Below are 576716 nucleotides of genomic sequence, written 5' to 3'. Positions count from 1 at the left end.
CTTAGGACATAATATGACCCAAAGCGACCCAATATGGTGTCATTAGGGGTCATATGGTGTCCTAAGAGGTCATAAGGGTTCATGGGACACCATATGACCCCTAATGACACCATCGGAGTCTTTAAGACACCAAATCATGTCGTTAGGGGTCATATTATGTCTTACGGGGTCGTAAGACACATTATGACCCCTAACGACATGATTTGGTGTCTTAAGGGGTCCTATGGTGTCGTTAGGGGTCATATGGTGTCCATAGGGGTCATATGGTGTCCCATGAACCCTTATGACCTCTTAGGGCACCATATGACCCCTAATGACATATTGGGTCACTTTGGGTCATATTGTGTCCTAAGGGGTCATATTATGTCTTAAGGGGTCTTGTGGTGTCCCAAGGCACCATATGACCCCTATGGACACCATATAACCCCTAACGACACCATAGGATCCCTTAAGACACCAAATCATAACATTAGGGGTCATATTGTGTCTTACGGGGTCGTAGGACACAATATGACCCCTAATGACATGATTTGGTGTCGTTAGGGGTCATATGGTGTCCATAGGGGTCATATGGTTTCTTGGGACACCATAGGACCCCTTAAGACACAATATGACCCCTTAGGACACAATATGACCCAAAGAGACCCAATATGGTGCCATTAGGGGTCATATGATGCCCTAAGAGGTCATAAGGGTTCATGGGACACCATATGACCCCTAACGACACCATAGAACCCCTTAAGACACCAAATCATGTCATTAGGGGTCATATTGTGTCCTACAACCTCGTAAGATACAATATGACCCCTAACGACATGATTTGGTGTCTTAAGGGGTCCGATGGTGTCGTTAGGGGTCATATGGTGTCCATAGGGGTCATATGGTGTCCCATGAACCCTTATGACCTCTTAGGACACCATATGACCCCTAATGACACCATATTGGGTCGCTTTGGGTCATATTGTGTCCTAAGGGGTCATATTGTGTCTTAAGGGGTCCTATGGTGTCCCAAGACACCATATGACCCTTATGGACACCATATGACCTCTAACGACACCATAGGACCCCTTAAGACACCAAATCATAACATTAGGGGTTATATTGTGTCTTACGGGGTCGTAGGACACAATATGACCCCTAACGACATGATTTGGATTTCTCTCTCTCTCTCTCTCTCTCTCTCTCTCTCTCTCTCTCCCTCTCCTCCTCCATCTCTCTCTCCCTCTCCCTCTCTCCCTCTCCCTCTCTCTCTCTCTCTCTCTCTCTCTCTCTCTCTCTCTCTCTCTCTCTCTCTCTCTCTCTCTCTCTCTCTCTCTCTCTCTCTCTCTCTTTCTCCCTCTCTCTCTCTCTCTCTCTCTCTCTCTCTCTCTCTATCTAAAATATGACCAATAAAATCCGATATCCGATTTAATCGGATATCGGATTTCTGCCATGTGGCAGTTTAGTTCATAAATGGCGGCAACGGGAATTTTTTTTGGGGACCACATATTTTTGTACAAAAATTGGATATCGGATAAAATCCGATATCCGATTTTATCCGATATCCAATTTTAGTACTAAAAACCAAGAAAAAAAGGGTTTGTGGGCCATTCTATAGATTCCAACGGCCGACAGTCTAGGTCCTATGTTTTCTGTCGAGGATCACGGGGTTTCAGACAACTAGAGACAAATTTGTGCTTTTGGGAGATTCTTAAAGTGAAAACTTACATTGTCAATCACGAAGGAGCATATGTGTGGAGGGAAATGGGGAGTAGTAGTCGTCGGAAGTCTAAACGCAAATTAAAACTTTCAAATGACCAAGTTGAAGTGTATAGAGAAAGAGATAGAGAATGTCATAGGAGGAGAAGACAAGGTATGTTAAATATTGCTAATGTTACTTCAACTAAAGAGGAAATTGAAATTGAAAATGTGCCACAAGTTATTGAAAATGAAAATGTAAATTTTGAAAGTGAAAATATTGAAAATGTTGAAAGTGATAATGAAAATGCTCAACATGTGGAAAATTTTGACATAGGAGGTGAAAATGTGGAAAACTTTAACATTGAAGGTGGAATTGCCTCACCAAGTGAACCATATGTAACACCTAATTACTTTAGAAATGAAGACCCTCTCATGGATGAAAGACAAATTCCAAATCCAAGACCTTCAAGAGCCCCAAAATGGTTATTTGAAATTGATGAGAACATTATTGTGAATCTTGAAGGCAAGAGGTCAACAAGAACCGTTCGGTTGTGGGCTACAAAACTTTTCAACCAAAATTTTAGCAATAAGACATTGACCGAGCAATGCCAAATCTTTGTTCAATTGCTAAAGATGATAAAGATGAGACCATTGCTAAACAAATTGAAGATTCGTATGAACAAGTAGACGAAGAGAAATTCTATTTTTACAAAAAATCTATTTGACGCTCTCAATTCTATTGGAAAGAATACCAAATAAATAGATAAGAGAGCCGATCGAAGAGTGATTACAACCTCCTTAGTAAGCCATCAATTGAGGAAGGCTCATCAAATGAGACAAACTTGTGTTGATTTTAACATAAACCGTAAAACTTTGGATAGAGCACTTGCACAAAGACAAAGACTTGACGATCCACTTCAACAAGATACATGGGCATTTGGTGGGAGGCTTCCACGTGTTGATAGAAAGTTGACTGAAAATGTGAAGGAAGAGATTCAACAATTTTGGCACTCTAATTCTAGAGTGTCACCCAATGTAAAGGACGTTTTGAAATTAAGAATCGGCAACCGAAACCGCACACCGCATCCCAAACATTTCTTGGAATCAAGCCAAACAATGTTGTACAAATTTTTTTGTGAATTACATCCAACTTTGCAAATATCACAAACGGCCTTTGAATCTTTGAAACCATTTTATTGTGTTCCTCTTAAGATTCGCAATACCTGTTGTTGCAAGTACCATGTGGAATTTTCAATGTACCATGAACTTTTATGTCATATTCGTTCTACGATGCATACTAATGAGATGTTGCAGGAGTGTGGTGCAATGCTATTTCCAAGATCATCAAGAGACTTGCAAGATCTATTTTTATGCCCTAGAGATGATGGCTTCTATTTGTTTCATTTTCAGACGCTAACATCAGATGCACCTAATATTCTCTCCACAGTGGAGCATGGTGTTCTCTAGCAGTAGCATCTTTGATGCTTTTGACAGTAGTATGAGTCAGGTTAGTAAATTTCTATTTTGATGCTTCCCACAGGGCTTTGCAACTTCACATTGTGAGTGTGCCCTTGTTACAAATGAATTGTACTTTAATTGACATAGATGGTCTATGATGGCTTTTTTGTAAGACTATATGGTTTTATTACATATATTGTACTTTAATCGACATATAACAATATCCAAGTGGTGGTTGGCATGAGCTTGATAATGGTAAGTTGTATGCATCTTGAAGTTGAATATGATATGTTGTATACATCTTGAAGTTGAACTTTGATTAGACTTTGTCAACATTTGATGAATCATAAATGTCATTTCATTATTAATCTTGTGAGTGTGAGGTGTAGGAATAATAACTAATTGAGAACATCAATTCAAATCCATAATATAGAGGATACTAATTTATTTATTGTAGTTTAGTGCAGAACTTATTTATTTTTTCTAATAATGAAATAGGTACAACTGTATTGAGATAAAATGAATCTTTTCTCTCATATGAAGATGTCACATTGGCAAATTGGTCTATATTATAATACACAAGACGTAAGTAAAATCAAAACGGTCTCGTCAAATCCTTCCAAATTCTATGTTAACTTGTGACTCATTACTGTATGCTGGGAGACGGAAGAGTGTGTGGCTTCAGGGTACAGTTTTGGACTTGAAACATATTGCATAAATCTTAAGGCTTCAACTTGATTATCATTAAAGGTTTCTGATTGTTTACAAAATATCCTTTCATATCCCTTCATGGATGTCACATGCGTAGGGTATGACCCCGAGCGTTCGATCGAGTGGGGGGGCAAAATAGGAGCATGCGTAGGGTAATAATGCCTAACTGGACATGTCGGAGCTGATGGTTTGTCATCCCGATGAGTAGAAGGAGAAATCGGCCATGCGACAACATTCCATTGAGTGAGACTGACGATTTTTTCGCCAACTAAAAAATTGCTGCCCTAATAAAACCATAGAGCAACTTGAAAAACTGAGATAGTCTTTCGTAGGGACCCCTCTCGTGGCCCCGTAGGTTCAAACAAATCATTCGCAAGTGCCACAAAGTCCGAGTTAGGGCCCGTCAAAGTTTGACAATTTTGAGCACTTAGGGCGCTCAAGGGACGACGCCGGTAGGGTATGACCCCGAGCGTTCGATCGAGTGGGAGGGACAAATTGGAGCATGCATAGGGTAATAATTCCTAATTGGACATGTCGGAGCCGACGGTTCATCATCACGACGAGCAGAACGAGAAATCGACCATGCGACAACATTCCATTGAGTGAGATTGATGATTTTTTTGCCAACCGAAAAATTGCTGCCCTAATAAAATCGTAGGGCAACTTGAAAAACAGAGATATGCTTTCATAGGGACCCCTCTCGTGGCCCTGTAGGTTCAAACAGATCGTTCGCAGGTGTCACAAATTCTGAGTTAGGGCCCATCAAAGTTTGACAATTTTGAGCACTTAGGGCGCTCAAGGGACGACGTCGGTAGGGTATGACCCCGAGCGTTCAATCGATTGGGGGGGAAAATAGGAGCATGCGTAGGGTAATAATGCCTAACTAGACATGTTGGAGCCGACGGTTCATCATCGCGATGAGTAGAATGAGAAATCGGCTACGCGACAACATTCCATTGAGTGAGACTAACGATTTTTTCGCCAACCAAAAAATTGCTGCCCTAATAAAACCATAGGGCAACTTGAAAAACCGAGATAGGCTTTCGTAGGGACCCCTCTCATGGCCCCGTAGGTTCAAACATATCATTCGCAGGTGCCACAGATTCTGAGTTAGGGCCCATCAAAGTTTGACAATTTTGAGCACTTAGGGCACTCAAGGGACGACGCCGGTAGGGTATGACCCCGAGCGTTCGATCAAGTGGGGGGGGCAAAATAGGAGCATGCGTAGGGTAATAATGCCTAACTGGACTTGTCAGAGCCGACGGTTTGTCATCGCGACGAGCAGAACGAGAAATCGGCCACACGACAACATTCCATTGAGTGAGACTGACGATTTTTTCGCCAACTGAAAAATTGCTGCCCTAATAAAATCGTAGGGCAACTTGAAAAACCGAGATAGGCTTTCGTAGGGACCCCTCTCGTGGCCCCGTAGGTTCAAACAGATCATTCGTAGGTGCCACAGATTCCGAGTTAGGGCCTGTCAAAGTTTGACAATTTTGAGCACTTAGGGCGCTCAAGGGATGACACCGGTAGGGTATGACCTCGAGCGTTCGATCGAGTGGGGGGGAGAAATAAGGGCATGCGTAGGGTAATAATGCCTAACTGGACATGTCGGAGCCGACGGTTCGTCATCGCGACGAACAGAACGAGAAATTGGCCACGCGACAACATTCCATTGAGTGAGATTGACGATTTTTTCGCCAACCGAAAAATTGCTACCCTAATAAAACTCCGAGCGTTCGACCGAGGTGGGGGGAAAAATAGGACCATGCATAGGGTAATAATGAATTGTATCAAGTATTGTTCATTAAATGAATTGTATTGTATTGTTCATTAAATGAATTGTATTGTTCATGAAATGTATTGTTCATTGAATGAATTGTATTGTATTGTTGATTAAATGAATTGTATTGTTCATAAATTGTATTGTTCATTAAATGAATTGTATTGTATTGTTCATTAAATGAATTATATTGTTCATTATAAAAACAACACTTACGATGAAATGAATTGTATTGTTCATTAAATAGCCATTATTAACCATTGTTAATTATTGGAATGAAGATTAAAGATTTCCATGATAACACCACGCATAGATGAGCAACAATTTATATGATTGAATATCAAATTTTGTATATATGGGTGGGTGCAAGAAGTTGGGTCCCAATTCCGCAGAAGTCTGCGAGCAAAAAAATTTGCCGCTAGAAACGAGTGCATGTTTTTTAAGAAACGGGCACCCGTTTAGCTTCGGAGCCCCGAACCATAAAAATAAAACGGGTGCACATTTTGAAAAATGGGCGCTCATTTAGGATCGGAACGCCGTAGAGAAACGGGTGCACGATTTTTAGAAACAGGCACACGTTTCTAAAAACGGGCACCCGTTTCTAAAAACAGGCACACGTTTCTTAAAGTACTATAAATTTCAAAACGGGTGCCCATTTTTTGAATTTTAAATAACGGGCACCCGTTTCATAAAAGATGGAGCGAGAAACACACCTATGCCTCGGTTTTGGCTTCGGATTAGGCTTGGTGGGACTAAGCCTATGCTTGGACCTCCAAAAAAATGGCTAAGGCACTGGAATACCAAATTTCTGCCTTGCCATAATTTTTTGAAGGTCTTCCAAATCGTATTTTTTGATGAAACAAAAACCCATTAGAGTTCTCACTTTCCTAATTTCAAAAATGTAAATTTCATAGTGATATGATTATTTTTACTATTTTTGCATTATTTATTAATCAAAAGTGGTACCTAAATGTAAAATAGTGAGGTTTAGTAAAACTTTAATAACTTTTTTGTTTTTAGGTTTTTTTAGAAAATAAATAATATGACATCAATCTAAATACAATTCTTTTGAAGGTTAAAAAAAATAATATTAAAAAATATGAATTTTTCATCAAATTATGGTGGTCGTACACCAGATGTTTTGAAAATGTACTTTATAGTCAATTAAAAATTAATTAAAAAATATATATTCAATAAAAAAATAAGAAAAAATATTCTCATCAATATTTGGTGTATTAGGTATCTTTTCCCAAAAGGATTTGCAAAGATTATTTTATTTACGTCAAAATATGGTGGTCATACACATGTGTGGTATGGTCCTGAAACAGGCATTTTGAAAAAGTGGTTTTTAAATATGCCTACTAAAAAGCAATTTCTACCATGTGAGTATTGAAATAAATTACATATTTGAAAATTAGACTCCGAGCACTACATTTTCTATTACTAAAGTTTTTTCAGATTCAAACTCTAAGTGCCTCAAATTTTGACATCAATCGACAAAAAAATTGAAAAATAGGGAAAACACTTCCACTTTTTGCCCAAAAGTGGGACTCAACTTCTTGCACCCACCCATATAAAAATGTCAAATGATTACAAATGTATGTCCATACACAAATATGGCATAAATGCCAACTGAAACAAAATGTATGTCTAAATACGTGAATGTATGTCCATATACAAAATATGCATGCCAACTAGACATGTAAGCATCCCAAAACTATCTATAACATCCTAAGCTGCTGATGGATCATCAAAATTGATCCTCTTCGCCGCACTGCTCGGCTCTGAAGGATCCTGCACAAGAAAAACAAACCACAATAAATATTAGTTATATTATATAATTCACATTCAAAAAGTTAACATAAAAATGAACTATAATTGAACTATTCATGTTTACCTCATCTGAACGTTTTCTCTTCCGTTTTGCAGGACTCTTGATGTATGTCTTCAGTAGAGGAGGTATGTTTTGAATATTTTCATAAACAACCTACATATGTTCAGAAACATGACATTGATACAAGTTAGCATATAATTGTCACTGATAATAACAAATTATATCTACTAATCAAAAAATAAAATAAACACACATCTACTCGAGGCATCTCTTCTTCTTCTTCAGGTATACTGGGTGTAGTCATCAAGGATGTGAAGCCAAGGATTCTCTGTATATATACACAACAAGTATATGAAACTATCAATCTATGTCTAGACATGTATAATCACTATACGTTATTTAAACTATTCATTCAATCATATTTGCATTCAATTACCTTTTCCTTGTCTCCAACTGCACTACCAGATCCTAAATCACACTGCTCCGCACTCATGTTGCTTGTGCCCTACAAGAGTAAAATAAGATATACATGCAAGTTACTACATAATCTAATTAATACCAATATAAATGATGAGCATGTATTGTACAATAAAATACAAACAACTAGGTGCAATAATATATGTATCGTCAAGCTATCAAGGCCAAATGAAATGGCCGACAAGGTGCCCTCCTGAATCTGTCTCAACTCATCCTCGGTCATCAACTGTTAAAGAGACCATGTAAATAAAAATTAGTACTTAATATTATCTAATTTATAAATATTTAATTAAAATATAACATGAACTGTGAAAATACAAATCTTACCACTACATCATCAATGTATGATGACGGTGCCTCCTCGCCTCTAGCATGTGAGGACTCCCCAGGGTATCCTCCAGTCTGTGTAATAACATTTGGTGCATCATGCATCTCATGCACCTCATAATCTGCACTGTCCACAGGATGATCGATGGGTTGTCCTACTAGGACCAAGCATACATGCCCACACATGACACAACTATGGGGCACACATATGTGTGGAGCTGAGGATGATGTGTCAATGCCACCAGATGCACCGCTACCATCAACAGTAGGCTAAGCTACTGACGCGGCCTGAGAAACCAAAAGGCTACTCAAAGAGTGAATAGCCGATATGGTTCGTGAAGCCGCTTCACGAATGATATCAGGATGCTGCACTACAGGTGGGGGATCAACAGGAGGAGGGGGGACATACGGGCCCTGGACTACTCTGACTACCCTAGGTCTATTTTGGGGCATACCTAAACCTACACCCTGGAAAGGTTGGATGTCAAAGTAGTTCACATGTTTGTGTAAAACAAACTCAGAATAGAATTTTTTTATAAAATAGAAGGGGATATCAAGATTGTTGTTGGGTGGTTTGTCGAAAACCATCCACCAACGATCCCAAAAGTTTTTCACAATCCCATCATTTGTGCACCATTTAATAGAAAGTTTTGTTTTTTTGGGATCTATGGGCTGACCAGTACGGGGATTGACAAACGATGAGGTGATTTTGGCTTTGGATATCTCAAGATCCTTGATATCCTTATACGACAAGCCCTCTGCATATTTTTCCCTCATAGAATCTCACCACAAAAGGGCGGCATCGTGCTCCTCAGTCATGGTTTCGATACTTTTTATGATCAACGTGAGAGGATCAAACATTGGGTTTAGATGAGGGATCCTACGATATACTTCTACAATCCCCCTCAATTCATTCAAATTTTGTGCAATCAAATCCTGAATTGAGGGGGGGTTTGGCAAATGAGGGTTTGGCTGTTGCAGTTGTTGTTCGTCAGTGTTTTCATTGTTATCCCCCATTTTTAACCTAATTGAATGTAAACAATTAAATTTAGTTAACAAACTTAAACAATTAGGTATTTGATTTAAAAAAACCTAGTTTCCATAAAAAAAACCATATTTTCAATGCAAAATCAAATAAACATTAACAAAAAATACAAAAAATGAATGAAAATGATTCAAAATGATAAAATTCTTACCTCTGAATCTATCTTTTAGCAATTTTTTGTCAAAAAACCAGATATCAGATGGAGCGGATATCAGATTGTGATGAAATCGCGTGACCTGTGAGTTAAAAATGACTCACGGGCTGCCACTGTCAAAATATAAAAGTCTCAGAAAATCAGATATCCAATTTTTATACTTAAATTATTTTTAAATAACATATATAATATAATAATATATTATTATATTATATAATACGTATTGTATTATATTATATATATTATAATATATAATATAATATAATATGTATTGTATTGTATTATACTATATAATATAATATAATACGTATTGTATTGTATTGTATTATATAATATAATATAATATAATATAATATAATATTATATTATATAATATAATATTATATTATATAATATAATATAATATTATAATATAATATAATATCATATAATATAATATAATATTATAATAATATATATAATATAATATAATATAATATTACATTATTATGTTATATATAATATTACATTATTATATTATATTATATATAATATTACATTATTATATTATATATATTATTATATAATATATATTATATAATATAATAATAGATTATATATTATATAATATGTAACATATAATATATTTTTTAAATTAAAATTACAAATAAAAATCGGATATCCGATTTGCATAGGTAATTACCAGGCCAAGGTGTACTGACACCCAGGCCAAGCAAAAAGTCAACACAGATTTTCACGTTTTTAGGCGAGTGAAGAAGGCTATTTTTTTCACATCGCCACTTTTTGGCCCCCCTTGATCCTACACTAACCCACTACACAACCCCTGGTAGTGTCTTCTGTTCTTGCATCTGCACCTAGTGTGGACAAAGGAAAGACACCTGCACTATTGATGTCTGTAACCCTCCCTCCCTTTGATCTTATGATCATTGTAGATATCCCTCGTTTTGCCTGGTATAGTAAGGGTAAGTGTTCACCTCGAGCTCATCCTTCACCTATAACTCCTGCATCACATTCTTTGATGGTACCTCCTATTCCTCTGAATGCTCCTAAAGAAAAATGTGGAATGTTGTCTATGACTACACCTGTAGAGCTTATTTTAGCAATACCTCCTGCCTCATCAATTGGGCCTTCTCCTTTGCCAAAAATAGCTCAAAAGGCCTTTCTTATGGAGAAGGATGATATTGATCCTTCTTGGATATCTACACCTGGTCCCAATTTATGCCAAAACCATCTTGTGCACAAGTATAAGCATCGTTGGTATTCAATGGGTCAAGGACCTGAGATCACCTTGAAGGATGAGGGCGACTCATCAATTTTTTCTTTTGCTCCTGCTTTTTCTATGCCTACTCCTTCTCTCATTTCTCATGCTACATTTGCACCTGATCCATCTTCCATGATTCTACCTACTACTCCAAGGACCATTGATGAGCCTCATCCCAAAAGGGTACTAGTTTTCATTTCTCCCTTCTTGGAGCCACCCCTCATCACTTCCTTGCTTGACATCCCTCCATTTTTCCAACCCATTAATATCTTATATACATAGGTTGTATTCAGTGCAATATTGTTTGGTTCACTTTCCTTGCAACTCTATCTTTATCATAGCTTTATTGAGGCACTTAAACCCATTATGGTTGATAGGAGGCCTTCACCTCCATAGAAACCTAAGCAAAAGTTTGAGCATGACCCGTTCTTGAGTTTCTTTGTTGGAAGCTAACTCTAGTGACTTCTTTATATGCACTTCTTTGTTTGTTGTAGTGCTTTCTTCCTTATCTACCTCTATTTGTGATGTTGAGGAGGTTCCTCCTTCTCCAGAGTTTGTCTTTGTCTCTCTTTCAGAGGTTGGTGGTGTGGCTCATGTTTTGGCACCCAAGGATGAGTCACCTACCTCTTCTATTTAGAAGCATTTATTTGACTCTTTAGAGGATATCCCAAAACTATCTATGATCTTTATACAGTCATTAAACCTCACCTATTAGGAGCCTTTTGATGTGAATGTATAAGTTGCATCGTCCTTAGCTCTTTCTATTAGTGAGGTGCCTAGTGTCACCTTAATAGTTGTCCCTCTTCAGGCTCATCCTCCTTCTCCATATGATCAAAATTGGGAGGAGGATGAATTGATGATGGAGATCTTTGTAATGTCCCCTTTTCCACTCTAGTTTGTTTTGGGGATTGTTGGCCAATCTCGAGATCCATTGGTTAGTCAGAGGCAAAATTTGGGTTTCCTATTTTTCTAGGAGGATGTTTTGGCAATTTTGGTGGCTTGCATGTTAGAATTTTACAGTTTTGATTCTGGATTCATTTTGGGCTTTTAGAAAGTTTCACAATGACGGTACATGCGTAGCAATTAGTGGAGTTTGGTATATTTAATATTTTTAGTAAGTGGGGGTGAGGACAACTTATTTTTCTGGGTTTTCAGAGAGCTACGTGATGGTGTGACATGCAACTAAATCTGATGACTTTTCTAGACTTATTGTTTTTAGTAAGTCGTGACAACTACTCAAAATATGGTTAAAATCACTTTGGAGACACTTACTATTTTTAGCAATATGCTATTTATAGTAAGTACTATTTTTGGCAGGTTTCAATGGTCCAGTTCAGAGGCTATTTCTAACAATGCAGTTGTTAGTAGTTTTAGCCTTTAGTTCACTATGGTAGTTGTTTAGCACATAGGAAAAGTATTTTTAATAAGTTTTAATGCCCCTTGGCCTAGGTGTGTGACTTATGTACTTTTGGTTATGACTTAAGGGGACGACTTGAGGTGATAAATTATTATTTTAAGTCATAAGGTCTGGGCACCTAAGTTATATTTTCACTTAATGCATTTTATATTATTTTTGGACCTGCTTAAGTGGTACGCCCCTCCTTATGTGCTCATGAAATGTTTTATAAAGTGAAATATCAGTTAAGGCATGATGGACGCCTTAGGAAGAAATAAGTTAATTTTTTAGATATATTTCACTTATTCATCTTGGACACCCCATTATATTTTATTGACATTTTCATAAAGTATAGTTTCTACCTTATTAAGGTCAACTTGGGAAGAAAGGGAAAATGAAATATAAATTTTAAATTAATGCAAAATGATCCTACATTTGAGTTTGGCATCCATTTGGGGGGAATGTGAATATGAATTTGGAGGCACCAAGGTTATAAATAAGAGTGTTGGGCTCTTGTTTTGGTATCCATGAATATTTTGTAACTAAGTGATGCAGAATTTGTGCTAGACTTGTGTTTCAAAGTTGAGAGCTTCCTAGCCTTGTGATAGTTTCATGCTTGAGAGATAGCACCTAGCTGATTGGAGAGACTATTTCTCATTTAGAGGGATAGATTGAGCTAATTGAAGATGGATTTCGTTGATGCATTTTCAGTTTTTTAAATTTTGAAGTCTTTTTCATGTTGTTGGTTGGTCCATGGTTGTAGCAGTTAATCATTCATATCTCACTGCCTGATCGTTTGATTGTTCTAGGTAATGGCTTGTTGGATTTCCCTTTGCTAGGCGCCACTCCTTGCTGATTTTCAAATTTTATAGCGAAGGACCAGGTTTTTAATGTCCATCGCCCCTCTTCAAGTAGGTCGTACCATGCTGTAGTGACACTGGGAAGTGTGCATTAAAGTTTAAGGGTTGTTTGGCTTAGTTCGTTGATTGGTACTTGGGCATCCATATCTTAGCTCTCCCTTGCTACTAATTTGGAGCCATTCAGAGTTGGTTTGATGGATATATGGACTTCACATTGCCACTGGTATGATTTTTGGTGATGATGATATGCTATATCAGATTTGGTAAATTGTTCATTTTGGCTTGTGTTTTTTTAGTTTTTTGTTTGTAGCTTCTTGGAGGACCTTCTTATATATTTATTAGAGATTTGAGCTTTATTCTACTAACAATATCTTACAAATTTGTGCATTGTAAGGCTATATTTAGTAGTACTGAAACAATCCATTTTTATTCTGCATTTTACTTTATTGTATTGCTCACTGCATAAGTGGAAGAGGCTAGCCTAACTGCCTATCTCTTTTCATATTGTGTTCCTCTCCTCCCACTGAATAAGTGGTTGAGTGATTGTTATTTCTAGTCCTCCCGCTAGATAAGTGGTTGAGTGACAGTTTTGTTATTTCTAGTCCTCCCACTAAAAAGTGGTTGAGTGACAGTTTTGTTATTTCTAGTCCTCCCACTGAAAAGTGGTTGAGTGATTGTCATTTACTTAATTCAGTCCTTTTTGGTTTGTAATTTTCCTCACTGAAGGTGGAAGTGGCTGGTTATACTGCCAAGTAGTTGTTTAATTTTTAGTATTTCATTATCCTACTGAAAAGTGGAAGTGGTTGGTCTAACTGCCAACATGTAATACTCTTAGTATTTCATCTTTGCTAACACTAATGGGTGAAATTGTTGTGTTTAAAAATTGAAAAAAAACTAAGGGGGATATTTCAATATTCTAGGAAAATACCCTTCTTATCTTGTAGACTAGGGTGTGCATGTTTGTGTTTTCCCATGCTTATTTTTATATGTTTTGTGTCCCCATTAAGGACCCAAGTTACTTTGTAGGTACTTGGAAATAGGGAATATCTCTTGTGACCTTCCTCTATTTGTAAATCATCCTTCTACTATATGTCAGATCTTGATTTTTGACATTTGGGGCTGATGCAAAGCGTTGGGGGCATTTAGGCCTTCTTCCATGTTGACCTAAATTTTTATTTTATCTTTGTATTCATGTGCCTTCTTCAGATCCAAAAAACTTGGGACCATGATGAGTAACTCATATGCAACCATATGTATAATTTAATCTTATGGCTTTGAGTTCTTCTGACATTGAAATATTGGATCCACTTGTCTCTTTGTCTTTTTGTTGATGTTGTAGCTATCATGTGTCATATACTGGAAAGTGGCATTTCACGGAAACATCTTGTTATGTTGAAGTGACACAACATCTCTTCTCCTTTGAATGACATGCATGTAGTGCATGCCATTCTAAGGGGGGGCTATCACATCTTTTCATTTATACATATTTGCATTAGCATCGTATTTCTATTTATCTATTATATTTTTGACTTCGTTGAGGCCAAACCACTATCTCAATTGATCTTTATTATCTCTTCACCTTTGTGGGGCCCAAACCACTATCTAATTTCATTAATTGGCCTATCGTATGGCTATCTAGCATAACATAACTTGTTACACATAGCAACACTATCTTTTTATCTTAGTGATCACTATCTCCCTATATTTGTGTCTGATCACATCATCCTTGTATCAAATTTTTTGCTTTTTTGCTTGACATGTTTGTCTACAGCTGACATGCTTGTGATGAAACAACCTAGCAACATCTCATGGAGGTTTAGGTCTCTTCCCTTAGGGAAACTCCATATGGAAAAAGGATTCTACTTCCCTTTTGTATCTCAATAAAATCTATTCAACTTTTATCTCTCTATACTTTAGCTCACAACTCTTGATAATGAAATAATTTGAATTTACACACCAATTGCTAATTTATCTGAGACTTTTCATAGGAGTGACAAACTTGAAGATTGCTTTGCTAAAGTGGGATTAAAATGCAACATCATAAATTGCATCCTATGCAATTCCATGATACAAAAGAACCTCTACTTTATGCCAATTGGAGAACCCCTTTAGCTTTCACTTGCTCACCCACTTGGCTTTCCTTGTTAGCCTCACTTTCGTCCTTTTTTCTGACCTTGTTGATTGTCTAGCTCACGAAAACCTATGCATCACGCTAGCATCCCATGATTATGAAATCTAAAGATGGTAGTTGGAGCATTACGCCTATATTTTTCTATAATTGTAATTCTTCTTGTAGCACACATCAACATTGAGATACCTCCTGGTGTCCTTTTTCTTGCCTTTTGGCTTCACTTTTGGTCATCTAATCACTTGAATTGTTCTCCAGTCACTATATTTCTCCTCCTATAGCTTGTTCACCTCTGGTTCTACATACTTTGCATCCAGGATTCCATTTTATGGTTATGCTACACTTCATCTGTCATCACCATTGTCACAACTTTATGTACTCAAGACTTTTCGCCTCTTCTCCATTAACATAACATTTGATTCTCTTTTATCATTTTTTGTTATTGTGGTTTTATCTATAATCTATCTTAGATGTCCATGGAGGTGGGAATACCAAAATGGGGGTCTAACTGTGGTAGACCTCTAAAACACAACCCCAACATTTTTCTCTCTCCATCTTGTGTCTAGGTTATTGAAGAAGAACTATCTTTGGTGGAGGCTTCATTTGTGGACCCATTGTAATCTTCTTCTTCCTTTTCCTTGTCTTTTCATTTCTTCTTTGTAGTTATTTTAGTTTTATTATTCATTACTTACACTTAAAACATATTAAAAACCCATACTTGTCATTTTACATTTTTTAGTATGAAACTTTATAGTCTATATGTACAAGATGTCAACACGTTCTGCTATCATCCACTATCTGCACACACATCCTTGGGCAGAGAGTTAGCAAAGATCACCAAAGGATCTTTGTGATTTATACTCTCAAATTTGGTAATTAAAATGATGTTATCTATTGAAACTTGACAACTATCATGCTTTGTGCATATCTTGAGTGCAGAGGTAGATTGAGTGAGTCTTCGAGAGGTTACAAAAGGCCTCTCAGAGTGGTTTGATTTTTCCCCCTTTATAGGTTGATCAAAATGGTATACAAATGCCATGTAAATATAAATATGCACACGTGAATTGTCAAATTGAATATAAACCAATACTATCTTAAATAAAATTTAATGTGGATCATACTTGTAGAAAGACTGTCAAATGATTGAAAGTACACATAGTGAGTTGGCAGAGAATGGTATGAAAGATATGCAAGGGACAAAAAATATAGTTGATGTAATGTAAAGGATAGAGTTGGCGTAGTCAGAATATGACATGGTGACTCCATGTTGAAAAGTTGAATTTGGCGGCAAAAGGCATGCACATATGAATAAAAAGATAAAATGCTTGTACATGTGTGGAGGGATTAATGACTGCATGTAGTATGAGGTTTTGTGTGGTTATGTGTACCTGCAAAAAAAAAATTATTGTATTTGAAAATTATAGTTGTGCATGCTTACTAATAGTCTGATCCTAAATGTGATGCAATGTGTCAAGTCCCAACTGTATGTCATGGAGTGAAACTTAAGAAAAGAAAAATAACATAAAGAGAAATGTGTGCAGTGTGTGCATGTGATTTGAGTTGACATTTTATTTAGATGTAATGATTGTGGGTGAACTAGACCGTTCATTTGTAGTCATTGGGTGATCCTCTTCTCCTATTGGTGATTATAGAATGGTTGCATCAGACGAGTCAGATGAAGTGGAATGTGGTGGAGAAGTGGATTGAGATGGTGGTGTGAATTGTGGGTGTAGATTGAGTAAAAATAATATTTATTTAGAGGCTTCTTATACAAATTTACCCTATGTCCATTGACCATGATTTTAAAATAGATTGGGTCGATAGTGGTAGATTGAACAACTCATTGGTAAAAACTTGTTGAATTTCATATGGCCCTAGCGAACATTTTTGAATTTTTCCCTTGTGGTCCTTATACTTTGAATCATATAACAATTCCCAATACCCCTCTTTAAACTCTTTGGTTTTGATATATTGATGATGCCATTTTCTCTTCTATTTTTTGATAGTCTTAGTATGTTGCATTGATTTTATTCACATTCATCAAGTGCATTCAATTGATATAATCTATCCTTTTGAGCTTGGCCAAGATTCATATCTAACTCCACTATTGTCCATAATATTTTATACTCAAACTCAATTGGGAGGATTGCTTTATTCTCATAGACAAGCTCATAGGGTGTGAACCCTGTTGTTGTCTTCCATGTTGTTCTATATGCCAAAACTACTTTAAGTAGTTTGGAAACCAACTTTTTTGTATTTTATTGGATATTATTAGTTAGAATTCCTTCCAATTCTCTCTTAGTAACTTATACCTAACCATTTGATTATGGATGATAGGGGGTGAATGTCTTATGTTTGAATTCAAATTCTTTGACCAATTGTGCTTTCTAATTAGAAATAAATTGTGGACCTTGATTAGTTATCATTTAATGACGAATACCATACCCAACAAATATCTCATTATATATAAATTGGGCAACTTTGGTATCCCTAGCAATATTCAAGGCCTTGACTTCCACCCATTTGGTTAGGCAATAAATGAAGACTAGGATGCAAACTTTTGTATCAAATGTAGGTTCAATTGGTCCGACCAAATATATCCCCCACTTATCAAATGGTTTAAATGCTAGCCAGGGATAACTTTAAGAAACCACCCCCCAGGCAACTGTGTAAAATCCTGGCGAATCAGACATTATTTTTCAGGGGGAAATTTTAATATTGATGGCGAAATATTTTTCAAAATAGGGAAAAAAATTATTTTATATTGGCGATTTTTTTCTAGGGTACGAAAATTCCATAAATTTCTGGTGAATAATACCTTGTTCTATGGGGAAAATATATATTGTAGAAGGCGAATAATTTTTGTTAAAAAGAACAAATATATAATTGTATGGGAGAAAAAATTTACTTCGAAGGAAAAATTATTTAAATGTATTGGCGATTTTTATCCACCTCTTGAAAATTATTTAATTTGTTTTGGCGAATATTTTGTAATTTATGAAAAAATATATAATTTATTGGCGATTTCATGAATTCATTGCCATTAATAGACAAGGCACATCACATCACATCAGTACATCACATTGAGTCCGGACTCTGCACGATGTATCAATAAGCGTGGCCTCTTTGACATGTGAAGGGTGACACATACCTAAAATTGATCAATGATTTTAAACCGTTCGATGATCGTAGATCAATGGCTGAATTTTTATTTCGGCCCAATTTTCTAAAGAGAACATAGCTCACCTAAAAGTGCCCGTAATAGAATTGGATTCAATAGACATGTATCAAATGTCATGAATCACGATCGATAATTTCGGTCATTTAATATATATCTATTCACTAACTGCAATCCACTCTGTCCCCACGACTTCCAATGTGGTACTTGCCAACTTGGCACTGGTTTATAGCTGTTTCCAATTTCACACACTAGTGCATTTATGGGAAAGATTTGCAGAGATATGAAAGATTTAAAAAAATTTAAAGAAATTAATACGGTTAGAGAAGTAATTATTACAGTCAAGAGCTTCAACTATTTATATACGATCTCTGCTTCTTTCATCTTCAATTAGCCTTTGCCATTTGGTAGATAAATCATCGGAGCTCGCGGTATTTAAATTCTTCCTATGGTTTAGGTTTATAGGCTCAGGTTGTTTAATTTGTTAATCTGATTTCTCAAGATGGACACTCCCATCCGCTTGAGAAGCATTTTTGTAGAGGACCAGAGGGCCTTTTTGGGCTCCATTAGAGACCCAACCCTCCAATCAGTCTGCAAGGAGGTTGGGTCATTCACCAATGAGGCTGTGCGGATGGTGTTGGGCAGAGAGTTTCTACGAAATGAAAATAGATACCGTGTTAACACAGACATTACATCCCAGTTTTTTGGCATCTCTTCTGGACCTCAAAGGAGACAAGGTGGATATGCTGATGCTGTTGAGGAAGGTTTTTAAGGAAGACTTCCTTGGAGACGATATTACTGTTGTCATCCTTGCATAAGTAGGGGTGGGGATCCCTTGGGTGACTGAATTATCCAAGCTTCTCCTCCTTGACCAAACAATGCCAGTGGCCAGGCAACTGTTTCTCCTGAACCTGAATGCAGAGCACTTGACATGTGACAGGAAATGGGTGCGGATTGGCAGGGACTTCCTACAAAAATGGTTTCTCCTGGACGACTTTCCAAACTACATGTGGCTTGAAGAATTCTCTCAGCTTATGTCGTCTGAAGAATTCTACATGGAAGGAGGGCCAGATTCTTAGGGCAAAGTTGTAAACCATCCACTACCTGTGCCCTAGCCCCGACCCACTAGTAGTTTTTTTTTGCCTATGTCCTCAAAACCTCACAGGCTCAGTGGTTCACTCATTTTGGCTTTTAAGTTTTTGAGGGACTCAAGTCTCAGATGTAAAAATTATAAATTTCCAAAGCATAAATATTAATGATAATTTTTCAAATTCCAGTTTGTTTCAGTTTGCCTCTTAGAGTCTTATGGATATAAAAATGCTTTCTATAATTCTATTTCATTTTTATTAATGAAATTTTTTCAAATGCTTTTTGTCTATGAGTTACATTATTTCAATATTTTGTTAAACAATGAAAATAAATTTAATACTGTGATCTTTTTTATGTAGTGCTTCTTCCTCTATATTTAATATATATTAAACAAAATTCAGTTCATTCCATTAATTATTTGTACATTGATTATGGTTGATTATAATTTTATAAATATATATAAAAAAGAAGTTTATCTCATGAAAAACAAGTGAATTAAAACTAAAAGTCCAACTTACTTGTTGTTGAATTTTTGAACTAGTGCATGCGTGGGTTGGTACTGGGTACATGCTATGATTTATGGTTAAGATTTTGTCATAATGAAGAAATTTGAGACATTTATGAAGGGTAGATGGGATCGCTTTCATGGAAGATAACCAAGGGCAAGGATGTCCCAACTTCACACAAATTTGATCTGAAGTAGGATTTAGGAATGATAGCAAAAATGACATCTAAACACTTAGTACCAATCTTAATGGGAAGAGTAATGACAAGAGAAACCATCTAAGATCTTAACCACTAAATCAAATTTATCATATCAATATGTTACTTCATGCAATTGTAAAGTATAAAGATATTCTTAACTTATTACATTCACCATACATGTTGGATCAATCATCAATGAGAACCCCTTGTGAGAGTATGTCTTTGATCTTTGTAGGTGATATATAGACTTATAATGGGCCATCAGGTGTTTCAAATTTCAATATTCTCACTAGGAATCTAGGGTCAAAGGTAATGCATATTGCATAGGTCCTTAGGAGGTGCAGGTTTATCAATAAGATTCACCACATTATTTATCAATAAAATTATATTAAATTAAAATTTATCTTAAACTAAATTTATGTTGAACTTTTATATATATTTTTAGTCTTTATTTATTTATTAATTTAAATTAAATTAAAATTTATATCACACTAAATTTATGTTGAACTTTTATATATATTTTTAAACTATTTTTTAAAATTATATATCGTAAACATATTTTTAAAGAATTTTGTTAAACTTTAAATTAATATTTTAGATTTAATATTGAATGTTTTCTTTTTTATATTAAACTTTTACCTTTCAAATTGTATATCAAAATTTACATTTTTATTTAGTTATTTTTTTTATTATAGAAACTAAGTTTCATGTTCTATACTATTTTTGAATTTCATATTTTTACAAATAATATTAACATTGTATTTAATACTAATCTCAAATTATTGCACATCTTTAAATGTCTCTTATTATGGGACCCACGACATCTGACAACAGGTACCATCGTTCATTGGATGAGCAAAGATCAACGACTTAGGGTGGATTTCGGCTCGAATGTGGGAAGTGAACACATTTGTGAGAACTTCGCCCTTAATTGAATGTTTTAAATTTAAATAAATATAATTAAGTCTATAAAGCTCTTTTTCGGGTGGAAGTTTAAAATGATTAAACAAAACTTAAAAAAGAGTCTCAAAAAGTGACACGAGTATGGTGACGTGCCCAAAAAATGGCAGAAGTCGTGGGAGCCACAACATTTGACAACATGTACCATCATTCATTGGATGAGCAAAGATCAACGGCTTAGGGTGGATTTCGGCCCGAATGTGGGAAGTGAACACATTTGTGAGAACTTCGCCCGAAATTGAACGTTTTAAATTTAATTTAATATAACTAAGTCTATAAAGCTCTTTTTCGGGTGGAAGTTTAAAATGATTAAACAAACTTAAAAAACAGTCTCGACTCCCGAAAAGTGCCTCGAGTGTGGTGACGTGCCCAAAAAATGGCAGAAGTCATGGGACCCATGACATCTGACAATAGGTACCATCGTCTGTTGGATGAGAAAAGATCAATGGCTTTGGGTGGATTTTGGCCCGAATGTGGGAAGTGAACACATTTGTGAGAACTTCGCCCAGAATTGAACATTTTAAATTTAATTAAATATAATTATTTCTATAAAGCTCCTTTTTGGGCAGAAGTTTAAAATGATTAAACCGACTTAAAAAACAGCCCCGAAAAGTGACTAGAGTGTGGTGACGTTCCTGAAAAATGGTAGAAGTCATGGGACCCACGACATCTGACAACAGGTACCATCATCCGTTGGATGAGCAAAGATCAACGACTTAGGGTGGATTTCAGCCCGAATGTGGGAAGTGAACAGATTTGTGAGAACTTCGCTCAAAATTGAACGTTTTACATTTAATGTCCTCAGAATTTAGACTGAAGTATTGAATGTTTTGTCCTTCGGCGGCGAATAGATATTAATAATATTTAATAAAATTACAACATGACTCTAGATATTTTTCCCTAAGTATTACTTTTGTACTTTTCAGAGTTTTCAAAATAAGTGACATATAAATCATAATCGTATTTCATTTCATGGAAAAATTAGTAAATCGAGGGAGATTCTAAAACAACCACTAGATTGAGGAATGCAAGTTACAATAGAGAATGTTTGTGCCAATCTAGTGAAATAGAAATTTCGGGTAAAATCTAGAACACATCCCGCCTTTTTTAATTTTTTTAATCTTGTGGTCCAATTTGAGGGTTATAATTTTTAGGTTTGTATCTAGCATTATTTTGAATTATTAACAATAACAGTGATGTGGAAAACGGGAAGCAGTAGTTCAACATGAAGCCAAGTGAAAAAAAATGTACCTAACCGAACTGGTTAAAACACCAGGTTTCACTGATGAATACCATGATATTTAAGACCCTTCCATCCATGGTGAAAAGCGTATCATAGATATTAGATATGCATTATCTAATAAGGTGGCAGATCCATCCAGGGCAAAATTTACTGTTTTCAACACAATGTTAAAACTCAGAACAAATAAAATCGCATCGTGGGATGCTGGAGTGGGAAGCATGGTGTTACCTGAAGTACTCCCTTGCCCTGATTTTGTCATGCTCTGCACCGAAAATTGTGATGAAGATAAAAAAGCAATTGTCAATAAAAATACAAAAGAGGAAATTCTATCCATAAACGTGGGAGAATTTGCTCGTTTGTTGAACCTAGGGTTTGAAGAACAAAACTCAAACGTCCAAATTGACCTAAGAAAGCTGGCAGAGAATTATGAGAGTCTTGATCCAAGACACAGAGATTCATTTATCAAATCTCTAATAAATCGTGGTACTCAGTTGGATCAGAATCATAGCCCTCTTATGATTCTAACATTTTTATTCCATGTGTTGGGGATACTATTTCCTTGCTGTTGTTTTGCTTGGGATTGGAAAATGATAGGGAAGTGGGTGCAAGCCTTCTTGAAATGATTTTTAGGATCCATTGTGTAGGTCAGCCAGTAAGATATAATTTTATTGAGCACATTGTTCAATCCATGTAAAAACAATTACTAATGATAAAAAAGGTTCCTGTAAGACATTTAGGTTCTCATCCTACTTGTGCTATCTCCTTCTATCCAAGTATCGTGCAATATTCGAGACCAACAATCTTCAAATTGTGAACTATAAGATTGATGAGAAGACTCAGAACAGAATAGAGTGTGCAATATATGAATGGACATCAAAGATAAGGATGCATGATAACAGTAAGAACTACAACCATTTTGTAGACTTCTTTTTGGCACCAATGTATAATGAAATTACAAGCACTCCAATGCCTAGATTGCCCGTGTCTTGTAGAGATTGCATTCAACTCGGAAGTCAAATACAATTGGCTGACTGGTTCTTCATGGAAGAATTCACCGTGTTAAGGTTTTACGGATCAGCAGTAAAACCATATAGACTTCCAATACATGTGACAGAGAGGGTATTTGCATTGGAATATGCATGACAATTGGATAGCACAGATAGGCACTTCCATGGTTATCAAAAGAATAGCATATTTCCTTCCTTGCCTTTCTCATGTGGAGGGTTCACATTTGAGAGAAAAACATTCAATGTGGCACATGATTTTTTGACAGTTTTTAGCTTTGGTGATGAGGGTCTCTGGCAGTATGATCCAATCAGTTTAGTTCAAGAAAGGCTTAAGAAAAATGGGAACTCTTTAGCGTTGTGTCAACATGAAAGTAAACCTTTGCTAGAAAATCTTAGAAATATGGACTCCTGGGATGAGGTAAAAAAAGAGATGGAGAAAATTGCCATTGAGAATAACATTTCAACAGTTGAAATGTCATTAGAAATTATGGCATTGCACACACAGAGAAAAACAGAGGAGGGCATCCAAAATAAGAGGTCCTACAATTTCTACCAAAAATCTGCTAATCCATCTAACAAATCTATTCCCAAAACAATTCTGCAAGAATGTAAAGACAATTATTGGACTCGGACCAAAATAAATGATTTTTGGACTATCAGGAAGAATCTCAGTGAACCAAAGACCAGTGCAGAATTTGAGTCCATCGACGAGGATGAAGAGTTTAGTGAATTGTGGAATATGGAGCATCCCACAACAACACATTACAAGAGTGATGATGATGATGAGTATGAGGTTGAGCCCACTCCAACAACTACTATAGTCCCTAAAATATTAGGTGGAGTCAATGAGTCCATGAAAGAAAAATATAGCAAAGGGGAAAACATTGTGGAAAAAATGGGTTTTAAAGGTGGTGGTCTAGGTCCCAGAGGAGAAGGCATTTGGTATCCACTTGAGGTACAACTTTCATCAGATTCAAAATCAAAAGATCCTGTTAAACCAGTCATTGGACTTGATTCTTCAAATTCATCACAGAAAGGTACTAGTGATTACCCTCAGGGTCCACCTACATTTGTTTCAGGTTCAAATCCACAACCACCACCACATCATGGTATTCCCATTGGTGGTGAATCAAGTGCCATTTCCAGTGGTGGGGAATCTGGGGATAGTATTCCTATTATTGTTCAGTCAAGTGTCACTGTGATTGGTGGGGTTGGCATGGGTACTACTACTGATACTAGTTGTCTTGGTGTTGGACAAGGGATACAACAAAATATCTCTCGCAAGAGGCCACTAGTGGTAGATACTCAATCTCATACTATTGAGAATCCTATATCAAGTGCCATTGACACTACAAATCAATCATTTGCAGCTTTAGATCACACACCTCAAAAGATTATGAAAACTACACATGAAAGTGTCAGTGGGACAGGATCAGGAAAGGTTGTTGGTAATCCTAGTAATGCATTAGTTAAAATCACAGGCACAAGTGGAACTGGAGCCTTTGTTATTCCTATGTCACCTTTCAAAAATTCAATTGCTTCAGGAAGGCTAGATTTTTAATTTCGTGATTACTAAGAAAAATTTGAACACACAACAAATGCAAATAAAGAAAAAAAGAGAGCATTTCATAGGGTTGCCCTGATTGAAGTTTTAGACGAACAACCTGCAAGGAACAAGGCATTTCCAACATATGACCCACACAAAGATATGATGGAGTTCATGGTTGTTATGCCCCCAACTAAAGATAAAAATCCACCACATAGTCAGATAGATCCCTCTGAATTTCAAGTTAGCACCCTCCAAATGGATTTTTCCAAAGTACATAATGTGGACAAAATTAGTGTGTCAAAAAGGACTAATGAAGTGGTCTACACTTCACTGCTAAAGACGGAGAGAGAAAAAAATAAACTGGAGAAACAAATAGAAAAGTTATAGGCAGACCTGGCAAACAAAAAAAATCAAAGAGGAAAGCAACGGATAACAAGTGCAATGATTTATAGAAAAGGATAAAAAATTCAGGCTCTACAGTAGAAATTTCAGAGCAGGAGAAGATGGATTCAAAATTGAAGGATATGAGAGAAAAACTGGCTAAAAGCAGTAAAAAAATTGATGAGGAAAGAGCCAGTTTTCAAAAATTATTCAAAGGTTATGAGTCTGCTGCTGCCGAAACAAGAAAAACACAGGACCTATTGGATCATGAGAAGGAAAAAGAAAAACATTTGCAAGAGGAAGTAGAGGAAGAAAGAAAGAAATGTGCACAAATGAAAGAAGACCTGCACAATGCAAATGAAAAAATTAAAACTTTGGAGGATAGATTGAAAGATAATATGAAAAATAGAAAGAATTATATACAAGAAAACATTTGGCAGCAAATAATGCAGAGGAGTGACAAGTTGTGTGAATGGTTTGAATTGAATGAAAGTCTGAGAGTAATTTATATGAAAATCAAAGGGCACTTTGAGAAGAGCATACATGTTTATTCAAAAGAGGATATGGTAAAACAAATTCTGCAAGTAGTCTACAATACCAGTGACAACTACTTGGCATCCAAGGGAATTAAGAGTTGCATTGATGCCACAATTAATACATCATCTATCATTCAAAAATGCCAAAAACTAAGGGAAACATCAGAAGTTATGGATAAATGTGGCAAAAAGATATTGAAGCTACAAGAAAAGAAAACTAATTTGATTAAACTTGGTTTGCCTAAGACCGTTGACCCATCAAATAAATTCATTGGAAAAGAAGCTTACAAAAAAAGCATGGAGATAAAAATGAAGTCTGATTTAGACTTGCTTCCTAAGGACACAACTCCCCAAAGCTTTTTGGAATTCATCCAACCATTTACAACTCTGAATTTGATATTGGGTGAAACAATGATGTCAAGTCACTCTTCTAAATATGGAATGTTGACAAAGTTGCAGTTGACTTTCCATAGTTTACAAAATATTGACCTTCCATTAGACGAAGAGTGGAGCACCCTACAAAAACTAGCACAAAAATCTTAAGAATCATAGTATGTATTGCACAGTTTTCTTCTTTTACTCTTAATTTCAAGGTTTTATGTTTTTATCTGTTTGGAATTTGGCATCAATTGAAATAAATTCGTTTTATGAATAGGAAAAACCAACACTCGCTATTGCTAAATTGCTAATCTAGCCTATGAATCTATGATGCATAGTGCAAAACTTTAGCCTGTAAATTTGTATTCTCAAATTCTCCCGAGCTTTAACATTTCTGCATTTCTCTATTTATGATTACTAGGTTTTGGGCACTGCTATTATCTATATTTAATTTGTCATGGCATGAATTAATATTTAATTTTGAACTCTATTTTTTGAACAGGAGACATTAGACATGTAGTAGTTATTAAATTGCTAATTCAGCTTGTGATGGCCATGTAAATTTGTGCTGAGTTTGTGATTTTGATGTTGAGTCTTCACATGTTGCAATTCGACCTGAAGCTGTTGTTGCTCCCTTGTTTCTATAAAAGGGAATTCAAGGTCATTTGTAAAGGGTTCTAAAACTTTGTATTGACTTTTGCATGGAGAATCACACAGATTGGTGTATTACTATTGAATGAATTGTATCATATGACTATATTTTGAAAGAATTAATGAAAATCTAAGTTCTCAAACATGTCTAAATAAACAATAAACATCTCTGTGTCAATAAACACATTATGGTCTTTTATTATGCTATTTTAAATTTGGAAATAGAAAGTTGAAAAATACAATTACAAGTCAATATTAAATTCTAATTGTAAAAAGTAATATGCTTTTGTAATATGAATGATGAGATACATTAATAAGATTAATAAATACCAATCTCTTACAGTTTCCATTCATCCTCATAAAATTCAGAGCTTTCTTGATTCTTGTCTGTGGTTTCTTCACTCTAAGTCTGCATACCTTCGTTGAACTACATCTCAATGCTACTAGTAGGTCCAGTACATGAGTCAATAGTTCCACTGGCACTTTGGTTTGAAGTGTTGCCCAAACCTCTTCTTTCATATTTGGACCTCCAGGTTTGCAGTGCCCTATCGTAAGGAAAAGTGTGGACATCATACCTAGATGTATAGAGCCTCAAGCAATTTTCCAAATTTTTGTCTAGTTTGTTTCTTAGCTTGATTTTAGGAACCCCAAAGCACTAAAAACTCTCTCATATTCCAGTGAACCCAATATCATGGTAAGACATAAATCAGCAAGCTTCAAATGTTCTGGTATTGAATCACACAACGCTGCATTCTCAGCTATATATTTCCAAAGCCTTGTTACTGATCCCTCTTTGCGGGGGTTCTCCATTTTGCCATATTGTTCTCTCATAGTGTATGCAAAATGAGATGATTTCTCTCGAAGACAAGTTTTGTCTAATATTCCATTTATAGTTACTCCATTCAATTCTCTGGATATGCAAAATTGTTTTATCAAAGTCAGTAGCTTACTTCGAAAATCAGTTGCACTGTTGAGGCTCCAATAATGAGGAAACACAATAGACACGGCTTCGAGTAGGTTGTCAAGAGAGAATCTACTTCTAATTTGTGAGGAAAGATCATACACAATTTTCTTCACAAAAGTAGTTACAGTCTCAACAATCTTGTCAAAATCTTCCCTTGTAACTCTTGCTAGTTGCTTCCTGGGGCACTTTCCTAGTTCCTCAGGGTCGATCGTGGTATAGAAGTGCATTGGTATCTCAACTCCCTGTACATTGGCACATACCTCCCCGTTTGCACTGATTTGTAAAAAGTTATCAGGATTGTTCAAATCTGTGAGTGTGCGCCACTTAACAAATTTTTCATCAGTTAGTGTTGGTTGATTTCGATAGAGATTGTCAAGGGTCATGCATGTCATCTTACGCAGTGTAGAATATTCTAGAATATATAGAGCTCTTTTTTGGGTAGCCTTCATAACATTCCTCTTTTCCTCTAACATGGGCAGAAGAGTTGCTAAAGTTAAGAGTGTCTCTAGATTACTTAACCTTCGAAGAAGGTTAGGAAATTTCAGTTGATCTGATTCGTCGTGAGTTGTGTGAAATAGTCCAATCAAAGATGGATATTCTGAAAAAACTCGATGCGCTAGACCATCCAAAGTGATCCATTTGGTATCATTATCCTTGAGAAGCTTGTTCCCATTAGTTATTCCATCAGCAAAGTGTTTAAATTCCATAAATTGCTTGGGACTTTGACATAAGTGTGAGTAGAGCTCTCTGATTAAAATTTCAATTTTTTTTACTGAAGCAAACTTGCTCACAATTCCAAAAGATAGATTCATTCTGTGAGCCATGCAGTGAATTGTTGAAATGTACAGTGCAAATGAAGTTTCAATATTTATACAAACACTATTCTTGTGACCTTGCATTATTGAAGCTGCATCTACTCCAACACAAACCAATTTTTTGGCCATTGTCATGTCATCCATACCTTCATATTCAATTAAACTTCTCTTTACTAGTTGAAATAAATTTTTTGTTGTCGCACTCTCCTTCATTTTAACAATAGATAGTAGATGAGGTTGGCGGGTATGATTATCTATAGTATAAACATGCATGCATACCCATGAAGTATTGTCTACTGCCATAACTTTGTCTAAAGAAAATGCAATAAAGTTTGACTCTCTTATTTTTTCCTTTACATCTTCTTTTTCAACCTCAGCAAGACAACTTGCCCATTCCCATCCACTGTTTACTGACCAATGTCTATTAGGATAGTTAGGAACTTTCAAAAAGTGTAGTAAACCACTAATTGATGGGAAATTTGTCATAGCACGACCTCCGCTCAAAATATAAAAAACAACGCTTAATTCAACAACTTTTCCTAGTTGTTCTATTTGCATTGCTTTTCCAAAACTAGCTTCAATAGAACCTTTAACTTCAGCAGGCTTTGTCTGTATTTTCTCATAAAAATAATACTCTTCGACATTCCTCACATGCTTACATTCCTCCTTTTGTTTCCATCTTATCACCAATTTTTTGACCTATCTATCATTTGTTTTTCATAAACTTGACCCATATGCTTTTCTATGGTGTCAAATTTTAGCTGCAACCTAATTTCCTTGTTATGTTTCCAAGTGCAAATCTTACGCCTACATTCTATTGGAGGCTCGCCTTCAATTGGATTCTCCACTGGTTCAATGAATAGATACTTTGATGTGCAAGTAATTTAAAAATTCCTCACTGACATATCCCACTCCCAATCCTTTTTGGATTGTGGTTTATCCTGTTTTGATCTAGCTCTTCTTTTCCCCTTCCGTGCATTATCATCAATGACATTATCACCCAAGTTGATTATATCTTTCTAGCTAACTTGTGCATCTACCAGATAATCTTCTTCAAGATCATCCTGATCTGAGATATCAGGTTCACCATCATCTTCAACATACAGTGTAGGTTGCGAATTTTGTACTTGTACTAATATTTTCCAAAGCCAAAGTACGAAGACAACGTTTTTCTTTTTGTTGGCCTCTCATGGCCTTCCCCACATTCAAGTTTCCTAACCTTCTTCTCGTTCGACATCTCCAACAAAATAAAGGCTGCCAAAAAAATATCAATTTTTTGAAGAAGCAATAATAGACTATAAAGTATAATATATGTTTCATTGGCCCTATGACCTACAATCTAGATGTCTGAGGTTTGAATGTCCTGGTTGACTAGTTGGCACTGATGGGTCACCACTGAATAAAAATGAACTCAACAGTGCAAACAAATATAGATAAATTCAGAATAACATTATAACAGTTCAAAAGTATGATCGCTCACATTTAGGTCACTAGCAGTCACCAATGCAGTCAACAACAATGATTTTCCTTAGTCTGAAACTTTGCTATTGATCAAAATTCAGGGCCTAGAACCCACCATATTGTGTAGAGATAGATCTGATCTTTGTATGTATTTATACCAATCCTTATATGGCAAATTCCGTGGGAATTTTATATGGTATACAAATATTTAGCGAATCTCGTGTAACTATAACACAACTTATGTAATTTTCGAGGCGATTATAGGTCATCCAAATAATTGGCAAATACAATATAGTTGGCGAAAGTTGGGGTGAATGGAGACATGCGTCGACAAAATTCCAGGCGAATTTGGTCCTCCTAGCTAACAAATATTCACATGCCTATAGGCTAATTATGGTCGTCTATTAAGGCAACCTCAGAGAGTGTAGGCGAAAAAAATGAATTTACTGTGTGTCCGCCATATATTGTATTGGAGAAATCCTCGCATAGAAACATTTAATTACATAAAACATATGGAAATCGGGCTGCAAAGTTGATAGAAATTGATAATGTTCTGGCGAAATGGCCACCCTCAGTCGGTACAAAATATTCGCCATTTCCCAGGTCGCCGACGCGAAAAAATTGCCATTGGCGAGTATTCGCCACTAAAGTAATCTCTGATGCTAGCCAAGATTGAAGTGGCATCTCATCAATTCTTTTGGGTCTACCCATCCTTTGACAATGATCACATCTCCTTCTATGTTGGACAACATATCTATGTATAGTAAGCCAATAATAGCCTACACTAAGAATATTGATAACTATCCTTTTGGTTGAAAAATGGCCTCCACATGGTTCATCATGACAAGATTGAAGAACAACAAATGTCTCATCCTCTCTAAGGCTTCTATGTATGACATTGTCAAGTCCAGTATAAAATAAGTACCCAACTATCCAAGAATAGGAAGAGTTGTAGTAGACCAATTGCTTTTTCTCCATGAGTGATATATGTAGAGGTGTTTGACATGCAACTGAATAGTTATCAATATAAACATACCATGGGGTACAACTGACAAGAAAAAGAGACGTTCATCTCAAAAAGAGTCATCCACCACTAGATCATCTGTTCAGGTTGTCAATATGGAAAAAAATATGCTACCACATTATCCTTACCAGGCTTGTCAACAATGGCAATGCCAAAATCTTGTAATAAGAGTAGTCATATAACAAGCCATCCACTTACCACTAATTGTTCATCAAATAACCTATTTTTGCATGATCAGTATGAATGAAAATAAGGTATTTAGTGATATAAATTCTAAATTCATTTATGGCATAAATGATAGCAAGAACCTCTTTCTCTATAATTGTATAATTGATCTCAACACCTTGAAAATTCTTTCTAATATAGTAAATTTTATATTAAATATTACCTTCCTTTTGACCTTGGATTTCTTCAGCTACAAAGTCAGGTGCATCTATGAGTATATGAAAATGAAGAGTCCATTTAGGTCCTCTGAGTATGGGTGCTTTCATTAGAGTAGGCTAAAGTAATTCAAAGGCTTGTTGGTAGCTTGTAGTCCACTCAAACTCTACCTCTTTTGTAAGCAATGTGAGTAGAGTTGCAACAATTTTACTAAAGTCCTTAATGAAGCATCTATAGTATATAGCATGGTAAAGGAAGCTCCTTAAACCTCTTTGTTTTTATGGCACTAGAAGCTCTAAGATTATTGCAGTTTTTATGGGATCAACTTGGATTCCATTGCGTGAGACAAAATGTTCAAGAACAACTCCCTCTTCTATCATCATAAAACACTTTTCATGGTTGAGAGAGATGTTGTTATCTTGACATTTCTAAAGCACCTTCTTCATATTTTCTAATGCTTCCTCATAATTGTTACCATAGGTTGTTAAGTCATCCATATAGATCTCCATGGTATCATAAGCAATTTTTAAGAAGATGCTGAAGGCAACTCCCTAAATGTAGCTGATGCATTATATAGTTCAAATGGAAGCACTATATGGCATATGTCCCCCATGGACATGTGAAGGTGGCCTTGTCTTAATCTTTAGGGGCTATTTTGATCTGATTGTGTCCACTGAATCCATCTAGAAAGTATAAATACCTTTTTCCAGTTAATGAATTTAAGATGATGAATAAAGGGCCATGTAAAGGTGGTATTTTATTGTGGCTTTATTCAAATCCCTATAGTATACACATACTCGCCACTTGGCTCCTTTCTTTGGCATAATTACCAAGGGTAATACCCATTCATTATATAATATAGGGTATATAAATCCTACATCAAGGAGCTTCTATAGTTAAAGCTTCATTATGTCTTTGAGTATTCGATTCATTCACCTCTATGGTTGCCTCAATAGTCTATAGCCTTTATTAATATATATTCTATGCATGCATAATCTTGGATCAATGCCCTTCATATCATGATAATCCCATGCAAATGTTGAATTATGGGATTGCAACATTTGCAATAAGCTAGCAACTATATCATTGGCAATTCATTGCTAATTTTAAGTGTCTTATTGGGAGATACTTCTAAGGGAATAACAATTGTCATGATTGAGGCAATGTCCAATCCTAAAATATTAAGACTGCAACATGAGGTAGAACATCATAAAACATATGTGAAAGAAATGTATCTTCTCTAGCTATCAAGCTATGGAGTAGACAAGTTAAACATGATAGAAAATCCTCTTGCTGTGGTGCATAATATAAGAATTTTAATGGTTTGAGAAAGAACAACTTCCTTGTCATGTACTTCCAACATAGGGGTCCTTTCTATTGTCATGGAATTCTATAAGGAGTATTGTTCTTCTTCCTCTAGGGTAGGCCAAATGGATTGTTCTAAATTAGAATAAGGTTGATCTGGAGGATAGAGGACCGATTTTTTGGTCACATCTCCATTAGAGATTATCATATTTCTAAACCTGCAACCAATAAATGTGTTAGTAGTGGCCAACAATGGCCTACCAAGAATCAATGGGTACTCGCCCAATCTAGCCTTAGGTTGTAAGACCACAAAGTCAATAGGGTACTCTCATGAATGTATTATTATCAGTAAAATTTTAATGATTCCTATTTCAATAGTGGATCAATCTGCCAATTATAGCATTGTCAGTGTTGACTTGATGTTGACTAGTTGTAGGTCGATCATTGTCTCCTTAGTCATGATGTTCATTGCTGCTCCAAGATATATCAATGTGTTTTTAATAAGAGTCCCATTGATGTTTACATCCACCACAGGACTGCCTGGGTCTGAATATTTGGGAACTACTAGATTTCCTAACATGATATCAACAAGCTGTCTAATGACATGAACGGTTTGGGGGTCCTTGTTATTTCTTCCCGGGCATTTGAGACATTGTTCCCTAATAATATTAGTATAAATAGGAACATCCTTGATGGGTTGAATGAGAGATATTTTCCATTGGGGCTTCACTTAGCGAACTTGGGTTATAGCACGTGCATTCATGACATACTAAAGAATCCCCCTATTTTCAAAAAATATTGCCCTAAAACCCTTTTTTGTCACCCCTTCCCAATACACAACCCAAATTAAAAGCCCCCCTCTTTTCAGGGTGTGTGCACCAAGTTGTGGTACCAAAAGGGGGTCTTAAAATGCCACTTTTTTTTTTTTTTTTTTTTCTGAAATCAACAAAGTCTGAATGTCAACAATAAATTGAAGATAGTTACACTCCAAATTTGAAGATGCAACAAGAACGAGAGTCAGAGTGCTTCGAGTCTACTTTCTAAACTACTAATTTTTTTTGAAAATGGTGGAGATTAAGGGCTTCAAAAAGGGGGGCCACAAAAAGTGGTCCTGTTTTTATGCAAAAAACATAACATAGAGTCTATTTTGGCCCCCCTAAAATGTTAACTTAGTTTTTGAATTTTTAAAATCGCTTCAGTGAGAAATTAGCTAACACCTTGTAGTTTATGCCAGATTTTTCAGCTAATTTTTTAACGAGTATATGATTTTTTACTAATTTTCGAAGTGGACACATCCTGAAAAATAGAAATTTGAGCATGCTCCCCCTAAAATCTTTGATAACTAATCAAAAATCAATTTTTTTTAAAAAAAAATTGTGTAGAATGGAGTCTAGTTTTAAAAAATATAAGTTTCTTCAAAATCCGATGAATGTGTAAAAAACTATACCCAAAACAGTGCATGTTGGTTTTTGACAAAAAATGGACAGACTAACAAAAGAAATTATGGATGAAAGCCTTAATGAAATCAAAATACAAAAAAAATTACATGCTTGGATAGCTAAGAGAGAGATTGAGGTTGCTATGATGTTTTTTTTAGTTTCTTTGAAACACGTACAAACCTGATGGAGAGCACGACCAAAAATATGCGAAATTTTTTAATCTTCTTATAAAAACATGTCTCAGGCCTGAAATGGTCGTGCAACCCTTTGGGTTGGATGCCCAAGTACAATCCAACCCAAAGGGTTGGTGGTTTCCAATCCAAACCATTTGGCGAGCACTAAATATGGCGCTCACCAAAATACAAAATTTTGAATTTTCACATTTGCTGCTCGCCAAATGTGAAAAGTCAATTTTTTGCATTTGGCGAGTGCCAAAATTGGCGTGCGCCAAATGTTTTGCATTGTCCAAAGTGAATGTTTTGTGAGTGTGTAGATTTTCCAATCTGGGGACAATTTATATCCACCTTCAAAGGAGAATATATACATGAAATATAACATTTAAGTATAAGTTACATTTGGATATGTCTTTTTTCTTTCTTATACTTTAAGTTATATTTCATGTATATATTGGCAGGATGTTTGAGAGTGGTATCAGCTCTATAGGACTTATAATGTAGATTCTAGTTTTAAGAAGATCTTATTAAATTTTAGACTTAGTCAAATTTCAGTAATCAACATGCTCCTATTAGAATTCTTCAGCTATGTATCTCACTCTCTTTATCGTCCCCAAACTCTAGACCTATCTCTATCCCTCTCTTGTCTCTCTCACTTATCTCTCCCCTCTCTAGGTAAACCCAACTTCTCTACCTTTCATTCCTTCCTTAACCCCATATCTATCCTTGACTCCCTCCCTCTCTCTTCTCTCTCATTCTTTTATTATTTCACTCCCCTCCCTCTTCATTCTCTTGGTCACTACCTATCCCTTCTATCTTCTCTCTCCCCATATCTAGGTCTCTTCCTCCCTCTCTATTCATCTCACTACCTCTCCCTCCCTATATTATTACCCACCTCTCTCCCCCCTCCAGGTATCTCACCTAATTAATTGTCCACCCTCTAGTTCTCTCCCCCCATCTTCATATTTCTCTCCCTATCCCTTACCCCTATCCATTTATGAACTATCTCCCTCTATTCTCTCTCTCCAAACCTATCTATCTCCTCATTCCTTAGGTCTTTGAAACCCTCCATGTCTACCTCTCCATCCATCCCCTCTTAGTCATCTCTTTTCTATTCTATCTATCCCTCTCTCCATTGTCTAGGTTGTCACCTCTCCCTCCCACTCTCTCTACCTCCCTCTCTTAAATTTCTAGGTTTCTCCCTCATTCCCTCTCCACCTCTATACTCATCCATTAATGTGTCATTAGGCACCTATCTTTAAGCCCCTCTATCTATCTCTCCTCTATCTCTCCCATCTAGGTATTTAATCTCTCTCTCATGCTCTACATATCTCATCTCTCTATTTATCCCCTCTCTAGTTCTCTCCATTCCTCCCCACCTCTCTCTCTCCATCACCCCTTACGCATCTCCCTTTATGAACTCTCTCCTTCTCTTATCTCTCTCATAACCTCTTTATCTACAAAAAAATCTAGATCTATTACTCCCCCTTTCTTATCTCTATTTTTTCTCTCTCCCCTCTCTAGGTCTCTCCTACACTCTCTCCCTCTCTCTCTTACCTTCCCTCCTTATCTCCATATCTATCCTTCCCTCCCTCCATCTCTCCTCTTCTTAATGTTTCTCTCCAGTCTCTCTGTGTTCTCTTAATGAGTACCTCTCCCTCCTAACCTCTCTTTCCATACTGATTTTTCTCCTTCCCTCCATCTTTACATTTCCACATCTCCCTCTTTGTCTCGTAATTCCCCTGTGTCTCCTTCACCTCTATCTTTCCACCCTAGCTCTCTCACCTCTCTATTCCTAGGCTCTAGATCTCTCACCTCTATATCTCTCTACTCTAATTATTTTATTTCCACCTCCTTACCCCTCTTTCTTTCTTTGTGCACTTATCTCTCTTATTTTATTCTCTCTCCCTCACCTATCTACTCTTCCCTCTCTAGGTCTCTCAGCCACTCCCTACCCACCTCTCCCTTTCTTCGTAGATCTCTCTTTCTCTTTATTCTTCCCTCTCCCCTCTTTTTTCTCCCTCCCCTATATAGGATTTAGATAATAGGTTGTAGGATATAAGGTTTATGGTATGGGGTACAAGATTGATGGAACATTGTTTAGGGTAGATAGGGTTGTGGGTAGTGGTCGTATTGATACTCAGGACACCATATGACCCCTTATGATACCATATGACCCCTTAGGACACCATATGACCCCTAACAACACCGTATCATGTCCTAAGGGGTCATATGGTATCGTTAAGGGTCATATGGTCTCCTAAGGGGTTATATGGTGTTGTTAGGGGTCATATGGTGTCATACGGTATTCTATGATTCCTTAGGACACCATATGATAGGTAAGGAAACCATATGGTATTATAAGGGGTCATATGGTGTCCTAATGGGAAATATGGTCTTCTATGACCCCTTAGGACACCATATGACCCCTAATGACACCATATGGTATCCTAAAGGGTCATATGGTGTTCTATGATCCCTTAGAACACCATATGACCCCTAACAAAATCATATGGTGTCCAAAGGGGTCATATGGTTTCCTAAGGGGTCATATGATGTTCTAAGGGGTCATATGGTATTCTATGACCCCTTAGGACACCATATGACCCCTAATGACACCATATGGTGTCCTAAGGGGTCATATGGTGTCGCTAGAGGTTATATGGTGTCCTATGGGGTCATATGGTGTTCTATAATCCCACAGGACACCATATGACCCCTAATAACACCAAATGGTGTCCTACGGGGTTAGATGGTGTCCTATGACCCCTAACATCACCATATGGTGTCCTAAGGGGTCATATGATTTCCTAAGGGGTCATATGGTGTCCTAAGGGGTTATATGGTGTTCTATGACCCCTTAGGACACCATATGACCCCATACAACACCATATAATCCCTAATGACTCTATATGGTGTCCTAAGGGGTCATATGATGTTCTATGACCCCTTAGGACACCATATGACCCCTAATGACAACATATGGTGTCCTAAGGGGTTATATGATGTTCTATGACCCCTTGGGACACCATATGAGCCCTCAGAACACCATATGACCCCTAAAAATACCATATGGTGTCCTAAGGGGTCATAAAACACCATATGACCCCTAACAACATTAGATGAACCCTTAGGATATCATATGGTGTCGTTAGGGGTCATATGGTGTCCTAAGGGGTTATAGAATACCATATGACCCCTAACGACACCATATGACCCCTTAGGACACCATATGACCCCTAACGACACCTTATGGTGTCGTTAGGGGTCATATGGTGTCATATCATGTCCTAATAGGTCAGAGAAATACCATATAACCCCTTAGGACACTATATGATCTCTAACGACACCATATGACCCCTTAGGACACCATATGACCTCTAATGACACCATATTGTGTCTTGAGGGGTCATATGGTGTCACAAGTGCTCATGTAATGTACTAGGATGTTAAAAGGGGTCATATGGTGTCCTAGGGGGTCATAGAACACCATATAACCCCTCAAGACACCATATGACCCCTTAAGACACCATATGGTGTTGTTAGGGGTCATATGGTGTCCTAAGGGGTCATATGGTATTATATGACCCATTAGGATGCCATATGACCCCTTAGGAGACCATATAACCCCTAACGACACCATATAGTGTTGTTAGGGGTCATATGGTGTCCTAAGGGGACATATGGTGTCATAAGGGGCCATATGGTGTTCTATGACCCCTTAGGATACCATATAACCCCTAAGACCACCATACAGTATCCTAAGGGGTCATATGGTGTTTTATGACCCCTTAGGATACCATATGACTCCTAACAACACCATATGGTGTCCTAAGGGGTCATATGGTGTCCTTAGGGGTCATATTGTGTCCTTAGGGGTCATATGGTGTTCTATGACCACTTAAGACACCATATGACCCCTTAGGACATGTCATATGGTGTCGTTAGGGGTCATATGGTGTCCTAAGGGGTCATATGGTATTTTATGACCCATTAGGACACCATATGACCCCTAAGGTGTCATTAGGGGTCATATGGTGTCTTAATGGATTATATGGTGTCCTAAGGGGTTATATGGTGTTCTATGACCCCTTAGCACACCATCTGACCCCTTAGGACACCATATGACCCCTAAGGACACTATATGGTGTCCTAAGGGGTCATATGGTGTTGTTAGGGGTTATATGGTGTCCTAAGGGGTCATATGGTGTTCTATAACCCCTTATGATACCATATGAACCCAAATGACACCATATGGTGTCCTAAGGGGTCATCCGATGTTGTTAGGGGTCATATGGTGTCCTAAAGAGTCATGTGGTCATCTAGGACCCCTTAGGACACCATATAGTGTCGTGAGGGGTCATATGGTGTCGTATGGGGTCATATGGTGTCCTAAAGAGACATAGAACACCATATGACCCCTTAAGATACCATATGGTGTTTTTAGGGGTCATATGGTGTCTTGAGGGCTCATATGGTGTCCCAAGGGGTTAGAGAACACCATATGACCCCTTAGGACACCATATGTTGTCATGAGTGGTCATATGGTGTCCTGAGGGGTCATAAAATACCATATGACCCCTTAGGACACCATATGTTGTCATGAGTGGTCATATGGTGTCCTGAGGGGTCATAAAATACCATATGACCCCTTAGGACACCAAATGACTCCTTAGGAAATCATATGAACCCTTACGACACCATATGGTGATGTTAGGGGTCATATGGTGTCCTAAGGGGTCATAGAATATCATATGAGCCCTTAGGACACCATATGAAATGTCCTAAGGGGTCATATGGTGTCTCAAGGGGTCATAGAACACCATATGAACCCTAAGGGCACCATATGACCCCTTAGGACACCATATGGTGTCGTTAGGGGTCATATGGTGTCCTAAGGGGTCATAGAACACCATATGACCCCTTAGGACATAATATGACCCCTAGTGACACCATATGACCCCTAAGGACACCATATGACCCCTCAGGACACCATATGGTGGTCTTAGGGATCATATGGTGTCCTAAGGGGTCATAGAACAACTTATGACTCTTTAGGACACCATATGATCCCTTAGGAAATCATATGATCCCTTAGAACACCATATGGTGATGTTAGGGGTTATATGGTGTCCTAAGGGGTCATAGAATACCATATGACCCCTTAAAACACCATATGAACCCTTAGGATACCATATGATATATCCTAAGGAGTCATATGGTGTCTCAAAGGGTCACAGAATACCGTATGACCCCTAAGGACACCATATGACCCCTTAGGACACCATATGGTGTTGTTAGGGGTCATATGGTGTCCTAAGGGGTCATAGAACACCATATGACCCCTTAGGACACAATATGACCCCTAACGACACTATATGACCCCACAGGATACCATATGGTGGTCTTAGGGGTCATATGGTATCCCAAGGGGTCATAGAACACCATATGACCCCTTATGACACCATATGATTCCTAACGACACCATATGGTGTCGTTAGGGGTAATATGGTGTCCTAAGGGGTCATATGGTGTCCTAATGAGTCAAAGAATACCATATGACCCCTTAGGACACCATATGACCCCTAATACCACCATATGGTGTCCTAAGGGGTCATATGGTGTCATTGGGGGTTATATGTTGTCGTTAGGGGTCATATTATGTCCTAAGGGGTCATATGGTGTTCTATGACCCCTTAGGACACCATATGACCCCTAACGATACCATATGGTGTCCTAAGGGGTCATATGGTGTCCTTAAGGGTCATATGGTGTTCTATGACCCCTTGAGACACCATATGACTCCTTAGGACATGTCATATGGTGTCCTAAAGGGCCATATGGTATCCTAAGGGGTCATATGGTATTCTATGACCCCTTAGGACATCTTATATCCCCTAACATCACCATATGGTGTCCTAAGGGGTCATATGCTTTCCTAAGGGGTCATATGGTGTCCTAAGGGGCCATAAGGTGTTCTATGACCCCTTAGGACACCATATGACCCCTAAGACCACCATATGGTGTCCTGAGGGGTGATATGGTGTCATTAGGGGTGACATGGTGTCCTTAGGGGTCATATTGTGTTCTAAGGGGTCATATGGTGTTCTATGACCTCTTAGGACACCATATGACCCCTAACAACACCATATGGTGTCCTAAGGGGTCATATGGTGCCCTTAGGGTTCATATGGTGTTTTATGACCCCTTGAGACACCATATGACCCCTTAGGACATGTCATATGGTGTCCTAAGGGGTCATATGGTATTCTATGACCCCTTACGACACCATATGACCCCTAACATCACCATATGGTGTCCTAAGGGGTCATATGATTTCCTAAGGGGTTATTTGGTGTCCTAAGGGGTCATATAATACCATATGACCCCTTAGGACACCATATGATGTCGTGAGGGGTCATATGGTGTCATATGGGGTCATATGGTGTCCTAAGGGGACATAAAACACCATATGACCCCTTAGGACACCATATGACGTATTTAGGGGTCATATGATGTCTTGAGGGCTCATATGGTATCCCAAGGGGTTATAGAAGACCATATGACCCCTTAGAATGTTAGGGGTCAAATGGTGTCCTAAGGGGTCATATGGTGTTCTATGACCCATTAGGACATGATATGACCCCATACAACACTATATAGTCCCTAAAAACACCATATATAGTGTCCTAAGGGGTCATATGGTGTTCTATGACCCCTTAGGACACCATATGACCCCTTAGGACACCATATGACCCCTAACGACACCATATGGTGTCCTAAGGGTGCATTTGGTGTTTATGACCCCTAAGGACATCATATGACCCCTTAGGACACCATATCACCCTTTAGGACACCATATGACCCCTAACGACACCATATGGTGTCCTAAGGGGTCATATGGTGTTCTATGACCCCCTAGGAGAACATATGACCCCTTTTAACATCCTAGTACATGACATGACCACTTGTGAAACCATATGACACCTAAAGACACAATATGATGTTGTTAGGGGTCATATGGTTTCCTAAGGGGTCATATGGTGTCATTAGGGATCATATGGTGTCCTAAGGGGTCATATGGTATTCTTTGACCCATTAGGGCACCATATGACCCCTTAGGAAACCATATGACCCCTATTGACACCATATGGTGTCATAAGGGGTCATATAACACCATATGACCCCTTAGGACACTATATGGTGTCGTTATGGGTCATATGGTGTCATTAGGGGTCATATGGTGCTATTTGGGGTCATATGATGTCCTTAGGGGCCATAAAACACCAAATGACCCCTTAGGAAACCATATGACCCCTTAGAACACCATATGACCCATAACGACACCATATGGTGTCTTTAGGGCTCATATGGTGTTCTAAGAGATCATATGGTATCCTAAGGGGTCATAGAACACCATATGACCCCTTAGGACACCAAATGGCCTGTAATGACACTATATGACCCCTTAGCACACTATATGACTTGTAACAACACCATATGTTGTCCTAAGAGGTCATATGGTGTCCTAAGATAGATAGTAATGGTTTCTTAAGTGGTCATATGGCCCACCATGCTCATGCACATACCTAGATGGGTTATATAGAGATATAAGATACCTAGAGGGGGAGAGAGGCGTGAGAGACCTAGATAGGGTGAGAGAGAGATAGGGTTGAGATAGATGGAGGGGGATAGAGAGATGTTGGTAATGAGATATGGATGGAGATGTAGAGAGGTGGAGAGGGAATGAGGGAGAAAGCTAGAGAGGGGTAGAGAGGGTGTGATGGAAAGCTGATGATATAGATGGTAAATAGAGAATAAGAATTAGTAGGGAAGGGAGAGAGAGATGGGGATAAGGAGGGAGAGAGATAGAGAGGGAGAGGGGAAGAAAAGTATGAATATGCCTATAAATGGGAGGGAGGGATAAGAGGAGAGATGAAAGGATAAAGAGAGAGAAGAGTATGAGGGGATTGAGGGAGAGGTAGACATGAAGGGACTACAAGACCTAGGGAAGGAGAAGATAGAGAGGTGGGGGGAAATAGAGAAGAGGAGAGAGTTAAAAAATAAATAGGGGCAAAGGGGGAGGGAGATAGAGGGGAAGAGAGAGGGAACGAATAGATAGGTGAGAGAACTATATTGGGAAAGAGAGATGACAGACCTAGATGACAAGATAGAGGAATGAGATAGATAGAGGGGGGGAGAGAGAGGTGAGTAATGAGACATGATGCAGAGGTAGATAGGTGGAGAAGAAGGAAGTGATAAACCTAGAGAGGTGAGAGAGAGTTGATGACCTAGAATGTAGAGAGAGAGAATAAAAGAGGAAGAGAGAATGAAAAAGTGGGGGAGTGAGATATATATGGGGGTATGTATGGATGGGGAGGTAGAGAGGGAGAGGGGAAGAAATGAAAGGAGAGACCTAGAAAGGGGAGGGAGGGAGAAGAGAAGAGATAGAAGAACAAAGAGAGGAGTAAGAGGGGATGGATGTAGAGGTAGACATGGAGGGAGGGAGAGACCTATGGAAGGAGGAGATAAAGAGGTTAGGTGAGGAAGAGAAAAGGAGGGAGTTCATAAAGGGATAGGGTTAAGGAGGAGGGAGAGAGAGGTAGAGAGGGATAAAGAGAACTATAGAGGGGGCATATAGATAGGTGAGAGACCTAGATGGCCAGAGAGGAGTGAGATATATAGAGGGGGATAAAGAGAGGTGGGTAACACGAACTATATGCAGAGGTAGATAGGTGGAGAGGTAGGGAGGGAGAAACCTAGAGAGGGGAGAGAGGGTGGGATGGAGAGGTAATGACCTAGACATTGAAGATTGAGAATAAGAGAGGAAGAGAGAAGAGGAGAGAGTGGGATAGGGAGATAGAGAGGGAGAGAGGAAGAAAGGAAGGTAGAGACCTGGAGAGGGGAGGGAGGAAGAATAGAAGAGATAGAAGAACAAAGAGATGAGTAAGAGGAGATGGATGGAGAGGTATACATGGAGGAAGTAAGAGACCTAGAGAATGAGGAGATAGATAGGTTTGGAGAGAGAGAGAGAAGAGAGGGAGACAATGCATAAATAGATAGAGGTAAGGAGAAGGGAGAGAAAGGTGGAGAAGGAGGGAGAGAACTAGAGGGTGGATAATTAGATAAGTGAGAAAAATTGAGGGGGAAAGAAAGGTGGGTAATAATATAGGGAGGGAGAGGCAGTGAGGTGAATAGGGAGGGAGGGACAACCCTAGATATGGGGAGAGAGAGGATAAAAGGGATAGGTAGTGACCAAGAGAAAGGAGTGGGAGGGGAGAGAAACAATAAGAGAGTGAGAGAGAAGAGTGAAGGAGAGAGTCAAGGATAGAGAAGTGAAAGAGACAAGAGAGGGAAAGAGACAGGTTTAGAGTTTGGGGAAGATAAAGAGAGTGAGATACATAGCTAAAGAATGCTACTAGGAACATGTTGATTACTGAAATTTGACTAAGTCTGAAATTTTATATGATCCTCTAAAAACTAGAATCTACATTATAAGTCCTATAGATATATTATATTTTATGTATATATTCTCCTTCAGGGGTGGATATAACTTGTGCCCAGATTGGAAAATCTACACACTCACAAAACCTTCACATTAGACAATGCAAAACATTTGGCGAGCGCCATATGTGAAAATTCAAAATTTTGCATTTGGCGAGCGCCAAATAGGGCGAGCGTCATATTTGGCGCTTGCCAAATGGTTTTCTTGGGAGAATACCAACCCTTTGGGTTGGATTTGCCTTGGGCATCCAACCCATAGGTTTGGATGACCTTTTCATGCCAATGACGCATTTTTATGAAAAGATAAAAAGTGGCACCTTTTTGGTACCACAACTTGGTGCACTTACCCTTCACCAAATATTGTATTTTTTCAAAGACGGAATTAAAAACCCCCTATTTTCACCGATAGGAAATATATTGCACCCTCATTTTTGGGATATTAAACCCCCCAATATGAATGCATGTGATATAATATTGCCTAGCAAGTGAATCCCCCATGATATTTTCACACACATGTTTTTTAATTGTCCTAGGAGGCTCAGGCTAATATTTTTGTGTAGATATGAAATTTCAAAAGGCGGTGGAATTTGTTCAGATGGTTCATTGTGTTGGCAAGGGATACTAAAAAAGTCATCCAGTGTTTTCATTTATGGAAACCAAAGTTAGTTTTCCCATCCACAGTATGTGATTTGATCCTACCGGAAGTCAGCATGCAGATTAATTCAAGTTCGACAAACTAGAATAGAGTATCCAACAAAGTTCAATATTTTGGGTAGCATTTCATTTCAAGTTAAATTCTTGTGTTATAGATCTGGTTGAAGGTTAATGCATATTTGGATAGCCTTATCCCATGATTTTAGCCTCCGGTGTTGATTTGATTGTAATTTAGGTGCACCGGTATATTGATCTTTAGTTCAACAGTGCACATCAACAATCTTGTGTAGATAATCCTTATGCAGACTATGTGGATCAGTTTTAGTGATTACTTTTGGGATCTAGATATGTTTTTGATGGTTTTGGTAGTGCGTGGACAATTGTTTTGGTCCACATTAATATTTTGGTTTGGATTCAGCCGACAATGTGTACACTTTTCATTATTTGTAAAGTGTTCTTGAAGGTGACATGTAACTAACCTAATTTCTTGTTGCGGATACATAAGGTTGATTGTTATGATCATTTTGGATATCGCTGTGTATGCAAGAGATGTTCATGATTGATAATGTACAGTTACACGTGCGCAAGTTAAAGATTTATGCTCTAGAATATTGTAGAACTGTGGAACATAGTAGTTTAAGGTAGAGTGTGAAATCAATGGACACTGTGCTTAACCGGAACTATACTGAGGCATTTGTAGATGTTGTTTAATAGTTCAAGTTATGTTGTGATCATTTGTAACTCATTTGTAAGGCAGTGATCCTTCCTAGCATTGTAACCCTTCTTTGTTTTGAGCAGTGAGCTCTAGGTAGTGTGCCTGAATGCATGTGCATTCCATTGTAAACATCATATTCGAGTATACTCATGTTGTGCGTCTCATCCCACCATGGTTTTTCCCTTGACTAGGATTTCCACGTATAAATCTATGTGTTATGGTGTTGTGGTTGATTGTCTTGTGTTCTTGCATCTTTATTTTGGTTCAATATATTAATTGGGTAAAAGAAAAAGTTAATAAAGCAAAAAATTATAGAACACTGATTCACCCCCCCTCTGAGTGTTCCTTGATTCCAAAAATTGGTACCAGAGCCTAGCTCCTCAGAAGAAGTCTAACAAATTGAAGAGGATCCAGGAAGGCGAATCAATGAATTCTAGTGGTCTTCAACATTATCTTATTGTTGCACTTGAGGATCTTGATGAAACCAAAGCTAAGGTCTGGAAAATAAAAGGGAATCTTAAGGATGTTGAGAACTTAATTCAATCATTGAAGGAGAAATTGAATAAGTCTAGGGAGAAGAGAAAGGTAATTTTTGGTCAACTAGAGCAGAAAGATAGACAAATCATGGATGATGGTCTCTTGAAAGGGAAGACAAAGAATGTGAAAAGCTTGCACAAGATAATGTTGTGCTAAAACATGAGATGAAATCTATAGTGATGAAGTTGACTAAGGATATTGAAGGAAGAAAGAATAATGAAGAAGGTCTTAATCAGTCCTTGAAGGAAAGATTTGATGAATGTTGCAAACTAAAAAGTGAGAATGATTAGCTGAAGCTTAAACTGCAACAATCCAAGAAAAATGAGCAAGACCTTGAAAGACAGATTATCATTCTTAGAGATTAACTTGCTACCACAAATGAGTACAAGGAGAAGTTCAAGATTAGCTCTGCTAAACTTGATGAGATGCTACAAAACCAAAAGAGTGAAGATGACAAGCGAGGTCTTAGATTTGAGAAAGGTGAAATCTCCGGATTTGGTCAAAGCAATCCCAAGTCAGAACATTAGAAGAACAAAGCTAAAATATTTTTGGTAAGGCAACCTAATGCTCAAAAATTCAATGGTAATTGTTTTGTTTGCAATAAGTTCGGTCATAAGGCTAGTCAATGTAGAAATAGAATGAATCAAAATGGTCCATCTTTCTCCAGTCAATGTTTCAATTGCAACAAGCATGGTCACAAATCAAGTGAATGCAAAAGTATGATAAATAACTCCTTCAATAGAAGGAATGTTAGATGTTATGCATGCAACAAATTTGGACATATTGCTAATCAGTGTAGATCAAGAGGAAATCAAGGAAATTTTAAACCTAGACAAAGAAATTTTGTGTGCTACAATTGCAATATATCCGATCACATTGCAAGATTCTGTAGAAGCAAAAATGTGAATAGGAATGGTCCGGTAGACATAAAAAAGAATGTGTAGAAAGATAATAAAGGAAAATAAAAAATGACTATGGAAGAAATCAGAGATCAAATAAAGAAGACATGGGTGAAGAAGAGTGAATCTGATGCAGTAAATGGGTCCACACCTAAATCCGATGCCAAAACTTCCTCTGGCAATTAGCCTTAGGCCTTTGGCCTAGGGAGAGTTTTCACAAAAATCCTATTCTCCCTTGCCAAAAGTTGGATATTACAGATTGATCCCACCCAAAGTTCAAAAAGCATCCATTCAAATCCACAAAGGATGTATGTGGAAGATATTGGGGCATATATTCATGCAAATCTTGAAAAGTTGGGAGGATCCCTATTGTTTAATCTGTATACTAGCCATATTTTGGGAGAGGATTTCAAGATCAAACCTAAATTTAATATCTTGAAAGAGAAGAACTTTACACGGGTCATTAGGTTTTTGGTATTCGATGAAAATGAGTGGGCCTAATATGTTTTGAGTTGAATTCATGGTGAATTCATGTGGTTAAACAAGCCATTCAAGATCATGAAGGAAGTGATTCAAATTGTAACTGGTTTAAGCTCATCTGGTGGTCTGCCTACTTCTTGATCTGTGAAAAATCAAATGGTCACCGATGCAACCAGTTCCAAATTTGATAAAAGGGCTATGACTATAAATGATATCATTTAGCTAGATGTGAAATTTTCTTTTATATTTGTTGGATACGAAGTCTATCACTCCAATAGATAAAATTTAGTATCCTGTACAACAATATATGCTACATATCAAATGGTTAAAGAAAAAAAGGATTATGACCTATCTTAATTGCTCCAGAACCAGTTGATGGAGAATATCTCTGCAATCAAGAAGGATAAGAAGAATATATTCAAGTATGGGACTCTAGTGCTATGCCTATTCTTCTATTTCATGAATGAGATTCCCAGTATTGGTAATATTTAATGGGCTAGTGAGAGACCAGTAACAATCCAAATAAGAGATCTTCTATATAGCATTGGAGACAACAAGACCCAAAGGGCTGCACTTTGGGGATATTTCAAGAATTTTCAAAGCATGATGTAGGCCAAGGAAAGGATCCCCAAATTTTTAGTTGAAAAATATTAGGATACCATTTGCTTCATGGCTGAGATTGACTAATGTTTGATGGAGGCAATTGAACCTAGAACTGTATGGATCATGCCCATGGGGTATGAAGTTAAGAACAAATCTTGGAGGTGTATGCTCAACACTTATTGAGTAAGTTGGTGGAAACCTCTGAGGAAATATTTTGCACATATGTTAAGAAGGAATTACAACTTCATAGTCAATTTAAGAGACCAAAAATTGTGAGAAGGGTGAGAAAAGAGGTAGAGGCATATGCAAAGAGTATTCAGATTATAGCTAAGGTGGTCTTGGAGGTAAGGAAGAGATGTATACTAGTTATAGAGTATCTTGTCAAGGAGAAGGCTAGTCTGAGAGTCTCTACCCCCAAGCCAAGACAAACCAGGAGCTCTGCACCCTCGTCTAGCTCTCAGAAGCCAACCAACTCTTGAAATCCAAAGAGAAATCATCTGATGGAGAAGGAAAAAGGAAGAAGAGTAAGGGAACTAGAGTCTATGTTGCTATTCCCAATGATGAGGAAACTGAATCCAATGAAATTGTAAAGGAAAAAAAGTCAAAGGGCACCAAATCCTCTAAACTATCTAAGGACAGGCCCTCTGGTCGTGAGAAAGAAAGCAAGAAGATGAAAACCGATTCTAACAGATTTTCTATGTTAGTGGAAGAAGTGGAAAAAATTGTCACTGTACAAGGTAATATTAAACCACTCTCTATGTTCTATGAGAAATTTGATGAAGCCGGCCAAAGAACCTTAGAAGAAGCCACTATAAAATACTTGAACAAATTCAATAGGGCTCTTATAGAGATAATGTCATAAATTCCCAAAAGTCTTTATGATATTTTAGAAATGAGGAGAGATAGTACAAAAGTAGAAGATGTCAAACTAAGGGAGTTTGTCTTGGTCAATATATGTCCTATAAAAGCTATAGAGGAAATAGATAAAATCCTCAAAGAAGATAAGGACTTTAGGAGAAAAACAAGAATCAATAAACTTATGATTGGCAAATCAGAAGAAGCGATCAAAGATATAGAGAAAATATTAAGATCAATCTTGCTCAAAAATCAACTTGAAGTTGTTCCAAAAATATCTCATGGCGATAATATCAAGACACTCGCTCTGGAAGCACCAAGAATGCAATCCAAACTTGAGAAAGTTGAAGTGGATGTCCCTTCTATTCTGGAAGAAGGAGATTTGAACAAAGGAGGTGATGAGTCGGTGGTAGTTGATGTAGTTGATGATACTCAAAATTCTCTAGATCAGTCTAAGGATGAAATACCTATAGAGACTAAGACCTCTAAGGTTGATGCAGAGAAGGTAGAAGAAGTGAAGGAAGTTGAGGTCAAGATAGAACCTATTTCGGAAGAAAGAGACAGTACAGGGGAAGTGAAGGATCTTTTGGAAAAGGATAAGGAATAAGTGTTTAATCTATATTTTTTCCAAGGTCCTATCAAATTTGTCGCTCTATCTCCCATTCAGAAGATGCAATTAGCTTCATTTGCTCAAGCCAAGGTGAGGGAAGATCTACTGAAGTCTCACATTGAAGACAATGAATTGCTCACTCTAGCAACCAATGTGTTAGAAAATATTATGCCTACGTATGTCAAGGAAAAATCTGATTCCCCATCTAGCCAATTGAAAAGCCTTATCAATGATTAGAGATACTTATGTCATATTTTATACTATATTTAATCTATTTCATACCCATTTCCATATTCCATTTCCATTCCATATCGCTCCATTTTACCACTTAATGTTGCATATGGTAAAATATATATAAGTAATATTTGATATAGTTTTGAGGTTAGAATATGAAAAAGAATTGGCTATTTTCACTGATGAGAACTGTTGCTTTACATTATGGAAATATATTTATTAGCATGCTAATTTATGGATGTAGAACTTCCTGTCACTTTCTGGACAGTAACTTCTATATATGACTATTTGGCCAACAAGTTATTTATACCATCTTTTCAAGATAATTTCAAAAATCCAAGTGATGCTAAGTGTGTTGTTATTTCTATAATCTTTTATTGACCATTTCTGGTATGTTAGTAGTTGCACTATTCAACCACGTGGGCTTATGATTTTGTTCTTGTTTACATTGTTGTTTATAGCAACTCTACTTCCACTATCTTGGGTGATTTTACCTGTACAATACTCTCCCTGCGACATAGTTTAGCCACCTCTTCATTTTCATTAAGATCTAAAGGGAGATCAATTTGCTTGTGTGAAAGGAAAATCCGCCAAACTGTTGTTTCTTATTTTTGCTTGCTGTTTGTAGCCAACAAGTAAGGTTTCACGAGAACATTTCCATCGTGGATATTAAAACAAATTATGAAGGGAGCGTTTATCGAATGAAGGAGAAACTGCTAGTATAGCCATTTCTTATTTTTGTTGACTATTGTAACAAGATGGTTTGTATTTGTGGCCAAGGGTGAAGATGTCTAAACAAACTCAATCTATTATTGTACGTGGTTGTTCAAACTATATATATATATATATATATATATATATATATATATGTAAGCAATTCAATGTAAGTTAGATATAGAACAAACAAATTATTGAAGGAATTCTGTTTTGTATCAAATTTTCGAGGAATAAAATATTGTTCTACTAGTTCTACTAGTGTAATCAAGTTTCTTCTATCCACCGCGTGAACTTGGAGCAAAGGCCCACTCCTTGGGAAGCACGGTGAAGTTTTATTTTCTTCATTTGGTTTGCCTTTATTTTGGTTTGGTTTTGTTTCAGTACAACTTTGAATTATTTTAATACTGTTATTCATCTTTGATAGCCATGTGATTTAAATCTTAACATTTTAATTAAAGGTTGGTTTGATATTTCATTAGAGTCTTGATTTTAGTATTTTAATTTGATGGTGTGTTTTTATTCTTTGTTAATCAATTGCTATTGTTGCTGTCATAGTTGTAGTTCCTGTCACCAAGAAGTGATAGTTCCTGTCGCCATAATTACTTTGGTTTGCTATATATTTATTTTTGTGTGTTGTAGCTTCATCCATCCCCACTTGACTCATTATCTTCATCCCTTGAGCAGACAACTATTATACCTTTCCTTAGTTTACGACCCTAGATTGACATCTTTAGATACAAACAGAGGGAATCCATATGAATCCAAATTGATCTTAAACAAGAGTTAATCCAAACCATAGTTTTACCATACAATCAACTTGGTAAGCACTCATTTTGAGTCCCTTGATAAGTCTGTTGCAGTCAAGGTCCAAAATGAATTTGATGTAAATAGGTTCAGTAAGCTGAATGAGATGATTGCCAATGATAGAGTTTTGCTAGATACATGTGTCAAAAGCATTCAAGATGTATTATCTGAAGGTGGTAGTATCTACAAGTCTTGTTTGTCATCGTCTAAGTTTACTAAGGGTTTTGAGAAGAAGATTAAGGAGCATTAGAAATAGTTGGTAGACATCTTTCAAGCCTTTGATCCTTTGACTGTTTTAGTAGCAAGTTAGGAAGGTCAAATCAATGCTCTTCTTGATAAGATCACAAGATTAATGCATGACAAGGACAAAGTGGTGAGTAGAGTAGGTGAGCTCTGAGGTCTAATTGGTCCGAAGATGGAGACAATGCTCAGTGCTTTGAAGGAAACCCAAGATGCCATAGCCATAAATGACTCATCAAACCTTCAGGTGGCAAAGATATAGGCATTCCTCTTTAGTGGTCAGATCTCAATTTTGGAGAGTCTCAAAAAGAGTTGGGACAGTAATTTGAGCTCATTGAAAAACATTTTTGCAGATGTATTTAAGTTTTTGTAAGTTGATAGATTCTGTCTGTACATATGTAAGCATTTTGTATGTCTTCTGGTATGGGGAACCCTATCTTTTCCATTGATGTCAAAGGGGGAGTGTAGAGAAGTGAAAAATGTTATAATCATCTCAGGGGGGAGTCTTTGGGAGTTTTGAAATTTTGAGTTTTTGAGTGTTGCATTGTATGTTTATAATCGGTTCGATACTTAGTCATTTTTTACTAATTGTTGCCATCAATGCCAAAGGGGTAGATTGTTGGCAAGAGATACTGCACAGGTCATCCAGTGTTGTCATTGATGGCAATTGAAGTCAGTTTTCCCATCCATAGTATGCGATTTGATCCTACTAGAAATCATAATGCAGATTGATTCAAGTTTGGCAAACTAGAACATAGTATCCGACAAAGTTCAATATTTTGGGTAGCATTTCATTTTAGGTTGTGTTGCAGATATGGTTGAAGGTTGATGCATGTCTGGATAGCCTTATCCCATGATTTTACCCTTTGGTGTTGATTTGATTGTAAGTTAGGTGCACCGATATATCGGTCTTCAATTCAACAGTGCACATGAGAAATCTCCTGTGGATAAACCTTATGCGGACTATGTGGATTAGTTTTGGTAATTACTTTTGGGATCTAGATGTTTTTTTTGATGGTTTTGGTAGCGTGTCGACAATTGTTTTGGTTGGTGTTAATATTTTGGTTCGGATTCAGCCGATAGTGTGTACACTTTTCATTATTTGTAAAGTGTTCTGGAAGCCTGTTGGGTGAATATTTTGTCACTAGCATACCAATGACAAAATATATAATTCACACACAACTATGTTGAGAAATTAATCTCTCCTCTCAGCAAGAGGAGGTTCCCTTTGAAATTTCCTCTCTAATTAACAAGAAACTAAAATTTGTGAGTAAGTTTTAGACATATAACTCTCTTTTTTCAGAGTTTATGTATTCTCCCTCCACTTTGTTATAATTCTCTACACTAGTACATTTGGAACGGTTTTACGATGAGAATTTACGACGAGCTATGGGATATGTTTTGTTTTGTCAGATTAATTTGTTTTTTAAAAATTACCCATGTTCGTCAGAATTCTGAGATGTTAAAAGTTCACGTCGAAATTCAGACGAAAAACCGACAAACATTTATGACCAGCTATGGGATTTCTTTTGATTTGTCAGATTAATATTTTTGTTTTTTAAAGTATACCCCGTGTTCATTGGAATTTAGACATGTTGAAATTTCACGTCGGCATCCTGACAAACACGGATTTTACCTATTAATCGACATATGTTGGTTTGATGATTTTCATAGCCTCTTGATTTCTTCTTACTCATCGGGATAACATAAGCCGATGACCTCTCTTCTTGCTGATCGACGCGAGTTATCTCGCTAGTCTCATCAGGCGTCGGGATAGCTTAAAATGTGTTTAGGTGATGGGCATAATTTCTATGATGTATTTTCCCTCGGCGTAGCTCCTCCCGATATGTTATGTCTCCTCAACATAAGCTTTGACACTTTATCGTCATAACCTTTGCCAATGCATTTTACTTTTGCCAATATACAATGGGATAAGTCTTACCAATAGAATCATCATCTATCGACAATACAAGATTTCTCCATTGCCACTAGTGTGTGTTTTGCCGATGGAATTCATCGGTGTATTCTATCCCGACCACATGCTTCTACCTGTGTGTTACCATCGGGTTGACTTTTTCCAATAGTGCAGATTTCATATTTCACGCTGGAATTTTGACAAACATGAGGTATTTAAAACAAAAAGTAATTACGCACCATCATTATACATGGGCTTAGGGTGTGAAAATTGGGAGGAAGCGGGCACAATTGCTGCAGATAGATGCTCGGAAGCAACTGCACAAGAGGTTGGTCCTTTCATTCTTGTCATCAAGACTTTTTTTCAAGTTCATTTGCTTTCTTTGCATTATCTTGTTCACTTTGATTAATGGTATCAGCTTTCAAAAAATATGGATCCTCAACCTCCTTAACCTCTCCATTCTGTGGTTGCTAGTTATAAAGACAAGTCTCTAGACATACCAATCTTTCCAGTTATGATTCACTATCTTTCTGTTATCAAAATCTTTAGGTCTTAAAAATTTTTAATATCATTTGAGATTGATCCATCACAAGGAAATCCATACATCTGATAAATTGGATTTACTATCCATTCCTCAAATTTGATATAATTTGATCTTGTGTAACAAGAATCCCAAACAAAAGTCCATAATTGAACAGGTTGCTCCTCCCCCTGGCTGTTTCTGACATTAAGCCTCAATTTGTTGGGCCACATACCCCTAAAACATCCATAGAATAAGATTAAATGCATCAATAATGAGTAAAACTTAAAATTAGGGCAATTATTAGGGCACAATTGCTGCAGATAGATGCTTGACAACTATACAAGAGGTTGGTCCTTGATGGGGTTTACCTAGTTTGCTCAACAATTCACCTAGCTGGTGTTGCTCAATTGCACCAACTCACCAGGCCTAGTTGCTCTCTAGACCTTCAAGTCCTTCTGAATCTCTTCTAGGGATTGATTCTTGTTCTTTCTAAGGTGTTTGCTTCAAGTGTTTTAGCTAGGAACCCTACCAATTCACAGTGCTTCCCATGTACTCAATTATGGCTTCTTGGCTTCAAGTTGTCAAAATGACCTCCTACCATTGTGAGATGATGCAGAGGTGTGGAGGTGTCTTCATTCATGTTTTGGATGCATTTAGGGACCATTTAAGGTTTGCAATCAATAGGTTTCTTACAGATTCCAAAATCTTGCCTAGAAAAGGGCTACAAGGAATTAACCCAATTAGGCCTCCTAAAATCGGGTTTTTAGGGCTTGAATGAAAATGGTCCAAAAGACCCCCAAAAAATATTGGATTTCCTTCAATGGTTCATCTAACCTCAATATATTTTTGTGGTTTTGGTTTCTTGTTCCACCATTCAATGTGCTAACCCCAAAATGAGGGTTTTGGAGGGTTTCTAGGCCTTCTAGGTGGCAGTGACAGGTCAAGTTGGGGTTTGAGAAACAAATGAAATTCTCAAGGATCCTCCTTGCATTAGAAATTTTTTCCCAACTCTTTGGAACCCTTCAAAATCTTAGGAATTTATTTGACATCCACCCCTGCACTTGGCACTTCATTTCCACCTTATTTCCTCTTGCTGGGTTACTCCTAGACTCGCCTAGAATAAGGTGACAGTCATATCAAAGATCTTCTCTAGAAATTTCACTTGAATATGTACACTATACAGAGGGTTTCTCATCATGTCCCAACAAGCCGTGATGGCAACACATGTAGAACTCATGGGGCAACCAAATTTACAAGAAAACTGCTATATACAAGCCAAAACTGGCTGCTTGCAAACTAAAGCAAGAAAACACTAATGAACAGTATCTACAAAGATCTAAATTGAACCAAAAACACAATAAAACATAAGAGAAGCTCAATCCATTTCTAGATCAATGGATTCAATCCATCTTTAATTACAAAATGAGTAAAATCAAGCCAAAACGTTGCCAACTAGTCTGAAAATGAGTAGTTTCAGATTGTTAAGCTTGCAAAACACATTCACCAACATTGGTAACCATGAAAGAGAGGGTTATTATAGATTTCCCATGTGTGGAGTCATCCTAGGGATTTGAACAATCCCTAACTCCATCGCTAACCATTTCAAGACAAAAGTTGTCATGACAACTTTTTGCAACTTTGCAATTTTTGCACTTTTGGTATTTCCAACCTATAAGACCTATTCCAAGTCATAAACAATGACTTTTAAAACTTTCCTAATACTAATTTAACCCTCCTTAATGCCTGTACCAAGTTTTGACACTTTTGACCATTAAAAAGGTCAATTGGCTACTCAAACTCACTATTTACACAAAAATGCAAACCTAAGAAGTATGAACACAACCTAGGCCTACATTGACTCAAAACTATAACTCTTGGACCCTCCTAGAGTCCTTATTCACCACTGAATTGGCTAGGGTCAGTACAAGCCAAAATTGAAAAGACTAAACAATCTAAGTCCTAGGTGCTCCTGCAACATTCTCCCAAACAAAAGAAGATCATGTCACCTTCTTAGGAATCAGATTCTGATCAATTCCAAGCTTCTTAAATTCTATCTCCATCACCCATGTAGCTTCAGTATCATCCATATCCTGCCATTTGATTAAGTTCTCCCAATAGGCTTGATGCCTTGTCTTCTTGGCGATCCTTGAACTCAACACCTGCTCGGCCTTTGGATTTGGTTTGGCTGGTAATTGAAGGTTGTTCACATCATCTAAAACCTCTGAGTAGCTGCAATATGAACCTTGAACTGGTCCCTTGTATGCAACTAAGTCTGCTATATTGAAAACTGGTGACAATCCTATGTCACTAGGTAGATCCACCTTGTAGGCATTTTCTCCATACTTGGCTAGAATGGCACATGGACCTATCCTTCTTATATGCAACTTGTTTGGCACTCCTTGTTGTAGCCTTGCTTTATTTAGGTGCACCATGACAAGATCTCCTACTTGAAATTGTAGGTTCTTCCTCTTTTCATCAACTTTTTGTTTGATTTTGCTTGTGTTCTCCATCAATGCTTGTTTAACTGATTCATGGACCTCCTTCATTGATTGAGAAAATTCCCCAGCATATCCACTTCTTTCTGTTTCACTTCCTAAGTCTCTCAACTTCAAAATTCCTCTTGGGTGCACACCATAGACCACTTCAAAAGGACTCTTGCCGGTAGTCCTATTTATGGTGTCATTATATGCATATTCACCTTGTGAGAGTATTTGATCCCATGTTTGACCATATTCCTTAGTAAGGCACTTCAATAAGTTTCCCAAGCTTCTATTCACCACTTCGGTCTGCCCATCTGTTTGAGGATGGTAGGCTGATCCAAAAGAGAGGTTGGTGCAAAGCTTTTGCCATAGTGTCTTCCAAAAGTGACTCATGAACTTTGAGTCCCTATCTGAAACAATGCTCATGGGTAAACCATGTATCCTCACTACCTCTTTGAAGAACAATTGAGCAATTTGGGATGCATCATGAGTAGTCTTGCAAGGCACAAAGTGAGCCATTTTGCTAAATCTGTCCACAATGACATAAATGATGTCATATCCCTGCTTTGTCCTTGGTAAATCTACTACAAAATCCATGCTAATGCATTCCCAAGGTCTATTTGGTATGGGAAGATGTTGGTATAAACCGACATTTGTAGAAGTACCCTTGGCCTTTTGGAAAACTATGCAAGTCTCCACATATTTGTTCACATCTTGATTCATCCTTGGCCAATAATAGTATCTTTGAACCAACTCTTGAGTCTTATTGACTCCAAAATGTTCACTAAGGCTTCGATTATGGTTATCTTGAATAATATTTTCTCTCATTGAGCCTCTAGGCACACAAAGATTCCCACCTTTGAACAATAGTTCATTTTGCAAAGTAAAATCAGAATACTCACTATGGAAGTGATTTTGATACTCCTTACACACCTTGTAGGCATTTGAGAAGTCTTCATCCTCCGGGCACAAGTCTCTAAAACTGTCCACACCTATACTTCTCAATTGGATTTCTTGGAATGTCAAAAGTCTTATACTTAATGCATCAACTACCCGGTTTAACTGCCCTTTCTTGTGCTTAATGGTGAATGTATAGGCCTGCATATACTCCACCCATTTCATGTGTTTATGACTGAGTTTATCTTGTGAGTTTAGGAAACTCAATGCTTAGTTGTTCGTATAGACCACAAATTCTTTAGGGAGGAGATAGTGTCTCCATTTCCTTAATGCCTGCACTAAAGCATACAACTCAAGATTATAAGAGGAGTATTTCCTCTTGGCATCACTTAGCTTCCTACTATGGAAAGCTACTAGTCTTTCTTCTTGGCTTAGGACAACACCTACTGCAACATTGCTTGCATCACATTCTACAATGAAAAGTTTCTCAAAACTAGGCAACACTAGTACCGGTTGGGTAGCTATCTTCTCCTTAAAGGTTTCAAAACCTTTGTTTTCTACTTCACCCTACTAAAACTTTGTCTTTACTCCACCTCTAATGGTATCTAGCATTGGTGCACATATAGCACTAGATTGCCTAATGAACTTCCTATAGTACTGAGCTAGTCTATGGAAGCTTCTCACCTCTGTTGCTGACTTAGGAGTAGGCCAATTTATAATGGCTTCAACCTTGCTTGGATCCTTCTTGAGGTTTCCTTGATACAACACAAACCCAAGGTATACCAGCTCTTGCTTGACAAACTCACACTTATCCAAATTCATGGTTAGCTTTTCATCATACAATCTTTGTAATATATCTTGCAAATGATTAATGTGATCTGCCCTATCTTTACTGAAAATGAGAATATCATCAAGGTATACCACCACAAAATTTACCTATGAAGTCCTTCATCACCTCATTCATGAGTCTCATGAAGGTGCTTGGAGAATTGGATAAGCCAAATGGCATTACAAGCCACTCATAAAGACCCTCAGTAGTCTTAAACGTAGTTTTCCATTCATTACCCTCCTTATTCATCACCCTCCTTAATCCTAATTTGATGATAGCCACTCTTAAGGTCACTTGGTGAAGTACCTGGCTTCCCCTAAACAATCCATTGGGTCTTCTATTCTAGGAATAGGGAACCTATATCTGATGGTGATCCTATTTATGGCTCTAGAATCAGTATACAATCTCCAAGTACCACCTTTTTTTGGTGCTAACACGGTAGGGACTACACAAGGGCTAATACTTTTCCTAATTAGGCCTTGGTCTAAGAGCTCTTGGATTTGCTTGGCAATTTCAACATTTTGTTGAGGAGTCATTTTATAAGCTGCCTTATTAGGCAAGGATGCTCCGGGAATGAAGTCTATTTGATGGCTTATGGTTCTTTTAGGAGGTAAGGTGGCTGGTTGTCCTTCACTTACTATGCCTTTGAATTTCTTCAACAAATATTGCACCTCTAATGGCAAATCTTGCTGCTCTTTCTTGTCTTCTTCTTTGGGCTTCATCACAAGTGCAAACCCTATACCTTCACCTTCCTCAAGTGTCTTTAAGAACTATTTTTCACTCACCAAAAGAACATTAGGACCCGCTGCCCTCTTTTCTCCTTCCTCAAGGATAGACTGAATGTTGAATGTGACTCCATCTTTCTTGAATGAGTATGCATTCTTGGCCCCATCATGGATACCTTGTCTATCAAACTGCCATGGTCTTCCTAATAGAATATGGCATGCATCCATGGGTAGGACATCACATAACACCTTGTCCTTATACCTTCCAATGGTAAAATCCACCCATGCTTGCTCATTGACTAGGACATGTTGGCCTTTGTTCAACCAAGTGACTCTATAGGGATTTTTGTGAGGTATCCTTTGCAATTTGAGCTTGCTCACTGCCTCTTCTGACATAATGTTGTCTATAGACCCTGAATCAATGATCACTTTGCACACTTTGTCCATAATCTTGCATTTGATCCCAAATAAGGACCTTCTTTCACTTGGCTCTTCTTTGACTGGTTCTTTGATCAGCGTTCTCCTTATCATCAAGTTTTCACCTACCTTTGACTCTAAGACAACCTCTAAAGTCTTGCTGCTTGAAGAATCTTCTTGAAGATATATCACTCTTCTTTCTCCACCATGTGTTGATGATCCCTTCTCTGGACACCTATATGCTGGATGACCAAGTTGGTTACAATGGTAACACTTCATTGTTGCAAAGTATGAGGAACCTCTACCTTGGCCACTAGATCTTCCTCTGAAACCACTACTGGATCCCCTTCCTCTATTGAATCCTCCTTTACTACTACCACTATCTTGTTGCTCAGTGATTTTAGACTCTCCTTGTGTTCTTTGTTCAGAACTTCTTCCTCCAAAGCCTCCTCTATGGCCTCTATTGTCTTTTTCTCTACCCCTACCCCTATTGTTGCTTGAGTCATGTCTTCTTTTCAGTTTTTCCTCCACCTTAAGGGCAAGTTGATAGGTTTGATGGAGTATTTTTGGGCTCATTAAACTGATTTCTTATTGGATGTTCCACCGTAGACCATTTAGGTACCTAGCAACCTTGAGACTCTTTTCTTCCACCGCATGAGATCTAACGCTAATTTTGTGAAACTCCTCTGTATAGCTACTGACATCAAGATCTTTTTGTCTTAAGTTTTGCCTCTTTCTATGAATTTGCACTTCATAGTCATCAGGGAGATAGACTTCTTTGATTTTGACTAACATCCCTTTCCAAGAAGAGATGGGTGCTTTGCCCATTTTCTTCCTTTCATATTGCACAAATTTACACCATGTGAGAGAAGCTCCTCTCATCCTTGACTTGGCTACCTTGACTCTCTGGGTTTCAGTTATGCCTTCACATTCAAAATGGTTCTCCATGCCTTCTATCCACTCTAGGACCACTTCTGCTTCCATCTTACTAGTGAACAATGGCAATCCTTCCAGTGATTTGCCTCAAGGCCTTTAATGCCTTCAAAAAAGGTTCTTTCTCTAGGATAGGATTAGGTTTAGGTATCTTGTCTATCTCTTCCACTTCTTTACCCTTCCCTTCTGCTCCTTCCACTTTTACCAGCACTTCATCTGCCTTGGTTTCTACCTCTGCAAGCTTACTCTCTAATTCTAGCAACTTCTCCTTAGGGATTCTATTCTCTTCCTCCTGATCATCCACTTTCTTTTCCAACTCTGCATTGGTCACCATGTTGTTGTCTCCTATAGATTCCATTGAGGATAGCTACTCACCTAGCCCAAATCTTATTGGCTCTGATACCAATTTGATGGGGTTTACCTAGTTTGCTCAACACTTCACCTAGCTAGTGTTGCTCAATTGCACCAACTCACCAAACCTAGTTGCTCTCTATATCTTAAAGTCCTTCTCAATCTCTTCTAGGGATTAATTCTTATTCTTTCTAAGGTGTTTGCTTCAAGTGTTTTGGCTAGGAACCCTACCAATTCATAGTGCTTCCCATGTACTCAATTATGGCTTCTTGGCTTCAAGTTGTCAAAATGACCTCCTACCATTATGAGATGATGTAGAGGTGTGGAGGTGTCTTCATTCATGTTTTGGATTCATTTAGGGTCCATTTGAGGTTTTCCATCAATAGGTTTCTTACCGATTCCAAAATCTTGCCTAGAAAAGGGCTACAAGGAATTAGCCCAATTAGGCCTCCTAAAATCGGTTTTTCAGGGCTTGAGTGAAAACGGTCCAAAAGACCCACAAAAAATCTTGGATTTCCTTCAATGGTTCATCTAATGTCAATATATTTTTGTGGTTTTGGTTTCTTGTTCCACCATTCAATGTGCTAACCCCAAAATGAGGGTTTTGGAGGGTTTCTAGGCCTTTTAGGTGGCAGTGACAGGTCAAGTTGGGGTTTGAGAAACAAATGAACTTCTCAAGGCTCCTCCTTGCATTAGAAAATTTGTCCCAACTCTTTGGACCCATGCAAAATATTAGGAATTGATTTGACATCCACCCCTGCACTTGGCACTTCATTTTCACCTTATTTCCTCTAGCCAAGTTGCTCCTGGACTCGCCTAGAATAAGGTGACAGTCATATCAAAGATATTCTCCAGAAATTTCACCTGAATATGTAAACTATATAGAGGGTTTCCATCATGTCCCAACAAGTCATGATGGCAGCACGTGTGGAACTCATGGGGCAACCAAATTTACAAGAAAACTACTATATACAAGCCAAAACTAGCTGCTTGCAAACTAAAGCAAGAAAACACTAATGAACAGTATCTACAAAGCTCTAAATTGAACCAACAACACAATAACACACAAGAGAAACTCAATCCATTTCTAGATCAATGGATTCAATCCATCTTTAATTACAAAATGAGTAAAATCAAACCAAAACGCTGCCAACTAGTCTGAAAATGAGTAGTTTCAAATTGTTAAGCTTGCAAAACACATTCACCAACCTTGGTAACCATGCAAGAGAGGGTTATTATAGCTTTCCCACATGTGGAGTCATCCTAGGGTGTTGAACAATCCCTAACTCCATCACTAACCATTTCAGGACAAAAGTTGTCATGACAACTTTTTGCAACTTTGCAATTTTTGCACTTTTGGTCTTTCCAACCTATAAGACCTATTCCAAGTCATCACAAATGAATTTTAAAACTTTCCTAATACTAATTTAACCCTCCCTAATTCTTGTACCAATTTTTGACACTTTTGACCATCAAAAAGGTCAATTGGCTACTCAAACTCACTATTTATACAAAAATGCAAACCTAAGAATTATGAACACAACCTAGGCCTACATTGACTCAAAACTATAACTCTTGGACCCTCCTAGAGTCCTTATTCACCACTAACTTGGCTAGTGTCAGTACAAGCTAAAATTGAAAAGACTAAACAATCTAAGTCCTAGGTGCTCCTGCACTAGTCCTTTCATTCTTGTCATCAAGATTTTTTTGCAAGTTCCTTTGCTTTCCTTGCATTCTCTTGTTCACTTTGTTTAATGGTATCCGCTTTGGAAAAATATGGATCCTCAACCTCCTTAACCTCTCCATTCTGCACCTGCAAGTTATAAAGACAAGTTGCTTCATAGCTTCTAGAGGGGTCAACAATTCTCTATGACTTTAAACCCTTCCAATCCTCAAAATAACCCTTTGTATGGAAGCATCTTTTCTAGGTCGAAGGCCAGCTACAAATTGTAGAGGAGAAAACATCCATTCATGTGATGCTGCTAGGTTTATGTCAACACCAACTTGGTTGGTTACTGTAATCGTTACCTGTTCGACAACTTTATACTTGTCATCTAGACTAAGGAAATGTTATAGTGAATGAAGCTTCAATGATATTATCTCTTTTCTAGGACCACATAATGTTACAACCATGGCCAATGGATTCAAAAGATACTTACCAAGAGCCACAACATGCCTCACAATCCCATAAATTTTTCCCTACACATTGAATTCATCATCATAAAACACAAGGTGAAACAAGTCTTAATGGATATTGGTTCTATCACGCATAATCGTTTTGAGTTGGAGGCTTAAAATATGAATAATTTATCTCATTTTATTTGTTAGTTGTGTATTTTGTTATGGGTTAATAGAAATATGGGTATTGTATAGAACTTTAAAATAAAGTTCTATACAAGAGGCTAGTCCTTTCGTTCTTGTCATCAAGATTTTTTTGCAAGTTCCTTTGCTTTCCTTGCATTCTCTTGTTCACTTTGTTTAATGGTATCTGCTTTGGCAAAATATGGATCCTCAACCTCCTTAACCTCTCCATTCCGTGGCTTCCAGTTATAAAGACAAGTCGCTTCATAGCTTCTAGAGGGGTCAACAATTCTATGCGACTATAAACCCTTCCAGCCCTCAAAATAGCCCTTTGTATGGAAGCAACCTTTCTAGTTCCAAGGCCAGCTACAAATTGCAGAGGAGAAAACATCCATTCATGTGATGCTGCTAGGGTTATGTCAACACCAACTTGGTTGGTTACTGTAACTATTACCTGTTAGACAACTTCATACTTGTCATCTGGACTAAGGAAATGTTCTAGTGAATGAAGCTTCAATGATAATATCTCTTTGCCAGGACCACATAATGTTGCAACCATGGCCAATGGACATCAGAAGATACCAACCAAGAGCCACAACATGCCTTAGAATCCCATAAATTTTTCCCTACACATTGAATTCATCATCATAAAACACTAGTAGAAGCAAGTCCTAATGGATATTGGTTATATCATGCAAAATCATTTTGAGTTGGAGGCTTGAAATATGAATAATTTATCTCATTTTATTTGTTTGTTGTGTATTTTGTTATGGGTTAATAGAAATCAGGGTATTGTATAGAACTTTAAAAGAAATATCTATACAAGAGGTTGGTCCTTTCATTCTTGTCATCAAGATTTTTTTGCAAGTTCCTTTTCTTTCCTCGCATTCTCTTGTTCACTTTGTTTATTAGTATCCGCTTTGGTAAAATATGGATCCTCAACCTCCTTAACCTCTCCATTGTGCGACTGCCAGTTATAAAGACAAGTCGCTTCATAGCTTCTAGAGGGGTCAACAATTTTCTATGTCTGTAAACCCTTCCAACCCTCAAAATATCCCTTTGTATGGAAGCAACTTTTCTAGGTCCAAGGTCAGCTACAAATTGCAGAGGAGAAATCATCCATTCATGTGATGCTGCTAGGTTTATGTCAACACCAACTTGGTTGGTTATTGTAACCATTACCTGTTTGACAACTTCATACTTGTCATTTGGACTAAGGAAATGTTCTAGTGAATGGAGCTTCAATGATAATATCTCTTTGTCAGGACCACATAATGTTGCAACCATGGCCAATGGATTCAGAAGATATCGACCAAGAGCCACAACACACCTCACAATCCCATAAATTTTTCCCTACACATTGAATTCATCATCATAAAACACAAGGTGAAACGAGTCCTAATGGATATTGGTTCTATCATGCAAAATAGTTTTGAGTTGGAGGGTTGAAATATGAATAATTTATCTCATTTTATTTGTTAGTTGCGTATTTTGTTATGGGTTAATAGAAATATGGGTATTGTATAGAACTTTAAAAGAAAGTAGAATCTAATCAAACACTATATTTCATTTGATGTTATCAAGAATTTTGACTAGTTTTCTTCATAATGTGTATCTTGTATAGTTTATCTTAATATTGTCTTTCTTGTATCCTATAGCAGTTTTGGAAGAATTATCATAACTTTCATTTGAACCATTGGATCTTTCTATAAATTGGAGGATAAGTCTGTAATAATGATATCAAGAGACTGACCAAAGCGATTGGTTTCATTACAAGGTAAGGGAAACCCTTGTCATGTTTGTCTTCCTCAAAGTATGGTTGGTGTCTATTAAGTTGTTATCTTGTAAGGGTATTTTGAAGATTGTGAAGAGACTTTTGATGGGTATTAATCGCATTGTTGTCAAGTATGCCTGATTGGTATTGAATGTTTCCAAGGTTTATGTGCATTAGAGGGCAAATGATTTCTGAGATTGTCACTTCAATTATATAATTACTGAAAACTTTGAATTGCTTGCTTGTAAATGAATTCTTTAAATAAAAGGTTACTTTATTATAAGTATGATTTCTTAATTGAGATTACTCTGAAAACAAATGATTAAATTATCGTCAAACAATAGTAGACAAGTGCCTTTACTACTGACATAATGTTGCACTTAGTCTTACTGAATTTAACTTTGCTCTGAAAGACCAATAAGACAGATTTTTCAAGTGAAGTGATTTTTTGGGAAACTCAAGGCTTTCGGGGAAAATTGTGGGATCAAAGCTATAAGATTTCCACAATCCATTCAAATCTTGTATGCATCTTCTGGATTAGATTGTGTGAGTAATTTTTTAACCATCAACGTTTCAAATCTTTCAACTCCTTCATCTCTCTTGCATCCTGATGATGAATCATGGTGTGTGATTTGAAACGTTGATGCATAGTTGGACTACTCGCGACTCAGCTCGACTCGCCAAGCCCCTGGGAAAAAAACTTGGGAAAAACTCGACAAAAAACTTAGCAACTTAAAAACACGCTTAAATTTAATAAAAAATGCATTTTTTTTGCAAAATTTAATGAGAAGATGAATCCAATGAGTCAATAAATGATAACACAAAAGAAACAAGCTGATCGATTTCCTGTGCGCATCTCGTGCTTGCCCAGTAACAGACTCGACGACTTGTAATCGGTCTTGTTCCCGATTGTTCCTGGAGGTAGTCTTCGAAACTCTTGGATTTGACCTGTCACTCAAACTGTCCTCTTCTGAGGATGCTTGTGTGTGTGTGTGCCTGTGCCATTTCCTCAATGGTATTAATGAGATATTAAAGAGTGGAGTGAGCACCTCGCCCAGCTATGTTTGGGGCTCTCACTCCCTTACCCGGTGTGGGACCGCTTTGCATGTAGGTTGCAAAGCATCGTGACTCTTTTGATGTTTGGCAGTTGTATTCCGGTGATACGTTGGTCCTGAAGTGCACGTTACTAGCATTTGTGCCATTTTTCTTGATCTTTGGCATGTTCCTTCATTGAAATTGGATATATATATCTCCGTTTATACGCATAGGCTCCTCTCGCCTATTCAGCGCTGTCAAATTGCAAGCAAAAATTCTTATGCCATCTTGGAAGCTACATCTAATCCTTCAAACTGATAATCAAACTGAAACTTAACCCAAACTATAATAACATATGATAGCACATTGAAACAATATAAATGAATAGATTTATCACATGGAACTAATCAAACAATCAAAAATATAAATACCATCAAAGATGAAAAAAATTTGATCTTTGTATTGAAATAAACATAAGATAATCAACTGATTACATATAGCACAATGTCTTTTCACTAGTTTGACATTTCCAGAAAGTAAATCCCGAGAGTATTGTATATAATTGCATCTTCGAATCTATCTCTCATTTCATCAAAAGATCCTCTATATATACAGATGAGGATTCAGTTTCAAAATGAAAGGCATACCCCTTCATTCAGATTACACTAACTAATATCTTAACTTAAAAAAACCAACTAACTGACCCTAACACAACTACCAACATAACAAACATATTACATAAGACTTTAGAAGACAACAATTTGAAACATTTGGAACAAGAGCTAATTGCCAAGCACTTCACCACAGTTCTTAATATGCTCCAAATACTTTTTTGACTTATAGGTATCCGCATCATAAATCACATCCCTAACCACGATCTCCAATGTGACAAACTGCTCAATCTGTGCAGTGGTTTCCTTTAACTCTATTCCATCTATCAGGGAAACATCAAGGGCAACACTAAGGAGACTTTGGTATTCAACAATCCATTTATCTTTATCCTTAATTTCACCTTTCTGGTCAACTAACATAGGAATACCATGTTGGATTACATCTTTACACTCATCATATTCTTTTTGTAATTCTGCATCAAATTTATCATGCTTTGCGAGTAGCCTTTCAATTTTCTCAATCTCTTTGGCATCTTCTCCCTCCAAATTCTTCTCATGCAGCTTGACCCACAGTCTATTTTTGATCCTGTTATGTGATACTGCATTGTCCACTTTTTTGTAAAACACAATCCAAAAGTATTCCAAGTGACCCTGCAACTTTTCAAATCTTTTATTCAATAAGAAAGAAGCAGTATCATTTCTTACACACTACATATGTTTGAGAATTCTTTAATTTTCCTGCTGCAATTCCTCACATTTCTTCTTCCATTTTGAATTTGCAGGAGAAAGCAACATGGGTTCAGTCTATCCACTTCTTTTGATGGCCTCCTCATACATAGCTTTGTACTAATTCCTTTCCCTTACCACTCTAATCATCCGTGCCTTGTTGAATTTGGAAATATCTACTCCTATATCTGTTGAGACAATAAGATCAATTTCTCCCACCTTTAATTTCATCATGTGTCCAAAAGCCCTATCCACATCAATTATTGTTGGTCTCTTGTTTGGTGGATACAATGCCTATAGCATTAGTTCTTCCTCATCTAGATAAAACCTTGACCCAATAAAAATGTCATTAACTCCCTGAATATCCAATTTGAATTCCTTATTATCAGAGTGAAATAAACTATCAATCAAGATGACACCCGATTAAGGGATTTAAACAACAAGACCTATTAGAGTCCACTCGGTTAAGGGATTTTGAGTTTCAATGGTTCGAAAGCAACATGAAGTTGATCTACTGGAATAGCTACTAATAGCTTGATCAGATCACAATGAATCTCATACTCTGTCTACACCGGTTGTGTCTGCTCTACACTACACCAGTTATCTTCTCATACCCTCGGCTTTGTACTTTGCCGGTCTACTTCACACACACTCTGCTCTGCTAAATCACTTAGCACTTCCTCACTCTTCACTCTGCACGTTGGATCACCTCTCATAGGATTTGCACTTTGCCAATTTTCTTGATCAAAATATTTTGCATGAACTCAAAACACTTTATACTCCCTCTGTCGTCACCTTTAGATGTTTCCTTAATCAATGCAATCACAAATCTTGGTAGATTTCAAATTCAAATCTTCTCTCTCTTTCTGTGTGCGCCCTACAACAATTCCACCAACTGTTCATCCAAATTTGTCACCGCATCACCCAAAAATAGCAACTTCTGGGTCGAGTTCAGTCTTTTAAATGCGAACCAGAAAATCTACAAAAATCATGGCTTAACTGCAAGATGAATGAGGTTGACTTCACTAACCTATAGTTTGGCATTATCACAAACTAACCAACTCACCTTTTGCCATCGCAACTTTGTTACTGATCACCGCTCCTAGATTTATGGTGACCACCTATCTTCCTTCTGTTTCACCGGCCTACCGGTATACCATTGTGCTCTTCACTACCTGTTCATCCTTTGCTACTGGTTTCTAGTACTTCCATCAAGCCTCTTTTCCTATTTTCCAATGAGGTTCTGGTTTGCATAGGACCTCAAACCTTCTTGCCTAAGTCACCTTTTGTGACTACATCATCATCAAAATAACCAACTTGAAGATTTGACCTTAACATTGATCTTCTTGAATGACATACCGGTTGGCTTATTCTATCTTCCCTTGAACTGATTGAACCTTGATCATCTATCTCTGATAGTGCTTCCATGTTGTTTGCAAGCCATCACCTTTGCTACTGAGATACACCACTCCACCGGTCACTGTCAGTCATCAATGATAAATCTCAACTAATATACCGATTCACTGGATTAACCGGTTTTATCAATATCAGTAATGCCAACAATCTCCCCCTTTGCCATTGATGGCAACACTTTAGAATCTATCTTATCAGTTGCTCCTGCATGTACTTTCTTCATTTCTTTCTTTATTTCTGTACCAGTCATTACTTCTTCTCTGAGTGATGAGTATCTCCCCCTAAAACTGGCAATACTTTGTTTCCATCAGACCACTCTAACCACTTCTAGCAATCTTCTGCTTCAGCAATACTCAAACACTATAATAATCTCCCCCTTTGACAACAATGCCAAAGATGTATTTCAATACACTGACAAGACTGCTCCCCCTAACTGGAGTAGTCCACACTTATCAATCTAGTCTTAAAAATTCTTCATAAAGAAAGCATACCAGATTGATATAGAGCCCTTCTTCGCTTACTTTAATGCAGGTAGGGGTATCACCCCTAGCTTACCTCTGAGATATTCAAAGGTATCCTTTGGTAGTGGCTTGGTGAAGATATCAACCACCTGTTCTTTTGTTGGTATATACTCCAATATTACTTCCTTGTCTTGAACCTGTTCCCTGAGGTAGTGGTATTTGATAGCTATATGCTTTGTCTTGGAATGCATCACCAAATTTTTGGATATGTTGATAGCATTGGTGTTGTCAAAGTGAATCACCACCAGTTTAGATACTATTTCCTGTATTCCTTCCATAATTTGTTTAATCCAGACTACTTGTGTGCAATTGATAGCTGGAGCTACATATTTTGCCTCTACTGTGGACTGAGATATACAATTCTGTTTCTTGCTTGTGCATGTCACTAACCCATCACCAAGAAAGAATGCACCTCCACTAGTGCTCTTTTTGTCATCAATATTCCCTGCCCAATCTGCATTGGTGAAGACACTTAAGTTGAATTCTCCCTTATGTGGATACTAGAGACCACACTCATCAGTCCCCTTAAGATATATGAATATCCTCTTGATTGCCACCATATGTGTCTCCTTTGGATTTGCAACAAATCTAGCAACCAAGCCAACTGCTTGAGCTATATCTGGTTTACTATGTACTGCATACTGCAACTTACCGATCATGGACCGGTATAATGTCTCATTTACTTCATTAGCCTTATCATCTTTGGAGAGCTTGCAACCTGTAACCATTAGAGTTCCAACAAGTTTGGAATATTCCATTCCAAAGGTCTTCAATATTTCTCTTATATACTTGGTTTGGCTAATGAAAATACCATTCTTTAGCTGAGATACTTACAGAATGATGAAGAATTTTATTTCACCAATCATGGACATTTCAAACTCTTGCTTCATTTCTTATGCAAAACCTCTACTCATCTCATCATCTCCTCCAAAGATGATGTCATCTACAAAAAAATATGCAATCAAATGTTTTCCTTCTTCTCCAATTTTTAGGTACAAGTTACTATTGTCACTGGTTTTTATGAACCCTATGCTTAACAGATATGAGTGAAACCTCTCATACCAAGAACTTGGTGTTTGTTTTTTCCCATACAAAGCCTTCTTCATCTTGCATACCATATCTCTTCCATCTTCTGATACAAACCTTCTAGTTGCTCTATGTACACTTCTTCCTCTAAAACACCATTCAATAATACCGATTTGACATCCATTTGGTAAACTTTGAACTTCTTGTAAGCAGCATAAGCAAGCAAGATTCTGACCCCTTCTAGCCTGGCCACCGGTGCCAATATTTCTCCATAATCCAAACCTTCTTCCTGAGCATACCCTTTGAAGACTAACCTTTCTTTTTTTCTTACTACTTGATTGGTTTCATCCATTTTGTTTCTAAACTCCCATTTGGTGCCTATCACATTTTTATTCTCCGGTCTGGGCACAAGAGTCCAAGTTTCATTTTTCTCAATCTGCTCCAATTCCTCCTCCATTGCTTTGATCCACTCTTCATCTTTTAGAGCCTCCTTTTCTATTTTGGGATCAATTTTGGAGATCGGATAGGTATTCTCTCTCGCTCTTCTTCTAGTCAATACTCTAGCATCTTTGTCACCAATGATATTGTTAGCAGAGTCATTGTTTTTGACATACCTTGCTAGTACCGGTTCGTTTCTTGGAGCTTCTATCGGTTGTGCAGGTTCTACTTCACATGCTTCCTCATTTGCCGCTACAACATGATTATCTTCAGCAGGTTCAACTAGTATAGTGTACTCAAATCCTTGATAATCCTCTGATTCAGTCTTGCTATCTTGTTCATTTTTCCTAGAGAACTCATCAACTTTGACATTGGCACTCTCCACAATCTTACCGGTTCTTTTGTTCAAACACATATATGCTTTACTCTTTGTGGAGTAACCTAAGAAGGTTCCTTCATCACTCTTGGGATCGAACTTTCCAGAGTACTCATCCCTCTTGATATAGCACTTGCTTCCAAATACTTTGAAATAGCTCACATTGGGTGAGTATCCACACCATAATTCATAGGGAGTTTTATTTGTCCCTTTCTTCACCTATATTTGGTTCAAGGTATACACAATAGTGCTTACTACTTCTTTCCAAAAGATATGTGGAATATCCTTCTGTATCATCAGAGTCCTTGCACAATCAATCAGAGTTTTGTTCCTTCTTTCAACAACCCCATTTTGTTGAGGTGTTCTAGGTGCAGACATCTATCTCATAATCCCCCATTCTTCACAGTAATTTATGAACTCTTGAGAGGTGAACTCTCCTCCTCTATCTGATCTCAGACATTTCAGACTCTTACCGGTTCCTCTCTCCACTCGAGCCTTGAAGACTTTAAACAACTTAAGGTACACCGATTTACTTCTTACCGATTGCTTGTTACCAATATTGGTACACAAACAACATTTACACTAACCCTCAAAACATTTATCAAATAGGAGATTTAAACAAACTTTTATGTATCTAAATTATGTAGATAGACATAACCTCATATCGGTCGAGGGGATTCAATAATGATCTTACCATATGTGCTCCCCCTGAGCATCGATATGCTTAGTTTAAAGAGGAACTGTCATCACCGGTGAATGATGACTTAGTTTCAAAATGATTCTCTCCTTCTTTTCTTTCTTTCTTCTTAGTCCATGTCTTTTTCATTTTATTCCTTAGCTCTTCAACTGTCTTCTTTCCTTTCAAGTCATTTGGCCCTTTCTTCTTGCCAAACTGGTTCCTGTCTTCAGACCGGTTATAGGATCGGTTCCTGCATTCTCTAGCTAAGTGACCGATCTTATTATAATTGAAACATGCCATACCAATTGTCTTCCATGGTCCTGCATTATTTCTCTAACCCATTCTCATTCTGCAATTTGTTGCACCATGACAAAAATTGCAACAAGTGGAATAGGTGGCATTGAACTGATTACTCTTTCTACTAGGGCTAACCGGTTTGGATGGAGATCTTGATGCATTTGTCTTGAACATGCATTTTTTAGCTTTATGTACATATTTATTACATGTAAATAAATATCCATTAGGGCTTCTTCTATTAGACATGCTAGTAAATCAAGATCTACACTCATAATAAGTGTGACCATACTTGTGACAATTATAGAAATTACCATCAAAGGTGAAAGACTTTTTTCGACTAACCGGTTGAGTTCTACAAACATCAAACTTATGACCTAGTTTACCACAATAATTGCAAGAAGATTTAGAAAAAATTCATACCTTTCATTCCTAAATTGTTCCCTTTATCATTCTTCATCCTTTTGGATTTAGATGATTCTCGAGTTTCTATAGGACCTGTACTGGAGTAACCAAGACCGGTTGTCTCATTTGTTCTCCTCTAAGATTTTAATTGTTCATATATCTTCTCAGAGCTTTCATTAAATTTTCTCAGCTTTTCATTTCTCTCATTTGCAGCTTTCAACTTATTTTTGAGTTGTTTAATCTCTTTCATCATCTTCTCCTTTTCCTCTCCTTTGTCATGCAGATGCTCATGCATGGCTTTATTCTCCTGGGTGAGAATTCAGATTCCTTCATCTTTTTCAATGATGATTGCATCATTTTCTCTTAGGGCTTCTTTAGCAAGCCTTTGGCTTTTCCAGCTTTTGACAAAGCTTCTTATGCATCTCTTTTTCTTTCATCTGCTATCCTATTAGCTTCTAGTATTTCAGTCATTCTCAGGGCCTGACTTTCATGCTCTATTTTTTAGTTATGTGATTTCTTTAATCAAATTCTTGTTCTTTTCCATTAGTTCTAAGATTACTTCTTCTGCTTCTTTAGATCCACTTTGTTTAGAGAGTTGATCTATGATATCCTAACTCTCATTTAGTTGTAGAGCTAGTTCCTTCCTTTTAGCAAGTGATTTTCTCAGTCTTTCTTTCCACTGAGCAATCATTTCATTAGCTTCATCAATCTTCTTATGATACCGGTATTCTTCCATGATCTTTTTCCTCAAGCTATCAAAATTTTATTCAGAGGACCCGTAGCTCTGATACCAACTATTGGTCCCTACCGATGACTGAGAGAGGGGGGGGGGGGGGTGAATCAGTCACCTACCGATTTTATCAAATTAAAGCCCTTTTACTCAAGTCTTCACTAACTTAATATTCATCAATACAAGCAATTATTGCAGGAGAACATGCATGCATAAAAAGATACACAATAACACCAAGAATTATCTCGTGGAAACCCAAATGGGAGAAAACCACGGTGTGAGTTGATGCTCAAAAAATTTGTGCTCTTCTGGAGCATGCCCTATAAGGAGCCATCCCTATTAGGAGATTTACAGAGACACTGTTAAGTGCCACCCGGTTAAGGGATTTGAATCTAGGCCTTTTAAAGCCTTTACCCTGTTAAAGGTAGCCTGATTCTTGGACTTAAATCATCAATCAATATGACACCCGATTAAGGGATTTAAACAACAGGACCTATTAGAGTCCACCCAGTTAAGGGATTTTGAGTTTCAATGGTTAGAAAGCAATAGGAAGTTGATATGCTGGAATAGCTACTGATAGCTTGATCAAATCACAATGAATCTCATACTTTGTCTGCATCGGTTGTGTCTGCTTTGCACTACACTGGTTCTTTGCTCATACCCTCAGCTATGTACTCTGTCGGTCTATTTTACATCACTTAGCACTTCCTCACTCTTCACTTTGCACGTTGGATCGTCTCTCACAGGATTTGCAGTTTGCCAATTTTTTCGATCAAAATATTTTGCATGAACTCAAAACACTTTATACTCCCTGTGTCGTCACATTCAAATATTTCCTTAATTAATGCAATCACAAATATTGGTAGATTTCAAATTCAAATCTTCCCTCTCTTTCGCTATGTGCCTTGCAACAATTCCACCAACTGTTTATCCAAATCTGCCACCACATCACCCAAAAATAGCAACTTCTGGGTCGAGTTCAGTCTTTTAAATGCGAACCAGAAAATTCACAAAAATCATGGCTTAACTGCAAGATGAATGAGGTTGACTTCACTATCCTTTAGTTTGGCGTTATCACAAACTAACCAACTCACTTTTTTCCATCGCAAATTTGTTACCGATCACTGCTCCTAGATTTACGGTGACCACCTATCTTCCTTCTGCTTCACCGGCCTACTGGTATACCACTACACTCTTCACTACCAGTTCATCCTTTGCTACCAGTTTTCAGTACTTCCATAAAGCCTCTTTTCCTATTTGCCAATGAGTTTCCGACTTGCATAGGACTTCAAACCTTCTTTCCTAAGTCACCTTCTGTGACTACATCATCATCAGAATAGCCAACTTGAATATCTGACCTTAACACCCATCTTCTTGAATGACAGATCGGTTGGCTTATTTGGTCTTCCCTTGAACCGATTGAACCTTGATCATCTATCTTTGATACTGCTTCCATGTTGTTTGCAAGCCATCACCTTTGCTATTGTGATACACCACTCCACCGGTCAGTGTTAGACATCAATGACAATCTCAACTAATATACCAGTTCATTGGATTAACTGGTTTTGTCAATATCAGTAATTCCAACACCATCCTAGAAAAAGAATTACTCTGGCCTCTATTAGTAATTGTCTCCCTCTCTGTGGAGTCATTTTCACCAATTCTGCTTCTATATCCTCTTTTAGTTTCTTCAATAATTCTGCCTCATTTTTCAGGTGTCACATTTGGGATAGACTCCCTCATCTTTTTGCCTTTGAAATTATAAAAAAAGACTTAAATTCTTTGGATTTAACAAATACATCATCTGCCACAAAAACAACATGTCCATCCAATCTTGCATGTTTATAAATTTCCATTTTAGTAACAATTTGATCATCTTCATTGAACTCTTCTTCCACATCTTTTGCCTGTGACCTAGAAATGGCTTCAGTGTCTTTAGGTTCATTTTCTGACATTTCTTCTTCTGACTCCATCTCCATTAACCTTTGTCTTTTCTTCTCCAATTGTTTGTTTAGGTTATTAATCACTTCTTGAGCCTCTGCATCTTCCATGTTCCTAAATATATCTTTCGCTTCCAGACTCACATGCAAATAATCACCTAGATTTTGCCTTTTCTTGTAGTAGTGGATATATCCTTCCAGATCATAATTCTTTCTTGCAAAATGTTTGAATAAATTAAGTTCTTCCATTAATTTCTTGTCAATTACATGATACGATTTTGTTGAAACAATTGTGAAACCTCCAAAGCTGAGAGTACCTAGAAAGAAAGCCTACTTACACAAATCTCCAAAGTTTTTAGCATTTGAGACACTCAATTGTCTGACAATCTCCAAGTATGCTATTCGGTCAGGAACACATTTTGGCAATATATAGGGAGTTCCATCAAACCCATATATCTTGAAACATGTGAAGTCCTTATGGACATACCAATCTCCCCAGTTATGATTCACTATCTTTGTGTTATCAAAATCTTTAGGTCTTAAAAATATTTTAATATCATCTGAGATTGATCCATCACAAGGAAATCCATACATCCGATAAATTGGCTTTACTATCCATTCCTCAAATTTGATATAATTTGATCTTGTGTAATGAGAATCCAAAACATAAGTCCATAATTGAACAGGTTGCTCCTCCCCTTGTTGGTTTTTGACGTTAAGCCTCAATTCCTCGAGCCACATACCCCTAAAACATCCATAGAATAAGATTAAATGCATCAATAATGAGTAAAACTTAAAATTAGGGAAATTATTATCCCCGAGGTTAAAAAAAACCTCATGCAATCTCTCCACCAAATATGACGCATAATCAAAGGGCCTGGGTTCATACATTTGAATGTTTGAAGATAAAACTAATGGCCCAATACTTGTGAGGTCTAGAACCTCAATGCCTCCTAACTGCCCACAAGACATATAGGTGTACTGAAGGTAATGTCTAAACAAATCAATGTTCAATGGTGGCCCGTCTTATTTTGTAAGTTCTCCCACTTCTTCTGTATGGACAACTAGTTTCCACCCAAGGAATGTAGTGTCCATTCTTTGATATTCCTCTTCCAATTCCCCAAAAGACAAAGGTTTATCAAAACCAGAATCTAGGTTGAACACTTCATTTATAGTGTTTACTAAAAGCCTTATGAAGGCTTCTCCATTTGGAGTCTAAATGTATCTGCCTAGAGAATTATAATTTCTCACTAGAATCTCTAAAATTTTCAAATTTACAAAAATATTAGGGAGAATTAGCTTACCCAGAATTGTAACCCAGGGGTTGCAGAGCAACACCTCCCTATTTCTCCTCAAGTAATAGAATAAAAAAAATTAATATCCCCTTACCCTAGTCCAAACATCCTCGACATCCTTGTATCTATCTTCCAATTGATCCCAACCAGGTAGATGTTGTTTCGATCTTCTAGACTTAGGGCCAAACACTTACATTTGATCAATCATATCCTAGTTCAATTTTCTAACTGGGGCATCTTCTCATGTTTTGGATTTCTTGGCTCCTGACTTCGAACTCTTGGCTGATCTCTTTTTCCATGTAGAACTAGATGCCTCCATTTCTACAACTTTAATTTCTCACTCTACCCTTTACGAATTAGAAGTCTCCATTCTGCCAATTTCCTTCACTGTGTGAGATTTATGTTAGGCAAATTCAATTATATAACAAATGTATTCAATGCCAAACTCACAATCCCATAAATTGGCTTCATGTGAACTTGATGCAAGCATTTAATAAGATTCCTCTGCTTCAGTTTTGAAATTTGATTTGACAACGGCTCATAGGCATAGGTCTCCCCGATGTAATTTTATTTTGGTGCCAGCGGCATAACTCTCTCCCTTTCTTCGATACATTTATATTACCTATTGATCGACATATGTTGATCAGATGATTTTTACAGCTTCCTGATTTATTCTTACTCATCAGGATAACACAAGTTGATGACCTCTCTTCCTGCTGATCGGTGCGAGTTATCCCGCTAGTCTCATCGAACATCAGGATAGTTTAAAATGTGTTTAGGCGATGGGCATAATTTACCCGATGTATTTTCCCTTGGTGTAGCTCCTCTCGATACGTTATGTCTCCTCAACATAAGCTTTGTCAACATTCTCATCTGGAATAGTCTTACTGATAGCCTCATCAGCTATCGGCAAGACAATATTTCTCCATTACTGCTTGTGTGTGTTCTTCTGATGGACTTCATCAGTGTATTCCATCCCGATCACATGCTTCTACTTGTCTTAAGTGTTACCATCGGGTTGACTTTTGTCGATAGTGCAAATTTCAAATTTTTTATAACTTTTTCTTTTCCTTATGAATACAAATGTTTATAATCTGCTTAATGGGTTCAATATAAACTGAACAAAACCTCTAACACAAAAATGGACTCCACTATTCCTAGTTATTCTTTAAGATACTTTTGAACATACATTTTGGAAAAATTTGTCAAAGTGAAAGCTCATCCAATGTACCATCTGATAACAACACATGTGTTTGCTTCAAAGGAATCTTGAAAACCATTTGATAAGTAGCCACAATCACATTTTCATTTTTTATCACTCCAAGAAATGTCTGATAAGCTTTCTATCCTCCAATCTACACCTTGAGAGGAACTCTGTCTGCCTTATCTCATCTTAGTGTCACCTTCAAGCTGCCCAGTTGATGGTTGGTTTACAGGAGCCAAATCATAAATGGATGGGAGCTAGTCACCTTCAAGCTTGTTTAAATGTAGCTATTCTTGACTTACTGCGTGGCCTAGTTTGCAAACTCTAGAGAATCCTAGTGATGCAGAGAGGCTATAGGATCCCTCTTATATTTGTGAACCTTCCTGACCTTATCACTACTTTGATCTTATTAGAGTGCTTTGACATTTTTGTAATACAATTGTCGCTCTTGTGATCTATCAATGACTGTTGTTCATGATGTTACCATGTTGAATGTTAAATGGTTTTGGTTTATTTTGAATTTTTTTTATGTTTAAGTATATTATACTGAAACATCATTTCATAAATAACATTTCAAGTTCTTTATAACTAGTTCTAAGAAGACTTCCGTACTTGCAACATCATTTTGCTTACTTTGTGAAGGTTATAGATTGAAGTTTCCATAGCCCGATTTTTTTTGCCTGTGAAGAAAGATCATGTCAGATAATATCAGCAAAGAAAAAAATAAGGAGACAATTGCTAGATTATGGTCTAGCTTGAAAAGAAAAGGTGATGGAAAATTTTATTGTCCTTGCAAAAATTGTAAGGGCTTAAAGACTGGAAGACTTCTAATCACAACAATTGAGAAATATTGTAGGCAACATGGTCACATTGAAGGGGGGCATGATTATCATCCATTAGTAAGTTGTTCATTATATCGTTTTAACAATTTATTTATTTTTTTGATAGGTAATGGGCCAAAGCTGATGAGTTGTACATACCTTACCCCCTTTACCCCTTTGGGATTTGAACTTTTGACCTCTCTTTTAGGACACAAGTTCTCTACCACTAGGCCAACTTAGGTTGTACATCATTTTAACGATTTATATACATAAGAAATCACTTGATTATGAGATCATGATCATGGGTTATTTATGTTGATAATTTTTATATAGGTGGAGCGCCCTAGGGCACATGATATGGACTACCACAACCCAGAGGATGTGGTTTTCCAAGTGGAGGAACATGGAGGTGTGAATATCGAAGATGAAGATAGTGATCCTATGAAAGAATATGATCATGTGCCAGAAAACATAATTGAAGATGATGGTACAAATACAGTGATCCACGACACATTTAGTGCTAGCGCAACTGATCATGATGATAAAGATGAATTTGACGTTGTTCATGATGTACCTCTACTTGAGAAGGCATACAAGCCCCTTTACAAAGGCTCCCAAACAAATCTTCTCTCTGGTGTATTGTTGTTGATGAACTTGAAGGTTATGAATAATTTATCCAACATGACAATCTCACGTATGTTAACGTATGCCATATATGTCATCTTTTTTCATCTATTTTTGTTGTTATTTCATTATAGTTAATAAAGGGTGAAACAAGGACCATTAAGATTCTTTATATTAACAAATTATATTTTTGGTTGTAAATTGATAGGTGAGTTTTTGTTACCACCATCAAATATTATACCTCTCTCATACCAAGAATTTTTTTCTATTATGAAAGATATTGGAATGGAGTATCAAGCAATAGATGCATGTCCCAATGATCATATTATATATCATAAACAACATGAATTTGCAACAGAATACCTTGAATGTCATATGAGTAGATATCGAACAAATCAACTAACAAAAAAGGTGCCTCACAAGGTTGTTTGTTATATTCCCATTTTCCATGTTTGCAATGATTATTTAGGTGTGAAATCTTGGCGCAATTTATGGATTACCATGCACACAATAGAAGTCGAGATGACATTATTTTAATGCCCGTGGATGGTTCTGCATTTATGGACATAGACAAAAAGTAGCCAAAATTTAAAGAAGAACCTCGTAATCTCAGGATTTCATTGGCAGCGGACGGTGTCAATCCATTTGGAGAGCTGAGATCTACTGACTCAATGTGCCCTGTTTTTGTTATCAATAATAACATTACTCCATGGATATCAATAAAGAGGGAACATATAATGTTGGCAATGATTGTTCTAGGTATTTTTTCATTTAATAGTCATCCACATTAAATTATAAATATTGCAACAAAATGGTCATAATAATTATGTAACGTTTTTGTTCATTAAACTAGGTAAGTATTAAGTTAAAGATATGAATGTATATATTGAACCTCTTATCGACAAGTTGTTGGAGTTATGGAATGGTGTCACTACGCATGACATCCCTAGACCAATAGGACAAAGAGAATTTCAATTCCATGCAACGCTTGTATGGACAATTCATGATGCCCCAGGGCTAACACATTTTTGTGGTATGTTATAGTGATCAACTTGCACATAATTATAAATATTAAAATTATCATATTTAATCCAATTATACATGAGCTTGTAGATCTTCAATCAAAGGGAAAATTTTCATGTCCATTTTGTGGTCCAAAGATGAAATCTCGTTATTCAAAAAAATTAGGAAAGCAGGTGTTTGATAAGTATAGGCACTTCCTCCACAAAAATCGTAAGTATCAAAATACTGAAAAACATCTTTTCAATGGGAAAGAAGAGACTACATCAAAGTCACGAAGAATGACACCTCGCCTATGGAAGTTGGAATATAATATAATTAATTGTCAAGGTAATGTCATTCCATCTAATGTCATGCCATGTCTCACGGATGATGTCCCTCCTGGTCCTGGCTGTGGTGGTCTCATAGGTCCACTCACCCCCATGCTGCTCAATGACCTCCGAGAGCGTGCCCTGCTCTCTGTCCTCGATCGTGCCCGATATGAAGGTGCTCTCTGCTCTGGTGGAACTGCACTCTCATATAGTGTCCTCCAATGGCATATCTCCTCTCCGGTCTCTACCAGCATCTGTCCTAGCTCCCGTACACTGGCATCCCGAATCGACCCAATATACTCAGTGACTCTCTGTTCCTCTCGCTGTGCCTGAGCAATCGCTGCATCTCGAGCCGCTGTGAGTCTAGCTATCTCCGCTCTGAACTGGTCCTGCTGTCTCTCTAAAGTCTCAATGTGATCCTGCTGACTCACTATGGTAGCCCTGCACATCTCCATCTCCTCTATCCTAGCTGTCCCCGGCTCTATAGGAATATCCTGCAATGTCTCCTGATCAGCTGAGTCTGGCTCCTCATCATCCTCCCCACTATCATCTCCGTCATCATCCTCCCCACTATCATCTCCGTCATCGTCCTCCCCACCATCATCCCCATCTCCCTCATCCTCGTCTCTGTCATCATCATCACCCTCGTCATCCTCCTCATCCTCATCATCTCCCTCCTCTCCTATGAGTGGGAAGTCCTCTTGTCTCCTAGGTACTGGAATGTCAGGATCCGTCAAAGGCACTGGTCGTCGTCGTGCAAACCATGTCTCATACTCCTCTGTCGTCCCAGCATCTACCACATCTGACCTCCACTCCCACTGTCTCTGTTGTAGCTGTGCAAAGTCGGCATATGCTATATGTGGCTGAATCATACTCCCCCACTGACTCGTCTCTCTGTGAGATCGGGCAAAGCATGCAGTCCTCCTAGGTACATCCTACGTCTCTCCAAACTGTCGTCTGACCCTCTCTGGCAGGTACATCTCAATCACTCTCTGGCAATTCACTGGTCACCCAATCAAGTACCTCTCCTATCTACAATAGGGTAGCTCATCACTATCATCTGACCATCCCGGACAATCACGATATGGCCTCCATATGAACTCTCTCAGTCTGTCTAGCTCATGTCGCCAGTATAATATGTATCCAAATGGACCCTGTCTCAGTGCTCCACCATAGCAATACACATATGGTTGGTGTGGTACTACCTGTCTATCTGTGATCGGTCGACATATGGCAATGTGCTCAAATGCCCATACCTGAAGCAATGTGACTCCACAGCTCAACGTCTGAACTCCCTGATATGCTATCTGATGTAGCTGGAAATACAACATAGCAAGCACACATGGTCCCCATGCATACACTGTCCCCTCTGTCGCCATCTGCTCTAGCACTCTTCCCCATCCAATAGGGAATCCATGTCCTCGTCTATCGCTTGCTAGAAGACATGCTATCACAACTGCTATCACCACATATCGTCGGTCATACTCGGCAGCCATAGTCTCCCAACGAATCTCCCTCTCGACAATGTCCAGATCATCTGCGTCACACTCAAATAGCCTGCATAATGCATCTCTCCCTGCCACTGGGTCGTACTCTATCATCTCCCCATGTATCGGAATGCGGAGGATGCGCCATACATCCTCTAGAGTCATCGTCGCCTCGCCAGTCGCCAAATGGAATGAGGAAGTCTCTGAGTGCCATCGCTCTGCCAATGCGGTAAGCAATCCTGTGTTTGCCCTAATCTCGGGCATGTATGTGATATAATATATCTCAAGTCTTGCTAATGTGTCTCTCTCTGTGCTCCTGAGTCTATGTCGTAGCATGAAGCAGTCAGGTCGATTCTCCCACGTGATCAATGGATACTGTCGACTCTGCATCACAATCAGGGCATTATTTTGTCAGTTTTAGGGTTTGCTCCTACGGGTTGCATTTCTTCATTTTCATGACCAATCAGGGTGTTTTTCACCTACATTGACCTATCCCACCCTTGTCCCCCCTTTTCAGGTCATTTGCATGCAGTTTTGAGTTAAAATTGGGTCATTTATGCACACTTGTGCCTGTGTCTTGTAACCTGCGCCTGTGTCAGATGACCTGCGCTTGTGTCTTCCTACACAAGCACAGAACTCCCTACACAAGCGCAGAATTAGACTACACAAGCGCAGAAGTCCTCTTTTGCATCCCCTGTGGGCCCCGCAATGTCCCGCAAGCAAGTCAAATTCATGAAATTGAAAACATGGGTTTTTGAGATACATATCGCTGCTCCCACATCGTCCGGTCATCTGAATGTGCGTACACGTTCCCCAAGGTGATCCGCCATTGGAATGTTCGCCATCTATCTGCAAGTGTCCTTGTCCAGAGCAACAAATTCTCCTCTTTAGCTAGTGCAAATGAGCAATTTTCACCCTCTTGGTCTCATTTATAGCTCTTTGTCATTGCATAGATGGACATGCGTCTTCTCCATCTTATGTTGGTCGCGGTCTTGTGCACCTTTCAATTGCTTGTCCTTCTTGCATCCAATCTCCGATTGTCAGTCCGTTCGATCCTATCATTTTTATCGATCAATTGGCCTCTTTTCTGCATGTTTCCAGCCAATTCCTCGAGGGGGCATGCATATGTCATTGTCATTGTCTGGGGCATTTTCATTATTGTTCTTTGAAACAACGCTTAAAATCGCATTGTCTCAAAGAGGGGCAAAATGTAGACACCTAAAAATGGTCAACGCTTGCGAGGTCATACTTTAACATTTGCGCATTGCCTCATTTTAGGTTTTTGCGTCGCATTAACATTTCTCCTATGATTCGCACTTGATCTTTATCATTTGCGAACATCGAGTCTTTCTTCTACATTCTTCATTCTGTCTCACTTTCAAATTTGGTCTTGTCGACAACATTATCCAGTCATGATTTTGATCGATTTTATCCTGTTGCATCAATGAGCGTATTCATTTGTCATCATTTTGGACATCATCAATCCTAATTAGGGTTTTGTCCTCCTGTCAATCTTGCGATCGATTTGTCATCAATCGTTGCTCTCTTATCAATCTTATCATCAATCTTATCATTTTGGACATCGTCAATCCTAATTAGGGTTTTGTCCTCTTTTCAATCTTGTCATCTGGTGATCGGTTTATCAATCTTGTCGTTTTACGATCGATTTGTCATCAATCGTTGTCATGTTTAATTTTGTCATTTAACGATCGATTTGTCATCGATCGTGGTCATTTTCAATATTGTCATTTTGCAATCTATTTTGTCATCGATTCTTGTCCCTTTTGTCAATCTTGTCATTTTGTGACCGATTTGTCATCGATCGTTATCTGCCTCAATTGTGTCAATTTGGATCAATTTGTCATTGTTCCTCGTCAATTGGCGCATTTTCTTAATCAAATTGTTTATCGCACTGGTCATTTATCAATTCAAAATCATGACATTAATTATCTTCAATCAAGACCTAATTGTCATTTTTGCATTTCTAATTCGTCCTCTAGGGTTTTATGATTTATTCATTTAACCTAATTTGTCATTTCTTCCTCTAGGATTACTAAATTATTTATTAATCCTAAGTCTTCTCATTACAATTAAATCTTTATTTAATTGGCTAATTATTCTTCCTCTTGTAAATTAATTAATAAATGACAAATTATTAATTAATTTACCTAATTTCTTCTAGTTCCTAATTTCCTATTTTTCCATCAATTTCTAATTCCTAATTGTCATCAATTTCAATTTTCTAATTTTCTTAATTTCCTAATTTCAAATTCCTCCTATTTCTCTCCTAATTCTATGGGAATGACATGTCAATTTGTCATAAATTTGTCATAATTGACAATCAATCAATTTTGACATAGAAGTTGTCATAATTTGTCATCAATTATCAATCAATCAAATTGTGCATGGAAAGTGCATAATTTGTCATAATTTGTCATATTGATTTGCAATTTCCATTTGAATTGCATCATGCTAATCTTGTCTTTTTCTCCAATTTCTCTATAAATTGGATGAATTTCTTCACTCAAATCCCCTGATTCTTGGATCCGAATCCTTAATCAAACTATCGAACTTATGCTTCTAGTACTCTTGAGCTTTTCATCAATCTTGCTTTCAATTGTATGTGCACTTGTAGGTGAGATCCACAAATCCATTGAAGAGGAAAGAAGAACAATGGAGCCGCATGGAAGGAGCATTCAATTCTGCATTTGGTTTGCATAATCTTTCATTTTGAATGCTTTGTTTTCATATCTCTATTGAGTGTGCTTAGGATTAGGTTCATTTGCAATGAGTGCTCTCATGATTGAGTTATCATGTCTAGTGTTTTGATCTACTTTTTTGATGATTCCTAATTCTGATGCTACACATTCTACCTCTATCTCTCCCAAACCACTTCGACAATAATGTCAAGCAATTTATATATGATCTTGGAAAATAAATAAGTTAAGTAGTGATATTTGTTCGATTTATAGTGATATTACTTGTTATGTAATATATTGTGTAAAGTGGAAAATTGGATCCTCGTGACTCCCTACCTAGGAGAGAGAAAGGAAGCCACTAGGATGATTTTCGCTTGGAAAAGAACTTTACATTCAAAAAAGGGGTTGAATACACTAGATCCAAATCCAAGGGAAACAAGGATCTGAATTCTAAGTGGATTGCAAGTGGTTGAAGTGTGATTTACCCTCTTTTGTAAATGGAGAAAGTTGACTATGTGGAAAAGAGAGAATAAATGAGTGAAATGAGGTGCTACTAGTTCAGGATCATGTTGTAACTTCGGATATGAGCTAATTAAATTGATGTAGATTTGCCCTGCAAATTTGGAGAAAAGTTGTCGGGACTGTGGCGGGAATGTACATGGTCCACCACAAAATCCGTGAAACGAAAAGGGTTCTTCCATCTCTGCAAATGAAGTCCAAACCTGCAATTACAGTTGCGCACCTGCAACCTACACACAAAAAATAGAAGAAAGGGGGGGTTGTGGATAGGGGTTTGCCTTAGTCAAACCCCCAGTTGAGGAATCAACCTAGAAAGAAAGTAATTGAAAATGTTTGAATGTAAATAATGGAGATGTATACCTTGTAAGTCTGCAACTTGTTGATGATGATTGCTTTGCTTCTTCAATGTAACCATAAATGTTATATGAAATGGCATGTAACATGACAAAACCCTAACATACACACATGCTTGCAAATGAATGTTGTAATGTTGCTCCAATGGATGAATGAAGAAGACTTGAATGCTTGAATACTTGATGATGACCTTGAAATATTATATCTTTTCCTTATGCTCTTTATCTATCTTTTTGTTTTCCATCTGTCTATGAATGGGGGTATTGAATTCCCTTTTATACATGCCTCAAGGATTAACTTTCAACCATTGAAGACCAACAAAGAGGAATAACAAACCCCCAAGACAATAAATGCATAGGAGATCGGGCAGACCAAACATAGGACCACCCTAAGGGGTGAGGACAGGGGCGCCATGCCACTATCCTGCCCTATTTTGGGGTCCAGACAGGGTCTAAAGCAGCCACAAGACATGAAGGAGGAAGAGTGAAGGGTTGGAAATGCAGAAATAGGTCCTAGTTAAGGAAGGAGATGTTGTCGCTAAGGTGAGGACCCCAAATGTGGTTAAAATTGCAAGGGGCACAATTTTATGATACTACATTTAGCCCCCACTTTAGCAGGAGTATGCCTTATGCCACTGCTGCTGGTAAAGTAGAAGAAAAGAGAGATGAAGATGAGAGTGGTAGAGCAAAAACCACAAGGAGTATAAGATATCACTAATATTGTGGAGCAAAAATCTCCCAATCTTTAGGGTCTCAACTCACACCAACATATGCAAGAGTACACAACACAAAAAAGGTACAAAACACACAAAATCAAAGACAAAGCACAAAAAGACACACGACAAGAACAAGACACAAAATGACAAACTAACTAGCTGAATAAATCTTGAGCTCAAATGTCTCAATAACTAATCAGGACACAAAGACCAATGCCATCACATAAACACAAGCGATCACATAAAAGAGAAAATCTGACATCATCCATGAACTATCAATAGTAAAACTATGAGTTCATGAGAGAAAGAAAAGAGAGAACATGAATACAAACTTTGGTGATCCATGAGAAGAAAAGTGAAGAAGAAAGAAACCATGGACGTCTCACCCCTAAAAATAGGTGATCCATGGAGTGAAGGACATGGAAAATCTCACCCCTAGAGCTTGCCTAGGTGATCCATGTAAAGAGAGAGAGAGAGTGAGAACACTGTTAGTCCCACTCAACCTCATGCGTGTGTGTGCAAGTGAGGTTCGAAGCACCTCATCGTAGTCTATGCTCGAGTATGCTACAACATGTATAGAATGTATAATACAAGTGTCAAGAAAGGTGTGATATCTCGCTCTAAGAGACCGTTCTCTAGTTTCGAGAATAATCACCTCGCATAAGAGAAAAGTGGCGTGATCTTGCTCTAAGAGACTATGCTCTGGTTTCGAGAATGACCCACTGTACAAGAGAAAAGTGATGACATATTTCTCTAAGAGGTTTCCCTCTGGTTCCAAGAATGTCCCACTATACAAGACAAGAAGAAGTGAAGACATCTCGCTCTAAGAGATCGTGATTTGGTTCCGAGAATGACCCACTGTACAAAAAGTGACAACATCTTTCTCTAAGAGGTTTCCCTCTAGTTCCAAGAATGTCTCACTATTCAATGCATGAGAGAAGTATGGTACATAGGAGTAGTGTGGTTTCCCCCCCCTTAAGATGTCAACATAGTTTAACGTTGATATCTTAAACAAAGTAGAACAAGGATACCTACCTTCATCACAAAGAAGATATCTGCTATGCAACAATGTCATAAATCCAAGCAAGAGAGGGAATACTCTTCAAGAAAGGATAAGATAGTTGAAAAGAGATATCTTGTTGTAAGTGTAAAGGTGATCCTTGGAGGAGAAGAGATCTTTGTTAAAAAAGACATCTACCCCCAAGAGGTGTTGTCTTAGACAAATATAACATCTTCTAGAACAAGAAAAGGAAAGAATAAGAAAGCAATCCTTCCTCTTATTTCTAGGTGAAAGGGATTCTTGATGAGGGATGAATTGAGGGATGACTCACGCTTAGCCCCCAGAGGGATGGTTGGATTTATCGTAGATGTACATTACCAAGTGTAAAAGAGGTCGTAGTCAGGGATTAACACTTTCTGTATAAGAGAGAATCCTTAAGTCAATAACCAACAATTATAGACAAGGAATGACATCAAGTAATAGATCTCACATCATTCACTTAATAGGGAAGTGGATCGCTAGAGAAAGAGAGAGAAAGAAGGATCATTGACCCCCCAAGCTAAGGGACAATGAGAAGAGCTTACACAATCTACTAGAGAGAGATTAAACATAAGCAAATGTGCAATGAACTTACATGAACACATGCAAGAAAAGACATCAGTAAATGTAAAGCACACTTCTCAAGAAGTGGTAATCTTTGAAAAGAAGAGAGAAAAAGCATCATACATTCCCCAAGGGGTATTAATCATAAAATCATACCATTGTAAGAAATGATAATCACATATGAAAAATGCAGCCCCTAAAGGAAATAATGATACAAGGGAAATGAGCCAAAATCCTTGCCCCCCAAGTGAGGAGAACAAGGATAAATATTACACATTTCCGATTGTGATTAGTTTCAAGTGATATGTCGTCCTATTGGAAAAAATCCTCTCAAGGAAAGGATACATACTTCTCAAGAGATCATTCCCTACTAAGGGGCATATCATACTTGCAAATAATCAAAACCACAAAAGAGGTAATATTTCCAAGAGAATGAAGGAAAGAGAAGAAGTACAATAATCATTAAAGATTCCCCACTCCAAGCAAAGAGGGAAACAAAAGAACAATTATATTCTCACATAAGAATAACCCTATGCAAGAAAAGAGATCTAATAATGAATAATACACAAAGATAGAGATAAATGTATAAAAAGAAGAAGAAAAATGGAGTTCATGTTGCTGCCCCAAAGTATGTTAAAGTGAAACAATACCACCACTAATGATAAAGATCCCCCGTTAAATGGGCTAATTATGCCATAGGGTGAAGAGCAACATGAAGGGAAAAGAAGTGCTAAGGCATGATGTTTTTACCAAGAAATACAACCAGATCTTCTGTTAGGCAAATGTGTGCAAGATCATATTGTAGTTGAACAAAGTTCTTAAATAAATAACATTTTCCAATAGAATGTGAATATAAATCATGAAAAATGAAATATTCAATACCTTTCACATGCTTAAGATTTTTGTTTTTATTTTGAGAAGGAAAGAAAATGTTCTTGTCATATTTCAATCTCCAATAGATTCTTGTAGCTAATCTGTCAGGATGGTAAATATCATCTTCCCATGAAGAAGAAGGTTTGTTAGAAGAAGGAGTTTCATTATCCACAATTATAATTTTGCCACTTTCTATGCCATCTTGAATAGATTTTTGAAAATCAGGGCAATCGTCAACATTATGATCATGGGTTTGATGAAATGAACAAAAATGACACTTTGAAGAGGAAGCATTCTTGTGGGATCTCTTGATTTGTTATTTTTGAAGGTAATTTTTAAAGTTTTGAAGTCTAAGGAATTCGTCCATAGAAAGAGGGGTACCACTTCCTAGGCCTCTTGTAGTAGTTTGTGTAGGAGGGTTTATAGGGACACAAATTCCATGCTCAAATTTCCCAATTCCTTGTCCTTTAAAACCTTGTTTTGTAATTATATGAAAGCCACGACTATAAGAATGTTGCAATTGACTAGATGGAGGAACATGATCACGAATTTCTTTAAAATCTGATTTGTAAGGAGGTAGAAAAGGATTTGTAGATGAAGGGGGAGTATGCTGTGAAATGAGAATCTCCTTTCCTTTATCAAGCTTATCTTTTTTGGAAGATTGGGGAAGAACATCTCCATCATCTAAAAGCTAATTTTTAGTGATTTCTATGCAAGGAGAAAGGTCTTGAATAAAATGTATGACATCATCCTCCCTACATAGACTTTGATGTTGAAGATAGGTCTTGGGAGAATAAGGAGGATCCAAAGATGTAAGAATGTTGATGTTGTCATATTTCCCCCCTTTCTCAAGGGTATGTGTAGAAGAAGAAGATGGATCCATATTACTTTCCAATGCTTGCTCTCTTATATAAAGATTATTGGGTAAAGCATTAAATCTCATTTCTTTCACATAAGATACCCTAGGAGAGGTACAAAGATTAGGATGTCTAGGTTTAGGATCTACAAAATCTTTAAGATGATTAACATAGGAAATGAATTTTGTTAACAACATCACCATAATGCAATATAAATAATACATGAAAGCTTTGAGATTTAATTGAAAAGGAAATAATTTGGAAATCCTAACAACACAATATGACCAAGTGCTATGAAGAAAGAGAAGCAACAAGAAATGGAATAAACCCTTATCTGACACATGATAAATATATACAAAAATTAATGTAATCACATGTGAACGAGCAAGTAAATCCAATTTATTAATTGCCATTAAAAGTCTCGTAATTGAAATCTCAATTTACTGGAAAAGTAGATCTAAAATTAGAACCTTTTTATGAAAATTAATTTTAAGATGTGAATTTAATGAAATTTGAATCTGTGTTTGACCTTAGAGAGTGGTAAAATTGATAAAGTACGTTGATTTTCTGGATTTAAGTAGAAAAATACAGTCACTTCCATCTCTCAAAATTTCGGGAAAAAAACTGAGGACCGTGGCAGGAACGCACACGGTCTGACCAACTTTTTTCAAAAATTTTCAAGGATGATAGAGATTATTATTTTAATTCATAATCTTAAAAAATAGCCAATTTGGAGATGTCTAGATTAGTCAAAATTGCAGTCAAAGGTTGAAATTGAAAATATCTTAAAAATTAGGGTTTTATGATTTAACCACTGAATTTTCAGAATAAAGACATAGATTTGAATTGTAATTTTAAAATAGAAATCAGAACTGAAATAAACAATTAAAATTTTACACCTCACAAGCTTAATTTTCTCAAAATGAAAAATTAGGGTTTTTATGCAATTAACCTCTAAAATTTGCAAATAGATCAAACTTGAAAATGAAAATTTGAAATTCAAATTGCAATTAATCAGATTTAAGAATGAGAAATCAGAATTAATGTGTAAGACGTTGGGTTCACCAAAATATAAAGTGGAAAATTGGATCCTAGTGACTCCCTACCTAGGAGAGAGATAGGAAGCCACTAGGATGATTTTCACTTGGAAAGGAACTTTACATTCAAAAGAGGGGTTGAATCCGCTAGATCCAAATCCGAGGGAAACAAGGATGTGAATTCTGAGTGGATTGCAAGTGGTTGAAGTGTGATTTACCCTCTTTTGTAAATTAGAAAGTTGACTTGTTGACTATGTGGAAAAGAGAGAAGAAATGAGTGAAATGAGGTGCTACTAGTTTGGGATCGTGCTGCAACTTTGTGTTTGAGAAAATTAAATTGATGCGGATCTTCCCTGAAAATTTGGAGAAAACTCATCAGGACCATGGCAGGAATGTACATGGTCTGCCACAAAATCCGCGAAACGAAAAGGGTTCTTTCGTCTCTGCAAATGAAGCCCAAACCCGCAATTACAACTGTGCACCTACAACCTACACACATAAAAGAGAAGAAAGGGGGGTTGTGGATAGGAGTTTGCCTCAGTTAAACCCCAGTTGAGGAATCAACCTAGAAATAAAGTAATTGCAAATGCTTGAATGTAAATAATGGAGATGTATACCCTGTAGATCTGCAACTTGTTGATGATGATTACTTTTCTTCTTTAATGTAACCACATATATGAAATGACATGTAACATTAAAAAACCATAAAACCCACACATGCTTGCAAATGAATGTTGTAATGTTGCTCTAATGGATGAATGAAGAAGACTTGAATGCTTGAATACTTGATGATGACCTTGAAATCTTGTATCTTTTCCTTATGCTCTTTATCTATCTTTTCGTTGTGCATTCATCCATGAATAGGGGTATTGAATTCCCTTTTATACATGCCTCAAGGATTAACTTTCAACCATCGAAGGCCGACAAAGAGGAATAACAAACCCTGAAGATAAGAAATGCATAGGAGGTCGGGAAGACCGAACATAGGACCACCCTTAAAGGATGAGGACAAGGGTGCCATACCCTTGTCCTAGGGGGACAGGGGTGCCACACGACTGTCCTGCCCTATTTTGGGGCCCGAATAGGGTAGATAAAGAAGACACGAGACATGAAGGAGTAAGAGTGAAGGGTTGAAAATGGAGAAATAGGTCTTGCTTAAGGAAGGAGATGTCGTCACCAAGGTGAGGATCCAAATGTGGTTAAAATTGTAGGGGTCACAATTTTATGACACTACATATTGTATATTATTTTGTAATGTCTCACTAATATATTTGTCTTGAATCTCTTGTAGGTGGTTTTCATCTAAAGAAACCCATAAAGAAGATAAAAAATATTGGAAGAGAAAAATTCCTCGTCTAATGTGTGAAATGCAAAAGTGTCTACCTTCAACTTTTTTCAATGCACAAGAACACTACCTCATACACCAAGTTGAGGAGATTGAATTGTGTGGACTTCTACCCACAAGGTCAATGTGGATGGTCGAGAGGCACTTGAATTTTTGAAGTCTTTGGTTCGACAAAGACCACATCTTGAGGGTTCTATGGTTGAGGGATATATGGTATACCAGACTATGGTGTACATTTCTGAATACTTTCCAAAGTTCGCAAGAAAGATCCGTGTAGATCATATTTGGCATCCCAACTCCATTAACAAATTTGAAGGGGAGAACCCGATGGGGAAAGGTACAATGAGAAAAGTGAGAGGTAATTATTCGATATTGTAATTATTTTTATAATATTGTAGTTAATTTATTTGTAATCTTCAATATACTTCAGTTGTAAATTTCTAGTTATTTTTTGTACAGTTGCTCGAGAGTGGGATGCACTACATTTGTATGTTGCAAACAATCTTGATTGGATGATGGTATGGATTCAACGATGTCAAGAATCTAGTTGCGCATTAACATGGGAAGGTGTGGTTTGATTGGTTAAAGAAGCTCACCATAATGGAGATTTCAGTGTTACACAAAGAGAAATTGATTTAACATATAGTTTAAGAGATAAACGTGTATGTATAAATATATTAATCACCCATATTATTTATTTTTCTTCCAATTGTAATGATGTACATATTATATATGTTTAACATTTTGCAGGTGAAACACCACAAGGCTATGTGGTGCAATGGTCATAAATTTTGCATCAAAAAGTTGGATGGCACGAAGAAAACTTATGATTCTGGAATAAGTGCAGTATTTCAGGTGACTAATGTTTCATCTATAAACAACATACATCCTCGAGTCTCAGAAAATAAATACTATGAGATTTTGGATGATATACTTGAGTGTGACTTTAGGTCTTTCAAATTAGTTATTTTTGTCATGCAATGGTACAGGCTGTGATTGAATGAAAATGATTTTGAAAGAACTATTATTGAACATGATAATGTATTTACAATGGTTAATACAAGGTCGTTTGAGTGACCTGAAAATGAGCCCTATGTTCTTCCAAGCCAATGTTCGCAAGTATTTTACTCAAAGGTTCCTCATAAACCGGGTTGGTCATTTGTTGTTAGACATGATCCAAGAGGAAGGCCGGTAAAGTATAATGTGATGGAAGAAAAAGATACCGAAGAAGTAGAAGATGATGTAGATGATTATGACGATCGACAGTTAGTTGATGATGTTCTTGACGAAAATGTTCATGAAGAAGAAAAATATGATGATGATGATGATGATGATGATGATGATGATGATGATGATGGTCATGATGATTAGTTGGATGAAGAAGAAGATCTATTTTATATTGATTTCTTGATAGAAATTTATTTCACTTATATATATGGTCACATAATTAATTCATTGTATTTTAAATTCTAATGTCATTACATAATTTATTCATGATGTCCTAATAGTAGAACCATGCCACCCATAGGAGATGGAGATAGATAGAGTGTCGGCTAGCCCTCATTTTGTGTGACATTTTTTAAAGTTTGTGTTTATTTATTGAATGTGGACTGTTTATTAGCTATGTGATGGATGGGGATTTATGATACATATGTGATGGATTACACCATCTTTGTGATGATACTTATGTGATGTATTACAACATATGTTGGATTACAACACGTTTATGATGACACATATGTGATTTATGATACATATGTTTCTATTGTTACTCATATATTTCATGTATTTATTGTTTATCAAATTGCAAATGCAATGCTTATGATGCTCAACCCTTTTGTTGAGGACCCTGCACTTTCTAGATAAACGAAAGGTAAGGAAAAATAAATAAACAATGAAATTTATGATGTCTGTATACTGTTCATGTTGTCTACTATGTAATTTTTAGCGTACATATCATATAATGCTTATGATGCTCAATTATTTAAAATTGAATACTTGAGCAATAATCTATTCGATGTTAATTTCCAACATAATATGACTATATTTGTTTTAAATAATCAAGCAATCATAATAATGCACATGAAATTGGAATGCAGCTTGCACAGAGTGGACCACAACTTGCACATGATGAAGGTCGTGGTGTGCATCACAGTACTGGAGGTATTCACGTGCTAAACAATTTTTTTATGTAATGATTATTACAATAAAACATCTTTAATTGAAATTGGTATAGTAATTAATGTAACCTTTTTTGTTTTTATTTTAGAGCATGTAGATCGTGGTGAACAAGTTGAGCATGATCCAGGTAGACAACATCAGGAACGTGATGGGACCCCACCAGGTAAAGATGACCACTGTTATTCCTTTAAATGAATTTAATTGTAATTGGTGTATTGATTAATGCAACCTTTCGTGTTTCAACTCCAGAGGATTTAGAGGGTGTTCAGGATGTTGAGGATGAGGCTAGACAAAATTATTAGGAAGATGATGTGGCCCCATCAGGTAAAGAGCACCCTTGTAATTTTCTTTTATTTAATGGAATAATTGTAACAATAATAATAAAACTCATGAATTTAGCCCATTTCTTTGTTATTTCAGTGGACCCCCCTTTACATACACGTCCTCATCATGAGTACATGACTAGGCATACATTAACTAGATCATGAGCATAGGGTAGAAGAACTGAAGAGGGGACAAATGATGACGACAACGATGGTCCAATTAGTCTTTACCTCCAAGATTCAAAAAGAAAGAAAAAAAGGATTCTAATCTTATTATATGTTAACAACTGGATTTTATTTGTTGGTGAATTTAATTATGTGTTAATGAATGTTAATGAATGATATGTGTTAATGAATGTTACTTATTAATGAATGTTAATGAATGATACATGTTAATGAATGTTACGTGTTAATGAATGTTATGTGTTAATGAATATTACATGATACTGAATGAATGATGTTTTATTAATGGATAAAAGAATGTTAGACGTTAACGGGGAATTTAGAGTGATATTAGGGGGGACAAATGAGTTTCCACCTTCGCGTGGTTGGCCCTATTGAGTAGAGAATGTTAAACTATTCTTGAAATAAAGAGAATATCAATAACATAACACACTTTTCAATATTTCATTATGCTCCACTGTTAATCTTATTGATGCTAAGAATCTTGTTTGCATGTTACGTATTCAGTGTTGCAGGTTGTGAACATGCTTCTATGAGACAGTTCCCCATTAAAAGTGAATGCATGCCTCATTGGTTTTGTGAGTTTATTTTGTTCTAGAATAGACATACTTTCTTTGTTCATTCCTTAACATTTGTTCATTTTGTTTTAGAATAAACACACTGCCTCATTTTGTTCATTCATTATTCATTTTGAGTTTATTTTGGGTCAAATTTGAAGAAAGAGCATGCATAAAAGGAGGTGGAATTGCTGGAAATTGACTATTAAACTAAGTTACTGAATATTCACTAAAACCCCTGGATCCTGATTCTGATTCTGCCTAGGTCTTGGTCCGAGCCTGATTCCCCTTGGATTCCTCCAAGGTCCTTCTTAGGTGGCTAGGTCCTCAGTGATTATTCATCATCTATTGTGCCTATTTTTGGGGCAAATTAATAAAGTAGTGTTGACTGCAAAGTGTACAATTTAAATTTCTATATTCTCATATATGCTGCAACCTTTTGTAAGGGGTGTGATCTAACCCAAACTGCTATTCAAATTGCAGTTGTCATAAATACATAGCCTATCATCATTGGTGCAATCTGATCTTTATTTCTATTTTTGTTGATTTCTTTATACTGTCATAAGGGTGTGAAACTGCTATTAGTGATTTCTTATTGGTCATCTAGTGATCATATTAATTAGTAATAAGCTCTGAGATCCTCTAATAGTTATAGGGGCATTATTTATCACTAGATTTTGTTGTCCTACTATCTTGGTGACTAGATCTAGTATTGTCAGTATTTTTTTGAGGGTTTGAAGACCTAATTGAGCATCATTAATCAAACCAGTTTCTGCATCTATGCAATTCACTATATGAGTGTTTACTTTGATTTCATTTCAGTTTGTCATAAATTAAATAAATTCAAGATTACATTTTCTCTCAGCATCTTTTATATCATTGGAGTAGATTGTTGTTCACCAAAATTGGTTAACCCAATTTCACCTGCAATTGATCTCTGAAATAGCCAATTTCAATCTATGAAATACTTCAGGGCTTGGAAAACATAACAAGGATATGAATCCTTCTACTCTTCAGGCTCTACAAAACCTAGGTGGGTGTACCTTTGATGCATTGACTCAGACCCATTACACACATATGGCAGCATCAATAAAAGTAGATAGATCTCATAAGGCTTAACAACTAGGAGGTTACTGTAGATGGGCTAGATCTACATTGACATCTCAGCTAAGTTGAAGCATGAGATAGGTGGAACATTTCCACAGAACAGAAAATAAAGAAAGATATTCTGATTTTTTATTTAAGATCTCTGAGAAACCCCAAAGTCTGCAAGACTTGTGCCTTATCCAAGGGCAACAGAGTTATACATCAAACTATAAATGAAAACTTCTACTGGAAATCCATCTTCATCATTAAGTATTCCTGCATTAATGCCTTACATAAATGCATTACTCAGCTCATTCACAAAATCATAAAATCTTGATAATATATTCTATTATTCATGATTTATTACAGAATTAAAATTCTTCCTTGAAGAATGCTTGCAAACAATCACAACAATCTCCTTGAGATGACAAATTCTAGCCTCCTTGAGGATTTGATTTGTAACAAAGAAATATACATCTAGAGACAATTTTGTGTGAATTTATGCATGCCTTACATACATAGGAACCTACACATAGAAACACCTACAACAAGAATTAAACTCCATTACTGAAAGAAAACACTACACTGTACAAACTTGGAAAAACTCAGAATTGGAAACCAAGATTATGAAGCTTTCCTCACAAAAAATCTGGAACCCTTACAAATGAGAAGAAATGAGAATATTAAGAAGAGCGAAAAAACCAGATTTCATCAGAAATTACCAAGTGTTCTCTTTCCCCAACTAAAAAATATTTCCTTCATCCTTCCCATGGAAACTTCTCACAAAATATCTGATGTTTTTTAAAACTAACCACATATCTAAATTCCTCATTCTGAGAGCTTTCCAACGGTATACAATACTTGCATATTTGGGCAAACAATAATCCCGAGGTGAATTAATCTCTCAGATGGACCCATCATTTAAATTTTTCGAATTTATTCAATAGTCAGAACTATATCAATTAACTTTAATTTTTACCCATTTTACCCTCTGCACCTTGCCACGTGATTGCCACCAGACTGCCACCTCATTGAGACCCACCAGCTAACCTGCCACCCGGACCTACCAGCTCATCGATCGTTGGTTCGCGAAGGGTAACTTTCGTGCACCTTCGCATAGCGACACAATGACCACTGTCCAATCGTCTCAAACTTTCTCGATCTTTAGTATGCCCTTTTCTGCACGTGCTTTATCGCTGATCCACGATGGTTAACTGGCGTGCATCTTCGCTTTGCGGATCAGTGACAACCATTGATCATCCTCGAACCTGTAAGCTCGTTAACTCGTCCTCCTACTGCAAAACTTTCTCACCTCAGGAATCGTGCACACATTGGGTCCACCTGGTTGCCAACGATCTCTTGTGTCAAAAGCCTCAAGGCTTTGACACTATGATTGTGTGTAGCCTTACATTTAAATACTCGAAAATCCCTCCCCCCTACCAATGTGGGATAATGGTCTTTTGCCTGGAATTGTGCATTTTTTGAAGTTTCTATTACCATTCACCACCGCGCAGGAGGACTTTGATTGGTTTTACACTTGCGAATTGCATTTGCATTGAAAGTTTCTATTGCCTTTTCAACATTACACACAGGAAGGAGATTGGCATTTCATTTGCTTGAAGTTAAACACCTTACTCTCCAAACGCAGGGGAGGATTGGCTTTTTACCTACCAATGGCATTTGTTTGGAAGTTTCTTGGTTTAACCTTCCCCTTTTAACACCATGTAGGGAGAATTGGGCAAAGGTTGTGGAATTGCGTTTACACCTGCTACTTGCATTAGTTTGAAAACCTTTTAATTTTCCTTCCATCATCCACGTAGAAAGGATGTTGGCAAATTTGATTTGTCAAAGGTTTAATGCCTCTTGAACCATGAAGGCCAAACACCTACCAATAGCATTTTCCTGAAAGTTTATAATGCCTCCTTTGTTAACCACGCAGGAGAGAATGCAGGGGAGAAAGTGGATTTAGCAAGGGCGCACCTGGCAATCAATTTGCTGAAACTTCTAAACCCTTATCCATTCTAAGCCAACTATGCTTGTCAGTAGCATTTGCCTGGAGTTTATTAAGCCTGAAGGTTTCCACTCCACGCAGCCCCATTTTATTTGTTTTGGAAGTTTCTATACCCTTCATCTAGAGCCATAGGGAAATTGACATTTACTTGGAAGTTTCTTTCACCTTAGCTTCATTGAAATCTTGTGAATAGTATTGGTGCTGATGAGTCCTCTTTCAATATATCAATGTTTATGGAGACAATCCTGCACACATGGTTTGATGCACTCCATTCCAAATTTCCCATCTGAGCAAGTTAATTACATACAAGAAACCACTGTTGATGAAGCTACAAGTCAGGTCAGGCCCCAAAGTGGGTTCGGCTAAATTTTTTTTTTGTTTTCATGCCACTGACCCTTGAAAAACTTTTAGGCATCTTGAACATGCCTCTAGAATTGATCGACACAATTTTCTGATCATTAAAACTCAACTTGCAACTTTTAGGCGCTTGTGTCCCATTTTCGCATTTAAACTCAAAGATACATTTTAAAAACTAATCAAAACACCTTTCTGGACTTCACAAACTGATAGGCATACTATCTAATATATGGGCATTCACTCTACCAAACCATTTCTCAAGACGAATCCTGGGTGAAGAAATATTAATGGTCAGAGATGACCATTTGGCTCTGTCAGCACTATGAACCTGATAAAATCAATGTGCAGGGACCTCAAAGTGCCTTTACTAAAAATATGAGATTATCTCCTTAGATCCCCAAATCTGGGGCATAGATACCTTGAAGTACATCGAAGACTGCAGAATGTTTAATTCAACCAAAAGGCTGACTGGGTGCAAACTCATGAAAATAGCCACTTTAACAGATGTAGCAATGAAAGTGCAGAAAACTGAATAAAATGGCTCAAGAAATCATCTTGGAAAACTGATCAAACGGATTGGCTATGACTTCAAACTGGAAACATAGCTTGTCTTTCATACCAACAGTACCTTGGAAGAAATATTATGACATGACATTCACCTGGGCATCTTTTAAACACATGCAAAGTGGTGCTCTAAGTAGCTGCTAAAACAAGGACCTATGCAAACAATACAAACTGCAAACGGATTGGGTTTACCAAACTGAGCAAATGGATTCATAGGGACTTGAAATTTGGCATGTGGAATCACCTATATGCATAGAATTCAGTGCACTTTGAATTTAAACATGATGATCAACTGGTCAAAGTTTATAGGTGCTCAAAGTAGGCCACTTAATAGAATCTGCATTTGCACCTATGATGAACTTTCAACTCACCCCTTGAAATGGGTACTTGATAAACTGATCCAAACTGAATAATGAAAGTTGTAGAACACTTCATATGCCAAATGAAAGGTGTAAGACACATTTCCCAAGCCTTACCCCTTGATAATCAACTGGCTCCATTTTACCCTTCTTCAAACTAGGCCATTCAAACTGAGATTAGGTGGTTTTTTGAAAATGCAGATGCAAAAATTTGAAATGGGCCTCTCAAATTTATGAGTCCCAACATAGATTTATGTCATATATGTATGTGTGTGTGTGTGTGTATGGACGTACCCATACCCGTACCCAAGGATTTTTTTTGTTGCCGATTCCGTGAATCCGTACCCAATTATGTATCCGTATGCGTACCCAAATCGGTAACTTAGCTGTTAAATTATCTAAAATCCATCTTGTCTCATGTATGACCTTTGAGGGGCTTCTAACTAATGTAGAACTCATGAAATTATCCTCAAAACTCCACCTTTTCAAGCCTCAAACTGATGATGAACTTAGAAATCCACATTTTCTCTAAAAACTAATGCTTGAACTGATGAATGATATTAAGAACTTCCATTCTAACTTGAATTTCACTTAACTGAAACTCCCACCCTTTAGTCATTTCCATGTGCATGTTTATGGTAGTCTAATCTACTAAAAAATACTATGATGACTGCACTTTCATTTCTCATAGAAGGTGATCATATCTCCATGTTGCATTGTCTAATCTCAAACTTACTGTCATGTGCCTCTGTATTTAGAACCTAATTTTTATTACAATCCTTATTCTTCACTCCTCATTATTGGTCTGCAACACTGTATCACCATTGTACTAAGCCTTTGTGCATGCCTTATGACTATTACATCTTTGAATGCCTTTGAGTTCTTTTTTTCCTTTGATAGACTTGATCTTCTTATCTCTCTATGACTGTACTTTGTCTTTGATTTGCTTTGCGACAAGGCTTTTATGGACTACAATTGGCATTGATGGAATCTCCTTGTATTGCCCTTAAGTTTGGGGCCTTGAAATGAAGTGTACGCCTTATGATGGCACTGTCTACTTTGTATTCTACAATATTCTCATGTCTCCAACTCAAATGATTATCTTTAATGACAAGATATATCTTTGTAAGTGCTTTCTTTGTTAATCATTATCTCCTTGAGCTATGTATGCCTAAGACTGAAATATTGTTCTTGATAGTCTTGTTGCTTACTATTTTGTAGAGTTTTCCTTAGGCATGTGCACTATCACATGTTTCCCTTTAAACAAGGTCTAGGACTATACCTAACCCTACACTATTATCCATGATTGCATACTGAGTTCTAGATTTTATCTTTATAATATCCTCCTTTGATAGTATTTTTAAACAACAATATGACTATTTATGAATTCTTTATGTACTGGTTGCAATACATTTTTGGCATTTACTATTATGATTCCTTATGATAAGTCTTCTCACGCATTCTTGTAGCTATTTCATCTTTATCTTCCTGATAATGAAGTACCTACTACACTTAATCCTTTGTAAGCTCACCGATATTAATGTTGTTGATATTAATCCTTTGTAATTGGCAAAAGTCAACTCGATGGTAACATTGACAAGTAGAAGCATGTGATCGGGATAGCATACGCCATTTAAGTCCATCGACAGAACACACACTAGCGACAATGGAGAAATCTTGTCTTGTTGATAGCCAATGAGGCTATCGATACGACTTATCCTGATGGACACTAGCAAAAAGTAAAATGCATTGGCAAAGGTTACGACGATAAAGGGTCATTGGTGTAGACAAAAGCAGTCAACATTTTTTTAAAAAAAAATGTTGGGGAAGGTTGGAATTCCAATGAACACCACAAGATAACCGAAAATGTTGCCATACCTGCAATGGGAAAAACATTGCAGGATGCAACCTCGTCCATCATCGTAATCGTTGAAATTCTGACATCTCCTTGAAGATGGTCCATCGACAGAACACACACTAGAGGTAATGGAGAAATTGTGTCTTGTCGATAGCCGATGAGGCTATCGGTAAGACTTATCCTAATGGAAACTGGCAAAAGTAAAATGCATTGACAAAGGTTACGACGTTAAAGGGTCATCGGAAAAGGTTACAATGATAAAGGATGCAACGAGATCAAAATTTTGATGTCTCCTCATCAAAAAAACATGCCACCTAGTGGCAATGGAGAAATCTTGTCTTGTCGATAGCTGATGAGGGTATCGGTAAGACTTATCCCGATAGACAGTGCCAAAGTAAAATGCATCGAAAAAGGTTATGACGATAAATAAAGGGTCATCGGAAAAGGTTAAGGCGATAAAGGATGCAACAAGGTCGTAATTTCGACGTCTGCTCATCAAAAAAACATGTTGTGGGTGCATAGAAATTTCTGACGTGGTGTCATATGAATTTTGATGTGAATCCCATCATTGGAATCACCGATAAAAAAATAGCAACAAACAAATACGTTAGAATTCCGACGTTTAGTTGTTTGAGTTCCGACGAACAGTCATTGGAAAACTGCTCCAAATGTACTAGTGCTATCACTTTTGATACTTAAAGAAATGAACAAACTAAACTTACAATCAAGAAGCACAAATTCTTTCTTGAATGCAATTCTAACTAAGATAATGATTACAAATGATAAGAAATTTAACTTGTAGCTCAAAGTCTTCAAGTATAATTTCCCAATCCCTTAAAACTACAAGTAATAGAAGAAATACAAAACCTACCACTAATCACTTAACATCAAATTTTTTCCCAAATATGCAAATAGCACAAAGTCTACTTATCACAATTGGAAATCTCTATTAGTCACATAAAAAATATCACCAATATCAAGGAATTAAAGAACATATATAAAAAATGAACATAGGAACATTAACTCATATAAACAATCTTTGACGCAACATGAAGTTTGAGATCAAATGGAATTGCTTTCTTTATTTGATTGATTGAATCTTCACAACAAAAGGATCAAAGTCTTAGTTGAGACAAAAATTCAGCAGAGTCTTGCTTAGCATAATAAAAGATAAATATTTACAAATGAGGCTCCTCCATATATAGGAGAGAAAAGGAGAAAAAGGTGGGCACAATTGACTAATTCAAGTGCACAGTCCCACTTGACTACAACTACAACATAAAGGGAACATGCAGCTGCGATAAAACTTACAACATATAAAAATGCAACTACATTAAAAATGCATCTACATGAAAAACTAAGTGTCAAAAAGGGGACACTTTATTCATCTTTCTCCTCCTTATTGTATTTAAATTATTCAAATTTAGCCAAGATGGATTTCATCTCAGCTTCATCTGGCAGGGCGATGGACCTTGATATAGCATTGATCCAGAATATAACATCTCTGGTCTTCACATGCTGCTTCTTTTCATCCTTGAGAAAAGAGGCAAGAAACTCTAAACCAACCTGTATTTCAAGAAGCTTATCAAAAGTGTTAAGAATGAAATCTTCCTCTGCCCAATGTGAGATTAGAGAGTGGAATTCCTATATGATGGTATAACTTGTATCCAATTGCTGATTATCCTTACCATATAAGAAGCAAGGGATATCAGTTATTCTTGCTGAAATTTGATGAATATCATTATCACAACCCTTAATCTCACCTTCAATATTTGTGACCATATGCTTTATCAATTCATTTTTGTGTGCTAGTTGAGACAAAACATGAACATACTTTCCTCTTATTTCTAGCACTTTATTATTTACAAGGAAATCAATGTTGAAGTCCTCCATCTTTCTCCATAACTACAAGTTCCTTTCATTCTCATCTATCTCTTGTGTGAAAGTAGTTTTGATTCCTTGTACTTGAATTTGCATGATTTCAAAGTCTTTCAACAACTTGATGGTTGAATCTAGGAGGAGGGAGCCTTCCGATTTCAACCTTTCAATCCATTGATCCACCACTTGACCCTTAACCCCCACTTGTTCCATTTTCTTGAGTGCTTCTGTATCGATGGATGAAACAATTGGTTCTACCTGTTGAGAGGTCTGGGTCACTTTGATCAAAACATTAGTTAGTTTCTCACACTTTTCCTTCAATTTCAGCTTTTCAGCACATTCTTCATCAAGTCTTCTCATGATAGCCTCATTCACAACTCTTGAATCCTGCTTCACGCTCTCATGAGTTTCTTCCCCAAGATCAATAGTTTGAACTATATAATATGTCAGTTGAATGTTCTCTTTGGTTTTACCTACAGCTGGCATAATCACTTTGACATATTTTCTTTTACTTACAGGATCAACCAACACCCTTGATACTGTCTTTGGCTTCTTGGTCACCTTTGCCTTTGAAGGAGCTAACTGTTTGAAGTCAAAGTCATCTAGTGAGACAACTTGCTTCTTCCTTTTTGGTGCCACTATGTCCAATGAAGGAGGTAAGACTGATTGTGTGGTTGGAGTAGTGACCTCCACTTGGGTAACTACAGGCAAACTAGTAGGTGGTTGACTTGAAGATACTGTTTCTGCTAACAATCCCACTTGTACCAAGGGCATTGTAGTAATAGGAATCATAGAATTAGTCACAACTAGAATTGTAGAAACTGATACTTGTGGTGGCAGTGGCATAGAAGTTGGTAATACATTAATTGTCCCAACTATTGTATCTACTACTGGCGTTGATGTAATAACATAAGTTTTTGTTGTAGAAATGACAATTGTTCTCACCAGGGGTGGAGTTTCTGTCATGGTAAAAGAAGTAGGTAGATTTACTACCTATTGCTTCTGAGTAACCTATTCCATGGCTTCATGAAAATCTAAGATTGATGACTCAATTATGGAAGTTGGAATGCCATCAAAGATAGGAATGCTAGAAAGAGTAACAAATTCTTCATTGCCCCCTTCTTGACCTTGTTCATCATCCAAATCAATATCTTCTCTCACTTCATCATGTTCTTTCACTTCTTCATCAAAATCAGAGTCAATAGAATGAATCTCAACATGAATAGGTGATGATGTCTAAGAGGTGGTTGGAGTAGAACTTTGTCCTTGTTCTTGTTCTTCTCCAGCATGAGGAATTTCTCCCTCTTCTTGTTCTTGTTATTCTTCCTCGGTTTGATCAGTCCCTTGGGTTGATTTCTATTGCATGACCGTGGAGAAGGATTCCGCTTTCTTTGGGCCTTTAACTATGAATTTGAATTTTGGTGCCTTTCCCTTAGATTTTGCTGGTGAAACTAGTGGTGGGGGTACTTGAGTATCTTCTTTATTCTTGGTTCTTAACTCTGAAGTCTTCCCAACTAGACCATCATTATCTTCCTCACCAGAGCTAGCAGGAAGTGGTTTCATTTGGATTCCCTTTTTCAGTAGCCATTGGTTTGTATTAGGCATAATAGGTGCAAACCTCTTTGAAATTGATTTGCTTTATTTCTTTGACCATTGAATTGGAGGTAAAGGAGTATCAACAATTTTCCGCTCATAGTAGAAATGATCCACTATATCATTTGTATCCTCCATGGTATCTGGAATCTTAGCCAAGTCCAAGTTCTCTATTTTCTCTAATGTAAGATGACTATAGTCCATCATTCTTACATCTTCATCACTTTTACAATCCACCCAAACATCCTCAAGCCTATGTACATGCACATAACTCCTCTTGATTTTTCCTCTCATGTTGCAAAAATCAAAGTTCTCTTGAGCTTTAAACCTCCTCATTGTGACCCATAACATTTTACTCCATATTCTTGGCCTTGGGCATGGTAAGCACTAAATATCGACTAATAGAAATTCCATTTGAGACCTATCTTATGAGCAAAAGCTTGTCTAGCATGTACATGTACCAATTGACAACACAGTTCCATGAGGACAATCTTATCCGATGGTTATCGGGGCAACATGAATGGTTCACCTATGAAGAATCCAATGCGGATATATGTAAAAGTAGGAAATTGTAGGAACACACAACCAAAAGAAGACACCAAATCATATGTTGCTTTTGAAATTCTCTCCTTGTGCATATTATTGTTGAACAAACATCTTCACACTGCAAAGAAAGCATCATTGACTCTTCGGAAATGAGATCCCTGATTATTGATGGTTAGCTGATCATAATAATCTGAAATAGGTAACAACCTTCTATCTCCTTTGGTAGACAATCCTAGATATTGCCCCATTGAGGCGGCTGCATACACAAGATATGAATTCATATACAATTTCAATGATGTTTTGACTTCCTTTTTCTGAATACAGAGAGCATCACTGATTTTCTCTCCCAAATCAATCTTGGTTGTCCCTTTTCTGATGACTTTCATGTAGTAACATATCCATTCTTGGACGTAGTGGGAATCTCTCAAACCTCTAACTCATGCAAGCATTGTAACCATGTCGTTATACTCTTCATGGAAATCACTTCTATGAAAGTACTTTGGCCATCTAGTGACATTTGAATCACATGAAGTAGATAAAAACACAATGTTGATTGTTTTCTTGCACTTACCTGTGTGCTTCTCATAATATGCTTGTGCACTATCCATGGTTATATCACCAGCTTCAACTTCCTTTAGACCTTTGAAAAGACTATTGAAAAACACACTATCAAGTGTCATCACCACATTCTTGTCAGCATCTTTCACCTGACAAGTGTTCGGGTCGAAATGTTATTCCACATCCAATACAAATTATGGATCATGAGTTGCAACAGGAAAAGATGCATATTTGTGCAATTATGACCTTAACAAATTTGTCATATGGGATGGAGCCTTCTTGCATCTATTTTCAAATTCTTTCATATCTACATGCCCAATTTTAGTATCTCTGATCTCTTGCACATTAGAGTCCACCGAGATTTCAGAGACCATATTCAAGTACTTATCATACTTGTACTTCCTCTTTTTATATACAGGTTTCCTGGTGATAGATCTGTGTGACTAGGAGAGGCCTTTGGTTTGCTTGCGGATGACTTGGACATTTACAAAGATGCTGCAGAGAACATGTTTGTTAGGCCCACAATCAGTATTCATCATTAGAAGAACAAACAGTAGATCCAGAATCAAACAGGACAAAAAACTAGGTTGAATAAGGCTCTAAGGGAAAACATCAAAATTGGCAAGTCGGGGTTTAAAACCCGACCTACTGGTTGCAAGGTGAAGGAACTGGCATGTCAGGTTTCAAAACCCAACCTGCCAGCCCAAAAGGAAATGAAAGTCATTGACAGATCAGGGTTTGAAAACCAACATGTCAGTGGTGACGAAACTGACTAGCAAGTCGGGTTTCAAACCCTAACGTGTTAGTTGGATGTATTTAGGAAAGGCTCACATGTCGGGGTTTGAAACCCAACATGAGAATTGAGGGTATTTCATCCTCACATGTCGGGTTTCACACCCTGACACGTGAGCTGAGAATGATGGTGAATTTTTTGACTTGCATGTTGGGATTCAAAAACCTGACATGTAAGTCACGGGAAGAATGAAAGACCTTAATGTCGGGTTTTAAAGCCCGACATGCTAGGATCTTGGTGGAAAATTGGATAAAACATCTCTCATGTCGAGTTTCACACCCCAACATGAGAGGTTAGGAAAAAAGGAAAAGATATAGGTACGTTGGGTTTTCAAAACCTGACATACCTTTGTTCGAATAGAAGGAAAAATAAAAACAATGAAAACAAATGAAAAACTAACTCACAAAAACCCTAGTAGACCTAGCAAAAACTTGACGCAAAGCAAATAAAAGAAAAATGTGAACCCTACCTACTAGTGGAGAATGCATTGATGAAGTGGAGAAATCCAATGGTGAATTGCTAGAATGCACAAGGAGGAGGAAGAACAGAGCAAGAGATGCCTCGACAGAAGAAAAAATAACTTAGAATGCTCAAATGACCGACTAAAAACAATTTATAACTCGTGTTGACAGGTCGGACTTTAAAGTCCGACATGTGACCACAAGACACTAGCAGGTTGGGCTTTAAAGTTTGACTTGTCAACAAAACATAACTGCAGGTCAGACTTTAAAGTCCAACCTGCCAGTTAGGCCAACTAGCACATCGGACTTTAAAGTACGATGTGCTGACAGGAACAAACTGACACATTGGGTTTTATAACCCGACTCGTCAGTAAAAAACAAAGAAAACTAATAACTCAAAAACAACTAAACATTAAGATGTAAAATGATAAATGGCTACTTTCCTGGAGGCCGTGAGGTATGAAACATATGAGTTTCATAGGGTTGCCTCATAGTTTAGGCCACGCCGAAATTGAGGACAACAAAGCTGACATGTAACTAACCTAATTTCTTGTTGCGGATATATAAGGGCAATTTTTATGATCATTTTGGATATCGATGTGTATGTGAGAGATGTTCATAATCGATTGTGCATAGTTGCACATGTGCAAGTTGAAGATTTATGCTTTGGAATATTGCAGAAATATGGAACAGATCTGTTTAAGGTAGAGTGTGAAATCAATGGACATTGTGCTTAATTGGGACTATACCCAAGCATTTGTAGATGTTGTTCAATAGTTCAAGTTCTCTTGTGATCATTTGTAACTCATTTGTAAAGTAGTGAGCCTTCCTACGATTGTAGCCCTTCTTTGTTTTGATTAGTGAGCTCTAGGAAGTGTGTCTCAATGCATGTGCAATTCCATTGTAAACATCAAATTTGAGTTTACTCATTTTGTAGGTCTCATCCCCATTGTGGTTTTTTCCTTGAGCGTGTTTTCACATATAAATTTGTGTGTTATGGTGTTGTGTTTGATTGTCTTGTGTTCTTGCATCTTTCTTTCTTTTTGCTCAATGTATTAATTGGGTAGAAGAATAAGTTAATAAAGAAAATTTTTACAGAACACTGATTCACTCCCCCCTCTTAGTGTTCCTTGATTCCAACACATTGTCAACAACATCTACCATTGGTTTTGCATCAAATAGTTCAGTGATCTATGGAGCTATACAACTAGCTAGAGTCTTGCCTAAATAGAGGTAGACATCACTAATTTCAACCATATACGTTGAATACTATGTTGTCTCGTTAGAATAAGTCTATTGGATAGGCTTATTTGTTAGGATTTGGTGTAGGTTAAGTAGGCAACTATGGTGCTTGTGGTTGGGTAGAATAAGGTGTATTTTGATTTGGCATAATAGATGGCTATAAATAAACTGAGTTAGGTATAAGTGTAGGTTGTTGAGGTAAAGGTTGGTGTTGTTGCAGGTAGGATGTATTGGATTGTTGTTGTTGTTGATTTCCATGCCATGGTTGAGACCATGGGTTTTGATAATTTTGCCATTGATTATAGCTATGGTATTGATATTGATATGTTGTTGGACATGATCCTTATTATGAAATTCAACTCAATGTATTACCTTGCGACTGTTGGTTTGCATAGTGTTATAGGGTTCGTAATTCTAATGCAACTTTTTGAGTAACCCCGAGATATGAAGGATTGCAAGACAATGGGTTAAGTGGCATACCTTATTTTTTTTTCCATGGCTTGTGTTAGTAAATATAGAAGAATTGTCCCTCTTCATCCTCAAGTGCATGGAACTCAGGATAGATTGGCTTCTCTTCAAAAAATGTAGCAATCTTTTTACATTTATTGTTGGACCTCTTTTGTCTACAGTGAGGACATTACTCTGAGAGAGAAGCCTCTTCATATTCTTGTTTCTTTTTTATGTGAGGGGTGTCTAGCTAAGTTTCCAAGTGACTTATTATATCCTCCATATTCAGAGAAGGTTTCTCAACTCCATCCTTGAGACACTGGTACATGTCTTAATGGTGGGAAGAAGCCTAGGACTTTTGTGCTTCCTCAAATGGACCTAGAGTAATTCCTAGCTAGTTTACAAATGTCATAAAATATTGTTTGGATATTTTCACCTCCTCCCATTAGGTTTAATGCATCTATGTAGTCTACATTAATCCCCCTTAGGAAGACCAACTTGAGAGACTCCAGAGTGAGCCTATTCTGCCTAGATTACTTTAGATAAAACTAGAACCTTTTCATATAGTTCTCAAGGGGTTCATCTTCCCTCTAGGATATAATGAAGATATCCTCCTTTGTAGTATCTCCACCTCTGCATTAGTACATGTACTTCTACAAGACATTTTCTTTTATTATGATCCAACTAGTGATTGCACTTGTTCCTAAGCCCATAAACCATCTTAATGTAGAACCCTTTAGGGTTGCTAGAAAAACCTTGTCTATGGGCATCGATAACATAATCATAACTTCTGCATAATACATCAAATTCAAAATAAAATGTATCAAGGTCTTCTGTGATTAGGCCATAGAAAGCTGAGAGAGAAGATGGAGGTATGTTCTTTAATGTTTTTTCTCTTTCCTAGTTAGATATGGGAAATTCAAATGTAATAGGTACTTTATAACTCTCTACTTCTACTTGAACCATTGCTATTGGTACTTCTTGTTTGTATTCTTGGTTAAGTTCTTCTTTTGGTTGAATATCGTCAAAATAGTTTGGATTTATAGGTGCAATAAATGGATCATCTGGCTCTTGAATTGGTTCTTGTGAATACTCTGGCTCTCCTCTTGAAGCCAAAATGAACTCTACATATTGTGTGGAGGGAAGCAACCTTTCTCTTGAGTCTTGTTGTTAGTGTATGCAATTAAAATGTTGAGCTTATTGGCTATCTTCCTATACTTTCTAGTAAACAAGATAATAATAATATCAAAGTCTATTATTACTAATGCTAGAAATAAACAACTTTCTAATGCAAAGAAAATAACAAGTAAATGACTAAAAGTAATAACAAAAACAAAATCTAGACTCAAGATCCTAAACCTTAGCACCATCCTTGACAATGATGCCAAAATGATTGGTCTCCACTACATACATATGGTTGGTGTCAAATGTTATTCACTCAACCTAGTTTGAGTTCCCAATGGGGTAATCAAATATGCTAAGTGAAGGATTATCTAATTATCAACTAGGGATGTAACTCTAAGATCATGTTGGCACTATATGTGTGATATACGTTTCTTAAGCCATCTATCTTTTCATTAAAGAAATACTATCTAAAGAAAGCGTAACAATGCAAGAAATAGAAATTGTATGATACAATAGTTACTGTAGGTTACTAGAACAATGACTCAACAGTTGTCGTAGATGGCACTATACTAATTCAGTTACAACTGAGACTCTATCTAAATGAATACATTAACAAAATCCATTAGCTAACTAATAGTAATTAAGAGAGTAATAGTAGTCTATCTAATGCATATATAAATAAAACTAATCTAATTAAAAGAAGGAAGAGGAGAGTTACTACCTCAAGTGGCTAGCTTGAGGAATGCAATCTCCAGAAAGCAAGAATATGCTAAATCACAGTGTAATAATAATTATCCATTCATATTCATAAGTTCAAAAACAACAATGATACTCACAGAGATTTAAAAAAATCTAGTCTATAACACCATAATGATTAAGTATTAACTGATTGAAGAAAAACTATATATTGTAACAATAAAACTAACTTGAATAGAACTCTCCTTTTTAAGACAAGCTTAGAGAGAGTGGATCATTTATTCTCTCATTCTAATCCTAAATCATGTTTCATTATTTCCTACCATTGTTCAAACTATAACAATGACTACATCTAACATGACTCCTATTTTCAAATAGTCTCTTTTATTAGGTAGTAACACAAAACTGGGAAAATAAAACCATTAGTGATGCATACATTTAATCATTCATAATATCAAGATTGTCATATATATTCACAAACATAAAAAAATAAGCTTGCATATAGAATCTGCATCTTATTAATCATAAGTGTTAGAGTACATATTCAAAATGGATCTCGCAGGCTCACTACAATATCAAAAAGTGTCTACACAGAAGTATATTATTACAAATATCATTGGGTTCTCCCTCGGTCCTCCCAACCTATGTCTTGTCCTAAGGATGAAGATCCTCCCATCATTGGTTCTATTTGTCTTGGTAGCCTTAATGTCTCTATCATTCCCACACTGCTCTGAGTCCTCCATGAGTGTGTCCTGCTGTGTGACTTTCTCTAAGCCCAATATGATGGTGCTCTTTGTTCTTCTCACATGACACTTTCATATAGATCCCTCTAGTAGTTGGTCTCCTTCCCTAGCTCTCTTATCTCTCACATATCCTCGCACATTCCTATATCTATGACACTTTGTATAAACTCCTAAACTCTCTCATCTACTCTTTGTGCTCTAGCCACTACTATGTCTTGAGAGGATATAAGTATAGCTCTCTTTCTCATAAGTCTATCCTTGCAATCAGCTATGCTTGCTCTACCTCCCACACTTCTCTATCTACTAGTGTATCCTGAGATTCCATCTAAGTATCCCTCTATGCCAATAGTGTATCTCTATCTATACACCACTTCTCCCTCTCCACTATCAACCTCTCCATGCTCGCGATCAATAATGCTCTCTTAGCATCCCAAGCTCTCTTGTCACCCCGAAGAGATGCTATTTGTCTCTCTAATACTAATATGTGCTCTCTCTAATATCTTACCTCACCTCTAATAGCCGCGTCATCTATAATACATTCAACCTCATCATGTACTATTTATATCCTGCATAGGCTCATCCTATGGATCCTTTATGTCATCTATTTGATCCATCGATATATCATCTTAATCTTGGGTCTCATCTTCCTCATCCTAATCATTGGTCTCATACTCCTCATCTTGGTCATCTAATCTCATCCTCCTCAACCTGATCCTTCATCCCATCCTCCTCAGTCTCCTCACCCCCCTCATCCTCCCCATCTGACTCTGTCTCTTGATCCTCATTTTTAACCTCATCCTCATCTCCCTTTGCCTCATTCATCATTGCCTCACGTTGTCCTCTCCTCTACCTCTATCATTGTTTCATTCTTAGAATTGGAACATCGGGCTCTGTCAAAAGCATTGGAATATGCTTTGCAAACCACCTATCATAAGCTAATGTCATCCATGCATCAATAAAATGTGGCCTCACAATCCACTGTCTCGGCTATAACTGCTTGAACTCTGTGAAAGCTACATGCGATATGGTAACTAGTCCCCAATCTTCAATCTCCCACCAAGATCGTGCATAATATGTTGTTCTTGTAGGTACATCTTGTTTCTCCCCAAACTGCCTTCAAACCCTTTCTATTAGTTGAACCTCAATAATATTCTATCTCATAATGGTCCTGCTTATTATATATCTCTCATGTCTCCAATACAAAAGATGATATCATGCACAATATCTTGTGCCTATAGGTACATCTTGTTTCTCCCCAAACTGCCTTTGAACCCTCTCTAGTAGTTGAACCTCAATGATATTCTATCTCATAATGGTCCTTCTTATTAGATATATCTCTTGTCTCCAATACGAAAGATGATCGTCATTGTCTAGCCAACCCTCACAATCCTTGTATGGTCTCCATGTGAAATCCCTCAAGAAGTCTAACTGATGTATTCAAAACAATTTTTGACCCAATGACCCTTTTGATAGTTCTCCATCATAAAAATATACATATGGTCTCCCTTGACATACCTATTTCTTTAGAATATGTTTGTATACTACTATTTGCTCGAAAGCCCACACATGTAATAGTCAACCTACTGCTAATAGTCAAACTTTATCTGTACGCCACCTAGTGCAGATGAAAGTATAACATTCTTAACATGCATGGTCCCCACACAAATATCATGCCCTTAATAACCGTCCACTTCAACACTTGTCCTCGTCTGATAGGGAATCCATGACCTCTCCTATCTATAGCTACTAATCTTGCTATAATTGCACTGATTGTAGTCACCAATTTGAATTATTGAGCTGTCATAGTCTCCCACCTGATCTCATAGTCGATGATGCATAACTTGTCCTCATCCACCTAAAATATCTGGCTCGAAGCCTCTCTCCTAGTAGAAGGCTCATACATAAATATCTCCCTTTGAATAGGAATCCTGAGTATCTGCCATATGTCGTCCAATGTAACCATCTCTTCTCCTATCGGTAGATGAAATGAATTAGTCTTTGTGTGCCACTGCTCTATCAATGTATTAATCAGTGCCCTATTTCCCCTTATCTCAGGAATGAATGTGATTTGATATAATCCCAAATATAATAGACAATCTCTCTGGTGTCCTTGCAACTCATAACATAGTGATGGACATGAAGGCCAACTCTCATGAGTTTGTAAAGTCGGAAGTACAACCTACAAAGTAGTGGGGAAAACTTTATGTTAACCTAACCTCTTCCATCATGATTTCTTACCCAGTGGGATTTCTCCAAATCCTAATTGCTTTAACCCTATTTTGCAAACCCTAATTAGGTCCCCTAATCAGGTACCCGATTATTCAATCCTAATCCATCCTAAGTAAAACCCTAGGTCAACCTAGTCCATCACCAATCCAATCCTAACCCTAGTACCATACTCAATTTCCAGTTGGCTTAGCCAACCACACAGTTTATTTGACCAACTGCATAGTTATGTTCCCCAGCTACACAGATATATCAACCAAGTGCCCCAATATTAACCAACTATGTAGAAAACACACCCAACTACACAGGTCTAATTAACCCAAACCCCCCAACATGCATTGAAAAATGAGGAAATAAACCCTAGAAAAGCATGCTCAAATCTAAAATTGAAAAGGAGGATTCGAGGAACATGCCATTGGTATTGCACCCTTCAATCATTGGTAGGTCTGCACACGCTCACCACGATGATTTTCTCTTAGAATTTGTACCATGTTGCTAACTTCCCTTTCCTTCCAGAGCTCCAATTATTCCAAAAAAGAGAGTGAAAATGAGCTCTTTTCTCCCTCCCAACCCATTTTATACCCCTCTCTCTTTGCTACATGGACATGCACACACTCCCCTTTGCACTAGCCATGGTCTTTTTCACCTTCCCGAGCTTATATCTTTTGTGTTTTAACTCCATTTTCACTTTCATTTGTAATTTTGGAATCTTGGCATCAATATGGACAAATTAAACTTGTTTTTAGATTTTTTGGTCAATTTCTCGAGGGGGGTCCCTTATACCTTATCATGCTCGAGGCATGTTTAATGTGATATTTTTCTTAAATATTCTTTGAAACAATTCTCTAAGAAGTAAAGTTGGGATCATAACATGCACCAAAGAAAGTATACATTGGAAAAAATATTTCCCCTAATATCATAAGTGTATTGATATCATTACTAAGGAAATATAAAGATGTATTTGCTTGGTCATACGATAATTTAAAGGCATACAAAGAATATTTGTTCCAACATGAAATTCCACTAAAACATGACCTTTTAGACAAAAGTAAAGACCCATTAATCCTAAATTAGCACCTAAAATGCAGGAAGATCTCATGAAACTTAGAGATGGTGGAATGATAAACCAACCAGGCATTCGTCTTGGGTCTCAAACTTAGTACTAGTAAGGAAGAATAATGGGGACATCAAACTGTGTGTTTGTTTTAGAAACCTAAATGTCTCATCGCTCAAGGATAACTATCTGTTACCAAACATGGATGATTTGTTGCAGAGGGTCACTAGGTGTGAACTCTTATCTACGATGGACAGTTTTTTAGGATATAATCAAGTCAAAGTTAAGGAATTAGAGTAATAAAAGACAACTTTCACCACTCCCTGGGGAACATATGTCTATGTTAGAATGCCATTAAGATTGAATAATGTTGGAGAAAATTTTCAAAGGGATATGGATGTGGGTTTTACTAATTTAATAAATGTGATTATGGTGGTATATCAAGATGATATCAATGCTTATTAAAAAGAGACAGAAGACCATTGTATTCACTTAGCGAAAATGTTTTTGAAGGCACTTGAGTTTAGAATCTCATTAAATCCATAGAAGTGTCATTTTGTTGTTACAAAAGGAAAATTACTAGGACATATTGTATCTAAGAATGGAGTAAGAATTGATCCTAAAAGGGTTGTTGCTATAGCCAAGATTTGTATCCCAAAGATTGTGAAGGTGATACAAACTTTATTTGGGAAAATTAACCTTGCTATGGGATTCATTTTAAACTTTTCAGAAATAATCAAACCAATATCCAAAATGTTGAAGAAAGGAGCTATACTGGATTGGACAGATGAGGCATTTAACACCTTTGTAAACATCAAGAGGGCCATTAAGGAAGTTTTTGTGTTGAAATATCTAGAATTTGACAAACCATTCCATTTTTTTATCATTTGCTTCTTTCTACACCATTGTTGTTGTTATGCTACAGAAGAATGAAGAAGGGTATGAGTAGCCGATTTCTTTTTTTAATAAGTCACTTTAAGCCATAGAATTAAAATATGATATTGATGAAAAACAAGCCTATGCCTGAGTGAAAGATGTCAAAATTTTAGGCCATATCTAGTTGGGGCAACAATGGTCACATAGGTTCCAAATGTAGCAGTAAAAGACATCTTCAGGCAGTTAGAAGTGATAGGCGGGTGATGTAGGTGGATGAGTCATATTCAGGAATTCAACATAGACATCCAAATTATCAAGCTTGTTAGAGGACAGGGATTAACAAGATTAATGGAAGAATCAAACCGAGAGGCTACTCAAGTGAATAATGTTGAGTGGGAAGATGCAGTATGCAGTATTGACGAAACATCATGGTACACCAATATCTATTATTTGAAACATATGAAATGTCAAGAGGGACTGAATGACAATAAAAAAGGAAGTTTGAAGCTTCAAGCATCTAATTATGTGCTAATAAATGGAGACTTATATTGGAAGACGAGGGACGAAGTATTATTGTTATGTCTTGATGAGAAACAAGCAAAGAAAGTCTTGGAAGAAATGCATGCAAGTGTTTGTGGAGGGCATTTCTCAGCCAAAACTACCACACATAAAATATTGAGAGCGAGATATTACTGACCCTATGTGTTCAATGATGCTTTCAAGTTGGTTAGGAGATGTGAAGCCTATCAATTTTTTTTTGGAAAATTAAAATATCAGAGAGATTTACCATTGAGACCCATGCAAGTTGAAGCACCATTTTACTAGTGGGGTTTGGACTTTATAGGAAAAATCTCAGATAAATCAAGTGGACGACACAAATGGATTCTTGTGGCCATTTATTATTTTACCAAATGGGTTAAAGCAATCTGAACCAACCAAGATACTAGTAAAGTGGTGATAAATTTTGTATTAGAAACATCATGACCAAGTTTGGAGTTCTTGTCAAGTTGATTATTGATAATGAGATGTGTTTTGGGTTTGAGGAGTTTAAAACATTTTGTGAAGATTATGGCATAACAATATCCTATGCTTCACCATATCATCATCAAGAAAATGGACAAGCATAATCAAGCAATAAAAACATCATGAAAATAATGAAAAGAGTGTTGAATAATAACAAGAGGTTGGGATTCAAAATTGAATATGGCATTATGGGCTGATAGGATTACCATCAAGAAACCAAGAAGTTAGTCCCCTTTTGAATTAGTATATGGAGATCAAGATAGGATGCCAATGGATTGTTACCAGTACACAAGTTCATGTTAGAAGAAGACTTGGACATTCCTAAACCTATGGAGGAGAGAATGGAGCAATTGACATAGCTAGATGAAGTTAGAATAGAGGATCAAAGATAAAATGCAAAAATAGAACACCAACTGAAATACTTCCATGATAAAAAAGAAAACAATTTAAAAAAATTGAGGGAGATTTACTCATGTGGAATGCTAGGAATCACGATAAAGGAAAACATTAAAAGTTTGAAGCATTGTGGATTGGTTTATTTGTCATTGTGAGAAAGGGTGGGGAGGATTCAAACTTTTTATAGAACATGTCAAGAGAATATCAGACTACTAGTGCATGGACAGTTCTTGAAGTACTTCTAATCTTAAAGAATAATAATTTCCATGCACAATATATTAGGATTCCCCTTTTTTCTATTTTCTCCCTTTTTTTCCTTTTTGTTTTGTTATGGTCTACATCCCAAAGAATAGTTTTTCTAGATTCTTGCAATGTTTGATAGACATTCATCCCCAAGTAGAGTCATTGTTGGAGAATAAAAAATATATCATGTATAATAACCAACTCTGTTACTCAAAATTTCTCAAGTCACTATAAGCCTCATGTTGTTGTGTCCATATAATTTTCCCGCTACTATTTGTACCATTGGCTAGTAAAATAGATTAAACCTCTTTGTACTTTCATTACCAGAAAACCTAGTTTGAAAAAAATAATGTCTCATTTGTGTCTTGTTATAGTTAAATATAAACAATTTTTTTTATGTCTCTTTGATGTTAAGAACAAAGCAAGGGCTCCATCAAAAACTAAACCCATCAAAGAGACATGTTAATATCAAAGATAAATATCTTAAATCTCTTCAATGAGAAAGCTTCGTAAAAGAGGAAACCCATCAAAGAGACTTTTTCTTATGGAGGGGAAAAATCATAACTCTCTCTGATAGAACTATTCACTAAAAAGAATATCTCATCAATAAGACATTGAAGCATTGATGATACCTTTTATGAATCTCTTCGATTAAGCAGTGACCAAAAGGCATATAAAAAAGGCAAGAGATCAAAGAGATGTTTTAACTCTCTTCAATGGAGAACACCAAAAAGTGACACAACTCATAGAAGAGACAAACATATATCGAGGAGACTTTATTAGACTCTCTTTGATCTCATAAAGTAAAATCCGAAAGGAAACATGGGAATATTCCCAAACGACCATAAGGAAAATAACACATTCCATCAAAGAGACATTGGTACATCGAAGAGAGGATTTATATGTCTCCTCGACAAGATAAAAGGAAACCTTAGGGCTTGTATTATGGAGTGGCTACACAACAAAGAAATTGGACATCAAAGAGAGATTTCTTAAGTCTCTTTGATGAAGTGGTCAATAGAACAAAAACAAGCTATCGAAAAGAAAATAGAATGTCTCGTCAACGTGAGGACTAAAGTCACCAAAAATAAAAGACGAATAGCCATCAAAGAGACATATCAAATTGTGAAGAGATTTTTTAAGTATCCATGACATAACATATTGTAAACATATCAAAACTCATCAAATAGACTTTTAAAGTCAATAAGACCTTTTATGAGTCTTGTCAACCAATCGAAGATTGGGCTAAAATAAGGATTATCGAAGTGAGAATGTGGTCAAAGAGAGAGTACAAAAGTCCCTTCAAAATAAAAATGGCAACTTGAGAAGAGATGCTTGATAATGTCAGAGAGAGAGACACTCCAGGTCTCTTCAACGCGATAATGTAAGATAGTGAAAAACTTCATTGAGGAGACATCAGTACTTTGAGGAGACTTTCTTAAAGTCTCTATGACCTTACAAATGAGAATCGACTAAACAGAGTTACATCAAATAGAGATCAATGGATCTCATCGATTGGTCACAAGGCTAGTGAAAGACTCCATCAAGGAGACATTTGATACTGAGGAGATAATTTTATTGTCTCCCCGATTGGATATAAGAATGTATAAGGGCTATAAAAATAACAACACCAAATAGATACAATATGATCAAAGGGTGTTGGCATTGTACACTCTTATGAGAATAGTTTATGTTTTCATTGATGACAACCAACTGGAAACCAACCGGCAATAGGTTTCTACATGCACCGGCAGACACTGACACCAACAGGTGCTTACACTGGCATTCAGATTACATCAACAACAAAGCATATCGGCACTCAGGCCAACATGGGTTGAACTTTTGTTTATTTTAATATAATTATCTTTTGTAAGCCGACTTGGTATATTGTAAAAGACTCATATATGTATGAGATCTTATAGATCATTTTGATATAGATATATAGGAATGTATGGTAGAAGATAATTGTTAGAGGCAGCGAAGGTTTTTGGTTAAGGTATCTATCTGAGCTTAAACCGGTATTGAACCTGGCATTAGAGATGCTGTTTTGAGAAATACATTGTATTGGATTTAATTATCCATTTTGTAGTCAGTGAGACTCTTCATTGAGCAGTGAGCTTTAGGCTGTTGGCCTCCCTGCATGTGCAACCCCTCATTGTAAGTAGTATTTATTCATTGGCTAGTGAGTAAATATTGTGGGTCACAAATCCCACCAAGGTTTTTTCCACACTGGGTTTCCTCATTAAAATATCTTGTGTAATGATGTGTTTCTATGTTGTCTTTGTTATTTGTGTTTACTACATTTATTTTTATTTACCGGTACACTGTTTTGGGTTACAAAGTTATAAATAAGTTTAAATATTCATTCAACCAGTTAGACATTGATTCACCCCCACCCCTCTTAATGTCTTTTGGACTGTCATTGAATCTAACAATTGGTATCAGAGCCTGGTCCTCTATTTGCAAAAGCCTAACAGCTTGAGGAAGATTCTGAAACCGGTTTAGATGGAGAACTTAAGAAAATAGTTGGAAGGAGCTCTTGAAGATTTTGATGCAGAAAAATTGAAGAATATCAAACTTGAAGATGATTTGAGGACTGTTAAGGAATTCATTAAAGGACTTTAGGAGAACTGGTTATAGCACAAAATAAGAGAAAGGAACTTCATGAGAAGATGCAGAAGGATGATGATTTAAAGGAAACTCTTAGAGACATTGCAAATAAGTTAAGGCAAGAGAACAATAATATGAAGAATGAAATGCAAGATATGACTATGAGGTTATGTAAGGATATTGAAGATAGGAAGAAGAATGAAGAAGACTCGACTAGGAGACTTAATGATGCAAGAAATGAAAATCTGAGACTTGGTCATGAAAATTGTATGCTAAAGACAGATCTGATTCACATGCAACATGATAAGGAGAACTTACAAGACAAGTTGGAATTCTAGAAAATGAGTTGGTCACTGCAAATGAACACAAAGAAAAATTCAAGAAAAGTTTAGAAAGACTTGATGACATGCTGAAAAGACAAAAACCTGATGGAGATACAAATGGACTTGGATTTGAACATGGAGAAAGTTTCGAAACTACAAATAATCAAGATTAGGAACAAACCGGTAAGACAACCTAATGCTTATAATTTTAATGGGAAATGTTTCAATTGCAACAAATATGGTCATAGAGAAAATTAGTGTAGATTTAGAAATAATCATAATACAAACTCACCCACTGGTCAATGTTCCAAATGCAACAAAGTTGGTCATAATTCAGAAAATTGCAGAATGAATGTGAAATGCTATGTTTGTGGTAGATTTGGGCATTTATCTAATCAATGTAGATCACAAACCAGTCAAGGATATGGAAAGGCTATTCAGAGGAATAATATAACTTGTTATGCATGTAACAAAATTGGACATATTGCAAAATTTTGTGGAAGCAAGACTATATTGGCAAACAATAAAGGATCTAGTTTGAAGGGCAAAGAAAAGGTAGATGAAGTAAAGCAAGAATTTTCAAAACAATGGATTAAGAAGAGTGATCAAAAAGTTGATGAATCTATCTCTGCACTGGTAGAACAAAGTAACCCTCCACTAGTAGGAGATTCTTCATCCAATTGAGGAATAATCCTTAGAGGATATTGTTGCAAGTTGAAAATCATGCATTCTACCCTTGGTTGATGGTGAGAAGATACATTTCTTCTTTACCGGCACATGCATTAAGTTTTCACTTAACCGACGAGCATTTAATGGGGTTTTAAAGAACCTTTTTGGCTATAAAGCAGTGGAAAACCCTCATTTCTACTCACCAAACATTCAAACAATCAGTGAGTGCGAAACTGAGAAAGGGCATCCTAAGGCGAAGCTGCGAAGTGATTTTGAGGCATTCAAAGAACTTCTGTTAAGAGGTATTTATCAAAATGGCAACCTCATCTTTTGTTCTTGAGTTTATTGCAAAACCTACCATTGTTGAAAACATCAAATGCCCTAGACCCGTGTTTAAGATTATCCCCGAGATTGCAAAGCAGGATGATTCTGTCAGAGCTTTTTTGAAAATTCCAAAGGGTGTAGCATTTGCTGAAGACCCTAGAATCTACATACATTGCAACATAGAAAACCTAGGGACTGAGGATTTGAAGAAAATATTTAATGAGGTTATTACTGATGAACAAGGTGCAATTAAACCTGAACATAAGATTGTGGAAGACTTAGGTTTTGTAGAAATTTTGAACATTCCCAAATTTCCAAAGGAAGTTGTAAGACTTGTATTAAATAGAGTCCATGGAGAGTTCATATGGTTAGAATCTGCTTGTAAGATAACCAAGGAAGCAATTAAGGCAGTCACTGGTTTACCTTCAACTGGTAGTAGGCCTGATAAAACCAAGTAAATACCTAACAAGGGAGTTATGGAGTTAACCGAAGCCACATTTGATAGCAGGTCACTTAGAGTCAATGATGTCAAGGATACAAATGTGAGATATATTAGTATGATACTTGGATATAAAGCAACACATTCCAATAGACTGAATTCAGTTTCTAGCCTTAGTACTCACAATGCATATGAGATGGTGAACAATAATGCTAAGATAGATGTTTGTGAATGGCTTGAGGATGAACTAATTGACAATTTGAAGAAGATTAAGGGAGATAAGAAAGGTACTTTCCATTTTGGGAACCTTCTAGTATGCTTGATGCTATACTTTACCAAAGAGATACCCAACATAGGTCACAAGGATTTTGGTTATGACATCTCGGTAGGAAAACAGATATAGGAAGATTTCACCGGTATGGGCACTGACTATGATAAGAATATTGTAGATTGCTTTAAAACTTTTCAAACTAAGATGAGAGCAAGAGAAAGATTACCGCAGAGCATAGTTGATAAATATGACAAGAAAATCTATTTTTTCATTAAGCGAGATGAGAATTGGATGGAAGCAGTAAGCCCTAGAACTATTTGGGTTACCGAGATGGGTTATGAGGTAGACCTACCTGTTTTGGAGACATATGAAAAAGCTCTACTTGATGCACCTAGGGAGCCATCCGAAGGAATATTTGGTAATGCAGAAACCATTACAAGTAATGTATCTATGCAGAAAGAAAGGAAGAAAAGAGACAAGTTTATCAGAGATGCCTCTAAGAAGGCCAGTGAAATTAAGGGAAATGTCATGAAAATCAGTGGTATATCAGCTAGTGAGCTTAAAGGACTACAACCGGAAGCACATGTTTCACCGGTTGTAAGATCTTCTGATACTGACAATGACAAGGCTGCTGAGTTTAAGAGAGTGGAAAGGAAAAGGAAAACCCCATCGGTACCTTCTCCTCCTCCTAAGAAAACAAGGACACTAAGGAAAAAGCAACAGGCAGTTAGGGAACCACTGAAGAAGCTTACACCAAAGAAGAAAAAGACACTGATTACCCCTACACTGGATGATATACTGAATGAGATTACACAGGAAGGTAATCTGGTAAATGTAAATAAATGGTATAATTCTTTTAAGGACTCTGACAAACAAACCATTGAAGAAAGAATTACCCTACATTTGGATATATACAAGAAAGTTTTGATGGAAGTAATTGATGATTTACCCAACGATTTATAATTAAGATTAGAAGCTAAAATGCTATCTGTGATGGAACTAGATAAGAAGTTGAAAGTTGAAGCACTCTTGGCTGTACATCCGGTAAATTCTAAGGAAGAGATAGATGAACTTATATCTGAAGCTAACCGGTCAGTATTTGTTAGTGGACACCGACAAGTAAGCCTGATGGCTGGAAGGGTTAAGGAAATTGCAGATGAGACTGCAGATAAATGGGACATATTTTTTGTTGAGAAGGAAAAGCAAGAGGAAAGAAACATACTGAAAGTGGAAAAGACATTCAAGGTATATCAGAAAGACAAGGGAAAAGGTAAAATAGGTGATGTACCTTCTATAAAAGTAACAGATAACATCCCTCCACTGGCTCAGGACACCCCTCCATTAACTTCAACATCACCGGTTCATACAGCTAATCCACCGGATATGGCTACTGAAGGTATAACTCATGATGATACTAACCCAGAGTCAAAGATACTCTTTACCATGAATGTGGATACACAGAATATAAACATTATGGTGGACAAAGAGATTGTAGAGGTTAAGGAAATGATCTCAAAGACAACAAGGTCTCTGAGATACCAGCACAAACTATTGATTCTTAGAACACTGAGATACCAACTCAAGCAAAGCAACCGGTAACTAAGAAACCTACAGAGGACCAGATAACTAACACAGGGTACCCGAAATCAGAGAAACTGGCAGTTGTATAGACTGAAAACCAATATGAGGCAGAGTTTCATGTTGAGTCAGGGAAACCAACAGTTACAGAGGTGCTTAATCAAACTAAGAAACCATTAAAGGTAGAGGTGCAGACACAGACAGATCCACCAGAAGAAAATGTAAGCAAAGTGGAAGCATCTGATGGAAATAAAGAGGATGTAGTGAAGGTAATTGGTCAAACATCTGTTGAGAAGAAACCCACAGCATAACCGAGGACATCTACAGGTGAATTTAGACCCACTAACATCACAAAGGTTCTATTGGATTCCATCAAGAGGATTATAGATTGCAATGCCTTAGAATTTAAGGCAATTGATAACACCTTACCTATCCTGAAGATGATTGCAGCAAATTGTAAGATAGATTACATTAATGATTCTTTAGGTAAATTGGACACATTGTCCAAATTCATTGCTGATAATATAATAACCATAGATAAGGTGAATGAGGATACCATTAAGGAGAGAGTTGACAAAGAGAAAAATACATTATTTGAGAACACCATAAAGAAATGTACCGATCACTTGAACACACTTTTATTGATACTTAATTCTACAATTTTGGAGTATAAGGAGCTATACAGAGAAGCATGTAAACCTCACTATTTGACAGAGGACATTGATGAGGAGATTAAGTAGACACAAAAATAAATTGATGACATTGCAAATAATATGATAGGTTCATCTAGACTTATATTAGTTCTTGAGCAGGAAATGGCAGTTTTTGTGGAAAAGTTGGAGAAACTTGAGAAAGAGAAGGCAAGGATAAGGTCTGTGGTATCCGTCTTAGGTTCCAATGAAGTATAAAAACTAGGGTTAGTAGCCAAGAAATAAACCCATGCCTTGTGTGTCTCAGTGACTATCTCATTGACACTACCTAACATAAGATTGATTATTCTGTGTTTGCTGTGAAATATTTTCCTATCTACAACTTCAAGGGTCCTGTCCAACTCCTATGGAGTAATAGATGCACAAGTATTTAACAACTCTTGAATCTTTTTATGTCTGTCCTCTTCCATTGCTGATAATCTTCTAGCATCTAAAATTTCATATAACTGTGCTGGTATTTGGTTTTCAATTTCTAACAAGGCTTTTTTATATATATCCAAAAACAACAAAACCGATTCCTCAAATTCTCTTTGTTCATCATCATCCAAATGCTCATAATAAAATTGCACATTCTTCAACATACCATCTTTAGTGATTTCATCTACCAATTCTGCACAAGTCTTGGGTGGAATAGTAGTTACATTACCGGTGACAAGTGCCAGATCAATGTCATCCATCTTCTTTCTTCTTCCAATATCAGATGGAGCAGAAGGTGTTTCCTTTGGAGCTCACTTCTGTGTCAGTACCCTGATAGTAACTTTCCTAACCGGTTGCTTCTTTGCTTCTACCTTAGTCTCTTTAGTTTTCTTCCTTAATACCCTCTTGAATGATAAGGGTGTGCCATCGTCAGATCCAGATTCTGTTGCAATTGGCTCAATGAATATTTTTGGTTATTTCCTCTTTCTCCCTTTTTCCAGAGCAAAATCAATTAATGCTTTGATATCCTATGAAACCTTTTCAAAAAATTTACTTGCCTTGCCCTATTGCTTCTCCCTTTTCTTCTAGTTAAAATCAGTTTCAACCTCTTGCTTTTTATGCTTTGCAGTACCAAAGGATTTTTCTGCCTCATCAATAGGTGCATCAATTAGCAACTATGCATAAGCATCTAGAATCTGTGCATCCACTTCATAACCCATCTCTTCAATCCATATATTCCAGGGCTTTACAGCTTCCATCAAAGTTTCATCTTTATTAACCATGAAACATATATTGGTTGAGTATTTCTTTACAATGTGCTTTGGAACCATTTCCCTAGATTTCATAGCCTTCTGGAATGCCTTAAATTAACCCCATACTTTATCATCTCCCTGACTACCCAATGTAGCAATAGATTGTTTTAGTTGCCTCCCTTCTGGGATATCAAATGCCCATTGTCTCTTCCCAAAATTGGGAGTTTCATTGATGAAAAACAACATTAAACAAACAATTAGATTTCCCTTTCTTCTCTCATTTGATCTTTCCTAGGTTAATCAACAATTCATCCAACCACATGGATCTAACTTCTCATTTTACCTCATCATCTTATGAGCTGTATAAATGCAGGAGCTAGAAACATAATTTAGTCGGTTTGATTGAGTTACCTTGTAACCTATAATCATGCTTCCGAATTTGATATATTTGTCGGTGATAGTGCTAAACCTCATTGATCGCTTGCCCAATGTTGCGTCGGTGATCTTGTTGACCTGATCATTAGAAGCCTTCTTCTCTAGATGTTGTCCAACCTACAGTAAACCGGTGATTTCCCTAATCTCCTCCTTCAAGATCTTATATGGTCTGTCCAACTAGATAAATTCTCCATGCACTCTTCTTAAAACATATCTGACAATGTCATCCTCAAATTCAGGAATATCCAGAATGCCGGTAAACCCTAGATCCTCATATGTTTGTACTCGGGCTTAATCTTTCCAGAATATCCCATTAACTCACTCATATACATGCTCTTAATATCACTGGTTCCCAAATAATCAATATGATAGTGAATGTAAGATATGACATCTTCAACTTATATGACTCCTTTTGGGACACGGGAAAAAGTACCAACCGAATCATCCAGGGTGGCTATATGCGGAAATCGTTTGAAAGTCGACCTAGGATGATCCTTGACCTCAACAACAGTAGGATTTGCAATAAACATAGGTGCAGAGGATGATCCTACTTCCATGATGAAAGATAAATACCCGTGAATAGTTGTTGGTGAAAACCCTAAAGAACTCTTGTGATCGCTGGTGAAATTGCTCAAGAAGATATCGATCACACTGAATTGCCTTAGACTCGCTCTGAATCGCTCTGAATGCAAAGTGATCAGAAATGAAGTGAATTCAACCTTTTAACCTCCAAGAAAAATCCTAATCCATTATTAACATGAATGACTTCCGGGGAAAGATACCGGATCTGGATCAAATGTCTCCATGCCGGATAAGCATCTCTAATGTCTGGAACATCTTCCAGAACCTCTTCCCAAGGCACAAGTAGTATTGTCATGAATTTTTCCTACCCCTAAAGCATCTGCCTCTATTACCGAATGAGCTTCCTATCGGTGCAGGAGCAACCTCCTCTGTTAGTTGAGTAACCAGAGCATTTCCATCTGCTGATTGTTCATCTGACTTCCTGCCCATCTCTAGGTATGATCTTGTCAGATTTCATTAACCTTCTCTTTTCCTTTATCATTTGATCTATCATAGTTAACTGGTGGATTTCCATTTCTATAGAACTTATCTATGTGTCCAACCTCATTGCATGCATAGCATGTAACATTGTTCTTTTGAATTGCTTTGCTAAAACCGGTATAATTGCTTGACCTTAACTGATTAGCCATATGTCCAAATTTTCCACATGCATAACATTTAACATTTATTCTCCAATCTTTTGTCTTATGACCATACTTATTGCATTTAGAACATTGACCGGGAAAAGAATTATAGTTCTGATTTGCTCTATTTCTACATTGCCTAGCCATGTGACCAAATTTATTACAAATAAAGCATCTACCATTAAATTTATAAGCATTAAGCTTCATTACCAGTTCCTTATAATTTTGATCTCCATTAGCAGTACCAGAGCATTGACCTTGTTCAAACCCAAGTCCACTGGAATCTCCATTCTGTCTTTGTAGTCTTCAAAGTGTCTTCATCAACCTTCACATTTGTGCTTTCAACAATTATTCGTAGTCTTTTGTTATAACATCTGTAAGATTTTTTTTTCAGTAGAGTAGCCAAGGAGTACACCTTCATCAACTCTTGTATCAAACATTCCCAAATTTTATTCATCTCTTATGATATAGCATTTACTTCCAAATACTTTGAAATATTTCATAGATAGAGTCCTTACATACAAAAGTTCATAAGATGTCTTCACATGATTTCTTCTAATGTGTACTTTGTTAAGTGTGTATATAGTAGTATGTATATATATGTATACACACACATACATATATATATATAAACACACACACACACACACACACATGCACACACATACACACACACACACACACATATATATATATATACATATATATATATATATATATATATATATATACATATATATATATATATATATATATATATATATACATACATACATACATATATATATATATATATATGTATATATATACATATATGTATGCATATATGTATACATATATGTATACACACATATATATACATATATGTATACACACATATATTCAATCATTAGGTTTAAACAAAGATCAAATCACAATTCATGTACTATCAATAATATTATACAAGTATATTAAGATTTGGAGGAAGAGACATGATAGTTCACCCAAAGCTATTTCTACACTAAGCCTAAGAGTGGATGACTGCCAAAGTCCTCTTTGCTTTCTTAGTGGCTTGTACATGCTTTCCTAAAGACAATGCCATCTTGCAAGGTCAAGCGAAGGATGTAAGGGGTTTTCTTGGCTCTTCTATGCAAGTGCCCTCTTGTCCCTAGGAGCCATTGTAGGATCAACTCTAGGATAGCCTACCTACATAGCCCTCTTATATCCCTTTTGCTTACACACTTGAACCTTCCTATAAGATGGATTTTAAACAAATTAGGCATACCTTTTTGTCATATGCACATAATTATTATCTAATATTCATAGGCAACACACACACACATGTACATATATGTATTTATATGTATTTATATATACATATGTATATATATGTATATATGTATATACATATGTATATATACATATGCATATATATGTATATATGTATATACATATGTATATATACATATGCATATATACATATGTATACATGTGTGTGTATGTATATGTATATGTATATATATGTATACACATACACATACACATACACATACACATACACATACACATACACATACACATACACATATACATACACATACACATACACATACACATACACATACACATACACATACACATACACATACACATATGTACATGTATATCAGTCAAACATATATTATATTCTAACACATTAACATACACTTAAACATTATCCATTATGCATAAGAAATATGTAAATATATATACCACAATCGATTTGGCAGATATTTTATTGATACCACAAATTATTAGTTTGGTTAATAATAGTCTAAATTACCTAGTGAGATCTGTTGTGATCGAATCCTTGACTAGAATTGTTTCTTCCTTAATTGTTATCTTCTATCTTATGGAAAATGATTTTTCCTTTTGTTCGATGCCTTTGTTCCTTGGAGTTGACCTTCATTTATATATCCCCTTCCATCAAGTGAAGAGGCATGAATTTTTATTGTTAGTAACAGCTATAAGGAATATGTCTTTAGCTAGTGTGCCCTTTGAGCTTTTTCCCATCACACCAATGATTGTTTTGTCTTAACACTTAACAAATATCTTACGATCCTAATGACCTCAATTGCTTGTTAATAGTTGGTTTTTCAAGATGATTTATGTGGCAGAGGTCAAGACAACTATCATGATTGCATATTCCTCTAGTCTTTGTTTTAGTCATCGTACATGTTGTCTTATTATAATTATAGAAGTGATGGTCCTCTATACTGAGATCCTTGTCATAGTTGTAGGTATCAATGATTTTGGAATCAGCTCATTTAAGTTGGCCTCATTGATGTCACGAATATACAGATCTCTATCTTGTCCATAATGATGTTCATTGTTGTCTTTGCCCAATACCCATCATTGATCCTTCAATTAGAATCATAGCCTATAATATATTACTGTATAGCATATGTGTTGATCAATTCTTAATGACAATCAACTAGAGACTAAAAAATTGTGATGTCTTATAAATAAGACAATTTTTTGTTTGATTGTATATTCTATCTTTTAAGAATGATTTTAGGAGGTACATGTTAAAGTAATGCTACCATGTTTGCTTACACCAATTTATTCTCCTTATTTTCTTATGTCTGTAATAAATAATCATTGTTGTGTGTGTATGTATGTATGTACACACACACACACACATATATATACATACACACACATTTACATACATACACACACACACACACACACACACACACACACACACACACACACACACACACACACACACACACACACACACACACACACACACACACACACACACACACATATATATATATATCTGTGTGTGTGTGTGTGTGTGTGTGTGTGTGTGTGTGAGCAAAGATAAATTTAAGGTTGCATATTCCATATTATACCAATTAGCCTTTAGAACATGTACTTATACTTCCATGCAAACAAATCCAATGGGTATGCACACTCCAATTGGTTTACACACAAAAAAATGTTGCAAGGTTCATTAGAATAAGCTATTAGTGAGTTATCATTGATGTCACCATGCTTTGTTTGTTATTAGTGACTGGTTGGTATAATTGATGTTGAGTTCTCTATGCAGTTGTGCTGAGAGATTTTCTCTACATATCTTCTATATTGTACATCTATTCATGTAGTTTGGATATGTTATTAAGAGGTGTTTAGAGATTTTATATTTTGGATTTGGTGCTTTGGATTGTTGTGCTAAGTAAGTTGTATTTACCAATATGTTTGACAGGTTTTCCATATGAAATGCATGCTCTGCATTTATCCGCATTATGGTTTCTGGTGTTGTGGTTTGGGAGTTAAGTTGATAATTTCCTTAGCTTATTTCTATTCAGTTGGCACAGTTTCTTGAGTTTTGGAAACATAGTTTTAAATTTCGATGGTGTTCTTCTCTAGGTTTGGCCAACCTTGGGTGTTTACACTTTACATTATTGCTCTGATGTTTATGGATCATTGTAAAACATGTGTAATGTACATTTTGGTCTCAGTGAAGATGTGTTGTGGTCCACATTACATTTTTTCCACTGCAGGAATGTTTAGTGCTAACCTAATTTGAGTTGTGTTTGGTTAGGATTCTTAGCCAACCTTGGGTGATTTTGTATATGTGAGGATGATATAAATAAAGATGTGTGAAGAAGAGAACATATGTCTATGGGTATTGTCAATGAAAGTGAAATACGATGAAGGTGTATGAAAGAGGATTTATCTCCCTGATTGTTTGATGTTTGGTGTTTGAGTTGGTGAAAAGTGTTGAGTAGTGTGGACTTTCATGTGTGCTCTACCAGAATCAGTGAGCCAAAGATATCTACAGATCTTATGGTTACAGAGGTGATTCAATGGTGAATTCTCTCTCTTTTATTCTTCTTCATATGGGTAGTGAGCCCTTTGACAGTGAGCCTCTTCTTTCTTTCTTTGGGCAGTGAGTCTATGATAGTGAGCCTCTTTATAAAAATCACCTTAACCGGTGTCACCCTAACAGGTGTTCATATATTGAGAATAGTATTCTCTATCATTTTCCCTCTAACAAGGTTTTCGCGTAAAATTTGGTGTTTCATTATGTATGGTGTGATGCTTTTCATGTTTATATCTTTCTATGGATTAAGTGTTAAGATTAAGTTGTTGTGAATCTAATTTAAGGGAGTGGATTTAAGATTCATTTATGCAACTAATTCAACCCCCTCTCAATTGTCTTGTGTATTAGAACATTCAACAATTGGAATACTAAGAGGGGGGATGAATAAGAATTACCTGAATCTTAAAACAATATTATTATTACTTTACAAATTCACATTACTTAGCATGCAACAAAAAGAAATGAGTGAACAAATGAACAACAAAATTAGAGATACCATCCATAGGAACATGCACAAGAGATCACCAGATTTTTTTGCATGGAAACCTGTCGGGGAAAAACCACAAAGAGGGTTAACTCTCAATACAATGTAACTAGTTATAGAGTATTACAAATTCTCACTATAAGGCTCATTGCCAAAGGATGAAGGTTCACTGCCAAAGGGCTTATTGCCCAAAAGAGAACAAATAAACAAAATGAACTACTATAGTTGCATCTCTCATATGTATGGAGTATAGTTCCAACTAAGCTCAGTAGACAAACTTCATACACTTCATTCACTCTTTAGTTATCCATTTCAATCACATGTCACATTTTATCTCAACGTCGCACTTCTGGCTTTGTATATCTCCCTCTATTTCTCATTGGTTTTCGATGCCACACATCAAAGGAATAAATCACATATATAGATCAATTCATATCTCAAGTCGGTCATACATGTCTTACAAAGAAAATACCTTACACATTATCACAATATACTTCATATGTTTTATTTACATACGTCGGAAAAGGATATAACAAAAGTTTATGCGAACTGGAATACACACATTATCCCCAATTCTTAAACGTGTCCCAAAACCACAAGATACAATCAACTAATGAAATGAAAATGTCTAAACAAACTGTTTGGTTTTGGAGAAATAGAGCAATTGGCAGATTGAACTACCGAACCATGTAACCCACCTTCTAGAGATTCATAAAACATACAAACTAGAATATAGGTACACCTTATATTCATGAGTGTACTACCCAAACCGCAAACCCATATCTGCAAATGCAGAGCAAAACATGATGGACAAAGTCACCGAAATAATAGAGCAGCAACAGAAGTATGTTGACATCAATGACAACCAATAGTCTACACAACATTCTCTTTCATCAATGACAAACTTCCATCTTATTCTCTTTCCATCTAGATCAACAAGAAGAGTTTTCTTTTTTATAAGAATTAAAATAAATTACAAAACCCCCATTTTAAAAATTTATACTTTTTTTTTTACTTCCAATATACAATAGTAATCTTAAAAGTGATGGTATCCAAAACAAAGAAACTTTAAACATCCACTTCAATCTCAATAGTGAAAGGCTCCAAGAAAGATATGCCTAAGAGAGTAACTTGCTCTTGAAATCTATTAATTTGATGAAATGAATAACTTGACAATATACAAACTACATTTTTTCTACAAACTCTCTAAAGTCCTATCCATACTCCCAAGCAAGTATAGACATTGTACACCGTAAAGATCATTGTTGAAAGCTCACTATCCCTATCACATTCACTTGCGATGATCCAAGATTTCTACATTCTCTCTAAACAAGCTTCATTGAGGGACAATACATCAACAAATATCTACGCCAAAACTAAGCATAAGAAGGAAGTAATGACTTATCTCTCTCTACAAGCTCTATCTTGTCCTTCTATCTCCTTATGCATGATCTTCATTTTATTCTCCTCTAATTATGCCACCTTCTTCCACAAGAAAAGGTTCTCCAAAAGGATAAGTGGGTAATGATCTTACCTTCCACCTTCACAAGATATATACGGATCTCAACCCTAAACCATTCTCCCAAATGCTAACTCATCACTTTCAAATAAATAGTGTTTTCAAGGGTCCCATAAAGCCCAAACGAAAATATAATATTTCCTCAAGGTTCTCAACCCCAAAGTATTGACCCTAGGGACTTGTTTTTGCACAGGGATCAACAAAATTGACCAAATAACACCTTTTAAAACCACAAAAAAGATCCATATGAGTTTACCTAACCTAAGGGTTTCCAAACCTTTCACTCTTTCATCATATGACTTAAAATTGCATTCCCTCTTTGACCCTTGATATTAGAACCCTTAAGCATGATAAATGTGTTCCTTCATCCCTTTCTATGGTGATTAGGTTACCCTTTAAACATCTTCATGGAGTATTTGATTAGGTATATTTCTCTCTCATTCCTTTTATTTGAACATCCTCTTTCCTGCATTATATAACCACAAGTTTAGTTAGATTATCTTAATAAGTCATATTCCAATAGTACTACCTGTGAATTTTTTACTCGTCAATTCTAAGAAATCATAATTCAATTCATGTGCATAAGCAATTATTGATTAATAACAGTCAATTCATCCTATTAAAAATTAGACATTAGAGCTATTTCAATTTCATCATAATAACACACACACACACACACAAAGATAAATATAAGGATGCAACCGATGGAATAATCTCTCCATTACCATTTTATTTAACTAAGATATACACAACAACTAGGGTTGCATTAATGTTTAATGATGTGGGGTCTTACACAATTCACCTTTCTATTTTCTCTTCTTTGTATCTCTTGCAATTTTAAGTTTTGTAGCCATGGTCACTTTGTATAACCCTTGTTTTTTTCAAATGTGTTTCCATTTTTTTCCATGCATAATGGTTTTATGGGGTGAGTGTAGAGATGTGGGTTGGATCCACGATTCTTTGATTGTAAAGAAAAGTAATGTAGACTTTCACAATGCAATAAAATTCACTTTGTCCCCAAACAATTTGACTTGATTTGCAAATTGTATAAGAAAAAAAAATATAATTTGAGATCTAATGAAAATAACAAGTATGTTGTAAAATTTAGGAAAATATGTCTTAGATTTGTGTTGAGTATAAAACCATCTTTTAGATGCTACAAGAATCCTGAAAAATATCAACCCCAAGTCAAAATTTACGAGCCTCCAAGTGGAAATAACTTGATAAGACTGTAGAGGTCTATAAAAAATCATCATGAATAGAATCTAGAAAAATTAGTAGCACCATTGGATTGAGCTTGGAATAAAATTTCTAACAGTATATGGCTTGTGAAAATCTAAGTTTATATGTCAAAGATATTCCCAATTTCATAATACAAGAGTTGGGCATTAGGTGCTAACCCTACACATCAATGGGGTTGTAGATACCCGAGAGCATGGGAAGAGAAATGCGGATTGGTAATGGTGGTAGGAGAGTGTTGTAGGGGGAATAGGGTTGTAGATCTTGAGAAATATAAGGAATATTTCATCATCCTAAAATTGTGTTAGCTAGCCAATTTTAAATGTCACCATTAATAAAATTAAAAAATGTAATAATTGTCTTTTGATATCGTCAAAAAAATATGCCAATGATTGATAATTGATGTAGGTACCCATTTTTTATGCATATTATTCAAGTATATGCAATGTATTGGAATAGCTTAGAGAATGTTAAATAACTTAATATGCATATTCTTCAATTATATTTATATTCTTGAAGAGTATTAAATAGGTTAATAGCTTAGAGAATGTATCTATAGCTTGAAATGTATTGGATAGGTTGTACTTTTCCTTTCTCTTTATATTTTGATATTTTTTTAATTTGATTATGATTGTTGGGGTGGTAAAATATTCCTAGTGGACTAATCATAATAAGGGGAGTTACCCCAACTTTTGATTTCACAAGATTTGTGTTGTGGAAGTGAGCCTATTATGCCTGTGTAGGGGAAAAAGTGAGACTAAGTATGGAAACCCTAATCCCACTCTCATACACACTCATGGAATAAGAAAGAGCATAGGGAGGTAACACACATCGGCTATTTCTTATGAGAAAGAGAGTCATGGATTACCTCTTAGGTTTTCTATTCCTTTGTTGTAAATGAGAGAGAGGAATGATGCAAAATGCAATCTAACCTAGAAAGCAAGTAAGCAAGTCAATCCTAATCTGAGAATGTAGATCAAAGAACAATTGATACACTGCTAAAAAGTATAGATCAAAAAGAAAAATCAGAGGTACACCTGTGTCTAAAATCTGAGCAGAAATATCTGGGACCAGGGTGCTACACCATTGTCCTGATTCTGCAATTTTGGAGCTACAACTGACAAGAGGGATTCTAAAACCTGCAAAGTGTTGTTATGCCAAGTCCTGCTGATAGAGGGAAGGACCATGGCACCACGCCACTGTCCTGGGAAGGACCAGGGTGCCACGCCCCTATCCTTGGGGCTTCTATCAAGATCTGCAACCCAGAACTATCCCCGTGTGCTCTTCCGATCCCGAAACTTCCAGCGACACTTGGATCCGAACTTGTACCTGAAGCCAACCCCAAAGGAGAGGTACAAGCCAATCGTCAGTCGGTGATCTCCTATTGTTCTTCTACATCTTCAAAATCCCCCCATTGATGAAATGATGCTTGATGAATGTTTGATGGATGAATGTTGAATGTTGTTGAAGACTTCAAAGATCTACTCTTTTGGTGCAAAGAAGGCTCTTTAAAATCCACTCTTAGATTCTTAGAAGAAGACCCCTTCAAATGAAGAAAGAGAGCTCTTAAGTATGAAACCCTAGATCTTAATTTCATGTTTAGGCCGACCTAGGATTTGAATTTCCTACTGATATTTTGGGGTTAAGCATTATTATATCATAGGATTGTGCTCCCGAAATTTCGAGAAAAAAGCAGCAGACCATGTGCATTCCCGCCATGGTCCGACAAATTTTCACTAAATTTTTGAGGTCGTTAGATATGATGATATTAGAGAACATCCCAAAGTTACAGCTAATTTTGAGGTGTTTTGATATGCGAAATTGAGCCTAAACTGTCAAAATAAGACATAATTAGGGTTTATGATTAAATGATTCATTGGAGGAATAAAATAAAAAGGGCCACACTTAGGGTAAAGGGCCCAACTTTGTAATGTGTAATGTGATGAAACATGACCTTAGATTTAATTAAATTAATTAATTAAATGCTTAAGGAGAATGAGAAATGCAAGATGCAAGACACACTAAGGTGGGTGCTAACCTAAGTGTGAAATTGTACCACCCTAGAAAGGGTGTATAATTTATGACACTACATTTAGCCCCCACTTTAGCAGTCATATGACACTATGTGCATATGCAAGCTAAAGTATAGAAAAGTAAACATCATTTGAAAAAGGATATATCCATAAGTTGTCGAATGAAGCCACCAACGGTATCTGCAATACACAGTTAGTAACCACAGCCTACAAAACCACATTTTAGATCACTAAATCACCTAATTCTTACTAAGGAATGTGATTAAATTTGTGGGTAGCTATATGCCTCCCCTGTTTTGACTTGCTTATTATTGAGGTGAAACAAGGTATCATGTTTTCCACAGCGAATTGTGATAAAGATTTTGATGAAGCAAGTTCACAACAAGGCTTGATTACTCATCCAAGCACATTATGGAACTAACGCAGAGTGAGAGAGAAAACTCACGATTCCAAAGCCACCAACGGTGTGAGAATCAGAGCTTCCTAGCTCAAGATATGATAGATTGAAGAAAAAGTGCAAAAATTAGGGTTTTAACTTAAAAACATAAAATCAAAAAGCGCATAACACATAAATATGAAAGTGACACATTCATTTGTCACTTTCTAACTTTTTGGCACTATTCATTGCAGAGGATTCCATATTCAAGCCATCATACCTCGACGCTAACCTAAGTGACCTACGTGGATAGAGATCCTGCGCCAGTCTGTACTCGCCGACCAACCGCTCGACGAGGTGAGTTGACCTTTTGTTGACTGCATTTGACTATTTCACGTTTTCAAAGTTTTTAGAAGTGATGATGTCATCATCTAGTCTGGACCGGGGCCCTCCCTTTGGACACCTAGGGGTCCTAGGGTGCCCTGGTCAACTCAGGGTACCCTGGTCCCTATTCGGGGCGACCAATGGCAACACAGGATCAGGCGATAAATGCTAGAAGTGATAGAATGATTGCACTGATAAGATGATGATATATGATTGATCGATCACTGATGATAGATTGCTTTGCGTTTTGTAGACACTACCATACATCCACGATTATATCATTGGTCTCACCTTTCGGAGCCTTCGGGAGCATATCCCGAGGCTGACAACAAGAGAGAGGGATTTGCTACATGCAGTGGACTTGTGGGATGTGATGACCATGCTAACCATCTGATTCCATTCTATGATGTTGTTGGCATTGAAGGAGAGGTGGGATACAGACACCTCAATGTTCTCACTACTTGTGGGGGAGATGATGGTCACCCTTGAGGATGTATACCGCATTCTTCTCCTTCCCATTAGAGGAGAGACTGTTAGATATCGATCCGACCAGACAAAGGAGGATTACAGAAGAGAGCAGGTATATGTTGTGGGGAGAGTGATACGCAGTGAAATGAGGGGTCACATCATGGTCAGCTGGCTCCTACACCCTAATGGTGATGTTCCATTGGTGAGGCAACTCATGATTGCGACCCTTGCATTAGCCCTGTGCCCTAATGGGCATGACACACATATGCATGGAGGACTCATCTATGCCATACGAGCTATGGAGAGACACATGAGAGTATACTCTTGGGGTTGGAGCATGCTTTGCATCTCTATCACAACCTTGGGGAGTATGTGTTCGGATAGGGATGCAGCCTGATGACATGCACACTACTATAGGTGTGGATATTTGAGCATATTACTTGCACTAGACCTAGTGGAGCCCCCATAGAGCTAGTCCCAGAGAAGCCTAGGGTATATGCTTATCCTCTTACCCGTGAGTGGCAATTCAATGATCTCCTGTATTGGATGTTGAGTGTGGATAGATTGACAGTGGGAAGGATCATATGGAGACCCTGCCTCAGGATTTCCATGTGGGCAGAGATACACAGGAAGATGTTCAGCATGCAGAAGAACCGTCTACTAGAGGGATGGTATAGCCACATAGTCATTCCCTTCTACTTCGAATGAGTTCGGCAGCAATTTGGGTTCAAGCAATGTGTTCCTATTGACGTGCCTGTATACATTCAACACTCATGAGTGATGCCAAGGCTAGGAGCTATTCCTAGGCCTACCAGTGATGAGATCGACATCATAGATTCAGATGGGTCAGATCAAGACATAGCGACAAATTATAGAGATGATTCAGGTGCACACCGACGGTACATCACATGGTGGGAGAGAACATACCCTGGAGCCATTTTCCCAGTAGACTTCCCTGAGGGAACCCCGTACCATGGAGACAGTCAGGCAACAGAGAGGGATCCGATGCATCCGAGGAGGATTCAGATGATCAGGCTGATGACATAGAGGAGCAAGAGGTGGGCAAAGATGGAGGTGATCCTGATACCAGAGAGGGAGATCAGGATGGAGATGATGATGATGATGATGATGATGAGGATGACGAGGAGGATGATGAGGAGGAGGAGGAGGATGAGGAGGATGAGGATGAGTCAGGTACAGTTCATCACTCCAGGGAGGATACCAGAGCCCTAGATCCACTGAGTTTCCCACTACAAGCAGAGAGGAACCCCATAAGGGGTCCTGATCTTGATCCCCACAGGCCCACACCTACGTACAAAGAGTATGAGCCTGGAGAGCCTAGCGGGTCCTAGTCTCAAGCGGTCGCTATCCACGATCTCTACTGGCAAGAGGGAGATCCAGGTAAGGTGTCCTGTTGTTGATTAACTTATGTATCTTACCTGTTTTAGATTTGATGATTTAGAATGTTACTGATGAATTTTTTTTTCTGTCTATCTTGCAGCTACCGTCTAGGAGTGGCATTCTCTGATTCAGAATGTAGTGACAAACCTTATTGTGACTACACATGTTCTGAGTTCCTCACAGATAGCACACTGATCCTAGAGGAATGCAGGATGACACGAGGACCTTTTCTCCCCTATTCAGACAGAGGTGGAGGTCCTACAAGAGAGATTATGACAGACAGAGCATGACTTGGGAGCGTCACAAATAGAGGCAGCCACATATCGAGGGATCATGATGGAGAGGGATCGTAAGAGCTCCTCACGGAGTCACTCACTGTCTGTATCACGATACACCTCTATGGGGCCACTCCCATGGCCAAATCAGGAGGGGGCATCTAGCCACCATCCTCCAGCTACTAGTCCTAGGGATATGAGATTATTTTGATGTATTGATGTATATATAATGATACTCATGATTACGTTATATTTAATGCTTAAACAATGTATGGATTGCTTAGATTAGAAGTAATATATTGAGTAATGAACATGTATATTTGATTTAATTTCCATGTGATTGATTTCATTGATACATGTGTGATTTAATAAAATACCTAAGTATTTAATCAAATGCTACTTTGATGATGTAAAAGAAGAATGTATTAAGCCTAAGAACTATATAACTAATGTAATTTAATTAAATCTAATTAAATGCAACATGATATAATTCTACTTAACACATAAGAAATTGTATAACATGCTAGCACATATGAAATGTAAATCTATTACAATTTACATAAAATAATCCAAGACAAACAATATAGTAATGAAACATGCTTGTCAAGAATGAAGTAATGTAGACCAAATAATATAACAAAATTTAATCTTACATACTTTAATGAAGACATGCTAACATATTACCCAATTTTGAAGAAAAAGACATAGAGAAAGAACAGAAAGAAGACTGGAAAGATGGAGAGAGAGAAAGAGAGAAGACAAACTAGGCATGGTATCTACGATAGTGCATAACATTTATGGGTTCCTTAAGAGGTGTACCTTCCACATCTGCTATCATGTAAGCACCTAATCCATAGACCTCCACAACTATGTATGGTCCAAGCCAATTAGGAATGAATTTTCCTCTCTCCTCAGGTAAAGCATTCATGTTGCGTTGATTCTCATAAAGGACTCTAAATCCGTTACCGAGAAGGAAAGTTGAATAACCTTATCATTGTAGCCTCGTTGAAATTTTTTATGATATGCTTGAATATGCTCGGGGGCATTTATACGCCATTCATCGAGCATCTCAAGTTGTTGAAGTCTTTTCTCTCTATAGGAATCATCATCCACTATGCACCTAAGAGAAACTCTCAAAGAAGGAATTTCTAACTCCAAAGGCATAATGGCATCAACACCATAAACAAGATTATAAGGGGTACAACCCGTAGCAACATGTACACTTGTGTGATAGGCCCACCGAGCATAGGTCAGTTGAGTATGTCAATCCTTACCATGCTTGTTCACAGTATTTCAAAGAATTTGTTCAATTATCCTATTAGAAGACTCAACTTGACCATTTGATTAAGGATAATAAGGTGTAGAAAATTTATATTGAATATGATATTTCTCAAGAAACTTCTTCACATCTCTATTTTTGAATGACGTTCCATTATCTAAAACTAAGGCAGAAGGTATCGCAAATCAAGAAATGATGTTTTCCAAAATGAATTGACAAATTACTTCAGCGGTAGTGGATCGAAAAGGAACGACTTCCACTGACTTCGTAAAGTAATCAGTGGCAGTTATGATGAAAGTATATCCTTGAGATGAAGGAGGAGATAACTTAACAACAAGATCTAAACCCCATGTAGAGAAGGGCCAAGATACTACCTGAGATCAAAGCTCTTGGGCAAGGGAATGGATCAAATTGTTAGACAGTTCAAATAACCAGAAGACAACTAAGAGGGGTGGGGGGGTGAATCAGTTGTCACAAATTACCAGATTATTAGCAATTTAAACTTTAATATCGGAACTCAAAATATTAATACCGAAATAGCAATTAAACCAATTAAGCATAAACATTAATCAGAGAATAAATACCATCCACGTGACACCAAAATTTGTACGTGGAAAACCCGATAAAGGGAAAAACCATGGTGGGAAGCCTACCCACAGTGAGATAATACTTTAGCAGTAAGTATGTGAATTATAATTGAGGGGCCTGCACTTGCAGGAAGACCAACAACCTAGAGCGCACTGATCATCACAAAAGGAGCCTCACTGACTACATAGAAATCTAGACTACAATCTAGAGAAGTGTTGAACTGCAAAAGATAGCATCTCCTATGCCTGAGTACAGTTCCGATTAAGCTCAATACCGGATGACTTTACATAAACCCAATTCGATCTCCAATGATTGACCAACTCCTCTACCTGAATGATATTACATTATTTGCACATTACATTCCTTGACCATGACCTCTAACCATAACCATGATGATCTACAATGAGATCTTACATCTATATATACAAACCTTCGACCATAAACAATCAGGTCGGCCACCAAATAATAAACCAATTACATAATTACAAACCATGTCAACCTTAGACCAAAAAAATAATATCCAACACATAAGACATCCCAAAAATACATCAAGAGGTCCAATCCACATGTTACATTAAAGTCGGTCCATAACCTAGATCAACTGGGACCCAATATAGGTCCACACACTACAACAATGATCTCCATCCGCCAAATCTCGAACATGATCACCAACAACATCTTGAAACTCCACTAGAAGTTGCATCAACACCACTTATGCAATTCATCAAAAATCTTCATCAAAAGCTCTACCGGTGAAACCCTCGCCGGAACCAGAAACCAAGCTTCTAAGCAAGTAGGATAGCATCCGATCAGCAGACCAAAAGTATCATGAACAAGCCAATTCCATCACCAAACTATACGGGAGCCTACTGGATCATGCCAGATCTAGATCAACCAGAAACTACTCAACCTACCGGGACTAGAAGGGTGCCGGTAAAGCATCCAAACAACTAGTGCTGGCATCAATGACAAAACATCAATGCAACACATCATCAATTCCACCAAATGGCCAACAATCTCCCCCTTTGGCATTGATGGCAACACTAGATGTGAAAAAACATCTAAGTACCAAGAAATGCCAAACAAGTCACTCCCAATGGAAAAAAACCAACGATCTTCCACATACAACTCTGAATGTCAATATCTCTCCCTTTACTTTTTTTATTCATATCTCTCCCCCTTTTAATTTTTCTTTTTCTTCCTTTGTCTTTTTCACATCAATATCTCTCGTCCTTTGACATCAATGCCAGAAATCTGACAAAAATATCAAAGCAAGAACATAAACCACTGAATCAAAAATTTGACTAATCCCCCTGAGCAGTAGCATCCCACATAGTGCTGAAATGAATAGTATCTCTAATAATGCATGTCAGACTGATGCCAAACCGCATCAATCAAGTCTCTACCGGAGGGGTAGAAACTCCCAATCTATGTCTCAGGTACTCAAATGATTCCTTGGGCAAAGGTTTAGTGAAAATATCTGCAATCTGTTCTTTAGCGTTCACATTAACCAATCAAACTTCATTTGCTTCCACCTTTTCTTTCAAAAAGTTATACTTGATAGATATGTGCTTTGTTTTAGAATGAAATACCAGATTCTTTGATACATCAATAGCAACATAGTTATCACAGTGAATAACTACCGATGCATCACAATCCACCTTTATATCCTTCAAGATTTCTTCATCCATAAAACTTGTGTACAATTAGTAGGAGCAACAACATACTCAACTTCAACAATAGATAAAGAAGTACATGACTATTTCTTGCTGATCCATGAAACCAACTTCTTTACAAGAAAGAAAGCTCCACCAGAAGTACTTTTCCGGTCATCAACATCTCCAACCCAATCAACATCTGTATATGCACATAAAGTAAAGTTATCATCCTTAGGGTACCACAAGCCATATTCTGATGTACCTTGTAAGTATCTAAAAATCCTTTTCACCCCCATCTCATGATTTTCTCTCGGATCACTCTGAAATCTTGAAACAATACAAACAACATTCATAATGTTAGGCCTATTCTGAGTCAAATAAAGCAAACCTCCAATCATATATTTGTATCTTGTAGGAATTATCTGTGCAGAAACATCTTTTCTTGTCAATTTCTCACTTGTAACCATAGGAGTACTTACCGGTTTAAAATATCCCATACCAAATTTATTCAACAATTCCTTAGCATATTTAGTTTGACAGATGAAAATACCTTTGTCAGTCTAAGTAATCTGCAAACCTAAGAAAAATTTCATCTCACCAATCATAGACATCTTAAATTATTTCTCCACATTCTTAGAAAATTCTATGCATAACTTATCTTCACCTCCAAAAATAATGTCATCAACAAATACTTCAATAATCAGTATATCATCATCAATGATCTTATAATATAAATTACTGTCAGCACTGCCCTTAGTAAAACCGAGATTCAAAATATATTTATCCAATCTGTCATACCAAGCTCTAGGTGCTTGTTTCAATCCATATAAAGCTTTCCTTAACATGCAAACCATATATGTATCATCTGATAGTGAAAAACCATCAGGTTGCTCAATATAAACTTCCTCATCAAGATCCCCATTCAGAAATGCACATTTAATATCCATCTGATAAACCTTGTAGTATAGCTTCAATCCTAGGTACAAGTGCAAAAGTCTCTCCATAATCAATTCCTTCGTTTTGAGAATATCCTTTACAAACCAATCTAGCCTTATTCCTTATAACTTGACCATCCTCATTCAATTTATTCCTAAATACCCATTTAGTTCCAATAACATTTTTATTTTTAGGCCAGGGAACCAAGGTCCATGTGTTATTTTTCTCAATCTGATCTAATTATTCTTCCATAGTTTTCAACCAATATTCATCTTTACATGCCTCAATTATTGATACCGGTTCAACTTGTGAAATTAAACATACCTCATTAGTTGTCAATCTTCTTCTTGTTATCACTCCATTGCTCTTATCCCCAATGATTTGATCTTCTGAATGATTCAATCTCACATACCTAGGAGTCTTCTAACTTTATGTTCCTCTTCCCCATTCTTTAGTTACTGTAGAATTCTTTGATACTGGCAGAGTAACTGGTTCAACACTCCATTCTGGTAAAGGTGCTATTGGTTCAGATATAATCATTTCCACTGCCGGTTCCTTCTCATAAACTCTGATTTGACTTATGTTCAACTCATCTACTTTGAGAAAACACTCTCCACAATTCTCTGCAATCTCTTGTTATAAAATCTATATGCTTTTCTTTCATTAGAATAACCAAGAAATTTACCTTCATCACATCTAGGATCAAATTTCTCAATGATGTCATCTCTCCTGATATAACATTTACTACCAAAAATTCTGAAATACTTAACTGTAGGTGTATTGCCAAACCATAATACATAAGGTGTCTTACTAGTTTCTCCCTTGATATGTACTCTATTGAATGTATAAACTGATGTGCTCACTGCTTCTCTCGAGTAGATATGAGGTAGACCAGCTTCCATCATCATTGTTCTAGCAACATCCAAGATTATGTTCTTCCTTTCCACAACTCCAATCTACTGAGGTGTCTAGGGAGCGAAAAAATGTCTTCTTATACCATGCTTCTCACAAAAGTTATTAAACTCATCGGATGTGAACTCTCCACCATGATCTGACCTCAAACATTTAATCTTCAATCATATCCCAGTTTCCACTTTAGCCTTAAATATCTTAAACTTTTCAAATGCTTTAGATATTTCTTTTTAAAAAGTAACCCACATCATTCTAGAATAATCATCAATGATTAGCATGAAATATCTATCACCTTGAAATTTTTTAACTCTAGCAGGGCCACACAAATAAGTATGAATAAGATCAAGAACATCATTTGATTTATCTTTTATACTCCTAAAAGAGGTTCTGGCCTGTTTACCCATTTGACATTCTTTACATACCGGATTATAAGGCTTCATAATCTTAGGTATATCCTTAACTGCCTTAGTTGAACTAATCTTCACAATGCAATCAAAATTCACATGACACAACCTTTTTATGCCATAGCCAACTCTCATCAGTTTGTGTAATCAAACATGTCTTCTCACCAGAGTTCAAATAAAATATATTACCTTTTGTCTATGTACTGATTACAATCTCCAAACCAAATCTGTTAATGATTTTGCATTTTCCATTCTTAAACTGTAATTGAAATCCCTTATCTACCAATTGTCCTACACTCAAAATATTATGCCTTAAACCTTCAACATAATAAACATTGTCATTATTTTTCTTACAATGCAATAATATAGTTCCTTTTCCTTTGATCATACATGCTTTGTCATCTCCAAATCTAACTAGACCGCCATCAAATTCTTGCAAAGATAGAAACTTCCTTTTATCTCCAGTCATATGATGTGAACAACCGTTGTCAATTACCCATTCATCCTTGTCTTCAATTTTAGAAGCAAGTGCCTTCTCTTCAAGTACATTCTCTTCCAATGCCGGATCATTTTCTTTGATAGCCAGGAACACCCATTCCTTCCCATTGCCAGAACCACTAGCAGAGTCTTCTACCAGTTCATCATCAGAATCAATAATGCCTTCCTCATCCGCTATGTAGCATGATTTGTCTCTGTTTTTCTTGTACTTATAGTTCTTCTAATATCCAGGGTTAGGCTTAAATGATCTTCTAACTCTTTCTTCAAATCTTGAATTCCTTTCGGGACATCTAGATGCAAAATGACCAATCTTATTACATGCAAACATTTAAAAGGTGTTATTCCATCATACTTACTTCCTATGGTCCTTTAGGTACTCTTCTAGCAAATAGTGCTTCAAGTTGCTCAGACTCATCATCTTCTCTCTTCATATCTTCTAATTCATTTGCATACAAATCTTTCCACTCTTACTTACCAGTTGTATATGTAGATGCATGAAAATAAGGTTTAGACTTCACAGCTCCAGAAGGTCCAAATTCTTCAAGCTCAAAAGCAGATAGTTTCCCAACCAAAGTATCTTTGTTGATAGATGTATTAGCCATTATTCTCAACTCATTAATAGCAGTAGCCTTCATTTTGTAAGCTGGTGGTAGGGCTCTCAGGACTTTAGAAACAATTTCATCTTCGCTCAGAGTTCCACCACAACATTGAATTCCCATAACAATCTCATTTACCCTTTCCATGAATGCAGTAATCCTTTCATCTTATTCCATCTTCAAGTTTTCATATCTCACTCGGTAACCATCAAGTTTAGAAATCTTCACTATAGGGTCACCTTCATTAAGAGTCTCCAACTTATCCCATATAGCCTTTCTAGATGATTTGTCAATTAATTTCATTATTTGTTGATCAAAAAGTGCACACAAGAGGAATTCTCTTGCTCTACAATCATTCTCAAGCTCCTTGTCCAGGTTTTCCGGAGGATGATTGCCTAATCCCGGATTATAAGGTGTGACACCATTTTGTGTGATCTCCCAAATCTCCTTGCCAAGACATCTCAGTGATAGTTCTGATACTTAATATAAGTACAGATCCAATAGCCAACAAGATGAGAGGGGGGGGGGGGGGGTGAATCATAGAAACTTAATCATCCATAAAAACATTAGATTCAACCTCGGTAACATATATATCAGTAATATAACCAAAACTGTTAAACATGCAAACTCAAAAGCATATGAACAATATAAACCTCATAACACCAAATTTAACATGGAACCCAAATAGGGAAAAACCACTGTGGGATTTCGGACCCACTAAAAAATATACTCTTCTAGAGTATGCTCGGTTAAAAGAAAATCATGTTAAAGATTACAAACACATTGCTAGATGTGACCCAGTTAAGGGATTTCCCTCAGATCTGTTAGGATCTTCACTTTGTTAGAAGTGACCTTGTTAAAGGATTTCAAACACTCAATCAGAATGTCACCTTACTAGAGGGTTTACATATAAGACTGTTAAGTCCACTCGGTTAAGAGATTTCTGTCACTTTCACAAAATAACAGTAATAAAATCTATCTGCAACTTCACATCTAAAATGCTAAAGCTGATTCCTATTTGTTCAATACAATCTAGACATAGAACTAATCTTGTCTATCTGTTGGGCTTCTATACTCTGTTATTCTAACAGGTCTTCAAGCTTTTGTGCTCAGTAATCACTATGTAGCATCCCTGTGCATACACTTGCCCACATACATTGTTTATCAACAGTTTCCTATTTATAAACAATTAGGTAACCACTTAATCTCCTTGATCACATTTCCCATGATCAATCATAGCCATCAGATCTTCAATCTTGTCTAGGTTCAATGCATCTTTTGATCTGAAAACATTTTACCCCACCTTGGAACTTGCATAAAAGTCTTGGAACTTGTGCCAGGGTATTGCGGTTCAATCTGAGCTGTAGATCTTCATGCCAACTTTTCAATGCCTTAGATTCATTAACAAACTTCTTCCACGGCTTACCAATCATTTAATCCGCTCCAGCTCATCAGCTTCCTTCATTAAATACCGCATGTAAACATTTAATGCATTCTGTTATAGCTTGGTTACAACTCGGTGAATACTAAACTTCACTCGATAGACATTTTGCCTTCATTAACCGATAGCGATAACCTTAGGGTTTACCAACTAGGTTCCTTAGGGTTTACTGACTAGGTTCTTTTCTTGATAACATAGTATAGTATTAACCTTTACAATTTACAACATATGTATGATGCTAAAACAATCTAAAACATCATGATCTCATCATTGTCTGACTCGGTATTAGTTGCCCATTGAATACCTTATTCATCCCCTTATTCATCCTGTGTCTTTTACCGACATCTTTATAATCTTCATATCATACTTCTCAAGATATGGCAACATCATACTGAATTAGAAAATCAATTTCTTGACATCAATGACAAAATAATAATATCAAGACAGTAAAACATCTTTAATCAGTTATATCCATAATCATCAACAACCTTCTCAATATCCTTATGAAATGCCAACAATCTTTCATTGTCTGTTATAATGCAATATTGCCAACAATCTCCCCCTTTGGCATTGATGGAAAAACCAATTTATTTGACCTTAAAAGATTCGGATTGTTGTGATTCTAAAATGCTGAAATGCTCTCCCCCATTCATTAGACTTCTCTTGTTTTCAGTCTTCTTTCCAATCTGTAGTCTTCTTAGTTTACTCTTAGTCTTCTCCCCTGATAGGTCTTCTCTCTCAGTCATCTCTCCTTCATAGTAGTCTTCTCCCCCTTTGTAGGTCTTCTCCCCTTTTGACAACAATGCCAAAAAGTAAAGAAATAAGACATAATTTCTTTCTGGAAGAAGTGATTTCCTGCTGTTGTGTATCAACTGAGTCTCGGTCAGAGCATTTGTCTTCAATTCCTTTTCCCTAAAATATTTCCTGTATTATGTCCTGTACACCTTTAGAAAATGTCCTAAAGTGTATAAATCAACATCAACTCCCAAAAGATTTCCACTAGTCATCGGATTGATGCTTTCACCGAACTTGGTCAGTGAGTAGAAGATAGGGGTAGGACCCCTAACTTACTTCTGAGATATTCAAAAGTGTCCTTTGGTAGTGGCTTGGTGAAGATATATGCTATTTGCTCCTTTGTGCTAACATATTCCAACACCACTTTCTTCTCTTGAGCTTCTTCTCTAAGATAATGATATTTGATAGATATGTGCTTTGTCTTAGAGTGCATAATAGGATTCTTTGAAATATTAATGGTACTAGTATTGTCATAGAATATAGTTACAGACTCAGTAACTTTCTCATTTATACCTTCCAACAGTTGTTTGATCCATGCAATGTTTGTACAATTCAATGCTGCAGCAACGTATTCAGCTTCTGTTGTTGATTGTGAAACACATCCTTGTTTCTTGCTAAGCCAACTCACTAGTCTTTCTCCTAAAAATAAAGCTCCTCCACTTGTGCTTTTTCTGTCATCAATGTTGCCTGCCCAATCAGCATCAATATAAACTTTTAAATCAAAATCATTTCCTTTCTGATATACTAAGCCATAATCCTCTGTGCCTTTCAAGTATCTAAAAATTCTTTTGATTGTTGTCATGTGTGTTTCCTTAGGATTTGCAGAGAATCTTGCAACTATACCTACTGCATGTGCTATGTCTGGTCTGCTATGAACAACATATTGTAGTTTTCCAATCATGGATCGGTAAAGTGTCTCATCAATAGATGCAAATTCATCATTCTTTGATAATTTACAGTTGGTAGTCATAGGAGTACTTACTAGTTTTGAATCATCCATTCCAAATTTCTTCAAGATTTCCTTTATGTACTTGGATTGAGTAATGAAAATCTCATTTTTCATTTGCAGTATCTGTAAACCTATAAAATACTTTATCTCACTGATTAATGACATCTCAAATTCTTTTCTCATTTCATTTCCAAAGTTCTTGCATAAAGAGTCATTTCCACAAAATATAATATCATCAACAAATATGGCTGAGATCAGTATTCCATTTTCATCATTCTTCATGTACATGTTGTTGTTCTCACTTGTCCTTATAAAACCAATCTTAATCAAATAAGAGTGCAATCTTTCATACCATGCTCTTGGTGCTTGTTTCAAACCATATAAAGCTTTGTTCAATTTACATACCTGATCTTTATTATTGTCTTCAATAAATCCTTTAGGTTGTTCAATGAAAACTTCTTCTTCTAATATTCCATTCAGAAATGCAGATTTAACATCCATTTGATATATCTTGAAGTTCTTGAAAGCAGCATAGGCCAACAATGTTCTAACTCCTTCAAGTCTAGCAACATGTGAAAAAGTTTCACCATAATCAATTCCTTCTTCTTGAGCATAACCTTTGCAAACTAGTCTTGCCTTGTTTCGAATGACTTCACCTTTTTCATTTAGCTTGTTTCTGAAAATCCACTTTGTACCGATTACATTTTTGTCCTTCGGTCTTGGGATTAGTGTCCATGTGTCATTCTTCTTGATTTGATCATTGTCTTCTGTCATAGCATTTACCCAATCTTCACCGTTAAATTCCTCTTTTACTATTCTCGGTTCAAATTCAGATATCAAGCATGTGTTCTATCTCAGTTTGTTCCTTGTCATCACTGGATCATCCGTATCTCCTATAATCTGACTTGGTGCATGATGTCTTCTGACATACTTGGCTAATAGAGGCTTGGTAGGCTCTGTATTATCTTCTTCATCACTCGGTAGTTGGATATTCTCTTCATTTTCTTCAACAGTCTTCTCGATAGCACTTCTCGGTTGAACATAGACAAATTCATCATAGTCTTCTGGTTACTTGGAATTTCCTTCATCATTTCTTTCTGGGAATTCATCAATTTTCACATTTGCACTTTCTACTATTTTGTTAGATGATTTGATTAGGCATTTAAATGCTTTGCTTCTAGAAGAGTAACCTAGAAACATTCCTTCTTCACTTTTCTGATCAAACTTGCCATTTCTATCATCTTTATGAACATAACATCTACTTCCAAAGATTTTAAAATAACTAACATTAGGTTTCTTATCATACCAGATTTCATATGGTGTCTTCAAAGTACCTTTCTTCAATTGAACTCGGTTCAAGGTGTAAACAGCTGTGCTTATTGCTTCTCTCCAAAATGTTTGTGGCACCTTCTTTTCAATCATCAGTGTTCTACCACAATCCACAATAGATCTGTTTCTTCTTTCATCTATTCCATTCTACTGTGGAGTTCTCGGTGCAAAGACTTGTCTTTTAATACCATGATCATTGCAAAATAAGTTGAACTCATCAGATGTGAACTCTCCTCCTCTATCTGATCTAAGACATTTCAGTTGTCTTCCTGTTTCATTTTCAACTCTTGCCTTGTACCATTTAAACATTTGAAAAGCTTCTGATTTTTCTTTTAAAAACATTACTGACATCATCCTTGAATAGTCATCCAAAAATAATATGAAATATTTATCACCATAATAACTTTGAACTCTCATAGGACCACAAAGATCAGTGTGCACTAGATCTAAAATTCCCTTAGAAGTGTAAGACTTACTTGTAAAGCTTGATCTTGTCATCTTACCCATCTGGCATCCTTGGCACATAGCATTCTCAGGTTTTTCAAGACTCGGTAGACCTTTTACTCTATGCTTCTTACTTATTTTGATCAGATTATCAAAATTGACATGACAAAACCTTTTATGCCATAACCAAGTATCATCTAACTTTGCATGCAAACACTTATTCCGAGTTGAGTCAAGGTGAAATGTATTACCTTTTGTTTGTGTCTCGGTAGCAGCTAACTTTCCATTTTTGTCATGAACTTTGACAATTCCCTTCTGAAATTATATTCGGTAACCTGTGTTGTTTAGCTGTGCTACACTCAATAAATTGTATTTAAGACCTTCAACCTAGTAAACATCATTGCATCTTGCATTATCAAGAAGTCTTATAGATCCTTTACCTCTTACCCGACATGGTGCATCATTACCAAATCTAACATAGCCTCCATCATAATCTTCTAATATAACAAACTTGTGTTTATCTCCTGTCATATGATGTGAGCATCCACTATCTATAATCCAAGAATCATTAGTGTTTATGTGAGATATTAGGGCTTTTTCTTCATACCTTTCTTCATTTGAGCCATCCTTGATAGCCACATAAACTACTTACTATATATCAGTCTCATCTGATTTATCATCGTTAGATTCCTCATCAGCTATTAAGCATGTCTTTCTATCTCTTCTTCTGAAGTCTCGGTCTCCTCTGTAATGATTATCTTTCTGTCTGTTATCTTGGTAATCTCTCTTTTCAGTAAAATCTTTGTCAGGATAGTTAAAAGCCATATGTCCTATCTTATCACAATTGAAACATTTCAAAGGTAGTTTTCCTTTATACTTACCTTTGCCTCTCGGTAACCTTTTGGCTAATAGTGCTTCAAACTCTTCTTGCTTTCTAATTTCTTCATATAGTTTGTGTACTTCTTCCATGTTCTTCCGAAATCTATCACTTGCTCCACTGTGATCTCCTTCAGAGTACTTATACTTTCTTTCATTGTAATCATTAGATTCATCAAGATGAAAAGAACTAAATGCAGATTCAACTTTATTTACTGAAGATCCACTGTTATCAAAATTACTTAACTCAAATGCATGTAGCTTACCAATAGTAGCATCCAAAGAAACTAGCATATTAGGTACAGACCTCAATTCATTGATTGCAGAGACTTGGATTGCATAAGCTGGTAGAAGGTTTCTCAACAACTTACTTGTTATATCCCTTTCTTCAATAGTTCCACTTGCTCCTTTGATTTGATTGACAATCTCCTTTAGTCTTGTACTGTACTGAGTTATGTCCTCACCTTCATTCATCCTCATAGATTCAAGTTGTCCTCTTAGACTATCTACTTTTGCTCTTTGAACATGTTCATCTCCTCCATATACTGATATGAGCTTATCCCACATTGCCTTTGCATCATTGTAGCCTTCTAGATCATTAAACTCTGAATCGGTCAATGCAGATGTTATTTCAATCATTGCTTGAATATGTTCTTTCTTCGCCTTTATCTCTTCCATAGTCAATGGATAGGTGCTTGGTGCAACAAAATCATTCTCCAGATAGTATACAACATATTCTCCAACTCCTGATAGATGTAGCTTCAACCTTTTCTGCCATGTAGAGAAACTTGACTTGTTCAGCTTCAGTGTATCCCTCTTATACATCTTTGGATCTTTAAACTCAAGTGCCTTTAAACTTTCCTTTCGGAGTCCAAAGCTCTGATACCAATTGATAGTTCTGATACTTAATATAAGTACAGATCCAATAGCCAACAAGATGAGAAGGGGGGGTGAATCATACAAACTTAATCATCCATAAAAATATCAGATTCAACCTCGGTAACATATATATCAATAATATAACCAAAACTGTTAAACATGCAAACTCAAAAGCATATGAACAATATAAACCTCATAACACTAGATTTAATGTGGAAACCCAAATAGGGAAAAACCATTGTGGGATTTCGGACCCACTAAGAAATATACTCTTCTAGAGTATGCTCGGTTAAAAGCAAATCCTGTTAAAGATTACAAACACATTGCTAGATGTGACCCAGTTAAGGGATTTTCCTCAGATCTGTTAGGATCTTCACTTTGTTAGAAGTGACCTTGTTAAAGGATTTCAAACACTCAATCAGAATGTCACCTTGCTAGAGGGTTTACATATAAGACTGTTAAGTCCACTCGGTTAAGAGATTTTCTGTCACTTTCACAAAATAACAATAATAAAATCTATCTGCAACTTCACATCTAAAATGCTAAAGAAAATTCCTATTTGTTCAATACAATCTAGACATAGAACTAATCTTGTCTATCTGCTGGGCTTCTATACTCTGTTATTCTAACAGGTCTTCAAGCTTCTATGCTCGGTAATCACTATGTAGCATCCCTGCGCATACACTTGCCCACATACATTGTTTATCAATAGTTTCCTATTTATAAACAGTTAGGTAACTGCTTAATTTCCTTGATCACATTTCCCATGATCAATCATAGCCATCAGATCTTCAATCTTGTCCAGGTTCAATGCATCTTTTGATCTGAAAATGTTTTACCCCACCTTGGAACTTGCATAAAAGTCTTGGAATTTGTGCCAGGGTATTGCAGTTCAATCTGAGCTATAGATCTTCATGCCGACTTTTCATTGCCTTAGATTCGTTAACAAACTTCTTCCACGGCTTACCAATCATTTAATCCGCTCCAGCTCATCAGCTTCCTTCATTAAATACCGCATGTAAACATTTAATGCATTCTGTTATAGCTCGGTTACAACTCAGTAATAACTTGGTGAATACTAAACTTCACTCGATAGACATTCCGCCTTCATTAACCGATAGCGATAACCTTAGGGTTTATCGACTAGGTTCTTTGCTTGATAACATAGTATAGTATTAACCTTTACAATTTACAACATATGTATGATGTTAAAACAATCTAAAACATCATGATCTCATCATTGTCTGACTCGGTCGTAGTTGCCCATTGAATACCATATTCATCCCCTTATTCATCCTGTGTCTTTTACCGACATCTTTATAATCTTCATATCATACTTCTCAAGATATGGCAACATCATATTGAATTAGAAAATCAATTTCTTGACATCAATGACAAAATAATAATATCAAGACAGTAAAACATCTTTAATCAGTTATATCCATAATCATCAACAACCTTCTCAATATCCTTATGAAATGCCAACAATCTTTCATTGTCTGTTATAATGCAATATTGCCAACACTCAGATGAGTCTCAACCTGAATCTTCTATACTGTGTAATTTGTTCCATCAAGCCTTAGAATATCCCTCCAAAAGATAGCTCCAGAATAATTGGATGAACTTGAATTGTTAGTCGCCACAGGATCTTCCTCAAGCGGTTAAGCTTTCTACAGAGAGGACCAAATCTCTGATACCAATTGTTAGACAATTCAAATAACCAGAAGACAACTGAGAGGGGGGGGGGGTGAATCAATTGTCACAGATTATCGGATTATTAGCAATTTAAACTTTAATACCGAAACCCAAAATATTAATACAGGAATATCAGTTAAACCAATTAAGCATAAACAATAATCATAGAATAAATACCATCCACATGACACCAAGATTTGTACATGGAAAACCCGATAAAGGGAAAAACCACAGTGGGAAGCCTACCCACAGTTAGCTAAAACTTCTGCAACAAATATGTGAATTACAATTGAGGGGCCTGCACTTGTAGGAAGGCCAACAACCTAGAGTGCACTGCTCATCACAAAAGGAGCCTCACTAACTACATAGAAATCCATACTACAATCCGGAGAAGTGTTGAAATGCAAAAGATAACATCTCCCATGCTTGAATACAATTCTGATTAAGTTCAATACGGGAGGACTAAATCCTCTTACATAAACCCAATTCGATCTCAAATGATTGACCAACTCCTCTACCTGAATGATATTGCATTATTCGCACATTACATTCCTTGACCATGACCACTAACCATAACCATGATGATCTACAATGAGATCTTACATCTATATATACAAACCTTTGACCATAAACAATCAGGTCGACCACTAAATAATAAATCAATTACATAATTACAAACCATGTTGGCCTTAGACCAAAAACATAATATCCAATAGATAAGACATCTTAGAAATACATCGAGAGGTCCAATCCATACATTACATTAAAGTCGGTCCATAACCTAGATCATCCGGGACCCAATATAGGTCCACACGCTACAACAATGATCTCCATCCGCCAAGTCTCAAACATGATCACCAACAACATCCTAAAACTCCACCAGAAGCTGCTCCAACACCACTTATGCAATTCAACAAAGATCTTCATCAAAAGCTCTGCCGGTGAAACCCTCACCGAAACCAGAAACCAAGCTTCTAAGCAAGTAGGATAGCACCCGATCACCAGACCAAAACAAACTGACCAAATATGAGTATGAGTATCATGAACAAGCCAATTCCATCACCAAACTATACCAGAGTTTGCCGGATCATGCTAGATCCAGATCAACCAGAAACCACTCAACCTACTGGGACCAGAAGGGTGCTGGTAAAGCATCCAAACAGCTAGTGTTGGCACCAATGAAAAACATCAATGAAACACATAATCAATTCCACAAAATGGCCAACACAAATTGCTATGTTGCTGACACTGATGACATCGTTTAACAAACACAAAGGAATCATTTTCCATGGCTTGCCAATAATATCCCATTAGAAGCAATCTCTGAACTAAAAACCTACCCCCAAAATGCCCCCCACAAGCACCTGGATGCGCTTATTCAAGAGCAATAGGGACTTCTGCCTTGTTTAAGCATTGAAGGAGAAGACCATTATAACCCCTCCTATAAAGAATATTAGAAAAGATAATGTAACTAGCAACCAATTTGCGAATCCTAGCCCTAGTATTCTTATTCGCAGAATCAGGAAAGGTACCATCACTCAAATATCTCACAATATGCGAGTACCATTCATCAGGATCTATCATGCAACAAAATGCCACATCACTAGGATTATCAGCAATAGCCAGGGTAGTGAGGTTGTGAATAGTAAATTGAAGATCTACCAAGGGTCCTCTAGAGACACAAGAGAGGCAACACATGTCATCGCATCAACATGTCGATTATCTTTTCAAGGAACTGGCTCCATGGTATAGGAATCAATTTTTGTAACAAGGATAAAGGTAGATCTTTATATCATGATAATTTATCTTGCTTAGCTTAATTTGTCACTTGTCTTATGATTAGTTGATAATATCCATAAATATGTAGATGTTTCACATTTAACACCAAGGTTGTTTTAATTCTAGCTATAAGAGCTTCGTATTCAACAGTGTTGTTGGTACATAAGAAATTGAGACGATATGATAAAGGAAAGGCTTCTTTTTTGGAGAAATTAAGACCACCCCTGCCCCCGATCCTGTACGATACTTAGACCCATCAAAGTACAATTCCCAAGTCTCATCAACCTCAATGGAAAGAATGTATCCATCGAGAAAAGACGCTGGATTAGTTAGGGAGAAGGATGAAGGAGCATCAACTAAGTGATCAGTCAACGCTTGACCCTTTATTGCCTTTTGTGAGACAAATTTAAGGTCAAAATCAGTCAACATCATAACCCACTTAGCTAAGCATCCAGAAAGATCAATTTTGGATAAAAGATGTTTAAGAGGATCGAATTTAATGATAAGATGGATCTCAGCATTCAAGAGATAATGCCTCAACTTTTGGGTTGCAAAGACTAAAGCAAGGCACTATCTTTTTATTGCAGAATATCAAACCTCGTAATCGAGTAGAGTGCGACTTATGTAATAAACCGGACATTCTCTATCATCCTTATCATCTTGTACCAATAAGGTTGCAAGAGCTTGAGGGGAAGCAATGGTGTAAAAAAGGAAAGGCTTAGTAGGATCAGCAGGTTGAAGAATAGGAGGATTGGCCAAATAGGTTTTTAGGTCTTCAAATGCTTGATGACAATCCTCATTCCAATGGAAAGTGATAATCTTTTAAAGCAATTGTGTGAAGGGAAAGGTACGATCTACAAGTTGAGAGATAAACCTACGAATAGCTTGGATCTTTCCTTACAAACTTTTTAGTTGGGAGACATTCTTAGGAGCTAGCATGTTAACAATAGCATCTATCTTCTTCATATCCACCTCAAAACAATGATGTGAAACTATGAATCCAAATAGTTTGCCACTATCCACACCAAAAACACATTTTCGGGGATTCAAACGCATGTTATAATACGAATTCTCTCAAAGATTTGATGAAGGATTTTAACATGATTTGTACGAAGAACGGATTTGGCTAAGATGTCATCAACATAATCTTCTAAGGCCTTATACATATAATCATGAAAAATGAGAGTCATAGTATGCTGATAGGTTGTGCCTGCGTTTTTCAATCGAAAAAGCATCACAATCCAACAAAACGTATCCCAAGGAGTGATGAAAGTAGTTTTATATTGATCTTGGGGATTGATGAAAATTTGATTATATCCTGAGAAACCATCCATAAAGGATAGTAAAGCATGCCTTGCTACCGAATCGACTATCATATCGATATTTGGGAGGGAAAAATCATCCTTTAAAGAGGCCTTGTTCGAATCACGAAAATCAGTACACATCCTAATCTTGTTTTAAACTTTAGCCATGACCACAATGTTGGAAATACATGAGGAATAATCGATAGGATGAATGAATCCAACATCCAATAATTTTTCAATCTTAGCTTTAACAAGTAATGCCACCTTAGGGTGAATCTTTCGAATCTTATACTTCATAGGTTTAGCATCAGGAATTAGGACAATGTTATGAGTGACAATCTTAGGATCTATGCTAGGCATGTCAGAATATATCTAAGCAAAGATCTCAGGGAATTTGTGTAACAACTCAGCATATTGTTTTTGCTCTTCATCATCAAGACATTTCCCTATCTTGATGATCTTATCTTCAACACAAGGATCCATCTTGATATCAATGTCATTTATTAGGAGATTGCTTTGTTGAGGAGCATCTTTCAATTGAGGAAATTCTTTAACTATCTCATCGTTATTTCTTTCTTTCCCAAAGTAAGCTTCCGCATTTAGATAATAGGGAAAATTTTGATTAGGGTGATAATGAGGAAGGTTGTCATAAGCTCCCAATAATTCAGCTAAGGAATCATCGGTAGAAAAAATATCCAAAGCAAAGACACAAGAAGGATCACAGTCAATATATTCTAGATATTTTAGTGAGAGAGAAGCAAAAATGACATTAACACTAATAGATGGTCTCTTAGAGGCTTTAGTACGCTTGAAAGGATCATAACCAAGCCCCAATGTCATATCATGAAAGTTGTATTCCAAGGGAACCTTAATCCCTTGTTCTTAAGCACCACATCCATTTCCATTATATCGACACCTAGCTAGGATGTGAAAACTAGGACCATAAAGGTTAGTCATTTCTAAAGAAGAAGGAGGATTTTCAAACAGTGAAGGATCAATATCCTCTAGACCATAAACTAAGGGAGATGAAATCTGAGAAGCTGCCACAAAGTTATTACTCAATGGCCCAGACAAAGTAGATTGCTTTTTAGGTTCTTCTTCTTCTTTCTTCTTTTCGACCTTAGGTTCTCTAGCGGGAATTCTGTATTCCCCTACAAAAGTAGGATTGAAGTCAAGGGATCCCCAATCATCTTCTACAAGAATCTGTTCACTAGATAAATTATTCTCAATCGTACAGTCAAGTTGAGAAGATTCTTCCTCAAGAACCTTAGGTCCACTTGAGGAAGTATCGGGGATCAATCCAGATATAGGAGACAGGTTTGATGAACTAGTCACACTAATCGGAGTAGAAACTTTAGAGGAATTATCTAAGATAGTAGGAGAAAAATTGATTGAAGAGGATTTAGAACTTGATGTTTGTAAACACGCCTGGAATCTTGTGTCACCTAACAAGGTGTATGTTGTATTGTTGATGTTTGTAAACAAGCCTATGCAATGTAGAGGGAACAACTTGCATGCTATGAATCCAAGGTCTTCCTAGCGACAAGTTGTATGTCAACTCTCTAGACATGACATGGATAGGAGTGGGTAAAGTAATAGGACCTACCTTAATAGGCAAGGTGATGATACCTAGTGAAGATTTAGCAACATTATCGAAGCCATGGATGGTGAGAGAATCTGGCTTAATAAGAGATGTATCAACATTGATCTTATGCAACAAGTTAATGTTGCAAACATTAAGGCCAGAACCATTGTCCACTAATGTTCGTCTTATCGTACTATCATTTATGATAACCACAATCATTAAGGGATCATATTGTTGTTGAATTTCACTAGAGGGCAACTCATCTTGTGTAAACACAATCTGAGCCTTAGGTGATGTAATAGAGTGAATCAAGGAAGCCATATTATTGGATGTCACTACATGTGGGACATTCAATATTTTCAAAGCATCTTGTAGTATTCCATGATAAGTCGAGGAAGTTTGAAGCAAATCCCAAAGGGATATCTTGGCAGGAATAGATTTAAGTTATTCGACAAGATCATATTCCTTACCAAGGGTTGGTGAAATGTGAGGTACTTGAGGAAGAATGAGTTGAGGATTAGGTAGAGGAGTCAGAACAACTGGAGGAGGGTTAGGTTGCCTATTGTTTCTTATGTTATAGGTATGGGCAACTGCATTATAACTCTCCTTAGTTAGTTGTCTAGCATAGCTATAAGGACTCTTAGTGGGATTCCTTCCTTGAACCATAATGATAGGTTTGTTTGGAGTGCTAAAGGAATCATGAGCATATCCACCTTGAACCATGAAAAGAGGTTGATTAGGAAGAGGTGAAGTTGGAGAAGGACAAACACCTTGGACAACAAAAAGTGGTTTGTGTTCATTCACATTGATCATATTGATTAACCTTTTTGATGCATTATTCTTGTTTGAAAGTTTAGGCAAAGACATAAAGTCATTGAGGGCATCATCCAATAAAGCATGGTCATAGTGATTGAAAGGCTTATCTTTGGACTCAAAAGGAGACATAACATCATAGAGGGAATCATGGGAATCAACTATGTTGCTAGATCTAGTGGAGGAGTTGATAGGAATGTAACCATGAGAGGAATCATTCAACTTATCTTTCTCATCACCACGAAATGGCATAGTAACAAGGTTGATTAACTTTTGGCAAAATGATGGTTTAGAAGGCTTAGGGTTCAAAAACTCATCTAGAGCTTCATCTAATTCATCCTTATTAGACTCATAATCAACAAAATTGCATACATCATCAAAAGCATGAACTTCTTGCAAATAGAATTTTGAGATTTTGAAATGAAAATTGCATGAAACTTAACCACACAATGCAAGGAAAATGAAAGAAACCTATCTCTTTTTTTCTTGTTTTTTTTTATGTTTTGAAAGAAAATGAAATAAAATAGATCTAGATCTAACAATGCAATGCAATGCAAATGAAATTGGGTTCATGTCGGGTTCACCAAAGATGTGTAGGGGAAAAAGTGAGACTAAGTATGGAAACCCTAATCCCATTCTCATACACACTCATGGAATATGAAAGAGCCTAGGGAGGTAACGCACGTCGGCTACTTCTTATGAGAAAGAGAGTCATGGATTACCTCTTAGGTTTTATATTCCTTTTCTGTAAATGAGAGAGAGGAATGATGCAAAATGCAACCTAACCTAGAAAGCAAGTAAGCAAGCCAATCCTAATCTGAGAATGCAAATCAAAGAACAATTGATACACTGCTGAAAAGTATAGATCAGAAGGCAAAATCAGAGGTGCCCCTGTGTCTAAAATCTAAGCATAAATGTCTGGGACTAGGGTTCCATGCCACTGTACTGATTCTATAGTTTTGGAGCTACAACTGACAAGAGGGATTTTGAAACCTACAAAGTGTTGTTATGCCAAGTCCTTCTAACAAAGGGCAGGACCATGGCGCCACGCCACTATCCTGGGAAAGACTAGGGTGCCACGCCCCTATCCTTGGGGCTTTTGCCAGGATCTGTAACCCAAAATTGTCCCTGTGTGCTCTTCCAGTCCCGAAACTTCCAGCGACGCTTGGATCCGAACTTGTACCTGAAGCCAACCTCAAAGGCGAGGTACAAGCCGATCGTCAATCGGTGATCTCCTATTGTTCTTCTACATCTTCAAAATCCCCCAATTGATGAAATGATGCTTGATGAATGTTTGATGGATGAATGTTGAATGTTGTTGAAGACTTCAAAGATCTACTCTTTCGTTGCAAAGAAGGCTCTTTATGCTCCAAAAACCTGCTCTTTGATTCTTAGAAGAAGACCCCTTCAAATGAAGAAAGAAAAATCTTAAGTATGAAACCCTAGATCTTAATTTCATGTTTAGGCCGACCTAGGATTTGAATTTCCCACTGATATTTTTGGGTAAGCATTATTATATCATAGGATTGTGCTCCCAAAATTTCGGGAAAAAAGTCGCAGACCATGTGCATTCCCACCACGGTCCAACCAAATTTTCACCAAATTTTTGAGGTTGTTAGATATGACGATATTAGAGTGCATCCCAAAGTTACAACTGATTTTAAAGTGTTTTGATATGCGAAATCGGGCCTAAACGGTCAAAATAAGACATAATTAGGGTTTATGATTAAATGATTGATTGGAGGAATAAAATGAAAAGGGGCACACTTAGGGTAAAGGGCCCAACTTTGTAATGTGTAAAGTGATGAAACATGACGTTAGATTTAACTAAATTAATTAATTAAATGCTTAAAGGAGAATGAGAAATGCAGGATGCAAGACACACTAAGGCGAGTGCTAACCTATGTGTGAAATTGTACCACCCTAGCAAGGGTGTATAATTTACGACACTACAATGCCTCTTTTATTTTTTTGAGTACGAGTTTACATTTCTAGAATCATATGGATTGTGTTTTTACTGCTATACATAATGAAAAAAATGTTAAGAGGTAGCCCCTATGCTTGTTCTTTTCAAGTTTTTGTACATATATAGAGTTTATTTTAGTTAGGTATGTAGAAGTTGAAGATACAACCATAGGATCCAAGAATCATCTACAAGCAAAACACATGCCACACGAAAGAGATCAAACAAATATAATATGCTCTATAACAACCTAAGAATTATGTATTGATTGCACACAAGAATATTGAAGATATAATTAACGAATGAATGAAGACTTGCTTTATATAAATCAAGAGGTGCCCTAATCTTACTTTAGGAGAACTAAAAAAAACAAAAAGGAGCTAAATAAATCTCAACTATAGTTGAACTAAAGCTAGAAAAGCATATGTCTAGATGAAAGCACATAAGTTTAGCTTAAGTAAAAAAGAAATTAAAGGACCTAATTAATGAAAATTGCAATTCCCTCCCTTCCCCCTTCAAGCACTCCCTTGTCTTTTCTAATGTGGAATCAACCTCTGAGGAAGAGGACTCTAGTAGATGCTTCTTTAAAGAGGATGAATGAAAAACAAAGGATGAGGATTCTAAGCTAGTGTTTGTGGTCAAGAAGAAGGGGTTTCATACAATTAACCCTGTTAAGAACAAGTCCCCTATTTTTGAGAACAAATCCGTGGATGATCATTCCATTCATAGCCTTTTTGAAGAGTTTGGGCTTGTCACCATTGGGGATGGGAGATCTTGCTTCCCTAGGGATCTCAATGCTACTCCTCTCCTAATCTTGAGCACGGTAGCCCTAACGATGTATTGGATATAGGTCGTAATGCCACAGTTGACAACTTTAAAATGAACAAGTGGATCTTTCATGAAACTAAGGCCATCAACCTTAAGCTCCATTTAGTTAGTAGCAAGAAGGACAAAAGTAGTGAGGGTTGTGGAGTGAGGATGAAAGGAAAACTATTGTTGACTCTTTGCAAAAGACTGTGAAGAATGTGGAAGTTCTGAAAAATGATTATGAAGGGAGAGTTCAAAATCTAGAGAGTAAGTTTAAAAACACTAATGATAATCTCACCTCTCTTGGAGCCTTCAGTCATAGAGTGGTCAAGAACTTTGTTGACAGTTTCAATACCTTGGTTGAGAAACTAGAAAAAAATTAGCAAAAAGGGACTGTGGTGGATGTCGAAGCCTACAATAGGATGAAGGAGCAAGAGGAGGATAAAGGACCATGCAAGCATATGAGAGCTAATTTGAAGAGATATATGTGAAACAACCATGCCAAGACATCTAGGACCTGGAAAAAATTGCCCTTAGTATATCTCAATTGGAAGCTAAAGCCATCGAGGCTCTTAAAAATTTGAACTAGGTAGTTTTGGTTTTTTGATGTTCTGTGTTTTTTGCTTGATCTTTTTTTGATGGCTAGCTATTGATTTATTGGTTTTTATCTCTTGGGCAACTTTATGTCAATAGGGTTTTAGGTCACTTCAAAATTTGTTTGATCCTCAATCAAAAAACACTAGACAAAATAAATCCTACAACATGGTTTATGCTATTATCTCAAGTTTATTTACCACATGGAGTCAATAGTTTAGGTATGAGTCCATACAAATAAGACAAAATATCTAGCCACTTGAGATGTATTGGGATGCCATGATGTGAAGACTCATAATTTCCCTTTTCCAGACGGATGATATAAGGATGAACTAAAAAACTCATGATACCTCCTCAAATAAAATAATTAGACCCCCAAAACATCAGAACATGCAAAGCACATCAAATAGAACCTTCTCCAACAAACAAATCCAACCCAAGTGCCAAAACATCCAAGTAATTAATCACATAGTGAAAGCTCAAAAATCTGAATAAAATGTACAAGTGGAAAATAATGGAAAAATGGATCTATGATCTAGATAGAGGACTCCATATTTCCAACAATATGTGGTTTTCAAAAAATGAAGTTCAAATGTGCAAGATATGGTCCGAAAAGCGCAAAAAATGAAGGCTAACTTTGGAGGCCTGGTATGAAAAATTGGATTAGAATTTGATAAAATTACCAACACCACTAGATCAACGCTAGAACCAAATTTTCAACAATATCTCATTTATGCGATTTCGAGCCCATATGCCCAAGTTATGGCCAAAAAACCAAACCTAGGTTTATTAGGGTTTGAAGGCTTGAAATAGGTCAAATGGTTGACCATACCATTGACGTTAGTGGGATATCAAAATATTCCCTTAGCAAGAAAAAAAATCACCTCAAAAAAATTAGGTTGCTGGAAAACCCCAGATGCCAAAATATGCTAAAAAGATCACTTTCTTGCTAAATTTGGGGATGGCTAGCTATTTTTAGCTAAGCACTATGTTTTGAGAGAGCCGCCAAAGTTGGATGATGTCAATTCTATGAATGGACAACGCAAGCTTGCAAGTGCAAGTGTACCAACTAGAAATGGGTACATATTTTACCACAAGGTTGCAAAAACTTATTCAACCCCTACATGCAATTTTGACCAAATTTTGAAACCTCAAAATTTTCAAAATATTATAAAAATTTGCCAAAAAACTTATTTGTGATGGGATTTTTGCAAACCTACATGGAATTTTGTAGTGCCAGGTACAGGGTATGAACCATATGATCATATGGATCCGTACGGTATAGTACAAATTTCCATGCACCCTAAAAATATTTGTTAAAAATTTCATAACCTTTGATTTTGACAATTTGATAGGCGATTTTAGGGTTCTTAGGCCTTTTGAGCATGATGGCGACCTCTATTTAGCTCATAAGTGTCCATATTTTTTAACTACCATTTTATTTTTCCTTGATTTTCATGCCCTTAGTCAAGTTGACCCAAAACTTCAATTGCTCGAATTTTGATGAAACAACAATCAATCTTAGGGTTTTGGGATGTTGTGAACGTGATGGCAACCTTTGTTTGAGCCCAATGTTCCCAAAAGAATTACTAAAGGTTGGATCCCTCAAGTATGTGGATAGGAACTTAATAGATTTGAAACTCTGATACCATGTAGGAACAAAGATTGTGCTTTGGTACCATGTAGAATTTGACAATACAACCATAGGAGCCATGAATCATCTGCAAGTAAAACACATGTCACACAAAATAGATCAAGCAAAGATAATATGCTCTATAGTAAACTAAGAATTCTATATTGATTGTACACAATATTTGAGATACAATTAATCAATGAATGAAGGCTCATTTTATAGAAAGAAAGAGATACCCTAATCCCACAGTTAGAAGAACTAAAGAAAAACATAGAGGAGCTAAATGAGACTCAACTATAGTTGAACTAAAGTTATAAACGCATATCTCTAGATGAAAAAAGCAATAAGTTTAGCTTAAGTGAAAAAGTAATTAAAGGACCTAATTAATAAATAAATAATTAGATTAATGTCCTAATTACTCCAACAAGGTAGGTGTATAGTTAGCTAGTTTTGTTTGAGATTTAGTATGTAGTTCTATTTTTGCCTTATCCTTTTTTAGAGAGATTAGGTTTCCATAGTCCTTGGTAATTCCTGTATTTTGCTTCTGGATTCAACCGTGTAGAATTTTTTGTAGCAAAGTTTTGAATTGCACTTCGTGATTCATCATTTTTCTCCTTCAACTCTCTCATTTTGATGATGAATCACAGAGAGTGATTTGAAACATTGATGCAAAAAGGTTCTACACAACTGAATCTATAAGCAAAATATATGAATTATCCTTTCTTGTTATTTGTCTAGTTGGTGATGTTAGCTTGGTATTTTAGTTTGATATTACGTAGCTTGTTTGGATTTTGGGTTCAATTTTGAATCTTACTTGTTTTTCTATCTTTTTATAGGTCCTAGGATCCCAATTTGCTAACTAGGTGCATAGACATTGATTAAAATGAGCATTTTGTATGGATAAACAATGTAAGCACTATTTTGTTGGTTGAAAATTTTGTACACTTGGAGAAATATACAAAATTGTGGTTTCAACCACAGTGTGTGAGTAAAACTCTCCTAATTAAGGGAAGGATCCCCCTATCTAACTACAACTTTTAAAATAAAATAGGACGAGACAACAATCTTTCTTCTTCTTTCAAGAAAGACAATATCCTTTTCTCTTCGAGAAAAGTGATAGCAATTTGAAATAAAACAACGGTAACAACTTTTGAAATGAAATGAGAGAAAGAAAATGAAGTTTCCTAAAAGCTCAAAGACTTCCGTCACTTCCTTCGGGACAAGACATCAATATCAAGCTCAAAGACTTGATTATATGAAGTCCTATCTACCCTTTTCTATACTAATTCTATCAAGAACAAATTATAACAGCTCAAAGACTGGAATATCTTATTCTTTTCTACTTAAAACAATGAGAAGTAGTATAAGCTCAAAGACTCACAACTATTTCTCACAAAATCTGCTCCTAAATTCTCTTAAGAACAAGTGAAAGCACAAAGACTTACAACTTCTCTCAACAGAATATTTATTTTAATCTATATTAACCTCAAATACTTGCAACACAAAGACTGCAAATCAAATGTGATTAAGCTCTTTAAGAAACACTTGCAAGAAAGATAATATAGAACACAAACTCAAGTATGTAGCACAAAGACTCAGAGCTTGAGCAATTCCTTTCTATTCCTTTCAATTCTTGAATTTACACATGAAAGCTCAAATACTTCTTTGTTGTAAATTTGGCAGAGTTTTTGCTTGCTTTCCAAAAGAAAAAAATTACAATAGACCCCTCAAGTCTTTATAGAAGAGGAGCCTTGAGAAAAAGGTGGGAGGATCCCAACTAACTTGAGAGATTCTCTCAACCACCAAGACTTATTCAATAACTAACTAAGACTTATTCCAACTATAGTCCTAATTGAACACAACTTGTAGTTGCTTTACATGTAATTACCAAAGTGCAAGTAATGAGTTAACTTGCAATTACAAAGTTATTTATTTACATGTAACTTGTCAAAACAAAATTACAAATGCATAACTAAAACTATTCCATGTGTCTAAAGACACGACTCTAACTGCATCATCCTTTGTTTGTGATGATCTTCATGTGGCTTCAAGATGCTAGAACTTGAAGTATTGTGGATTAGTAAAGACATCTTGAACCGGAACGGGAACTTGCATCCTTGTCTCCTTGCTTGGGGTAGTACTATCTTTTCAGGAGGGAAAGGGTCGCCTTCCTCTTTTCATGTCATGACCATCTTTGTCTTGAAAGCATTCTATGCTCTCAACCATGAATTGTTGTTGTATCTCTTCTTTGTATCATCCTTCACTCTTGAAATCTTCTTGCAAAATAAGGCCCATTGCTTAATCCATTGATTTGGTAGATCGTGTGTGCAAATCGAATTGACAAGGGAAGGGATAAATTGATGCAAAAATGGGCTCACAAGTGAATTTCGGGTTTTGGAAGTTGTATTACATGTGTGGGAAAAACAAGAGCATTAACTTGCAATTGTGGAGAACAAACATGCAACTTCATATGTGTAATGGGTAACTACAAGTTTGCACTTGTAATTGGACCTTTAGAACTCATTTTCAAGTGTTTTTTGAGGGCATTTTGGACCAATTTCGGGTTTTGGATGGTTGACCGCAGGTAGACTTTAAATGGGGAAAATGAATGAAGGTGTGAAATGAGTGGATGAAATGGTATGTAGTATGTGCGGATGATGGAAATGGATATAAGTGAAAATGAAAAGATTTTGAGAAGATTGTCTTCAAGAAAATGGGAAGAACTTTCAACATGTAATCCAGCTCTAAAAACTCGATTTTGAAAGAATGGGTATTTTTCATCTTTGCAAGTTGGAATTTCAACCAAAGATGGTTAAATTATTTTAACCATAAGGGAAGAACAATTATTTTCATCCAACTTGCAATCGGGATTTAAAATCCTGAATACAAGTAAAGAGGGAAAATGAGAAAGAACAATGCAATTCACAAATTGCCTTGCAAGGGGAAAATCTCTCTCACAAAACCAATTCTAGGCAAGAACAAAACAAAACATATAACTATCATGAAGAGAGAGAATCTCTTATAGACAAAAGAAGAAGATTTAAACCCTAGCCACGTTTTTGAAAAAAAATGCCATATGCATCAAAATGCCCATTAAAAGCATGAAGAATCGGTCAAGTAAAGCACCCAACCTCCACGCCTAGGCAAGACAAGCCAAAACGATTTAGGAAAGACAAGATTCGTGGCACTTGAATGAGGAAAATCGTGGCATTTTTCAAAAACGTTTTTGCTATTAAACCCCCATAAAAGTGGCGATAATGTCTTCCAAATGGCATGAAGAGAGTTGGAAAATGCATGAAAATAGCAAAGAATCCAAAACGCCTTCCTCCTCCTAAGATTTCTCCACAAAAATCGGTGGAAATTGTCAACAAAATCCACCAATATTGCTGGTCGAGTTTTTGGGAAAGAACAAGAAGTTTAAAATTGCATGCAATAAGGAAAATCGGGTTTTTGAGAGAAAACAACAAGTTTAAAATGTTACTTTTCTCTCAAGAAGGCAAAATTGGGTTTTAGAAATCCAATTACAAGTTTAAAATTTCACTTTTTCCATCAACAAGGCAAAATCAAGTTTTAAAAATGCAATTACAAGTTTAAAATTCTCCAATTTGCACTTTATGGAGAAAATCGGGTATTTTGGGCAAAATAGCAAGTTTAAAATATCACTTTATTTCAATTCTAGACAAAATTGGGTTTTGGAGAGAGATGTGCAAGTTACAAATTACTTGTAAAGGGAAAATAAAATCCCTACAACAAGTTTTAATAACTTGCACATATGTAATAGAGGTTTAAAATCCCTATTACAAGCAAAAGACATTAAAGTAGGGGTTTTAGAAAAGAATTACAAGTTTACTTGTAACTTATCCAAAAAATCCCTATTTTAACTTAAAAAGCCAAAAAACATCAAGGGGGAGATAAAAAGTAAGTTATAAGTTCTTATTTTTCAATAAAGTGCACTTGTAATTAGCCAAAAATTTCCCTACAAAGACCAAAACAATGGAAATCATTAAAACTTGCAATTCAAGAGAAATTTCCCACCTGCAGTTAGGGAGAAAAAACCCGAAATTGAAGGAAAAACATAGCAAACGAATCCAGAATGTGACAAAATTTGAAACGTGGTTCGAGGGTGGACTGAGGATTAAGCCAGTCCAAGGATTAGTCAAAATTATGCCTCGGGAAGCATGCCATAGAGTAAAATTTTCATTTTTTCACAAAAAATTCATGTAATGGTCCTTCATTTTTTAAAACAAAAATGAGGACAACATACTTGTTAAATGTTTTTAGTTATTTCTTGATGGGAAATCCATCATTTTCTTAGATTTTTTGTTTATACTATTCATATTAGTTTGTGTTTTTTGATCCAATTAGAGTCAAGGTAATTTTTGTGCTTGAGATAATGTTTTGTTAATGATTTATAGCTTCAGTCAGATAAAATTAAATGTTAAATTGGCCTTAAGGCCTTCAACATTTAATAATATATATCATTATGTTATTTATTATTATTATTATTGTTAAATTGATCAGATAATAATAATTATTACTATATTTAATTAATAAAGTAAATATAACATAAATAATGATAACACCGATTAATATATATATATATATATATATAAATATATATATCGGGTTGCATATTATTATATTGGGCTGCATATTATTATATCAAGATGCACACGATATATCGGGTGGCAACATAAAGGTCACCGATAGTTATCGATGTGTTAGTCTACACCGATAGTTATCGGTTGTCAAGGCTAACACACCGATAACTATCGACTGTTAGCATTGAGCAAATACCGATAGACTTCGGTTATAATACTAACCCACACCGATTGGCATTTACGGTGAAACATGATCTCCTAAGGTAGCGATGCATATTGCTAATAAAGAATATAAGAAGTGACTACCTTTTAGACAACGATAAAACAAAAAGACATGTATTCAATGGATGCCTCCCTTGGGTGCCTTGCTTCAAAGAGGCAAGGAAATATAAAAAGGAAGAATACATTTTAGATCATGGGAAGGGATAAGAAGGAGGTTATGAAGAAACGGTAATATAATAATACAGAAAAATAAATGCTCCTCTCACCTGCCATACAAAAGAAGATAATCAGATTTATATTTTAATCAGTAATACATAGAACAAGATAATTTTAATTCTGATCAATAAATTCAACATGGTATCAGAGTCAGGTTTCCTTCTATAAAGCCTAACCGCATGAAGGAAGATTCGATTAAAGATCAGATTGATATCTCCTTGAAAGTTTGTATTTTAAAATGACGAATGGAATCAGATTTGAAGTCATAAATTCAGACGTATGTTCAGAAAATATGTTCTCTAGAAGAAACTCAAGATACCTTGTGATTGAGAGGGAGCTTACTAATAAAGATTGAGCACTTCTGAGGTAAAATTGTAAACATTGATTATTATTATTAATACTAATAATTATTTTATGGGCCTTGTGTAAATCATAAGGAAGTGACGACTTCCAAATGATTTCCACTTGTATTTTTTTGAAGTTATTAGAAGGTGACGATCTTACAATAACTCAAGCTTGTGGATAGAATCGCCGACTGAGGCAATCCACGTAAGAGCTTGTGGATAGAATCGCCAATTGAGGCAATCCATGTAAGAGCTTGTGGATAGAATCCCCGACTGAGGCAATCTACGTGAGAGCTCATGGATAGAATCGCTGACTGAGGCAATCCATGTAAGAGCTTGTGGATAGAATCATCGACTGAGGCAATCCACCTCAGAGCTCATGGATAGAATCACCGACTGAGGCAATCCACACAAGAGCTTGTGGATAGAATCGCCGACTGAGGCAATCCACGTGAGAGCTCATGGATAGAATCGCCGACTGAGGCAATCCACTCAAGAGCTTGTGGATAGAATCGTCGACAGAGGCAATTCACATCTTGAAACTATGGTCCCAAGATAAGCATCATACGATTTATGAATATTGCTCCCAATATCTTTTATCCTCGCTAGCTAAGAGGGAGTGTTAATGATTTATAGCTTCAGTCGGATAAAATTAAATGTTAAATTGACCTTAAGGCCTTCAACATTTAATAATATATATCGTTATGTTATTTATTATTATTATTGATAAATTGATAAGATAATAATAATTATTACTATATTTAATTAATAAAGTAAATATAACATAAATAATGATAACACCGATTAATACATATATATCGGGTTGCATATTATTATATCGGGCTGCATATTATTATATCGGGATGCACACGATATATCGGGTGGCAACATAAAGGTCACAGATAGTTATCGGTGTGTTAGTCTACATCGATAGTTATCAGTTGTCAAGGCTAACACACCGATAACTATCGGCTGTTAGCATTGAGAAAATACCGATAGACTTCGGTTATAATACTAAGCCACACCGATTGGCATTTACGATGAAACATGATCTCCTAAGGTAGCGATGCATATTGCTAATAAAGAATATAAGAAGTGACTACCTTTTAGACAATGATAAACCAAAAAGACATGTATTCAACGGATGCCTCCCTTGGGTGCCTCGCTTCAAAGAGGCAAGGAAATATAAAAAGGAAGAATACATTTTAGATCACGGGAAGGGATAAGAAGGAGGTTATGAAGAAACGGTAATATAATAATACAGAAAAATAAATGCTCCTCTCACCTGCCATACAAAAGAAGATAGTCAGATTTATATTTTAATTAGTAATACATAGAACAAGATAATTTTAATTCTGATCAATAAATTCAACAATTTCTTGATGGGAAATCCATCATTTTCCTAGATTTTTTGTTTATATTATTCATATTAGTTTGTGTTTTTTGATCCAATTAGAGTCAAGGTAATATTTGTGCTTGAGATAATGTTTTCTTAAAATATTATATAAACTCACATATTAATGCTTCTTGAATCTTGCTAGAATGAATTATTGCAATTGGTTGTCAGATGGAAAATATTTTCTTTCCAGGTAACCAACATGGTTTAACCTTGTTGTCCTCATTTTTGTTGCCAAAAATGAAGGACCACTACGTTAAAATTTTTGTGAAAAAATGAAAACTTTTACTCTATGGAATGCTTCCTGAGGCAGAATTTTGACGAATCCTTGGACTGGCTTAATCATCAGTCTATCCTCAAACTACGTTTTGAATTTCGTCAAATTCTGGGTTCGTTTTCTATGCCTTTCCTTCAATTTCGGGTTTTAAAACCCCGACTACAGGTGGAGAATTTTCTTCAAACTGCAAGTTTTAATGATATTCATTGTTTTGGGTTTTTGTAGGGGAATTTTTAGCTTATTACATGTGCATTTTTATTAAAAGATGTTACTTGCAATTTGTTTTAAATTTTCCTTCCTTCCTTTGTTATTTTTAATTGTCTTTTGGTCATGTTTAGTTAAAATAGGGATTTTTTGGCTCAACTGCAAGTAAACTTGCAGTTTGGTCAAAAAAACCCTACTTTAATGGTTTTTACATGTAATAGGGATTTTAAATCCCCATTACATGTGTGCAAGTATTTCTAACTTGTTGTAGGGATTTTATTTACCTTTTACAAGTTTTTAAAACTTGTAGTTTGCTCCAAAAAAACCCGATTTTGCCTTGCAAGTGCATTTTTGACAATTTTTAAAACTTGTAGTTTGCTCCAAAAAACCCGATTTTGGCTTGGCAAGTGAAAAAGTAAAAAATAAAACTTGTCATTTGTCTAAAAAATCCCGATTTTGCCTTGTAAGTGGAAAAAGTGAAATTAAAACTTGTTTTCTTCTTCCAAAAACCCGATTTGCATTCTTTTATGCAAATTTGAACTTGTCTTTTGCTCCAAAAAACCCGAAATGCAAGGAAAAACGATTTTTGACCATTTCAAGGCAAATTTTGTGGTGAGATTGTTGGAGGAAGGAGGCGTTTTGGTTTGCATCCCATTTTCATGCATTCTTGGACACCTTTCGTGACATTTGGAGGATACATTTACTGGTTTTTAGCCCTAAATCAGCAACCACGTTTTTCTTTAATGCCACATTTTGAGGGATTAAATCTTCAACAAACTATAAACTCCTAAATCGTTTTGCCCTTTCTCACCTAGGTGTGGAGTTTGGGAGGAGTTTTAAGCTATTTAATGATGCCCTCCAATATGCAATAGTTGCCACATTTTTTCCTCCACGTGAATCATTATGGCTGCATATTGGAAGTGTTTAATACCACGCATCTTCAAGGACATGGATCGTTTTAGCTTGAAGTACCAAGGCGTTGAGGTTTAAGAAGCATTCAAGCATTTTCTATGACATTTTGCTCTTGCTTGGTGCCACGTTTTTCCATATAAGACATTTTTTGCAAAAACGTGTTAAGAGTTTGGCATTTTGGTTTGGGTTTCTTGATGGATTTTGCTTCTTCATTCCAAGGATTGTTGCATTTTTGGAGAAGCATTTGCATTTTCAAGAAAGCATTCCAGGTTCACAATCAATGTCAGATTTGCCGGCATCTCCAACTCCAAAGAAAATGAAATACAAATATGACAAATATCAGAATGAGGTTGCACCTTCCCAGGTTTCTTCTCCTTTGGATCGCATCAGAGACACAGAGATAGGGCACATTGATATGACAGAATTCATCAACAGGGTAGAAGATCCACAGGATAATAACTTGCAGCGGCTATTGGACAGCCATATCCATCATGCATCTTCCTTCCCAGTGGCTGCCCTAGAACCTGAGTTTGTTCTTGCATGCACCCATCATTTTGAGAAGGAATCAAGAGTCATCAAAAATGATGATGGTGAAACTATAATTTGTCTTGATGCGGATACAATCGAGAAGGTCTTCAGAATACCTCCTGCACCTGTTTATATGGAAATCACCAAAGAAAGTGCAGTGGAATACTACGTGAAGAGGGAAAAAGATTGCAAGCGACACATCAATAAGTGGATCCAAGAGCCACGACCTTCCTTCTCAAGGTGGGCAAAGTTGTACCGTTGTGATTTCAAATGGGAGATAGGAGACACCATCACTCTTCTCAGTAGGATGATGGGCCTTGAGCATTCCAATGTCTTTGAGCCATGGATGTATCAGTTCATTATGTTCATACGACAGTCACATCACATTTCATGGGGGGAAGTCATCAGCGATGCCTTGTGCGAACAACTTGCAGTAGTTCTTACCACCATGACCTTCTTCATGAATTCTTATTTGGTATATTTAGCAGCATCACTTAGACACTTTCTGGGTCTTTCTACCAAGGGTGATCGCTCACTTATACTAGTTTGGGAATATTATGACCAGTTGTCATTAAGACCTAGCAGATTGCATTTCAGAAGAGTCCAAGACGCATTCTTTGGATATTTCATGTGTCAGTTTGACAGAAATCTCAGGAACAAAAGAGTATCAGATGAGGCATGGGTCAAGGTGTCTGAGTATGGGTGTTTGTTTCTGCAATTTCCCACCTTCACCTATATGAGGATAGGATGCTATGATGGTCAGCCATACATGCTTCCAAGATACCCAACCGATAAGTTAATTCTTATGGAATTGGGAAGACAGATCATGGCTGTTCACACTTTTCAGTCTGCTAAGCACAAGGTTGGAATGGGGATCTCTACCACAAACCCATTGAAAATTGGTCGATACTCCCTTGTCACATCTGTAAAGGCTAAGGCCATGGAGGTTGAATTGCAGGAAATCAAGCTTAAAAGGTTCAAACCTAGAGCTGATTTTGATTATAGAGGTATGAAGGAGAAGATCAAGAAATCCTTTGTGCATGTTCATCGCATTGAAGACATTTGGGTAGATCTCTGCACCGAAGCCGAAGTTCTGAAGATGGATTACTGCAGGCTCACTGTTGAGCAAATTGTTGACTTGAACTTGGCGGATATCCCACAAGGGATGATTGATGACGGACATATACTTGATCCTAAATACACTTCACGGAGGGTTGAGGAAGCTTCACTTCCTTTGATCCAATGGTCACACAAAGAGTGCATCTCCATCCTTGACAGATTTCAGCCTATCTTGGCCAACACTAACGCATGGCTGAAAAGTAATGCTGTTAAACTTATCAAAATCAAGGTTGGTAAAGAAGATGATTCTACGGGGCCTCTTGGACGGAAATCTGAGATTCAGATTGACAACAAGGAGGGGGCTTCATCTTCGGGCACAAGGATCAAGTTACGAGTCAGTCGTGCAGTAGTGCTTCCTCTTGAGGAGATGACTATTTGTGGGAAGGAGAAATCACCATTCCATGTTCAAGTGATCGATCTGGATAATCCAGAAGAGGGACAACAATCTAACGATGCTCCTAAGTCTCCAGTTTCAGACTCGCCTCATGAGGCCATTCCTCTAGTTTCCATTGAGACACCTCTTTTTCCTCCTGATTTGCTCGTGGATGAGTCTCCTGAGAATGCAATTCCCATTTCAGCATACGAGCCATCTCCTGATCATCAACAAGAGAGTGTGTTGAAAGTTCCTATGGATATTCCTACTTGCATCCAGTTATCAGAAATTGATACTTCCACTTCTGGTTTTGAAGAATTCGTGAGGCAATCTTCATGCCCATTGGTAACTGAGAAAATCGTGGTCACTGTCCCAATTGATATTCCTCCCAAGGTGACCACGGTAATTCAAACAGAAACTGCTTCTCCTTTGCCTACAGTTGCTACTGGAAGTGAGTTGATGACTTTGCCTCCATGGCTTAGTTCTTTCACCCCGAAAAGGAAGAAGCAAGAGATCTCACCTGATGCCTTTGACTACCAGCAACTCAAACAGTCCAGATCCAAAGTTGCTAAGAAGGTCAAGACTATCTCTAGGGTAACTGTTGATAGCAACAAGATGAAAGTAGCTGAAATTGTGGAACCTATTGTAGATAAGCCACTTGATGAAATGTCAGCTGCTGATTATAAGGTTGCAAGGATGGAGTTGGGCAAGCAAACGCATGAGGTCATTAAATATGATGCTCAGTTTTCTGTTGCTTCATTGGTGCAAAGGTGTGATGATCTTCTAGTGAAGAAAGACAAGCTAGAAGAGGAAAACCGACAGCTTATGGCAGCCATTCATAAAATCACAAAACCTCTTGCTGAAGGGAGTAACTCCATAGGTTCTTCTGGTTCCCAAGAATCGATTTGTGGAGTGGAAAGGGCTGCTAAGAAAGTACAAGCACTAGATTCCTGGGTTGATCAGCTTCATGATCAATGTGTACAAGTAATGAAAGACATTTTTCAAATTAAGTCTAAGATGGAAACCATTGAGGAGAAATTGGATCAGACTTCTAACATTTTCAAAAAGAATCTGGAAAGTGTTGAGAAAAGTCTGACAATCTGGCGTGCCATGCCCCAACAACAGCTGAGTATTTTGCAGGAGCATGCCATCATCTCTTGCAAGGTCATGTACTTGGAATTTGAAGAACTTATGGAAAACAAGACCCTTGTTCTTAAATCCCTCATTGAGGAGATCGGTGATGCAAAGAGATTCCGGGGTGAAGTTTACCGAGGTATTGTCTCACATTGTGAAAGAGCCTCTTGCAATATAGTAAGTCAGGATGGAGAGTTGATTCTAGAAGAAGAAGTTCTTGCTGATTTATAGATCAGGATTCATAATGAATGGAGGAGCGAACAATTCTCGGCAGCTTCGATTCAAGCATTGATGAAACACCAAGCCTTTCTGCATGAAATCCAGTCTATCCTAGATAAAAACAATTCTGCGCTCCTCCACTATCACGACACTATTGTGAAGACTATGGTTGTTGCCAAGAACACCCATGAACCGAATCTTGAGGAACTAGAAGCGAGTATCCGAAAATTTCAAGGATTTGTGTCTTCACAAAATGCAACTTAAGTGTTTTTCAACACTTAGTTGAATTTTCCCTCTTTTGTAATTTTTAGTTTTGACAAGTTGCATGTAAAAGTATTTTTTGTAAAATGCAAGTTACACATTACTTGCACTTTTGTAATTACATGTAAGGCAACTACAAGTTGTGTCCGATTAGAACTGTAGTTGGAATAAGTCTTAGTTAGTTGGAGTGACTCTTAGTTAGTTAATGAAGTCTCAGTTATTTATTGAATGAGTCTTGGTGGTTGAGAGAATCTCTCAAGTTAGTTAGGATCCTCCCACCTTTTTCTCAAGGCTCCTCTTCTATAAATACTTGAGGGGTCCATTGTAATTATAATCTTTTGGAAAGCAAGCAAAAACTCTGCCAAATTTACAGCAAGAAGTCTTTGAGCTTATGTATGTGGATTGAAAGTTTTTGAAGAATAATAAAGAAGGATTACTCAAGTTTTGAATCTTTGAGCTACATGTTTGAGTTTGAGTCTTTTTATTTCTTCTATGCAAAGTGTTTCTAAAGGAGCTTAGTCCAATTTGATTTGAAGTCTTTGAGCTGCAAGTAGAGAAGATTAATTAAAATAGGAAAATCTCTAGAAGGAGCAGCATGTCTTTGAGCTTGCGTCTATTCTTGAGGAAACTTATTGTTTGATAAGAAATAGCAGTAAGTCTTTGAGCTTGCATTAGTTCTTGTCTTTGTGTTGAAAGAATAGATTATTCCAGTCTTTGAGCTGTTATCTTTTATTCGTTGTAAAATTTAGTATAGCAAAGGGTAGATAGGACTTCCAATAGTCAAGTCTTTGAGCTCGATATTGCTGTCCCGTCCCAAAGGAAGTGACAGAGGTCTTTGCGCTTTCAGGAAACTTCATTTCCTTTCTCTTATTTCACTTAAAAGTGGTTACTACTGTTATTCAATCGCTATCATTTTCTATGAAGAGAAAAGGATATTGTCTTTCTTGAAAAAAGAAGAAATATTGCTGTCCCATCCTATTTTATTTTCCAAGTTGTAGTTAGATAGGGGGAGCCTTCCCTTAATTAGGAGAGTTTTTACTCGTGTGCTGTGGTTGAAACCACAATTTTGTATATTTCCTCAAGTGTACAAAATTTTCAACCAACAAACCTAGGAGTTTTTTGCTCCTTGTAAGTTACCCTTTGTGGAGGGGAAAAAGTGAGACCGGGTGACTAGGACCTAATCTCACTTTTGCCAACATATAGGGAATATGAAAGAGCCTAGGGAGATAGCTCACTTTGGCTACTTCTTGTGAGAAAGAGAGAGCCAAGGATTATCTCTCAGGGTTTCTATTCCTCTTGTTGTATATGAAGAGAAGGTGTGAAAAATAGGGTGTGATTGATCAACTAGACTAGGAGATGAAAAATGAAGCATATATGAATTGAAATTGTAGAAACTTGCAAGACTGAAACTGAGATACTGAAAGCAGAGAAGGGGGAGGAATTTGAATGTGTACCTAGCACCAAAAACTATGTCAAACTGCCTGGGATAGGGGTGCCACACCCCTGTCTTGATTCTGCAAACATGAAGCTGCAACTGAGAGACTGCAATCTTGATGTTTTGAGCCCTCAACCTGTCAAATTTCACCTGAAAGTGGGGGGACAAGGGCACCACGCCCCTGTCCATGATGATTTTGGGATAGATCTGAGGCCTCAAGACAGTCCTTGTGCCTTTTAGTAGTCTTGAAAGTTTTCCAGGTACTTGTACCTACACTTGCAACTGAAAATAGGGTTTTGGGTGGCTATATGGGGTTTTGCCTTAGTCAAACCCCTATTCTGGTGATTTCAACCTCAACAAATAGCTGATTTGTATAGTAAAATAGTGTGTGAAGGAATCTTGTGTGTGTGCAAGACCCTAAAATGATGAATGCAAACAATCTAGAGTAACCCTATGATTTAAAGAGAACCCTAAATTCTTGTAATTGACAAAGTAAATGCTTTAAATCAATGATGCAAAGTGATCTAAAACATAAATGTAAATTTGCAAATTGATGTAATGAAGCTCATACAAAGACATGAAATCATACCCAACCCCAAGGGAGGGGTACAACCCAATCTTTAGTCGATGATCTTCTATTGCTTTCCTACATCTTCAAAAGCCCCCAATTGATGAAAGAATGCTTGATAGATGTTGTTGAAGATTCCAAAAGACCTTCTCATTCACTACATAGAACACTCCTTGTGATTGCTAGAAAACTTAGCCCAAAAAATTCTAGTTCTTCAAATGACGAAAGAGAGCTCTTATGTATGAAACCCTAGATCTTAATTTCGTCTTTAGGCCGAACTAGGATTTGAATTTTTTGCCAATTTCTTGGGGTTAAGCATTATAATATCATAGAACTATGCTCCCAAAATTTCGGGAAAAATGTTGGGGACCATGCATAACTTACGCACGGTCTGACCAACTTTTTACCAAATTTTCAGGGTCATTAGATATGATGATATTAGAGTGAATCCCAAAGTTACAACTGATTTCAAGATGATTTGATATGCGAAATCGGGCCTTAAAGGTCGAAATAAGACATAATTAGGGTTTATGATTTAATGATTTATTGGAGGAATACAATAAAAAAGGGGCACACTTAAGGTAAAGGGCCTAATTTTATGATGTGGGTAGTGATGAAATATGACTTTAGATTTAATTAAATTAATTAATTAAATGCTTAAAGGGAAATTACAATGCAAGATGCAAACACACTAAGGCAAGTGCTAAACTAAGCGTAGAATTGTACCACCCTAGCAAGGGTGTACAATTTACGACAGTACACCCTTAATCCCCAACCCAATACAAAGTTCCATTGCTTGGAAGTTGAGAAATATCCATAAGAGAATGATCTAAATTTGAAAGATTATTAGAAAGGAAAAGAGTGAAAAAATAAAAAAAATAAAAAATAGAAAAATTAAGAAAGTAATTATATATCACAAGAACTTAACTATCTGGGTGATTTGCGTAATCTCTATTGAGGCTATGGATTCATAATTAGTAGAAGCTATGTCCAAGTGAACATTTGAAAGAAAAATTAGCTTCAAGCAGCCCAATCTTTAGTTTGTAATGATAAGTTCTTATATGCTTAAGAAAGGGTAAGATAATCATATGCACACACTTGGAATTCAAAAGCATCAGAAGTTGTACTTTGATCAGTCTTGCTCTTAGTTTATCTTGGCACTCACCCTTCTGATGTGATTGATTAAGACGAGATTTAGGGTCTTTGGTTGGTCTACCAAACTTGAAATGCTCTAGACCATTTTTGTTTTGTTTTGGTTAGCATTTGTTGGGCCCTTGCAAACATGCCCCATGCTTTGCATAAAAAAAATGAGGACCCCCTCTTGATTTAATTAGATCTCTTGATTAATTATTCTTAAGGTTCTATAAATCTAAGTTTGATTTGGTGCTTGGATGGTTTCCTTTGATATCACTGAGTCAATCCACTGCTTACTTTGTCCTTTGATCTTCTTGACTACTATTTGCTTGAGGGGGCTTACTTTAATTAAGGATGTATTTCATGATTTTGATCTCTTGATAATAAATTCTATTGTGCTAACTTGGTTATACATGTCAAATGGATTAATATAAACAAGAAGGCTTAAGTGAGGTCATAAAGTCTTTACAAACCTTCCCAATCTCCCAAAATGTTAGTGAAAGCCTTCTATGACCTTTAAAATCCTATTAAAAAATGAAAAATAATGTGAGAACCATTATTATTAGGTTTAAAAATAGAGGAAGTGAGATTTGTGCAACTTTACTTTCAATATACACCGTTTGATCTCTATCTTCAAATCTTGACCATTGATGGTGCATTTAGTATTGCACTTTTTATGTTATATTTTTCTATTATATTTTAGCTTAAATTTGATGGCCCCATTTTATTTATTAATGACAACCATTTTGCATGACACAAGTTTGTGCGTGCATGTTTTGAATGTCACAAGCTTTTTGGACAGTTTTCTTGAGTGCTTTAAGCATTGAAAAAATGACATTTTTACATTTTAGTTGTCTAAATTCCTTATCATTGACCCACATTTATGAAAGAAATATTGAGAAAAATATATTGCACATTTTTTATAATTTATTTTGATCTTCATAATGATTTTATGACATGATTATTTTGATTATGTGGTGCATAATTGACTATAATTGACTCAAATTGATTCCATTCTCCTTCAAATAGAAGAACACTCCAATTTGTTGTTTGTCAAAGCATCATAAAATTAAATGTAATATTAGAACATCATTTACAAGTGACAATTTGTAGTCCAATATCATAAAGTTAACATAATGTTAAACCTTAATTCATTTTTATGATTACAAATTTCCATTTTAACTATCTTAACTTCATATCCTAACTCAGCTTTTTCTATCAGTCATTTAATTAATCTACAATTCGAATATTCAAAAGATTTATATTTATTAATTCACATTAGGTTAAGCGCTTGCTTTTTGTTATTGAGTTGACATTTTTGATTTAGATGATGTACAATATTAGCATCTTCATATTTGGTAGTTTGATTTTACTTTATCTTACATGAATTCAAAGGACGTGTTGTTTCCTGTTTCTTCTATGCTGTTCTGTTTAATTGGTTTTTTTGTAAATATTAGATTTTCATTTAGAGGACGTGTTGAATATATTGTAATTTTACTCAACATGGTGAGGGAAAGATGAAATAAATGATTTTCGCCACCTATAACATTCATAAGCAGGCTCCGCCATACTGTTGACAGTGTCAATGTACTGAAAAAAAACTCTATTTTAACATTCTGAGGTATATATGATACATGTTTGATTGTAAGGAATAGTACAGCATAAGAATAGGAACTGACTACAACGAGGACTATTCATTCTAAATCACAGTTTGTGCTGGCATAGACATTATGTGAAAGCATTTCTAACATGAAAGAAGCTTAGCAGGACTATTTTTAATTTCTCACAAGCTTTTTGGACAGTTTTGGACAGCATAAGAAGCTTAGCATTTCTAACATGAAAGAAGCTTAGCAGGACTATTCATTAACATGAAAGAAGCTGACCGTTCATTCTAGATCACTTAGCAGGACCATTCACTGCACCATATAACATGGATTCTATTTTTTTTTGCAGTAAGGGATCACTTAGCCCTTGACATCGATGTTCCCATCTGACCACAATTACTTTAAATAATATAAAATTGTTAAAAGGTTTCACGCTTTGGTTGGCTGGCCAGACACGTGCTGCTGGAACTGTTCATCTTCTGAACGGACATTAGATTAACTGCGCTTGATTGCATCTATATTATATTCAGACTGAAAATAGAGGTCGGATTCACTGTAATACTATATATACAACGTCCCAATCTCATTTTTATTTTTATCATTGGTTGAGAGGATAAGCCGCTGGGTCACTAAAATATCAACAGCCTCCCACCTGCTGAAAGCCACTTGATTGTTTCAGTGGTCTGTATCACACCTTAGGGACTGCTTTAAATATATAATACAAATGATTGTAAATTCCTCAGTCCAAAAGTTTCTTCTCTTGTTTTCAATTTTTTAAAATAGAGAATCGAAACAGGGAAAAAGGTTAATTTACTGGGCAATTCAAGCCATAACCTCTAGCAAAGGTTGATAAGGGAAAGTTCTTACTTCAGAGCAGATTACCTTGGTTTGTCATTTAGCAGATTCTAATCAAGAATAGTTTGAAGATCAGCGCTAGTCAAAGATCTGCTCTCCTGTTGAAAAGGTGTTCCATATTACAGTTCCAAGCAGATATAACCCAACAGCCACCTTGAATACATCATCCCAGGATCCTGCAGAACTAAAATTAATAAGTATTTGCAAATCAGATACGTATATTTAGCTTGATTTTGAGTTAATTTATAAAGATACAGACCATTTTGTAAAATGTATCCAGTTGCTGCAGTACCGAGAACACCTGCTAGAACTCCAGCAGTGTTTGACAGGCCCAGCAACACGCCCTGTGCATAGCTCTACATTAGAGTGACATCTTATAGGTGGCGAAATTGCCATTTCCAGAATGACTTACAAGCTTTTCTTAGTGGATAAAAATACGAAATTGACTCATTTGAATGAAATAAAAAAGGACTGAAAATATGAATGTTCTCATTGCATCCTCAAGATTGCTCAATTTTCACAACTCAAATTTTCATTCATTGATAAAGGGATCAAATGCTTTTCAACTTTATATTGGGAATTTTGTAGAATGGTGAACGTTAAGAATTATTTTCATTGAAAAAGATGCCAGAATTACTTTAATTCACAAACTAAAACTATTAAGTTCTAACATCTTTTGTGTAGTCAATAGAAGAGGAAGAAATTATGATCATTTCATTTTCCCCTCACACCATAGTTACAAGACTTATCCAAAACTCGCCATTTGGTAAGTCTCGAGGCAAGCAGGCCTGGGCAAGTCCCAGCAACCCAGATTTGGCAAAGATTCAGCCTTCTGTTATTCCCCCTTAGTGCCTGGTCACAAGCAACTTTAGAAAACCTTAAAGACTCAACTACAAAATGCCAGTCCTTTAACCCATGACTGGAAATGATGCCCTTCCTGTGCAGACGTGCCAAACATGACTGTTCAAAACACCAAATGAGTGTTAAAAAATGAGACCATAAAAAATTAAGTGTAAATCATGTGCCCGCCTTTGCTCATGTTTCCTGCACAGTTCAGGGCTTAGGAATGGTGGAGACTGACACAATAGAGAGACATGAATAGGAAAGAAGTGTATATGGAGCAAATAAAAGCTTTAAATCCTTATACTTCATGGTTTCTTTATTTTTTAATTTGTTGAGTATTGACTGCTAAGTTGCCGGTACGGGTATTGGCATGGGTATGGATACGGGCAATTTTTTTTGCCCTTGGATATGTGGGTTTGGGTATGTCCACACACACATATATTACATACAAATTTAAAAAAACAAATACAAAATTGTAAAACTAAATACATTTGATAGTTTGATACTTCATCATTGATCAATGCCAAATGCCAAAATGATAGCCATAAAGATAAATATTAAATGTCAATTGATAGTTAATATTTAATAGTCATGTTTATCAATTGGCATTTAATAATGATGATTCTCGTTGTCTAAGTTCTAGTTTTAGTTGTCCCCATTTTTATGCCTTCCAATTTCGATAGGGTTGGACTGTTCCTCAAGGTTTCTAGTTTCTCAAAGAATGTTTTGGAGTTGTTTGACACTTTTTGGGGTGATTTTGGGCAACTGGTCTGAGACTTACTATTTTTAGTAAGTGTCAATTTCGACACCGTTTGGTCAGTTGTGAGTCGGAGCTGATTTACTATTTTTAGTAACCGCTATTTTCAGTAGTTGGTCATAGTTTAGTCTCCTCCCAGCTTCAGCATGCAACATCTTCAGTCAGTAGGTTTTGTGTGCACCTTCCAGAGCTCTTTTTGGTCACTTTTGTGTATACTTACAATTTACAGTAAGTCATAGGATGATTAGTGGGTATCATGGCTATTTCTGGATAGTCAGTTATTGCAGAAGTTCATAGTGTCATGGCAACTGGAGTTTTATGGATATTATATTAAATAACATTTGAATAATAAAGTTAAATTAAACATTTAACTTTATGTTATTTAATATGATAAAGTGATTTTATAAAGTTATTTTATAAATTAATGTGACAACGTGACTTTTAATGGTGCTTTGGGAGACATGGATATTATTAAATATTAAAAGTCACTATTAATTTAAAATGTGCAAACCCTAATTAGGGTGTCGGGATGAAATCATTATAAAAAGGCACTTGGGAGCTCATTTGAGCTATATTTTGTTTATTTAATTTCTCTTGGAGAAGCTTGAGAGCTTTGGCTTTCATTTATAGGAAATCTGAGGATGGAAACCCTTGAAGTTTCTCAGTTGTGTGGACGAAAATCCATTCAACCTATTGGGTGGATTCATTCCAGAATTCACATTGTGCTTATTTGATCAGTTAGTAAAGATTTATTAAAATTTGTGAAGATTTGAAGAATTTATGAATTTTGATAGCATGCTACAGTGATCCATACCATTGCTACAGTGACAGTGATTTGTACCACTGCTACAGTGATTTGTACTTCTGCTACAGTGAGCTGTACCGCTACAGTGCTAGGTTAATTATAGTTTGGAAAAAGTTCTGGGCAGATTTTCAAGGAGTTGCGAGTTTGGTTTAGCTCTGTATCTACTGTTGCTGCACTTAGAAAATTCCCCCTATTCAGGAATAGTGTCCAGCCCCATATTGACAGTCAATGCTTAGAGTACAAGTGTTGCTATGTATCTGAATGTTACTATTCCATTCTTCAGACTGAAATGTTTTCTTTTGGGCATTGTTCAATCCATTTCAGATTGGAGTTTTCAACCTGGACCTTGCGGGTTTCAGATTTGCTGTGTGTTGGAGATAGTACTGTTCAATGTTGCAGATCCTTGTTGGTAGCAAATTTGTATGAGCCTTGAAGTCATTGGGACTGCATTGTTGTTGGAGTTGGCTCACAATATTTTCCAAAGACTCTATTTTGGATGCATGTGATCAGACTTTAGACTACCAAGGGTGTTGATACTTGCAAAGTACAATCAAATCTGCATTTCCAGATCTGTAATTTTGTAATCAGTCAACCTTTTGATGATGTGCAATCTGATTTGAATGTTAAATAATGATCTTAATGATTCTATGCTCTTGTTCTTTCAATATGTTAAGTTAAAAATATTCTAAACATCATTGCAATGAGTCTTGAATGAAATTTGGAAACATATAATCTGAAACAACACATTTATCCAATGCAACCAAATTGTTTGACGAAATTACACATATTGGAAAAGGCAAAAAATTTAGTACCAGAATAGGGTGGGACATAACAGTGGTATCAAAGCCCAAGTTCCTGCCATCCTGTAGGGAGATTCAATGACATTCAGAGGTACAACAATGGATTTTAGCAGGGTTGAAGATCGGAACAAGAGTTATGAATAGGAAGCTATCCAACTCTTTGAAGAGTACCAAAGCATGCCTGAGAGTTTTGAAAACTTGATTTCCTTTGATGATTTCTTAAGTTTGGTTGTAACCTTGAGACCTGGTAGAATGGGCATGGTGAAGTACATCAGAAGGATAATGAAAGAAAAATCATAAGTTACCTTTGAAGAAGGGTTAGTGAAGGAAGAAGAAGCACTTGTTTGTGACTTGCAGCCTATAGGTTCTTTTGGAGAAGATAAAAATAAGTCAACATGCCTGGGAGATTGGATTCTTATCTCTAAAGAAAATAGAACCACAAGTTCACTTCAGCCCTATAAGGACAAGGACATAGGAGAGTCACCTATTGAAGCTATAGATGAAGAGTACATGAAGATTGAAGGAGATGTTGTCACGGAGGTTGCCAAATCAGAAAATCAGTCATCTATAGAGTCACATCTGAGGAATGATTTTCACTTGAAAGTGCAATTTTCAGTCATGTAAAAGATGTTATTTTAGGTAATGATTGCATGATTTTCTTGGTAGGAAGCCTTGAGATAGAGCTATCCTACGAGGTTGATCACACTAGTGCATATGATGGACATATTGATAGTATAATTAAAAATGTTTTCCAGTCAGCCAATGATGATAAGTCCACATTTTATGTGAGTGTTGATGCTTATGTTGGTCCGGGTGAGATGATCCCTACATATGACGTGGATCTTGTTTTGGATGTATCTATTTTTGACCATAGTGCTGTTCTAACTTCACCTACACAGTTGTGCATGAAGGATGGCATTAATAGCATTGATGGTGTTGATATTAACCTTTAAAACAAATCTGATTTCGTGTTGCATGATACTGATCATAAATCAGAAAATTTGTATGGGGTTGATAGGTCTCAGGAGTCCTATCATTTGGCAGGACAGTTGAAGGTAAATGAAGACCATCTCATTGCAGCCATTGAACATTGTGATGACACACACAAGTTGATGGAAAAATGTTGTTGGAGGTCTTCAAGGATACATATGGACCTCGGTGGTGAACTTTCCCTTTTAGATTTACAAGCACTTAGAGAAGCGTTAGTGGTAATGAAGACCAATTACCTACAACTACTTTCCAATAGAGATCACCTTTTCATGCTTGGTGAGATCTATTTTGATGTGTTGAAAGGGAAAGAAGAGGAGGTAGATAAGATTACTAATGAGCTTAAGGTTACCCAAGATTCTTTGGAGAGCACTCAAATGGCCCTTCAAGAATCAGAAATTCCGATTGATGAGCTCTGTAAAGAATTGAGTTTGGCTCAATCATCATCATCCATGGTAGAAATCCAGTCTTCTATGGCTGCCATAACACTTGAGGATGAGAGTGGTACTCATGGTATAAGAGGAGAACCCCTTATGATGGTCAAGCATGAAGAGCTTTTAGATCTGCATGGGCTTGACAATATTTATGATTCTGAAATTATTGAGTATACACACAACCTGCACCATGGAGATCATGAGTCACCTTTGAGGGAGAGTCAATTGAGAACACACTTGGTGTATATAGCTACATAAGAGATAGTTGAGCACACACCTGGAGGACCAGCCACTAGTGTTATACTTTGACATGTAGAGGGAGACATAAGTGATTCAAATTTGGTAGAAGCCTTGGACGTTTGTGGAGAGTTTGAGGGGTTATCTCTTCTAGAGGCTCACCAGGTAGAGCTTACATCTTTTGGACCTGCCTACGAAGGGGTGTACATGGATGGTGGCATTGCTGATTTAGGATTGTTTGAGCATGTGGACACTCTTGGAGAGGCCATTGATACACTATTCCCTCATGATGCATTATCGAAGTATGGAGCTGATTTGTTGTTAGGGTATGAGGTATGTATCAAAAGAAGCATTTCAACCCTAATTCATTGGGTTGTGGTCCACACATTGGTGTTACAGAGATTTCAGATTGTCTTTTGGGGATAAAAGCTGATTGGAGGGGATGGAGAGGTTTGTATCATCCTTTCCTTGTTGGAGATTGGCATATTGATGAGCTCACATCATCCTTTGCCCTTGGAGGCACTTGTTGCTTCATTTGGAGTGAGGTTCTCAGTTGGGTAGATGCTATTTTGATCTATAACAGCAGCATATGGTGGATTGGTCTCTATTTCGGGATACAAGATAGGGAGGTAGTGATGTGGTAGTTTGGCATTCCACTTGTAGTCAATGTAGAGCAATGGGAGTTTTCAGATATTGGGGAAGGTGGATGGCCATTTTGCCTGTGGGATCCAAGTGGAGCACTCCCATGGGTGGTTATGTTACACGGAGTTGTCAGCAACTTGAGGATACTCCCTTTGGTGATTTTTGCGGGCATACTTATTTGGCCACTCTCAGAATATATTATGATTCTCAATCTGGGATCCAAAGATTTTCATGATAGATGGAATGCTTCCTAGGTTGCTACAGATTGATGACAATTATGGTAGAGTGGCACAATGGAATGGTGGAGCCATATCTTTGAGATTGATATGGGATCCTGATATTCTGATCTACATACAGGTGCAAATAGCAGTGGGTTTGGTATGCAGATGTAGATTGCTTAAGGGCAACCAATCTTTGAGAAGGGCGGACTGTAATGTCCCCATTTTTGCGCCTTCCAATTTTGATAATGTTGGCCTATTCTTGGAGGTTTCTAGTTTCTCAGAGAATGTTTTAGAGTTGTCTAACACTTTTTAGGGTGATTTTGGGCAACTGGTCCAAAACTTACTATTTTTATTAAGTGTTAGTTTTGACACTGTTTTGTCAATTGGGAGTCTGAGTTGACTTACTATTATTAACAAATACTATTATAGAAACCATTATTTCTGGCAATTGGTCATAGTTCAATATCCTCCCAGCTTCAGCATGCAATATCTTCAGTCACCAGGTTTTGTGTGTACCTTCTAGAGATCTTTTTGGTCACTTTTACTATTTCTAGTAAGTCACAAGATGATTAGTTGGTATTATGGCTGTTTTTGGATAGTCAGTTATTGCAGAAGTTGATAGTGTCATGGCGACTGGAGGTTTATGGATATTATATTAAATACCATTTGAATAATGTTGGTTGAAAATTTTGTACACTTGCGGAAATATACAAAATTGTGGTTTCAACCATAGCACACGAGTAAAAACTCTCCTAATTAAGTGAAGGCTCCCCCTATCTAACTACAACTTGGAAAATAAAATAGGATGGGACAACAATCTTTCTTCTTTTTTCAAGAAAGACAATATCCTATTCTCTTCATAGAAAAGGATAGCGATTGAATAACAGCAGTAACCACTTTCAAGTGAAATAAGAGAAAGGAAATGAAGTTTCCTGAAAGCGCAAAGACTTCCGTCACTTCCTTCGGGACGGGACAGCAATATCAAGCTCAAAGGCTTGACTATTGGAAGTCCTATCTACCCTTTGCTATACTAAATTTTTACAACGAATAAAAGATAACAACTCAAAGACTGGAATAATCTATTCTTTCAACACAAAGACAAGAAATAATGCAAGCTCAAAGACTTGCTGCTATTTCTTATCAAACAATAATTTTTCTCAAGAATGGACGCAAGCTCAAAGACTTGCTGCTCCTTCTAGAGATTTTCCTATTTTAATTAAACTTCTCTACTTGCAGCTCAAAGACTTCAAATCAGATTAGACTAAGCTCCTTTAGAAATACTTTGCATAGAAGAAATAAAAAGATTCAAACTCAAACATGTAGCTCAAAGACTCAAAACTTGAGTAATCCTTCTTTATTATTCTTCAAAAACTTTCAATCCACATACATAAGCTCAAAGACTTCTTGCTGTAAATTTGGCAGAGTTTTTGCTTGCTTTCCAAAAGATATATTTACAATGGACCCTCAAGTATTTATAGAAGAGGAGCCTTGAGAAAAAGGTGGGAGGATCCTAACTAGAGAGATTCTCTCAACCACCAAGACTCATCCAATAAATAACTGAGACTTCATTAACTAACTAAGAGTTACTCCAACTAACTAAGACTTATTCCAACTACAGTCCTAATCGAACACAACTTGTAGTTGCCTTACATGTAATTACAAAAGTGCAAGTAATGTGTAACTTGCATTTTACAAAAATTACTTTTACATGTAACTTGTCAAAACAAAATTACAACTAAAGATTACAAAAAAGGGAAAATTCAACTAAGTGTTGAAAAACACTTAAGTTGCATTTTGTGAAGACACGAATCCTTGAAATTTTCGGATGCTCGCTTGTAATTCCTTAGGATTCGGTTCATGGGTGTTCTTGGCAACAACCATAGTCTTCACAATAGTGTCGTGACAACGGAGGAGCGCGGAATTGTTTTTATCCAGGATAGACTGGATTTCATGCAAAAAGGCTTGGTGTTTCATCAATGCTTGAATTGAAGCTGCTGAGAATTGTTCGCTCCTCCATTCATTATGAATCCTCATCTGTAAATCAACAAGAACTTCTTCTTTTGGAATCAGCTCTCCATCTTGACTTACTATATTGCAAGAGGCCCTTTCACAATGTGAGACAATACCTCGATAGACTTCATCCCGAAATCTCCTTGCATCACCGATCTCCTCAATGAGGGATTTAAGAACAAGGGTCTTGTTTTCCATGAGTTCTTCAAATTCCAAGTACATGACCCTGGAAGAGATGATGGCGTGCTCCTGCAAAATACTCAGCTGTTGTTGGGGCATGGTATGCCAGATTGTCAGACTTTTCTCAACACTTTCTAGATTCTTTTTGAAAGTGTTAGAAGTCTGATCCAGTTTCTCCTCAATGGTTTCCAACTTAGACATTATTTGAAAAATGTCTTTTACTACTTGTACACATTGATCATGAAGCTGATCAACCTAGGAATCCAGTGCTTGTACTTTCTGAGCAGCCCTTTCCACTCCACGAATCGATTCTTGGGAACCAGAAGAACCTATGGAGTTACTCCCTTCAGCAACAGGTTTTGTGATTTTATGAATGGCTGCCATAAGCTGTCGGTTTTCCTCTTCTAGCTTGTCCTTCTTCGCAAGAAGATCGTCACACCTTTGCACCAGTGAAGAAACAGAAAACTGAGCATCATGTTTAATGACCTTATGTGTTTGCTTGCCCAATTCTATCCTTGTAACCTTATAATCAACAACTGACATTTCATCAAGTGGCTTATCTGCAATAGGTTCCACAATTTCAGCTACTTTCATCTTGTTACTATCAACAGTTACCCTAGAGATAGTCTTGGCCTTCTTAGCAACTTTGGATCTGGACTGTTTGAGTTGCTAGTAGTCAAAGTCATTAGGTGAGATCTCTTGCTTCTTCCTTTTCGGGGTGAAAGAACTAAGCCATGGAGGCAAAGTCATCAACTCACTTCCAGTAGCAGCCGTAGGTAAAGGAGAAGCAGTTTCTGTTTGAATTACTGTGGTCACCCTGGGAGGGATATCTATTTGGACAGCAACCACGGTTTGCTCAGTTACCAATGAACATGAAGATTGCCTCATGAATTCTTCAAAACTAGAAGTGGAAGTATCAATTTCTGATAACTGAATGCAAGTGGGATTATCTTCAGGAACTTTCAACACACTTTCTTGTTGTCGATCAGGAGAAGGCTCATATGCTGAAATGGGAATTGCATTCTGAGGAGACTCATCTACGAGCAAATCAGGAGGTGAAAGAGGCATCTCAATGGAAACTGGAGGAATGACCTCGTGAGGCGAGTCTGAAACTGGAGACTTAGGAGCATCGTCAGATTGCTGCCCCTCTTCTGGATTATCCAGATCGATCACCTGAACATGGAACCGTGATTTCTCCTTCCCACGAATAGTCGTCTCCTCAGGAGGAAGCACTACTTCACGACTGACTCGTAACTTGATCCTTGTGCCTGAAGATGAAGCACCCTCCTTGTTATCAATCTGAATCTCAGACTTTCGTCCAAGAGGCCCCGTAGAATCATCTTCTTTACCAACCTTGATTTTGATAAGTCTAACAGCATTACTTTTCAGCCATGCGTTAGTGTTGGCCAAGATAGGCTGAAATCTGTCAAGGATGGAGACGCACTCCTTGTGTGACCATTGGATCAATGGAAGTGGAGCTTCCTCAACCTTCCGTGAAATGTATTCAGGATCAAGTATATGCCCGTCATCAATCATCCCTTGTGGGATATCTGCCAAGTTCAAGTCAACAATTTGCTCAACAGTGAGCCTGCAGTAATCCATCTTCAAAATTTTGGCTTCTGTGCGGAGATCTACCCAAATGTCTTCAATGTGATGAACATGCACAAAGGATTTCTTGATCTTCTCCTTCATACCTCTATAATCAAAATCAGCTCTGGGTTTGAACCTCTTAAGCTTGATTTCCTGCAATTCAGCCTCCATGGCCTTAGCCTTCACAGATGTGACGAGGGAGTATCGACCAATTTTTAATGGGTTTGTGGTAGAGATCCCCATTCCAACCTTGTGTCTAGCAGACTGAAAAGTATGAACAGCCATGATCTGTCTTCCCAACTCCATAAGAATTATCTTATCGGTTGGGTATCTTGGAAGTATGTATGGCTGACCATCATAGCATCCAATCCTCATATAAGTGAAGGTGAGAAACACCCATACTCAGATACCTTGACCCATGCCTCATCTGATACTCTTTTGTTCCTGAGATCCATGTCAAACTGACACATGAAATATCCGAAGAATGCATCTTGGACCCTTCTAAAATGCAGTCTGGTGGGTTTCAATGGCAACTGGTCATAATATTCCCAAACTGGTATAAGCAAGCGATCACCCTTGGTAGAAAGACCTGGAAAGTGTCTAAGTGATGCTGCTAAGTATACCAAATAAGAATTCATGAAGAAGGTCATGGTGGTAGGAACTGCTGCAGGTTGTTCGCATAAGGCATCGCCGATGACTTCACCCCATGAAATGTGATGTGACTGTCGTATGAACATAATGAATTGATACATCCATGGCTCAAAGACATTGGAATGCTCAAGGCCCATCATCCTGCTGAGAAGAGTGATGGTGTCTCCTATCTCCCATTTGAAATCACAATGGTACAACTTTGCCCACCTTGAGAAGGAAGGTCGTGGCTCTTGGATCCACCTATTTATGTGTCGCTTGCTATCTTTTTCCCTTTTCACATAATACTCTGCTGCACTTTCTTTGGTGATTTCCATATAAACAGGTGCAGGAGGTATTCTGAAGACCTTCTCGATTGTATCCGCATCAAGACGAATTATAGCTTCACCATCATCATTTTTGATGACTCTTGAATCCTTGTCAAAATGATGGGCGCATGCAAGAACGAACTCAGGATCTAGGGCAGCCACTGGGAAGGAAGATGCATGATGGATATGGCTGTCCAATAGCCGCTGCAAGTTGTTATCCTATGGATCTTCTACCCTGTTGATGAATTCTGCCATATCAACGTGCCCTATCTCCATGTCTCTGATGCGATCCAAAGGAGAAGAAACCTGGGAAGGTGCAACCTCATTCTGATATTTGTCATATTTGTATTTCATTTTCTTTGGAGTTGGAGATGCTGGCAAATCTGACATTGATTGTGAACCTGGAATGCTGTGATGAAGACTTAAAAGAGTTAAGGCAACATCATAGTCAGCTACAAATATCATTCTTTCTTCTTCAAATGGGTAAAACTTTGATTCTTGAATTTCACGATTTTGTGAAAGGAAGAGGGGAAATATGTAGAAATGGGAAAATCTTGACTCTGACCAATTTCGGATCTTGGGAGAATTTTCGCAAGTATACAAGTTGGAAAGGACATACATGCAATCGGGGTTTTAAAACCCGAATACAAGTACACTTGTAAATTCGAAAATGGAGAAATAGAAGAAAAATGAGATTTTGACTTGCGGGAAATGATGGAAATGAGTAGTACGGATATGGGGAACATGAATGGATAGAAATGGGAAAATCCGGGAAAGTCATTTTCATGAAAATGGGAAGAACTCTTCAACATGTAATCCGGTTTTTAAAATCCGAATTTGCAAGGGAGGGGTATTTTACACTTTTCAACTTGGAATTTTAACCAAAAATGGTTAAATTCCTTAACCGTAGGGGAAGAACAAGAATTTCCAGCGAACTTGTAATTGAGATTAAAAATCCCGAATACAAGTAAAGGGGGAATTTTGGGAAGAACAATGCAATTCATAAATTGCATACCAAGGGGAAGATTTCTTTCACAAAAACCAATTTTTGGGGGAAGAATCAACACATGCCAAAAATGTAATTAAGAATGAAAATAAAGAAAACAAGAAAATAATAAAATGAAGGAAAGAAAGGAAAGAGAACATACCTTTCTTAAAAATGCAAAATGCTTCTCCAATAATGCAACAATTCTTGGAATGAAGAAGCAAAACCGGTAAAAAGGAGCAATCCAGAATGCCAAACCCTTACCACTTTTTTTGTAAAAACGTCTTATATGGAAAAACGTGGTACCAAGCAAGAGCAAAATGTCATAAAAAATGCTTGAATGCTTCCTAAACCTCAACGCCTTGGTGCTTCAAACTAAAACGATCCATGTCCTTGAAGATGCGTGGCATTCAACATTTCTAAAATGCAACCGTAATGATTCACGTGGAGGAAAAAACGTGGCACTTGTTGCATATTGGAGGACATCATTTAATAGCTTAAAACTCCTCCCAAACTCCACGCCTAGGTGAGAGAGGGTAAAACGCTTTAGGAAATTGCAGCTATAATAAGTTCTAATCCCCCAAAACGTGGCATTAAATAAAAACGTGTTTGCTGATCTAGGGCAAAAAACTAGTCAATATAACCTCCATTTGGCGTGAAAGATGTTCATGATTGCATGAAAATAGGGTAGAAGCAAAAACGCCTTTCCTCCCTAAAAAATCTCCACAAAAAATTGCTTTGAAATCTTCAACAAATCGATTTTTCATGCAAATCGGGTTTTGGGAGACAAACAACAAGTTTGAATTACCCAAAATCATGCAAATCGGGTTTTGGGGAGAAAATAACAAGTTTTATTTTCACTTTTTCCACTTACAAGCCAAAATCGGGTTTTTTTAGACAAATTGCAAGTTTTATTTTTCACTTTTTCACTTATCAAGCCAAAATCGGGTTTTTTTGGACAAATGACAAGTTTAAAATTGTCAAAAATGCACTTGCAAGGCAAAATCGGGTTTTTTGGAGCAAACTACAAGTTTAAAATACTTGTAAAAGGGAAATAAAATCCCTACAACAAGTTAGAAACACTTGCACATATGTAATGGGGATTTAAAATCCGTATTACATATGACAACCATTAAAGTAGGGGTTTTTTGACCAAACTGCAAGTTTACTTGCAGTTGAGCCAAAAAATCCCTATTTTAACTAAACATGACCAAAAAAACAATAAAAAGATAAAAACAACAAAAGGGAAACTTAAAACAAATTACAAGTAACATATTTGAAATAAAAGTGCACATGTAATCAGTCAAAAATTCCCCTACAAAGACCAAAACAATGAATATCATTAAAACTTGCAGTTTGAAGAAAATTCTCCACCTGCAGTCGGGGTTTTAAAACCCGAAATTGAAGGAAAGGCATAGCAAACGAACCCAGAATTGGACGAAATTTGAAACGTAGTTCGAGAATGGACTGAGGATTAAACTAGTCCAAGGATTAGTCGAAATTCTGCCTCGGGAAGCATGCCATAGAGTAAAATTTTTCATTTTTTCATAAAAATTTCAATGTAGTGGTCCTTCATTTTTGGAAACAAAAATGAGGACAACAAATAATAATTTAAATTAAATATAAAAGTTTATGTTATTTAATATGATAAAGTGACTTTATAAAGTTATTCTATAGTCTAATGTAATAAACCGACTTTATAAAAGTTATTTAATTAAGTGACTTTTAATGGTGCTTTGGGAGACATGGTTATTATAAAATATTAAAAGTCACTTTTAATTTAAAATGTGCAAACCCTAATTAGGTGTTGGGATGAAATCATTATAAAAAGGCACTTGGGAGCTCATTTGAGATATACTTGATTTGTTTAATTTCTCTCTGAGAAGCTTGATTGCTTTGGCTTTCATTTATAGGAAATTTGAGGATGAAAACCATTGGAGTTTCTTGGTTGTGTGGATGAAAACCCATTCAACTTATTGGGTGGATTCATTCCAAAATTCACATTGTGCTTATTTGATCAGTTAGTAAAGATTTAATGAAATTTGTGAAGATTTGAAGATTTTATGAATTTTGATAGCATGCTATAGGGATCCATACCATTGCTACAATGATCTGTAACACTACTACAGTGATCCATACCTCTACAATGCTAGGTTAATTAAAGTTTGGAAAAAGGAGTTCTAGGCAGATTTTCAAGGGATGGTGAGTTTGGTTTAGCTTTGTATCTACTATTGCTGCACTTAGAAAATTCCCTCTGACTAGGAATAGTGTCCAGTCCCATACTAAGAGTCAATACTCAAAGTGAAATTTGTGAAGATTTGAAGATTTTATGAATTTTGATAGCATGCTATAGGGATCCATACCATTGCTACAATGATCTGTAACACTACTACAGTGATCCATACCTCTACAATGCTAGGTTAATTAAAGTTTGGAAAAAAGGAGTTCTAGGCAGATTTTCAAGGGATGGTGAGTTTGGTTTAGCTCTGTATCTACTATTGCTGCACTTAGAAAATTCCCCCTGACTAGGAATAGTGTCCAGTTCCATACTAAGAGTCAATACTCAAAGTGCAATTGCTATTGTGTATCTGAATGTTACTGTTTCATTCTTCAGATTGATATGTTTTATTTTGGGCGTTGTTCAATCCATTTCAGATTGGAGTTTTCAATCTGGACCTTGTGATTTTTAGACTTGTTGTGTGTTGGAGATACAATTGTTCAATGTTGCAGATCCTTATGTGTTGGTACCAGATTTGTATGAGCCTTAAAGTCATTGGAGCTACATTGTTGTTGGAGTTGGCTCACAACATTTTCCAAAGACTCTAGTTTGGATGCATGTGATCAGAACATAGAAATAAGACTCGGACTTGGCGCAGACTCGACAAGTGTAATGTCCCCTTCTCAGTAAGGAGTAATCAGTGGTCCATTGGCCTATTCCAGAGACTTGTAGGCTGATTGGAATGAGGAATTAGGGTTTCCTATTTTCTAGGAGGATTCTTCGCAGTTTTCAGGGATGTTCTGGTTGGAGTTTGGGAAAAAGAACTAAGGATTCCTTCTGGGTTTTTTGAGAGCTTCATGGTGGTTTAACATGCATTCTGTTTTGGAGTGATTTTTGAACTTACTATTTCTAGTAAGTAGGCAGCTGATTGGATTTTGAGGGTTTTCCAGGGTTTTCCGATCTCTCTCATAGGGTTCAACAAGCATGTCTTTCGGAGATGTTTTCATGACTTACTATTTTTAGTAAGTGTCAGTTCGGGCAATGCTATTTTTGGTAGTCTTGAGCAGAGCTCCAATCTAGTTTAGATTAGTGTTTTCTACACTTCCGTTCACATGGTTGATTTGGCAGCAATCAGTGGTTGATTTTTAATTGCTAATTAAATATTATTATTTTATTCTAAAGTTTAATATTTAATTATTTCACTGATTATATTTTGGAAGTATGACTTAGGAAGGAAAATATTATGTTATTTATCCTAAGTCACATTTTTATTTCCCTTAGCTTAGCTGATGGCATAAAAGATGAAGGTATTTATGCTTTGTAATGTTGGTGTCATAACATGGCGATTTCCTTGGGAAAAGTTCGACTAGGGAGGCTGGAAAAGGGGATGCCATGTCTTGAGGGGGACATGTAATGAAATGCAAATGAATGAAAGGAAATTTGGGTGCCATTTCAAGTGAATTTGAGTTTGAAAAATCTATAAATACAAGGGATGGGCTCCTCATTTTATTATCTTGAAGAAATCATATCGTTATGTTGCCGGAATGGTGAGTGAACTTGAGCTTTGGAGTTGTGGCTCCCTAGTTTAGCCAGTTTCATACTTGAGACATAGTACCTAGCTAAGTGGTGGATTGTTGGTGAAGTTTTCAGTGTGCATTTTAAGTTTTTCAGTGTGGTGTGGTTTTTAGTGTTGCTGGTTTTTGGTGTGGCTGAAGCAAAGATTGGTTCATATCTCCCTGCTTGTGCAATCGATCATTTTGGGTATTAGCTTGTTGGAAGTGTATTTGGAGGGTGATCCTTCTTTTACTTTAGTGTCTCTTTTGGTGTGCATTCTGATTTTTAGTTGCAAATTGATTTTCTACTGCTGGCTATACCATTCCTTGTCTGCCTTGGGTTGTGTGCCGGTTGTTGGTGATGTTCGCGGTGCAAGTTTGAGTTTCCGGTTGCATCGCCTTAGTCTTAGCTTTCATTTGCTTCTATTCTTGTGTCATTCTGTGAAGTTTAAGGCGAGTTATGAGCATAATAGTGAATTTGGTAGTGGCTATTTTCTACGTGTTATGCAGATAGCAGATTGTATTTTCAGTTTAGTGATTAGTGGTGTGTTATTTCTTTGTGGGTGTGTTTGAGTTTGCTAATTGTGTTAAGCTTGGAGGAATTCATCAGTATTGGATAGTATAATCTCTCTTTTCTTTTCTTTGTATCTCTTTATTGTAAGGCTGGATAGTAGTACTGTTGGTTGAAAATTTTGTACACTTAGGGGAAATATACAAAATTGTGGTTTCAACCACAGCACACGACTAAAAACTCTCCTAATTAAGGGAAGGCTCCCCCTATCTAACTAAAACTGAAATAAAAACAGGATGGGACAGCAGTCTTTCTTCTTTTTTAAGAAAGACAATATCCTTTTCTCTTCACAGAAAAGGATAGCGATTGAATATGAACAGCAGTAATTACTTTCAAGTGAAATGAGAGAAAGGAAATGAAGTTTCCTGAAAGCGCAAAGACTTCCGTCACTTCCTTCGGGACGGGACAGCAATATCAAGCTCAAAGACTTGACTATTGGAAGTCCTATCTACCCTTTGCTATACTAAAATTTACAACGAATAAAAGATAACAGCTCAAAGACTGGAATAATCTATTCTTTCAACATAAAGACAAGAAATAATGCGAGCTCAAAGACTTGCTGCTATTTCTTATCAAACAATAATTTTCCTCAAGAATGGACGCAAGCTCAAAGACTTGCTGCTCCTTCAAGAGAGTTTCCTATTCTAATTAATCTTCTCTACTTGCAGCTCAAAGACTTCAAATCAGATTGGACTAAGCTCCTTTAGAAACACTTTGCATAGAAGAAATAAAAAGATTCAAACTCAAACATGTAGCTCAAAGACTCAAAACTTGAGTAATCCTTCTTTATTATTCTTCCAAAACCTTCAATTCACATTCATAAGCTCAAAGACTTCTTGCTGTAAATTTGGCAGAGTTTTTGCTTGCTTTCAAAAAGATAAAAATTACAATGGACCTCTCAAGTATTTATAGAATAGGAGCCTTGAGAAAAAGGTGGGAGGATCCTAACTAACTTGAGAGATTCTCTCAACCACCAAGACTCATTCAATAAATAACTGAGACTTCATTAACTAACTAAGAGTTATTCTAACTAACTACAGTCCTAATCGGACACAACTTGTTGTTAACTTACATGTAATTACAAAAGTACAAGTAATGTGTAACTTGCATTTTACATAAACTACTTTTACATGTATCTTGTTAAAACAAAATTACAACTAAGAAATTACAAAAAGAGAGAAGATTCAACTAAGTGCTGAAAAACACTTAAGTTGAATTTTGTGAAGACATGAATCCTTGAAACTTCCGGATGCTTGCTTGTAGTTCCTCGGGATTCGGTTCATGAGTGTTCTTAGCAACTACCATAGTCTTCACAATAGTGTCGTGGCAGCGGAGAAGCGCGGAATTGTCTTTATCCAAGATGGACTGAATCTCATGCAAGAAGGCTTGGTGTTTCATCAATGTTTGAATTGAAACTGCTGAGAATTGTTCACTTCTCCATTCACTGTGAATCCTCATCTGTAAATCTGCAAGAACCTCTTCTTCTGGAATTAGCTCTCCATCCTGACTTACTATGTTGCAAGAGACCCTTTCACAATGTGAAACAATACCTTGATAAATTTCATCCCGGAATTTCCTTGCATCGCTGATCTCTTCGATGAGGGATTTAAGAACAAGAGTTTTATTTTCCATGAGTTCCTCGAATTCCAAGTACATGACCCTGGAAGAAATGATGGCGTGATCCTGCAGGATATTGAGCTGTTGTTGGGGCATGGTACGCCAGATTGCCAGACTTTTATCAACACTTCCCAAATTCTTTTTGAAAGTGTTAGAAGTCTGATCTAATTTCTCCTCAATGGTTTCCAGCTTAGACATTATTTGAAAAATGTCTTTTATAACTTGCACGCATTGATCATGAAGCTGATCAACCCAGGAATCCAGTGCTTGTACTTTCTGAGCAGCTCTTTCCACTCCACGAATCGATTCTTGGGAACCAGAAGAACCAATAGAGTTACTCCCTTCGGCAGCAGGTTTTGTGATTTTATGGATGGCTGTCATGAGCTGTCGATTTTCTTCTTCTAGCTTGTTTTTCTTAGCAAGAAGATCGTCACATCTTTGCACTAGTGAAGCAACAGAAAACTGAGCATCATGTTTAATAACCTCATGTGTTTGCTTGCCCAATTCTACCTTTGTAACCCTATAATCAGCAACTGACATTTCCTCAAGTGGTTTATCCGCAATAGGTTCCACAATTTCAGCTACCTTCATCTTGTTGCTATCAACAGTTATCCTGGAAATGGTCTTCGCCTTCTTAGCAACTTTGGATCTGGACTGTTTGAGTTGCTGGTAGTCGAAGGCATCAGGTGAGATCTCTTGCTTCTTTCTTTTCGGGGTGAAAGAACTAAGCCATGGAGGCAAAGTCATCAACTCACTTCCTGTAGCAGTTGTAGGCAAAGGAGAAGTAGTTTCTGTTTGAATCACTGTGGTCGCCCTGGGAGGAATATCTGTTTGAATAGCAACTATGTTTTGCTCAGTTACCAACGGACATGAAGATTGCCTCATGAATTCTTCAAAACCAGAAGTGGAAGTGTCAATTTCTGATAACTGAATGCAAATGGGAATATCTTCAGGAACTTTCAACATACTTTCTCGCTGTTGATCAGGAGAAGGCTCGTATGCTGAAATTGGAACTGCATTCTGAGGAGACTCATCAATGAGCAAATCAGGAGGAGAAAGAGGCGTCTCAATGGAAACTGGAGGAATGACCTCGTGAGGCGTGTCTAGAACTGGAGACCTAGGCGCATCATCAGATTGCTGCCCCTCTTCTAGATTATCCAGATCAACCACCTGAACATGGAACCACGATTTCTCCTTCCCACGAGTAGTTGTTTCTTCAGGTGGAAGCACTACTGCACGACTAACTCGTAGTTTGATCCTTGTGCTTGAAGATGAAGCACCCTCCTTATTATCAATCTGGATCTCAGACTTCCGTCCAAGAGGCCCTGTAGAATCATCTTCCTTCCCAACCTTGATTTTGATAAGTCTAACAGCATTGCTTTTCAACCATGCGTTAGTGTTGGCCAAGATGGGCTGAAATCTGTCAAGAATGGAGACGCACTCTTTATGTGACCATTGAATCAAAGGAAGTGGAGCTTCCTCAACCCTCCGTGAAATGTATTCAGGATCAAGTATACGCCCGTCATCAATCATCCCTTGTGGGATATCTGCCAAGTTCAAGTCAACAATTTGCTCAACAGTGAGCCTGCAGTAATCCATCTTCAGGACTTCAGCTTCTGTGCGGAGATCTGCCCAGATGTCTTCAATGCGATGAACATGTACAAAGGATTTCTTGATCTTTTCCTTCATACCTCTATAATCAAAATCAGCCCTAGGTTTGAACCTCTTAAGCTTGATTTCCTGCAATTCAACCTCCATGGCCTTAGCCTTCACAGATGTGACAAGGGAGTATCGACCAATTTTCAATGGATTTGTGCTGGAGATTCCCATTCCGACCTTGTGTCTAGCAGACTGAAGAGTATGAACAGCCATAATTTGTCTTCCCAACTCCATAAGAATTATCCTATCGGTCGGGTATCTTGGAAGCATGTATGGTTGTCCATCATAGCACCCAATCCTCATGTAGGTGAAGGTGGGAAATTGCAGGAATAAGCAGCCATACTCAGATACCTTGACCCATGCTTCATCTGACACTCGTTTATTTCGAAGATCCATGTCAAACTGACACATAAAATATCCAAAGAATGCGTCTTGGACTCTTCTGAAATGCAGTCTGCTAGGTTTCAAGGGCAGTTGGTCATAATATTCCCAAACTGGTATGAGCGAGCGATCACCCTTGGTAGAAAGACCTGGAAAGTGTTTAAGTGATGCTGCTAAATATACCAAATAAGAATTCATAAAGAAGGTCATAGTGGTAGGAACTGCTGCAAGTTGTTCGTACAAAGCATCGCTGATGATTTCACCCCATGAAATGTGATGCGACTGCTGTATGAACATGATGAATTGATACATCCATGGCTCAAAGACATTAGAGTGCTCAAGGCCTAACATTCTGCTGAGAAGAGTGATGGTGTCTCCTATCTCCCACTTGAAATCACAACGGTACAACTTTGCCCATCTTGAGAAGGAAGGATGTGGCTCATGAATCCACTTATTGATGTGGCGCTTGCAATCTTTTTCTCTTTTCACATAATACTCTGCTGCACTTTCTTTGGTGATTTCCATATAAACAGGTGCAGGAGGTATTTTGAAGACCTTCTCGATCGTATCCGCATCAAGACGAATTATGGCTTCACCATCATCATTTTTTATGACTCTTGACTCTTTGTCAAAATGATGGGCGCATGCAAGAATAAATTCAGGTTCTAGGGCAGCCACTGGGAAAGAAGACGCATGATGGATATGGCTGTCCAACAGCCGCTGCAAGTTGTTATCCTGTGGATCTTCTACCCTGTGAATGAATTCCGCCATATCAACGTGCCCTATTTCTGTATCCCTGATACGATCCAATGGAGAAGATACCTGGGAAGGTGCAATCTCATTCTGGTATTTGTCATATTTGTATTTCATTTTCTTTGGAGTTGGCGATGCCGGCAAATCTGACATTGATTGCGAACCTGGAATGCTGTGATGAAGACTTAAAAGGGTTAAGGCCACATCATAATCAGCTGCAAATATCATTTTTTCTTTTTTCAAATGGGTAAAACTTTGATCTCTGAATTTCACAGTTTTGTGAGAAGAAGAGGGAAGACATGTAGAAATGGGAAAATCTTGACTTTGACCAATTTCGGATCTTGGGGGAATTTTCGCAAGTATACAAGTTGGAAAGTACATACATGTAATCGGGATTTTAAAACCCGAATACAAGTATACTTGTAAATTCGAAAATGGAGAAACGGATGGAAAATGGGGTTTTGACTTGCGAGAAATGATGGAAATGAAAAGTGCGGATATGGGGAGCGTGGATGGATAGAAATGGGAATATCCGGGATAGTCATTTTCATGAAAATGGGAAGATCTTTTCAACATGTAATCCGGTTTTCAAAACCCGAATTTGCAAGAGAGGGGTATTTCACATTTTTCAAGCCTGGAAATTTAACCAAAAATGATTAAATCTCTCAACCGTAGGGGAAGAACAAGAATTTCCAGCGAACTTGTAATCGAGATTAAAAATCTCGAATACAAGTTAAGATAGAATTTTGAGAAGAATAGTGCAATTTAACAATTGCATTTTAGAGGGAAGATTTGTTTCATGAAAACCAATTTTAAGGGAAGAACAACACATTCAATGAATGTAACAAGAAACGAAAAATGAAGAAGACATGAAAATAATAAAAAGAAGAGAAGAAAGGAAGAACATACCTTGATTGGAAAATCAAAATGCTTCTCCAACAATGCAATACTTCTTGAGATGAAGAAGCAAAACTGAACTATTAAACCCTTATCACGTTTTTGTGAAAATGCCCCCAAAAATGGCAGCAATCTTAAACTTGCAAGAGTAAAATGCCAATGAAAGTGTTCCTTTCGGGTTTGTTGAAGCAAAATGATCAAGGTATTTGCTGGAATAATAACACCAAAGGTGTTTGAAGAGATATTAATGCCAAAGGATCAAACACGCAGCCAAGAGAGAGTCACGTTTTTGTAAAAACGTGGCATTCATCGCATATTGCACATTCAATGCACCATTAAATGGTGCGAAACCTTTCTTACCCTCCACGCCTTAGGAAGAAAGGCTAAAACGATTTAGGAGTGTGGGCAACATTGAAGATTTAACCGCTCAAATCGTGGCATTCATGAGGCACGTAAAAAAAAAAAACGCAGTTGCTGTTTCTTAGGGTAAAAACCAGCGGATTTGTCTTTGAAATGGCATGATAGATGTCAAAAAATGCAAGAAGATAGGATGCAAACTCAAAACGCCCCCATCATCCAACGATTCATCCACGAATTTCGCCTTGAAAAAGTCCAAAATCGCTTCATCCTTGCATTTCGGGTTTTGAAAAATGAATGACAAGTTCGATTTTCTTCAAAAGGAAGCAAATCGGGTTTTAGAAATAAAATGACAAGTTTAAAATTTCACTTTTCACTCATTAAGCCAAAATCGGGTTTTTTTGGACAAATGACAAGTTTAAAAAATTGTCAAAAATGAACTTTATGCTAAAATCGGGTTTTGAAAAACAAACTGCAAGTTTTAAAAATACTTGTAAGGGGGAAATAAAATCCCTACAACAAGTATTAAACACTTGCACACATGTAATGGGGATTTAAAATCCCTATTACATGTAAAACCCATTAAAGTAGGGGTTTTTTGGACAAACTGCATGTTTACTTGCAGTTGAGCTAAAAAAACCCCTATTTTAACTAAAAAAAAGACCAAAAAACAATAAAAAGATAAAAACATTAAATGGGAAACTTAAAATAAATTACAAGTGACATATTTGAAATAAAAAATGCATATGTAAGTGATCAAAAATTTCCCTACAAAGACCACAACAATGGATATCATTAAAACTTGCAGTTTGGAGAAAATTCTCCACCTGCAGTCTGGGTTTTAAAACCCGAATTTGAAGGAAAGGCATAGCAAACGAACTCAGAATTAGACGAAATTCGAAACGTAGTTCGAGAACGGATTGAGGATTAAGCCAGTCCAAGGATTAGTCATAATTCTGCCTCGAGAAGCGTGCCATAGAGTAAATTTTTTCATTTTTTCACAAAAACACCATGGTAGTAGTCCTTCATTTTTGGAAACAAAAAATGAGGACAACAAGTACTAACAGCAATTTCTGGATTGTAAACAAACCCCCGCTGAAAAGTGGAAGAGGATGGCTTGCTACCTACATTTGTCTCCGTAATACTGTCCTCCCACTGCACAAGCGGTAGAGTTGATTGTAATTTTCATTCATGTCCTCCTGCTGCATAAGTGGTAGAGTTGATTTGTAATTTCTTTGTATTGTCCTCCCGCCACATAAGTGGTTGAGTTGAGTTTGTTTTGTAATAAGTCCTCCCGCTAAAATATCGCGTTAGAGTGATTTGCACTTGAGTGTGTTTTTGTTTACTTGGCTGGTTTACCGCCAAGTTTCCTTGTTTTACCCGCTGGAAAGTGGAAGGGGCTGGCTTGCCGCCCATTATTGTAATAAGCATTTTTCAGAAGTTTGCATCTAACGATCCCCTACCACCGTATGCTCTCACCCTCCCAGCTTGGGCTCTCGGTGATCAAAAGGTGTAGGGTTCCTTTCAGCTCGTTTAGATTTCATTACTCTAACCCTAACAGGTGTTGGTGTGCTCAAATTGCTAAGGAAATATTTTTTGGGGATATTACAGCAGGGGTAACTCAACTTGTGATTCGGGACTTGGCAAAAAAATTTGACGAAGACTTGGTAGGACTTGGCAAAGTGAAAAACTCAAGAAATTTAGAGATTTTTAAGGATTTAAAACTTGTTTCATGCACCCTTTATTTAATAAACCTTAAAGGCACAATAACATCGTCACATAGAAGCTAATTTGATCACATACACAAGTATACATCGATCACATAAGTATAAACGGAAATTGTAGCTGAAGGAAATAGCAAACTTAGATATATAAATATTGTCAAATGTATACAAAACTCATGGAATATAAAATTGATGACATCAAATGTTCCACACAAATATCAAAACAATAACTACAAGTCTATGGTTCAAAGGACCCTGCATCCCTCCTACGAAGGCATCTAAGCTAGGTCCTGACAAGGTTACCAAGAAGACGGGGGTACTTGGAGATTGGTACTGATATTGGTACAACTAATTTTCAAAAATAGGAGACGAGGGGTACTTGGAGACGCCAATTTTAAAAAAATTATAATTTAATAATTTCCAAAAGATATCATGACAAAGAACTTTGAAAACAAGAACAGTGGTAAAGTTTAACATTAACTTTCAAATTGAACAAAAATTGAAATTAAAATTGCTTATATTGTTGATACCATAGAGTGTCTAAATTGTTTAGTAAGGTAATATAGATGTTGAGCTCACTCAATATTGTCAGCTAAACAGTAAAGGCAATTTCTCTTTAGACTGTTACAATGATAAGAAATTAGTCCTCTCAAAAAGTCTACACTATCAATAGATCCGATCACTATAACTTTGCATGGTTTTTTATCTTCCCGCGAAACAGTTTCCCTGTTAGTCATTTCCCTACGAATTTTCTTTGCTGCAAGCTTATCTTATTTATTTGATTTATTTCTTTTTGCCTTTTTATTGCATTGTGCCCTAAGTTTTCTAGCACCCTATGCGTCAAGAAGTTTTCGGAGACGTCTCGGGTATGCGTCTCCAAGGGTAGGAGACGGGTCTCCTAGTAACTATGTTCCTGGATGATTCAGCAACCATAGTCTCTATCCATGACTCCATGCCACCCTCACCAACATCAGCTGTGCTTGTGTCTACTCATGCTCTAACCTCCTCTGCCATGGCTACAACCTCAGCCTCTCTATTTGCCTAGTCAAGCCAATCAAGGTCCTCATCACTAAAGACATGATCCATAGCCTCAATGATCCACACAAGGTGTTAGATGTGAGAAAAATCCAATGATAGAAGGGGTGTGGGAAAACACACTTGTGTTTCTCCATGGGCCCGAAGTGGAGGTTTGGGGGCTATGCCCTCAAAAAAAAAGTTTTAGGACAAAATGTCAAAAAATTTCACTTTTTGTCATTTTTTGATATTTTTTTTTTTAATTTGAGTTTGGCCGAGTCTAGGTATAAGGACTCCTCGAGTCCAAGCCGAGTCCGTGAGTTCCTAGACTCGCCAAGACTCGCCCAAGATTTGAACGTGTCCTAGTTCGGGCCCCTGAGACTCACCCAGGGTCACTCGACTCGAGACTTGCCAAGTCCTAGCGAGTCCAGGAACTATGGATCAGACTTAGACTACCAAGGGTGTTGATGCTTGCAAATTACAATCAAATCTGAATTTCCAGGTCTGCAATTTTGTAATCAGTCAACCTTTTGATGATGTGCAATCTGATTTGAATGTTTAATAGTGATCTTGATGATTCTATGCTCTTGTTCTTTTAATATGTTAAGTTAAATATATTCTAAACATCATTGCAATGAGTCTTGAATGAAATCTGAGAGCATATATTCCGAAACAATGCATTTATCCAATGCAAGCAAACCGTTTGATGAAATTACACATATTGGACAAGGCAAAAAAATAGTAGCAGAATAGGTTGGGACATTTCAAAACCCTCATATTATTCCAATAAAAAAATCAAAATGTAATGTACTTAGTTCATAAACGATGAGTAAAAGTTAAAAGATTTCAATGACCTATCCCTCTCAAGGAATAAGAAACCTAAAAACTGCTTCAAGTGCAATAAATTACCATGGACTACCCACTCAATCCATGAGTAGAACAAAGCTACAAAGTTACAATGCACCTCAAAATTTAATTCCGATTAAATTGTGTACGCATTTATCCAATTCAAGCAAACCGTTTGATACAATTACACATATTGGACAAGGCAACAAAAATAGTAGTAGAAGAGGGTGGGACATTTCAAAAACCTCATATTATTCCAATAAAAAAATCAAAATGTAATGTACTTCATTCATAAACGATGAGTAAAGTTAAAAGATTTCAATGTCCTATCCCTGTCAAGGAATAAGAAACCTAAAAACTGCTTCAAGTGCAATAAATTACCGTGGGCTACCCACTCAATCCATGAGTAGAACATGTTGCAAGGTGTGCACCCTTGGTCTCCTTGTGCTGTGCAACACAGTGCTCGGGTTTGTGACATGGCTTAACTGCCTCCTGTGGATTCGATAAGTCTAGTGGTTGTATCAGGCATTAACAGGTCGATCTTTTGGTGCAACGGCAACCGCACTTGTAACAAGTGGTATCAGAGCTTGGTCACAGGTTCAAACCTCTCACTTGTGCTGGGGGGGGGGATTGTTGCAAGGTGTGCGCCTTGGTCTCCTTGTGCTGTGCAGTGCAGCGCTCGGGTTTGTGACATGGCTTAACCGCCTCTTGTGGATTCTATAAGTCTAGTGGTTGTATCGGGCATTAACAGGTCAATCTTTTGGTGCAACGACAACCACACTTGTAACAGAACAAAGCTACAAAGTTACAATGCACTTCAAAATTTAATTCCGATTAAATTGTGTGAGATGTTATATACAATATTTAACCATAATTTCTCTGTACTTAAGCTCATGTCATGTAGGTTCTTAGTAATAGTGCAATAAAGGGTAATAGTCATGATTTTTTGAGGGCTGTCAAATAAATGGGCCATTCTAGTTATAACAAATAGGTAGGTTGATTATATCTAATCTAATATTATTTTTAGTTGACTTGTGTGGAAAGCTACTTATTTTGTTGTAAGTAGGGATTTATCCTCACTATGTCTATTCTACTTCCATATCAATATGACTAGAAATGATATTTCACATCCTTTTGAGAAATATTTTCTCTATCCTTTTGGATTTGCTAGTGCAATCCTAAATGTTGGGTGTGCAAATGCCCCCATTGATCCTACTCATGCATAACTATGCTTGCTAACATTGCAAATACATCACAAGTTGTATCATAGAGGGTTTAAGATGTATAGGAAAGAAAAATTACCTTGCATTGCTCCAAAGGTTATAACTTTTTGATAGTGTCTAATTGAGAAATTATATTATAGATGGAAGGTAGAATGAAAAACGAGAGTGGTTAATAATAATTTGTGAATCTGTAATGAAATGGATATATACTCTATTAAAAAAAGTTCAGTTTCATCCTTAATAAACATGGCAATTTTTGGTACCTAATCTTGCATGAGGATAACTTCATGGCCAGGATTGAACTAGCTGCCACTCTTTTTCATTATGGTTTCCAATTGAGTACTTTACATAAATTTTAATGAAGTAGCATTTATTGTGATGTCCCCAAACAAGACGCCATATTCATACTGCTGTATTCATCAATGAATTGGCATACAAATGCTTAAGCTAAATGTGAGCTATGTAGAGGCTGAACGATGGATTGCAAACCGTGTAAAGATGACTTCATAATAAGCAAGCGACTAAGGTGTATAAGTGCGGCGACATTATGAGAACAACCAAGGAACAACGACTAATTGAAGAGATTAATATGCAGCGGTTTTATAAAGCATACTATCATAAATGGGCAGTGACTACACAAATTGAGTGCAACGACTTACGTAAATAAGCAAAAACAGTATGGAGGCAGCGAATGTAATTGATATGGTAGTGATTACTTTAAAATGACCTTATGAAATGGCAGTGACAAAGCAAGATGCAGAGCTTAGTGCAAAGATAACAATTGTCTTCATATCAGTTTTTAAAGATAATCAAAAGTCTGTCATATGATACATAGTCAAAGCTCTTCCTATTCTCGTGGAAGTCAAGACAATCTCAATTAAGCGCTATTCCTTTCATTACGTGAATCTATATAATTCATTATGTGCAACAATTATGTCTTGAGAAGGGTATAACTTCACAAGTGAATAAGTTGCGATTATAGAAGACACAAAAACAATGATCAATACAAAGAAGGTTGACTTGATTATTGAAGAATATGGAGACATCGAGAAGTCATACTTTGTTTAGGCACTAAAAAGGGAGATAGAAAATATCAATTCATTAGCAGAGCCCATCTATCATCACACGAGCTTGCTGTTGTATCGGTTACACTTGCCTGGTCGTGGAAGTGTCTTCATGACATAATCGCCCTTCTTGGTTCAGACTAGTGTCTCACTTGTTTGATTGAAGTCATAGTCTCTTCTCTTTGAAGATTTCAAAAAGGGGTTGGTGAAATATCCCCTTACTTTATTTTTCAATTTTTTCCAGTTACGAACATTACAAGCACCCGTTAGCATTAGAAAATTATAATCAAAATACAGCTGAAAGGTAACCCTTCCACTTTCTGATCACCAAGAGCCCAATGTGGGAAGGTGAGAGCATACGGTGATAATGGGATTGTTAGCTTCAATATTCAACTAGAAATTACAATGCTAGGCGGAAAGCCAGCCCCTTCCGCTTATAGCGGGTGATAGAGATTTCAACAACAGTATGGCAGTATGACCAGCCAATTACAGAATCCAAGAAACTGAAATAAGCAACAATCACTTGACCATGTTTAGCAGGAGGACAAAAAATGAAAATTACAATCTACTCAACCACTAATTCAACGGGAGGACAGTATTACAATAAGATAAGATAGGCGGGAAAGCCAACCTCTTCAACTTATTCAGTGGGTAATGAGTTACAATCTAGAAAGAAATAGCTGTTAGCATTACTAATCGGCTTTACAATTTATAGCATGAGATTTCAGAATAAGAACAACACTGTCCATCGCTGCAAATGATAAGATATGCACTCCAAACCACCAAAGACTAATCACTCCAAAAAAAAACACTTCTCACTAACAATTTCAGAATCTGATATGCAAACAGCAGGCTGGATATACACACACCAACAACTACAAAACTCAAAAAAATGCTCACAACTTTGCCCACACTCAACGGAATGACCCCAAATCATATGCAAATGAAAGCTAGAAGATAGGCGATAAAGCTAGGACTGATAAAACGCATCAAGCAGACCCCAAACTATTTTGCATGCATCCCAAGGCAATTACAACAAGGTACGGCTAGGCAAAAAATTCGATTTGCATTTAAAAATTCAAGACTCAAAGATAGGCACTAAAAACTTACAGATATGATCGCCTATAGCATAGAGAAATAATGAGCCGATACCCAGAATGATCGGACGTACGGGCATATAAATATGAATGAAAATAAGCTATAGCCACACCAAAACCAACAACCTGGAACACACACACACAACACTCCAAAATCAGAAAAACTCGAACACACACTTTGCAATGAATCCATCCATTCTTCTGAGTGAAGAATAGTCCCAAATCTCAACTAGTCGCTATCTTTCAAGCGAGAAGCTAAGCATACAGTGTAGGAGGTAAGCATTCCTCAAAGCATTCCAACAACATTTCAGCAACACTTCGTTATAATATTCATGGATAGTCTTAAATAAAGGCCAAGGCACTTATTTATAACCTTCTCCCAAATCGAACCTCCTTTTCTCTCCAATGTGGGACTAAACAATGACATTCAAATTCATTTTAATTTGCATTTCATTTCATCCCTTCACCAAGTTGTCCCATTTTTCCTAGACAAGACACTTTATAAAATGCAAATAGCACATAGTGTGGGCACCCAACATATAATTGAGAAAATGACTTTAATATAACTTAAGCAATCCCTTTAATAAATCGTCCATATTGCCTTAAGTTATAATCCAAGTTTAAACAACATTTTCCAACAAATCGACCCCCTCAAGGTAGCAAATATACTTCATAAAAATATCAATAAAGTGTGTTATGGGGTCCAAGGTAATAAATTGAATTATTTCATAAAATGAACTTATTTCTTTCTAAGGCATCCATCATGCTTTATAAATAATTCAATTATAAAATATTTTTCCTCAACCTTGAAGTCGCGCAACATAAGCTACGGCTTGCCAAAATAGCTCCAAAAATGTTAGAAAACCAACTGCTCAAACTGACCTGCCGAAAATAGCCATCTGAACTGATGTGTTGAAAGCTTGAAACCCTGCTAAAAATAGCATACTGATAAATAGTAAGTGTGTCCAAATGCATTTTAACCACAATCTGAGCAACTGTCACAACCTCTTAAAAATATTAAGTCCGGAAAAGCCTTTGGATTCGTTTGCATGTCACACCATTCCAAGGCTATTTGAAAACCTAGAAAAACCCAGAAAAATAAGCTGTCCTCGCCCCCACTTACTAAAAATAGTAAGTTTGGAAAAGTCCTCAGATTCAGTTGCATGTCACACCATCACGAAGATCTCCAAGAACCTAGAAGGAATCCAGAATCAGAACTGTAAAATACCAACATGCACACCACCAAAAATGCCAAAACATCCTCCTAGAAAATACGAAACCCTAATTATGCCTCTAACTGACCAACGTGTCTCGTAATTGGCCAACAGTTCCCCAAAAAAACTAGAGCAGAAAAGGGGGCATTACAACCCGCCCTTCCCAAAATTGCTTGTCCTCAAGCAATGCCACCACAACTATAGAAAATTTTAAACTGATCTACACCAAAGCAAGTACGATTCCGGGGTCCCATGTCTGTCTCAAGAAGAACCCACCATGCCGATGTTGTGCCACTCTGATCACATTAGTGAAAACATCATGCCAAAACTATACTAACCTCCCTTGTGGCTCCAAAATGTTACCATCCATGATAGTCAAATTGAAAAATCTTGAAGGATTGAAATCAATATCATGCAGCATCTCATGCCCATAAAGCTTTGAGTAATCAATATCAACAATGCCACCATCTATCACAAACTTGGGCAATAGGAAATAAAGTCTACTCAACTCACAATCAAACTCCACAACATATCTCCCCAAGGTGTCAAGCAGAGCCATGATTGTAAATGTGACTTCTCCAAATCTCTCTAGAAAGAGGAAAACAATCCTTTGCAAGAGCTCAACAAACTCATCCCTATAACTCCACATGAATCTACTAGGCCTCAATCGAATTATTTTGATACAACCAAGGAGACTTCTGAAAACTCTTATAGTTCCCACTCCAAGCACCTCAGAATGATGAACCATAGAAAGCAAAGGTTTGCAGTCCCAATCATAAGTAGAAGAGAGGGCATAATGATAACCACTAGTTAGAGATTGAACATTTCCCATACACGGATACTGATTGCCCCAACTCGCCATACCTCTTATTTGAGACCATAAACCCAACCTGCCAGGAGACTGTGAAGTCTGAAAAAGAGTACACTAGTAGCCCACCGAGTGTGAAATGATTGATTTGAGATCTGATTTTAGGAAAAACAGCATCCAAGAAGATGAATAGCTGCTGCAACATAGGAAATCATCATCCAAAACAACACATCTACTCACGTCCAAGGCTGGGAACATTTTCTCTAGTGACTCCAACTCCACATAGAACCATCCTTTGCTCAAAATATCTTCCCAATCTACTAGTTAATGACCAAAAGGAACCATCAAACACATCAGTTGATCAATATTTGAATTCATGTGTAAGTTGATCACATTGTGGACAGTAGTGTTAATGCTCATTGCTACAACTCCAAGGCTCTCTGAAATATTAGCCATAGCATAAAGAAGTTCACTGTCCTGGACCAACTTTGGAGGTAAACTGTTAAAGTTTACAACATAAACCTTCATAAAGAGAACTCCTTGAGTTTGGAAGGTCTGAAATAAACAATAACTACTGCTGTAAATGTTTGAAATCAATGAAGTGCAATCTGATTGAAGTGCTCTACATAGAAGACAACACTAGTAGCAACAAAATTTCCAAATATAAGCATGAAAGTTGAGCATTCCAATGCTAAAAAATAAATCAAAAGTGGCTGGAAAACACCTTCAAGCAATATCCAATTGAAAACCATTATTTGCATGACCATATAAATTGAACCAACTCCCTTGAGTGAGAGCAAACCATAAAGTGAAGTGACTAATCTGCAACCAATCAGCAAGCCCAAATTTGAAAATCTGATCCATTCTTTTCTAAAGAAGATGCCTAAGGGCATGCATTTGATCAATGCTCCAATTTTGAAATAATATCTCATAGTTGCAATTTGCACCTAGGTCCCAAACTTTGCAATGTGATCCACCCTCATCATTGAAGTCAAAAGGAACTCCCACATCAAACTTGAAAAGTGGATTAACAAATGTCCAATTAGCATCGGTATCAAACAATGGGTTATCAACCTGCTGATTACTATCATAGTCATGCTCCACCCAAACATTCTTCTGCTCCAAAATCACTTTTTCTGATCTTAGGGGATAAAGAGCAAGATCATAATCTTGAATGCAACCAAGCTCCTCCATTACCTAATTGATATCCTTGGCCATTTCTCTATTCTCTTGCTCTCTTAAATGTTTGGCCTCATAGAGCTTATTATTTGCTTCAATAAGTGTCTATTGGACACTTTTGAAAGAAAGCCTAGTGGAATCAAGCTCAATGGTGAGCTCACTAACCTCTCCCCTCAATTGCTTATTCAAAGACAAATTTTCATCTGCAAACTTGGTGGCAACATCTCTATCATGTATCATGTGTAAAAAAACCAATTTTATTCCTTCCATTGTGTTCTTGATCATGTGCGAATCAGCAAGGGGAACATTTTGTTCACATTGCTCTCTTGGTGTCATGAAGATGAATTTTTCAACTAGGCTTCTAATGTCATCCAATCTAGATAAAGTGTGTATTTCATTTTCAGCAGAAACCATCAATTCATTCTTCCACTCATAATCATGCAAGGTAGATGTATTGCTGTTATAATGAATACCAAAATCATAACTATCATACTTGCCATCAAAGTCTTCTAGAATGTCACAAATCACCTGTGCCTCTTGTTTATCACCCTCAACAATGAACTATGAATCAACAAGGCCACTATGTCCATGCTCAAGATCAACAACATGCATTGATAAATCGGTTATATCATCAGCACCATCAACGCCATCTTCAATGTAAAGATCGTTCTTTAAAACCAAAACAATATTAGGATCAAAAGTAAATTCATTCCATATTGGATCCTCTTCATACTAAGTTTCTATCACACCTGGATCCCAAATGCTAAAAGGCTGATTACTTTGTTTAGTTAAAAAGTGCTCACCATAGCTCCAAGGGTGGTCTCCCATGAGGGTAACCAATTATTTCGTAATGTGAACATAGATCAACAAAAGGCTGAAAACCAAGCTCCAACTCAGCTCTTGAAATTTCTCTTGGTTTCCACACATTGTTATTTTCACCAAGTGCAATGCTAGAATCAAGTGATGTTCCATCTTCCCACTCAAAAAGTGGATTGTCATATGTCTTCTCTATACCCATCTCAAACAATGGGTTATCATTGGAAATCACAAACTGATTTTACAAACTGCTATGAGGAATACCAAAATTAGAATCTTTGTCATACCTTTTTGCAGTGATTCCATGGCTGCCCCAAGTCTCATGTACCTCCTCTTCAAAGCTTGTCTCATCATCATTTTTAGCCAATTGGTGAACATCATCATACTCAACAAATCCCAAACTATGGTTTAACTCCTTGCCAAGATGAGGTGAAGGTGATGAAACAATGCTAGGCTCATTTAGTGGGGAACCAAAAGAATTCATATCTCCTTGTGGTTGATCTATCATAGCTGGTTCTATAATCTCAATGACACTATCTTCTTCACTCTTCATCTTCTCTTCTTTTGAAAGACCTTCAACATGCTCTTCATTAGTCTCAAGACCATCATTGATTGAATCTGAATTAGGCTTCAAAATTGCTGTTTTGTTCTTTTCATAAAACCAATCATCATTATCTCTAATTACATGCAAGTCTGAGGGAGTATTTTGGGGCTGTCACACATTCTTCATATGTCAAGGCAGCCTTCCCATCCAAACATTTGGATTTTGCAGCACTCATTGAATATGCCCTTTTAATGTCAGGATCTCTCATAAGCGTGGTCAATTCTTGTATCACCTCAGATATAGATTTCTCCGTAGTCATATTATTCTAAATTTCTGCTGAAAGCACAGGATGGCAAGAATATTTGATTTCTCTATCACTCATGGAGAACTTTGATCAATTTGAACACACAGGATGGCAGGAAAACTAGCTTTGATACCACTGAAATATCCCCTTACTTTTTTTTTCAATATTTTCTGATTATGAACATTACAAGCACCTGTTAGGATTAGAAAATGAAAATGAAAATACAGCTGAAAGGTAACCCTTCCACTTTCTGATCACCAAGAGCCCAATGTGGGAAGGTGAGAGCATACGGTGATAAGGGAATCGTTAGATTCAACAATCAACTAGAAATTACAATGCTAGGTGGCAAGCCAGCCCCTTCCGCTTATCCAGTGGGTGATAGAGATTTCAACAACAGCATGGCGGTATGACCAGCCAATTACAAAATCCAAGAAACTAAAATAAGCAACAATCACTCGACCGCTTGTTTAGCGGGAGGACAAAAAAGAAAGTTACAATCTACTCAACCGCTTATTCAGCGGGAGGACAATATTACAATAAGATAAGATAGGCAGAAAAGCCAGCCTCTTCCACTTATTCAGTGGATAATGAGTTACAATCCAGAAAGAAATAACTGTTAGTACTACTAATCAGCTTTACAATATATAGCATGAGATTTCAGAATAAGAACAACACTGTCCATGGCTGCAAATGATAAGATATGCATTCCTAACCACCAAAGACTAATCACTCCAAAAAAACACACTTCTCACTAACAACTTCAGAATCTGATATGCAAACAACAGGCTGGATATACACTGACCAACAACTACAAAACTCACAAAAATGCTCACAACATTGCCCACACTCAACAGAATGACCCCAAATCAGATGAAAATGAAAGCTAGAAGATAGGCGATGAAGCTAGGACTGATAAAATGCATCAAATAGACCCCAAACTATTTTGCACGCATCCCAAGGCAATTACAGCAGGGTACGAACAAACAAAAAATTCAATTTGTATTTAAAAATTCAAGACTCAAAGATAGGCACTAAAAACTTACAAATATGATCGTCTATAGCATAGAGAAATAATGAGCTGATACCCAAAATGAACGGACGCACGGGTAGAGAGATATGAATGAAAATAAGCTACAACCTGTTCGTGTTTGTAGCTTAGGGAGATATTTTCTCCTAAGTAAAATTAAAATAATGTTTCTCAAGGTAGGTCGGCCTTGACTTACAAATAATATTTTATATTATTAATAATTATCTTCCTTAAAGGAAGCCGACCTATATTAAGAGACACATCGTTTTGTATATATACAAGGTGGAGACCATTCAATAAGATCAATCAATTGGACTTACTTCATTCGCACCTCCAACAGAAGTTCACCATTCCAGCAGGTCAGATCTCAAGGAGAAGATTATTCATTTGTATCAAGGAGAGATATCACTACTCTTTGTATCAAATTCAGCCTTGAGTAGGGCGTGAGTTGTAAGCAGATTTTCTGCTCTTATTCATCTGATATATATATATAAAAGAGAGATCATTTCTTGCTGGGATTTTTTCTCCCTCGAGTAGGAGGGTTTTCCCAAGATATATGCTGTGTTCTATTTTTCATGTGCTGTTGTATTTCTGTGTTTTTTCTTATTGCAAATCTGATCTTAAAATCAACATGGTATCAAAGCCAGGTTACAGAAATATTCAAGGCGCTTATCTCCATGCGGTCTGAGGGAGGGCGCCACCTTTGGGCGCCATTCTCTTCAATTGCCGTCCACTCAATCAGTACAAGATCTAGGCAAGCAGATTCAACATCATCATTTTCCGTAAGCAGTAGCATACTACCTATGATGGATCCATCCTAGCCTAAGCAATACTCCGGGAGTTACTTGTGCGCACCTTGCAAGAAGGGTATTCAGTACTATAAGCATTATTTAATACATAGATCTCAGATTGCTCGGCTTGAGCAGAGGATAGCCTGGTATTGCCAGATTCATGTATGATCTGATATACCTTACCGTCATTTCAGACAACTGTTCTATGTGAATCTCTATTGCAGAATTTGGAAGTTCGGTTTTGTGAAGGTTTTTGAGGAGTATTTTCCAGACATTGGGAAGTCTGATTCATTAAAGACTTATTTCAGTATTGAGCGGATCGAATTCATCTTGGTGATCAATTTCTTGCTGGAGAATTCGTGACTTGTTGAGTATTGAAATCATTTCGACTTTGGGAGTCTTCATTGACATTTCCAGGCGTAGCTCTCCACAACACATTTAGTTGGATTTTGATATTGAGGCTCTGGTTTATATTTGGTGTGTGCTGAGAAAGTTCACACTACTTCAAATAAAACAATTGCAGCCAACAAGATATAAAGGAGTTTAATATTTGGTAGAATGCAACTGGGTCAGCATTGTTGTCATTGCTTTACCAGGACATCGTTCCAGCCATCAATCTGAAGGAGAAGTCGTAATGAAGCTATGTAAATTGTTAAGTGTATACTGTCCTTCGGTGATGGCTATGTGTGAGTAATACATTGGAAGGAAAATTATGGAGATCGAAATCTGAAAGGCATCACTGATTGGATATTTGTAATAAAGTGATAAGTATTTTTTATGCTTGTACTTTGAATAATGACCATGAATTTTTTATGTAATTCATGCAGTGAATCATGCATGCTTCATGTAGTGGTCTATGAACTATTAGTAATCTCTCTAAAAAATGCTTCTAGAACAGATTGAGGAGCATAAGGATGATGAGAGATTGCATTCAAGGGAGGAAGAGCTTCATGCATCCTGTGAGGAAGTCACACAGGCTGAAGAATGGAGACAGCTTGCTGCCATGGGGCTGAGTTGGTGGCACATAACTGGAGACATCACTCGAAGAGGAAGAACCTATTCAGATTGTCATTGTGATTAGTTTCTTTGAAGAGGAGGAATTAATATTCAGAGGGAGTCTGACAAACCAACAGAGGCAACCTTGGACGAGGAGGTGAGGAGGTTGATGCAAGTACTTCGAGCTTCAGAGCGAGTCACATTATCATTAAAAAAAAAATTGTGTTAATGTATTTTTCTTCGAGACAGAGAAATTTGAAGTGAAAGCCCTTGTTAATGCATTTTTTTCTGAGACAGAGAAATTTGAGGTGAAAGCCCTTTTTAATGCATTCTTCTCTGAGATGGAGAAATTTGAGGTGAAAGCCCTTGTTAATGCATTTTTCTCCGAGGGGGATAAATTTGAGGTGAAAGTCCTAGTTAATGCATTTTTTCTCTGAGATGAAGAAATTTGAGGTGAAAGCCCTTGTTAATGCATTTTTCTTTGAGACGGAGAAATTTGAGGAGAAAGCCCTTATCCATCTCTGAGATGGAGATGTGGTTCTTTCCACCCTCTGGGAGTAGCCATGGTGTGTGATGTCCCCTTCTAGTTGACATTACGTCAGTTAAGTAGATTGGCCTATAATAGACCCTCGTAGGCTGATGAGGTTGGATAGAGGGTCATTTGAGGGGAGCTTCTCCTTCAATGGTCAGAGTTACGCAGGATTGGTGTTCGTTTGAAGTCTTTTGGGCCCTGCATGCAGAACTTACTATTTATAGTAAGACAATGGGTGATCGAGATGGGACCCTACTATTTTAGAAATAAGGGTGGGTCATATGCAGAATCCTCATGCCAGTTTACAGTTCAGACGGTGTGCAAAACAGATGAGTATTTAGAGAGATATTAATATTTGTTTGGTTAAATAAATATTAATAGTTTTGAGCTCATATTATTAAGTTATAATATGATTTTTATATTATAACTTAAATCACTTAAGTGAAGGGTCAAGTTCTCATAGATGGGGCCAAGTGAACAATTAATGTAAAAGGATTATTGGCGCACCAACTATGGAGTTTTAAATGAATTTTTTTTTAAAGTGGGAATATATCTTTTATCCCACATTGGCCGGGTTAGTGTGTGAGCTCTCATAAGAAAAGAATAAAAGGGACTTAAGAGCTCATTCTCTGGAGGAAAAAAAATATATATTTGATCATTGTGATTTTGAATTCTGAGAAGGGTTTACAGCTTTGCCATTGGAGAACGTAGTTCTTCTATGTGATCATCATTTGAGCCAGTGAAATACCTAGTGAATTTGATAATTCTGAGAGAATCTCATACAGAGGTTCTGATTGTGCTGCAACAATATTTATTTCAGTGTTCATCAAATTCACAAAATAAGGAAGAGATAAGGTGCAGCTGTGAATGGTTATTTGCTACAGTGCGCATGACCAGTGATGCATGAACAGTACCTGTGAATAGTACCCGTGAACAGTGATGCGCTACAGTACCCCATGAATAGTACCCATGAATAGTGATGCGCTACAGTGCTGTCGTGAATAGTAAAATGCTTCAATTCTGGTTGAAGGCAAAGAAGAATCAAATAAAAATCAGGTTCCATGTTGTTGCTGCCATTATTTTTATTATTAAAAAATAATGTATTTTCCCATCCTCTTGAGAAACAAAGATACATTGCAGCAGTAGTTCAGTTGTTTCAAAAATTTCAGATTATTGTAATTAGTTTCAGTTTTAGGTTATTTGTTTTCAATAAACCCTCAAAACACAAAAAAACAATATATCTATTCAAAACACCAAAACAAATTCAGACAGGGCATTCAGTAGTAGAGCAGTATAGAAGCAAAGAACCAGTAGGGTTCTTACATTGGTATCAGAGCCGAATCCTGCCATCCTGAGGGTTTAGCAATCACATGCAGTCGCCTGAGGTTGGCTCTCACAGATATTACACTCGCAGGCGAGCTTTGTTTGACAGGGAACAAGAATTTGACAAGCAACCGAGCACCATGGGTGACAGGCAAGAGGGTAGCCCACCCAGAGGCAATAGGAATGAGGAGCAGGAAACAAGGGAATTTTTCAGAGCAATGGCTACAGGATAGCAGTAGATGGCTCAAGCCTTGCAGGCACTCACCACCATGATTGAGCGCATGAACCCACAAGACAGACATAATCAAGAGCAAGGAGATAACAGGAGTGCGGTGGGGTCACCTAGAGCTCATAGGACTCATTCCAGGACAGCAGACAGGCCTACACGTCCTACCTTCATTAGAGATGAGCCTGAGGTAGCACCTACAGAAGAACCAGGAGAGGAGATGTTCGCAGATATCCTCATGGCTGCGAATGACGAATGGGATTTATTAGTTCCACAGGTGTGAGAGAGGATGACATTCGAGAGGTTTGTTAATCAGAGGAGAGAGCATTATAGGGCAGCAAGACAGGATAAGAGACCTCGTGGCCAGAATAATGAATTAAAGCATGCTACAGGCAAGCTTTCCTTGACTACATTTGATGGTAGTAGCAGAATGACAGCGTAGGCTTGGATTCACAAGCTTGATACCTTCTTAGCACTGAGACCTATGACAGAAGTGGAGGCAATAAAACATGCCACGCTACATTTAGAGGGAGCTGCACATGATTGGTGGTACCATGGGATGGTTACCCTTCAGCATAACCAGGTGACTTCATATCAGGACTTCGTGGATAGGTTGGTAGAGAGGTTTGATAAGAAGGATCCAGAAGTCTACTTCAGGGAGTTGGCATAGTTGAGACAGACAGGCAGATTGGAGTATTTCATTAGTGACTTTCAGAGGCTACCGTTATGGTGCCAGATATCTCAGATAGGAGATTGGTTGTTTTGTTCACTGAGGGATTATTTGAACCACTGAAGGGTTGGGTAAAAGCCTTTGATCCATTCAATTTGCAAGAAGCAATTAAGAAGGCTAGAAGTATGGAACAAGCAGCCCCAATAAATAAATTTCAGTCAAAGGGTGCATCATCTAGCAAAGACAACAAACCATTCTTCAAGAAACCTAAGAGGAATGAAACAAAGGCTGAAAATAAGGATAAATCATTCGCTCCCTTGGATAGAGAGACATTGAATGATTTAAGGAAAAAAAAACTCTGTTTTTATTGCAAAGGGCCCTATGACCTGAACCATGACTGTCCTTTGAGACCAAAGGGGAAAACAAACAGGGTTATGTGGGCTTACTATGATGATTCCGATTCTGAAAATTCGAACCAGCAAACTGAAAATGGGGAACCTAGTGAACAAAATGAAAATTTAGATGATGAAAAGTTCAAGCAAATGTCTACTGATGAAGAGAAGGTTGAAGGTAGGCTTAAGGAGGCCCGCCTCACTAGTGTGCAACAGGAGGGATCGTTTCGGATGAGAGGAGTGTTGGCTGGACAGCGAGTTATCACATTGCTAGATACAGGTGCCATGCACAATTTCATTGATTCCAGGTTGGTTGAGAGACGTGGGATCCAAACTGAGCAGTTTGAGGGCTTGAGAGTGAGGGTAGCGGATGGCTATGTCCTCAAATGTGATAGAAAGATTACAGGTTTGCCATTGAAAATTAATAACTTTGAATTCAAGGCTGAATTCTATGTGGTTAACATGGGTGACATGGATGTAGTTCTTGGCATGACTTGGCTACATGATATTGGAGAGTTCACTCTCAATTTGAGAGAAATGGTGATGAAATTTCAGATTGATGGTAAAACTCACATTCTTACGGCCATCCGAGACAGTGAGTTTAGGATGATGTCTTGTAGGCGCATGGAGAGCTTGTTGCGTCATAACCAAGTTGAGTGGGCAGCCCGTTGCACATTGATGCCATCACAGGGGCAGCAAGAATCCAAATACCATCCGGACATACAGGAACTGAGAATCAAGCACTACAAGGTTTTCAATGACATACCACCAGGTAGACCTCCAGATAGAGGTATTGGGCATATTATTGAGTTAGAGGAGGGGGCTAAACCCATCATGATCACACCCTACATGCATCCAAAGAGATTGAAGGATGAGATTGAGAAAACCATCAAGGAACTACTTGCTATGGGGCACATTAGACCGAGTAAGTCTCCTTTTGCTTCTTCTATGGTTTTGGTGAAGAAGAAGGATGGTACTCTTAGGATGTGCATAGATTACAGGGTTCTGAACAAAAAGACTATCAAAAACAGGTACCCCATTCCACGGATTGATGAGTTATTAGATGAGCTACATGGAGCATGTTTCTTCTCCAAAATTGATTTGAGATTAGGTTATCATCAGATCCGAGTCAGAGAGAAAGATATAGAGAAGACGACATTTAGGTGTCATTGTGGCCATTTTGAGTTTGTAGTTATGCCATTTGGGCTAACTAATGCTCCAGCTACTTTTCAGTCTACGATGAACAGGGTCTTTCAGCCTCAGTTGAGGAAATTTGTGTTAGTCTTCTTTGATGACATCCTGGTGTATAGTAGGACATGGGATGAGCATGTGCGACACTTAGACACTGTGTTGAGCATTCTAAGCAGGGAGTCCTTGTATGCAAAGGAGTCCAAATGTGATTTGGGATTATCAGAGTTATTATATCTGGGTCACATCATTAGTGCACAGGGAGTACGCATGGATCCTGAAAAGATTCGTGCTATTGTTGAGTGGCCTACTCCAGTGAACCTGACACAGTTGAGAGGATTTCTGGGGTTGTGTGGGTTCTACAGGAGGTTTGTTAGTGGATATTCCAGGCATGCAGCACCCTTGACGGATTTGATGAGAAAGAGGGCTTTCTTGTGGACTCCTGAGGCACAGGAGTGTTTTGATAAATTCAAGGAGTTGATGACTTCTTGTCCAGTGCTAGCATTACCAGACTTCAGTAAGCCATTTGAGCTTCATTGTGATGCATTTGGTGAGGGCATTGGAGTGGTGCTTATGCAAGACAAGCATCCGATTGTGTATGAGAGTAGGAAGCTCAAGGGACTTGAGAGGAGCTTCAGCATTTATGATAAGGAAATGTTGGCAATAATGCATGCTTTGGCCAAATTCAGGCAGTATTTAGTGGGCAGCAAATTCAGCATAAAAACCGACCACAATAGCCTAAAACATTTCCTAGGGCAGCGTGATCTTAATGACAGGCAACAAAAATGGGTAAGTAAATTATAGACATATGACTTTGATATTACCTATTTCAAGGGGACACAGAATGTAGTAGCAGATGCCTTGTCACGAAGACCCCACTTGAGCTTGATGACTGATATATCAGAGGACTGGAGACATTTGATCCTTGCAGAGTATGCAAAGGATACATGGGCATCAGGATTCATAGATGGATTGGTCCAGGATAGTGATTTCACCCTTGTGAGTGAGCTCATCATTTACAAAGGGCGCATTTATTTGGTGCCAGGGTTAGAGGTGAGGAGGATGGTGTTGAGAGTTTATCATGACTCACCTATGGCATGACATCCAGGTTTTTATAAAACCTACCGGCAGATTCGTGAGCGTTTTTCTTGGAAAGGGCTCAAAGCTGAGGTGTTACAGTATGTTAGAGAGTGTCCTACTTGTTAGCAGAATAAACAGGAGCACTCTTATCCGGCCGGTTTACTTCAGCCACTTCCGATTCCTGACAGGAAGTGGGAGTGTTTGTCCATGGACTTCATCACAGGACTGCCGAGAAACCAGGGCAGAGATTGTATATATGTTGTTGTTGATCGGCTTACGAAGTTTGCCCACTTCTTCCCGATCACTGCTACATACACTGCTACACAGGTGGCAGATTTATTCTTTAGAGAGGTATTCAGGTTGCATGGCTTACCTCAGAGCATCGTCAGTGACAGGGACAACAGGTTTATGAGTCACTTCTGGCAGGAGTTGTTTAGATTGTGCGGGACAGAGCTCACTCCGAGTACTAGCTACCACCCCCAGACAGATGGTCAGATAGAGATAGTGAACAAATGGGTGGAGGGATACCTTAGGAATTACATAGCAGGGCAGCAGAAGGCTTGGGTTAAGTGGATATATCTATGTGAGTATTGTTATAATTCCACTTATCACATGTCTATCCAGATGTCACCATTCATGGCATTATATGGTTATGAGGCACCCAGTTTCATGGATTTGTTGCTATCAGATAGTAGAGTGCCTAGTGCTGGAGACTTATTACAGGAGAGCCAGGACATTGTAAAGGCTCTTAAGGAGAATATCACTAAGGCACAAAATCAGCAGAAGCAGTATGCTGATCAGAAGAGGACTGAGCGGACTTTTGAGGTAGGTGATATGGTATATTTGATGCTGCAGCCTTACCGCCAGTCCACTCTCAAAAGGAGTGGTGCCGAGAAACTTAAGCCATGTTATTATGGGCCTTTCAGGGTGATCAAGAGAGTCGGAGAGGTGGCTTATGAGTTAGATTTGCCGGCAGATATCAGAGTGCATAATGTTTTTCATGTATCACGTCTCAAGAAGGCGTTAGGACATCAGATTGTTCCTTCCACAGTGCTTCCTCCCTTGGATGATGAGGGAAAGTTGGTGTTAGTACCTGAGGCTATCATTGAGTTCAGGGAAAGGAATTTGAGGAGGCGCACTATCAGAGAGTACTTGGTCAAATGGAAGGACATGCCAGTTGAGGATGCTACTTGGGAGAGCGAAGAAATTTTACAGCATCCGGAATTGAGATTGCTTGAGGACAAGCAATTTCAGGAAGGGCGGACTGTGATGTCCCCTTCTAGTTGACATTACGTCAGTTAAGTAGATTGGCCTATAATAGACCCTCGTAGGCTGATGAGGTTGGATAGAGGGTCATTTGAGGGGAGCTTCTCCTTCAATGGTCAGAGTTACGCAGGATTGGTGTTCGTTTGAAGTCTTTTGGGCCCCGCATGCAGAACTTACTATTTATAGTAAGACAATGGGTGATCGAGATGGACCCCTGCTATTTTTAGAAATAAGGGTGGGTCATATGCAGAATCCTTATGCCAGTTTACAGTTCAGACGGTGTGCAAAACAGATGAGTATTTAGAGAGATATTAATATTTGTTTGGTTAAATAAATATTAATAGTTTTGAGCTCATATTATTAAGTTATAATATGATTTTTATATTATAACTTAAATCACTTAAGTGAAGGGTCAAGTTCTCATAGATGGGGCCAAGTGAACAATTAATGTAAAAGGATTATTGGCGCACCAACTATGGAGTTTTAAATGAATTTTTTTTTAAAGTGGGAATATATCTTTTATCCCACATTGGTCGGGTTAGTGTGTGAGCTCTCATAAGAAAAGAATAAAAGGGACTTAAGAGCTCATTCTCTGGAGGAAAAAAAAATAAAATTTGATCATTGTGATTTTGAACTCTGAGAAGGGTTTACAACTTTGCCATTGGAGAACGTAGTTCTTCTATGTGATCATCATTTGAGCCAGTGAAATACCTGGTGAATTTGATAATTCTGAGAGAATCTCATACAGAGGTTTTGATTGTGCTGCAACAGTATTTATTTCAGTGTTCATCGAATTCACAAAATAAGGGAGAGATAAGGTGCAGCTGTGAATGGTTATTTGTTACAGTGCGCGTGAACAGTGACGCGTGAACAGTACCCGTAAATAGTACCCGTGAACAGTGATGCGCTACAGTACCCCGTGAATAGTGACGCACTACAGTGCTGCAGTGAATAGTAAAATGCTTCAATTCCGGTTGAAGGCAAAGAAGAATCAAATAAAAATCAGGTTCCATGTTGTTGCTGCCATTATTTTTATTATTAAAAAATAATGTATTTTCCCATCCTCTTGAGAAACAAAGATACATTGCAGCAGTAGTTCAGTTGTTTCAAAAATTTCAGATTATTGTAAATAGTTTCAGTTTTAGGTTATTTGTTTTCAATAAACCCTTAAAACACAAAAAAACAATATATCTATTCAAAACACCAAAACAAATTCAGACAGGGCATTCAATAGTAGAGCAGTATAGAAGCAAAGAACCAGTAGGGTTCTTACATGGTGGATGTCATGTTGAGAGAGTCCATGACAACATCACGTTGAGAGACTCTGTGATAAATTTCTTGTACTTGTATTTTTCCACTCATGGGAGTAGCGATGGTGGACATCATGTTGAGAGAATCCATGATGACATCACGTTGAGAGACTCCGTGATGGGAACTTGTACGTATGTTTCTTTCCACACATGGGAGTAGCCATGGTGGATGTCATGTTGAGAGACTCCATGAGAACATCACGTTGAGAGACTCCGTGATGAACCTTTGTGCTTTCCACACATGGGTGTAGCCATTGTGGGCATCATGTTGTGAGACTCCATGACGTGGATATCTGGAAAATATCTGCCTAGCTAAGAGGGAGTGTTAGTGTTTGTAGCTTAGGGAGATATTTTCTCCTAAGTAAAATTAAAATAATGTTTCTCAAGGCAAGTCGGCCTTGACTTACAAATAATATTTTATATTATTATCTTTCTTAAAGGAGGCCGACCTATATGAAGAGACACATTGTTTTGTATATATACAAGGTTCAGACCATTCAATAAGATCAATTAATTGGAATTACTTCATTCGCACCTCCAACAGAAGTTCACCATTCCAGCAGGTCAGATCTCAAGGAGGAGATTATTCATTTGTATCAAGGAGAGATATCACTATTCTTTGTATCAAATTCAGCCTTGAGTAGGGCTTGAGTTGTAAGCAAATTTTCTACCTTTATTCATCTGATATATATATAAAAGAGAGAGATCATTTCTTGCTGGGTTTTTTCTCCCTTGAGTAGGAGGGTTTTCCCAGGATATATGCTGTGTTCTATTTTTCATGTGCTGATGTATTTTTGTGTTTTTGCTTATTGCAAATCTGATCTTAAAATCAACACAGCCACACCAAAACCAGCAACCTGGAGAACACACACAACACTCCAAAATCAGAAAAAATCGAACACAGACTTTGCAATGAATCCATCCATTCTTCTAAGTGAAGAACATTCCCAAATCTCAACTAGTCACTATCTTTCAAGCGAGAAGTTAAGCATACAATCTACGAGGTAAGCATTCCTCGAAGCATTCCAACAACATTTCGACAACACTTCATTATAATATTCATGGAGAGTCTCAAATGAAGGCCAAGACATTTAATTTATAACCTTCTCCTATATCGAACCTTCTTTTCCCTCCAATGTGGGACTAAACAATGACATTCAAATTCACTTTAATCTGCATTTGATTTCATCCCTTCACCAAGTCGTCCCATTTTGCCTAGACAAGACACTTTATTAAAATGCAAATAACACATAATGTGAGCGCCCAACATATAATTGAGAAAATGACTTTAATATAACTTAAGTAATCCCTTTAATAAATCGTCCATATTGCCTTAAGTTATAATCCAACTTTAAACAACATTTTCCAACAAATCGACCCCCACAAGGTAGCAAATATACTTAATAAATATCAATAAAGCGTGTTATGGCGTCTAAGGTAATAAAGTGAATTATTTCATAAAATTAACTCATTTCTTTCTAAGGCGTCCATCATGCCTTATAAATAATTCACTCATAAAATATTTTTCCTCAACCATGAAGTAGTGCAACATAAGCTCAGACTTGCCAAAATAGCTCCAAAAATGTTGGAAGACCAATTGCTCAAACTTGTGCTTGCACACACACCCCTACTTCGGGGACCCCCATTTTTGGTCTAAGTATGCCCGATGAATGAGAGAAGGTTGAAAGTATCTCAAGCCAGGTTTTAGGTGTTCGAAGGGTAACCAAAGTGAAGTCGCCTTCCCTTCTGCATTCGCCAGTAAAACCTCGAGCCTCTCAACAAGAAGAAAAATGCCGAACTTTGTAAAGTTCATGGCTCTCTAAAACATGCCGAACTCTCTCAAGCAAAAGAAAAAATCGAATCAGAAGGTTTGTTTGTTGAGGAGCATTACATGAAGGCTCACAAATCGGCTAAGTAGCCGAAATGCAAGCAGAAACTCACAAATTCACCTAGCAGGCTGACTTAAGTTTGTAAAATCGACTTTCAGGCCGAAATTGACAAAGCAACTAAATTGAGCCAAGTTCACAAAATTTGTCCACAGGCCGAGTTTTCTCCAGAGCCCGAATTGGAAGCCAAGTCTTTCATTTTTTTTAAAGGCTGAATTTGGACAAAGGGTCACGATTTGTAAAATACTCAAGAAGGCCGAGTTTGCCAACCAACCGAGCGAGGAGGGCAATTTAAAGAGTTTTGCAAAACATCCCAAAATCCCGAATTTTTGCCAAGACGAATTAGTTGAAAGGAAAATCAAGTTTTCTTTGACCATTCAAAGAGCCAAGCGCCTAAGTTCCAAAGCTCACAAAAACTCTTTCATGCCGAAAATAAGGGGGAAAAGTAAGAATCACACAAATTCGGGACATTACACATGTTTATTAGATCAAAGAGAAAACAACTTGCATTTCCCCTGAAAAAGTCGAACTTCCTCCCCAAGTCAGCAAAGTGAAAAGGTTTTTAAGAAATGAGAAAATCGCACATTTTCTCTCCAAAATCGCGTGTTTCTAATACAATGCCCTGAATTGCAAAAGGAGCCCAAAGGCCGAAAATGAAGGGCTGCAAGAATGAAAATCGCGAGGTCTACAAGCAATCAAAAATTGCGCATTTCCTCTATTATGCCCAAAGTTCGCTTGCAGAAAGGGCAAGTAAAATCGCTCATACCCGAACTTGCAAAGGGTCTTCATAGCCCAAAAATCGTCAGGCTTCCGAAATGACTCCTTAGCCCGAAACCTATAGCTAAGTTCAAATCGCGTCGAACACCTAATATGCCTGAAAATGTGAAATGTGTTAAGGCCGAAAAGCTCTAATTCTCGCAAAACCCTTCTATGGCTTGAAAATCCCTCTGTGCAGGGGGCGAAATAACCAAGTGAAAATGCAAATTCACAAAATCGCGCGGTTTGGTCATTCAGGCCGAGATAAAGCTAATAAGTTCAAATCACGCCATTCTACCCATGTAGGCCGAAAATGAGAAGAGGTCGACAGCTTCAAAATCACGAAATTTCTTCTCATAAGACGAAATGATACAAAGGCTTCCAATTCGCCCATTTTGATCAAGGAAGCCGAAATAAACCCTCCAAGTCACGTGACCAAAGGAAATCGCGATTTCTGGATAGGAGGATGGTTTAGGTCCAAAATCGCTCCTTTTCTTAAAAGTGCCTGAATTTGAAGAGGGAAACAAAAGAAAATCTTACATTTTACCAATAAGGCTCCAATTGATATCACGCAAAAGAACTCAAGAGCTCGAAATTCGTCAAAGGGGCATTTTAATAAGTCACATATTTTGGCCAAATGACCCGGAACCAGAGAAGAGATCGTGCAAATCGGCTCGATTAGCTGAAATTCAAAAAACAAAAGGGAGACGTTTAAACAAAAAAAACGCATGCTCCTTATGAAATGTTCGAATTTTGCTAAAGTGGACATTTTGAGGGTTAATTTGCAAGTTTAAGTTCGCACATTTTCTTTAATATATCAGAATTTCTCACTTTAAGTCCAAGGGTCAAATTTTATGAAAGAGGTTCATTTAGAATAAGGTCACACATTCAAACGAAATGACCGAATTTTATAAGCAAGTGAGAAGACACTTTGTTTTCAAAATGACATCTCTCAAAGAGCTTCAAAGGTCCGGAAAACCCAAGCAAGTTAGACATTTCACTTGAAAGCCAAAATCATTCAAAACATGTAGAAGTCCTTAATTTTGTCTAAGTTGGAGAGTGAATCAAGGCGAAGATTCACATTTCACATTTGAGGAGAAACATTCAAAAGATACATTTCACAAAGAGCTTCTCAAGCCCGAACTCCACTGAGACGAAGCCAAACGCTAAATAAAATTTATTATTTGTCAAATTAATTTATTTAATTTTTCAAATTGATTGATTAAAGGTGAAATTGATTGTTCGCAGGAAAACGACATCGTGAGGAGTTAAAGTGACGACTTAACACAAGATCAAAGCCAAGCGCTGGAAGTTGGAAAAGAATATGCAGGAGCCCAAGATCGGAACCAAGCATTGGGAAGCGTGCCGCTGGATGACAAGTTGAAGTCCACCACCGAGACCAAAGACAAAAGAACATTCAGAATGCAGCAAGTATGCATTCTTGAGAAATGCACTACTGGATTTAATTCCAAATGTTCAGTTTCTGAAAACTGAAACTGTTTTATTGTAAAAGGTTGCCTATGGGCCCCACCTAATATATTTTAAAACAAAGGGGACATAGGTCAGCTATTTCCAACTACTGGATAGACCCAAATTGAATCCAAACAGTGGTAGGTAGTTGAGATAGTGGTTGGATAGATAACTAAGAATTGAGTAGGCATGGGTTAAAGCTGCCAGCTTTTGGAAGGCAAATCAGGGCCCCTGGATGCAATCAATCCTGGCCTCTGATTCAAATAGTAAATTCTATAAAAGGTAGGATGCCTCTCATTGTAAAGGGTTAGACTCTAGTTAGGCTGTTAGATTTTTTAGGTTTAGATAGTTACATTCTGGTTAGAATTTAGTAGTTAAAACTAGCATAGAGATGCTGTAGAAATTGTTGTAATCGGCAGCTAGAATCAATATAATGGACATTGATTTGGTGTTTATCATATTGGTTTTAGTCTGTGTCCATGGTTTCTTTCAGCATTTTATTCTTTTGGGTGTGCAGGTATTTGATGGATTCGGGCTCATACCATTGAGGATATATTGATTGTGTGTCCTTGTGTATCGTTAGTCTAAGCCTTTATCGTGCTTAGTTCAATTGCAGGTGCTCGTCTGAGCTGCGCCAGAATTGGGTGCTTAGCCATGCTCTTGCAGTCTGAAATCTTCCAAGTCCCCTTGAAGATTGCATCGTTCCTACGAGATTGTGAGTTATTCTAGCCAAGCAGGGATTGGTTATGTTGAATCCGTCTACCCGCATACCCGCTTGGTTAATTTTAGGTTTCCTAAACCCTTCTCTTTTGCTTTTATTTCCCAGTTCGAGAATTGCAACAGAGTAGTTTGTTGCAAAACATAAGTCCCCTTGTGCTCCCAGCAAAACACATCGACCGTTGAGTTATCCCGCAGTCAAGAACCGACAATTGGAACCTTGAGGTTGTCCCCTTTGATCGATTAAAAGCAGCATTAGGGCTTCCTTATACAAGAGAGGATAGGATACTTGGCGAAATCATTCTATTCTGCGTTGGTCGGATAGAGTTGCAGCTATGCGACTTTAGCCACGTCAACAAAACTGACTTGCCAGAAATAGCCATTTGAACTAACCTGCTGAAACCTTGCTAAAAATAGCACTTACTAAAAGTAGCATACTACTAAATATAGTGTGTCCAAATGCATTTTAACCACAATCTGAGTAGCCGTCACAACTTACTAAAAATAGTAAGTTCAAAAAAGCCTTCAGATTCGTTTGCATGTCACACCATTGTGAGGTTCTTTGAAAACCCCAAAAAACCCAGAAAAATAAGTTGTCCTCACCCCCACTTACTAAAAATAGTAAGTTTGGAAAAGTCCTCAGATTCAGTTGCATGTCACACCATCACGAAGCTCTCCAAGAACCTAGAAGGAATCCAGAATCAGAATTGTAAAATTCCAACATGCAAACCACCAAAAATGCCAAAACATCTTCCTAGAAAATACGAAACCCTAATTATGCCTCTAACTGACCAACGCGTCTCGTAATTGGCCAACAGTCCACAAAAAAAACTAGAGCAGAAAAGGGGGCATTACAGCCCGCCCTTCCCAAAATTGCTTGTCCTCAAGCAATGCCACCACAACTATAGAAAATTTTAAACTGATCTACAACAAAGCAAGTACGATCCCAAGGTCCCATGTCTGTCTCAAGAAGAACCCACCATGCCGATGTTGTGCCACTCTGATCACATTAGTGAAAACATCATGCCAAAACTGTACTAACCTCCCTTGTGACTCCAAAATGTTACCATTCATGATAGTCAAATTGAAAAATCTTGAAGGATTGAAATCAATATCATGCAGCATCTCATGCCCATAAAGCTTTAAGTAATCAATATCAACAATTCCACCATCTATCACAAACTTGGGCAATAGGAAATAAAGTCTACTCAACTCACAATCAAACTCCACAACATATCTCCCCAAGGTGTCAAGCAGAGCCATGACTGTAAATGTGACCTCCAAATCTCTCTGCAAAGAGGAAACCAATCCTTTGCAAGAGCTCAACAAACTCATCCCTATAACTCCACATGAATCTACTAGGCCTCAATCGAATTATTTTGATACAACCAAGGAGACTTCTGAAAACTCTTATAGTTCCCACTCCAAGCACCTCAGAATGATGAACCATAGAAAGCAAAGGTTTGCAGTCCCAATCATAAGTAGAAGAGAGGGCATAATGATAACCACTAGTTAGAGATTGAACATTTCCCATACACGGATACTGATTGCCCCAACTCGCCATACCTCTTATTTGAGACCATAAACCCAACCTGCCAGGAGACTGTGAAGTCTGAAAAAGAGTACACTAGTAGCCCACCAAGTGTGAAATGATTGACTTGAGATTTGATTTTAGGAAAAACAACATCCAAGAAGATGAATAGATGCTGCAACATAGGAAATCATCATCCAAAACAACACATCTGCTCACTTCCAAGGCTGGAAACATTTTCTCTAGTGATGCCAACTCCACATAGAACCATTCAACCATCCTTTGTTCAGAATATCTTCCCAATCCACTAGTTAATGAGCAAAAGGAACCATCAAACACATCTGCTGATCAGAATCTGAACTCATGTGTAAGTTGATCACATTGTGGACAGTAGTGCTAACGCTCATTGTCACAACTCCAAGGCTCTCTGAAATATGAGCCATAGCATAAAGAAGTTCACTGTCCTCGACCAACTTTGGAGTTTGGAAGGTCTGAAATAAACAATAACTACTGCTGTAAATGATTGAAATCAGTGAAGTGCAATCTGATTGAAGTGCTCTACATAGAGGACAATAGTAGTACCAATGAATTTTCCAAGTATAAGCATGAAAGTTGAGCATTCCAATGCTAAAAAATAAATCAAAAGTGGCTGGAAAACACCTCCAAGCAATCTCCAATTGAAAACCATTACTTGCATGACCAAAGAAATTGAACCAACTTCCTTGAATGAGAGAAAACCATAAAGTGAAGTGACTATTCTGCAACCAATCAGTAAGCCCAAATCTGAAATCTGATCCATTCTTTTCCAAAGAAGATGCCCAAGAGTATGCATTTGATCAACGCTCCAATTTTGAAATAATATCTCATGGTTGCAAATTGCACCTAGGTCCCAAACTCTACAATGTGATCCACCCTCATTATTGAAGTCAAAAGGTATTCCCACATCACACTTGAAAAGTGGATTAACAAATGTCCAATCAGCATCTGTATCAAGGGTACCTTGGCTAGCCTCAAGGTCTGCCGAGGCAAAAATTTCAAAAAAAAAAAGTAAATGAATAAATTTCAAAAATAAAATTTAAAAAAAATTAAAATATGAAAAAAATCCTTAAGCCATCATAAGGTCCATCCTTGGTGGACAAGGATGAAGTTTGAACAAAGCAATTTGCTCAACAAGGAAAGATGAAAGTAAAAAATAAAGCACAATTTGTCTGTGTTAAATCATATAAAAAAAAAGGAAATAAAGCAAAAAAAGGTTTCTAGAAGGAAGCAAAGAGGGAAAATTGCAATAAGTTTTAAAAAAAAATAATAATAAACAAGGAAAGTTCAAATTGGAAGCCTAATTGTGACTAAGTTCATTGCCTTCAAAAAATTCATTAAAACAAAAAAAAACAGTGCAAGGAAAAAATTTGAATTCTCTATAAGTATAGGCTTTGGCAACTTGACTATACACACTTCTCTGTTCATCCTTGAGAATTCGAACTTTCTAAGTCATTTTTCCAAGTTTTTTAGGCAATTGAGGGGTGTAATTGCAGGTTCCAAGAAGTTCTAAGGAGAATTCAAGGCATTCAAAGACTGATTAGCAGCATTCTCTGAGACTTTTCTTCATTTCTTGTAGGTCTAAAGTGTTTCCAAGGCAAAATTCTGAGATTTTGGACTCTAAAAAACCCTTCTTTCAGTCTAAATTCTGGTTATCAAACCAATGCAGGGTTTTCTAGCATCAGAATATTCGAGTTTCATTAGAATAGAAGGGTTTCTTTTTATGTTTCTTTTAATCTCAGAGGCATAAATTCTTGAAATCAGACTTTGTTTCATAAGTTTTAGGCCTTTCTAAGTCTGATTTTGGATTTCTAGAATGTGTATAAGGTTTGATATTGAGAATCCTTTTGAATTTTGATTTTCAATTCCAAGTTCATATCAGACTTTGTCCCATCATTTTAATGATTTTCTGAGTCTGATTTTCAAAGTTTAGTCAGAAAATCAGAGTTATTCTTTCCAAATTTGTCAAGATAACATCAAGCTTATTTCGTTTAACTTAGAATTTTTTAATATTTTCAAGTGCTTGATGTCAACTCAAGGAAGAGACTTCCAAGAAGGTGCCAATGAAACAAGGAATTGGTTGAAAAGACGATGGAAAAACAACATTCACACTTCAAGCCAAAATCCAAGGGTGAAAGGAACAAAGAAGGACCTATACTTCATCAAGACATTCAAGAAGATTAAGTCAAGGCACAATGAGAATGAAGAAAATGTCTAATCATCTTGAATTTCCTTTGGAAATCCAAGAGTAAGGGTCAATACAAGGATGAAATCTTTGTTGAAGAATGTTGTAGCATGAAGTCAAGAATCCCACCTGGGAATCCAAGTCCAAGGCAAGGAATTTCATGATCAAGGAAGGAAGAAAGTTTTAGAAGAGTTAATCAAAGTTAGAAACTTGATTATCCAAAAGATATTGCCTAAGGCATCAACACTTCTTCATGATGAGGAATCAAATCTGCAAGGCAAGCTGAGGTGGCATCCCAGTCATCAATCAACCAATCCAAGGGTTCCAAGTCAGACGTGTCCAAGTGCAATGAACCAGACTCAACAAGCGGCTCCTATTTTCTCATTGGATACCAAAATGTTGTAATTTTCTCATTGGCCAAAAAGAGTTTTTTTTGCAAATAACCCTATTTAGGGTTTTATCTTTTAATCTTGGCCATTGATCTTGGATTAGTCTGCACTGCTGCTTTGTAATGGGGTGCCTATATAAACCACCCTCCTCTCGTTTGTAAAGAGAGAGATTTTTGAGAAATTGTTGTAATAATACTTCTTAAGTGCTAAGGCATATTCATTGTTCAATTGTTGGTGAATCTTGTCTACTTTTACAAGTTAGCATGGTTTTTTGGCTCTCCATAGAATAGATTTCATTTTCAAGTTGTTAGATTGAATGAAGGATCTGATAGAGATTTCTCAATGTGAAATAGTGTTCATACTTTTGATAATTGAATTATTTTCGGTTATCGTGCAAAGTTAGCCTGAACCAGAAACAAAAATTTAACTTCTATTGCTTTATTCATTGTTCAAAATGTTGGTGAATAAAAGTAATATGAAAATCTTTTGGAATTCCGTAGAAGATTGCACCGTTCTTGTGTAGTTGTTGAATTTGGCAAAGAAAGAATTGGTATTAATTCCACTTTTGAATTCATAGGATTAGCTTAAGATTAGAAATAGCTTTCTAAACCCTCATCCTTTTGCCTTTTTTTCCCTAGTCTTAATAGAAGTAGGATTGAAAAGGAACTTATTGAAAAATCATTCCAAAAAGAAGAAAGTTACAAGAGTCGGCAATCAACAGAATCCCTTGATTGATTCACTGCTCGAACAATTACGCAAGTCCTTGAGATTACTAGCATATCACAATAAACAAACTGAGACTATCCGCATAAATCTGGAACCTTGGAGCCGACTTTGTGATCACACAGTCCATCTATTTAGCACATAGATGATTTTGATCAAGAGAGAATAGGATAACTTAGGGTATTTTATTCTGAGTTGCACATGCATAAAAAACACACCAACAAATATACAAGGAGATTTGAAGTAAAATGAAGATATAAGAGTGCAGATTTAATGAAAAGGATTTTCAAAAGAGGACTCTTACATGTTCATCACATATACAAAATAGGGCCCTTGGCCTTACACATTTAATGTTCGACTTTTATACATTTCCGATTTTCTTATTCAATGAAACGGTTGTTAAAATAAACTAATATATGTTCCACCACCTTAAAAGATGTATTCTTTATATTATGACCGATGTCTAATATAAACAAAGAGACGTGATGGTTTACAAGAAGCCGACTATTGGAATAATCGCTTTGGTTGGATGCACACTCAGTTCGGGTATAAGGTTCGATTCATTCCTCACTTTCAAGGCAATAATTGGAGATAGACAATTTCATTAGATTGGAGCATCATCCTTCAGTAGTTTTGATACAACTCTTCAGCAGTGCGTGTTCAACTCCTTCGTATCGATTCCTTGTGCAGCAGTGTGCTCTCATCCATAAGACATATAAACTGATATTGATATCAGATCGATCTAGATAGATCATCTATCGGCATTAATACAGCACTATGAATTGTACTTGTTGGTTTTTTCACCTTCAAGAGGAAGGTTTTCCTAGGGGAAAATCTGAGTATTTGTTTTTAACTTACTGTCTGTTAAATCTGATCATTAAATTTAACATGGTATCAGAGCCATGGTGAAAGAAGATCGTGATCAGATTCTATACAACTTCTAAGTATTCTCTCCTCTATCTCTCCATTGAGCAGTATCTCTAAGTCTCGAAAATGGTGAACGGTCTTAAAGTCGAAGGTAGGCTTGAAGGCGCATCTAACTTCACCTCATGGAAGTTTAGAGTGCTCATTGCACTTGAAGAAAATGATCTTCTTCAATGCATAGAGGAAAAGGATTTATCCGAACGTGAAGATCATGAGGAGAAACTGCAATTCAAGAAGAATGTCATCAAAGCAAAGAAGATATTAATCGACTCCGTGAGGGATCACTTGGTGCCTCTCATTTCCAAGATGACAACTGCAAGAGATATGTTCAAGACCTTGGAGGGTTTATTTGAGATTAACAACGTAAGTAGGGCTCTTGCCTTGACACAACAACTCCACCAAGTGAAGATGGCAAAAGGAGATTTAGTCATCACCTACTTCATGAAAATTTCAGAATTAAGAGATCAACTAAGCGCAATTGGAGATCAAGTGATAGATAAAGACCTTGTTATGCTAGTCTTGAATGGTCCGCCTCATTAATGAGAGCCATTTATCCAAAGCATAAGTGGAAGGTCCAAATTACCTAAGTTTGATTGACTTCGTGCAGATTGTATTCAAGAAGAATCAAGATTCACTGCTAGAGGAATTGTCAAGAGTTCTCAAAATGAAGATACACATGTTCTTGCCACTCAATCTATCAAGAAATGAAAGTATTGGAAGAAGGGCAACTTCAAAAAGAATAGAGATTTCAAATCAGATTCTGCACCTGATTCTAGGAAGAGAAAGAAAGATCTCTCTCGCATCCAATGTCTTAGGTGTGACAAGTTTGGTCACTTTGCAAAGGATTGTTTGACAAGACCTAATCATTGTTGTCCTCATTTTTGTTTTCAAAAATGAAGGACCATTACATAAAATTTTTGTCAAAAAATGAAAAATTTACTCTATGACATGCTTCCCGAGGCATAATTTCACCTAATCCTTGGACTGGCTTAATCCTCAGTCCATCCTCGAACCACGTTTCAAATTTCATCGCATTCTGGGTTTGTTTGCTATGTATTTCCTTCAATTTCGGGTTTTTTCTTCCTGACTGCAGGTGGGAAATTTTCCTTGAATTGCAAGTTTTAATGATTTCCTTTGTTTTGGTCTTTGTAGGGAAATTTTTGGCTAATTACAAGTGCACTTTATTGAAAAAAGAACTTGTAACTTATTTTTTATTTCCCCCTTGATGCTTTTTGGCTTTTTAAGTCATAATAGGGATTTTTTGGATAAGTTACAAGTTAATTTTAAATTGCATATTTAAAAGTCACTTGTAATTCTTTTGTAAAACCCCTATTTTAATGTCTTTTGCTTGTAATAGGGATTTTAAACCCCTATTACATGTGTTAAGTTATTAACACTTGTTGTAGGGATTTTATTTTCCCTTTACAAGTTATTTTTAACTTGCATATCTCTCTCCAAAACCCAATTTTGCTTAGAAATGGAATAAAGTGACAATTTTAAACTTGCTCTTGTGCCAAAAAAACCCGATTTTCTCCATAAAGTGTAAATTGAGAAATTTTAAACTTGCAATTGGATTTCTAAAACCTGATTTTGCCTTGTTAATAGAAAAGTAACATTTTAAACTTGTAATATGAGAATTAAAACCCGATTTTCACTATTACATGTAAAATGAAACTTCTTGTTCTTTCCCAAAAACCCGACCAGCAATATTGGAGGATTTTGTTGACAATTTCCACCGATTTTTGTGGAGTAATCTTAGGAGGAAGGCGTTTTGCATTCCCTGCTATTTTCATGCATTTTGCAACTCTCTTCATGCCATTTGGAAGACATTATCGCTAGTTTTATGGTGTTTTAACAGAAAAAACATTTTTGAAAAATGTCAAGATTTGCCTCATTCAAGTGCCACGAATCTTGTCTTTCCTAAATTGTTTTTGCTTGTCTTGCCTAGGCGTTAAGGTTGGGTGCTTTACTTGACCGATTCTTCATGCTTTTAATGGGCATTTTGATACATATGGCGTTTTTTTCAAAAACGTGGCTAGGGTTTGAATCTTCTTCTTTTGTCTATAAGAGATTCTTTTTCTTCACGATAGTTATATGTTTTGTTTTTTTCTTGCCTAAAATCGGTTTTGTGAGAGATTTTCCCCTTTGTTCCAAGTTTGCAAAGCAATTTGCAAATTGCATTGTCTTTCCCCATTTTCCCTCTTTACTTGCATTATAATTGATCTTCCCCTTCGGCTAGAATAATTTAATCATCTTTTGGTGAAACTCCAAGTTTCTAAATTGGAAAATATTCATCCTTTCAAAATCAGGTTTTTAAATCTTGATTACAATTAAAAGTTCTTCCCATTTTTCATATGATCGACATGGAAAAGTTCTTCAAAAATCCATTCATAACCATCTGCACTTGTTGTTTTTGGTCATAAGCTTCATTTCCCTCATATCAAGATCCCTATTCCCACCATTTCATCCACTCATTTCACACCTTCATTCATTTTCCCCATTTAAAGTCTACTTGCGATCAGCCATCCAAAACCCGAAATTGGTTCAAAATGCACTCAAAAAACACTTGTAAATGAGTTTTAAAGGTCCAATTACAAGTGCAAACTTGTAGTTATCCATTACACATACGAAGTTGCATGTTTGTTCTCCACAATTGCAAGTTAATGCTCTTGTTTTCCCCATACATGTAATGCAGCTTCCAGAACCCGAAATTCAGCTGTGAGCCCATTTTTGCATCAGTTTATCCCTTCCCTTGTCAGTCCGGTTTGTACACATGACCTACCAAATCAATGAATTAAGGCATGGACCTTATTTTGCAAGAAGATTTCAAGATTGGAGGATGACACAAAGAAGAGATACAACAACAATTCATGGTTGAGAGCACAGAATGCTTTCAAGACAAATATGGTCATAACATGAAAAGAGGAGGGCAACCCTTTCCCTCCTGAAAAGATAGTACTACCCCAAGCAAGAAGATAAGGATGCAAGTTCCCGTTCCGGTTGAAGATGTCTTTACCAATCCAAAATACTTCAAGTTCTAGCATCCTGAAGCGACATGAAGATCATCACAGACAAAGGATGATGCAGTTAGAGTCGCATCTTTAGACACATGGAATAGTTTTAGTTATGCATTTGTAATTTTGTTTTGACAAGTTACATGTAAAAAAAAATAACTTTGTAATTGCAAGTTAACTCATTACTTGCACTTTTGTAATTACATGTAAAGCAACTACAAGTTGTGTTCAATTAGGACTATAGTTGGAATAAGTCATAGTTAGTTATTGAATAAGTCTTGGTGGTTGAGAGTTTTTCTCAAGTTAGTTGGGATCCTCCCACCTTTTTCTCACGACTCCTCTTCTATAAATACTTGAGGGGTCTATTGTAATCTTTATTTTTTTGGCAATGCAACAAAATTCTGCCAGTTTGTATGTGCACTCTAAGACTTTGAGCTTAGATGTAAATTAGATTGCTTTCAATAAAAGAGGCAAGTTGTGTTGAGACTCTGTGCCAATTCAAGTTGTTATGTGACGACATTTTCTAGAGTTGATTGTGAGTTTTGTTCTATTGTGAAAGAGGGATTTAAATTCAATCTTGCAGACTTTGAGCTGCTAATTGTATTTAGAGTTATATGTTTGGTTTTCAGATTTGGTCTTGCAGACTTTGAGTTGCTTATCATATCTGAAACTAGTGTGGAAAGCTAAAGTGGGAAGATAGCTTGTAGACTTTGTGCTACTTCTATTTTTAAGACTTGTGCATGTAAGGTGAAGTGCATCATGTAGTTAGACTTTGAGCTGCTACATATTGTTCTTAGTTAGCAGAAAACCATCTAAAAAGGTTGATAGGAGAATAGATAGTTGAAAAATTTGAGCTTTCTTTCTGTTTTCCCGTCCCGGGGAAGTGACGGAGGTCTTTGTGCCTTCATGGAAACTTTGCTTCCCTTTATGTTCCAAAAATCCCACAAAAAGGTCTCATTTTTGTATTTACTGTTTTAAGTTAACTTGCTATCACTTTTCTGTGAAGAGAAAAGGATATTGGCTTTCTTGAAGAAAAAAGAAAGACTATTGTTTCATCTTGTTTAGTTTTATATTAGATATAGATATGGGGAGCCTTCCTTTAATTAGGAGAGTTTTACTCACACACTGTGGTTGAAGCCACAATTTTGTATATTTCCCCAGGTGTACAAAATTTTCAACCAACAATCATCAAGGAGCAAACATCAATGAAGTCTCATCTCAGAATGAGGTTGAAGATAACTCCAATGGTTTTCTTTTCATATCAGCATTATCAAGCAATGTTCCTACGGACAGTGATACATGGTTAATTGATAGTGGAGCTTCTCGACATATCACCGATCATTGGGAGCACCTTTCTGATCTAGTGGAGAAAGAGTCACATCTCCAAGTCATTATTGGGGATGATGCACACTATGCTGTAAGAGGAGTTGGTGCTACATCTCTAAAACTTGAATTTGGAGTTTCTCTACACCTAAGTGACATATTGTTCGTACCAGGGATCAAGAGGAACCTTGTGTCTATTTCAGCCCTGGAGGATAAGGGCTATCAAATTGCATTTTCTGAAGGAAGAGTTCTTGCTTGGCCTAAGAACTCCAGCATCAAGACTGCTCGTGTGATCGGAAATTGACATGAGAGTTTATACAAACTCTCCACTCTCCTAGTTCAAGCTCTTATTCATGATTCTTCCAGTTCCAGCGAACTCTGGCACAAAAGACTTGGACATATTCACTTCAAGGCTCTTCCATCTTTGGAGAAGATGGTAAAAGGTATTCCTAAACTCATTCATGTAAATGATGGTACTTGTAAAGGTTGTGCTATGGGTAAAAATATTAAAAGTCTTTTTCATAGCAGTGAAAGTAGGTCTTAAGAAATACTAGATCCTATACATTCAAATTTATGTGGTCCAAAGTCAATTCCATCCCTAAATGGATGTTTGTATTATGTAACTTTTATAGGTGACTACTCTAGGAAGACTTCGATTTATTTCTGTTGGTTGAAAATTTTGTGCACTTGGGGAAATATACAAAATTGTGGTTTCAACCACAGCGTGTGAGTAAAAATCTCCTAATTAAGGGAAGGCTCCCCCTATCTGACTACAACTTTGAAAATAAAATAGGATGGGACAACAATTTTTCTTCTTCCTTCAAGAAAGACAATATCCTTTTCTCTTCACAGAAAAGGATAGCAATTTGATATAAACAGCAGTAACCACTTTCAAAACGAAATGAAAGAAAGGAAATGAAGTTTCCTAAAAGCGCAAAGACTTCCGTCACTTCCTTTGGGACGGGACAGCAATATCAAGCTCAAAGACTTGATTATGTGAAGTCCTATCTACCCTTTTCTATACTAATGCTATAAAGAACAAATTATAACAGCTCAAAGACTAAAATATCTTATTCTTTTCTACTTATAAGAATGGGAAGTAGTATAAGCTCAAAGACTTATAGCTATTTCTCACAGAATCTACTCCTAAATTCTCCTAAGAACAAGTGAAAGTACAAAGACTTGCAGCTTTTCTCAACAAAATATTTGTTTTAATCTATATTAACCTCAACTACTTGTAGCACAAAGACTGCAAATCAGATGTGATTAAGCTCTTTAAGGAACACTTGCAAGAAAGATAATATATAACACAAACTCAAGTATGTAGCACAAAGACTCAAAGCTTGAGCAATTTCCTTCTATTCCTTTCAATTCTTGAATTCACACATGAAAGCTCAAAGACTTCTTTGCTGTAAATTTGGCAGAGTTTTTGCTTGCTTTCCAAAAGATAAAAATTACAATAGACCCCTCAAGTATTTATAGAAGAGGAGCCTTGAGAAAAAGGTGGGAGGATCCTAACTAACTTGAGAGATTCTCTCAACCACCAAGACTTATTCAATAATTAACTAAGACTTATATCAACTACAGTCCTAATTGAACACAACTTGTAATTGCTTTACATGTAATTACAAAAGTGCAAGTAATGAGTTAACTTGCGTTTTACAAAAAGACTTTTACATGTAACTTGTCAAAAGAAAAAACTACAACTAAAGATTACAAATATTGAAAAATACAACCAAGTGTTGAAAAACACTTAAGTTGCAGCACGTGAAGACACAAATCCTTCAAACTTCTGGATGATCATTTGTAGTTCATTGGGATCCGGTTCATGGGTGTTCTTGGCAACAACCATGGTCTTCACAATAGTATCATGACATCGGAGGAGCGCAAAGCTGTTTTTATCCAAGATGGACTGGATTTCATGCAAAAAGATTTGGTGTTTCATCAACATTTGAATTGAAGCGGCCGAGAATTGTTCGCTCCTCCATTCATTATGTATATTGTATCCTCATCTGTAAATCAGCAAGAACTTCTTCTTCTGGAATCAGCTCTCCATCCTGACTTAGTATGTTGCAAGAGGCCTTTTCACAATGAGAGACAATATTCGGAAAACTTCACCCCGTAATCTCATTGTCTCACCAATCTCCTCAATGAGGGATTTAAGAATACGGACATTATTTTCCAAAAGCTCTTCAAATTCCAAGTACATGATCCTGGAAGAGATGATGGCATGCTCTTGTAGAACACTCAACTGTTGTTGAGGCATAGTATGCCAGATTGTCAAACTATCTTCAACACTTTCCAGATTCTTTTTGAAAATACCGGAGGTCTGATCCAGTTTCTCTTCAATGGTTTCCAACTTAGACATCGTTTGAAAAATGTCTTTCATCACTTGTGCACATAGATCATGAAGCTGATCAACCCAGGAATCCAATGCTTGTACCTTCTGAGCAGCCCTTTCCACTCCATGAATTGATACTTGGGAACTGGAAGAACCTATGGAGTTACTCCCTTCAGCAGTAGGTTTTGTGATTTTATGAACAATTGCCATAAGTTGTTGATTTTCCTCTTCTAGCTTGTTTTTCTTTGCTAGAAGTTCATCACACCGTTGTACCAGTGAAGTTACAGAAAACTGAGCATCATGTTTAATCACCTCATGCGTTTGCTTACCCAATTCTATCTTTGTAACTTTGTAATCAGCAGCTGACATTTCTTCAAGTGGCTTATCTGCAATGGGTTCAACAATTTCAGCTACCTTCATCTTGTTGCTATCAACAGTTACTCTAGAGATAGTTTTGGCCTTTTTAGCAACCTTGGATCTGGACTGTTTTAGTTGCTGATAATCAAAGGCATCAGGTGAGATTTCTTGCTTCTTCCTCTTTGGAGTAAAAGAACTAAGCCATGGAGGTAAAGCCATCAACTCTCCTTCTGTAGCAACTGTAGGCAAAGGAGAAGCTGTTTCTGTTTGAATAACCGTGGTCATCCTAGGAGGAATATTTGTTTGGATGGCGACCACGGTTTTCTCAGTAGCCAATGGGCATGAAGATTGCCTCATGAATTCTTCAAAACCAAAAGTGGAGGTATCAATTTCTGACAGTTGGACACAAGCAGGAGTATCTTCAGGAACTTCCTGCACATTCTCTTGTTGATGATCAGGAGGTGGCTCGTATGTCGAAATAGGAATGGCATTCTGAGGAGATTCATCAGCTAGCAAGTCAGGAGGAGAAAGAGGCGTCTCAATGGAAACTAGAGGAATAATCTCATGAGGTGAGTCGGATGCTGGAGACTTGGGAGCATCATCAAATTGTTGCCCTTCCTCTGGATTATCTAGATCGATCACCTGAACATGAAATTGTGACTTTTCCTTTCCACGAACTGTCGCCTCCTCAGGAGGAAGCACTACTGCCTGACTAACTCGCAATTTGATCCTTGTACTCGAAGATGATGTGCCTTCCTTGTTGTTAATCTGAATCTCAGACTTACGTCCAAGAGGCCCCGTAGAATCATCTTCTTTCCCAATCTTGATTTTTATGAGTCTAACAACATTACTTTTCAACCAAGCATTGGTGTTAGCCAAGATAGGCTGAAATCTCTCAAGAATGGATATGCACTCCTTGTGTGACCGTTGGATTAAAGGAAGTGGAGCTTCCTCAACCCTTCATGAAATATATTCAGGATCATGTACGTGCCCATCATCAATCATCCCTTGTGGAATGTCCACCAAGTTCAAATCAACAACCTTCTCAACAGTGAGCCTGTAGTAATCCATCTTCAGAACCTCGACCTCTGTGCGGAGATCTACCCAGATATCCTCAATGCGATGCACATGCACAAAGGATTTTTTGATCTTCTCCTTCATACCCCGGTAATCAAAATCAGCTCTGAACTTAAACCTTTTGAGCTTAATTTTCTGCATTTTGGTCTCCATGGCCTTAGCTTTAACGGATGTGACAAGAAAATACCGGCCAATTTTTAGTGGGTTTGTTGTAGAGATCCCCTTTCCAACCTTGTGTTTGGCAGACTGATGAGTGTGGACAGCCATGATTTGTCTTTCCAACTCCATAAGAATGATCTTATCAGTTGGGTATCTAGGAAACATGTATGGCTACCCACTATAGCATCCGATTCTCATATAGGTGAAGGTCGGGAACTGTAGAAACAAGCATCCATACTCACTCACCCTTTCCCATGCCTCATCTGATACCCTTTTGTTCTTCAGAGTTTTGTCAAACTGACACATGAAGTAACCGAAGAATGCATCTTGGACTCTTCTAAAATGCAATCTGCTGGGTCTCAAAGGCAACTGATCATAATATTCCCAAACTAGTATAAGCGAGCAATCACCCTTGGTAGAGAGACCTGGAAAATGTCTAAGTGATGCTGCCAAGTACACCAAGTATGAATTCATATAGAAAGTCATGGTGGAAGGGACTACTGCAAGTTGTTCACACAAGGCATCGCTAATGACTTCTCCCCATGATATATGAAGGGACTCCCTTATGAACATGATGAACTGGTACATCCAGGGCTCAAAAACATTAGAATGTTCAAGGCCCATTATCCTGCTGAGGAGGTTTATGATGTCTTCTATTTCCCATTTAAAGTCACAACGGTACAACTTAGCCCACCTTGAGAAGGCGGCTCGTAGCTCTTGGATCCACCTGTTAATATGTCGTTTACAATCTTTTTCCCTCTTTACATAATACTCAGCTGCACTCTCTTTGGTGATTTCCATGTAAACAGGTGCGGGAGGTATTCTGAAGACCATCTCAATTGTGTCTGTATCAAGGCAGATTATTGCTTCGCCATCATCATTTTTAATGATTCTTGTCTCCTTGTCAAATTGATGGACGCAAGCGAGAACAAATTCAGGTTCTAGGGCAGCCACCAAGAAAGAAGATGCGTGATGGATATGGCTGTCCAATAGCCGTTGCATATTGCTATCTTGTGGATCCTCAACCCTTTTGACAAATTCTGACATGTCTACATGCCCTATCTTTGTATCTTTGATACGATCCAAAGGAGAGGAAACTTGGGAAGGCACAACTTCGTTTTGGTACTTGTCATATTTGTACTTCATCTTTTTTGGAATTGGTGATGACGGCAAATCTGACATTTATGGACAACCTGGAATAGTGTGGTGAAGACTTAAAAGCATTAAGGCAACATCATATTCAGCTGCAAATAACATTTTTCTTTCTTCAAATGGGAAAAACTTTGACTCTTGAACTTCACGATTTTGTGAGAGAAAGGGGAAATAAATGGAAATGGTGGAATCTTGACTTTGACCCATTTCGGATCTTGGGGAAATTTTCGCAAGTATACAAGTTTGAAAGGGCATACATGCAATTGGATTTTTAAAACCCGAATGCAAGTACACTTGTAAATTTGCAAATGGAGAAATGGATGGAAAATGAGAATTAGACTTGCGGAAAATGACGAAAATGGAAAGTATGGATATGGGTGACGTGAATGGATAAAAATGGGAAAATCCGAGAATGTCATTTTCATGAAAATGGGAAGAACTTTTCAACATGTAATCCGGTTCTTAAAACCCGATTTTGTAAGGGTATTTCACATTTTTTCAACTTGGAATTTTAACCAAAAATGGTTAAATTCTTCAACCGTAAGGGAAAAACAAAGATTTCTAGCCAACTTGTAATCGGGATTTAAAATCCCGAATACAAGTAAAGAGGGAAAATGGGGAAGAACAATGCAATCCAAAAATTGCATATTAAGGGGAAAAACTCTCTCACAAAACCAATTTTTGGGACAAGAACAACATATTTACAAACTTACAACTAGAAAGGAAAACTAAGAAAACAAGAAAATAAGAAAATGAAACAAGGAAAGAAAAGAAAACATACATTGTTTCAAACTGAAAATGCCTCTCCAAAAGATGCAATCAATCTTGGAATGAAGAAGAATAGCTCTTAAATAAACACAAACCGCAATCCCAAACCCTTGCCACGTTTTTACAAAAACGCCATTTGTATAAAAATGTGGCAGCAAATCAAAGGAAATGGCATGGAAAGTGGATAAATCTCCCTCTAACCTCAACGCCTTAGCATGAGCTGCAAAAACGACTTGGGAGATTGCTGATTCGTGGCATCCTTGAAGGAGAAAAACGTGGTTTTGGTAAAAACGTGTTTGCATTTTTGACACCAAGAAACCAGCAATAAATCTAACTCCCAAAACCCTAGAATGGCGTGAAATATGTTTGAAAATGCACAAGAATAGGGAAGAATCCCAAACGCCTTCTACCTCCAACAATTTCTCCACAAAATGTTGCTTAAAATTCTCAAAAACCGTTTTTTCTTGCTGGTCGGGTTTTTTGGAACAAATAGCAAGTTCGAATTTGCATGAAACAATGAAAATCAGGTTTCTTGGAGAAAATAACAAGTTTAAAATGCACTTTTTCAACTATAAGGCAAAAATCAGGTTTTTTAAACCAAATAGCAAGTTTAAAATCTTCCAAAATGCACTTTATAGGCAAAATCAGGTTTTTGGGAGAGAATAGCAAGTTTTAAATGTCACTTTTCTCATTCCAAGGCAAAATCGGGTTTTGGAGAGAGAATAGCAAGTTTCAAATCACTTGTAAAGGGAAAATAAAATCCCTACAACAAGTTATAATTCACTTGCACACATGTAATAGGGGTTTAAAATCCCTATTACAAGCAAAAACCATTAAAGTAGGGGTTTTAGAAAAGAATTATAAGTTTACTTGTAACTTAACCAAAAAATCCCTGTTTTAACTAAAAAAGCCAAAAAGCATCAAGGGGGAAATAAAAAGCAAATTACAAGTTTTTATTATTCAATAAAGTGCACTTGTAATTAGCTAAAAAATTCCCTACAAAGACCAAAACAATGGAAATCATTAAAACTTGCAGTTCAAGGAAAATTCACCACCTGCAATCAGGGAGAAAAAACCCGAAATTGAAGGAAAGACATACCAAATGAAACCAGAATGCAACGAAATTCAAAACGTAGTTCAAGGATGAACTGAGGATTAAGCCAGTCCAAAGATTAGTCGAAATTATGCCTCGGGAAGCAGGCCATAGAGTAAAATTTTTATTTTTTCACAAAAAATTTATGTAATGGTCCTTCATTTTTGAAAACAGAAATGAGGACAACAATTTCTTAAGGTCTAAAGAGTCTGATGACGTCCGAGGTAGGTTTACAGAGTTTAAAGATCTTGTAGTAAATATATTTGGAAAGAAAATTAAAATTTTTAGGTCTGATAATGGAGGTGAATACACCTCGGGTAGCTTTCGTGATTTCTGTATTAAGGCAGGGATCAAGAGGGAGTTCTGTGTTCCTTACAACCCTCAACAAAATGGGGTTGCTGAAAGGAAGAGCAAATCTATTGTTGAAGCTGCAAAAGCTATGATTCATGATCAAGACCTTTAGATTTTTCTATGGGTAGAAGCCTCTAGAACAATAGTGTATGCTCAGAATAGATGTCCTCATCAGATATTACAAAATATGACTCCTGAAGAAGCCTTCTCAGGTATCAAGCCTGATATCAGCCACTTGAGAATATTTGGTTGTCCTGTGTATGTTCATATTCCCAAGGACAAGAGAACCAAGTTGGAGCCTTCTGGCAAGAGAGGAATATTTCTAGGCTACCGTATTTACATTCCTGGTCAAAAGCAAATAGAAGTTAGCAAGGATGTCACATTTGAGGAAGATGTTGTATTCAAGAAATCAAAGGGCTCATGCATGGAGATAGATGATGAGACTCCTCAAGACATGGATGTTGATCATGCTCCTGAGATTCAGAGGGAGACTACATAACCTGATATGAGTAATGCCCCAATTGAACCTTTGGATCCCACTGATGGGCCTAGAGATATTGTTGTGTCTCGAAAGAGACCTCTTTGGGCGCGAAACACTATGCAGGAAGTAGAACAGTTTGCCGCTCCTAGAGGAACATTCAGAGAAAGCAAAAGACCACAAAGATTTTCTGGTTATGTTGCATTAATGTGTAATCTTATTGAGTCTGAACCTTCTAGTGTAGAGGAAGCTGCAAAACAACAAGTTTGGAAAGATGCAATGGATGAGGAGTATCAATCCATTCTCAAGAACAATGTGTGGGATATTGTGCCTAGACCAAAAGGGAAGTCTGTTGTATCTTCCAAGTGGTTGTACAAGATAAACATGCAGCTGATGGCAACATTGAAAAGTACAAGGCTAGATTTTTGGCTCGTGGCTTCTCTCAACAAAAGGGAATAGACTACGAAGAAACATTTGCTCCTGTTGCTCGCTATACTTCCATTCGAACCATCATTTCCGTTGCAGCAACTAAGGGATGGAAGTTGCATCAGATGGATGTGAAGACTGCCTTTTTCAATGGTGTGATTGAAGAAGAAGTCTACATCGAGCAACCTGAGGGGTTCATGATTCATGGGAAAGAGTCTCATGTGTGTAAATTGAAGAAAGCCCTAACAGGCTCCTTGGGCTTGGTATGAAAGAATTGACAGATACTTAGTGGGTTTGGGTTTCTGCAAGAATGATGCTGATCCAAACCTTTGCTTCAAGGTATTCAATAGTGATATGTTGATCTTCGTACTTTATGTTGATGACCTATTTGTTACTGAAGAAGATCATCTCATTGATAGATGTAAGAAGGAGTTGACTTCCGAATTCGAGATGAAGGACTTAGGACTCATGCACTTCTTTCTAGGGTTGGAAGTGTGGCAGAGGCCCAATGGGATTATCCTAAGTCAAGGAAAATACACCATCGATATCTTGAAGAGATTTGGAATGACAGATTGTAAACCTATGTCCACACCAATGGAAACTAACTTGAAGAAACTAAGGGAAGCTGCAACTAGTTCAGATCTTGTGGACCCTACTATGTACAAGCAATTGATTGAGTCCCTGATGTATCTAGTTAACACTAGACTAGATATTTGTTATGCAGTGAGTGCACTTAGCCAGTTCATGAGTGAACCTAAACAGATACATCTAGTTCCAGGCAAGCATATCTTGAGATACTTGCGTGGCACAGTTGGATATGGCTTGAAATACTCTTCCGGTATGGGCCTGATTCTTGAAGGATATTCTGATTTTGATTGGGCGGGGAGTGTTACTGACCGAAAGAGCACTTCTGGTTGTTGCTTCAGCTTGGGATCTGCTATGATTTCCTGGTGTAGCAAGAAGCAGTCTTCAGTAGCTCTGAGCACTGCAGAGGCAAAATACATTGCAACATGTGTAGCAACTTGCGAAGCAGTGTGGCTTTGTAAGCTCCTTGCAGGATTGTTTGGTCAATCATTGGAGCCTACCATCATACATTGTGATAACCAAAGTTGTGTAAAGCTTTTAGTCAATCCAGTATTTCATGACAGAACGAAGCATGTAGAGATTCAATACCACTATATGAGAGATATGGTACAAAGGAATGTTGTTCAGTTGAGATACATTTGTACTGAGGAACAAGCGACTGACATTTTCACCAAGACTCTTGCGAAAGTGAAATTTGTGCATTTTCGAGACAAGCTTGGAATTGTGGAAAATGAAGCTCTTGCTGAGAGGGAGTCTTAGCATTAGTGATTACTTGATATGTATTATAATGCATTCTTCTCTGTGAGAGAAGTTTGAGGTGCAAACCCTTGTGATGCATGCTTCTCTGTGAGAGAAGTTTGAGGTATTAGCCCTTGTTGTGCATTCTTTTCTGTGAGAGAAGTTTGAGGTATCAACCCTTGTTTTGCATTCTTCTCTGCGAGAGAAGTTTGAGGTTCCAGCCCTTGTTCCACCCTCTGCGAGTAGGTATGGTGAATGTCATGTGAGAGACTCCATGACTTAGCATTTATGTGTACTCACCCTCTGGGATTGGCCATGACTATGTAACTTAGATGTTGAGAAGGATTCCTCCCTATCTAAGAGGGAGTGTTGATGGATAGCTTCGGTCGGATCCTCAAAACCCGACTTTGCCATCAAATGTGTGAAGGGCCCTTGGCCTTACACATTTAATGTTCGACTTTTATACATTTCTGATTTTCTTATTCAATGAAACGGTTTGTTAAAATAAACTAATATATGTTCCGCCACCTTAAAAGACGTATTCTTTATATTATGACCGATGTCTAATATAAACAAAGAGACCTGATGGTTTACAAGAAGCCGACTATTGGAATAATCGCATTGCTTGGATGCACACTCAGTTCGGGTATAAGGTTCGATTCATTCATCACTTTCAAGGCAATAATTGGAGATAGACAATTTCGTCAGATTGGAGCATCATCCTTCAGTAGTTTGGATACAACTCCTCAGCAGTGTGTGTTCAACTCCTTCATATCGATTCCTTGTGCAGCAGTGTGCTCTCATCCTTAAGACATATAAACTGATATTGATATCAGATCGATCTAGTTAGATCATCTATCAGCATTAATACAGCACTGTGAATCGTATGCAGCAGTCTAGGAGAATCTAGATCATCATATAGTTTCAAAGAGTGAAGTAGATTCATTGTAACAACATATTGTCTATCAATATATATAAAAGAACTTCTTTGCTGGGTTTTTCACCTTCAAGAAGAAGGTTTTCCCAGGGTAAAATCTGAGTATTTGTTTTTAACTTATTGTCTGTTAAATCTGATCATTAAATTTAACAGAGAATGTGCCAAGTTGATAGGTGAAATATGGAAGTATTGTGGTATGGATCAAGGTGATAGACAACACATCAGATTTGAAGAGAGCTTTGCATAAGAGAATTATTTTCAGGCTTAAGGATTGTGAAGAAATTTATGCCAGATTTGTGAGAAGTTTGTAATCTGATTTGTGAAATTTTTAAAGAGGAAATAAAGAGCTTTATTATAGCAAATTTAAGAAGAAACTAGTGTTGTAGACCTGTTGTGCTTTGCACAACACACCCCGTCCTTGAGGGAGATCCCTTGTTTGCCCGTGTAGGAGAGAGAGATTCCTCTTGTGGTCATGCATTCAAATCACACATTTGAGCCTAAGTGGCCGAGAAAGAAAAACCTAGCTCACACAAAAGCATCCAAAATCTCGAGTTTCAGATTGAGCAAAACAAAATTGCTCATTCTTCAGTTAAAGCCTGAAGTCATGAAGTGAAAATTGCACAAAATGATTCCTTAGCCCGAAAAACCTATAGCTCAGTTAAAATCATGCAAAATGACCACACAAGCCAAAAATGGAGCAAGGATGACAACTCACAGGATGACTTTAGATGCCAAAAAATCATTCAAGGACCAAAAAATCGTGCAAAACTTCTAATATCCCGAAAATGTGAAATGTGTTAGGCCCTAGGTTGCGCTAAGTGAGGTAGGAGCCCGAAAATTTGTTGAAGAGCGTTCGAAATTGCGCGGTTTGAGCTTAGGAACTCGAAGTTTGCTTCAAACCTAAAACGTGAAATGCCTCACAAAGTCGAAAGTCATTTTTGTGAAAGGGTAAATAGAAAGTCGCGCATTTTACTTGAAATGGCCGACATCCATCAAGGAGTCGATTTATTTCACAAGGGAAAAGATTAAGTTTGTATCTACTTTTGAAATCGCCCTTCCAATTTTGCCTTCAATCCTCGGGAGAAACCCCCAACCCTTCTCAGGCCGAAAACCATCGAATGTGAAGTTGAGAGGGCAAAGGTAAAAATCGCACATTTCTCTATAAAATGCTGAATTTCATTCAACCAGCTTGAAAATTCCAAACTCGACCCTTTTCCCATGACTTGCAAAGAGCACAAAGTTCGCCCATTTTCATCATAATGGCCAAGTTTTATGTTAAAACAAAGGACGTTTGAAACAAAAGCAAAAAAAAAAAGAAATCGCATTTTTAATGAAGTTCGACATTTGTGTTCAAAATCGCAAAAGAGTTTCGGCGTTTTTGGTTTCAAAAGTAAAAATCACACATCTTGCTAAAAGGCCCGATTTTAGTTTGCAAAAGGGGCGTATAAAGGGGAAGATAACAAAGAAAAGGGGTTCATTTAAAATAAATTTGAAATGTCTAATCGCCCCCTTTGCAATTCGCTTAAAATTGCCGAAAATTATCCAATGCCATGAAAACATTAATGAAGAAAAGAAGCCGAACTTTCAAAATGCCTAAAGAGGCCACGTTAGGCATTCGAGACTATGTAAAAATCGCACAATCCTTCCACTATAGCCAATTTCATGTCAAAGGATTAGGCGTTTAAAACTAAGAAGCCCGAGATCGCTTAAAATTTAATGTGATTGTTAAATTAATTTATTTAATTTTTCAAAATGATTATTAAAGGTGGAATTCATTGTTTGCAAGATAACATCGGGAAGAGCTAAAGCGAAAACCTGAAGCGCAAATTGGAGACGCGATCACGAACGATGCCAGGAAGTAAGAATGAGGAATGTGCTGTAGGGCACAAGGTCGAAGCGACGAAGCACGAAGAAGCGCGCCACCACCTGAACCAACAATATAGAAGACAAAGAACACTTCGAATGCTACAAAGTGTGCATTCTCGGAAAGATACACAACTGGATTTAATTCCAAAAATTCAGTTTCTGAAAACTAAAATTGTTTATTGTAAAAAGACAGCTGCCTGTGGGCCCCACCTAATGTATTCAAAGTGAGGGGACACAGGTCAGTTATTTCCAACTACTTGATTGACCAAATTGAAGCAAAACAGTTGTAGGTAGTTGGAAATGTGGTTGGGAGGATAGCTGATAGTAACTAGGCATGGGTTAAGGCTGCCAGGCTTCTAGAAGACAGATTGCAGCTGTTGGATGCAGTCCATCCTGGCTTCGATTCAAATTTGTAAAATCTATAAAAGGCAGAGGCCTTTCTCTTGTAAAGGGTTAGATTGTTAGATTCTAGCTAGTTAGAGTTTTTGTAGACAATCAGAACATATTAGATTAGAAAGTTAGATTTTAGTAGTTAGGAATAGCATAGAAATGCTACAAAAATTGTTGTAATAGCACTTGAAATCAATATATGGACATTGATTTGGTGTTTATCATCTTGGTTTTATTATGTTTGCATGTTTTCCTTCAATAGGTTGTTGTGCGTATTGCACACCCATCCCCGTCCAGGATAGAGACCCCCATATTTTGTTTAATCTACTCGATAGGAGAGAAGAAGCCCCGAATTTGGTGGACACAAAGGGCAAGTAATGAGATCGTAAAATCCTCTTAGATGACCAAGTTTTCTATGGCTAAGAATCAAATCGCCCATAGTCTTCAAGTTCGCAAAACTCCATAAGTTGGAAACTTGCAAAATAAACCAATTACCCGAAATGTTCATACCGCCCGAAATCGCTAAGAGAGTGAATATCGCAAGTAAAAGGAGCTCCAACTAAATCGCATGTTTTCTCTAAGTCGCTCGAAAAAGAGGAGCTCTTCGTTTTAAAATAAACCCTAGGTCACGCGATATCCTTATGAGCCGAAAATGGCAAAAGTAAAATCGCGCAGTAGGGGAGAAAATGGCTGAAAACTTAAAGTCTTCCATTTCGCGAAAAATGCCCTCCAGGCTGAAATTGCCAAAATCACCATCCAGGCCGAAATTGGCAAAATCACCATCCAAGCCGAAATTGGCAAAATGACCCTCTAGGCCGAAATTGACAAAATGACCATCCAGGCCGAAATTGGCAAAATCACCATCCAGGCCGAAATTGGCTAAATGACCCTCCAGGCTGAAATTGTCAAAAATCACCATCCAGGTCGAAATTGGCAAAATGACCCTCCAGGTTGAAATTGGCAAAATGACCCTCCAGGCCGAAATTGGAAAAATCACCATCCAGGCTGAAATGGGAAAAATCACCATCCAGGTCGAAATCGGAAAAATCACCATCCAGGTCGAAATCGGCAAAATCACCATTTAGGCCGAACTTCAATAATTCAAAATGGCATTCCAAGCCGAAAATCACTAATGAATGGAAGGGCATTTTTCATTAAGTTTGCAAAAAATGACTTTGGCCCAAAAATACCAATATGAGAAAGGGGCGTTAAACTAGAACTTTTCAAAAGTGCCTTCTAGGCCGAAAATCGCAAATATGAGGGAAGGCGTCATTCTCTCCAACCTTCTCAAAATGGCATTTTGACTCAAAGATCGCGAAAAATGAATGGAAGGGTGTTTTAACTTAAAACATTCCAAGGTGACACAATTAGATAAATCGCGGAGGTAATGGTAAAACTTATAAGATAAAATCCCGTGCAGTTTGGTGTAAATACCCAAGTTCGGCTAAAGAGACATAAAGCATTTAAAAGAAGTAAATCTTTCACAGTTCACCTCTCAGGCCGAATTTTGTCTAAATAGGAGAGCAAATCAAGAAGACAGATCGAACTTCATATAAGAAGTGGGAGATTCAAAAGATACATCTCACAAAGAGCTTCTCAAGGCCCGAACACCACAAGACGAAGCCCGACGTTAAAATTTAATATTTGTTAAATTAAATTATTTAATTTTTCAAATTATTTATTGAAGTGAAATCAATTGATTGTTTGTAGGACGTCATCAGAAGAACCGGGAGAAAGCCTGAAACAACAAAGCTAGGCGCTGAGCTGAAGAGGAAGATGCATGGACGTGCTGCAAGAGCGCGAGATTTGAACCGGGCATTGGGAACCGTGCCGCTGAACAAAGATGAAGTCCACCACCGGGACCAAAGACCAAAGAACACTCCGAATGCGGCAAATCTATGCATTCTCAAGAAAAGTGCACAGCTGGATTTAATTCCAGAAGTTCAGTTTCTGAAAACTGAAATTGTTTTATTGTAAAACTGCCTGTGGGCCCCACTCAGATATTTTGAAAGAAAGGGCAAACAAGTTAGTTGTGGACAACTGTTCCCAACCACCAAGAGGACCAAATTAATGCCAAACAGTTGTAGGCAGCTGAGGATAGTGGTTGGATAGATGACTAAGAGTTTAATGGGCATGGGTTAAGGCTGCCAGTTTCTGGAAGGCAGATCAGGACCCTTGGATGCAGTTAATCCTGCCCTTCAATTCAAAATTGTGAAATCTATAAAAGGCAGAGGCCTTTCTTTTGTAAAGGGTTAGAATTTTGTAGTTAGATTTTAGAGTTAGAATAGGTTAGATTTTAGGCATAGCATAGAGATGTTGCAAAAATTGTTGTAATTGCAACTAAAGCAAATATATTAACATTGAAATATGGTGTTTGTTGTCTTTGTTTTAGTCTGTTTGCATGGTTTCTTTCAGCTGGTTAATTTTAGAGTGCAGGGATTTTAATGGTGAAGTGTGGAGGGGTATTTGATGCATTTCTGGTTCATACCATTGGGGGTCTGCTGATTGTAGGTCACCGTGCATGGTTAGTTTGAACCCAAACTGTGCTTAGTTCAATTGCAGGGGTTCGTCTTAGGCTGCGCCAAAATTGGGTGCCTAAAACGAGTGTCTTTGGTCTGAAAATCCTTCATCCCTTGGAGCTTGCACCGTTTTTGTCTAGTTGTGAGGGTATCTCTGGCGAAACAAGAACTGGTTTATCGAAATTTGTCTACCCGCTGCATCAGCTGTTATCATCCTTGTCCTTAGGCTTCCTGAACCCTTCCCTTTTGATTTTATTTCGTAGTCTGAGAATCACAATAGACCACCTTGTTGCAAAACGTAAGTCCCCTTGTGCTCCCAGCAAATCACATCGACCGTTGAGCTATCCTGCAGTCAAGACCTGACAATCGAAACCTTGAGGTCGTCCCCATTGATCAAATTGAAACAGCATTAGGGATTTCCTTATCTCAAGAGAGGATAGGATACTCAACGAGTACATTTTATTCTGCATTGGCCGGATGGAGTCGTAGCAATGCAATTTTAAACACGTCAACACAGGTTTGGATAGATACTTTTGGTGTGCAGGGTTTTGATGGATTTGGGTTCATACCATTGGGGATATGCTGATTGTGTATCCATGTATATGGTTAGTCTGAGCCTTTAAAATTGTGTTTAGTTCAATTGCAGGTGTCCATTTGAGCTGCGCCAGAATTGGGTGCTTAGGCATGCACCTGCAGTCTGAAAATCTTCTAAGGCCCCTTGAAGATTGCACCGTTCTTGTGAGGTTGTGAGTTATTTTGGCCAAGCAGGGATTGGTTATGTTGAATCTGTCTACCCGCACACCAGTCTTGTTAATTTTAGGTCCATTAACCCTATCTTTTTGCATTTATTTTCCCACAACATCTTAGGATACAGATTAGCTTGTTGTAAACGAAAGGTCCCTTGTGCTCCCAGCAAAACACATCAACCGTTGAGTTATCCCATAGTCAAGAACTAACATTTGGAACCTTGAGGGTGTCTCCTTTGATCAATTAAAAACAGCATTAGGGCTTCCTTATACAAGAGAGGATAGGATAGGATACGAGAATCATTCTATTCTGCGTTGGCCGGAAAGAGTTGTAGCGATATGAGTTTGGCCACGTCAACAAGACCTATACCAGATTTGTAGAGAAACTTGAAGAGGAAAATTGATAGCAGTGATTGTGAAGATAAGTTCTATCTTCTGAACTATTTTTAGAACTTTAAGTTAAATATTATAATGAAATGTCTTCAGATTGAATAAAACTATATTTATAAATGTATTACAATTCTCACTTTAAGTCGGAAATGTTGTCTTAGGACTAAATTAAGGTAAATCCCAAATGGGGACATTACATTTATGATGATGGTGATGACTTGCGAGTTTAACATCCTTTATATCAGTCTTCCATAGGGATGTGTCCTCCCACAAAAACTGTAATGTCCTTAATGTAAATTTTGAATCCAAACTTGCAATGTTTCTGATTTCCAGCTTGCAGACAATTCATCAAACACTTTGCATCCAACTTATCAGAGAGTATTTATGAATTCAATGAATTAGAACAGCTACAACTGTCATAAACCAACCATTTAGACATCACAATATTCAATGTTAACATAGGGCCATTTTATCAAAGATTTGGTCTCCTTTAATGTTGACATTGTAAACAAAACAATGAACTTCAGTATTGCTGATCAGAATAATCAGAATTACATGAGCAAGGAGAACTTTAATTTCCAACCTAACAATAGACTGAAAATATTTGCAATAAGTGCCAAGATGATATGGGAATGTGAATAGCAATAGAAATCCTCAATACAACACCAAAAAAATCCCTTCAATCAACAATGGACTCTACAAATGTGCCCAGGGATGTTTTGTAGCTGCGTGGCCAGCTTCAATATGATAGAAAATGCTCCAAATAGGATTGTGCCCTCCTCCAAAAGCCCACAATCCACACTAAATTCCAAGAACTCGCCTTACATGTCAAGATAACCCCTTATCTAAAGTTGTGACTCACAACAATGGAGGCAATTCCAAGGAGCTATGGCAGTAAGAATAGGGGCTGAGGCTACATTTGGAAACGTTGCAGCTTACTTCAATGAAGGCTTCCAAGCCTTTATCCACACAAAACTCCAATGAAAATATATGTTGGAAGTGCCTAGTAGTGGTAAAGTTTAAAAGCCTCACGAAACTCAAAAATATTTGCTTGCAAATCTTCAAATAATCTTTCAATCAACAATCCAAGGAGCAAAACCAAACTGGAAGAAAATAATATTATCTTTTTCCGCACAATCTCTTTCAATGTGCATCAATCTACACAACTGTGAACTCTAGATCAATTTACCAAGGATTGGATAGGTTGGTTTTCATTCATGAAACCAATATTCACCTTAGGATTTTCATACTAGGCTAAATAGCTGAACAATAGCTTAGACTCCCAAAGAGAGTTTCACCGAAATGAACAACCAAGAATGAACAAAATGGTTCTCCTCAAACCTCCTTTTATAACTCCTTATGGAGCTTTCTAGAAGTTATATTTAAAAATCACTTTTTAAATAATAATCCTTTTAGCTCCTTTTGAAATGTCCTTGAGAACAAAAAGATATGTTTATCATTTATGTTTGTTAGTATGCACACTTAAGATTTCAGAAGTTCTAGGTTTTGCAGATTGAAAGCATAAGGAAACTTACCATTTCCTTCATTTTTTAAAAAGGGAGCTGCCCCTCATAATTGACGAACAATTTTACCATAGACATCATTCCATTTTGTGTCACCCTGAAGGTGTGAGTTAAAATCCTAATACAGTTATCTTGAAAAGGAAAATCTAAATGCCAACAACGTAAATGATTTCTAAATAAATTGCTGCAAGTAAATCATCCACTTAAGTGATGATGTTCTTGAATCTCTACTTGTGAATTCAAGATAGACAACATTCTAATTAATATTGAAAATTATTCTTTGCCTGATACATAGTGATGACCACTTCACAAATAGAATCCTTAGTTCAAATTAAAAAAATCTGTCAACCTGTTCTTTTCAAGGGAAAAATGAGTAGAAGCCTTATTTGGAGTGAAATAGCTTTTTAAATGGCATTAAAGTCTTAAATTGTCATCGTCTGCCTAACCCTCTTCCTCTTTTAGGCACATGCATGTCCACAAGCGAGCATGTATTAATTTTATTACAAAGATGCCTACAAAATTCATTGAATACAGACATTATTCAAATTTCGTGCAAATGCAATGTGTGTAAACTGTAGCTTGCAAAACATTTTAGATTTGTAGAGAAGTGAAATTTCAAAACATCTGTCACTAAAGAAATATTTTATCTGTTTGTTTATTCAGGTTCCATATCCTTACACAGAAAAGACTACCGAATGATTGTTTTATGTGCCTAGGTATCAGAATCAGCAATGCATACTCACAGCATAGCGTGGGCCAATATCCTGATGATTAGAATAAAGCCCAGACTGAGAAAAGGCATCACATCCCTGTAGCAAAGACCAAGTCCATGACCATCATGAATTATACACAAAAAGCACTCAAGTTAGATTTCTATAAAGGTGCACAGACATTGTATCTTTCTATTGACATATTCAAATATTAGAATCAGGGTATCGTCCTAGATTGATCACATACTTGGCTGCATGTCATGCATAAAACTGCCATTGCTGGAGAGTTGACATGGCTCAGTTGAGTCAAGAAAAATGCTGGACCGAGGAAGCCAATTGACTGCATAACCTGCACCATTTGCACAATATGCCAGTAAGAATTCAAACAAGGCTTATGGATCTCTATGACTGAAATAGGATAACACCAAGCACTGAATTCGAAGGCTACCATGCAAATTTAGTGGCTATTAAAAGGGAGAAAATTGGACAAAATATTATTTAGTAACAACAGAAATAACAGATCAGGATGGTAAAGACATATCTTTTATGCACTAGTACCACTCTCCAGATGAATCCTCGGTTTTTTTGAAACCCAAAAATGAACAGAATTTTGCTATGCATTTTAGACTTTAATATACAAGGATTGATGACATATGTTGAAGCACTAAAAAACACTTCTACTATTTTAGCAAGATCTAACTAACAAGAATATCAAAGCACTCTAAACTATTCAGAAAAGGATACAACTGATGTCCCAAAATTTACATTACATTTACTGAGCACTCTAAACTATTCAGATAAAAGGTGACCAGGAATGCCTGCACTTGCCTTCCAAACTTATGTTTTATTATTAGAAAAATCTTGTTTAAAAAAAGGGACCAAAAGCAATGTTAGAAATGGGGTCCAAATTTAAAAATAAATGTCTGAAAGTAAAGGAGAGAAAAAGAAATAATAATAACTTTTCCTTGAAAAACCTATGTAAGGAGTTGAGGAATGTAGAGGGTTACCAATTCATAGTTTCAAATTCCTTTATCTTGAGATAGAACATTATTCATCTTTTCCACTGAAGGAAGAAACCCTTGGGCAAAGAATGGATTTGAAGATGAAAATGCTCCTATTCATTTGAATAATTCCACCCAAGAATTATGTAAAGTCTCTCTACAAAATACTATTATAAATTTGTAACATTTTTTATTTTGGCTTGCAGACATTTCATCAAACACTTTGCATCGTATATTGTTCATTTTAAGTGTTTTTCAGTTCTGTAGAAATATTGCCAACTGTTTGACAACATATCTTGAGTAATATATGAATGATGGTATGATTTTATGATGAATATATGATTGAGAATTTTAGTTACAGCTTTTCCAGAAATTAGAATTACAAATATGTAAAGATTTTTTTTTCTAACTTCCAAAATGGTGTCAAATATACTTGCACTAATGAATGATGTAATAACCACCTTAGATTTTGTTTTGAATATTGCATCAACTGAAAGTGAATTACAATGCAATATTTGTTCCACTTTCTAATCACCCGATTCTTCAGATGGGCAAGGTGAGAGTATATGGTGAAAGGATCTACATGTCAAATTAATTTGTAGCAGCTAATAGTAAAGAACTAGTTGGAAAGAAAGCCAATACCACTTATTTAGTGGAGAGCATATGCAATATTGAAAGAAACATCCACTTATTCAGTAGGAATTGCAAGGGCACTTCATCTTATTCAATGGGAAAGCTTAGAGGGTACTTCTACTTCTTCAATGGGAAAGCTTAGAGGGTACTTCTACTTCTTCGATGGGAAAGCTTTGAGGGCACTTCCACTTATTCAACGAGAAAACTTATTACAACATAACCGTTTACTCAGTGGGGTAAGTACATCAGCAATAGCAAAGTTTAAACCCACTGGTGGTACTACCATCCAGTGTTTACAACATAAAATGTATTGAAACAATAACTTTTGATGATATGACCATCTGAAGCATTACAGGGTTAGTTTGTATCCATCATAAACGCCAAAATAAGAGGATTAGCTGCTACTAATAAGTGCTGAGAAAACAGAACTTCCGTACCAACCCAAATATAACTCAAAGTTATGAACAAACCCACCCAACTTGAAACAACAACAATAAACCTTGATGAACAATGAATATCATGCTGGTGCAAGTTTGATAGTACACTATAAATATGCTGCAACAGGTTTGGGAAGCAAGGACAACACCTACAAAATTCACCAACACACCCCAAATGATAATAGGCAAAGAAGCCCTTCAAGTATGCCTGAACTTCACCAAAATAATGCTGAAAGAAGAGCAAAGCAAAAATGGAGAGATAAAGTGCCATAAATGGGGACATTTTTTAATGCAATGTGATAGATAGAGTTGTAAATTGTAACAATACTCTCCTAAATGATGCCACTTTACCCAACCTTTTTGTTCTCTTGAAACATAGTTTCTTAAATAAACCTTCACCCAGTTTCTTAAATAAACCTTCACCCACTTGTTTACAATCTCAATTTTCCCATCAGTTTTTGGATGAAAATTGGTACTAGGAGAGAGTTAATCCCACTCAAATTGAAGAGGTCTAGCCAAAATAGACTTAGGAACCTACTGTCCCTAACTAACATTTTTTTTTTGGCATGCCATGTAGCCTGAACACTTTTCTGAAGAATAAATCAGCCACCTTAGCTACTCTAAAGTTTGCCAAAATAGCAAGCGTGTGAATTTGGTCAATTAGTCAACCAAAGTTGTTTTTCGCCTGAAAATTGCAAGACTTGCAAGCCAGACTTGGTCGCAAGTCACTTGTAGAAAAACTTGCCAACGAGTTTTGCTAAAATATCGCAGCAATGTTTTGATAAAAAATCATGAAAAATCGTAGAAAAATGACAAACAGCTCGGCCAACAGAAAACATAAAGCAAAGTTTGAAAAACCTAACTTTTCTTATTTTCTTTTTGATGCGACGAGAGACTTCTTTAGTGATGGAACATATCCTTCCGACATGCGATTGCAGGGCATGATACTAGTAAAACCACGACTTCTGGCTGCTCTTCCACTGTGAAGAATTGGACCTGCTGAATTCATGTTTTGGGCATTTTGTGGTTAGTATGAAGTTTGAATTTCTACAGTCAATGCTGTTTGTATCCAGATTTAATGATAATCAACTTATGAGCACGTGAATGGTTCATCTGTATCTTCCCATGAGCTGTAGAATGTAGCAATCGAGTCTTTCGATATATGTCAATTTTCTTAGTAGATTTCAGTTAACACCATCAATTAGGGAATGCACAATCTAGTTAATTGCCATTAATTAAGGTGTAAATACCTGTGATTAAGGATCAAAAGAAACATGCAATATAAACAATGTTCGAGGAAAAGTTCAAAAATTAACAACTGAAAGACGCTATTTCTTTCCTAGGAAAGGAATGCTTCCTAGTTCCCACTTCCTACAATAGTTTTGGCACTTGGAGATGAAAACCTTTAAGAATGCTAACTTGATTTCTTAGCAGTTGAGTCTTTTAATTTTATATATATTATATATACATATATGTATACGTATCCATATACATACATACATACATACATAAGTATAAGTATATATATACATATATATATATATACATACATATATATATATATATACATATATATATATGTATGTATGTATGCATGTTTGGCGTCTCCAAGTACCCGTCTCCTTTTTTCTCAAAAAATGGTGTATCACTACTGTCTCCCATATTGTATGCAAAAAATCACTTTGTTGGAGAAAAATGCCTCTACTGTATAACTATAAATGTCTAAGTGTGATTCTAAATTGTAATTGCTTTGTTGAACCATAGATCAAAATTGTGTAGCCAATATTTGATCAATTCTTAATAGCTTTTGTATTAAGGGCCCTCTTCACATATCATGGAAACTAAATACTGTCTTAAAATCAAAACATGAACAGAAAGTCCAATATATTTTGACTATTGACATCTCTAAAACCTGAAATTAATCAAACAATTAAACAATGAAGTAATCCAATTTAATTTGGCTATTATTTAAGAGAATTGACAGATTATATATTAAAATAAGTTTGTGTTTCCTGTATTTTCTGCATGCATTGAAGAGGCAAAAAAAAAGAATATGTGCATTACATATTAATTTTTTATGTTGACTCTCTCTTTTGCTAGGTTCCCTTCCTATATTTCTAAAAGAAAATGGCTTTTGCAAGTAGAGTTGGTGGGAGAAAGAGGGACCCTTGTTGGAGACATGGGACAACAGGTGAAGGGCAAGGAGAGGTTATTTGTATCCATTGCACTAAGACTATGACCAGTGGCATAAATCGGCTCAAATATCACCTTGAAAAGATCATTTGCCCAGATATTACACTACGTAACAAATGCCTTGAAGAGGTATATGAAATATCCCCCTTATTTTTTTTGATTTTTAACACAACAAGATTCACCCGTTAAGGTTAGAATAATCAAACTTGCACAGAAAGGAAATGCTGAAAGTTACCCTTTCACTTTCTGATCACCGAGAGCCTAGTATTCGAGGGTGAGAACATACGGTGTCAAGGGGATCGTTAGCTCAAATAATTGCTGGAAATGAAATATCAAATACAATACTGGGCGGCAAGCCAACCCCTTCCGCTTATCCAGCGGGTGTAAAAACTTCTACAACAGTATGGCGGTGCAACCAACCAATTATAAGATTACAACTCAAAGAACAACAATCACTCGACCACTTATGCAACGGGAGGACTAGAAATGGAAATTAATATCAACTCGATCGCTTATTCAGCGGGAGGACAACATTACAATCAACTCAACCGCTTATGCAGCGGGAGGACAATATTACAATTTCAAGATAGGCAGCTAAGTCAGCCTCTTCCACTTACGCAGTGGGGACAAATAAGAAATCTGAGAGGATAGCTGTTAGTACTATTAACCAGCTTTACAATTCATTACAGAGATTTCAAAATTTAAGAAATATTGCTAATCTAAGGTAGGCGGCTAAGCCAGCCTCTTCCACTTATGCAGTGGGACAATAGAAAGCCAAAATGTTGTTGTTAGTACTACTAACCAACATTACAATGAATATAGAATTTGACAACCAAGTGCTGATTAAGGATTGACAGCTGCAACAAGACCCCTAAACATCCTCTAACAACCCAATCAACTCACTCTCAAAAACACACCCAAAATCCAACTTTCGAAAATCTGATATATAAGACGGTAGGTTGGAAATGCATAACCAGCAATACCAATCCACACCAAAATGCTCCTAACTCACTCAAAACCAAAGAAATGGGACTCGGACTCGGCTCGGACTCAACAAGGCTGACTCGGACTCAAACTCGGGACTCGGCGTCAGACTCGGCTCCAGACTCGGCTGGACTCGGGAAAGTGAAAAACTCAAGAAATTTAGAGATTTTTAAAGATTTAAAACTTGTTTCAGGCACCCTTTATTGAATACACCTTAAAGACACAATAACATCATCAAACTCGTCTCATTTGATTACATACACAAGTATACATCAATCACATAAGCATAAACGCAAATTGTAGCTGAAGGAAATAACAAACATAGATATATAAATATTGTCAAATGTATACAATATTACAAAACTCATGGAATAAAAAATCCATGTCATCATATGATCATCATCAAATGTTTCATACAAATACCAAAGGTAAATACAACTACAAGCCTATGGCTTAGAGGAGCCTGCACCCTCCGGCCCCGGCCCCCTGTGAAGGCATCTAAGGTAGGTCCTGGATGATTCGACAGCCATAGCCGCTCCCCGTGACACCATGCCATGCTCACCAACATCAAGAACATCCGTGTCACTATCTGCCTCTGAATCTCCTAACTGTGCTCGTGCTCTTCGCTCCTCCTCTGCCATGGCTACAGTCTCAGCCTCTATATCTACCTGGTCGATCCAATCAATGTCAAACTCGGAGCTTAAATTTTCCCTACTTCTATCGATGCACTTTCCCCCCATATTTTTCGATGGGGGTTTGGGGGCAGTGCCCCTTGCGCGCTCCCTGTCGCAATACAGGGCGGGGTCGAGGGGCAGCGCTCTGCGAGGCCAAAAAAACTTATTATTTAATAAAGGTGTCGGGTGTTATTTTTCTATTGGCTGACATGTTGTAACCCTAATTTTTCTCATTCTCAGGAGAAGGTTGTAGTGAACAAAGATGATACCATTCATTTAAAAAAACTTTTTAAAATGTAATTTCTTTTGTCATTTTACTAACCCAGCCAGTAGCCGAGTTTGGGGCTCGCTCGCCGACTCGGACGAGTCCGAGTCCGAGTCCCAGAGACTCGACGAGGCGAGTCCAGGCGAGTCCCGTTTCTATGCTGTCAAAACTCACTCAAATCACCCAACAACACACCCAAACTTACAATATACATTAAGCGACCAAATACAAACTGGAAGACAGCATCAACATGACCTAATTAAACCAACAACACACTTCCAATGCACACCCCAAAGAAGTACGTCTAAGCTGAAAGGTATGATTTGCATTATAAAATTAAAGACTCAAAACTAGGGGCTGAAAACTTACAAATTTCATCAACCAAAGCAGAGAAACATTTAGAGCCAATACCCAGAAACAGAAGGAGCCCCCATAGAGACTTAGGAGTCAAAATATGCTTCAGCCATGATGCCATCCAACAAGAAGGAAACACACAAAAATTCACACAAAACAGAAAACCAACTGATGCAAACCATTCTCAATATGCTCTATCTATTCCTCTAAGTGAGAAATAGTCTCTCCACATCTATGTGCTATATCTCAAACACGAAACTGACATAGGCTAAGAAGCTCGCAAATTCGAAGCACAAATCTGGCACCATTCCGGCAGCACTTCGTTATACGAATTTACATGGATACCAAAATGAGAGCCCAAGGCCTATATTTATAACTTTTTGCCAACCAAATTCAAATTCAAATGCTCTCCAAATGCGCCCAAACCAAATGCCATTCCATTTCATCCACATTTGGCATTGCATTTCATTTTCATTTCCTTGCACAAGCTGCCCATCTCACTTTCACCATAAATTGCCATTTTTATAAATATAATGCATATAAAATAATATTGATGAAATTGCACTTTGGCGTGTCAAAAAGGTGGAATATTTCGCCAAATAGACTTAGGATTAAAATAATATTTCCCTTCTCTAAGTCGTCCAAGATCATAGCTGAGTCACCTCATTAAAAATGCCAATAATGTGTAAAGTGAGCGCTCAGCAATGACTTATAAATAATAATATGACTTAGGCAATCTTACTTAGAAAATTGTCCACTTGCCTTAAGTTATAATTTAATTAAAGACACCATGGTGACCCCTTGAAGTCACAACACAAATTATGCCTAGGCCATGGTGAATAATAAAGCATTAAAAAATACTTTTGCTTCCAAATACTGAATACTGCCAAAATGAGCTGAGGCCAAGGTATTGAACTGCATTGCAAAAAATAGTCATCTGAGTTCAAACGTAGGATCAAAAAATGGTGAATCACGAGGGCACAATCAAAAAAGGCTACATACCCAAACCCTCGTACGAAAAAAGGAGAGGGTACGGGCAGCTAAGGCCGATGTTGAAAGGGAGATGAAGAAGGAGCAAAGGGAAACAACAAATGAGGCCACCTGCACTTCTGCCGAATTCGAACAAAATATCCTCAGACAAGTGTTGCAGACAGAGGTGTCCATAAAAATCAAAGACATTCTCAACACTATGCCACAACTAAAGGAGGCCATTACCAACGCCATAGATGTGCCTATCTGTATGACGACATTCCATACAGAGATTTCGGTCAGCCCTTCGATGGACCCAATGCTACTAGCTGTGAATAGTAGAAGATATCCGACTGTAGTAGAAATGAGAATACTAGGTACGATCCTCACTGACACCATTGTCGATGGAGGATTCGGGGTGAACGTGCTCCTTGAGGAGAGATGGAAGAAATTGGGGAAGCTGACATTGTGGCCGTCAACATTCAACCTGGTAGAGGCCAATCAACACGACATTAAACCAATCGGGACTCTCATGGCACAATGGGTAACCATTGGCACTCAGCCCTTCATTTTGGACTTTGTAGTTATCCCTCTTAAAAAGAAAGGTTGTGATGCAATCCTTGGGAGAGGATAGCTCATTGCTGTCAAGGTAAACCACAATTGTAAGCATAATACGCTATCCATGGAAAGTGGGGGTCGGAAATTTGTGATCGACCTGAGGACGTAGATGGTGAGTGAGGAGTTGCCATCCTCCTCAAAATCCGAATCGGAAGGAGAACCTTCTGGGATCGATGAGGCCAAACAGAAGATGAAGCCCGATGATGAAGGTGTTTTAGAGCTGGAGGGTTCTTCTGAAGATGAGGTGGGCTCGTTGAATGGACTTTTCCACTGGCAGATGTAGGATTATGAAGTCTTCCATCCTGCATGTCACATGTTGTAGATAGAAGAAGTACTAGAGGAGAAGGACATGTTCCCACCTGAGTATAGATAATATAAGGAAGGGGTCACTCAAGTTAATGACACCCCGGTGCACCAATTCGGTAAAGACAAACCCATAAGGTATGAGGACCCCAACCTAAAGGAGACGAATTTGGGGGATGAAACAAGCCCCAAGAATATTCTACTTGGGGATGACTGGGACCCAGTGTTGAAGGCAGCAGCCTTCAAGATTTTCATGGAGTATAAGGACGTGTTCGCATGGACCTATAAAGACCTGAAGGGAGTTCCTTCGGAGCTATGTGTCCACCGGATCCCATTGGTACCAGAAGCTCAACCGATATGGAAGAGATCATGCTGCATGAATAAAAATTATGCTGCCCAAGTGAATGAGGAGATTGAGCGGATGCTGGAGGCAAGCATCATATTACGGGTCGAGACAAGTGAGTGGGTCTCACTGATCATGATATCACTGAAGGAGGCCAACCAAATCCGCATTTGTGTGGATTTTCGGTGTCTCAATGCGGTCACCACCAAGGACCCATTCCCAATACCCTTTATAGACAATATCCTCGAGGAGGTAACCGGACATGAGATGTACTCATTCCTCGACAACTTTTCAGGATACAACCAAATCTCCATAGCTGAGGAGGACAAACTGAAGACCACATTCGTGGTAGAAGATGGTGCATATGCATACAACTAAATGTCGTTCGAATTGTGCAATGCTCCTACTACATTCCAGAGAATAGTTCTCCATATTTTCGACAAAATGTTTGTAGGGAATTTCAAGGCCTTCTTGGATGATTGGTCCATTTATAGTAGACAAGACACTCACTTGGTGGCATTAAGGGAATGTATGGAACGATGTCGGAGGCCCCGACTAGCCTTGAACCCGAAGAAATGCAGGTTTATGGTGCCTCAAGGAAAATTGCTCGGCCACATTGTCTGTAAGGTTGGTTTGAAGACAGACCCGGATAAGGTAAGGGTAATAGTGGAGATGGAGTCTCCAACAGATGTGTCAGGAATCAAGCCCTTTCTCGACCACATAGGGTACTACCGGAAGTTTATTAAAAACTTCGCGCAGATTCCGTACCCTCTAGACAAAATCACTCGAAAGGGAGAGTCGTACGTGTGGGAGACGGCGCAAGCAGAAGCGTTCGAGGAACTAAAGATGAGGCTGGTGGCTGCTCCCATTCTTGCCTACCCGAATTGGGATAGCGAATTCCACGTCCATGTGGATGCCTCTAACTATGCAATTGGTGCCACATTAGCATAGGAGGGAGGACATGGGCTCGATCACCCCATTTATTTTGCCAGCCGGTTACTGTCGAAGGCAGAGAAGAATTATAGTACTATCGAGAGGGAAGCCCTTGGGATAGTTTATGCTGTGCAAAAATTTCGCCATTATCTTCTGGCGACCTCGTTTACATTTTATGTTGATCACCAGGCATTGATGTACCTGGTGAACAAACCTATTATTCAGGGAAGGATCAGTCGATGGCTTCTCCTACTTCAGGAGTTCACGTTCACAATTATTGTACATCCTGGCAAGAGCCATGTCATTGTCGATCAACTGTCACGAATTAAATCCAGAGAGCCACTCAACGGAGTGAATGAAGATTTTCCCAATGCCCATTTATTTAAAATAGTTGCATTATCATCATGGTATGAAAGCATCGGGGAGTACTTGTAAACCTCTTGGTTTCCAGCAGACATGCTACCAGGAGAAAGAAGGAAGTTGGTTCTGAGAACGGGACATTTCAATTGATTAATGGGTTACTTTACAAAATGGGCCCTGATCGGGTACTAAGAAGGTGTGTTATGGAAGAGGAGATCCCAGGAGTGCTAAGGGAAGCACATGAAGAACCCGCAAGTGGTCACATGGGACTAGACACCACGGCGTGGAAAGTGTTGCTTGCAGGACTATCGTGGCCTACCCTGTATAATGTTGTGCGTGAATGGGTGGTGGGTTGTGATACTTGCTAGAGGGCAGGAAAACCATTGAAGAGGGACTTTATACCCCTAAATCCTTCCCATGCCGAAGAACTGTTCGAGCGATGGGGTCTAGATTTCATCGGACCATTGAAGGCTAGCCATGCACGAAGGTGTTGGTACATTGTGGTGGCCACTGAATATTTGACAGTGGGCAGAGGCACGGGCATTGCCAAATAACTCCGCTTTGAGTACTGCAAGGTTCGTTTATGAACAAATCATTATGAGGTATGGCATTCCTATTGAATTGACAAGTGATAGAGGTGGGCACTTTGTGAACAACATAGTTAAATTACTCACAACAGAGTTCAAGATTTTTCATTCCTTGTCAAGCTCGTACTATCCCAGAGCCAACGGCCAGGTAGAGGCCACTAACAAAATATTGGTATCAGTAATCTATAAATCACATGAGGTCGAACAAGAAGACTGGGAAGAAAAGCTACCATCCATACTGTGGGCGTACAGGACCACGTACAAAGTGACAACAGGAAAAAACACCCATTTAGTTGATGTATGGACAGGAGGCCATTGTACCGACGGAGTTCATGGTACCTAGCCCGCGGATAGCAATTGAGAACTGACTAGGAGACCTGGAGAATCTACGGGAACGACTATACGCGCTGGGTAAGTTGGACAAATGGAGAATGATGGCTCAATGGGCCACTAAAGTAGCCCAACAACGTCGGAAGTTTTGGCATGATAAGTTTCATAAGCGTATGGAATTCTGTCCAGGCCAATGGGTGTTGAAGTACAATGGCCGAAATGAGATAAAACCTCGAAAATTTAAAGTGAGATAGTTGGGTCCCTACAAAGTCCGAGAAGTAGTGGAGAATGGAGCAATCAAGTTGTCGACGTTGGACGACCAGCCAATCAAGGAGACAGTGAACGGGTCGAAATTAAAAATGTATCACCGTAGGCAGCAGTGGAATGACCCAGTTCGTCCGAAGGCGGGGCCTAGCCAGACAATTTGAAAAGGTAATTATTTTATTTTTAGTTTAAAAAAAAAAATTGAGAACTCAATGTACGATTGTGTTGATTGAATCATACGGATAGAAGAATGAAGGAAGTGCCAAAAGTCATACGACGATGAAGGTAACCCATCTAATCGGTACGACTAAAGGAAAAAAATTGTACATATATTGTGTGATGCAACCATTACGTACGATATGAAGCAGTGGCCACGGTGGGAGAATCGTATGATTAAAACAGGTGCAAGCCAAAATCCATACGGTGGTAGAATAGGAGATTTTCGGCGACAGGGAATAGAATTCCGTACGACTCAAAGGTGTCAAGCTAAGGAGAGATAATCGCCACCCGTGGTTTCACATTAGTACATTCTATGTCCGTTGACAAGACTGTCATAATTCCGCAGGGAAATCCGTACGTGGCGCCATTCAAATCCATACATTGATAGGTGTAGCAGGCGAAGTAACAAATCCGTACGATGGCATAAGGAGGAAAAGGTATGCAGAATCTATGCATCAAGCAGTGGATTACCAAATCCGTACAACGGAAGACGAAACCTGTACTATACTTGCAAGGTTTAATTCGTGCATATCTGAAAAGTCCGTACAGCAAATCCGTACACCTCAGGAGTGTCGAGTGGAGGAGCCAATCGCCAAAGAGAGACGTACATAGTGCGAGGGGAAATCTGTACAAGTTGCACCGTAAGAAGGAAAAAAAAATCGTACAAAGAGTAGCCATAACGGAGAAAGAAAAATAACGGTTTGTGAATAAGTATAAGTGCCCCACCAATTAAGAAAGATTAATTTATGGAGCCAAGGAAAGCGAAACTTGATTGGAGAAAACAGTTGCAGCAGTTAGAGCCTCTGGAAAAACAACTGCCCAAGAAAGCAAAAATGGCAGAATCCAACTGTGCAGCCATGGACAAAGGAAAAAGAACGTTGCCGTCAGGAGTAAGGGTTGCCGGAAAGACAGATACAGGGAAAGGGAAGGCAATGCCGACTAAGGTTACAACAAACACCATCACCTTTGAAGGGTTAAGCGACACTGTGTGTAGAGCATGGTGGCTAGAGACTCTAGACAATCACCCCATCAAGGATTCCCTTCGGCATGCATGGGTGCATTGGGCAATCCAAATGCTTGTATTCGCCATTTGGGATTTTAAGCCATGTCTCAGGATGATGATTACCACTTAGAATAGAAACGCTAGGGAATCTGTATTTACCTACCAATAAAGTACAGTAACGGTGTCATTTACAATGGAAGCATTTACCAGAGTATTCGGCATTTCTGGCGAGGGCAAGAAAGTTGACAAAAACGCCACAAAGATGTCGGTAGAACGAAGGCAGAAACTTCTACAGCTAGTGTGTCGTGGTGATTTGACAGTAGAAGAATGGGAAAGAGTGAATGCACCAAAGGGACGAGGGTTAAAACAGTCTTACATTGTGCCAGGCGAATGGCAATGTCTGCTCGATTTGATTAAGAGTAGACTCACGGGAGCCAGTCGAGCCTCAGACACTGTTGTACCCATGTTAGCTTTGATGAACGGATTAAGGAATGGTACAGTGTATGATTGGGCGTCTATACTGTCGGATAGGATTCATGACTTCATCACGCTAAAACATAAAGCCTTCTATATGCCCTTTCATGCCATTGGACTTTTCTTGGAGGCCGTCCGAACATAGGTACCCTCACAATGACATCTGTGGAAGCCGCAGAACCAGGTGGACCCTTCACGGCCACCTATCTTTTATTGGACTCACCTAGATACCTTCACAAGTAGCAGGGATGTCCAACCTAGCAGAAAGCGAAGGTGGCAACAGGTGGTGGATTCGGAGAGTGAGCTAGAGTCAGCAGAAGAGGAGGAGAGAAGCGCAGGGGAAGAGTCGGCAGATACCTCTTCCAGCAACAGTGGAGGCAATGATGCCTTCTGTCTGGCTAGTCGAGGAGAAGCGGGAAGGAGTCCTGTGGAGGATACATTGGATAGTGTTGGTGGTAGTACACGCGCAGAAGGTGTCATGGGTACACCCTTCAGTGGTACGAGTACGGTTGGAGTAGCACCATCGAGGGGGGTTAGACCTTCGAGAAAGGTGAAGACCGGACGGCTTATTTTTGCTCCAGCCTTCCTGCAGGTGGATGGTGAAATGACTCCACTCCCTACTTCGGGTATGACCATTGAAGCCATACCAATGCTAGGATTTGGGCAATTGCGACCTCCACCCATGCAGACACCCTTTAGGTTCGCCCCACCAGCACATAGAGTTTTGCAAGTCAGGAACCCGCTACAGAGAAAGGGGCCGAGTTGGAGAGTGTGCTTGCAAGGAAGGAGCCCGCTACAGAGAAAGGGGCCGAGTTGGAGAGTACGGTCCATGCATGGGATGCATGGTTGGACTGCTACTAGGCAACTCTCGGGGCACCGATTGGATCTCGACCTCCTTCACCACAGCCATTGGTGTCACCAAATAGTGGATTTAGAGGAGGGTAGTTCTCACCAGCAACAAGAGTCAGCTATGGATGTCTTCCAAGATAAGGTGCTTGGAGAGGACTATAGGGTTGTTGAGCCCAACCAACAGATAGCATTGTTGGTTGAAAATTTTGTACATTTGGGGAAATATACAAAATTGTGGTTTCAACCACAGCGTGTGGGTAAAACTCTCCTAATTAAGGGAAGGCTCCCCCTATCTAACTACAACTTTGAAAATAAAATAGGATGGGACAGCAATCTTTCTTCTTCTTTCAAGAAAGATAATATCCTTTTCTCTTCACAGAAAAGGATAGCGATTTGATATAGACAACAGTAACCACTTTCAAAATGAAATGAGAGAAAGGAAATGAAGTTTCCTGAAAGCGCAAAGACTTCCGTCACTTCCTTCGGGACGGGACAGCAATATCAAGCTCAAAGACTTGATTATGTGAAGTCCTATCTACCCTTTTCTATACTAATGCTATAAAGAACAAATTATAACAACTCAAAACTGGGATATCTTATTCCTTTCTACTTAAAACCATGGGAAGTAGTATAAGCTCAAAGACTTACAGCTATTTCTCATAAAATCTACTCCTAAGAACAAGTGAAAGCACAAAGACTTGCAACTTCTCTCAACAAAATATTTATTTTAATCTATATTAACCTCAACTACTTGCAGCACAAAGACTGCAAATCAGATGTGATTAAGCTCTTTAAGAAACACTTGCAAGAAAGATATATAGAACACAAACTCAAGTATGTAGCACAAAGACTCAAAGCTTCGGCAATTTCCTTCTATTCCTTTCAATTCTTGAATTCACACATGAAAGCTCAAAGACTTCTTTGCTGTAAATTTGGCAGAGTTTTTGCTTGCTTTCCAAAAGATAAAGATTACAATAGACCCCTCAAGTATTTATAGAAGAGGAGCCTTGAGAAAAAGGTGGGAGGATCCTAACTAACTTGAAAGATTCTCTCAACCACCAAAACTTATTCAATAACTAACTAAGACTTCAATAACTAACTAATACTTATTCCAACTACAGTCCTAATTGAACACAACTTGTAGTTGCCTTACATGTAATTACAAAAGTGCAAGTAATAAGTTAACTTGCGTTTTACAAAAAGACTTTTACATGTAACTTGTCAAAAGAAAAACTACAACTAAAGATTACAAATATGGAAAAATACAACTAAGTGTTGAAAAACACTTAAGTTGCAGCACGTGAAGACACGAATCCTTTAAACTTCTGGATGAACATTTGTAGTTCTTCAGGATCTGGTTCATGGGTGTTCTTGGCAACAACCATGGTCTTCACGATAGTATCATGACACCGGAGGAGCGCAGAGCTATTTTTATCCAGGATGGACTGGATTTCATGCAAAAAGACTTGGTGTTTCATCAACATTTGAATTGAAGCGGCCGAGAATTGTTCTCTCCTCCATTCATTATGAATCCTCATCTGTAAATCAGCAAGAATTTCTTCTTCTAGAATCAGCTTTCCATCCTGACGTAATATGTTGCAGGGGCCCTTTCACAATATGAGACAATATCTCGGAAAACTTCACCTCGGAATCTCGTTGCATCACCGATCTCCTCAATGAGGGATTTAAGAACAAGGGCCTTGTTTTCCAGAAGTTCTTCAAATTCCAAGTACATGACCCTGGAAGAGATGATGGCATGCTCCTGTAGAACACTCAACTGTTGTTGGGGCATGGTACGCCAGATTGTCAAACTATTTTCAACACTTTCCAGATTCTTTTTGAAAGTATCGGAAGTATGATCTAGTTTCTCCTCAATAGTTTCCAACTTAGACATCATCTGAAAAATGTCTTTCATCGCCTGTGCACATAGATCATGAAGTTGATCAACCCAGGAATCCAATGCTTGTACCTTCTGAGCAGCCTTTTCAACTCCACGAATTGATCCTTGGGAACTAGAAGAACTTGTGGGGTTACTCCCTTCAGCAGCAGGTTTTGTAATTTTATGAATAGCTGCCATAAGTTGTCATTTTTCCTCTTCTAGCTTGTCTTTCTTTGCTAGAAGTTCATCACACCGCTGTACCAATGAAGCTACAAAAAACTGAGCATCATGTTTAATCACCTCATGCGTTTGCTTACCCAATTCTATCCTTGTAACTTTGTAATCAGCATCCAACATTTCTTCAAGTGGCTTATCCGCAATGGGTTCAACAATTTCAGCTACCTTCATCTTGTTGTTGTCAACAGTTACTCTAGATAGTCTTGGCCCTTGTAGCAACCTTGGATCTGGATTGTTTTAGTTGCTGATAATCAAAGGCATCAGGTAAGATTTCTTGCTTCTTCCTCTTTGGAGTAAAAAAACTAAGCCATGGAGGTAAAGCCATCAATTCTCCTTCTGTAGCAGCTGTAGGCAAAGGAGAAGCGGTTTCTGTTTGAATAACCGTGGTCATCCTGGGAGGAATATTTGTTTGGACAGCGACCACGGTTTGTTCAATTACCAATGGGCATGAAGATTGCCTCATAAACTCTTCAAAATCAGAAGTGAAAGTGTCAATTTCTGACAGTTGGACACAAGCAAGAGTATCTTCAGGAACTTCCTGCGCATTCTCTTGTTGATGATCAGGAGGTGGCTCATATGCCGAAATATGAATAGCATTCTGAGGAGATTCATCAACAAGCAAGTCAGGAGGAGAAAGGGGTGTCTCAATGGAAACTGGAGGAATAATCTCATGAGGCGAGTCGGATGCTAGAGACTTGGGAGCATCATCAGATTGTTGCCCTTCTTCTGGATTATTCAGATCAATCACCTGAACATGAAATCGTGACTTTTCCTTTCCACGAACTGTTTGAAAATGCACAAGAATAGGGAAGAATCACAAACGTCTTCTTCCTCCAAAAATTCCTTGACAAAATCTTGCTTGAAATCCTCAAAGCTGTTTTTTCCTTGCAATCGGGTTTTTGGAAAAGAAGTGCAAGTTCGATTTTGCATGCACTTGTGAAAATTGGGTTTTTGGAAACAAATAACAAGTTTAAAAATTCAATTTTTCAACTATAAGGCAAAAATCGGGATTTTTTGACTAAATAGCAAGTTTAAAATGTCAAAAATGGACTTTATAGGCAAAATCGGGTTTTTAAGAACAAATAACAAGTTTAAAATTGTCACTTTATTCATTCCAAGGCAAAATCGGGTTTTGGAGAGAGATGTGCAAGTTTAAAATCACTTGCAAAGGGAAAATAAAATCCCTACAACAAGTTATAATTCACTGGCACACATGGAATAGGGGTTTAAAATCCCTATTACATGTAAAAACCATTAAAGTAGGGGTTTTAGAAAAGAACAACAAGTTTACTTGTAACTTAACCAAAAAATCCCTATTTTAACTGAAAAAACAAAAAAACAACAAAAACAACAAAGGGGAAATAAAAAGCAAATTACAAGTTTTATTTTTCAATAAAGTGCACATGTAATAAGCTAAAAATTTCCCTACAAAGACCAAAACAATGGAAATCATTAAAACTTGCAGTTCAAGGAAAATTCTCCACCTGCAGTCTGGGAGAAAAAACCTGAAATTGAAGGAAAGACATAGCAAACGAATCCAGAATGCAACGAAATTCGAAACGTAGTTCGAGGATAGACTGAGGATTAAACCAGTCCAAGGATTAGTCGAAATTATGCCCCGAGAAGCATGCCATAGAGTAAAATTCTCATTTTTTCACAAATATTTTATGTAATGGTCCTTCATTTTTGAAAACAAAAAATGAGGATAACAACTAGCTCTGACTGGGGAATTCTTTCATTTATCCTTCAAGATAGTGAAAGAAAAGAATCCAGAACTCTAATTGCCTTCCTCTTATCCATTGGGTCATAGAGTCAAACAACGCAAAAACAAACAAACAAACGACAAAAAACAAACAAGAAAAAGACATTATTTACAAGAAGTTACCTCGAATCTTCATTCAAAGTAATGCTTCAAATGTTGACCATTATAAGACAGCGCAAATGGTGTACCATCATGATAAACCAAGATAAAACTATCTTCTCAAGCAATACGGTGAATAGTGAAGGGTCCTCGCCAAAGAGAATCAAATTTACCATGTAAACCTTTCGGTTCCCTTCGCTTATCCCAAAGAAAAACACGATCACCAACTTGGAATCCTCTTTGCCTTGCTTTTTTATCAAAAAGAACTTTGACTTGTTGCTGATGCTGAGCAATCCGATCCACCACTTGTGTTCTTCGTTCTTCCAACTGAGAAAGATACATAATCCTTTGGTCTAAAGCATTCTCAAAAGTTTGATCTTCAATTTCTTTAGCCAACTTAAGAGCGGGAAGTTCCAAAGTGATGGGTATTTCTGCATTGATCCCATAAAGAAGCTGAAATGGTGACATACCAATAGCCCTTTGGGTGTAATTTTGTCCGCCCATAAAGCATCAAAAAGAGCTTTATGCCAAGACCTTTGATTTTCTTCCACAAGCTTGCGAATAATAGTAATCAAATTTTTGTTACTTGATTCCACCTGACCATTACCTTGGGGATGATAATCGGATGAATGAGTTAACAAAATACTGTATTCAAAGCAAAATTGTGAAATTTCAGAGGAAGAAAAGGTGGGTGCATTATCAGTCACGATTTTGAATGGAACACCAAATCTAGAAATAATATTCTCCTTGAGGAATCTACATACTATCTCAGAAGTAGTGTTCTTTACTGGTATTGCTTCCACCCACTTGGTGAAATAATCTGTAGCAGTAAGGACATACGAATGACCTGCACTTGAAGAAGGATTGATCACACCAATGAAATCAATACCCCATTGACGGAAAGGTTCTTCAACAATAATCGGCTTCAATGGTAACGCTGCAAGCTTTTGTTTTCCCACAAACTGTTGACAATGTATACATTTACGCACCCATCTAAAAGCATCTTGAAAGAGAGTAGGCCAATAATACTCAGCTCTCAAAATTTTGTGAGCAGTCACTGGTGCAGAAAAATGTCCACCACAAGCCTTGTCATGGAAAGATTCCAGCAATTTGATTTGTTGTGCTTTGTCAACACAACGGAGGAATGTACCATCAATTGCTCTTATGTACAAACCAACATCCCATAATACAAAGTTCACAGCTTTCAACTTGATACTTCTTTTTTCCTTGAATGACAAATGTTGTGGACATTCACCATAAGTCAAGAAAAATGCTATATTAGAGTACCATTCATCAGTAGTACTGACAAACAACACCTTGGGAAGATCTTCAGAATCATCCAATTCTCGCTCCTCTGGAATACGTTCCGCCATTAGCTAACAGAGTCCTCTTCCTCAAACAAGCTTTGTAGGCTTAATCTCCAAATCATACTCTTGGATTTTAGCAATCCAATTCCCTCTTTTTGTGCCAAACTCTTGTTGTGTTAAGATAGACTTGACTGATGTATCAAGAACTAACACAACGGTATGAGAATTTAGGATGTAAAAACAGAAGTTCTTGACTGCTTTAACAACCGCATAGGCATTCTTCTCAATAGAGGAATACTTGAGTTCATGAGACTTTAAAGGACAACTCATGAAAGCAATAGGAGATTCAATCCCTTCTGAGTTTTTCTGCATTAGAATAGCCAACATAGTATGCTCGGAAGCATAACTATACATGATGAATTCCTTGGTGTAGTTGGGACATACCAACACGGGTGCATGAGCAATTGTATCTTTGATATCATTGAATGCAGCTTTGCCTTCTAAATTCCGATGGAAAGCAGTCTTTCCTTTCATCATATCCACAATATGACGAGTCTTTTCTGCAAAGTCAGGAATGAATCTCCGCAGAAAATTTACCTTACCAAAGAAAGAATGAACAACAGTCTTATTGGATGGCAAAGGGAGATTCTGAATAGATTTAACCCTCTCAGGATCAATTTTTATCCCCTCCTTGGAAACAATATGACCAAGAAGTTTTCCCTCAGTTACCCCAAATATTGACTTCTTGGGATTAAGGGAGATGCCATGTTTGCGACATCTTTCAAGAACATCTTGTAAGTGAAAAAGGTGATTCTCACGATCTTTAGAAAAAACAGTAAGATCATCAAGATACACTACAATATATCCTGCAGTGGAGGCGCCTGCCATGATGGAGGAGTGGAGGTGCAAGGAGTCGGCTGGCGAGAGTGGGACATACTTGTTGTTGCGGCAAGTGGAGCAAGTATTCTGAGACGGCTACTATGAGCTCCGACATGCACAACGTTTGGCATCTGGGGCGGAGGCAGAGCGGGTAGCTCGGGAGGAGATAGCCACTCGGCTGCAGACAATTGAGGAGGAGCTCCTACCGCAAAGGGCTCGAGTGACGACATTGGAGGGGGAGTTGGTCGAGGCAAAGGTGGAATTGGCATAGGAGGCAGCTACGTAGTAGGCTGTAGAGACTCGCCTCACTTCAGTTTTGGAGGAGTTGGACAAGAAATATAAGGAAGTCATGGAGGCGGTGTTCATGGTGAAGACTTCGTGGGAGTGACACCTGTTACTCAAGCAGGACCTCCAGTATAGGACACAGCAAGTTTGCCAGTTGAGAGAGCAGTTGGCTGCATCTGCATCGACCCCTCCTCCTGCACCTTCTTCTTCAGGGACGCTTTTTCAGCCCCCCGCTCCTTGATTTCTTTTTTGTAGTGGTTGTCATTGTGGTATCCCCATTTTGTTGTGTGTCGTCCAAAGACGACTCTCTTTTTTGGGGGGGGGATAATGTTGTTGGGAAAATTAGGATTTGTTAGTAAATGTTTAGGGGTCGGCGATTGGTCGACGGTTGCTAACGGTTGGCACCGGCAGCCGGTCGACACTCCATGTATATATATCTGTGTACCCCAATCTCTAGAGAGGATTATGTTGTTAAGTTATACTGATATCATTCTAAAGATACATTGTAATGTTGGCATTAATGAATATACAATTCTGAGTTCTCTACATTTCGTGCACGTGTACTATTTTGTTTTGCTCGCATTCTATGATGATCTAAACCATACCCTTCGGGGCAAAACAAATACTCACACACACACCTCATACACTTCCTTTCTTTAACACCTATCACATGCTTCTACATATATACCGAAGGACATACACACCAGGATAATGTGTCGGCCTAGCTCAACACGTTATCCAATAAAACCTTTGAACATAAATGAGATAACCAAGTCGACCTCCGCAAGATTCTGCCCAGTCCGAGACTCTGAGGTTTCAGCCAAAATTTCTCATTGCTGGGCTGAGTTTTAAAGCTATGGCTTAACTCTAGCTTCCACTCCCATTGTTGGGCTGAGTGTCATGTTCATATATATATATAATTTATTATTCATTCAAATTAAAGGTATGAATGAACCACTTTAAGTGTTAAATAATCAGTTTATGTTACACATTCATATTAATATTACATACTAAATATTACATATTCATGTCACACATTAATAGTATTATTATTATCTTATTCTTATGACAAACAATTAATTAAGTAATATTTGATTACATTAATTATCATCTCAAAAGGAGCCATCAACAAACACTTAAGTATCGATTCCTCTAGTATCTAAGGAATACCAATTTAAGGAAAATCTGTCTAATCGAGTGATTAGTCATTTCCATCAAATTTAAAATGATCATTGACCTTGTTGCCGGGAATAATCATTATGTTATGTTGTTATATGTTTATGTTGTCGTCGGTAATAATGAGTTACGGCGGTCAGTTAGTTGGCCGACGGGTAGGTAGTTGGAGTCGCGACGGTTGTGTCGCACCCCTTCGGGTATTATATATTGTGTACCTTTTCTTCGAAGTATGATCATGTTAGTCGTGTCAGATGTAATGTTATAAGCACTTATTGTACATGGACTGTGGAATTAATACAGAGGCTGATTATTTAATATATTTCCATTATGTTTTGTGCATTTACTTTCTGCATTTAACCGTTTACCCGGGAGGGCAAACATTTGGCGCCGCTGCCTAGACGAACTCGGGAACGGAAGACATGGATGGCGCACAGACACAATGGGCCTACCCGTTGGTGAAGTAAACCCGGAGGCCGACGATGCGCGGACAAAACTTTACACAGGAGAAGACACAGCAACGCGAGAATTTTCAATTGAGAAGCGGCGGAGGCAGAAATCCCACCAAGTGCCGTGTGGACAGCGCTGGAGGTTAGCCCAGCAGTAAACCGGTTGATGAACCACCTCCCCCGGTTGCTTGCACAGGCATCGCTGGCACAACAAGCCCGCCTGGAGGAGATTGCCCAGGAAGAGCGACGACAACAAATCCTGCAAAGCTACGAAGAGAACAGCCGACAGGTAACGGAACGAGATGGCGCCAGGCCAGGAGGAAATTGAACCTTGTAATAATCCCGGCACAATGTTGATATAAATTATGGTTGAAAGGGAAAAATAAAAAAATAAAAGTTTTTTTGTGTACATGGCGTGTGGTTGCTGTGTATGGAAGTAACATATGCCCAATAGACTAAATAAGGACAAAAATAAAAAGATACAGAGTGACGAATGGGAAGTGGCACAAACCGCGTTGAATCTCAGACAGCAGATAGAACGAAGGTGTACGCTAAAGCAGCTTGCCGAGGGACGACCGACCGAGGGGTTGCCCGAAGGGAACCCAGGAGGTGTCACGGAGGTTGCGGAGGCAGAGATAGACGGAGAGAACTACACTGTCTACACTGTTGTAGGGCTGCCAGAAGGAGTCACGGAGGGTGCCGAAGGAGAACTCTACAGTTCGCCAGAATACCACCGTAGGGTAAGAAGCCGCGAAGAGTGGGTGGAACAAACAAGGCGAAGTCTAAACCTGATCGACGCTACCAGAGACTTGCTAAAGAATTTGTCCATTTCAAAGGACAACCGGAGGGAGACAACGGAAGGTGACGGTACGACCGAAGGTGCCGAGGGAGCACAAGGTTACCGTACGAGAGGCAATTTGTTTGGTTCGGTGTCAGCAACTTTTTCCGGAGGACCCACGAGTGGAGGTTCAGTTGCAGGAGGCGGAGGATCGCCAGGTACAAGCACACAAGGAATTAGAGGAGCAAGACCCAGCGGTGGGATGGCGAGTAAACAAAAATTGCCAAAGTTCACAGGGGAGGGCAAGGAAGACCCCTTACGGCACTGCCGTACATGTGAAACCATTTGGTCCGCCAACGGAGTAACAAACCAGGATGACTGGGTACAACAGTTCCCAGCCACGTTACGAGGAGTTGCCATAGATTGGTACTCCGATGTGGACAAGCAAAAAGTGGCCACGTGGGCCAATCTACAGAAGGAATTCACGGGGGAGTTTCGGTTGCTTCGTGATGACAATGAAATTGTAACGGAGATATACAGTACCAAACAAGGTACCAGGGAGACAGTACGGGCATACAGTCGGAGGCTGAAAGAACTCTTGGGTAAAATGGAAAGCCAACCCGTAGATGGATTGAAGAAATGATGGTTCGTTGAAGGGTTGAAATCCTCCCTACGGAGGAAGATGAAAATTGTACCCCCGACGTCATATGACGACGCTTATAATAGGGCGATGGACCTGGAGAGCGAACACAAAACATCAAAGAAGAAGAAAAGTAATAAATCCTCATCCGAGGACAATGACTCTTCACAGGAAAGCAGCAGCGACGACGAGGCTGGCAAACGGGTGCAAGCGCTCCAGAAAGACATGGAGCGAATGAGAAAGGAATTCAAAATAATGAGAAGCACTGGTCGGAACGAAGGGGACATATGGTGCACTGAGTGCAAAGAGGAAGGGCACACAAAGGGTACTTGCCAAAAGAAGGCATTCTGCGAGATTTGCCAAGTGATGGGACACTCCACCAAGGAGTGCCCATACAACATGAAAACCCGAGGTACGCAAATGAACCAGGTGCTGTTCACGGAGCAGGCCACAACATCCGCACCAGCGGGTTCCGGCCACCATACTAACACAACGGCATCATCTGGAGGATACCGGGACAACAGACGCGGCAGCGAAAGGAATAGCAACAATAACAATAACGGAAGCCGTATCCAGTATGACGCCAAGGGCCGGCCAATTATCCAATGTAGGGCCTATAATCAATGGGGGCACTTCGCCCGTGATTGCACGAAGGAAGCCACCCCTCAGCACCTCTGTCGTTGGTGTGGGCCAGGCGACCATGAGGACGCAAATTGCCCGCAGGCAGGGGTTAATCTCCTCAACATTGAGAAGGCTGAGAAGACTGGTGAGAAAGAAGTACTGGCGATCACCCGCGCTCAGACGAAAAAAGCCACTTATCTCGATCCCCATACGGAGAAGGAGAGATTACGGGAGGCAAAGGCCAATATTGAACGTGAGATGACGACCGAATGACGGGGCAACGAGGTGGCGAGTACATCATCCCGTACGGAAGCGAAAAATAACATCATTGGGCAAATCTTGCAGATGGAGGTGCCGATAAAGGTAAAAGACCTTCTAGACTCTATGCCACAATTGAGGACTGCCATCCTCACCAATGTGCAAAGCACCGCAGCGTCGAGTGCACCACAGGTACAGGTTCCCGCCACTGCATCGTCGAGTGCAGCACAGGTACGGGTTCCCGCCACCGCATCGTCGAGTGCACCACAGGTAGGGGTTCCCGCCACCGCTTCGAAGAGTGCACCACAGGTGGAGGTTTCCGTTAGCCCTTCGAATGACCCGATGTTACTAGCCTTGAGCAGTGGTAGACACCCAGCTGTGGTAGAAATGGGTATCCGTGGGACCATTCTGAAGGACACCATTGTGGACGGGGGATCTGGGGTGAATGTACTACCAGAAGAAACATGGAAGCGGCTGGGGAAGCCCACCCTATGGCCACCCACATTCAACCTGGTGGGAGCGGACCAACACGGCATTAAGCCACTCGGCCTGTTGATGGCCCAGCAAGTGACAATTGGTACGCAACCATTCTTGTCAGATTTCGTGGTTATTCCCTCGAAGAAGAAAGGCTATGACGCCATCCTGGGGAGAGCGTGGTTGATCAACGTGAGGGTAAACCACAACTGGAAGAAAAATACACTTTCGATGGAGAAGGGAGGGCGGAAATATACCATTGACCTACACACCCAAGATGTCGGCGAAGAGCTCGCCTCTTCAGACTCGGACTCAGAGGACTCTAATAAAGGGGAAAGGGGTCCCGATGAAAGCAAGGGCAAGAACGCGATGGAGCCGAATAGTGAAGGGGTGCTCGAATTAGAGGGATGTTCTAAAGATGAGGTATGCTCACTTAACGGGCTCTTCCACTGGCAAATGGAAGATTACAAAATGTTCCAAAGCTACAGGCTTGAAGTAGAGGAACCAGAGCAACCAACAGAGGTGTACCTGTCGGAATACAGAGAATATTGGAAGGGAGACGCCCCAAACCCTGGCGACGTAAATAATCCGAAGAGTGTCGGCAACGATTGGAACCCTGTGTGGAAGGCCGCAGCCTCCAAAATCTTTATTATCCTCCTTCTTCTTATGTACGGGAAGGAGACCGTGGTCCCTATAGAATTTGTGGTTCCAGGTCTTCGGATGGCCATGGAAAATAAACTTGCCACCAATAGGCCCAAATTGAAACCCTACCACGTGAAGCGCGCAGGGGACCCGAGAGGCCGGACGGACACCCGAGAGCCCAAAGGGGGACCTGAGCGGATGGAAGGGGACCTAAGAGGCGAGGCAGGCGACTCAAGAGGCACAAGACCACAACAGGAGACCCTTGGGCAAGGAAAACTGAGAAGGATGAAGGGCGATCTCAGAGACAGGGGACCCCAGCAGAAGACTCTCTAGAAGAAAAAAAAAGAAAAAAAAAATATAAATCGTATGGCCGTATGGGTCAGCTGACCGTACGGAAAAAAGGAGAAGAAAGCCACGGTGGAACCACTGTGCGGTGGCAACACCGACGGTGGGGCCACCGGCGGTGGAACCACCGTGCGGTGGAACCATCGTGCGGTGGCACCACCGTGCGGTGGCAACACCGACGGTGGAACCACTGTGCGGTGGGACCATCGTACGGTGGGACCACCGTGCGGTGGAACCATCGTACGGTAGCACGTCCACCACCATGCGGTGGAAACCACTGCTGTCGCAGAGCACGAAGACATAAACGCAGCCCCCGCACAAACAAACACAGTCGTATGGTGGAGGGTGTTGACCGCACGATCGGAGGTGCCAGTGCTGTTGTTGACCGTACAGGGAGGTTGTATGGCCGAGGTGCCATCGGGGACATTACAGTGCCTTAAAAAAAAAAACGACAACGGATTCAAAAATGATTCGATGACATCTGGAGCCTAGACACTGAAAATATTGGAGTGTAGAAGAAGGGTTTTGACATCATAAAATATCACAGAAATGATGCGTGCCATGGACTTTCGTGGGGTTCTGAAGGTTGCAAATTGGTGTTGGCGGTGGGGGCGCTGCCCCTCGACCCCTCTGGGGCGCTGCCCCAGACCCCGCGAGGGGCGCTGCCCCTCGACCCGGCTGGGGGTGTTGCCCCTAGACCCCCAGTTTATTTTGAGCCACAGAAGACCACGGGAAGTGTTGTGGTTGTCCGTATTGTGAGAAAGAAGCCCGCAGCTAAGCATTGGCAGGGAAGCCATAAGCCGTAGAGGGAGGCGGATTTGGAGGTTGGGAACAAACAGAGTTCGAGGGAAGGCATTGCAGGTCCACGCAGTTGTATGACACCAAGGAGTTATTCAGTTCAGTTTTTAGCCTTTGGGGAGTGTGATGGAGGATTCGAGGTGTCTCCTAGCATTTGTGCCAGCGGATTGTGGCCACCTCCAGGCATGACTGGTACGCTTTGAGGAACTCAAAGTATGTCTCGACTGGACGTGAGGTTGCCTTGGTGGATGCACAGAGGGCTCGGGAGGAGCTGACCACCAAGTTGGAGGCACTAGTCGCGTGAGACTTAGTTCAGCGTACCCAGGAGTTGGATGCCGGGAGAGCAGCACGGGTGGCTCTCGAGGACAAATTGGCTAGGGAGATAGTATCAATTGAGTAGCAGTTGGTGGAAGCTGAGACTGAAAAACGTGTTTTGCAGACAAGTTTGGGTTAGGCACAGGAGGACTGTGATGGCAAAGGAAGCAATATTGGTGAAATCCGCACTTGAGCATTGGATGGTAGCAGAAAAGAGTTTTCGGGCGAGGATGCAGCAAGTATATAAGATCCGGGCCCGACTGGCGTGCCGTTCATCTCTATTTTGTATTAAGTCGTCGGAGTCGACTTCTTTTCTTGGGGGGGATGATGTTGCCGAGAATAATCATTATGTTATGTTGTTATATGTTTATGTTGTCGTCGGTAATAATGAGTTACGGCGGTCAGTTAGTTGGCCGACGGGTAGGTAGTTGGAGTCGCGACGGTTGTGTCGCACCCCTTCGGGTATTATATATTGTGTACCTTTTCTTCGAAGTATGATCATGTTAGTCGTGTCAGATGTAATGTTATAAGCACTTATTGTACATGGACTGTGGAATTAATACAGAGGCTGGTTATTTAATATATTTCCATTATGTTCTGTGCATTTACTTTCTGCATTTAACCGTTTACCCGGGAGGGCAAACAGACCTAAGGAGAAGGCATGAACTGCATTAATAAACAACCGATGATTGATAAGATCGTAAGCAAGTGTTAATCATTGATAATTATTAGCAAGGGTTATAAGGGAAAGATACGTCCTCACCACATATCTTATCATGGCCTATTTAAGGCTGATCGCATTCCTTCTCAAGGGGGGAATCAGCTCTCATATATCATACACTAAAAGAATACTATATCAGCAGTGTAATAAAGGGGTAACAACTCATCTCTCTACCAGGTTTAAGGAGCCAACAACTAACAGACAAATATCTGAGATGGAATTATCAATTGTTGCATACTCATTAAGGGTTCATCAAATCAGAATATCATCAAGGCCAAAAAGATCACAGGGAGGAAGGAGATCAGTTTCGGGCAGACAATAATCAATAAAATAAACAGCAGCCTCAAACATATATTTGGGAATGTGTTATGAGTTCCTTATACATGATATATTAAGTATTATTTATATCTGAACACTACTGACTGATGTAGCAGTGACGTTATGACTATTTAGCATAGTATAATAAATATCATTTGTTTCTGCTCATTACTGAGTAGGATGTGCAGTTGTTTACGACTGATCATCATACATGCATAATATTGAACTCTTTTTATGCACTGATTGATTATTAAGATTAGCAATGGCCATAGTTTTAAAACTATCGAACTCTTTATATGAAATATGAGGGAGAACGGTAAAGAGGTTTACCCCTCATGGTAGTAGACCGGTGGTCCCATGAGACCAAGAGGGTATAGGACAGAGTCCACTTCTCTTGGACTTAGAAGGGAAAAACGCTCAAGACACCCTATTGTATATTTTCCAATCTCTTTCTCCTGGTTGATTATTGAATTAGGGGGAATCTCAATCACAAGAACGAGGATATGGATGGAAGTGACTAAGGAGAAACAGTGATAGGATACCTCACTAGGTAGGCCACCTCATGGTAGTTTACTGATGGTCCTATGAGGCCAAGGGGGCCAAAGTTATGCCCTTGGGCCTAAGGTAGAGGGTCTCTTGGTCACCTTGTCATTCCTCCTTACTCTTCCCTTATGGTTGAATTCTAATAAGAGATGAGATATAACTATGGTTAAGTGAACTATTCCTAACCCTAGGTATAGTAAAGCTATGCCTTATTATATTTCTTAAAAGATTTATGTGATTAGTTATATATTTTTCAATAGTTTTCTAACTTACTGCAGGACCTCAATCAGGTATGCATTCTATTCCACTTATTGTTCTACATGGAACAGTGATTTAGGGCAAAAATTTGATTGAGTCCTCATAGGCGACATTAAACCGAGTTTTAAAACTATGGCTTAACTATAGCTTCCATTCGCATTGCTGGCCTGAGTTTTAAAACTATGGCTTAATTCTAGTTTCCACTCGCATTGCTGAACTGATTTTTTAAAACTATGGCCTAACTCTAGTTTCTATTCTTGTTTAATATGCTGAGTTTCTGCCCAGTCCAAGACTCTGAAGTTTGAACCAAAATTTTGCATTGCTGGGCTAAGTTTTAAAACTATGGTATGTGATGATTCAATTAGAATTCAGCTTCTTCTCAGCCTTGGCCAGTTCAGTTAGCTATTAGATCAAATGCCATTTGGTACATGTCGTTTATGAAATTTTGTTTGGCAAACTAAGCACGTAATAGGATGCAGCATAGAAGTTCAACTGTGTTTGATCTCACTTTGTTTGCATGTGTGATCCTGTAGAAAGCTACTTAAATTTACTCAATCTTTGTGATGAGCTTCAGCTGGGAAAAAGAAGCTTCAAGACAGACTTTTAAGTACACTTTTGTTGTTATATACCTGCAGTACTTGAGGAAATGGAGGAAGAGATTCCATTGACATATAAAAATGTCCAATCTCAACCAATGGAGTAGGAGAAGAAGAGTACAATAACTATAGAACGCTCAAAAGTAAAACACATACCATACCTAACACGTTGAAAATTAAGAAGGCAGAGATAATTGACTTCATGCCTTTTTTTCGCATTCTTGGTTTTTGAGAAAAATAAGAGGAAATAGGATTAAATGCAGCACAGAAGTAATTCTTTCTTCTTAATGTCATTTGCATGAGCCATTCTTCTGTCAAGATTTTGAACTTTATCCAATCATTGTCACAGACTACAACATGAAGAAATAAGATATAAAACATGGACTTCTGGGTGTGCTTCTCTTTGTATCTACCTGTAGTGCTTAAAGAAATAAACATCAATAGAGATTATCTTAATTATCTAATAATGTCCAATCTTAATTCATAGGGCAGGAGAAAATGAGCATAGTAAATATGGCATGTTTGCACAGTGGATCAGATGTGTATTCAATCTAAGTTCAATTAAAATGTACAATTTCCTATACAATATCAAATTCTACTACACTGAAATATGTTAATGCACAAATAATAAACTCAATCCTGTACAGCTTGATTATACTTATAGAGATCATGGATAAATGTCTCTGCTTGCAACCTTTAAATCTTAAATTGTTGAATTTACTCAATTTAAGTTCCTTTCTGCTCAATTTTCATCATTTTGAATGCCTGCATTGTATGGGCATCACCCTGTATGAAGTACTTATGCATTTTATAAAAAAATTAGGGAATGTGGTATTTTTTTTCCAAATAAAGATTTCATGCATGTAATTTGATTATACAGTGTAGAAATATTTCATAGTATCCAATAATGATGATTTACCTTGCGAACAACTGTGATTGACGTGCCTCTGCTCACTAGTGTATCAGCAATCCATCCTCCCAAATTAGAAGAAAGAGCCATGGTAAACCAAGGAAGAACACAGAATAGCCCAGACTCGGTGAGGTTAAACTTTAAAACCTGTCCCCAACCCAAATATAGTAACAGAAACAACAATTTTAAGTGAAAATAGTTCATTGCTTTAGAGTAAAAATAGATGAATACCAAATGCAAAAGACTAGAAACAAGGCATGGAAGCATTTATTCCATTCATTTTACTTTCTTGAAAAGCATACATCTTGTATTAGATTATAGAACAAGAATTTCAAATAAGAATAACATCAGGTAACATAGTATAACCCCACACTGGGGATTTCTCTCAGCACAATCTAGGAAGCAGTGTAAAAACTTTATGTAGTGCCATGCCTTACCAGTCTTCCCATGGGGACTTGACTTGCACATGCCTAGATCTCAAATACATGGAGTGGGACTTATGTATTCTTAAAAGTTAGATATATCGTGTATGCAAGTTGCAGATTATGTCCTTTCAAGGATTTCTACAACACTACAAAAAAAAGAAATATATAAATTGTCATAAAATGTCATTTCTAGCAATTTAGACTCATTTGAAATTTATGCAATAACTCAAAGTTTTAGAATACTCCACTTAATTTGTACTTAATCTAGTGTCTTGTTCTTAATCTGTGTTTATTGAACAATATTTGTTGCTGGAAATCTCATGAATGGAAGTTATGTACTCTGTAATTCATGGCATTATATCCTGTTTAATGGTTGAAATTGTGTGTAGGGATTCATTAGCATGAAAAAATGTAAGTTGTAACGTTGCATGGTTTATGTATGACCATAGTAGTATATGTGCATGAGGGAATCTTTGTGAGATTGTCATGTCTCCTTCTGGCATAAGATTAACGCTGAATCAACCTATTTTCTTAATTTTTTCAATAGGATAATGGAGTATTGAAAAGGGAAATAATTAAAAAATTAAATTTAAGTTGTTTAAAAAGTAACTTTAAGTTCCATTTTAAAAGATGGCTTATACTTAATTATTTTAAAAAGTTGTTATAAGAATAATTGAAAAACTTGGACTCGGAAATAATTGGCAGGCCCAAATTTTTAAAAACTCAAGACTTGAAAAAAAATGAAAAAAAAACTTGGCAATTTATCAAACATTTGAAAATACAAAAAAATTAAATATTCTTCAAAAACACACATATATATACCGAATTTGTAGAACATATTACTGATTTATATCACATTACTATCAACAATTATTGACAAGAATTGACCTGCTACGCAACTCTTGTTTATTCTACGGTTTTATAATTATTAAACTAATTAAAAAATTCATTTTAATTAAAGATGTGGTATTTCCAATTCATGTAAATGAATCAAAATGTTTCTCTCACACTTTGTGCAGAATGCCTTTTCATCTTAATGACAAACCATGAAGTGATACAAAAGATTAATATAAAACATCTAAAAATATTTCTTAATCCAAAACGTTAATTCACACTCTAGTAAATTTCTACCAAAACAGAAACATTCTGATTCAAATACTTACAAAATGACAAAACCTAATGTAATATCTCCAACAATTTTATTTTTATTTTTTAATAATTTTACAAGCACACCAACACCCATTAGGGTTAGAATAAAGAACTCTAAACCAACTGAAAGGAACCCTACACCTTTTGATCACCGAGAGCCCAAGCTAGAAGGGTGAGAGCATACGGTGGCAGGGCATCATTACATGCAAACTTCTGAAAATGCTTATTACAATAATGGGCGGCAAGCCAACCCCTTCCACTTTCTAGCGAGTAAAATAAGGAAACTTAGCGGTAAACTAGCCAAGTAAACAAGAACACACTCAAGCACAAATCACTCTACTGCGATATTTCAACAGGAGGACTTATTACTAAACAAACTCAACTCAACCGCTTATGCAGCGGGAGGACAATACAAAAAAATTACAAATCAACTCTACCACTTATGCAGCGGGAGGACATGAATGGAAATTAAAATCACTCTACTGCATGTGCAACGGGAGAACGGTATTACAAAGACAAATGTAGGCAGCAAGCCAGCCTCTTCCACTTTTCAGCGGGGGTTTGCTTTACAATCCAGAAATGGCTGTTAGTACTACTATCCAACCTTACAATAAAGAGATACAATGCAAAGAATCGAGAGATAATACTATCCAATACTGATGAATACCTCCAAGCTTAACACACTTAGAAAACTCAAACACACCCATAGAGAAATAACACACCACTAATCACTAAACTGAAAAAAACAATCTGTTGTATGCATAACACGCAGAAAACAACCACTACCAAAATCATTGTTATGCTCATAACTCGCCTAAAACTTCACGGAATGACACAAGAACAAAAGAAAATGAAAGCTAAGATTGAGATGATGCAACAAGAACCTCAAACTTGCACCGCGAACAACACCACCAACCTACACGCAACCCAAGGCAACCAAGGAATGGTACCACCCAACTGGGAAGTGCTATTTGCATTATAAAATTCCAATCAGCAAATTGGTAGACTCCATCGCCTAGGGGAGAGAATTAATTAGAGCCAATACCCAGAATGACTTGGCGAACACATAGGGCCTCACGAACAGATTTCTACTTCAGCACACACACCAAACAGCAGCATGAACACTCAGAAAACACTCCAAAATATCTGAAATTGACACACAAATCTGCAACATTGTTCCTCAAATCTATTGCTCTGGATGAAGAGCACTTACAAGCTCAATTAGTTGTTGTATTGCAAGCAAGAAACCAAGCAGTAGCTAGGAGGTATGCATTCCCTGAAGTTTCACTCCAAATTTTGGCAGCACTTCATTATAATTTTCTTTATAGATGCCAAATGAGAGGCCAAGCTCTCATATTTATAGATTATAAAACTCAAATTCACATTCAAATGGTGTCCAAATTCCTTTCTTATCATTTGGATTTCATTTCAAGCATGTCCTTGACTTGGCGTCCCCTTCCCGAGGGACAAAATTCAAACTTTCTCCTTGGTCCAAACTTAAAAACATAAAAAAAACATTATACATGAGCATATATTCCATCCTTGATGCCAGACTTAGGAGAACAAATAAATTTTTGAATAAGATGCACTATTTGTTTCCTAAGTCATCCAACAATATGATTAAATATTAAACTTTAGAATAAAGTATTAATATTTAATAAATCACTTGCAAAACAAATACTAATTAGTACCAAATTGAACTATGAATTGAAGTTCTAAAAACCATCAAACTGAACTAGGTCGGAGCTTTGCATTGAACTGCCAAAAATAGAACTACCTGAACTGACACTTACTAAAAATAGTAAGTTAGAAAAAACTCCAAAAAACATGCTCGTCAAACCCTGTGAATGAGCTCGAAAAACCCAGAAAAACCCCAAAATCCAGTCATCTAACATCAACTTACTAAAAATAGTAAGTTTTGCAAACTCCCCTGAACTGATTGCATGTCATACCACTACGTAACTTACAGAAAACCCAGAAGGAAACCTCAATTCTTTCTACCAAACTCCAACCAGAATATCCCTGAAAACTACGAGGAATCCTCCTAGAAAATAGGAAACCCTAATTCCTCATTCCAATCAGTCTACGAGTTTCCAAAATAGGCTAATGGACCACTGATTACCTCCTACTGAGAAGGGGACATTACAGTCCGCCCTCCCCAAGATTGCTTGCCCTCAAGCAATCGCAAGCCTGGATGCTACAGAATCTCCTCATTCTCCCAAGTGGCATCCTCAACTGGTAAGTTTTTCCATTTGATCAAGTACTCGTTGATCACCCTTTTTCTCAAAGAACGCCCCCTGAAGTCAATGATAGCTTCAAGAATCAAAACCAACTCTTCCTCCTCATCTACTGGAGGCAACTCTGTTGAAGCTACCACATTATGTCCAAGAGCCTTCTTAAGGCTAGACACATGAAATACATTATGAATTTTGCTGCTTGCCGCAAGTTCCAACTCATACGCCACTTCTCCCATTCTCCTGTTGACTCTGAAAGGCCTATAGAAACGTGGCTTTAATTTCTCAACTCCACTCTTCTTGAGAGTAGATTGTCTGTAAAGTTGGAGCCTCAAGTAAACCATGTCGCTCACCTTAAAGGTGCGCTAAACCAGCTGTTGATCAGCATACAACTTCTGCTAATCCTGTGCATGCTGGAGATTGTCCCTCAAAGACCTCAAAATATCCTAACTCTGTTGCATCATATCCTTCACTTGAGGGGTTCTGCTATCACCAAATATCAAATCAGCAAAGCTAGGAGCTTCATAACCATATAGTGCCATGAATGGTGACATTCTGATGGACATGTGATAGGAGGAGTTGTAACAATACTCCCCTAAGTGAAACCATCTTACCCAAGCGTTCTGCTGCTCCGAGACATAATTTCTGAGATAGCCTTCCAAGCACTTATTCACAATCTCAGTCTACCCATCAGTCTGTGGGTGATAACTTGTGCTTGGAGTGAGCACAATACCACATAGTCTGAAGATCTCCTGCCAAAAGGTACTGAGGAACATATTGTCCTTATCACTTACAATGTTCTTTGTCAATCCATGCAATTTGAACACCTCTCAAAATAACACATCAACAACTTGAGCTGTTATAAAGGAGCTGGTGATGGCAAAAAAGTGAGCAAACTTGGTCAATCTGTCCACCACAACATATATACAATCCTTCCCCATGGCCCGTGGCAACCCTGTGATGAAAGCCATGAATATACTTTCCCATTTCTGACTGAGAATGGACAAAGGTTGTAACAAACCAGTCGGTAAAGTATTCTCATCCTTGTTCTTTTGGCATGTATGACACTTCTTGATGTAGCTCAAGACATCATTTTTCAATCCTTTCCAAGAAAAAATTTCTCAGATCTGCCTGTACGTCTTGAAATAACTTTGGTGACCAGCATGAGGAATGTCATGGAAGGTCTGCAAAATTTTCTCCTTGAGCTTAGATTTAGGCACAATGAAGATCCTTCCCTTGTATAAAATCAACTCAGCAACAAATTTGTACTTTTCATCATGAAAAGTACCCTCAATGATGTTGGTTGCAAATTGATTTTTGGCATAATCAGCAAGCAACAAGTCCCTCCAATCTGCAGTAAGCTCACACAAAGAGCTCAAGTGGGGTCTTCCAGACAAATCATTGGCCACAATGTTATTCCTCCCCTTGGCATACTCAATGTCAAAGTCGTAAGCCTGTAGCTTACTCAGCCATTTTTGTTTTCTCTCATTCAAGTCCCTCTAGTGCATAAAGTGCTTAAGACTATTATGATCAGTCTTAACAACAAACTTACTCCCCACAAGATACTGCCTAAACTTCGCAAGAGCATGCATTATGGCAAGCATTTCTGTAATATCCCCACAATTTTTTCAATTTATTTCCAGTTACAATCACAACAAGAACCCGTTAAGGTTAGGAAATCAAGATACAATAATGCTGAAATTGTAACCCTTCCACTTTTTGATCACCAAGTGCCCAATATGGGAAGGTGAGAGCATACGATGTTGAGGGGATTGTTAGCTTCAAATAATTGGAAATAATACAATGCTTGGGCGGCAAGCCAGCCCCTTCCACTTTTCAGCGGGATATGGAGAATATTAAAAAATCACTTCGCGGTAAACCAACCAAGGTTGATACAAGAAACTGAAGAACAGTCACTCTACCACTTATGCAGCGGGAGGACTAGAAATGAAATAGCAATCAACTCCACCGCTTATTCAGCGGGAGGACTGAAAATGAGATTACAATCAACTCAATCGCTTATTCAGCAGGAGGACAGAGTTACAATAGATAAGAAGGCGGCAAGCTAGCCTCTTCCACTTATGCAGTGGGCCAAAGAACAACAATCCAAGAATATAGCTGTTAGTACTACTAATCAACTTTACAATGCAAACATGGATTACAAAATTACTAGAATCACTGTCCAAACTAGGCGGCAAGGCCAGCCTCTTCCACTTATGCAGTGGGACTAGGAGAGATCAAAGAAATTTCTATTAGTCCTACTACCAGCATTACAATATGAATCATAGAAGATAACAATGAAGAACCAACAATTGCAAACAATTACCAAGATCACTTTCTCTCCACACAAAAGAACCCACACACCCAATAACCAACACACAACAAGACACTCCAAAACGAAAAATCTCTAAATCTAATATACTCCCAACACGCTAAAAACACATAGACCAACAAGCTAAGAACTCACTAATTTATTCATACTCTTTCCACACTCCTCAGAATTACCTCCAAACAGATGCAAATGAAAGAGACAATGATGGCAATAAGGATGAAAATGAAAGACATCAACTAACAATGCCCAAACCCATGGCACACAACCCAAAGCACTCCCAGCATAAAGCATTTACAGCAGAAAACTTTGACTTGCATAATAAAATTCAGTACTAAAAGAAAACCAACAAAACTTACAAGATGAATTGCTCGGGACATAGGAAATGAATGAGAAAATACCCAAAACAAATAGACACTTGAGCAGGAAGATATGACTGAAAATCACTTACAACCACTCCAAAAACCAGCAAACTAGAAACACACCCAACACACCAAAAACTGAAAATCTCCCAATCACTTCGATCAGCACAATCTATCTCTCTGGATGAAAGATGGTCACAAATAATTACCTAGGCACTGTCTTTCAAGTACAAAACTGATGGTTGCTAGAAAGCTCTCAACTTCAAAGCTCAACTTTGGCAACACTTCATTACAAATATTCATGGATATTGTTGACGTGGCTAAAATCGTATCGCTACAACTCTATCCGTCCAACACAAAATAGAATTTACTCGCTGAGTATCCTATCCTCTCTTGTGTAAGGAATCCCTAATGTTGTTTTTAATTGATCAAAGGGGATGACCTCAAGGTTCCAACTGTCAGTTCATGACTGCAGGATAACTCAGTGATTGATGTGTTTTGCTGGGAGCACAAGGGGCCTTACGATTGCAACAAGTTGGTTTGCATCTAACGATGCTGCGTTCCTCAAGCTGGGAATAAAATCAAAGGAGAAGGGTTTAGGAGACCTAAAATTAACAAGGCTAGTGTGCGAGTAGACGAATTCGACATAACCAATCCCTGCTTGACCAGAATAACTCACAACCTCACAAGAACAATGCAATCTTCAAGGGGACTTAGAAGATTTTCAGACTGCAGGTGCATGCCTAAGCACCCAATTCAAGCGCAGCTCAAACGAACACTTGCAATTGAACTAAACACAATTTTAAAGGCTCAGACTAACCATACACAGGGATACACAATGAGCATATCCCCAATGGTATGAACTTGAATCCATCAAATACCTGCACACCAAAAGGATCTATCTAACGTGCTGAAGGAAACCATGCAAACAAAATAAAACCAAGATAATAAACACCAAATCAATGTCCAAATATTGATTTTAGTTGCTATTACTACAATCTCTGCAACATTTCTATGCTACTCCTAATCTGAAAACTAACTCTAAAAAAATCTAACCCTCTACAAAAACTCTAACTATCTAACTAGAATCTAATAATCTAACCCTTTACAAGAGAAAGGCCTCTGCCTTTTATAGATTTTACAAATTTGAACCAGAGGCCATGATTGATTGCATCCAAGGGTCCTAATCTGCCTTCTAGAACTTGGCAACTTTAACCCATGCCCATTCAATCCTCAGTTATCTCCCCAACCATATTCTCAACTACCAACAATTGTTTGGCTTTAATCTGGTCAATCGAGTAGTTGGAAATAACTAGCCTATGTCCCCTCAATTTGAATACATTAGGTGGGGTCCACAAGCAGTTTTCTTTTTACAATAATTAATTTCAGTTTTTAGAAACTGAATTTTTGGAATTAAATCTAGCTGTGTATCCTTCTAAGAATGCATATTTGGTAGCACTTTGTGTTCGTTGTCTTCAGTTTGGCTGGTGGACTTCAACTCGTCGTCCGGTGGCGCACTTCCCCATGCTTCGTTTTGCACTTTGTGGTGCGTTCCTCCATTTCCTCTTCCGGCGTTGATCGCGATCAAGGCTTCACTTTGCGCTTCAGGTTGTCGTCAATCTGCAAACAGTGAATTCCACTTTTAATAATCATTTTGAAAAATTAAATAAATTAATTTAACAATCATATTAAATTTATCTAATGTCGCTCGATGAAAATTCACGCATTTCATATCTTTTGCGAGATATTATTGCAACAAATGTCTTCCCTTTAAAACTTCGGGTGATTTGAAGGTTTTGGGAGATTTTAATTTAAAACACCCTTTTCTCACTTTAGTTTTCATTTGCACTTACTTGGGCGACTAAGGGTGAAATTCGGCCCTTTAGGCAAAATGTGAGAATGTACCTAAGCCAAATTTGGATTTTAAAAGTAAATGTGCAATTTTATAGATTTGCCAAATTTGAACGCCTAACTTAAAAGTTCGGCCAATTTGACCCAAAAGGTGCGATTTTAATATTGTTGTTCATTTTCGACATTTAAAGTCTTTTTGAGAGCCTTTCTATTTTTGGCCTCTTGAGCCAATTTGAAAGCCTAACGTCCTTCATCATCTTTTCACCCATTTCAGCCTAATAAGCCGTTTTGCGAGTTTTGATCTCTTTTACGATTGTCGGCATATTGGAGGACTTGCGAACTTGGACGTTTCATTTTCCGATTTTAGTTTATGGGTCGAATTTGTGAATTTGATGTCTCTTTCGACCATTTAGCCTTTGGACACCTTCAGGTGAAACTCGGGCATTGCCATTAAATGCGCGATCTTTGAGTTTTAAGTTAAAATGCCCTCACTTATGTCGCCTGGCTAATTTCGGGCTAACTGATGATTTTGTGCAATTTTGAGTTTTATTTCCTTTCTCGCAAAACTTCAGCCATTCACAGGAAAATGCCCGACTTAGAGATTTTCGGCCAAATGGGACTTTTTGCGAATTTGAAACCTTGGTCTTTAGTTTGAACGATTTCGACCAATGTGATGATATTGCACGATTTTGAAGTTTTGTTTTTCGGTTGAAATGAGCCCTCGCGCGAATTTGTACTTGGCCCTAGTTTCGGCCTACTAGGCAACTTTGCAAACTTGGTCTCATTTCGGCTAAATGGGAGCTTTCGCACGAATTCAAACTCTTACCCCATTTTCGGCCTAAATAAAGGTTTGGCGTGAATTTGAACCTTATTAGCCAATTTCGGCTCATTGGCTTACTTTGTGAGACTTGGCCTTTTGTAATTTTCGGCCTAGAAGCCGATTTTGAGAGTCTTTGAGTGGTTTTTCAGTCTTAGAGGCCGAATCGCGTGACTTGGCCTTTTAGCCGGTTTTGTGGGCTTTCGAACTTTGCGTTTTGGTCTCTTGAGCCGAATTTTGGGGAGACTTATCGGCACTTTCAAAGGGTCTGAGAGGCGCGATTTAGACTTCTTCTCAGAACTTGTAGGGCAACAGGGGTAACTTCGGATTCGATTTGGTTATTTAGACCCCTCATCGCGTGAGCTTAAATTCAGGATTCTTATTGGCTTCAGGTTAATCTATCTAACACGGAACACTTACCTTCTTTCTTCAAGGCAGAGCAACGGGCAAAACAAAAGTCGGGGGTGTGTGTGCGACACGCACAACAGATACCAAAAACAAAAGCCCCATCACTCTTATTTATAGACTTTGTGCCTCGAAATTCAAATTCACATTCCCTCCAAATGAATGCCAAACCCAAATGCACATTCACTTCACATTATTTTGAAATTACATTTCATTTCTCCTTTCTCCAAGTCGACCTTCTCATAGAAGCAAATATACTTTATAAAAATGACAATAAAATCATAATGTGGCATCCAAGGTAGATAAGTGAAATATATTATAAAATTAACTTATTTCTCCATAAGGCGTCCATCTTACCTTATTAATATTTCACTTTATAAAATATTTTTCCTGAACAATAAATCGCCCAAGGAATAGTAATATTTTATTTGGCAACAAAAACATTATTCCCTCAAGTGGACGCCAAATTTAGCCAATTCTAAAATAACACCAAGTATAAACCTTTTTTAATGAGAATTTCCTCCAAAGTCGTCCAACCATACCTATGTTGAATCCACCAACAAGTTGATAGAAAGATTTGATACCAAGGATCCAGAGGTGAAGTTTAGAGAGCTTGCACAACTCAAATAGCAAGGTGGTCCTATTCACTGAAGGACTTGTAGAACCATTGAGAGGTTGGGTAAAAGCCTTTGACCCGCCCACCTTGGCTGATGCAATCAAGAAGGCTAGAAGCATGGAGTTGGCTGCCCCTAAGTCTAGATTTCAGTCAAAGCCTTTCCTCTTCTGTAAAGACAAGAAGAAATTTTCTAATCAGCCTAAGAAGTTCCCTCCCCAGATGGATGATGAGCTCCGTCAAGAACTTCGGAGGAAGAATTTGTGTTATTCATGCAAGGAACCTTGGGTTCTGGGTCATAGATGCCATGGAAAGGGTAATGCTCGGCAAATGGAAGCATATTCAGCTAATGGATCAGATTCTGAAAATTCAAAACAACAGCCTGATTCGAAGGGAAGTGAGTATGAAGAGGCTCCAGAAGGGCCTGAAAGTGATCAAGATGATAAGGGTATAGTTGCCCAACTCTCTAGCTTACACAAGAATGAATCATTCAGAGTTCGAGGAGCATTTGGAGAGCATCAACTTGTTGCTCTAATTGATACCGGAGCAACTCACAACTTCATTGATGCTAGGATTGTTGCCAAGAGAGGTCTTATCACTGATGATGTTGAAGACTTCAAGGTCATGGTGGCTGATGGATCAACAATTTGTTGTAAATGGATGGTGTCAAACATGTCAATGAAGCTTGGTAATTATGAAGTCAAGGATGACTTCTATGTTTTCAATATTGGAGGGACCGATGATGTGGTCCTTGGCATTCAATGGTTGTGATCTCTTGGTGAGATCACTCTTAACTTGCAAACCATGGAGTTAAAGTTCATGACTGAAGGAAAGAAGGTGGTTTTGCGAGGGATGTCTAATGGGGGGCCTCGGATTGTATCCCTGAAGAGGATGGAGAAACTGATCCGTCATAACCAAGTAGAGTGGGCAGTAGAATGTGTGATAATGCCATCAAACCCATTAGAAGACAAGGGCAGCTACGCTACTGATATTCAAGCTCTAATCATAGACAAGAGCAAGGTCTTTGGAAATCCGCCACTTAGAAGATCTCTTGAGTGTATGGTCATGCCATCCCACTCATCTGAAGAAAAGAGAAGCTATCCTGAAGACCATCAGGCTTTGATTTCAAAGAGGAGCAAGGTGTTTGAGACTCCACCCCTGGGTAGGCCGCCTGAGCATGGTACTGAACACATCATTGAGTTGGAAGAAGGTAATAAGCCTATCATGACTACTCCTTACTGTTACCCAAAGAAGCAGAAGGACAATATTGAGAAATCCATTAAGGAGCTTCTAGGCATGGGTTACATTGGCCAAGCAAGAGCCCCTTTGCTTTGGCTGTTGTATTGGTGAAGAAGGATGTGACCATGCGTATGTGCATGGATTACTGAGCCTTAAATCAGAAAACCATCAAGAATCGGTACCCCATTCCGAAGATTGATGAGCTGCATGGTGTCGTGTAATTCTCCAAGATAGATCTCAGATCGGGCTACCATCAAATCAGAATGAGGGCTTCTGATGTTGAGAATACTACTTTCAGATGCCACTTTGGGCATTTTGAATTTCTAGTCATGTCTTTTGGTTTGACTAATGCTCCAACCACATTTCAGTCCTGCATGGACAGGATCTTTCAAAAGCAATTGATGAAGTTTGTGCTCATATTCTTCGATGACATTCTCATCTTCAGCAAGTCTTGGAAGGAGCACTTACAACACTTAGAGGAAATTCTTAGCATTCTGAAGTCTGAATCATTGTTTGCCAAAGAATCTAAGTGTAAGTTTGGAATGAAGGAGTTGCTCTACTTGGGGCACATCATCAATGCAAAGGGTGTGAAGGTGGCTCCTAAAAAAGATTAGAGTTATCCTTGATTGGCCACCACCTGAGAACATAACTCATTTGAAAGGATTCTTGGGTCTATGCGGTTTTTACAGAAGGTTTGTGAAGGGTTATTCTCAATTGGCTGCCCCCCCCACACAGATCTCACTAAGAAAGGAGCCTTTGAGTGGTCTGCAAAGGCACAAATAGCGTTTGATCAGTTTAAGGAAATCATGAGCTCATACCCAGTTTTGGCCTTACCAATCACCAAGCCTTTTGAACTCCAATGTGATGCATCAGGAGAAGGTGTTGGTGCAGTTCTTATGCAAGACAAGCATCCTATTGTCTTTGAAAGTAGAAAGCTGAGAGGACCTGAAAGGCTATATTCAATTTATGACAAGGAGATGCTTGCCATAATGCATGCCCTTGTGAAATTCAGGCAGTATATGGTGGGAAGTAGGTTCGTTGTTAAGACTGATCATAACAGTCTTAAGCATTTCATGCACCAGAAAGATTTGAATGAAAGGCAACAGAAGTTGGTTAGTAAGCTTCAGGCTTATGTAATATCCCAGTTGTTTTTTTTTTGTTTTTAGGCCAATAACAATCATCCACAACAAATAACCCGTTAAGGTTAGAAAGCATAAATTGAAAACTTGCTGAAGATTGCAACCCTTCCACTTTTTGATCACCAAGTGCCCAATGTGGGAAGGTGAGAGCATACGGTGAATTGGGGATCGTTAGATCTCAAACGGCTGAAAGATGAAATGAAATACAATACTGGGCGGCAAGCCAGCCCCTTCCGCTTATCCAGCGGGGATGCAAGAAACTTGGCGGTGAACCAGCCAAGAGAAACACACAAGGCACAAATCACTCGGCCGCAATATTTCAGCGGGAGGACTGAAATTACAAAACAAACTCAACTCAACCGCTTATGCAGCAAGAGGACCATTACAATCAGACATCACTCGACCACTTATGAAGTGGGAGGACTGAATTACAATTTACTTGAAAATAGGCAGCAAGCCAGCCTCTTCCACTTTTCAGCGGGGTGAGATTTACAAGGCAGAATTGGTTAGTAGTAGTACTACTTAACCTTACAATAATCAAGATAATGTGAGAAGAGAGTAATGCTGAACATCCAATTAAGAACATGAAATTCCTGCTAACATAAAAAATCTCCAGGCTGGAATTGCAAAACTAGCAGCCTGTGGATTCACTAAAACGCTCATAACTCTCTCATTACTCACCCAATTCACCCAAAATCTGTTCTAACCAATTGCTATACCCGCCACAATGAAAACAAACCCAAGGAAAGCCATCGAAACACCCATATTTTTTTTGCACGCTTCCCAATGCATTCACAAAACCCAACACCTAACCTTGGAAGTTCAATTTTCAATATAAAAATCCACACTCAAAATAAGATGCTAAAAACTTACAATATGCATTGCCAGTGGTAGGAAGGAAGGATGAGCCGGTACCCAGAATGATAGAATCGCCTGGCCAAGTGGTGTGAGCAAAATACACTTTCAGTAGTCCCGCGACCAGCAACCAGAAAACACTCCAATCTCAAATAAAACACTCCACAATCTGCAACTCACTCACCAACAACACTGGGAATACATGGACACAGCTAGGTACTATCTTGCAAGTACGAAGACTTAGCTAGGAAGCCACACTTTGAAGCTCAGATTTTCAATCACCAATTCAGCAACATAACGATACAAATTCATTTCATACCAAATGAGAAGCCCCACACTCTCATTTATAGATTTTGATGGCTCAATTTCAAATTCACAATCCCTCCAAATGAACGCCAAAACCAAATGCACATTCACTTCACATTATTTTGAAATTACATTTCATTTCTCCTTTCTCCAAATCGACCTTCCCATAGGAGCAAACATTCTTTATAAAAATGACAATAAAATCATAATGTGGCATCCAAGGTGGATAAGTGAAATATATTATAAAATTAACTTATTTCTCCATAAGGCGTCCATCTTGCCATATTAATATTTCACTTTATAAAGTATTTTTTCTCAACAATAAATCACCCAATATATAATTAAGGAAATGACTTATATATCAATATAACTTAAGCAACCCCTTTTAAATAAATCGTCCAACCTTTGCCTTAAGTTATAATTTAATTTAAAACACCATTTTTCATCAAATACTGAACCTGCCAAAACAAGCTCCAAGGATATGGGGAAACAAGCTGAGAGAATTGCCCTGCCAAAAATAGTCACTGAACTGAGCTGAGGAACCCTTGCCAAGAATAGCACCAAAAAATGAGGGAAGACCAACTGCTCAAACTAACTTGTCGGAAATAGCCATCTGAACAAGCCTGCTGACATCCTGCTAAAAATAGTACTTACTAAAAATAGCATATTGCTAAAAATAGTAAGTGTTTCCAAAATGATTTTAACCACATTCTGAGCAATCGTCGTACTTACTAAAAATAATAAGTCTGGAAAAAATCACCTGATGCAGATGCATGTCAAACCATCCTGAAGCTCTCTGAAAACCCAGAAGGAATCCAGAATCCAAACTGTCAAACTCCCACATATAGCCCCTGAAATCACCAAAGAATCCTCCTAGAAAATAGGAAACCCTAATTTCTGCCCCCGACTAGCCTATGAGCCTCCAAACTAGGCTAGCAGCCAACAAAACTAATCACTGCGGAGAAGGGGACATTACAGCTTATGACTTCGACATTGAGTATGTCAAAGGGAAAAACAACATAGTGGCAGATGCACTTTCACGAAGACCCCATCTAAGCTCTATATGTGAGCTCACTGCTAATTGGAGGGACCTATTGCTTGCTGATTATGCCAAAAATCAGTTTGCAACCAGCATTGTTGAAGGCACTTTTCATGGTGAAAAGTACAGTTTGGTTGATGGATTGATTTTGTATAAGGGAAGGATCCTTCTTCTACCTGAATCTAAGTTGAAGGAGAGGGTATTGCAGACTTTTCACGACATTCCTCTTGCTTCCCACCAAGGTTTTTTTAAGACTTACAAGCAGATCTGTTGGAAAGGGTTGAAGAGAGATGTCTTGAAGTACATTAGGGAATGCCATACTTGTCAAAAGAACAAGGATGAACACACAACACCCACTAGCCTATTGCAACCATTGCCAATTCCCAGTCAAAAATGGGAAAGTGTCTCTATGGATTTCATCACTGGGTTGCCAAAGGCTAGTGGGAAGGATTGTATCTATGTGGTGGTGGATAGATTAACAAAATTTGCTCATTTTTTCGCCATCACCAACTCATTAACAACAGCTCAGGTTGTTGATTTGTTCTTCCGTGAGGTGTTTAGGCTACATAGGCTGCCTAAAAATATTGTGAGTGATAGGGTCAACAAGTTCCTAAGCTCCTTCTGGCAAGAGATTTTCAGATTATGTGGTATTGTGCTCACCCCAAGCACGAGTTAGCATCCCCAAACAGATGGACAAACAGAGATAGTAAATAAGTGGTTGGAAGGTTACTTGAGGAACTACGTTTTAGAGAAGCAGAAGGCATGGGTAAAATGGCTACATCATGGTGAATACTACTATAATTCCACTTATCACATGTCCATCAAGATGTCACCTTTCATGGCACTATACGGTTATGAGGCCCCTAGTTTTGTTGATTTGGTGTTTGGAGATAGTAGAGCACCTCAGGCTAGGGATATGGTTCAGCAGTGTAAGGATATTCTGAAGGCATTGAAGGACAACCTCCAGATTGCACAGAATCGGCAAAAGTTGTATGCTGATTAGCAGCGTATTGAGCGCTCAGTTGAGGTTGATGACATGGTCTACCTAAGACTTCAGCCCTTCAAACAATCTACTCTCAAGAAGAGTGGAGCGGAAAAACTCAAGCCACATTTTTATGGACCATTCAGGGTCATCAAGAGAGTGGGAGTTGTGGCTTATGAGTTGGAGCTACCAGCGAGTAGTCGAGTACATAATGTCTTCCACATGTCACGCCTCAAAAAGGTGCTTGGGCACAATGTGATAGTCTCTTCTGATTTGCCTCCTTTGGATGAAGAGGGAGAATTGGTGCTAGTTTCTGAGGCCATCCTTGATGTCAGAGAACGATTGTTGAGGAGGAGGACCATCCGAGAGTATTTGGTTAAGTGGAAGGACTTACCGATGGAGGATGCTACATGGGAGAATGAGGAGGTTTTACAGCATCCTCACTTGCGATTGCTTGAGGACAAGCAATTTTGGGAAGGGTGGATTGTAATGTCCCCTTCCTTGTGATGATGCATTCAGTGGTCCATTGGCCTATTCCAGAGACCCGTAGGCTATGTGGAAAGGTGAATTAGGGTTTCCATGTTCTTTGGAGTTCCGACCAAGATTGTCAGGGATGGAATGTGAACTTCCTATTTTTATTAAGTTAGGGTTTGGACGTCAGGATGGTGCAGAGTTGCTAAGCTCACCAAGCTCTTTCTCTAGTTGCGAAGATCACGATTTTTGGAGCATTATTTCATGACTTACTATTTTTAGTAAGTGGCAGTTTGAGCATTCTATTTTTGGCAGTCCTGGATTTGGTCTTGATCTAGCACAGTTCAGTGATCCTCATTGCTCAGCCTCATCCGGATTTGTTGATAATCAATACTGGAGCTATAAGCGATTTAATTAAATATTATTCCTTATCCTAAGGTTACTATTTAATTATTTTATTACAGATTGATGTTATGGGGAATTCTGCAAAATATGATATTTTTCCTAAGTCATGCCTGGGCGAATTATTTGATGATTATAAGGAGACTTTATTTTTATACTTAAAAGTTTTCTATGCCAAAATCATGGTCCTCTCTCCTAGGCGCAATTTTTGACTTGGGAAGTGGGCGCCATTTTTGGGTCCACCACATGAAATGAAATGCAGTTTGAATGAGGAGAATTTGGAGGCAATTTCATTTGAATTCCAGATTTGAAAAGCTATATAAATAGGTGGTTGGCTCCTCATTTGATTATCCAAAGAAAATATATCGTTATGCTGTTGGAATGACTCCAGACTTCTTCGAGGGTGAATACCTCCTAGATCTTTCTTTCCAGTTTCGAGTGTGAGACATCACTCCTAGCTATGGCTCAAAGTTGTGAGCGATTTGGTGATTTTTGGGTGTGTTGGTGAAGAGTTGTGTGCTTCTATGTTTTTTGGTGTTGCTAGTGTGTGTTGGCTGGAAGTGTATTTTGCTCGTAGCTATGCATGTTGGGTGCATCGTTCTGGGTGAAGGCCCATTGGAAACGTATTGGAGAGACAATAATTCTCCTACATTGGTGTGGCATTTGGAGAACTCTCCAATTTATAGTTGCAAATCGAAATATTCAGCCAAAACGCCATTTCTAGAATTGTCTTGGGTTGCGTGCATCACCTTTGCTTCTCTCCAGGCGTAGTTTCAAGGTATTGAACTGATCGCTTATGTTATACTCTTCATTTGCATTTGGTTTGGCATGATTTCGTTCAATTTTGAGAAAGTTACGAGCATTTTAGTGGATTTTGGGGTGGCTGGTTTTGCATTTCATTGTCTCTGATGTCATAACAACAAGTAGTGTTTTGTGGTGAGAATGTGTTATTGATTACTTGAGATATGTGCTTAACTCTATCTTTGTAAGATTGCTTCACTAGTACTAACCAATCATTCTAGGTTGCATTTCCCACTGAACAAGTGGAAGAGGATGGCTTAGCCGCCTTCATGTTTTGTAATTCAGCTTTGTCCTCCCACTGAGCAAGTGGTTGAGTGATATTGTCCTCCCGTTGAAATATGCGGTTGAGTGATAGTTTTTATGTATAAGTCCTCTCGCTGCATAAGCGGTAGAGCGATTTGGTTCTGGTTATGCTCTTGTTCCCTTGGTTGTTTTACTGCCAAGTTCTTGGCCTTCATCCCGCTGAAAGTGGAAGGGGTTGGCTTGCCGCCCAGTATTGTACTTGCATTGTAATTTCCAGCAGATCAGTGAGCTAACAAACCCTTTATCACTGTATGCTCTCACCTTCCCACATTGGGCTCTTGGTGATCAGAAAGTGGAAGGGTTACTTTCAGCAGTGTTGAGATTATATTTCCTAACTTTAACGGGTGTATTGTAGTATTTGTTGTGCTCAAAAACTGAAAAAAATTAGTGGGAATATTACATCTCTCCGCAGCCCCATTGGCACCATTTTGATTTAATGTTTTCTCTCCTATTGAATCCACTGAATCGGCTGAATCAACCTCTCTCTCTGTTTCTCAAGACCTCTGAAAAGGTCTCTTCCACTTGCATTGACGGTATCTGAAACTGTTGCCTTCTCTGCTCTCTATTGTAGTATCTAATATCTCTATCACTCATGGAGAACCCCTAACAGAGGCTGGCAGGAAGAGTGGCTCTGATACCACTATAATATCCCCAACAAAAAAATATTGATTTTTTAACAGTTTTACAAGCACACCAACACCCATTAGGCTTAGAACAATGAAATCTAAACCAGCTGAACGGAACCCTATACCTTTTGATCACCGAGAGCCCAAGCTGGGAGAGTGAGAGCATACGAAGGTAGGGGATCGTTAGATGCAAACTTCTGAAAAATGGTTATTACAATATCTCTATCACTCATGGAGAACCCCTAACAGAGGCTGGCAGGAAGAGTGGCTCTGATACCACTATAATATCCCCAACAAAAAAAAATTGATTTTTTAACAGTTTTACAAGCACACCAACACCCAATAGGGTTAGAACAATGAAATCTAAACCAACTGAACGGAACCCTACACCTTTTGATCACCGAGAGCCCAAGCTGGGAGAGTGAGAGCATACAAAGGTAGGGGATCGTTAGATGCAAACTTCTGAAAATGCTTATTACAATAATGGGCGGCAAGCCAACCCCTTCCACTTTCCAGCGGGTAAAACAAGGAAACTTGGTGGTAATCCAGCCAAGTAAACAAGAACACACCTAAGCACAAATCACTCTACCGCGATATTTCAGCAGGAGGACTTATTACTAAACAAACTCAACTCAGCCGCTTATGCAGCGGGAGGACAATACAAAGAAATTATAAATCAACTCTACCACTTATGCAGAGGGAGGACATGAATGGAAATTACAATCACTCTACTGCTTGTGCGGTGGGGGGATAGTATTACAGAGACAAATGTAGGCGGCAAGCCAGCCTCTTCCAGTTTTCAGTGGGGGTTTGCTATACAGTCCACAAATGGCTGTTAGTACTACTATCCAACCTTACAATAAAGAGATACAATGCAAAGAATAAAAAGATTATACTATCCAATACTGGTGAATACCTCCAAGCTTAACACACTTAGCAAACTCAAACACACCCATAGAGAAATAACACACCACTGATCACTAAACTGAAAAAACAATCTGCTATATGCATAACATGCAGAAAACAACCACTACCAAAATCACTGTTATGCTCATCACTCGCCTAAAACTTCACAGAATGACACAAGAAAAGAAACAAATGAAAGCTAATACTAAGATGATGCAACAAGAACCTCAAACCTACACCGCGAACACCACCACCAAGATACACGCAACCCGAGGTAGCCAAGGAATGGTACGGCCCAACTGGGAAGTGCGATTTGCATTATAAAATTCAAATCAGCAAATGAGGATCTGCAAATTGGTAGACTCCATCACCTAAGGGAGAGAATTAATCAGAGCCAATACCCAGAACGACTTGGCAAACACACAGCGCCTCACGAACAGATTTCTACTTCAGCACACACACCAAACAGCAGCATGAACACTCATAAAACACTCCAACATATCTGAAATTGACACACAAATTTGCAACATTGTTCCTCAAATCTACTGCTCTGGATCAATAGCAGTCACAAGCTCAATTAGTTGATGTATTGCAAGCAAGAAACCAAGCAGTAGCTAGGAGGTATGCATTCCCTGAAGCTTCACTCCAAATTTTGGCAGCACTTCGTTATAATTTTCTTTATAGATGCCAAATGAGAGGCCAAGCTCTCATATTTATAGATTCTAAAACTCAAATTCACATTCAAATGGCGCCCAAATTCCTATCTTCTCATTTGGATTTCATTTCAAACATGTCCTTGACTTGGCATCCCCTTCCCTAGGCACAAAATTTGAACTTTCTCCTTGGTCCAAACTTACAACATAAAAAAATTTGATACATGAGCATATATTCCATCCTTGACGCCAGACTTAGGAGAATAAATAAATTTTTGAATAAGATGCACTATTCATTTCCTAAGTCGTCCAACAATATGATTAATATTTAAAAAATTACTTGCAAAACAAATACTGATCAATACCAAATTGAACTATGAATTTAAGTGTTGAAAACCATCAAACTGAACTAGGTCAGAGCTCTGCATTGAACTGCCAAAAATAGAACTGCTTGAATTGAAACTTACTAAAAATAGTAAGTTAGGAAAACAACTCCAAAAAACATGCTCGTCGAACCTTGTGAATGAGCTCAAAAAACCCCAAAAAACCCCAAAATCCAGTCATCTGACATCATCTTACTAAAAATAGTAAGTTCTGCAAACTCCCCTGAACTAATTGCATGTCATACCACTGCAAAGCTTGCAGAAAACCCCGAAGGAAACCTCAATTGTTTCTGCCAAACTCCAACTAGAACATCCCTGAAAACTGTGAGGAATCCTCCTAGAAAATAGGAAACCCTAATTCCTCATTCCAATCAACCTACGAGTTTCCAGAATAGGCTAATGGACCACTGATTACCTCCTACTAAGAAGGGGACATTACACCTAAAAAAACAAATAATAAAATGGTTCTACAAACTATTTATCTATATGAAAGCACTAGACTGGAAGTCTTAAGAAAGGAACAATAAAAGTAATAATAACTTGTTGGGCAGCCTTAAATCCAGAGCAAGATCAGAAAAGAAGCCCTGATGAAAACACAAAATTGAAATCCTCATTAAAGATCACGTTGTGGGGAAATCCTTCTCTATTCTTTAAGACAATGGCTCCCTTGGCATCACTGAGAACTTGTTGGGGGCAAAGGAAAGGTCGCCACTATTGCCCCCCATTAGCACCTCCATTGCTACCGCCAAACCCACCACTGTGCTATTACCCATGGCCATGCTTATCGTGCCTTTGGTCCCTCTTTTTGTGTTGTAAAAAATCCCAAAAGCCCTAAAAAAATTGGCAATAGCTAATAAATACTTTTGTATTTCGCTAGGATGGGTTTTTGGCAACTCCAAGGCAAAAAAATCATGCCCTTCTATGATTTTCTATGAAAAAATTGGTTAAGTTTTTATGAAAACTTGGCGCAGGGTTATATGAAAAGCAACTCACTTCCATGATTGTTGCACGAACACTCGCGACTTCTACAAGTATTCACTAAGTTTTTCAACCTTGGTTATAAGTGTGGTTAAAAGTGTTGCTAGAACCAAGGTCTTAAAAGTGATTATTTACTTTTATAATGTTATGACTCTGAGGGAAATATGTTATAAAAGGAATATCAAATTATATTATATTCCCTTAAAAAAATTATATGAGGATCGGACAAAGAAAATGGTTTTCTTGCCCATTTTCATTAGTTTCTTCTTTGAAGAGAATGAATGTAAGTTCTTTCCCTAAGGATGATAGCCATTTTAGGAAAGATGGTTTCAAGTATCAAAACCCTCCTCTAGCCATTTGAGTGATTTTATATAGAGATCATCATAGAGCTAAATGCTTGTAGATTCAAAGTTCTTCCAATTTTAGTTTCTTGTTGTGTGGAATTTTCAATATATATTTCACTTGGTGTGGAGTTTCCTATTGACTTTCAGTGATTAATATAAATAGTATATGTGATGTCCCCTTTTTCGAGTCCATTCCAGCATTCTTGGAGATGCCAACTTTGTTTGGAGAACACTTGTTTTCTCAAAAAGAAATTATAAAAATGGCAGTGAGTTCATGGAGCCTAGACATGCACAATTGTACTTTCTGTTTGCGAATCCAACATTTTGGGAGCACTCAAAACTTCTTGGAGAGGTCCATTATCCTTGAATAGCACCAAGTTTTCATAGACTAAAGTCCTATGCATTTAACGAGTTGGTGGAATTATTAGGATACTTTAATTGCCCAATTTTAATATTTTCTATAAGACCTTGAGATAGTTTACAAGGGAGAATTAATTAAATAATTAAATATTGAAGTTGTCAAAAAAAGAAATTAAATGACAACTTATATTTAATTATTTAAAAAGGTGTTCTAAATGTGCAAATAAAGTGTCACTAGGCTCAAGGTGTTGAAAAGTGGTTGTAAGGAAACTTTATGTTACTTTATTAAGGAAAAAAGTTCTTTTTTTGGATAAACAAAAAGAGTTTTTATAAAAATAATGAAAAGGTGAAAAAAACACTTTCTAAATAACTTTGAAAAATTTATAAAAGGAGAGTTTTCAAAAAAAACTAAATTTTTGACTTGTGTCGTATCTTTGACGTTGAAGTTGTTAAGTTCTTCTGGAATGTTTCAAAAAAAACTATTATTCGAGGTTTCTTGGCTTGTTTCCTCAGGGGTTCCTTGTCTTTTTTTGCTCCTATGCCTTGTGTTAATTTGCATCTTTGTTGCCTTTCTTGTGAAGTTTTGGGGTTGTATAGCCTCCATGGTGTGAGTGTTGCTTGTGAGAGATAACTCTCTACACTTGTGCCTCTTAAGAACCCCCTAATTTGTTCCTGGTTTCTTAAAGACAATTAGTGTTTTGAGGAAATCCTCACTATTCTAGAGTGATGTGATGCTTGAGGAAGAGAGATCATGTTTGGAAGTGAGGTATGCTCTAGATGAGTATGGTGGTGTTTTCCTAGTCTTGTAGGATGATGCTTTCCCATATCTTTTGGGTTGTAGCCTTGAGGGTTAAGTGCCTTGGTCTTAGAAGAGACGATAGGAAGTTCATTTTTGTTTTTTGTTGCCTCGTGGTGAGGTAAAGTTGTAGACATTTATGTCATCCTTGGTTGAAGTTGGTGGCTAGATGGAGTTTCCTAGCATTGGTGGTAGTCCCAAAGTAGGGCTTTGAGGGTTATTGATGCTCCTTATGACCATGTAGTTGGTCCTTGCTCCTAGTTGCAATGGCGAGTGGTGAGGGCATTGTGATAATCTCTTGTTTGTTGTACCTAGTGGTTGGGGTTCACTTAGTGGTGCACCCCAAAGATGTGAGAGTTGTGTTGTGGCCTAGACTTGGAAAGAGTCGAGTGGACATTCTTGTGTGATTGATGTGTTTGAAGGATTGAGTACTAGGTGTACCCAATCCTTGGCTTTTGTCGACTTCCAGAAGTAAGCCTATTCCTAGGGGAGAGGTGTAATGCCCCTCCCATTTGTAGCTTTGAGATGTGTAGACCTCAACATGTTCTGACCATGTATCTAGGGATGCATGGGTTGTAACTGTGTTTTTCTTTAGTGTGATCATTCTTTGTTTTGCTTTAGTGTGTATTGGGTGCTTTTATGGATCATGATGTGTATGGACCACCCTATAGGACTATTATTCCTAAAAAATCTGAAGGATAATTTAAAATCCTTACCAATCTATAGGACTTGAAGCAAAAATTAGGGATTAAGAACATACCCAGATGTTTTGCTATGATTTTTTAGTCTCGATCTCCTCCAAAATCATGATTATTTTAAAATTGCAGCTTTTTATTATTCAGATAGCATTACTTATAAACTTTCATATCATTCACTACCTGTATTATAACAACTAAAAAATATATAGACCTATATACAATGTGCATTAATCACATGATGCTATTTATATAATAAGGTATACTACATAGAACTAAAAGAACTAATACTGCATGAAAAGTATTTAGGAAACCTGATTATAATATGTTGGCATCCAAGTGAGAAGAATGAAAGTTCCCCAATTGTGGCAAAAGTGTGAAGTTATCAATGCCCACACAGGTGGTTTTGACAATAGCAATCTCCATGGAATTGATTCAACTCTTTCTTTTTCTTTGCTATTACCCAAGATCAAATTCTTCTCTTCTACGCGAAGATGGGGGTCTTCAAGTGGTGAGCTATATCCCTGAAAGAAAATTAATAAAGATATCAGACATAATGACTATTTTGCTTTCTACTTACGAGCTATGAAAAATCACATTGCATGGCTGGCTTTTACTAAAAATCTCAGAAGGCCTCAAGTTTTACATTTGACTTCTCTAGGTGCTAATGTGATCATTAGAGTAATCTGATACAATATGAAAAATTCAATTTTGTCTTAATTAAACCTGAAGGTCTTGATGTCTATAAAGAAGTAAAATGCTTGCAAACTATACCTTCATTTAATATGATAAACAAAGCCTTTCATATCTTAAATTTTTTTTATACATGATTTGGTTCAATGATAGACATATACTTTGAATGGCATTTAAGAATAAAATTCTTGATATAAAGAAACTACCATATCACAATGCAATATGTATGATATAAAAACATTTTTAATTTCAATTTGCAAAAGATAATTGGAACAGCTAATATTAAACCTGGAAAACTGGTGCAGGGCACACATCACTCCAAGCAATTTTAGTTTGTTCTAAGTCTTTTGTGTTGTTTTTCAAGTTGTAATAATGGACCAACCATTTGGGACTCAATGGAGCCATGGTTGAGTTGTCCAAGCTTTTGTTGTGTTCAGGATGTTGATATCCTAGAAGGTTGTAATATTGGTATTCTTCATAGTTGCATTACTCTAGAATAGAGTTATCATGTAATAGGGTGCAATGCATTGTTATTAGGTCTCCTAGAGTGCATAGAGGGCCTTTGGAGCCTTGTAGGACACTGAAATGCAAAATTGCATTCTCGGGAGGAAAAAGATGTAAAGTTGCATTTTTTATGTTAGCGGTGAGGAAGTTGGTTCCAACCAACTGAATCATGTTGTTTAAAGCCAAAAAACAACTTCATTGTACGGGTTAGAAGATCTGGAATGCAAAAGCAAGTTTTTGAGTTGTAAGGAAATCTTGTTTTGACACCGTTTTGACAGTTTTCTTTGTTTTTGTCGCATTGTACGATCCAGTACAGACTTGTCAGAAGAATCTCATTGCAGGGCATGACAGTTTGTTGAATATTCTTTCTAGCAAGGTAGATTAGCAAGCCTGATTGTGTTTGGTTGCAAAGATTCAATCCATTCTCTGTGACTAGGTGCAAAACCCTTGACAACTAGGGTTTAAGCAAGAAATGGCTCTAACCTAAGCATCCATTGATGGCACCAGTTCTAATCATGTGGAATGCTAGGTTAGGGTCTGTAAATATGTTTAGAGTAGGTTGTGTGATTTTGCAGACCTTTGTATTGAAGCTACAATGATACCCTAGGCTCACAACTAGGAGTTGGTGAGACTAGGACAGCAGAAGATGTGCGATCACAGGGCACATATGGATTGGTAGAAGGGAAGTTGATACATGATTGGAGACCTGATTGAATGTCCTTTCAGAATCCTTGATTGGTTTTTGCAGGTGTTTTGACTGGTGAAGCTTTCCAAAGCCATCTTTGCAAGTCACCTGGGTAGGCCTAAAACCCTTGAAAATAGGGCAGTTTTGGTTACCCCATGTGTACGGAAAACCCAGATGGCATTTTGCAACATTGTTTGTAACTCTGAAAAGGGTACTCAAATATGTAATTTATTTGTGGCCTTGTGTGGGAAGATTTCAAACTAAGCCCTGAAAACTGTCATTGGAGGGCTAATTGTATTAGGCCTATTTCGAGCCGGTAGGGACAAAGAGAGGTTGAGAAAGCTTGGCGATGGGTTTGAAGGTGACCAAACTAGTTAAAGCCACCAAAAACATTGTGTAACTTCATGCTACACTCTTGAAACAAGTTTGTGAAGTGGGATCCTTGCAGAGGTTATTGGAGCACTTAGGAGTGGTGTTAGGGATTGAAGTGGAAGCCTTAATAGGAAGTGTTGATTGTTTAAGATCAGAGGCTATACCTTGGAGGCAAGCCAAAGTGGATTAGACCTTGGAGGTCTAAATAGAAAAACCCCTACCAAGTGCCACTGGATGGGCTTGAGGAGCTACAAGGTTGATGAGAGCAACCAAGACAACTAGGTGATTAGGATCTACTCCAAGAATCTATGCATCAAAAACTGTACTGAAACATTGTATAATTGGAAAGTCAATTGCTTCAGGTTCTTATTTTCTGAAACATTTCTATCATATATAGAAAGCAGTGAAAGAAATTTGTGATGATAGTATGTGGTTGCAAATTTATTTTACAAGATCTTCCGTCCAATTCTCATATTCTTTGAATCGAATGAACCAGTAGATTGAGCATCCCTTCATGAGATCATTACTGATTCAAAATCATGTATTCATGGCAAAATGGTACCCAGCTTTCTTTCTCCCCGTTCTTCAATAAATCATTAATTAGTAGCAACCATGGGATTTACACTATCTAACTATTCTTTTATAAAATGGGAAGTTTTTACGAAGTGATCTATTCTTGTAGAAGCCTAAATACCTATATGTTGTACCCACACCAAAAGTTTCAGTTGTGTTAAGTTCCAAACCAAAATCTAGTTATTTCTTGGCTGTGCCATACTCTAACCCTTGTCATGGTCATCAATTTCATTGTTGTCATATCTAGTTAGTGGCTTAAAAGAGCCAATGAAATGAGCTTTCCAGTGTCCACTGCAAGGTGAATATTGAAGCTCAATGATGGAGAAGTGAAAATACATTAAGTCTCGAAAGAGAAAATTGTGTGAAACAATGGCATAATTCAAGTCTTAAAAAGTTGTGTCTCAATGAAGAGGTACACATGTTATTGAAGAGGAACATAAAATGGTTCAAGTCAAAATTGCATCCTATTTATAAAGGCAAACACCATTATAAAGGATAGAAGATTTTAATTAAGTCAGAAGGCAACCAATATAATGGAGCATGTGCTGCTATAAATGGTGCCAGTGTAAAGTTTTCAAAAACAAAATTGCAGAGATGTTGACTGGCTCTCTCCATTTTGAAGAGAAACATACTTTGTGCTAAGAAAATTGTGCAATAGCATGTATGGAACGCACCCTACTGAAGACCAGAATCAAAAATTTCAAGTTAAAAAATCACAGGGATAAGTCTAGGTGTACACCACAAACAGTAAGTGGAAAATTTCTACAAGAGAAAACTATGTTCCCCTGTATATGAGCACACGCCACTCCCTAGCAATGTCTAAACTTGCAAAAAAAATCAGTAACTGATTAAGCTGCAGCCCTAGCATAGATGCATTCTTTGATAGAAGAAAACCAACATTTCAAAGAATATGTTACTCTATACAAAGGCGTCTTCTCTTTAAGGAGAAAGCAAGTTTCGAGATAGTTTTTGTCATCTCTAGTTAGTGTCTTTGCAGAGCCAATGAAATGAGCTTTCCAGTGTACCCAATGAGGAGAAGATTGGAGCTCAAATGATAGAGAAAATGCAAAAGTTCATTAAATCTTAAAAGAGAAAACTGTTGCTCAGTATAATGGAGTGTGCTTATGTGAAACAATGGCATAATTCAAGAAAAAAAAATTTAATCGATGACAAGGTAAGTGCATTATTGAAGAGAAGAATAAAATGGTTCAAGTCAGAATTGTGTCCTAAGTATATACGTGAACACCACTGTGAAGGAAGGAAGATTGTCATTAAGTCAAAAGGCAGTCCGTGCAATGGAGCATCTGCTGCTATGGATGTTGACAGTGTAAAGTTTTCAAAAACAAAATTACAGAGGTGTTGACTGGCTCTTTCCATTGTGCAGCCATAGCATAGAGGAATACTCTGATAGGAGAAAGACAAGTTTTTGAGCAATGTGTTACTCTATGCAACAGCATGAGCCCTATAGGAAGAACGCACGTTTTAAGGCAAAATTTGCATGGCAGGGGTGCCTAGGATTTTGTGGATTTTGTACATTGAGTAGGATTTCTTTACATCAATAAACAGATTTTAAAGTGTTGTTGCAGTGCTTAGGGTTTGAAGACAGTTGCAATCACCCTCATCATTGATTATAACTGTTGTTCACACTCTTCCAGAATGCCTAATGTTTCATCATGACAAATCCACCATTTTGGCAATCCTTTTCATTTTGGCTATGGTCTTGTCATCTTTCAAGCGAGTTTCAGTCTTCGATAACAGCAGATTTTCAGTTATATACTACAATTTAAATGCCTTCATGATATTTCTGAATTTAGATCTTTATCAGCAAGACTGGGACAGCCAGAGTGAGCAGATTTTCAATATAAAGGTAGAGCTTTCTGACAGAACAGTGAAGATTTCTTGCATATAAAAAATAAGAATTAAAATTGATATGGTCTTTTGGTCTTGTAGCAGCAGTTAATACACATAAGAAACCTAGAAATTTATTGATAAAGTTATTGGAAGGTGTTGTTTTGGTCAGTCAAGCCAGGGACAAGAAGTGAATGAAGAAATTTCTTAGATTCAAATCACCAAGATAGGTTATTAGATTTTTCGAGGTTTCCTCAAAGAGGATCCATCATGTTCAAAAGAGAGAACTTTGCTGCATCATCACCAGAGCCAGCTATCCAATTGGCTATATTTAGCCCAAGCTATTTATAACTCTTGCTATCTTCAAGTATTACCATTTAGAAGGAGATAATAATATTTTGAGACATCTTATTTTAGAAGGCTATTTAAAATCAATTATTTTTAGACAATCTTTTAGAAGGTTTATTTTTAGTTGATAATTGTTGGTTGAAAATTTTGTACACCTGGAAAGATGTGCAAAATTGTGGTTTCAACCACAGCATGTGAGTTAAAAACTCTCCTAATTTAAGGGAAGGCTCCCCCTTTTCTACTATTACTAGTTAAACACTAATTTAACTTGGGTGGGACAACATCCTTTTCTCTTTTTTGAGAAAAGATGATATTCTTTTCTCTTCCTAGAAAAGAAATAGCAGTTAAGAAAATAAATACAGCAACTTAAGGAACTTTAACAATAACAAGAATGCTTATACAAAAAAGAAGTGAAGTTTCCTTGAAAGCTCAAAGTCTTTCGTCACTTCACCAGGACAAGAAAATAGAAACAAATCTCAAAGTCTTTACTTTCCACTATCCTATCTACGTTTCCAAACTGATTTAAACGAGAACAACATATAGCATATAACAGCACAAAGTCTGCTGATAATGTGCACTTCTAAACTACTTCAAATGGGAACAACCACAAGCACAAAGTATTTATGACTGTAAATTTCTGCAAAGTTGTCTTGCTTGCTACAAAGATAGAAAATACATAAAGCACCCTCCAATATATATAGGAAAGGGGCTTAGAGGAAAAAGTGGGAGAAGTCCAACTAACTAAGACTTATTCCAAATTACAATCCTATTGTCTTTCGACTTGTAATTTGTTTACATGTAATTACAAGTTACAAGAATACAAGTAATGTGATTACTTGCAATTACAATTTTTGGCATTACATATAATTTGTCAAAGGGAAATTACATATGCATAACTGAAACTAATCTAAGTGTCCAAGACATCACTCTATTCACATCATCCTCTGTCTAAGAGGTTTTCATGCTACTACAAGATGTTGGAACTTGAAGTATTTGAGATCGGTTAAGGTATTTGTCTAGGAACATTAACTTGCATCATTGATAGTTCTTATGTCCTTTGACAACGAACTCCAACCTCATCTTCTTGCTTGGGGTAATACTGATTCTTCAGGAGAAGTTCTCTTTGTGCATATGACATTGTACAATTTTCATTTAATGTCATCAACATATGACAGCACTGACTTTTGCTTACTGTCCTTACATGCATTGAAACCCCTTGCAATCGGATCTCTAGGACCCGACTGCAAGTATTGATCTTGTAGAGGAAAGACGTGGGAATAAGAGTATGTGGAGAGAAAAGGCGAATTTCGGATTTTGGGAGGTGGAATGTGAGTGCGAGTGGGTCATAGAATTTGAAATGCGGAAATGAAAGAAGATGGTTACACTTGTAGTCAGGTCTCAAAGAACCCAATGCAAGTGAAGATGAATGCATGATAGGCATTAGCTTGCAATCAGATCTTTCAGACCCGACTACAAGAGTGAAATGAAGCAAGATCGCAAGGAGGTATAAACATGCAATCGGGGTTACAAGACCCAATTGCAAGTGAATCACGTCAAAGTGTTTATGCAATGATGCCCTGCAAACGAGTTTCGAAGACCTGATTGCAAGTGTAAGACAAACATGATAAGATAACACACTTGCAATATGAAAGGAGGACTTGCAATATGAAAGGAGGACTTGCAATCGGGGTCTAGAGACCCATTTGCAAGTAATGACAACTTGCAAAAAGAAAGACAAAACATCCACATACTTGCAATCGGGGTTTTGAAACTTGATCGCAAGTAATATAGGTTTGAAATTGCATTTCAGGTCTTAAGATCCAACTTGAAAGTAATAATACAACTTGTAATAATGCTTCAAAAACCCGACTTTGCAAGTAACTTGTAATCGGGTTTCTAAGATCTGATTGCAAGTAAAGTTAACATGTAATGTGGGCAAAAAGTTCCTACTTGTAATGAGTGCAAAAATATCCTACTTGTATTGTCTGACTCAAGACCTGAAATTGCACAAAAAGATAGGAAAATGAAACCCAAAACTAACCAAATTTTGGACAACGATGGCAAACACACCCACTAATGATTTGACATTAGCAAATATGAGTTTTGAACCTCGTAAAAAGTGCCTAAGAGAAGAAAACTGAGAATTTTGAGTAAAAATTTGTAGCAGTTGTCAATTTTTTGAAAGTTCAAAAATTGAGACAACAGCTGGCTCTAACTGGGGACTTCGTTTGATCACTAGAACTATTGAAGGGAGAAAAATCCAGAACTCTAAGTGCCTTAATCATCGATTGGGCTACAGAGTCAAGCAATAAAGATAGACGACAAGGAGGATGATATGACTGACGCAAAGCAAACCAACTGAAAACAAGACACAAACTTGTGCAACCGCATGTATTGAAAAGAAAACTAACCTAGCCTAAACTAACTGAGAATTGAAACCCTCCTAAATAAAACCATTCACAGGCTCACCAAAGTAGCTGCCTTTCCTCAACAGCTTGCAATGCCTTGTATGATCTTAAGCAACCACAACCAATTGTACCATAGCTTAATGCACTACTTGAAAAAGATGAACAAATTCACTTGCCTCAAATAAATCACACATATTGCTGCTCCAAAGTGGATCAATGAATTTGGGCTGCCCGTCCTCAACCACCAATGCATCTTTGGCCTCACTCTCAACTATATCTTCATGCGCAAGGATAAGTGCAGCCTTTGATGTCTTGTTCACTTCCAACCAAGCTAGATGTAATGTCCCCTTCTCAATTATAGACTGATGAATGGAGTCTTAGCCTATTTTGGAAACACGTAGGCTAACCAGAGACTAAATTAGGGTTTCTGTGTTCAGGGAGGTTTTCGGAGAGGTGTTTGCAGGAGTTCTACAGTTTGCTCTCTAGATTCTTTCTGGGTTTTTCATGAGCTCCAACATGGTTTGACATGCAAATTCTTCAGAGACGATTTCCAGACTTACTATTTTTAGTAAGTCATGACCACTACTCAGAATGTGATGAAAATGACTTTTGACACACTATTTTTAGAAGTATGCTATTTATAGTAAGTACTATTTTTAGCAGTGCTACTTTTAGCAGGGGTTCTACAACTCAGCTCAGTGGCTATGTCCGGCAGTGTTATTTTTGGCAGGATCCTGTGTTCGATATCAAATGACTATTTTCTAAGCCTTTCGTCCTCGCCCTATTTTGGCAGTGGCTATGTTGCACACGCTCCCTGTCGCCGACAGGGTCCCCCTTCCTGTTTTTTGAGCCTTTCATCCTCGCCCTGTTGAGTTTCGCGCAGAGTGTCTCACGTCTTTTCGAGCGAGTCCGCAACTAGTCCGTGAAGTGATGATGTCAAAGAAAAGAGCCAATGAACCCATCAGGCTAGTCTAGCCCTCGAGCACGAATGCCAAGAGTTTGTTCAAATTTTGAAAATCGCCTTGGATAGGCGTAAGGTGATAGAAATTGGCGAAGCCCGCCAAGCAAGAGCAGTGTGTCTAAAGGTCGCAGGAGGACCCAAAGTCGTCGTTTTTCGCGCTAGAGCTATGAAGTAGATTGCATAAGGTTTGTCTCCGCGATGTTTGTGGGATTTGAGTAAAGGATGATTTTCGCCTGCTAGTGAAGGAGCAAATTTCCTGGCCAAAATGTCGGAGTTGCGAAACTTGCCCAAATGCCTTAGAATTCCGAAGCCTCCGAAATCCAAATTTGTAGAATCTGGCGAAAACTGGTCTAAAGTCCGAAATTTCACTAAAGTCCCCAAAATTGCCTTATGGGCCCAATTTCGGACCCAAAGGCCAAAATGTTAAAATTTCACAAGGTTAAAAAATTGCTAAAATTGCCTAGGGGGCCGAATTTCGAACCCTGGGGCGAAAATTTCAAAATTCAAAAGTTTCCTACATGGTCCGAAAATAATGTGAAATGTTGCAAAAAGACCCTTTAGATCCGAATTTCACTTAAAATGCCCAATTTCGGACCCAGAGGCCAAAACTGGAAAATGTTTAAATGTTGCAAAAAGACCCTTTAGGTCCGAATTTCACTTAAAATGCCCAATTTCGGACCCTGGGGCAAAAAATTTGAAAAAGTAAAATGTTACAAAAGGACCCTTTAGGTCCGAAATCCACTTAAGTTCCCAATTTCAAACACTGGAGCCGAAATTCAAAATGATAAAGTTGCAAAAACATCCAAAAACTCCGAAATTTGCGAAAAAGGGCTAAAGGTTCGAAATTTACCTTGGGTTTGCAAAATCATACTAAAGGTCCGAAAACTTTTCCAAGTTGCAAAAACGCTAAATCTCTAAAATCGCAAGGACACTTAAATGCTCCGAAAATCTCCAAAATCGCAGAAGGCATTGAAGCTTCGAAATTGGAAAAGGCGAAATCTTGCGAACATGAGCCTAGGGTCCGAAGTTTTTGAAAATTGTAAAAGGTGTTAAATGCTACAAAATATCTCCAGTTCGCAAAAACCCCAAGCGCTCCGAAATTCACCAGAAGCGTTAAAAATCGCGAAATCCCAAAGGGCATAAATGGTCTAAAGTCATTTGAAAATCACAGAAAGAGGCATCTATATGGTCTGAAGTCCGCCCTTAGGGTTAGATCAAACAAAGTTTAAAGTTTTGGAGGGGCCTCCATATTCGCCAAAGGGTCCGAAGTTGAAAGGTAAAACGCGTTTGAAATTCTAAGGTCCTCTACTTCTCCGAAAATCGCTACGCACAAGCCCAGATATAGAAATTCAAAATTGATAAACCCCCCTCCATGCTGCTGGATTTCATGTAAAGAGAGATCACGTCCGATTTTGAAAGGGAAAGAAAGCTAATTTCGCGCGATTCATATTCAAGGTAAAACGTACATAAACTATTCCAAATCATTCAAGTTCAGATTGCCAATTACCCAAGGTAAAAAACCGTTTAAAATGATAAGTTCTTTTCCATCCAACAGCCGCGAAAATTTGAATTAAGGAGATAACCATTGGGATTCAAAAAAATTTGCAGAATTGTCCATTCGTCTTCACGCAGCAAAGTCAGGCAATTTCTCGCCATCCACTCTCATCAGGTAAGTACGCTTTGTCTCTTGTGATCGTCTGAAATGCTTATAAATCAAACAAACGTATGTGCGAAATCTGATTAAAATGCTTAAATTTTCGAAATTTGCATCTCTTTCGCTTTAAAACGTTGTTCAAAGCAGTCAAAATTTAGAATTCAATCCTAAGGTTTAACCAGAAATTGCATTTTCAAACTTAGGAAAAACTTTTCGAGCTTTGTCCCTGTTGAAAATAAATCCACAATGCTTAAGTATAAATTCACGATCAAAAGCTTCATGAATCCTTTGGTTTAAAATCAATCAAGCTTTTAGCTAGAAATGTCGCTCCATGCCCAATCTCAATTTTGAATTAATCCTTGAATGCTGGAGTATTCTCTATCTAACCCGCCTTACTTCTTTTCTATCACCTCGTAATCCACATCTGGCTGTGCAGGATAAATGCCTAAATCGACGGTAGAATCATCAAAGATGCCCGCTGCAGCCGAGACATCACGAGCATCCAAATCAGATATCCCGCAAAAAGTTGAAAGGATGAAGTATCAATATCAAAGAGGAGGATTGAGGGAGTCAAAAGTGCAGAGCGTCTGGGACAATGTCGGTGATACCGACCTTGGCCATATTGACATTCAGGACTTCAGGAATCGGGTCTTCTCCCCTAACGCATATGGCAAGCTTAGACAGATGGTGGAAAGTGGCATAGCCCAAGCGGCAGGATTTCCTCCAGCAGTACAGAAGTATGAGTTAGTGGTAGAGGCCGCCCGGCACTATCAACCAAATTCCAGATTGGTGCTCCTTGAGAACATGACCATCGCCAACTTCACCTGTGAGGCCATCGGCGACGCATTCGACATTCCCTTCCCAAACAATCCCATAGCCACAACCATAGATGAAGCACAAGGGGCATATGATATGAATCCGACCCGATGCAAAGCACTGATCAACGAAGAGTGGTACAAGGAGAGAAGGCTTCCAAGCGCCAGAATTGTGAAAAAGACCCCAAGAAGTGATTTTCATAATGAACATGGGGATATGGTCACATTACTCAGCCGAGTTATGGGACTCCCTAAATCCAACTACTTTGAAGAGTGGATGTTCTATTTCACAGAGAAAGTCTTCGCTGGAAAGTCTAAATTCGACTGGGCCCAGATCATAAGCGACAACATCCACACCGAGTTGATAGAGCTTGAAACGAAGAAATACTTCACTATGACCTCTTACTTGGTCTATATGTTCGCCAAGAACCAGCCGCTGCCAGGTTTGATAATGAAAGGTGAAATCGGGAATGGGCCTGGTCAGGAAAAGGTCTATGATTGTTACCCGCAACTACACTACCAAGATATTGCCCAGAGGGAAAAGAGCAGCCTAGCTTATGCAGTTGGCCAATATGAGCGCATCAATGACGCCTTCACAATGCGCCTGGTCAGGCTAATGCAGGGAGGATTACACATAAGGCTCTCAGAGCAAGCTACTATTCTGGTACAGAGGTATGGAGCCTTGTTCATTCAGTTCCCAAAGTTCTCCTATATCCGAATAGCGGGTTTTGATGGTGCCCCTCTCCGACTTCCACGGTACCCAACCGACAAAATAATTCTTATGGAGGTCGCAAGGCAGTCACGTCCAGCCGGCATCCTACTCAGAGAAAGTAAGCAGGCTGGATTCACATTCCCCATGATCATAGGCAACCATGATGTCCACCTAAAGATCCCTACCCTAGCAGAGGAATCCCTTGCAGAGCTGGCCTCTTATGGCCTACAGGACCATTTTCCAAGAAAATATTTCGATCATGATAATCTGGCGAAGAGAGCCTATGGCAAGCAGTACAGGGAAAAGGAATCAGTTGAAGACTATTGGAAGAATTGCCCTGATGACTACGAGGTCCGGAGGCGGGAATATTCTAGACTGAGTGTGCAACAAATGTGACTCTTTGAATACCGTCGTGTCCCAGATCAGCTCACAGATTCAGGGAATTGCCTCCAGGTCCGAGAATTTGAAGCAGTAAGGCATCTCTTGCCAGGCGTTGATTGGTCCCAAGACCCAATCACTAATTTTGAGGCAGTCATGGCAGCCCCAGCAAGGTACACAGATCAATGGTTACATCAGCAAATTGAGAGGCTAATACACGAAGGAGTCCAATTCACCTACCACCTAATGGGTAGCCTTGATTCTCAGTCCTCCGAAGATGAGGGAACATCCAGTCCACCTAGGGAAGAAATTGAGAAACCTGAGAAGAGAAAGAAAGCTAAGGCTTGCAGAGGGAATTAGACGTCCAAAAGAACAAGAAGGGAGAAGATTCCTATAAGGAGACCAGAGGTCACGTCATCGTCAAAGGACCCAAGTTCATCCTACGATGTAGTGGAATTAGATTATATACCTGCTCCGCCTTCTCAAAGTGACATTGATGCGTTTGGAACTGATGATCCTCCCGCGCCTGACATGCCAGAAGCTAAGCTAAGAGCCCTTGAATCGACCAAACTAGGCAACCAAATAGAGGAAGGAGAGATTCCATCCACCTAGGGGGTCAAAGTGCATGAACCCACTCAATAGAGCCGCCACGAGTTGCTGCTCCACAATACAGCCAAAGATAACTCTACTGTCGAAGGAGAGCAAAGGATAGAGGAGACTCGTGAACTCGAAAGGACTGAGGAACGACCATCACGTGAAGCTACTAGACAACTATTCAGTGAAATAGGAGAAAATTCAGCTGCAAGCAAAGAACTTCGCACCTCTTCCACCCCTCCGGTAGCAGAGCAGCTGCGAATCTGTGATGAGTCGGCTGAAAAAGTCAAAGAACAGAATGCAAACTTAACCTTATCATCAGCCCAGACAGTGCCTCAAGAGTGGTTGATTGCCAGAGCCCAGCGCAAGGCCGCCACCAAACCACCTATTGATCTAGAGGATATCTTCTTGCGCATAGACCAAGCAAAAGCTAAGGGGAAGAAAAAGCCCAAGGCATATTCTAGGGTGACCAAAGACGAGCAAAGGAACCGCACTCTTCACATTGCCACCTCGCCTGTAGACAAGCCAGCAGATCAGATTACACTGGCAGATTATAGCATCACAACTATCCCCATTGGATGAGCCACTAAGGAGCAAGAAAAAGAAGAATTCAAGGATTCAGTGCAAAATATACTCAGGCAGCTCGAAGAGATAGCAGCCGAAAAGGACATGTATCAGGCTCGTGCTGAGCAAGCCGAGGGATACATCGATCAGCTCCTGAGGCCACTACACAATGCCTCCGAATCCCATATTCCCCCGACGGCATTGGCGCAAAGGACCACAACAGAATTTGAAGGAGTACGGGACACCGCAAGGGCTGTCAGGGAATGGATACAAGACATCAAGAAAAGGGGAGAGCGAATCCTTAAGGAAGTAAAAGAGATGGCCCGCCATTGAGAGCTCACTCTAGTCAAGTTATTAGAGGTAAAGAGGGAATCCCTCCACATGCACGAAGTGGCTGCCACTACCCTGCCCCTCATGAGAGCTCTTTTTTGGACACGCGCAGATTCCTACATTGTCCGCCATCCTAGATCCTCATAGCATCAATACTCTTAAGGAATGGTACTAGACTATCACCATGAAAAACGACACCAGAGAAATTATTGACAAAGAGAATGACGCATGTGAGGTGATTCTAGGAAACATGCAAGAACTAGGTAAGACAATCCTCCGATCAATGGTTTCGGGATGGATAAACGACTTGTCCGATGATGCAATCCAGCCAGACTAGGAAGAAAGATTGGGAATGGATAGGATTACCTATTCCGCTAAGGACTTGAGTTTTGTTGGTCAATTCCATTCAGACATATTATGCTTTGAGCGTAATCGCTCCAGCTGGAAGGACAGTTTAAAGCACGTAGACTAGTATCTCGAAGGCATGCAATACAAAATTCGCCATCCTCCCATGCCTCCATTCAGTCTGCTTTTCAAATTATGCATCAGGTTCCAAGAATATGTTCACGAGGAACGGGTAGCAGGTCGTGATCTATGGCGGGAATATTTGCATGGCGAAGATCAATTTCTAGAAAAGGAGTGTGAGACTGAAATAGAGAAAGTGATTTCTCAAAAGTGCCTTTTTCTCTCTAAATCTTAAAAGTGCACTTTTGCACCAAAAGGTGACATTTGACTTTTGGTCAACAAAATGTAAAACTTTATTAATGCACCCTTTTGGATTATTTTTGGGAATTGTTGTAATTACCTTTTTAGGTAGTTATTGCTCCTTTGGGGGTGGTTGTTGATATTTGCATCCCATTTATGGGTATGGGCAGCCATGCTTTATGGATGAATCTGGGCCACTTGTTTAGGTTAGATCTGGGCCATTCATCCTGTTTTGAAGTCTATTTAAGGGACTAGTTTTCCCTCATTTTGTAAGAAGTTCTTGGATTGTTGCAAAAGCTCTGGCGAAATTTACAGGAATTAATGCAAAGATTAAGACTGTTTTCAAGTTTCCTTGTGAGTGCATGGTCTCCTTCTTCACTTAATTTAGAAATCTTTCAGTTATGTTTATTTCTTTTACATAGCATTTTCAAGCAAACATCTGATAGAATCCTCGCAACCCACACCATTGGGGAACGGCTGATTGTCTTTCTCCCTGCATGGTTAATCTGAACCTTTTATGCTTAGTTCGGTTATTGAGTGCTCACTATGAATGTAAAAGTTCTGATGTCGTAGTTGATAACATGAAAATCTCGTTTTCCTTTGAAGATTGCACTGGGTTTATGCAAACATTGTGCTTAGGTAGCTGGTGATGTTTAATCTAGTTTCTTGGAGGTGTCTGTCTGTTTAATTGAATCTCTATATTAGTTAAAATTTACATTTCATGTATCTCTCTCTCCCTATCCTTCCCTCCTTTTTTCCCTTTTTTATCAAGAGAATCCGCAGTCCCACTGAGAACAGTATCAACTCAACCGAAATCATTTGATAAGAAAGATTATAAAAGTTCCAGGGAACTTATCTAAAAATTACCCATTCAACGTAAGTCCCCCTTGTGTTTCCAGCAAAAAACACATCAAACTACTGAGTAATCCCGCAGTCAAGACCTGACAAACGAAACCTTGAGGTTATCCCCTTTGATCAAAACCCAAAAAATAGCATTAGGGATTTCCTTATCTCAAGAGAGGATAGGATACTCAACTGGTTATTCTATTCTGTGTTGGCCGTATGGAGTTTGCAGCAATGCGATTTCAGACACGTCAACATCCTCCCACTGCATAAGCGGTAGAGTTGATTGTTACTTTCATTTCTAGTCCTCCCGTTGAATAAGCGGTTGAGTGATTGTATTTCTAGTTTCTTAGCTTGTCCTTGGCCGGTTTACTGCCAAGTGATTTTCAATGTTTTCAGTATCCCGTTGTATAAGCGGAAGGGGTTGGCTTACCACCCAAGCATTGTAATAATTTTCAATACTTTCCAACTAACGATCCCCTCAACACTGTATGCTCTCACCTTCCCAGATTGGGCACTTGGTGATCAGAAAGTGGAAGGATTGCAGTTTTCTGAATTATTATATTTTCATTGCTAACCTTAATGGGTCCTTGTTGTGTTGTGAACTGCAAAAATTCCAAAAAAAATTGTGGGGATATTACAGTGGTATCAAAGCTGGTTTTCCTGCCAGCCTGTGAGTTCTCCATGAGTGACAAAGACATCTGATACTACAACAAAGAACAAAGAAGACAGCAGTATCAGATTCCCACAATGCCAGTTGAAGAGGCTTTTCAGAGGTAGCAGTTGATTCTATGGTAGAGAGAACAGGAGAACCGAACGAAACCCTTGATGCTAGAGCAGAAAGAAAGTTTGATGCCATGATGGATATGATGTCACAGTGGTTTGCCAAACTTAATCAGAATTATGGTGCGACTCCTAATCAGCCCACTAATGGACCTGAAGCTAGCACTTATAATAACCCTAGAGAAAATGGAAACGGGACTAACCATGGAAGCAACAATGGAGGAACACCTGGAGGGTCAGTATCAAGACCTTTGCAATCCGTCTTCCTAACCAAGGAAGTGCCTCAATTTGAAATTGAGATACCAACAGTGGATGAAATAACGAATAGTTACATGGAGTATGCTTCTCTCCCTATAGAGATTCGAAATATCCTCACCTTGGACCAGTTTATGAACCAAAAGAAGAAAAGAGGTGGAAGATATGATAACTGCCCTTATGCTCCACAATATTATCAGCAAGCCCTTGGAAAGGTTACTCTAGCCCACTTTGACGGGAGTGATAAGTGTTCTGCTAGATCGCGAGTTCAGAAGTTGGATAATTTGTTCGTTGAAAATTTTGTACACTTGGGGAAATATACAAAATCGTGGTTTCAACCACAGCGTGTGAGTAAAGCTCTCCTAATTAAGGGAAGGCTCCCCCTATCTAACTACAACTTTGAAAATAAAATAGGGTGGGAAAGCAATCTTTCTTCTTCTTTCAAGAAAGACAATATTTTCTCTTCACAGAAAAGTGATAGCGATTTGATATAAAACAGCAGTAACAACTTTTAGAATGAAATGAGAGAAAGGAAATGAAGTTTCCTGAAAGCTCAAAGACTTCCGTCACTTCCTTTGAGACGGGACAGCAATATCAAGCTCAAAGACTTGATTATGTGAAGTCCTATCTACCCTTTTCTATACTAACGCTATCAAGAACAAATTATAACAGCTCAAAGACTGGAATATCTTATTATTTTCTACTTAAGACAATGGGAAGTAGTATAAGCTCAAAGACTTACAGCTATTTCTCACAAAATCTGCTCCTAAAATCTCTTAAGAACAAGTGAAAGCACAAAGACTTATAGCTTTTCTCAACAGAATACATATTTTAATCTATATTAACCTCAAATACTTGCAGCACAAAGACTACAAATCAAATTCGATTAAGCTCTTTAAGAAACACTTGCAAGAAAGATAATATAGAACACTAACTCAAGAATGTAGCACAAAGACCCAAAGCTTGAGCAATTTCCTTCTATTCCTTTCAATTCTTGAATTTACACATGAAAGCTCAAAGACTTTTTTGCTATAAATTTGGCAGAGTTTTTGCTTGCTTTCCAAAAAGATAAAAATTACAGTAGACCCCTCAAGTATTTATAGAAGAGGAGCCTTGAGAAAAAAGTGGGAGGATCCTAACTAACTTGAGAGATTCTCTCAACCACCAAGACTTATCCAATAACTAATTAAGACTTATTCCAACTACAGTCCTAACTGAACACAACTTGTAGTTGTCCTACATGTAATTACAAAAGTGCAAGTAAAGACTTAACTTGCATTGTGTTAGCGGCAATATTGTAAGCAAATAAAACTAGTTAATTAAGTTGTAAGTGGTAATTGTCTTGGTTAGTTGGCAACCGCGGGGTAGTAGTTGCGATGCGACGATTGGCGCTCTCAACCCCTCGATATCTTTATATACTTTCGACTGTAACTTGTGACTGACGACTATGAATGGAATAACATCTCTTATATTTTATCTGATATCTATGGCATTATTATTCTGCATTACGTGTTTTATCTGTGTACTTTAAGTTATTCACCCGAGAGGGTAAACATTCGGCGTCGTTGCCTAGACATACTCGGGAACGGAATACGTGGATGGCGCACGGACACGATGGGCCTACCCGTTGGTGAGATAAACCCGGAGGCCGACGACGCGCAAACAGAGCTCTACAACGGAGAAGACACTGCAACGAGGGAATTTTCAATTCTGCTCCAAGTAGCCATCGAGACCTACGTCTGACGAGAGGCCACGGAGGCAGAAATCCCACCAAGTGCCGTGTGGACACCGCTGGAGGTTAGCCCGGCAATAAATCGGTTGATGAACCATCTTCCCTGGCTGCTTGCACAGGCATTGCTAGCACAACAAGCTCGCCTGGAGGAGATTGCCCAGGAAGAGCGACGCCAACAAATTCTTCAATAGTACGAAGAAAGAAGCCGTCAGGAAGCGGAGCGGGATGGCACGAGGCCAGGAAGGAATTGAACCCTGAATCCCATAGGGATAACGAAACATTTTATATTCAAATAAAGGTGTCATAATATTGACACAAGTTGTATTGACGAAATGAATTAATAAAGGCGTGTTCTGGTTTATGTGTTGTGAATTATGGAAATGTCTGGGAATTAAAACCCAACCTATTAAATAAAGATAGAAATAAGAAAGCAGAAACGGATGAGTGGGAGGCCGCGCAGAGGGCCTTGATTCTGGAACAGCAAGTAGAACGTAGACGGAGGCTGAGGCAACTTGCCGAAGGACGACTTGCCGAAGGGTGGCCCGAAGGGAACCAAGGAGGTGTCACGGAGGGTGCAGAAGCCGAGGAAAATTTCTACGCGTCGCCAGAACACCGTAGGGTGAGAAGCCACGAAGAGTTTCTGGAGGAAACAAGGTTGTGGAGGAATCTAGTCGAAGAGACTCGAGATCAGTTTAGAAGCTTATCCCTTACGCCACGAAGTGAGGATCACCAGAGGGAGCCAGGAGTGGGTGCGGGTGAGAACGAAGGGGAGGACAATCGTACGGTTGCAGGTGCCACACACAACAGGCAAAGCACCGTACCTCCAGTCACCCACGCAGAACACACCACTGGCGTCGGAGGGAGCGACGCACAGACGCAACCACAACCACCTCCAGGAAGACGACCGCCATCGATGGCGAGCAAGCAGAAGTTGCCTAAATTCAATGGAGATGGCAACGATGACCCCGTACGGCACTGTCATACATGTGAGACAATATGGTTAGCCAACGGGGTAGTTGACAAAGCGGACTGGGTGGTGCAGTTCCTTGCCACCCTGAGAGGAGTAGCCATTGATTGGTACTCTGATGTGGACAAAGCAAAGGTGGGAACATGGGATGACCTACAAAAAGTTTTCGAGAAGGAGTTTCGACTCCTTCGAGATGATAATGAGATCGTGGCGGAGATATTAAGCACAAAACAAGGAAAGCACGAGACAGTGCGAACATACAGCCGATGGTTAAAAGAGTTACTTGGGAAGATGAAGAACCAGCCGGCTGACAGACTAAAGAAAAGATGGTTCGTGGAAGGGTTGCGGTCATCCCTGAGGAGAAAGATGAAAATTGTACCGCCCACCTCATACGATGACGCGTACAACTGTGCAATGGATTTGGAAAGTGAAGGCAAAACATCGCGGAAGAAAAAGGACAAGTCCTCTACAGAAGAGGAGTCCTCGGGAGAAAGCAGCAGTGACGAATCATCAAGTAAGAAGGTGCAAGCTCTTCAAAAGGATATGCACCGTATGTTGAAGGAATTTAAGAACATGAAAGGAAGCACAAGCAAAATCGAAGACGTGTGGTGCACTGATTGTAAGGAAGAAGGCCACACAAAAGGCACCTGCCCGAAGAAGGCCTTTTGTGAGATTTGCCAAGTGATGGGACACTCCATCAAGGAATGCCCATACAACATGAAAACCCGAAGTATGCAAATGAGCCAAGTGTTGTTCACTGAGAAGGCCACAACATCCGCACTAGCGGGTACGACCCAGCAAACCAACACAACGGCATCATCTGGAGGTTACCGGGACAACAGACGCGGCGGCGGAAGGAATAACAACAATAACAATAACGGAAGCCGTATCCAGTATGATGCCAAGGGTCGGCCAATGATCCAATGTAGGGCCTGTAATCAATGGGGGCACTTCGCCTGTGATTGCACGAAGGAAGCCACCCCTTAGCACCTCTGCCGATGGTGTGGGCCAGGCGATCATGAGGATGCAAATTGCCCAAAGGCAGGGGTTAATCTCCTCAACATTGAGAAGGCTGAGAAGACGGGTGAGAAAGAAGTACTGGCGGTCACCCGTGCTCAGACGAAAAAGGCCACTTATCCCGACCCCCATACAGAGAAGGAGAGATTACGGGAGGCAAAGGCCAATATTGAACATGAGATGATGGCCGAACGACGGAACAACGAGGTGGTGAGTGCATCATCCCGTACAGAAACTGAAAATAACATCATTGGGCAAGTACTATAGATGGAAGTACCTATAAGGGTAAAGGACCTTCTAAAAACAATGCCACAGTTAAGAACCGCCATTTTTAGTTCCATACAAACCACTGCGCAGGCACCTTTGCATGCCACACAAGTGGAAGTTCCGGTTAGCCCCTCGGCTGACCCAATGTTGTTGGCCTAAAATAGTGGTCAGCATCCTGCTGTAGTAGAGATGGGAATTCTCGGGGCTATCCTCAAAGACACCATCGTGGACGGAGGTTCGGGGGTGAATGTACTACCAGAGGATACGTGGAAGAAGCTAGGGAAGCCAACACTATGGCCACCCATGTTCAATTTGGTAGGTGCAGACCAGCACGACATCAAGCCACTCGGCACCTTGATGGCCCAGCCGGTCACCATCAGCACACAACCCTTCATACTAGATTTTGTGGTAATCCCACTCAAGAAGAAGGGGTACAACGCCATCTTAGGCAGAGGGTGGCTGGTTACAGCAAAGGTGAACCACGACTGGAAAAAGAACATCCTTTCTATGGAGAAAGGGGGGCGGAAGTACACCATTGATCTGAGGACCCAGGTTGTCGGCGAGGAACTGGCATCATCTTCGGAATCGGAGGGTGAAGGAAAAGGCGACTTGAGGGACGAAGGATGGGGTTGCAAGGAGCCCAACGACGAAGGGATTCTCAAACTAGGAGAGTGCTCCGAGGATGAGACGGTCATTGAACGGGCTCTTCCACTGGCAGATGGAGGATTACGAAATGTTCCAGAGCTACAAGCTCGAAGTAGAGGAACTAGAGCAAGTAACAGAGGAGGTGTACCTGCCAGAATACAGAAAATATTGGAAGGGAGATGCCCCAAACCTCGGTGACGTAGATAATCCCAAGATCATTTGTGTCGGCAACAATTGGAACCCTGTTTGGAAGGCCGCAGCCTTCAAAATCTTTATTATTCTTCTTCTTCTTATGTACGGGAAGGAAACCGTGGTCCCTATAGAATTTGTGGTTCCAGGTCTTCAGATGGCCATTGAAAATAGACTTGCCACCAACGGGGCCAAATTGAAACCCTACCACAATAAGCGTGCAGCGGACCCGAGAGGCCGGAAGGACACCCGAGAGTCTGGAGAGGAACCCAATAGGATGGAAGCGGACCTAAGAGGCCGAGCAGGCGACTCGAGAGGCACGGGACCAAAGCGGGAGACTCTCGGGCGAGGCAAACCGAGAAAGGGCGATCTCAGAGGCACGAAACCCGAGCCGAATCTGGACACTTAGAAAAAAAAACAACCATACGACAATTGACCGTACGGTCGATTTAAAAAAAAAAATAGAAAACGAAGATGCCACGGTGGGACCACTGGCGGTGGAACCATTGTGCGGTGGATACACCGCCCACGCAAAGAATAAGACACGCAGCCGCACAAACACACACGCAGCCGCTCCGTCGTCAGTGGTCCACTGTACGGTTGAACTGCGTTGGGCGTGCGGAAGGAGGACCGTACGGTGTGCATGGTTGACCATGTTGTCCGGACCCCGCAAGGGGCGTTGCCCCTCGACCCCACTAGGGGCACTGCCCCCAATTTATTTTTGAGCTACAATACACTTTTTGAGTTTGGCGAAGGGCATCAGAGAAGGCACAGTAAGTGTTGGGTTGTCCCGTACTGTGAGAAAGAAGCCTGCAGCTAAGCATTGGCGGGGAAGCCATAAGCCGTAGAGAGAAATGGATTTGGAGGTTGCGAACAAACAGAGTTTGAGAGAAGGCATTGCAAGAACGCGAAGTCATACGACACCAGAGAGTTATTCAATTCAGTTATCAGCCTTTGGGGAGTGTGATGGAGGATTTGAGGTGTCTCGTAGCCTTTGTGACAGAGGGTTGTGGCCACCTCCAGGCATGAATGGTACGCTTTGAGGAACTCGGAGTATGTCTTGGCTGGACGTGAGGTTGCCTTGGTGGATGCACAGAGGGCTCGGGAGGAGCTGACCACCAGGTTGGAAGCAGGACTAGCGTGAGACTTAGCTTGGCGTACCCAAGAGTTGGATGCCGAGAGGGCAACGCAGGTGGCTATCGAGGACAAATTGGCTAGTGAGACAATGTCATTTGAGTAGCAGTTGGTGGAGGCTGAAATGCGTGTTTTGCAGACAAGTTGGGTTTAGGCACAGGAGGATTGCGCTGTCAAGGAAAAAAAAAACACAACAAAGACAAAAAAAGAACTCTTGCGGAAGCAATAATGGTGACATCCGCAATTGAGCATAGGATGGTAGCAAAAAAAGGTTTTTCAGCGAGGACGCAGCAGGTGTATAAGTTTCGGGCTCGATTGGCATCAGCAGTTCTATTTAATGTCATCTCTATTTTGTATTAAGTCGTCCGAAGACGACTTCTTTTCTTTTGGGGGGGATGATGTTAGCGGCAATATTGTAAGCAAATAAAACTAGTTAATTAAGTTGTAAGTGGTAATTGTCTTGGTTAGTTGGCAACCGCGGGGTGGTAGTTGTGGTGCGATGACTGGCGCTCGCACCCCCTCGGTATCTTTATATACTTCCGAATGTAACTTGTGACGGACAACTATGAATGAAATAACATCTCTTATATTTTATCTGATATCTATGGCATTATTATTCTGCATTATGTGTTTTATTTGTGTACTTTAAGTTATTCACCCGAGAGGGTAAACACATTTTACAAAAAGGCTTTTACATGTAACTTGTCAAAAGAAAAACTACAACTAAAAGATTACAAATCTGGAAAAATACAACTAAGTGTTGAAAAACACTTAAGTTGCAGCATGTGAAGAGATGAATCCTTCAAACTTCTGGATGATCATTCGTAGTTCATCAAGATCCGATTCATGGGTGTTTTTGGCAACAACCACGGTCTTCACAATGGTATCATGGCATCGGAGGAGCGTAGAGTTGTCCTTCTCCAAGATGGTCTAAATTTCATGCAAAAAGATTTGGTGTTTCATCAAAATTTGAATTGAAGCAGCTGAGAATTGTTCGCTCCTCCATTCATTATGAATCCTCATCTGTAAATTTGCAAGAACTTCTTCTTCTAGTATCAGCTCTCCATCCTAACTTATTATGTTGCAAGAAGCCTTTTCACAACAAGAAACAATATCTTGGAAAACTTCACCCCATAATCTCATTGCATCACCAATCTCCTCAATGAGGGATTTAAGAACAAGGGCCTTATTTTCCAGAAGCTCTTCAAATTCCAAGTACATGACCCTAGAAGGGATAATGGCATGCTCCTGTAGAACACTCAACTGTTGTTGGCGCATGGTGTGCCAGATTGTCAAACTACCTTCAACACTTTCCAGATTCTTCTTAAAAGCGTCGGAGGTATGACTTAATTTCTCTTCAATAGTCTCCAACTTAGACATCATCTGAAAAATGTCTTTCAGCACTTGTGCACATAGATCATGAAGCTGATCAACCCAGGAATCCAATGCTTGTACTTTCTGAGCAGCCCTTTCAACACTACGAATTGATTCTCGTGCCTCGGTAGCACTTGAAGGATTACTCACTTCACCAGTATGTTTTGTGATTTTACGAACAACTGCAACAAGTTGTCGGTTGTCCTCTTCTAGCTTGTCTTTCTTCACTAAAAGTTCATCGCACCGCTATACTAGTGAAGCAACAAAAAACTGGGCATCATGTTTAATCACCTCATGCGTTTGCTTACCCAATTCTATCCTTGTAACTTTGTAATCAGAAGCTAACATCTCTTCAAGTGGCTTATCTGCAAGGGGTTCAACAATTTCAGCTACCTTCCTCTTGTTGCTGTCAACAGTTACTCTAGAGATAGTCTTGGCCTTTTTAGCAACCTTGGGTCTAGACTGTTTAAGTTGCTGATAATCAAAGGCATCAGGTGAGATTTCTTGCTTCTTCCTTTTTGGAGTAAAAGAACTAAGCCACGGAGGTAAAGTCATCAACTCTCCTTCAGTAACAGTTGCAAGCAAAGGAGAAGCAGTTTTTGTTTGAATAACTGTGGTCATCCTAGGAGGAGTATCTGTTTGGATAGCAACCACGGTTTGCTCTGTGACCAATGGGCATGAAGATTGCCTCATTAATTCTTCAAAGCCAGAAGTGGAGGTATCAATCTCTGATAGCTGGATACATGCAGGAGTATCTTCAGGAACTTCCAACACACTCTCTTGTTGATGATCAAGAGGCGGCTCGTATGCTGAAATAGTAACGGCATTCTGAGGAGACTCTTCCACCATTAAGTTAGGAGGAGAAAGGGGCGTCTCAATGGAAACTGAGGAATGGACCTCATGAGGCGAGTCCGAAGCTGGAGACTTAGGAGCATCATCAGATTGCTGCCCTTCTTCTGGATTATCAAGATCAATCACCTGAACATGGAATCGTGACTTTTCCTTCCCATGAACTGTCGCCTCCTCAGGAGGAAGCACTACTGCCCGACTAACTCGCAATTTGATCCTGGTGCCAAAAGATGATGTGCCTTCCTTGTTATCAACCCGAATCTCAGACTTACGTCCAAGAGGCCCCGTAGAATCATCTTCTTTCCCAACCTTGATTTTGATGAGTCTAACACCATTACTTTTCAGCCAAGCGGTTGTGTTAGCCAAGATAGGCTGAAATCTCAAAAGAATGGATATGCACTCCTTGTGTGACCATTGGATTAAAGGAAGTGGAGCTTCCTCAACCCTTCGTGAAATATATTCAGGATCAAGTACATGCCCATCGTCAATCATCCCTTGTGGAATATCCACCAAGTTCAAATCAACAACTTGCTCAACAGTGAGCCTGCAATAATCCATCTGCAGAATTTCCACCTCTATACGGAGATTTACCCAGATATCCTCAATATGATGCACGTGCACGAACGATTTTTTTATCTTTTCCTTCATACCTCGGTAATCAAAATCAGCTCTGGACTTAAACCTTTTGAGCTTAATTTCCTGCATTTCAGTCTCCATAGCCTTGGCTTTGACGGATGTGACAAGAGAATACCGGCCAATTTTTAATGGGTTTGTTGTAGAGATCCCCATTCCAACCTTATGTCTGACGGACTGATGAGCGTGAACAGCCATGATCTGTCTTCCCAACTCCATAAGAATGATCTTATCAATTGGGTATCTAGGGAGCATGTATTCCTGCCCACTATAGCATCCAATTCTCATATAGGTAAAGGTCGGGAATTGAAGAAACAAACATCCATACTCACTCACCCTTTCCCATGCCTCATCTGATACCCTTTTGTTCTTTAGAATTCTGTCAAACTGACACATGAAGTAACCGAAGAATGCATCTTGAACTCTTCTGGAATGCAATCTGTTGGGTCTCAAAGGCAACTGATCATAGTATTCCCATACCGGTATAAGCGAGTGGTCACCCTTGGTAGAAAGACCAGGGAAATGTCTGAGTGACGTTGCCAAAATACTAAGTATGAATTCATATAAAAAGGCATGGTGGAAGGGACTATTGCAAGTTGTTCGCACAAGGCATCGCTGATGACTTCTCCCCATGATATATGATGGGACTGCCTTATGAACATGACAAACTGGTACATCCATGGCTCAAAAACATTAGATTGTTCAAGGCCCATTATCTTGCTGAGGAGAGTTATGATGTCCCCAATCTCCCACTTGAAGTCACAACGGTACAACTTGGCCCACCTTGAGAAGGCGGCTCATGGCTCATGGATCCACCTATTGATATGACGTTTGCAGTCCTTCTCCCTTTTCACATAGTACTCAGTTGCACTATCTTTGGAGATTTCCATATAAACAGATGCAGGAGGTATTTTGAAGATTTCTTCAATTGTGTCTGCGTCAAGGCAGATTGTTGTTTCACTGTCATCATTTTTAATGGTTTTTGTCTTCTTGTCAAAGTGATGGGCGCAAGCGAGAACAAATTCAGGTTCTAGGGCAGCCACTGGAAAAGAAGATGCGTGATGGATATGGCTGTCCAACAACTGTTGCATATTGCTATCTTGCGGATCCTCTACCCTCTTGACAAATTCCGACATGTCCACATGCCCTATCTCTGTATCTCTTATGTGATCCAAAGGAGAGGAAACTTGGGAAGGTGCAACTTCGTTTTGGTACTTGTCATATTTATACTTCATCTTTTTTGGAATTGGAGATGACGGCAAATCTGACATTGAAGGACAACCTGGAATACTGTGACGAAGACTTAAAAGTGTTAAGGCAACATCATAAGCAGCTGCAACTAATACTTTTCCTTCTTCAAATGGGAAGAACTTCAACTCTTGCACTTCACGACTTTGTGAGAGAAAGAGGGGAAATAAATGGGAATGGGGGAATCTTGACTTTGACCAATTTCGGATCTTGGGAAAAGTTTTGCAAGTATACAAGTTGGAAAGAGCATACATGCAATCGGATTTTTAAAACCCGAATGCAAGTACACTTGTAAATTTGCAAATGGAGAAATGGGTGAAAAATGAGAATTAGACTTGCGGTAAATGACAAAAATGGAAAGTACGGATATGGGTGACATGAATGGATAAAAATGAGAAGATCCAGGAATGTCATTTTCATGAAAATGGGAAGAACTTTCAACATGTAATCCGGTTCTAAAAACCCAATTTTGAAAGGATGGGTATTTCTCATTTTTGCAACTTGGAATTTCAACCAAAAATGGTTAAATTCTTTTAACCGTAAGGGAAGAACAAATATTTTCATCCAATTTGTAATCAGGATTTAAAATCCCGAATACAAGTAAAGAGGGAAAATGGGGAAGATCAATGCAATTCAAAAATTGCTTATCAAAGGGGAAAATCTCTCTCACAAAACCGATTTTTGGGGCAAGAACAACATATTTACAAATTTACAACTAGAAAGGAAAATAAGAAAACAAGAAAACAAGAAAATGAAACAAGAAAAGAAAAGAAATCATACCTTGTTTCAATCTGAAAATGCCTCTCCAAAAGATGATCAATCTTTGGAAGAAAGAAGAATAGCTCCTAAATAGAGACAATCCGCAATTGAAAATCCTAGCCACGTTTTTTACCAAAACACCATAAGCTGAAAAACGTGGCAGCAAATGCAAATTTGGAGGGCCAAAATGCCAAAGAGGAACCACGCCTAAGAGTCCCAAAGCAAAACGCGTAAGGAAGAGATGGAAACATGGCATCAAAACCTTCCAAAACACAACCTAAGAAGGATCACGTGGTAAAAACGTGGCATCAAATGCATCTTAAATGGCCCAAAGAATGACTGAAACTTCTCCCAACTTCAACGCCTAGGTTAGAGAGGTAAAAACGATTTAGGAGATTGCTGATTTGCAAAGTAAAAATCCTCCAAAATGTGGACTCAAAGGACCACGTGGTAAACCGTTTTTTGCAAAGAATGAGGGTAAATCATCACCAAACAGCAACAACGTGTTCTTCAACCCACATAAATCGCCGTGCTACAAAATCGCCTCCTTACTCCTTGAATTTTTCCACAAAAAATTGGGAAGAAATTGTGGAAAAATTGACTTAGGAGAAGAAAATCAGATTTTTGGGAAGAAAATACAAGTTTTAATTCATGTATTCACATGCAATAGAGGAAATCGTGTTTTATTTCCCACATAACAAGTTTTGATTGTCACTTTTCCCTCAACAAGGCAAAATCGGGTTTTTAAAATGCAATTACATGTTTAAAATCCTCCAAAATGCACTTTATAGAGAAAATCGGGTTTTTTGGGCAAAATAGCAAGTTTTAAATGTCACTTTATTTCAATTCTAGGCAAAATCGGGTTTTGGAGAGAGATGTGCAAGTTACATTTTACTTGTAAAGGGAAAGTAAAATCCCTAAAAGAAGTTTTAATAACTTGCACATATGTAATAGGGATTTAAAATCCCTATTACAAGCAAAAGCCATTAAAGTAGGGGTTTTAGAAAAGAATTACAAGTTTACTTGTAACTTAACCAAAAAATCCCTATTTTAACTTAAAAAACCAAAAAGCATCAAGGGGGAAATAAAAAGCAAATTACAAGTTTTTATTTTTCAATAAAGTGCACTTGTAATTAGACAAAAATTTCCCTACAAAGGCCAAAACAATGGAAATCATTAAAACTTGCAATTCAAGAGAAATTTCCCACCTACTGTCAGGAAGAAAAAACCCGAAATTGAAGGAAAGACATAGCAAACGAATCCAGAATGCGACGAAATTCAAAACGTAGTTCGGGGATGGACTGAGGATTAAGCCAATCCAACGATTAGTCGAAATTATGCCTCGAGAAGCATGCCATAGAGTAAAATTTTCATTTTTTCACAAAAAATTTATGTAATGGTCCTTCATTTTTGAAAACAAATATGAGGACAACACAATTATTTGTCCTTGAGACCAATCCCGGAAGAAGATGAAAAAACAGTAATTGAGGTTGTGCATGATGAATATCTTAATGTTTCTTATGGAGCTAGTGACAGTGTTGAATGCACTCGTGTGCTTCTAGAGAAAGAGCTAATGAAAATTGAAGATGTTAAAGAGGAGGAAAAAGAGAGAAATTCGGATTGATTTTGGGATGTCTCCAATGAAGCTCATGTAACTTCATATGATGAGGAAATGGATACATCTAAGGATGCCTACATGGTAAATTTAGAAATGGATAAAGGTTAACAAGTTGTTGAATGGAGATTCATGTTATGAAGCTGAAAATATTGCAGCTAGTGAAGAAGTTCCTAATGACCAAGAGGCTGTCCTATTTTGTGAGTTTAAAATATACCAAGATGATGACATTCAAGGGGCAAATTTAGAGGACCAATCAAAAATTGCATTTCAGAATAATGGTGTTGAGACTCATATTTTGAAGAATGAGCTTGACCAAATTCTGAAAGCCTTTGACTTGGAGCAGTGTCGTAAATTGAAATTTTCAGATTTAGGACAGCAGGATAGTTGGTCTAAGTTGGAAAAAGGAAATACTTTTCAGATTGTTGATAACCCTCTTTTTGTGATAAGTGTTGATGTGACCTTAGATAGTCCACTCTTTCAGTTGGATGATGAGATGGCTCTTAACCCTGATGACATGAATGAGATATGGGATCCAGGTGTGGTATGTAATTGTGAAGTAGAAGAGGTCGAGTTGTCTATTGGGTTGTCCAAGTTTGTTGGTGACTTACTCTCTAAAGAGAACTATGATGGTGTGGATTGCCATGATTTGATGGTTGACCTTGGAAGCCTACAGTTTGACGAGGAGTATTGCATTGGTGATGAATCTACAAGCATCATTGAATGCATTTTCAGTGGGAGCCAAATCGGAATCTTAGGAGTGCTGCATGGCAGAGCCACTCTTGGGGTTGGTATCTATGCACCAAACCCTTTTCAAGGATTGTTGGTGACGAAAGACGATGGAAGAAGTATACCATGGAGTGTTGTGAATTTCAAAGGTGATTTTAGAGCTGATGTTACCTCATGTTTCTGTAACCAAATGAGCCCATTTAAGTTCTTGCAAATGGAATGGAAAGAGATTATGAGTAAAACTTGGTTTCCCACCAAGTTGGTGATTCTTGGGAAGTCACTTCTAGCACATTGTTTGAAAAGAAAATTGATTTTGGCTGAAGTTACTCAGTATTGCAGCATTGGTTCTTTAATGCAAAGGTTATATATTGAAAAATCAGATTTTCTCAGTTGTACATTTGAACAATTTCAGTCCAATCAACTTGGTGTAAGGATTAATTTTGGGCTTCAGATAGATTGGATGTCTGTTTGGGCTAACCAGTTTGGGTTTTGTTTGAACATCCGGGCACCAGATTATTGTTATTGCATACACTCAGCATACACTCAACTTGTATTTGCATTTGGGACAACAGATTTAATCTTAGAGATAGTTTCTATGACAGAGTGCAAGGAGTGGGGAAGAACATCATTGTGGCTGATGCTCTGTCAAGATGGCCGCATTTGAGTTTGTTGGTTGAGATTACTACTGATTGGAAACAACATATTATTGCAGAGTATGCCAAAAATCAGTTTGCTACTATCCCAGTGGAGGGCACTTTGCATGATGGAAAGTATCAGATGGATGATGATTTGATACACTATAAAGGTAGAATCTTCCTAGTACCTGATTCCAAGTTCAAGAAGAAGATTCTTCAATCTTTTCATGACACCCCCTTGGCTGGTCATCAAGGGTATTTCAAGACATATCGGCAGATCCAAGGAAGATTTTCTTGGAAGGGACTCAAGAATGAGGACCTTTGCTACATTATATAGTGTTCGGTCTGCCAACGGAACAAAGATGCAGACACTTTCCGAGCTGGTTTGTTGCAGCCCTTACCTATTCCTGATCAAAAAGGGCCAAGCATTTCGATAGCTTTCATCACTAGGCTACCAAGGATGCAAGAGAAAGATTGCATATATGTTGTGCACATATCGGCTAAGTTTGCACACTTCTTTGCCATTACCAACTCATTTGCAGTGGCTCAAGTCGCTGATCTCTTCTTCAGAGAAGTGTTTAGATTGCATGGGTTGCCAAAAACCATTGTGAATGATAGGGACAGCAAGTTCCTAAGCATCTTTTGGCAGGAGATCTTTGGATTGAGTGGCACAGTACTTGCTCCTAGGACCAGTCATCACCCTCAGACTGATAGGCAAACCAAGGTTGTGAATAAGTGGTTAGAAAGTTATCTCATAAAGTATGTGTTAGGGCAGTAGAAGGCTTGGGTGAGATGGCTTCATTTGGGAGAGTATTGTTACAACTCTTCCAATCACATGTTGATTAGGATGTCTCCTTTCACAACCCTGTATGGATATGAGGCACCTAGCTTTGCTGATTTGACTTTTGGAGATAGTAGAACCCCTCAAGCGAGGGATATGTTGCAACAAAGTCAAGACATTCTGAGATCTTTGAAGAAAAACCTTCAGTATGCATAGAATCAACAGAAGGTGTATGTTGATTGGCAGCGAGTAGAGTGCTCTTTTGAGGTTGGAGATATGGTCTACTTGAGGCTTCAGCCTTACCAACAGTCCACTCTCAAGAAGAGTGGAGCAGGGAAGCTCAAGCCCTGTTTTTATGGACCATTCAAAGTCACTAGGAAGGTTGGAGAAGTGGCTTATCAGTTGGAGTTACCTGAAAATTGCAAGATAAATAATGTTTTCCATGTGTCACGCCTCAAGAGGGCACTTGGAAATAATGTGGTAGCTTCATCATATCTACCTCCCCTGGATGAGGAGGGGCAATTGGTGTTGATTTCAGAGGCCATTATTGATTCCAAGGAACTTTCGTTGAGAAGGACTCTCAAGATGTATTTGATTAAATAGGAAAACCTACAAATTGAGGATGCAACTTGGGAGAATGAGTAGATTTTGCAGCATCCAGCCTTGCTATTGCTTGAGGATAAGAAATTTTGGGGAGAGCGGACTGTAATGTTCCCTTCTCAGCTCTAGACTGATGGATGGAGTCTTAACCTATTTTTGAAACCCGTAGGCTAACCAAAGACTAAATTAGGGTTTCTGTCTTTAGGGATGTTTTTGGAGAGGTGTTTGCAGGAGTTCTACAATTTGCTCTCTAGATTCTTTTTGGGTTTTTTTGTGAGCTCCAGCGTGGTTTGACATGCAAATTCTTCGAAGATGATTTCCAGACTTACTATTTTTGGTAAGTCATGACCACTGCTCAGAATGTGATGAAAATGACTCTTGACACTATTTTTAGCAATATGCTATTTATAGTAAGTAATATTTTTAGCAATGCTATTTTTGGCAGGGGTTCTGCAGCTCACCTCAATGGCTATGTCCGATAGTGTTATTTTTGGTAGGATACAGTGTTCGAACTCAGATGACTATTTTCTGCAATGCAGTTCAGTGCCTTGGCCTCAGCTCATTTTGGCAGTATTCAGTTTTTGGAAGCAAAAGTATTTTATAATACTTTATTATTCCCCATGGCCTAGGTGTAATTTGTGTTGTGACTTCAAGGGGTTGCCATGGTGTTTTTAATTAAATTATAACTTAAGGCAAGGTGGACAATTTTCTAAGTAAGATTGCCTAAGTTATATTATTATTTATAAGTCATTGTTGAGCGCTCACTTTACACAGTATTGGCAATTTTAATAAGGTGACTTTGCTATGATCTTGAACGACTTAGAGAAGGGAAATATTATTTTTATCCTAAGTCTATTTGGTGAAATATTTCACCTTCATATTGAGACACCAAAGTACAATTTCATCAATATTATTTATGAGTCTTATATTCATCAAAAATGGTGATTTATGGTGAATGTGAGTTGGGTGAACTTGTGTAAAGGAAATAAAATGAAATGCAACGCCTAATAAAGGTGAAATGTAATGGCATTTGGTTTGGGCGCATTTGGAGAGCTTTTGAATTTGAATTTGGCCTGGCAAAAGCTATAAATAAGGGCCTTGGGCTCTATTTTTGGGAACCATGAAGAAATTATAACGAAGTGCTGCCGAAATTTGGAAGGAAGCTTCGGGGAATGCATACCTCCTAGCTACCGCTTGATTTCTTGCTTGCAATACAACAACTAGTCGAGCTTGTGACCTCTCTTCATTCAGAGGAGTGGATTGAAGAACAATGTTGCAGATTTATGTATCAGTTTCAATTGTTTGGAGTGTTTTTTGAGTGTTCATGTTGTTGGTCATGAAGTGTGCTGAAGTAGATTATTGGTCGCTGGTCTCAGTGTGTTAGTCTCCTCATTTTGGGTATTTCATCTATCTCTTTGTTTGGTTTAGGCGATTCATTTTGTGAGTTTATAGATCTGAAAATGATGTCTTGGATTTTATTTTAGCAAATTGCCCCCTTAGCTGGCCATACCATGTAGCTGAGTGCTTTGGGATGCATGCAAAATGTATTTGGGTCAGTTTGTTGTAGTTGTTCTAGGTTTGATCGCCTACCTCCTAGGAGTCATATGCTTTCAGTCTCATGTCATTAGGTTAAGAATTGAGAGAGTTGAGAGTGTTTTATTGGGATTTGGTGTTGCTGATCTCTGTATTTTCACCGTGCTAGGAGTATACAAGATTTAAAGATTTATGAGTCTGGAGTGTTTTTCTTGTGTGGATAGCCCCTTGTACTTGTGGAGCTGATTGAGCAATATGTGCAGCTATGTTCAGTGATTTACCTTTGTTGCAGACATGATAATTATTGTAATGCTGAATAGTAGTACTATCAGCAAGTAATATTTGGAATTGCTCTGCATTTCCCACTGAACAAGTGGAAGAGGTTGGCTAGCCACCTATATCTGAATTTTGTAATACTGTCCTCCCACTGCATAAGCGATAGAGTTGATTGTTAGTTTCATTTCTAGTCCTCCCACTGAATAAGCGGTTGAGTGATTGTATTTCCAGTTTCTTAACTTGTCCTTGGCCGGATTACCGCCAAGTGATTTTCAATGTTTTCAGTATCCCGCTGTATTAGCGGAAGGGGTTGGCTTGCCGCCCAAGCATTGTAATAATTTTCAGTACTTTACAACTAATTTTCTATTAGGCCAAACATTTAAGAGAGCAAGAGAATAGAGAAATGGCCAAGGAGATCAATCGGGTAATGCAGGAGCTTGATTGCATTCAAGAGGAGTATGATCTTTCTCTTTGTCCCCTAAGATCAGAAAAAGTGATTTTGGAGCAGCTGAATGTTTGGGTGGAGCATGACTATGATAGAAATCAGCAAGTTGATAATCCGTTGTTTGATACAGATGCTGAATGGACATTTGTTAATCCACTTTTCAAGTTTGATGTGGGAATTCCTTTTGACTTCAGTGATGAGGGTGGATCACATTGCAGAGTTTGGGACCTAGGTGCAATTTGCAAACATGAGATATTGTTTCAAAATTGGAGCATTGATCAAACGCATACTCTTGGGCATCTTCTTTGGAAAAGAATGGATCAGATTTTCAGATTTGGGCTTGCCGATTGGTTGCAGATTAGTTACTTCACTTTATGGTTTTCTCTCATTCAAGGGAGTTGGTTCAATTTCTTTCGTCATGCAAGTAATGGTTTTCAATTGGAGATTGCTTGGAGGTGTTTTCCAGTCACCTTTGATTTATTTTTGAGCATTAGAATGCAAAATTATCATGCGTATACTTGGAAAATTCATTGGTACTACGGTTGTCCTCTTTGTAGACCACTTCAATCTGATTGCACTTCATTGATTTCAATCATTTACAGCAGTAGTTATTGTTTATTTCAGACCTTCCAAACTCAAGGAGTTCTCTTTATGAACGTTTATGTTGGAAACTTTAACAGTTTACCTCCAAAGTTGGTCCATGACAGTGAACTTTATGCTATGGCTCATATTTTAGAAAGCCTTGGAGTTGTGATGATGAGCGTTAGCATTACTGTCCACAATCTGATCACCTTACACAGGAGTTCAGATTGTGATCAGCAAATGTGTTTGATGGTTCCTTTTTCTCATCAACTAGTGGATTGGGAAGATATTTTGAGCAAAGGATGGTTCTATGTGGAGTTGGAGTCACTGGAGAGGATATTTCCAGCCTTGGACGTAAGCAAATGTGTTGTTTTGGATGACGATTTCTTGTGTTGCAGCAACTGTTCATCTTCCTGGATGTTGCTTTCCCTAAGATCATATCTCAAGTCAATCATTTCAGACATGGTGGGTTGTTGGTGTACTCTTTTTCAGACTTCACAGTTTCCTAGCAGGACGAGTTTATGGTCTCAGATGAGTGGCATGGCGAGTTGGGACAATCAGTATCTGTGTGTGGGAAGTGCTCAAGCTCTAACTAGTGGTTGTCCTTATGCCCTCTCTTCTTCTTATGGTTGGGACAGCGAACCTTTGCTTTCTTTAGTTCACCATTCTGAGGTGCTTGGAGTGGGAACTGTAAGAGTTTTCAGAAGTCTCATTGGTTGTATCAAAATAGTTCAATTGAGGCCTAGTAGATTCATGTGGAGTTATGAGGATGAGTTTGTTGAGCTCTTGCAAAGGGTTGTTTTCCTCCTTGCAAGGAGATTTGGAGAAGTCACATTTACAGTCATGGCTCTGCTTGACACCTTGGGGAGATATGTTGTGGAGTTTGATTGTGAGTTGAGTAGACTTAATTTCCTATTGCCCAGGCTTGTGATAGACAATGGCATTGTTGATATTGATTACTCAGATCTTTATGGGCATGAGATGTTGCATGATATTGATTTCAATCCTTCAAGATTTTTCAAGTTGAGTATCATGGATGGTAACGTTTTGGAGTTACAAGGGAGGTTAGTGCAGTTGTGGCGTGATGTTTTCATTGATGTGATCAGAGTGGCGCAACATCGGCATAGTGAGTTCTTCCTGCGACGGAAATGGGACCCTGGGATCGTACTTGCTTTGGTGAGGATCAGTTTAAAATATTCTGGACATGTGGTGGCATTGCTTGAGGACAAGCAATTTTGGGAAGGGTGGATTGTAATGTCCCCTTTTCCTCTCTAATTTGTTTTGGGAACTGTTGGCCAATCCTGAGAGGTAGAACTAGGGTTTCCTAATTTCTAGGAGGATGCTTTGGCAATTTTGGTGCCTTCCATGTTGGAGTTTTATAGTTTTGATTCTGGATTCCTCTGAATATGAGGACTTTTTCGAACTTACTATTTTTAGTAAGTGGGGGCTAAGACAGCTTATTTTCCTGGGTTTTCAGAGAGTCTCGCGATGGTGTGACATGCAAACAAATCTGAAGACTTTTTCAAACTTACTATTTTTGGTAAGTTGCGACGACTACTAAGAATGTGGTTAAAATCATTTTGGAAACACTTACTATTTTTAGTTGTATGCTATTTTTATCAGGGGTTCAGCAAGCCAATTCAGATGGCTATTTCCGGCAGGTCAGTTTGAGCAGTTTGTCTTCCAACATTTTTGGAGCTTATTTTGGGCGATTTATGCTTCAGGAAAAATATTTTACAAGTGAATTATTTTGAAGGCACGATGGATGCCTTAGAAAGAAATATGTTAATTTTATGAAATAACTCACTTCATTTCCTTGGACGCCATATCTCACTTTATGAATATTTCATAAAGTATATTTGCTACCTTGAGGAGGTCGATTTGAAGAATTAAGAATTATTTTTGACTTATGTTAAGTGGGTGTCCCTTTTGGAGAAAATACATGATTTAAAATAAAGGCAAATATTATTATTGCTTGGGCCTCCAAATTGGATGTAATTTCATTTCATTTCATGGCAATTTAGAGGGAATTGAATTTGAATTAGGAGCTTCAAAAAGTTATAAATAAGAGTGTTGGGCTCTTGTTTTTGCTATCCATTATTGCTTTGATAACGAAGTGCTACCAAAATGCTGTCAGACTCTTGCTTCGAGGAACACATACCTCCTAGTGCCTCAGTTTCGTGCTTGAGAGATAGCACCTAGCTGAATGTATGATTGTTTCTCATCCAGAGGAGCAGAATGGACTCAATGTGGTGAGTATTTGTGTGGTTTTCTGAGTGTTCTTGTTGCTGGTCACGAAGTGTGCTGAAGTAGATTCTTGGTTGTAGATCTCAATGTGTCACTTTTCTCGTTCTGGGTATTTCTCCTATCTCTTTTTGTGGTTTGGGCAATTCATTTTGTGAGTTTGTAGAATCTAAAATGGTGTTTGGGATTTATTTTTTGCAAAATCGTACCCTAGCTAGTCGTACCATGTGGCTGAGTGTTTTGGGATGTGTGCATAAATTATTGGGGTCAGTTTGCCATGTTTTGTTGTCCTAGGATTCATCGCCTACCTCCTAGTGATCATATGCTTTCAGTTTCATGTCATTTGTTTAAGAATTAGGTGATTTGTGAGTGTTTTAGTGGGATTTGGTGTTGTTGGTCTGTGTGTTTTTAGTATGCTGGGAGTATATCAGATTTAGAGATTTTTCGTTTTGAAGTGTCTTCTTGTGTGGAGTTGGTTTAGGGGTGTGTGAGTTCTTTGGTGTGGAAAGAAAGATCTTGGTAATTGTTTGCAGTTGTTGGTTCTTCATTCTTATCTTCTATGATTCATATTGTAACGCTGGTAGTAGTACTAACATCAATTTCTATTGATCTTTCCTAGACCCACTGCAAAGTGGAAGAGGTTGGCCTTGCCGCCTATCTTTGGAATAGTGATTTCTGTTAATTTGTAATCCGTATTGTGCATTGTAAAGCTGGTTAGTAGTACTAACAACTACCTAATTGGATTATTGCTTTTAGTCCCACTGAATAAGTGGAAGAGGCTAGCTTTGCCGCTTACTTTGAATATTGTAATACTATCCTCCTGCTGCATAAGCAGTCGAGTTGATTTGTAATTTCATTTCTAGTCCTCCCGCTGGATAAGTGGTTGAGTGATTGCTACTTCAGTTTCTTGGCTTGTCCTTGGCTGGTTTACTGCCAAGTGATCTTTCAGTATGCTCATTATCCCGCTAAAAAGTGGAAGGGGTTGGATTGCCGCCCAAGCATTGAATCATTTTTAGTTTCTTGCATCTAACGATCCCCTCGACACTGTATGCTCTCACCCTCCCAGATTGGGCTCTCGGTGATCAGAAAGTGGAAGGGTTACAATTTCAACAATATTGGGATTTCATTTTCTAACCCTAACGAGTGTTTGTGTTGATTGTAAATGAAAATTAATTGAAAAAATTGTGGGGACATTACACAAAATTAGAAATGAAATTTGAATTGAATAATAAGACTTATGTGTCGAGGGGGATTGCAAATGGGAGCCTACATTCTATCTCTCTCTATAGAGAGAAGAGCAATAAGATAGAGCATGAGGTTATTCAGGAGGAGTGTGAGATGATCCAGGATGAGTTCGCGTATGCACATGACTCCAAGGGTACAGAGTTGTATGATTTAGATCAGCATGGAGGTATTGTTCAGTTTGTGAACAATCCCTAGTTTGAGGTAGATGTTACAATGTCTTATGATAATCCTCTCTTTGAGTTAGATGTTGACCACTCTGTTGACCCCAGTGCTGAGATGAACAATGATCATAGTGTTTGGGATCCTTCCAGTGCATCAGAATTTCAGACAGGGCTCGCAGAGGAGTTTTTTGAGTTGTACATAGTGAGGAGTGAGTACAGTTTTACATTTGATCCTCATGTACATGACCTATTTCAGATGCACAATTTAGTAGTGCATATGCTTGATAGTGTGGATGATAGTTTGCTTGGCACAAAATTGGCAAGCAAACTTTGTCAACACTCCGAGTTGTTTCCTCATGACGGTTATGCTCCAATGACACCTACAGTTGGAATTGATTTGGTTCAACGGGAATTTTTAGTTCTATTGGTATTGGTGTTACAAGAGTTGGTTGATGATATCAGGGACATTACACAGTTCTACCCATAGATAAAACACTCGCAGAGTACTCGGCGAGTTTCAAAAACTCGCCAAGTTTCTGAGCTCTACAAGTTTTTATGACTTTAACTTGCAGCAAAAACTCGCCGAGTTTTTGCAAAAAACTCGCCGAGTAATCGCCGAGTTTTTTGCAAAAACACGGCGAGTTTCTTTAAAAAACTCAGCTAGACTAAAAAAAGAGGCCCAAACATGTCAAAAAATTATCAATTTTTGTTTTTTCAGGTCAGTTTCATTCTCTTCATCAGAATATACACATGAAATATAACATTTAAGTATAAGTGGCATTTCAATATGTCTTTTTCCTTTCTTATACTTTATAACACCCGACGCCTTTACAAAATAATAAAAGTATTTTTGGCCTCGTGGGGCGCTGCCCCTTGACCCCAACTTGTGGGTGCTACCCCCAAACCCCCGTCGAAAAATATAGGGGGAAACTGCGCTGATAGAAGTAGGGAAAATTTAACCTCTAGGTCTGATTAGGCTCCATATAACAACATAATTAGCATAGAAGAAATCTTGGTATTATACATTTTAGAGTTGAAAGTTTGAAACTATGAGTATGAATGATGAAATTTCAAATATTGCGCATTTGTAGATCTCCACCAAGATCTAGACCTATCTCTCTACCCCTCTTTTTCTCACCCTCAGACCCCAGCGAGGGGTGCTACTTTCAACCTAATTTTAATTTGTAGATGCTTGGTGGCAAAGTTGGGGTGGAAAAACCCCAAATCTCAAAAAATTTGCCGTCAGAATCTTATGTCAACCTTGTAGTTCATCCAGTTGTGAGCACAATTAGAGCTTGTTTGAAGCCATCGACACGAAGAAGAGGAGCAAGCTAGCTCAAAATCACCTCAATGATCTTGTCTTTCTGCAATATAATCTTCGATTAAGCATAAGGAAGGTAGAGGAAGTAGCAGGTGGTCCACTTAAATTGGATGATATAGATCCTTATAGTGATTGGACATCATAGGAGCACCCTCCATTGTTTTCTGAGGATGACAACACTAATTTGGAGAGGCAAGCTATGGAGGAGGAGGGTGGTGGATTTGGTTTCACGCAGGATGACATTGAGGAGGAAGAGGATGAGGATGAGGAGTCATTGCCAGTGCCACAAGTAGGTGGAGACATAGCTTCATCCAGGATGGAGTATGAGCCAGCCATACCGAGCGAGGAGGCACAGTCACGCCCACTACAGACTTCTAGGACTAGACCCTCTAGTTTTACCTCTCCTCTAGTTTTACCTAGAGCTGGGAAGAGGAAGTTGAAATTGTAATTTGTAATGATGTATTTACTTTTGGTTTTACAGAAACTATTTACTATTTTGCTTCCAGCCATCAGCATTCCTCATGAGGATGCGATTTTGTAGACACTTTGCATTTAAATATATCTAGAATCAGCTTGTTTCTTTTGTGTTATCATTTATTGACTCATTGGATGCATCTTCTCATTAAATTTTGCAAAAACAATGCATTTTTTATTAAAATTAAGCGTGTTTTTACGTTGCTGAGTTTTTCGCCGAGTTTTTCCCGAGTTTTTGCTGAGTTTTTTTCTCAAGAGCTTGGCAAGTCAAGCCGAGTCGCGAGTAGTCCAACTATGGTTCTACCCTTGGGACCCAAGTGGAGTAATCTTTCAGAGGGTTTTCTTTGAGCAGTGGAGATTGCTTGGGGACAAGCAATTTCAGGGAGGGCGAACTGTAATGTCCCCTTTTTAGCTTGTTCATGGATTAGCCTATTATTGGCCCTCGTAGGCTAAGACTAACGGTTAGAGGTTCCCAGTTGGTAATGCAGAAGGATTATTCACATTCCGAAGGTCAGAAGTGTTCAGGATTGCTTTTTGATTGGTTCAGTTTGGCTTTCGTTTGACTCAGTTCTACATACTATTTATAGTAAGTCAATGGTTGATAGAGAAGGACCCTTACTATTTTTAGTAAGGCAGTCAAATGCATAGTAGATGCAGTTATTGACCCTCTGGTTCAAACGGGATTGAAAAATAATGAATATTAAAGGAGATATTAATGTTTAAATGGCCTAAATGATGTTATTTATTAAAAGGAGATATTATTTAGTTATAACTTAATGTTATAATTTGAGGGACTAGCCTTCATTAAAAGGGGGCCAATTATTTAATTAATTAATGGCGCCAAACCCAAGGTGGAGAAGTAATAATTGATAACTCAATGATGAACCACTAGTACCAAACTGGTACTGAGAGGGGGGGGTGAATCAGTACAAGCACAAATACAGTCCAAAACCGGTTTGACAGCAGATACTCCAAATGACTAAAAAACAGGGATACAGGTAAAACAGAGTGCAACCGGTAACATCCAGGAAAGCTCAATCAGTCATGAACCGGTCACTCAATAAGCTTTCCTGTTAGCTCAATACTACAGTATCATTATATTCTCATGCATAAACAGGTAAACCTAACCATCAAATCTTCACAACAGTGAGTTCAATATGTTTTATAGACAGGCATAAAACATAGAACCTTCATGTGCTTAACAGGTAAAACAAAGCATCACAAGACAAAAGCATTTCACATGACACACATATTTTTCACATGGAAACTCAACTGGGAAAAACCACGGTGGGGATGAATACCCACAAGCTGCTTTTTGAACTCTTTAGAAGTCCGCTCTGTTAGGAGCCTTGTCCGGTTAAGGACATTACAATAGGTTCTGGTAGGAACCGATCCTGTTAGGGATCACCCGGTTAAGGGATACCTGGTTAAGGGTTAAACCCGGTAGGGTCACCTTGTTAGAGGATTTCAAGAACTCAATAGCTGAAAGGATCTCCTAAGCTCTCTAGCTTCTCATAACTCATTAGCCTCGAGTTACCCGGTTAAGGGATTTGAATGAAGCCGGTTAAGACCACCCGATTTAAGGGATTTTGAATCAAGCCAGTTAAGGCTACCCTGTTAGGGGATTTTACAACTGCTGAAGTGGTTAGAGATCAACAGGAATTACAATGATCTGTTAACAGCACTCAATGCTAATGCAGATCCGTTTAGGCTCCTCTTCACCTTCTGCACATTCACTTTGCAGATATCTCTTCTCTCCTTTGGTCTGGCAAGAATCACGTATCACTTCTCTTGGATACACACTCACAACTTTTGCCAGCAACTTCAGAAAGAAACACAACATTGACCTTATAGGAAACATACAGGTTGGTAGCAAAAACCCTAAACCCTAAACCTGTTAGGTTAAGCAATCCAAACGGTTCGATCCTGACCGTTGAATCATACTGCATTAAATGCAACAATCTTGAATCGATCTCAAGACATTCTCCATCGTCCATTATCCACCGATTTCATGGCGGCTGATAACCCTGTATGCGTTATCACCGTTTGACAGACTTCGCTCATTCCCGAGGTAGATAGGAATAGTCTTCTTCATGCAAGATCCTTCACGCGCACAGAGCTTACGTGGCAACACGATCTGTCCTCCATCATACTGCTAACTCATCACACAAAGATCACCGATTGAGTCACACAGACTTGAGGTACTCCAACCGGAAACCCTGAAGTGGAAGCAACCTACCAACCGGTAGTCATACAATGCTTCCATGTGCCGGTTCCCATAACTACATGCCAGTTCACCTTGAACAAATATGCTTCTTCACTTTGGCATATAAACCAATTCATACATATGCCGGTTCCTCTCTCTTCACCTATCACATGTGTCGGTTCACACCATGTCTCATATTGACATCAATGACAACATACAATATCATTATGTCTTCATGCCAGTTCACGTAATGCCATGCCGGTTCACATAATGCCAACAATCTCCCCCTTTGGCATTGATGGCAATATACAAAAGATATCTTCTCTACTTCACATCTTCTCCCCATTTGCTACAGATATCTTTTCGCTTCACTCCTCCCCCTTTGACAACAATGCCAAAGTGGAGGCACAGTCATCACTGTTTCATCATGCTGCTCCCCCTGAGGAGTAGCATCCTTCAACACACCAATCAACCAAAAATTTGTCTTTCCAGTACCTGACTGATGTGGAACAATCACTTTTAGTTCACCTCCTGAAGGGGCAATACCCCTAATTCACCTCTCAAATGCACAAATGTTGTCTTTGGAAGAGGCTTGGTGAATATGTCTGCTAACTGCTCCTTACTGGACACATGCTCCAGTGCAATCTCTTTATTCTGAACCTTTTCCCTCAAGAAATGATAATTAAGCTCAAAATGCTCTGTTCTAGAATGTAAAACCGGATTCTTTGATATATTGATAGCACTTGTGTTATCACAGAATATACTTACCGGTTCAGATACAGGGATCTTGAAGCCTTCCAGTACATGCTTCATCCAGATTGTCTGAGTGCAGTTCATGAAAGCTGCAACATACTCCGCTTCCGCTGTAGACTGAGAGATACAACTCTGCTTTTTACTCATCCATGAGACCAGTCTACCACCGAGAAAGAATGCACCACCGGTTGTGCTTTTCCGGTCATCCACATTGCCTGCCCAATCAGCATCTGTGAACACTTTCAGATTGAAATTATTGTTGTATGGGTACCACAATCCATAGTCAACTGTTCCCTTCAGATACCTAAGAATCGGCTTAACTGAAATCAAGTGAGATTCTCTTGGACTCTTTTGGAATCTTGCAGTGATGCCAACTGCATGTGCAATATCCAGTCTGCTATGCACTACATAATGCAACTTACCAATCATTGATCGGTATTCCTTCTCATCAACCAGTGCAGAATCATCCTCTTTTGTCAATTTGCAACCGGTCACCATCGGTGTACCAACCGATTTGCTATCTTCCATGCCAAAAATCTTCAACACCTCTTTGACATATTTGAACTGAGTGATGAAGATTCCATCTTTCATCTGTTGGATCTGCAGTCCAATGAAGAACTTAATCTCCCCTATGAGTGACATCTCAAACTCTTTCTTCATCTCATCAGTAAACTCATGACTCATCTTGTCATCTCCACCAAAGATGATGTCATCAACAAAAACTTCACAGATCAGGATCTGATCTCCTTCAAACTTCAAGTAGATATTGCTATCTTCACTTGTTCTCTCAAATCCAATCTTCACAAGATGGGAATGTAGGCGCTCATACCATGCCCTAGGTGCTTTCTTTAGACCATATAATGCTTTATGTAGCCTACATACCATGTCACTGTCTTCAGATAGGGCAAACCCATCTGGTTGCTCAATATACACCTCCTCTTCAAGTACACCATTTAGGAATGCAGATTTTACATCCATTTGATATACCTTGAACCTCTTAAAAGCTGCATATGCAAGAAGCATACGAACTCCTTCCAATCTGGCTACAGGAGCAAAGGTTTCCCCATAGCCTTCTCCTTCTTCTTGAGCATATCCTTTGCATACCAGTCTGGCTTTATTCCTAATCATTGTGCCATCCTCATTCAACTTATTTCTGAACACCCATTTGGTGCCAATGACATTTTTATGCTCTAGTCTGGGTACCAAGGACCATGTACCATTTTTCTCTATCTGGTCAAGTTCTTCTTCCATTGCCTTGATCCAGTCTTCATCTTTATGAGCCTCTTTGAATGACTTAGGCTCAAACTCAAAGATCATACATGAGTTTTCTCTGATCTTTCTTCTGGTAAGGATTCCTGCATCCTTATCACCTATGATCTGCTTGGGATCATGATTCAACTTGACATATCGAGGAATGGTCTTAATTGGTTCTTCTTGCTTTTCTTCTTCATCCTCATCTTCATCAGTATCAGCATTTACCGGTTCAGGAACACTGTTACTGGTACTCGGTTGACTGACAACCGGTTCCCAGAAGGTTGCAACCAGTTCATTTACAGCTTGCTCACTGCCGGTTTCCTCAATCTTCTCAGAGGATTCATCAACTCTTACATTGATGCTTTCCATAATTCTCTGAGTCCTATTGTTGTAGCACTTGAAAGCTTTACTCTTGGTGGAATATCCTAGAAATATTCCCTCATCACATTTAGCTTCAAATTTGCCCTGATGTTCACTCCTCTTGATGTAACATTTGCTACCAAATACCTTAAAGTAGTTAACCACAGGTGTCTTACCGGTCCAATACTCATAAGGAGTTTTGTCCTTACCCTTTTTGATGAGTACCCTGTTCATAGTGTAGACTGCAGTGCTCACCGCTTCTCTCCAAAAGGTGTGAGCAACCTTTCCTTGAATCAACATGGTTCTAGCTGCTTCAACCACCGTCCGGTTATTCCTCTCTGCTAGGCCATTCTGCTGTGGAGTCCGAGGGGCAGACAGATGTCTCTTGATGCCAAATTCTTCACAATACTTGTTGAATTCACTGGAAGTGAATTCCCCTCCTTGATCAGTTCTGAGACACTTGATCCTTTTACCGCTTTCCTTCTCCACTAATGCTCTAAAAGCTTTGAATTTCCCAAAAGCTTCAGACTTGTCTTTCAAGAATGTGACCCACATCATTCTTGAGCAGTCATCAGTGAGAATCATGAAGTACCTATCACCCTGCACACTTCTAGTTTTCATAGGACCACATAAATCAGTATGCACAAGATCAAGCAAGTTGTCAGCAGTGAAAGATTTACCTTTAAAGGTTGAGGAAGACATTTTCCCCAATTGACATTCTCTACACAAGGTATTATCCGGTTTGCTCAGCACCGGCAACCCTCTAACTGCCTTGATCTTACTAGCCTTCACAATGTTATCAAAGTTCACATGGCAGAATCTCCTATGCCATATCCAGCTATCATCAAGCTTAGCCATAAGACATGTACTTATATTTGCATTCAGATGAAATAGGTTACCTTTAGTCTGCATGCTGGTGGCTACCAATTTACCATCTTTACCTTTGATTCTACAAACTCCATTCTTGAATTGCAAAGTGAGGCCACTGTCATTTAGCTGGGCAACACTTAGAAGGTTGTGTCTGAGACCATCAACCCAGTACACATTGTCGGCACTACTCTTTCCATTCAAACAGACGGACCCTCTGCCTTTGACCATGCATGGTGCATCATTGCCAAAGCGAACCACACCACCATCATACTCCTCTAAGGATAGAAACTTGCTCCGGTCACCAGTCATATGGTGAGAACAGCCACTGTCAATGATCCACTCATTGGAATCATCAAACCAGGAGACAAGAGCCTTCTTGTCTGCCACATCTTCCTTTACAGCAACAAACACAATGTCTTCATTCTCTTCATCTTCTGATTCCTCATCTGTGACACCTTCATCAACTGCCACAAAACAATTTCTCCGGTTTCCTCCTTTGAATTTCTTGAACCTTTTCGGCTTATCCTTGTTGTCACTATTAGGACAGTTGATAGCAATATGTCCTATCCGGTTACAGGAGAAACATTTCAAAGGTAGCTTACCTTTGTATTTACCAGTTCCTTTTGAGAATTTCCTGGCAAGAAGTTCTTCAAATTCCATCAGAAACTCTTCATCCTTCATTTCTCCGCTCTGATTAGGTTCCCCACTAGTGCTAGCCTCTTTTCCTTTTCTGGAAGGTATAGCAGAGGCTCTAAAAGCTGATTCTGTCTTTTGAACGCTGCCATCAAAACAATTCAACTCATAGGCTATCAACTTGGCTATGATGGAGTCCAAGGACACCTTAGACTTGTCAATTGATCTCAGCTCCTGAATAGCAGCAACCCTTATTGCATAGACCGGCAACAGGGATCTCAAAATTTTACCTACCACAGTGGAATCTTCTATTTTGCCACCTGCACTCATTATTTCTCCAACAACTGTTTTTATTCTTATTCCATACTGCTGAATGGTCTCTCCTTCAACCATCCGCATGTCTTCAAACTTCCCTCTCAGGCTTTCTTCCTTAGCCTGTTTTACATGCTCATCACCACCATAGATATTTTCAAGAGCATCCCATACCTCTTTGGGATTTGCCTTGTCCTGAACATCAATAAACTCAATGTCAGATAGACTACTGATGAGGGCTTCCATGACTTGCCCATTTTCTTGTATCTCTCTCTTTTGGTCATCGGTGAGAGTACCGGTAGGAACAACATATACATTTTCAACATAACTCCAATGTTGAACACCCATGCTTTTGATGAATATCTTCATCCTGTCTTTCTATATACCAAAATTTTCCCTGTTAAACTTTGGACCTTCCCTCTTCATCATTTGACTAGGATCTTTTCCTCAAGTGGTTAAGCTTACAACACAGAGGACCTGGAGTGCTCTGATACCAATTGATAACTCAATGATGAACCACTAGTACCAAACCGGTACTGAGAGGGGGGGGTGAATCAGTACAAGCACAAATACAGTCCAAAACCGGTTTGACAGTAGATACTCCAAATGACTAAAAAACAGGGATACCGGTAAAACAAAGTGCAACCCGTAACATCCAGTACAGCTCAATCAGTCATGAACCGGTCACTCAATAAGCTTTCCTCTTAGCTCAATACTACAGTATCATTATATTCTCATGCATAAACAGGTAAACCTGACCATCAGATCTTCACAACAGTGAGTTCAATATGTTTTATAGACAGGCATAAAACATAGAACCTTCATGTGCTTAACAGGTAAAACAAAGCATCAAAAGACAAAAGCATTTCACATGACACAAATATTTTTCACGTGGAAACCCAACTGGGAAAAACCACGGTGGGGATGAATACCCACAAGCTACTTTTTGAACTCTTTAGAAGTCCGCTCTGTTAGGAGCCTTGTCCGGTTAAGGACATTACAATAGGTTCTAGTAGGAACCGATCCTGTTAGGGATCACCCGGTTAAGGGATACCTGGTTAAGGGTTAAACCCGGTAGGGTCACCTCGTTAGAGGATTTCAAGAACTCAATAGCTGAAAGGATCTCCTAAGCTCTCTAGCTTCTCGGAACTCATTAGCCTCGAGTTACCCGGTTAAGGGATTTGAATGAAGCCGGTTAAAACCACCCGATTTAGGGGATTTTGAATCAAGCCAGTTAAGGCTACCCTGTTAGGGGATTTTACAACTGTTGAAGTGGTTAGAGATCAACAAGAATTACAATGATCTGTTAACAGCACTCAATGCTAATGCAGATCCGTTTAGGCTCCTCTTCACCTTCTGCACATTCACTTTGCAGATATCTTTTATCTCCTTTGGTCTGGCAAGAATCACGTATCACTTCTCTTGGATACACACTCACAACTTTTGCCAACAACTTCACAAAGAAACACAACATTGACCTTATAGGAAACATACAGGTCGGTAGCAAAAACCCTAAAACCTAAACCTGTTAGGTTAAGCAATTCAAACGGTTCGATCCTGACCGTTGAATCATACTGCATTAAATGCAACAATCTTGAATCGATCTCAAGACATTCTCCATCGTCCATTATCCACCGATTTCATGGCGGCTGATAACCCTTTACGCGTTATCACCGTTTGACAGACTTCGCTCATTTCCGAGGTAGATAGGAATAGTCTTCTTCATGCAAGATCCTTCATGCGCACAGAGCTTATGTGGCAACACGATCTGTCCTCCATCATACTGCTAACTCATCACACAAAGATCACCGATTGAGTCACACAGACTTGAGGTACTCCAACCGGAAACCCTGAAGTGGAAGCTACCTACCAACCGGTAGTCATACAATGCTTCCATGTGCCGGTTCCCATAACTACATGCCGGTTCACCTTGAACAAATATGCCGCTTCACTTTGGCATATAAACCGGTTCATACATATGTCGGTTCCTCTCTCTTCACCTATCACATGTGCCGGTTCACACCATGTCTCATATTGACATCAATGACAACATACAATATCCATATGTCTTCATGCCGGTTCACGTAATGCCATGCCGGTTCACATAATGCCAACAACAATTATTAAAATGAAATGTTATAACATTTTATGAGCATTTAATGTGTTTTTTGAGGAAAATCGAACTCTTCCTTGAGAGTTAAATACTTTGCCTTGGGAATTGAACATTCATTCTATTGTTCATCTTATTCATGAATTTTCTCTGTGAGAAGAAGCCAAGGGTTTCTATCTTCAGCCAGCCATTGGAGAGCGATAATTCTTCAGTGTTGCAGCCAATTGAGGTGGTGAAATATCCATTGAATGCGGCATACAAAACTTCATTCAGAGGTTCTATTTGTGCTAAATTTGTGGAAATTTATAAGGGTTTCAGGCAGATTTGAAGAAGTTTAATGCTCAGATTGGAGAGCTGAATTAGAGAAGCTATTGGGCAGATTATTAACATCAATTACAAAGGCCGTACGGCTGGGTTTTCTCAGAATTCATTTGCAGCAGGTGGCGAATTGTATGTAGGGAACAATTTTCAGTAAGGAGTCGACCAAAAATTCAAAGAAACTCAAGAAGAGAGGCAGCTAGCATAGGGGGAATCTCCAGTATCAAAAGCACGAAGAAGTTCCATTAATTCTAGAGGATATCAATCATTTTGAGGTTTCTTTTTTCCAGGAGATTATTGAGGAGAAATTTGATCATCAACCGGGTATGCATGTGAATGTTGATGTTTCAAAATTAATGAATAAGAGACAATAAATGATTTCTGCCCTTATTACTATATTATCAATTGAGATTTTAATTTTCAGAAGTTCCTTTGTTTTTATAATCATTTCTTTTTATGGCAAGAAACCCCAAAAAACTATAAAACTCAGAAAAATCAGAAAACAAACAATCAATAGTTCAGGCAAACATTGAGAATCATAGTAAAAGTGGACTTGGGGTCTTCACACTAACCGCCAACATGTAATGTTTTTCAATGTTTCATCTTTGATAACGCTAATGGGTGAAATTGTTGTGTAAGGGGGTCATTTTAGAGTGCTAAATTGAAGACATCATCCTGAAATCTATAGATCACTAGATCAGCCAGTCAACATTTGGAGAGACAAGCACAACAATGTATATCCGATGAATAGGAAGCAACCATGAAAAAAAAATAGAGATAAACAACAGCATTATCAACTAAGGACAAGGAGGATTCATACTGACAGACAAGATGGAAGAAGTCTAAACATAGATATGTATAGTTGCCACGCAAGCATTGATTCAGAATATTGACAATGCATGCACCAAACTTCTTCCTTTCCAACCACCTTTCAATTAGGTGCATAACCCTAGACAAAGATGCACCATTAAATATGATGCTAAATCTAATTTTGGAGACCATTCCTTTATGATGTGTGTTCCAATATCCTAGGCACACGCCTAGAAACTATATTTTACTTTTTCCATATGTGACATCAAAACCTCTTTACTAAAGTATACACCAACTTTCTAAGTGCAAGCCTATGCGTTGCTTTCTGATCAAATGCATCACTTTACTTTTGTGCAAACGTTTGAATAATTTTTTTCTTTAATTGGGTGTCTTTTCCTTGCAAGTATGCACCTATGTGAGTGATTTTGGAACATCTGAGTTCATTGAATGGCCCTTTGTTGAGGTGCACACCTGAATTATTGCACACACTTGAGTATTGACCTCAAATTTGAAAATAAAACTCATTCATGAGGTACCCCAAGTGTGCACGTGTGTACTGATGTTTGACTTCGTGTCATTTTCCCTTTGCTTGTATAGGTGTTCACCTGTTCCTACCACACATACCTCTAAACTAGAATCTAATTTTGATTCCAATTATTTATGCTTAGGTGTATGTCTCTTACACAATTGCATCCTTGTACATTAAAAAATCTTGTTAGTACTACTACTCATGCAAGTGTGCCGTAAAGTGACACCTTGAGAAAATTCTGAACCTGATTATCTCGTTCCTTTGAAACCTCTTTCTTTCCATTAGGTGCACTTTTGATATCATATTTAGTAACTTCTCCATCAATAACCTCTTCCTTTCACCATGAGAAATGACTTGTGACAGTTCATGACCCTGCCAAGATCAAAGAAGCACAAGGACAACAAAAAACAAACTAGACAAGACCTAAAACATGACTTGCACTTTGGAAAACAATACACCACTGTTTGGAAACTTAACACAATATGACAGTTTTGTATGGGTACAAACATCCTTTATTTTATTGGCAATGCATAAAGTTCTTATACAAAAAGGCTTTAGTACAGCTTAAACTGAAGTAAGAACGATGACAGAAATCCAACTCCAACCTAGAGGAGGGAGAGGAGAAAATTTTGCTGTTACACTAAATCAATTACATATGAACTCTTTACAATTACAATACGATAGAGTTATACTAAGGTCAATGCCACAAATGTTCTTACAAAATGCACAAATTCTCTTATAATTATTTCAAAATAAGAGAATATAAAAAGAAACCTTACATTTTTCTGCCATGTAGCAAACCAAACTGCACCAAGAGAACCAAACGAAAAAAAAACAGAAGGCCAGCCAAAATTGTGTATAAGAGTTGGAGAGAAGGCCAGCCCTGTTACTGAACCAAGGTACATTCCACTATACACTAATGCCAATGATCTGCTTCTTTCTTCAACAGGAACCCACCTAGAGAGTAAATTGCTCATGGAAGGCATCGCAACCCCCTAGAATGCAGAGATATACCAACAAGATGCATGAATTATCAACAAAGTATTGCATCAAATTTAACAAAGATCATCTACAAGTCAACCTATACACGTAATGTGCAATAAATGCATTGATTCCAATCTGAGAAACAATATATTTTTCAAATCAGGAACAGGCTAAGATGCAGATCACTAGACTATCAAGTATGTAAAGCATTACTGGATTCAATATATTGCATCAACATTTGTATTAATAATGTCCAACAAAGAGAATGTTTTCCATCAACAAATGAATCAATACAAGTTTACATGTATGTATATGTTAGGCCAAACTAAAACAGGAAAAGTAATCAACAGCACTTGCAAAGTTCTGGACTATCCATAACAAAAGCAACTTGCAAAGGCATTCCTTGTTAAATCATCTAAATTCCATATATATCCTATGAAAGTTGTAGTATATGTGATGTCCCCATCCAAATTCTAATGCAAAACAAGTAGCAGAAGCAATATTGTACATAGCTAGAATAGTGAAATAAGGGATGCTTACAAGTCTTCATTAGGTAATTCTGATATGCTGCAAACAGTTCTGAGGAAATTCCTTGTATTATCTTTATAGATGATATGATACATAAATAAGCCATTACAAAGACAGGGACATTACAGACTCAGGTTGTTAGACAGCAATGGAGATTAAAAAACAACTTCCAAAACAGCAACTTGTTTATACAAAGAACATTTATCATGTCTTTTGTTGGTCGACATAGTGCAAGGAAAAAAGGCAGCACTATAATCGTTTATAAGCAAGATGGAAATTGAGGAGACAATGATCTTCATAATAGCAAGGTGGATTCTCCAAGGAATTAAGATTGCATCTCATCTACAGATTTGATTGATCAGTTAGCAAGCAATTCAAGAGACAGAAAAACAGTGATTCATAAGATATGCAGCGATCCATTAGTAAAGAGCAGTGATTAAACATTAATATATTCATCAGTTATTTGCAGCAATCTTTATATCTTCATAAACTATCTTCATGTCTTCATGATCGAGTATCTTATTACAGTGCAGTGACATCAGTTCATAGAACAACTATGCAGCAAGTGGAATATTAAAAAACAAGCCCGGTATGATAAAGTTGTGCATTCTGTTAGAGAAGTCAGGTCTGTCTTATGTGTGAAGGAAAATTAAAAAATAAATGAGTTATGATTAAAGCACAAAAAGGTGTGATTCAAGAAAAAGATCAATATGATTTGTTAAAGAAGATTAAAAGGCATTTTCTCCAAGAGGTGCGATTCACTAACAAGCCACGATTATTATATGAAATGATGCATTTGTTTATAAACAGCAAAAGGTGCGATGAATTGTTACTTACAAGAGGTGTGAACTTGTACGATCTGCATTAATAATAGTTAAAGTGTAATTTAAAGAGAAATGCAATAAAGAGAAGTCATTAACCAAGAGGAAGACATGTCTCTTCAAGTTTCAAAGGGTATATCTCTTAGAAGAAAAGATATATATATATATATAGATCAGAAAGGAGTTTTAGGATTGTGTGTGAAGACTTTTATTTATTGATTTCCAGATTTGAATCGCTCTAGTAGAACAGAAGTTTATAACATGGAGGCATATATTTCAAGTACATAAATCAGGGAAGGCTTCATAACAAAACTGCATGGTTATTGGGTTTTCAATCAGGTAAAGCAATCAAGTTTCAAGGCCTATAATAGGCAGACTTATACAAGGTTAATGCATGGTTTTAGAATCATAAATCAAGAGCATGTGATGTCCCCTTTTTAGCCTGTTATTGTTTTTGGATGGTTTAGCCTATTCTTGGCCCTCGTAGGCTAAGGCAGTTGGTTAGAGGGACTTAGTTATCAGAGCAGGAGGCTTATTCCCATACAAAGTTCAGGTTTGGCCTTTGTTGGACTCAGTTCTACACATTTACTATTTATAGTAAGTCAGAGGATGATTGAGAGGGACTCTTATTATTTTTACTAAGGCAAATGGATGCACAGTGGATGCAGTGGTTGACTATTAAAGTCACTTTATGTGAAATGGGGCCATGACCCTCAATTAAGTGACTTAAAGTGCAATTAATCATTTTTAATATTTGAGGCCTATTTATTGATGCATTTGATAAAGTCAAAAGATAAATATAAAATATCATTTTAAGTGATATTAATGTGCATCTAATAATTCAAGTCTTGGGCGCCCACTTATAAGGATATTGAATAAAGTTATTATGCAAACCCTAAAGTGGATTTGAAAGTGGATTTAAATACTATTAAGGAGATTGAGGTTATAAAAGGACTCAAAAAGAAAATGCTTTTTCATTCTTGATGTTATTTGACTTGTGCTTTTTGATATGAGAGCTGAATGTAGAAATACACAAGGGTTACAGTCATCTATTGCATTGGAGAACGAAAACTCTTCAATGTTTATGCAATTATGAGGCTATGCAATACCAACTGATATTATTGCTTGAGAGAGCTTCATCCAGGAGTTCTATTTGTGCTAACTTTTGGAAGATTTCATCTAGGGTTTGAAGGATTGGAAGGTATATCTACAGCAGTCTTGGAGATTTATATTGGCTACCATTATACATCAGGAAATCAAGAATTTAATTGATAGATTATATACAGCTACAGCAAGGATGTGTTTAATTGGCAGATTATATACATTGTAGAGTAGAGACCATCATTTGCAGCAAGCATTTTACATACCAGGTTCTCTAATTTTGCTATCATAAGTTTTGGGAATTACATGCTATATCTTTTTAACTATTTGGTGTGAGAATAATCAATAAAAGACTTCATTGTGCTGCTGCCATATAATTTCTAGTTTGCATGCCAAGTGTTTGATGATTTGTCAAGTAGTTGTAGCTATTATTTTTACTCACATGCATTTTAAGAGTCAAAATCAATTGGCATATCATTTCTATGACATTGTTAGTCAACCTTTCATGGTTAGAGGCACTCAAAAACATCAATTGCAGCATACAAGACTGAAACAATACAAACAGAAACACATAAAAGAAAGTTCAGACATTGTATGCAAAGTGTTTGACGATATTCCTTGAGCCACTAATCAGCATTTTGAGGTCAGAATTGGCAAGGAATATTACAAAGCAGCAATACCTTATAAAGGCAAACTTATACTCAATTTAATGTATGGTTATATGGACAAGACATCAGAAACAACAATCGGAGTTATATTAAAGATCACTATCACATTCTTGTGCATACAAATCAGATTTCATATTAAATAATCAAGAAAAAAATTTAATCATTCTTATTCATCTAAGATTGTATTATCCCCACAATTTTTTTTCAAATTTAGCAGTTTACAACACAATAAGGACCCATTAGGGTTAGCAATGAAAATACAATAATTCTGAAAAACTACAACCCTTCCACTTTCTGATCACCAAGTGCCCAATCTGGGAAGGTGAGAGCATACAATGTTGAGGGGATCATTAGTTGCAAATACTAAAAATTATTACAAACTTTGGTGGCAAGCCAGCCCCTTCCGCTTATATAGCGGGTGATGAAAGTTCTAAAACTTCTTGGCGGTAAACCAGCCAGGAACAAACCAAACAACTGAAACAACAATCACTCTACCACTTATGCAGTAGGAGGACTAGAAATGAAAATTACTATCAACTCACCGCTTATTCAATAGGAGGACAACATTACAATCATCTCAACCACTTATGCAGCGGGGGGAAAACATTACAAACAGAGATAGGCGGCATGGCCAGCTTGTTCCACTTATGCAGTGGGAAATACAAGTAAAATTGCAGAAAAGGGAATGATCAGTACTACTAAAACAATCTTACAATAATGAAATCTACAACTACTGTCAAAACAAGAGAATTATCAACTCTAATAGAAGGAAAGTTCTACTGGAGATTACAGTGGACACACTAAGAATTGCAACCCAATTCACACACTAAATCAAACTGAAATGAAACTAACAGCAACACCAAAAATGAACCAACAACAATGAAATGCACACAACTCACTCAAAACTCCACGAAACAACTCCAAACCAGCGGCAAACGAATGCTAGAGGATAGGCGATCAGAAACCCAACTCAACAACCCCATCAAATCGCCACTGAAAATGTTGCACGCTGCCCTAGGGTTGGCTGGAAATGTACGGCCAACAAGGAAGTTTGATTAGCAAGAGAAAAATGCACACCAAACCAATTAACACGAGCCTCCAGATGATGAATGGCCCAGCAATGAGGCTTCTAGCGAGCTATTACCCAGAACAAACAAACACTCGAGTAGGAAGATATGACTAAAAATCACCTACAGCCACTCCAAAAACCAACGAACTGGAAACACACCCAACACACCAAAACTGAAAAATCTCTTCAATCAGCACAATCTATCTCTCTGGATGAAAGATAGTCACAAATAATCAGCTAGGTACTGTCTTTCAAGCATGAAACTGATGGTTGCTAGGAAGCTCTCAACTTCGTAGCTCAATTCTAGCACCATTCTGACAGCATAACATTATCATTCATCAAGCATAAACAAAATGAGATCTCAACACTCTTATTTATAGATTTCGGAGGCTCAAATTCAAATTCACATGGCGCCCAAATTCACCTTTTTTCACTTGCATTTCATTTCATGACCCCTCAAGGCTTGGCATCCCCTCTTCAACCCTTCCTAGACGAACTTTTCCAAGGTCAAGAAGTTATAACATAAAAACATCATAAAGCGTGTAATATGTTTCCTTTCCTGGCACTACCTGACTTAGGAAATAAAATGAGACTTAAGATAAAAAGCATTTATTTCCCCTCCCAAGTCATTCCTCCACAAAAATAAAAATATTAAAACCTTAGGCTAAGGTAATAATATATAATAAAATCACTTTTAATTCAAGAACTGATAAATGCCAAATTGAGTCGGAAACTGAAGCACTGAAACCATCAAAACTGAACTGGGTTGGAGCTTTGCGCTGAACTGCTAAGAATAGCACTACCTGATAAAACACTTAATAGTAACTTCTAAAAAAACAACTCCAAATAGATTGCTCTTCGAACCCCGTGGATGAGCTCCGGATGAAATACTCGAGCGGCAGAAGTCGGGGCTATTATGGACACTATAACAATGACATCAAGTGGAAGGTTGGCAAGATCAACCTATCATCCTTTGGTGGGACTGGAGTAACCTCGGCACGAGCCTGGGTTCAAAAAGCAGATACCTACTTCCAACTCAACCCGATGCCTGAAGATGAAGCTATTAAGTTTGCAACACTCCACCTAGAAGGGGTCGCGCATGAATGGTGGCATCATGGAATGGTCACTCTCGGCCATGACCAGATAACCTCCTATGCGGAGTTCACCGAGAAGCTCATAGATCGATTTGATGGGGAGGATCCAGAACTCAATTTCAAGGAGTTGGCGCAACTAAAGCAGTTGGGGCCTGTGGACAGTTACATCACAGAATTCTAGAGACTATCTGTGTTGGTAACAGACATCTCAGAGCAGAGATTGGTGGTCTTGTTCATGGACAGGTTGATGGAACCACTGAAAGGTTGGGTGAAAGGGTTCAGTCCCAACACACTCTCTAAAGCGATTAAGAAGGCGCGTGACATGGCAACCTCATCTTCTTCCTCTGAGAGTTACTCACATGACAAACCACCCCTAGCCCTAAGGAAGCCATCATTAGATGAAGCCACAAGGCAGGAACTCAGGAGAAGGAAACTCTGCTTTACCGGCAAGGAGCCGTGGGGACCAGGACACCGATGCTTAGCCATTGAAGTGTTGTCCGACAGCGAAGAAGAGAATGAGGAAGATGGTCAGCAAAGCACGGAGGACGCTAAAGAAAACATAGATCGTGTAGAGAGAATCTCCACACTGGTCCGTAGAGGAAGTACCATTGCCACCCTGACCAGCACTCCTGAGTGCAGTGTGTTTCGAGTTCGTGGCACACTCCAAGGGCAACGGGTCATAGTCATGTTGGACAGTGGGGCCACTCTCAACTCTATCAACTCATCACTCGTCACCAGGAGGGGTTTGCATACAAAGGAGCATGAGGGGTTCAAAGTCAAGGTAGCGGGAGGAAATCTATTGTCATGTACTCATCTGGTTCCACATCTTAGCATCACCATGGGAAACTACACAGTGACAGACGATTTCTTCGTGATTGATTTGGATGATACAGATGCCATCTTGGGCATTCAATGGATGGAAACCCTCGACCAGTACACACAAAGCTTCAAGAGGATGGAATTCTCATTCGAAGTGGATGGCAAGAAGGTGGTACTAAGGGGAATGTCCAATGGATGCATGAGGTAAATTTCGGCAAGACGGATGGAGGCAATCTTCAGACATGATGACATCATCTGGGAGAGTGAACAGATCGGGGAGCATCAGAGTCTACAATTGCTTGAGGGCAAGCAATTTTTGGGACCGGAGGACTGTAATGTCCCCGATATAATTAAATAGTCCATTTAAATAATTTATTGTACGGCCCCATACTTCATAATATATTTCGGGCCCCTTTAATTAATTAGTTAGTTATAAACTTTTTGGTGTCGGCCCGTTTGTAACCCTTCGGGAAACTTCCTAGAGCCCATATATATGGCCGAGTTAGTCATTGTTGTAGGTATGCAAATTTGATATTTTGTTCTCTCCTGTGCGAATTCCTGTTGGAGTTCTGGTATCCGCCATTTCGGAGGTGAAAGACCCTCCCTATTTGGTATTTGCAGTTTCGGTGAGATTCACCCCTCACCCTATTCTGTTTATTTGTACTCGTTCCGGATTTGGCAAATCTTGAATCTCATCATTGTTTATCACTCCAGTTGCATATTTGTTAATCCGATACATTCAGAATTTATTGCTTACGGAAGATCAACCCTTCACCGCACATTCACTGGAGCACACCATATGCCTTACCTCCCACCGTACGCCATTCCTCCACCGTACGCCTTACCTCCCATCGTACGCCCATCGTACACCTTACCTCCCACCGTACGCCATGCCTACCATACGCCTTACCTTTCACCGTACGCCATTCCTCCACCGTACGCCATTCCTCCACCATACGCCTTACCTCCCACCGTACGCCCACCGTACGCCCTCACCTTCACCGTACGTACACACCCACACGCTCCCAATATTGTCGTACATTAGCAAGGGAACATTACATACAGATATTATACCCGCAGAAGAGCTCAGTACGAGCGTGAGTGTGGAAGAGAACAAGAACCTATTATGGCAGATGAACAGGTGGGCGCCAAAGTAAATCAGGCTGAGGAAGACAGACAAGAGAGAGAGCTGATGAGGACCCTCATCACTACCCAACCCAGGATTGTTCAGACCTTAGATAGAATACAGGTTACCCTGGAGCGGTTGGAAGTGGATAGACACAGAGGCAGACAGAGTAGATCAGTGTCTGTGGCTGGAAGCCAGCATAGTCATGGATCTCATACATCAGCTGGGAGCTCTCATCATTCCCCTAGGCGTGAGAGACATCATACACCAATTAGGGATAGACAATTACTTCCTCGATTTATACTAGGTGAGCAGCCGGTACAGGTAGAGCCACCAGAAGTGGAATTTCACGATTCAGTCAGGGCGGCTACAGCTGAGTGGGGAGCCCTGCCCCCAGAGGTTAGGGATACTTTTCCTTTTCCTCAAAATTGTGCACAGCGTAGAGATACCGCCAGGTTCAGAGGAGACCGGGGCTATAGGCCTCAGCAACAAAACTATGACCTCAGTAGAGCTACTGGAAGATCACATTGGCTACATTTGATGGGACTAGTGGTACGAGTGCACGAGCGTGGGTGCACAAGCTGGATATATATCTATCACTGAGACCCATGCCGGAACGTGAGGCCATTCAGTTTGTCGTCCTGCATTTAGAGGTGGTTGCCTACGACTGGTGGCACCATGGATTGGTCACCCAGGACCACGCCATGATCCACTCCTATGCAGAGTTCACTGAGCATCTCATTTCTCGATTTGACCGTAAGGACATAGAGCTCTATTATAGGGAGTTGGCACATCTAAGATAGACTGGGCATGCAGAAGCCTATGTCAATGAGTTCCAGCGTATTGCAGTTATGGTGTCTGACATGCCCCAGAGGCGCAGTGTTATGTTATTCATTGAGGGACTGCAGGACATGCTTAAGGGAATGGTACGCGCTTTCAATCCAGCCACCCTTAAGGATGCCATAGATGTGACATTGAGGTTGGATACCACTCCTACTTCTTATCAGACAAATAAGAAAACTTTCAGAGACTCGCGGCCTCCACAGAAGGCCAACACCTCACAGTTTAGAGATGGACAGTCAGCTAGACCTCCTAGGATGGACCAGGAGACACGAAATGAATTGAGGAGGAAGAAACTATGTTTTTCCTGCAAAGAGCCTTGGTAACCCAGACATCGTTGCATGGGTAAGGGCAAGGTTCACTTAATTGAGGTAACATCCGAGTTTGGGGATGAGGAGATACCAGACACTGATACTAAGGACAACCCAAAGGAGACTATGCAAGAACGGCCGCAGTTGGAGATAGACATTCCTGAACCCTTGGTGGCAGCGAAAGTGACTATGGCTACCCTTTCCAGTTATCCCAGATTTCATGCCTTTCGATTGAAAGGTACATTACAGGGGCAGCGAGTCATGAGCTTGGTAGATACAGGGGCCACTCACAACTTCATTGATCAGAAGTTGGTTGAGTGGCGTGGGTTACAGTTTGAGGTATTTGATGGTTTTGGAGTGAAGGTTGCGGATGGTGCAGTTTTGGGATGTACTAGGAGGATTCCACAGCTTAGCATTCAGATGGGGGATTATACCTTGACAGATGACTTTTATATTCTACCTCTGGAGGACTATGATGTGGTTTTAGGCATGCAATGGTTACAGGGTATTGGGAGGTATATTATTGATCACCACTGCATGCAGTTAGAGTTCCTGTCTGGCGGGAAGAAGATAATTTTGAGGGCAGCTTCAGACGGTGGACCTAAAGAGGTGTCTTCTCGCAGGATGGAGACTATTATTAGACATGATGATGTGATTTGGGCTACACGTTGTTTGGTGAAGTCCAAAACACCTACACCTCAGGATGGCAGGGCGTTTCATGTTGATATTCAGTCGGTGATGGACTGGCATGGCAGAGTCTTTGGTGACATACCTCCTAGTGTACCTCCAGATAGAGGGTTTGGGCATGGGATAGAGATGGAGGATGGAGCTAAGCCAGTGATTACCACTTCGTATCGTCATCCTAGAGCATACAAGGATGAGATTGAGAAGACTATTCATGAGTTGTTGGACATGGGCTTCATTCGCCCTAGCTCTAGCCCCTTTGCTTCTTCTGTGGTGCTTGTTAAGAAGAAGGATGGGACTCTGCGGATGTGTATTGATTACCGGGTGTTGAACAAGAAGACAATCAAGAATAGATATCCTATTCCACGCATTGATGAGTTGTTGGATGAGCTTCATGGAGCTATCTACTTCTCTAAGATTGATCTTCGTTCAGGCTATCATCAGATTCGTGTACGAGCAGAGGATGTACACAAGACTCCTTTCCGCTATCACTATGGGCACTATCAGTTTCTGGTGATGCCTTTTGGCCTTACCAATGCGCCAGCCACTTTCCACTCCTGTATGAACCATATCTTCAACAAGCAGTTGAGGAAGTCGGTTCTAGTGTTCTTTGACGATATCCTGATTTACAGTCATACTTGGGAGGACCATCTCAGACATGTTGAGGAGGTACTTAGCATCATGGAGAGTCAGTCTCTATTTGCTAAGTTGTCCAAATGTGAGTTTGGACTTAGAGAGGTCTTATATCTGGATCATGTGATCAATGCTGATGGGGTGAAGGTGCATGAGGAGAAAATTCAGGCGACTCGTGATTGGCCCTGCCCTCGGAACATTACTAAGTTACGTGGATTCCTCGGTCTATGTGCTTACTACAGGAGATTTGTGAGGGGTTTTTTTCAATTGGCAGCACCCCTGACAGACCTCACAAAGAGAGGAGCTTTCAGATGGACAGAACAGGCACAGGGGGTCTTTGACAGACTCAAGGAGGTTATGAGCACTTGTCCAGTTTTGGCACTCCCTGACTTCTCGCAGCCATTTGTACTTGAGTGTGATGCTTCAAGTGTGGGCATTGGAGCGATGTTGATGCAGAACAGACATCCCATTGCTTACGAGAGTAGGAAGTTGCGTGATAATGAGAGGTTGTATTCTACATATGATAAAGAAATGTTGGCTATTATGCATGCATTAGCCAAGTTTAGACAGTATCTTGTTGGCAGCAAATTCATGGTAAGAACAGACCACAATAGTTTGAAGTATTTCCTTGATTAGACAGAGCTCAATGATCGTCAACAAAAATGGGTAAGCAAGATCCAGACCTATGATTTTGACATCAAATTCATTAAGGGAAAGAATAATACTGTTGTTGATGCACTTTCTAGGAAACCATCACTTGCTGCCCTATGCTCATTGAGTGAGATTTCAGAAGATTGGAAGGCTCAACTTTTAGTTGAGTACTCCAAAACATGGATGGATTGGTATTGGATGATAGGTACAGTGTGGTGGATGATGTCATTTACTACAAAGGCAGGGTATATCTTGTTCCGGGTTCTCAGTTGAAGGAACAGATTCTGCATGCTTACCATGATACTCCTACCACAGGATACCCAGGGTATGGTAAGACTTACAGGGCGGTTCGGGAGAGATTCTCTTGGAAGGGTCTCAAAGATGATGTTCTATGTCATGTCCGTGAGTGTATGACGTGCCAGCAGAATAAGTCTGATGTAATGTCCCCTACTTGGTTCAAGATAGTTTTAACCATAATTAATTGATTTCCAATATATTTATAACTTAACTAAATCGATTAAGAGACAAAACTATCTTAACATGAATCAAATCAGTTATATTCCATAGTTCAATCAATTAATCTATTAGTAAGTAAAGTGTTCATCTATTTTACATCCATAGTTCTTAATGCAAGTGTCAAACCAATTGTAATGCTCCTTATTAGGATCTTCTCCTTTCCAACTTAACAAGAAAACATATTCATTTTCCTGATATTAACTTAAGAATTCTTTAGATTTATATTCTAATATTTATTTGTTAGATCAAAGCATTATTTCTGTTGTCCTCATTTTTGTTTCCAAAAATGAAGGACCACTACGGTGAAATTTTTATGAAAAAATGAGAAATTTTACTCTATGGCACGCTTCTCGAGGCAAAGTTTTGACTAATCCTTGGACTGGCTTAATCCTCAGTTCATTCTCGAACTACGTTTCGAATTTCGTCCAATTTTGGGTTCGTTTGCTATGCCTTTCCTTCAATTTCGGGTTTTAAAACCCAAACTACAGGTGGGAAATTTTCTTCAAACTACAAGTTTTCATGATATTCATTGTTTTGGTCTTTGTAGGGGAATTTTTGACCAATTACATGTGCACTTTTATTTTAAATATGTCACTTGTAATTTATTTTAAGTTTCCCCTTTGATGTTTTTATCTTTTTATTGTTTTTTGGTCATTTTTAGTTAAAATAGGGATTTTTTGGCTCAACTGCAAGTAAACTTGTAGTTTGGTCAAAAAACCCCTACTTTAATGGTTTTTACATGTAATAGGGATTTTAAATCCCCATTACATATGTGCAAGTGTTTCTAACTTCTTGTAGGGATTTTATTTCCGTTTTACAAGTATTTTAAACTTGCAGTTTGCTTCAAAAAACCCGATTTTGCCTTGCAAATGCATTTTTGACAATTTTTAAACTTGTCATTTGTCCAAAAAATCCCGATTTTGGCTTGGTAAGTGAAAAAGTGAATTTTTAAACTTGCCATTTGTCTTAAAAAACCCAATTTTGGCATGTAAGTGGAAAAAGTGAAAATAAAACTTGTTATTTTCTCTCTAAAACCTGATTTGCTTCATTTTGGGCAATTCGAACTTGTCATGTGTCTTCTAAAACCCGATTTGCATGGAAAATGGATTTGTTGAAGATGTCAAACCGATTTTTTGGGGAGATTTGCTGGAGATGCAAGGCGTTTAGGATTCTATCCTATTCTCATGCTTTCACAAACACATTTTTCGCCATTTAGAGTTTATTGTTGCTGGTTTTTGGTGCCAAATCAGCAAAACATGGTTCTTTTAATCCACTTTTTGGGCGTTTTTAATCCACTCTCCTAATTCGTTTTGCCTTTTCCTACCTAGGCGTGGAGGGTGAGAGGATTTTCAAACCATTTAATGATGTCGTTGGAGTTTATAATGGTGGCCACGTGATTCCCTTTGGCAACGTTTTCAACATTTGGCATCATTGCTTCTTCTTCCTCCTTAGGCGTTTTGCTCTAATAAACTTGGATGCACACTCTCATTGGCATTTTGGTCCTCCAAGTTTGAGATTGCTGCTATATTTATCAGTTTGGGGCATTTTTACAAAAAACGTGATAAGGGTTTGACATTCCGGATTGCTCCTTTTCACCAGTTTTGCTTCTTCATTCCAACAATTGTTGCATTATTGGAGAAGCATTTTGCATTTTTAAGAAAGGTATGTTCTCTTTCCTTTCTTCCCTTCGTTTTATTATTTTCTTGTTTTCTTTATTTTTCGTTATTAGTTGCATTTTTGGCATGTGATGTTCTTCCCCCATAAATTGGTTTTCGTGAAAGAAATCTTCCCCTTAATATGCAATTGTTGAATTGCATTGTTCTTCCCAAAATTCCCTCTTAACTTGTATTCGGGATTTTTAATCTCGATTACAAGTTCGCTGGAAATTCTTGTTCTTCCCCTACGGTTAAGGAATTTAATCATTTTTGGTTAAAATTCCAAGTTGAAAAGTGTGAAATACCCCTCCCTTGCAAATTCAGGTTTTAAAAACCGGATTACATGTTGAAGAGTTCTTCCCTTTCTCATGAAAATGACTTTCCCAGATATTCCCATTTCTATCCATTCATGTTCCCCATATCCGTACTTTCCATTTCCATCATTTCCCGCAAGTCAAAATCTCATTTTTCGTCCATTTCTCCATTTTCGAATTTACAAGTGTACTTGTATTTGGGTTTTAAAACCCCGATTGCATGTATGTCCTTTCCAACTTGTATACTTGCAAAAATTCTCCCAAGATCCGAAATTGGTCAAAGTCAAGATTTTCCCATTTCTACATATCTCCCCTCTTCCTCTCACAAAACCGTGAAATTCAGAAATCAAAGTTTTACCCATTTGAAGAAGGAAGAATGATATTTGCAGCTGACTATGATGTTGCCTTAACTCTTTTAAGTCTTCATCACAACATTCCAGGTTCACAATCAATGTCAGATTTGCCGGCATCTCCAACTCCAAAGAAAATGAAATACAAATATGACAAATACCAGAATGAGGTCACACCTTCCCAAGTTTCTTCTCCTTTGGATCGCATCTGGGACACGGAAATAGGGCACGTTGATATGGCAGAATTCATCAACAGGGTAGAAGATCCACAGGATAACAACTTGCAGCGGCTGTTGGATAGCCATATCCATCATGCATCTTCTTTCCCAGTGGCTGCCCTAGAACCTGAGTTTGTTCTTGCATGCGCCCATCATTTTGATAAGGAATTAAGAGTCATCAAAAATGATGATGGTGAAGCTATAATTCGCCTTGATGCGGATACAATCGAGAAGGTTTTCAGAATACCTCCTGCACCTGTTTATATGGAAATCACCAAAGAAAGTGCAGCAGAGTATTATGCGAAAAGGGAAAAAGATTGCAAGCGACACATCAATAGGTGGATCCAAGAGCCACGTCCTTCCTTCTCAAGATGGGCAAAGTTGTACCGTTGTGATTTCAAGTGGGAGATAGGAGACACCATCACTCTTCTCAGCAGGATGATGGGCCTTGAGCACTCCAATGTCTTTGAGCCATGGATGTACCAATTCATTACGTTCATACGACAGTCGCATCACATTTCATGGGGTGAAATCATCAGCGATGCCTTGTGCGAACAACTTGCAGCAGTTCCTACCACTATGACCTTCTTCATGAATTCTTATTTGGTATATTTAGCAGCGTCACTTAGACACTTTCCAGGTCTTTCTACCAAGGGTGATCGCTCGCTTATACCAGTTTGGGAATATTATGACCAGTTGCCATTGAAACCCAGCAGACTGCATTTCAGAAGAGTTCAAGATGCATTCTTCGGATATTTCATGTGTCAGTTTGACATGGATCTCAGGAACAAAAGAGTATCAGATGAGGCATGGGTCAAAGTGTCTGAGTATGGGTGTTTGTTCCTGCAATTTCCCACCTTCACCTATATGAGGATTGAATGCTATGATGGTCAGCCATACATGCTTCCAAGATACCCAACCGATAAGATAATTCTTATGGAGTTGGGAAGACAGATTATGGCTGTTCATACTTTTCAGTCTGCTAGACACAAGGTTGGAATGGGGATCTCTAGCACAAACCCATTGAAAATTGGTCGATACTCCCTTGTCACATCTGTGAAGGCTAAGGCCATGGAGGCTGAATTGCAGGAAATCAAGCTTAAGAGGTTCAAACCTAGAGCTAATTTTGATTATAGAGGTATGAACGAGAAGATCAAGAAATCCTTTGTGCATGTTCATCGCATTGAAGACATCTGGGTAGATCTCCGCACGGAAGACGAAGTTCTGAAGATAGATTACTGCAGGCTCACTGTTGAGCAAATTGTTGACTTGAACTTGGCGGATATCCCACAAGGGATGATCGATGATGGGCATATACTTGATCCTGAATACACTTCACAAAGGGTTGAGGAAGCTCCACTTCCTTTGATCCAATGGTCACACAAGGAGTGCGTCTCCATCCTTGACAGATTTCAGCCTATCTTGGCCAACACTAATGCATGGCTGAAAAGTAATGCTGTTAGACTTATCAAAATCAAGGTTGGTAAAGAAGATGATTTTACAGGGCCTCTTGGACGGAAGTCTGAGATTCAAATTCATAACAAGGAGGGTGCTTCATCTTCGGGCACAAGGATCAAGTTACGAGTTAGTCGTGCAGTAGTGCTTCCTCCTGAGGCGACGACTACTCGTGGGAAGGAGAAATCACGGTTCCATGTTCGGGTGATTGATCTGGATAATCCAAAAGAGGGGCAGCAATCTGACGATGCGCCTAAGTCTCCAATTTCAGACTCGCCTCACGAGATCATTCCTCCAGTTTCCATTGAGACGCCTCTTTCTCCTCCTGATTTGCTCGTAGATGAGTCTCCTCAGAAAGCAGTTCCCATTTCAGCATACGAGCCTTCTCCTGATCGACAACGAGAAAGGGTGTTGAAAGTTCCTAAAGATAATCCCACTTGCATTCAGTTATCAGAAATTGATACTTCCACTTCTGGTTTTGAAGAATTCATGAGGCAATCTTCATTTCCATTGGTAATTGAGCAAATCGTGGTCGCTATTCAAACAGATATTCCTCCCAGGGTGACCACGGTAATTCAAACAGAAACTACTTCTCCTTTGCCTACGGCTGCTACTGGAAGTGAGTTGATGACTTTGCATCCATGGCTTAGTTCTTTCACCCCGAAAAGGAAGAAGCAAGAGATCTCACCTGATGCCTTTGACTACCAGCAACTCAACTAGTCCAAATCCAAAGTTGCTAAGAAGGCAAAAACTATCTCTAGGGTAACTGTTGATAGCAACAAGATGAAAGTAGCTGAAATTGTGGAACCTATTGCAGATAAACCACTTGATGAAATGTCAGCTGCTGATTATAAGGTTACAAGGGTAGAATTGGGCAAGCAAACATACGAGATCTTTAAACATGATGCTCAGTTTTCTGTTTCTTCACTGGTGCAAAGGTGTGACGATCTTCTTGCGAAGGAGGACAAGCTAGAAGAGGAAAACCAACAGCTTATGGCAGCCATTCATAAAATCACAAAACCTGTTGCTGAAGGGAGTAACTCCATAGGTTCTTCTGGTTCCCAAGAATCGATTCGTGGAGTGGAAAGGGCTGCTCAGAAAGTACAAGCACTGGATTCCTGGGTTGATCAGCTTCATGATCAATGTGTACAAGTAGTAAAAGACATTTTTCAAATAATGTCTAAGTTGGAAACCATTGAGGAGAAACTGGATCAGACTTCTAACACTTTCAAAAAGAATCTGGAAAGTGTTGAGAAAAGTCTGACAATCTGGCATACCATGCCCCAACAACAGCTGAGTATTTTGCAGGAGCACGCCATCATCTCTTCCAGGGTCAGGTACTTCGAATTTGAAGAACTCACGGAAAACAAGACCCTTGTTCTTAAATCCCTCATTGAGGAGATTAGTGATGCAAGGAGATTCCAGGATGAAGTTTATCAAGGTATTGTCTCACAATGTGAAAGGGCCTCTTGCAATGTAGTAAGTCAGGATGGAGAGTTGATTCCAGAAGAAGAGGTTCTTGCTGATTTACAGATGAGGATTCATAATGAATGGAGGAGCGAACAATTCTCGGCAGCTTCAATTCAAGCATTGATGAAACACCAAGCCTTTTTGCATGAGATCCAGTCTATCCTGGATAAAGACAATTCCGCGCTCCTCCACTGTCACGACACTATTGTGAAGACTATGGTTGTTGCTAAGAACACCCATGAACCGAATCCCGAGGAACTACAAGCGAGCATCCGGAAATTTCAAGGATTCGTATCTTCACAAAATGCAACTTAAGTGTTTTTCAACACTTAGTTGAATTTTCCCTTTTTTTTTAATTTTCAGTTGTAATTTTGTTTTGACAAGCTACATGTAAAAGTAATTTTTGTAAAATGCAAGTTACACATTACTTGCATTTTTGCAATTACATGTAAGGCAACTACAAGTTGTGTCCAATTAGGACTGTAGTTGGAATAAATCTTAGTTAGTTAAAGTAACTCTTAGTTAGTTAATTAAGTCTCAGTTATTTATTGAATGTGTCTTGGTGGTTGAGAGAATCTCTCAAGTTAGTTAGGATCCTCCCACCTTTTTCTCAAGGCTCCTCTTCTATAAATACTTGAGAGGTCCATTGTAAATATATCTTTGGAAAGCAAGCAAAAACTTTGCCAAATTTACAGCAAGAAGTCTTTGAAGCTTATGTATGTGGATTGAAAGTTTTTGAAGAATAATAAAGAAGGATTACTCAAGTTTTGAGTCTTTGAGCTACATGTTTGGGTTTGAATCTTTTATTTCTTCTATGCCAAGTGTTTCTAAAGGAGCTTAGTCCAATTTGATTTGAAGTCTTTGAGCTGCAAGTAGAGAAGATTAATTAAAATAGGAAACTCTCTTGAAGGAGCAGCAAGTCTTTGAGCTTGCGTCTATTCTTGAAGAAAAAATTACTGGTTGATAAGAAATAGCAGCAAGTCTTTGAGCTTGCATTATTTCTTGTCTTTGTGTTGAAAGAATAGATTATTCCAGTCTTTGAGCTGTTATCTTTTATTCGTTGTAAAATTTATTATAGCAAAGGGTAGATAGGACTTCCAATAATCAAGTCTTTGAGCTTGGTATTGCTGTCCCGTCCCAAAGGAAGTGATGGAAGTCTTTGCGCTTTCAGGAAACTTCATTTCCTTTCTCTTATTTCACTTAAAAGTGGTTACTGCTGTTATTCAATCGCTATCCTTTTCTGTGAAGGGAAAAAGATATTGTCTTTCTTGAAAAAAGAAGAAAGATTACTGTCCCATCCCATTTTACTTTCCAAGTTGTAGTTAGATAGGGGGAGCCTTCCCTTAATTAGGAGAGTTTTTACTCGTGTGTTGTGGTTGAAACCACAATTTTGTATATTTCCCCAAGTGTACAAAATTTTCAACCAACAATTTCTATATATATATATATATATATTCATATATTATTTTCAGATATTATTAATGACTGCAAACTAGTTACTCGATAGTATTGTAATAATTTATAATTATTATATCAATTATTAATGTTCAATATTATTAAAATTCTACATATGAACATTAGCGGCCTCCTATAATAATCATCCATACTAAGCACGTCCCTATGCATACCTCTAAGGACGAGGAGGACACTGCCTCTAACTTAATAACAGTTTTGATTTGATTCCATCCATTCGATGATTGTAGATCCTATATATTCCTTCTTCGTACCTTTCTTATTCATTCTTCCTTCCCTTATTGAGCATCTAACTATCACTGGGCTTTTTCCTATCCTTGTTGGATGCCTAATAATATTAGTTATTAGTATAACTGTGGCCGTAAAGGCAGACAGATCTAACACGCATCAAATCTGGTCTGCCATTATATGTAAAATGAAATATGACTCATACTTATTGCAGACTATATTAATATTACTATTAGATTCTGCATACCAACATTATTAGGCTTCATATATATGGCATACGTATTAAGCATATCCCCTAGGCATACCCCCGAGAACAAAGATGTTACTGCCTGTCCCTTCCTGATCGATTGGACGAAGTCTCATGGCACAATTTATTATTTATTTAGATAAACTGTCTCTAGTGAATGTCAATGCTCTTTCTGATGTGGAATACCTTTAAATCATGTGTCCCTATTTGGGTAGATTTGTGGCTCGTCTGAGCACTACCAATCTATATTCAATATTGAAAACCCCATCTTCTATCCCTCTAGGATTGACGTCCTCTTCCTCTTAATATGTTGCGGAATGTTTTTCATCAATAGACGTGTCTTTTAATACTATCGGTTGCTTCCTTTTCATTATAATCATTTCTCCCTAATTCGTTTTTAGACAATTAACAAGTCTGTATAATATATTAGTGATAAGATAATATATCCCAAATATATTAATAATTGATAATAATTACTGTTAATTAATATAAAATTATTAATTAAATAATTATTGTTAATATTGTATCAGAATTAGTTTATTATTTTATTTAATTATTTTAAATATATAAATTGTGTTTACATTTAGGAATATGTTTATAATTTATAATAATATATAAATTATGTTTATAATATGATATTAATTAAATAATAATATTAATAAATTTAAATAATTGTTCGTTGTGAATTATTATAATAATTACTAATAATAACTGCTTGATTTAGGATATATATATAACGATCATGGAGGGGATATGACATCTGAGCATACTTTTCCTGCTGGTTTGTTGCAGCCCTTACCTATACCGGAACAAAAGTGGACAAGGATCTCTATGGATTTCATTACAGGTCTTCCTCGGGTTCAGGGGAAAGATTGTATCTACGTCGTAGTGGACAGGTTAACTAAATATGCTCACTTCTTTCCTATTGCAGTTGATTTCACAACATCTCAGGTAGCTGAGCTATTTTTCAGATAGGTGTTAGACTCCATGGCCTCCCCAAGACCATAGTGAGTGACAGGGATAGCAGGTTCATGAGTTCTTTCTGGCAAGAACTTTTCAGGCTCGCAGGTACGGAATTGACACCTAGTACCAACTACCACCCACAGACAGATGGGCAGACCAACATTGTTAATAAGTGGGTTGAGGGGTATTTGCGCAACTATGTGGCAGGACAGCAGAAGGCATGGGTGCGTTGGTTGTATTTGGGCGAGTATTGTTATAATACTACACACCATATGTCTATTGCTATGAATCCTTTCAGAGCCCTCTAAAGTTACGATGCATTATCTTTTGTTGATCTGGTTGTAGGTGACAACAGGGCTCCTTTGGCACAGGATTGGTTATAGGAGAACCAGGATATCATGAGATCTCTCAGGGAGAATTTGCAGCAGGCACAGAATCAGCAGAAGGTCTACGTTGATCGGCATAGGACTGAGAGGGTATTTGAGGTGGATGATATGGTTTTCCTACGTCTGCAGCCTTACCAGCAGAGCACCCTTAAAAGGGGTGGAGCTGAGAAGCTCAAGCCTCGTTTTTACGGGCCATACAAGATTCTCAGGCATGTTGGAGAGGTTGCCTATGAGATTGAGTTACCACCTGGCAGTCGGATTCATAATGTGTTCCATGTGTCCTGTCTGAAAAAGGCACTGGGGCAACATATTGTAGCATCTCCCGATCTACCTCCCTTGGATGAGGAAGGTAAGCTGACGTTGGTTCCTGAGGAGATCTTGGAAGAGAGGGAACGCCGACTAAGGAGCAGGGTGATTCGAGAGTGCTTGGTTCGCTGGAGGGGTCTCCCATAGAGGACACCACTTGGGAGGGAGAGGCTATTTTGCAGCATCCAGCTTTGCAGTTGCTTGTGGGCAAGCATCTCCGAGAGGGGAGGACTGTCATGTACCCTCTTTAGCTCTGTCTAGCAGAGACCTGTGAGTTAGCCTATTATGGAGTCTTGTAGGCTAGCAATGGTGGATAGAGACTCAGTCAGGATATTCAATGTTTGGATTTGGTGTTTCTGGCAGTAGTAGACCAGTTTGGAGCAATTCCTTGATCAGCAAAATATTGAGGCGAGATAAGGGTTACACGACAAACCACTCTCCAATCAAATTGCAAGAAGTTACGATTCATCACAAGTCCACAAGTGGGATTCATTCTTTCAATCAAAAAAATATTGAATGTCTAAACTTGATTAAAGGTGTCTCTAAAACTATGCACACACATCCTATGAGGTTACATGATGATTACCATTACCCTTATTTCTCTAAAATAAAGACATCATTTTATCAACTGGATTTTAAACCACTATTAAAGTGGAGGAAACTAATAGCGAGAGGTTCTCCAAGTACAATTCAGATTTTCAACTCCACAGTGAACAATGATTCATACCAGCAATCTAGAGTATTCTTACACCTTCCCTCCTACAACTCTATGATGATGACAATAGGTTGGAGCAATTGGGACTTTCCTCTTGACATATTGAGGGGATATGTTAAGATTTTGTTTTGGTGGTTGAGAAAATTTATTTTGTCATTACTCAAGAATGTGTCTAACAGTGTTATCTATTTCAGCTCCTTCATGCATTCCAGTTGGGAACTAGACAACAAATATTTCTCATGACATCAAGGGAAACAAATGCCGTTTGAGTATGAGGATCAGATTTTTGAAATCAAATAGTGCTACAAACCTTGGGAGACAGGAAATTTTATGAGGGATATGTTGAATGACATAAAATTGCTTCATAGTATGCTAGAGTTTGATAAACTTTGAAAATTGTATGACTACAACATGAAGCAACAAATATGTTTTGGAGTAATCTATATACTTATTTGGGACCCTGGTATCAACATGAAGGTCTAAGATTGCTTGTGGGCAAGCAATTTCAAGGAGGCAAGACGGTTATGTCCCCATCCAAATTCTTATGCAAAACAAGTAGCAGAAGCAATGATTGTACACAGCTAGAATAGTGAAATAAGGGATGCTTACAAGTCTTCATTAGGTAATTCTGATATGCATCAAACAGTTCTGACAAAGCTCCTTGTATTATCTTTATAGATGATATAATACATAAATAAGCCATTACAAAGACAGGGACATTACAGACTCAGGTTGTTGGACAGCAATGGAAGTTAAAAAACAACTTCCAAACCACTGACTTGTTTATACAAAGAACATTTATCATGTCTTTTGTTGTTCGACATACTGCAAGGAAAAACGGCAGCGCTACAATCCTTTATAAGCAAGATGGAAATTGAGGAGACAACAATCTTCATAATAGCAAGGCAGATTCTCCAAGATATTACGATTGCATCTCATCAAGAGATTTGATTGATCATTTTGCAAGCAATTCAAGAAAGAAAAACAGTGATTCATAATATACGCAGCGATCCATTAGTAAAGAGCAGTGATTAAACATTAATATATTCATCAGTTATTAGCAGCAATCTTATATCTTCATGTCTTCATGATTACTGTTCAGCGATATCAGTTCATAGAACAAATATGCAGCGAGTGGAATAATAAGAAACAAGCCTGATCTGATAAAGGAGTGCAATCTGTTAGAGAAGTACAATCTGTTTTATGTGTGAAGGAAAATTAACAAATAAATGAGTTACGATTAAAGCATAAATGGTGTGATTCAATAAAAAAATCAATATGATTTGTTAAAGAAGATTAAAAGACATTTTCACCAAGAGGTACGATTTGCGAACAAGCCACGATTATTCTATGAAATGATGCATTTGTTTATAAAAAGGAAAAGGTGCAATGAATTGTTACTTACAAGAGGTGTGAACTTGTACAATTTGCATTAATAATAGTTAAGGTGTAATTTAAAGTGAAATGCAATAAAGAGAAGTCCTTAACCAAGAGGAAGACATGTATCTTCAAGTTTGAAAGGGTATGTCCCTTAGAAGAAAAGATATATTGAGAGATCAGAAAAGATTTTTAGGATTGTGTGTGAAGACTTTTATTTATTAATATCCAGATTTGGACCGCCCTAGTAGAGCAGAAGTTTATAACATGGAGGCATTTATTTCAAGTACATAAATCAGGCAAGGCTTCATAACAGAACTCCATGGTTATTGGGTTTTCAATCAGATAAAGCAGTCATGTTTCAAGGCCTATAATAGGAAGACTTATACAAGGTTAATGCATGGTTTTAGAGTCATAAATCAGGACCAGCAATATCTTATATAGGCAGACTTATACTCAATATAGTGCATGGTTATATGGACAAGAAATCAGAAACAGCAATCATTGTTATATTAAAGATCATTATCACCTTCTTGTGCATACAAATTAAATTTCATATCAGATAATCAAGAAAGTTGTAATCATTCTTATTTATCTAAGATCGTTTTTTCATTTTTGGTTGTTCATAATTAAATATATTGCAATTTAGTAGATATATTTTAGTGTTCCTAAGAGGGGACATTATAGTAAAGCATTTTACTGTAGACTAGTTTTAAAAGTGACTAATGTGGCCAAAAAATTCTACAAATATAAAAAAGTAAGGTAAAAGGATTACAAGCTGAAAGCATAAGTTCTGTTTATTAAAATATTCGATGTCAATTTCAAACTTAGCTACATTGTCTATCTGTTTTTACTTTTTACCATCATCCAGATCAATTGAGATTCATTCAAAACCTACTTCAATTTTTTGATCAAAGAAGAATGTGTAACAAGAGTCACACTTTGTGCAAGATGTGAACAATTAAGTTCTGATGTGAGAAAAAAAGAGAGCACAAAAACACAATAATGTGCTGTAGTTATTATCACAACTAAATCAGTAATAAAAATGTTTTCTGATATGATAGATGTAACAGATCTACTGCATTCCCACCAGAGGTCATGGCCTCCTCAAGAAAAAAAAATGCCATCCAAACCACAGGCTTATCAGAATTTCAAAATATTACCTTAAGGGATTCCTCTAATCTGCAAAGAAAGTCAAAAATTTTCCTTAGCCATCATGCCAGATGATTCCTCACATGGCCAAAGTTCCCCATCTGATTGGGAAAATGAGTGCTACTTCAAGATAGATCTAGCCAATATTATCAAATCTGGTCATATCTGGTTCGAACCAGGATGGATCCAGACTTTTTGGGCCAAACAGATATATCTGATTTAGTCTATATTTAATTCCCATAGAAATTTTACCATTTTTTTAGATTCTAGAATTCAGTTTTTTTTTGAGCTCCAAAGCAAACCCAACTTTTCTAAGTCAATAGTTTGGGTTTGGGTTTGAGTATGCTGTTGTCTGGAAAATTAGTATTTGTTAGTAAATGTTTAGGGGTCCGGCAGCCGGTCGACCAACTGCCGACCCCTAAACATTTACTGACAAATACTAATTTTCCCGACAACATATGCCAGTACAAAAAAAAAAATTGGGGTTGGATTCTATTTTTGGTTCGTCGGGACCAAAAAACATCACACATAAATACACTTTTTCAGCCATTGTTATCCATGACATTGAAAAACGATTTTTATATCAAAATAGTGCATGTCAAAATGATGGGTATCAATGTCTTGTCACATACAACCCTAATAAAAAGTATCATTGACACCATATAAGAGTATCGGACACTACCATCTCATAAAATTAGTAGCAAGAATATTGAGACACTCACCACATTTATAAATACACAATACAATAGTTTTTGAGATGAAACAATGGAAATTTTAAATGCAATATAAATATTAATGTACCACTTTCTTCGCAAGCTAACAAGCCTCGGGATTTATAAACAACATACTTAAATATATTAAATATATTAAAAAATTAACCACCTTTAAATATATGGATTATTAGCATTATTTATTCAACATAATATTCTGCAAAATATGTAGGGTTTAATAGTGTATACATTGCAAAGGCTTTCAATCCACTTCAAACGACAAGTCTTCAAGGTCTCCACCATTTAATCATTGGGATTTCGCCTTCAATGTCGAAAGAGCATCGGGTTTCACTGGAATATGTCGCTTCACATCTTCAATGCTGGTAATAAGGACAAAAATAATTGATTTCCATGATAAGGAAAACTATTTCAAATTATCATCCAAAATTGTTCACGGTATTTGCTAAATCTGTCATCATTCTCACAAGGACAAATATAGCAATCATCCAAAACAAAGAAAAAAAAAAAAAATTTAAAAAATCATCATTTTTTTAGCTTGATTCATTATAAGTTTTCTTTGAATCCTACAAAAAAATTCAATCAAATCCAAGTTTGTTCTAAAAGACCCTAGATGGCCCTATAGGGAATCTAGACCACATTCAAACCAAACATAGATCTAGGTGTTTCTTAGACAGAACTAGAGATAGAGAAATTTTTTGAACCTTGTAATAATGCTCTTCCCTATCCCTCTAATGTTCCATTTTTTATAAGATTAAAAAATAAAATAATATTCAATTCCCAAGGTTAAAATATTTCCAAACATGGGAATTAAATAATAATTAGTTATTGTTATAACCTAAAAGTTAAATTAAGGGTAATATTAATAATTAGTAAAGTGACCTTAAGGGAAGATTGATTAAAGTAAATTAATTCGGGTAACTATATGGGAATTGCCAAAATATATTATTTAATGAGGCTTTGGGATAGATGTTGGGCATGGAATGATGTTGAAATATCCCCTGCTGTTATAGGACTGAAATACAAGGAATATTTGCTGACAATTTGACTTCAAATCTGCGTGTTATGCGGATTTTGAGTTTTGCGTGTTATGCTGATATGTTATCTCAGAATTTTCAGTTTGGTGTAGAGTTCAACAAACATATATTTATCATGAAAGACCAATTATAAATGACTCCTAATTGATAAATCAATCACCAAAGATGCATATGGCACTAGTTATAGAGTTCAATACCCATTTAGACACACTAACATACATATACAGCTTGCTGTCATTACCTCAAACAGTTGACATGAAAACTTCAGACAAATATTGTAATGTTCCCTAATAAATAAGTGGCCAAACATTAAATGTGAAACAATATTAATTATCTTATATTAATATTCCATTCATTAATATAAATAATTAATATTATTTAAGCGTGTTCCTATTATTAAAGCATTATAATAAACACCGTAATTATTTAATAGTTCTTAACTATTATTTAGTTACCTACAGGAAATAAAACCAACTTATTTGGTAAATAAAAGGATGGCGTTAGATGGAAGAAATATGCCTGGAAGAGAAGATTGGTTATCTGTGTGATAGAAAACATATTGAATAAAATTTGTTTTCGTCAGCCATTGACTGGCCTATTGGACGTAAGTTCTGGAGTGGAACCGTGATATAGTGAAGCAGAGGAGTGATTTATTGGCATGAGTCCTTGTATGTATTACAGACGCGTGTGTTTCTTACACACGAGACGGAAGTAAGACCATCGGAAGCTTGGCGGGTGAGAGACGGCATGCAAACTCATTCCTCCTCCCGTGGCCCAGTAACCCAATATCGGGTGTATCATATAGTCTGTCACTGCAGTAATGGAGAACCGTAGCCCTCACGTAGCAGAGATGGAAGCACACCGTGATGGAGTCGTGACCCAAACTTGTCGTGCAAACTAATTTCCCGTGGAACTAAGTTCGGGGTGAACCGTTTATGGAGGGCCTCCTACATTGCCTAACGCTGAATTTATGAAGACTCTTCGATGGCATACAGCAACGAGTTTGGCATCAACAGTTACTGCTTAACTATCAGGTGCACCATGAAAGAAATTCTCTAACCTATTTCCTAGTGGAATACTTAATTATTCGATATCAGCTTCCTTGAATAATGATTGTCCAATTCTCTATTGATAAATACTATGTTTATCATTAAATGTGAAAGTAGAATTGACCCTCTGCGTATTAAATAATAGTACTGTTAAAAAATATTCATTGGTATGCCAATAATCCACTGGCTGTGGTGAACAATATAACCTGGACATATTTTCTATTTGCAACCAGTTCTTAGACAAGGAATTCTACAGCTGTGTTGAATAATACGTTTCTGTTATAATCTGGACATATTTCTATTTGCAATCAGTTCTTAGTTAAGGAATTTTACCAAAGATGCATATGGCACTAGTTATAGAGTTCAATACCCATTTAGACACACTAACATACATATACAGCTTGTTGTCATTACCTCAAACAGTTGGCATGAAAACTTCAGACAAATATGATATCGGAATGCAATCTTATTCCTCCTTTATTGCCATATATAATGATCAAGCAACTCATACAAATACCTTCACCAATGACTAGACACTTGTTCTCTAACACTCAGAATTTTCTGAGGACAATGGACAGCAATGGAGAATTACAACCAAAGTTTTAAAACTCGGACTCGCCACGGACTCGGCAAACCAAAAATTTGGACTTGGACTCGGACTCGTGAAAGACTTGCAAAAGACTCGGCAAGGACTCGGCCAAAAAAAAAACGTAGTTTTACAAAAAAAATAAAGAAATTAATGCATTTAGAGAACATAAGAGCCATAATTGAAACATTACACATGTCATATGATCTCCAAACACTCAATATTTGAAATTTCATCATTCATACTCATAGTTTCAAACTTTAAAATGTATAATAGCAGCATAAGTTTATAAATATTTACAAAATTACATATAATGATAGGTCTAGATCTTGGGGGAGAGAGGAGAGACTGAGATAGAGAGAGGAGAGACTGAGATAGAGAGTGGTAGAGAGAGGGGATAAAGAAAGAGTGATAGGGAGATAGATAGGTCTAAAATTCGGGACAGATAAAGTGAGTGAGATAGAGAGAGCGAGAGAATGCTAATAGGAGCCTATTGATTACTGAAATTTGACTGTCTGAAAATTTAAAAAATCTTCTAAAACCTAGAAATTGCATTATAACTCCTAGTGATCTGAAACCACTCTCAAACATCCTGCCAATATACATGAAATATAACTTAAAGACTTATACTTAAATGTTATATTTCATGTTTATATTCTGATAAAAAGAATGAGACTGACTTGAAACCCTACAAACCTGTTTTCACCAAGAAACAATGACAAATGAATGAAAAAAGTAAAAAAAACACACTTTAATAGCTTGTTGGACGTGTTTTCTGGGTCACGCGAGTCTAGGCGAAAGACTCACAAGTCCAAGTGAAAGACTCGAGTGAGTCCAGGTGAAAGACTCACAAATCCTTGGGAAGGACTCGCCAAGAATCGGCTCACGAGTCCTTGGCGAGTCGACTTGGCCTGCCAATGGACTCGCGAGTCCGTGGCGAGTCCACGAGTTTTAAAACTATGATTACAACTATTGGAAAGAATGTATAGAATGTTGCCAAAAAGGAACCTGGAATAAATCGCCTATCTTGATGTGTGAAGAAGCAAGCAATATCATGCAATTTGATGCCTTAAATCTGCCTAATCAACCTTATCCAAAATCGCCCCTACTGCCATATTGATGGTCTGATAACAATGGATGAACAGTAGCTTACTCACAATCTTTTCACCAAAAATAATCGCCTTGGTTTCTTCAATGTAGCGCCACCTTTCTTAGTGATGATCGATGCCAAATAAGTGATTTACGACTTCACTTTTTGTGTTTACTTGATTTTATGGCGAAATAAGGAGATTACATGTATTGTGAGATGTGTGCACTTTAATTATAATGTAATAATATTTTTAAAGTGCAATTAAATTAATACATGTAATAAAATAATAAAGTGTAAAAAAGGATAAGAAGAGAATCTTCTAGAAGGAACCAATTGATTGGATGTGAAAAGAATAAATAGGGGAGGTTGGTTCATTGTTGATCATTAGTTGTTTTGGATATCTCTTCTTGTGTAGACTTGTGGAGTCGAGGGTTTCTGCAGACAATCATTTGGGAACGAAAACTCCTTGTGATTAGCATAACTGAGGACGTGAGAGATCTTCCGGGGGGTTGCAACTGAGAGTGGAAGACAAATCAGCCTTTCATATTGAGCTTATTGAGTTACTATATTGTCATGGTGGTGGGAGTCCACAAAATTTTCAGAATAGCTTACTGGAAGTCCTAATACCATCAATTCCTCTAGCGAAGGAAGGCAATCTTCATCTACGATCATTGGAGAAGCTAATTAGTGAAGGCTGATAAGAATTGTAGGTCTGAAGCAAAAATCGGGTTTCACCCCTATTTCCACGATTTTGTTCTTTCCTGATTATTTGGGCTTCGAATCATACAAGGCAGCGATAATTTTGGAGAAGATAGGCGATCCTTTTTAAGAGACTTTGAAAGTGTATTTGTGAAGAAATCAGGGCATAATCAGTCTGAGACAAAAGTGTAGCAGTCAGCCATCACCCTCGAGTGCATAATCACAAGGAGTTTTCGTTCCCAAATGATTGTCTGCAGAAACCCTCGACTCCACAAGTCTACACAAGAAGAGATATCCAAAACAACTGATGATCAACAATGAACCAACCTCCCCTATTTATTCTTTTCACATCCAATCAATTGGTTCCTTCTAGAAGATTCTCTTCTTATCCTTTTGTTACACTTTATTATTTTATTACATGTATTAATTTAATTGCACTATTAAAATGTTATTACATTATAATTAAAGTGCACACGTCTCACAATACATGTAATCTCCTTATTTCGCCATAAAATCAAGTAAACACAAAAAGTGAAGCTGTAAATCACTACAAGTAGACCACCTAATCTATCTCCTTGGCCTACAAGGGTCAAGTGATAGGCCAATCCTGTGAATGTCTGTGAACTAATGAGGAGGGAACATTACAAATGTATGGTTTTTCAGATCATTAATTTTCAAAGAGGTTTTCAGAGTTGCAAACTCGAGATGAAAACCCTAGGAATATCACTGTAATGTCCCCTTCTCTGCAGTGATTAGTTCAGTTGGCCGTTAGCCTATTTCGAAGGCCCGTAAGCTAGTCAGGAGCATAAATTAGGGTTTCCTATTTTCTAGGAGAATTCTTTGGTGTTTTCAGAGGGTATATGTGGGAGTTTGACAGTTTGGATTCTGGATTCCTTTTGGGTTTTCAGAGAGCTTCAAGATGGTTCGACATGCATCTGCATCGGGTGACTTTTTTCGAACTCACTATTTTTAGTAAGTGCGACAATTGCTCAGAATGTGGTTAAAATCACTTTGGAAACACTTACTATTTTTAGCAATATGCTATTTTTAGTAAGTACTATTTTTTGCAGGATGTCAGCAAGCCTGTTCAGATGGCTATTTCCGGCAGGTCAGTTTGAGCAGTTGGTCTTCCAAGCATTTTTTGGTGCTATTCTTGGCAAGGGTTCTTCAACTCAGTTCAGTGACTATTTCTAGCAGGGCAATTCTCTCAGCTTGTTTTGGAAAGTTCAGTATTTGACAGTGTTTGAGATTTATATATTAGATTTCTGATTTTTGGGAGTGTTGTAGTGTGTTCTTGTTTCTAGTCGCGGAGTATACTGAAGTGGATTTTGGGTCGTAGGTCTTAGTGTGTCATTCTCCTCGTTCTAGGTATGTCAATCCACAACTCAAAACTTCTGAAACCAAATTCAATCCATTTGTGTAGGGGAAAAAGTGAGACTAAGTATGGAAATCCTAATCCCACTCTCATACACACTCATGGAATACGAAAGAGCCTAGGGAGGTAAAGCACATCGGCTACTTCTTATCAGAAAGAGAGAGTCGTGGATTACCTCTTAGGTTTTCTATTCCTTTGTTGTAATTGAGAGAGAGGAATGATGCAAAATGAGATCTAACCTAGAAAGCAAATAAGCAAGCAAACCCTAATCTGAGAATGCAGATCAAAGAACAACTGATACACTGCTAAAAAGTACAGATCGGAAGGCAAAATCAGAGGTGCACCTATGTCTGAAATTTGAGCAGAAAAGTCCAGGACCAGGGTGCCATGCCACTGTCCTGATTCTGCAATTCTAGAGCTGCAACTGACAGGAGGGATTTTAAGACCTACAAAGTGTTGTTCTGCCAAGTCCTGCTGACAGAGGGCAGGACCATGGCGCCACGCCACTATCCTGCGCAGGACTAGGGCGCCACGCCCCTATCCTTGGGATTTCTGCCAAGATCTGCAACCTAGAACTGTCCCTGTGTGCTCTTTTGGTCCCGAAAATTCCAGCGACGCTCGGATGCGAACCTGTACCTGAAGCTAAAAAAGAGGGTTTGGGGTGGCTATATAGGGTTTTGCCTTAGTCAAACCCCCATGTTGGTGATTTCCACCTCCACGAATAGCCGATAATGTACTAGAAATGTGTGTGCAAGAACCTTGTGTGTATGCAAGATCCTAAGAATGAAAGCAAACAACCTAGAGCAACTCTAAAGAGTAAACCCTAATTGCTTATAATTGACAAAGTAAATGCTCTAAATCCACAATGCAAAGTGATCTAAAGCATGAATATGAATCAAAATGAAGCTTATGCAAAGACATGAAAACAACATGAAACCATACCCAACCCCAAGGGCTACAAGCCAATCGTCGGTCAGTGATCTCCTATTGTTCTTCTACATCTTCAAAAGCCCCCAATTGATAAAATGATGCTGGATGAATGTTTGATGAATGAATGTTGAATGTTGTTGAAGACTTCAAAGATCTACTCTTTCGCTGCAAAGAAGGCTCTAATATTACAAAAGCCTACTCTTAGATTCTTAGAAGAAGACCCCTTCAAATGAAGAAAGAGAACTCTTAAGTACGAAACCCTAGATCTTAATTTCATGTTTAGGCTGACCTAGGATTTGAATTTTCCGCTGATATTTTGGGGTTAAGCATTATTATATCATAGGATTGTGCTCTTGAAATTTCGAGGAAAAAGTCGCAGACCATGTGCATTCCCGCCACGGTCCAACCAACTTTTCACCACATTTTCAGGGCCATTAGATATGATGATATTAGAGTGCATCCCAAAGTTACAACTGATTTCGAGATGATATGTGAAATCGGGCCCAAACGGTCAAAATAAGACATAATTAGGGTTTATGATTAAATAATCCATTGGAGGAATAAGATGAAAAGGGGCACACTTAGGGTAAAGGGACCAACTTTATAATGTGTAAAGTGATGAAACATGACCTTAGATTAAATTACATTAATTAATTAAATGCTTAAAGGGAAATTAGAAATGCAAGATGCAAGACACACTAAGGCGGGTGCTAACCTAAGTGTGAAATTGTACCACCCTAGCAAGGGCGTACAATTTACGACACTACACCATCCAAAGAGTCCCAGGGCCTAAATGAAGGATTTCAAACATAAAAATCAGCCTCAAAAATTTGCTGCAACCAAACTGATCACACAACCAAATAGGGCAATTTCCACAAGTAATTCTCAAGTACAAACAAAGCCCTGAATCTGCCCTCACAATTCAAAATCAGACCCTTGATATTTCAAAGCTCTTGAATGAGGATTTAGACATCAAGAAAAGCAAATTTAACCTCTTTAAATTCCCGTGTCGAGAGGAATTGAGCGCTCTTCTCTAGAGGGTAGATTTATCTTGTAAATTCAATCCTCCACCAAACTTAACATATGACACATGAAAATGGGGAACCCAGCTGCAAGAAAGCCTATGGATCAATATCCAGAATGATATAAAATTTACCCACAGAGATATGAGCATCAATATGGTTTTTTGTGTCTCTGAAAATGGAAAACCAACACAAAGAAAATTGCATCAAACACACCAAACTCGAACAGCACTCCCAAAAAGATCAAACCACACCAAAAACTAAAAACCCACATCAAAATACTTCAAAAAACCTTCATCATCTTCAAACCCATATCTCCAAACTTCAAGCCAAAAATATTGAAAACTCAATCTATAAGTTACAACCAGTTGGGTGGATATTTCACCACCAAAACCAGGACCACTAAAGAGGGTTTTCGTCCTCACCTAGCATCAAGAGAACTCTCCAAGTTCATTCCAGCAACATTTCCTTATGTTGGCAATTTCAGAATGTAGAAATGAGAGCCGCAACTCATATTTATAGAGTGAAGGGAAAAGTTAGGGCAATACCAATTAAAATTATAATATTTTCCCTCAAAATGCCTCTAAAAAACTTTTAAAATTCATTTAAATTTGTCCTCCCACCTTGGCGTCCACTTGTAGGGCCACTTAAAGCATTTTATAGACTTGAGTCCCCACCCTCCCTTCTTAGGCATCACTTTTGGGGGTTACTTTTGTTGGTTGAAAATTTTGTACACTTGGGGAAATATACAAAATTGTGGTTTCAACCACAGTGTGTGAGTAAAACTCTCCTAATTAAGGGAAGGCTCCCCCTATCTATCTACAACTTTAAAAATAAAATGGGATGGGACAACAGTCTTTCTTCTTCTTTCAAGAAAGCCAATATCCTTTTCTCTTCACAGAAAAGTGATAGCAATTTAACATAAAACAGCAGTAACAACTTTTTGAAATGAAATGAGAGAAAGGAAATGAAGTTTCCTGAAAGCTCAAAGACTTCTGTCACTTCCTTCGGGACAGGACAGCAATATCAAGCTCAAAGTCTTGATTATGTGAAGTCCTATCTCCTCTTTTCTATACTAACACTATCAAGAACAAATTATAACAGCTCAAAGACTGAAATATCTTATTCTCATCTACATAAAACAGTAGGAAGTACTACAAGCTCAAAGACTCACAGCTATTTCTTACAAAATCTGCTTCTAAACTCCCTTAAGAATAAGTGCAAGCACAAAGTCTTACAGCTCCTCTCAAAAGAATATTTATTCTAATTTATATTAACCTCAAATACTTGCAGCACAAAGACTGCAAATCAAATTCGATTAAGTTCTTGAAGAAACACTTGCAAGAAAGATAATATAGAACACAAACTTAAGAGTGTAGAACAAAGACTCAAAGCTTGAGCAATTTCCTTCTATTTCTTTCAATTCTTGAATTCACACATGAAAGCTCAAAGACTTCTTTGCAGTAAATTTGGCAGATTTTTTGCTTGTTTTCTAAAAGATATCCATTACAATAGACCCCCTCAAGTATTTATAGGAGAGGAGTCATGAGAAAAAGGTGGGAGGATCCTAACTAACTTGAGAAATTCTCTCAACCACCAAGACTTATTCAATAACTAACTATGACTTATTCCAACTACAGTCCTAATTGAACTCAACTTGTAGTTGCTTTACATGTAATTACAAAAGTGCAAGTAATGACTTAACTTGCAATTACAAAGTTACTTTTTTACATGTAACTTGTCAAAACAAAATTACAAATGCATAACTAAAACTATTCCATTGTGTCTAAAGACACGACTCTAACTACATCATCCTTTGTCTATGATGATCTTCATGTCGCTTCAGGATGCTAGAACTTGAAGTATTCTGGATCAGTGAAGGCATCTTGAACCAAAACGAGAATTTGCATCCTTAATGATCTTTGTGTCCTTGGCCAACGAACTTCAACCTTATCTTCTTTCTTGGGATAGTACTGGATTTTCAAGAGGGAAAGGGTTGCCTTCCTCTTTTCATGTTATGACCATCTTTGTCTTGAAAGCATTCTATGTTCTCAACCATGAATTGCTGTTGTATCTCTTCTTTGTATCATCCTCCAATCTTGAAATTTGCTTGCAAAATAAGGCCCATGCCTTAATCCATTGATTTGGTAGATCGTGTGTGCAAACATGTAATGTCCCCGTCAAATTAAACCTATTTGGTATTATTTATAAATAAAGTGAACTTTCCTTATTTTATACTAGTACTAATACTGACTAATATATCATAATAAGAGTTCTTTAATTTTCTCAATAAAGATTAAATAATAGTTGCCTAAATACTTTGTTAAACTATTATTTAATTATCCACTCTACAAGAGTTGGTTTCTACGGGAATTTTACCCGTCTCCATTCTTTAAAATGCGGATTGGCACATGAGGAAAGGGAGAGATTTGATAAATAAAAGATCTGGAAGTAAAGGTTGGATATCTACTTGATATCAACACTTGTGAACTATTCCTTTCGCCAGCCATTTCTGGCCTATTGGAATTAAAATGGTGAGTCAAGGAGAAATATTTTAGCGTCAGCATCGGAGGGAAATCTTGGCTGCTACGAAACACAGGTTACATTCTCCTTCGGGTTCTTACAGATCACGAACATGGTGTCCACGCAGGTGTTTGAGTGTTGATATTCTGTAAATATCGGTGGAGGCTGTGGGTTGGTATAGACTGGAAAGTGCTACCGCGGCGTGAGTCTCAGACTACAACCCATGCTGTGTTGGGCCTGTCCATTGAGCGACATTTAACCTATGTTGTATCGGGGCTATTCATTGCACGATACATATTTATGCCGGGTCGAGGGTGTTGCCATCGCAATATGCAGACTCAGTGCCGAAACAAGAATGTTTGGCAAATGCACGATTTACAACTTATGTCGTGGCGGAAGTAAACCTGACGCAAAGTAAGCATCACAACCACAGTGGTTACGGGGGTCATAGCGGAAACAGATACCTCTCACGGGAGGTCTTACAGTGTTCAACGCGTGGCTGGAGTCTCGCATGGCTGGAGTCTCCACATTGCCAGAGAGCATACGCAGACATATCCGAAGGAGCATAACAAGAAGTTCGAAACTAATACTCTACGAACTTACAAGTGCACCGTGGAAATACATAATCCCTTAATCCAATTTTATTGAATTTATATGATGATTGCTTAATCAATGATATGAAGGTTAATCTGGAAATGCACAGGTTGTATTAATGGAATTGCACGGGTTGTATTAATGATATTCCTAGGCACTACCATGATTATCTGGTTAAATTAAAATTACTTTGCTGTATAACCTGGAAAACACATTATACATTGCCAGTTTCTAGTAAGGAATTGTACAGTGGTATTAGAGCTTTAAATCCTGCTAGCCTGTAGGGTATTTTCAAAAATTTTAATGCACATTTTCAGAAAAATTTAATGCACAGCTGAGTATGCACCAAGGGAATTATAATTTCTGAAGTACTCGGGCCCGTCAAAACAGATTTACAAACTCTCCTTTAGCACAGAGAAGTACGTCCATTCCATTTGAAATTGAGGATGGTCACACAGAAACTGACGAAGAAATTATCTTTGAAACCAACATGGGAGACCCAGATAACAATAGGGATCTGTTGGCTGCGTTAATTAGAAGTCAGCAAGATACGCAAGATAACATTAACAGAATGACCAATTTGATGACCCAGTTTATGGCCAATAATATAAATCAGCACCAAAATAATGGAAGGCAGAATAATCAACATCGAAATAATGGGGGAAACAATGGGGGTAGAGATGAACAGTCAGTTAATAATCAGCCAGAAAGAACAGGAACAGCAAGACCATTTATGCCCACTTTTACTGCTAGAAACCAGCCACCAAAAAATGAACCAACAATAAGGGAAATACAAGCAGAAATACATCAGGATTGGTTAGATTCCGGTGACGAATTCCGTTCAACAATGATATTTAGAGAATATTTAGATGTCAGAATGAAACATAGGCCAAGAGGACAGCCGGGAAATAACAAAGAATTACAAAGAAAAATTGGAAAAATGTCCATTCCTTATTTTGATGGTTTAGGTAAGACAACTGCTCGGGCTTGGGTACAAAAATTAGATACATACTTCCAATTAAATCCTATGTTGGAAGAAGAAGTAATTAAATATGCTGCATTACATCTTGACGGTGTAGCACATGAATGGTGGCATCACGGACAAATAACCTTAGGTCATAATTTGATAGGCACTTATGTTGAGTTCACTGAAAAAATTATTGATAGGTTTGATTCTAAGGACCCTGAATTACACCTTAAGGATCTAACTCAACTTAAGCAAACTAGAACCGTTGAACAGTATATTTCTGAATTTGAAAAATTGGCAGTCTTAGTCACTGAAATTTCTGAAAGGCACAAGATTGTGATATTTATAGATGGGTTGTCTGACTCCCTCAAAGGGTGGGTTAAATCCTTAAACCCTCCTACTTTACAAACAACTGTCAAAAGGGCCAGAGAATTGGAACCGTCTTCCAAAGGGAAATTTTTTAACAAAGGACCACCTCCTAAATCGGAAAAAGACAAACAACCTTTCAACAAAGATGATTTCCCTAAAAACAGGTTAGATAAAGAGGAAAGAGAAGAGCTCAGAAGGAAAAAACTATGTTTCAGTTGTAGGGAAGCATGGCAGCCTGGACACAGATGTTTAGGGAAGGGGAAAATTCATTATATTGAGGTTATGTCTGACAGTGACGATGAAGAGAATGTTGATCCTAACATAGAACGAATACCTCAGAATACTGAGTCAGAAATAGGTACTAAACAGGGAGAAGGAGTAATAGCATCCATGATAGGAACTCCACACTATAACAGTTTTAGAGTTAGAGGAGTCTTGAATGGACAGCGGGTAATTGTTATGCTTGATAGCGGTTCTACTCATAATTTTATAGATGCAGCACTCGTAGAAAAACGTGGTTTGCAGACAGAAAAACATGAGGGATTTGATGTTAGAGTAGCAAGTGGAACTAATTTGTCTAGCACTCATAAAGTTCCTAAATTGAATATTACTCTTGCCAATTACACTGTTACTGATGATTTCTATGTGATTGATCTGGCTGACACTAATGTTATTCTGGGCATACAATGGATGGAAACATTAGATGAATATACACAGAGCTTTAAAAGAATGGAATTCTTTATTAAAATTGATGATAAAAAAGTAGTCCTTCGTGGTATGTCTAACAGTGGACCCAGGATCGTCAGTGCGAAACGAATGGAAGCTATTTTCAGACATGGAGATGTGACATGGTCAGCACAATGTTTAATCTCCAACAAGGTATCAGGTTTTGAATCTAAATTCTATCAAGCTGATTTGTTAACAGTAATAGATTCACATCATTCGGTTTTTAATGATATTCCCCCAGGAGTTCCACCTGATCGAGGTTTCGAACATACTATTGAATTAGAAGAAGGTGCTAAACCAGTGATAACTACTCCTTATAGACATCCTAAAACATTCAGGGATGAAATAGAAAAAGCAATTAAGGAGTTACTGGATATGGGGCACATCTGACCTAGTTCTAGTCCTTTTGCATCTTCTGTAGTGTTGGTTAAAAAGAAGGATGGAACACTTTGAATGTGTATTGATTACAGAGCTCTTAACAAAAAAACAATCAAAAACAGGTATCCGATTCCTCGAATTGATGAATTGTTAGATGAATTGCATGGTGCCATTTATTTTTCTAAAATTGATTTGAGATCAGGGTATCATCAGATTAAGTTAAGAGAACAAGATATTCATAAAACTGCTTTCCGTTGTCATTATGGCCATTATGAATTCTTGGTTATGCCGTTTGGTCTAACAAATGCTCCGACAACATTTCAGTCCTGTATGAATCATATTTTTAACAAACAATTAAGGAAATTTTTCCTAGTATTCTTTGATGATATATTGATTTATAGCAAAACATGGGATGAGCATTTGAAACATATTGACACAATTCTTGGAATTATGGAATCACAGTCATTGTATGCAAAGGCCTCTCAATGTGAATTTGGAATGACTGAAATTTTGTATTTAGGGCATATGATCAGTGCAACAGGGGTACAGGTCCATCAAGAGAAGATAAGAGCCATTTTGGAGTGGCCACCACCACGGAACCTTACAAAATTAAGGGGATTCTTTGGTTTATGCAGTTATTACAGGCGGTTTGTCGAAGGTTTTTCACAGCTTGGGGCACCTTTAACAGATCTTACCAAAAAGGGGGCATTCAAATGGACTAAGGAAGCTCAACAGGTATTTGAGAATCTTAAAGAGGTAATGAGTTCTTGTCCGGTACTTGCTCTTCCAGATTTTAATCAGCGTTTTGTATTGGAATGTGGTGCTTCTGGTGGTGGAATAGGGGCAGTTTTAATGCAAAACAAACATCCTATAGTTTATGAAAGCAGGAAACTTAATAAACTTGAGAAATTATATTCCATATATGATAAAGAAATGTTGGCTATCATGCATGCATTGACAAAATTTAGACAATATTTGGTTGGTAGTAGATTTGTGGTGAAAACTGACCATAACAGTCTGAGATATTTCTTGGGACAAAAAGATTTAAATGATAGGCAGCAGAAGTGGATCAGTAAAATTCAAGCTTATGACTTTGAGAATGAATATGTAAAAGGTAAAAATAATGTTGTTGCTGATGCTTTATCTAGAGGCCTGAAATCAATGTGTTATCTGTCGTAACAGCTGATTGGAAATCTTTATTGCTGGTTGAGTATTCAAAGGATTCTTTTGCATGTGGTTTGCTAGAGGGTAATATACAGGATGATAAATATAAAATTGTTAATGATGTCATTTATTACAAGGACAGGATTTATTTAACTCCAGGATCGAAGTTAAAAGAAAAAATTCTCCAATCTATGCATGATATTCCTCTAGCAGGGCATCCTGGATACTTCAAAACGTATCATCAGGTAAGAGAAAGGTTCACTTGGAAAGGCTTAAAAAACGATGTCCTACGTTATGTTAAGGAATGCACCACCTGCCAGCAAAATAAAGCAGAACAAACGTATCCCGCCGGTTTATTACAGCCACTACCTATACCAGCTCAGAAATGGGAAAGTATATCCATGGATTTCATCACAGGTTTACCGAAATCTCAAGGTAAAGATTGTATATTTGTTGTGGTTGATAGATTAACTAAATTTGCACACTTCTTTCCCATCACTACAGAATTTACGGCAGTTCAGATTGCGGAGTTATTCTTCAGAGAGGTTTTCCGATTACATGGTTTACCAAAGACTATAATCAGTGATAGAGATAGCAGATTTTTGAGCATCTTCTAGGTAGCTTTTCAGATTGACAGGTACAAAGTTGAATCATAGCACCAGTTATCATCTGCAAACTGATGGGCAGACAGAAATAGTGAACAAGTGGGTTAAAGGTTATCTTCGTAATTATGTAGCTGATCATCAGAAGGCTTGGGTTCGTTGGTTATATTTGGGTGAATATTGTTATAATACTACCTTTCATATGTCAATTGGTATGTCTCCTTTCAAAGCATTATATGGCTATGATGTACTTTCTTTTCTTGACCTTACTTTTGAACAGAGCAATGTCCTAGAACTCATGATTGGCTTCAAGAAAGTCAAGGCATTTTGTCAGCCCTTAAGGAGAATTTGCAATATGCTCAGAATCAACAGAAAACCTATGCAGATAAAAAGCGAGTTGAACGCCATTTCGAAGTGGGAGATTTGGTATTTCTCAGGTTGCAACCTTATCGGCAATCTTCTCTCAAACGTAGTGGATCTGAAAAATTAAAACCACGGTTTTATGGTCCATATCAGGTAGTCCGAAAGGTTGGTGCAGTCGCCTATGAACTTGAATTAACAGTGGATAGCAAGATACACAATTTATTTCATGTATCTTGTCTCAAGAAGGCTTTGGGGCAGCAGGTGTTAGTTTCCGAAGATTTACCCCCTTTGAATGATGAAGGGAAGCTTGAGATGATTCCAGAAGTAATTTTGGATACACGGGACAGGCAACTGCGGAACAGAACTATCAGGGAATACCTCATCAAATGGAAAAATTTGTCTCAGGATGATGCCACCTAGGAAAATTAATGAGTTTTGGAGTTGCTTGAGGGCAAGCAACACGAGACGGGAGACTGTAATGTCCCCGTCAAATTAAACCTATTTGGTATTATTTATAAATAAAGTGAACTTTCCTTATTTTATATTAGTACTGTTGGTTGAAAATTTTGTACACTTTGGGGAAATATACAAAATTGTGGTTTCAACCACAGCACGAGTAAAAACTCTCCTAATTAAGGGAAGGCTCCCCCTATCTAACTAAAACTGAAATAAAAACAGGATGGGACAGCAGTCTCCCTTCTTTCTTCAAGAAAGACAATATCCTTTTCTCTTCACAGAAAAGGATAGCGATTGAAAATGAACAACAGTAACTACTTTCAAGTGAAATGAGAGAAAGGAAATGAAGTTTCCTGAAAGCGCAAAGACTTCCGTCACTTCCTTCGGGACGGGACAGCAATATCAAGTTCAAAGACATGACTATTGGAAGTCCTATCTACCCTTTGCTATACTAAATTTTACAACGAATAAAAGATAACAGCTCAAAGACTGAAATAATCTATTCTTTTAACACAAAGACAAGAACTAATGCAAGCTCAAAGACTTGCTGCTATTTCTTGTCAAACAGTAATTTTTTCTCAAGAATAGACGCAAGCTCAAAGACTTGCTGCTCCTTCAAGAGGATTTCCTATTTTAATTAATCTTCTCTACTTGCAGCTCAAAGACTTCAAATCAGATTGGACTAAGCTCCTTTAGAAACACTTTGCATAGAAGAAATAAAAGGATTCAAACTCAAACATGTAGTTCAAAGACTCAAAACTTGAGTAATCCTTCTTTATTATTCTTCAAAAACTTTCAATCCACATACATAAGCTCAAAGACTTCTTGCTGTAAATTTGGCAGAGTTTTTGCTTGCTTTCCAAAAGATAAAAATTACAATGGACCTCTCAAGTATTTATAGAATAGGAGCCTTGAGAAAAAGGTGGGAGGATCCTAACTAACTTGAGAGATTCTTTCAACCACCAAGACTCATTTAATAAATAACTGAGACTTCATTAACTAACTAAGAGTTACTCTAACTAACTAAGACTTATTCAAACTACAGTCCTAATCGGACACAACTTGTAGTTGCCTTACATGTAATTACAAAAGTACAAGTAATGTGTAACTTGCATTTTACATAAACTACTTTTACATGTATCTTGTTAAAACAAAATTACAACTAAGAAATTACAAAAAGAGAGAAGATTCAACTAAGTGCTGAAAAACACTTAAGTTGAATTTTGTGAAGACACGAATCCTTGAAATTTCCGGATGCTCGCTTGTAGTTCCTCGGGATTCGGTTCATGAGTGTTCTTAGCAACTACCATAGTCTTCACAATAGTGTCGTGACAGCGGAGGAGCGCGGAATTGTCTTTATCCAGGATGGACTGGATCTCATGCAAAAAGACTTGGTGTTTCATCAATGCTTCAATTGAAACTGCCGAGAATTGTTCACTCCTCCATTCACCATGAATCCTCATCTGTAAATCTGCAAGAACCTCTTCTTCTGGAATTAGCTCTCCATCCTGACTTACTATATTGCAAGAGGCCCTTTCACAATGTGAGACAATACCTTCATAAACTTCATCCCGGAATCTCCTTGCATCACTGATCTCTTCGATGAGGGATTTAAGAACAAGAGTCTTGTTTTCCATGAGTTCCTCGAATTCCAAGTACATGACCCTGGAAGAAATGATGGCGTGATCCTGCAGGATATTGAGCTGTTGTTGGGGCATGGTACGCCAGATTGCCAGACTTTTCTCAACACTTTCCAGATTCTTTTTGAAAGTGTTAGAAGTCTGATCCAATTTCTCCTCAATGGTTTCCAGCTTAGACATTATTTGAAAAATGTCTTTTATCATTTGCACGCATTGATCATGAAGCTGATCAACCCAGGAATCCAGTGCTTGTACTTTCTGAGCAGCTCTTTCTACTCCACGAATCGATTCTTGGGAACCAGAAGAACCTATAGAGTTACTCCCTTCAACAGCAGGTTTTGTGATTTTATGGATGGCTGCCATGAGTTGTTGGTTTTCTTCTTCTAGCTTGTTTTTCTTTGCAAGAAGATCGTCACACCTTTGCACTAGTGAAGCAACAGAAAACTGAGCATCATGTTTAATGACCTCATGTGTTTGCTTGCCCAATTCTACCCTTGTAACCTTATAATCGGCAGCCGACATTTCATCAAGTGGTTTATCTGCAATAGGTTCCACAATTTCAGCTACTTTCATCTTGTTACTATCAACAGTTACCCTAGAAATAGTCTTCGCCTTCTTAGCAACTTTGGATCTGGACTGTTTGAGTTGCTGGTAGTCAAAGGCATCAGGTGAGATCTCTTGCTTCTTTCTTTTCGGGGTGAAAGAACTAAGCCATGGAGGCAAAGTCATCAACTCACTTCCTGTAGCAGCTGTAGGCAAAGGAGAAGCAGTTTCTGTTTGAATTACCGTGGTCACCCTGGGAGGAATATCTATTTGAATAGCGACCACGTTTTGCTCAGTTACCAACGGACATGAAGATTGCCTCATGAATTCTTACAAACCAGAAGTGGAAGTATCAATTTCTGATAACTGAATGCAAGTGGGAATATCTTCAGGAACTTTCAAAACACTTTCTCGTTGTTGATCAGGACAAGGCTCGTATGCCGAAATGGGAACTGCATTCTGAGGAGACTCATCAATGAGCAAATCAGGAGGAGAAAGAGGCGTCTCAATGGAAACCGGAGGAATGACCTCGTGAGGCGTGTCTAAAACTGGAGACTTAGGCGCATCGTCAGATTGCTGCCCCTCTTCTGGATTATCCAGATCGATCACCCGAACATGGAACCGTGATTTCTCCTTCCCACGAGTAGTTGTCTCCTCAGGCGGAAGCACTATTGCACGACTAACTCGTAACTTGATCCTTGTGCTTGAAGATGAAGCACCCTCCTTATTATCAATCTGAATCTCAGACTTCCGTCCAAGAGGCCCTGTAGAATCATCTTCTTTACCAACCTTGATTTTGATAAGTCTAACAGCATTACTTTTCAGCCATGCGTTAGTGTTGGCCAAGATAGGCTGAAATCTGTCAAGAATGGAGACGCACTCTTTGTGTGACCATTGGATCAAAGGAAGTGGAGCTTCCTCAACCCTCCGTGAAGTGTATTCAGGATCAAGTATATGCCCGTCATCAATCATCCCTTGTGGGATATCTGCCAAGTTCAAGTCAACAATTTGCTCAACAGTGAGCCTGCAGTAATCCATCTTTAGAACTTCGGCTTCTGTGCAGAGATATGCCCAGATGTCTTCAATGCGATGAACATGCACAAAAGATTTCTTGATCTTTTCCTTCATACCTCTATAATCAAAATCAGCTCTAGGTTTGAACCTCTTAAGCTTGATTTCCTGCAATTCAATCTCCATGGCCTTAGCCTTCACAGATGTGACAAGGGAGTATCGACCAATTTTCAATGGATTTGTGCTGGAGATCCCCATTCCAACCTTGTGTCTAGCAAACTGAAGAGTATGAACAGCCATAATCTGTCTTCCCAACTCCATAAGAATTATCCTATCGGTCGGGTATCTTGGAAGCATATATGGTTGTCCATCATAGCACCCAATCCTCATGTAGGTGAAGGTGGGAAATTGCAGGAATAAACACCCATACTCAGACACCTTGACCCATGCCTCATCTGATACTCTTTTATTTCTGAGATCCATGTCAAACTGACACAAAATATCCAAAGAATGCATCTTGGACTCTTCTAAAATGCAGTCTGCTAGGTTTCAAAGGCAACTGGTCATAATATTCCCAAACTGGTATAAGCGAGCGATCACCCTTGGTAGAAAGACCTGGAAAGTGTCTAAGTGATGCTGCTAAATATACCAAATAAGAATTCATGAAGAAGGTCATAGTGGTAGGAACCGCTGCAAGTTGTTCGCACAAAGCATCGCTGATGATTTCACCCCATGAAATGTGATGCGACTGCTGTATGAACATGATGAATTGATACATCCATGGCTCAAAGACATTAGAGTGCTCAAGGCCCAACATTCTGCTGAGAAGAGTGATGGTGTCTCCTATCTCCCACTTGAAATCACAACGGTACAACTTTGCCCATCTTGAGAAGGAAGGACGTGGCTCTTGAATCCACCTATTGATGTGGCGCTTGCAATCTTTTTCTCTTTTTGTATAATACTCTGCTGCACTTTCTTTGGTGATTTCCATATAAACAGGTGCAGGAGGTATTTTGAAGACCTTCTCGATTGTATCCGCATCAAGACGAATTATGGCTTCACCATCATCATTTTTTATGACTCTTGACTCTTTGTCAAAATGATGGGCGCATGCAAGAACAAACTCAGGTTCTAGGGCAGCCACTGGGAAAGAAGATGCATGATGGATATGGCTGTCCAACAGCCGCTGCAAGTTGTTATCCTGTGGATCTTCTACCCTGTGAATGAATTCTGCCATATCAACGTGCCCTATTTCTGTGTCCCTGATGCGATCCAATGGAGAAGATACCTGAGAAGGTGTAACCTCATTCTGGTATTTGTCATATTTGTATTTCATTTTCTTTGGAGTTGGCGATGCCGACAAATCTGACATTGATTGTGAACCTGGAATGCTGTGATGAAGACTTAAAAGGGTTAAGGCCACATCATAATCAGCTGCAAGTATCATTCTTTCTTTTTCAAATGAGTAAAACTTTGATCGCTGAATTTCACGGTTTTGTGAGAAGAAGAGGGAAGATATGTAGAAATGGGAAAATCTTGACTTTGACCAATTTCGGATCTTGGGGGAATTTTCGCAAGTATACAAGTTGGAAAGTACATACATGCAATCGGGATTTTAAAACCCGAATACAAGTACACTTGTAAATTCGAAAGTGGAGAAATGGATGAAAAATGGGGTTTTGACTTGCGGGAAATGATGGGAATGGAAAGTACGGATATGGGGAAAGTGAATGAATTGAAACGGGAATATCCGGGATAGTCATTTTCATGAAAATGGGAAGATCTTTTCAACATGTAATCCAGTTTTTAAAACCCGAATTTGCAAGAGAGGGATATTTCACACTTTTCAAGCTTGGAATTTTAACCAAAAATGATTAAATTCCTTAACCGTAGGGGAAGAACAAGAATTTCCAGCGAACTTGTAATCGAGATTAAAAATCCCAAATACAAGCTAAGATGGAATTTTGAGAAGAATAATGCAATTTAACAATTGCATTTCGAAGGGAAGATTTCTTTTATGAAAACCAATTTTTAGGGGAAGAACATCACATGCGAAAAATGCAACAAATAACGAAAAATGAAGAAAACAAGAAAATAATAAAAAGAAGAGAAGAAAGGAAGAACATACCTTTATTAGAAATGCAAAATGCTTCTCCAACAATGCAATACTTCTTGAGATGAAGAAGCAAAACCAGACTATCAAACCCTTATCACGTTTTTGTGAAAATGCCCCCAAATATGGCAGCAATCTTAAACTTGGAGGAGCAAAATGCCAATGAAAGTGTTCATTTCAAGTTTATTGGAGCAAAACGATTAAGGTATTTGCTGGAGCAATAACACCAAAGGTGTTTGAAGAGGTAATAACGCCAAAAGTTAAAAACGCAGCCAAAGAGAATCACGTTTTTGCAAAAAACGTGGTATTCAATACACATTCAATGGATTATTAAATGTCTTGAAACCTATCCCATACTCCACGCCTTGGTAGGAAAGAGCAAAACGATTTAGGAGTGTGAAAATTGTTAAAGATTTAACTCCTAAAAACGTGGCATTAAAGAAGAACGTGGTTGCTGATTTAGGGCAAAGACCAGCAAATGTATCCTCCAAATGGCGTGAGAGATGTCCAACAAAGCATGAAGATAGGATGCAAACCAAAACGCCTCCCTCATCCAACGATTTCTCCACAAATTTCGCCTTGAAATGGTCAAAAACAGTTTTTCCCTTGCATTTCGGGTTTTTGGGAGCAAAAGACAAGTTCGATTTGTTCAAAATGAAGCAAATCGGGTTTTGGATAGAAAACAACAAGTTCGATTTTTCACTTTTCCCTATTTCATGCTAAAATCGGGTTTTAAAAGACAAACTACAAGTTTAAAAATACTTGAAAGGGGGAAATAAAATCCCTACAACAAGTAAAAAACACTTGCACACATGTAATGAGGATTTAAAATCCCTATTACATGCAAAAATCATTGAAGTAGGGGTTTTTTGACCAAACTGCAAGTTTACTTGCAGTTGAGCCAAAAAATCCCTATTTTAACTAAAAATGACCAAAAAACAATAAAAAGATAAAAACAACAAAGGGGAAATTTAAAATAAATTACAAGTAACATATTTGAAATAAAAGTGCACATGTAATTGGTCAAAAATTCCCCTACAAAGACCAAAACAATGAATATCATTAAAACTTGCAGTTTGAAGAAAATTCTCCACCTGCAGTCGGGATTTTAAAACCCGAAATTGAAGGAAAGACATAGCAAACGAACCCAGAATTTGACGAAATTCAAAACGTAGTTCGAGGATGGACTGAGGATTAAGCCAGTCCAAGGATTAGTCGAAATTCTGCCTCGGGAAGCATGCCATAGAGTAAATTTTTTCATTTTTTCACAAAAATTTCATCGTAGTGGTCCTTCATTTTTGGAAACAAAAATGAGGACAACAAGTACTAATACTGACTAATATATCATAATAAGAGTTCTTTAATTTTCTCAATAAAGATTAAATAATAGTTGCCTAAATACTTTGTTAAACTATTATTTAATTATCCACTCTATGGGAGTTGGTTTCTACGGAATTTTACCCGTCTCCATTCTTTAAAATGCGGATTGGCACATGAGGAAAGGGAGAGATTTGATAAATAAAAGATCTGGAAGTAAAGGTTGGATATCTACTTGATATCAACGCTTGTGAACTATTCCTTCCGCCAGCCATTTCTGGCCTATTGGAATTAAAATGGTGAGTCAAGGAGAAATATTTTAGCGTCAGCATCGGAGGGAAATCTTGGCTGCTACGAAACACAGGTTACATTCTCCTTCGGGTTCTTACAGATCACGAACATGGTGTCCACGCAGGCGTTTGAGTGCTAATATTCTGTAAATATCGGTGGAGGCTGCGAGTTGGTATAGACTGGAAAGTGCTACCACGATGTGAGTCTCAGACTACAACCCATGTTGTGTCGGGCCTGTCCATTGAGCGATATTTAACTTGTGTTGTATCGGGGCTGTTCATTGCATGATACATATTTTTGCCGGGTCGAGGGTGTTGCCATCGCAATATGTAGACTCAATGCCGAAACAGGAATGTTTGGCAAACGCACGATTTACAACTTATGCCATGGTGGAAGTAAACCCGACGCAAAGTAAGCATCACAACCATAGTGGTTACGGGGGTCATAGCGGAAATAGATACCTCTCACGGGAGGTCTTACAGTGTTCAACGCGTGGCTGGAGTCTCGCGTGGCTGGAGTCTTCACATTGCCAGAGAGCATACGCAGACATATCCGAAGGAGCATAACAAGAAGTTCGAAACTAATACTCTACGAACTTACAGGTGCACCGTGGAAATACATAATCCCTTAATCCAATTTTATTGAATGTATATGATGATTGTTTAATCAATGATATGAAGGTTAATCTGGAATTGCACGGGATGTATTAATGGAATTGCATGGGTTGTATTAATGATATTCCTAGGCATTACCATGATTATCTAGTTAAATTAAAATTACTTTGCTGTATAACCTGGAAAACACATTATACATTGCCAGTTTCTAGTAAGGAATTTTACAAAACAAGACTGGCATGGAAAGGGATAAATTGATGCAAAAAAGGGCTCATATGTGAATTTCAGGTTCTGGAAGTTGCATTACATGTGTGGGAAAAACAAGAGCATTAACTTGCAATTGTGGAGAACAAACATGCAACTTCATATTTGTAATGGGTAACTACAAGTATGCACTTGTAATTGGGCCTTTAAAACTCATTTTCAAGTGTTTTTTGAGTGCATTTTGCACCAATTTCGGGTTCTGGATGACTGACTGCAAGTAGACTTTAAATGAGAAGTGAATGAAGGTGTGAAATGAGTGGATGAAATGGTGGGAATAGGGATCTTGATATGAGGGAAATTAAGCTTATGACCAAAAACAACAAGTGTGGATGGCTATGAATGGATTTTTGAAGAACTTTTCCATGTTGATCATATGAAAAATGGGAAGAACTTTTACTTGTAATCAAGTTTTAAAAACCCAATTTTGGAAAGACAAGCTTTTTCCAACTTTGAAACTTGGAATTTCACCAAAAGATGGTTAAGATTTTTCAACCAAAGGGGTAGATCAACTATTTTCATCTTACATGCAATCGGGTTTTTAAATCCCGAATGCAAGTAAAGAGGGAAAATGGGGAAAGACAATGCAATTTGCAAATTGCTTTGCAAACTTGGAACAAAGGGAAAAAATCTCTCTCAAAACCGATTTTAGGAAAGAGCAAAACAAAACTAACAACTATCATGAAGAGAAAGAATCTCTTATAGACAAAAGAAGAAGATTCAAACCCTAGCCACGTTTTTAAGAAAACGCCATATGCAGCAAAAACGGCAATCAAAATGGCATGAGAATTGTCAAATCTTCATCCAAACCCCACGCCTAGGTGAAAGAAGCCAAAACGACTTAGGAAAGGCAAGATTCGTGGCATTTGAAGAAGAAAATCGTGGCATTTTTCAAAAACGTTTTTGCTGTTAAAACACCATAAAACCAGCAATAATGTCTTCCAAATGGAGTGAAGAGGGTTGGAAAATACATGAAAATAGCAAGGAATCCAAAACGCCTTCCTCCTTGAATTTCTCCACAAAAATCATTGGAAATATTCAACAAAATCCTCCAATATTGCTGGTCAGGTTTTTGGGAAAGAACTAGTTTAAAATTGGATGCAATAAGGAAAATCGGGTTTTTGAGAGCAAACAACAAGTTTAAAATACTTGTAAGAGGGAAATAAAACTCCCATTACAAGTTTTAAACAACTCAACAAAAGACTAGTAAAGGGAAAATAAAATTCCCTTTACAAGTCACAAAAACAACTTAAAAATAAACATGTAATAGGGAAATAAAATCCCTATTACAACTTAAAGTGACTTTATAAAACTTGTCATGGAGGAGAAAAACCCCTAAATAACTTAAAATCACTTAAGTGGAACTTTTTAAAAGAATTACAAGTTTTATTTTAACTTTATAATTTAAAGTTCACTTGTAATATGCCCAAAAAGTGTGAATGTTGTTCAATTTACAATTCAATATGCAAGATGTATTCTAATTTATATTCTCTATATTTATGTGTTATCTATCTCTATTATAAATCTGACTATCTTCTTTGTTTGGCAGGTGTGAGGAGTATTTATCGATTTCAATATCCTCTTCACAAATATCAATTGATATATATATGCAAGAGGGGAGGATCAAGCAATGCCTTGACCGGTCATGTCTTATCGACATGACCAATCAAGACACTACTTGATCGCACCCTTTGATATATACTATCAATCGGTGTTTATTTAATTACCAGCCCGATACTAATCAGGGTCCACGTAACTTAGTGTACATGCCAATCAGTATTCACGATGTATGCCAAACGGTGTTTGTGTGGCATATTAACCAATGTAAATCGGTGTCTAAGTTAACCGACTAACTAGTGGTTATATATGCCAAGCGGTGCATACTTTGCCACCCGATAGCAACTCGATAATCATTATTAGTTTATTGCTGGGAACACATCCGATATAAATCGGGATACATGGTTAGCTCGATAACCATCGGTGATCACCGATATGCCATGCTATAATATGATTATCGATATTGATCGACTGAGTAGATTTGATATATGAATGAGGAATAATTATCAAATGAAATAGCTTGAAGTTTTCTGAATGGTTTATCAATAGGATAAATGATTGAATGAGAGACTTCATTTATCTCTCATTCAATCATTTATCTTACCGAAGCTACCATGCATTAACAAAAAGTTCCTACAATGACTTAAAAGACAAAAAACAACAAGGGGGAAATAAAAAATAAGTTAAAAGTTCTATTTTTCATAAAGTGCACTTGTAATTAACTAGTAATTTCCCTACAACACTAAAATAAAGGAAAAATATAAAACTTGCAACTTAAGGAAAATTTCCCACCTGCAGTCAGGAAGAAAAAACTCGAAATTGAAGGAAAGACATAGCAAACAAAGCCAGTTGGCGACAAAATTTGAAACGTGGTTCAAGGATGGACTGAGGATTAAGACAGTCCAAGGGTGAAGCAAAATTCTGCCTTAAGAAGCATGCCATAGAGTAAAATTTTTATTTTTTGACAAAAACTTTATGTAATGGTCCATCATTTTTAAAAACAAAAATGAGGACAACAACTTTATAAACACTATATCACTTGTCATAAAGTTACTTTATTAAACACTGAAGTGAAAATTACTAATTATTATTCCCTTAACCTTAGGAAACTCACCAAGTCACTAAAATCAAGAACACTTCACTCTAAAGCTGAGAAGAAACTGAAGCTGAGACGAAGTGCTCAAAATAGAACTTACTAAAAATAGCATTAGCTTAAAATAGAAACATTGTCAAAAACACTAAAATCACGAGCTTAAGCTCTACACAAACACCGAGTCACGTAACCAACTCTGCTTAGCCTACAAGAACCCCGAGAATAGGCTAATGAGAAGCCAAACTGACTAGGTGCAAGGCGGGGACATTACATATTTGTATTTATTAATTTAGATTATCCTACACCTCATTTGTCTTTTAGCTAAGATTCCTTGGAATGTAACTACTTCCTTAAGTATCACCATACTCTTTATGATGAATATTGAAGTATGAAGCTCTCCTTAGGTGTTATCATATTCTTTGTAAAGAATATTGGTGTGTAACTCCTTTACTTTGCACACGTGTGTGCACAACTCTTCACATGAGGAATAAGACACATATGCCCATACAAATGCAAAGTAGCAACCTTGGAGGCTTAAAGTTAAATCCATAATTCTTCTCTTCACCTCCATAAAATAGAGTTTCTCTTTTGTGGCAGAATGTAGGTATATTGTTATATCAAAATTCATGTTTTTTAGTGGACAAATTGTAAGCATTTTAAGATTTCCTGTTTCCATCTTCATTAATACATGTGCAGTTTTCTTCCGTCAAACAGTTTCTCCACTTCAAAAATCTTATCTCACCTTTGTTGTGGTATGGGTTTCTTTCATTTTGTTAATTTATTTTGTGTTGCTTATGATAAAAATTGACAACTTTTTTCTTCCTAACATTAGGCTTTACATATTGTTGCATAAAATTAGTTTTCCTCTTCCTATTTTTAACAGTGAGACCAGTGTTGAAATGTTGATACTCTATTTAAAACTTTAATCAATATAAGCCTGGTAAGGTTTATGACTGTTCACTAGCCAAATCAGTTATTCAAGAAAAGTTGAATACTATGGAATTTCAAACCCTCACCGCGAATTTTGTATATTAGTTAGAGAGAATTTGGGGCACTCCTTTTGACCCATAGAAAGCACATTTTGTGAGGTGCCTTCTCAGCCAAAACATGATTTGTTGGAAAAGAAACCTATCTATATAGTATGAGTTCTTCTATATATGAGAAAAAAAATAGTGAAATAAATTTTGAGCATGTATAAAGATCTTCTAGGTAGAGAGCCAACAACATACTAACCAATCCCATCAACTGAAGTCAAATATACTGACCTCACCAATCCCCATGCAAACACGAACAAAAAGCAATGCTGGAAGTCCAATTTTTGCTGCTATTGGTGTCAGCATTGTGGCAATTGACCACCATATCACTCCAAAACCCAACACTAGCTTTCCTCCAACTTTGTCAGCCCATATACCTCCAGCAATCTGCAATTGCATTCACAGATTAATATTATCAGAGGATTATAGAGTAGAAAATGGAAATTTGTTGCATGATGAACTTTGGAAAGACGGACAATATCCTTTTGAAATAATTGTAGTACAGATTAAGCAAAGAATTTGTGAAGCTAACAAGTATCCATGATTTCATCCTTTTCACCATCATTATCTTATCTTAAATCTTCAGTTTAAGAAAACAGTCCTCTCCCCACAAATAAATAAATAAATAAGAGATTAGCAAAAAAAAATATTTTCTATTTCTACCAAAATGTCTTTAAAAAGTTAAAAGGATAATAGAATTTCTGATTCATATTTAATACTGAATTTATACAAGGTTTGAACTTTGAACACCTATTTCAAGAAAATCTGTTCTTTCCCGCCATGAAAGTAGGTGTGTATCCTCACGATTGACAGTCCTTTTTAAATCTCATGCTGACACACCAGTGACACTATGTCTTGAGACATTTATATTTAAGTTTCTTATTCACATTGGATATTATTCATCTTATACAAACCCACACAAGCAGTGATCACCTATTTGATCAATTGTTTTAATTTGTCCTTTCAGGACAACTCAAAATGTAGCAGCAAGGATGTACCTTTCCTCAAATTAGTAGGGGAAGCTTCCTTTAAATAAAACTAAAATAAGCCAATAACTATTGGGATGGAATTTTTCTTTCAGTGTGTAAACCTATCTTTTTTTCTCAAGTAAAGACATAAGGCTCATCACCACTTGCACGTAAGATGAGATGTTATGGCTTTTGTCTAACACAGAAAGCCTAATCTGTAGAAAGTAAAGACACACTCGCTTCCTTTAGGTGAAAAAAAAATACCAAAAGAAAATGAGTACAAACTAGAATAAAATTGAAGACAATACACATGTTTCAGCAAATTGAACAAAGGAAATTGCATAAAAAGCTACATTATATTATTTACTGTAAATATCAATACAAAGCCTTGAGTCTGCAATAAAAGTTATTCAATTAACTAAACACAAGATAACAGAAAGACATCTTGAACAATAATCTTAGCAACAAGTAGGTATAAAATTACGATTCCATCCCCAAAATATAAATGCATAAAGCATTTATTTATAAGGATTTTACAAAAAATGTCAAGATAAATACAAAACAATTTGAAATAGCTCACCTAGAAATAAAACCATGAATTAAATGTCTCTAAATAGATCTTCTACAAGATCTGAGAATAGAAACCCTCCAATAATAGAAATAACTAAAATAATAAGTCTAATAGCTGACTTCTCTTAGTGATTATGATGCAGCACCTTTGTTCTAAGTTCTAAACATAGTGCGAAACTTTGCAACTTGGCAAACCTCAGCAAACTCAATTTGGACAAAGTATGGGCAAAAACTCAACAGAACTCAACAGATTAAAAATCCAAAAAGTCATTATGCTTCAAATTGGTGTCAAAATTCAAATCGTTGTCAATAATTGTTGTGCAAGGCCAACAATCCCTATTGAAAGGCCATTTTCATTGAAAACAATCAAAAAAGAGCAGAGCCAACTATCCTATTGAAAGGTCTTTTTTGATTGAAAATAACTTTAAAAAGAATGATAAACTATGCAAATCCTTGTTAGGACTGATTAAGAAGTAGGCAAGAAGGGCAGAACACAGACAAAGCAATAGATGCAAGCAAAAGTTTATTGTAGGGAAGAGAGAGCAAAGCCATGGGAGAAATGTTGGTAGAGTAGAATTGCGAGTGGGCACAAGTGGAATAGATAAATACTAGAAAACCTAGCCACAAAACTATCAGAAACCCTAACTGCAAAAATATCAAAAACTTTAAACACAAAAAATTGCCCACAAACTTGGTGCGTATCCATGGTTACTCATTGGGAGTTGTATGCCTTGACAAGGGAATGAAAGCGAATTATGCTCAGCACCAAATGCCACACTTGCAAGAGGTACGACATGTACCTAGGTTGTGCTTTCCCAGCTGAAACCTGTAAATGATGTTCAATTTACATTCAATATGCAAGTTATATTCTACTTAGTATTATCTTGTTTTAACTATTACTAAATTATCATATGAATCTGATTATCATGTCGCAAGTGAGAGGAGCATTGATAAATTTCGATATCCATTCTCACACATACCATTTGACATATATAGTGGGCTGGGTACGGTCAAGTGATGCCTTGACCGGCCATGTCTTTTGGACATGGCCGATCAAGACATCACTTGATCATGCCCCTTCGCTATAATAGTGCATGGCGTTTATTAACCAACCGGTATATGTTCAACACCCGATAACTATCGGTGTATGATTATATTTAGCACCCGATGACTATCGGTGTTTGCATAATACTAACAGCCGATAGTTATCGGCATGTGTTTAGCCTTAACAACCAATAACTATTCAGTGTATACTTAAAAACCGATAACTATCGGTAAACTTTATCATGCCACCCAATATATAATGGAGCGCATATAACCCGATATTAATCGGTGATTGATTAAACATTTATTATTATCAATTATGTTAATCGATACAAATCGGAATGCATGAACATGATTTAGTAATCGATGAACATGAACAAATGATATAGTATGATTATCAATGTTAAGGATTTGATCGGACTGAATAGGTTATTTATATGCAAATGTAGAATGGCTATCAAAGAGGAATTAATTGCTTGAAGGTTTCTATGATAATTATCGATATGATAAATGATTGAATGAGAGACTTCATTTATCTCTCATTCAATCATTTATCTTACCGAAGCTATCATGCATTAACACTCCCTCTTAGCTAAGTAAGATGAATGTAAACAATATATTCAAGCATCACAATTGATAGTTAGCATTCTTTACTTAATTTAGACATTCTAGAAAATCATACCACCTAATCAAATCATATGAAGTATCACCTAACACGTGATACAAATGTCCATCACGTCAATCTTGTGATGACAGGATATCACTTAAGCATGTGATATCAGTATTGCCTAAACACGCAATACTTAAGGATAATCATATGAGGAGGATTAACTTCTCATCTTATCCAAGTTGTGATATGTGCAATGACACTTTATACAAATGTTTTATCACAACACAATCATGGCACATCCATGATACACCAGAGATCCAACATGATATCTGGTTTGGACATTATAAGATTGTCACCTTATAATTTCTCCATACAAGTGTTCATTATCTTGAGAGATCGTCACCTCTTAGATATGAACTCAGGGGATAAGAATCCAAAAAAAATGTCCTATCATGACAAAGAAGTTTACACATTAAACATCTTATGTAAATACAGATTACAAAGCAAATTACCTTTCTATCATACCTAAACCTTTTCTGAAGTGATCAACCTTCACTCTGGAAAGAGGTTTGGTCAGAATATCTGCCGTTTGATCTCCTGTACAAACATATTCTAATTGGATTGCATTCCTATCTACCATATCTCGCACATAGTGGTATAGAATCTCAATATGCTTGGATTTGTCATGAAACACTGGATTTACTGAAAGTTTTATACAGCTCTGGTTGTCACAGTGTATAACAGTGGGTTTCATAGCTTCTCCAAACAACCCCACAAGCAACTTCCTAAGCCATACTGCCTCTCGGGCAGCCATAGAAGCTACAATGTATTCTGCCTCGGTGGAGCTTTGAGCTACAAAAGACTTCTTCCTACTGATCCAAGATATCATAGTTGAACCTAGACTGAAGCAACACCCTGAAGTACTTTTCTTGACAGTCACACTTCCAGCCCAATCTGAATCTGTAAATCCATGTAAGTTTATATCAACTTTCTCATATTTGAGACCAAGGTTTAGGGTACCTTTTAGGTATCTCATAATGTGTTTTACTGCAACCAGGTGTATCTCCTTCGGTTCACACATAAACTGACTTAGAGCATTAAATGCATAACAAATATCTGGTCTAGTATTTACCAGGTACATCAGGGACCCAATCATCTGTCTGTATTGAGTAGGATCAGTGGGTTGTGACTCTGTTGCTGCTGCTTTAAGTTTATGTAAATTAGTTTCCATAGGAGAGGTCATGGGTCTACAATTTAGCATTCTGAATCTCTTAAAAATATCCAAGGTATACTTTCCTTGGTTTAGTATAATGTTGTCAGAATTCTGCCATACTTCCAATCCTAGGAAATAATGAAGGAGTCCCAAGTCCTTCATATCAGATTCTTTGGATAGATCTTTCTTGCATTGATCTATAAGGTGATCATTTCCTGTAATTAATAAGTCATCAACATATAAGATCAATATTAGCATATCACCTTTATTTCTTTTGTAGTAGAGATTAGGATCTACATCATTTTTGGAGAAGCCTAGTCCTGAGAGATAGGTGTCAATTCTTTCATACCAGGCCCTTGGAACCTGTTTAAGCCCATACAGAGTTTTCTTGAGTCTCCACACATGAGACTCTGCATCATGAATTTCAAACCCTTTAGGTTGCTCTAGGTAGACTTCTTCTGAGATCTCACCATTTAGAAAAGTTGTCTTGACATCCATCTGGTGTACCTTCCACCCCTTTGCTGCTGCAATGGCTAATACAGCTCTTACTGATGTATACCTGGCAACAAGTGCAAAGGTTTCTTCATAATCTATTCCTTCCCTTTGTGAGAACCCTCTAGCTACAAATTTGGCCTTGTGTTTTTCAATACTGTCGTTTGCAGCATGTTTGATCTTAAAAAAGCCATTTAGATGAAACCACAGATTTCATAGTTGGCCTAGGAACAATCTCCCAAACATCATTTTTCATAATGGACTATTACTCTTCAGACATGGCATCCTTCCATATTTGATGTTCAAGTGCATCTGATACATTGTTTGGTTCGGCTTTAGAAAGATCATTCATAAGGGCAACATAGCTAGTGAATTTATTAGGCCTTTCGCTTTCCTTGAAGGTTCCTTAAGGAGCAACAAACTTCTGAGCTTCTGCTACAATTTTGGTGGCCCATAGTGGTTTTTTCTTGAGGTTTTCTCTAGGTGGACTTTGAGTTACTTATAGTTTCCTTAGGATTCTCCCTCTGAAGCTCAGGAGAAGGATCTCTATCTATGCTAGGTGTGGGGATATAGACTTTAGGGTCTAGAGAGCTTTGGGCTCTTTTGAAGGCTAAGTCTTCAAAGATTACATCCCTGCTTAGTTCAATATTCTTTTGACCAGGTATATAGATCCTGTAAGCCTTGGAGGTTTCACTACATCCTACAAAGATTCCCTTTTTCCCAGAAGGTTCTAGTTTTAATCTTTTCTCCTTAGGTACATGAATATAGACAGGGCATCCAAATATCCTAAGGTGGCTAATATTAGGTTTTGATTTAGTAAAGACTTCCTCAGGGATCTTATCTTCAAGATGAGAGTAGGGACATCTATTTTGAATATATATAGCAGTGCTAGTTGCTTCTACCCAAAGATTGATATTGAGATTCTGATCAAGAATCATCACTTTGGCAGCTTCAACTATTGTCCCGTTTTTCCTTTCAGCTATCCCATTTTGTTGGGGGTTGTAAGGTATTGTTAACTCCCTCTTAATCCCTAAATTTTTACAAAACTCTTTAAATATTTCTGATGTGTATTCCCCCCCTTTGTCAGTTCTTAGGGTTTTAATTTTATTTCCTGAGTAGTTCTCTATTAGTGATTTGAACTCTTTAAAACTATTAAGGATCTCTTCTGATTCTTTACATTTCAGAAAGTAGATCCAATTTTTCCTAGAGTAGTCATCAACAAATATTACATAATACAGAAATCCCCCCAATGAAGGCATGGACATAGGTCCGCATACATCAGAATGAACTAACTCTAAAATTTTACTTGTTTTCCTAGTACTATTCTGAAAAGCACCCTTAGTATTTTTACCTAGGGCACATCCTATGCATGCCCCTGAATGATATTGCTTTAACTTGGGTAGACCTGTGACAAGGTCTCCCATTGATGATAAAGCTCTAAAATTTAGGTGGCCTAGTCTTCTATGCCAGATTTCATTGGCATCTGTGATCTCATGAATTAGGGCTAAGTTGGGCTCTGTACATAGCTTATACAAATAGCCTTGTCTTTGACCAATTGTTTTAGCTTTCTTGATGAATGAGTTCTTTGGCCAAGCCAATACTTTGTTGTCCATGAAGGTTACTTTGTATCCATTGTCCTCCAGTGCTGATATTGAGACTAGATTTCTCTTGATGCCTGGAACGTATAGCACTCCTCCAAGTTGTAATGATACACCCGACTTTAGTTTGATGGTGCGGGTTCCAACTCCTTTGACAGGGTGTGTAGAGTCATCTCCGATAGTTACTTCCTCATCATTTTCCTCTTTTATTGAGTCTAGCACTTCTCTAAACCCTGTGATGTGTCTGGATGAGCCACTGTCGATCACCGAGGAGTTCACTTTATTTGATGCTTGATTTGTGAGTGTTGAATAGAGTACATTCTTCTTGGAGTCCTCTTCTCTTTTGGATTTTCTTGTTTGGGCAAATGTGGCATGTTTAGCTCTTTATGGACATTTGGCAACATAGTGCCCAAATTTGTCACATCTGTAACACTGAATCTGAGAGAGGTCCCTTTTGAAGGAGTTCTTGTCGTGACGACCTTTTCTCTTCCTGAATTGCTTCTGCTTGCCTTTCTTATTTGAGTTCGTATTAAGAACTTGAAGATCTTCATCTATATTCTTTTGTTTGATCCCTTTCTTATTTTGCCTTGATTCCTCTTGGAGACAGTCAGCCTTCAACCTATCAAACTTTGGAAAGTTATCCCTTGCACTGATGCCTTGGACGAATGTTTCCTATATGCTAGGCAACCCGTCTAGAGCAATGAGGGTTAATTCTTTGCTTTGGATCTCATATCCAAGGGTTGTCAGTTCATCCCTTAGGGCAGATATTCGCATGAAGTAGGCATTGACTGATTCTCCTTTTAACATGGCTATGTGATTTATTTCTCTTTTTAGAGCCAAGGTTCTACTGGCATTAGATATCTCAAAAGCGTCTTCAAGTGCTTTGAACATGTTGAAGGCTGTTTCATGTTTCCTTATAATGGGCATAATGTTGTTCCTTACCCCATCAACTATGATTTTGATGGCCTTATCATTTCCTTCTCTCCAAATTGCTTTGTTAGGTTCAATCTCAGGTTCTTCAGTTTCAATCTTTACAAATGACTCGACTTTATTTTCTTTTAGAATCATTTGAATTTTGAATTTCCATGCGGAGAAGTCATCACCTCCTGCGAGTCTGTCTTCAAATCTGATAGCGCTAGCCATTGATGGGATTGTGATGTTGAATATATGCTTGATTTGAATTTTACGTAAAATTGAACAGCCTCGGGTTCGATTTAACTATAGCTCTGATACCATGTAAATGATGTTCAATTTACATTCAATATGCAAGTTATATTCTACTTAGTATTATCTTGTTTTATCTATTACTGAATTATCATATGAATCTGATTATCTTCTTTTATGTGGCAGGTGAGAGGAGCATTTATAAATTTCGATGTCCATTCTCACACATACCATTTGACATATATAGTGGGCTGGGTACAGTCAAGCGATGCCTTGACCGGCCATGTCTTTTGAACATGGTCGATCAAGACATCACTTGATCGTGCCCCTTCGCTATAATAGTGCATGGCGTTTATTAACCAACCGGTATATGTTCAACACCCGATAACTATCAGTGTATGCCAAACAGTGTTTGATTATATTTAACACCCGATGACTATCGCTGTTTGCATAATACTAACAGCCGATAGTTATCGGCATGTGTTTAGCCTTAACAGCCGATAACTATTTGGTGTATACTTAACAACCGATAACTATCGGTAAACTTTATCATGCCACCCGATATATAATGGACCGCATATAACCCGATATTAATTGGTGATTGATTAATCATTTATTATTATCAATTATGTTAATCGATACAAATCGGAATGCACGAACATGATTTAGTAATCGATGAACATAAAAAAAATGATATAGTATGATTATCAATGTTAAGGATTTGATCGAACTGAAAAGGTTATTTATATGCAAATGTAGAATGGCTATCAAAGAGGAATTAATTGCTTGAAGGTTTCTATGATAATTATCGATATGATAAATGATTGAATGAGAGACTTCATTTATCTCTCATTCAATCATTTATCTTACCGAAGCTATCATGCATTAACAAAACCCCCACAAAAATCCTTCAATCTTCCATGGCCAGCCCAAAAAGGGGTCCAAATGGGAGCGGCTAGGGCAGAATAGTCAACAAGTTCAGTTTTCAATGATCAAACTAACCACAAATATTTCCAACACGCAAAGAACCTATTCTATTTGGTATAGGTACAGTCAACTAGGTATTGACTTGGATTGCCACAAAAAGAAACAAGAAACCTTTGCAATTCTTAGGCAACACTCCCAAATACAATTAAAATTAGAATACATCAAAAACCTTCATCATGAAATCCAAAAATTGAAACTATTTGAAGCACAAAGGTGATTCTTGTGATGAAACCACACCCAATCCAGCTAGGGATTATATTTCAAATCTGAAACTATAAATCTAATGAGGGATTTCGTCTTCAGAAGATTAAGGAAAAACCCGCAAGTTCAATCCAGCAGCATAACAATAGAAGAGATCTTCAACATATAAGAGCAAATAAGACCCCAAACCTCCTTTAATAGCTTTGGAGGGAAAAAAAATTGAAATATTAAATATTTCATTTTCCCACCTAAAGACCTTTTTGAATTATAAAATGACTTTTCATGTGCAATTCCCCCTCACTTTTCCCTAGGTGTCCACTTTTGAGGGGAAAAATAAACGCTATTAAAATAAAACACTTGAGCAAATATTAAACATTAAACATTAGAAACTTAACTAAATATTTTAAATACTCCATTTGAGTTACGGAAAGCACTACCAAGGCTTCAAATTCTAATTCTAATCATGCCATGAAGTAACTGAAGTAGCGAGATGATGACTAGTGACAACTTGGAACTAGAAAGAAATGTGCTCTCCAAGAAATTTGGAGAACACCACAAGAGTTCAAAAATGCTTTTGAAGTGTCACTGCAATCCATACAACCAACTGAAGTGAATGCCCCAAATAGAAACCCTAAAATATTGAATTTGCATCCTCTAAGAAGTTTGGAGTTCATGCAGACACACCTAGAAGCTTACAAGAAAACTCAAAAATTGGCAAAAAGCTCAAAAAGCAATATAACATAAAATGGGGACATTACATATGTCTTTCACTCCAAATTAGATAACATAAAATGGGGACATTACATATGTCTTTCACTCCAAATTAGATAAGATTTTTGCAATCAACTCAAATTCTAACTCTTTCTAATCACTCAAATATCAGTGTGGGCAAGGTGAGAGCATACAAAAATAGACTATGGACATAGGAAATTAACTAAAGGTAATCGCACCTAGCCATCCAACTTATAATTAAAAAGAATCATAGAATTGCTCAACCCAAACTAGTTAATAATGAGTGCAAAGAAAGTGGCATCAAGGCCAAAATGATGGATTAACTCACCTAGTTTGTATTGTTAACCCGGTTTGCTATTAATTTGGCACTTTTTTCCCTTTTACTTCTCACAAATTTATTGCTCAGGTTTAATGTCAAACAATTTGTATGCTTCCTTAGACAAAGGTTTGCTTTGCAGATTTCTGTATATTCAGTTTGTGAATATTTCATTGTATAATGATGAGGTAATTGTGTAAATAAAGGAACATTAACAACATACATTCATTGGAAGGAAAGATCACAATTTTTTTGAGAAAGAAATTTCATTCTATTTAACTAAAGATAAAACCAACCAATTCTGACATTATTTATACTCTTGACGAGCTGCTAACAATAAGAGTAAGTCTGAGAACAAATCTGATATAAATCTGAGTATAGAATGTCTAAATCTGTTGGTCTGAAGTTATTCTAACCTCTACATCTAAGTTACGGGTTCGGGTTCGAACTCGGGTACACACACACATACTGTAATGTCCCCTTTTCCGCTCTAGTTTGTTTTAGGGACTGTTGACCAATTCTGAGACTTGTTGGTCAGTTAAAGGTAGAATTAGGGTTTCCTATTTTCTAGGAGGATGTTTTGGCATTTTTGGTGGCTTCCATGTTGGAGTTTTACAATTTTCATTCTGGATTCCTTCTAGGTTTTCAGAAAGCTTTGCAATGATGGTACATGCATAGCAATTAGTAGAGTTTGGTAAACTTACTATTTTGAGTAAGTGGGGGTGAGGACAGCTCATTTTTTTTGGTTTTTCTGGGTTTTCAGAGAACTTCACAATGGTGTGACATGCAAATGAATTTGAAGACTTTTCCAGACTTACTATTTTTAGTAAGTTGCGACAGCTGCTCAGAATGTGGTTAAAATGCATTTGGACACACTATTTGTAGCAGTATGCTAGTTTTAGTAAGTACTATTTTTAGCAGGGTTTCAACAGGTCTGTTCAAATGGCTATTTCCGGCAGGTCAATTTGAGCAGTTGGTCTTCCAGCATTTTTGGAGCTATTTTGGTAAGTCTAAGCTTATGTTGGGCGAATTCATGGTTGAGGAAAAATATTTTATAAGTAGATTATTAATAAGGCAAGATGGACGCCTTAGGAAGAAAAAGTTAATTTTATGAAATAATTCACTTATTTACTTTGGACGCCCTAATGCACTTTATTGATATTTTTTATAAAGTATCATTTTCAAGACATAAGGTGAGCATCCATTTTGGAGATATTTCATTTAAAGATTATAACCTTTAAAGTGTCCAAGCAATGGTTGATTTTGGCATCCCTTTTGGAGAAATATATGATTTAAAATAAAGGCAAATATTATATTGCTTTGGGCGTCCAAGTTGGCATTGGACTTCATTTCATTTCATGTCAATTTGGAGGGAGTTGAATTTGAATTTGAATTTGAATTTGAACTTGGTGCTTCAAAGGCTATAAATAAGAGTGTTGGGCTCTTGTTTTTGGTATCCATCGCTATTATAACGAAGTGTTGTCGAAATTATTCCAGACTCTTGCTTCGAGGGATGCATACCTCCTAGTACCTTCAGTTTTGAGCTTGAAAGATAGCCCCTAGCTGAATATTGTGACTGTTTCTCATTCAAAGGAGCAAACTGAGCTCAACGAAGATGAAGATATTTGTTTTTCTCTGATTTTGGAGTATTGTTTTCAGTTTTGGAGTTCGCTAGTTGTGTGGAGATGAAGTGAAATTCGTTCATAAATCTCTAGGAGTTCAGTTGCCGGATCTAGGTATTCGTCCTATGTTTTCCTCGTAGCTAGGCAATTCAACTTGCTAAGTTTCGTGATTTTTGGAGCTGTTTTGAATGTTATGGAGAAAATCGCCCTATTTCCCAAGTCATACCATGTTGGAGGGTGCATTGGAAAGCCTGCATTTTTGTTTTGATCCGAGTTGCAGCAGTTAGTTGGTTTGGTTTGGACACCTTGGCTCTAGAGACCATTCGCATTTGGTGTCTAGTCTTTCGGAGCTGCGTGGACGAGGTTATGAGCATTTAGGTGACTTCTATTCTTGCTGGTATGTTATTTCAGTTTGTTGTTCTTCATATCAGACTTCAATAATTTACCTATTTGGATACTTTTCATATGCTGGATAGCTCATATTTGTTAGAAGATCAATTCCTAACATTTTGGTGTGTTTGGATATCAATTTCCTATTGTAATCTACAAGTTAATGCTCTCATTGTAACGCTGAAATCAGTAGCACTGGTCAGCCTTTGTTTAATTGCATTTTACATTTTGAAAAAACGTGGAAGAGGATGGCCTAGCCGCCTATTTGTTTCTCTCAGTTGGTTTCATAGTCCTCCCGTTGAATAAGTGGTTGAGTGATCTTATTTTCAGAGTTGTAATAACTATCCTCCCACTGAAAAGTGGTAGAGTGATCTATTTTCAGAATTGTAATAATTGTCCTCCCACTGAAAAAGTGGTAGAGTGATTCTACATTAAGTTGTTCTTGCTCGCTGGACAAGTAGAAGGGGTTGGCTTGCCTCCCAACATTGTATTTTCAGTTTATTTGGGAGCTAACGATCTCCTATTCACCATATGCTCTCACCTTCACACACTGGGCTCTTGGTGATCAGAAAGTGGAAAGGTTACCTTTCAGCAGTATTATACTTTCTTTCCTAACCTTAACGGGTGCATTGTAGTGTTTAAAAATTGGAAAAAATTGGAGGGGACATTACACACTCATATACATATGTAATGTCCCCTTCTTAGTAGGAAGTAACCAGTGGTCCATTAGCCTATTCCGGAAACCCATAGGCTAACTGGAAGGAGGAATTAGGGTTTCCTATTTTTGTGGAGTTCTGCGAGAACAAATTAATGATGATCGAGTAGGGATTCTTCGATTCTAATTGTGGATTCCTTCTGGGTTTTTTGAGAACTTCACAGAGGTATAACATGCATCTTGTTATGAAGTGGTTTCTGAACTTACTATTTTTAGTAAGTTGGTGGCAGCTGACTGGATTTTGAGGTTTTTCTTGGTTTTTTGAGCTTATTCTCTAGATTCGACGAGCATGTTTTTCGGAGTTGTTTTCATGACTTACTATTTTTAGAAGTGTCAGTTTAGGCAACGCTATTTTTGGCAATCTTGAGCAGAACTCCAATCTAGTTCAGATTAGTGTTTTCTGCACTTCAGTTCACATGGTTGATTTGGCAGCGATCAGTAGTTGATTTATAATTGATTAATTAAATATTATTACTTTATCCTAAAGTTCAATATTTAATTATTTTACTGATCAATTTTGGAGGAACGACTTAGGAAAGACAAATAACATCATTTATCTTAAGTCATATTTTATTTCCTAAGTCAGGTGGGCGCCCAAAAAATGAAGTCATTTCATATTTTATAATGTTTTCCATGATTCGAACTTGTGTACCTTGGCTAAGTTCGACTAGGGGCCTAGAGGGTGTATGCCAAGTATGGAAGGGGTCATCAAATGAAATGAAATGTATTGCGAGGGAATTTGGTGCCATTTCCATTTGAATTTCAGATTCAAAAATCTATAAATATAAGGTTGGTCGCCTCATTTTGGTTACTTGGAGAAATCATATCGTTATGCTGTCAAAATGGTGATTGAACTTGAGCTTCGAAGTTGTGGCTTCCTAGCTTGCTCAATTTCGTACTTGAAATACAGTAGCTAGCTGATTTCAGTGTGTTGTTGGATTCATTTGAGAGTGTGCTTTCAGATTTTAGTGTGTTGTGTGTTTTTTAAGAGTTGTTGGTTTGGTGTGGTTGGAGCGAAGATTTGTTCATATCTCCCTGCCTGTGCGACCGATCACTCTAGGTAGTAGCTCATTGGAAGCGTATTGGTTGGGCAATTATTCCTCTGTGTGGGTGTGGTTTTTGGTGTGAAATCTGATTTTTAGCAGGAAGTCGAACTTCCTTGCTGGCCATCCCCTTTTGGAGGTGTCTCGGATTGCATGCCACTCCTTGTTGGCGTTTTTGGTGTTGTTTTGAGCTCCTATTGTTGTGCGTTGCAAACACTCTCCATCGCCGACAAGGTCCCCCTTGTTTCTTTTCTAATTTTCGTCTCGCCCGGTGTAGGATTTTGATTTTTATCCGCCATTTAAGATGCAGCAGGTAGTAATGAAGAAATGATCCTGCTGGAGAGTGAGGCCGCTCAGTTCCTTAAGTCCTAAGGAGTTCGTAAGAGGTCAGGCATGATCCCGTCCGTGATGAGAGGATTGAATCAGCCCGTGCAAGGAGATGAGGCGTCTGTTAATTTTAAGTCGAAGGGCCAGGGGGTCAATTTGCAGAGAGTCTCGCAATCTGAAATGTTCAAGATTCTTCCAAGGGAGACTAGTTTTAGCATGAGTTTAAAAATCGGCTAAATAGGCAAGAGTGTCAGTTTTCCATGGGTTTTGCAAAATGGCCTTTTCGGCCAAATTTGGCTGTAACGTTAAACTTTTCGAAAATGCCTTTCAGACCGATACCCCAAAAATGATGGAAAGGCGTTAAAATCGAGCATTTGCATTTTGTCCTCCCTGCCCAAAAATGGGCAAAAGTGGAAATCGTGCAAGTCAGTAAAAGACGTTACTTCTAAAAATTGCCTCTTAGCCCAAAAATGACAAGTAAGGCATTATTTTGCAAGAGGCCTCTCCAAGCCGAAAAATGCGAAAAGGGGAGAATGTTTGATTTTTTTTCAACGTTTTTAAAAATGCCTCCCCTGCCAAAAATGAAGTAAGGCGTGAAGTTTGCAAAAAGGGCTTTTACCCCGAAAAGGTGTAAAGCGTTCAAACTCATTACGCTTGCAAAAATTCGTTTTAGCCCGAAATTGAGCAAGCATCCAAAATCGTGAAAATAGTGAAGGCTTTAAAACACTTTTCAAAACGCCCCTCTTGGCCGAAAATCACGGAATGTATAAAGAAGGAGCTTTAAGAGTTTGTATTTTATGCTTTTGACCTGAAATCAGGCAAGCAAGTGAAATTGCGAGAATAGGTAGAAGCGTTTTAATTTTGTGACTTTGCAAAGTGGTCCTTTGACCCGAAAATCGCCAGAATGATGTAAAAAGTTAAACTTTAACCATTGCAAAAGTGGTTTCGCCCCGAAAATGGGCAAGCAAAAGTGAAATTCGCGGGTCACGGTGATAAAATGCTAAACTTTACGCTTGCAAAAGGTCCGTTTCGCCCGAAAATAGGGAAAGTGTCATTTGAAGTAAATCACGAAATTTGCATTTTATCCTTTTAACCCGAAAATGACAAGAGGGGTTAAAAGTCGTTACTTTATAGCAATTTTCAAAAGCCTCTTCACCCTAAAATTGGGCAAGAAAGGAGAATCGTGCAATACATGCGAAAAGGGCATCATTTTTACATGCTTGCAAAGAATGCTTCCAACCCGAAAATTGGCAAAGGGAGTGGAAATCGTGAAATGAAAAGCACCAGGAGGTGTCTTAAGGTTTGCATTTTATGGTTTTGGCTAGAAATTGGGCAATCCTCCAACATCGCGCAACAAGTCGAAGGGCGTTTTATTTTTTTGAAAAAGTTTGCATTTTGTTCATTTGGCCCGAAAATGGGCAAACAGCCGAAAAACGCGTGAAGGCTAGGGGGGGGGTTCAAACATAAAACTTTCCACGCGATTTGCAAACCTTTCCTTGTAGTCCGAAAACGCGAGTTAGGGAGAGTAGAAAGGCGGCGTTAAACTTTCAAGCTTGGAAAAAGCCCTTGCAGTCCAAAGTCGCGAGAAAGGAAGAATTAAAAAAGCGTTAAACTTTGCAAAAGGCCCTTCTTGCCCAAAAAAAAAACCCTTGCAGTCCAATATCACGCAAAAGGAACAGAAGTAGAAAGGCGTTAGACTTTACAAAATCGCCCAAGTCTCTAAAGTTCATTCTACGTTGGGCAATCCGCCAGGTAAAATTCAACTCTCCTTTAAATCATTAATTTATGCAAAATTGGTTGTAATGTTTAAACAGATGATGGAGAGTTAATCCGATAGTGAAATTTTTGTAGATCATGATTTTCTTTTTAAAAGGTATCAAGCATAGCATGCAATAACAAAAGCCGGCTAGGGTAAATAACCGTTGAAATGTAAAATTCAGACTTAGATAAATTTTGAAAATTCAAATCTGAACATCCGAACCCTGAGTCGCAGGATAGAACATTTGCCTTTGCTGCCGTAATCCATCGGAAGTGGCATTTTTTGGAACCCGCTCCAAGCAGCAAAATTTAAGCTGAACTAGCTTAATTTCCTATTTCATGGCATTTTGTTTTCAAATAATCAAGCTCTTTTTATTGAAGCGTCATGCTTTTTCAAATTCGATGTTCTCGTTGATCATTGGTTTTATGCGCTAACGTCGTCCTCTGTCTTGGCTAACCCGTTCTATTGCTTTATCTTGTCTCGTAATTCATGTTGGGTTGTGCAGCATAGATGCCTAGATCGGCGGTTGAATCCTTAAAGACACCTGGTGCAATCAGAACGTCTCGAGTTTCCAAGTCTGACATTCCCCGCAAAGGCGAGAAAATGAAGTACCAATACCAAAGGGGAGGAGTTAGGGAGTCGAAGGTCCAGAGCATATGGGAGAACATAGGTGACACGGATTTGGGCCACATAGACATTCAAGATTTCAGGAACAAGGTATACTCTCCAAACGCCTATGGCAAGCCCAAGCGGATGATGGAGAGTGGTATTGCTCAAGCAGCAGGTTTCCCTCCGGCTGTGCAGAATTATGAACTAGTTATTGAGGCTGCTAGACACTATCAGCCAGAAACCAGATTAGTGGTGCTAGCGGATTTCACACCTGAGGCCATTGGGGAGGAATTTGATATCCCATTTCCCGATAATCCTATTGCTACAACTATTGATGGGGCGCAGGTTGCTTATGACATGAATCCTGCTAAATGCAAGACATTGATAAACGAAGAATGGTACAAAGAATGAAGACCCCCAAGCATTAGGATCAGTAAAAAGACCTCCAGAAGTGATTTTTATAACGAGTATGGTGATATGGTCACCTTACTCAGCCGGGTTATGGGACTCCCTCGATCTAATTTTTTTGAGGAATGGATGTTCTACTTTACTGAGCAGGTCTTTGCTGGGAAGACCAAGTTCGACTGGGCTTAGATCATCAACGACAATATCCATACATAGCTGATCGAACTTAAAGAAAAGAAGTACTTTACCATGACTTCCTACTTGATTTACAATGAATGCTACCCTTAGCTGCATTATTTTGACATAGCTCAAAGAGAAAAGAATAGCATTGCTTACGCAATTGGTCAGTATGAGCGTCTCAATGATGCCTTTACAATGTGCCTAGTCAGATTGATGCAAGGAGGATTGCACATAAGGCTTTCAGAGCAGGCTACCATTTTGATACAGAAATATGGTGCATGGTTTATCCAATTACCTAGGTTCACTTACATCAGGATAGCAGGCTTTGAGGGCGCACCATTCTGACTTCCACGCTATCCAACAAACAAAATAGTCCTCATGGAAGTTGCATGGCAGGCGCACCCAGCAGGCAGCCTGCTCAAAGATAAGAAGCAGTCCGGATTCACCTTTCCCATGATTTTGGGTACCCTCGATGTGCATTTCAAAAATTCGGTGCAAGTTGAGGAGTTGTTTGCTGAATTAGTGTTGACGTGTCTGAAATCGCATTGCTGCAAACTTCATACGGCCAACGCAGAATAGAATAGCCGACTGATTATCCTACTCTCTCGTGAGATAAGGAAGTCTCTAATGCTGTTTTCTAAGTTCGATCAAAGGAGACAACCTCAAGGTTTCTTTTGTCAGGTCTTGACTGCGGGATCTCTCAGTGGCTCGATGTGTTTATGCTGGAAACACAAGGGGGACTTACGTTTAATTGGCAACAAGCTAGTCTGCTGTGATTCTCGAATTATGCAATAAAGAGCAAAAGGAAAGGGTTAGGAGATCTAAAACTAACAACACGGGTATGCGGGTAGACGGATTCCACATAACCAATTCCTGCTTGGCCAGAATGGCTCACAACCTTGCAGGAACGGTGCAATCTTCAAAGGAACTTGGAAGATTTTCAGATTGGAGACGCACGGCTAAGCACCCAATTCTGGCGTAGCTCAGACGGACACCTGCAATTGAACTAAGCACAATCGAAGGCTCAGGTTAACCACACAAAAGGATACACAATCAGTATATCCTCAGTGGTATGAGCCCGAATCTATCAAATACCTGCACACCCAAAATAGAAAGATCTATCTAAAATGCTGAAAGAAACCATGCAAACAGGATGAAAACAAGACAATAAACACCAAATCAATGTTTATATATTGATCTCATCTGCCTATTACAACAATTTCTGCAGCATCTCTATGCTACTGCTAAGATCTAACCTATTCTAACTCTAAAATCTAACTATCTAACCATCTCCCACCTTACAAAAGAAAGGCCCTTTGCCTTTTATAGATATTACAATTTTGAATCAAAGGCCAGGATGGACTGCATCCAAGGGTCCTGATCTGTCTTCCAGAAGCTGACAGCCTTGACCCATGCCGAATTAATTCTCAGTTATCCAACCAGCAACTATCTCAACTACCTGCCACTATTTGGCTTAAATTCAGGTCTATCCAATCTTCTTGGTGGTTGGGAATAGTTATCCACAAAAATATCTTGCACGGGACTCATAGGCAGTTTACAATAAAGCAATTTCAGCTTTAAAACTGAATTTCTGGACTTAAATCCAACTGTGTGCTTCTTTGAGAATGCATAAACTTGCAGCATTCAGAGTGTTCTTTTGCTTTTTGCCTCCAATTTCGCCGGTGGACTTCATCTATGTTCAACGGCATGATTCCCAATGCTCGGTTGCTCTTGCGCTCCTGTATCTTTTCTTTCCAATCTTCAGCGCCTGGCCTTGAATTGCGATCCTTCCTCGATTTGTGTTTCAGGTCTTTCTCCTGGTTCTTCGATGACGTCCTGCGATCAATCAATTTCACTTATTAAATCAATTTGAAAAATTAAATATTTTAATTTTAACAAATATTAAATTTAATTACGACGTCTGGCTTGAGAAGCTCTTTGTGAGATGTATCTTGAAAATGCTTCTCTTCCTCTTCGATTGTGAAATCTGATCCTTGGTCTTGATGGTGTTCGGGCGATTTACTTCTACGCGTTTTTACCTTTCGAGTCTTGGACGTTTTGAAATCTTCTGAAGGGTAATTTTTGGACCTTGAACACTTCTGCAAATTAAAGACAACTTCGGACCCTTTGTAAGATTTTGCAAACTCGGAGCATTGAACATTTTTGCAAGTTTTCAAAACCTTTCACTTTTGGCTCATGGGTCCGAAGTTTGAGGACTTAAGGCGAATTTCGGACCTTTGCCATCCTTTTGCAAATTTCGGAGCTTACATATATTTCGCAAAATTGCGATTTTCAAACATTTCGCCCCAGGGTCCGAAAATGGACACTTAAGTGTATTTTCAGAGCTTTTCACGTTTTTGGCGAACTCTCATTTTCGGAGCTAAACCACCTTTTGCAATATAAGTGAACTTCGGACCTAAACATGTTTACAAAATCGGAGTTTGAAGGCGTTTTTACAAATTTCTGAGTTTTCGCGATTTTAAAATGAACCTCGGAGTTTCGGACGCTAAACGTCTTTTGGCGAATTTACCCAGATTTCGGACCTGAAAGCGAGTTTGGAAATTTCGCGATTTTAATGCGAACTTCGGAGGTAGGGTCCGAAATTGGGCATTTAAGTGTTTTTCGGGGCTTGAAGCGCTTTCGTCAGTTTTCGGACCTAGTGCGTCCTTTTATATTTCGCGTTTTTAAACCCAGGGGTCCGAAAATAAATATTTCGGGTTTTCGGACCTGAAGCGTCCGTTTTAAAACTTCGCACTTTCTTTTATTTTCTTCTAAGGGTCCGAAAAGAGGGACTTAAGTGATTTCGGACCTGGAGGCGCTTTTGCAAAATCGCGTTTTTTAACATTTCGCCCCAGGTTCCGAAAATGGACTCTTAAAGTGTTTTTCGGACCTTGAAACACTTTTTTGCAATCTTGTCATATTTAGAAATTTCGGCCCCAGGGTCCGGAAATGATGCTTAAAGTGAATTTCTGACCTTGAAACATTTTTGGCAACTTTTAACTTTTTCAACTTTGGCTTCTGGGTCCGAAATTAAGTGTTGTCCTCATTTTTGTTTCCAAAAATGAAGGACCACTACGATGGGATTTTTATGAAAAAATAAAAATTATTACTCTATGGCACGCTTCCCGAGGCAGAATTTCGACTAATCCTTGGACTGGCTTGATCCTCAGTCCATTCTCGAACTACGTTTCGAATTTCGTCCAATTCTGGGTTCGTTTGCTATGCCTTTCCTTCAATTTCGGGTTTTAAAACCCAGACTGCAGGTGGAGAATTTTCTTCAAACTGCAAGTTTTAATGATATTCATTGTTGTGGTCTTTGTAGGGGAATTTTTGATCAATTACATGTGCATTTTTATTTTAAGTATGTCACTTGTAATTTATTTTTAGTTTCCCCTTTAATGTTTTTATCTTTTTGTTGTTTTTTGGTCATTTTTAGTTAAAATAGGGGTTTTTTTGGCTCAACTGCAAGTAAACTTGCAGTTTGTTCAAAAAACCCCTACTTTAATGATTTTTGCATGTAATAGGGATTTTAAATCCCCATTACATGTGTGCAAGTGTTTTTTACTTGTTGTAGGGATTTTATTTCCCCCTTTCAAGTATTTTTAAACTTGCAGTTTGTCTTTTAAAACCCGATTTTAACATAAAAGTGCATTTTTGACAATTTTAAACTTGTCATTTGTCCAAAAAAACCCGATTTTGGCTTAATGAGTGAAAAAGTGAAAAATTAAACTTGTCATTTGTCTTTTAAAACCCGATTTTAACATGAAAGAGGGAAAAGTGAAAATCGAACTTGTTGTTTTCTATCTAAAACCCGATTTGCATGTTTTTGGGTAAATCGAACTTGTCTTTTGCTCCCAAAAACCCGAAATGCAAGGGAAAAACGATTTTTGACCATTTCAAGGCGAATTTTGTGGAGAAATTGTTGGAGGAAGGAGGCGTTTTGGTTTGCATCCTATCTTCATGCATTGTTGGACATCTCTCACGCCATTTGGAGGATACATTTGCTGGTTTTTACCCTAAATCAGCAACCACGCTCTTCTTGAATGCCACGTTTTGAGGGGTTAAATCTTTAACAACTTGCAATCTCCTAAGGCGTTTTGCCCTCTCTCACCTAGGCATGGAGTATGGGATAGGTTTCAAGTCATTTAATGATGCCATATCCATTATGCAACAAGTGCCACGTTTTTTCCTAACGTGAATCATTATGGCTGCGTTTTAGAAGTATTGAATGCCACGCATCTTCTAGAACATGGATCACTTTAGCTTGAAGCATCAAGGCGTTGAGATTTAAGAAGCATTCAAACATTTTTACATGACATTTTGCTCTTGCTTGGTACCACGTTTTGCCATATTTGGGGCATTTTTACAAAAAACGTGTTAAAGGTTTGATAGTCCGGTTTTGCTTCTTCTCAAGAAGTATTGCATTGTTGGAGAAGCATTTTGCATTTCTAATAAAGGTATGTTCTTCCTTTCTTCTCTTCTTTTTATTATTTTCTTGTTTTCTTCATTTTTCGTTATTAGTTGCATTTTTGGAATGTGATGTTCTTCCCCTAAAAATTGGTTTTCATGAAAGAAATCTTCCCCTTTGAAATGCAATTGTTGAATCGCATTGTTTTTCCTAAAAATCCATCTTAAACTTGTATTCGGGATTTTTAATCTTGATTACAAGTTCGCTGGAAATTCTTGTTCTTCCCCTACGGTTAAGGAATTTAATCATTTTTGGTTAAAATTTCAAGTTTGAAAAGTGTGAAATACCCCTCTCTTGCAAATTCGGGTTTTAAATACCGGATTACATGTTGAAAAGATCTTCCCATTTTCATGAAAATGACTATCCCGGATATTCCCGTTTCTATCCATTCACGTTCCCCATATCCGTACTTTCCATTTCCATCATTTCCCACAAGTCAAAATCCCATTTTTCATCCATTTCTCCATTTTCGAATTTACAAGTGTACTTGTATTCGGGTTTTAAAACCCCGATTGCATGTATGTACTTTCCAACTTGTATACTTGCGAAAAATCTCCCAAGATCCGAAATTGGTCAAAGTCAAGATTTTCCCATTTCTACATATCTTCCCTCTTCCTCTCACAAAACCGTGAAATTCAGAGATCAAAGTTTTACCCATTTGAAAAAGAAAGAATGATATTTGCAGCTGATTATGATGTGGCCTTAACTCTTTTAAGTCTTCATCACAGCATTCCAGGTTCACAATCAATGTCCGATTTGCCGGCATCGCCAACTCCAAAGAAAATGAAATACAAATATGACAAATACCAGAATGAGGTTACACCTTCCCAGGTATCTTCTCCATTGGATCGCATCAGGGACACAGAAATAGGGCACGTTGATATGGCAGAATTCATTCACAGGGTAGAAGATCCACAGGATAACAACTTGCAGCGGCTGTTGGACAGCCATATCCACCATGCATCTTCTTTCCTAGTAGCTGCCCTAGAACCTGAGTTTGTTCTTGCATGCGCCCATCATTTTGACAAAGAGTCAAGAGTCATCAAAAATGATGATGGTGAAGCTATAATTCGTCTTGATGCGGATACAATCGAGAAGGTCTTCAAAATACCTCCTGCACCTGTTTATATGGAAATCACCAAAGAAAGTGCAGCAGAGTATTATGTGAAAAGGGAAAAAGATTGCAAGCGACACATCAATAGATGGATTCAAGAGCCACGTCCTTCCTTCTCAAGATGGGCAAAGTTGTACCGTTGTGATTTCAAGTGGGAGATAGGAGACACCATCACTCTTCTCAGCAGAATGTTGGGCCTTAAGCACTCCAATGTCTTTGAGCCATGGATGTATCAATTCATCATGTTCATACGGCAGTCGCATCACATTTCATGGGGTGAAATCATCAACGATGCTTTGTGCGAACAACTTGCAGCAGTTCCTACCACTATGACCTTCTTCATGAATTCTTATTTGGTATATTTAGCAGCGTCACTTAGACACTTTCCAGGTCTTTCTACCAAGGGTGATCGCTCGCTTATACCAGTTTGGGAATATTATGACCAGTTGCCATTGAAACCTAGCAGGCTACATTTTAGAAGAGTCCAAGATACATTCTTCGGATATTTCATGTGTCAGTTTGATAGAGATCTCAGAAATAAAAGAGTATCAGATGAGGCATGGGTCAAGGTGTCTGAGTATGGGTGTTTATTCCTGCAATTTCCCACCTTCACCTACATGAGGATTGGGTGCTATGATGGACAGCCATACATGCTTCCAAGATACCCAACCGATAAGATAATTCTTATGGAGTTGGGAAGACAGATTATGGCTGTTCATACTCTTCAGTCTGCTAGACACAAGGTTGGAATGGGGATCTCCAGTACAAATCCATTGAAAATTGGTCGATACTCCCTTGTCACATCTGTGAAGGCTAAGGCCATGGAGGTTGAATTGCAGGAAATCAATCTTAAGAGGTTCAAACCTAGAGCTGATTTTGATTATAGAGGTATGAAGGAGAAGATCAAGAAATCCTTTGTGCATGTTCATCGCATTGAAGACATCTGGGTAGATCTCCGCACGGAAGTCAAAGTTCTGAAGATGGATTATTGCAGGCTCACTGTTGAGCAAATTGTTGACTTGAACTTGGCGGATATCCCACAAGGGATGATCGATGACGGGCATATACTTGATCCTGAATACACTTCACGAAGGGTTGAGGAAGCTCCACTTCCTTTGATCCAATGGTCACACAAGGAGTGCGTCTCCATCCTTGACAGATTTCAGCCTATCTTGGCCAACACTAACGCATGGCTAAAAAGTAATGTTGTTAGACTTATCAAAATCAAGGTTGGTAAAGAAGATGATTCTACAGGGCCTCTTGGACGGAAGTCTGAGATTCAGATTGACAATAAGGAGGGTGCTTCATCTTCAGGCACAAGGATCAAGTTACGAGTTAGTCGTGCAGTAGTGCTTCCTCCTGAGGAGACAACTACTCGTGGGAAGGAGAAATCACGGTTCCATGTTCGGGTGATCGATCTGGATAATCCAGAAGAGGGGCAGCAATCTGATGATGCGCCTAAGTCTCCAGTTTCAGACACGCCTCATGAGGTCATTCCTCCAGTTTCTATTGAGACGCCTCTTTCTCCTCCTGATTTGCTCATTGATGAGTCTCCTCAGAATGCAGTTCCCATTTCAGCATACGGGCCTTCTACTGATCAACAACGAGAATGTGTGTGTTGGAAGTTCCTGAAGATAATCCCACTTGCATTCAGTTATCAGAAATTGATACTTCCACTTCTGGTTTTGAAGAATTCATGAGGCAATCTTCATGCCCATTGGTAACTGAGCAAACCGTGGTCGCTATTCAAACAGATATTCCTCCCAGGGTAACCACGGTAATTCAAACAGAAACTGCTTCTCCTTTGCCTACAGCTACTACTGGAAGTCAGTTGATGACTTTGCCTCCATGGCTTAGTTCTTTCACCCCGAAAAGAAAGAAGCAAGAGATTTCACCTGATACCTTTGACTACCAGCAACTCAAACAGTCCAGATCAAAAGTTGCTAAGAAGGCAAAGACTATCTCTAGGGTAACTGTTGATAGCAACAAGATGAAAGTAGCTGAAATTGTGGAACCTATTGCAGATAAACCACTTGATGAAATGTCAGCTGCTGATTATAAGGTTACAAGGGTAGAATTGGGCAAGCAAACACATGAGGTCATTAAACATGATGCTCAGTTTTCTGTTGCTTCACTAGTGCAAAGGTGTGACGATCTTCTTGCAAAGAAAGACAAGCTATAAGAAGAAAACCGACAACTCATGGCAGCCATCCATAAAATCACAAAACCTGCTGCTGAAGGGAGTAACTCCGTAGGTTCTTCCGGTTCCCAAGAATCGATTCGTGGCGTGGAAAGGGCTGCTCAAAAAGTACAAGCACTGGATTCCTTGATTGATCAACTTCATGATCAATGTATGCAAGTGGTAAAAGACACTTTTCAAATAATGTCTAAGCTAGAAACCATTGAGGAGAAATTGGATCAGACTTCTAACACTTTCAAAAAGAATCTGGAAAGTGTTGAGAAAAGTCTGGCAATCTGGCATACTATGCCCCAACAACAGCTAAGTATTTTGCAGGATCACGCCATCATCTCTTCCAGGGTCATGTACTGGGAATTTGAGGAACTTATGGAAAACAAAACCCTTGTTCTTAAATCCCTCATTGAGGAGATCAGTGATGCAAGGAGATTCCGGGATGAAGTCTATCAAGGTATTGTCTCACATTGTGAAAGGGCCTCTTGCAATATAGTAAGTCAGGATGGAGAGCTGATTCCAGAAGAAGAAGTTCTTGCTGATTTACAGATGAGGATTCATAATGAATGGAGGAGTGAACAATTCTCGGCATCTTCAATTCAAGCATTGATGAAACACCAAGCCTTTCTGCATGAGATCCAGTCTATCCTGGATAAAGACAATTCTGCCCTCCTCCGTTGTCACGACACTATTGTGAAGACTATGGTTGTTGCTAAGAACACCCATGAACCGAATCCCGAGGAACTACAAGTGAGCATTAGGAAATTTCAAGGATTCATGTCTTCACAAAAGGCAACTTAAGTGTTTTTCAACACTTAGTTGAATTTTCTCTCTTTTGTAATCTTTAGTTGTAATTTCGTTTTGACAAGTTACATGTAAAAGTAATTTTTGTAAAATACAAGTTACACATTACTTGTACTTTTGTAATTACATGTAAGGCAACTACAAGTTATGTCCGATTAGGACTGTAGTTGGAATAAGTCTTAGCTAGTTAAAGTAACTCTTAGTTAATTAATGAAGTCTCAGTTATTTATTGAAGGAGTCTTGGTGGTTGAGAGAATCTCTCAAGTTAGTTAGGATCCTCCCACCTTTTTCTCAAGGCTCCTCTTCTATAAATACTTGAGAGGTCCATTGTAAATATATCTTTTGGAAAGCAAGCAAAAACTCTGCCAAATTTACAGCAAGAAGTCTTTGAGCTTATGTATGTGAATTGAAGGTTTTGAAGAATAAGAAAGAAGGATTACTCAAGTTTCAAGTCTTTGAGCTACATGTTTGAGTTTGAATCTTTTTATTTCTTCTATGCAAAGTGTTTCTAAAGGAGCTTAGTCCAATCTGATTTGAAGTCTTTGAGCTGCAAGTAGAGAAGATTAATTAAAATAGGAAACCCTCTTGAAGGAGCAACAAGTCTTTGAGCTTGCATCTATTCTTGAGGAAAAATTACTGTTTGATAAGAAATAGCAGCAAGTCTTTGAGCTTGCATTAGTTCTTGTCTTTGTGTTAAAAGAATAGATTATTTCAGTCTTTGAGCTGTTATCTTTTATTCGTTGTAAAATTTAGTATAGCAAAGGGTAGATAGGACTTCCAATAGTAAAGTCTTTGAACTTGATATTGCTGTCCCGTCCCGAAGGAAGTGACGGAAGTCTTTGCGCTTTCAGGAAACTTCATTTCCTTTCTCTCATTTCACTTGAAAGTAAGTACTGTTGTTCATTTTCAATCGCTATCCTTTTTTGTGAAGAGAAAAGGATATTGTCTTTCTTGAAGAAAGAAGGAAGACTGCTGTCCCATCCTGTTTTTATTTCAGTTTTAGTTAGATAGGGGGAGCCTTCCCATAATTAGGAGAGTTTTTACTCGTGTGCTGTGGTTGAAACCACAATTTTGTATATTTCCCCCAAGTGTACAAAATTTTCAACCAACATTAAGCATATGGAATATAACATATGCTTATATTTTAAGTTATATTCCATATATACTTTCAGGATGTTTGAGAGTGGTTTCGGCCCTCCAGGAGTTATATTGCAAATTCTAGTTTTTGGAGGTTTCCTCAGTTTTCAGAGTTAGCCAAATTTCAGGATCAGAAAATTCCAGACTTAGCCAAATTTCAGGATCAGAACAAAAAGGCACAAACTGGGGGGTCCCTGTCCAAGACGGGGATGGGTGTGCGATTCGCACAACAAATAGCATCCTACAGCCTATGGGATCATTTCCCTAGGAAGTGCTTCGATCATGACAATTTGGCAAAGAGAGCCTATGGCAGGCACTACAGGGCGAAGGCATCAATTGAGGATTATTGGAGCAACTATTTCGATGACTTTGAGGTTCGACGACGGGAGTATTCTAGGCTAAGTGTCCAGCAAATGCGGCTTTATGAGTACCGTCGGGTCCTAGATCAGGTGACTGATTATGGTAATTGCTTGCAAGTCCGAGAATTTGAGATAGTTAAATACCTCTTGCCAGGCATTGATTGGACTCAAGATCCAATCACTGATTTTGAGGTGGTCATGGAAGCTCCAAGAAGGTATACCGATCACTGGTTATCCCAGCAAATCGAGAAACTAACCCATGAAGGGATTCAATTCACATACAATCTAATGGGCAATCTCGATTCCCAGCCTTCAAAGGATGAAGGAACCTCAAGCGCACCAAAGGAAGAGGTTGAGAAACCTAGAAAGAAGAGGAAGAAAGCAAGAGACAATAGAGGGACTCGGACATCAAAAAGAACTAGTAGAGAAAAGATCCCTATCAGGAGGCCGGAAGTTAGTTCATCATCCACAAACCCAGTTCAGAGGATGATGTGGTTGAACTTGATTACATACCTACTCCGTGTAATGTCCCCCTCTCACTGATGACCTTTCAGTGGTCCATTAGCCTATTCCTGAGACCCGTAGGCTAGGTGGAATAAAGAATAAGGGTCCAGCATTGATGAAGCGAGGACTTACTATTTTTAGTAAGTCATGGAATGACTAGTTTGGTGATACTGTCCTACTAAGCTCTCCATGCTCTGTCACTGGGCGGGAAGATCATGCTTTTCGAAGCATTAGTTCTTGACTTACTATTTTTAGTAAGTGGCAGTGTGGCATAATTCTAATTCTGGCAATGGACAGGGTCCTAATCCTGCAGCAGTTCAGTGGTCTTCCTGGCTCAGTTTCATCCTGGTTCTGACAGTAATCAGTACGGGAGTCATATGTGACACAATTAAATATTATTTCCTTATCCTAAGGTTTAATATTTAATTAATTTGATTAATTGCTACTGATTTATTGAATTTGGGATTAATGCCTATTATATCCTAAATTTTTGGCAAAATTCATCTGTAATAAGGGATGTCGAAATTATTCAGAGGAATATTAATTTATATTGCATCTCTAATATTTGCCAAGTGATTTACGTGGGTCCATGCCTTTTTGGCATGAGGTTTGACTTATGAGAAGTGGCGCTACACTTGGGTCCATGTGAGGTGAAATGTAATGCAAATGAATTTGAAGGAATTTGCATTTGGATTTGATGGTGAGAAGTTATAAATAAGAGCCTTGGGCTCCCATTTGGATCATCTTGGAAAATTGTAATGTTATGCTGCCGGTTTGGCCACGGAACTTGAGGCTTCGGAGTGCGTCTCCCTAGTGCTTCCCGATTTCATACTTGAAACATAGTACCTAACTGCGTGTTGTATTCTACTACATTCTCAGAGCCTGCCTTAGATATTTTTCGTGTTGAAGTGATTCTGGAGACTTGCTGGTTTGCCTGTGGCTGAAGTACCTTTTTGATCATACCTCTTTGCTTAAGCGACTGACGATTATGGGTATCATCTCCTTCTTCCTTCCCAGCACTGGCAATAAACGTTGTGAGTTTATAGCATGTTTGTTTGAGTTTTGAATTTGTTATGCTAAATCGAAATTCCTAGGTATAGCGTGGTTTTTTGTTTTGCATTGGGATGCATGCAAAATTAATAAGGGGTTGATTGGGTTGTGGTTTTGATTGGTTGTTGTTGCACGTGATATATTGTGGGTTTGGGACTGGTTTGAAGTGATTTGGATGTATATTGAGGGAGTTATGAACTTTTTAACATTTTCATAGGCCATTGATTTGTAATTCCAGCCTGCAAATTGGATATAGCAGAAATTCATTGTTCTTATTGTTATAATCTGCAATACTCTCCTTCTCTTATCTATATTTTTGTAAGGTTAAGTAGTAGTAGTACTAACCAATTCTGCATTGTAATTCTCATCCCACTGAATAAGTGGAAGAGGCTAGCTTGCCGCCTACTATCAAGCAACTTTGTAATTTCAGTCCTCCCACTGCATAAGTGGTCGAGTGATAGCTATGTGTAAATGGTCCTCCCGCTGCATAAGCGGTCGAGTTGAGGTTATTATGTAGTTGCAGTCCTCCCACTGAAATATTGCGGTTGAGTGATTCTTATTTTTGTGTATCTTACTTGGCTGGTTCACCGCCAAGTTTCCTTGTTCTCCCGCTGGATAAGCGGAAGGGGTTGTCTTGCCACCCAAGCATTGCTTTGTGTTTCAGTTTCTTAAGCTAATGTTCCCCTCAACACCGTATGCTCTCACCTTCCCACATTGGGCACTTGGTGATCAGAAAGTGGAAGGGTTACTTTCCCAACATGGTTTCAATTTATGTTTTCTAACCTTAATGGGTTAATTTCTTGTTGATGTTATTGTTGGCCTTAAAATTCAAAAAAAAAATAATTGGGATATTACAGTGGTATCAGAGCTGGTTTTCCTGCCAGCCTGTGAGAGTCAGTGGGTTCAGAAGTCTCCATGAGTGACAGAGACGTCAGATACTACAACAGAGAGTAGAAGAGACAACAGTTTCAAATTCCGATAGTGCCGCAAGAGGACACTTTCTCAGAAGTACTGAGAAACAGAGGGACACTTTCTCCAACTACCATATTTAATGCTTGCCAGTTAAGTCACAACTTAACTCATCTGCCGGTATAGAAGTAATTTCAACTTCTCACCATCAACCGAGGGAATAATAGCAAGTTTTTCATTTTGTTGCTAAGCCCCCAAAGGATTTTTCTTCAGTTAGATGAACAGTCTCCTGCCAGTGGAGGGTTACTTTGTTCTACCGGTGGAGGAGTATTCCCATCAACATTCAGATCTGACTTTCTGATCCATTGTTTTGAGAGTTCTTCCTTTACTTCTTCAACCTTTTCTTTACCTTTCAAACTAGGACCTTTGTTATTTGTCGGTGATGCCTTACTTCTACAAAATTTTGCAATATGTCCAATTTTGTTACAGGCATATCAAGTCATATTGTTCTTCTGAATAGCTTTCCCATATCCTATGCCGGTATGTGTTCTGCATCGATTAGATAAGTGTCCAAATCTTCCACAAATATAACATCTTACATTCATTCTGCAATTCTCTGAATTATGACCAACTTTGTTGCATTTAGAACATTGACTGGTGGGTGTATTAGTATTCTGATGATTTCTAGATCTACACTGATTTGCTCTATGACCATACTTGTTACAGATAAAGCATTTGCCATTAAATTTGTAAGCAGTAGGTTGTCTTACCGGTTTTCTGTGATCATGATTGTTTGCAGTACCAGAGCTTTCACCAACTTCAAAGCCAAGGCCATTTGTATCACCATTGGGTTTCTGATTCTTCAGCATGTCACCAAATTCTTCTAAACTTTTCTTGAATTTCTCCTTGTGTTGATTTGCAGCAGTCAGTTCATTCTCCAAGATTCCTTTTTGTCTCATGAGTTCAGTTCTGTCATTTTGTGTGTGCATAAGATTTGTCTTCAACATATCATTTTCACGATTGATTCTTGTGTTTTCATTTCCAGCATCATTTAGTCTTCTAACCAAATCTTCTTCATTCTTCTTTCTATCTTCAATTTCTTTACAGAATCTCATAGTCATATCTTGCATCTCATTCTTTGTTGTACTGATTTCTTGTCTTAGCTTGTTTACCAAATCATTAAGAGTTTCCTTTTTATTTTCCTCATTCTGCATCTTTTCACAAATTTCTCTCCTCTTGTTCCTTGCAATAGTGAAATTCTCTTGAAGTGCTTGAATAATATCCTGAGCAGCCTTCAGACCATCCTCAAGTTTGATATTCTTCACTTTTTCTACATCATAGTCTGTAAGAGTTGTTTCCAATTGCTTTCTCAAGTTTTCCATCTCTACCGGTGACAAGATCTTCCTCAAGCTGTTAGGATTTTGAAAATAGAGGACCAGGCTCTGATACCAATTGTTAGGATTCCCAAAGATACTGAGAGGGGGGGGTGAATCAGTATCTAACCGGTATATAAATTTACTTGACTTAAAACATGAAAAGCATATTAAAACTGTGTACCGGTAAACCAGAAATAATGCAGTAACTAAGAACAATAACAAAAACATGAGAGGCACACCATAACACAGTGTTTTAACGAGGAAACCCGGTGTGGGAAAAACCTAGGTGGGATTTGTGACCCACAATATTCGCTTACTGGCCAATAAGGGAATATTCCTTTTACAATAGGGGCCTGCATGTGAAAGAAGGCTAAGTGCCTAGAGCTCACTGCTCAATTACAAAAGAAATCACACTGACTTAAAAAAGTGGATTATACTAATCCAATGTCTTGTACTGCTTCAGATCAGCATCGGATATGCCAGATTCAGTACCGGTTTAAGTTATGCTACAATATAAACCCTTAACCAATATTTCGCATATTAGGTCTTCTTAATTCGCATCCTATTTCACACATTTCCTATTACAAAATGATCTCATACATATATGAGTCATATTACAACTCGCCATGTCAGCTTACAATGATTTTACAATAAATTACAAAATACATTTTAAACAAAATTGAAGTCGGCCAAGGTGCCAGTATCCTTCCTTTCACTGCTAGTGTTTTGTATGCCGGTGTATAGTCTGTCAGTGCCGATGCCGGTATCTTTGTCTTGTCGGTGTCATATGATTGCAAGGTTGTCATCAATGACAAAACCTTCAATCACCTACAATTTCTCATTGGAGTGTGCATTTGCCAACACGGTCGAGTTGAGGTTATTATGTAATTGCAGTCCTCCTGCTGAAATATTGCGGTTGAGTGATTCTTATTTTGTGTATCTCACTTGGCTGGTTTACCACCAAGTTTCATTGTTCTCCCTCTGGATAAGCGGAAGGGGTTGCTTTGCCGCCCAAGCATTACATTATGTTTCAGTTTTATTAAGTTAATGATCCCCTCAACACCGTATGCTCTCACCTTCCCACATTGGGCACTTGGTGATCAGAAAGTGGAAGGGTTACTTTCCAGTATGGTTTCAGTTTATGTTTTCTAACCTTAACGGGTTAATTTCTTGTTGATGTTATTGTTGGCCTTAAAAATCAAAAAAAAAAATAACTGGGATATTACAATGGTATCAGAGCTGGTTTTCCTACCAGCCTATGAGAGTCAGTGGGTTCAGAAGTCTCCATGAGTGACACAGACGTCAGATACTACAACAAAGAGCAGAAGAGACATCAGTTTCAGATTCCTATAGTGTCGGAAGAACACACATTTTCAGAAGTACTGAGAAACAGAGGGAAGGATCTAGATACCTCATATTTAGTGGATTCAATGGCAGATAAAACTACAGGACCAAATGAGGCACCCGATAAGAAGGCAGAGAGACAATTCAATGCCATGATGGACATGATGTCTCTACTGCTGGCCAAGCTCAACCAGAACATTGTTGGGGTCCCTAATCAGCCCAACAATGGACCGGAAGCCAGCACTTCTAACGCTCTTGTAGGCAATGGAAATGGGAGTAACAATAGAGGTTCAGCCCCAAGGCCTTTACAACCTGTATTTCTGCCAAGAGAAGTACAACAAGCTGAAACAGAGATACCCACAACTGATAAAATAAGGAACAGCTACATGGAGTATGCTTCTCTTTGTGGTGAGATCCGAGATATCCTAACTCTGGATCAGTTTATGAATCAGAAAATGAAGAGAGGAAGGAAGAATGACTATAAGTCTGCTGCCCCAAGAGATTATCAACAAGCTCTTGGAAGAGTGAATTAGCACACTTTGATGGAAGCGCTAAGAGTACAGCTAGAGAATGGGTACAGAAGTTGGACAATTACTTGTCCTTGAGGCCTATGCCGGAGGAGGATGCCATCAAGTTTGCTACCTTGCACTTGGATGGAGTGGCCCACGAATGGTGGTACCATGGGTTGGTCACCCTTGGTCATAACTTAATCATGACCTATGCTGATTTCACCAACAAGCTAATTGAGATATTTGACACCAGGGATCCAGAGGTGAAGTTTAGAGAACTTGCACAACTCAGGCAACAAGGTTCATTGGACACTTACGTGACTGAATTCTAAAACCTGTCACTCATGGTGAGTAGCATCTCAGAGAAGCGGTTAGTTGTCCTTTTCACTGAAGAACTTAAAGAACCTTTGAGAGGATGGGTCAAAGCTTTTGATCCGCCCACCTGGCAGAAGCTATTAAAAAATCTAGAAGTATGGAGTTGGCTGCCCCAAAGAGTAAAATTCAGTCCAAGCCTTTCCCTTTCAGAAAGGATAAGAATAAGTTCACGAATCAGACCAAGAGGTTCCCTCCGCGTATGGATGATGAGCTTCGTCGAGAGCAAAGGAGAAAGAATCTTTGTTATTCTTGCAGAGAACCTTGGGTTCCCAGACATAAGTGCCATGGAAAAGGGAATTCGCATCAGATGGAGTGTTATTCAGTAGATGGATCAGATTCTGAAATTTCAGAACAACAAACTAAAGTTGAGGACAACGAGTATGAAAAGGCTCATGAAGGGCCTGAATATGGGTCAGAAGATAGAAGAGTGGTTGCTCAACTCTCGAGCATTCACAAAAATGAATCCTTCAGAATTTGGGGTGTGATTGGAGAGCACCATGTCATTGCTCTCATTGACACGGGTGCAACACACAACTTCATTGATGAGAGGATTGTTGCAAAAAAGGGACTAGTGGCAGAGGAAGTTGAGGGCTTCAAAGTCATGGTAGCAGATGGCTCCACTATATCCTGTAACCGAATGATTTTCAACATGTCTCTAAAGTTGGGGAATGATGAAATCAGAGATGATTTCTTTGTGGTGAGCAATGGCGGGACTGATGATGCAGTCCTCGGGATTCAATGGCTGAGATCTCTTGGTGAGATCACACTAAACCTACAAACCATGGAGCTGAAATTCATGTCTGAAGGTAAGAAGGTAGTGTTGAGAGGAATGTCGCATGGGGGACTTAAAGTGGTATCCTTGAAAAGAATGGAAAGGCTGATCCACCATAATCAGGTGGAGTGGGCAGAAGAGTGTTTGATAATGCCTTCCAATCCATTGGTGGATAAGGGCAGCTATTCCTCAGATATTCAGGCAATGATCACGAATAGAAGTAAGATCATGGTCATGCCCTCAGAACCACAAAAAGAGAATAGGAACTATCCTGAAGACATTCAAGCTTTGATAACCAAGAGAAGCAAGGTGTTTGAAAACCCACCTCCTGGCAGACCCCTTGAGAGAGGTGCCGAACACATTATTGAGCTTGAAGAAGGAGCTAAGCCAGTCATGACTACTCCTTACCGATATCCTAAGAAGCAGAAAAATGAGATTGAGAAAGCAATTCAGGAATTGCTTGACATGGGTTACATACGGCCTAGCAAAAGCCCCTTTGCTTCGGCTATTGTTTTGGTGAGAAAAAAGGATGGGACCATGCGCATGTGTGTGGATTACAGAGCCCTGAATCAGAAAACCATCAAGAATCGGTATCCTATTCCGAGGATTGATGAGCTCATTGACGAGCTACATGGGGCAGTGTTCTTTTCCAAGATTGACCTCAGGTCGGAGTATCATCAGATTAGAATGAGAGCATCAGATGTGGAGAAAACCGCTTTTAGATGCCACTTTGGGCATTTTGAGTTCCTAGTCATGCCCTTTGGCTTGACTAACGCACCCACTAAATTTCAATCCTGCATGAACAGAATCTTCCAAGAACAGCTAAGGAAGTTTGTTTTGATATTCTTTGATGACATACTCATATTCAACAAATCTTGGAAAGAACATTTGCAGCAGTTGGATGAAGTGTTATGCATATTGAAGTCTGAATCCCTGTTTGCCAAGGAGTCCAAATGTGAGTTTGGGATGGAAGAGTTGCTCTACCTTGGTCACATCATCAGTGCAAGAGGTGTGAAGGTGGATCCTGAAAAGATTAGAGCCATCATTGATTGGCCTACTCCCGAGAACATAACACATTTGAGGGGATTTTTTGGATTGTGTGGATTTTATAGGAGGTTTGTGAAGGGATATTCTCAATTGGCTGCCCCCCTCACAGATCTTACAAAGAAAGGAGCTTTTGAATGGTCCGAAAAGGCACAGAGAGTATTTGAGCAGTTTAAAAGGATCATGAGTTCCTGCCCTGTTTTAGCATTGCCTGATTTCATCAAGCCGTTTGAGCTACAGTGTGATACATCTTGAGAAGGTGTTGGTGCAGTCCTCATGCAGGATAAGCATCCTATAGTCTTTGAGAGCAGGAAGTTGAGAGGGCCTAAAAGATTGTATTCAAATTATGACAAGGAAATGCTTGCCATAATGCATGCCCTTGCGAAGTTCAAATAGTTTCTGCTGGGGAGTAAATTCATTGTTAAAACTGATCACAATAGTCTTAAACACTTCATGCATTAGAAAGATTTGAATGAGAGACAGCAGAAGTGGGTGAGTAAGCTGCAGGCTTATGATTTCGATATTGAGTATGTTAAGGGTAAAAACAATGTTGTGGTAGATGCCTTATCCAGAAGACCCCATCTAAGCTCACTATGCGAGCTTACTGTTGATTGGAGAGAGTTGTTGCTTGCTGATTATGCCAAAAATCAATTTGCAACCAACCTGATAGAAGGTACTTTTCATGATGAAAGGTACAAATTGGTTGAGGGATTGATACTGTACAAGGGAAGAATTTTCATAGTGGCCGAATCTAAGTTAAAAGAGAAGATTTTGAAGATTTTCCATGACATCCCCCTCGCTGGTCACCAAGGTTATTTCAAAACATACAAGCAGATCCGGGAGAGATTCTCTTGGAAGATACTTAAAAGTGATGTTTTGAAGTACATTAAGGAGTGTCATACATGTTAGAGGAACAAAGATGAGCACACTCTAATAGCTGGTTTGTTACAACCCTTGCCTATTCCCGGTCAAAAATGGGATAGTATTTCCATGGATTTCATCACGGGGTTGCCTTAGGCTCAAGGGAAGGATAGCATCTATGTGGTGGTGGACAGACTTACAAAGTTTGCTCATTTCTTCGCCATCACCAGCTCTTTTATAGCAGCACAAGTTGCTGAAGTGTTCTTCCGGGAGGTGTTCAGATTACATGGGTTAGCGAAGAACATTGTGAGTGATAGGAACAGCAAGTTCCTAAGTGCTTTTTGGCAGGAGATTTTCAGATTGTGTGGTACTGTGCTCACTCCAAGCACCAGTTATCACCCTCAAACTGATGGGCAGACCGAGATAGTGAATAAGTGGTTGGAAAGTTATCTTAGAAACTGTCTCGGAACAGCAGAATAAATGGGTGAGATGGCTTCACCTAGGGGAATATTGTTACAATACCTCCTATCACATGTCCATCCGGATGTCACCATTCATGGCACTATATGGTTATGAAGCTCCTAGCTTCGCAGACTTGGTGTTCGGTGATAGCAGAACCCCTCAGGCAAAAGATATGATGCAGCAAAGTCAGGACATTTTGAGGATTCTGAGGGACAATCTCCAGCATGCACAGAATCAGCAGAAGTTGTATGCTGATCAGCAGCGAATTGAGCGCACCTTTGAGGTGGGCGACATGGTTTATTTGAGGCTCCAGCCCTACAGACAGTCTACTCTCAAGAAGAGTGGGGTTGAGAAATTGAAGCCACGATTCTATGGGCCTTTCAGAGTCAGCAGAAGGGTGGGAGAAGTGGCTTATGAGTTGAAATTGCCAGCAAGCAACGGGATCCATAATGTATTTCATGTGTCTCGCCTTAAAAAGGCTCTGGGACATAATGTTGTCGCTTCAGCTTAGTTACCTCCGCTTGATGAGGAGGGCGAGTTGGTTTTGGTTCTTGAAGCTATCCTTGAATTCAGGGAACGATCCTTGAGGAGAAGAGTGATCAGGGAATACTTGATCAAATGGAAGAATCTACCAGCAGAGGATGCTACGTGGGAAAATCAGGAGATTTTACTGCATCCAACCTTACAGTTGCTTGAGGACAAGCAATTTTGGGGAGGGCGGACTGTAATGTCCCCTTCTCACTAACGAACTTCCAATGGTCCATTAGCCTATTCTTGAGACCCATAGGCTAGGTGGAATAAAGAATGAGGGTCCAGCATTGATGAAGCGAGGACTTACTATTTTTAGTAAGTCATGGAATGACTATTTTGGTGATACTGTCCTACTGAACTCTCCATGCTCTGTCATTGGGCGCGAAGATCATGCTTTTCAGAGCATTAGTTCTTGACTTACTATTTTTAGTAAGTGGCAGTGTGGCATAATTCTATTTCTGGCAGTGGACAGGGTCCTGATCCTGCAGCAATTCAGTGGTCTTCCTGGCTCAGTTTAATCCTGGTTCTGACAGTAATCAATACGGGAGTCATATGTGACACAATTAAATATTATTTCCTTATCCTAAGGTTTAATATTTAATTAATTTGATTAATTTCTACTGATTTATTGAATTTGGGATTAATGCCTATTATATCCTAAGTTTTTGGCGAAATTCATGTGTAATAAGGGATGTCGAAATTATTCAAAGGAATATTATTTTATATTGCATCTCTAATATTTGCCCAGTGATTTACGTGGGTCCATGCCTTTTTGGCATGAGGTTTGACTTATGAGAAGTGGAGCTACACTTGGGTCCACGTGAGGTGAAATGTAATGCAAATGAATTTGAAGGAATTTGCATTTGGATTTGATGGTGAGAAGTTATAAATAAGAGCCTTGGGCTCCCATTTGGATAATCTTGGAAAACTGTAATGTTATGTTGTCGGTTTGGCAACATAACTTGAGGCTTCGGAGTGCGTCTCCCTAGTGCTTGTTTGCCCTCTCGGGTGAATAACTTAAAGCACACAGATAAAACACGTAATGCAGAACAATAATGCCATAGATATCAAACAAGTATAAGAGATGTTATTCCATTCATAATTCGTCTGTTGCAAGTTACATTCTGAAGTATATAAAGATACCAAGGGGGTGCGAGCGCCAACCGTCACACCGCAACTACCACCCCTCGGTTGCCAACTAACCAACACAATTACAACTTAATTAACTAGTTTTATTCCTGTGTACAATAATGCGGCTAACATCATCCCCCCCAAAAAGAAAAGTCGTCTCCAGGCGACTTACAACAAAATGGAGAATACATGGAGCTCGCAAAACCCAGAATAAAAAAACTAAGGAAGTGTAGAAGGCGTCCCTGATGAAGAAGGCGCCAGTGGTGGTGTAGCAGTGGATGCCAAGCACCCACGGAGCTCATACACCTGCTCCGTCCTCCTCTTTAGATCCCGTTCCGCGACCATCTGCCACTCCATAGCAATCTTTACCATATAGGCTGCCTCGAGCACCTCCTTATCCTTCTTGTTCACACTTTCCAGTGCACTGACCAACTGAGTCTCCAACAGCTCCCTCAATGCCCTCTCCTCTTCCAACTGTATCAGCAAGGCAGACTTCTCCGCTACTAAAGTGTCCATCGCTGTCTGGTTCTGTGCCATGGTAGCCTCTAGCTCTCGAAACCTGGTAGTCAGCTCCTCCCGAGCTGTTACTGCTGCCACCCTCAAAGCCTCAACTGTGGTTGTCGTCTGTTGTGACCTCCGAAGCTCCAGAAAACCTTCACGAAAGGCCTGCTCTACCTCTCGCACCAACGACTGCATCCGGGTCTCGCCAACCCCCTCAGTGAGGCGCCAAGCCTCCAGCATCGCCAAGCTCTCCGTGTCAGGCCACCCGGCACACTCAAAACACCTCTCAAACTCAGCTCGGCATCCAGTGCGGGCAAAGGTCAACAACCCTTCCATCCGCTCAACCATGGTCGCATCAGCCTGGAGCGTGGCAGATGACACAAGCCGCTGTGCTCCCAGAGTCATCTCGGTAATGAACTGCTCCAACTCTGCACCCTACTGACTTCCCACAAGCACCCCCACAGGCACCCCCTCTGCTCTGTATGGACTGGTTACTACCACCGCAGGGGGTGAGGCAACCCTTTGAACCGCCCTGCTGCTCGGGGAACTCCCTTCCTCGAGATCAATGATATCCAAGGAATACATGGTCCGCCTTGGAGATAGAGTGGCCTCTCCCGATGCCACGGGTGCCATCTGGTAACGACTCAACCAGTTAGTGAGGTCATCATGAAGAGTGCATGCTGCCGTCATTGCCTCCTGCATATATCCGGGCAACCCTGGCACATCCCGTCCTGTCACATCCGGCACATCATGCACCATGGAAGCCTCTGCACTTGCCATGGTGTCCACCTGTGGTGGTGTCATGGCTATCGTCACCCGAGGCTGCCCGAAGCTAGGAACTGGTACCGTGGTGACTACACTCACTGTCCCGAAGGACCACGGCACCGCCAACTGACAAGTCTCTGGTAAGCGGGCTGGTGTAAAGTGGACCTACACCTGTGATGCTAAAGTAGACCCTATTGTACCTGCCGACTCCACTACCCCCTCTTCAAGCAACTGGTCGCCTCTTCTCCCTGCCAGTTGGAAGCTCCCTCCGCTTACCTGGGAGGTGTCTGCGGATTCCTCCCTGCCACTTTCTGCATCCTCAGCCTCGGACTCTTCCGTGTCGGACTCCGTGTCGAACATGGCGGCCTTCTTTCTTTTTGTGCCCAAACGTGCCTCTGTGCCATGTGCCAAGACGTCCAAGTGTGACCAATAGAATATGGGCGGCTGGTCTGGTGCAACATGCCCCTGCAGCTCCAATGGCTGTGAGCCCGGGGTGATCTGCGTGCGGACTGCGTCGAGGAATAATCCAATGGCATGATGCGGCATGTAGAACTTTTTGTATTGCAGCGTCATGAACTAGTCCATCCTATCTGCCAATAGTGACGCCCAATCGTATACCACTCCATTGTGCAGCCCGTTCATCAACACTATCTGTGCAATGGCTATGTCCGACGCGCGGCTGGCACCTGTGAGGCGACTCTTCACCACCGACAATAGGCATCGCCATACTCCCTTGGTGAAAAATTGTTTCTTAACCCCCCGACTCTTGCCTGCACTCTTGAGGCTATCTTTTTCTCCCTGGGTAAGGTTATCGCGCAACATCAACTACAGCAGTGGCACGATTTTCTGGAGATATTTTCTGTGAAGTGTCTATTTTTTTCCCTTTCACCCCTAGTATGCCAAATACCCTAGTGAACTCGCCTGCCGTGAATGACACCGTTATCCTCTGGTGTTGATAATCAAATACCGACTGGTGGCGATGTCTGTCATAGCTACCAATCATGGCACGCAAAACCACCTCAAAGTCCTTTATAGAAAAAACTGGCATCTGGATGGCCCAGTGTACCTGTGCCTAGCGAAGGCTTTTCTTTATCAGATCATCCTGAGGTGTCTTCGCCCACCAGTTCCGACAATCTATTCCATTCAGACCTTCGAACATAATATTATCTGCCGTTATTTCCTCTTTGTCCTTTGTCGCCAAGGGTTTGGTACGATGCTTCTTGCTTTTTTGACTGGTGCTTATACCGAGGCTACCTGCGATACGTACCCCAGATGGCAAAATCTGTTTGCCTATGTCTGCACTCGTTTCTTTTTGCCCTCCCTGCAACTTGTCTTCTAACGGCTACAACCGTTTTCGCCAGTCTGCCTTGTTCCTGTTTATGTCCATTAGTCCCAGATTACTTCTTCAATTCTACTTTTATAACCTTTAAAAAAAACAAAACCCGTCTGCCGCTTTTCAAATAACCTTCCGCGGATTGCGCGTATGGTGTTACCGTACAGTGCTCCCTTGTACGGTGCTAGGTCGGGCTGTGTGCGTGGGCCTGTTTTTTTTCCTCTTGTGCGGCTGTTGCGGACTTGTGCTGGTGTGGCGTGTCCTTCTTTCTATTTATTTCTTGTTTGCGTTTTAATGTTGCACAGCTTTTGTTTTAGTGCGGGCGTATGCGGGGCTGCGTGGGCTTCGTCTCTCTTTTTGTTTGCGTGGGGGTTTTATTTGTGCGGTGTGCGGTGACCACCGCACAGTGGCATCCATATATATTAAATATGCATTTAATTATAATCATTAACATATACATTAAAATATTCATTTATTAACATGTATATTAAAATATTTATTCATTAACATATAAATTACAATATTCATTACTTACCTATTAGTAAACTGCAGCAGTGGTTTCTATTTCTACCCTTGCTGTTCGCAGTCTACTCCTTTCCCAGACTTCCTTCTAAACTCTTTTCCCTGTCCACCTCCTCTCCCCTTATCCTTGCGCTGACCTCCCTTTTTATATATCCCGTGGAGGGGAAAGGTTGCATCCCTCCACGGGTCCCTTTCCACACGAAGGGATGCAAGGGTAGTCTTTAGCGTCACTTCGTGCGGGGTAGGGGGGGTAGTCTTTAGTATTAAATATATTTCTTTGTTTTTTATATTCTTTATGGTATTTTAATCGTTTACTTTATAATACCATTCACTTATAATATCATTTACTTTATTAGACCCATTAACATTTTAACCATTTACTTTATAATACTTTCCATTATTATTTAATATATCAAATGTATTACCAATTTAATCATTTGTTTGATAATACTTTTCCTTTATTATTTTATATGTATTAAATCTATTAATATTTTAATTATTTATTAATGTTAACCTTATTTAATTAATCCATATTTAATGATTTATTTCCTCTTAGTATATTAATTATTATTTAATAAATTTACATTGGTGATACTGTTAACTCCTTCCTTATGATAATCGATATTATTCCTTAATCGCTACTAACCATAACTGATGACTATTATCAAACTACCCATCATCTCCACTCAAACCGATATTGTGTAAGTCCCTACTCGTCGTCTTTCAACCTTAGAGGAAAATCGTGAAGTCTCATAAATGAGACGATTTTCTAATATTATTAGATGTTATTTATTTATTTAATCACAATAATCCAATGTCTAAAGAGGGGTTATGACATTTAAGCTGAAAAACACTTTAAACTTGCAAAGTCGGTTTCCAAGTCGAAATTGGCGAAATAGAGCAAAACCTCCCAAAAGAAGCATTTAGGTCGAAATTACCAAAGATAAGCAAAATCGCGAGAAAACAAGCTTATAAGCCAAGAGAGGAAGAAAGTCGCACAAGATAGTCATTTAGCTGAAAATAAACAAAGGCATTCACAATCGCGCAATTCAACTCAAATAAGCCGAAAAGGCAAGACACTTAAGGTTTGCAAAATCAGCTAGTAGGCCGAAAAGGTGAAATTCACTAAATCTCGCAAATTAGTTGTTTAGGCCGAAAGGGTGAGAAAATGGAGAAAACGGAAGTGTAATATCCCAGTTATTTTTTTTTGTTTTTTAGGCCAATAATAATCATCCACAAAAAGATAATCCGTTAAGGTTAGAAAGCATAAACTGAAATCTTGCTGGAAAATGCAACCCTTCCACTTTCTGATCACCAAGTGCCCAATGTGGGAAGGTGAGAGCATACGGTGTTGAGGGGATCGTTAGCTTCAAATAACTGGAAACAATACAATGCTTGGGCGGCAAGCTAGCCCCTTCCGCTTATCCAGCGGGAATGCAAGAAACTTGGCGGTGAACCAGCCAAGAGAAACATACAAAGGCACAAATCACTCAACCACGATATTTCAGTGGGAGGATTGAAATTACAAAACAATCTCAACTCAACCACTTATGCAGCAGGAGGACCATTACACTCAAACATCACTCGACCACTTATGCATTGGGAGGACTGAATTACAATTTACTTGAAAATAGGCGGCAAGCCAACCTCTTCCACTTTTCAGCGGGGTGAGAGTTACAAACCAGAATTAGTTAGTAGTACTACTACTTAACCTTACAATAATCAAGATAATGTGAGAAGAGAGTAATGTTGGATATCCAAATAAGAACATGAAATGTCTGCTAACATCAAAATCTGCAGGTTGGAATTGCAAAACCAATAGCCAATGGATTCACTAAAACACTCATAACTCTCTCATTACTCACCCAAGTCACTCAAAATCTGTTCTAAATAATTGCTATACCTGCTACAATGAAAACAAACCCAAGGAAAGCCATCGAAACACCCATATTTTTTTTGCACGCTTCCCAATGCATTCACAAAACCCAATGCCTAACCTGGGAAGTTCGATTTGCAATATAAAAATCCACACTCAAAATAAGATGCTAAAAACTTACAATATGCATCGCCAGTGGTAGGAAGGAAGGATGAGCCGGTACCCAAAATGATGGAATCGCTTGGTCAAGAGGTGTGAGCAAAATACACTTTCAGCAGTCCCGCGACCAGCAACCAGAAAACACTCCAATCCCAAATAGAACCCTCCCCAATCTGCAACTCACTCACCAACAGCACTGGGAATACATGGACACAGCTGGGATTTGTGGGTTGTGCAAATGTGTTCCGCAGATCATATAACACGTGTGTTATACGCGTCGCGAATCAACAACTCTTCCTTCATGCGAGCTAGCGGGATAATGCGCCTTCTACCGTTTTCCTTATCTCGCATCATTTCCTCTCAGACCTTCTTACCCATGCAGGCTAGCGGGATCCATCTATTCCCTTTGGTATTTTTTACCCCGAACGACCATCTCTCTCCAAGTTTGCACGGCGCGGGATAACGGGGTGCTTTGTTTGTCTTTGTTTATTGTTACCCCGCAAGGTTATCTTACACCGAATAACATGCCGCGGGATAACGAGGTTCACTGTTTGTTTCACTTAAGTGTTATCCTGCAAGGTTATCTAACAACGAATAACATGCCGCGGGATAACGAGGTTCACTATTTGCTTCACTTAAGTGTTATCCCGCAAGGTTATCTAACATCAAATAACATGTCGCGGGACAAGCCGAGCAGCATAACCTACATGTTATTGACATCTTCGTCACACTTTAGCATTACCTCGCAGAGTGTTTTACCTTAGGTGATTCTTGTTGTGGGATGGCGGGGCGACTAACCCGTCGTGTTATTGACTTCACCCGCCACAATGCAACGTTATCCCGCATGGTCACTTATCTTCAACCGTTCATGCTGCGGGATAGTGGGGGCCGCATAACCGTCGTGTTATTGACATCCTGATAGACCAACACGACTAACCCGTCATGTTATTGACATCTGCAGTCACATTTTGCAGCTTTGTGGCTAGCAATAACCTACGTGTTATTGACAACTGCGACTGATACTCTCTATAACTGCATGCAATAACCTGCATAGCTCTGCTATCCTGATGCAACAACATATGAGCCAATTTGGTCTTCCTCTGAGACCTCATCATCCTGCATCATTGTAACCATTGCAGCTTCTTAACGGATGGCATCAATCAACTCTGCATGCCAGCTGCAACTTCAGCCAATCTGGTCTTCCTCTGAGACCTCATCATCCTGCATCATTGTAGCCATTGCAGCTTCTTAACTAATGGCATCAATCAACTCTGCATGCCAGCTGCAACTTCATCCAGTGGGTGTCATGTATGTCTCTCTGCAACTTCATCAACTTAGCCTTGCACACACACACATGTTGACATCAATGACAACTTCAATGCCAACAGAAATACTGAGAGCATTACATGTTGGCAGTTAGACCAGCCACTTCCACTTTTCAGCGCGATAATGAAATAGTGAAAAGTAAACAACTACTTGGTGGTATAACCAGCCACTTCCACCTTCAGTAGGGAAAATTACAAACCAAAGAGGACTGAATTAAGTAAATGACAATCACTCGACCACTTTTCAGCGGGAGGACTAGAAATAACAGAGCTATCACTCAACCACTTACTCAGTGGGAGGACAAAAATAACAGAGCTATCACTCAACCACTTATTCAATGGGAGGATAGGAGTACAATATGAAAAGAGATAGGCCACTAGGCCAGCCTCTTCCACTTATGCAGTGGGTAATACAAGAAAGTAAGATGCAAAATAAAAAATGGACTGTTTCAGTACTACTGAATACAACCTTACAATGAGCAACTCTGCAAGATACTATCAGTACAATAAAGCTCCAATCTCCAATAGATATAAGAAGGTACTCTAAGAAGCTACAAACAAGAAACTAAAAAAAAAAAGCCAAAATGAACAATTTACCAAATCTGATATAGCCTATCAGCAACACCAAAATCAGACTAGCAGCATTGTGAAGCCCATATCTCCTTCAAAACACCTCCGAATGGCTCCAAATTAGTGGCAAAGGAGAGATAGGACAGGGGCGCCCAAGTACCAATCAACAAACTATGCCAAACACCCCTTAAAATTTTACGCATGCTTCCCATTGTCGTCACTACAGCATGGTACGACCTGCCTGGAGAGGGGCGATTTGCATTAAAAATCAGGTCCTTCGCTATAAAATCTGAGACTTAGCAAGGAGAGGCACCTAACAAAGGGGAATCCAACGAGCCATTACCCAGAACAATCAAACAATCAAGCAGTGAGATATGAATGAATAATTGCTACAGCCATGAACGAAACCAGCAACATGAAAACACTCCAAAACTCAGAGAACTGAAAATGCATCAACGAGATCCATCCTTAAAAAGCTCAATCTATCCCTCTGAACGAGAAATAGTCTCTCCAATCAGCTAGGTGCTATCTCTCAAGCACGAAACTATCACAAGGCAAGGAAGCTCTCAACTTCGAAGCACAAGTCTAGCACAAATTCGACAACACTTCATTACAAAATATTCATGGATACCAAAACAAGAGCCCAGCACTCTTATTTATAACCTTGGTGCCTCCAAATTCAAATTTACATTCCCCCCAAATGGACGCCAAATCAAAATGCAAGATCATTTTGCATTAATTTGAAATTTGCATTTCATTTCCCCTTTCTTCCCAAGTCGACCTTCATAAGGTAGCAAATATACTTAATAAAAATGTCAATAAAATATAATGGGGCGTCCAAGATGAATAAGTGAAATATATCTCAAAAATTGACTTATGACTTAAAATAATACTTTATCACCTCAAGTCGTCCTTAAGCCATAACCAAAAATACATAAGTCACACGCCTGGGCCAAGGGGGGCATTAAAATATATTAAAAATACTTTTTCCATGTGTTGAACAACTGCCAAAGTGAATTGAAGGTTAAAAGTACTGAAAACTGCACTGCAAGAAATAGCCTTTGAACTGGACCATTGAAACCTACCAAAAATAGCACTGTCAAAAATAGTACTTACTATAAAGTATAAACAGCATACTGCTAAAAATAGTGTCTCCAAAGTGATTTTAACCACATTTTGAGCACCTATCGCAACTTACTAAAAAGAGTAAGTCCGGAAAAGTCCTTAGATTCAATTGCATGTCACACCATCCCATAGCTCTCTGAAAAACCAGAAAAATAAGTTGTCCTCACCCCCACTTACTAAAAATAGTAAGTATACCAAACTCCACTGATTGGTATGCATGTACCATCATTGTGAAGATTTTTGAAAACCCAGAAGGAATCCATAATCAAAACTATAAAACTCCAACATGCAAGCCACCAAAATTGAAAAATAAATAGCATGAATGATTCAATAATTGGATGATTACATTGAACGATATACACACGTATATATAGAGGTTACAAGACGATGTTCTATAATTAGAACATAACGTTAAAGTAAAAGATTAAAAAGCTAAAAGCTAAATAAAGCTTAAAAGCTAATTAACTAAAAAGCTAAATGACCATTAAACAAGGAACTAAATATAGGTGACTAAAATATACTTAAATATTCTAATACCCTCCCTTAATGGTCATTTTATCTACTAACTACCCTACAGAAGACACTGCAAGTCTTTTGATCACAAATGAAAAGAACACTTTGTTGTAGTGGAGACCCTCCCTGGATCTGAAAAGTGTTAATGACCAAGAATACCAGAATCCATCCAACCTAACGTTGAGTAACCAAACTGAAAACTGAAACCATGATTTTGAGGAAAATCGGCAAACCCTTTTGCAGAAGAGTATCAGCTGACTGCAAGATACCACGGTTGCAGATGTTCGCCCTGGCAAGTGCGACCCAAACTAATTGCAACAAAGCACGATTTGGAGGAAAAAACCGTCAAACCCTGAAATAGGAACCCTCGAAAAGAGAATTTACGATTTTGAAGAGAAAATCGAAAAACCAAGAAATCTGAGGTTACAAATCATCGTTTTTGTGGAAAAAAATGGTAAAACCCAGATAACTAAAATCTTACACTAATATTGCAGATAACAGATGAGATAATTTTTAAGGGAAAATTATAAACCCTACGAACAATTTTTGAGGAAAAAATCGTGAAAACCCTCCCATGAATTTTTGTGGAAAAAATCAGAAAATGGATAGACAATTTTTCAGGAAAAAATCATGAAAACCCAGGGACCTGTAAGACGAGGTCTGGCCTAAATCAATCTGATCAAGGCAACGATATCCAGATATCGTGAACAGGCACTGTTTCCAGGTGTTGTGACAGTTGTTGAACTTTTGTCTGTGTTCCAACATGATGTTAGTCAAAAATGCCATCACAAAAATGGAGGTTGAACGAGGTCAACCTAGTGAAAGCATGAGACACAAGAATCTGATTCAAAAATCAGAATAGAAGCAGCTGCACAAAAAATCTGAAACCCTGGTTGAGAATTCTGGCACGAATTCCAAAGCACGAATTTCAAGGTTTGGAAAAACCCCAGAAATTAAAATTTTCTACAAACTTAAAACAGAATTAGCAGAAATCGCTGACTGTTTTTAAATTCCAAGGCAAATTTGCTGGCACAAAATTCAAGGCACAAAAAACGAGGCAACCAGAAAAATCTGAGATCAACCCAAAAAATCTCTCAAAAAACCCACCAAGAATCTAAAATCAGAATACAAATTCGACGGCTCAAAAATCAAGGCACGGAAAAACAATGCACCCATAAAACTCTGACAACGACCCAATTGAGGTCTCGAAAAACTCACCAAGAATCTGCAAGCAAAATAAAATTTCGACTTGAACTGAAGGGTCAAAACCCTAGTCGAAAATTGCAAAAACCTTAGGAAAATTTTCAATTTGCAAAAAAAAACTCCAGGTTGCAGGCCCGAAAATCTCAAGAACGCTAAATAAAAACATGAAATGCTACCCAGCACAAAGAGATTCACCCACAATCCAGAAACCCTCAAAAAGCCTTCTAAAACGCAAAATCGTTTTTTTATTAAAAAACAATTAAAAAAAATCTAGAAAATATTCCAAAAAGAAGGGCATGAATTTTTATTAAAAAATTCGCCAAACTTTAAAGAATCCCATTGACCCACTCTGATACCATGAAAAATAAATTGAATGAATGATTCAATAATTGGATGATTACATTGAACGATATACACACGTATATATAGAGGTTACAAGACGATGTTCTATAATTAGAACATAATGTTAAAGTAAAAGATTAAAAAACTAAAAGCTAAATAAAGCTTAAAAGCTAATTAACTAAAAAGCTAAATGACCATTAAACAAGGAACTAAATATAGGTGACTAAAATATACTTAAATATTCTAATAAAAATTGCTAAAACATCCTCCTAGAAAAATAGGAAACCCAAATTCTACCTCTAACTAACCAACGGGTCTCGGAATTGGCCAACAATCCCCAAAACAAACTAGAGCAGAAAAGGGGACATTACACGTGGGCATCAACAGTTTTCAGTTTGAAGTCCAAGTGATACATTTATGAATAAATTTGGATTAAATAAATTATTGTCTAAAGTTTGATTTAAATAAAAATTAAAGTGATTTAATTAAGTCACTTTATATTATAATAAATTATAATAAATGGCCCCACCTTGTGCCATGATGCCTAGGAGACATGAGTTAAGTTGTTTTTAAAAACAACTTAATTCTATTAATAAAGGGAACCTAAGGGAGTCGTACATCTTGAGGGAGACATAAGGGAATGAAATAAAGTTAATAAGAGGATGAAATAAAGTTTAATAAAATTTATTTAAATAAAGTATTGCAACTCTAAAATCGAATTAGGGTTTGGAGTTGTTAAAAGACATGAGGAGGCTTCATTCATTCATTCTTGAATTCATTTTTGACATGAGAAGACAGATTTCAAAGCTTTGGATGCAGAGATTGCAGCAAAGCTAAGGTTCTTGGGAATGAAAACTCCCTTGAGCTTGATGATTGGACGAAAACCCAACCATCCCTTGCAGAAGAACATCACTTCCAGCTATTAAAGGAAGAAAATCAGAGTTTCAGACCTATATCAGATTAGTTTCAGAGGTTATATTTCAGATCTGGGTCTTTTGGGCCTTTGTGGTCATCCATCAGCAGATCAGGGTATGTCATGCTCCATTGAGGCCATTGCTGGAGTTATAGCTAGGCGTGAAGAATTTAGAAGATAATTGAGGTCTGTAGCAGGTTCGAGTGCAGTCCAAAGCACAAATCAAATCAGTAGCAATCATTATCAGCCCATCCACAGTCCCTATCAGTCAACCAAACCACCTTGCATGCACATGCGACATCCATATTTGGTGTTAGGGTTTTATGAGCAGCGTGAGAGGAGAAATCAGATCTGTTTGTGGGCAGAAAATTCTTCCCACACCTCTGAATTGTGGATGTATGCTATCAGGGGTATGTAATCAGCCTTTATCATTAAATGAAAAATACTTGTTTCAGTTCTTAGTTCATTGTTTCTTCATTTCCAGCATTGTAGTTTACTTGCATTCAACTCAATAAGCAAAAAAATCAGAAAACACAAAAACAAACAAATACAAATTCCTTCATTCGCTGGTCAAAGACAATCTAGAAACAAAAATCAGAATTTACCAATATCAGAAAAGATACTTCATTTTGAGGTGGGTGACATGGTATATTGGAGGCTCCAACCATATAGACAGTCTACTCTCAATAAGCATGGAACAAAGAAGCTAAAACCCACATTCTATAGTCCCTTTAGAGTCCAAGAGAGTTGGAGGTTGCCTATGAGCATGAGTTACCGGCTAGTAGTAGAGTGAATAATGTGTTTCATGTATTTGGACTCAAAGCAATCGGGCATTATGCGGTTCCCTCATCAATATTGCCACCATTGGATGAGAAGGGGAAGTTAATTCTGATTCCTAAGGCCATTATAGAGTATAGGGAGCGTACTCTTCAGAAGAGAGTCCTAAATGAATACTTGATCAAATGGAAGAACTTCCCGATAGAGGATGCAACGTGAGAGAATGAGGAGATCTTACAACATCCTTGCTTGTGGACAAACAATTGGGAAGGGCGAACTGTAATGTAGGGTTAGGGGACTCATGATGATAGTTGATCCAGTAGTGACAGGTGTTTCATTGAGCTCAAGCGGTTGAGACTTGCACAACACCCTAATTTGGAGTGATTTTGGGTACTTTTCCGATACTATTTTAGTAAGTCAGCTCGGGCACCTACTAAGCCAGTTGCCAATGTTAATATTTTAAGATTTGTCAGTGGATGCAATTATCTTGATATATGAGTGTTTTTTATTTTAATAAAAATAAGTTATAAATTTATAAAGTTAACTTTATTTTAATTTATTTAAGTGAGGATATATGGGCACCCAAATATTTAAGTAAAGTGCAAATATTATAAAGGGGGTCATATTAGAATGGGCCCTACTTTATGGGGAGACATAAGGATTTAAAATTAAATTTAAAAAAAAAAGACTCATTGGCTTAGGGCATGGGTTTTGGAGAGGCTATTAAAGTGAAATTAGGGAGCTCTTTTGTGGATGCTTGGATATGATATTTTAGAGACTTCTCTCATTGGTTGAACTTGTTCATCGTGTGGCTTTGTGAGGATGAAAACCCTTGTAACCTGAACATCTTCTACGCTGGTGAAATATCTAATCTGGAAGATTTATCTAGTGATTTCATACAGAGATCATAGTTAGGCTTCATTGTTGATTTATATTTGCAGTTTACGCAAGAATATCTTTAGATCAGACTTCAGAGAGAGCACCATGAGGGGAGTAGCAAAGATTATTGATGTTTGTCCTTCTTAGTAGCTGGTCGTACCATCTTTATCGTTCGTTGTACTTCTTGAGGCTGGTCATACAAGTTGTTTGGAGGCATCTAGGGTTTCTTGGAGTGGTGTTGAAGTTTCAAGTAGATTTCTTAAGGCTATTTGGGTGGCTGGGGTTTAAAAATATTGTGATACTCAGTTTGCATCATTTGGATGATAACCTTGGAGGTTGCGTCTAGTTTTGTGTATACCAATTTGCTGGATATGGCTCTTATTCATTATTATTCTGTAATCAGCAAATGGCTATTTCTGATTTTGTATTGTAATGCTATTTATCCATCTTGGTATCTTTGAGTTTGATGATATATTGTACTTTCAGATATTTTATGGTTGTGGGTATTTCAATAAATTGATATTTCAGTTTTTTATTCTTGCAATATATATCTCTATTGTATAAAGAAAACCCTTTCTGTATCTTTTGTCTATTTCTCTAAACACATGAACATAAAACACAAAACAAAAACAAAAAAAGGGTGTATACTACACATGTATAAAAGATATCAATCTTTAAAAATTTATTATAGAAAATCCCTTTGTGACTAAAAATTTAACTAAGCAACATTTAGAACAATGAACTCAGTTCGAAGACCTCCGTAAGACTCACCAAACTCCCAAGTCTCTCAGCTAGCCAAGCCAAAGAAACAAAACTCTTATGCCGAGGCTGGTCAAGTACTCAACCGAATCCTACTCCAAGGTTTCCAAGTGTAAGGGTCGGACTCTCAAGTCCTGAGCTCAAACTCTTCTAATGTCGGAACATAACAGGCAGTGACTGAAATTTCAAATTTTGAGAGTTTGAGGATCATATGACATGTGTAATGTTTGAATCATGACAAATTGATAGTCAAATTAGACTTTTATGTTCTCTAAATGCAAAGATTTCTCTTTTGTCTATAATTATGAGGATTTTTTTTGTTGATTCTATGTCGAGTTTTTTGTCGAGTCTACATTGAGTCCCCATTCCAAGTCAAAATTTTGGGCTGCCAAGTTGAGTCCAAGTCCAAGTCTTCAAACTATGTGAAAAAAAATAAAACATAAACACAAGAGGCTATTTTTAAGCATCACATAGAAACCTATCACAAGTAAGCAATGTTATAAGACCTACCTGAGTAAGGAGGTATCCCCAGAAAAATGAAGATTGTATCAAACCAACTGTTGTAGGGCTCCAGCCAAACTCTGCAGACATAGGGAGGATTGCAATACTCATATTTACCTGCACAAAAAGAGAGTCATTGTGGATTAGACTACAAACCTACCTTGATATTGTCAATTTAAAAGTATTGAGAAAACACAAGAGCGAGCATTAATTGGATTGTAGTAATCTTCTGGTATACTCCAATTATTCTTCATTCCATTTCTTTCACATACCATGAAGAATATAAATAACAAAAAAAAACATGAGAACTAACTATCAAAAAGTAATTATGATTCAGTGAGAAATAAAACTACAATTGCATACACACTATAAAAATGGTTAAGATATGATCAAAAACAAATTAGAATATTTAACAGGATCATATAATGACAACAACTGCAAGTATTTAAATCGATTGCAAGAGAATATGAATATATAAACCAAAAATATTTGTTACAGTTTGTTTAGGTATCCTATAATTCCATGATTACATAAACTTAATAGATCATATGTACAAATTTACAAAAACTAATTCAGTATTCCAAAAATGGGAAACAGCATTCAAATCATTTATTACCATAAATGTTTCTAAATTATCTTGTAAATTTTTATAATGGCTTGTAAAAAGTTGATATACTTCATATCTATGTACAAGAATACCTTATTATTAAGAAACGATGGGTTTCAGAGATTAATTTGAAAAACAACAGAACTATAAGAAAATGCTATTTAATCTAGAAAGGAAAATATTATGATGGTAAAACGTTTAAAGGTTGAAATTTTAATACCAAGGACATGTTCTAGATTAAAAAACAGTATATAAAAGAAATTATTCTAATTTATGCAATGACAATAGTAATTTTTTTGGCTACTATTGTAATCGAATTGATGCATAGAAATTTTGATAGTTTATGGAATAAGTTATGCCGTTTGTCACTTGATAGATTCTGATGGCCAATAAAAGGAACATTGACTTGTTTTATTCAAGATGACTATGGTATATGTGTTGTCTTTAAATTTCCATAAAGCTCCATAAAATTATTGGAATATGTTTCCTCTTTCATTATGTTCCAAGATATGATTAATATGCCCTTGTTCCACCACTTATCAAATCATTCATTCATTATCTATGATGCCCCCTTCTAAGGAACATAGGAATTAATTGAAGACTCCTAGTCTATTTTTATTTCCTATTGGCTAAGGGACAGTCTAAGAGGAATAACTTGTTAGGGTTCCCACAGATACTGAGAGGGGGGGGTGAATCAGTATCTGACCGGTAATGTAATTTTCTTAATATAAAACATGCAGAACATAAAGTAACAGAGTACCGGTATGCAAGAATTAATGTAATAAACAGAATCAAAAACATCCACATGAAAAGAACACCATAACACAAGATGTTTAACGAGGAAACCCGGTGTGGGAAAAACCTCGGTGGGATTTGTGACCCACAATATTCACTTACTGGCCAATAAGAGAATATTACTTACAATAGGGGCCTGCACATGCAGGAAGGCCAACTGCCTAGAGCACACTGCTCAGTGAGAAGTCACACTGACTTACAATGAGGATTATGCTAATCCAACATTCTGTACTGCTTTATAATAGCATCTTCAATGCCAAATTCAGTACCGGTTCTTGCTCTGTTCTTTACATATACCCTTGACCTATAATTCGCACATTAGGTCTGCCTAATAATTTTCTTTATGCTCGCTATTCCTATCTTACAAATGTCTACAATGATCTTTTTTATATACAAGAGGCATTTTACAATTTGCCAAGTCGGCTTACAATAATAAACAAAATATTACATATCAAAAATCCTGTCGGCCTCTGTGCCGGTATACATCTTTTTCTTCTGTGCCGGTGCCGGTGCCGGTGTAGAGTGGTCTTGTTGATGCCGGTGCACTGTCTTGCTTGAATAATACTTTGCCGGTAGAATGTCTTGCCAGTGCCATAGGATTGCAAGGTTGCCATCAATGACAAAACCTTCAATCACACACAATGTCTCATTGGAGTGTCCATATGCCAACATAACTTAATAATAGTATTTTAAGTTGGGCCCAATCATCTTTCCAAAAGGGCAACTTAAATATTATTATTAGAGTGGTGGTCTAAATGAGACGTTATAAGGCCTAATTTATATTTTATTTAAAAAGATTTTTTAAAACACTTGAGGAAAAGTGAAATTAATTAAGGGCCCAAAATGAGGGACCTATAAAAGAAACGTTAAGTGCTCAAATAAAATCATCCATTTGTCATTATATTGAATTCTATTTTCAAATTTGAGCATTCAAGGACGAAAATGTTTGGTGTGCGAGACTCAGAGAACGAAAACCCTCATGTCTAATTGGTGGCATAATCTATTCAGGGATCGCATTTGATCTTATTTTTAAGATTTATTCATGTTGGAATGGTTCATATTTGCAAGAAAATCATCGATACTATCAAGAGTTTGAGATCTTCTATAGTTGTGACTAGTTTGTACTTGGCTGTCCAACTATTAGCAGCATTTTTAGCAGGATTTTTAGGTTACTTTATGCTTTCCAGCTGCTGCCGTACAAGGATCAATTCTATCCGCTATCTGTAATATATACTTTCAGCAATTTGCAAACCTATGCTATACATCTTTCATGCCTATCAGGGCTGTTACAACCCGCACCAACTATTATATTAATCTCATATTTGTATATAATCCTAGCACCAGTTTGTACAGCCTTTTACCTATCCATACACCTGTATCGTGAACTGTAAGTAGAACTGTTATTAATTGCAAAGTGAACTGAATTAATTATTAATGTTGATCTTTCATTTGCTATTAAAGGGTTATCTGATGATTGTAGCTATTATCACTAATTATTTGGACTAACAATGACATCGGAAAGTTTCTATTTATATAATTTGGCATCATTTATTTTTGGATCTACTTGTTTTCTGTTATTTTGATAAATGAATGATAAAATTAAATTCTGAAACTTGTTCTTGTTGATTATAACCAATGTAGGGTTTAGTTACATTTTTATCATTTGTTTTCAGTTTTCTATAAACATAAAATACAAAAAAAAAGGCATATGTTTCGAAGATTTCCAATTGCAAACATTATAGGGGTATCAAAGGTTTATCTACTATCCTACAGGGTAGAAATCTAACACTTTTGATGCAGATATACATTTCCTTTTGACACATGCAAGCCAAAGAAAGAGAGCTTAGATATTACCAAAGGTAAAGAAGGAAGTTTCAAACACTTGAATCAAACGAAGAAGCCATAGGGGATAAACACAAGAGGAAACTTATAGATGACATGAACTCTTGGCACGAATTTATCAGTCGAAATCAAAGAGATATAGACAGTGAATTCCAAAGAATCAAAAGGACATCCATGCATAGGTTAGTAAAAACATTGCAAAATGTTAGTTAGGGTAGGACAAATCAAGAAGAAGAACACTCTTCGGGTCACAATCGAACTTGAATCAAACCACCTTCTAAGATCTTCCAAGACAAATCTTGCAAAGGAAAGAGGAATAGCTAGAGGAAGAAAAACCATTTCACCATAAAATAAGGAATGACTTCAGCACATTTTGTGATGAGTATTAACAGCTAAGTTAAGACATTCATATGATTTGAAATTCAAATATTTTTGTGATGTAAGGATGAGAAATGGATCAATGGGACAAATACTCAACAAGAGTAGTAATGTAAAGACATCTGAAACCATTTGGGTAAGATTACCATTCCTACATATGATCTTAGTTATACAAATTGAACACATCCTTTTTACTGAACCCAATGTTTAAAGAAGAGGTAATCAAATTCACTTCCCTCCACTTAAGAGTAGCTCACAAATGGTGGTAGTATGGAATGATCACTCGAGAACATAACTCCATTTCTACCTTGGACAGATTCATCCAAAGATCGATAAAAAAGTTTGACAAAAAAGATCTAGAGATGCAATTTTGGCAATCGGCACAACTTGAACAATATGAGATCGTGGATACTATTTTGCAAAGTTTCAGATATGTCAAAAAGGAGAATCGTAGTTATATTTGCGGAAGGGTTGAATGAACCACTCAAAGGTTATATAAAGGCCTTCAATCTACTTTCTCTATAGGAAGTCATCAAGAGGGCCTTTGTAATGTCACCTTCCTAAATGACAGGCAGTTGAGCAGGGATTGGCTTATCATCAGGTTCTCCCATGAGCCAATGGAGTGAAGAGGGGACCCATTCAGGAGTCATGGAGCCTTGCAGGGGGCTTTGTGAGCTGATTCAAACATTCAGACGACAGTTCCTACTTTTTAGGAAAGTCTCCTATTTTTTAGGGAGAAATGGCGATTGACTGGATGACCACCCGAGGGACCACAGAGTAGAGAAGGAGCCTTTTGAGCAATTACAGGTGTTTGGAGAGAGGTTCCTATTTTTTAGGGCGAGTCCCTACTTTTTAGGAGGAACTGTCAGTTGCCCTAAAGGACTCATGCAACATCAATGATCACAATGATTCAAACGGAATTCAAATCAGAATCCCGGATTGCATTTTATGAATAAATAAGGAAATATTTTAATATTTCCTAAGTTATGGATTTAAATAAATTACTATTAAAGTAATTATAATCACTTTATAATAAAATAACTTATAATAAGTTGGTTCCCTTTTCTTAGGCGTTTAGGCATAAAATGTTGTAATAAAAAAGGGGGTGAAATATGCAAACTAGGAATTTGGCCCAATCTAATGGTTTTGGTTTGCTTTCAAATCTTTGACCAGCGAATTTCCTTTTTTGGTTTTTTAGATGAATTTTTTATGCTTTTCAGTTTTGGGGGTTTTTGCTTGATTTTGCCAAAGGAATTACAAATTGAATACAATACATGAAAGAACAATAGACTGATTTGAAAACTCAGAGTTTTGAATTTATTACCAGCAAATTACAAATTCAAATAAATAACTGTTTAAGGCATCCAAGGCCGAAATTGGCCTACCAGGTATCGCGCGGTAGCCTAGATGAGCTTATTTTGATGCAGGGAGTGGTGCATTGGACAATACAAGAGCCCCAAAGTGTTGTAAATCACTCCAAAGCGTTTTATTCTCCTAGTATAATTACCAAAAACAATTGAATGATGAAATAGTAGATCAGGTACCATATTCTAATTCTTGCCAGGAGAAGTCTCCAGAATTAACCAATTTTCCCCAATGAAATGTTGATGTAGTCCAAGTATGCTATGAATTCTTTGAATGAACCCCTGATCTGTCTTTGCTATCTCGCAACAATGAATTCTCAAACAAATTTTGATCCTAAAACCCCCCGATTTATTTATTTGGCTTCACAGGCCAAGTATGGATGGTATGGTCCTCTTCGGAATGGTACAACGAACATTATTTGGCATCTATCTTGCTGGAAATGTCCTTCATTTTGTTCAAATCTATTGATGTTGTCTCGGACCTGCTGTAAATGTAAAATCTCCTCCAAATATTGACCCCAAATGGCCTGAAAGAGGATCCTTCAATGCTGCAAGCATGTGGGTTTCTGTCCAAACACTGTAGAAGATTGAGAGTTTTCGTTCCCAAACTGGAATTCCAACCAAGCTTGCTATTGCAAAGCTCTCCAAGGGGGAAAATATCAATAACAAATGAATAATAATCATGCAAAATGATCTCCAAATGCCTTTTTAAATAGCTCCAAGCCCTAAGTTGTCACTTTTAGGTTTCCATATTTTCAACTTATTATTTTTAATAAAATCTATGCCTTTCTTTAAAAATTGACCCCTTAGGCATTATACTTTATTATTATAATGTTTTCCCCTTTTTATTACAACATTTTATGCCTCAAACACCTAGGAAAAGGGAGCCAACTTATTATAAGTTACTTTATTATAAAGTGATTATAGTATCACTTCAATAGTAATTTATTTAAACCCATAATATTTCCTTATTTTCATAAAATGCAATCCGGGACTCAGATTTGAATTTCATCTAAAGCACTGTGATCACTGATGTTGCATGAGTCTAGTAGGCCAATTGACAGTTCCTCCTAAAAAGTAGGGACTCGCTCTAAAAAATAGGAACCTCTCTCCAAACACCTATAACTACTCAAAAGGCTCCTTCTCTACTCCGTGGTCCCCCGAGTGGTCATCTAATCAACTAGCAATTGTCCCTAAAACATAGGAGACTTTCCTAAAAAGTAGGAACTGTCGTCTAAATGTTTGAATCAACTCACAAAGCCCCCTGCAAGGCTCCATGACTCTAAATGGGTCCCCTCTTCACTCCATTGGCCTATGGGAACCTGATGATAGGCCAATCCCTACTCAACTACCAGTCACCTAGGAAGGGGACATTACAAGAACTTGGAAACTTCTATTTCTAAAATTATACAAAAGAACCAACTTTCTAGGATCTCTAAAGAAACCATTTTAGAAGGGAGCTCTCCATCCAAAGGAGAAAGTAAAATGAATCAACAAAGAAGATGAATCCAAGAATGTGCTTGGGAGGAATAAATTGTGCTTCTCTTGTAAGGAGCCATTGGAACCCCATCATCAATCCCTTGTCAAAGGACAAGTACATCACACAGAGGTGTTGTACAATGAAGAACTGGGGATCTTGAACCAAATATTGAGGAAGAATTAGAAGGGAAGGAAGAAGAAGAGACCTAGAGATACCCTTGCCACAATTTTGAGCGCTCCTAAGTACCATATTTTCAGAGTTCGTGAGGTCTTACATGGGTCAAAAATTACAATGTTGATTGACAATGGGGCTACACACAACTTCATAGATGAGGGTTTGATATCTAGGAGAGGTTTGGAATCAGGGGGCTTCAAAGGATCCAATGTCATGGTAAAAAATGGCTTCACCATTCCTTGCAACAAGAGAATGCAAGGACTCAACATCACTTTGGTTAGACAGCAAGTGTGTGATGACTTTTGTATAGTTGGCCTAGGAGAGATAGGCATGGTATTAGGAATGCAATGGTTACATTCTCTTGTGGAACTCACATACAATTATCAAACTATGGAATTGAAATTCAAATTAGAGAGTAAGAAAGTGGTGCTTCATGGTATTGTAAATGGGACTTGAAGAGGTGTCTCAACAAAGAGGACAAAACGGTCATTTTGCAAATCACAAGTAGTTTGTGTAGCGCAACATTTGGTGACAAAACAAAATCTTCTACAAGTGATAAAAATTATCATGTTGATATCTAGCATATTTTGGATAAGCATAGTTCAATTTTCAATGATATACCTCTATGATTACTACCAAATAGAGGATTTCGGCATATAATAGAGATTGGGACAAGGTCCAAGCCTATCATCACTACTCTCTACCATCATTCTCGAAGACACAAATAAGAGATAGAGAAAACAATTACAGATTTCTTAGACATAGTGCACATTAGGCTAAGATTAAGTCTCTTTGCATCGTCAATGGTTTTGAAAGTGTAATATGTTGCCCTATTTGCCTTCGTTTTTCTGTTTTGAAAGCATTTTACAATGGTTTTGAGAAAACAAATAAAATGCAAATAATAAAGTAACTTGCAGCAAATAAACAACTCAAAAATATAACAATATTCAGAAATACATGTGGTAGAAAATTCCAGATTTTATTTCTGATCTGAAAATACAAAAATCCTCAAATGTAAGAGCAACCCAAATCATCAAATAGCAATGCAAATCTATTTCAAACATACCCAAAAAATGCAGCATTGAAATAACTTGATTTTAAGGCAGATTTTTATGTGGTAAACGTGGGGAACACAGATGTAGTTCTTGGCATGAAGTGGCTTCATGCAATTGGAGAGTTTACACTCAACCTTAGGGATATGGAAATGAGATTTAAGGTTGATGGAAAGAATCATGTACTTAAAGCCATCAAGGACAGCAACTAGAGGGTTATAACTCTCAGAAGAATGGAGAGGCTCATTAAACATGATATGGTAGAATGGGCAGCAGAGTGTAAGATGTTGCCATCTTATGAGGAGAAGCAAAAAACACCTTATCATTCAGATGTACAGGAGCTTAGAATTAAGCACGCGAAGGTGTTCAGTGACATACCACCTGGTAGACCTCCTGATAGAGGCATAGAGCACATCATTGAGCTAGAGGAGGGCACTAAGCCCATCATGATTACACCTTACCGGCACCCAAAGCGTTTGAAGGATGAGATTGAGAAAACCATCAAAGAACTCCTTGCTATGGGACACATAAGGCCAAGTAAGTCTCTTTTCGCTTCATTGGTGGTTTTAGTGAAGAAGAAAGATGGTACGCTCAGAATGTGCATTGATTACAGGATGCTGAACCCAAGAACAATTAAAAACAAGTTTCCCATTCCTCGCATTGATGAGTTGTTAGATGAGCTTCATGGAGCTTGTTATTTTTCTAAAATTGACTTGAGGACGGGGTATCACCAGATCAATGTCAGAGAGAAGGATATAGAGAAGACTGCATTTAGATGTCATTGTGGACATTATGAGTTTTTGGTCATGCCCTTTGGCTTAACCAACGCACCAGCTACTTTCTAGTCCACTATGAACAGGGTCTTCCAATCTCAGTTGAGGAGATTTGTTCTAGTGTTCTTTGACGACATATTGGTTTACAGCAGATCTTGGGAGGAGCACATGGTTCACCTAGATACTATTATGGGCATACTTGACAAGGAATCCTTGTACGCCAAGGAGTCCAAGTGTGCTTTGGGTATGGCAGAGCTTCTTTATTTGGGTCACATAATCAGCAGAGAGGGAGTTCGCATGGATCCTGATAAGGTTTGTGCCTTTATTGATTGGCCTATTCCTGGGGTTTTGACACAGCTCAGGGGATTTATTGGTTTATGTGCCTTCTATTGTTGGTTTGTTAGTGGCTTCTCTCGGCATGCCGCACCACTTACTAATTTGACAAAGAAAGGTGCATTTGTTTGGACACCTCTAGCACAGGAGTGTTTTGAAAGTTCAAGCAGTTGATGACTACTTGCCCAGTTTTGGCTTTACCAGATTTCACCAAACCTTTTGAGCTTCATTGTGGTGCATGTGGAGAGGGTATTGGTGTTGTGACTACAGAGGATCATCATCCTATAGCTTTTGAGAGCAAGAAGCTATGGGGTCCTGAGACGAGATTTAGTATTTATGATAAGGAGATGTTGACCATCATGCATGCAATGGCCAAGTTCAAGCAGTACTTAGTTGGCAGCAAATTTTGTGTCAAAACTGATCATAACAGCTTGAAACATTTCTTTGGACAGCGAGACCTTAATGAGCATCAACAAAAGTGGGTTAGCAAGTTACAGTCTTATGATTTTGACATCTCCTATGTCAAAGGGACTCAGAACATTGTTGTTGATGTCTTATCATGCGGTCCCCATTTGAGCTCCATGGTAGAGGTTTCCGAGGATTGAAAACATTTGATCATTGCAAAGTATGCCAAGAATCCGTGGGCTTCTGGCATTATTGAGGGGACAGTTCAGGACAGCAGGTACTCTCTTGTGAATGATCTTATCATTTACATAGAGAGAATATTTTTAGTCCCAGATTCAGATATGAGGAACAAGGAATTGAGATCGCTACATGATTCACCCATGGCTGGTCATCCCGGTTACTTTAAGACCTATAGGCAGGTTCGGGAGAGATTTACTTGGAAGGGTCTCAAATCTGATGTTCTTCAGTATGTCAGGGAGTGTTCTATTTGTCAGCAGAAAAAGAAAGAGCATACTTTCTTTGTTGGGTTACTTCAACCACTTCCTATTCCTAAGAGGAAGTGGGAATGCGTGTCTATGGACTTTATTACAGGCTTGCCAAAAGCTCAAGGGAGAGATAGTATTTATGTGGTAGTTGATCGGTTGACTAAGTATGCACATTTCTTCCCGATCACGACTACTTATTCAACTGCACAAGTGGTCGATCTTTTCTTTCATGAGGTATTTAGGTTGCATGGGTTACCTCGGAGTATTGTCAATGATAGAGGCAGTAGGTTCATGGGTAACTTCTGGCAGGAGTTATTCAGATTATACAGGACAGAGCTCACTCTGTGTACCAACTACCACCCCCAAACTGATGGGCAAACAGAGATTGTCAACAAATGGGTGGAGGGATACCTGCGGAACTACATTTCTGGGCAGCAGAACGCTGGGGTGAAGTGGTTGCATCTTTGTGAGTATTGTTACAATTCCACTCACCACATGACTATTCAGATGACACCATTCAGAGCTTTGTATGGTTATGATGCTCCTAGTTATCTGGATTTATTGTTGAGCAATAGCAGAGTACCAAGTGTGGGGGACCTGTTACAGGAGAACCAGGATATTATGAGAGCTCTTCGTGAGAATATTCAGAAGGCTCAGAATTAGCAAAAGCAATATGCTGATCAGAGGAGGGTTGATCGATCTTTTGAGATTGGGGATATGGTGTATCTGATGTGACAGCCCTATAGACAGTCCTCTCCTAGGAAGAAGGGCTTAGAGAAACTCAAGCCACGTTATTATGGTCCATTCAGGATTACCAAGCGAGTTGGTGAGGTGGCTTATGAGTTGGATTTACCAGCAGATAGTAAGGTTCATAATGTGTTCCAACGTTTCTCGCCTCAAGAAGGCATTGGGACAACATATAGCTCCTTCTTCAGACCTACCACCCCTGGATGATGAGGGGAAGTTGATATTAGTACCTAAGGCCGTTATAGAGACTAGAGAGCGTCATCTTCGGAGACGGGTCATCAAGGAAATTTTGGTTAAGTGGAAAGATCTGCCAATAGAGGATGCTACTTGGGAAAGTGAGAGCATTTTATAGCATCCAGCATTGAGTTTTCTTAAGGACAAGCAAATTCAGGGAGGGTGGACTGTAATGTCCCCACTCTAGTCAGTCTCAGTGACTAATGGGTTAGCCTATTATTTTGGACTCTCGTAGGCTAACGTAGTGGATAAAGAGTCTCAGTGGTAGTTTCACTTCTTCAATTCAGTCTTGATTTCATTTCCAAGACCTTTGCAGTCAGTGTATGGGCTCAGTTGAGGGACTTACTATTTATAGTAAGTCAATCTAGCAGTTGTGATATTTTAGTCAGGGCTCCTGGACACATGGGGGTTATTCGGTGTTGACCACTACTTCTGACGATTCGTCAATGATGGTATGATGAAAAAATAAGTATCCGGTAGAATACTGAGAGGGGGGGGTGAATCAGTATACTAAAAAACTGATACAAACTCCCAAACTCAGATATAAACTTATCAACAAGTAACTCAGTCAAGATAATATCTCAAAGATTACCAACATCAACCAACATCAACTGGTTTAACTATTATGACAACTTAACAGTAAACAAATTCAATCTTGTAAACATCAAAAATGCTTAATCATCTGTCAACATATTCATCTCTCAATGCTTCCAATTATCATGCCTTATCAAAATAGTTAAGTAGTTAATCAAATCAACAAATAAGATCATAACCACAAAAGCATTCACTACTTGACACAAATATTTATACGTGGAAAACCCAAATAGGTAAAAACCACGGTGAGATGAGACTCACAAGGATACCTATCTGAACTCTTCTGAAGTTCGCCCTATTAGGAGCCAAGCTTGTTAAAGCTTTTACAATAAGTCTTGTTAAGAACTAACTCCGATTAGGAATCACCCGGTTAAGGGATTTCCAAATATGCCTTGATGAAAAGCATAATACCCTGTTAGGAGTAACCTCGGTGGAGGATTTGAGAATCCAAACTAATGGACCACCTTGTTAGAGGATTTAGAAAGTAACCCAGCTTGTTAGAGCTTATCCGGTTAGGGGATTTCAATTTCTGCTATAACTGTTAGAAAACAATGGGTTTTCTTGATCTGTCTGAATAGCACTACATCTGCTTGATCAGATCCTTCTTAAGCTTCAATCTGCCTTTACTCAAACTGCAGATCCATCCACCGGTTAGGCAACCACACACTCAACTAGTTTCTCCTAATCTTATCAATTTGCCAACACTTAACAAAACAATATCATCGACCTTAAATACAAATCAACTAGGTCAGTAACATAACAAAAACCTAATTCTCATCATCAAGATTACAAACAAGTCGGTACAATCTTGATCGTTAGAAATCATAACAATCTCTTCACATTAATCAAGAAAATTCCAACCGCTCCATGATCACCACTTCATCGGACTTTGTAACTCATCACGCGCTATGCATTAGATGCAATCCACTTTGCTCCTTTCCAAGATAACAAACGCGCCAAATCAATCTGAACTAATCCTCATACAATGATTACACGTGTCTCCATCATTACCGCTCAACATTAAATCTTAAACCAACAAACTTGATCGGTTAGGGTTTAACGGAAAACAACTGGTAGGGTTTACTGGTTACATAACATAGAAAGGTTTAACCCTTTACACCAGTTCAACTTACAAACTACCATATACCGGTTTACTACATCTTCCTCAAGGTTTATCGTACCGGTTACAAGACAATAGTAATAACAACAATGACATCAACAATATCATGAATATCATTCACCGGTTCAATTGACATCAATGACAACATATCATTAATGCAATCTATATGCAAAATGCCAACAATCTGAAAATGCCAACAATCAAAAGACTAAATATTGAGGGAGAGATTAATATTTTAGTGGTTAAGTATTTTATTTAACTTATGTGCTTATAATATAAAGTCATAAAGTGACTATATTAATTTAAATGCCACTTAAATATTATAAAGTGACTTTATTAATTTAAATGTCACTCAAATTTTATAAAGTAACTTTGAAAAGGTCACTTAAATAAATTGGATGCCCAAAAGTGAATTTAAACTATGGAGATGAATTAAATACATTTAAAAATGATTTGGGCATAGCTTTTTGGAAGTTGTGCTTTTTGGAGTTATAAGGAGAATGAGCAATTCAAACCCATTATGTTTTGATTATTTGAAATTGCTTGCATTTGCTCTATGAATTTTTTGAAACAAGGGTTTCAGAGGGTTTGCTATTGAAGAACGAAAATTCTTCAAGGATCTGTGATTCTGAGGCTATGAAAGCTCAGCTGAATTATTGCAAATTGAGAGGGCTTCATTCAAGAGTCTTTATGTGCTTCACCAGAGGTTATTTCATTCAATTATTTGCAAATTACAAAATAAAGGAAGGGCATTCAGGTTTAGATGTCCATATTTAGCAGCAATTTACATTCAATAAGAAACCATACCATTTATATTTGTTGGCCGTACAATTCTCTTATGGGCACATGTGGACCAGAAATAGGGCATTTGTGTTGGAGGGCTTAAATGCCTCCTCTCCTTGCAATCTGTCTACCACATCTCCAACGTCCAACCTATTCAGACTATTTCATCACCTTTCAGAGTTGGAGAAAGTGCATTCTGGACTTATAAGTCCATTTTGGTCAGATTCATAGTTTTGGCTAGCAACTGTCAGAATTCTTTTTTTTAAATAAGCTGAGGACCTACGGGTATGCAATTAGCAGTAGAATTCATTTTAGTGGTTATCTCATTCATAATATAGTTGCAATTGCTCTCAATTCCATTCCAATTCTGTTTTATGTGCATTTCTTGCCTAGCAAAAGTGTTATTTTTTTGTTTAATTATCTAAAACCCTTAAAAACACAAAAACAAATCAGCAATAGCATTTCAGAGAAGTTAGAACCAACAGGATTCTTACAATCAAGTTCTTGCTACACATAATTCTAGAGAAAGAGGCAAAAGAAGAAAAAGGAATAGAGATAGAGAATCAAATTATGCCCTAGATCCAAAGAAGAAGAAGGATTTCTCTCACATTCAGTGTTTCAGGTGTGACAAGTATGGTCACTTTGCTCGAGATTGCAAATTAAGACCTACACAACTTGCTTCTACTGCGGAAATTGCAATGGGGACATCTCAAAAGGAGCCAAGCTCTAAAGTTGATTCAGAAGGTTTCTTATTCTAAAGTCAATCAGTTTCTTTGAAGAGGAGGAATTAACATTCATAGGGAGTTTGAAAAACCAACAAAGGCAACTTTGGACGAGTAAGTCAGGAGGTTGATACTAGTACTTGAAGCCCTTGCTGAGAGGGAGGCTTAGCATCAGTGATTTGTGTTATATGTTGTTAATGCATTTCTCTGAGACGGAGAAATTTGAGGTGAAAATCTTGTTAATGCATTTTTCTCTGAGACGGAGAAATTTGAGGTGAAAGCCCTTGTTAATGCATTTTTTCTCTGAGGCGGGAAAATTTGAGGTGAAAACCCTTATTAATGCATTTTTTCTCTGAGACGGAGAAATTTGAGGTGAAAGCCCTTGTTAATGCATTTTTTCTCTGAGGGGGAGAAATTTGAGGTGAAAGCACTTGTTAATGCATTTTTTCTCTGAGACAGAGAAATTTGAGGTGAAAGCCCTTGTCCATCTCTGAGACGGAGATGTGGTTCTTTCCACCCTCTGGGAGTAGCCATGGTGGATATCATGTTGAGAGACTCCATGACAACATCACGTTGAGAGACTCCGTGATGTATCCTTTATACTTGTGTTTTCCACTCATGGGAGTAGCCATAGTGGACGTCATGTTGAGTGACTCCATGACGACATCACATTGAGTGACTCCATGATGGGCACTTGTGCACATATTCTTTTCCACACATGGGAGTAGCCATGGTGGACGTCATGTTGAGTGACTACATGACGATATCACGTTGAGTGACTCCATGATGAACTTTCTTCCACAAACGGGTGTAGCCATTGTGAGTGTCATGTTGAGAGACTCCATGACATGGATATTTGGAAAGATATCTCTCTAGCTAAGAGGGAGTGTTGATGTTATTGTGGCAATAGGAGATATCACTATCTTACATATGCGATTCTTTTCATTTACTAAAATTGCTTGTTCATATCTCTACGTATATTTTTTGTTGGTTGTTTGCATTCATTTGTTAATGGAAAATTAACGATTGACAATCGGGTTAACTTCGCACCCTTTACCTTTGACCCTTCCGATAAGAGTCATGTCCATTCGTCATGTTGCTTAGTCAAATATATAGTTTCCTTGATCGAGGGTTTTGGTCTATAGTCGTCAAAGGATATTCTACATATAACCGTGTAATGCCTGATAGAGAGTTGCTGTGTATATGTATGTGATGTCCGTGAAAATATAGCTGTGCATATTCCGCATCATCTTCAGGAGTTATTTGCTGTTATCTCTGTGAACAATCTGCTGTGTGTATTTGTGTGAAGCCTGAGATATATATACTGTATGGTTCATAGAGAGTAATCGCTGTATACATACATGTGATGTGTGTAAATTATATTATCTTCTTATTCACCCAGTAAACATAAATAATCAAATTTAACAGATTGGAGGCGAAGCAAGGTTCAATAGTTGCTTTTTTCATGGCCGGAGGTGGGAAACATTCCAAAATTAAATAATTGTATAGAGTAGCATGAAGGGCGGCGTTGAAGAGGTGATTCTTTTTAATCACAGTATAATTTCTAGATAATGACAAACTAGGATGGAGATAAATTAAGAGTCAATTTATTGGAATGTAAAAGGTCACAAGGCCTACATTAAAATTCGTCATATAAAATTCAGTATAAATAATGTTGTGCGTTGCTTTATAAAGTGGGAGTGTTCCAATTCTTGCACTACATTATAGTTTGCACATTTTCTCTCCTTTCCCTCCCCCTCAACTTTGTGCTGCATTTGATTGTACACCATTATTATTTTTAAATAATTTAGGTGGAACTATAGCACATGCTCTCTATGAAAAAGATATGATAATAAATGTCAATAAGTTGTCAAGACCCAAGAGTACATTTCTTCAGAAGTCAAACTGCCTCTATATGCTATCGAGGGACCTAACATAATGAGCATTAATACATTGCAAATATAAAATTGAATCATCTTTAAAAGATTGGTTTGTGATGCTTGAAACTTATTTGAATGTATTCTCAGATAGACTTCAAACAGGAATTTAACTGATAGCAAGAGCAAACAAAATTTCTGATCTATCCACAGGAAACTGATATATAATATAACAATGAACAGAGGCAAATTTTAATTTGAGCAAGGAAGACCAGAGAAAAAGACATACACGATCCATATTGCATAGGAGAAAGGCAAAGAAACAAAGAACCACTATCACCCATCGCTTTGGAAATTCCTCCCACCATGAAGATCCTTCTATATCATTTTCAGAAATAACACTGATTAGTGTTTTATTGAAATTTACAGATTCACTTGTCAATTTGGGTACTTGTGTGCAATCTTCAGCTATATCATTTCCACTATCTTTCTGTGACCCAAACTTCAAATCGATTATTTCAACACCTTCTGAATGTTGGCTCTTTACATTACAGGAGGCATCAATCTTCCTCAAGTTTCCAAACTTTGTACAGTTAATTCTACATGAGTTATCAGGAATAAAAATGTCATTTTTTCCAATATCCTCTCTCATAGATTGTATACTTCTTGAATATCTGATGACTGTTTTGCTAGATCCCCCATGGCATGAATTCAGCTTGGTTGTCCCAGGGAAAGAAGAACCCATGAAATGGTATGAACATGTGGCTAAGCAACATTCTGTCTTGCAGTCTTTTGCACCTATCACTCTGATACAAAATCTTCTTCTCAAACTTCTAGAGAATGATGATGATCCAGATAACAATATACATCTATCACTTTGATTGCATTCCTTCCATTGGATCTGAGCAGCACACTCAAGTTGATACCCTGTACTAATCAATAAGCTTACTTTAGATATTGACCAATTACTTGACAAAGTAAATATTGTGAAGCAAAAAAATGTTATCATAGACCCAAAAAGTTATATGAAAAATCCCAGTCCATAAATAAATCATATAAGGATGTATTTACAACAACAAAAAATGCCATTGCCATGGTCCACATTAATAATAACCCATTAATTTTCAAAAATTATAATTGTTATATATATGGTATATGCAATTACACCAAGAAGAAAGTGGTTTCCCAAAATTAGTGCGGTATTTAAATTCTTTCTGGAATACCAAAAGAGGCCCTAGTTTCATCTTGAAGAATCAAAAGACTTGCAAAATGAAATTAGTGAACAACATTTAAGGTGTCCTTGCAAATATGAATCATTTTCTAGAAGCAACATAAGTTTTTCTCACTGACTGGATTAGATTCAAACTTTACTAGTATACAAGTTGGATTGAATATAGTGGAACACTTCAAATGAGAATTTCAAAGTTACCTACCAATAGCTATGTTGGATGAAAAGCAAAATAGGTGAGAAACAGTCAAAGGTGAAAAAACCACAATTAACAAGGGAATTTATCACAGGAATCATATTATAAGTAAATAGTAATTAGCAAGTGACAAAATAAATAGAGATTAGCATTTGGGACCTATTGTAACTATAGGAAATTTTCCATATAGCCATTCTTTGAGTCTAACATGAGCCATTTTTCATCTAATAAGTTATTGTGGAATCCTTGTCTTCCATGTTTATGGATGTCATGCTTTTATGATCTCTAATCAATGTTCTTGCATAGCCAATAGAAGACATTTCCCAATGCATCAAACAAGATGATAAATGGAGATTGGATGCAAGGAGAGCCAAATTTGTCTAAGCCATAAGAAATTGACATCCTAGTGTATTGGAGCATGCCAATACACTAGCCTATCAAAAGTTGAAAATTTTCAAAATTGATGTCCCAATGAATTGGAGCACCCCTATCCACTAGGAGTCCAAAAATGTTCAAATGCAAAAAAAGGTGTCCCAATGTATTGGAGTATGCCAAAGCATACCCATGCCAAAAATTTGAGAATAGTCGAAATTGGTTTTCTAGTGCGTTGGAGCATGCCAATACATGGGAGTGTCAGGATTGGAAAAAGTTGTAAAGTTGGCATCCTAGTGTATTGAGCATGCCAATAAATGGGATTGTTAAAATAAAAAGTGCTAAAAGTTGACATCCTAGTGTATTTGGAGTGAGCCAATATAATAACCTACCAAGATGAGTTTCAAAGGAAAAAGTTGGTGTTCTAATATATTTAAGTGTGCCAATACACTAACATAAAAATGGGCAGCTCAAACCCTTGGAGCATGCCAACACACTAGCTTGCCAAGAAGTTGTAAAAGCATGAAAATGAGCAGCTCAAACCCTTGGAACATGCCAGTACAATAGCTTGTGAAGAAGTTGTAAAAGCATGAAAATGGGCAGCTCAAACCCTTGAAGCATGTCAATATACTAGCAGGTCAAAAAGTTAAAATTGGCAATGTAGACCTTGAGAGAACACCAATACACTTTAATGACAAAAGTTGAAATTGGCAATCTAGAACTTGAGAGCACACCAATACACTTTGATGTCAAAAGTTGAAACACAACAAATGGCAATCACATGAAAACAGCATGCTAAAAATGTGACACTAATTTCATTATGGTGTGATCCTTTTTCAGCATTGGAAGGATTGTATCAAAAAATTTCAGCATATTTGTAAGCATACATCATCTTTAAGGATTCGTTGCAAGTGACATGGGGTTGAAATCCATTTTCCATTCTTATAAGAAACCTAGGGGGTTTTGGTCAATCTTTTATCAAGCAAAACTATGCTAACAATAGATTTCCAAGGTTTCAACATATAAATTTTAGAATTAGGAAGCCACTCTTCCCACATAAGAGTCAAATGTAGACATTTCAAACTAGCAATTTTTAGTCATAGCTAATTTTTTTGGGGGGGGGAGTGGGGGGGGTGGGGTACCTATTCCTAGACGACCTTCTAGAATGTCCATATTTAGATGAAATACATTTGACGGTTTTCTTTTTAGATGAAATATTTCAGACAATTATGTATTTAGAGCTTGCTTTGTGTACAGCCATTAGAATTTCAACAGTTTATTTTCTATTTGTTTTTAATAGACTGCATTGCATGAGCATGCAACACCTTCTAAAAACTCATAAATAAGTACTCTATGTTTGCCCTCTCGGGTGACGATTAAATGCAGAAAGTAAATGCACAGAACATAATGGAAATATATTAAATAACCAGTCTCTGTATTAATTCAACAGTCCATGTACAATGCTTACAACATACAGATACGACTAACATGATGATGGTCCTCTAAGAAGGAAAGGTAGTGCAATATATAATAGCCGAAGGGGTGCGACACAACCGTCGCAACTCCAACTACCTACCCGTCGGCTAACTAACTAACCGCCGTAACTCATTATTACCAACGACAACATAAACATAATATGACAACATAACATAATGATTATTCCCGGCAACATCATCCCCCCCAAGAAAAGAAGTCGACTCCGGACGACTTAATACAAAATAGAGATGACATTAAACAAAACCAAGGTAGAGAACTGCAGGAACTGTTGACACCAGTCGAGCCCGGAACTCATACACCTGTTGCGTCCTCGCTTGAAAATCCTTTTCTGCTACCATCCGATGCTCAAGTGCAGATTTTACCATTATTGCTTCCTCTGACATCACAGTCCTCCTGTGCCTAACCCAAACTTGTCTGCAAAACACACTTTTCAGTCTCAGCCTCCACCAACTGCTACTCAAATGATACTGTCTCCCTAGCCAACTTGTCCTCGATAGCCACCCGTGCTGCTCTCCCGACATCCAACTCCTGGGTACGCTGAACTAAGTCTCACGCGACTACTGCCTCCAACCTAGTGGTCAGCTCCTCCCGAGCCCGCTGTGCATCCACCAAGGCAACCTCACGTCGAGACATACTCCGAGTTCCTCAAAGCGTACCAGTCATGCCTGGAAGTGGCCACAACCCTCTGGCACAAAGGCTAGGAAACACCTCAAATCCTCCATCACACTCCCCAAAGGTTGATAACTGAACTAAATAACTCCCTGTTGTCGTACGACTGCGCGGATCTACAATGCCTTCCCGCAACTCTGTTTGTTCGCACCCTCCAAATCCGTCTCCCTCTATGGCTTATGGCTTCCCGCCAATGCTTAGCGTCAGGCTTCTTTCTCACCGTACGGAACAACCCACACTTACCATGACTTCTCAGATGCCCTTCGCCCAACTCAAAAAAGTGTATTGTAGCTCAAAAATAAACTGGGGGTCTGGGGGCAGCGCCTCCAACGGGGTCTGGGGAAGCACCCCCGCAGAGTCGAGGGGCAGTGCCCCTCGTGGGGTCCTGGGGCAGCGCCCCCGCCGCCAACACCAATTTACAACCCTCAGAACCATACGAAAGTCCATGGCGCACAGCATTTCTGTGATATTTTAAAATGCCAAAAACCCTTCTTCTCCACTCTGAATTTCCAGTGTCCTGGCTTCAAACTCCAGCGAATCATTTTAAATCTGGTTGTCGTCGTTTTTTTTGGCACTGTAATGTCCCCGATGGCACCCCGGCCATACAACCTCCCTATACGGTCAACAACAGCACTGGCACCTCTTATCGTGCGGCCACCTTCCCGTGTCGTCAACACCCCTCCACCGTACGGCGGACCACTAACAACGAAGCGGCTGCGTGTGTTTGTGCGGCTATGCATCTTAGTCTTTGCGTGCATTTTTGTGTTTTGGCCTTTCCGCACGACGATGGTTACCACCGTCAGTGGTCCACCGCACGGTGGTCACCGTCGATGTCACCACCACCGGTGGCCCACCGCACGATGATCCACCACACGGTGATCACCGTCGGTGTCACCACCGCCGGTGGTCCACCGTACGGTGGTCACCGTCGGTGTCGCCACTGCCGGTGGTCCCACCGTACGGTGTTTCCACCGTGGCGCTTTGTTTTCTTGTCTTTTTCTTCTTTTTTTTTTTTTTACTTTTTCTTTTTCTTTTTTCTTTTTTTAATAACTTTTTTTTCCAGCCGTACAGTCAACTGTCGTACGGATCCGTACGGCCATACAGTACTCTTTTTTCTTTTTCTTTTTTCAATTTCCTAATTTAGTTGTCTAGAGAGTCTTCGGCTCAGGTCCCCTGTCTCTAGGATCGCCCTTCATCCTTCTCGGTTTGCCTCGCCCAAGAGTCTCCCGTTTTGGTCCTATGCCTGGCGAGTCGCCTGCCCGGCCTCTCGGGTCCCCTTCCATCCTCTCGGGTCCCCCTCCAGACTCCCAGGTGTCCTTCCGGCCTCTCCAGTCCCCTGCGCGCTTCTCGTGGTAGGGTTGCAATTTGAACCTATTGGTGGCAAGTTTATTTTCCATGGCCATCTGAAGACCTGGAACCACAAATTCTACAGGGACCACGGTCTCCTTCCCGTACATAAGAAGAAGAAGAAGAATAAAGATTTTGAAGGCTGCGACCTTCCACACAGGGTTCCAATCGTTGTCGACACTCTTCGGATTATCTACATCGCCAGGGTTTGGGGCGTCTCCCTTCCAATATTCTCTGTATTCCAGCAGGTACACCTCTGTTGGTTGCTCTGGTTCCTCTACTTCGAGCCTGTAGCTTTGGAACATTTCGTAATCCTCCATCTGCCAGTGGAAGAGACCGTTCAAGGAGTCCCCATCGTCCCCTGAGCATGCCTCCAGTTCTAACACCCCTTCATCCCTAGGGGCGTCCGTCTCCGCCCTCCCCCAACTGGTCTCCCTCCGATTCCGAGTCGGAGGAGGATGCTAACTCCTCACTCACCATCTGCGTACGGAGATCGATCACGTACTTCCTCCCCACGTTTTCCAAGGACAGAGTATTACGCTTCCAGTTATGGTTCGCTTTCGCTACAATGAGCCACCCACGCCCGAGGATGGCGTCATACCCCTTCTGCTTCAGGGGAATTACTACAAAATCCAGCACAAATGGCTGTGTGCCAATCATCACCTATTGGCCCATGAGGGTACCAAGGGGTTTAATCCCATGTTGATCCGCCCCTAGTAGGTTGAACGTGGGGGACCACAACGTAGGCTTTCCCAATTTTTTCCATGTCGCTTCTGGGAGCACATTTACTCCCGACCCTCCGTCCACAATAGTGTCCTTTAGAACGGTTCCCAGGATGCCCATTTCTACCACCGCCGGTTGGCGTCCGCTGTTGACTACCAACATGGGGTCGACCGTGGGGCTTACAACCTCCCTCCTTTTCACCTGTGAGGATACAGAGTTTAAGATAGCCATTTTTAATTGCGGCATGGTCTCCAGGAGGTCTTGAATTCTCACGGGTACCTCCATTTGCAATATTTGCCATAAGATATTTTCCTCAGTCTCAGAGCGGGAAGTACTTGCCACTTCCTGAGTGTTCCCTTGTGCCAACATTTCCCTCGCCACTTCAGCCTTCGCCTCTAGCGCCCGTTGCTTCTCCGTGCGAGGGTCCGGGTATGTCGCCTTCTTTACCTATGCCCGTGTGATTGCCAATACCCGTTCCTCCGTCCTGTCAATGTTGAGCAGGTTCACTCCAGACTTTGGGCAAGTTCCATCATCGTGGTCTCCAGGCCCACACCATCGGCAAAGGTGCTGAGGGGTGGCTTCCTTTGTGCAATCGCGAGCGAAGTGTCCCCTTACCGACGACAACATAAACATAATATGACAACATAACATAATGATTATTCCCGGCAACACTCAATGCATTTAGATTGAAATCAATAGTAATTGTATACCAACTTCCTTGTGAAATTGTTGTTCAAACTTCAAGCTGAATTGTATGATTTTGTGATTTGTAAGTTGGATAATGCTTCGTGATTATTGCAATAATTATTGATCTGAGTATTTGTAGCTATGTATGCAGATCTTTATATTTATTTCACATCTTATGTTTGTGTTTAACCTAGTTCAATTATTTTTGTTGTACTCAAGCTTTTGGTCTCTCCTTTTAGAAATGAAATGTGAGTTTTTGTTAACTGTCATAAGTTTTAGTCATATTTAATTATAATTTTAAACCCTCATGTCTTGTGTGAAAGATTTGATTATCCTTGTGGCCATATCCACCAAAAAAAATGACGGTTTTACTTTGATTTGTTTGCATTGCAAGCTGGAAAACTGAGGATTATTTTGTGCGTATTGTAAAGAGCTAAAATTTGTCTCCATAGGTTATAGATTTTAGATTTTTTATAGGGAGTTTCCCCTTCTAATTTGTAGAAAGGTTAAGGTTCCATTTTGTATTGTCCAAGGGACAAAATAAAATCAAACAAGGGCCTAAGTATCCAATCAACAATTTCCAAATTGCAAGCCTAGATGGACTGGAGTCTAGAACTAAAGCAAAACCGTCCACTGAAGGGGTGTTTGAACAGTTAAAACGTCTATACAAAGCCCATAAGAAGCATTTATTTGGAAATAATAAATATCTTTCAGATTTGTTTGATACAAATACTAATATTAAATTGAGAGCCCCTAACAATCTGCTTTGCATTTAAAGGGTACTCTCCCTATCTAAAGAATACTGTATTTTTCTTTGTCAATTTTTGCAAGTTGGGATTGGAAAGTCACTAGAGAAATAATACAAATCACAGAACATTGAGACAGCTCAGCATAAAGAATTCTTTAGCTTTTTGAAGCTCAAATTATATCCCAAACATTCAATCACAAATAATCTTCTATAAATGAAATTCTTATTGAACTTTTCGCTAGCTTATTTCTATGGCTCAATCATCTCTTGGTATACTTACATTTTTTAGGGTTGTACTGGATAATCAAATGCATGATAGTAAATTACAATCCCTTGGTCCTTTTCAATAGAGTGGCACATTAGTCAGCAACGTAACACTGAGGAGATGTTGGCTACAGCCAAAATAACTTCCCATAGTCTAATGGCACTTCATGCCTACTGACTTTGTAAAAGCACCTGTGCAGGTTGATTCATTCTATTAAAAGGTATTGTTCAATTATTGTCACCTATCAAAGGCTTGAGGGAAGGATGTGTTTGTTAGAATATTATTCAATTTCTTAAGGGGAAGCATCTTCAATCATCTACGTAAAGGATATTTTCAATGTGAAAGAATAATTCAGACCCACTCTCTCTACACTATTGTTAAGAATTGGTTGTCACTATTATAACCCAAATCAAGTAATCAGTTCAACAAGAGGCACGTCACTTTCAAATTATTTAGAGGAAGTATACAAAACAACATCAAGAAAAACGTCAAAACTAGACAAAAAGCCATCTCAATCAAGACATTGTCACCAAGACTTATTCAGATGATTATAATATCATTTATGACATCATTATTATAAATTTACGACATCAATAATTCATACAAAAACCAATAAAAAGCATTTTCTAATGATTAATAATTTTCTCAGGATGACTAGGATGGCACATTATCTATATGACACTATAATGTCTCCATTTTTGGTCTCTCTAGCTTGGTAGTTGGCTTTTGCTTTCTCGGTGAGCATCAACCTTGTCAAAGGGGATATTTGTAGTTGGAAGTGAGATCAGATGGTCTTAAGGACTCTTATAACACTTTTCAAAGTGAATTTTGGCTTCTAGTGTGTCCTCCAAGATTCTTGGAAATAGTGTCTATTTAAGGTAAGTCACCTGGTGGACCCCAATATACATTATTCATCATTAGTATCATTCCGATGTGATCAGATTTCAATTCCGATGCTTTTCAGTAGTTTCCATAGGTTGGGTGAATTATTGAACTTTAATCTAATTATTTCACTTAGGTTGCTTAATTTTATAAAATAATTTAAAAAGCAACTTAGTGTAATAGCTCATTGAAAAGGAAATGAAAAGTTTCAAATCATGCACACTTGAAATAAGAACCTTGCTCATCAAACATTCTTATTATCTCATAAAAAGGTCTTTTAGGAGCCAAAAGGATTATTTTATTAGAAATGTTTATTTAAATATCAAAGGTAACTTTATGGAAATTGGCACCCAAGGGAGGTAAAGTACTTTTTTTTGTGATTAATGTTATTTATTTCATGTGGGCATTCAAAAAGGGGATATAAGGAATTAATTAAAATATTATTTTAATCTCAAAGTGGTGCACTGGGTTTTGGGAAGGATATAAAATAGCTTTTTGAAGCTCATTTGCATTATGCGTGAGAATTTATATGAAGATACTGCTGGGGTTTCTCCAGGAATTTCTTGAAAGCAGAAAACTTCATAAAGAATAACATCCATGGTGGTGAGAGATCTTCCCTAGGTGTTTGTTGATAGATTCATTCAGAATCTATCCTGGTGCTTCATTGTTGTGATTTCAGTTTTGATCCAAAGGAATGTTTTTGCTAAATATTTTGAGGATTTGTAGAATAAAAGATGTTGGGATTCAAGTTGCAGGTTAAAGATGATTTCAAGAAATGTTTGGGTGTTTTTTTTAAGGTATTTTCTAAGTATCTCAAGCTGGCCATACTTATTGACCAAGCAATAATCCATTTTTGGACACCAAGGCTGGAGAATTTGGTAAAAAAAATCATGCATTGTTTCTATGGTTTTCATTCACCTAGGTGACTAGGATTGAAGAGTTTTTTTGTTTGCTTCTCTCAAAATCTGAATTTTTTAAGATGGTCCACCTCATAGATAGGCGTGTATGCTCCTATGGATTTGAGTTGAATTTTTTAGCAGATTTTGAAGGGTATCAATGGTGTTTCCTTTCCCCAAAGTGACACTTACACATGGAGAAAAGTGTACAGGAGTTTGTTGCAGGTTTTGCACCTCAAATGATTAATAATAAATTTATTGTGCTGATTGCCCCTACACTCGAACACTGCAATTAGCTTCAGTAGAGGGTCTATTGATATTTGGGCCTTAGTGTGATCATTATCTGTTGGTTATCGCTGTTATGATGATCTGAACATTTTAAAAAAGTTTAATCTTTTGTTGGAAGAGCATTTGCCTCTATCCATGCATTGGGAGCTTGTTTTGTCAATGAAGAGCCAAGATATCAACTATTGTTGACTATTCCAAATTCAAAACTTTTGCAATAGGTTTGAAATGATCCTTAATGCTGCTCATATAAGACTTTCCACCATTCAAGAAAACTCTATTTTGTGTTGTCAAGTTATACTCTATATTTTAAAACTTTCCCAAAAAAAAATCGTATGTTGCTATTGATGGTGTTTTTACGCAGTATGCAACATAGAATAAAATACTAAGTATTCTATCCTCTCAAATGCTAAGCTACGTGATCAAGTGAGACGACTCCAAGGTTCTTCGAATGTCAAGTCTTAACGTACGTGCTCTTGGATAGTCTCAGTTGTATAATAGACTCAGTTGTATATGATGTGATATTGCTAGGATCACAAGGTGGACTTACGTTGAATGCTTGAATGCTCAAATGATGTTGGAACGTGGGATTTCACTTGATTTGAAGAAAAAAAAAAGATAAGGGTTGAGAGAGATCTAATCTACTCTTAAAAATGCAAGAGCAATGGACAATCTTTGATGAAACTCAACTAAATTTTGTTTTGACATGCAGCGAACATTTCCACAAGGCTAGTGTGATCTTCTAAGAATAGCTTTTGATTTTCAAATCACCACCACAAGCATGGACACCTTCAAGTTGAAGCATATCAATGAAGGAATTCTAATTGAAGTTAAGCTTGACTAAGACGGATCGAGTTGACTACACATGGCACTTTACCATCGGCAAGGTGTTAGTAGTATAGATATAAGAATTTCACCATTGATCATACACAAAGTTCTTTCATTCATCTAAACAACATGAAAATCAATCCAAAAGTAGAGACCATGCAAATTGTTGAATCAGCACATCGATTTCACCATATCTTCAATATTTAGCTTAACGATGTAATTGTTGAATCAGCACATCGATTTCACCATATCTTCAATATTTAGCTTAACGATGTAATTGTGCTATGATATCTATAAGTGCAAGATTGTTACATGTCAACCATATACAGTTTAGTTCTGTCCCCATTAAAATGTTAAAGAAAAGTTGAAGGGGGGCTGGAGAAGAGCCATGTCTAATCAAATAAGCTTAAGAGAGCGCTAAAAAATAAAATGAATTGCATTCATTTTATTATTTTCTTTATCGCTCATATTTAAGTAAGAGAAGTGGCGGAGAAGAGGGCAGAAGGAAAGAGTACCTGGACGTGAAATACAGGCGAGAGGCCCGTGGGAGAGAAATGTAGTCGCACCCATGCCTGCGCAAATTTATTTCATCTCCCAAAAAGCAGTACTAATACCGCGGTTGAAGAAAAACACGTGTACGTGTAGGAAGAGCGGAGGCCACAGTCCACACATAGCGATAGTGTTGGGTGCTTGAGCTCGTTCCAAAGGAATTGAGTGGCTCCTCTTCCTTTCTTCTTGCCATGTTCGCATTACACGTGGAACCGTCTCTCCCTCTCTTACCATTTTCCTCTTTACCTCTGCGGTTTAAATTCATTATCCCAACATAAAGTCTTTGCGTCCAATTTTCCTGCATGATGCTAAGAACAGCAAGCGCCGTGTGGTGGTTAATGAGCCCCATATTTCTTTCAACAAATTAAAATTTTCACAATTTAATATCTTGATTGAGCAAACTTGCATATCCATGCCATTTCAATAATGATGTGAAAAAAGTTTGGTGTTTTTTATTTTCATTTGTTTTTTTGGTTTATATGTACTCATTCTTATATATTTTTATATATTTATTAGTTTTAATTTTTCACTTTTGGTCAAATTTTAAGATTTTATATTCTTTTGTCTTAGATTATTTTTGTAATTTGTGAATGTTATTATTATATGATACAAATGTAATCTGAAATTAATGTTTGTCAACTCTCACTTTTTCCTCATAAATATTTAAAGCTGATTAAATGCATGTTTTTGTGATAATTTATTGTCTTATATTTGAAGACATTCATTTAGAAGTTAAGTCATCCTTCAAACTATATCCATTATCCACAACAAAAAGGGCAATCCTAGGATTATTCAAAATAAGAATACTAAAAAAAAACAATAATTTCTCTCACAATTTGTATCCTAGATCACTTACATGCTTGGATCTTGTTTGTGCGTATTTGCCGAGGCTAGAAAATCAATCATTTTAAGGGATTGATTGTGAATGCTTACTTCTTGTTTGCCCACATTTGTGAAGGCTAGAACATCAATCATTTCAAGGGGTTGATTGCAAACATAATCCCTTACAATTAAGTAATCTCCCAAAGGCATCAACAAACAACAAAGCATAGAGTAAATCGAGTTGTACAAGTACTAAAACAAGAGTAATAAAAAGAACAACAATTTATCTCAAAATTTTCATCCTAGATCACTTACATGTTTGCTTGTTTTTTGCCCATATTTACCAACTCTAGAAAATCAATCATTTCAAGGGCTTGACTACAAATGTAAACCCTTACAATTAAGTAATCTCCTAATGGCATTTCCAAATATTATCCTTCCATAATCATCAACAGCCAACAAAACATAGAGTAAATTGAGTTGTAAAAGTACACATTCAACCTAGTCAAATCCATACGTTATATAGTAAATATATCTTGCATAAACTAATCTAAAGCCATAGAAAGTTTATGGTCTACACAAATCAAAAGGCAATACACATTCCAGGTTTAGAATTTTTTTTATACTATAGCCAATTAATTTAGTGTACCACAAACCTTCATATTCTACCTCAATTCAAGAGATAAGTACACCCTTTAATTACATTTAATTTATTTAAAATAAAATTTTCTATTATAATATTTATCCAACTCTCTAATTCTGGTTACTGGTATGTTTATTGATGTCAATTAAGTAATTAACCTAAATAGCCAGTTAGAAAAATTTATATTTCCACTACATTATCTAAGACATGATTAAAAAATGTTAAACAAATGCTTTAGTATTTATATTGAAAATAATTACACTACATAAATAAATTTAGGTTAATTAAATAAATGTAATCACTAAGTATAAATTGATCTAAATTAAATTTGGTTAAGGTGATAGTTACAGTAAATATTCAAAAATCACCTATTAATGGGCCTCATAGGGCTAATCCTATCTCTCATAAAACAGAGGAAACAAAATGGCAAAAATCAAAGCATGGTTGACCTAAAATCAATTTTGATGGGCCGTCAAGGGGAAACATGGGCCCTTCAAGTGCAGGTTGCATATCTAGAGATAAGTTGGGTAACATATTAGTGATAGGAGCTCAAAGATTGGATTATGGTACGAACAACAAAGCTAAAGTGCAGGTAGCAGTTTTGGCTATCAATTTGGAGCTACGAATTTCAGCTTAGAATGTGCATCTTGAAGGTGATTCCCAAATCATTGTAAATGCAATTACTAAAAGGGAGGCACAAATTTGTAAATTAAATAAGTTCATTCACCTTATCTTCTCCAAATTAAACCAATTTCAAATTTTCAAAATCTCCCATATCAAGAGGGAAGGTAATGAGGAGGCGGATAAACTACCAAATTGGGGAGTAGAAAGAGAGAAGGGCTTGTGTTTTTGGGGAGTGAATTTTCAATATTTTGAGGAGTTGATTCCTTGTTTCGAGTGATGGGAAGGCTTTGTTTATTGGTGGTACTTAGTGTTAGATTTCAAATTTAATTGTTCGAATGTCCCCAAGGATTGTTAGTTGTAGCGATGCATGTAAAGAAAGTTTGTAGGGGCAGTCAAGATTGGATGTTTCACGCACAGATGGAAACCACCCTCATGTTGCCCATTGCTATGTTAATGAACTATGAGGGGATTTTTCTACACTCGAAGCAGAATTGAGTGGGAGATATTTTTCACCACTTCAGATGATCGTCGATCCTTTCATATCGGCATTGACTAGTACAATGTTAGTGTTGTTGAAGATGTTGTCCTCATTTTTGTAAACCAAAGATGTGAGCAATCCCTTTGAATTTTTGGTTAAAATTCATCCTTTTGAGTCCCTTTGCACGCTTTCCAAAATTGAAATTTGTCTCAATTTTTTCCTATTTTGAGTGTGTGCCTTTCTTTGGTTTTCCTTGGTTATTTTTTAGTTGTTTTAAGCTTTCCTTTTTTCACTCTTAATGCAAAATTGAATTTTGAAGGTCATAGTGCAAGTTGGAGGACTTTTTAATTGCATTGCAAGTGAAGCTTATTCACTTGTAGTCGGGTCTTTAAGACCCAATTACAAGTGGATAAGGTCTTTTTAAGTGTTTTGACATGTGTAATCGGACTCTTTGAACCCGATTACACCTAAATCCTTTTTATTTAGAACATAAGACACTTGTAGTCGGGTTTTGAACCCCTGACTACAAGTTAGATAATAAAGTTGAAGGCATAAAGTTTTAGACACTCTTAATCGAGGGAAAATGACCCGACTTCAAGTCCTATTAGGCACTTAAACAAATGTCATTCTCCTTTGTATTTGAATCAAGCTTCAGAAGACTTGTTCTCTCTTTCTTTGATTACGTTTTGCAAGGGATTCAATAAGTGCATTAGTCTTTGATTTCAAGAAGGAGTGTTCTATCTTTGAATCGCCTATTTGAAGTCCTCTCAAGGGTTTAAGTGTCATTTGATCTTTTCAAGGCTGCATTGGTGGTTTGAGTGTTTCTTTCTAGAGGCTTTTTGTTTTCAGGTATGTATTGCCTTCATCTTTCTTGTTTTATTCTATCTTTTCTTATTGGGATCGTGTTTTGTTCTCTTGCATTGTAGTCTTCGTTTGAGTTATTTCCCGTGGATCTTTAGTAACTAAATCATGGGTTTTGAAGTTTGTCAGATCGAATGTCTTATGGCAAAGGTGTGTTTTCTTCTCTTGCATCCGCGTGCTAAGTTCGCCCATATCCATGGCTCACCCTTCATGCATATCTCACCTTTTCTTGTAATCATGTCTTCTCAAGTTTGTCACTTATGTGTTTTTCTTTATACGTTTACAAACAATCTTTTGCACTTTCTATCAGGTCATGCAAACCCAATTGCAAGCTTTTTCCTCTATTTTTGCTTTACTTCCAATCGGGTTTCCATGACCTGATAGCAAGTCTTGGTTACCTTTTTTTTCGACTTTGAGATTGTAGTCAAGTTTTCTTTCTTTTGGTGCAAGATTTTGAAATGCAAATAAGACTTGTAGTCAAGTCTTGGAGACCCGACTACAAGTAAAATACATTGCTTTACCCTCCTTTCACACTTGTAATTGGGTCTCCAAGACCAGACTGCAAGTGCCAAAAATGATCGTTTCCCCTTTGCTTGGTGAACTCATATCACTTGCAGTCTTTTCCCTTCATGCCAAGATGCTTCCAAAATGTCATGCTTCATCATCCATTTGTAATCGGATTCCAAACCTCCGATTACAAGCATGCATCATTACTTGCCTTCAAACTTCACTATTCCACTTGCAGTCTGGTCTTGGAGACCTGATTACAAGTGCGAACTATGGAAGTTTTTCTACTTGCAATCACCTCTACGAGATCCGATTTTCCTTCCCATCGTTGTCCAAACCCATCCATAAAGCATCTTTGAGTCAGTCCAAGCTATTTCATGATAAAATCCTTCCCAAGTTGTGGTGTGAGCATTAGTTTTCAAAGCTTGAAGACTATGGAATATCCAGTTGTTGTTGAAGATGTTATTACCCTTTTAAGTTTTCATCACAATGTTGCAGATTCTTGTTCGATGCCAGAAGAGCTAGGATCACCTCTAAACAACAAAAAGAAATACAAGTATGACAAATATCAAAATGAGGTTGCTCCCACTCAAGTGGTCTTCCTCATTGATGAGATCTGTGACACGGAGATTGGACATGTTGACATGTCTGAATTTATGGAAAGAACGGAGTGTTCGCCAACCCATGGGATGCAAGTGCTCTTGAATAGCTAAATTCATTTGGTGTTTTCATTTTCGGTGGCTGCTTTAGAACCTGAGTTTGTCCTCACATGCGTTGCTCATTTTGAGCGAGAAACAAGGACAATCAAGGATGAAGATGGGAATGTTATAATACGATTGGATCCAGAAACAATTGACAAGATCTTCAAAGTCCCCGCAACTCCTTTGTATGTGGACACCACTATGAAGAGTGCCTTGGATCACTATAATCAGATAAGGTCAAATTGCATTAGGCACATTAATGATAAGTGGTTGAAAACTCCCCAGACCTATTTTTCAAGATGGCCTAAGTTATACCGTTGTGACTTCATTGAAGAAGTAGGCAACATGATCACGCTTCTTAGCAAAATAATGGGGCTAAAGCGTTCTAATGTATCTTAAATCTGGATGTATAAGTATATTGTGATCATAAGGAAGGGACAATCCCACATCTTCTGGGGAGAGATCATTAGCGACAACTTGTGTGAACAGTTGTCACAAGTTCCCACTACCTTCACTTTTTATATGAATTCATACTCGGTATATATTGCAGCATCACTTAGAAAATTTCCTAGTCTTTCTACCAAAGTTGATCGGTCGCTAGTGCCAATATGGAAATACTATAATCAATTGACTCTGAGGCCCAGTAGGCTTCATTATAGAAGAGTGCATGATGCATTATTTGGTTGCTTCATGTGTCTCTTTGACAAGACACTCAAGAACATAAGAGTGTTTGAGGCAGCATGGAGTAAAGTATACGAGTACGGGTGTTTATTCCTGCAGATCCCAACTTTCACTTACATGAGAGTTGGATATTTTGAGGGGCAGCCATACATGTTACCCCGATACCCCGTTGATAAGATTCTTTTGATGGAGTTGGAAAGACAATTGATGGTAGTTCATGCAATATAGCTTGCTCATTTCTTCATGTAAAATTAACAATTCGAAGTCTCAATATCCACTAAATAAAAAATAAATTTTAAAAAAAACATCTTTACCCTCTCCACAACATTAATAATAAATGAATTTTGACATCTATGATAAAATTGTAAGCAATCATATTTTTAAACTTTAATTTGTATTATTTAAATTTCTAAACAACATGATAGGAGCTTTCAAGAGTAAATCCATATAACTCTTGTTGGTTGAAAATTGTGTACACCTGGGGGATGTGCAAAATTGTGGTTGCAGCCATAGTGTGTGAGTATGATACTTTCCTAATTTAGGGAAGGCTCCCCCTATTTACAAACTAAACTAATCTAATATGGGTGAGACAACAGTCTTTCTTCTTCTTTCAAGAAAAACTATACCTTTTTCTCTTCACAAAAAAGTAATAGCAATTGGAAATAAATAACAACAAATATAGAAATGAAACTTTTTGTAGGATTTGGAACATAAAGGGAAGCAAAGTTTCCATGAAAGCACAAAGACCTTCGTCACTTCCCGGGACGAGAAAACAGAAAGAAAGTTCAAATTCTTCAACTATCTATTCTCCTATCGACCTTTTTAGATGATTTTCTGTTAACTAAGCATAATATGTAGCAGCTCAAAGTTTGACTACATGGTGCACTTCACCTTACATGCACAAGTCTTAAAAATAGAAGTAGCACAAAGTCTACAAGCTATCTTCCCACTTGAGCTTTCCACACTAGCGTCAAATATGATAAGTAGCTCAAAGTCTGCAAGACCAAATCTAAAAACCAAACATATAACTCTAAATACAATTAGCAACTCAAAGTCTGCAAGATTGAATTTAAATCCCTCTTAAACAATAGAACAAAACTCACAATCAACTCCGAAAAATGTCATCACATAACAACTTGAATTGACACAAAGTCTCAACACAACTTGTCTCTGTTATTGAAAGCAATTTGATTTACATCTAAGCTCAAAGACTTAGAGTGCACATACAAACTGGCAGAATTTTGTTGCATTGCCAAAAAAATCAAAATTACAATAGACCCTTTCAAGTATTTATAGGAGAGGAACCTTGAGAGAAAAGGTGGGAGGATTCTAACTAACTTGAGAAATTCTCTCAACAACCATGACTTATTCGAACTACAATCCTAATCTAACTCAACTTGTAGTTGCCTTACATGTAATTACATTTCACAAAAATGCAAGTAAAGTGACACTTGCAATTACAAATTTGACATTTCATGTAATTTGTCAAAACAAAATTACAAATACATAATTAATCTAAGTGTCCAAAGACACGATTCCAACTTCATCATCCTTTGTCTCTGATGATCTTCATGCCGCTTCAAGATGCTAGAACTTGAAGTATTCTGGATTGGTGAAGACATCTTAAACCAGAGCGAGAATTTGCATCCTTGATATCTTTGTGTCCTTGGCCAATGAACTTCAACCTTATCTTCTTGCTCGGGGTAGTACTAGCTTTTCAAGAGGGAAGTTCTTTGCAAGGCTGAAGTAAGAAACCTATCTCTCTCTTGAAAGCATTCTATGCTCTCAACCATGACTTGATGTTGTATCTCTTCTTTGTATCATCCTCTAATCTTGGAATCTGCTTGCAAAATAAGGCCCATACCTTAATTTATTGATTTGATAGGTCGTGTGTGCAAATAGGACTGACAAGGGAAGGGATAAATTGATGTAAAAATGAGCTCAGAAGTGAATTTCGGGTTCTGGAAATTGCATTACACGTGTGGAAAAACAAGAGCATTAACTTGCAATTGTGGAGAACAAACATGCACTTCATATGTGTAATGGAAAAACACAAGTTTGCACTTGTAATTGGACCTTTAACACTCATTTTCAAGTGTTTTTTGAGTGCATTTTGGACCAATTTCAGGTTCTGGAAGGCTGACTACAAGTGAAGACACAACTGCAATCGGGTTTTAAAATTCTGGCTGCAAGTACACTTTAAATGAGAAATTCAACACTTGTAATTTTGCAAAAAGAATGCTAATTCTTTTGACAATATGGGAAGAACAAATAAAAACCAGAATTTAAACAAGATCAATGCAAACTTTTTCACGTCTAGAATCCAAGGCTCAACAACCGGCATGAATGTAGGGCACATTCAGCATAAAATGTTTGAAGAAAACATGTTCTTCTTGAATGCAAACACCAAGTATTAAGTGCCAAACACTATGATTTGAATACAGGTTACCACGTAATGCAAAACGTGAGCCAAAAATGGATTCAAAAACATCTCCATGAATGCAAGACGTGTTTGCCAAAACCATTTTCTCTAAAAATGTGGCAACGACCAACGATTTCCAGCAGCATAGCAAAAATATAAGATGGATTCAAGGGAAGAATGCCACAAAAAATGGATTTGTGAGAGCAAGAATGCAGATCGGGTTCTTCCTCTCCAACTTCAAACAAAACGTGCCCTCCAAAGATGCAATCAGGTTTCTAAAACCCCTTTGGAAGTTTTAAATTGCATCACTTTTTCCTTCACTTGGGAAAATTCGGGTTTCTAGGGAACAAAAGCACAAAAATAAAGAGAAAAATGACTTGTAATGGGAAAATAAAATCCCTATTACAACCTAAAACAATCAAACATAAAAACTTGTAAGAGGGAAATAAAATCTTCATTACAACTAAAGACATAAGACATAAAAAGACCTTAAAACTTAAAATGACTTGTAATAGGGAAATAAAATCCCTATTACAACTTAAAAGCACAAAGCAGGAACTTTTATGAGAACTTACAAGTTCTCATTAAACTTGTATTTTTAATTTAACTTGTAATTCGTCTAAAAAAATCCTACAAACAACTTAAAAGACAAAAAGGGGAAAGGGGAAATAAAAAGCAAGTTACAAAATACAAGTCTTTTAAAAAGTTCACTTGTAATTGCTAGAAAGAAAAACCCCTACAACACTAAAATATAAAGGAAACTCTAAATTTGCAAAGGAAAGAACAAATTTCACTTGCAGTTCAGAGAATAAAACTTGATTTTGAAGGAAAAACATAGCAAACAAACTCGAAACGCGATGAAATTTGAAACGCGGACCGAGGATGAATCGAAGATCAATGCAGTTCAAAAAGGAGCAAGAATTTTGCCTCAGGAAGCGTGCCTTAAAGTAAAATCTCCAACTTGTAGTGTCTGTTTTGAAACCCGAAATTGCACAAAAAACTAGGAAAATAAAGACCAAAACTTGGACAATGATGGCAAAGACACCCCCTGATGATTTGACACTAACAAATATGAGTTTTGCACCTCGTAAAACGTGCCTTGGAGACAAAAATGACACATTTTAAGCAAAAATTTGTAGGGGTTGTCACATTTTTGAAAATTCAAAAATGAGGACAACTCTTCTGAAAAATAATAAATAAATTTAATATATATTTTTAATATAAAAATTTATATTGACATTTAACTTCTATAATATCAATAAATTTATAATATAATGATAAATAATTATTAACTCAAAATAAAGATCTTATAAGGCTACTATTGAAATTATTTAACCCTAACTCTCATATAAAAAAATCTAAATTAATTTCATATCTATTATTAAGACCATTTAACTTGGAAGTTGACTAAATTAAAAAAAAAAATGCTAAATTCCTACATATAATTAATCTTACTTTAGTCCCATTTAATCTTTCTTTTTCTAGACTTAAACAAGGAAAATAATATTTGTTAGAAAAAGCTAAGTCAAGATAAATTTAAATCCTCTTCTAAAGGCTTTTATTACCAGAAGTTTTTAACTAATTCCAATTTCCTTCCATAGGAAGCTATGAGCGGCATGCAAAGAAGTAAAGGAAAAACTAAAGATGTTTTAAATTAAAAAGTTAAGAAGATAACAGCAAGAGTTAGATTTTTACTGTGTTCCTTACCTCTTTATTTTTTTTTAAGAAGAGTGCCCTAAAGTGCGTACAGAAAGATGTTTTGTTTGTTTGGTGTTAGTGTAAGATTATGAACCTTTTGAAACACAAGTGTGAGAAAAAAAATGATGTTGGACTTATACAGAGTTTTAAGAAGCTTAATATGAGTGATTCCAATACCAGATTTTGGACACAATGAAATAACTATCAGATGAGCATTAACCGGATTTATTGAAAAGGTTTTCAAGTTAAAGGAGTCAACATTGAAGGATTTGAAACTGTGAAACGGAGGAGAAAGAGCAATGGGCAGAACCAGAAGTTTTAATAGACAATTCACAGATTTGAAATCAAAGCTAATGCCCAAAACCAGACTCAGCAGAGCTATGGAAGACAAAACCATAGGTTCTCAACAAAATATGTGACTTTTATTTCCTCCATCAATTAATCCTTAAGGTTGCAATTAAATTTATTTCAAAACCACCTCTATAAATAAAATCTGAGAGGAGAGTATGGTCAGTTTAAAAGCCTGACAATAAGTGCTATTGTTCTTCAGAAATGGTTGTCCACTACGATTATTTTGATTTCTCTACCCTTCACTTTGAAAATTCTATTCCTAAACCCGGTGCATTCAAATTTATTGTGAGACTGCTCCGAATAGCCTCTTTCCACTATACCCCAGTACTACTTTGAAAATTCAGACAATGTATTTATTTCTATCTAACCAAGCAAGGAATAAAATTCTCAAAACAACATTTGGTTAGCTTTCAATTTCTACTAGAGCATGCATAATTGAAATCAAACCACTTAAAGGAATATAAATTCATAGTTCAATATGGTTTAATCATTTGAAACAAGTGTGTATTCATAATGAACTACGTGAGTGTGTGAATAGATTCCATCGAGCCAACCACTGCTAGAAGGCTAGCCAACCTCTACCTCAACCTTGTTCTCGTCTTCACACCTACCATCAACTCAAGAAACTCAATTTTACATTAGCATATCTATATACAAAATCATCTTTCATCATCAAATTTTTCATATTTCTAACTAAACATCATGAATAATTGATCCATAATCCAAATTCAAATTAAATATAAAGTCAGCAATCAGTATATATTAATTAATATTCTAGTTATGTCATCTTATTTCCAAAGTATTAATAATAATTATGTCTAATAAAATTCGGGGTTGTGACAATAGAGCTCACAACACCTGATAGGATTTGCAATACTAAAGTGTAAAACCTCGGGGAAAGATACAAAGGACTTGCATAATTGTGACTCATTTTCTCAGGACAAGATACAAATGATTGCACAAACTACCAAAAGTAACACACCTTCTTCCATAGCTCCTGAGAATCAATGAATTGAAATGAACAAGATCTCTTGATCATGAAATTGTCCTTGAAATTCTATGTCAAGAAACCAATATCATGACAAACACACCTGACAACAATCACTATCTTGGAACACTATCACACTAAAGATATCATCATCAAATCTCTTCACAAACTGACTTTCACACCAAATCTACTTGCATATTCACATACACTTCACATCAATTCACAGACATTTCATTCCTTGACTCATACAACCACACATATATACAAGATAATTCTTTAAAACCCTCAACTAGGTCAATCACGAGCTAGGTCAATCACGAGCAGAATGTACAATATTACATAAATTAGGCCACTCATATCAATAATACCAAATGTGGTCTACTCCAAGAGATAGAGGGTACCCAAAAACATCACAACACATCCTTCTAAAATGATTCAAACTAACCACACACTCTAGCATATCCTCCAAACTCAACATCAAATAAAACGTGTAGATGTTAACCAGTTGATCCAAAAACATTTTCCAATACAAAATACATAGTGTAGTTCTACACATGTCATGGTGAGTCTGTTGTCCTCATTTTTGTTTTCAAAAATGAAGGACCATTACATGAATTTATTGTCAAAAAATGAAAAAAATTCTCTATGGCACACTTCCTGAGGCAAAATTTTGTCTATTCCTTGGACTGGCTTAATCCTCATTCCATCCTCGAACCACGTTTCGAATTTCATCGCATTTTGGGTTCGTTTGCTATGTCTTTCTTTCAATTTCGGGTTTTTTTTCCCTGACTGCAGGTGAGAAATTTTCCTTGAATTGCAAGTTTTAATGATTTCTTTTGTTTTGGTCTTTGTAGGGAAATTTTTGGCTAATTACAAGTTCACTTTATTGAAAAAAGAACTTGTAACTTACTTTTTATTCCCCCCCTTATGCCTTTTGGCTTTTTAAGTTATAATAGGGATTTTTTGGATAAGTTACAAGTTAATTTTAAATTGCATATTTATTTATAACTTGTAATTCTTTTCTAAAACCCCTATTTTAATGTCTTTTGCTTGTAATAGGGATTTTAAACCCTTATTACATGTGTTAAGTTATTAAAACTTGTTGTAGGGATTTTATTTTCCCTTTACAAGTAACTTGTAACTTGCACATCTCTCTCCAAAACCCGATTTTGCCTAGAAATGAAATAAAGTGACATTTTAAACTTGTTATTTTGCCCAAAAAACCCGATTTTCTCCATAAAGTGCAAATTGGGGAATTTCAAACTTGTAATTGCATTTCCAAAACCCGATTTTGCCTTGTTGAAGGAAAAGTGACATTTTAAACTTGCAATATGGCAAATAAAACCCGATTTTCTCTATTGCATGAAAAATAAAATTTGCATTCTTTTTCCAAAAACCCGACTAGCTTAAGGAAGGCAATTTTGTTGGAAATTTGAAGCATTTTTTGTGGAGTTTTTTTTGGGAGATAGAAAGTGTTTGGGATTCTTCCATATTCTCATGCATTTGCAAACATCTTTCACGCCATTTGGGGTTCTTGTTTGCTGATTTTCTGCTAAAACGCCTTCCACGTGATTCCTAAAACCCACGTTTTGGTGGATCTAAACTCCACAAAGCAGCAATGTCCTAAATCGTTTTGCCTTCCTACACCTAGGCGTTGAAGTTGGAGGAAGATTTGACCACTTCTTGTGCCATTGGATTTGCATTTGGTGCCATGTTTTGCTGCCTAAGGCGTTTTTGTAAAACGTGGCAAGGGTTTAGAATATTGTTTATTCTCTATTTAAGAGTTCTTCTTCCTTCTTTCAAAGATTGATCATCTTTTGAAGAGGCATTTTCAATTTGAAGCAAGGTATGATTTATTTCCTTTCTTTGTTTCATTTTTTTGTTTTCTTGTCTTCTTGTTTTTCCTTTCTAGTTGTAAATTTGCGTATATGTTTATTTTGCCCCAAAAATCGGTTTTGTGAGAGAGATCTCCCCTTTGTAAAGTAATTTATGAATTGCATTGTTCTTCCCCATTTTCCCTCTTTACTTGTATTCGGGATTTTAAATCCCGATTACAAGTTGGATGAAAATCATTGTTCTTCCCTTACAATTAAAAGAATTTAACCATCTTTTGTTGAAATTCCAAGTTTCAAAGATGAAAAATACCCATCCTTCCAAAATCGGGTTTTCATAACCAGATTGCATGTCTAAAGTTCTTCCCATTTTCTTGGAAGTGACATTCCCAAAATCTTCCCATTTTTATCCATCCATGTCGCCTATATTTGTACTTTCCATTCACGTCATTTCTCGCAAGTCTAATTCTCATTTTTCACCCATTTCTCCATTTTCCATTTTACAAGTATACTTGCATTCGGGTTTTAAAAATCCAATTGCATGTGCATTCTTCCCAACTTGTATACTTGTAAAATTTTCCCCAAGATCCAAAATTGGTCAAAGTCAAGATTCCTAGCATTTCCCATTTATTTTCCATCTTTCTCTCACAAAATCATGAAGTGCAAGGGTTGGAGTTCTTCCATTTGAAGAAGGAAAAATGTTAGTTGCAGTTGATTATGATGTTGCCTTAACACTTTTAAGTCTTCATCGCAGTATACCAGGTTGTCCTTCAATGTCAAATTTACCATCCTCTCCTATTCCAAAGAAGATGAAGTATAAATATGACAAGTACCAGAATGAAGTTTCACCTTCGCAAGTTTCCTCTCCTTTGGATCGCATAAAAGATATGGAAATAGGGCATGTGGACATGTCAGAATTTGTTAAGAGAGTGGAGGATCCGTAGGATAGTAATATGCAGCGGTTGTTGGACAACCACATCCATCACGCATCCTCTTTTCTGGTGGCTGCCCTAGAACCTGAATTTGTTCTTGCTTGCGCCCATCTTTTTGACAAGGAGACAAGAACCATTAAAAATGATGATGGTGAAGCAATAATCCGCCTTGATGCAAATACAATTGAGAAAGTCTTCAGAATACTACCAACACCTGTTTATATGGAAATTTCAAAGGATAGTGCAGTCAAGTACTATGTCAAGAGCGAGAAGGATTGCAAACGTCATATTAACAGGTAGATTCATGAGCCACGAGCCGCCTTCTCAAGGTGGGCTAAGTTGTACCACTGTGAGTTTAAGTGGGGAATTGGAGACATCATAACTCTCCTCAGTAGGATGATGGGTCTTGAACACTCTAATGTTTTTGAACCTTGGATGTATCAGTTTACGATGTTCATAAGGCAATCCCATCATATATCATGGGGAGAGATTATCAGTGATGCTTTATGCGAGCAACTTGCAGCAGTCCCTACCACCATGACCTTCTACATGAATTCATACTTAGTGTATTTGGCAGCATCACTCAGACATTTCCCTGGTCTTTCTACCAAGGGTGACCGCTCGCTTATACTTGTATGGGAATATTATGATCAGCTGCCTTTGAGACCCAGCAGATTGCATTTCAGAAGAGTTCAAGATGCATTCTTTGGTTACTTCATTTGCTAGTTTGACAAGACTCTAAAGAACAGAAGGGTGTCAGATAAGGCATGGGAAAGAGTGAATGAATATGGGTGCTTGTTTCTTCAATTCCCAACCTTTATCTATATGAGAATCGGATGCTATAGTGGGCAGCCATACATGCTCCCTAGATACTCGATTGATAAGATAATTCTTATGGAGTTGGGAAGATAGATCATGGTTGTACATGCTCATCAGTCTGTTAGACATAAGGTCGGAATGGGGATTTCTACAACAAACCCATTGAAAATTGGTCAGTATTCTCTTGTCACATTCGTCAAAGCCAAAGCTATGGAGACTGAGATGCAAGAGATTAAACTCAAAAGGTTTAAGTCCAGGGCAGATTTTGATTACCGGGGTATGAAGGAAAAGATCAAAAAGTCCTTCGTGCACGTGCATCGTATTGAAGATATCTGGGTAGATCTTCGTACAGAAATGGAGGTTCTCAAGATGGACTACTGCAGGCTTACCGTTGAGCAGGTTATTGATCTAAACCTGGTGGACATTCCTCAAGGAATGATTGATGATGGTCATGTGCTTGATCCATAATATATTTCACAAAGGGTTGAAGAAGCTCCACTTCCTTTAATTCAATGGTCACACAAAGAGTGCACTTCCATTCTTGAAAGGTTTCAACCTATTCTTGCCAACACCAACACTTGGCTTAAAGGTAATGGTGTTAGACTCATCAAAATCAAGGTTGGAAAAGAAGATGACTCTACGAGACCTCTTGGACGTAAGTCTAAGATTCAGATTGACAATAAGGAAGATGCATCATCTTCAGGCACCAGGATCAAATTGCGAGTTAGTCGGGCAGTAATGCTTCCTCCTGAGGAGGCGACAATTTGTGGAAAGGAAAAGTCTCGGTTTCATGTTGATGTGATCGATCCTAACAATCTAGAAGAAGGACAACAATTTGATGATGCTCCTAAGTATCTAGCTTCGGACTCACCTCATGAGATTCCTTCCTTGGTTTCCATTGAGATGCCTCTTTCTCCTCTTGACATAATAGTGGAAGAGTCTCCTCAGAATGTCGTTCCTATTTTAGCAGTTGAGCTGCCTCCGGATCATCAACAAGAGGGTGTGCTGGAAATTCTTGAGGATACTCCCGCATGTATCCATTTGTCAGAGATTGATACCTCTACTTCTGGCTTTGAATAATTTATGAGGCAATCTTCATGCCCATTGGTTACTGAGAAAACCATGGTCGCCATCCAAACAGATACTCCTCCCAGGGTGACCATGACTATTCAAACAAAAACTGCTTCTCCTTCGCTTTCAGCAGCTACTCAAAGAGAACTAGTTGCTTTACCTCCATGGCTTAGTTCTTTTACCCCAAAGAGGAAGAAGCAGAAAATCTCTCTTGGTGTCTTTGACTATCAACAACTCAAACGGTCTAGGCCCAAGGTTGCTAAAAAGGCCAAGACAATCTCAAGAGTGACTGTTGATAGCAATAAGATGAAAGTGGCAGAAATTGTTGAGCCCCTTGCGGATAAGCCACGTGAGGAAATGCAAGCTACTGATTACAGGGTTACAAAGATAGAATTGGACAAACAAACGCATGAAGTGGTCAAACACGATGCCCAACAATCTGTAACCTCACTAGTGCAGCGATATGACGAACTTCTAGCAAAGAAAGACAAGATAGAAGAGGAGAACTAACAACTTGTTGTGGTTGTTCATAAAATTACGAAATGTGCTGGTGAAGGGAGTAATCCTACAAGTTCTTTTGGTTCCCAAGAACTGATTCGAGGAGTTGAAAGAGTTGCTAAAAAATTACAAGCATTGGATTCTTGGGTGGATCAACTTCATGATCTATGTGCACAAGTGCTGAAAGACATTTTCCAAATGATGTCTAAGTTGGAGGCCACTGAATAGAAATTGAATCATACCTCTGACACTTTCAAACAGAATCTGGAAAGGGTTGAAGATAGTTTAACAATCTAACGCATCGTGCCCCAACAACAGTTGAGCGTTCTTTAAGAGCATGCCATTATTTCTTCCAGGGTCATGTACTTGGAATTTGAAGAACTTCTGGAGAATAAAGCCCTTGTTCTCAAATCCCTCATTGAGGAGATTGATGATGCAATAAGATTGCGGGGTTAAGTATTTCAAGGTATTGTTTCCCATTGTGAGAAGGTTTTTTGCAACATAATGAGTCAGAATGGAGATCCGGTACTAGAAGAAGAAGTTCTTGCAGATCTACAAATGAGGATTCATAATGAATGGAGGAGCGAACAATTCTCAGCTGATTCAATTCAGGCTCTGATGAAACATCAAACCTTTTTGCATGAAATCCAGTCCATCTTGGAAAAGAACAACTCCATTCTTCTTCGATGTCATGATACCATTGTGAAGACCGTGGTTGTTGCCAAGAACACCCACGAACCGAATCTCGTTGAGCTACGAATGATCATCCAGAAGTTCGAAGGATTCATATCTTCACATGCTGCATCTTAAGTGTTTTTCAACACTTAGTTGTCTTTTTCCAGAATTGTAATCTCTTAGTTGTAGTTTTTCTTTTGATAAGTTACATGTAAAAACCTTTTTGTAAATTTCAAGATAAGTCATTACTTGCACTTTTGTAATTACATGTAAGGCAACTACAAGTTGAGTTCAGTTAGGACTGTAGTTGGAATAAGTCTTAGTTAGTTATTGAATAAGTCTTGGTGGTTGCAAGAATCTCTCAAGTTAGTTAGGATCCTCCCACCTTTTTCTCAAGGCTCCTCTTCTATAAATACTCGAGGGGTCTATTGTAATCTTTATCTTTTGGAAAGCAAGAAAAACTCTACCAAATTTGCAGCAAAGAAGTCTTTGAGCTTTAATGTGTAAATTGAAAGAATTGAAAGGAATAGAAGAAAATAGCTCAAGCTTTGAGTCTTTGTGCTATATTCTTGAGTTTGTGTTCCATATTACTTTTCTTGCAAGTGTTTCTTTGAGAACTTAATCAAATCTGATTTGCAGTCTTTGAGCTACAAGTATTGAAGATTAAAGTAGAAATTATATTGGGAAAAAGTTGTAAGACTTTGTGCTTACACTTGTTCTTAACAGAATTTAGAAGTAAGTAGATTTTATGAGAAATAGTTGTGAGTCTTTGAGCTCACACTTGTTCTTATTGTGTTGTGTAGAAAAAGATATTTCAGTCTTTGTGCTGATATAATTTGTTCTTAATAAAATTAGTATAGAAAAGGGTAGATAGGACTTCACATAATAAAGACTTTGAGCTTGATATTGTTGTCCCATCCTGAAGGAAGTGACGGAAGTCTTTGAGCTTTCAGGAAACTTCATTTCCTTTCTTTCATTTCATTTTGAAAATTGTTACTGTTGTTTTATATCAAATCGCTATCACTTTTATGTGAAGAGAAAAATATATTGTCTTTCTTGAAAGAAGAAGAAGGATTGTTGTCTCATCCTATTTTATTTTTAAAGTTGTAGTTAGATAGGGAGCCTTCCCTTAATTAGGAGAGTTTTACTGACACACTTTGGTTGAAACCACAATTTTGTATAGTTCCCCAAGTGTACAAAATTTTAAACCAACAGAGTCCCATATCAACATCCAAACACAACCTCCAAAACATATTTAGACCACAAAGTATGATCCAAATAAGATACACCACCTCATTCAACCAGAAAACCAACCCAACTGACAACACTGAACTCATAACAACATAAATTCACTTGCCAATCAAACCAACACCAAGAAAATAAACTGGAATACTACACAAACCAAATGAACATATCCTCCAAGCCACAACACTTTAATACACATATCAAAGAACCCCCAAGCATGCTCCAGACCAGTTCTAACAAACAATCTCATTGTTAGAAGCAACAACAACCAATTCTACCATTTTAGTAACAAAGGACCTGAAAACTTGATAATGCAACCTACAAAATTCATAAACATTATATACAAAACTATAATCCATAATCTTCACAAACTAGAGGAATCCAAATCATTCTTCCACAAAGATATGAAATACTTTTTCCTGCATATAAATAGTTTTTCCTATGTATTGAAACTTCTACTACACCAACCTTCTGAAAACACCTCAACATCGCCACCAAACCACACAACAATATCATAACACTCACTTTTAGACCATCTCCAACACATAGTGACATCAATGACAACACCAAACATGTTGACATTATTACCTAATTTCGCTAATAGCTCAATCAGGTAGAGCTATTTGATGTTTTACAAGTGAAGGAGAAGGTACATTCTAACTCTGCTATGTCACATTCATGTGCATAAAGAAATATCAGAAAAATACACTACTACATTGCATTATGCAGATGCATATGACATAAGAGAATGCACAACCTTTTCAAAATGTAGTTTTATTGATAGTATAAATGTATGGTGTTCCACACAAGTCGTGGAAATAACTATCTGAATGCATATAATGGAAAAAACTATATATTTACAAATATAAAAGAAAAAGAATGTGCATATAGGAAAAGAGGACTCGTCATTGCCTGAATTGAAAATCCCAGTTGTCTATTTTTCATCAACTTCAGTCTTTTCCGCTTGTCCAAACCTCCAAGTTGTTGTTCCTAGTTGCTTGCATCTAAGAGAGAGACTGTTGTTAGAGAAATGAAGGGCCACCATTCAATACATGCACATACATCTATAAATATATATAATTTGATCCTCTCATGTGCATTCAAATTGCTAGCATATCATAGATGCCCAAGAAACAAGAGAGTAATCAAATACACCTATCATATGCTTGTTTTTACCTAACATGTTTGTTCATTGTGCGGGTATAAGGAAAATCATGATGTTGTTTTGATTTATTTGATTATAATATGTGGAGTAAAACGAGGCTCCCAAAAGGGTTGATCTGAGCATGCTTCTATGTCAATATCGCTTCATTAGGCAGGAACTCATCATCTACAACAATGAGCCAATGTGGTCATTGTTATAGATGATAAATTTGTGCCTAATGGAACTATAATAACATAAACAAAAATCATACAATGATACTCTCAAATGGAAGATCAAAGCTTTCATGAAAAAATGATTCACATTAATGAGACATGTCATGCCCAAAATTTAGGGCAAAAACGGAACGATTTTTTTTTTTTAAACGACTAGTTAAATAACCAAGTTTGCTATCACGACATGTGTTAACATGTTGGCCAATCAAAGATCGTACTAACTATGGTACTAACTAAGTATCGAAACTTAATTAAAATTCATTTGCGGAAACTAAATGTTTTAATTTATTTTCTCATCAAATAAAGTCGTTAGTTTAATTTATTGAACTCATTTAAATGGGTAGACGAAGATAAAAATTGATCTCCAATAAAGCCATATTGTCTAAATTTCATTTTAGAATCATTAATTAATTAAATGGATTAAAGTGTCAACTTAATTTCTAAATGACATTGTTCGATGAGGAAAATTATCTTTCCAAAAATCAATTTAGCTTTCAAGGAATTAATTTCCTTTTTCTATTTAATCAAGGCTTCACAAATAGTTAATTTAATAAAATAATTAATTGGGATTAAATTTCTCACGTCTATCTAAATTGAAAACCCTATCTAATCTTAAATATAGATTTTCCACAACTTTAAAAAAAAAAAAATTTCCATGTAATCCCTAATTAGGGATTTTTTTTTTTTTTATTTATAAACAAGAGTTAAACAGTCTATTTTATTTTATTACCCTAGCCCTACCCGAGCTAGGGTTTGATATATATATATATATATTTTGGTTTGGTTCAAACCCCACGTTGCAGGGCCGAACTGAGAGAGTGAATACGGCGAAAGGCGAACTCAAAGAAAGGCGGGGGGTTTCACTGGTGGCGGCTCGGCCATGGCCGCCCACTATGCACTGCACAGTGTTCGGCCTTGCCGCCCACTGTGCAGTGCACAGTGCGCGGCCCCGCCGTTCACTGTGCACTGCACAGTGTGCGGCGCCGCCGTCCACTGTGCTTTGCACAGTGCGCGGCTCCGCCGTTCACTGTGCGATGCACAGTGCTTCGACCCCCTCTTTTTTTTGTTAAAAAAAATTTAAATTTTTTTTTTATTTATATATAATATAAATATATATATTTATTTATATATATATATATATATATATAAATATAAATATATACATTTATATATATTTCTCAATGCCAATTTTACATGCAAATTTTTTTTAAAAAGGAACAAAAAAAAATAACAAAGTAATCTCATTATGCTATATATATATATATATATATATATATATATATATATATATATATATATATATATATATATATATATATATATATATATATGGTAAATAAACTTAGGCTCACATTTTCATTTGTTTTGCAGGGTATTTATATGGCATGCTTTGTATAAAAACATATATAAATATACCCATGATTTCTACATGCATATAGATATATATAAATATTTATTTATGACTAATAGTGTTAAATTTATTTTTTTTCTTAAACTAACATCGTAATCATGAAAGATTTTGATATACCATTGTAGGAAAGGAAATATGGATTACGTATGTTTCAATGGATAAATATATATTTCCAGAACTATATCGAAATCTATATATTGTAATCTATGGGTATGAAGGAAACAGAATTCTAAGACTTATATATATTTATTTTTTAAAACTTAAGAAATACTATTTTAAGAAAGCATTATACTTTTCTGAAACAAATACATTTATTGATTTCTCAACTAATAAAACAACTAATTTTATTTACATGTTAACAACAAGTACAATTCATGATTTTCTGCAATTAAAATGGAGATAGATTTTTAGCTAAAAAGAAGAACTCGGATTTAAATAAATTGATTTTTATATTGCAAAAAAAACAACTATTGCATGCAAATCAAAAAGCAATTCTTTTTTTTATAGAAAATAGAAGCATATCTAACTTTTTACAACTCTAACGATATTCTGCAAATTTACAGGATGTTTCTTTATTTAACTACAACAACAAATCTCATGTCTATTTTCAAAATTACAACTTGCCTCTCTTTTCAACAAATGAGGGCATATTACTTTTAACAAAACTAATAACTACAAATAAATCTAAATTTTTTCAACAATAATCTTCTGCAACCTTTCTCTTGTCCTATTCCTTTCTCTTGACTTTCTTGCATAATAAATCACAAATATGACCACGGAGTGCTCACCTCCCAGCCTAGGCTAACAAGTAGCCACCCCCGAGCTCGGAGAACCAAGCCCTAGACGGGTAACAAACATGCAAACACATAGAAGACAAAAATACACACACAGAGATTCAGACACACTCCCAACTTGGCTTCACAGCACAACACTTTGGTGATGACCTTTTTTAAGGGTGGTAGTGGACCAATACCCTGAGGAGAACTACAAGTATGGAAAAACAAGTAGCCACCTCATGGCACAAAAAATACATCAAGAATCTCAACCCCTTATTCCTTATGCCCCCCAAAGGCATTCTAGCCTTATATCCCTCCTTATGACCCCCATTGCACAAACAGGCCATGCAGCAAGGGTCACACAAAGATCCCTTGTGATCGCTCTCAAACGAGAGTCTCTCACTTGAGGGTTGTCACTGCTACCACCCACAAGATCCTCCTCTCTCCCAAGAGTAAGAGGTCTTGAGAACTCCCAAAACACAACAAAGCATAATGCAAAGATTTCAAATGAAATTCTAAAACATGACATTTAAAAAACACAGATTTCTTACACCAATCATACTCTCAAACACATACAAGAAAATAGACATTTTAAAGAATAATCAAACCAACCTTAATCTGCCCAACGGTGGTATAACATTTGAGGAAGAGCTGCCCAATCCATGGATCTTCTTCTTCTACCCTTAGTCAAATTTTCTATTCCAAACTATTATTTTCTTTTCAAAAATTCTCTTGTCTCCAAAAATGGAGAGTGGGTGATTACCCTCAAATTCCCAAATTCTTGCTTAAGAAGCTCATTCACTGAGTTCTCACAAGTTTCTAAAAACCAAAAAGGAAAGTAAAGCAGAATGCAAAAAGACTCTCATTCGAATAGGAAAAATCTCAATTAGATTTAAACTTCTAATTTTCAATTTTCGCACAACTCAAAAAAGCCAATTTTTAAAGCGTCAAAAAGGTCACTTAAAAGTAGAAACTTGCCTAAAATTACCCCTAACCCCTAGGTATACCTTATGGGCTTTAGGAAACCCTATTAAACTACCCCTAGGTGTTCATTTAACCCATTTTAAACCCCTTTTCGGGTCAAACATATGTTGACCACTCCAAAGATTTCTTTCCAAAGGTATTTATGACAACACGTTATATTATTAAAAAAAAAAAACTATAGTTAAACACTTTCCCTCCAAGAGACAGAAATAAAACATTTAAATTTAAATCCACACATGTGTCAAGTGACACAAATAAAACACTTTTACATAATAAAACGTGAAATCGTCTCTTGTGGGTTTTACACATTAAATTTAAATAACACTTAACATTCATGCAGCCTATACTGTTACGAATAAAACACAACACAAACGGGGTGTTGTCTCTCCAAATAGACAACCCCTGGCTTACGAACATACATAAGTCTAGGTTTGGTTCTCCGTAATTTTCCATGGTCACATGGTAAATTTCCTGCGCATCTCAATTTACACATTAGTACTTTCAAATATCCACATATAATATAATTCAAAGGATTAACAATACACATCATCACTTGCATACAATTTTTATCTGCACATATTAAATACATCTTTTATCTAGCAATTTCACATAAGCAATTTCATCCCAATTCACATAAACTTAACCATACATCATAGTTCTATTATCATAGTAAAGTCCTACAAATTTAATAACGACATCTATCATTGCAATATCATCCTATCTAACAATCATGTAGTGTTCTATCTCATAAAGCATATAAGTAAATCATCAAAACATAGCAATGTTATCCAAATCCTGAAATCATATAAGTTCTAAGTCTCAAAATGCATCAAAATAAAGTATCCATAATAGTCTAAATGTAAAATCCACTGAATGTCAGACTGAGTCGAGGTGAGGCCTCACAAGGCATCCAAATGTCAGTGTAACAGAAAAAGCAGTATCAAAGGTTTAAAGAGTGAGAATTGTATTATTGAAAGAGAAAAGACCAACTTGACAGTGAGCATAAAGAAATACATGCCAAAGATAGTTATTGTAGGCATCTAAAAATGGTCAACGCTTGAAATGTCATACTTTAACATGTCTGTGTGACCTTATTCTAGGGTTTCCGCATCTTATTAGCATTTCTTCTATGTCGCACACTTGATGTTTATTATTTGTCGACATATGTCATTCTTCTGCGTTTATTGCATTTGTCGCATTCTCAATTAGGTCTTGTCAACATTATCATTATCAATTACGATCTTTGATCATTATCAATATTATCATGTCAATAGAGTTTTGTCTTGATCAATCATCAATTTATCATTTCTTGTCAATTTGGATTGATTAGTCATTGGTCCTCTTCAATTGGCGTCTATCAATTTCATCCTTGTCAATCTTGATCAATTTATCATTGATCTTTATCAATCAACATCGACACTTTATCAATTATCCATTTTTCATCATTAAATCATGATCAAATCGACCCTACATCAATTATCTTTTGTCAAGACCTAATTGTCGTCCTTGCATTTCTAATTCATCCCCTAGGGTTTTTCTGATTTAATCATTTAATCTTATTTTGTCATTTTCCCTCTAGGTTAAATAAATTTATTTATTTTATCCTAGGTCCCCTTGTCACAATTAAATATTTTATTTAATTGGCTTATTAAATCCTCTTTGTGAATTAATTAATGAATGAATATTTATTAATTAATTTCACCTAATCTTTCCTATTTTCATCATTTCTAATTTACTAATTTTCTAATTCATTATTTCCACCTAATTTCCTAGTTTCCTAATTCATCATTTCTAATTTTTCCTCATTTCCTTATTCCTATTTTCCACCTAATTTCATATTTTTATAAATTAATTTCAAACTAATTATCTCTCTCAAGTGGCTCCTATTTTTGTGCTTTGATTTGGAAGCATGTTTCCTTATTCGTCATGAGTTTGGATATGGCATTTTATCTTAACACTGGGTTTGATATCTAGTCTTATATTCTTGCATGGGAAAGTGTGTCATAGCATTTTTTTTTCAATTTAATTTTTCCCTTTTTCGAATCAAGTTGCCTCTAATATCGATTTCTTGCTAATTGTTATCATGTCTCTAATTTTTCTATAAATTAGATGCATTTCTCATCAGAATCAAAACCACGCTTCTAGGATCCTTGTGCTATCAAAATCAATCTTGCTTCAATCTCTTGCACTTGTAGGTGAGATCCACACAAATCCGCTATTTGGAGGAGAAAGGAGAACAATGAAGGTCAAGGAAGGAGTTTTATTCATATGGTTTGCATGTTTATGTTGAAATCTTTCTTTTCCTTCTTCTATTGCATGTATTGGGATTTCTTTCATAGCCTGTTAGTTTTTCTGGTTAGCTAATATAGGTTATGAATTTTATGCTCAAATTCCCTCTTATAGTTACAATCATTAGCAGATCTGAAAGCACAGTGATAGGGTTGCTATATAGACCATTAATGACAGTCAAGAGTACTTCATGACCTTGACATGAGAGATGACAGTCACCAAAGGTAGAGGTAACAGTGACAGTGGATTCACAGTCTTCAAGATAGGTGAAAATAGTGAGTACCAGCTGGCAAAGTTTCCAAATAAAGATATAAGCATAATAATCAATGAAGGATCTAACAAACTCAGAGCTTATTCAATGAACACGTTATAGAGTAGTCCCTAGAAGAGTAGAAACATATTGGCAACCAAAATCACATGAAAATAATTATAACAGTCATATCAATCATGTATTGTCATTGACAGAGACAAGGAAGAATGAGCAGTCCTTGTAACCATGAAAGGAACAACCTTCTTAAATTCTTATTTGCACTCATTTGTCACAGTCTCAGAGAAGTCTTAAATATTGATGATTAGATGTCAGGTTTGAAGAGAAAATTCATTAAGACTTTGCCGAATCCAAAACAAAATAACACATCAAGTCTCAAGGACAGAATCAACAGAACAATGTATAATTCTTTTTGGAGTAGTCATAACATGAAATATAGTCCTGGATTCAATCATTAAAGCCATCATTCAAAGGAATACAGTCAAAAGAGATGGTAAAGAGTAGCCAATAATAGATGCAGGGACTATCATTGGCATGACTATGATAGTAAGTAATGATGAATACTAAGAGGTGGGGTGAATTAGTATGCCAAAAATCTCTACACTTAAACACTTTGCAAGACTAATAGTAAACCAGTAAAACAGTTTAGCAGACAAACCGGTTAACACACATGCAAACCAAATAGCTAATAATGCATTCACCCACAGAAGCAAAAACACCATAACACAAGAGATTTTGACGTGGAAACCCAAATGGGAAAAACCACGGTGAGATGGAACTCACAAGTAACTATCTGCAGAATAGGAACCAAACCGGTTAAGGTCTTACAATGTTCTTTACCAGAACAGATCCTGTTAGGAATCTCAATCTCTATTAGGAGATAAGTTTGATTAAAGACTACCTTGCTAGAGGATTTTAGATCCACAGATGTGAACCACCTTGTTAGAGGATTTACAAAAGGCTTTTGGGCCTACCCGGTTAAGGGCTACAGACTTGTCAAAGATGTGAGTAATCAACAAGTGTTTGATCTAGCTAGTAGCACAGACTGCTCGGTTAGATCCTTGATAGCTCATTCCTAATGTATTCCAGCATTACTTCAGTCTTCTACACATGCATATTCTCTCCAACTCCTCAACCACCTTAAACCCTAGCAACAACATAAACTTTTGCTACAACCACATCAACAACCTAAAACCCTAGACATGATGTCCTTATAAAGGAATCTGATTTCATGTCGGTCCAATAGGATTACATAACAATTTCCTAGGTTCAATGAACCTGGACATACTTGGTACCACGACACAAAAAACATCGTTTAGGTGTCGGCACCGTCAAACAATCAGTGGATGGTAACTCATCACAAAATGCCGGTTGGTAACTCATCACAGAGTATTACCGGTTCATATAAAATGTCGGTTGTCGGTTTGACAAAAATGAAGACTGGTAAAAATGTGTTATGCCGCTTTAATCCCTCGTACCACTTGGGATCCACAAACCACTTGGGGTCAACATGCCGCTTCAGACCAGGAAACACATTCTGCAAAACACCAATAGTCTAAAGACTATAATACAACATACCGGTTGGAACAAATACCGATTGTGCTCTAACTCATACATATAAAGGAGATCTCAATGCAAGTGTGTGTCCATCAATGACAATCACAACATAAACATCAAAAATGCCAACAAGTAAGCCTTCTAAAGCAGCCTTATGTGTGTTTTTCAGAACAATCGGTGGATCAAAAAATAGCAGTCATAGCTCAATGATATCATCATTGTTTGGAATCCTTGACTTTGTTGTAGCACAACATCTTGTTGGCAATTCATGGAATCAATGAGTAAGCTAGACAATACAAATTGGAGATAGTGAAAGTGCTTACATAAAGTCTCTATCATAAAATAACACTAAAGATCAATATGTGACAGCGAGAAGTGCAGTGACTTTATGTTTTGACAATCATTATTTGTAAAGCTTAAGACAAGGGTTTTAGTAGTGAAAACACACAAAACCATGAATACTGAAAGATATTGTTAAAGAGCTTTCAAACGGTGGTAATATTGTTTTGAGACATTAAGAGTTCACAAACAATGAATGATCAAAGACAGTGCATGAAAAAAAAAGGAATAATGCATAGTGATCAAGGAACAAATCAGTCATGTAATAACAGCTCACACAGCCACAAGGGATCTTCATCTTTTGAGAGTTTTTGTATCCCATCAAGTCACCGTGGGCCCTAAAAACAAATAAGCATGAGGTGGAGGATTCCAAACAATGATCAGTGTAGTCTACTCTAGAAAAACAGTTACAGGCATTTATAGTGATCAGTCACTGGGGTATATGCATGTGTCTTAGAGATACATAGTTAAATAAAAACCATCCAAAAGGCAAACAATGAAGGACAAGGTTTGTAGTAGAATTTTGATGAGAGCAAATTATTACACCATAACAATGCCTTCATTGACAAGGAATGTGGCAGTCACAACACAGTGACAAAGATGTTAAGAACCAGAATTGCAACCTAAAGAAGATAGTCCATTGTCAATATATAGAGATGGTGACATTATGAAGGGCATCGTTGTCAAAAGCGGTGAATTAGCATATATGCTTCGCTATCTAAGCCTAATATACAATCCCAAAGAGTCAGAACAAAGAAATGTAAGTTAGATAGCAGCATTTTGATTTATCAAAGCACGGAATATACAAGAAGTAGTACCAGTCCATAAAGACATTAGAGTGTCACAGAGGTAGCTATAACAGAGATCAGGGGGTCCTTAACATGAGCTTTTCCAGATCTATTAAAAATTAGCTACAATATATGATAGTCATATAACAGTCTATGTACAATATCTAGCAAGAATAATGATAGAGGTGCAATAAGAGAAGCTTGTTCAGTGCACATGAAGTTTTTCAGTCCCATCATCTCCCATAAATGCATCACACGGTGTGGAAAAGCAAATATTAAATAGTGTCAAAGCATTGTGTAAAGAAGCTTAGAACAATCATTGTATGGTGTTATTTTCATTCTCTTCTATTCGGGAAAGATCACAATGGATCTCGATGTCATGAGAGCAACCCCATGAATAACTATGACAGTCATGATCCCAAGAGTTTATTTCCAAATTTGTGAGCAGTATTGAAAGAGAAACAACGAAATTTCAAAGGATGATAGCATCCAATGCTATGAAATAGGAAATGTAGTCTCGACATAGACAAGATCACATTTCATAAGGGGAGAGCAGCAAAATACGATCATTGTCAGATTTAAGATAAATTACTGACATATTTAAAGAGATTAGTCATGGAGAGCATGAAGATAGTCCAACTCCCATAGCCTAAAATACATTGTGACAAGTGTTGTGACAGTATTTGTGGCATTGATCAATCATAGGGAACTAAGGAAAAAGCAATAACAAAGGGTCACAACAACATTAAGGCAGTAAGATGATTATTTCAGTCAAAGAAAGTGCAACCATAAAACAAATCATTTTCTATATTGAAGATCAAAGAAAAAAATGTATAGTCTTATTCCATATATCAATTATTAATGAAGAATAATCTATGTTATGAAGGACATAAAGATCATAGTTAAGGTCATCAAATGGTAGATATTTCAAAGCAGCATCTAAGATAGCGAAAAGGCATGAATAATAGTGAAAGCACCAATAGAGAGCTTGACCTGGTATATTTCATATAGGGGATATGAATAAACTCACCAAACTTGACCTATCTGTGCCCGATCTGCAAAATCCTTCACAAAAATCTCCATCAAACCCTCATGGCGGTGCAGTATCAAGATAGAGAGTGAAACATCAAATGCCAAAGGAATTTAATGAATGATTTAGGGTTTGTTACCTTAATATGATTTGAGGCACTTAGGAATTTTGTGCCTTTTTTTCTTTTTTAAATATCTTTTTCCCTAATAGCCCTGTGGGTATTAGGGTAAAACATTGTTTTACCTTACATCATACTTTTAATGTAAAATGATATTCATTAAGTGATTTATAATTAATCTCTTAGCGAATATTATCAATGTAATGAATATTCATTAAGCGGTGAATTATAAATCACTTAATGAATATTATTTACGAAATCAAAATGATGTAACTGATAAAATAATGAAAGAAGCCAAGTCAAAGTGATGTGGCTAGAAAAATAATGGCAAGTGCCAAGTATTTAGGGCTCATGTGCCAAAGATATAGGGAGGTTAGAAAGGTGGCAAAACATGTGGAGGGTATCTAGGAACTGTTTTAGAAACAGTTTGGGGGTGTTAAGTGTTTTTTTAAGAGTCATCATGTTTGACATGGTCAAACTTGACTTTTTCACCCTTTTGGAATTCATTTTGAGGAAATCTAGTTGCTAGATTTTAGGCTTTTTAGTTGCATTCGACCAAGGAGGTTTGAGCTCCTATAATCTTGCAACTGCTTGAGAAAAGCATAAGTATGGTCCAGACTTCATTTTTGAAGTTAGTTCTTTTCATACACTAGCATTATTGTAACTCATTTTTTAGAGTTCTTTACTATAGAGAGAGATTTGTAACTCAATTTTCCAGATTATGTATATCAGACTATCTTTTGATATCAATAGATAAGTGTTTTCCTTCTCTTATTTTCTATCATATTGTATGCAATTAGTGATTTAGCATTACTACTTGTGAAGTTCATACTTCTTTGTAATTTTGTTTTAATTATCTAGCATCTTTTGCAGAGAGAATATATTGTGTTATAGTTTTTTTATGAGTTGTGTTGTGTTGTAGTTTGTTCAAGTTGTGAAGTTTATTTCTTCCTTCTTGAATTAGGTGCAGTGTAAACCTTCTTGTGAAGTGTCTATGCAAGGTATACAATCTGGGTTGTGCAAGTTAGTTTATCTTTTGATTAAAATTGTCATTGTAAAATCTGATTTTACAAATTTGGATAGAATATTTTGGTGCATTACTTGTTAGTTTGTAGGCTTAATTCATGCAATCCTTCATTCTCTTTTCTCAGTAAGATCATTAGAGTAGTTAATTTTAGGTGAGGCCCATAACAACTAGCTTTCTGTGGAGGCTCACTCCAAGTTTAAGCAACCCACAGGCCTATGAGTGTTCCCATGTGTCACAAGCCTGCTGAGTTGAAAGATTCGCAAAGGGTGGAGGTTTGAGTGATAACAGACATCAATGAAAACACAACTCAATTCTCCATTATTCTCCCCCTTTGTCATTGATGGCAACATTTATACCACCAATGACAAACAACATTGTCTATATCTCTCCCAACTGTATCTCTTTTTACTCTCTCCCCCTTTGACATCAAGGACAAAGGGCATTCTACATAAAACAACTGATACATTATTTAACTCTCACCCTTTCATCTTGACTATATTCCCCTCTTTCAAGAATAACACTGATCACTGCAAAACATCATTTGCAACCACAAACACTACACTGCTCCCCCTAAGAATAGCAACCACATCAGTCCAGGAGATAAAAGATGGAATTTAAATCTCCCTGGATAGAAGCACCACTTGAATGCATCAAGATTGAGTAACAAGAGGCAATAAACCTTAACTTCTATCAAAGATACTCCAAAGAATCCTTTGCCAAAGCCTTAATAAAGATATCCACAATTTGTTCCTTAATATACACATACTCCAATCTGACTTCTTTCTCTCTAATCTTCTCTCTTAAGAAATGATACTGGGTTAAAATATGTTTAGTAGTTGAATGCATCATCGAATTCTTAGAAACTAAGAAATGTTAATTGCGCTTGTATTATCTCACATAATAGGAATTGCCTCAGCATACTTCACTTTGGTATCTTTAAGAGCTTGCTTCATCCATGTTACTTGAGTACAACAATATGTTGTTGCAATGTGTTATTCCTTTGCGGTAGATAATGACACTAAATCATGTTTCTTACTCAACCAAGAGACCAATCTGTCTCCCAAGAAAAAAGCACCACTACTTGTACTTCTCCTATCATAAACACATCTGACCCAATCAACATCTATATATGCTCTCAAAGTGAAATCATCATACTTCATATACCATAATCCATAATCTAGAGTCAATTTCAAGTATCTGAATATCTTTTTTACTACTTGATCATGATATTGCTTTGGATTAGCTTGATATCTGGAAACCAAACGGACAACTTGTGTAATATCTATTCTTCAAGTAGTCAAATACAAAAACCATCCAGTCATAGATCTATATTATTTTTTATCAATATCCAAAGATCCATTATCCTTTCTTAACTTACAACCAGTAGCCATAGGGGTTGAAACTTGTTTAGAATTATCCATCCCAAATTTCTTAAACATCTCCTTGATATACTTGGTTTGAGAAACATAATTTCCCTTTTCTAATTGTATAACTTGAAGACCAAGGAAAAATGATAGCTCACCTATCATAGACATCTCAAACTCCTATATTTATTCTGCAATCTTCTTACATACATCATGATATCCTCCAAATATAATATCATCAACATACACAGAAATAATCAATAATTTTATCCCCTTCAACTTTTAAATAAAGATTTATTTTCGTGGTACATTTTCTAACATTGTGTTGCAACAAATATCTATCCATCCTTTCATTCCAAGCTCTCGAAGTTTGCATGAGTCCATAAAGTGTCTTCTTGAGTCTGCAAACCATATCTGAATCTCCTGGAACCTTCAAACCATCTGATTGTTCAGTGTGCATACTTCTTCTTCGAGTTCTCCATTCAAGAATGCTCACTTGACATCCATCTAATATACCTTTAAGTTTTTATATGCGGAAAATTGAAGAAATGTCCTTATAGCCTCCATTCTTGCTACTAGAGAAAATGTCTCCTCAAAATATATGGCTTCAACTTGTGAATAACCCTTACATACCAATCTTGCCTTGTTCGTTGTGAATTTTCCATCGCCATTTATCTTGTTTTGGAACATCCACTTATTTCCTATCACATTCGTATCCACTAGTCTAGGTACTAATTCCCATGTTTGATTCTTCTCTTTCTGGTTCAACTTCTCTTCCATTACCTTTATCCAACTATCATCCTAGCTTGCATCCGCATAGGTATTTGGTTCCAACTGAGATAGGAAACAATAATTTTCTTGTTAATTGGTTTCTGCAGGTCTTATTCTTGTCTAAACTCCTTTATTCTTCTCTCCAATGACTTGTTCATGTAGCGTCATAAAATTGTACACCCTTAACTAGGTTGTCCAATTCCACGCTTAGGTTAGCACCCGTCTTACTGTGTCCCATTGTATTATACATTATAGGACTTCATTAAGTGTTTAATTATTAATTTAATTAAACTTAAAGTCCTCTCTCGTCAATTTACATATCATAAAATTGGGCCCATGATCCTAAGTGTGCCCCTTTTTATTAGTCCTAATCATACCCTAATCTCAATCTTCAAGATATATTTCGCACTTCTACATATCTTGGTTTGAACCACCGAGCTAGATTTAGCATTCGAATCACGCTATCTTGCATCCTTAGAAAATCATAAATAAGTTGATATGACCAAGTTGTATAGTACCTAGTCCCACACTTTTCTGGCCTAAATTTTGGGAGAATATTAAGGCGGTCTTACTCTATTCAAATCTCACTTGATGTCAAGCTTCATCAATTCTAAGTTAGTCTTTTGTCAAATTTAAATTTTGGGTTTCATATATATGGTGATTCTTTCTCTCATTTGGGGATCCCTAATCTAGCAATTTGGAGGGAGATTCTTGTGAAGTGAAAGTATTGCTTTGTGTGAAGTCCCAGATCTAAAAATTCATCCAAAAATCAATTCTTCATCAATTATGGAATCTTTAGGAAATATTGAAGAATAACAAGAGAATCACTGACTATTGATTGGCTTGTACCTCTTCCTTAGGATTTGGTATGATTTCATGTTGTTTTCACGTCTCTATATTGAGCTTCAGATTTACATCACATTAGTTCTCATATTTATATTATTGTTTTAGATTTACATTACAATAGTGATTTAAATCATTCTCATTACAAGCATTTAAGGTTTCCTCAAACACACAGGGTAGAACTCTAGTTGCATTTAGCTCATAGAAATCTTACAAACACATAAGATTCAAGAGCACACACACTTTTTTAGTTACAATATTGGTTATTTTTGGAGGTGGAAATCACCAAACAAGAGTGTTGACTAAGGAAACCCCCTATATAGCCATAACACCACCATTTTTCAAATTGCATGTATAGTTACAAGATTGCATCAAAGCAGACAGTTTCAGGAAGATCTCAGCAAATAGGTACAGATCTTCTATCAGAATTTAGATTTGGTTTTCAGGGACCAGGACACCCCATGCCCTTGTCCTCCAGGACCAGGGCACCCCACGCCCCGATCCTCCTTGTTCTACCCTGGATTTCCAAGACAGTGCTCAAATAGTCTTAGGGATTGGACCTCCAATTTACAGCTCATCATAGTTTTTCAGATTAGGATGCATAATGCCTTGGTCCTATCAATTCAAGCTCAACTTTTTATCACAGGTGCACAACAAAATTCCATTCTTAGACCTACACTTTTGCCTCAGTTTTGTTATCAATCATTTTATTTTTTTGTTTTTTTATTCACTTTACTTGCATTCTCATCATAGTTTTACCTTATCCCATATCTCACATATTCCCTTTTATAGTGTGAAGGAATAGAAACCCTAGAAGTATCCCTCAACTCTCTTTCAGAAGAGTTAGTCAAAGAGGACCACTTGTTTAGGCACTTTCGTATTCCAATGTTTTAATAAAAGTGGATTAATGTCCTAATACTACCTGATTCTATTTTCACCTAAAAACAGTTCCTTTGAGTGATTCTTTTGTACATACTTTGTTGGCAGTTTAGGTGTCTGTTCAAGTTATTTTTCTTCTATACTTGTATCTTCTTTATCTTCTGGAAGTGGCCTTTTTTTCTATAGCCACCATAACAAATTCTATTTCAATTTCAGATTTAGGTATAGTCTCAATTTGATTCCATTCTTCAATAACTCTCACATTTGCTCTCTCCATTATTGTATTTAGCCTCTTGTTGTAACACCAATATGTCTTACTCCTTGTACGGTATCCCAAAAATGTTCCTTCATTTGACCTTGCATCAAAATTCCCTAGATCTTCCCCATGTCTCCTTATTGAGCACTTTCTTCCAAGGATTTTGAAATACTTGATTGTATGAGGTCTTCCATTTCATTATTCATAAGGTGTCTTTGTGTGATTCAATCTTATCTGTACCATGTTATGAATGTAAATAATAGTGTTCACAAATTATTTCCAATACACATTAGTTAGATTAGCCTCCTTCATCATAGTTCTAGCCATTTCAACAAAAAACATATTCTTTCTTTCTACAACTCCATTCTGTTGAGGGGTCCTAAGAGCAAAAAAAAATGCCTTTTAATACCATGTTTTTTTGAAAATATATCAAATTCATTTGATGTAAACTATCCTCCTCTATCAAATCTTAAACATTTGATCCTAACATCAACTTGATTCTCAACCATAGGCTTCAATAAACTTTTCTAATGCTTTAGATTTTTCTATCAAGAAAGTTACCCATGTCATTCCAGAATAATCATTAATAAGCAACATAAAATACCTTTCACCATTCAATCCTCTTGTCCTTGTAGGTTTGCATAGATCTGTATGAATCAGCTCCAGTTATTTTGGTCTAGTTACTTTGTTGTATAAGGGTTTAGGCCCTTTGAATCTCAATTTTATCAATATAAAAAATAATAGCATCCTCAATAGTAGTTCGGTTATTCCAAAAGGCAACAATTCCACCTCATGTTCACATGGAATTTTTAAAATGGAATCATTTGTATTAGTTTTTGTTGAACCCGAGATAGGACTGAGAGGGGAGCTGAATCAATCTAAACAAGCAATTACTACAATATATAAACAATTACACAACAACACATATCCAACACATGAACACTAAGATTTATACGTGGAAAACCCAAACAAGGAAAAACCACGGTGGGAGTCAACCCACAAGATAATCCACTGTGAATAGAAATGATTACAAAAGAGAGCTCATTGTTGCATACTTGCACACCAAGCTAACTGCTCATGGGACAAGATACAAAGAGGACTTGCAAAAATTGAAGCTAACAGCACTCAGGGAAAGATACAAAAAAATGATCTAAAAAGAAGGATCTCTTGATCATGAAGTTGTCCTTGAACTCTGCATCAAGCGACCAACATCAACACACAGCTCTAATCTCAACTACCAACACTTTGTCTCAACTCTTTGTCACAGTCTCAACACAGCTTGCATATCATTTTAACACAACTCTCCTTTATTGCTCACACTTCCTCTGACCTTTCCTCTTCACCGCATCATCTACACTCTCTCACATCTCACACTTCTCACTCACTCAAAACACACATGTTTTAAATACAAGATAGATCATCCAAGCTTGAAGCAAGTTGGCTTGAATCAAAATACACTCTTTGAACCAAAAACAAATATGTCGATTCACTCCAGAGAAAGAGGGGACCAAAACACATCTTCCAAAGATTAATTCACTGATCCGCAAATACCAGGACATAGCCAACATCACATCTACACGTTATGCAACCATATAAGCAAATACTGATCAAAACATATTCTCCAATGCAAATAACTCTAATCTGGATCTCCACACGTTACGATAAGACCCATAGCATATCAAACACGGTTCCATAAATCATATCCGGCCTAAGGATATGTCAATCATAGAATCTCACAACCAGCAATGATCAACACAACGCCTAGAGAACACAAAGATATTTATGGACCACATAACCATCATATCTATGATACCGAAACTAAACTTGATAAAGATAATAATAATACTCAACACCAACAACAGATTCCGGTCCCAAGCACTTCCAGTACAACCAATAGAACAACTACACCATCAATACAGCAAGATAAGTCTACACCACAAACATTCCAGGCCATACCAAAACAACAAGTTTGACATCAATGGCAGCCACAGCAACACATCAATGCATACTTCCAACAGTCTTTTGTTCAAAAAAATTGGTTTCTTTAATATAGAGGAAACTACGTATATGAATTTTCCTCAAATCTCTAAAAAAAAAACCTATTTATTAGGGATTGTGAGCAATCATTTATCAACAAAAAAATAGTTTTCATGTTTGTTTTGTTTCGTAGGTACTCGCTAATCTTCTAATTATTTTTTGGCACCATGAATATATCTATTTTCAAGCTTTAAATTAAACATTTTAGGCATAGTCAACATTTCATCAAGTTGTGTGCATATCATATTTGAAGATTTGTTGTTGGGACTATGCACATGAGATCTACAAAGCATCTTGAATGTGCCAATATGAATTATTTCAAAAAAAAAAAATTATTGTTTACCACATCCACATTTCATGTATAAAAAAACCTTAATTGGACCATACATCAAGTATTTAAGTCTTGTGCCAGTTATTAGGGTTAAATATGTAATTATTAGTTATAAGAGAGGTGGTATATGGACCACGTTGAATTTTTAGACACCTAGTTTGAGATACGAACAAGAAGGTGAATTTACATGTTAACAAAGTGATACACCCAATTCAAAGCTATGTCAAATTATTTAATTTATATTTGTTGGTCCTTATCCCATTTGTCTAGGATGACGTAACATATTCCATCCAAGTTAAACCAAAGAAGCCTAGTATCATTTGAGAGGAGCTATTTCTAGGAGGTAGATATAGCTCAAGATGAGTATTGAAGATTAGTACATTGAGATATCTAATAGATCTATCGTTATTGAAAAGGTTGAAGCATGTATTGTACTAAATCTATGTTGTAATTACATTTGCAAAATAATAAATCAACTCATTGCTTGATTTTTCATTCTATGATATGCATAAATTGTTAAATGTTTAGATTTGATGCATTGTTTAAATAGTCGATAATTAAACCCCTTAATTATAACTACATTAGATATATGACATATGAGGGATTAAAGTACCCATAACATCGATGAAAAGAGTACACAACATACATGATATATAAAAATAACTATCCATATATCATGGAATCTAAGTAAAGTATTGATTCTCGTAATCATGTTTGGTCCATAAAGTTCTAACATAATAATGTCTAAAGTTGACATGAAAACCCAAAAAAAATGTTCTCACTAAAACATAAACAAGCATGTCATCCTCAAATCAATCCATCAATAGTTTAGAAAGATATGCATCATTCCTTAATGATATCCATACTAAGCTACACAACCTAACTATTAGTGGGCTAGCACCATCCTAACTACTAGTGGATTAGAACCAAAATGTCTCACGAAAAACATCAAGTATGATCTCTAACTTTATGGGTCAAGTTTTATGATGCTTGGCCCAGAGACTTACAAACTTGGTTCCATGCATAGGTTGTGTTATATATAAAGTTTTATTTTTTGAAGACTCATAATTGCGGTTATGCTTTGAAGTATAAACTTGCAAGTAATCATCAAAATATATTGAGGTCTTAATTTTTTAATAATAAAGATATGCATGCATTGCTTACCTTAGATTTGTGCAAGGAAATGTGTGAGATCCTTTGCAAATCAACTAAGTACCTTATTTTGTTTAATATTCATAATTCATATTGTATAATGTATTGTCGCACACTATTATTCTAATGACATCCTAAAGCATCCAAATGGCAATCACATGATTAAGTCTAGGAAATATTGAAATCTAAATTTTTAATATTTATATGCTTCTATAATTTTCATTTTTTGTGGTATTCAACGCAAAACTCATCCTCTGTGATTTTTACCAATTGCTTAGGAAGAGATTTAATGCCTGACTTACTCAAAAATTAAAGCTATCTCTTTAAGACCTTTTCAAGGCATCATATAGTTTTATTTTCACTTGATGAACTGGGAGTCATCACCCCACCAAATTGGATACCAAATTAAATAATTGGCTTAACATATCAAATTATCATAAAGTATAACAAAATATTTATGCATGTTATTAGCAATGTGATGCATAGTAGATACATAATCATCCCTAAAATTGAGCCTGGGGGTTTAATAATGCATTAATGATTCCACTACTAGGCCATTAGAATACTACAATAAACCTTTCAAAAGTGCTCATAATGTTTTTTCTTTTAATAGTTATGACTAATCATTTATCTTCTCCAATAGACCTTAGACAATAAATTTAATAATATATCAAAGTTAAGCAACACATATCATGTGTACAAATACAATAGACCTTGCACAATAAATTTAATAATATATCAAAGTTAAACAACACATGTCATGTGTACAAATATAAATAAATCATCTAAACTCACTAGTTCAACTAGTTAGATGTATCATTTATAAAGCAACTATGCTCTGTATCTCATTATATAGATTACTATGGTTAATGACTACATCCTAAAGATTCCTTTTCTATACATAACCTATAATCGCGTGTTCTTTCTTTCCTTTCAGTTTGATTACTTAAGTTGATTCACAACTCAATTACATACAAGAGATATTCATTCAATTATTGTTGCGACCTTTTTTATTACTCAAATTGATGCATAAGTTGAATACCTACAAGAGAGATTCATTCAATTATGTCTGTGACCATTATATTTGTGTGAAAATAGGTTTAAATCCCTAAAGAGCTACTTCTATATCAAATAATATTAGGATTTGATTCCAATTGAGAGAGAGGTCACTATTTTTTTCCCACAAACCCTATGTATTTACATATTTAATTGTATGAGCGAAAGCACGTTCCTTTATGACAAATGTATTCATATTTAGTAAACTCAAAAAAGACTTTGAAGACTTCAAAGTGACCCTTTGTATTCTCCATGTAAGGAAGAAATATACTCATAATTGGTAAACTTGAAAAAGACTTTAAAGTGACCCTTTCTAATCTCCATGTTATGCATAGAATTGCCTTGTGGGATCCCATGGGTTCAATCCCATGGCAACAAATCAAACAATTTCACCTATACGTGCAAAATTGAACTCTAATTGATAGAAATTAATTACAATAATTCAAAACAAAATCCATTTGCCTATGATTTTTGAGCAGCCCAAAAAACTCAAAATTAATTAAAAAAAAAATCCGTATGGATGAATGAATGAATGAGTTTTAACGACGTCCACCAGACCATCAGTCTATGGGACCAAGAGTAGCATCATTTACAATTTTCAAGTTCTTTTCATTGTCAATCCTTTTGTTGTGAATCTTGATCAATAAGCCAGAGGTCTTGTAAATTTTTGCCTCTTCAAATATCTCTTTAGACTGGACCCCTTCAAAATTTCCTCATACTGCATACGAATATTCTCATATGCCGCACACTCAAAGATGAGGTGCCATTCAGTTTCAACTGTCTCTTTATTACAAAAAAGACAAATTATTTCCTCCCAATCCTCCTTAGGAACCATCCATCTACATGTCTTGCATCTAAGATGGTGGGACCCAGGTTTGATCTGAGCATCAAAAAATCTAGCCTTTCCTTTAATTGGCACCCTTAAATAGTCTTTATCCCCATGTTCACCCAACGGGTTAAACTCTTTGATATAATGTGTTTTTTTTCGGCCAACCTGCTTTTGTCCACATGGCAATTCTAAATTTTTCAAACATAAACTTTGTAATCTCCTCATTATTATTCGGACAATCTTTCAAATTGATGGCCCACTTGCTGATCCATTTGATATTCTGCTTCATCCAAGTTTTCTTCCTCCATTTAAATTCCTCTTCAACCACCATTTTGGGCCAATGTTACTCATCCATGTTATTAACTTTTTTTAAATAACTTATCAAACAGACTATAGCTTAGGCTTCTAATGGGAACATTCTCACTTCGGCAAGAAGAATCTCATAGGGCACTGTTGACTTGACCTTGAGATTGTTGATGATTAAGTGTTTTTGGATTCTTTCTAGTTGTCTCCATTTGTGGTTTGGCATGCTACTTCCCCAAATTTCACAACCATAAAGAACAGCAGGTGTAACCAACAAACCAAAGAGAGTTTTCATGGTTTTCCAATCCCATAGTTCTGCTTTCCTACATATGTTTTGCAAGAGGTAAAAGGCCTTCCAACCTCCTTAAATCCTTTTTGATCTACAAGTTTCTCAACTGAGCCTATTGTGGAAATCAAAAATCTAGCCTTTCCTTTAATTGGCACCCTTAAATAGTCTTTATCCCCATGTTCACCCAACGGGTTAAACTCTTTGATATAATGTGTTTTTTTTCGGCCAACCTGCTTTTGTCCACATGGCAATTCTAAATTTTTCAAACATAAACTTTTTAATCTCCTCATTATTATTTGGACAATCTTTCAAATTGATGTCTCACTTGCTGATCCATTTGATATTCTACTTCATCCAAGTTTTCTTCCTCCATTTAAATTCCTCTTCAACCACCATTTTGGGCCAATGTTGCTCATCCATGTTATTAACTTTTTTTAAATAACTTATCAAACAGACTATAGCTTAGGCTTCTAATGGGAACATTCTCACTTCGGCAAGAAGAATCTCATAGGGCACTGTTGACTTGACCTTGAGATTGTTGATGATTAAGTGTTTTTGGATTCTTTCTAGCTGTCTCCATTTGTGGTTTGGCATGCTACTTCCCCAAATTTCACAACCATAAAGAATAGCAGGTGTAAACAGCAAACCAAAGAGAGTTTTCATGGTTTTCTAATCCCATAGTTTTGCTTTCCTACATATGTTTTGCAAGAGGTAAAAGGCCTTCCAACCTCCTTAAATCCTTTTTTATCTACAAGTTTCTCAACTGAGCCTATTGTGGAAATCAATTCCCAAGTACTTGTATTCATCCACAATCTCCAATGGGCGGCTTTCAAACATGAAGGTGATTTGTTGTTTTTTTCTTTTTAGAGAGAATATCAAGACTTTAGTCTTGCTAGTATTTACTTTCATTATGGCTTCTAGGCAAAAACGTTCAAGTGCCCTCAAGTGATCCTTCAAATCATCCGTTGTTTTAGCAATTAGGATGAGATCATCCACATAAAGAAGCAGCGTCACAACATACACTGCAAGCTGGATACCTATCCTATTAGTCTCGTTTAGCCACTCTTCTAGCTTATCAATATAAAGGTCAAATAAGGTTGGGGAAAGAGGACATCCTTGTTTAACTTCGATATCATTGCTAAAGCATTCAAACATTCCATCCTTTGTTTTGATTTTAGCTCTAACTTGATCATAAAATTTATGCACAACAACTCTAAGCTCATTAGAAACCCTGAGTTCCTCCATTATACTCCACAATTTGTCTCTAAGGACTGTGTCGAAGGCCTTGAAATCAACAAAGCAACAAAAAGCCTCTCTCTTGAGAGTCTCAAACTTTCTCTATAAAATGTCCAAGAGTGATGCAATGGTCAATGGTGGAATGCTTTGGTCTAAAACCCACTTGCCCTTTTGCTCTTTTCCTTCTTTTTTTGTCCAACTATTGATTCTATGCTCAACCATGCTCCCGAAAAGTTTCCCAAGAAACAAATTGATCGTAATAGTGCAACAGTTAGGAGGATTATTAATGTCTCCACTTTGTATAAAGAGATCACTACACTTGATGTCCATTCAATCGAGAAGCTGCATTGAGCGACTTTGTTAAAAATATTCTTGATGTGAGGAGCAAGAAGCTCTATTCCCTATTTTAAAAATTCAACTTGCAACCCATCAATGTCTTGTGCCTTACCACCTGCTAAGGTTGGGGTCCCATGGGAGGGGCTTGGCTCTATTTTTGTGGAAGAGGCAGTCCCATGAAGTTTTTTTTTTGTGCTACAGAATTATTTGGAATCTTTTCCAAATAAATAGCAGCCCCTACTTTTTAGGCATGCAAATTTGAGCGAATGCAAAAAGGGTGGGGCTAGAAATTGCCCCACCAGCTTAAAGATGTTGTCTACCACTTGTCAAAAATCTAAATTTAATTTCTATTAAAAAATAGCTTTGGAGGGAAATGAATAAGGAAATGAATTATTTTAATTTGTTTTTATTATGCACATCCTATAAAGATATTCATGAGACCACCAACCTACTTAGATTTAGGAGCATAAAATTTTAAGCTAGACTACACTAGAAAATTCAAGGGACCACCAGCTTAAAAAATTTCCTAAAAAATCTCAGTAACTCCCGCTCTATTTTTTAAGAAGCCCCCTTCCATGGGACCCCAGCCTAAGTTCCTAATACAATCTTCTGAGAACTCTTTTGACTCACTAATTATAGGGGGTTTGTCTCTATCATGAGAGCGCTCATAGAGGTGCTTAGCATAGTCTAACCAATGAGCATCGGCTGATACAAGTAAACTTCAAATTTTAAGTTTACTAGAGTTGTTTCGATAGTACTAAAGTATATTCTACACTATTTAATTATTTTGCGACATTCATAGACATTCATAGACCTCCATGCTCCTAAATGCAGACTTATTTGGAGTTCTCTAGAATTGGAACTTCAATTCTAGAATTGGAGCTTTTCCTTTTATGGGTCTTCCCTGTTGACTTTCCAAACAAATATCTACACTTAGTGTATGACAGTGACCCGTACAACAGATGGGCCCAAACAAGGCAAGTCATACGTGTCCTATGTTGAACATTGCGCATAATATTCTCTTTTTGGACCAGGGGGTGTCGGCGTTGATAATTAGCTATTAATACTTATTATAATTTGTGTACGAAATTCGATTTAATATATTTACTGGTATGACTCGGAGCAAGAAACTGAAACTGGTTTTCTTTCGAGTTACGAAAAATACAAACGCCACCAGTTAACCATAAACTTGACAAAGCCATTCATTAAAATAAGTAAATGAAAACAAGCAATGAGAAGGCAAATGCAATCAAACGCTTACCAATCAATTGAATAAGTAAAAGAAAGCAAAAATTGACAAAAAGAGAAAAATGGGGCAAAACGTTGAGTGGACGAACAAAAGGGGCATCAACATGCAAGAGTGCCCAAACACAAGTGTGGAAATTAAAAGCTATATGAGCAAGAATCAAAGATATCATGGGCGCGAAACAACTTGGCCAAGAAGGGAAAATATGTTAAACATCTTAATCCCACGTACGACCACAAGCAAGAGTACCAAATATACAGTGGAACGAGAAATTGATCAATACAAACTGGGTGCAAAACGAGAAGATGAAAAATAACCAAAAAAAAAAAGGTGCGGGCAGATAGGATTTATTCTTTCTGCTCATCAGGAATAGTGGAGTAACACTACATCATGGAGTGTAAGGCATACAAAGAAAACTTATCAAAATCCATAGCAGAAGCAGCAAAATCAACAAATTAACTTATCAAAATCCATAGCAGAAGCAGCAAAATCAGCTGAGTTAAAAAAGAAAAAGAAATAACTGGTGGGATTGTCGGTTATCATATGTTTCAGGCAATTTCAGTTCCAATTCCTAGGTCCCATAGACTAGCTGGTCTTGTGGACATCAATAAAAACTTTCATTTCATTAAAAACTTTCATTTCATTTCACATTACTATATAGGATTATCGAAGTGCCAAAATCCAGCAATGGTTAAACATTTTTCTCAAATGTTTAAGTTTTATAGCCTACAACTCATTGTAGGTAGCATTTCCAAAACGAATTTCATGAATTTACCCCTTCCCGTAATATATTAACTCAAGGACATCATGTTTCAGAAAGAATTACCGGTCTGGCATAGAGAAACAGTTGACTAAGATTCCTTCGTTATGTTACTAAATAAAAATTCCCCGACATTTAAAATATTTCATTTATGTTTTTCTTTTAACATCAGAGCTTGGCTAATTTCTAATGCTAAAACTTTGAACTAAATCTGAATGAACACCTAATATGAAGCATTAAAACTTAAAACCCATTAAAAAAATAACATTCTCAAGAGGACAGGTATTGGTAAAGTCAAATATTCAAGAGGACAGGTATTGGTAAAGTCAAATATATCTGCACAGGAAAGCTCCAAGTCAAGTTCATTCAACCTTAACCATAATAGAAAAATTTCTTTGGCCAGAATAAACATGGTGGAAATACACCCAGACTCGTTTGCAGTACACACACACACAAGCGAACTTAATACCACTCACTATTGATCACCTAAAGAACAGGTATATGTGTTGAACCGATGAATGGTATTGACCTATTCACCATCGAATGATCACATGGAACGTGACATATCAAAGAGGTTCAACAAAGTAGCATTGGCAAAAACTTCATAGTTACTCCTACCAACTAGGATTTTAACACACGATTTAGCAAGAAACGGTCTATATACTATTCCAATGCACATGCTAGTATTGAATCCCAAAGAATAAACACCATTTGACTCGACTTATCTACTGCACTTGCAAAGATATGGTAGTCCCCTAACCAGCGAGTGACTACATCTTTGTACAAATATTTTTAAAACAAATTTGCCACCTCTATTTTGTTAAGAAGCCCATCAACACCCTTTGCTTCTGAATAGTACAATGAGGCCTCTTCACAACCAAGTCATGATTTATTCTATTAATAAAGTGATAAATGCACAATCCATCTACCATTCAGAGATTGCCTTTTGGTTTAATCTTCGTGGGACTATATAACTTTAGATGCTATCAAATAACTTAGTTGAAAAAAACAACTCTACTAAAGTGCAACGTTCGAGGAAGTCATTTTCAAGAAAAGCAAAGGCCACACAGAAATTCCGAACAATATTAATGCTAGTTCCACTTATGACATAATTGAACAACTGTCCAATCAAGATGACACCAATCTTATTCCAGGAGCTTGTCACATACCAAAGAGTGTTCACATTGTGAGATTGTCAGGTCCTCACATTGAAGAGTCCAGACATTCCAAACTGGCTCGTCGCCTTACGTTACAATTTCGATATCGCATTTGCAACTTCCATACACCTAAAAAATAAGGCAGGAAATGAGCACAAATAACTCTAAAGCTCCACTGACCAAAGGAGTAATGGATACAAAATAGGTTCAGCCAAGTCCTTGACTCCTACTGCCTTTAGCACATGACAAAGGCAGGGCAAAATCTGCCCTTATTGGAAAGAAATCAATGCAAGACCAATTTGAATAAATATGCACAATGTTGACATCTATCACTGCAAAAAAGTAGAACCATGTGTTCTGCTGCAATTGTCTTAAAAAAAATCTGTGATCACTGGAACAGAAATTTCACCCAATGAAAGTATAACTGTCGACTTCACTAACACATCAAAGAATACTTTGATAATAATAAACGACACGGGACAAGCTTTAGCCCTCCCCTCGTCGAGTTTCAACTACTGATGCCATAATTAGTTTTGTGCAAATACTCTTTCATCTGCCAAGAATTGCAGAATGTGCTCTCTTTCCCACTATCTACAAAGCTTGTTAGGTAGAGAGGATATGCTGCACTAATTGAGTACTAACTTCTCACATCCCATAAGAACCCAGCATTCCTGCCTGTTCACCACAGCAAAATAATGAATGTTTCACAGCTGAGAGTTTTCTGCAGGGCTCTTAGATAACCATCTGGTCCAATATCAGCCCAAACCTTTAATCACAATCTAAGCCACACTCCTCAAGAACAGGTCCATCTGACCTGGCAATGAATGGATTAATTCGAACCCACACAAGAGAGAAGACAGAAGCAAGAAGAATGGACCACACAATAACAATTGTAGGTGTGTGGTTCTGTTTCCCCATCATACCCTTCAGGAAAGGATAAAGATGTATAATAACCCATAATGCAAATATCAATTTCCCAAACAAAGGCCCCCAAGAATCATAACCATTGTTAATGGCATCAGACACCCCAGCAACAACAGCAATCATATTGATTATAAGTATCGTCATTGGGGGAATCAAAAGTGTCGTCCACTTGAATAAGTACAGTTCTGAAAAGTCTCCATCATCACCAGCTTTTGTTGTTACAGTAAAATTTGTGTCTACACCAGCAAGAACCTTCAGCAACCCTTGAAACACAGCAAACAGATGAGATGACACACCTCCAATCACCCAAAATTGTTCATTTCTCCACCAGTCATCAATTCCAACACCACTCCATCGCATCTCCAAAATACCAGTTGTAAAGATACACACAAATAGAGCGATAAACCATAAACTGGCCACATTGCTCAGCTGCAAACACAAGTTATGGAAATGATAATAAATAAATGATAAAGAAAATGGAAAGCATTCAACTAAATACACTAGGGAAAATCCAGAATAAATACCTCAGGAATAATAAACTTGTTAGTGAGCAAGCATATAGCTGGCAAAATACAATATGCTACCAAGGGTATGGATGTCCAAGGATAGACAGTTGCATTTATATATGATAGCCTCTCCAACCATTTCAGACCACCTCCATAACCATACCAAATGGGACAATGTCTGCTCAGAAAAATTTCTACTGATCCAAGAGCCCAACGTAGAACTTGATTAAGCCGATCTGAAAGGTTAATTGGAGCAGATCCCTTGAAAGCTGCCCTAGGGGGAACACAGTATATAGAACGCCATCCATGGCAATGCATTTTGAAACCAGTCAAAATGTCCTCTGTAACTGAACCATATATCCACCCAACCTGAAGCCAGCCATCAGAAAAATACATGTATAAATAATTAGTCTGATACATGTATTATAATTTATAAGCAATTTAAAGTTTAAATGACTGACATGTCTTATTGCTTGCTCAAAATGAAGCCAAGACCAGCATTGAGACAAGAATCGAAATGGCGTCAAGATCAACAATGGGGCAAGAAAATTAAATGCACCCCCTACAAGATATTTATTTTAACCTGCTTACCTCTTTTCCCCACTCTGTTTTATCTTCATAGCCACAGCTAATAACATGAATGGCCTCTTTCAAGAGGGATGCAGCACTGGCATTTTGTGGTACACCACCATCCTCTAGAAGAGCAGAGGCTACAAACACAGGTGACTGCCCAAATTTCTTTTCAAAGTTCTTTTGAGACATTAATGATGACTTTTCATTTTCAATTCCTGCAACAAAACATTTCAATTCATGCTTGTAACCACACATTCAAAAAGTTAACTCGAATACAATCATCAAGCATATAATCAATCAAACAACCATTACACATTTAATCTGTTAAACTTACCTTCTACCCCCTCTTCTATGTCCTCCAAATGATACATAGGAATGGATGCATCACCACGTTTGGATTTCTTCTTCTTCTTCTTCTTTTCTTGCTTGGTTTTTGTCTTCTTATTCTTCTTTCGGGATGCACAACATTCACAGCAGCACCATTTCGGTAAGCAATTGCATGTCCTTCCAGGTGTTTTATCCTTTACAGGAGCATCATATCCATAAAGAGCTTGTCTTCGAAAAACACAACCAGTGCCCACATAAATAGGCCCTTGGATCCCATCCAAACCTTTCATGTTGATCTAGGCACAACAAACAAATTTCCTTGGCAATCAATGGCAACAAAATATAGAACATCCTCTTAAATAATTATATGGGAACCATGAACTTAACATTGAAAGCAAATCCATAAATAGCCCATACTTACATCAAAGAACACAATGTTACGATTGGCATATCGATCATGACGGTCAATGCCATCAAACCTCTGAGGAAATTGCACATAACAGACCTTCTTTCCCATCGTGGGATCCATCATGAAACACATAGCTTCACGAATTGCTTTACTGTTATTTATATAATGATCACAATCCACATTTAATAGATAAGGAGCATTTGTCAAGACTGCTGAAACTCGAACCTAAACCCACAACAAGTTTAAAATGAAGTCACTTTCAATTTCTAACTAACATCCAACCCCAATAATTTGAATTTTTTAAAAGAAAATTTCGAATTTCTCCATTGAATAAAGATGCAAATTATACCAATGCATTCATAGCACCAGCCTTTTTGTGGTGATTAAACCCAGGCCTCTTTTCACGAGAAACATACACCAAGCGAGGCAGTTCATTTCCATCAACATCATGTCCTCCATTATGACCTAGAAACACCTGCCAGAATACATTGTAGAAAAGTTAAGCATCTGCAAACAGTTCATATTCACTGAGCAGCACAATAGAAAATAAAAAAACAAACATTCACAAATTGAGATAACAAAACTTAATCAAGGTAAAGAGTTATTAAATCATCTTGAACTTTCAAATCAATGTGAGAACATAGTCAGCCAAGACTGATATTCAAAAATTCCAAAGAACCAACCTGAATCATTCCTGGATGGTCCCGCACATTGTTACCAGGCCAAGGTGTTCCATCCTGCATTGTCCAACCTTCCTCTGGCACCTTTTGTGCCTTGGCCACTAAAGCATTAATACGAACCTTGAACTCTTCATATTCTCTCTGCAAGCCAAGATAGAGATCAATTTTAGCCATTATACCATTACCTTCAGTTAAATCCTAACATTCACAGATTTACAGACCTTCATTGCCCTCCGCTCTTTCACAAAGGAAGTTTGTACTTTGTCCTTGAGATAGTCTATCTTCTGAGCAAAGTACCATTCTGGTGCACGAGGTTCAATGTTGAACTTCTTGCAGAAAGGAACCCACTTCCTTGCAAACTCCGATGTTTCAGATAATGCTTCAAATGTGAGCATGGCAGCACCATCATCAGAAACATAGCAAGAAACTTTGTCTACAGGATAATCCACTGCAAGTATAGATAAGACTGTGTTTGCAGTGATTAAAGGTGGCTCCTTCATTGGATCAACAGTACTAACAAACAGATCAACAGCAGCAAGTTCTGAAGGCTGACCCTCCTTGTCGTACCTGGGGGTCATGGTGAATGCATTTTTAGCAGAATTAGAGTTTGCAATCAATGTCCACAAATTTCAGTATACACATCAAAATAATTTGGTTACAGCACAGTGACTACAATTCATTGTTGATGACAATGTGGTGTTAAATTCAATCATGAATGATAAACAAATCTCAAGCTTTTAGATGATAAACAAAAAAATAGAATATGTACCTCAATGATAATCTGTCCAGGTATGTTTCCCTTTCAATCGGGAGCCATTTTGGAAATTGATCAAGGACCCAAGAGAATGCAAACCACATTTCACAGATAACTGAAGTAATCCATAATCCAAAAGCATCTGGGACAGGATGAAGGATTCGGTAGTGGAAAAAGAAACCCAGAACTACAAGCCGAATGATGATGATCATTCTGTAAGGATTTATTCTGCTGGAAGGAATTGGCAACTTTCTTGACAGAGGCTGCCTTGCCTCATCCATCCTATAATTGGAAAGGATTTAAATTCAGTGACTGAAAATAATTAGGATCATTACAAGTTTAAATATTTTGCTGTGCACACAATAAAATTCTTAAGGCGTGGATAGAAGAAAGAATTGTGTAAAAGTTCAGCAATAGTACATTGGTAGATCGGGCTCATCTGGTCCATTGCCATCAGGTCCCCCTTCCTTTAATCCATCCCCTTCGGTTCTCATAACCTGCAGTTTATCCTGTCTCCTCTTCCAACTCTCAACTCGCTCTTTCCAAGCTACACTCCCATATCCATAAACTGCCAAGTCCTTGGTAGGATCCATCGACCTAGTTTGCACTGACAACAAGAAAACATTGCAAGAAGCAGCTATGATAATGAGAACACCTTGACTAAAAATGGTATTAGAAAATGCATATTCCTAGATAAGCCTAAAACATCTGATTTATGAATAACCTGGAAAATTTGGATCAGGATCGGGAAGAGGATGAACTCGTTTGCCTCCTCCCATAAATTGAGGTATTACAAGTGCATGATGTTCAGGAGATATTCCATACTCCTGCAATGAATCAAAATAACTTAAGCACAAAACCAAAAAGAACATGCAACAAACATATCCATTTAAAAGGGCTGCAAATTAATTCACTAGATTTACCATCTGACCATTCGTCAGCAATGGCACTTGAGGCATCATGCTCTGTGGCACTTGATCAGCATCCATATCAGTTCCTCGGCCATAGCTCATTTGCCCATGAAGCATGGACTCGGCAGTGTAATGTCTGTCTTGCTTATCTCGATCCCCAAAACCAAATTCATATTCTATATCATCAACATCATCCTCTTCCTCATCTCCCTCTACTCTAGGACTCCCTGCAAAATGGGCAGGTCTAAAATTAACGGAGTATTGGAGACACTCCCAACTCTGGAAACTCAGGTTACATGGACACAAGTAGATATTTATAAAAGCTAAACCGTGCATTTGGTGATTTCTCCTGCAATAAAAGATTAATCCTTCGCATATCCCTGTGTAGTCCCTGCCAGATTATTTATCCACAGCAGAGCTTAGTTCTGGAACTGGTGTTGATCCATGAGAGGTTGTTTTATAATGGATAATTTGAGTTGGAGGGGCTTACACTAGCTCACACTACATTAACATACCCAAACTAAAGATCAATGCTCTCCTACGAAATCAACAATTCTTCATGGAACGATGTAGATTATAAGATTTCATGTGAAGACATGTCGCAATTAAAAAGCACTTAACAACACCTTTAAACAAGCATTCCGATAACAAATTAAAAGTATTGAAAGTACAATAGACAAATCCTAACCTTTATGCCTCTTGTATCTGGTTTTACATTGAGGGCAAACCTGGTTGCCCTCTCTCCGCTCGTACTCGTAGCATGGCCGGCAGACTGGAAAAGCACACTCATTACAGGCAACAAAAAGCTCTCCTCCTACTATCGTCCCAATCTCGTCGCTACAAATTTGACATATTTGACTGTCTAAATGATGCAAAGGCTTCGGCTGCAAAACAAGAAGAAAAATTTCTGGTCAAGTCCAGAGGCCAAGAAAAAAAACACACGCCCACAACAACTTCGCCTCCTCCTGCAACGCCCAAGAGCATAAGTACGACAGGTAATGTAAAGAGAGCCAACTGGACTTCTTGAAAATGTTCACAACAAACAGTTCGGCGGCTGGCCTATGCCCAAAGGGTAATCACGAGCAGATCATGCCAAGCAAAACCATTCATTAATCAGAAATCACAGCTTAGTACATTTCTGCCATGCCCAAGCGGCATTTCATGTAAGGAGAGCCAAATGGAAATTTAAACCCAACCAAAAAAAAGAGGGCGCCCCTTGAAAAACCATAGGTCACAACCCGTAGTTTGACGGCTGGGCTATCATGAGCAGATCATCATGCTAGGCAAAGTCACCCACTATTTCAAAAACGTAGCTTAGCTCATATCTGCCCTGACTAAGGGTTATTTCATGCTACGGAAACCCAATGGAATACACGATATGTCTTTTGGGCATCCGACACTCTAATCAAGGTAGACATTAGGTGCTAAAATGAGATTTCATGTCCGCATCGCGCTTGGTTTGATATAGTAAGCTGATTTCATGCTACGGAAACCCAATGGAATCCACGATGTATCGTTTGGGCATCTGACACTGTAATCAGGATAGACATTATGTGCTCATAATGAGATTTCTATTAAGGGCTAAAAAGTTGGTTTTCCCGGATTTTTCAACCTTAGCGGAGAAATCTGTGTATTGACTTATATATCAACATTTCAGGTTACACTCCCTGACTAATCATCAGGTTAGTAAAGGCAAAAAAAAAATGTGTAAGGATTGCAGAACTAGTCTGATCATACTGTTCCTAAGGAGCCAAGAAAGGTAGTTTACCATATTGGTTTTTCTTGCATGCATAGCAGGCTGCTGAGATGTGTAGTTTTGCAAGGCAGTGTTTACAGTAGGTATCGAAAAATGCAATGCAGATTAAGAAATGAAAACCTACCCCAACCTCGCCCTCGGGCCTGATGACCACAAGCTCGTTTCGGTTGTGAGAGCCAGCGACCAGCCCTGCGCTGGCCTCCATTTCCACTCCCGCCCTGTCAACCTTAGCTTCTTTAGATCCCTTTCAGCACAAGCCCTAGGCGTGGAAGACTTGGAGAAGCCTTCTAGTAATGTCTGCAACCAAATATGATCTGCGTAAATCCCTGTGGCGATCGAGAGCAAAACCTATTCTTCTCTGTAACATCCACAAATCCTTTATATTTTAATATGCGTTGATTTTGGAGGTCCCACAAATAGGCGGCCACCTTCGTTGGTAGCTTCTCCAGGAAAATGGACGCCAGCCCTGCAGACAAATCACACAACGGTCTGCCCGTGGATGAACCCCACCACCAAATCTATCCACTACTTGTACTCTCCGGATCCAACTCAGCTACAACTCCACCACCACTACAGCTAAAGCTTTGGCTAACCCCCGGGTTGGTTCGGTTTGTTTTGTTGCGTTAAGCTGCCGAATTGTTCCATCTGTTTCCAACAATTTCAATGTAAAGACAAACATGGGGAATCGAACCTTGGGCGCAAGATATGCAATGTATATATATCCAGGATCCTGAATTCTTAATATATAACACACGTTTTCACATGCAATCCCCGTGGCCCAGACTTGCGACTTTCCCTCTTCCCGGGCGGGCAATCCCGAATCCCGCTGCCCGCTCGACATACCTAACTCCAGTGCTGGTCAAACTCATAGTTCGAACCACAACGCGTTTTCATCCATCTTTCAATTCCCCATCACCATTAGCTGGCAAGTGGCAACCCAAACTCCAAATTGGCAATGATAGTGATGTTTGTTGTTGATCGGGTGTAAAGCCTCCCCTATTACCTGTCCGCCGCCTCGTAAATGCCAATGTCTTTCATCCATCATAATAACTCCCCACGTATGCATGCCTACCTGTATCCGCCAAATACCAAATTTACAAATTACAAATTTTAAGCTAATTTCATTTCTACCAGCTCATACTTGCTAACTTGATCTCCATATTAGAATATGTCGTATAAAATAACAAATGGGTTGCCCGCCCTCCTCATCTGGGTCATGGGTGCTAAGAGGGGGTTTCAAATTTGAATAATCTTAACTTGTGTTGACAGGTCATATGATGTGGACTGTCAATTGGGCTTTTATGGGTGACAACCACCTCACCATCATCACTTGGTATTGTTTGTCTGTGTTTTTTTTAATGATACAGTTTATTTGGGTTGGAGCACATGTGACACCTTTAGAAAATCGTGCGTTCATGGAAAGAAAAGAGCTTGGATGGACACATGGGTGTCTTATTAATGATTATTCCTTAAGCCTTGATTACAAGGCGGTGTCATTAATCTCTAATGTCACTTCAAAAGGCTAGAGTTACCCTTCGCACGCGTCTCTTTGTCCAGAGGATAATCCGAGCAATTATTTCGTCGCTGGCTTGTATGATTTCCATAATTTTCACATTTTTGTTGATGTTAATCTTACTTTTACAAGGTAGTGTTTTTGGCTATCTTTCATGCTAAATGGTTTATGTCGAGAGTTCAGAAAAGCGCTTTAGTTGTTAATTTCAGTGAGTTTGCCATGGGAGGTGATAGAGTTCGCCTTGAGTCTAATAAGCCCGACGATTTCAAGGACACGATGGTTTGGAACTACTGCGTTGAAGGTGAGGTGGTGGAGTTCATGGAAAACTTGCGTGGACGTGATGAACAACTCTCTATTCAATTTGTTATTTCTTGGAATAATCGCAAAGTTGTTGTTGGGGGAATCTCCTTTGAAGTTTCTGAGGAAGTTATTGCTCATACAACTGCCCTTTCTCTGGAGGGAAGGAGATGGAAGCAGACGAGTCATATGGCAAACAAGGATGGCCTTAATAGATTCTTCAAGGGGAAGGAAGCCCCTATCAAATTGCAAGGTGGTTTTGCCATAGATGAACTCCAACATTCGTGGGACGTGGTATGTATAATGATCATGAAATATTTTACTCTTAAGGGCCACCACAAAATTTATTATTATTATCATTTTCCCTTGTTAAATCATTTTAGGAACCATGATCTTGTATGTTTGCCTTTCTATCTATTGCATTCTCTAGAATGCTCAATCAAGGAAGCCCTACACCCGAAAAAATGAGGATAAGCAACTTATCCCCCTCTACCATGGTCTAATTTACAGGCTCTATCGTTACCATTTGGCTTTATACCCCCCCCCCCCTCCCGCCCTTTGTAACATTATGTTAGTTCAACCCTCTCTGCATGCCTCTCACCCTTAGGTAGTGTTTGTGAGTGGAGTGGCCCCTTCCAGATTCTTCCAACTCTCTAATGAAGCTTTTGTTTCCTCTCCTCTTCTCTCCTCCTTTGTTACCATCACAGAGCCGAGCCCCCTACCTTCCCCTCCCCCTCTGCTACTAAAGAGCAGAAACCTTTTTGCCCTAAGGGCAAGGGTAAATCCATTGTAAAACATAAACAAATTGTGATTGATAATTCCAGCGTGGAGGACATAGATGAAGAAGACCCTATTGTGAAAACTGAGGGAAGGAGAAGGTCTCGAAGGCTTGCCTCTAGGGGTGCTAGTGAGAAAAGGAATAAGAATTAGATTGTTGTTGATACTAGAGATGATCCTAAAGTGGGTGAGGGTGGCGGTAATTTAAATGAACTTGAGGGGGAAGAGGTTGGCACTGTTTGCAACTTGGATGACTTTGGTCCCCCACTGGACCCTCAAGATTTGAATGCAACAAATGTGCTCCCCGCTGAGAATTTTGAAGATGTGGCCCCAGATAAAATTATGCAGAAAGTGGACCCAATCATTAGGATGGCTTCTGAGTTAGATGAAGGGGTCGATGGTAACGAAGGGGTTGTTGTGGAAGGGATGGACAAGGGTAAGAAAAGTGACAAGAAGAAGGGGAAGAAGAAAAAAGATAAGAGATGCTCTCCTACAGAAGAGGACCAACGAGAAATGTACAGGGATGACGAGATTCAAGCCCTCAAATGTGAGGTCTGTGAGCTACGGAACCGTCTGGATAGTTTTGGGGTGGACAAGGAAATACTAAATTTGAAGGAGGAACTCAGGGAGATGAAGCGTAGATGGGACACTAGAGATAAGCAACTTGTCAGCATCAACAAATTTTGCATGAGAATCATGCACAACTCGGAGATGACCCTTTGTCTCCTATATGACAAGACTACTAAAGATGATGTGGATAAACAGGCTTGCAAGGAACTCTACAGGTTCCTTAATAAGGATTGGGGCAATGTCCTTGATATGGCTAGGCTTCTTAAGCCAGCATCCTAGGTCTTGGTCTATTTGTTTTTTTGCTTATGTTGTTGCTTTATGATTCACTGGACTTACGGGGTATGCCCGTACTACTCTCTTTTAATACTATTAAACTCTCACTTTAAGTTTTGTTTTGTGTTGTTAAGGTGTTGTTAATGTGTTGTTGATAGTCTCTGGACTATGTTAAGGGTCAATGCCCTTGTTAACGTTGCTTATATAATAAAAAACAAACTCTAATGGGTTTAAACTAATTTCATTTCCATTACCAAATAAAGGATTCATACATTAGCACACAAAGTATTCATGCATATAAGAGAAGGATTCTAGAAATACCACGCAATCTTATACACTTAGTGTATCTTTAAGTATGAATATGAAAAAAATAAAACTAGCACTTGCACCACAAGGGGTGCAAAGGTTATGTCGATAGAAAAAATATACTTAAGTTAGTATGTTGAGTAGACATATTGCTTATTGTTTTTTTGATTAGGTAATTTCTCGTAGCATAATTCTAAAATATTTTCCATAATAGGCTCAAACCAAATCTGTAATTACAAATATCCATTTCAATTCAAAATCAATGGAAGTTATAAAGAGCTCTTGCATACTATACTATAGATGGAAATATATTGCTTAATGAAAACATATCAAAAACCATTCAGATGGACACAATGAATTGGTGCAATAAATAAATCATTCTAGACCAAGGATCCTAAGAATATTCTCAATGAGCAGTTTACCCCGTGAAGAATGTAAATAGAAGAAATTGATACTTTCAAAATATTCCACCAAAAATTTCACCATTTCACAACTTCCATAGAAAATAACTTCCAAGTGAAATGGAGAATTTTTTTTTTTTGGTATTTATTTTTTGATAAATGTTTTTTATTGCAACATAAAAATAATTACTTATATAAAGTAAACTTTAAAATAGTTTATTCAAAGAGCTGCAAGAAATAAGCAGCACCCTGGCTAAAGCCCTAGATAAAATCTGATTCCTGGACGGCCTGCTGGCTTTCAGGGGCTTTTGTTGGCTTTTCTCGGTTTTTTGCTATTTTTTTGCCTTTTGTCCCGTTTCTCGTAACTTTGCTATTTTAAGCTTGTAAAGGGTTTCGGGGTCCCTTCAAAACCTGCTTTTTCATTAATCAAAAACTTTAAAATAGTTTATTTTCTAGAATTTATTTTATGAAAATGTTGTAATTGTAATTTGTGTTAAGGTATATAATATACATTAGAATAGTTACAATAACATGAATTCACTATGCAATTTTAAATTAATAACATTTCACAATTGGAAACTTGCAATAACTAACATCTATTACGAATGCAAGATTGGAAACTAAAACCATTAACCTTTTTTTCTTTTTGAAATCAAAGAATTAAACTAAGGAAGATGTAATCTAATTACATATGCATAATTTCATCAATTTAACAATACAACATGAGAAAGAAAGAGAGGTTTAGAGATTACAGTTTTCTTGATGCTCAATCTAATCTATAAATAGTCTTTTGCATTGTTCGTAGGATGGAAAATATAATCAGGGCACTTTTCCACCCAACCACAAACTTACTAGTCCCTCGTGTCATTTCCAACTAGAAAGGGCCCGACCCTTCGTAGGGAATTAAAAAAGTTGAACTCATGCCATCTGAAACTGGTGTTTAACCCTACACAATCCCTAGTCAGCCACACACCATAGGATACTCCTAACTAGTATGACTTCTAACCGAGTTGTATATCCGGATTAATAAACTAACTGACGTTTACCATTAGTAGCATCACATTGGCCAAAGGTTTTAATGTATTGTAATCATGCCAATGCATGAAGTCATCATTCATCACCCTCCTTAGCTTGACTGATTCCTTAAAGGCTCAGAGACATCATGTCAATCCCTATGCTATCTCCACACTAACTCTAAGAGGCTCATTAACTAGCATTCATGTTTAGACCAAAGATGCACATAGTGGTCAACAAACTTGTGAGATTTTGCCAAGATCGAGGGCACAATGAAAAGCACAAAAGAGAGACAATAGAAGGACAAGAACAAAATTGTATTCTCATCAATATGCAAATGATCAACTGGATTAACCAATACAATGAATACGAGCTTGTTTATATAGGCAAGGCCATGTGGATATACGAGCACACAATCATGACATGTGGTTCAATGAGAAACAAGAGCAGGTAAGAAATACTAGGGGTAGGTAGGAGAAATAATATAATATTCCACAAGAGGTGGATGATCCATTGAATGTGGAGTGTAACAGCAAGATAAGACCACAAAAGGTGGAATTTCTCCTACAAGCTATATCCCTATGTGCACACCTCCCTAAGTGTCTCATATCCAAACTACGAAGAGATGCATTATCCTAATTTAACTTAAGTAAAGTGTAATAATATCCATGATGAATATTTATTTACACCAACACCCCCCCTTAAGTGCAACTTAGGGGAATGAAGACTTAAGTCAACAATGCAAGATGGGTCCTGGCTACTAGGCAATGATAGGTACCCACCTACAAAATGCAAATGCAAGCAAAACTATGCAATGCAATCTCTCACAAATGGAGAAAGGGAGAAAACCCAATGGGAAAAAACTCCCCCCCCAAAAGAGAGATGAATGTACAAAAGACTCTCAAAGAAGAAGGACAAAACCTCAGAGAGGAAAAAGTCCCCCCCATAAGAGAGGAAGGAGAAGTCAACTGACCCCCCCCTAATGAGACATCTCGCACCCCCAAGAGAGCTCGCAACTGCTGGAACTTACTCTCGATAAAAGGTTTGGGGAATATATTTGCAACCTGCTTCGTTGTAGGACAATACTGCAAATCAATGACCTTCTCCTGAATCAGCTCTCGGATATAGTTCATATGAATCTCGATGTGTTTGGTCTACTAATGTTGGACCGGGTTCTTTGAGATTGCAATAGCACTCTGATTGTCACAATGTAGAACTATCGGTCATGGAGTGTTGAACCCAAACTCTGTGAGAATCTATTGAAGCCAAATGGTCTCAGTCGCTGCGTTAACAGCTCCTCGATACTCAGCCTAAGTCGAAGAGAGAGAAATAGCATGTTGCTTCTTGCTCTACCAACAAATGGGGCCCGAACCAAGGTGAAAGTTGTAACCTGAAGTAGACTTACGATCATCAAGATCGCCAGCCCAATCGAAGTCTGTGTAACCAACCAAGCGAAGTCATGTGCCTGTTGCATAGTGAATCCCATAGTGATGTGTACCCTGGATGTAATGAAGGATGCATTTGGCGCCTTTCCAATGAAGCTCATGTGGTTCCTGGATGAAGTAGGAAACCATGCCAACTGCAAATGAAATATAAGGGCGTGTGTGAGTCAAGTAAATGAGACTACCCACAAGTTGATGATACAATATGGCATCGACTGGTGGAGAAGAACATCGAGCCTCAAGCTTGACTCTTGAAAGAAAGGGAGTCGGTGCAAGCTCACAATCAGTCGTGTGAAAGCGTGCAAGAAGATCAAGAGCATACTTGGGTTGCGAAAGAGTGATCCCGGAAGAGGACTGTGAAATCTCTATCCCAAGAAAGTAGTGCAAAAGACCCAAGTCAGTCATAGCAAATCTGTCATGCAAAGTAGATTTGACCCTACTAATGATGGATGCAGTGCTCCCTGTAATGATCAAATCATCAACATAGAGCACAAGTATCAAGTGTGAGTCATCCTGTCGCAAAATGTAGACATTCGGATCGGAATGACACTTGGTGAACCCTGCTGAGAGAAGAAAGGAATCCATCTTGGCGTACCAAGCCCTAGGGGCCTGCTTAAGGCCATAAAGAGATTTCCTTAGTCTGCAAACCAAGGAAGAATCTTGGATGAAACCCTGTGGCTGCTCCATATAAATCTCCTCATCTAGATCCCCATGAAGAAAAGCACTCTTCACATCCATCTGATGTTCAACCCAACCATGAGTTGTGGCAATAGAAAGTGTCAAGCGAATGGAGTTCATCTTGGCTACGGGCGCAAAGGTCTCAGTATAGTCAACACCAGGAACCTGAGAGAAACCTTTCGCAACAAGTCGAGCCTTATAGCTATCCACACTACCATCTGCTGCAAACTTGGTCTGATAGATCCACTTACATCGAACTATCTTTCTCCCGTTAGGGAGAGGGACTGACTCCCATGTGTTGTTCCTCATCAAGGAACTATACTCTTCCTCCATAGCGCGGTCCCACTCAGGAACCCCTGATGCTTCCCGAAATGTCTGTGGATTAGAAGCGGTAGCAATGAATGCATGTGGAAGGTCCTGATGTTGTGATCGAGTCCTCTGTGTATTTGAAGGATCCCCAACAAGAGAACCCGCTGACTCAAGTGTCTGTCAAGCCCAATGAGGTCTAGGTGGAGGTGGAGAATGAGGCTCCTCAACTGCAAGTGGACCCTGCGAAGGTGTAACCCTGCGAGTCAAAGTTGAAGGAGTCTCATCATCTTAATCACTACCATCACTATCCACAATGGAAGAAGGTGGAGGAGGTATAGAGGCTAAGCTAGGAGAGCTTTCCTCAAAGTGAACACTCCTCTCAATAAACACCTCATGTGTCTTAGGATCCATCAATCGATATGCCTTAACACCCTCAGGATATCCAACAAAAATACAAGGCCTACTCTAAGGTTCCAATGCCTTGCATTTCTGCGGAGGTATGCGAGCCCATGCTAGACACCCAAAGACTCTAAAATGTCTCACAATCAGTTTCCTACCAGCCCAAGCCTCAAAGGAGTAATACCTTGCAAATCTTTGTGAGGAACCCGATTCTAGATGTGTGTGGCACAACTGATAGCCTTTGCCCAAAAGGTGGGATCAAGAGAACGTGCATGTATCATACAACTAGTCATTTCTTTGAGAGTTCTATTCTTGCGCTCTGCAACTTTGTTCTGTTGTGGAGTGTAAGCAATAGAATGTTGGAGATCAATCCCCTCAAATGCGCAAAAATCCCCAAGTCTTTTGTTCACATATTCCCTTCCATTATCTGTGCGAAGAATCTTGACCACTTTCCTGGATTGCTTCTCCACACTAGTCTTGAAGTCCTGAAATCTGTCAAATACTTCACTCTTATGAATAAGAAAGTAGACCCAAGTGAAGTGGGAGTACCCATCAATGAAGGTGAGGACATAGCGGGCCTTACTAAATGAAGGTGCTAGAAATGGACCTGCTACATCGTTGTGAACAAGTTGAAGAACTTCCAAAGCTCTCCAAGCTTTCTCCTTATCAAACTTCTCCTCGGGATGCTTGCCCATGGAACAACCTGAACATACACCCTCCGAAAAACTGATTCGAGGTAGACCTGTGACCATGTCTTTAGTGCTGAGCTGCTGAAGATAACGGTAGTTGAGGTGACCAAACCGCTCATGACATAGCTTACTTTCTAAATTTGAATGAGTAAGCAAGGCCCTAGAAGGAGAACTTGGCACAAAGTGGGAGAATGAATAAAGCCTTGAGTTGTCATTGACTTGTCCCACTGCTACCAAGGCATCATTACCAAGTTCCTTTACCACAACTGAATCAGGTGTAAACTCAACCTTTTTCCCATTCCCATAGTGAGTGATTTGGTAGATAGAGAGAAGATTGGTAAACAAGTTAGGAACATAGAGAACATTCTCAAATGTTCCATCATCCATGTCAAGTGAACCTTTCCCTTCAACCTCAACTTATGTATCATCACCTATGTAAATGTGAGGTACCTTTGATGGCTCCAATGAAGAAAACTGCTCCTTTGTAGAACCCATGTGATAAGAGGCACCCGAGTCAAGTATCCACTGTTGTGAAGAACCTGTTGTTGCCACAAAAGCTTGCCCTTTCCCCTTAGATTGTGAGGAAGAGGAAGGAGATGAATCTTTCTTTGTGTAGGCAGATGGCAAGTTGATGTTGTTTTTCTTAAGAAGATTTGTCAACTCATCAACTTGCTTGGTGTGGCATCGATGATCATCATGACCATACTTCTTGCAATAAGCACAAGTTGGTTTATTCTTCTTAGGTGGAGTCCCCTTCTTGGAAGAGGATGAAAAATGGCCTTGTGATGGAGAGGACAATTGCCCTTTTTCCTGTTGTGGCTTTGACTTAGATTGCTTCTTCTTCTTGTTGGAATCTTTGTCTTGACTCCCTTGATTAGCCACCAAAGCCTTGGACTTTGAAGACTTGAGAAGCCCCATGTTCAACAACTTAGATTGTTCCAATATCAACATTTCTATGAAAGCATCAAATGAAGGCATAATGTAGGAACTCCCCACTGTCAAACGATGAGTTTGGAAGCTTGAAACAAATGTTGCATATTCTGGTGCAAGCTTGTCCAACAAGTTGAATAGCAACTAAGCATCCTTTTTGTCTATTCCACAATCCTTAAATTTTGCTCTTAGCTCATTTGCTTTGGTGACATAATCTTGGATTGTATCAAAACTCTTGGGATCCAAGTTGGTGAGCTCATTGTCAATCTTGTAACCTCTTATTTCATCAACTTGACCATACAATTTCTGAAACATATCCCAGGCCTCTTTGATTGTAGTACACTTCTCAATGTGAAAAATGAGGTTATCTGATACATACTTATGCAAAGTTCCAAGAGTCGTGCAATTCTTAGTGATCCATTCTAACTGAGCATTAGGATCAGGTGGTGTTGCTATTGTTCCATCTATGTAATGCATGATACCTTTTTTCCATTAATTTGCTCCATACTTTAATTTTCCATGATACATAATTATGTGGAGTTAAAGGTGGAAATTTATGAGGACTCATTGCAACAAAAATGAAAGAGCACAAGGAAAGGGAGACACAATCACACAAGACACACCCCCCCCCCCCCAAATGCACTCAATCAAAGAACCCCCCCCCCCCCAAAAAAAAAAATGATGATTTGACACTTTATACTTAGTGCGTGTACAAGGGGCCACTTGCAAAAAATGGCAAAGTGGACTTTTGATTTCAACTTTACAACCGCCTCAATAAGGCAAAAGAAGACTCAAACTAATAATGCAAGTGATCTAAACTAAGATCCAAAAATCCACTCAAAATCTCTGAAAAATGATCATAGATTATGAAAGTAGACAAAAAAATATAAACTTTAAAAAAACGGCACCTGAAAAGGAAGTCGTATGAGCTCAAACGAAGCCTTTGAAGTTGCAAAATTGAGGATTGGATAGGTACAGCTGAGAGAATCTGAAAATTTCAAAAAACATGTTCACCAAAATCATAAAATAACCACACCACTGTGAAGAGAACAAAAAAATATCCCAAATAAAAAAAAATTGCACCCAAAAAGGAGCAAAATTGAGCAAGTTATGAGCCTCCAAAGTTGACCCAAAAATCCAAACTGCTCAACGAAGAGGGGTCTAATTTTTTTCAAAAAATGTTGACTGGGCGTTGGCTGTGTGCTGTTGACTGGGCAGAAGGTACGGACCCCCTAAAAAAAAATTCAATTTTTTTTTTTTGAAAAAAATCCTAAAATGTTGTACCGTACCCGCTTGAATTGGGCAAAAAATTTCTCCAACACCCAAAATTTGACTTTCGCCAAAATAGGTCAAGTTTATACTCATTTTTATGGAAACGGCCTCTCAAACGCAATGGTGAGGTCGAAAATGCTCTAAGATGCCTCAAAAAAGCACAGTCCCTCAGATCCGAAAATAGAAGCCTTACAAGATGTCTCCCAAAACCAATCAATGAAGCCCCAATAGCTCTGATACCATGCGAGATTTTGCTAAGATCAAGGGCACAATGAAAAGAATAAAAGAGAGACAATAGAATGATAAGAACACAACTGTATTATCATCAATATGCAAATGATCAAATGGATTAACCAATACAATGAATATGAGTCTACTTATATAGGCGAGGCCATATGGATATACGAGCACACAATCATGACATGTGGCTCAATGAGAAACAAGTGTAGGTAAGAAATACTAGGGGTAGGTAGGCGAAATAATATAATATTCCACAAGAGGTGGATGATCCACCGAATGTGGAGTGTAACAGCAAGATAAGACCACAAAAGGTGGAATTTCTTCTATAAGCTATATCCCTACGTGCACACTTCCCTAAGTGTCTCATATCCAAACTACGAAGAGATGCATTATCCTAAGTTAACTTAAGTAAAGTGTAATAATATCCATGATGAATATTTATTTACACCAACAAAACTCATGGTGGCTTTAGCTCATTTGGTGTCATTGACAATTTCTTGGATTATTAGATATGAGATTCATACTTGTGCACTTGAGCTAGAAACTTGCTCTCTCATGAGTACAAGAATGAATCCTTATTATTGGATATATAAACAACATTATTCCTCTTTTTGTTCTGTGTAAAATTCTTTTTCAAATTAGCAGACTTAAATTACAACAATTAAAGTATTCATATTTCACATAGTCTCATGATTGTTTATTGTTTAACAGTTACCAATACTTGGCCATTATAAACTAGTAAATGTCGTTTGGTTGCATAAAAAAATTGAACCCTTCAGGGTTGTTCATTTACTAACTTGAGCCTTAGTTTCCAATGAATACTATGGTTTTTAAAAAATTTCTTCCAAAATAGACCTCTGGTCTTTGTTATTAAGGCTTCCACTAAGTCGTTATGTTCTTGTTCAATAAAAGATTACTTACTCACACTATTGTTCTCACGGTGTTGTTCTTAAAGAACAAGGATGATTCATACTCTGGAACTCTTCCAAGTTTCCAATAAATATGGTTATGTTCATTTTAATAAACAAAATTATCTGTATGAAACGTACAGACTATAAGCATCTCTCATTCTAAGGAATTCTATCTTTCACTTCCAACTTTCATTGAAGCGGAGATGCACTTTTCAAAGTAGGAGAAAGAATACGTATTTCTAATCTTATTGAATTATAAAGCTTATTTTTCAAACTGCATTCACAAAGTTCAAAATAACAAGTGCATGACCTATAGAGCTGCAAGTCAAATAATGAGCAAGAGTTCATTTCCTGGTGAGCTACGATCAACTCCCTTCCTTGTTAGCTACGGCTTAAGAAATGTTTGTGTGAAGACAATCGCTGCTAAAGCAAGCTTCAAATTCTTGAGCAGAAATTTAATACTTTTCCAAGCTCGTTTTGAAAGAATTTTAAACCAATAATCAGACAAATGACTCTCTATTCCCCGTATATAACATACAGATTTCAAAAGTTCCAATTTTTTTGTTTAAAGAATCGGTTAATGGCATTTCCAAACATCTGATGTCAATTTCATGAAGGTGGTGATTTTTAGTTTCATTAAAAATAACCACAATATAAATATTATTTTCTTTCATCTGTTGAGAGTCGATATCACTTGCAATTCAAAACTTATGCCAAGTTTGAGTCTTGTATAATATATGGACTGAACGTGGGACCAAGCTCCCATCATCGTGGCAAGGTCTATAAGGCCATGTAACACTAAGGTGATTAAAGATTTTAAATTACCCTTTACATATGCTTGTGTGTGTGTGTGTTTTAAGCTATGAACACACACACACACACACACACACACACACACACACACATACAATATACAATATACAAATGACAATGGAAGTTTCCATTAATCATTAAGAACATAAAGAGTTTTTTATTAAGGCAAAACCAGGTTTTGAAGGGACCCAAAGCCCTTTACAAGGAAATTACATATGATGTATTATTTAAGCCCATCAAAACAGAACAAACCAAATAGACAATAGGACTGACAGAAAAACAAGGCACACAACCTTATGTCAACAAAAAGCCAGCAGAAGAACATAGCTGCACCAGTAAAAGGAACAACACTAACCCAGGTTCTTTAAAGTTTTAGCAACTTCAGTTTCAAGTCGATTCATCTTCTGGGCCACATCCTTTAACTTCAAGATGTCTTGAGGCAGATTAGCAGTCTTCTTCTCTTTGTACTTTCCCTAGTTCTCTTGCTCATACCCAAAGTATCCTCAATTCCCAGGTCTTGATCCTGGTCCAAGTCAATAAAAACCCTGTCCTAGTGAAACTTTTCAAGCTTGGGCACCACAGTACTCATGTAATCTGCTGAAGATTTAACAATTTTATGACTATCCTCCATAATTTTGCGCAGGGTGGTCTCACATTATTGATCCTCTATTCTGCTTCCTTGAACTTGTTATCATACATGTCCTTCATTTTTTCAATAGCCTCCACATTCTTTGTTAAACAATCTTCCATCATTTTCTTCTCATTTTAATTCTAAAGGGCACAAATAGGGGTCCCTTGAGATTTCTCCTTCACATTACTAGAATGCATGGGCTCAATAGTAACCTGCAACTTCTCCCCCAAATCCTCCTTGGCATGTAATTCTTCAATCTTAGAAGAAAGGGCTCTTTGTTTGAAGTTGAAGCTTTTAATCTCATGAAAATCTCATCTGAAGAGTCTAAAGAGATACACAAAGCTATTATTGGCGGTCTCCAAAACCCCAAAAGAAATCTCTTGCTTGGGCCAAAAATCCTAAAAGCTCAAGTCCACAGACTCCTGAGAATCCCCCTCCTTGTCATGAGGAGAAATAGAGTCCTCAGAGTTGAGGGGAGATAGGAACATCATGCTCCTAGGAGCTGTCAGATATCACAAGGGTCAAGCCTTTCCCTTTCCCCTTGATTTTCTTCTTAGACTTATCTCCCCCCACCGAAGGAGAACCCTTTCCCTTGCCGGTCCCTGTAGACAAATACTTATGCTCCCTTTTAGGTTTATTGGGAGGGGTAAAAATGACCTCTTCCTCCTCATCCTCAGTGTCCCATCCCTCACTCTTAGAGATACCACTACCCTCCCCATCATAATCAGAGACCAAGAGAGCATGATTAGGGTTCTCAGAGGCTCTGTCCTTAAAATGCTCATAGATAAGCAAGATTAACCCTTTATGCATAACAAGATTATTGTGGGGATTCTCTCTAAATTCATTAATACTGGCATTCAGAAAAGAGATTAGGTAAAAAGGAAAGGAAATCTTCACCCTATGTCTGAAGTGGTTGAGCAAAACAAAGTGGCATCCATAAATCTTCGTAAACCTGTCGTCCAAAGTGAAGAACTTTGTAATTGCTTTAAGAAGTTCCTTCCAAATGGGCTTTATCTACTTCAGCTCAGAGTTAGACTTGTTAACCTTAACCAAATTCACCTTCTCCTTAGTCATCTTAGGGAACTTCTTCACGACACCATCTGATAGCTTCCTATCCCTATAAAACTTGATGCCCTCCATAGATAGGTCGGTGACCTCTGCAACAAGGCTCTCATCCACCACAACTGCCTTACCAAAAAGATTGAGCTTCCTATTTTTCCACTCTGTCACAAAAATCTTAGTAACTCTTTGATCATTCCCATAGAGCATCCCCATGAAAGGCATCACCCCTCCTTGTTGCAATTGATACCAGATGGTAGCATTATTTTTCCAACTCTCACAGTTAATAGGTTCCACCCTTCCTCTATTCCTACCCATCTTGCAGGATAGAGAGAAATGAGCCCAAAATAGGTAGAAAACCAGACAACTCTCTAAAGAGCCATCAAACCCAGTAAAGCCAAGAATAACCCAAAAAGCATGCAAAATAAAAATGAAATCTCTGATATCCAAGGCTTTTTGACAGTGTCCATTCGCAATAATGATCATATAATCAATGAATTGCATCATCAAGAAAAGTGGGCAAATTGCCAATTTTATCATGTGTTCGGTCATATGATAGGAGGGCTTTAACATCTACCGCTAGGGTGTCCTCCCCATACCAAGTGCTTTTAGATTTGGATTTCACCCCCAAATTAGCAAGACAATCAGCCACGATATTAATTTCTCGATAGGCATAAGAGATGAAGCTTCTTTCAAAGGTTTGAATAATCTCAATTGAGGACTTTATTAGATTTTCAATGGTCCATGAAGCTCTATTCTCCCCTTTTAGACATTTGATAATATTGTTAGAATCACCTTCAATCCATACCATTCTACAATTAAGATGCCTAGCAATTTCCAACATTTGGTAGGCGCCCATGGCTTCTGCAAGGTGGTTGGTCTGGCTACCTATGGGGAGTGCCATCACCGTGAGACATTTGCCATTTTCATCTCTAATCACTCCCCCACACCCAGCCAGCCTTGGGTTTCCCTTAGCCGCCCCATCAAAATTAATCTTCATCCATCCGCTAGGAGGGTAGTGCCACACTAACCCCTCTCTTGTCTTCATGATCTAGCCCATAGGTTTAGATAAATCAAATTTTAACCACCACTCCTTGGACACGGTAATATCATAATCCTTGCAAGGGACACTAGGTTTTTTGCTTAGAGAACCACCCAAAAGATTAATATTCTCCCCAATAGCCCTGCAAATTTTCTCTGAAACGGCCTTAGGAGGAAGGGCAGTATCCCTAAAGACTCTATTATTTATCTCCTTCAAGACCCCCATGAGAGATGAGGAAATATAAAAGACTAGAGGACCTTCAAGAGTTGATGGGAAGAAGGACAAACCCATTGAAAGAAGAGGTCTTGGATCGACTCAGGGAACACCCAACAAAGGTTCCATTTCTGTAGGATCCTGCTCCATGTTTCACAAGTAAAGGAACAATGGAGAGAGATATAGATAGATTCTTTAGCCTGCATACACAAATAGAACCTATTAGGGATCATGAAACCTCTAGGGCATAGATTATTCTTAGTAAGAACCTTGTTCTGAAGAAGGAGCCAAAAAAATATATTGACTTTAGGAACAAGATCTTTCACCCAAGCTCTCGCCCAAAAAGGAGGGGGAGATGAGGAAGAATTTAGCAAAGAGATAGTTTGAAGCCACTAAAAAACATCCAAAGGAAGTACCATTCCAAATTATAAGGTCCTCATAAGTAGGGTTGAGCGTTTGAGAATTGAGAGAGAGTTGAATGGGAAGAAGAGTTTCACTCACTGGAGTAAGGTTGACCCAATGATGATCTAGCCAGTAATCTACCACAAACAATCCAAAAATGGATGTGCAATTATCCACAAAAGGGGATAAGGAAGAAACGCTGCATAACGGTTCATTAAAGAGCCAAATATCTTCCCATAACTAGATTTTATTACCATTACCAACCTTCCAGCCCACACCTAAAGCAACCAAATTTCTATCCTTTAGCACATTATTCCAGAGTTGTGACCCGAAAGGAATAACATAGTAACTTATGAGTTCCTTCAACGAGGAGACACTATGCAGATACTTGCTTTTCCAAATAAAGTTCCACTCCCTTTTCTCTTCATAGATTCTCCAAATCTGCTTAGCCAAAAGGGCCTTGTTAAATATCCTGATACTTTTTATGCCAAGTCCTCCCAATAATTTAGGCCTGCAAACATTCTCCCAAGCTAGCAACAAAATGCGCTTCCTCTCCTCAACTCCTGACCAAAGAATTTTTTTTTTGAATTTTCTCAATGATATCCACAAATTTAGAAGGAATATTGAGCATACTTAAAGCATAGACAGGCAAGTTTTAGAGAGAAGACTTCAAAAGTTGAATCTTACCTACTTGACTAAGCAGAGATCCTTTCCATCCAACAAGTTTCTTGTTGAACCTATCAATCAGGGAGTTCCAAAAGAAGTCTGGCAGCTTTGAGCAAAGGGAAAGACTAAGATAAGTGGAGGGAAGGGATCCAATTGTTGGCATATGTGCAAAGTATAATGACATGATAGTATTCTATGTTGTCATTGATGTCAATATGTTGAAGTATGAACCGGTATATTGAAGTAAGCAAACTGGCAAGAGAACCGGTATGATGGTATGAAGTGAACTGGTATGATGGTATGAAGTGAATCGGTATGATGGTATGAACCGGTATATGCAGAAAGTGAAGCGGTATGTTGGAATGTGAACCGGTATATGCAAAGTTTGTATCAGGGTTTCATTTGATATGACTAGCGGTTGGTAGTCTCAGCTTCAGGGTTTCTGGTTGATGCATTCCAAGTCTGTGTGATTCGACCGATGACATCTGGTGATGAGTTAGCATTGAAATGAAGATGAGATCGCGTTGCCACGTCAACCTTGTGCACATGAAGAATCTTCTCGAGGATCTTGCATGAAGAATATTGATTCTATCCACCTCGGGAATGTGCAAAATCTCAGTAAACGGTGGAGAGCGCGTGATGGGTTATCAGCTTCTAGAAGCGGTGAAGAACAAACGATGGAGAACATCTTTAGATTTGTTCAAGATTGTTTTACTCTATGCAATGTGATTAAACGGTCAAGATTGGACCGACTGTATTGATAACTTAGATGCTTAGGGTTTTAGGTTTTGGCTACCGACCTAATTATTGTCTATAAGGTTGACGATGTTTGTTGTTGAAAAGTTGTTGGCAAATGTTATCTGTGTATCCAAGTGAAGAGATACTTGATTCTTGCCAAACCAGAATAGTGAGTAGATATCTGTAGAGTGTGATTACAGATGTAAAGGAACTGAAGTGGATCTGCCTTAGCATTGAGTGCTGTTATCAGATCATTGTATTACCTGTTGACTTCTAATCATTTCAACAGTTGGAAAATCCCTTTATAGGGTAGCTTTAACAAGCTTTTTGTAAATCCTTTAAAAGGGTGACTTAAAATCATTGAGTTCTTAAAATCCTCTTGCAAGGTAACCTTTAACAGGGTTTTAACCTTTAACCAGGTATTTAGCCATCCCTTAACCGGGTGATCCCTAGCAAGATCGGTTCCTAAGCAGAACCTGTTGTAAAGTCTTTAACCGAACTAGGATCCTAACAGAGCGGACTTCTGAAGAGTTCAAGAACAACTTGTGGTATTCATCCCCATCGTGGTTTTTCCTAGTTGGGTTTTCACGTGAAAAATGAGTGTGTCATGTGTGATTCTTTTTCATGTGATGTTTTAGTGTTTTCTGTTAAGCGATAATGCAAGCTGATCCAGTGGTCATTATATTTCTGATGTATTACTTGTTTAAGCATATGGGTGAAGTAGAAATGAGATATTAGGTTTTAAGCATATGGGTGAAGTGGAAATGAGACATTAGGTTTTGTGAAGATCTAAGTGTTACCGGTTTATGACTTTTATAGTCACTGTGTTTTACCGGTATTGCCTTGATTTAGATCGATGATGTTGTTTACCAGTTAGTGCAGTCTTTGCAGTTTGAGTTGTTTGTGAAAGTTTTTGTCCATACTGATTCACCCCCCCCCCCTTGCTCAGTATCTGTTGAGTATTTACTATTCATCATTATTCATCACCAATCTCATAGCCAAGGATGATAGCGATCCTTCTTTGTCTTTCCTCAGGAGTATTAATAAGGAAAAGGGAACTCTTTCTCCAATTGATTAACTACCCCGAAGCCTAACCATAAATATTCAGAGTATTCTTCAGCATTCTAGTTTCCCTAATGTAAGAGTTGTCCAACAAAATTGTATCATCAACAAATTGTTGGTGAGAGCATACCAAGTTAGAGGATGAAGGATTAAAATCCCAGACTCTCCCTTCAGAAACCAACTTCTGCAAGTATCTTTCCAAACTTTTAGCCATGATAATAAAGAGAATAGGAGAGATGGGATCACCCTGTTTGAGGCCTTTGGATGGATTCAAAAAGTGAGAAGGGGAGTGGTTAACTATCACAACAAGAGAAGAGGTGGATATCAGCTGCCAAAAAGTTGAAGGACTCTATTTCCAAATCCAAACGCCCTTAGGATTTTGAATAAAAAATACCAATCCACCCGATCATAGGCTTTAGATAAATCCAATTTCATTAGGAATCCCTGCTTACTAGAAACCTCCAAAGAATGAATATTTTCATGCACAGTAATAATAGAATCAAGGATCTGTCTGCCTGGAAAGAAACCATTTTGTTGAGGGGATATAACTGAAGGCAAGAGGACCAGTAATCTTGAGGTTAAAACTTTCAAGTTAATCTTTTAAAATGAATTGCAAAGGCTAATAGGGTGAAAGAAATCCATAGAAGCAGCTCCAGAAGATTTAGGAACCAAAACAATAAAAGTAGAATTCAACTCTTTGAGTAAATTCCCAGCTCCAAAGAATTCTTTGACAATATTAATAACATATAGTTCCACAATATGCCCAAAATTCTGGAAAAAGAACATGGGGAAACCATCAGGGCTCAAAGCTTTGTTACCTTCAAAAGAAAACAAAACTTTTTTTATCTCCTCCTTAGAGGGAATGGTAGTCAGGAATATGTTATGTTCTTCTCCCAAAACAGAAGGGATATCCTCTAACAAATTATCTTGAGCTTCCACATTCAAATTAGGATCAACAAAAAGAAGCGAGGAGAAGAAGTGAACAACTTCCCCCCGAATATATTCTTCCTTATCCAAAACCACGCCGTCGATAGAAATGTGAGAGATCCTATTAGCAACTTTATGTTTAAGAGCTATCATGTGAAAAAACTCGATATTTTTATCACTAGTAGCTAGCCAAAGTGATCTCGATCTTTGCTTCCATATTTCTTCATCCTTAGCAATATTATCATGATATTTAACTAAAATATCATTTTCCATGGCTAGAGAGATAGAAGTATACCCCTCCAATTGAATCTTATCTTGGATCTCTTTGAGGTGGAGTTGGATGGTAGACTTCGAAGCAAAAATATCTCCAAACACCTCCTTATTCCAGCGCTTGACACTATATTTGATAAATCTTAATTTTTGAGCAACCTTGAACATCGCAGATCCATCTACAAAGATATTCCACCAATTCTTAATACATTCCTCAAGCCTAGGGTGAGAGAGCCACATTTTTTCAAACCTAAATGGGAAATTTTACTTTCTTGAAACTGCATCAACAACAAAAGTGATGAGAAAATGATTTGAGCCAATCATTAGGAGAGTCGTAAGGGAACAAAAAAACTTAACCATCCAATCATTAGAAATAAGGACCCAGTCTAGGCGAACTTGTATCAGCTCATTTCCAGCCCTCCTATTAGTCCAAGTTTAGCTCGCACCCTGAAGAGAAACATCATGCAATGCTTGGTTGTTGATGAATTCCATAAAATCCAGTCTTCTCTCCATCTACACTTGAGATCCTCCAAACTTTTCCATTTCTTGAAAAGGTGTGTTAAAATCTCCCATAATAATCTAGTTGTCATCCAAAAATTTCAAACTGCAAGAATCCAACCTTTTCTAAAATTTGCTTCTAGCTGCTTTCTCATTTGGAGCATACATATTAGATAAAAACCAAGAGAAGTGATCCCTTATATGATGAAACCTAATAGAAACTATATTCGCCTTCTCATCAAGAGATTCACCCTTAATGTGGTTAGTATTCCAAAAAATAGCAGTCTCGCCTAAAGCACCCTAAGAGTTACTGCCTACAACCCCACAATTTTTGAACAACTTAACCTTTTCCACCATTTCCTTAGACATTTTATTCTCCTGAATCAAAACAATATCCAGTTTATTATCTCTAATAAGATTCCGAAGAATATCCTGCTTATGGGATCCATTAAGACCTCTTATGTTCCATGAGATAAATTTTATTTCTTACTAGGGGAACAAACCTCGAAGATGGTTTTTTGGCTATCATCTGCTAAATTCTAATGACACTCATGTTCTCTATGTCATTTAGAAGATCTTCTGCCTATTGGGGATTTTGGAGTACCAACATCTGCCTTCAGTTTGTTCCTTATAGAAATGACAGCCTGAGGAGCACCTTTTCTTACTTTCTTTTTTTCAACTAGCGTGCAAGAATCCTCTCCCTCCAAAACATTCTCTTCATACTTTTGGTTCTCCTTACCATCTTTTAGAGAGCCATCTTTCCCCTGCACCTCAGACCATACCTTATTTATCTTATCTGGAGAAAGAGAAGAAGGATCACCATCTGGGAATGCAGATTTTAAAAAATCCAAAGAATTATGAGTTCCAAATAGCATCATTAAACCGTTAGACAAACCACAACCCTATTGGGAATCGTCCTCCCTCGATAGATCCCTTTCCTTTCTATTTATCTTAGTAGGGGAAATAGAATCACCATCCCCATTGCCAATCTTGCCATCTAATATTTCTCCTTCCTCCAAATGTTGATCTTGATTCAACTCTGGGAAGGGTTTTCCAATCTCCTTTTGATCTTCCACATTTCAGATCTTCTCCTCATCCAGATTAGACTCCTTACTAGGGATACCATCTTGTTTCTCTTCCTCAATCAACCTCCCTTTCTAGATTCAGTTTAGGGTGGGGGGTTCTCACCTCTTCCATTTGTTGAGTATTTGGGATTTCCTCATGACCAAGGTTTTTGTCAAGACTAAGATCATGATCTTCACCTTCTTTCCGATTCATATTCACTTTCTTGTCTCTCCAAACCTTCTTCTTAATCACATTTTTCTAGGCGACCTCCTTATTAATCTGCAAAGGACACTTTTTCACCTGATGCCTAGATTTCTAATAGAGAAAACAAACAAAGGGCATAGTTTCAAATTCCACCGTTTGAACCCATTTCTCCAACTTAGACACAATCTCCATTGAGGAGGGAAGATCTGTGTCATGGCTAACATTAACATAGATCCTAGCAAAGACCATTCTCTTTTTGGTCGGTGTCATAGGATATATCACTAGAAGCTCCCCAATAGAGCTAGCTAAACCCCTAAAAAAATCTTCATACCAGTATTCCAACAAAAAACTTGGTAACCTCACCCAAACAGGTGTAGAAGCAAAGATAGCATCATTCAAATCTAGATTAGGGGTCCATCTCTTCAGAGCCAAAGATGACTTCCCAATCACTCAAGGACCTCCGCATAACACATTAGATAATAATTCTTCACAAGAGAAAGTGAATGAAAAGAAACCCTTTGACAAAGCTGTGATCTCAATATGACCTTTCAATCGTCATTTCTTTTTACCAAAAGCCCTTACCAGATCAATATTGGGTGTGGGTCCCATAAACTTACCAACCAATGAAAGCGCCATCAATGAGATATTATGGTCAATCACAGGATTGGGGATAGAAATAGCATACCTTCCTGAAGTTGGATCAAAAATATTATGAACTTGAGGGAAAATTGATTTCCCACTTGGTTTAACCCCCAAAAAGGAAGACTAAGGTTATGACGAGTCCCTTCAAGTATATCCTGGCCGTGGACCATTACGTGGCCCAACAATCCTAGTTGGATTTGTGGGGATCCCACCTTCCCGTGGGTCACCATCTTAAGAATATGCGCCTCCATCCTGGATTTCTAATATCCTTTCTCCTTCTTGTATAGCATGCAACCCGGTCGCATGCAGATTCCCAACAATGTGAGTTGCAAAAACATTCCCGCCTTCTCCCATTTCAAATTCTAACAATGAGATAATGTTAAAGAACATAAAGAGTTAACATAAAGACCTCACAATAGTTTGGTCAAGTGATATGAATACCAATTCTAAGACAAGGATGGTAAAAACCCTAATCACTATACTGAACAGTTGGGTTACCTAGTTTAACACTGGTTGACGGTAACAAGGTTATAACAATTCTACAAGTCTCAACTTACAGATAGGATTATAAATGGCACTGAGTCCTTCTTTAGTTACCTCCCAACATGATGATACTTTCCCTCCCTTCTCAAAGGATGATGATCTCATTGGACACACTAGGTCAAAATCATGTAGTTAGTCTTAAATCCTGACATAATTTTGTCATTGCATTAATTGATAAAAGATATAATCAAATCATATATCATAATGATTAAAGCTAAATCATATACATGTGCATTATGAATCATCATTCCACAATATTAAGCAACAAGTATCATTGCATAAAATAACATCAAAATATCTAGGGTACGTGGGATGTAACATATCCTTCCCCTTTTGAATCATCATCCTTGATGATTTTTAATATCATAAAAGAAACATGAAGTTCAACATTGTTTATCCAAGCCTAATTAAAGAGAAATAAGTTCAGTTGTTATAAACATTAAACAAATCTGGGAATCTTCAGTGAATTTCATTGTAGTCTTCCTAGGTGGCACTGTCCTCAGAGTATTGATCCCACCAGATCTTGCACTGAGTGATTTCTCTATTACGTAAGTGATGCTTACGTACCTCAAACACCCTAACTAGCTCGATCATGACCACCCCTGGGTCTTGTACTTGTAAAGAATTCCAATTGATCATGTGTGGAAAATTAGATATGTCTTTTTTAAGATAAGAAACATGAAACACGTCATGTAACTAGGTAGGAGCTGGTGGCAGAGCAATTCTATAAGTGACCAGGTTGATGATTTATAGGACGTCAAATGGTCCTACATATCGAGGTGCAAGTTTGGAAGACTTTCGAATTTAATGGCACTTTTATTGGGTTTGACCCGTAGAAGCACTTTCTCTCCCAATTCAAATTGTCTAGGAGTTCGCTTTGCATCTACATATCTTTTATGTTGATTTTTAGCTTCTACCAACCTTTTTCAGATCAACTTCACTTGCTCTTTCATTTTTGAGAGCATTTTTGGACCAAGGGTTATCCTATCTTCCCGCTTATCCTAGCTGACAGATGTTCTACACCTCCTTTCATATGGTGCCTCAAATGGCGTCATCTTAATAGATGATTAATACGAATTATTATAAGAAAAATCAACCAAGGGAAGATATTCTTCCCATTTTTATTGTTGGTCCATGCAGTACATCCTTAGAAGATCCTCTAAAACCTGATTAACCCTTTTTGTCTGACCATCTATCTCTAGGTGATAAGCAGAGCTGATATTTAACTAAGTACCTGAGGCTGCAAACTAAGTTTGCTAGAACCTGGATGTCATTTTAGCATCCCTATTCGATATAATCATTTCAGGTACCCCATGGAATCTAAAAATATCCTGTATGAACTTGTAGGCAATAGTAGGCACCCCATCTATTAAGTTTCCTAGTATGAAGTGGGCTACCTTGGTTAATGTATCAACCACTACCAAAATGACATTATGTTTATTCTTGGACATAGGCAATCCTTGGACGAAGTCCATACTAATTATCTGTCATTTCCAAATGGGAATTGCATTGGGTTGTAACAAACCTGTAGGGTGTTTATGTTCTACTTTAACTCTTTGGCATTCAAAGTAACTAGTTGCAAACCTTGTGGAATCTTTTTTAATTCTTTTCTAAATTGAAATGACTATACCTTTGATTGGTGATGTTATGCTCTTAGGTTAAGTCCTCCAAGTGTTGTCTAAATAACATGATTAATCATAACAAAATCCATAATGAAAACATAATTGAAGACAACTTTGTTGTAGCTTGATGCTCCTTATACTCAGATTTGCTCTTGAGGGAATTAGGAATGCTTGGGAATGAAATTGATAGATAGATAAAATGAATTAGGGATGATATCTTATATAGGGTTCTCAAGGTAATTTGTATTTTAGGTCAACTTACAATGGTCATATCCCAATTTCGAGATCAAATAGAGAAATGTTGTTTCTGACACATTACTCTCCTAAAATTTCAGCCAAAAAGCGTTAGCCACTTTAGACTCTTCTGAAGTATCTCGACAAAATAGGCTTGAATTTTAATTGAAGTAAGATAATAGGGCACCGATATCAAATCTATAACTTATATTAAGATTGATGAAATTTAAGTGGGGAATAAAGTGCATTGAATTTTAAAGTGGGTTGGGACCCATATAGACAAAATGATATAGGAGAAAAGGGCACTAAGGACCCAAATAGGAATGTGATTAATTGGTCTCCACTATATACATAGATTTGGTGTAGTATGTCATTCATTGAACCTAGTTGAAGTGTTCAATGGGGTAACTTAATGTTCAAAGTGGAGGCTCACTTAATGTGTGTGTGAAAAATTGAAAAGAGGTCGGATAGCTGCAGGCACAACACTTCAATTAAGTCATTACATGTATGGTTAGTAAATCAATAATCAATAAATAATAAACCATAACAAAGCAACTAATTGCCTTCTAAAATATGTGAGTATGAGATTGCTCTTAGATTTTTATAAGCAATGCCAGTGACTAGACTACACCAAGACGAAGGATTTAATCTATATGAGCATGATATTAAGCTAAATGGATGCAAGATGGATGAATAATTCAAGCAATAGCGAATTCAAGCAATAATGGATAAACTAAACTAAGATGCAAATAATAAAAAAAAGCACAATATCTTCAATGACTCCAGAGCAAAATCAGCATAATAATAATCTCCAAGCATGTTCTCAAAAATCTCTAGGGTGTTTTGGATGAGAGCTGAAGGATGAATTTATAGAGAATTACAAGAGAGATCAAGAAAAAGCACAATTTAAAATTAATTGAATAATTGAGAAATCAAGTTCAATCAATTTTGAGATAGATTCCAATTATAGTTTAATTGAAATGCATTCAGATAAGAAGTTCAAGTTGCATTAGAAATAAGAATTAATTAATTCCATACATTTGTGATAAAAATAGATAATTCTTTTATTTATTCAAGAAAAGAGTCTTTTAATGTAACTGAACTTCTTTTTCTCAAAAGTTGTGAGTTTCAATTTTAGAGAATAATTAATAATTCATTTTAATTGTTTTTCTGATTTCAAGTTAATCTCAATTTAGAAGAAAGAAATAATAGCTCAAGTTTGATTTCTCTCTCAATTTAATTCTTTTATTTTCAATTCAACTCTTGCTTTGTAATTAATTCCTTTTTTGCATGATTAAATGGCAAATTTATTAATTAATTAAAAATGCTAGGATATTTAATAAATTAAACAGGATAATTGATTAAAATGATATTCTTGGAATGATTCAATTAATTAAATAAATATTTAATTAATATTGAGTAATTGATTTGCCATGTGACATTTAATGATTAAATAATTAATTAATGTTTTCAAGATTGATTTAATTGCCTTTGGCTAGGATCTTGGTGATGTTGTCGAGATTAGGGGCCCATGGTTTAGATGACCATTTTTAGGGTATTACATTTGCCCCTCTTTGAATTAATGTGCGAGCAGTGCATTGGTTCAAAGAATAGTTGATGTCTAGGAGATGCCAGTTCTGAACTTGATTGATCATGAACCATATGAAAAATAAGGTGTTCAACTTGATTTAAAGCAAAGAAGCTGAACAGAGTTTGATTAAAGCAATACTGATCCCGAACTTGATTGAACTAGGAACGATAGAGAGCAAAAATACCAAACTTGAACTTGATTGATCAAGAAGCGGATCTTACTGATCTAGAACTTGATTGAACTAGACATAGCGAGCGAAGATAAAATTGATCTTGAACTTGATGGATCAAGACATGATGAGCGAACATAAACTGTCTAGCTTGATTTGATGCGATGAAACTGAACACCTGCTTAGATTGAGCATGTGATCAAAGATACTCTTTAAACCCTTGATTGAGTTTAAACGAATAATCATCTTGATGAAAAGCGATGAAACTGATTAACGTTAAGAGACTAATTCAGATAAAGGCAAATATCAGCTTGATTTGAAGCAATGAAACCGATATGCCCCTAGCGATTGATTCGATTTAGATGATCGAGAGATCTCAACTTGATGTGAAGCGATGAAGCTGAGATGCCCCTTAGCAATAAGAATTTGTTTTTCTTTAGTTGAAAAATATTTTTTTTTCTTTTTTTTTTGCTCGACTTTGATGAAGATTTGAAAATTTTCTTGACTTTGAAGATGTGAGGTCATGAGGTCACTTGTATGCCCCCTCGGGAACGAAATCAAAATTTAGCAAGGGTACATGATTTTAGGCAATTTTTGGCGATGATAATTATTTAAGCATAAATTGATTCAGAGGAATTTTTGTAGATTCAACGTTGATTAATGAGAAATTGAGCGCAAAGTTGATATGTAGAATTGAAATTGAGATTCAACGTTGATTACTAAGAAATTTGGCGTAATTTTGAAGAAAGAATGAGCTTTCGATGAAAAAGCGCTAAGTGGTCCAAATTGTAAAATTGACTAGGAAAATGATCTTGTATTTTGATTTTGATCCCAAAAATGGAATTAGAATGGGCGAATTAGCTAAGGGTATAATTTTCATGTCCATCAGAGCAAGTTAAAAATTTAGGGTTTTGGCTATATATGGGGTAAAAGTGTCATTTTCAATTCATTTTAACCTTCCAAGTTTGAAAATTCAAAAAGCCTTATGTGAAGAAAAATGGTGGTTCCCACTCATGAGCATCGATTCGAGCGACAGAGATGACATAATCGATCTCGAGACTATGAGCTAGCGGCAAGTGATCGATCTTAAGCCTTTTATTCATTTCATTTTTGAATTTTTTTGTTGATTTTTTTAATTTTCAGCACGTTTAAAGTCGACCATTCTCATTTTGTCGTGCGAGATAGGATCCTATCTCATACGACAAATTGATGAAGTTTGTTTTGTCATTTAAGCCTACTAGTTTTATCTTTCGAAGCCTACCCTTGTATTGTATGACAATATTCAAAAGAGCCCCTTTTGTTGTCCTAGGTATAGTCTTGAATCGTATGGGACTCTTTTGTCGTACAAAGCTCATTCCTAAATCGTATGAGTTCCTGCCCTTCTGTGTTTTATGGTTTGGAAAACAGTGAGCATTTTTTAAGGTGCACACTTGAAATTTTGATTTTGCAATTGGCGTAGTTGAATTTGCGTGATATTTTACTTCTCTTATAAGCTCATTTGAAATATTTTCTAATGCTTCGTTGTTTGATTTTACAGGTTTGATTGCCTCATGTTCTTTTCAGATGCATCTATCCATCGACGATGACATTAGTGCGTCAGTTGTTAGAGGTTGACCGGGCACATATTGATTTGTGCAGATTGACCCACCTTCTTGATTTACCTGATATCCGTGTGAATCATGGTATGCTCACGACGTTAGTTGAGAGATTTCACTCAGAGCATAACACATTCCATTTGCCAATTGGGGAGATGACCATCACTCCTAAGGATGTTTATAGGATTCTCCGTATCCCTTTTGTTGGGGGTAAGGTGGATTATGATGCAGCGTAGCTTCCTAGATTATAGGTTGTCAGACATGTTTTCAGGGATCCAGATATTTTGACACATTCTATCAATTGGAACGTGATGATGAGAAGGTACAGTGAGGATTTTCCACTTGCTTGCGTCTTGGCAAGGTTTATCGACTATTTTCTTATGCCGGATAGGGGACAACAAGGATTTTTGTGTGGATGTGGCAGGATGTTGGAGAGGCTTGTTGAGGCCCCTCAGAGATTAGGCTGGAGTTCTTGTATATTAGCACACATGTATCGTGAGATGCATGAGATTGTTTATAGGGAGGAGAAGAGCATGGCTGTCGGACTTTTGATCTTACAGGTATGGGCTTGGGAGCACCTCCCAGTATGCAGGCCAATTGTAGATGACGACAGAGATCCTGGTCAGCCTATTGTATATAGATATTCAGGTTATATTACTCAACCCCATCTAGGCAAGACATATTTTTGGAGACAGTAGCTAGATGACTTGATAGTCATTATATGGAGACCTTACAGGGGTTTAGAGCCGTGGGATGATTGTTTGGATTGTTTGGAGAGATCTGTTTGTTACTCACCCACTCATTGGTAGATCGTCGACTGTGGTTGAGAGATTCATGGTTTCTCGAGTGATGAAGCAGTATGGTAGACCTCAAGGGATCTCACAGGAGTTCACTGCATACGCGTGATATGCTGATGAGGAGAGACAGGGATGGGCATCGAGGTTATCTTATGCCTTGGGTATGCAGGAGTTGACTGGATTATAGCGACTCCGGTGGGACTACATGGATGACATTGCAGATGCAAGGGTATTGCCCCAGTACACGGATTGGCTCCAGCAACACCCTTTCCCTAGATTCACTGATCCAGTAGAGAAGACACCTCGTATTGAGGAGATTGAGGATGATGCCCTCGCACAGGGACAAGGACAAGGACAGAGACAGGGACAGAGAGTTGAGGCTCTCAAGCGGACAGGTGGTGATCCTGGTGCTAGTAGCAGTAGGTTTCCAGCTGGAGGTAGGCACCAGAGGGTAGAGGGTGGTGTTGAACACTATATTTGAAATAAAAAAAAATCTTCCCAAAGGCGTGAAAACTAAAAGATATCGACCAAAATGTCATATTGAGCATCTCAAAAGGAGTTTCACTGAAAGAATGCTTTCATCGAAATAGAGCATGACATGTAAAGCACTACGTAAAGATGTCTTCGGCGGAATATCACTTTCGATAAATGAAGGAAGCCGCTCATCGATACTCCAGTTTCATCGAAAAGTGAAAAGCAAAAAGAAAAAAGAAAAAAGTGATTTCGAGGAGATACAACTGCCGAAGAAGTTCAAAAAGCATTCATCGAAATGCAAATCTCATCGATAACATTATATCAAACAAAAACAGAGGGGTTTTATCGATAAAGGGGATATTGAAGAAAAAAGACTTTCGAAGAGCTTGCATGAACTTTCACCGAAGAACAGAACTCATCGAAATATGATTTCGATGAAACTTGCAAATGACTTATCGAAAGAAAGTTCATCGAGGAAAATATGATTTCGATGAGACTTGAAAATGGTTTTTCGACATGGGCTATTCGCCGATGAAGTGATATCGAGGAAAGTGAGCTTTCGATGAAAGATCAAAGTATTCGGCCGAAAACAAGGGTTTCATCGAAAACTCGATTTACGATCATTTCAGTTGAATAGTACTTCCCGCGAAAGAGTTAAAAGCCCAAGTGAGGAATGTCACATCTGCAATTAAGTTTAAACATTTGAATAGCCATTATAGACGCAGAGACATTAACTGTGCACAAGTTGCCCATGCAATTACAGCTGAGCTGATCGAATCTTCATAAGAACCAGATTGATGCCAAGAGACTGAAAGTCGCAAGGAATTTGCTGAAAATCGTGAACGACAATCAGAAGAGTTAGACAATTCTCCAAGTAAGTGTGATTTCTCGTATTTGCTGAAATTATGGAACCTTCTTCTTCTTCTAAAAAGAGTAGAAAAGGGAAAGAATTAAACCCTGAAGAGAAGCCCAAAAGACAGAAAAAGGAAGGTAGAGCTTTGACTCAGGATTTGCTGGACCAGTGCCCGACATCCAGTGTGAGGTCTAAAAAGATCAAGAGTGAAGAAGAAGATTGGAGGATAGATTTGAACATCTGGGAGACATATGGACAGAAATCAGAGGACATGAGTTGTTCTTGTTTAGTTACAAGAGGAGGGATGCTCCTGAGCCCATAAGTAACCTATGGAAGAAAAACTTAGGGAAATTGGTAGTCCCGAATGTATTTGTGGATGTTGAATTAATGAAACTCTGGTGGATTGCTATGATCTGAGAACCAAAACCATATGCGACTACCGAGGGAATCCCTTGGTGGTGATTAACAAACATACTATTGATATGGTATTTGATCTAGACTGGGAAGTAGAAGAGAAAATTGATATGCAGAAACTGTCGCGAGAATTCTTTAGCTTGGAAAACATCTACAGGACATGGAGATTACCCATTCACCGGCCGAAAGTGGGCGGGTCCTTTGTTCCATTCAGCAAAAATGACAAGGTACCATTTGATGTCAACCAATTCCATCCGTATCTTAAGTATACATATTATGCTGCAGCCCAAGAATTAGGCTTAGAGGCTCATCCTCTCATGGATATTAGGGTTATGGTTCTGTGTGCTGATTTACAATCGAAAGACCCTAGGTCATTTGATTATGCCACTTATGTTGCAGATGCCCTAAATCATGGGTTGGAAAAGTTGAAAGGAGACCTTGTGAATATCCATTTCTCATTGTACTCTTTATTGATGCACATTATTCTTTATTGTGGACAAGAAATCAATTTCTAGTCAGATGATTTCTGCATCAGAGCTTATGATAGGAATGGTTTGAAGAAACTAGTTCAGTTATGGGTTTCTGCATGGGATCAAAGATTCATGAACAACCAATACTGGCACTTTTAGGAATATTTTGTGAAACCCCTTAGTGCGGCCTTTGGACAACATAGAGATTATACTTTGTCCCCTGAAATTAAGAGATTCCTCAGGCCAAAAGACTTCTCTCCAGAGTCCCAGATTGATCACAACTGGGGTGACTGGTATTGCCACAATAATCATACAGAAATCAGGGTATTTGGGTATGAAGGAAAGCCATACATGCTTCCAATTACCGTACCAAACAGGGTGGCTAGCCTGGAGATTGTGAGACAATTATCTACTGTCAATGCCAAACATCTTATGGATTTTGGTAAACAATCCATTGTTCCAGGGTTATTGGTTTTTTCTGATTTTATTGTTAAAAGTTCAAAAAGCTATCATTTACTTCAAAATAAACTAGATTATTATGGCATGACTCTGGGTGATCCTAGAGAGAACTTTGATCCTGAGGGATATATAAG

The 576716-nt window shown here is 37.9% G+C and overlaps 3 protein-coding genes across 6 annotated transcripts; all 3 read right to left on the bottom strand.

Annotated features, from left to right (window-relative positions):
- Positions 1–180741: 180741 nt before the first annotated feature.
- LOC131061524 (sodium-dependent phosphate transport protein 1, chloroplastic) lies at positions 180742–493753 on the bottom strand. 4 transcript variants are annotated; one of them, XM_057995252.2, is made up of 12 exons: positions 493578–493753; positions 482729–483366; positions 466684–466791; positions 414957–415112; positions 363219–363434; positions 313119–313328; positions 289351–289488; positions 259509–259610; positions 259295–259360; positions 181874–181958; positions 181642–181790; positions 180742–181464 (listed from the first exon to the last, which is right to left on the bottom strand). In XM_057995252.2, the coding sequence occupies exons 1-11, from the start codon at positions 493630–493632 to the stop codon at positions 181693–181695; spliced, it is 1872 nt and encodes a 623-aa protein (XP_057851235.1). In that variant the 5' UTR covers positions 493633–493753; the 3' UTR covers positions 180742–181464; positions 181642–181692. The 4 variants fall into 4 exon arrangements, with proteins under 4 accessions (XP_057851235.1, XP_057851237.1, XP_057851234.1 ...); XM_057995254.2 differs by having other exon boundaries at positions 180742–181461; XM_057995251.2 differs by having other exon boundaries at positions 180742–181411; positions 493578–493752.
- Positions 493754–538184: 44431 nt separating this feature from the next.
- Positions 538185–545908, bottom strand: LOC131061523 (probable cellulose synthase A catalytic subunit 5 [UDP-forming]). Its single transcript, XM_057995249.2, has 14 exons — positions 545233–545908; positions 544041–544236; positions 543365–543579; positions 543166–543268; positions 542862–543048; positions 542457–542723; positions 541909–542254; positions 541691–541828; positions 541357–541482; positions 541020–541232; positions 540606–540894; positions 540290–540486; positions 539717–540067; positions 538185–539621 (listed from the first exon to the last, which is right to left on the bottom strand). The coding sequence occupies exons 1-14, from the start codon at positions 545311–545313 to the stop codon at positions 539037–539039; spliced, it is 3294 nt and encodes a 1097-aa protein (XP_057851232.1). The 5' UTR covers positions 545314–545908; the 3' UTR covers positions 538185–539036.
- Positions 545909–564355: 18447 nt separating this feature from the next.
- LOC131857658 (uncharacterized) lies at positions 564356–566328 on the bottom strand. The gene is made up of 2 exons (XM_059210356.1): positions 566055–566328; positions 564356–565131 (listed from the first exon to the last, which is right to left on the bottom strand). Exons 1-2 carry the CDS (start codon positions 566326–566328, stop codon positions 564356–564358), a joined length of 1050 nt encoding a protein of 349 aa, XP_059066339.1.
- Between the last annotated feature and the right edge of the window lie 10388 nt (positions 566329–576716).

This window comes from Cryptomeria japonica, chromosome 8, assembly GCF_030272615.1.
Source record: "Cryptomeria japonica chromosome 8, Sugi_1.0, whole genome shotgun sequence".
In the NCBI taxonomy this organism is placed as follows: Eukaryota; Viridiplantae; Streptophyta; class Pinopsida; order Cupressales; family Cupressaceae; genus Cryptomeria; species Cryptomeria japonica.
The sequence above is the reverse complement of the archived record's forward strand: the minus strand, read 5'-3'. Positions and strand labels throughout refer to the sequence as shown.

Coding starts and splice junctions, on each gene's coding strand:
- LOC131061524 (XM_057995252.2), bottom strand. CDS start 493,632: ATGGGTGCGACTACATTTCTCTCCCACGGGCCTCTCGCCTGTATTTCA. Junction 259,361..259,508: donor TATGCATGACATGCAGCCAA/GTATGTGATCAA, acceptor TCTTTGCTACAG/GGATGTGATGCCTTTTCTCA. Junction 181,959..259,294: donor ATATTGGCCCACGCTATGCT/GTGAGTATGCAT, acceptor AGCTATGCACAG/GGCGTGTTGCTGGGCCTGTC.
- LOC131061523 (XM_057995249.2), bottom strand. CDS start 545,313: ATGGAGGCCAGCGCAGGGCTGGTCGCTGGCTCTCACAACCGAAACGAG. Junction 541,483..541,690: donor ACCATCCAGGAATGATTCAG/GTTGGTTCTTTG, acceptor GTATTCTGGCAG/GTGTTTCTAGGTCATAATGG. Junction 539,622..539,716: donor ACAAGTTTATTATTCCTGAG/GTATTTATTCTG, acceptor TTGTGTTTGCAG/CTGAGCAATGTGGCCAGTTT.
- LOC131857658 (XM_059210356.1), bottom strand. CDS start 566,328: ATGATGCTATTTGGAACTCATAATTCTTTGGATTTTTTAAAATCTGCA. Junction 565,132..566,054: donor CAAACTGAAGGCAGATGTTG/GTACTCCAAAAT, acceptor ATATCTTTGTAG/ATGGATCTGCGATGTTCAAG.